Below are 452,823 nucleotides of genomic sequence, written 5' to 3'. Positions count from 1 at the left end.
TTGGCTCCCCTGGTGACGTGAACGTGCGTTTCCCAGCCGCTGGCGCAGCACCTGCTGAGCACCGGGCCCCGGGGAGGCATCACAGCGTGAGACAGAGCTCGGGGCCTCTGGAGCCCAGCAAGGGAGACAGACGGCGAAGGAAATGAAAAACCCATCAATCCCATAGCAAGCGGGAAAGTGCTGAGTGCACGACAAAATAAAAATAGAACGAGCGGAGCGGGTGGGCCGGCCGCAAGGAGAAGCAAGGGGCCGTGACTCTGTGTATTTATTCCAGCAGGTTTGAAATGTTTCCATCGTATTGGGCGTGCAGCTGGCTGGAGACCTCTCTTTGCCGTTTCGCTCCCCAGACACCTGCGACAGCCGGGGCTGGCTCAGGCCAAAGCCAGGAGTCTGGGATTCAATCTGGCAGGGACCCGGATCCTTGAGCCGTCACTGCGCGTTAGGGAGGGGTCGAGGGGCAGGGGAGGGCAGTGGGCAGGCCGGCCCCCAGCCCTCCTCGCCCTCTCCCACTCCCGGCTCCCTTCTGCCTTCGTGCCTGCGCCTTCTGTCTCGTTCTTTCTCGTGGCCGTTCCACCTGCCACCCTCACCTGCACACCCCTGGAGGCGCTCATGCTTGCAGTAGGCGTGCATTGTGCACCGAGGGCGTGCGGCCCCTCTGAAACACCCAGGCGGCGGCAGCAACAGGCGACCGCAAACGGTCGAGCACGGTGGGGGTTTTGAGGCCTGTCTGCAAATTCTGACACGCCTGCCTGCAAATCCCCCTGTCCCCAAGTGCGGTGGGCACTTCATAGCGCACTTCTGATGGGGGGGGGGGGCAACGATGCGTGGCACTCAGGGTCTGGACCCCAGCGGTCTCGCAGCGGCCTCTGACCTCATTTTCCCTCCCCTCCCCTCCCCTCCCCTCCCCTCTTCCCCTCTCCCTCCTCTTTCCCCCTCCTCCTCCCCCCTCCCTTCTCCTCCCCCCTCCCTTCTCCTCCCCCTCTTCCCCATCACTTGCTTGGGGGAAGAAAGGCTGTGACGTGCATGGCCTTGCTGGTGTCCTTGAAGGAAACCTGGGTCACTTGTTCCTAGAAGGAGGGGCCACACCCGGGGCGGTCTGCCGGGCACCAGGACGCGGAGGGCACAGCCAGGCAGCCTCCAGAGCCAGCCCCTTCGGCTGCAGCCCTGGGGTTGGGGGAGCCGGTGCCAAGGGGTGGCTGGGGAGGAGCCTCCACGCTGAGGTCCCCTCTCCCCCTGCATGTCCACCCGCCCACCAGGCAGAGCGCCTCTGCCCTCCTGGGCCACCCGCTCTCTGAGCCTCGGTTGTCTCTACCTTCTTAGAAGTCCCGGGTTCAGGGAAGCCGGACGTCACCCTGGGGCCCGGGGAGCTCCGCCAGGCTGTGGGGGAGCGAACAGCCCCTTTCTTTCCCCTGAAAGGCCTTGTGGCTGGCACCAGCTTCACCAGCTTTCTCCTCTCCGGTGGGCACGGCCGGCCCCTGCATCCACGGGCTCCGGCTCACGGGTCAGACAGCCCCCAAACACTCGGGAAGAGAATCACACCCTTTCCCCGCCATAGTCCCCTCTGCACCAGCGTCCACATGGGACCCGGCCCTGCGGGTGATCCAGAGGTGACAGAGCGCGCATGGCAGGCTGTGCATGGGGCACCGGGGCACCTGCGGGCTTCAGGGTCCCGGGACAGATCCCCTACAGGCGCAGAGGGACCACCTGGAAAAAAAGCAAAGCAAATCCCAGGGGTCAATAATAAAAACGCAACCCCCGGGCCACACAGGGCGCGGGCAGACAGGGCGTGATCTGAAGTTTTGGCTTTGCCCACCTGGAGCCAAGGATCGCTGGAGGGGAGCAGGAGCAGAGGTGTGGCCTGCAGGCAGGGCCCCCCGTCCTCGCCCTAAACCAGGGAGGCAGCCACAGCCCAGCTAGGGGGTGACAGTGGCGTGGGCGTGGGGCGGGGAGCCTGGGGTCTAGATCTGTTCCCCGCTGAGCGGCTGGGATCTCCAGAATGAAAGCTGGGGCCCTGCTGGTGCGGGCCCAGGGCAAGCTCCGCCTGGCCCAGGGGGTCCAGAAGAGCCCCCCACACCCCACCCCTCCCCGAGAAGTGGTCTCTACCAGGGCCGGTCCAATCCACCGTGGGCAGGCCCCGGGCCAAGCCCCTCCCCGTCCACACACCCACCTCCTTGTCCACAGACAGGCCTCCCGGGAGTGTGGGTTTGTGCTCGGGCACAGGTGGGTTTTCTGCCTTGGTTCATGAGCTGGGAAACCTGGCAGAGGCGGGGACAGAGGCACACAGGGCTGGTTCAGCCATCCAAATCCCCGGGGATGAGCCGCGCTCCAGGGGGGAACAGCCTCGGGCTGGGGGACCTCACGTGGCCTCAGGACAGCTGGCTGTGCAGACGGGACTGCCCAGGAGTGAGGTGAGGGGGTCTGCAGTAGGCCGAGGGCCACCCCCTGGGGTGAGGCAGGCCCAGGCGGTCAGCTTCCACCTTGCCAGCTGCGTGCACAGCTGGAGGAACACAGACGAGGCCTTCCCAGTCTGGCGAGGGAGGCGCAGCCCTGGGGCCCGGCGATGTTCACAAGGCCTCGGTTTTCCCCTCTGTGTAATGGGGGCAGTAAGAGCCCTTCCTCCTGGGCACTGAGAGGACTGAATGGGAAAACGCACTTGGCCGGGCAGTGGGCCCAGGGGACTGCCCGGCCTTGGTCACTGGCCTCATTACTAATGAATGAAGGGCTGGGCCAGCCGAGGAGTCACCCGGATGATCGATCTGGTGCGATGAATGAGAGAGGTGAATCAATGAATGAAGTGATCGGTGTCTGCCTCCCTTGCCTGGGGAGGGGGTGGGGACAGGAGCAGTCCCAGCGCAGAGTGAGGTCAGAGGTCAGGGGATGCACACGCCCGCTTAATCACTCCCAGATATCTGTCACTCCAGGTTCTCCTGAGTCACGGTTCCTCCCCCCAGCCCGGCAGACTTGAGTCAGGGCTTTCTGGGGACGGTGGTGGGAGCCGGAGGCCGCAGCGAGGGCCGGGGGCAGGGCTGCAGGCACGCAGGTCCTGGGAGCGCATGAGGGGCGCCCCCCACAGAGCGTAACAGGACGGGGGAAGCATGCGTTCAGCCGGGACCCAAGCCGAGGCTGCCGGTCCGTTTCTCAGTGACTTCTCGCTGCCTCCGACCGCCCCAGGGTCCGTGTTCCGCCCGATGGGGCAGAGGGAGGATGACGGTCTCTGGTGCCGCCCGACCCGCCGTCAGCCACTGTGTTCCCGAGTCGCAGCCCCGAGCGGAGGGGCCGGGGGTGGGCGCCGGGCCAGGCTGGGCTGCACCTGCCCTGGGCTGAGCACCAGGGCCACCGCGGTGATCCCCGGGCCGGGGAATTCAGTGCAGGGGACTTTGGGCAGCTGGAGGCCGCCTAGGGGCTTTCTTGCTCTCTCGAGGGGCCCCGTGTATGTGTGTGTGTGCAGGGGGCGTGGCTGGGCATCCGTCTGTCCATCCATCCAAAGAGTCTCTTTCTGTGCCCAGAAGACACCTGGTGTGGGTGGGGGTGGGGCAGTGCTGGCCCAGAAGGGAGGGTGTATGATGGAGGAGTTCCAGGCGGACAGGCATGGCTTCCTGCCTGGAGAGTGTGCTTCTAGAATGTTCCTCCCAGGACGGAGGCCCTCAGCTTCCCGAGTGGTCCACCTGCCCCCCAGGCTTCTGGGAGTCGGTGAGACACTGCCCGTGGAGGGGGCTTCTCCCTCTGCCTCACACCCTTGCATGAACCCCCTCCTCCCCAGGAGGAGGCCTGGGGCCATCTTGCCGGAGCTCTTCCCTTCCCAGACGTTAAACGGGGGTCCCAGCTCCAAGTGGCCCCAGCGGACTGCCCTGTAGCCGTGGCATCTCCCACATGTCCGCAGGGTCCCCAAAGGCAAGAGCGGTGGCCACTCTGTGCCCCATCTTTCAGGAAGCCAAGGGAAAACAGAGAGGTTGAGGACCTTATCCAGAGTCACACAGCTCCAGGAAGAGGAGCCAGGACCGGAACTCAGAACCCCCGTTCCTCAGGCCACACACTCAGCCTTGGCGGAATTCTTCGTGGCCCATCTGTGGCCCAGGCCCTCCCGTCCGCTGACCATCAGTGTGGTGATTCGGGGAAAATGCCTACAGTGCATCCTTAAAGAAAAGGCAGGTGGTGCGGAACGGAGACGCGCAGCCCCGTCGTTGCTTCTCTGTAAATTATATGCATAGAGAAATGTCCACAAGACGGTGTGGGACAGGCTGGCAGCGGCAGGCCTGCAGGAGCCACAGGGTCCCTGGGAAAGAACAGGGTGCAGGGGGCTGATGCTGTGGCGTAGCGGGTAGGGCTGCTGCCTGCGGTACGGGCGTCCCATATGGTGCCGGTTCGAGACCCGGCTGCTCCACCTCCAATCCAGCTCTCTGCTATGGCCTGGGAAAGCAGTAGTAGATGGCCCAAGTCCTTGGGCCCCTGCACCCACGTGGGAGACCCGGAAGAAGCTCCTGGCTCCTGGCTTCGGATCCGCCCAGCTCTGGCCGTTGCGGCCAATTGGGGAGTGAACCAATGGAAGGAAGACCTCTCTCTCTCTCTCTGTGCAACTCTGACTTTCAAATAGATAAATAAATCTTTTTTTTTTTTTTTAAAGAACAGGGTGCAGCCCGCCAGCCATGGGGCCACTCAGCTGCCCTGCGCCTCCTGTGACAGTGGCCCCTGGGTCCTGGGATGGGGGCATCCCCTGGGTGGGAGCTGAAGACAGCAAGGAAGAGAATGGCAGTGCCCAGGCTGTGTGCGGTAGGGGGCAGGGGGTGCCACAGCCAGGGCACGGCCGATCTTTCCCTCGAACACTGCAGCCCCGCCAAGAGGTCTGGCTGAGGTGCCTCCCCGTCACCCTGTCCTCCACCCCGCCCACACCTGGCCTTCTCCAGGCAGCCTTCCCGGATGTCTCCGGCACGCAGGTGCCTTCCTCAGACCTTCCCTGGATCCCTGGCCGATGACTTACTGCTTCCGCCGCCGCCTGTCCTGTGACTGCAGAGGGGCCTAGGTCACAGACGCCTGTTTCTGTAACGCCAGCCCTTCCCACGGGGCTGCGACAGAGCTGCAGCGGGCGACCTCCCTGGGGACCCGTGGCCGCCTCACCCTGCCCTCGGGAGTGGGTACCACTGTTTATTCCCACTTTACAGGCACAGAAGCTAGGAGCTCACCGCGGACGCACCCTGAGGCAGCCCTCGGGGCGGGGGGTGCTGACCCCCTACCTTGATGAGCATTGTGACAGACAGGACGTTCAAGTAAGTGCTGGGATGCCAGCCCCTGATGCCTGTGCATGCCTCCCCTCCTGAGAGGTAGGCACGGGTGTCGCCAGTGCACAATGCGGGGACTGAGGCCCAAGAGGGCCAGGGCTCCCAGGAGACCTCGCCCTGGCTCCTCCTGAGCGCCCAGCCTCAGATCCCGGCTCAGCACGAGAAGCCTTGAGTCCTGCCTGGGCCAAGGTGAGGGGTGTCCGAGAAGTAAGCTTCCCGCTCCGACCCCGGCTTTCCAGCAAGGCACACAAGGGACAGAGAGGGGCCAGGTAGCAGACTTCCTGCAGGAGGAAATATCGTGGCTTCTGGGAACTGGGGTGGCGACAGCGTGGTGCACTTTGAGCCCCTGGGAGCTCGCGGCTGTCACCGCCAGCCTCCTCCCTTCCCGGGCTGGAGCTGGCTGCCCGGAGTCTGCGCGTCTGCCCTCAGCCGGGTCTGCGGGCAGCGCGGCTGTCCAGGCCCCAGCTGGGATGCCCAGCTGGGACTTCTGCCTGCTGTCCAGGGACGGTCCAGGCTGGGACATCGGAACCAAGCCGCGAGCCGCCCAGGCCAGCCCAGCCTATGCTGATGAGGCAATGCAAATCCTGCTTCCTGTTACTGTGTCTATGCAAATACGGGAGGGGGGGATTAGGGCCTCTCCTGGGGCAGGGTTCCTGGAACCACGGCATTGATTGTCCCGGGAAACCCAGCCCCAGCGGGGCTGACGTGGGAGGAGGCTAGGGATGACTCCAGTCCCTTTCTTTCCTGGCACCCTGCGGGGCGAGTCCAGTCCTGGGTCCTTCGCACATGTCCAGCCCAGTGAAAGCCAGGCCAAGGCCTCCACCTCTCAGCACTGCATCCCACCCTGGTACATGGCAGGTGTGTGTGTGTCTGACAAGGGGAAGCCGGTGGCCTCGCCGCCTCTTGGTCCCTGTCCCAGAGATCACCACCTGGTGCCTCTGTTTACAAATGGAGAAACTGAGGACATCGGACAGGCCAGGGACTTGCCTGGGGCTCACTCCCTCCCAAAGCCAATCAGGGCTTCTAATTCCCTCTTCTGGTCCCCACTGCTATGCCAGCCCCGGGTCCCCCTCCCCCCGAAGCCTGGAGGGCCGGGACTCCTACCACATCCCTGCATCCGACGCGCCGTCCTCAAACTGACGTCTGCCCGCGTCCCTTGCCTGCCCTGGGACCCCAAAGCCAGGCCCCCTCCCCCTGCGTGGCCTCGTCTCTCGGCAGCCCTGCCACGTGTGTTGCCCCCACGATGCCGGAACTCCCTGGAATCTCCCCTCTGGCCTCAGGGGTTTGCTCGCGCTGCCCGTTCTCAAGTCCTCGTGACTCCTGTTTGTCCGTCAGCACTCAGCATCACCACCTCCGAGAAGCCTTCCAAGGTGCTCCCAGCTGGACCAGGGGCTCCCCGAGGCCCCTGCCCACCCTCACCTCACCCGCGGCCTCCACTGTGCCTCTCTCAGGAGGGGAGCTCTGGGAAGAACTGCGCTTTGCTGCACTTTGAGTCTCCGCTCCCCATCTGAACCCCCTTCCCGCGTGGAGAAAAACCTTTCCTTGAGGCTGGGGCGAAGAACCCACACTCACTTTCCCAGCCTCCTTTGCAGCTAGGGTATGGCTCAGCCAATCAGCGGCATTCACTCTTGAGTCTGAGCTGGGGGCCCTCTGCAAAGAAAGGGGGGCAAGGAGGTCTCTCTTTCTTTCTAAAGATTTACTTGTTTATTGGAAAGGCAGACTTGCAGAGAGAGGGCGCTTCCATCCGCTGGGCCACCCCGCAGCGGCCGGCAACAGCCTTGCCTGGTCCAGGCTGAAGCCAAGAAGCCCAGAACTCCATCCGGGTCTCGGTGCAGGTGCTCAAGCACCTGGGCCGTCTTCTGCTGTTTTCCCAGGCGCATTAGCAGGGAGCTGGATGGGCAGTGGAGCAGCGGGGACAGGAACCAGTGCCCATGTGGGATGCTGGCGCTGCAGGTGGCGGCCTTACCCTCTGCACCACAGCGCCGGCCCCGTGGAGAGGTCCTTCTGCAGGAAGCTCGGAGCTCCGGGGTGGCTGTGAGGCAGCCGGGGCCTCGCCGGGCTGTGACAGCTGTGGGTCTCACCTCCCCCACCCTCCTGCCTTTCACGTGGGCCTCCTGCCCCCCAGGATCCGTGTTTTTGTGCTGTGCTTAAAGGAGCGTCCACCGGACTCTGTCACTGAGCCTGGAGGCTCCCCTGCAGGAGACTGGAGTCAACCTTGGAGGCGGAGTCGTGTTGACGGCGGAACAGGAAGTGCATTTAGGAAGCAGGGCCAGCTGACCCGGGCCATGGCCAGGGTTCGCGCACAGCGGCGGGAATGTTGAGGGTGACGACTCCTCGGAGTTGGGATGTGAGGTTCCGGGTGGGGGTGCTGGTGCAGAGCAGACCCAAGGTGCCAGGTCCCGGATGCTGGGCCCAGAGCAAACGTGGGTGCTTTCCTGCAGGCAGTGGGGACCCTGGGACGTGTCCTCACTGGGCGTGAGTGTGCCTTGATCATGTTCAGGTTTCAGAAGTCTCACTCCGCTGTAGGGGAAGCCAGACCAGGCGAGCAGGAGACCAGGTAAGAGACTACTGCACCAGTCCCAGCAGATAGTCCTGAGGGGCAGGAAGAAGACTGGGGTGGTGGCCAGGGGCAAGGGCAGAGCGGGGACTCAGTGTGGTTGGCAGGTAGTCGGAGCCACCAAGGGCTTAGATGAGCTGGACTGAGAAGGTGGGCTTTGATTCCATGGCCGCCCAGTCCTGGGGCCCAGCAGCTCACTGATTGCTCGGGTAGTGCTCCCAGCCTCCCAGGGAGTCCTCCCAGTGTGGACTTCCTGATGGCGTTTCGGAGTAGACAACAGGTCTGTGCCCTGCACTGCCAGGTGTGGCCCTGGGCTGTGGGCTCCAGAGCAGAGGTGCAGCCAGAAAGAGGCCCTCGGTGGGGATGCCTGAGTCTGGGGACACGCACCGAGGTGTCTGGGGGTAGGGTGGGGGGGACACAGGGCACAAGGTGTCCCCTGCCCACCCAGGAGTCTGCTGCGAGGGACCCCAGGGCAGGGGGCTGGGCAGCGGCGGATCAGAGGACAGCGAGGGACGGCTGCCAAGTTCAAGGTTCCCCCTCGACCCACTTGACCCCTTCTCCAGACTCCTCTGAGTCTTGTCCCCGGGGCATCCTGGGACCATGTTCGGGATGGGAACTTGGAACAGAGTCAGACAAGGCACCTGATTTTTCTGTTGCTTTCCCCAGATCGCACGGTTGAACAGGACCCCGGTGCGGTGTCCCGTCAGCCTGCTGGTCTCCCATGCTCCCTCGCGGGGCCCTCAGCAGCCCCACCCAGTGCCTGCAGAGTGCTGTCCCCAATGCCTCCTCCACATCCTTCCTCTCCCGCACCCGGGACAGCTGGACCCTACCCACCGGGGGCCTCAGATGAGTGGCGGAGGAGGGAACTTCTCTTAGATCCCGGCTCCAAGCCCAGCAAGGCAAGGCTGAGGGAGACCGTGCAGCTGCCCACTATGGGTGGGGTCTGATGGCGGCTGGGGACGGGGTGTCCTGCTGGGGCAGGTGACTCGAGCCGCACCCTACAAAGGTGGAGGCTGCCTCCCTCTGCCCCACCTTGAAGGGGAGTGGAGGCTGCCCCTGGGCCTCAGGTGCTCTCTGGACCCCACCTCCTGCCGCGTCCCGGAGTGTGTGTGACGCCTGTGTGAGCTCAGCGATGTGGCCAGGAGCCTGAGCTCCTCCCCCCTTCCCCAGAGAGCTCCCAGAGCCACGAGGCGCTGCTTTGTGGGAGCCCCTGCAGCAGCAGGGGGCCCTCTGGGGCACGGTCCCCTTGCTGAGCCTGCAGCCTGCACAGCCCCAGCCCGTGTGCTCCCGCACGGCCTCCTGGCCGTGTCCCACGCCCGTCCATCCCCTCCATCCCTGTGGCCGCCACTCAGGTCCCACCCGCCTCATCTGTAACCTGCCTGTCTGTGGCGGTGACCTTCAACCTGGTCTCCGGGCACCTGCTCCTCTGGTGCCTGGGCCACGCTGCTCTGCCCTCCATCCTACCCTGCTCGCTGTCGCCAGCCCACGCCCCCTCCTGCCTCCCCCTCACTGTCCCTTTCCCCAGCTCCTGGCTGTTGTGCCCTCAACTCCTCCAGGGCACCACCACCCTCAAGCTGTGTCTTAATGTGAAGCTCACTTCCTGTCGGCTCCCACGGCCCTCCAGGGCCCTCCCTGGAGCTGGAGGCCGCCAAGTTTGCAATCCCTGAGGGTCCCTGGCTCAGACTTGGGTTCCGAACGCCCCTGTGCTGCTGTGAGCACCCCGCGGGGAGTCCAGCGAGGCGGCTCCGGGCAGCTGCGGGAGGAAGAGGAGCCAGCATTTTCCAGAAATAACCCCACGGTCAAGCTGAGAGCACTCGGCAGCTGTGCAGATGTTGTCAGGGTCTCGTGCCCTCGCTGCCTCCTCCCAGGGAGCGCCTCCTGCCGGCGGCCAGCACCTGCACACTCCGTCAAGGCACCGTCATCCACTCTGGAGCCAGCTGGGCCTGCCCGCGGCCCTGGGAATTCATGCTCCACCCCCTGTGTGTGTGTGTGTGTGTGTGTGTGTGTAGGGCGGTCCCTTAGCCAACCATGGAAGGTGGGAGGTGTCCAAAAACCCTGAAGCCCCCCCCCCCGTCACGGTCACTGAGACCTCGTCTAGGATGGTTTCAGGGAAGCACACACCAAGGTCGCTGACAGATCACATGTCGTGGGCGGGGGCCGAGAAGGGAGGCGACGACAGGGTCAGTGGGGCCCCCAGATGCAGGCTTGGGGGGCAAGTCACCCAGAGTGCACCGGGACAGTCAGTGGGCTGCACACAGGCTCAGTTCACCATCCAGAACATGGGTTCCCCCCACCTGCAGGCCATGGGGCAGGGCTGGCCAGCCTTTTCCTGGCCTAGGCCGGGCGCTGCTGCTGGGGCCGGAACATCTGCTCAGGGCACAGGGGCTGGAGTGGGGCCTTCCTGGCAAGCGCCTCCCCAGGGACGAGGCTGGCCCCAGAAAGTGTGAGTCATGGGGGAAACAGCCCCTTCCCCGGCCAGGCCAGGCCAGGAGGTGCCTCCCCAGAGCCTTGCCCCCGCTCCGAGCCCGGCCTCGGCCCCGGGCAGCGTGCAGACCCCTCCGGGTGCAGAGGATGTGGCTCGATCTGCGGACTGCCGGGGCTACGTGGTCCCACGAGCCCGGCTGCCTGACCCCTCTGTGCCGTCCAGGCTGCAGCCCTGGCTTCTCACATGGGAGTCCCCCCACCCCGCCCCGCCTGCTCCCTGTGGACTTACCCTGGCGTGCACGTGCCAGTCATTCAGACGCCCTTCCTGGCACTGCAGGGTAAGAAGCCAAGTGCCCAGGGCATCCCCAACCTAGGGGCCCCTGCCCACCCCCTCCATGCTCCTCCTCCTCCAGGGGACGCCGGGGGGGGGGGCAGGTGGACGGCCCCTGCCTCTCCCCCTCCTGGCTGTGACTCCCAGGGCCCAGGGGTGGCCTCTCCCTCCTGCAGCGGGAAGGCAGCAGGTGCACGTGTTCTGTGGCCAGGCTGCTCCAGCCAGCCCTGCACAGGGAAGGGGCTGGGTGCTGAAGGGAGAGGGCAGGGGTCTCTCTCATGTTCCCTTCCGGCCTGCATAGCCCTCTCGTCCAGCTCCCACCTTGAGACGTGGCTTGGCTGTCCCCGCCCCCTCCCCCCACAGCTGGCCTGGAAGGGTGGGGACCAGGGCTGGTGGCTTCTCCCTTGTCCCTGCCCAGGGACCCTTATTAGTAACAGCTGCCCACTATCCTGTTAGGTGTTGCCCCTGCACCTGGCCTGCCCGTGAACGGCTGACCCACGACGCTCTCAGATAGGGAAACGGCGTTCAGAGGGGATGAGTGCCGGGCCCCCAGCACACAGCTGGCACGTGGTGGGGCTCCCATGTGACTCCCGTCTTCCCCATGAGCACTGGTCTAGGATGTATCCCGCAAACGCCCAGACCACACCACGTGCTGTATGTGTCTGTGTTTGACAGTTCACTTGCCCTTTTAAAAAACATGGTTTTATTTCTTTATTTATTTGAATAGCACAGACTCAGGGAGATCTTCCGTCTGCTGCTTCACTCCCCAAACGCCCGCAACAGCCAGTTCTGAGCCAGGTGGAAGCCGCAACCCAGGAACTTCGTCTGGGTCTCCCACCACTCGGCCCCTCACCTGCTGCCTCCCAGGGCGCACCTAAGCAGGAAGCTGGAATCCGGGCAGACCCGGAACTCGCACCCAGGCACTCCAGCGTGGGATGCCAGTGTTCCAAGCAGCGGCTTGATCGCTAGGCGAAGGGACCCCAAAAGATGGCTCGAAATGCAGGTGGGACACAGAGCACTGTGGCTGTCCCTGTCCTGCCAGCCTCGCCTGTTTCCTTGAGAACCACTGTGCATGCCCTGCGGTTCCCCAGGACTGCAGAACCAGCTGCCCCAACACGAACAGCTTGCAATATCCGCCAGCCGGCCTTAGGTCACAGCGTCTGAGCCACCGGGCCAGGTGCGTGCGGCTCAGCCTCCCAAGCGCCCAAGTTCTCGGCCAAGGCCAGCAGCCAGGGTCCGCCCTCGAGCTGGCTAGTTCCCGCGGCTGCCGGCAGGGGGCCTCCGCGCCCCGCCACGTGGGCGCCTGCGCGGCCTCACCACATGGTGGCCGGCCTCCGCCAGGGCGTGAGGCCCACGAAGCCACAGGGGCATTCCTGATCAGCACCGGAGGACCCGTTCCCGCCGTCTCCTCCTGCTTGCACAGGTGGGCCTGGGGGCGCGGGCGCCAGGAGGCGGCGGTTGGCGCAGGTCACGGTCCGCGCGTGTTGGGCCGCGGTCCCTGTGCACCTGCCTGTGGACGGCCTCCTCCCGGGGCCCAGGGCGTCCGCGACTGTGCCCCCGGCCCACTGCTGCTTCCGTGGGGCTGCAGGGGCTGCTCGGCAGGGAGCTGGCCCCGGGGAGCCTCCGTCACGGGGTGGCGCTCCGAGAGTGGAGCCCTTGAGAGGCGCGGCTCCTCTGCCCTGGAATCTGAGTGGGCTTCGTGCAAAAATCTAGAAGCGACACTGGGGGGGGGGGGGGCACTTGGCCTGGTGGTTTAGACGGCCGCGTCCCCGTCACAGCCCAGCCTGGCTCCCGCCTCCCCCCGCTGATGCTCACCCTGGGGGGCGGTGGTGACAGCGCAGGTGCTTGGGAGACCCGGATGGAGACCCAGCCCCCAGCCTGGCCCTGCCCCAGCCGCTGTGAGCACTCGGGGAGTGAGCCAGTGCATGGGGGGCTCTGTCGGTCGGTCTGTCGACCGCTCCGGTCAGTAAAGTTAAGGGGGATGGAGGGAGGCCACGTGGCTCCGCCTGGCTGGCTGGAACCCGTGCTCATGGGGTCCCAACCCTCCAACGTGAGACTCAGCGGCCATGCTGGACGGAAGGCCAGGACCCCCAAGGAGGCCGCCGACCCGGGGGCCTGGACTCTGCGTCATGACGCCGGGGCCTCCACGTGCAGTCGGTGGCCTTGGACGCCACGAAGCAGAGAGAAAGCATGGAAAGCCAGCACGGACCCGGCATCGTTTGTAGGCACCAAGCCTAGAGTCTTAGCTCATTTCCCCTGGCAGCCCCTCGGGGCAGGTGTGCAGCAGGTGTGCGGTAGCCGGCGGCCAGAGTGCAGGGAGGTACCCCACGCCTCGAGGCCTCCCGGGGCTGACGTGGGCTTTCCCGCTTGACCCTCCGGCCTGGGCAGGGCGCTGCCTGCGGAGCGGGGGAAGCGACTTGCCATGCACACCGCACTGGGCAGCCCGAGGGGGTTGCAGGCCTGCGGAACACAGGGCGGGAGAGCAGAGGTTCCGTGCCTGGGGCCTGCGGGAGCTGTTTTTGGCAAAAGCGGCTTGGAAATTGTGCGTCTGCGCTCCCTGCCCAGGAGGCTCGGGCAAGGAGAGGAAGACGTAAGTTCTCTGCTCTTGCCAGGGACTCTTTTTTTTTTTTTTAAAGATGTATTTATTTAAAAATTTATTTGAAAGGCAGAGTTACAGAAAGGCGGGGGCAGAGAGAGAGCAAGAGAGCGAGAGAGCTTCCATCTCCCAGTTCACTCCCCAAGTGACGGGGCCAGGAGCTTCATCCTGGCTCTCGGGTGCAGGGGCCCAAGCACTTGAGCCACCCTCTGCTGCTTTCCCAGGCACATTAGCAGGGGGCTGGGTCAGAAGTGGAGCAGGGGCATCCCATATGGGCACCAGTTCAAATCCCGGCTGCTCCACTTCCAATCCAGCTCTCTGCTGTGGCCTGGGAAAGCAGTAGAAGATGGCCCAGGTCCTTGGGCCCCTGCACCTGCATGGGAGGCCCAGAAGAAGCTCCTGGCTCCTGGCTTTGGATTGGCATAGCTCTGGTTGTTGCAGCCAATTGGGGAGTGAACCAGCGGATGGAAGACCTCCCTCTCTTTGTCTGCCTCTTCTTCTCTGTGTAAATCTGGCTTTCAAATAAATAAATAAATCTTTTTTTAATTTATTATTTTTTTTTGACAGGCAGAGTGGACAGTGAGAGAGAGAGACAGAGAGAAAGGTCTTCCTTTGCCGTTGGTTCACCCTCCAATGGCCGCCGCGGCCAGCGCGCTGCGGCCAGTGCACCGCGCTGATCCGATGGCAGGAGCCAGGATCCAGGTGCTTTTCCTGGTCTCCCATGGGGTGCAGGGCCCAAGCACCTGGGCCATCCTCCTCTGCACTCCCTGGCCACAGCAGAGGGCTGGCCTGGAAGAGGAGCAACCGGGACAGAATCCGGCGCCCCGACCGGGACTAGAACCCGGTGTGCCAGCGCCGCAAGGTGGAGGATTAGCCTAGTGAGCCGCGGCGCCGGCCATAAATAAATAAATCTTAAAAAAAAAAAAAAAAAAAAAAAAAAAAAAAAAAAAAAAGAAGTGGAGCAGTCGGGACTCGAACCAGCAGCCATATGGGATGGGAGTGCCGGGGATTCTGTTTGCTGAGGACCTCAGGAAAGCTTTCCAAACATGGTGGCAAAGCACTTCCTGCTGCGTGATCGCGCCCCTCCTGGCGACGGTTGGTATTGCAACTCAGCTCTACCAGGAGGCAGGTGGGAGACGCCTGTGTGTGGGTGCAGCTGGAGACTCCCTTCAAAGGAAGGCTGCGCTGGAGGCAGTGTTGTGTAGGGGTCAACCAGCGGCCTTGGGAGCCAGATGATCCCAGTCCAGATCCCCACTAGGCCCCATGTCAGCCAGGGGCCACTCGGGAAAACAAACCCCCCAAGGCATTGGGTTGGGAAGAAATGTTTCCGTGAATGATGGGGTGGCGGCCCCAGGCCAGGAGCAGGAAGTCGCATGGAGAAGGGATTTACCTGTGGAGCCGGAGCCACAGAGCAGGCCCTGCTACTGCACGGGGCTCAGGAGCAGAGGGAGAGAAGCGCCACGCCCCCGCCCCAGTCTCCACCCTCATCGGCCGGCCCCAGGGCAGCCTGGGAAGGAGCAGTTCTCCTGATGCAGGGCTGGGCAAGGACAAGGACCTGAAAGCAAGCAGAAGGGTGCTGGACATGGCCTCTGTGCCCTGGGCCTCAGTGTGCCCCTCCGCAGGATGGGCCTAGCATCCCACCTCGCGGGCTCCTCGTGAGGGTCTAGAGAAACAAACCCAGGAAAGCCTGGCCTGGGGTGATGGGAGCCGCCAGCGGGGCTGCAGCAAAGCCTCCCGGGTCCCCGGGGTCCCCAGTGCAGCCTGCAGGGCCCTGAGCAGATCTTAGTCCAGGAGGGAGCAGGAACTGGGGCCTAGCTGACCGTAATGTCCCTGTGTGCCACGCAGAAGTGCCCCCGACCAGTCTGCTCTATGGCTGGGTGTGTGCGAGGGTGTCAGTGGTATGTGTATATGAGTGGAACACGTGTGTGCAGTGCAGGCCATGCATGTGGAGACGTGTGGTTGGTGTGTGGTGTGTGTGTGAGAAGGCGTGATGTGGCAGTGGGTGTTCAGCCTGGGGATGAAGCTGCCTGCACCCCACACTGCACAGCCTGGGCTTCCTCCCAGGCCCTGGTTCTGACTCCAGCTTCCTGCTGATGCAGACCTGGGGCTCAAGCAGTCAGGTTCCTGCTGCCCATGAAGGAAACCCGCGTGGAATCCCTGGTTCCTGGCTCCAGGCAGGTGGGGAGCGAGCCAGCAGCTGGGAGCCTGTGCACGCTCGGGTCAGTCAGTCGGGTCATTTCAGCCAGGTGCACGTGCGTGGTTTATGTGCGTGGTCTCGCGTCAGTCAGCTGGGTCGTTCCGGACAGGTGCATGTGCGTGGTCTCGGGCTCCCTCATGGCCACACACTGTTGGAAGGACGTCCCCGCGTTCCACCTCGGTGCACATGTCCCAGAAGCATTTCTGAAAGGTCACCCGTGTACTATAGGAGGAGTCAGAGCGAAATCCACACACCTGCCGCCAAATGGGGGTGTGGCTTGCACACCTTGTACTGAGTGAATACCAGGCACAAAGGGCTGCGTATCGTGTGAGTCCACGCACAGGAGATGTCCAGAACCAATCCACGGACACAGAGCAGACTGCTGGGGCCAGGAGCTGGGGACTGGGAGGACAGGGTGACAGTAGACAGGCTCCAGGTTTTGTCTAGGGTGAGGAGATGTTCTGGAACGAGACCGGGCAGGTGGGAGAATGGGGGCACAGCACCGTGCCATGTGCCACCGGCCTGTTCACATTAACAGAGCGACTTTTTTTTTTTTAAGGTTTATTTATTTATTTATTTGAAAGGCAGAGTTACATAGAGAGAGGAGAGGCAGAGAGAGAGAGAGAGAAAGTCTTCCATCTGCTGGTTCACTCCCCAGATGGCCGCCATGGCAGGAGCTGGGCTGATTAACAGGATGACTTTTATTAACAAGTAATTGATGGGGGCCCTCATTGTGGTGTAGCCGGTAAAGCTGCCGCCTGCAGCGCCAGCATCCCATATGGGCACTGGTTCCTGTCCCCGCTGCTCCACTTCCGATCCAGCTCCCTGCTACTGAGCCTGGGAAAGCAGTGGAGGACGGCCCCTGCACCCACATGAGAGACCTGGAAGAAGAACCTGGCTTTGGTCTGGCCCAGGGCAGGTGTCGCCAGCCATCTGGAGACTGAACCAGCAAATGCAAGATCTCTCTCTGACAGTCTGACCTTCAAATATATACATCTTTTTTTTTTTTTTTAAGTAATCGATGGTGAAACAGAAAAACAAAGCGTGACTCCCTTTTGAGTCGTCCCGGTTTGCAGGTGAGGAGGCTGAGGCCCAGGAGATGAGTGACACAGCCTGCAGCGGCCCAGCCGTAGAGCCAGGGAGAGCAGAGCAGGGCGGGGCCGGCCCTCTGGCCTCCCCAGGCCGGGGCTGTGCAGCACCTACCCGCAGGCGGCACAGGAAGCGTTCCTGGAAAGCAAGTTCCCGGTAGAGAGCAAAGGAGATGCCGCAGATCCCCAGGCCGGGGCCCGGTCCCCACCCTGGATGCCGCGACACTCCTCCCCCACCCCCACCGCCCTGCCCCGGCGGGCGCCGGGCAGGGCTCAGCCCCGAACAGCGTGTCCTCGCCTGAGACCAGGTTCTGGGTAGGCCAGGCACAGCCTGTGCCGTCGGGCTTCCTGTCACCTCCCCCTGCTGCCTGCAGCCACACAGCTGCCACCCCCGGGACGGGCTGCTCGCCAAGGCCCCCTGCACAGCAGCCGGGGGAGCCTGGGGGCCGTCGGGAGTGGAAAACCCACCCCAGCGCACCGGCCCTGCCCTGGCAATGCGTTACTTTTTCCAGTTAACCGAAGTGGGCGTGGCTTGGGGAGGAGAGAGAAGCAGAAGGGGGTGCCCGCCCGCGCGTGGCCTGGGGGACAGTCGGGGGTGCCTGCCCACGCGTGGTCTGGGGGACAGTCTTCTCTGGGTCCTCTCTCCACCCTCTGCGGTCCCCCCCACCCCTCTCCCACGATCGCTTACAGAGCACCTGCTCTGGGCCAGGCCCTCCTCAAGGCCCCAGAGACACAGCAGAGAATGAGCAAAAGTCCCCGCACGCCTGTGCATGCGCCAGCGCGCGTGTGTGGTCAGCTGTGTAGGTGAGTGGCAGGTAGGACAGGCTGAAATCGTGCGCCTTCTCAGCTGTTCCCAGAGCCGTCCCCAGGACAGTCCCGTGGCGTCCGCAGCGTCACTGGCTGGCTGTGACCCAGAGGAGGGAAGCACTGGCCCAGCAGCCAGAAGCAGCAGAGCTGGGCTCGCCATCCCCACGGGCAGGAGCTGTGCCCGGGGTGCCAGGACCCGGCCACCGCCCCCGGGGGCTCCCAGCCTCCAGGGCGCCGCCTGGCTTCTCTTTCCGGCAGCCTCTGCAGCCCCCGCTCCGCCACCGCAGCTATTCTGGGCCTGGGCCCCTTTCACTTTCTGCTCCGCCTCTTCCTGCCTCGGGGGTTCCCCGCCAGCCCCTGCTCCCCTAGACAGAGACCTCCCCCTTGCCCGCCCAGCCTGCACTCTGCACCCCCTCTCAGCATGCCTGACCCTGGCTCCACCCAGAAGCCATGAAGAAAGCCAGAAGTGGGTGCACCGAGGTCTGGGTTCGAATCCCTGCCTGTCTCTGCTGGTCCTGGGACCTGGCCCGCCTCTTCCCTGTGAGCCCCCTGTGCTCTTGGGGTGAGCTCGCGCTGCCCATGACCGCCTGGCAGGGCTGCGCAGAGGGGCTGGTCCCTGTCGCTCCCTGGGGATAGCTCAGGAATCCCCTCCTAGCCCCAGACTCGCCACACAGCAGGGGCTCAGGTCCTCGTCGCCCACTGCATTGCCACAGCGTGCCCGGGCTCCCGCGGGCTGGAGGCTGAGGGAAAGAATGCCCAGAAACCACAGGGCGCAGCCCGGACAGCCTGGGTCAGGTGACCTTGGGCCAGTCACCTTCTGCTCCCTCAGCCTCTGTTTCTATGCCTGTGAATGAGGCAGCTGGACCAAAGCATTGACCATTTCTGTGCAGAGCTAAAGGCCGGGGGCTGGGCTAGGGGAAGCCCAGGGGATGGTTCTGGACAGGCCGAGTCTCAGGAGAAGCCATGGAAGGCGAGCCAGAGCAGTCCAGCAGGTGCAGTCAGCACGTGCAAAGGCCCCGGGGCACAGCGTGTGGGCTTGGGGGAACGTAGAGGGCAGAATGAGGCTCCAGCCAGCCCTGGCTGCAAAGGCCCTGGGCCCACGGGGGGCTGCAAGCTTCAGTCCATGAGTCCCCTCACACTCAGACGGGGGGCCTCCGGAGGCAGTCTCTGAGTGCCCACAGGGAGCCCAGAGCCTGCTCGGAACGGCCGGGAGCATGCAGCGAGTGGCGGGAGATGCTTCTGGGAGGCCGTCCTCGAATGGGCAGCTGGGCGTACGAGGCCGTCGCGTCCACTGTCACTGGGGAGTGGAGCAAGCCCGGAACGGCAAGCGGCCATTTCCTGCTCCTGAGCACGTGGGTCCGTCAGCTGGGCCTCCTGGCCCGGGCGGGGCCGGACTGCTCCGCTCCGGCTGACTGTGCACCTGCGGTCAGCCGCGCGGCCTCACTGGCAGGTTCCTCCCGTCGCCCAGCCGGCTAGCTCCGGCTTGTTTCCACAGCCCCAGACGGCAAGCGGAAGCCAGAGGACACCTTGAGGCCCAGGCCAAGCCCCAGCACCACATGTCCGTCCCCTGCATCGCCTCCCGTGGCCACCGCTACCGGGTCCTAGGGATGGGGACATGGATGCGGCTTCCTGACAAGGGCGGTGGCCATGTCACGTGGCCAAGGGCACGGGTCCGGGGAGGGATGGAGCGTTGGGGCTGCTTCTCTGGGAGGTCTCCCCCCTGCACAGCGTGCATTCCTTGTCAGAGAAATCAGCACCCGTCCCTGGTCAGAGAGCCCCGTCCTGGCCAGAGCCGTGAGCAGAGTGCCGGGGCGACAGAGGGGTGGAGCTGGGGGCCTCCTTGCCCTCCCAGGCCCAGGCTCCGCTGGACCCAGCATAGACGTCAGCGTGCAGAGACGCACAGAACCTGGATGCGTGGAGCCAGTGGAGCCGCCGCCTCAACCAGCCGCCGCCACCCTGCCCGGCACTTCCTGTCGGGCAGCCCACAGTGTGAGAGGACTCCAGAGGCTTCAGGCAGACGGAATGCAAGGCTAACTTTAGGGGTGGGCATTTGGCCTGCAGGGTAACATGCAGGTGTCCCACACCCGAGTGCCTGGACCAGCTTCTGCGCCCGCAGAGCCCGCGAGGCAGCCGGCACGTGCAGCCTGTGCAGGAGACCCGACTGCGTGCCTGGCGCGTGGCTTCAGTGCTGGCCCAGCTGCAGCAGCTGAGGACATTTGGGAAGTAAATGAGTGGGTGAGAGCTCTCCCTCTCTTTCTCTTTGCCTCGCAAATACATTTTTAGTTTTTTTAAAAAGAATCTATTTGAAGCTACAGAGAGAGTGAGAGACAGACATCGTCTTACCTGCTCATTCACTCCCCGGATGGCTACAAAGTCCAGGGCTGGGCCATCCGGGTCTCCCACATGGGCACAGGGACCCAAGCACTTGGGGCACCCTCCGCTGCTTTCGCAGGCGCTTTCGCAGGGAGCTGGGTCGGAGGCAGGGTAGCTGGCACCCCAGCCGGAGCTCATATGGAAAGCCACTGGGCCGCAGCACCAGCCACTTAGGGTTTTAGAAAAGGATAAATGTATTTCGGTGCAAAGCAGTTGAAATCCACGCAGAGTTCTTTTCATAAGACGCATTATCCACGAACTTTCTGAAGGCCCCTGTGTGCGCTGAGAAGGCCCGGGTACAACCCTCACCCTTACGCCCTTTGTCACAGGGACCGCCCCGCCCGCCATGCCCAGGACTCTCCGGCCCAGGGGTCAGGCCTGCAGCCACCCTCCTGGATCCAGGAGACCTCCGCGCTGGAGAGCTGGGCTGTGCAGCACCAGGCAGGTGTCCTCACCTCTCTGAGCCGTACACAGCTCTCCATAAACTGAAGAGGGCAGGCTACCCTTTGCATGGCTAACGTTTCAAGGCGGCACCTTGGAAAGCCTGGAGCAGGCCTGTGCTGTGCGACCCGACGTGCTCCGGGCCTGCTCAGCATTCTTATCTTTGTAAAGATTGATTTATTTATGTTTGAAAGGCGGAGTTAGAGAGAGGGGGACAGGCAGAGAGATCCTCCCACGGGTTCACTTCTCAAATGACTGCAACAGCCAGGGCAGACCAGACTGAAGCCAGGAGCCTGAAGCTTCATCCGGGCCTCCCATGTGGGTGGCAGGGCCCCAGCAGTGGGGCCATCTGCCGCTGCTTTTTCCAGGTACATCAGCAGGGAGTTGGATCAGCAGTGGAGCAGCCAGGACCCAAGCCTGCACTCGGATGGGCAGCAGCCTAACCCGGCCCCATTGGCAGCCAGCGGTCACAGATGCCTGCCCTGAGCCGGGGGCACTGCCGAGTGCTCCCAGCAGCCCGCTGCTCAGAGCTGTCCTTGGAGCAGAAACCTACCTCCTTCAGGGTCGCACAGTCACCACATGGGCTCGTCCCCCACCCCTTCTCAGGCACCTGCTAGACCTGCCGCAGGGCCTTTGCATCTGCTCTGTCCCCTGCCTGCAGTGCTCCCCACCCCGCTGCTTCTCAGAGGGGCCTCCCCTGACCTCCCAAGTTAAATAACCGATTCCCAGCCCCTCTTAGCCCCCTGCCTGCTTTGTTTTACTCCCCAGCGCTGTGCGTATTGACGCCGTCTCTTGGTTAGTTTTGCTGCTGGGCTGTGAGCTCACTGAGGGCAGAGGACTTGGTCATGAAGACAGTAGGTGTCTAATTGATGTTTGGTGTGCGAATGGCCAAGTGTGTGCCCGTTGTTCAGCTGGGATGCACCAGTCAAGGCGGCAAACGTGCTCCCCGGGCACAGGAGAAGGAGCCATGGCAGAACCCTGTGAGCGGCAGACGCCGACCCCAGACCCCTCTGCCCTGGACGCAGCTCTGCAGCCTCAGGTGGGCTCTGACGGTGGCCTGGGCTGGGAGCGCCCTGACGAGGGGCACCCAGGTAGACGGAGGGCTTGCTGAGAAGGCAGCAAGTGGCAGGAGGCCCTGAGAGCAGGGTCAACCCCAGCGAGGGCAGTGTCCCTCCCAGCGCAGGGGCCACAGGTGGAATCGGGCCCGCAGACCCTCCCTGAGCCCCTGCCCGGGCCACGTCTTCCTGGGGTGAAGATCCCAGGGGGAACTCAGGCCTGGGTATCAGCACAGGAGGCAGATGGGAGCTGGGTCCCTCAGAGGCGCTAGCTTAACCTTATGTCAGCCTATTAGGATTCTTCTGGCAGATGGCATCTTCCCACTTCTCAGATGTGGAAACTGAGGCTACTTGGCTAAGAAGGAATATGTCAGGGTAGATGACAGTGATGATAGCAAAGGCTAAGTCATAAAAGATGGCACTATGGGATAGCGGGTGAAGCTGCCACTTTCGATGCTGGGATCCCATATGGGGACTGGTTCAAGTCCTGGCTGCTCCATTTCCGATCCAGCTTCTTGCTACTGTGCCTGGGAAAGCAGTGGAAAAGTATCCAAGTGCTTGGGCCCCTGCACCCACGTGGGAGACCTGGCTGAAGCTCCTGGCTGCTGCTCAGGCCTGGCCCGGCCCTGGCCTTTGAGGGCATCGGAGGAGTGAGCCAGGGCATGGCAATCTCTCTCTGTAACTCTGCCTTTCAAATAAATAAATCTTTAAAAAAAAAAAAAAAAGACCACGTGCTTCTGCCCTGCCCCAGGACACTTGCCCCAGGTTACGAGTGCCACGCTGTGAGGACGCTGGAGTCGCCCCCAGGCCAGGCCTCATGGGGAAAGCCAGCAGCCCTGGGAGCAAGCCTCTGGGGAGCCAGCCATCCAGCCCCAGTCAAACCGTCAGGTGACGGCAGCCGGGCTGACGTGTCCGCCCCAGCCTCGGGGCGGGAGCCACGTGAGATCATAAATGCGCACTGTTTGAGGCTGCCGTGTTACTGTCTGTTCCTGCATGGCACGCAGAGGCCACACGCGTGTGTTATCTCAGGCACGGCAGGCGGGAGCTTGGACCTGGCGGGGGTTAGCCTAGTGGTTACGATGCCTGTTAGGACGTCACGTGCCGCGTCAGGGTCGCTGGGTTCAGTTCCCGGCGCAGGCTCCTGACTCCAGCTTCCTGCTGATGCACACTAGGGAGGCAGCAGGTGACGGCTCAGGTACGGGGTCCCTGCCGCCCGTGTGGGAGGTCTGCACTAGGTCCCGGCTCCTGGCTCCATCCTGGTCCAGCCACGACCTTTGCCTCTCCAGCTTTGGTTTTAAAGAAGCTGAGTGCAGCATGACCGGCAGAGGTGGGGTTTGGGTTCCGATCCGGTGGTCAGCGGGGGTCACGGTTCCCACGTGGAGACTCTGGGCGCGGACATCCACTCCCGAATTTGTTCTTGGTTTTGACAAAACTCAGTTCCTGTGGCTGTAGGAGCCAGGTCCAGGTTTCCTTGCCAGATGGAGCCGAGGAAGTGTGGGTCCTAGAAGGCGCCCCCCCTTCTCGGCTGGTGGCTCCTGCGTCTTCTATCCGGCCACAACACGGCCAGTGTCGCCGGCGCCTGCCGTCTCTGCCGTCCCCTCTGCTCTCCGCAGCCCCGGTGGGTAAGCAGGGCGTCTGGATTAACTCCCGTGGGTGAGGGGAGCCGTGCTGGAGGATACGACGCAGCCTGGGTGCTACGGCCGCTCCGCCTGCCGCAGGTCCCGGGGTGAGACCCCTCGGCCCCGGAAGTCACTAAGGAACACAGAGTGCGTGCGCTTTGCGGAATGGGGGCGCGAGTCTTGCCCTGGCAGCAAGTGTTGGGTGGAGCGCCCCCCGCCCCACACACAGAGTGCCCCCCACTCTCCTCTCTGCTTCCCGAGGGTGGAAAGTTAGAGCGTCTAGGGTGATCCCTCCATTATCTTAGCTTTCCTCTCTGACTTAATGTCTCCGCAGACTTTGTTCAACCTTCTCTTCCAGTACTTACGCTGACAGTTTTGTCTTCTTGATTTACGTTAGAAATGGATTTATTTATGTGCTTGGAAGGCAGAGAGAGAGAGCTCCCATGCACTGGTTCGCTCCCCAAGGGCCCACAGCAGCCAGGGCCCGGCTAGGCTGGGAACTCAGTCTGGGTCTCCCGCGCGGGTGGCAGGGACCCAAGTACTTGAGCCATCGCCTGCTTCATGAACAGGAAGCTGGAGTCGGGAGCAGAGCCAGGGCTCGAACCCAGGCACCCGGATGTGGGATGTGGGCCTCCTGCCCGGCCTCCTGGCCAGCAGTGGCCCTGGGTCCCCCGTCCTCTCGTCTTCCTGGCCCCTTCCTGGGCTCTGCGTGCTGCTCCCCCCTCCCCCTACCCCCCCCCATCTTGTTCTTGTTTCACGGAGCCAGCATCGTGAGCACCTGCTGTGTGCCGGGCACTGCATCTAAGCCAGGGTTCTGCCCCCGACCCTGGAGCATTTGACCATGTCCAGAGACATCTTTGGTGTCACAAATCGGAGGTGGGAGTGGGCACTGCTGGCATCTGGTGGGAAGAGGCCAGGGCACTGCTGTCGCGCCCGACACGGGTCTCCCAGCCCCGGGGGCAGCAGTGCCAAGGTCAGGAAGCCTGCTCGGGGCTAAGGAAGGGCCGGACGCTGTCCCCGGCTTTGTGGCAGAGCAGCAGGGGCCCCTCTGTGGCAGCCCGTGGCCCAGGGCTCCTCGCCCCCTTTGCCGCACGGCGGGGATGGGCTGACTGCGCCAGCTCCCCAGAGGGCTGTGGGAGGCAGGGTGCAGACGGCCGGCGGGGGAGGCCAGGGAGTGCTCTGGGCCCAAGGCAGGTGTCTGGGGTGGGGTGGCCGCAGTGCCCGGCCCCTCCCCCCCACTTCAGTGTCAGCGTGCAGACCTGCCCAGGCCTGCTGCCCTGCCTGCCGTTGGTCCCCAGCGAGCCATGTGATGAGCCCAGGCCACAAGAAAGGGGTTTCAACAAGCGTTATCGCTTCCTGGAACTCCGACTCGGCGACTTCCCCGAAGACCGGCTGTGCCTGGCGGGCGGGCTGCGCGCAGCGGGGACCAGGCCGCCCCTTCTTCCTCCACGGCCTCCGCGCCTGCCGCGGCTGTCTCGGTCTGACTACCTGGAAACACTCCGCCCTCAGCTGGTTCCACGACTCCCCCCGCAGCGGCCAAGCACGCCTGGTCCACAGGGCTCTGCCCTGGGGACTTAGATCAGATTGGACCAGGCAGGACCCCACTCCCCAGGTCCCCCAAACCACCTGATCTGTTCTGCCCCTGAGCAGTGCACAGTCGGGCTTGGCACAGCTTTGCCTCAGTGTTACCCTCAGAGAAATGGACACAAATCCCCTACCAGGCAGGGGGCCGTAGGACAGGCAGGCACACGACTTCCATTTCTGTCCGGCCGCAGCCGGGGTCTCCACTTAGGCAGGGGAGGGGCGGTTCCGAAGCTCAGGGTTTTGGATGTCTCATCTCTGAGGGGCTGCAGTGACTGTGCAGTAAGTCACTGCCAACTTCCCCGGCTCACAACCGGCGTGTAAATATGGATCAGGCTACCACGGGCGCGCAGGTACCGGGCAGGGCGGGGAGCGCAGAAGAGGAAGAAGGTGGCAACCTGGGCCCTCGGGTTGTGGCTCCTCCAGGCCTCAGTTTCCTCATCTGTAAAGCGAGGATGAAATCAGCTCCGGCCGTAGGGAATTGCCTGTTACCGCGTGGTTTTGACCCAAAAGCCACTTTGTAGGATTTACCCTCGTTTACTGAGAAGGTTGCAGAGAGCGTGGGGCACTCAGCACGGGCCCCACGTCGGGAGGTGCTCGGTGAGCAGTAGCCCTTGTGCCACACAGAAGCATATTTTATCTCCCATCCAGGGACAGTACTGTGTGCCCAGGGCAGGTGGCAGCGTCCGTCACCCCGTCACTGCACTCCACGGCCCCGGCATTCCCGGGCGAGCCCCTCGGTGGGGGCACCAGTCGTGAACACAAGGCAGGCACCCGAGCAGGCCCTGCTTCCTTCTGGGTCACTTCTCGTCCTGCGCACCCTTGCCGGAACCGGCTGCGGTGAGCCACACGGTGTCTCTGTTCTTCACCTCTGTCCGGCTGCAGAGTTAAGCCCAGAAGTCCTGCTGGTCCTGCTGAACCCCAGGGTGGGGCCTGATGGGAACAGCTTGCACCTGCTGGAGCTGAGGCCTAATCCAGGGAGGTCCACGGCAGAGCCCGACTCCTGTAGCACCCGCCTAAGACCGCGCAGCCGCTGGCGGACGTGTGTGTGCAGTGAACAGTTCCCAGAGCCTGGAACTGCTGTCTGCCTGCTCCCCGCCTCAGTGGAGGCTGCTTTTCCCCCGCCACCTTAGCTCTGGGACCCTGAGCAAGGCCTTTCACCTCCCTGGGCCTCCGAGAAGCGGGGGTAGCCGCAAGGCCTTAGAAAGGCGCGCTGCGGCCAGGGAGCCCCTGCAGTAGCTGCTGGATAGCCAGGGGCTGCTGGGAAGCTGGGCAGCCGGAGTCCTCAGGGGTGGCGTTTTGGCCAAGGCGTGGGTGAGGCTCAGGGACTGGAGTGCTGGGTCCCCCAGGGGCTCCTCCGGGAGTCAGAGCCCCTGGGCCGTGTGTTGTCTCAAGGGTGCTGAGCAGGGAATGGCCCTCCCCCTCCCCACCCCAGAGAGATGGCCTCCCTCTGAGCCCCGGTTTTCCCGTCCAGTGATGTCACTGGATGAGATAACGGCCATCGCACCGGGCCCCCGCCTGGGCGTGCTGAGCCTCTGGGGGGGGAATTTCCTGCCTGGAAGGAATGTGAGGAGAGGAGAGTGGGCTGCAGCAGGGGCCTCAGGAAAAGTCTCTCTTTTCCGTAAAGAAAGGACACCTGCACCTGCAGCTGCCAACATCCAGGCTCTGTCATTCCAGCTTTACGCGTGGGTTCAACAGAGACCGCGGCGGGCGCGGGCTGCCGGTGGGGAGGGTGTGTGGCACCGTCCTTTCCCTCCCTTTTCATGTGACCCTAAAACCACTCTCCAAAGTCACGTCTGGCTTTTTGGCCAATGCAAAGGGCATTTTTTTTTTTTTGACAGGCAGAGTGGACAGTGAGAGAGAGAGACAGGGAGAAAGGTCTTCCTTTGCCGTTGGTTCACCCTCCAATGGCCGCCACAGCTGGCTCGCTGTGGCCGGGGCACCGCGCTGATCCAATGGCAGGAGCCAGGTGCTTCTCCTGGTCTCCCATGGAGTGCAGGGCCCAAGGACTTGGGCCATCCTCCACTGCACTCCCTGGCCACAGCAGAGAGCTGGCCTGGAAGAGGAGCAACCGGGACAGAATCCGGCGCCCCGACCGGGACTAGAACCCGGTGTGCCGGCGCCACAAGGCGGAGGATTAGCCTAGTGAGCCGTGGCGCCGGCCTGCAAAGGGCATTTTTAAGAAGCAATAATAATGTGAATTATTTTCCCAAAGTCAGTTGTGAGCAAGCAGGAATCAGGAGGCGGTGAGCCGGGCGTCCGTGTTCCAGTCGCTGCCTCTCACGCTGTCCTCTGTGACACACTCGGAGGGGCGCAACCACCCGGCCCCAGCTCCTGGCATAGGTGGCCTTGTTTCGTCATTCCCCAGACACGTGGCTCCATTTCATTTATTTATTGATTTGCAAGGCAGAATGACATAGAGAGACTGAGAGACACAGAAAGAGAGATCTTCCATTCACTCGTTCACTCCCCAAATGGCCATGATGGCTGGAGCTGGACCATGCTGAAGCCAGGACCCTTGAGCCCCATCTGGGTCTCCCACATGGGTGAAAGGGGCCCAGGGACTTGGGCCATCTCCTGCTGCTTTCCCGGACGCATTACCAGGGAGCTGGAGCAGAGTGGAAGAGAGATCTTGGTGCCACTGGCAGCAGCTTACCCCACTGTGCCCCAGTGCCGGCCCGTTTCATCACTCTTGCTTCATACCAGCCAAGCCCATTCCTGACCCTGCTGCTCTTCAAACTCTGGTTACCCAGGACTCTTTGGGTTGCCAGGGACAGAAACACAACTCGGACAGGCACCAGCAGAAAAGAGGACATGTGGGGCCGGTGTTCTGCACGGTGCTTAAGTTGCCGCCCGAGACACGCACGTGCTGTATTGTAGCTCCAGGCTGGCGTCCCAGCCACTCCACCCAGCTCCCTGCTAGTGTGTGTCCTTGGAGGTGGCAGGTGAGGACCCCAGCACTCAGGTCCCTGCCCCCCACGTGGGAAACCTGGATTGAGTTCCAGACTCCTGGCTTCAGCCTGGCCCAGCCCTTAGGCATTTGGAAGAGTGAATCAGCAGATGGAAGCGTGTGCGCGCTCTCGCTCGCTCTCTCTCTCTGAGTCTTTAAGAAATGAGGAAAAATGCTATTTAAGAAAATGCTTCAGTGGAGGGTGAACCAACGGCAAAGGAAGACCTTCCTCTCTGTCTCTCTCTCTCACTGTCCACTCTGCCTGTCAAAAAAAAAAAAAAAAAAGAAAAAAAAAAGAAAATGCTTCAGGGAGTTGTGGTGCGTATACTGGAGGGGTCAGAGGTGGCTTTCAGGCATGGCTGGATGCAGCCGCTCAGACAGGACATCAGGCCTCTTGTACCTTCCACTCTGTTCACACAGTGATCACAGCACCTGCCACCAGGTCCCCATTTACAGTAGAGTGTCCCTGTTAGTTTTGGTAGAAAAGGCCCCGGGAAGGTCTCTGGTCCAGCTGAGGTCACACACCTCCCCCCGACCGGGTTAACTCTGGCCAGGCCTGGGCCATGCCCACCTGTGGCCAGGTCATGGTCTCTGATGGCCTGGGGCAGCAGCGCTCAGCTCAGCTGTTTCTCAGGGCCATGAGCCTCACCCAGAGGAAGGGAGAGGCAATGACTGAGAATCCCAGCCCTGCCCCTGCCTGCCAGGCCACCTGTGTCTCCCCAAGGGTGGCCTGGCCAAGGATTTCAGTGGAGCAGCGCAAACAGAGAGGGAGCCGAGGGCCCAGCCATGAGCAGATCTGAGGAGCTGGTGAGACCGCGTAGGGGTGCCGGGCACACGGGCTGCATTGGCGGATGAATCCCTGCCGGCCCCTGGGGCTCAGTTCCAGCACCTGCAGGGACAGGTGCTGCATGATGAGAGAATAAAAGGCAGTTTCCAGACCTCACAGCTCCAGACCTTGGCCAGTGCGGCTCCCTCGCCCCGGCTCCCCGGGTGAACTTCCTGAAGACTCAGCACCTCCTCCAGGGAGCCTGCCCTGACTCCTCATCTCCCACTCCCCTGCCATCCCTGGGCCTCCTTAACCATGGCCCTGCTGAGCCTGGACCCAGCTATACGTCTAGGGGAAGCTGCTCCTCCTCTCTGCTCCTGCCGCAGGCAGGCAGCAGGCACTGAATAAATGTTTGCAGGGCGCCGGTGTGATGGCCACACTCTCTGGGGCCACCGGTTTCCCTGTCCCTGCTGTCAGTGTAGCACCGCCCAGAGGAGGGGGCCTGGGGTAGGGCGGGGGTGGGGAGAAAGTCCAGGCTGCAGCTGGCAGGGCAGGCAGCTGATTTCTAAGAAAGCAGCTAAGGGACAGGAAGGCTGGGGCAAGGTGCCCGGCTGGCTTTTACTTTCAGTTTTCTGGGCTGGCGTGGAGCAGGTGCCAGGTGCCGGGGTTCTTGGTCGGGAGGGGACGGCGTCGCAGGTATGGTTTCCTAGGGTCAATGACATACGAGCCCTTCAGGACACGGAGCGTGCCTGGCGCCCACCAAGGTCCCCGTGGCCAGGAGCGTGCGAGCAGCGAGCTGCTGGGCCCAGGCTCTTCCAGGCAGAAGCTACGTGAGGGCTGAGACGCGGGCCGGCCGTCACTGATCCCTCTCTCATTTGCCCTGTTTCATTTCTTGTCTGTAATAATGACTGTTACCTTTTAAAATCTATGCATTTTATTTATTTGAAAAGCACAGAGAGGGGGTAGGGAGAAACCGATCTTACATCCACTGATTCACTCCCCAAACGGCTGCAACAGCCAGGACTGGGCCGGGGGAAGCCAGGAGTCGGGAGCCCCGTCCAGGCCTCCCACATGGGCGATAGGGACCCACGTACTTGAGCGTGACCTGCTGCCTCTCGGAGTGCAGCTTAGCGAGGGAGCCGGAGTGAAGGGACGTGTGGAACATGTGTGCCTAACCACTCTACCAAATGCCAGCCCCGTGTCCTTCCTGTTATGTATGCCTTGGTGAGTTCATTCCTTCCCTGGCTCACTCATTCATTCACTCAGTCGCCGACTCATTCACGATCCACTCACCCACCCTCATTCACCAATCTGCATGCCCTGTGATGGTCTGTGTTTCTCTTTTGCTTTCCTTTTCCTCTCTGGCCTCCCCTCCACCTCCCCTCCCTTCCCCTCCCCTCCCCTCCCCTTCCCTCCCCTCCTCTCTCTCCCTCCTGTTTCTTTGCCCCCTGCTCCATCTCTCTCTCCTTTTGCTTTCTTCTCTTTGCCCCGCACCCACGATCTTCCTCACTCACCCCAGACAGTGTCCCTGCAGTATCTTGTAACCAAGTGCCGCCACCCAGTTTGAACAAAATCTGAATCCCCACTTTGGTGCTGTCTCAGGCCATGGTAGCTGCAGTGTGTCGGGGTGGGTGTGGGACACATGCTGCAGTAACCACACAGAATATTTGCCAGGTTTATGTCCTGCATGGGGGGGCACAGGGCACCTGATGTAGGCTTAAGCAGGAGCATAAACAGGGGCTCAGGGCAGCCTCCTGTGGCGAAGCAATGGCTGCGTTGGGGTTTGAAGTCTGCGTAGGAATTCTCCCAAGAGGAGAGAAAGCAAGGAAAACATCAAGGCTTTTCTGCAGGAGCCTAAAAAAACATAGGGAAACGGGAGGGCAGGTGACACAAACGACAAGGGGCAAGAAAGGAACGTGGAGGCTGGGGGCGAGCGGCTCAGCCGCCACAGGGAAGGGGCCACAGTTTAGCTTCAGGCAGTTGGGAGCTACTGGAAAGCGCTGGAGTCACCTTGCTTGATTCAAGCACGGCTTCTGTGACTTCTACGCGCTCTAAGGCCCTGGACAAGGAACCGTGGCTCATCAGGCCTCAGTGTCCAAGCCTGGAAAGTTACATGATTCGGGCCGGCACTGTGGTGTGGTGGGTGAAGCCGCCACCTGATGCCATCATCCCTTAAGGACTTTGGTTCAAGTCCCAGCTGCTCCACTTCTGATCCAGCTCCCTGCTGCTGTACCTGGGAAAGCAGGGGAGGATGGCCCCCAAGTGCTTGGGCCCCTGAACCCACGTGGGAGACCCAGAAGAAGCTCCTGGCTCCTGGCTTCGGATCAGCGCAGCCTCAGCCATTGTGTCCATTTGGGAAGTAAAGCCGCAGATGGAAGACCTCTCCCTCCCTCCCTTTTCTCTCTGTATCTCTGCCTTTCCAATTAATAAATAAATCCTTAAAAAAAATTGGCTGATCATGGAACCTTCCCAGAAGGTGCTAGAGAAGGCGGCCGCAGTGATGCCCAGGTGCACAGGGGTCAAAGCCGCGACTTGGGCAGTCACATCCTGCTCCCTCCAAAGGCTGCCGAGGGGCTGGAGCCCACAGCGCCGGCCTCCGTTTCCGGTCTCAGGTCCCCTGAAGGCCTCTAGGACCCAGGAGCTCATTCCCACCCCACCCCTCCCCCAGCAGGCCCATCCCGGCTGGACCAGAGGTGGTTTCACTTTTACCCACCTTCTGGGAACTGTGGCCCTTCCTGTCACCAGGCTAGCGTGGAGGGAACTTGGTAAAAGTGACATAAATGACACAGAGGTGCCCAGACCTGGGCGTTTCACAGTTTCATGTTCAGTGGCTCAAGCTGGGACGAGGGCCAGGGCCTCCTCCTCCTCCCACGCCACTCTGTTTCACAGGGGAGGCTCAGAATCAGTGCCGGGCCTGGCAGCTATGCCAGGCTGTGTTCCCCCACATAAGGGACAGTGGGTCATCTCTCAGTCTTGGGTTTAGATGGGACAGTTTAGCCAGCCTTGTACAGCAAGTTAAGCCCACCGCCTGTGACGCCAGCATCCCATACGAGAGCACCGGTTTGAGTCCCGGCGACTCCACTTCCAATCCAGCTCCCTGCTAATGTGCCTGGGGAGGCAGTGGAAGACAGCCCGAGTGCTTGGGCGCCTAAACCTGTCACCATAGAGAAGACATGGGGTTCTTGCCTTCACGCAATAAAGAATTCAGTCATGAAACAGAGAGAAAAGTGATAAGGTTTTATCGGGGACAGAGCATCCGTCAAAACAAATGGACAGAGAGTGCCCTGTCACACGGACTGGGGAGACCAAGGTTACGTGGTTGAATGGAGAGAATACACCTGAGCAGGCGGACAGCAGAGGGCTAAGCACGCAGTCTGTGTTTAGACTCCCGGTTTTGAGGGAGTCTCTTTACCACCTCCCCTTTTTCCTTTAGGGTGAAGGGTTGGGAACCCTGGCGCTGGGCAAAGGAGCTTCCCCTAGGGCGTCTGTGAAGGTTCTGTTGCCCCGTGTGATCCGGCCAGGCAACCCCTTTGGTCCTGAGGAGAGAGAATTCTGGGAGCTTCCCTTGGGGGTAGGGCTGGGACCACCTGGAGGGGTATCAGGGTCCGAGCAGGACTTTGAAGTGCAGGATGCTGGGCTTCTGGGACTTCCGCAGATGTGCCCTCCCCTCCCTACCTGGGCTAATCTTCCTCTTCTGCCCCACCTCCTCTCCCTCGCCCTCTCCTTCAGCCAAACACAGGGCAGCCTGGAGCAAGACGGCCCTGGGACAGCAGCGTTTCTGACATTGTTTGGCTGTATTGTTCACCCACTGCCTCACTGGAGCGGGCATTCTGGCTTTCCCAGTCTGGCAATATTTCCCTCGAAATAAATCATACTTAAAGAAACCAAGTAACAGAAAACAGAATAACCAGACGGCTATCCCATGGCTGGACCTGGCAGAGAATTGGCAAGGCGAAGCTCTGGCGATGTCTGACGACCTCAGCACGGCACTTCAGACTGGGGAAGGGTGGGCTCCCAGGCCGCCTGTGCTGGGATCCACTGGCCCAGCTCCAGCCACCTCCCCGCGGCATGGCCCTGGGCGCTGCTTCAGCGCTGTGCTGGCTTCCTGAAGCTGACAACACTCACTGCGGTTTTACGCGGTCCTCATGAGGATTCGGCGGGCTCCATCCCGCGAGTGACAGTGTCCACCGTGCCTGACCCAGCTGGTGGCCACTGCTGAGATTAGCAAGCAGCAAGCCCAGAACAGGGCCGGCCAGGTCTGTCTGTTCAAGGACACCTGGGCAGCCGGGAGCATGCGCAAGTAACAATCGTCACCACCTTTCCGAAGCAGAGCTCGCTGGGTATGCTAACATTTTATGAATGAGGCCACTCTGGTTACGTAGGTGACAGAGCCAAGACTTGAACACAAGCCCAGGGCCCCAGCCCTGCCCCTGCGTGCTGCCTCGGGCATGAAATGTTGGTGGGGAAGCCAGCCCCTGCCAGCTGCACCCAGGTGTGGGAGGGAGGGTGAGTTTCACAGCACAGGCCCCTGCAGGTCCCCAGATGGGGCCAGCCCCCAATGCCTCCCTCCCAGCCCTGCCTGCTACGGACCCCTCCCCCATCCCTGCCCCTCTGTTTGCTTCCAAGGCCCCCAGCGGGCAGCCAGGGCTGCTGGCCGCCCTGAGCCCCTTCCCAGGGCCCCTGTGACGGAGCAGCCCTGGCCGGCTCGGCGGCTGACTGGCCTGCAGGCTGCTCCCAGGGCTGGGAAGCACAGCACAGACGTCGCCCCTCTGGGCGGGTGGGAGGCCACGTGGCCCGCGGCGCCAGCGCTGCCCTTGGCACTCTGATCACCTTCCCAAGCCTCCCTTATCAGAAGGCCGGTCCTGGCCAGAGCGGCGGCACCCAGGAGAGGCTCAGGGAAGTGTTGTTTTAGGGCAGGGAGGGAGGGAGGGAAAGCCACTGTGTTCTTAGAATTCTATCTACAAAGCACATTGAATGTGTTAAAAACTCATCAAAAATTAAAAAAAAATTTTTTTAAATCAAAAGGCAGAGAGGGCCGATTTCGGTGATGTGGCCCATCTCAAGTTAAGCATTTCTGGTTCTGACTTCCGCAAACTGACCGACAGGCTCCAGACTGGGGGGCTCGGTGAGGGCTCCAGGAGGCGGGGAGAGGGCCCATTGGCCTTGACCCTCGTGCCCTTGGGACACGCCTCTCTGGGGCTTGGGGTCTTCCCGGGAGCCCCGGGAGCCCAGAGCTTGAGGGCCGGCGGCCAGACACAGCGGCTCAGAGGGGCCCAGGCAGCCGAGAGCTGTCGAACCCACCAAGCGGGCGCGGGCCTGGCCAGCACCCCCCTCCCCTGCACGCCGGCGCGTGCAGCGCGGTGACGTCATCAGTGCGCGGCCGTGGAGCGCGGGCGCCGCGGGGTTCCCCCGTGCGAGCGACGGTTAGCCGGGCCTCGCTGGCAAACGCCAGCGCCACACGGGGACAGCACGTGCAAAGGTCCGAAGGCAGGAGGAGTGTGGTGAGTGCCCAGGCCACGCACCTGGGCAGGCCCCCTGCGAGCCTCTGCGCCGTTGGAGGCCACAGTTGGCGTGGGGCCGTCGGGCAGGGCCGACGTTGTGCTGGGTCGCCGTAGAGCCTGAACTCAAGCTTCCAGCGAGGGCCATGTGTCGGGTCCCAGGGCCGAGAGGGGCCGTTTGAACGCCCGCCTTGGTCTTCTCTGGCTGACGTGAATTTGCTTTGGTGGAACCTGAGGGATGTTGAAACTCTTCCCGGAATCAGGGCGCGCCCGCCATGCTATCTCCTGGGGTCCCCGCACCGGGGGAGGCCATGGGGCCGGGCAGGGGGAGATGCAGGTGAGGGCGATGCCCAGCGGGCGTCCAGTGGCGCTGGCCACACCCACCCCCACCCCCACCCCCACCTGTAGAGGCCCCATCCGCCCCTTTCAGGTCTGTGCCTCCTACCCAAACTTGAGGCCAGCTCTGGCCCACACAGGTGACATTGCCTCCAGGGATGATGGCTGCCTCCCCCGGCTGGGCACTCCAGGCCCAGCACATACAGGGTCCCAGCATTCCACCCCGATGGGCCCTTGCTGGTTGCCTGATTGGAGCTGGGGGGGGGGGGCGGCTCGCCAAATAGCCACACAGGGCAGGAGGCAGGCGGCCTCCCGGCCTGTGTCCACTCCAACCCAGCACTCACGGGATGTGCTCACAGCCTAGGGTAGAGCAAGTCAGCCCAGGCCCCCCAGAAAGCCCCACCCCCGTCTTCTCCCTCTTGCTTTACCTGTGGGCTCCCGTCCCGCTCAGCCTTTCTGCCCCCTCTGTTGCCCCTCTTCGGTCACTCTCCGCCGTCCAAGCGTCCTGCCGCGTGGTCCTCCGAGCATGGTCACTGTTTGGAATGTTCTTGTTCTCTGCCTATCGAGCCCTGAATTCCTGCACCCTTTGGGCTTGGAATCTCACGGTGCCTGGAACACAGCAGGTGCGCAGGCGCTTGTGCCGCCCCAGGTGTCCTCGCACCTGCTGCGTGTCACTTTATGTCCGTGACCAGCTCCTGCTCTCCCGGGGCAACAGCAGCTGCTCCTGAGGTCGGGAGCACCGCGGAACCCCGGGATTCCCAGCTCCCCGCCCCCCGCTCACTTTATGGGAATTCCATTGTGTTTAGGGTCGGGTGGACCTAGTGCGCGCTGGCCTTGAGTAGGTCCCTGCTCTGTGAGCTTCCACTCTTTCGAGTCCCCAGCGAACAGCTGCACCTGTGCACAGTCCTCATCGCCCAGGGAGCTGCTCCTCTCTGCCTGCCCCCGGGCCGCCCCGACTCGCGCACTCCCAGCGGAGAGCACAGCGCCAACGCGCCCGGGCCCCCAGCTCAGGCCTTTGCACACACAAACCCTCCTCTCACTTTTCATTCTTGTAAATTGACGTCAGTGTTGCTGAATCACGAAGCTGAGGTTTGAGAATGAGATAGAGACTGCACCACCGGGGAAGCCACACACACACACACACACACACACACAGCCGCGCTCCCCGGCGTGGTGTCTGCACAGGTCTGCAGCTCAGCCGCCCCCCGCCCCGCCCCCGCCCCGTACGTGTGTTAGTATGGATTCTTGAAAAATGACTCATAAAGGAAGAAGGGGCCCGCTTGGGGAATGCGATCAGAGGGCCCTTTATGCTTAGCTGCTGTGGCTTCAGGTTTTATAAGCGGACTGTGTGTGTATTCAGCACCGTGTAATGAAAATTTGGGTTTTAAACTTTTCTCAAAGGAGGAAGAAAAAACCCTGAACCTATTGCAGAGTGCCTGCGCGGTCCTCCCTCTCGAGATGAGGTCCCGTTTCCCCATCTGTGAAGCGGGTGCCATGCCGGCGGGCCGAATGCGTCACCTGGGCGAGCAGGGCCTGGGCGCGTACCTGCGCCACAGGTCCTGGGGTGGCCTCTGGACAGCACAGGCCGGCCACCTCGGTGGGCCCTGCGCCCTGCTCTGCCATCTGCCGGGTGGGGGCTGGCGGGGAGGATGGCACAGGGCCGCGCCGCAGCCCCTGGGCGGGGGCTGGTGCTGAGGCCTTCCCGGAGGCCGCCTTCCATCCCTGTAGGCACCGCCCCAGGCCAGACGGGGCAGCCAGTGAGGGGTGAGGAGGTGGTTCTGGAAGAGCAACAGCAGGGACGTCCCCCTCCCCTGGCCCTCCTAGAGGGGGCTGGACAGCAGCTGTGGGCTCCAGCTCTCCGGGCCACCCTCCCCTCACACCTGGAGCCGAGCCTATCAAAGCCCAGACAAGCCCAGCCCTGCAGCCCTACACGATGAGGACACTGCACCCTCAGTGCGTCCAGGCTGCTGGACACCGTGGCACGTGTCCACGAGGCCGCCTAACCTGAGAATGAATCAGTTCTCCGCCCCTCTGCCAGGCCGGCCACGGGTGCAGGAGTAGCCGTGAAAGCCGCATCCTGGGCCAGCGACCAGAGCAGCCCTGGCCTCCCCGCCTGAGCGAGGGCCCAGGCGGAGGCCTGGGGAGCCACAGGGATTTACCCAGAGCCGCCAGCAGGCCCTCGCTCTGCCGCAGACCACAGAGCCTAGTTCTGACTCCAAAGTGTGTTCACCAAAAAGTACACAGGTCCCGACGGGGCGGGAAGAAGGAAGTCCGCCCCTGCCCCTGCATCCCCGCCGTCGGCGCCCCCTCCTCCCGGCTGCCCCCACCCTCTTCCTGGAAGTTGTTGTGGTCTCAGAACCAGCGAGTTTCCTCTGTGTCACCCATCTCCGAGATCCTGGGTGGACACACACAGAAACGGCCTCGGGGCAGCCGGCCCCTCGCCTGGTTTTCTCTTCTGTGAAATGGGGCCAGGCGCCTGTGCCTCCTCGGCAGGGTGGCTCTCCACAGGACCGAGCGAGCTGCAGCCAGCAGAGCCCCCACAGGACTGGCACACAGCAGGCTGGACCACCTGCCACCCCCCCAGACCCAGGCTGCCTCCCCGGAGTCCAACCCACCGGCCTCCCAGGGACGACTCTGGCCCAAAGTACACACCGTCCAGACCTTTTTTCTTTAAAAAAAAAAAACTTTCATAATAAAGTTTATTACCTAAACTGGCTGTAAAAAATATAAAATAGGATTCTGCACAGCAGAAAAATAAGGCCAGAGACCCTCCCCCGGCCCCTGGTTTGTGCAAAGATACTGGGTCTATGTAAACATGAAGAGGCAGGGGTGCGAGTTCAGGTCCTGGCCCCAGATCCGGTTAAATCAAGCTGCTACACCAACCAGGGGGCCCAGAGGGAGCCCCAGGAGGGGCGCGCCCACCCCCCACCGCTCCCTCCGGCCCGGCGGGAGGGCACCCATATGGTTCCAGGCAAATAATTATAATAATAATAGAAATAATACGGCGGGCACCCCCCACCCCGTTAATGCTGCCTGCACGGTAGGCGCGGCCGGTCAGATCTGGAAGGGGAAGGAGCTCAGGTAGTCGCGGAGGACGGGGTTGAGGGGGATGCGCGCCAGGTTCTCGCGGCCCACGGTGGCCACGATGCGCTGGCGGCACAGCTCCTGCAGCGGCCGCACGCGGCGCTGGCGCAGCGGGGCGCCCAGCATGCGGCGCGGCGCCGCCACGTAGTGCTCCAGCAGCTCGAAGAGGCAGTCGAAGGTCTCGCGGCTGCCGTCCAGGTGGAAGCGGCCGGCCTGGAAGTGCACGCGGATACTCGTGGGGCCCGAGGCCATCTTCACGCTGAGGGCGAAGAAGCAGTTCCGCTGGCGGCTGTCGCGCACCAGGAAGGTGCCCACGGGCTCGGCGCGCAGCCGCTCGTGCGCGCCGTGCACGCTCAGGGGCCCCCAGTAGAAGCCGCAGGCGTCGAGGAGCGCGCTGGTGCGCGTGATGCGCCGGTAGTCGGCGTGCGAGCGAAATGTACGGAAGTGCGTGTCGCCAGGGGCCGGGGCCGGGGCCGCCGGGCACGGCCGCGGGCGCGCAGGGGCCGCGGGCGAGGAGGAGGGAGAGGAGGAAGGCTCCGGCCGCCGTCGGGGCTCTGCTGCCGAGGAGACTGCATTGTCGGCTGCCACCTGGTTGTGTGCCACCATCCTACACGAGGGGCCAGCCGGAGGGGAGGGCCATAGCGTCCGGGGGTGCGCTGGTGAGGAGACAGAGGCAGTGAGCCGGCGCGGCGGCCGCGCGTGGGAAGGGGAGGCGCGCGGCTGCAGGGAGCCTCGGTGGGCTCGTCTAGAACACGGCCTTTTCAGGCACTCCGCCCGTCCAGGCACGGGGAGTGGGGGGCGGAGTCCAGCTCCGCGCGGGGCGTGGAGAGGGGTGCAGGAGAGAAGCCCGTCCCGGCTCCGGCTGTCCGGCCCGCCGCTCGCCGCCCCGCGGCCGCCGCCTGCTGGCCAGGCAGGGCACTGGCGCCCGAGCTGGGCGCGCTGGGCAAAGGCTGGAGAAAGGACTGCGCTTTGGGAACCCCGCGCGCGCGCGGGGGGCGGCCTGGGTGGGGCCGGCCGGCGGGGACCCGAGGCATGGCGGCCGTTACCCACCGAAGCCGGCCCGGCTCCCGGGCGCCCTTTTCCTCGCCTTTCCTCCCTTTTCCCTCCCGCCTCCTTGCCCAGTGCCGGGCTCACCTGGCGGCGGGGCGCGGAGCGCCGCGGGCGGGGCGGCAGGGGGCTCCGGGGCGGCTCTCGCGCATGCTCCGGGGCCGAGAGCCGTGCAGCTGCCACGGCCGCAGCTCGCTCTGCTCGGCGCCCGCCCCTGCACCAGTCTTTTAACTGGCCTGGTAGGCGGGGCTGGGCGCCGGCGGAGGCCCCGCCCCGCAGGCGCCGCCCCCCTTCAGGCGCCGCTTTCGGTTTCTCTTTCCGCGGTGGCGCCCAGCTTCTCTTCCACGCTCCCGGGACACCGGGGCGTCCTCGCGCCCGTCCTGCACCCCTCTGCCGGAGGCCTCTGGCCCCACCTCCCGAATCTTCTGGGCGCTTCTCGGAAGCCCGCTTCAGAGCCGGCGTCCCCACTCCTGCCCTGCTCCCGCCGGCCCCGGGTCTCCTCCGTGCCCTGTGCGCCGCCTGCGCTGGTCCCTACACGCCCCGTCCCCCGCGGGCTCTGGGCGCCAAGGCTCTGCCCTTGGCTCCCCTGCAGGCAGCCCCCGTAGCTCTCCCCGACCTTGTGGTCCGAGCTGTCCCTGCTTGCGCTGAGGCTCGGGGAGGGGGGACCTCGCGGCTCTGCGCCCCTGTCACCCGCCCCCGGGGTCCCGCAGTGCCCAGCCCCTGCTCGCGCTTCCCAGGAAGCGGCTGCTTGACCACAGGCTTCAGAAGAACCCAGCGACGCCGGCCGCTGAGTTCCTCGGAAACCGGGCGCGGCTGGGCAAGGTCCCCAGCTGTCTCCGTCCGCTTCCGAGCGCTCCTGCTGGCGACAGCCGAGGAAACTGAGCCGCCAGGGAGGGCAGGGCAGGCCCCGATCCGGCGCCCGCTCTCCCCATCTTCATTCCGGGGAGCGGGGCAGCTGGGTACCTTCAGACTGCACTGTGAAAGGCAGTTTTCCAGTGGGAAAACGGGGCCTTTTCAGGTGTGCGGGCTCCAAGCCTCTGGGTACCTGGGCCTCCCCTCCCCGCAGCCACTTCGCAGAGCGCTGCACTTCACAGTCCGCCCCCTCCCCAAACGCACAGCCGCATCCTGGGCTGGATATGGGGGGCGGGGGTAGGGCTGTGATTTGTGCAGGTGTGTGATTTAGTGACTCTGTCGGGCAAAGCCACGGACAGGAGGGGTCCCAAGGAAGGCCCCCAGGCTGGGGGCTTGGTGACCGCCTCCCGCTGGCACACACTGCCCTCTGCAGGCGGCTCTCGGGCTGCAGCCCAGATGGCTCCTCTCCTGGAAGCTGGGCCCTCCTTCCCGCCTCCCTGCTGGCGCAATCCCCCAAGCACAGGCCAATCCTGTGTTTCCTCCTGGACACGACCCACCGGGTCTGGCCCAGACACAAGCCGGTGAGGAGCCCCATCAGCTCCTGGAGGTTGTGTGTGTCTGAGGCTGGTGGTGGTCTGTGGTGTGCCCATCCGTGTGATCCCGGGTGTGTGTGTGTGTTTGTGCACACGCACGCGCGCAGGCACACGTGCAAGGGGACCAGAGAGAAGATGCAGAGCCGTGCATATGCCAGGGGTCCGGTGCTGTGGATGGAGCATCTGCTGGGGGGGGCGGGGGCGTAAGATACAAAGCTCGGTCAGAGTTCAAAGCTCGTCTCTGGGCCCAGACCCAGTTCCAGTGCTGCTGCTCTCCAGCCTTGCGGCCCCGTGCCTGTGACGAAGCTGTCTGCTGGAGACGGGTGAGAATGGAGGGGCTAGCCGATGGCGAGTGACTGTGCGTCGGGTGCTCACCCCAGGGGCCGCACGCACATGCTTCGTCCTTTGTGTTTTCCTAGTCCTGCCCCAGGGGCATGGCTGAGGGGGCAGATGGGTGCTTCTGGGGGTAAACCAGACCCCCTTCTCACCTGAGCTGGGGACAGGTGGTCCAGGGCCAGAAGAGGCAGCCAGGCAGGGCGGGCTCCTGAGCTTGCGGCGCTCACTGGTGCACAGAGCTCTGTACGTAGCTAATGGCCCATACGCCCATCCTGTCCCCTGTGGTGGCCTCAGTGGCTGCTTGAGAGCTACCCCCTATGCTGGGGACTGGGACCACCCCCTCTTGTCCCTCCCACTCCCTGGTGTCTCCCACCCATCCCATGCACCCTTGCCTTCATCTGCTGTGACCGCTTGGCCAAAGCTGACTGTGCTCACTGCTTTACATCCTGAGATCATCGAATTGACATCAGAATCCAGTTGACCCATTGCACAGAGAGGAAAACTGAGACTCAGAGGAGGGAGTCACTTGCTTAAGGACACACAGCTCAGAAGGGCTGAGCAGGGACTCAAGTCAGGCTATCTGACCCCACACTGCTCGCCCTTGCCCTTTGCGGTAGTCTCATTCTCCACTCCCCCGTTCCTGGTGGTCCCCATCCTGGCATGTCTGCTGGAAAAGCAGTGGACACCGAATACCCCAGACAGACCCCCCGGGCCCTGAGCTGACCGCGAGGGGCGCGCAGGGCTGCCGGCTTCCCTGCAGTTTATCACGCTGGGGAGGTTCCAGGTCGTGGCCTCAGCCGCGGCATTGACGTGGCTTTGGATCCTTGTGAGTCTCCGTTTCCTGGCCTGCTGAGCAGGCCTGGCCCCTGCTCCACCCGGCCAGGTTGCACAATTGCTGTGTGACAGGCACAAGCTGCTGCGTTCTCAGAGCCTCCGCTGACAGTCACGTGACTTTGCTTTCAGTTTCTGAAGTCCTGAGTTCAAAATGAAACTAAATCCAGATGCCGCAAGGGAAAAAGACATTGGCGGATTGCCAAGCATCTGTCCCCAGGCCATTGTTCCCGGAGGGGTGCCAGGCAGCGGGAACCCCTTGGGAGCTCAGACTCCAGAGCAGGACCCGGCCTGCTCTTTCCCAGCTAATCCCTCTGCCTCTCGGGGCCTGGTTTGCCCATCTGCAAAATGGGCTCTGGAAAGTTTGTGCCTCCTGGAGCAGCAGGGCATGCAAAGCCCAGAGCAAAGTGCCAGGCGCTGAGCACAGGCAGGGGCAGCCCAGGGTGTGGGACGCCCCTGCCCCCTTGCAGGCCCTGCTGGCCCAGCACTGAGGGGCCCAGCCAGCAGCTGGAGACCATCAGCATCTTGCCCTGAGGAATCCAGTTTTTCAGTTTCTCTTTCCAGCTTCGGCAAGGTCCTGCCGGGAAGAGCAGTCCCTGGGCAAGGCAGTTGTGCGCCTGCGCTCTGCCCCAGTGCTCCTCAGCCTGCCTTGTCCGTGACGCAGCGCCCAGCGAGGGTCCCCGGAAGTCCGTACCCTGGGAGCCCTGGGCTGTGGGGCTCCGAGCATCCGCTCCCTGAGCTGACATCTGTCCCTCCATAGAGCATGCGGCGAGGAGCAGCGTCTTGGCTTCTTTGTGCCTCAGTTTGCTCGTCTGCAAAGGGGGAGTGATAGACCTACTGCACTCTCAGTACTTACGCAGCAGGTAGGTACAAAGTACCAGCTGTGTGCCAAGTACTGGGGACTTGAAGGTCCTCGAGCAGCCCGAGGGAGCCGTCTCAGACGATGCTGAGGCTGTGCTGGAAAGAAACAAGGAGAGAGGGCGCAATGTGGGTGAGCCAAAAGACCGGGAAAGCCTCCTGGAGGAGGCCGTGTTGACAGGGAGGTCTTTGTGAGAGAAGGAAGGAGAGGTCCCGGGGCCGAGGGGATAGCCAGTGCCAAGGCCCTGTGGCAGGGCTGACTGGCGTGCCTGAGGACCACCAAGGAGCCAGGTAGAGTTGGTGTAGAACCAAGGCATGTCCGAGTCTGGTCAGTCCAGCAGGACCCTGTTGGGCAGTGGAGGGACACGGGACAGCCGTCACAGCCCGGGAATCACCATAGGATTGGGTGTGGGGAGGGCCCTCTGGAGTCCCAGCACTGTGGGACACACCCCTGCAGCGGGAACAGGGACAGTCCCAAGGGAGGGCTCCATAGGGAGCATGGCCTGGGGGTGGGGGGGGAGACTGGCCTGAATTCTGGGGCTAGCCTCCCTCCGTTCCCCAGGCCCTGTGCTGGGCCAGGTGGCAGTCTTCCGGTGCCTTCTCTTGTTCCACTTTTCCCATGGTTCTGGGAGGAAAGCCCAACTTGGGCTGCTGGCAGGACCTTGTGGGGCACTCTGGGCTCGGCAGTCCCGAGAGACTATCCCAGCCTGTGTGACCAGTGAAGGACGGGCAGTGAAGTCAGACAGACGGTGGGCTCTGCTTCCATGTTAACCGCTCCCCGAGAGGCGCGGTGGGATGTGGCTTCCTGACAGCACTGTTTGTGGAGCCCAGGCCCGCCTGCTCCCAGCCGTGTGCTTTCTGGCAAGTTGGCTTCATCCTGGTGGACCAGAGGACTGTCACAAAAGGCCTGCCTGCAAGGCGCAGCACCTGTCGGCAGCGGAGCACTCGGGACCTTCGGTTCCATTTTGATGCCACCCTCATGAGCCCTCTGGCTCACACGACTCACGCTGCCTTGTTTCCTAAGTGGCAGATGAAGTGTCAGCAGCTGACAGCAAGAAGCAGCATGCTGGCAGGCGCCGCAGCTCACTAGGCTAATCCTCTGCCTTGTGGCGCCGGCACACCGGGTTCTAGTCCCGGTCGGGGTGCCAGATTCTGTCCCGGTTGCCCCTCTTCCAGCCCAACTCTCTGCTGTGGCCCGGGAGTGCAGTGGAGGATGGCCCAGGTACTTGGGCCCTGCACCCCATGGGAGACCAGGAGAAGCACCTGGCTCCTGGCTTTGGCGTGCCAGCCGCGGTGGCCATTGGAGGGTGAACCAACGGCAAAAGGAAGACCTTTCTCTCTGTCTCTCTCTCTCTCACTGTCCACTCTGCCTGTCAAAAAAATAAAAAAATAAAAGAAGCAGCACGCTCACCTCTGGCTGTGGCAGAGAAGGAGAAAACACTTTGCAGCTGGGTGGGCGGGTGACGCTGGGGGTCGGGGCAGGACAAGGCCTGAGGCTGGCGAGGCTGGCAGGCTCCGTGACGAGAGGTTGAACTTGACCCCGTTCCCTCAGATGGACGAGGCATCCTTCCAGGGCGCACACTTGCCCACGCAGGAAGCCCGGTGTCTGCTGGCACCAGACGAGGCACCTGGCCCAGCTGGCAGGGTCCTGAGCAGGCTGGGCAGGAGGTGGCCCTTGACTAAGTTTCAGGAGCAGGTGGCATCGAGCCCGGGGCGGGACTGGAGCACCCCGTAGAGCACCCATAGGACACCCATGAGGCCCCAGCAGCAGCGGGGAGGCGGAAGGGAATGGCCTCAGGCCCGTGGGCAGTGGGTCCCTCTGGGGAGAGCCCTGGGCAGGGGCTGATGCAGCATCCGCCTTGGCAGTGCTGTCTTGCCTGTGAGCACCCATGGGATGCGTTCACCGGTGACGCTCGCTCCTGTCCGCGCGTTCCTTCTTTACGAAAGTGCCTTCCTGCCCCTAAGGCAGCAGTTTGGGCTGTATCCTCCCAGATCTTTCCCTGTGCGCTCACACACGTGTATTTCACTCGTAACAACACGGTGCCGCCCTGTGTGGGAATCGTGCCTGGGCCGTGGTGTATCTTGCTCCATTTTGCCCTTCTCACACACCAGCATGTGTAGATGCCCCATCCTTTTGAAGAACTCTGTGAGGGTCCTCAGCGTGGACCTGCATGTCCACTGGCCATCCCCTGTGGGTGGACACATAGGTTATTGGTTGCTGCCGCGTGTGCCGTGGCCCCCAGTCTCCCCTCCGGGCTCTTGGCGCACGTGCGTGAGCGGCAATCTGCGTGTATTTATTCAGCGCCCACAGGCACAGCCCGCAGCTCACCGACACGCGTCCCCAGCTCGGCGGCCGCGTTCAGCTCTGTGCCCCCAGTGTCTGTGCCCATGCTTGCTAGCGTCGCTTCTCCTGGCTTTGCCTCTTTGATGGGCACACGGGTGCCATCTCAGTGTCGCCTTAGTGCCTGCTCCTTCCTTTTATTCAGCAAATGTTTACTAGTCCCCCACCCGTGCTGGGCACCGTGCTGAGGACTGCAGTACAGAAACAAGAGCAGCAGGGCCCCTTGGTCCTCTCCACCAGGCTCAGATCGGCTCAGCGAAAGGCCCAGGTCACACAGCAGGGGCCAGGCCGTGCGATTTGAGTCTGGGTCTGTGTGGCTGAGAGTTTTGGTGTCTTTGCCCCTGCGTCTCCCTCACATGGACATCAAGGCAACGCTCTGCCTTCTTGCTGCCTGCCTCACCACCACCCCTGCCCGGGACCGCTGGGTCCCCCGAGTAGCCGCGCAGGCCTGCAGGAGGGATAGCGCCTGGGTGAGTGGGTGGACGGTTCCCCCAGAGGCCAGGCTGTGTTTCAGTGTTCCCAGGGCTCACTCTGTCCCGCTGTGTCCGCCCCGTTTGAGTCTGCGGACTGGAGAGTTGAGACCAGCCACCTGCAGAGCCCACGTTCACTGTGGGCCACTGAATTTACCTTCTGTTTCCGTTTTCTGAGTTTGGGTTTCCAGCAGGCCTGCCCCAAGCCCCGCCCACCCCACCCCTTGAGGGAGTCAGAGAATGAGCGTGTGGTTCGGTTTGCCTCTGCCTGCGTCTGACACTAAGTCCCTGGGGGGTTCACCTGGAGCTGGGGGTGGGGAGCAGGCCGGGGGGTGTGTGGCAGTCCCTCTGCGTGAGTTTGGACAGCTGCTGCCGTGTGTGTGTGTGTGTGTGTGTGTGTGAGTGTTGGTTTCAGGAAATGTGGACTTAAGGATGAGTCCATGAACCTCCGCCGGGCGCAGGCTGTGCCCATGGAACAGAGGAGGCCTTGCCCGCAGCCATCGTGAGAGGACACTGCCGTGCAGGGCGGACCTCTGACCTGCTGTGTCTGCCTCCTCTCTCCACGTGTGCTCCCCAGAGGACCCACAGACTTGCCCTGGCACCAGGGGCTGTGTGGCTGTGGGAGAGCCGCCCGCCAGGAGGCCCTGATCAAGTCGTTTCAGCGCGGAGCCTCCGCTTCTGTGAAGTGGGAGCAGCGGTGCCACCTGTGGAGGGCGCACACTAGGTGAACGCCGATGCCCCGGCCTCCAGGGGCCCTTCCCCACGCCCTCTGGTAAGGGAGGAGCCTCCCCTGCTTGAGCGGAGGACAAGGGCCCCTCGGAAGGGAGGCCGAGGTGGAGCGGTGTAGACGGAACCAACAGGCCCTGTGCCAGTTACCCTGTGGGCCTGGGCCTGGGCCTGGGCCTGGTGGCTGCTCGAGGGGAGGCGGCTTGCTGCAGGCCCCCTGCAGAGATCCGAAAGCGCCCAGACTGCCCCTGCCCTGGTGGCCCTGTGGCTGCTGCCCTCTCGGTGCGCGTCAGGCTGAGTCTCCTGAGGCCAGAGTTACTCCCCATAGTTAGACGAGGAGGGGGTCCTGGGAGCAGACGGCGCTCGCCAAGGGTCCCCAGGCTGCCGGGTTCGAAGGTCCGTGGCTAAGCCGCCGTGCTGGGGCTGTGTGCTCTCGTGGCAGAGGCTCGCTGGGTGCTGAGCCCTCGAGGTGCCCCGCGAGAGCAACCCAGCACATTTCCAAGTCGTGGGTGACCGTGTCTGCCTGCCCATCGTGTGCAAGAGCTGCCGCGCCTCCGCCTCGCCTCGCCTCCCCCCCGTGCTTGGTGGCTGCCACGAGGCTGTGTGGCAGGGTCTCCGTGCCGCTCCCGAATCTCCACACCGTGGGCCAGAGCGTCTTAACACCCAGGAGCCTGGCGGTTCCCAGCTGAGCCCTCCCTCACTCCCGTCTTCATCACGCTCCTGTCTGGCCTGTACACCCTCCACAACTGGCCCAGCAGGGGGCTTCTCCCACGTGGCCCACCCACCGCCTGCCACCTCGTGCTGGCTGCTCTGGGTGTTGGGGACACCACGTTCTCTCCTTTCTTGGGGCTTTTGTCCATGCTGCTCCCTTGGCCTGGAGCATTCTTCTCTGAGGTTGCCATAGGGCCTTCCCTGACCTGCCCTCCAAGTCACCCCATCCCTCTGATACAGCAAATGCTAACCAGCGAGGCTTGTGGGATCTTTGGACTGGAAACCCCGATCAGAGCAGGCCACACGTGTCCCGTTTCTGTGTCCCACAGCCTAGCACCGTCCCTGCACACACGGGAGCCCTTAGTGACAGTTGGAGCAGCTCTGAGCTTGGTAGGAGTTCCTAGGATGGATAAGGGAAGCTCAGAGAGCCTGACTACCAGTCTGAGGTCACACAGCAGGTAAACAGGAGCCAGGATCAAACTCAGGGTGCTCTGGCCTCCAAAGGCACGTTCCTGGCCCCTCTTGCCCCTGTCTGCCATGCGTACATGGGCTGTTGCGTGTGAATCCCGTGAACACCATGTGGGCCTTGTGTGTGTACACACGTGGGAGTACATGGGGCCAATGGCACTGCCTGTCGGCCTCCAGTGTTTTTTGACCTCTTGGCATCTCAGCCCAGGTGCTGGCACCGAGGGTCCCTCACAGGCAAGTCCTTGGCTTGGTGCCTCCGAAGCAGGCCCCGAAACACACGACGCCTTTATTCATGAAATGGAAACACTGACTCAGGACAGAAACCAGTGTACAAGCTTTAATCACTGTTGCATAGAAATCACTGTAGTAACATGTTCCTGCAAAACGGTTGACACTGTCCTAGATTCCATGCGTAGTGGCATTTCTCATTTGGCTGCAGCTGACACAGGAACAAGCCAGGGAGTGCCGTCTCATCAGTTGCACTTGCGGCCTAAGGAACAGAAGTGAGAAAGGGATCTTCAATGGGTGAACGCTTCGTAAAAGTCCCTGCACTCCTTTAGGCCTTAAGACTGCTCCTCTGCCGGGGGCATGGGTAGAGCTCAGCCGTCCTTCATGTCCTCTTGGCTCTTGAGTCTATCCACGCGTCCACCCACTCGTTAGGTCACTCATTCCATCCCTTTACCCAACATCATCTCATTCTTCTCCAGCTTACCCCAATAGCCTTAGCATTGTTCAGTGACTCCATTCGTCCGCCCCATAAACTATCAGTGTATCAGCCACCCATCCGCTGATCTGTCCAGTCTAGTGTTCAACTTAGCCAACTTGTATAACTAGTTAAACCATTTGCCCTTCAAAACCTCATGCAACCCAACTATCAAAATCTAACCACATCCTTCAGCCATCGCTAACTGATCCAGCTCCTCTTCCTCAGCCATTGCATCAGTCCAGTCCACATGTATGCACGTGTGTGCAAAGAAGCAAATCCGTTCATCTCCCCTGCTGCTTTCTGTTGCCCAATTGCCTAACCAGCCCACTCGCTTAGCCGCCCAGCCTCCCCTCCTCCCCTCCACCCCTCCACCCCTCCACACTGGGCTAGTTAATCTGCCTCGCGGGCTGGTTCTCTTGTCCAGGCAGCCAGTGACCTTTACCTGCAGAACCAGCCCAGCGTCCGCCTCTGCCCGTGGCCCCCTGTGACCCTGGTTGGAGAAGCAGCAGAGATGCAGCTGGCAGCCCCTCCCCCTGCTTGTACCTGAGCTTCGTTTCTTGGTTTTGTACACCTGATGGCTCCTCCTGGCCGTCTTTCTCTTGTTCACCTTTCCATCCAAGGTCTTCCTGTTCCTGGGGCAGCTGCTGCAGTGGGTGGTGGGCCGCATGTGCGAGTGCATGGCTGGCTTGTGGTGCCTTGGTGGCAGGCTGGAGCTTGGGCTCTGGCTCTGGTGGCTGGGTGGGCCCCGGCTGCGGCTGCGGCTACGGCTACGGCTGCGACTGCGGCTGCGGTTCTGGCACCGGCTACAGCTCGGGCTGCAGTTCTGGCAGTGACGGCTACATTTGCACTGGTTGCAGGTGTGGCTTTGGGGCCGAGAGCTGCTGTGGGTCTGAGTGTGGGTGATGGGAAGGCTCTGTGTCTTGGTGTCCATGGGAGGTCACGCTTGGAGGGGCAGAAGCCTCCTCCTCCTCTCCCAGCAGGCCCCGCTTTCCAGGGGCCCCAGCAGGCCCTGGTTATATAGTGGTGGTCGATTGTGATGACACAAGGGTGTGACAGACAGGGCCTGGCCAGGATCAGGTCACCTCCTCCCCCACCCGCATCAGGGTGGGGCAGCTTTGAGGGCCACTGTGGGTTGTCCCGTGTGTTGGCTAAGAGCCTGGCCCTTGGGTCTGGCTGAGCTGAGTCAGCCGTAGCGTTCAGCCCTGGACAGTCCCAGTGTCCTTGTCTTTGTAGAACGGGGACTGTAACCATACCCACCTCACAGGTGAAGAGAACTCAGAGAACCTGGGCCTGGCAGCCAGCACAAGCCCAGCCCACAGGCAGGGCCCAATAAACAGCCTCCACTCGTACTGTCGCCTCCCCTTTCTGGATACAGGGGAGCAGCCGCGCCCTGGTGGCAGTCGCTGGGCAGGTGGGCATGGCTGAGATGGAGAATGTGTGGACAGGGAGGGCACGGTGGCGGTGACCTGACAGGCAGCTCCTAGGGGTGGCTGAGAGACGAGCCTGAGTGAATGTGCACGCGGTGCCCTGGGGCCGGCCTGGCAGGGCTCAGCCAGGGTCCAAACCAGTGTGTGCTGAGGTCTGCTCTTACCCAGGTCACTGCGTCTTCCCGGGTGGTGGCCTTAGGTGACAGGGCCGTCCTTCCTTCCTTCCTCCCTGTGTCTTCATGAGCCTGACATGCTGAGCCCAGCCTGAGCCCAGCTGCAGCAGCCCCTGGGATCCCACTCCCCTCCCTGGCAGACACCCCCAGCGCTGCCTGCACCCCGAGAAGGACGCCCGACTGTCTTTGAGGCCTCGGGAGTCTGCGCCGCCCCAGTTGCAGCCCCACTACCCCCCCCCCCCCCAGGCTCGCGTCTCGCTGTTTCCTCGCACAGGATTTGCTCCGTCTGCTTTCTTGGCATCCATGTCCTAAGAACCCTGTCACATGGCTCAGGGTGAAAGCTGCCGTGTTTACTGAACATCTCCTGGGGGCTGGATTCAGAGCCCCACCCCTTCCAGGCAGCTCGCGCCCCAGCCTCTCAGGGAGCCTGTGCAGGAGGCTGAGCCATGGCCCCAAATCTGCATCCACGTCCCAGCCCCAGAACCCGCCCACGAGACCTTATTTGTGAGAAGGGGCTTTGCAGGGAGCGCTAAGCTGAGAATCTTGAGGGACGAGCATGGGACGTCCGAGTGGGCCCTAAATCCAGGAGTGCCAGGATTCGGACCTCAGCCCTTCACTGCTGTGTGCACACCAGCCCGGGACCTGGACACCTTTTATGGTCACCCCTGACCCCGGGGCAAGGGAAGGCCGTGCGAAGATGGAGGCAGAGACTGGCGTGATAAAGCCACAGCCCAGCCATGCCTGGACCCCAGTGCACACAGGTGGCAGGGCATCCTCGTGGAGGCCCCACAGACCGGAAGTGCCGCCACTGTAAGCCACCATGCCTGTGACAGTTTGATGAAGCAAATGCAGCTCGTGGGGCAGCTAAGGTGAGCACATGTCGTAAAGAGGGGACAGGCCGAGAGAGGCTGAGGAACCAGCTCATGGGCCCGCAGCAACTTGGGACAGAGCCCAGATTCAAATCCAGGCCTGGCTGCCTCGTGTTGTTTTTGTTTGTTTGTTTGTTTTTTTATAAAAACATTTATGTGAAAGGGACAGACACAGAGAGACGGACAGAGAGAGATCATCCATCAGCTGGTTCACTCCCCAGATGCCCATGACAGTCAGGGTTGGGTCAGGCTGAGGCCAGGATCCCAGAACTCAACCTGGGTCTCTGTGTGTGTGGCAGAGACTCAGCTCCTCGGGAGCCAACACTGCTGCTTCCCAGGTGCACGTGTGCTGGGAGCTGGAATCACAGGCAGCGCTGGGACTCAAACCCAGGTGCTCTGATACGGGGCGTGGGCTCCCCCAGGCCTGGGCGCCTCTGATGGTCACTCCTGGAACTGGATCCTCAGGCTGCTGAGGGCCCTGCCTTGTGGGGCTGGAGACCGGTTCTGGGGAGTGGCCACACCCTGAGAACTCTGTTCTCTGAACCCTTCCCCACTTCCCTCCCTTCAAGTGGAGTGTGCCAGTGGCAGCACAGGCTCCCCAGCCCTCGCTTGGAGAAGTGATGTCCCCGCCTCCCTGGGACACAGCGTACCCTGCCTCCCTGTCACTGCAAAGCCTCTCAGGTCGGACGCTGTGTTTTAGCAACACCAGGGCCCTGGGGACCAGCTCCGTGACTGGTCTTGGTCTACAGCAGGGGCTCAACAGATGTTTGCTGGGCCAGCGCATGGGCAGGTGGGCCTCGGGGACCCACTTGGAAGACGAGGCTGGGTAGGGTGGCAGTCCTGGGCCAACAGGGCCTCCTCCTTCCTCCCATCTGCCCTGGGCCACCTGCAGCTGCCTCACTTCCGGGAACCCAAGGCCCCTTCCTACCCCTCAAACCCACCCCAAGGGAACAGAGCCCTCTCTGGGGACACTGCCTCCTCCCCACCCCCTCAACCGCCCCTGCCAGGAACAGGGCAGAGAGCCCATCTGCCATTTCTTCTGCATAGAGGGGGAAGGGAGCCGGGGGCCTGCTGGGCAACCGAAGGTGCACCCAGCTGCGAGTGAGAGGGGCCTGGCCCCTGTCCCCCCAGCCAGATCCCTCGGTGAAGGCAGGAGTGAGCCTCCAGGCGGGGGTGACGGCAGAATCAGTGGCTGAGGAGCCAGACTCCTCCAGCGAGGCAGGTGGGACCCCGTGACCCCAGCCACGGTGCTGTCTCGGCTGAGTGCTCGCTCAGGCCTTCCCTCCCAGCAGGCTCCGGGCCCCAGGCCTGGCTCCCCGTTGACGTGAGGGGGCACACTGCTGCAGGCCGCACGGTCATCAGAACAGAGGCTGGAGCCCAGCATGCTGGGCCAGGGCAGTGGAACCGGCTCCCGCAGAGGCTGGCGGTGCCTTCCCACGGGCACTTTGCTGGGAGCACAGCCCCTGCCCAAGCCGGAACTGCTGGGATGACTTCCAGCCCCTGCTGCCCAGTGGCCTGCCCCCCCCAGCACAGGAGAACCTGCAGATGGGCGTCAGAAACAAGGCCCCGGCCCTGCCTTCAGCCTCTCCTGGCAGCTGGCCTCGCCCTCCCCCATAGGCACCCTCATGTGCCCATGCGTGCAGTCACGCGAGCACACACATGTGCACATGTGGAAAGGAACAGAGAGGAGGCCAATTCCTTGGAGACTTTTTATTGAATCTTCCGAAAGTTCTCGCTGGAACAACAGAGGGAGCCCCTCGGCTGGCGCGGCTGCCGTGGGCGACGTGGTCAGGAGCGCGTCTGCTTGGACGTGGGGCTCTGCTGGGCCCTGGGGCTGTCTGTAGCGCCCTGCTCCTGCTGCTCAGGCTCCATCAGCAACAGCTTGCCCTGCACCGGGATCGCCTCTTCCTCCTCCTCTTCCTCCTCCTCCTCCTCTTCCTCACCCTCAGAAGACAGGGAGAAGTTATCTTGACTCACGCAAGCCACGAGTTTCTTCATGGAGGATTCGTGGCCCCGGCTGTGGCCCGTGCCGTGGCCCGTGCTGTGGCTCGTGCCGAGCTTGGCACAGCGGGAACCCATTGCGTACTTTGTGCCTCTCTGAACTAGCAGGGGAGGCAGCTGGGGCAGTGCAGCGGCTCTGAGGGTGAAAGGCAGGGAGCTGACATCACAAAGGGGCCCCCCCGGAGCCCCCCCCAGGGGGTGCCCTGAGTCTGAGCCCACTCCTGCCACCACCCCAGGGCAGAGCAGGGAGGTCAGTGCCTGGGTGGCCCCTCTGCCCTGGGAGAGTCCCCTTGTAGATGGGATGAGGCTTAAGGGGGTTGTCTGTGGAAATGTGGTGGTGGTGGGGGGGGGGGCGTCCAGAACCTGGGCCAGGGAGAGCTGTGGCCAGTCTGTGAGGGTGGGAGCGGGGCGGGGAGCGGCGGCCCTGACCTGCACGTGCTAGATGGGGCTGTGGGCCTCCGTGTATCCTCCCGGATGCTGCTGCGGCTGGTTGTGAATAAAGAACTCGGGATTGTTCACCTCCTGGTTCCGGGGATGGGGGGAGGGGCAGCCGGAAGCTTGAGCTTCACGAGGAACTGCCCTTGGCCAGGCTGCCCAGGGTCAGCCTGAGAGGCGGGGGGAGACCCCTGTGTTACAGGGATCCGATTTGGATCGGGCCCCTCTTCTGCCTCCCCATGCGGTGGTGCCCTGACCCTGGAGCCTGGTTACCTATTCAGGTGGGCTCTGAGGGGCGGCCCCCGGGACGCTGGAAGGAGCAGTCTCCCCAGCACAGCCTGCGGGACTCGCTGGCCAGCACAGCCTCACCCCATCCGGCTCGTGCTCGCTCCCCCTCTACGCTGACCTTGTTCCCACCTCGGGGCCTCTGCGTCACTGTTCCTCTGATGGCACAATCCACACTTCCCCTCGAGACCAGACACTGTTACTTTTTTTATTTGAAAAGCATAGTTACCAAGAGAGGGAGAGACCCAGAGAAAAAGATCTCCATTCACAGGTTCACTCACTCAAATGACTGCAGCCCTGCAGCTGGGCGGGGCCGCATCCAGGTCTCCCACGTGGGTGCAGGAGCCCTAGTGCTTGGGCCACCTGCTTCTGCTGTCCCAGGCGCGTTAGCAGGCAGCTGGAGGGGAAGAGCCAGCTGTGCCACCACACCAGCCGACTGTGAGGGCCCTGCAAGGATGCACACAACACAGCTTTTACCACCGCCCCCTCGCAGGGAGCGGGCCAGAGTCTTAGGTTGAGAGCTCGGTTGTTTAGAGGCCCTTGGGCACCGTGGAAGCATGAGTGGGATCTTGACGGTGTCCTGAGGCTATGTGGTGGGCAGGATGCCTGCCACCTGGAAGCCCGAAGGCCCACCCTGCCCACCCCGCCCGCCCCAGACGGAAGCTGGCTCGGCGCCATTTGTCCACACAGAGTCGGGAGCCAGTGAGTGTCTTTGTGAAGCTTTATTTGGCAGGTGATTTCTCATTTCATGCAGGTCTCGTGGGCTCCTGGGTTGCTCAGGGCTTCAGCACCTGGCGAGGGAGGGTTGTTAGGGCCTCGCCTCTGGTTCTTGGCCGGTGACTTTTCCTTAAACTTCTGGCCAGGGTAGCAGAAGGGTTAGTGGCGCCTCCTGCATCTTCTCCTCCTCCTCGTTCGTTTGCCAGCTTTCAAAAAAGAAAGTTCTGGGTGAGGGGCCACCTAGGGAATCTGGGTGGGGCTGGGGGTTGGGAACTTTCCCTTTGGGAGGCTGACAGGTTGGGGAGATCCCAGCCTCCCTCCTGCCCTTCCCAGCAATGACACAAGTGCCAAAGACATGGGGTCGTCAGGGGAGACCAGGGTGGGGCAGGCAAACCTCTGCGGTGCCTCCTCCTGTGCCGGCAAACGCGTCTCCGGCGCCTCCTGCACACCCGGCGCCGCCGCCGCCTGTGGATCCGGTGCAGCCTCCTCCGAGAGCACTGTCGGCGGCGGTGGCGGCCTCTGTGTGTCCTTCCGCAGGCGTCGCCGGTCTCGGGGGTCAGCTCCTGGTCCGGCTCCTGGCCCTCGCCTTCGTGCTCCGGCCCATGTTCCCCGTGTGGATGTTCGCTCGGGCTCCTCGCTCGATACCGGACCATTGCGTTGGGCGGCAGGCGGCTTGGGCCGAGCTCGGCTGCGGCTGCCTAGGGGTGGGGGGGATGGGGGAGGGCTGAGGCCTGCACACCTGCTGTTGCTGTTAATGTTGCAGGGCTCCCCCCGGGGCTCGGGCTCTATTTAAAGGAGGCCCCCACTATGACCCCGTGGCCCCACCCCATGATTGTTCCCACTCTGCCCAGCCTCCTCCCTGAGGGCTCGGGATGGAGGCTGGAAGGGCAAGCGACCCCCTGCTGTCCAGTTCCAAGGACTTCCCCATCTCCTCCGAGCCCTGCCGCGGTCTGGGGCACCAAAGAGTAATGGCAAGCTGCTACCTGGGAGTTACCATTTCTCTCCCAACAGTATCATAATCACCATTCCACAAGGGGAAACCAAGGCTGAGGAGATGGGGCCAGCTGCCCAGGGTCGCTGTGCTGAGGGCGGGCGGCGACGCCACCCACAGACCCTTGACCCACTTCCCGGCTCCCTGAGATGGCCCCCGTCTAATCCCCACACCAGGGAATGTGCTCCTTTGCAGGTGCGATTAAGTTAAAGACCTGGAGGTTAGCAGGGTGAGTCCAGGGTCCTCCCAGGTCCTTCTGAGATGGAAGAGGAAGGCAGGAGGTGCCAGGAAGAGAGACCCACACTGTGCTGCTGGCTTTTAGATGGAGGCGGGGCCGCCAGCTGAGGGATGCAGGGGCCGCCAGCTGAGGGATGCAGGCAGCTTCTGAGGCTGGGAGAGGACCAGGAAATGGGTGTTCCTCCCCCGGGGCATCTGGAAGGGACACAGCCCAGTCCATCGCCTGGTGCCAGCGCCCTGAGGCCCACTGTGGAGCTCTTGCCTGCAGGTGATGGGATATTAAATTTGTCTTCTTTAACCTATGGAGCTTGTATACTTCTTCACAGTGGCAATGGGAAATGGATAGGGGGGCTTGATCCTGAAGCGCTGGGTGGAGGTGAGGGGCAGTGTCACTGCTCCTGGGTGTGCAGGTTGCCTCCTTTCCCGTAGGAAGGTCCCATTGGCCGGCTCTCAGGCTCCCCCGGGCGCCTGGTGAAACAGGAGTGGCACAGATTGAGGTGCCCACATCCCATGTCCGAGTGGTTCAAATCCCAGCTCCTTCAGGTCCCATGCAGTGACCTGGGAGGCAGCAGATGATGGCCCAGTGGTTCAAATCCCAGCTCCTTCAGGTCCCATGCAGTGACCTGGGAGGCAGCAGATGATGGCCCAGTACTTGGGTCCCTGCTACTCACATGGGAGACCCAGATGCAGTTCTAGACTCCTGGCTTCAGCCTGGCCTCGCCCTGGCTGTGGCAGGATTTGGAGACTGAATCAGCAGATGAAAAGATGAAGGATTCTCCTCTCTCCCTCTCTCCCTCTCCCTTTCCCTCTCTCTCCCCCCTCTCTCCCCCCTCTCTCCCCCCTCTCTCCCCCCTCTCTCCCTCCCTCTCCCCCCTCCCTCTCTCTCTCCCTCTCTCCTTCTCCCTCTCTCCCCCCTCTCTCCCTCCCTCTCCTTCTCCCTCTCTCCCTCTTCTCTCCCTCCCTCTCTCCCTCTTCTCTCCCTCCCTCTCCTTCCCCTCCCCCTCTCCCTCCTCTCTCCCCCCTCTCTCCCTCCCTCTCCTTCCCCTCCCCCTCTCCCTCCTCTCTTTCCCCTTCCACCCAGACCCTCCCTGTCTTTCCTTCTTGATGTCTCTCTTTCAAATATCTAAATCTCTAAAACATGAATCCTCTCTCTCCCTTCCCTCTCCCTCCCCATTTCTTCTCTATGTCACTCTGTGTTTCAAGTAAATGAGTTAGTCTTTAAAAAAGATGAATGGGACAAATGTTTGATCTAATGGTTAAGATGCCCGTATCCCTTATGGAGTACCTGGGTTCAAGTCTTGTCTCCACTCCCAATTCCATCTTCTGCTAACGCAGACCCTGAGAGGTGGCAGTGACGGCTCAAGTAGTCGGGTCTCTGCCACTCATGTTGGGAGATCTGGATTGAGTTTCTGGCTCTTGGCGTCAGCCTAGCCCAGTCTCGGCCATTTGGGAATTTGAGGAGTAAATTGGTGGATAGGAGTGACCTCTCTCTCTTTTCCTCTCCTTCCCTCACTTCCTCTCAAGTGAAATTTAAAGAAAAAAGAATCATCTAGGCCTTACCCCAGATCCTGCTAAGTCTGAATCTCCACAGCTAGAGTGTGATGATAAAACCAGGAATAAATTAAGTTACTAAAACAAAGACAGAGCTTGCATTGGGCCTGATGGTTAAGATGCCACTTGGGACGCCTATATCCCATAATGAACTTCTTGGGTTCAATACCTGGCTCTGGCTTCTGACTCCAGCCTCGCGTTAACGCATACCCTAGGAGGAAGCAAGTGATGTGGCTCCAAGTAGCTGAGGGAGACTTGGATTGAGCTCTGGGCTCCTGGCTTTGGTCCAGCCCAGCCCCTTCCATTGTGGAGAGTAAACCCAAGGGTGGGAGCTCTCCCCCGTCTCTGTTTCTCAGAGAACATTTTACCACCACCACTGGCCTGCCCGGGGGTCTGGCTGGCTGTGGGTAGCAGTGCTGAGGAGGGCAGGGCCTTGGAAGCTGCTGTGCTGGGCTGTGAATCTGGCTGGGAGAAAACTGGGGGGCACCCGCCACTTGTGGCTGGTGTGAGGATCCCAGCCATGAGACACCAGGTGCCCCCTTGTGCCTGGTCAACGAGGAAGTGCTCTGAGCTGGACTCTGGTCCTGTGAGATGATTGTGCCCCAAGACCCATGGCCGAGGTGGTGCTCCTGGGCTGTGCCTGAGCCGGTGGCCCAGTGTCCAGGAGGGCTCCCTGGTCTGGGTGCTGTCTTGTCCAGGCAGTGCAGTGCCTCATGTGGGCTGAGGGAGTGTGGGTCATACCAGGTGGGCCTTTGTCCTCTCCAGGGGCATCATAATGTCCCTCCTCCACAGAGTCCCAGGTTGCCTCACTTGCTGTCTGCCCAAGTTACCCAAGGGCACTGAAAACTTACTCCGCGGGGCTGCCAGATGAGGAATAAAAAAAATTTTAAAGATTTTATTTTAAACATGGAGTTAGGGAGAGATGTAGACACAGAGAGAAAGGTCTTCCATCTGCTGGTTCACTTCCCAAATGGCCGCAACGGCTGGAGCTGGGCCAATCTGAAGCCAGGGACTAGGAGCTTCTTCTAGGTCTCCCACTTGGGTGTAGGGACCCAAGGACGTAAGCCATCCTCTGCTGCTTTCCAGGTGCGTTAGCAGGGAACTGGTCAGAAGTGGAGCAGCCGGGACTCAAACTGGCGCCCATATGGGATGCTGACCTGGCAGGCCAGGGCTTTAACCCACCGCACCACAGCACTGGCCCTGAGGAATAAACATTTTGATCTTGATTTTCTGATAACTGGTTTAATCGTCTGCTTACAAATAAGGGGGCCCTTGAGCAGGGACTCCAGCGTTGGGCTGGAGTACAGCTGTGACACGGTATGGTGGGCAGTGGTGTGCAGGCAGGAATGGGGTCAGTGAATGGGTAACTGCTCAGGAAGCCGCGCCCCTCTGGGCTGGGAGAAACCCTCTGTGCATTTGCCGGGAGTTGCTGTGGTGTGAATGCCTCCACTGGTGCCCAGCTCAGGCCGCTGAGCCCTGAGCAGTGGGGTGAGATACACAGCCGGCCTTCGGGTGGTCACAGGCCCCCGCCTGAGAGAGATCGCCCGAGGCTGAGGGCAGGCTTTTCTTGGGAATGGGTTTTAAGTTGGGAACAAAACCCTGGGCGACACCATCCCTGTCCCACCTGGCCCTCCCGGAGGCTCCGCCGCACACCCCCAGCTCCCCGGCCCGAGTCCCTCAAAGACACAGAGGCGTGATTGGGATGATCTCAACATTTATTGACAGGCGGCATTGTTCCTTAGCAGGCTCCTGTGTGTCATGGGACGATGGCATTGTCAAGAGCGGGTCTTGAAGTCTTGAAGATGGCGTGTGACGAGAGGGTCTTGAAGTCTGGTAGAATTCTCAGGCAGGAGTCTGGTGGGTCTGCTGTTCTGTGCGTTTAGTATCGTCTACACCTGAGGGTGTATGTGCGGCGACAGCACTCTGCGGGGGGCAAGAAAAGCATTTAGGGGGAGGTCACTCCTCCCGCCCCACCAAGCACTCCCACCCAGTCCCGGGCTGGGGCCTCTTTTACTCCTGACTCTTCGCCTCTGGCAGCACCGCCTCCTGCGTCTGCGGCATCTCCGTCTCCGGCGGCGGCATCTGCTCCGGCTCTGGCTGCGGCAGCATCTGTATCTGACCATGGTGCCGGATGGACTTGGCCGAGACTTGGCTCAGAGCTCGGGGCACAACCCTGGTTGAGCCAGCCAACCTGTGAGCAGGTGGATCTTGGTGGGCTGTGAGCCAGGGGCCCAGGCCTGGGCCTCTTATAGACACGGGGGCCCCCCTGGGCACTGTGAGGTCAGAGAGGCCTGAGACCTCACAGACAAGGGCCTGAGTGCCTGCCTCACGTCCATATATGGGCATGTGTGGGGCGGGCGGGGCCTCGTGCCCAGGGCCGCCCGCCCGTGTCACAGTCAAGGGGCCCAGCGTGAGGTTGCTGTGGGGGCAGTCACTCGCTCACTCGTTCATCCATCCATTCGTGGAGTCCTTCAATTAAAACATCACTGAGCACCTACCGTGAGCCACATGCTGGGCTGGGCGCAGGGTACACTGGTACACGAGGTGTACCCCGTACCCCAATCCACATGCTGGGTTGGGCCCCAGGGTACACTGGTACACGAGGTGTACCCCGTACTCTGATCCACATGCTGGGCTGAGCCCAGGGTACACTGGTACACAAGGTGTACCCCGTACCCCGATCCACATGCTGGGCTGGGCCCAGGGTACACTGGTACACTAGGTGTACCCCGTACCCCGATCCACATGCTGGGCTGGGTGCAGGGTACACTGGTACACGAGGTGTACCCTGTACCCTGATCCACATGCTGGGCTGAGCCCCAGGGTACACTGGTACATGAGGTGTACCCTGTACCCCGATCCACATGCTGAGCTGGGCACAGGGTACACTGGTACACGAGGTGTACCCTGTACCCTGATCCACATGCTGGGCTGAGCCCCAGGGTACACTGGTACATGAGGTGTACCCCGTACCCCGATCCACATCCTGGGCTGAGCCCAGGGTACACTGGTACACAAGGTGTACCCCGTACTCTGATCTACATGGTGGGCTGGGCACAGGGTACACTGGTACACGAGGTATACCCCATACCCCGATCCACATGCTGGGCTGAGCCCAGGGTACACTGGTACACGAGGTGTAACCTGTACCCCAATCCACATGCTGGGCTGAGCCCAGGGTACACTGGTACACAAGGTGTACCCCGTACTCTGATCCACATGCTGGGCTGGGCACAGGGTACACTGGTACACGAGGTATACCCCGTACCCCGATCCACATGCTGGGCTGGGCCCAGGGTACACTGGTACACAAGGTGTACCCTGTACCCTGATCCACATGCTGGACTGGGCCCAGGGTACACTGGTACACGAGGTGTACCCCGTACCCCAATCCACATGCTGGGCTGGGTGCAGGGTACACTGGTACACGAGGTGTACCCCATACCCCAATCTAGCTAAAGAAAGCCTGACCACACTCGACCACTGTCCTTGTGCAAGGTGTTGAGGACAAATATGAGGGACCTGGACCCCTGGCGGGGCGCCAGCAAAAGCCCCCTGGGGCCGTGAGGCAAAGGGAGCCTGTAGGATGTGGCCTTGGAGCGGGGAAGAGCGTCTGAGGAGTGTTCTGGGCCGTGCCTTTCTGTCAGGCGCCTGGGGTGGGGTCCAGGGAGGCCGTCGAGGGGGCGTGCTCCTTCTCGGGCCTGGGCAGAGGCCATGACACGGCACTGTGAATGCACTGGCTGCCCCAGGTGGACAGGGCGAATTTTTTCACCTCAACTGCAACAAAGGAAAAGCTGTGAGGCCAGGAGGGGTGCCAGTGAGGGGCACTGAGGGCGGGCCTCGCAACTGGAACAGAGAGCAGTGGGTCGTGCGGCAGGATCGGGCTGGGCTCTGATCTTTCCCAGGGGTGGAGAGGGTAGCGGTTAGATCAGTTCTGGCCACTTCACAGAGAATCCCAGAGGGTGACTCCCATGGAGCAGAGGGGACCAGGCTCTGGTCAGTGTGTCTTCCTTTGGGGGTGCACACTGGAGTATGAGGGGCGTGGCCAGTTAGCCAGCTACTCTGTCGCCATTCTGAAAAATCGCCTGCAGAGGGGGAGAGGAGGGGAGGAGTTGGGCAGGCCCTTAACCCCTGCCAGGCTGAGGCAGGGGCTGCTTTGTGCAGTTCCTGTAGCTTTCCTGAGATTTTGTAGCTGCTTCCAAATAAATTATTAAACTTATTCAAAAGAAAAAGGAAAAGCGAGGAAGGCCGCGCTGGGCTGGTGTGAGGGCTCCTCCTCATCAGGGGCCAGGCGTCTTCAGCTCTGCCTTCAGCAACTACTTTCTAGCCTCAAAGTTGCCTCACGGTCCAAGTTCAGACCTGCCAAGAACAGTTGTACAGTCTGTGAACTGCTCAAGGCTCCCAGCCACAGGCTTGAGTCGGGGTGGAAACCCAGCCCCCGGTCAGCTTGCCCCAGCTGGGCAGCACCCAGAGGGAGCGGCCTGTTTGCTAATGCCACCACTCCAGCTTGAACAAAGGCACACCGAGGGCCACCCTTGCCCTGCTGGAAACAGCCACATCCACCCACCAGGCAGGCGGCAGGGGCCGGAGGGGCGTCTTGCAAGAGCTCTCCTGAACACCACACCCAGCCTCTGCCCTGGTCATCTGCCCGGGACAGCACGCTGCGCAGGGGGCAGGGGCGCAGCCAGTGCTCTGCAGCCCAGCCCCCAACCCAGGGCAGCAGGGAAGTGGATTGGAGGTAAAGGCCCGGAGTTGCCAGGAGGGCTGTGTTGGCAGGTCGCAGGCGAGCGGGCACTTCTCACTCAGTGGCTCACACTTGGGCCAACTTGAAATGCCATCCCCAACCCTGTGGTACTGAATGCTTTTAAACATCACCAGCGTGGTCTCTGAGAGGCCCCACGTGGCAGAGATTGATACTCTGGGTGACAGCCCAGGCATTTGAGCCAGAAGTCCGATCGTTAATTCATTCGGGGTCTTACTGAGTACCTGCTGTGTGCCAGGCACTGCTCTGGGCACTGGGGACACAGCACGAGCAGGAGATGAGAGTAGCTGCCCATAAGGAGCTCACCTCCTAGCTCACAAAGCCAAGTCAGCAAATAAATGAACAGGAGACTTGGACACTGAGGACAAGCACGCGTGGGGTCTGCTGGTGTGCAGGGTGCTTGGGGGTGACACTTGAGCTGCGAGCTGAGCGCTAAGAAGGAGCCAGCATCTGCCCACGGCAGGTGCTCTGCTGGGGAGGGAGCTGGGGCCCCGGCCCATTCGGCTCTGCCTGCTTGGCCATAAACGCCCACCTCCAGCCACGGCACAGAGGGGGGCAGTGGAGGCCCCTGCTCTTGCCTCTGCCCATACGTGGCACACTCCGCTCCTCACTGGTCCCCAGGCCCTGGCTCAACATTCCCCCTGATGTGTAGTGCAGGTTAGGGAGGAGGGGCTGTGAGGAGACCCCAGTGTGAGGGGACACAGGAGCTGACATGGGAGAGGAGGGCGGTCTGGAAAAAGCCTGGGGCCAAAGGCAGCCGCCTTGGCCTTTGAGGGAGCAGAGTCAGTGGCATCCGGGGGGCCCTGCTGGAGTTCAGGAAGGGGGGGCACTGCCCTGTGGGCGGCAGCCCTGGCCCCTGATGGTTTGTTGCTGGTGTAACGTGGAATGGGGGTTCCTTGGGATCGGGGCTGCCACATGCCCACTGCAACAATGCTGACACTGTCGGGAACACAGGTGCTTATTGAATGAGTGTGTGGTGAGTAGACGTTGTGTGTGATAAAGTTCTTCCACTGGCATTTCCCCCGCCCGGCCTGGTGCCGTGGGCTCTGACACTCATACACGCCAGTCTCCAGGGGGCACACCCGTCCTGTCCCCTGAAGTGCGTCCCATCCCACCCCCACCCCCACGTCCCTGATGTCACAATGGCCGTCCACATTCACCTGTTCAGGGAGAGATGTCCCCAGAGGTGAAGGCGGGAGAGGGACATGGTCCTGAATTCTCAGTTCTCAGAATGGTAGGGGGACAGATGACGTCACAGCTCTGTGGCCAGGAAGGGAGGATGGTTACTGGGGTATTATTTGAGTAGGGGGGATTGGAGACAGCATTTGTGGGTGCAAGCCAGCGAGTCAGGGGTCGCGGCCTCGCAGGAGGACCCTGTGGAGGGCTGGGGACTGATGTGGACGACCCTTCACAGCGTGCTGACCCTGAGCCAGTGACAGATGTAGGTCAGCATCCCCTGTGCGCCCGTCTGTGGCGGAACAATCCAGAATGCAGTGGCAGCCGGACGACGGAGGGCTCCCTCCGTGTCACTCATCTTGCAGTTGTCTGGAAATGATCAGTGCATGGCCCAGGCGTGTCCTGTCCTGAGTGTTGAATGGTGTGCAGATAATTGCCATGATTGGGAGATGGTGGAAAACAATGACCGTCGGGATGTGTGAGCACTCGCCGTGTGCCTGGTCTGTACTGCTGTGGGATACTTGTGTTTCCTTAGTAAGTCTTTCCTTTGGGGAAGAGTTACCCAGTCAGGGGTGCCCACACGCCCCTCACCTGGTCTGCCCACTGGCCCCACCAACATGCACTTTTGTCGCGGCCGAGACCTTCACCAAACTGCACACTTGATTCGGGGTCAGGGCCCCACACCCGGCACCGCCCACGGGGAGGGACTGCTGCCCCATTCAGCAGCCAGGGTGCTTCCCTGTGCCCAGCAGGTCCCCTCGGGGCTGTGGCTTCCCTTGTCTGAGGCACACGGGTCAGCTGTTTGGCGGCGTGTCACTCTCCTGGGATTTGCTGGGACTTTTTTCATAATCACAGTCGGGCGCAGGGTTTGGTTGGAAGCTGGGGGCACTGAGCTTCCTCCCCAGCTGTTTCCCCACTGTGTAGGGGCCCTTGTCCCACCCCAGTTTGGCACTGGGCTCCCTGCAATGTGACTGTGGCTTGAGTGTGTTACTTCTCACGTGCTGAGAATTAATCCCCAGGGGTGGGGTTGTGCCCGCATCCCTGTTGAAGGGCCTGAGATCAGGTCCTGCCTCCATGGCTGATCCAGCTCCCTGCTAAGGACCTGAGAACACCGTGGAAGGTGACCAAGTACTTGGGCCCCTGCACCCACGTGGGCGGTATGGATGGGTTCCGGGCTCCTGGCTTTGTCCTGGCCATTGAGGCCATTTGGGGAGTGAAGCAGCAGATGGAAGACCTCTCTCTCCATGTCTCCCCCTCCCCACCCCATTATTCTGCCTTTCAAATAAATACAGGTTGTTTTTTTTTGTTTTTTTTTGTTTTTTTTTTTTTTTTTAATGAGAAAGAGCAAGAATCCCCATTGTGAGGCATTAGGAGGGTGGAGAGGGGAGAGGCTTGGGAGCCAGTAGGCCTGAATAAGGTCCCCGCATCCTGGCAGCTCTACAGGAAGAGCGAGAGAGGGCAGAGGGTCCAGACACATACGTGCGCCCCCTCTCACTCCCCGATGCCCTGCGCCTCCCAGCACTCTGCTGTCAGCAGACGTGGGCCCTCAGCCTTGGAACTGCAGAGCCGCCAGCCACGGTTGACATCCTGTCATTACGCGGGATTGTGCTACTGAAGAGGGACCAAGCCAGAGCTCCTTGGTAGCCCCCTGTGCAGCCCACCCTTGGGGGAGGCAGAGGGGCCTCTGCTACCTGCACACACACACGCACTGGGGGTCCGTCCCCCCTCCCGCTGATTCATTCATCGTTCACGTCAGTGTGGGTCACCATCTGATGCTGCTTCCTCTTCCTGCTTGCCTCGTTCAGCTCTGGGCATCGGGGGCTCCTTCCGTGGTTCCTGGGGCCCTTGGCCCTGGCGCCATGAGTCACGAGCACGTCCATCCTCTCTGCCTCTACGAGATGCCCGGGACTCACTCAAGAGTCGCCGCCTCTCTGAGGAGCCCTGTTCCCTTTATTTGGAGCCTGGGCTAGGGACCAAGATGTGGGTACAGGGTGGGCTCGTGGCTGCGGGCTACTGTGGCTTCTCGGCCCTGTCAGCCGACACGCAGGGGCTTGTATGTGTCTATGTGACCCTCTGAACTGCTCTCTCACTAGGTGCCTCCCCTCAGCTCCAGCAGTGGGAAACCTGCCTCCTGCCGTCCACCGTCCGTGTGCTTGATCGAGCCATTTCTGTATGCAGGGACAGAAGTTCTGCAACCCGTTGTTCGTCCACTTCAGGCTGATGGAACGCGCTCTGGGCCGGGTGGTGTTGGGAGCCCAGTCAGCAAAGCAGAGCTCCCCAGTCCACCACGCAGTGCTTGTGTCCGGCGCAGGAGACGGATGAAACAGGCGAGACAGATAAATCAGAAGTCACACAGCGTGTCAAAAGGAAAACAAGCCGTAGGGCAGAGTGAGGACGGCTGGGCATTGCGGAGGTGGCTGGGCCGCGTGGGAGCTCATGGTAATCAGGGCAGGCCTGGCTGAGAAGGTGACCATTGAGCAAACCCAGAAGGCAGTGAAGGAATTGGTCATTAGGATTTCGGAGACGAGTGCTAGCGGGGGGATGGCCTGTGCAAAGGCCCTGGGGTAGCACATGCGCACACATACCTCCCTGCTCTGTCAACCAAGAGGGCTAAGAACCACCCTGCTGCGACCCAGGAGCAGCGAGGGGTATCCGTGACAAGGGCGTCCCAGCACTGCTGAAGCAGAGGTGGGGGTTAGGAGAGACGAGCTCACACATCAGGAACGGCGCTGTCAGCCGCCGTGGGGACGTGACTCACTCTGAGTGAGGCGAGGGCACAGATTGGCACTCTGTTTTAAGGGTCCCATACTGCAAGGGGCAGGGGTGGAGGCAGGGAGCTGAGTTAGCAAGCTGAGGCTGTCACAGAGGGGAAAGAGCGTGGGCTCGGAGTGGGGCATAGAAGCGGCACGGTGAGGGGTGGGCTCGTTCCGACTGGGAGTGCAGATCTTTCTTCTGCCCCTGCTCGGGAGAGTGTGAGAGAGGGTTCTGCCTGGGTCTGAGGCCTTGTGGTCACCACGGCAGCCAGGGAGGGCGGGAGTGGAGACAGCGTGGGGAGAGAGGTGCAGAACTGGGACATGAGCATGATGGGGCCGAGCGGGCAGCTGGATGTCAGAACTGACATGCGGCTGGAGGTGATAACGTTAGGTAGAGTGTTGGCCACGCTTGAACTTGCAAGACCAGGTAGGATCGCAGCTTTACCCTGGTACCACCATAACAGCACCACAGTGTTGTAGCTTGAAACACAGTTCTGCAGGTCACAGGCCCTGGGCTGGCGTCAAGGTGTAGATGGTGGTGCCCTGTGCTGTGGACGGGGAAGCGGGCGCAGGGCCTCAGGAGGTGCCCCAGGCCTCACGGAGGCAAGCCTAGACTCAGACTGGGTCCAGGTCCCTGACCTCAGTATCTCCTCCTGCCTGGAGCCCAAGTCGCGCCTCGGGCCATTAGCCGGGAGCACGTGGCCCTCCGCCTCGAGAGCCGTGCTGGCAGCTCCCTCAGGCTTTCCAGTGCAGATCCCTGTTTCTGAATAAATGCAGAGCCCTTACTAGGAATTCTAACCGTTCAGAAGGAGGGGAGTCAGGAGAGGGTGCCCCTTCACCCATCCTCCTCCTTGGGCGCCTCTTGCTCAGTGGGTCCTTCCCGACGCTTGCTGGTACGCACCCAGAGGGACTCGGTGTCTATGAAATAGAGCCTGTCTGCCCCCCCCCCTCGGCCACACGGCGCAGCAGCAGAGCCGCGGGCACTTCTGGCCGAGCGGTTCCTCCTGCGCACGTCTGCCCTGTCTGGGTCAGCTGAAGAAACGGGACGCAGACCGTGAGGGCGCTGCATCAGGGTGTGCTGGCAGCCGCTTGGAGACGTTCTGATGGTTTGAACCCAGCATATCCAGGATGTCATTACAGCTCGGCGTCAGCACAGGACTGATTGAGATGCTTGACATTGTTTCAAATGTTTTACTTACTGGAGAGATGGAGAGGGAGACAGAGTGACAGAATTCCCATCCGCTGGCCTGGCCTGGCCTGGGCTGGGCTGGGCTGGGCTGGGCTGGGCCTGAGCCCGGGGCAAATCCAGGTCACCCACGTGGGTGGCAGGAATCCAGTCCCTGCTGGGGTCTGCATTAGCAGGAAGCGGAGGCAGGAGCTGGAGCTGGGATGAGACGCAGGCACTCTGATGTGGGACTTGGGCTTCTTAACTGCCAAGCCGGACATCTGCCCCCATTCTTTTTTTTTTTTTTTTTTTAACCAAATAACATATATCTTCCCTCTTGAAGCCAGTGGGTTTCCTTGTTTTCCTGTTCACACTTGCCATTCCACCCATCCAGCTCTCGGAAGTCCGGTGTGCGTCTCACCACGCAGCACGTCTCCATCCAGACTAGCCACGTGTCTAGCTTTAGCAGCCATGGGTGTCTCCTGGCTCCCACCATGGACAGCACAGCCCAAGAGAACTCATGCTGGTGAGTGAAGACTGCCCACCTGACAAAGGTGCCCCAGCACGGCTGGAAGCACCTCAGGGTCCCTCCACGGGGGCTGGGCTGTGCACTGTGGCCGGCCCCCTGTGGTGCTACAGCCGCTTCGGGAGTCCTCCCACCTAGGGAGCTCCAGGTGTTACTGAGAACTGCTTTTCATTTTAAAACGTTTATTAAAGGAATGTTCATTTTAGGGTGATGTGTTTATTGTTGATGGATAGACTTTATTTTCTTAAGATTTATTTATTTACTTGAGAGGCAGAGTTACAGAGAGAAGGGGGGGAAAGACAAAAAGGTTTTCCATCTGCTGGTTCACTCCCCAAACAATCGGAGCTGAACCGATCTGAAGCCAGGAGCCAGGTACTTCTTCTGGGTATCCCACATGGGTGCAGGGGCCCAAGGACTTGGGCCATCTTCCACTGCTTTCCCAAGCCATAGCAGAGAACTGGATAGGAATAGGAGCAGCCGGGACTCGAACCGGTGCCCATATGAGATGCCAGCTCCAGAGGCAGATGCTTAACCTAGCAAGCCATAGCGCCAGCCACTCTTTTTATAGAGTAGTTGTAGCTTTACAAAGAACTGCACAGAAAGTACAGAGAATTCCCATGTAGTAACTGCCTCACCCTCTGCCTCAGTTTCCATTACTACCTCCTTGGGTTAAGGTATGTTTGTTACATTTGAGCCAATTTGGATACAATGTTAGTGAGAGTCATTCTTTGTGTTACCCATTCCTTGGGTTGGGCAGATGTGTGGGGCCTTACCCCCATCACCTCACCGGCAGAGGGAATGTCCACTGCCCCCTGTCCTCACCTCCGCCCCATCCCTGGCAGCCCTGGCCTCTTCACTGTCTCCTGCAGCCTTGTCCTGAGTGTCACAGTCACTGCTTTTAAGTTAAAGACCCGCCTTTGTGAGTGCGTCCACCAAGTACTCAGAGTAGGTGTGACGCTGGAGTGAGGGCTCTCGCTTTTAACTTTTTTAATCTTTATTTTTTTCTCTATCTAGGGTGGAATTTTAAGCAATTGTTAATATTTTAAAAGTTTTCTTTGTTTTCATTTTATTTGAAAGGCAGAGACAGAGAGACCTCCCATCTGCTGATCCACTCCCCAGCTGCCCGCAACAGCTGGGGTGTGGCCAGGCTGAAGCCACGTGAGCAGCAGTGGCCCAAGTACATGGGCCATCACCTGCTGCCTCCCAGGGTGCGTTGGCAGGAAGCAGAGCTGAGATTTGAACTCACAGACTCTGGTAGGGGATGTAGTCCCCAAATCCCCAACACAAGTATTTGTCTTTCTGAGTCTGACTTATTTTACTAAAATCCCTTTTCTATGGCTCTCTGCATAGTGTGTGTATGTGTGTGCGTGTGAAACATTTTCTTTAGCCATTTACCCATCACTGGTCACTGGATTCCGAATCATGGCTGCTGTGAACGGTGCTGCAGAGAACTTGCGAGTGCAGGGGTCTCCTGGGTATGCTGGCTTCATTTCCGGTTTAGGTCTAGCCCCCAAAGTGGGATAGCTGGGTCTCAGGGTCGCGCACGCCTGTTCTTCCTGGGGGCTGCACTAACTCGCATTCCTGCCAGCAGGGCGTCAGGGCGCCCTTTTCTCTGAATCCTTTGTCCTCTCTCTGATCCTTGCTGTTCTCTCTGGGGTGAGGTGGTGCTCTGATTTGCATTTCCCTGAAAGGTAATGATGTTGAGCATTTTTTTTTACCAGTTTCTTGGCCATTTGAATTTCCTCTTTTGAGAAGTGTTTGTTCACATCAGTTGCCTATTTTTAAATTTGTTGTTGTTAATGAGTTTTTGAATTGTTTATATATTTTGGATGTTAACCCCTTGTCAGAAGCATAGCTTGCCAACATTTTCCTTTTATTCTGTCAGTCATCTCTTCCCTTTGTTGATTGTTTTTTTTTTTTTTTTTTTTTTTTTTTTTTTTTTTTTGGACAGGCAGAGTTAGACAGTAAGAGAGAGAGACAGAGAGAAAGGTCTTCCTTCCATTGGTTCACCCCCCAAATGGCTGCTACAGCCGAGCTGCACCAATCCAAAGCCAGGAGCCAGGCGCTTCCTCCTGGTCTCCCATGCGGGCACAGGACCCAAGTACTTGGTCCATCCTTCACTGCCTTCTGGGGCCACAGCAGAGAGCTGGCCTGGAAGAGGGGCAACCGGGACAGAATCCAGTGCCCCAACCGGGACTAGAACCCGGTGTCCAGGCGCCGTAGGCGGAGGATTAGCCTAGTGAGCTGCGGTGCTGGCCTGTTGATTGTTTCTGTTGCTTAGTTTGATGTGATCCAGTTTGTCTAGTGCTGGCTTTTGTGAAGCCTGTGTTTTTGAAGTCTTGTCCAGAAAATGACTGCCTACACCACTGTTTTGAAGTGGTGCCCCCATGTTTTCTTCCAATAGTTTCATGGTGTCAACTCTTCCGCCTGGGTCTCAGCCATTCTGAGCTGAATTGTATATGGGCGGGGTGGGGGTGGGGGGGGGGTGGGGGTGGAGTCTTCTGAATGTGGACATCAAGTTTTCCCAGCATCTTTTTATTTTTTTAATTTTCTTTAAGGAATACCACTTTATGCATTTAATATATACAGATCTGGGCACATGATGCTTCCTCCCCCCACCACTTCCCTCCCACCCATACTCCTGCCTTTCTTCCTCTTCCTCTTCCTTTCCCATTCCTATATTTTACACAGATGAGTTTTCAGTGAATTTTTATATTCATAAGATTAACTCTACACCAAGTAGAGAGTTCACTGATTAGCATGAAGGAAAAAAGAAGGAAAGAACAAAAACAAGAAAAACATCATTGTTCCCCAACAGTCAAGGCAAGGGCTGTTCAAAGTTGGGGCATCTCAAAGTGTCAGTTTCACTCCTGTAGATTACATGTTAAGTACTCTGTTAGTTACCTCAGAACAGAGAGACCATGTGGTGTTTGTCTTTGTGACTGGCTTATGTCACTCAGTATGATGGTTTCCAGTTGCATCCCTTTTGTTGCAGATGGCAGGATTTCATTTTTAACTGCTGCATGGTAGTCCATGGTGTACATGCACCATCTTTTTTTTTTTTTTTTTTTTTTTTTTTTTTTTTTTTTGACAGGCAGAGTGGACAGTGAGAGAGAGAGACAGAGAGCAAGGTCTTCCTTTTGCCGTTGGTTCACCCTCCAATGGCCGCCGCGGCCGGCACGCTGCGGCCGGCGCACCGTGCTGATCCGATGGCAGGAGCCAGGAGCCAGGTGCTTTTCCTGGTCTCCCATGGGGTGCAGGGCCCAAGCACCTGGGCCATCCTCCACTGCACTCCCTGGCCACAGCAGAGAGCTGGCCTGGAAGAGAGGCAACCAGGACAGAATCCGGCACCCCGACCGGGACTAGAACCCGGTGTGCCGGCGCTGCTAGGCGGAGGATTAGCCTAGTGAGCCGCAGCGCTGGCCTACATGCACCATCTTTTAAAGAGCCATGCTTTCTCTGCTGTGTGTTTTTGTCAACTCAGTCAGCTCTTAGTGCCTGGATTCACCTCTAGGGTCTTCCTCTGTTCCCTGGGACTGTGGGGCTGTGTGTAAGCCAGGGTGGGGCACTTTGGCCCCACAGCCCTGCAGTGTGTGCTGTGACCTGTGGTAGGTATTGTGATGCCTCCAGCCTTGTCCTGTTGGTTCAGGATTGCTTTGGCTGCCCCTGGTCTTTTGTGACGTGGTGTAGGTCTCAGGACTGGTTTTTCTCACTCTGTGAAGAACGTTACTGGCATCTGATGGGAGTTGTGCCGAGTCTGGGAACCACTAGGGTAGTCGGGACATTTTAACAGTATTGATTCTCCAGTACAAGAATGTGGGAGGCTTTCCATTTGTGTTCTTCGATGTTTTGAAGTTTCCATTGTAGAGATCTTTACATTCTTGGTTAAATCTATTCCTAGGTAATTTTTTTGTAGTTAGTGTTAATGGGAATGCTTTTATGACTTCTCTGTGAGTTTGCTATTGATATATAAAAATCTACTAATTTTGGTAGATTGATTTTTGTACCCTATAACTTTACCAAATTTTATCAATTCTAATAATTGATAGTAATTAACTTGTAACCAGTTCTTTTAGTGGAATCTTTAGGTTTCTCTTTATGTAGAATCATGTAATTTCTAAACAGATAATTTCGCATCCTTCTGTCCTATTTGTACGTCTTCTGTTTTTTTTTTTTTTTCTCTTATCTAATTGCTCTGGTTAAAACCACCAGTGCTGGGGCCAGCACAGTGGCGCAGTGGGTTAAAGCCCTGATCTGCGGTGCCAGCTTCCTATATGGGTGCCAGTTCGAGTCCCAGTTGCTCTACTTCTGATCCAGCTCTCTGTTATGGCCTGGGAAAGCAGTAGAAGATGTTCCAGGTGCTTGGGCCCCTGCACCCACGTGGGAGACCTGGAAGAAGCTCCTGGATTCTGGCTTCGGATTGGCGCAGCTCTGGTGCAGCCGTCTGGGGAGTAAACCAGCGGATGGAAGACCTCCCTCTCTCACTCTGTGTGTGTGTGTGTGTGTGTGTGCGTGCGTGCGTGCGTGCATGCGTGCACCTCTGCCTCTGTAGCTCTACCTTTCAAATAAATAAATAAATCTTAAAAAAAAAATTCACCGGTGCTGTGCAGAACCAGAGTAGAGAGAGTATCGTGTTCCAGATCTTAGAAGAATGCTCCCCTGCTCTGTGTGATGCTGGCTGTGGATTTTCCTTTCGGGGAGGTGTGGTCCTTCTGTGCCTAGTGTGTTCAGGGTGCCGTCATGGCCATCATGGCTGATGCTGAATGCCATAGAATGCTTTCTCTGCATGTGTGGAGATGGTCATGTATTTCTTTGTGTTTTTTTAAGGTTTATTTATTTTATTTAAAAGGGCCACACACAGAGAGAAGGAGAGGCAGAGAGAAAGAGAGAGAGAGAGAGAGAGAGAGAGCGAGCATCCATCCGCTGGTTCACTCCCCAGATGGCTACAACGACCAGAGCTGTGCTGATCCGAAACCAGGACCAGGAGCTTCTTCTGGATCTTCCAGGCAGGTTCAGGGGCCCACAGTCTTGGGCCGTCTTTGGCTGCTTTCCCAGGCCATAGCAGAGAGCTGGACTGGAAGTGGAGCAGCTGGGACTCGAACCAGTGCCCATACGGGATGCCGGCGCTACAGGTGCCACTGCGCCACAGCGCCACCCCAGTCATCTCTTTCTTGTCCTTCATTCTGTGGGTGTGCAGTGTGTGCCTTTCGTGGTTTGTGTGTGATGAGCTCTGCTTGCATGCCTGGGCCACTCCCGCTCACTCCGGTGAGTGGCTTTTCTGATGTGCTGTTGGATCCAGTTTGCTAATATCCGCTTGGAAATCTTTGCTTCTGTGTTTGTCGGGGAGATTGAGCTGTGGTTGTCTGTCTTTGTTGTTCTGTGTCTGATTTTGGAATCAAGGTGAAGTTGGCCCTGTAGAATGAGTTGGATGGAGTTCCTGCCCTTCCCGTTGTGGGGGACGGTGTTAGTTCTTCCTTAAAAGCTTGGTAGAATTTTGTAGTGAAGCCACCGGTTCTGGGCTTTTTTTCTCTGCATGGAGACTTTTTACTGCATGAGATTTAATCTCATTACTCATGTGCTCTAAGTTTTCTCTGTGTTTATGGATCAATTTGGGTAGGCGATAAGTCTCCAAGGATGTTTCCATTTCTTCTAGGTTTCCCAGTTGTTTGTGTCTATCACTTTTAGCTTTCTATATGTCTCTATGAATCATTTTTCAAAAGACCGTATGTCTCTTAAAAATTATTTTAATGTGGCTTCCCAGGGATGCAAAGTATCTTATCCCCAACTCCTGGCTGAAAAAGAAAACATTTTGAAGGGTCTCTGAGCCCCCCCCCCCCCGCCCCTTCTCCCTGGTGTCAGTGCGTCCGTCTCTGAGCACACATCTATCCACATGCGTGTGTGTGTCCCTGCCCAGCCCGGACACTGCACCGTCCTGGTGTGGAAACATTCTGCTCCCAAACAGCACAGCCATGAGGCAGCGAAGCCTTGGCCTGGCCCACACTACAGCGCGGCCAGGGTGAGGCCATCCTGCGTGTGCGTGGACTGGGAGGGGCTGAGCTGGCCCCTGCGTGCCACCCCATGTGCCCGCCCTGCTCTGCCTTCGGGGGTGGCTCTGCAGTGGCCCTCTTCCTGCCCGTGGCCGGGATCTCCCTAGAACGGTCGGCTGTGCCTGGAGGGCAAGGAGCTCTCGCGTGCCGCCATGCGTCAGAACCATCTGCAAGACCCCACGCTCGCTGAGTCTGGTCTTTCAGAATTCGTCATCATAGCAAGCATGCCTGGAAAACGCTCACACGTGCAGTTGTGTGCCAGCGAGAAGGGGGAGGGCGTGCCAGGGAGTGGCCCCTGGCACCTGCAGCCAGGGCAGCTCTGTCCCCTGTCAGCTGCTGCAGCAGGTGCCTTATCCACAGTGCAGGCCCTGGGGGCTGTATAATCAGACAGCTGGGGTTTTCCATCTCCAGGGCCTAGGAGGGCGTGAGGAGAGGGTGGAGGAGACTCAGGCTCCCCTGTGTGCAGGAGGCTCGGGTGGGGATGAGGCTCTGGGCCCCAGGCGTTCCCCTCACTGGGGAGCCAGACACCTCCTGGGGGCTCCTAACTCCCAGGAGAGACCCACCCACCTGAAACCAGGACCTGTGGGATGCCCTGAAGGAAACTGTCGCGGTTATAGGAGGAAGGGGGATCCGGGGGCGGGCTGGGGGCAGTCTGTAGAGTGCTCCCGTGACCAGCAGCTGAGCTGGGACTCACTCTGGGTGGAGCCCAGGAGAGGGGTGCTGGGCAATGTGACAGTGGGGCAAAAGCCCCCGGCGTGTGCTGGGGTCTAGGGATGCAGAGGGAGCCTCAGGGCACCTGTGGGCTGGGGTGCAGTGAGGGAGCATGGCCCGTCCCACCCAGGAACTAGGACAGGTCCCTTGTCCCTTCTCTAATCTCCTGCCCACCCCACACCCCAGGTGCGGGCCACGCCTTTGCTGCTTGGCTTGGCTTGGCGGTGTGTGACCATCGCTGCCGGGAACAGAGAGGCTGGGGTTCCCCTCACCCACAAGTCCCAGGGGCCCTCAGGGCTGGCCTCAGATAAGGCCACTCTCCCTCCCTCTTCCTTGCCCATACTTGGAAGGACTCCAGCCCCGGGGTCTTTGCACTGCTGGACCTGCTGTCTGGGACTCGCTGGCCCCTGCTCTGCCGGGCTGGCTGCTGCCTTGCCAGGCAGGTCCTGGGCGCCTCAGGCCTCCCTGTCCCGACCTTCCTCTCCCCTCTCCCCTCATCTCCCTGTGTCCTCGCCATGACTGCTCTGGAGTCACTCGCCTAGGTGCTGGCTATGGCTGTCTTGTCCCATGCCCCGTCCCTGCCCCCTGCAGAGCTGAGGGTGCCTACCACATGCGGGTGGAAGGAACGGGGAAGCCCTGTGTCACCCCCCCACCGTGGTTAGAATCACTCACACTTCCTGGACAGTCACAGGTCCTCTCTCCACCCCGTGGACATCAGCTTCATGGAAAACTGGTAGAACACCATGGTCCCATGCCCTCACACTATTCGTGTACATGTTCAAGGTGGTGGTTCTCAGCTCTCTGGCCGTGCAGCTCTGAGGCACCTGACACACCAAGAATTCTGGAAAATCAGGTCAACAAACATGTGCCAAGCATCCAGTATGGGCTGGACATACAGGGAGGACTGAGGCATGGTCTCCTGACCGGCACTAACTGGGCAGCAATGCCCATTGCAGCAGTGACCTGTTACGAGAGGACTTCATGGAGGCATGGGGCCAGAGTGGGGTTTTGAGAGGTGAGTAGGAGTTCACAGAGCCCACAAGGAAGGGAAGGACATTTGTTAGGAACTGAGGATACTGTTTATAAAATGTCACTGCAGACGGACAGCAGTCCCAGGGCTCCCTGGTTGCCTTCTTGGGCTGCCTGAACCTGGCTGCTGGGAACCTGTGCAGAGGGCTCCCCACGGGCCAGCCGAGGCCTCCTCCCAGGGCCTCTGTGTGGCCCCGCTATGTGTTCGCGGGCTTGCTCCCCAGCGGCCGAGCCAGTCACTCTGTGAGGTCTCACAGCGGTGCTGGCAGCTGGGACAGAAGGCGCCAGCAGACGCCCACCCGGTGACCCAGCAGGCCCGCGGGCGTGGACCCCAGAGAAGCAAAAGTGCTCAGTGGTCCCAAACAGGACACAGCAGGAAGTGCGCTGGTTCAGCCAGCGAGGGCACACACGATGCCCCCACTCCGAGTTGGCGGGGGGCCAGGCGAGGGGGTGCATGCTGCCTTGACTGCCATTTAGAAACAGGTGGGGGCCGGTGCTGTGGCACAGTAGGCTAGCCAGTTTGTTTCTGGGCTGCTCCTCTTCTGATCCGGCTCTCTGCTGTGGCCTGGGAAACAGTGGAAGATGGCCCAAGTGCTTGAGCCCCTGCAGCCGTGTGGGAGACCAGAGGAAGCTCCTGGCTCCTGGCTTCGGATCGGCACAGCTGCAGCTGTTGCAGCCATTTGGGGAGTGAACCAGAAGATGGAAGACCTTTCTCTGTCTCTCCCTCTGTCTGTAACTCTACCTCTCAATAAATAAAATATTTAGAAAAGAAGGGAGGGAGGGAGGGAGGGAGGGAGGGAGGGAGGAAGGAAGGAAGGAAGGAAGGAAGGAAGGAAGGAAGGAAGGAAGGAAGGAAGGAAGGAAGGAAGGAAGGAAGGAAGGAAGGAAGGAAGGGATAGATAGATAGAGGCAGCTCCCACAGGGCTGTTACCTCTGCTGGCTGGGAGCTGGGAGCTGGGAGGCTGACCGGTGCCCTGCTCTTGATTTGAATGGTTTACAGGGATGCATAAATCATCAAGGGGCTCAACACTTCAGGGCCACAGAGCCCATCCCTCCTATCATGTAAATGTTATTCTTCAGGAGGGTAAAAACAGCCCTGAGGCTCCCCCTCACCCCAGCACCCCTGGTACCATCAGGTGCTCCTTTGCCGGGAAAGAGAAACTCAGCCGGCAGCTGGGGCTCATTTGCACTTTCCCCACCCCGCCAGTCTGCGGTCTGGCTGTGCAGCCAGCTGCTCCGGGGCAGGGGAGGGGCAGGGGAGGAGCACGTGAGGCTCTGGCAGCTGCAGGGCCGGCTCCTTGCACGTGCCCTTCCCGGGACTGCTGTGCAAGGCACACAGCCCCAGCAGCGAGCAGCCCATTGTGCGCATGTGCATGCGGAGGTTGCCTTCTCAGCCGCAGGCTGGGGCCTCGGATTCCCATCTGCCCACGGGGATTCACAGCTCCTTGCTTCTTCTAGTGCAGCCCTAAGGGCACTTGCAGCCTGTACCTCAGCTTGCGGCAGTGGGATGTCAAAAAAGAGCAGAAAGCACAAAGGGTTATGAGCCCCCATGCTGTATTTCATCTACTTGAAAGCCAGAGCAACAAGGGGTAGGGTTGGCCAGAGAGAGCGAGCTGCCCTCCGCTGTTCACTCCCCAAATGACTGGGACAGCCAGAGTGGGCCAGACCGAAGCCAGGAGCCGAGCACTCCATCCAGGAACCCAAGTGCTTTCCCAGGCACAGTGACAGCTCAGCTGGAAGTGGAGCCTCAGGGACCTGAACCAGTGCTCTGACATGGGATGCCGGCGTGGCAAACAGCAACTTAACCCACTGCACCACACGGCCAGCTCTGCCTAGTTTTTTTTAGTATACATGCTGCTAAAGCAAGCACCCTGCCTAGTTTTTAAGTTAGAAAACATAGGGGCCAGCGCTGTGGCTTGGTAGGCTAAGCCTCTGCCTGCAGTGCCAGCATCCAATCTGGGTGCCAGTTCTAGTCCCGGCTGCTCCACTTCTGATCCAACTCCCTGCTAATGGCATGGGAAAGCAGTAGAAGATGGCCCAAGTCCTTGGGCCCCTGCACCTGTGTGGGAGACCCAGAAGAAGCTCCTGGCTCCTGGCCTCTGATCAGCCCAGCGCTGGCCAATGCTTCCATTTGAGGAGTGAACCAGCAGATGGAAGACCTCTGTGTGTGTGTGTGTCTCTCCCTCTCTCTGTAACTCTGCCTCTCAAATAAGTAAATAAAATCTGTTTTAAAAAAATAAAATATAGGGGCTGGCACTGTGGTGCAGTGGGTTAACATCCTGGCCTGAAGCGCCGGCATTCCCATATGGGCACTGGTTCAAGACCCAGCTGCTCCTCTTCCGATCCAGCTCTCTGCTATGGCCTGGGAAAGCAGTACTAGATGGCCCAAGTCCTTGTGCCCCTGCACCCATTTGGGAGACCCGGAAGAAGCTCCTGGCTCCTGGCTTCGGATCGGCGCAGCTCCGGCCGTTGCGGCCATCTGGGGAGTGAACCATCGGATGGAAGACCTCTCTCTCTCTCTGTGTGTGTGTGTGTGTGTAACTCTGACTTTCAAATAAATAAATAAATCTTAAAATAAAATATAAAATTCGAAGAAGGAAACCCAAGCTGTGTCGAAAAGCGAAAAGAGCTGGTGGGCTGCACACCGACTTGCTCACATGGCCCCTGCAAAGTGGACTCCAGGAGGGAGGAGAAAGCACTGGCCACTCCCCACCCCCTACCCTGTGCCCCTGGCTCAGCATAGCTGTGTGCTACAGAAGTAATAAAACAAGAGCGAGAGGTGGTCTTCATAGTCGCTAGATGCTGAGGTGAGGTGCTCCTGAGACACCTGACAAAGCACAGACGCCCAGGCCCAGCCCCAGGAGCCTGCGTGTTTTAGAAGCATCCCAGCATGTCTTGTGATGGGGGCGGGACATGCCCTACATCTGCTGTCCAGGAGAAACCCTCAGGGTCAGCACCATTGTCCCCATGTTAGAGCTGTGGAAACTGAGGCAGCAGCCAGAAAGCTGGAGAGCCCCCAGTGATGGCTCTGCTGAGGCTGAGGGACAGGAATGTTTTATCCGAGGGGTGGGCCAGCTGACAGAACTCAGGTCAGAAGTCCTTTTCATTCCCCCGGGGCAGCTGGTGTGAAGGAAGCCAAGATGTCCCCCCTCGCTCCCTTGTCTTGGGCCCCAAGCAGGGGGCTGAGGTGAGGGTCACAGCCAGCCCCTGGGTCCTGCTGTGGTGAGCAGGGCTGCAGGCAGACGCCAGTGCCCTGAGCTGCCTGGGAGCCCGCGGCCCGCGCCCCCTTCTCTGGCTCCCAGGCCACCAGGTCTGGTTTGGGATCCCCAGCCTCTGTGTTTGTCTCTCTGGGTCTCCGTCCTCGTCTGCTGGTGGGGCTGGTAACATGGGCCTTGTGAGCTGCGGGAAAGGAGTCGAGCTGATAAGGGCGGGGTCCGGAGCAGGGCTGCCTGCTCCAGGTCTCAGCCCTGCCCCTGCCAGTCGTGTGATCCCGGGCACAGGACTTGAGCTCCCTCTGTACCTCCAGTTTGTGCTCAGCAGGTGTTTGTTGAGCACCTAGGGTGTGCCAGGCGCTGGGCAGGGGCTCCTCACCTCGGTTTTCCCATCTGTCAAATGGGAACACTCAGTCTTGCCTCTGAGGGCTTCTGGGAGGCCTCAGCGTTGCTTGGCCTTGCTGCTCCAGAGCAGTGGCCCTTTGGGGATGGGGCTGGATGACAAGTGCACCACGACGGCCGTGGGGTCCGCCACCCGCGCCCTTCAGGTCTCAACGTTGACACTCCCTGCCTGGGCGGCCAAAGGCCTCTCCGTCCTCAGCTCCTGTCTGCTCCTGGTGCTTTGTGCAGGGGCGTGCTGTGGCTCCCGTGGACACCTCCCCCATACACACGCACACACACACATGCACGCACGCACACACACAATAAGGTCGGATTTACAACCGCCTTGGTATGAGATAACTGCTGTCCGTGCTGGGCTCACTATTAGGCCTTTGTTATTACCACGTGTTTAAAAACATTGTTATTCTTTTTGAGAAGCAGAGAAACAGAAAGATAGAGTTCTGATCTGCTGGTTCACTCTCCACACACAGGCAATAGCTGGGGGCCAGGAATCCAGCCCGAGTCTCCCATGTGGCTGTCAGGAACCCAAGGACTTGAGCCATCCCTACTGCCTCCCAGGGTATGCACCAGCGGGAAGGAAGCCGGGGTCAGGAGCCAGAGCTGGGAACTGAACCCAGGCACTCTCTTCTGGGAAGTGCCTGCGGGGCCGGGGTGAGAGGTCAGAAGTGGTAGGGCTGGCTTTTTCAGGTCATAAATCACTCGCCTTCCCACTTATGTCCAGAGGCCTCCCTGCTTGTACTGGAAACGCCGGATTTCCCAGGGAGCAGGGTTCCCTCTGAGGACTCCGCCCAGAGCCTTTCCCCCAGTGCCCCGAAAGCTCCCCTCCCGCTTTCCTTTTGCAGTCTACGACTATGAGATGTAGTCAGCACAGGAAATCCGCTGCCACCCAGAGCCTGGTACATTCAGAATTTCATTTAAACACTGGCCTCCTTGGAAACAGAGACACCCAAGAACTCGTCTAAAGTTATGCATGAAGTGGCGCATTCAAAATCAGGCCGGCCACGTTTCTGATCTCCTTCCCCACGCCCAGATAAAGCCATCTGCGCAGTGGTGGCCCTGTGGCCCTGCAGGTCAGGTCGCTACCTGGGACGCCCGCAGGTCAGGTCGCTACCTGGGACGCCCGCATCCCACGTCGCAGAGCCTGGTTTCAGTTCCAGCTCTTCTGCTTTCCCATCCAGCTTCTGCTAATGCAAGCTCTGTGATACAGCAGGTGGTAGCTCCAGTGTCTGAGCCCCTGCCAGCCATGTGGGAGACCCGGAGGGAGCCCCGGGCTTTGACCAGTGCTGCCTGCCTGTCCTGGGGAGCTTGGGAGAGTCAACCAGCTGATGGAAGATCTGTCTCTGTCTCTCTCACTCTCTCTCTGCCTTCAAACTAAATACAAATGGATAAATGTTAGCCAAATGAGCAGCACTCGGAGCCTTCTGCACGTCCAGTGCGCCTGACCCCAGGAGCGCACTGCACAGCTGTTCTGGTCTCCCGAGGCTGTGGTAACAGAGCTTTGTCCTCATCCTGTGTCGGCAGGCAGGGCCGGCCCTTCCGGGTGATGTCGTCCCGAGATGCTTAGCTTAGTCTTGTCTGCAAAGGCCCTGCTCCCCAACAAGGCCCCCGGCACCGGGCTGGGAGTCGGGACGTGGCCTGTGATGGGGTCAGTGCGCATGGATGCAGGGAGATGGGAGAGGAGCGCCGGAAGAGCCTGTGAAGGAGGCCTCTCAGCCAGGCCCCACCTGGGCGTCTTAGAGGGTTTCCAGGATCAGAGCGGGTGTCCCGCCCGTGCCCGTCGGCCTGTGCCCCGTTCGGTGGTGTTGGCAGACACAGCAGGTGCGGCTGCAGCAGGCGGCACCACCTGGGCCTTTGCTGTGGCATCTTGCGCCTCCCTTTCTCGATGGCGCCCGTGGCTGCTTCAGGTCCGGACAGGCCCCACCTGGGACGCTGGGCCGGCAGCAGGGCCTTGTTGGCCCAGCCCTTGGCCTTCTGCTGCTTCCCTTGGCCCAGGGCACCTCCCCGCTCCCCATTGGACCTGCTGAGATGTGTTATAAAACACGCTCACTCCCCAGGCTCCCACGTCTGTCCTGCTCTGCCTCGGGGGTCAGCACACACACACAGACCCCTGCGAGCAGCTGAGACCCCTCCTGGTGCCTGTGCCCCCTCAGCTCCCGTCTGCATCCGGGGTGTTCCCGTCCCCAGCCCCCTGGAAGCGAAATCGTGTGGCTGCCTCAGGGCCCTCACCTCACTTGTTTGACCTGGAACATTGTTCCACACCGAGCAGCGGCTGGCAGCTTCCCGTTCTTAGATCTCGGTGCAGGACGTCACAGGCCTGCTGTGCCCTGCCAGGTGCGGCATTTGGGGCACCCGGTATACACTCGGGCCAGCACTGGTGGGGTGCCTGGTGCCTGGTCCTGCCTCTTCCTGTGTTTGCTGCCTGCCTTTCTCCAGCAGGTGACCATGTCCCCAAGAACAAGGACATCGTCTGCCCGCAACAGCACCCGCAGCACCGGGCCAGTCCTAGGCGCCCAGGAGAGCGTGAGTTCTGTACACGGGTCCCGAGGTTGCCTCTCCCCAGACGAGGCCTCTCACAGAGCTCCCCACGACGTGACAGCACTTCCTGGCAGATTCTCGGGGTGGGGGGAGTGCTGGCCCTCCAAGGCTGAGAGCATCTAGAGTGGTGGCTGTCGCTCCAAGTGCCACCGGCCACTGCAGTCGCTCTTCCTTTCCACTCTTGCTCCGTTCTACTGCTCACGAAACAGCCGCCAGGGCTCTCCCAGGGTCACGTGCACAGTCCTGAATGCTGCCAGGTGGGGAGGGGCCCAGCTCTCGGCACAGCTGTGGGCCCCTGGGCCCCGACTTCCTGGTTTGTGAACCGGTTCTCATAATTCATCCCTGCTGCGCCGTCTCAGAGGAGGGAGAACTGGGCGCTGCTCAGCTGGGCAGTGGAGAGACCCCAGGGGGCGACACAGACTTGCTGGCCTCCCCAGCTGTTTCTACAGTAGAATCTCGTAGACAGTAGAAAGTAAGGACGTTCTTCCTTTTTTTTTTTTTTTTTTTTTTTTAGTTCTTTCCTTTTTTTAAGATTTTATTTCTTGGAACTGCAGAATGACAGAAAGAGAGAGGTCTCCCATCTACTGATTCACTCCCCAGGTGGCCACAATGACTGAGGCTGGGCCAGGTCAAACCAGAAGCCTGGTGTTCCATCTGGGTCCCCTGCTGCCTTCCCAGGTGCATTAGCAGGGAGCTAGATTGGAAGTGGAGCAGCCAGGACTTGAACCAGTGTCTGTGTGGGCTGCTGGTGCTGCAACCCCAGGAATGAGGTTCTGACACACCCCACAACACGGGTGACCCACGAAATCCTTACGCCAAGCAAAAGAGGCCCAGCACCAGAGACCACACACTGGGAAATCCAGGGAGACAGAAGGCAGATCGGGGGCTGACTGTCGATGGGTGCTGGGCTGGCAAGAATGTCCGGCGATGCGTGCAGTTGGTCAGTGCAGAGCCGTGTGCCGGTGCTAAAACCTTGTTGTGGGGGAAGGGTGTGCATATCTCAATAAAGCTGTTACTCTTCAAACTCCTCCTGCTGAGAACCCCAGGGCTCGAGCGGTGAGTGTGGAGGAACAGGGCAGGCCCCTGTTCCCTGTGTCCCTGTGTCACCCCACCAGCCCCAAGCAGATAAGGACACGGAGGCTCAGAGGGGGAGCGTGCCCAGCCCGAAGCCACACTGCTGCTGGTGTCTGCCTGGTGCCTGGTCTCACCTGCACAGCACTTCTGTCTGCCCTCCTGGTGCTTTCTCGGTTTTGTGGGTGAAATCAGCAGACTGTTCTTGTCTTAGTGCACCCGTGTTTGTCACAGCCGCCGCGGGCCGGGAGCGAGAGCCCGGGTGAGCGTGCTGTGGGTGCACGCACACTGAGCTGTCCCTGCAGCACCCGTGTTGGAGTCCTGAGCCCCCAGGGTGGTGGCGCTTGGAGTGGCCTTGGGGAGGTGGTCAGGTCATGGGGGCAGAGCCTCCCGGGTGGGCTCAGTGCCTTGCCAAAGAGATCCTGGAGGGCTTGCTTGTGTGAGGCCACGGCAAGATCATGCCTGCAACCCCCAAAGTGGCTGTCCTCGGAGACACCGGGACCCGTGCCCTAGGCCCTGCAGCCTCCAGACTGTGCGCAGCGCGTTTCTGTTGTCCATAAGCTGCCTGGTTTGTGCTGGTTTGCTGCAGGCACCGGAAGAGGCGGAGGCAGGAGAAGGGAGTCCTCTGGGGAAGGAGTTGTCCTCTGGGGCACCTTGGGCAGTGCAGTTCACAGAAACAGAAAGTGTGGCGGCACCGGAGGCCAGGCTGGAGTGGCCGACGGGGCTGCCTCATGCCAGAAGAGCTCCAGTTTGCCCCGGCCCAGGGCAGTCTGGGGCTGGGCTGCCCAGCAGCACGTGTGTGCAGCCCCCCTGCGTTGTGGCCTGGAAACGGTAAGATGATGAATGAAGTTCACAGGGCGTTACTACAATTACAATTTTTATTGACGTGATTGTGCATAACATAGAACGTAAATTGCACAAAGTTCCTGTGGACTTTCTCATGTATACGCGGGTGGCAGCCAGCCGCGCCCCGCCCGGCCAGGCCCTGGGCACCAGCCTCTGTCCACACAGAGGGCGTTCCCTGGCTCCAGAACCCTGGGGCCTTTTGTTTTGTGCCATCTCGGTGCTCCTCCCTGCTGGCGCAGGCGGTACACTCATTCATTCTCATCGCCGTGTAGTCACCATGCAGTGGTGACTGTGTGGCAGACCAGGGCTTGTTTATCTGTCCTGTCTTTCTACAGGAGTTATTTATCGATTTCTCTGAACGGCAGAGTTACGGAGAGACCGAGCGAGTGAGCGAGCGAGCTTCCATCCAGTGGTTCACTCCCCCAGATGCTCCCAGTAGTGGAGCTGGGCCAGGCTGCAGCCAGGAGCAGGAACTCCATCTGGGTCATTGCCGTGGGTGGCAGGAACACCCTCCCAGGGTGTGCATTAGCAGGAAGCCGAGGTGGGGCTGGAGCTCAGCCCCTCTCATATAGGATGCGGGCGGACTGAGGGGGGCTTACCACACTGTGCCGCGCGCCTGCCCCCACCTCTCCTGCTGCGGGCGGGCTCCGCTCCACCTGCGGCTGTGGGCAGTAGCGCTGCTCAGTGTGCCTGTGGGTCTCTTAGCAAACACAGAACCGCGTTTCCCTTTGGCGCCTACTCCAGAGTGTGACTGGGAAACCACGGGCCATGTGTGTGCAGAGGCTGCCGGGCCTGGAAAGCACTGCTCCCGCTCCCGCTCCTGCTCCCGCCACAGTGCGTGGGACACTTGGCTGGCCCTCCACGCCGCACTTCATTTTGGCTTTCTCGTTTTGCGCCTTCTGGTAGGTGTGCTGTGGGCCATTACTCAGGTGCAGAGACTGAGGCCAGAGGTCACTAGTGGGGCCCAGGCCACAGGCTGTGGGGAGAGGGTGGGCACCCCCGGGGCCTTGCATGATGAGTCCCTGCTCTGAGGGCCTTGGTGACCAGCTCCTGTCCGGGAAAAGATCCTTGGGAATCAGAGAGCCGCCTTATAGGCTCACTTGAGAATGTTCTAGATGCCCTGTAGCAGCAGCACCCAAGGTGTGGTCCTGACCAACAGCATAGCATCGCCTGGAGCTTGCAGGAAAGGTGGGCTCCGGGGGCCTCTTCACACCTGTGTTGGGGTGGGGGCCCAGGCCATGATGTTTGCGGGGGTCTCCCAGGGATGCTGGTGGGCACCCACCTATGATAGCCACTGGCCAGAGCTTCGTGGTGAAGACAACAGCCCGCCCCCTTTCAGCTGTGCAGCCTTGGACTCGGTGCCTACCTGTCGGGCCTGTTTCCCCGTCTGTAAAACGGGCATCATGATAGTACTCCCCCCACAGGATGTTTTTAAGGATCGAGGCAGCTAATGTTTGTCCTGTGCTTGAAATAGTCCCTGGCACCGAGCTGGCTGTCAATAAACAACTGTAAAAAGGAAAGATAAGACTCTGCTTGGGGAAGCTGGCACCAGCAGAGTCCGACACGTGGGTGCCATGCCACTGCTGCTTCCTCTTGTGGCACCCAGGCCATGCCTTGCTGCCTGCCAGGTCCTGCTCCAATGCAAAGCTCAAGTCCAGGAGACTGAGGGTGCGTGGGGCGGCGGCAGGGCTGCCCCCCAGACCCTTCAGGGAAGGGGGCCTCTCGGCTCCTGTCACTGGAGATGGCCCCAGGCCAGAGCCCTGTTCTCAGGGAGCCTCCAGCTGCCAGTGCCTCTCTGGGGTTTCATTTTCAGTTTCCGGGAAAGGGGTGTCCTTCCCGACCTGGGCTTCTCCCTTCACCGCCTCCTGGGCTTGGGGCACTGGGGGTGTATCAGGCATCCTGTCTTGGGTACCTGCCAAGGCCAGCATCACCGGAACCCAGGGCTGGGGTGGCAGGGGCCCCCACAGCAGTGGGCAGAGATGGCAAGGAGTGACCCGCAGAGGTGAATCCCAGTACAGCTGTGGCATGGGGATCTGGTGATGGTATGTGCAGGGGGCTGAAGGCCAGGGCCAGCCTGGCTGTGCAACATGCCCAGCGGCCTACACAGGAAAGCAAGGCCTGCTACAGAGCACCAGGAGCGTCCAGAGGGCAACGGCCAAGGGGTGGGGTGGCAGGGAGGGCTTTGGGGCTCTGCGTTCTTGTCCAGACCATGTGGGTGCTTCAGTATCAGAAACTTCCCCCCAAGGAACAGAGAAAAGAAAGAAGATAATTTCTTTAACTGGTTTGCTCAAGGGATAGCCTACGTCGCTCCTGTTCTGAGAAATTCAGGTCAAAAATTAATTAGGACTAGAGCCGCGCTGGCATCTCTTAAGGGTGCCAGTTTGAGTCCCTGCTGCTCCACTTCCGATCCAGCTCTCTGCTGTGGGCTGGGCGGCAGTGGAAGATGGGCCAAGTGCTTAGGCCCCTGCACCTGCACCGGAGACCCTGGCTCCTGCCTGGCTTTGGATCAGCTCAGCTCTGGCTGTTGCGGCCATCTGGGGAGTGAACCAGGGGACGGAAGACCTCTCTCTCTCTGTCTCTACCTCTCTCTGTAATTCTTTCAAATAAATAAAATAAACCTTTAAAAAAATTAACTAAGACTTTGGAGTCTGGCTGTCTGGGTTCCAATCTGGCTGCCCCCACTTAGCAGCTGCCTCAGAAAAGCTGCTGAAGCTCTCTGAGTCTTGGTTTTCTCACCTGTGAAATGGCACAGTGTAACTGCTGTGTTCCTGAGGCAGGTGCTTGGTGCAGCAGCTAAGACACCACTCGGGAAGCCTAGGCCTGCATCCTGTATCCGAGTGCCTGGTTCAAGTCCCGGCTCCTCTTCCCATCCAGCATCCTGCTCAGGGTCCCAGCTACCCATGTGGGAGACTTGGGTTGAATTCCTGACTCCTGGCTCCTGACTTTGGCCTGGTGCAGCTCCAGCTCTTGCAGGCATTTATGGAATAAACCAGCAGCTGTAAGCCTCCCCCCCACCAGGAAGATTCTGACCCACAGAAAACCAGAGAGGCCTGTGGTCCTGTATTTCCAATACACTTCCTGGCGAGATTGGTGCTGCCCATCTAAGGACCATACTTTGAGTAGCTGAGGTCAGAATTTGATCTAGGTTGTAGCACATGTGTGTGCACACATGTGTAACATGTCCCTGAAGTGTGCACTTAAGATCGGTGCACCTGATGGGACAGGCATGCCCTGTATCGAAGCGCTAGGGTTTGAGTGCCGGCTCCTCTGCCTCTGGTCTGTCTTCCTGCCGATGCACACCCTGGGCTCTCTGCCACCACATGCCAGACTGGATCGAGGTCCTAGCTCCTGGCTTTGACTTTGGCTTTAGCCTGGCCCAGCTCATTTAGCAAGTGATCCAGGGGATAGAAGATCTCTCTCTGCCTCTCAGATAAAAGGAAAAATAAATAAGTTTTTAAAATTAAAAAAAAGTACTGCACATGGGTTGTGTCTCGACAGAAAGTACTACAGACAGAGCACACTGCACACCGGGTGCGAGATAAAAATAATAAAAAATAAATTAAAAAAAATAACAGCCCAAGAGTGCTCTCAGGGACTGAGCCATCCCAGGCCTGGCCACCCACAGTGCCTGTGCGTCCCATCCCCCACAGACTCTGGTGCAGGTGCTGGAGGCCCCTGCCCAGACAGCCCCGCCCGTCTCAGGAACGGGGGAGTTCCTCAGCCCCGAAGCTGCTATGCCGCCTGCTTTGTTGCTGGGCCTCCAGCAGGAGAAAGGGGAGTTTCCTTGGGATTGCTGCTCCAAAGACAGGCACAGCTGCCGCCCCAGGTAGTGTGGGCCCGCCCCCACCTCCCCTGCTCTTGGTGACCCCTGGTGCCCCTGCTGGGGGGCCTTAGCCCTCCTCACCCCACCCCGTCCTTGGCCGCCTCTGCTGTCCCCTCGATGAGGATGCCCAGGCAGTGTGGCTGACCTGCCGTGTGGCCGTGAGCAGCCGCAGCACTTCTCTGTGCTTGTGTTTCCACCACTGTGACGACTGACCTCGCCCAGTGCACAAGCACAGGCAGGGCCTGTAGTGGGCGCGTGCTCCGCTGCCCACCCAGGTGCCCTCCTGGCCTCTGGCCGTGCTCCTGCCCCTATGACATGCCTGGCTCAGTCCCCACTGCCCTCCGCCCTGTCCCCATTGGCTGCAGGTGGGACAAGGCCTTCCTGCTCCCAGGAGGGTCTGGCCCTCTGCCTGCCTCCGCCTGCCTCCCAGGGGACAGGAGGCTGCCGGGACACAGCAGGTGGACACCTGCTCTTGGGCCTTTCTGGAGTTCTGAGGCTCCCACATGGGGGATGGGAGCCCACTTTGCAGGTGAGGAAGATGAGGTGGGGGGGGGGTTGTGTCGCTCAGTCCTAGGTTTGGGGCCTGCCTGGGGATGGGGGCTGTCAGATCCTGACAATACCATGACCCTGCCATGGCCCTGCCCTGCGTTGGCCTCCCCATCAGAGACTAAGCCTCAGCAGGTGGAAGGGGGTTGGGGGTGGGGCGGGCACAGCAAGACCAGGAATCAGAACTGCCCCTGAAAGCTGTAGAGCGGCCAGCCGGTTTGATTCCACACCTACTGTGCGCACTGCAGTCTTTCCGCACCCGACATCAGCCCCTCGGCGAGGAAGGGGCTCTGTTTCCATTGAACAGGTTGGCAAGCTGAGGTGCAGGGCAACAAGCAGGTCCCTAGGCCGGAGACGCGCAGCAAGGGGCAGGCTGGGGCTGCAGACCCAGGCCCTCGTCCCCCGGCCTGCAGACTGGAGCGCGCGCACAGGATCGCTTCAGGCAGGCTCAGGTGTTAGGACACGAAAGGATGCAACTGATGTACCAGAGGTCACGCAAGGGGGCGGGACTGACCCCAGCTGGACGCCAGGGAGGGGCGCTCAGCACAGGCCACGTTTGAACCAAGGTGGGAGGGAGGGGAGGAGCCAGGGAAGAGTGTCCCAGGCACGGTGACAGGATGTGTAAAGGCCCTGAGGCGGGACTGGGGCTGGCATGCTGGAGAAAGCAAGGCCTGCCTGGCTGGAGTCCTGTGGGTGACAGGGACAGGGAAGACAGGGCTGCAGCTGTGGGCAGGGGTGTGGCAGGCAGCAGGCAGGGCGTGGCAGGCAGCAGGCAGGGGTGTGGGTTCATTTCAAGGGTTGGTGAAGCCACCAGAAAGCAGCAGCAGACAGACTGGAGGGTCTGGGAGCCAGGCCTGGGGGCCTGGGAGGGGGTTGTAGGTGCCACACACCTGGCCTTGCTCCTCGCTCTGCCACTCAGCAGCTTTGCAATCTGGGGCGCATTGCACAAGTTCTGTGAGTTTCCTTGGGTATAAAATGGGGGACTTGGGGTGGGCTTGTGGCCAGCTGGAGTCCCGACTGTTCTGCTTGTACTCCAGCTCCCTGCCTATGTGCCTGGGAAGGCAGCGGCTCTTGGCCCCTGCTGCCCATGCAGGAGACCTGGATGGAGTCCCAGGGTCCTGACTTCAGCCTGGCTCCGCTCTGGCCATTGGAGGCATCTGGGGGATGGAGTGAACCAACAGATGGAAATCTCTCTCTCTCTCTCTCTCTCTCTCTCTCTGGTGCTCTGCCTTTCAAGTAGATGAAAATATGACTACAATTCCATTTCAAACAGGGAATGGGGACCGCTCATCCCCTCTTGCAGTGAGGCAGTGACATAAAGCGCTGGGCACAGAGGAGGGACCTGAACGGCCCTCCATGTTGTTGCTGCAGGAGGTGGCCCAGCGGCAGGGCTTTGGGTCATGAGGGTGTGCTCCCGGGGCTGTCCTGAGAGCTGAGCTGAGCCGAGCCGAGCTTCCTCCCTGTCTGTGTCCTGGCTTGCCGTGTGGTCATGCCTCTGCTCTCGTCCACCACTGCCAGCCCCGGGCAGACACCAGGAGCCACCTGTGCTTGGTGTGCAGACCCCCAACTATGAGCCGACACGACCCATCCTGACTCCCAGGAGTATCTCTCGGGCATCTTAGCTGGTACCAAGGTGCTGACCAGCACATGGCCTGGCCCTGCCAGGTGCCCTGGGCAACATCCACGTGGTGAGGGGGACTTCCTGAGGGCAGCGCCCTGGGGGGTCCCAGGAAAGCTCCTGGGGGCCAGTCCAGGAGCCTCCACTTGCCCTTGTAGGGAAGACCACAGTGCCTTTTACCTCCCCACCCCCCAGCACTTGTTCTGTGATCAGAGGAGTTTAAAGATTGGCAGATGCAAAATAATGGGAGCAGCTCGTAGGACTACCAGCTGGAAGAACTGACCAGCTATGGAGTTGTGAAGAAGCCAAATAAAGCGACCGTAGTATCTGGGGCTGGCGCTGTGATCCTGCAGGTAAAACCACTGCTGGCATCCCATAGGGCCGCACATGCTCTCCCCCACCCCGCGAAGTGCATGACGTCAGATGGAGCTCAGACCCCGGCACTTAGCAGCCCAGTGACTAGCATTTGCTCAGTGCCCAGTGCTGTCCAGGACGCTGTTGGACTCATCAGGATAGGATGTGCCTGCTGTGAGCTCCCACATCTGCACTTTGGACCCTGGGGCGGGCCTGAGAGTGTGCACTGCCAGCCAGTCCCCACGCGCGGCGGGCGGCCGCTGAGCCCCGTGCAGAGTGGCCACTCTTGGCTGCACTGTTCCCCATGACTGGCCTTGGCTACGACAAGCCTGCGACTCGTCCTGGTTTCCCTTTCTGTCTGGACAAGGCGAGGGATCAGGCCTTGCTGGGGTCTGACAGGTGGGACAGTAGTGACATCCCCCCCCCCCGCCCCTGCCACCTTTCTCCAGGAAGCCCAGAGACTGGGGCTGGGTTGAGGGCAGCCCCGAGAAGTGATGGGGGATCGCTGGGTCAGGAGCAGCCCCCCGGATGACACGAGCACCCACGGAGTGAGTGGGCACGCGAATGTCGCCTGTGTGTTTGGTTGTCGGGCATTCGTGGAGCGCTGCCTGGACTCCATGTGACGGAGGGAGTGAGGGCTGACTTCCTCTCGCCTCTCACATGCAGAAACAGACCCAGAGAGGCTGAGCTCCTTGCCTGAGGTCCCGCGGCAAATGCAAGGGTAGGGCAGGCATCCACTCGTGCCAGGCAGGGAGACCCTAGGCTGGCTCTCGTCCCAACCCCGGTCCTCCCGATGGTACCCAGGTCAGGCCTGGGAGAGGGGAAAGCTCCCGCCACAGCTCCGGGGATTAACGGTGGCCTTGGAGAGGGACACGGGAGGGGAGACTGCGGTCGCTGGAGCTGCTGGGACGCTGCCACCCCCCAGGCCCTGCAAGGGGAGGTGGCTCTGCAGACCGCTGAGTTAAGACCCTCGCCTCCAGGACCACGTGTCCCTTGTTCTGAGCACTGTTTGTGGTTTCTGTTACAGGGGCCTCAGGAACCTGTACGCGGGGTGACCCAGGGCGATACACCCCGCAGGGGGCCTTCTGCTTCCTCCCCGCAGCTCCCACCATGCAGCCGCCAGCCCCTGACACCAGCAGACAGGGACCCCTGAGGGCCCTGTGGAGAGTGTGGTGGGCCTGGGGTCTCCCCAGGGACAGCGTGGAGCAGGCCCTGCAGGTGCATGTCTAGAACCACCTCCCTCTGCAGATGCGCGGTGTGGAGGGCAGGGTGCAGACAGTCAGGAGACGGCCCGCCCTAGACCTCAGTGCCTCGGTGAGTCACCGTTACCCTCTGTAACACAAGGGCCCTCTCGTCTCCCGACGTCTGCCGTGGACAGGGCCTCCTTCCTTTGGGGAGCTTCCTTCTGAGATACTGCTGTGGCCTGTCCAGCACACAGGCTGCTGTGTGTATGACTGACTTTATAACAAGGGAACTGGGGTCCAGCGAGGGAGCAACAGTGGTTGCTGGGAGGAGAGGTTCCTGGGGTTGGCACAGGCAGATGGGCATTCCAGGCCTGGTGCCCTGGAGTGAAGTCCAGGGTGTGGCCCTCGAGGCCAGGAAAGTCCCCAGGGCTGGAGTCAAAGCTGGCTGAGCAGCTGGCCTCCTGCACTTGCCCGGCTGGCCTCTGGTTCCTCCTGCGGTGCAGGTGGGGCGTGCGTGCCTGGGAGCATCAGGGTGGGAGCCTTGTGAGATGGCGCCTGGCGGCAGGCAGCGCCACTGTGTGTGCAGCACCGCCCAGAGGCCACTGGCGTGAAGTCTGTGGTGTGTTTGGGAGCATGTGTCCCTGAGCTGCTAGTGGGCGTCCCTGCACGGGGCCTGTGTGGCAGGAGCTGGGAGTGTGAGTGGGCACAAAGCCCAGGGCAAGCCACATGCCAGAAGAGCCTGTGTGCCGTGAGTGTGCACGCGGGTGCACGCACACACACACATGTGCGTGCATGTGAGTTTTGCTTCCACATGTGGGGCTGCTCAGTGGCTCCGATTCCCATAAACCTCAGTCTGATTCCCAGCAGAGACCTCACTGTGGCGGCCGTGGGCAGCGCGGCCCAGGCTTGGTCTGTGGCCTCCCAGTCTGGAGCCGCCAGCCCCGGGTGCAGCGGGGATGGAAATGAAAGCAGGACATCTGGCCTGGCCTCTGTGACAGGAAGCTGACCGCAGGCGCCAGAGGGAAGTCACGCACCAGCAGGGCATATACCTGCATTCTAAAAGCGGAAAGCAGATCACGGGGGAGCCAGCCCGGGCCTCGGCTCGCTTCCTGCGAAAACAGAGTGGGAGCCCTTGCGTGAGTGGGGCTGATGGCAGGCACGCAGCCCCTGCTTTGCCCAGCTGGCCACCACTCTGCGGCCTTGCAGACTGGGCCATGAATGGGATGCATCGAACGCTTCCTGCAGCTGCCTAAACAGAGCGGCAGTTGCCCCCGGGTGCCAGCGTTCCCTGGGAAGTGACCTTGGCTGATGTGGTCGTTTCTGTCGTCCCAGGAGCTAACTGAGCGAGTGCTCCTTTAACGATCAACTATTTCCATGCAGCTGGTTCCTGTATATATTTTAAAGATTTATTTGAAAAGCAGGGAGATAGGGAGAGAGAGATGGAGGGGGAGAGAGAGAGACAGAGAGAGAGAGATGGAGGGAGAGAGAGAGAGACAGAGAGATCTTCCATCTATTGATTCATTCCCTAAATGCCCACAACAGCCAAGGCTGAGCCAGGCTAAAGCCAGGGGCCAGGAACTGCATCAGTGTCTCCCCCATGGGTGGCAGGGACCCAGGCACCTGGGCCATCACCTGCTGCTTCCCAGATGCGTTAGCGGGGAGCTGGGTCAGAAGCAGAGGTGGGACTTGATCGTAGGCACCCAGTGTGGGATGTGGGTGCCCCGCGCAGTGGCTTGACCTCCTGCACAACACCCGCCCTGGTTCCTGGATTTCAGTCCCATTTGTCAGTGATGAAATCGAGCTGGGATTCAGATCCAGATGGCTTCCAGCTTCACCCTTCAGAGGGCTCGGCTCAGCCCAAGGGAAGAAGGGCCTGAGCCAAGGTGTGGGGGTGGCACCGAGCTAGCCCCACGGGAGACAGAGTGGGAGGAGCCCTGTGGCCGCGGGCAGGGTGCCAGGGCAGGATGGAGGCCAGAGGAGGGGGGAGCACTCTGGGCCTTCCTTAGAGGGTGCTGCAAGCTACAGGGAAAGGGATGGCGATGTGGTTCCTCCAACTGCCGTCTCGGTCAAGGGCACCTGCAGGCACCGGGTCACTCAGGCCCCAAACCCCGGCATCATCATAGTGGGCCATTTGTGGGGGTAGACTCAAGCCAGCCGTGTCTTTGCCACCACCCTGCCCCAAGCCCCTGCCACCTACAGCCTCCTGGCTGGCCTCCCTGTGTCTCTGCCTACCATGGATCCATTTGCTACACAGAGCCAAGGCATTACTCTCTCTCCCCCACACACACACACACACGCCCCCATTTAGAGCCAGATCTGGATTCCTGACTGTGGCCTGCAAGTGTCGCCTGGTCAGGCCCCGCCTTCCTCTTGACCCCAAGGGTCTGCTCCCACAGCTAACCCCCCAACGTGTGCCCTGCACCCACCCACACCAGCCTTCCTGTGCCATGGACACACGCGGTCACTCCCACCACAGGCCTTTGGTATCCCCACTCCCTCCGCCTGCACAGCCCTTCCTTGGGCCACCAGGGCTCGGCCGAGGGAGCCCCTCCACGTGAAGACCCCGTCCTCAGCCCGCCTGGTTTGTTTCCCGCACGTGTGTGCACTCAACACCCCGCGCCGTCTCCAGATCTCTCCTCGCTCTTCTCCCGACTTGAAACTTGAGCAATGCAGGGTGCTCGTTGGTCATGTTCACCACTGCACCCAGTGCCCGGAGCCTAACAGGTGTTCAGTGAAGAAACAAAGAGATCAGACTGTGTCTCCCTCTTTGTAAAATGGGGCCGCGGCAAACCTCCTGGCAGGGTGATGGCGTGGCTCAGAGCTACTGCCCTCAGGTTTCTTCCCCACTGGTCCCGGGTCCCAGCCCCTGCAAACTCCCCGATCCCAGGCCCTGGCAGCAGGCGCCCCGTCTTGCGAGCTCTGGGAGGCCAGCACCGCCTAAGCCCTCGGCAGCAGGGCCTCTGCCACGAGTCCCTGAGGCCAGCTGGGGCGTTGGCACCTAGCGGCCAGCGCACGGTTATGCAAATCCTGCCTCCCCAGTTCAGCGGCTGCGGCCCCTTCGAAGCGCCTTTGCAGACTTTCTGGAGCTGACTTGCACTTCCTTTGTCCCAGCTGGGCTCACTCAAGAGTGCGGCTGCTTTGCAAAGCTGAGGTCAGGATGTTCCGAAGGCAGTGCCTGTGCGGGGCTGCTGGCCGCCTCCGTGAGCTATAACGAGGTCACGGCCCCCAGAGAACCTGAGTCCTTGCACAGTTGGGAGACTACCTGTTTCCCCCAGTTTGGAGAAGCTGCTAGGGAGGGGGGGACTAGCAGGGGGTCATTTTGTCCATCCCCCTGCCTCCTGACTTGCATGCTGCCCTGGGTGGGAGTGCATTTTGAGTGTCCCGTCCCCTGCTTTTCCCCTCTTGCCGGAGGGGTAAGATGCCCTTTCTCAGTGCTGCCTTCTCATCCTGGGCCAGCAGACGGAGGCTCGGGCTCAGTTTTCCAGAGCAGGGCCACTTGCACAGAGCCATGGTCGTCCCGAGAAGACGGGCCGGCTGCAGCTAGGTGGCGTCGCCTGGGCTTCTTCTGGGCAGCCCCGGGAGAGTTGCACACACATTCGGTTGCTCCAGGGCATCCGAGTGCTGACCGAGACCCGTTTTAGGTCTGGAAGACGTGTGCTGGGAAGCCGTGCCTGCTCCGAGCAGAGGTTGGTGACGCTGAAGCCCCCCTCCCCGCTGCTCTCACACCTGCCGGGGGAAGGGCTGGAGCCACGGAGACTGACGGGGTCACCCTGTTCCTGGCTGTGTGGCCTCGGCTGAGGCCTGCATTCCTGGAGGCAGACTGAGGACACAGATACTTCCCTATTCCAGTCTGAATCTTGTCTGAGTTGGATTCACGCACATGAAATTAACGGATTCAGCGTGACCCTTTGGTGGCATCGGGTGCCTCCGTGGTACTGCGCGCCACCCTGTGTCACTCAGCAGTCACCGCCCAGGCCGCCCGCTCACAGCCCCGGGGGACTTTCCCAGAGCTCCCGGCTCAGCCGTGTGACAGGGACACAGCCTGGGGTCTCCTGGCCGCGGCTCTGGAAACGCATGTGAGGATGTTCTGTGGTTTTTCCTTGTGTTCTTCATTCAGCCCTTCACCGTTGCATGCGTTTGAGCACTGGAGACCCGCGTAACCCCCTCAGCCAGTCCACCGCCCGGCCCTGGCCCCCAGAACTGCCCCGCTCGCTGACCTCGGCCGCTGGCCCCACCCCAACGCCAGACGTGTTTCCTCTGTCGTTCCTGCCGCCATTCCCGGGGCCGCGGGCCTCCCGAGGAGGAGCTCCCAGGGCCCCTGTCCCAGAGGATGACTGTCCACGCTCGGGGGAAGGGCGTCTGGAGTTTGCGGGGATCACAGACTGCAGTAAACACGCGGGGCCAGGTATCTCTACCTCTCTAGGCCAGGGATGCTGGCTGCGTGCTAATCATGTGTGGTGCTCCTCTGACCCGGCGACAGTAAACCTCCCCACGTCCCAGCCCTCACTTCTTCTTTTTTTTTTTTTTAACTTTTATTAAATGAATATAAATTTCCAAAGTACAGCTTATGGATTACAATGGCTTCCCCCCCATAACGTCCCTCCCACCCGCAACCCTCCCCTCTCCCACTCCCTCTCCCCTTCCATTCATATCAAGATTCATTTTCGATTCTCTTTATATACAGAAGATCAGTTTAGCATACATTAAGTGAAGATTTCAACAGTTTGCTCCCACACAGAAACATAAAGTGAAAAATAATAGATGATTTTTTAAATGATGATGAAATCAGATCAGACCTATTGTCATGTTTAATCCCAGTGAGAGTCAAGTTGGGAATTGATAATTTCTTCTTCTTTTTTTTTTTTTTTTTTTTTTACAGAAGATCAGTTTAGTATACATTAAGTAAAGATTTCAACAGTTTGCACCCCCCTAGAAACACAAAGTGAAATATACTGTTTGAGTACTTGTTATAGCATTAAGTCTCAATGTACAGCACATTAAGGACAGAGATCCTACATGAGGAGTAAGTGCACAGTGACTCCTGTTGTTGACTTTACAAATTGACACTCCTGTTTATGGCCTCAGTAATCTCCCTATGCACCAGTCATGAGTTTCCAAGGCTATGGAAGCCCCTTGAGTTCTCCGACTCTTATCTTGTTTAGACACGGTCATAGTCAAAGTGGAGGTTCTCTCCTCCCTTCAGAGAAAGGTACCTCCTTCTTTGAAGACCTGTTCTTTCCACTGGGATCTCACTCACAGAGATCTTTCATTTAGTTGTTGTGTGTGTGTGTGTGTGTGTGTGTATGTGTTTTGCCAGAGTGTCTTGGCTTTCCATGCCTGAAATACTCTCATGGGCTTTTCAGCCAGATCGGAATGCCTTTAGGGCTGATTCTGAGGCCAGAGTCCATCCCTCACTTCTGTAAAGTGGGCACGATAGCCGTGCCAGCCGCCCCGGGTTACTGTGAGGAGGCAGTAACACCGGGTGAGGCACGGAGTAAGTGGTCCACACACGGATGGTGCCTTGTGCTTTGGGGGGTTGAGTGTGGCTCCATCCATGTCCTTGGCCTTGGTTTTACCTGCAGCGAGTGGCCCGTGAACCAGGGTTGTTGCAAGAGGTGTGCGCACTGCCTTGGTGCCCCTTTCTGGAGCCAGAGGTTGGGTCACGAAGTCTGGGTGCAGACTGAGATCGGACAGCCCAGCCCGGATTCCACAGAAGTGGAAACTGAGGCCCCGAGGGTGGCAGTGTCTTGCCCAAGACACTGCGGGTGGAACCAGTCAGGCAGGGGTGGAGAAAGACCTGGCTACAGGTCTCTCCTGACCTGCCCCATACGCTTCCACCTGATTTCAGTGTTTGTTGAATGAATAAGCAAGCAGAGTAGTAGCAGTTAGGAGCACAAGCTCTGGAGTCAGCCTGCCAGGGATCCACCTGGGGTCCTTCCTCTTAGGAGCTACGTGACTCTGGACACCTTCCTGGACCTCTCAGAAGCTCAGTTTCTTTCTCTGTAAAATGGGCACAATCGTGTGTCTAAGGGATCATCTAGATCCTTAACTGAGGTGATGCATGCAAAGGTGTGGAACGGTGCTGGGCACACAGTAAGTGCTCAATAAAAGCTAACTTTTAAAATAAAATTAGTGACAGGGACAGTTGGGGGAGCTACGAACAAACCCCAGAGGTCCACGGTGTTGCCAGAGGTGGTGCAGGTGTCCTTGTTGGTGGTTTATTAAAAAGTCGAGGAACACAGCAGGTGACAGGACCCTGCCTTTGCCCACTCGGGGCTGCCCTGTCCATGGCGGCCTCACGAGGCTCCTGGGCAGCTGAGCTGTGGCTGGCTTGAGCTGAGGTTTGGCCATCTGTGTCCACCGCACAGTGATTGCCAAGATTTGCCACAAGCAAAGGCCCTGAGGCAGGAGGGTCCCTGGCACGTGTGAGGGACAGCAGGGAGCTGTGTGGGGTTGGGAGGGGAGGGGCTGGCGATGGAGGCACAGAGGGGACTCGTGGGGTCTGTCTCCACTGGACTGTGTCTCCTGGGCAGGCGCAAGGTCTGTCCTGGAGGTGTCTAGGCCCAAGGGCCAGCGGGGTGCTGGCATTTAGTCTGCCTGTTACACGAATGTATGTCATTGCTGGGGCCTAACCTCAGTGGAGTAGAATGGAGTAGCCAGCAGAGAGAGGGGACCGATGCCTGCGGCAGCACACACCACAGTGTGGGCCTGGGCTCGAGGCCCTCGCTCTCCGGCTGCTGGGAAGTTGGTGGCCTAAGGTCCCCTCTGGGCAGGGCCCCAAGCCACTCTGGGGGCAGCCTACCTCCAGTGATTGGTCATGTGGATAGCAGTGCCTGGCTGCCTCTCCCCACGCAGGACAGCCCTGCAACGCTGCTGCAGCCTCAGAGCCGGCTGAGCTGGCTGACGTCCTGTGTCCGGTCCTGCAGCCCTCGATGCCCCTGCTGGGGCTGCACCCAGGGTGCTCCCCAGTGAGCCTCCCGCACACTTGTCTGTGAGCTCCCCCTTCCCAGGGAACCCACCTGTGACGCCTGCCGGGCCACAGCCTTGCTGTTCACTCCACAGAGCTGCATTGGTGCAGCCTGTCCCAGGCAGTGTTCTGGGGTGCCAGCAGCAGCCCCAGCCCCCCCACGCTGTGAGTGTAGGGACGCCGGGCATCTGCAACCCCAGCATGGTCCCACTACCCCCGGGAGGTCAGACTTGGCTTCAGCTCGCAGGGCTGGCCCTTAGCAGGTGCATACCCAGGAGCTCAGAGTTCTGAGACAGACCCAGGCCCAAATCCCAGCCTGGCGCCCCGTGCTGGTGGGCATCTTCTCCTTATTTGAAGAAACGTCTGTGCAGGTCCTTCACTCATTTTGAAACTGAGTTGTGTATCTTTTTGGTGTGGACTTAACATGCTCTTATATTCCTATTTCCTGGACGCTAGATCCTTAGCAGCTATGTGAGTTACAACTATTTCCTCTTGTCCTGCTGGTGCGCTTTTCCCTACACTGCCCCCAGACATACTTTGGCAAGCATTTTATTAACAGACATTCAACTTTTTTTTTTTTCATAAACACTGTGTTTTAAAAAAAAAAAATTTCAGGGCCGGCACTGTGTGCAATGGGTTAATGCCCTGGCCTGAAGCACCGGCATCCCATATGGGCACCAGTTCGAGTCCCAGCTGCTCCACTTCTGGTCCAGCTCTCTGCTATGGCCTGGGAAAGCAGTAGAAGATGGCCCAAGTCCTTGGACCCCTGCACCCGCGTGGAAGACCCGGAGGAAGCTCCTGGCTCCTGGCTTCAGATTGGCGTAGCTCCGACCATTGCGGCCAATTGGGGAGTGAACCAGCGGATGGAAGACCTCTCTCTCTCTCTGTCTCTCCTCTCTGTATAACTCTGACTTTCAAATAAATAAATCTTTTTAAAAAATTAAAAATTAAAAAATTCTCCCTGGGGGATTCTCTGCTGATCACCAGGGTGGAGGGAAGAGCTGGGGTCTGTGGTGGACTTGACGTTAATGCCCGCTGCCACCTGATTATTGAAAGATACCTGAGGGGGACCCTTTGTTCCTGTGGGAGTTGGCCCCGGCTCTGCCTCTGACAGCTGTGTGCTCTTGGGTACGTCCCTGTGCCTGCCCATGCCTTGATTTCCCTTTCTGTAAAATGGGCTGAAGGCAGGCACCTGATTCTGTGTGTTGTCTCGAGGAATAACGAAGCCTGGGCACAGGAAGTGCCCGCTTGGCACTGGTGTCTAGCCTAGGCCCAGCCCGTGACAGCTCAGAAAGATGCCAGACAAGCCCCTCTCCTTAGGGCCGTAGGGCCTGGTCTTTGTTGCTGGTAACCAGGGCATCTTAGGTCTGATCTGCCTGGGAACTGGGGTAGGGCAGTTGAAGCAGAGGGCAGGGCCCATAATTCCGTGCACTTCACCTTTGTCCACCCTGGAGCAGGTGGCAGGAAAGCCCCTTCCAAGGATCTTTGATCTCCCTACACAAAGGGTTGCTTCAGGCTGGAACAGGAGGGTGGCGGGCTGTGGGAGGGGAGCGAATCCCCCCTCAGGGGAGACTCCCCCAGCGTGTGCAGACAGACCCCAGCTGGCTGCTCGGGGCAGTAACTTAAGACACCGATGTTGCAACTCCTGGAGCTGCGGAGATGCTCCCCACCCCTCCCCGGGTATTCTGCAGGAGCTTCCAAGGAGGTTAGCACACAGCCGCCCCCGGCGCCAGCCCAGCTCACATTCCAGCCGGCTGCCCCCCTCCCCAAGGCAGCCCAGAGCGCCTCCAGGGGCACAAGGTCTGGTTCCTGTTGTTTGTTTCAGAATCGGGTTCATTGCCGACTCGTTTTAATGTCGAAGTGGCACACTGAAATGTCTTGGAAAATGGCGGGAGCCTGCATCCCCTGTGATCTGCTGGGACAGCCCAGCGACATCTGTCGCTGCCACAGCCTGCACTGAGTGGCTTAGGACAGTCCCTCTCTGCGGGGGGCCGTCCGGCCTCCCGGGGGGTCATCAGCACTGTCTGGAGTTCTTGGCGGTCACCACTTGAGCAGGGTACGCTGGCAACGAGGGGAGGCGGGCAGGGTATCTCACAGCATCCTACCGTGCACCCAGGACAGCAGGGCTGAGGCGGCGACACCTGGATTAGGGGTGCCAGCACGCTAGTCTGTCAGGGAGGGCTGACTCCGACTCAGAGGGCCCCGGAAGAGAGGAAGGACGTCTTGGTGGTGGCGCTTGTCCGACTGAGAGGCTGGAGGAGGCGTGCCGGGCAGCGAGCAGTGTGCGCACAGGCCCAGAGGCATCTTTGATGGGGGGAGGGGGGTGCCGGCAGGGAGATGGAGCCTGCGGTTCAAGGTGGGGTCAGGTGGACTTGGGCTTCAGCTCTGGCTCTATTACTCCCCAGCCGTGTGGCCTCAGGCCTGCCCTCGGCCTGCAGCCCAGTCCCCTCAGCACTGAGGCTGCATAGCCATGGCCTCATCTACACCACTCCCCCCGGAACCCACTCTGCCTCCCAGGCACCTGCTAAGTGCTTCCTGCTCGCTCCCTCTCCCCGCCACCCCCACCCCGCACCCTCCGTGCAGTTTCGTCTCCTTGGAAAGCTCACGCTGCAGGTGGGGGTTGTGCCCGGGGCCGACATGCTCCGGCTCGACTCTGGGAGACTGCTGTGCCAGAGACACTGTGTGTGGCATCGGGGAGGGGTGTCCGGAGGCCTTCTCCCTCCCTTCTCTGGCCCGTGAGCACCCTGGAGAACGCCAAGGGGCCCCCACCCCCAGAAGAAGGGGTTGGGTTTCCTCTTGCTTCCCATCTCAGCCCAAGAGCCTGCTTGCCCTGCGGCCCAGGGCTGAAGCAGCACAGAGTTCAAGCCCACGCAGTAGCTACTGCCAGAGGCTGTGGCCAAGCAGCCTGCTTCTGCCAGTGTGTTCCCACACCTGTGCACAACAGGCACACGGGATACTCCCCACAATATATATATATTTTTAAAGGCGCTTCATCTGGGTCTCCCACAGGGGTGCAGGGGCCCAAGCACTTGAGCCATCTTCCGCTGCCTTCCCAGGGCATTAGGAGGGAGCTGGACTGGAAGTAGGGCAGCTGGGACTTGAACCAGTGCCCATCTCGGATGCCGGCAGTGCAGGTCGCGGCTTAACCCACTGCACCACAGTGCCAGCTCCCCACGCAACCCTGACAAGAGTCTTAGGGCAGGGCCTGGCTCAGTGACCTTCACTGCTTTAAAGAAGACAAGCTCATGCTGAAAAATCTCCAATGCTTGGTAGTGGAGGAGGCCCAGGGAGCACAAAGCTTAGCAACTGCCCGATTTAGGATTGTCAATGTTGCTGATTGGGGACTTCAGTCTTTAGAGGAGCAATTTCTAGGATATGAAAGAACTGCACAAAGATTTCACTTTTTATTTGAAAGAGTTACACAGAGGAGAGGCGGGGGGAGGGGGAAGGGCGGTGTCTTCCATCCCCTGGTTCACTCCCCAGATGGCCGCAATGGATGGAGCTGAGCTGATCCAAAGCCAGGAGCCAGGAGCTTCCTCTGGGTCTCCCACGTGGGTGCAGGGGCCCAAGGACGTGGGCCATCTTCTATTGCTTTCCCAGGCCATAGCAGAGAGCTGGATCGTAAGTGGAGCAGCTGGGTCTCGAACCAGCGCCCATATGGGATGCCGGCGCCGCAGGCAGTGGCTTTACCCGCTACGCCACAGCGCCGGACCCATCTGTTTCGTGTTTGATTGATGCAGAATTGTACATATTTGTAGGGTACAATTGAGACATCTGCGTAATGAGCCCGTAATGGTATTTAGAATATCCCTCACCTCATCTATCATTTTCTGATTAGATACACGATCCCTCCCAATAAACTCGAGTTCAAAAAACTGCACTCCAAGGGCCAGAGCAGTGGCACAGCTGGTGAAGCCTCATCCCATATGGACGCCAGTTCGAGTCCTGGCGGCTCCACTTCCCATCCAGCCCCCTGCTAATGCACCTGGGAAAGCAATGGAAGATGGCCCAAGTGCCTGGGCCCCTGCACCCACGTGGGAGACCCCAGAAGCAGCTCCTGGCGCCTGGCGTTGGCCTGGCCCAGCCCCACCATTGTGGTCATCCGGGGAGTGAACCGGCGGATGGACGATTCTCCCTCCTTCTCGAACTCTGACTTTCAAATAAACACATAAATCTAAATCTTGACAAGAAAAGAAAAGCAGGCACTGTGCCCGCGGACAGGCTCCACAGGGCCCTCGGAATCGACCGCCGCCTCTTCTCCACCGGCCCCAGGCAGGCGGGCGCTCTGCGGCTCCGTCCCCAGCCTGCGCCGCACCCCCGTGTGCGCTGTGGGCCACACAGGCCCCCTCGCGTCCCCGCCGCGCGGCCCGAGCTGCGAGCCGGTGCGACCCGCGCTCCCCGCCTGCCGCGGCTTCCCGCTCGGCGCCGGCTCGCCCACGGAATCCTCGTGCGTTCCCCCCGCAGACCCTCGCGTCCCTTCCCCTCTCGGAGTCCCGCCAGGCAGGGCGAGGGGAAGGCAAAGAATCGCATTCTCCCGGCCGGTTAGGCGATGCGTAGAAAGGAAATTCTTAATTTCACTTAATTATACTCATTGAATTAATCGCGTTCGTTCCTCCCCAGCTTGGGGGCGTTTAGTTCCTCCATGTACGCATGCGCACTCCTGGCCGCCTGCGTAGGCTGCCCCGCCCTGGGGCCCCGCCTCCCGACGCCGGCATTGGCCGGTTCCGCCAGCGCGTTCCTGATTGGTGGCGTGGGCCGGGTCTCGTTGCCTATCAAAGTTGGCGGGAAAGCGGAGGCGTTGCGGAATGGCTGCGGCTGGGAGCTCGTTCTCCGGCGGCGGCTCGGCGGCAGTGCGGCTGCCACGGTCGCCGCCCGTCAAAGTGCTGGCCGAGCAGCTGCGGCGCGACGCGGCGGGCGGCCCGGGCGCGTGGCGGCTGTCGCGGGCGGCCGCGGGCCGCGGGCCGCTCGAGCTGGCAGCCGTGTGGATGCAGGGCACGGTGATGTCGGCGAGCGGCGGCGAGGCGCAGCTGCGGGACCCGACTGGCTCCTTCTGGGTGCGCGGCCTGGAGCGGGTGCCGCGCGGGCGGCCCTGCCTCGTCCCAGGTAACGCCGGGGCCCCGTCTGCGCCCCCGCCCTCCTCGCGGCCTGGCAGGTGGCGGGGGCAGCTTCAGACCCGGCTCTGGCACCACTTGCCGTCGCGAGGGCGGGGCGGTGGCCGTGCCGCGGCCTTGGTGGCCTTCCTTCCTGGCGGGGCCCTGCCTGGTGTCTCCCAGGCTTGTCTGAAGATAAGCACCGCCCGCAGCCGGGTTTGAAAAGGCAGGGTCCCGGGTCCTCCTCCCAGTCGGCCACCGCAGGGGGCGGGACCGGCTTCTCAATCGCCCTGTCCTGGGAGGGGTCTTCTTGCTGGGGAAGCCCACCCTGACCGCGGGAACGCGGGGAGCTCCCGGAGTTCCCCGGAGGCTGCGGGTCACTGACCCGGCGCCGCTGCCACCACCTGCCGCCGCAGCCACCCACCCCGAGCCTGGTGCAAAGCTCAGATGCCTGCGCCCGCCCCAGGGTTTCCGAGTCCCAGGATCCTTGTGGGGCCGACAATTTGCATTTCCGACCAGGTTGCAGCAGCTGCCTGTGGCCACACTGGAGGACCCCTGGTCCAGATGCTGAACTCGGCCGGGAGGGGGAGGGGGGGCTCGGTCTCTGGCCCAGAGCCTCTGGACACATGGGGGCTGCAGGAACCAGTTGTTTATTCTCAAGTGTGTTAGTGGTTGGAGAGCATTGATTTTGAAGTTTGTGAAAGTATATTACTGCTTCACTCCCCAGATGCCCACGATAGCTAGCTGAGGCCCGGCCAGGCCAAAGCCACAAGCCGGGGACGCATCTCGGTCTCGCACACGGGTGGCAGGGGCCCAAGCACTCAAGCAGTCATCTTTTCCCAGGGTGCTCGCAGCCGGCTTGGAAGCAGTCAGGACTGGATCCCACGCCCTCCGATAGGGCGCGCGGGCATCTCACGGGCAGCTTCGCCACAACACCCGCCCCCAGACCCTGTGGTCTTGAGTGGCAGGCCCCATGTGAGGCACACGGGACGGTAGCCGAGGCCAGGGTGGATAAGCTTGGCCGGAGGACAGACCCAGGACGGGGTGGGTGGTCCGAGGAGACTTCCGGGGGCCCCGGGGGGCTCTCTGGGCCCTGCCTGCTTGGCCTTGGAGTCTCGGGAGATGCTGTGGCCTGACGGACTTAGGATGAATTCCTGCTTCCACCCTTTCCCAGATGAGCCGTCTGGGGCCCTTTGCTCTTGTCTGGGGGGCCATGGTTCCTGCCTCCTGTCGCGAGGATTCCCGGGTAACCAGTGGCCACGCCCGGCTCCCAGCGGTGACCTGCTGCTCCCTGTGCTCCTGTGCCCTCCCGCCTCGGCCCGGGCCTGCAGCCCCCCGGTCCACCCGCCACTCCGGCTACCACAAAATGGCCGAATGCCTGTGGCGGGGGCCAGGCCACTGCCACACCAGGTGCCGTGGTGGGCGTGAGTGCCAGGGGCAGAGGCGCGCTCACCGCGTCTGGCTTGTAGCATGGAGAGAATGGCAGCGCGGATGCTTGCGGACAGCTTAGAAGGGCTCTCACCCCACAGGAATGCCCTCACTCAGCTGCCGTGTGGGCTGCAGGCTCCGCGACCCCCACCCTCTGGAGCTGCAGGGCACCGGGTGGTGGCCTTGGTTCTTGTTGAGCTGTCCGTCTGTGCAGGGTTTAGCGTGTGGAGAGAGGGCGGCCCCGAGGACAGACAGCCAGAGCCCCCCAGGCTCGAGGGGTCAGGGCTGGTTCCTGGAGGAGACCGCCCTGAAGATGGCGTTGGAGGTATCTCTGTAGGGACTGAGAGGTCCCGGCCGAGGGGCTTCTCACTGCAGCAGCGACACTGGGTCACCCTGTGTCTGTGGCAGCGGCAGGAGTCGTCCCGCTCTGTGCACAAAGGCTCGGAGGTGGCAGAGCCCATTACTTGGGGGACCCTGGGGCAGCAGGTGGGACAGGGGTGGAAGGTAGCAGGGTCCAGTCCTGGCTGTGGGAGGGACTGCCCGCTTGGCCGCGGCCTGGCGCTGTGCTCACGGCTTTGGTGCTGTCTTTCCGCTGCTTCCTTCCCTGGAAGATCCGGCAGTTTCTCTAAACAGCGGGTGCTGGAGACGCAGGGCCTGGCCTGCCTCCCAGTTGCTCCAGTCTGCAAGGGGAGCTGAGAAACTAAGGACCGGAAGCTGCCGAGGCAGGAGCTGTGCCCAAGAATGAGGCCTGCAGTCACCGCGTGGTGGGACGGGGCAGACGCTGCAAGGCCTGGGACTGGAGCCACGGCCACGGAAGGGGACGCGAGAGGATGGAGGAGTGGCAGGAGGGAGGGGGCGCGAGAGGGGAGCGAGCTCTGCGTGCGGGGCGGGCATGCAGGCAGAGTGCCTAGGACCCTCCTTTGTCTGCTCCCCTGGCCCGGAGCACCCCGGTCTCTTGTGTGTGCCTTCCCAGTGAGGCTTTCCTGGGCTTCTCTGTCCCAGAGGGGCCAGCAGAGGGAACGAGCTCTGACCGTGAGGCCCCCCAGTAGGACCTGGAGCTGCTGAAGTGCCGTCTGTGGGGTGTTGGACCAGAGTCCAGGAGCAGCTCGCCTGCGCCCCTGCTGTCGGAGCCCTGGGCTCACGTGTGCGGGCTCAGCCCCAGCGGTTGGAAGCAGGTCCCCTACGGGGCTGGCAGGGTGCCTGCCCTTCCTGCGTGATGTGGTTAGGCCTGGCCAAGTTTCGCTTTCAAGGAGAGTCCCTTCCCCAGGGAATGGGAGAGTCGCGGTTAGTGTGTTAGATCACCCGGGTGGCAGCCTGCCCTGTTGTCGATCTGCTTGTATGTGCCCAGTGGTGGCCAGGAGGTGGCAATTGGAACAGTGGAATGGGGCGGGGGTACTGCCACCTGCCCAGCTTTCTGGGCAGCATCCAGGGAAAACTGGATTTGCTTTGTGGCTGTGTTGGGGTGGGGGTGGCTTTGTAGAAAGAGAATCCGTCACGTGCGCTGCCCTGGAGCCACGTGTCTATAACTCGGGCTGCAGTGTGAGTCCCTCCCACTCCCTGGACCTGAGTGCACGGCGTGTGGCACTCTTGTTGAACGTATTCAGACCAGAAACTAAGGAAGATAGAGGTGTCCTCTCCCAGGTTAAATATTGAATTTATTGCTAACACACACGCAAGGGCACTTCAGGAAGTTTGTGGAAGGCAGAATTAAGAGGCAAGTTTATTTTGGTGCAGAAAATTTTAAAATCCATCCATACACAGGATCTTCCAAAAGTCTGTGGAAATGTATATTATTAAAAAACACCTAGGGGTTGGCACCATGTCACAGCCGGCCTCTCATATGGGTGCCGGTTCAAGTCCCTGCTGCTCCACTTCCAGTCCAGCTCCCTGCTAACGGCTGGGAAAGCAGCAGAGGATAACCTAAGTGCTTGGGCCTCTGCACCTACGGGAGACCCAGATGGAGTTCTGGGATCCTGGCTTCGGCCTGACCCAGCCCTGGCCATTGCAGCCTTTTGGGGAATGAACCAATGGATGGAAGCTCTCTCTTTGTCTTTTCCTCTCATTGCCTCTCGAATAAATAAATAAAGCCTTCCAAGAAAAATAAAACACTACGTGGCTTTCAAAACTTTTGCCCAAAAATAAACCCAGCTCTCCATTCCATTTCCCCTCAAACTCGCCGAGGTCCCCCAGGCTGCATCTGGTCACAGACCGCCCGGTGTTTTGGTTTCTCTTGCGTGCGTGCGTGCTGTCTCCAGTTCCCCTCTGTGGATGTGAATATGAACATCACGCTGGGCTTTTCTCCTTTCTCCAGGGAAGTATGTGATGGTGATGGGAGTGGTTCAGGCCTGCAGCCCTGAGCCGTGCCTCCAGGCTGTGAAGATGACAGATCTCTCGGATAACGCCCTCCATGAAAGCATGTGGGAACTAGAAGTGGAAGATTTGCATAGGAGCATTCCTTAGACGGCGCTGCAGCGGTCGCTGACATCCAGCTCGGGGGCCGGCGTTGGGGCGGCGCAGGGAAAGCCACCGCCTGCAGCGCCGGCCTTCCATACGGATGCTGGCTCTCTGCTCGGCTCCAGCTCCTGTTCATGACTTGGAAAAGGCAGCGGAAGATGGCCCACGTGTTTGGGCCCCTGCCACTCACATGGGAGACCTAGAAGGAGCTCCTGGCTTCAGCCTGGTCCAGCCTTAGCCATTACAGCCATCTGGGGGGTGTACCAGCACATGGATAGCCCTGAGTTTCAAATATATAAATCAGTCTTTTAGAAAAACACCTGTCTGAAGTGCTCTGGGTGCGGACTCCCTCCAGGAAGTGGCGCTCGGGTGTGTCTTGGAGACTGCACGCTGTGACCGAATCCCCACGCAGGATTCACCGTGACTGCAGTCCCGCCGCCGCCTCTCTCCTGGACTGTGCCCGCTGATGAAGAGCAGATGCTGGCTTTTTTGCTTTGGGGTTTCAGTTTGTGTTCATCTCTCTCTCTCTCTCTCTCTAAGACACAGAAACCTAATGTTGCATTTTCCAAGTTTCAGGAGCAGTGATACTTTCTCCATGCCTAAGGCCCTGCTGTTTTACAATGCCGGGCTGGGATCTCAGTTGTCACCCTTGATGATTGACGCGTGGTCACAGGAAGGAACAGACTCCGTGAAGGCACGAGAGACAGTGTGGCTCTTTGTCCACTCCCTCAGCAGCTTCTGCATCCATCCGGTTCCTGAGTCCAGTGGCGTTCCCAGCAGCAGGCCTGAGAGCCCCCGGAAGCTGCAGCTGTCTCTCTGCCCCGGACGTCACCAGACATTCAAGATCAGCGATGCCTTCTTCCGTCCCTCGGAGCTGTTGAGCCGTTTTTGAAATTTAGGGAAAAGATCAAGACTGAGAATGCCTTTTGGTCCAAGCCAGACTTGCACCTTGTAATTCTTGGAGAGACCCCGGAAGGGAGCAGCAGCGGACGTTGGGGTTCTGCCCTCTGCCCGTGACCCGTGCCTGGCTTTTCTTTAGATTGTAAATATCGAGGGACTCAGATTATGTTCCAATGCTGCTGTAGAGCTTGAACTGATTTTTAATATTCCGCCACTAATAAAATTTTTATATGCTGTATTGTTTTAAAAGTAGACTTTCTTTTTTTAGAGCAGTTTTAGGTCTACAGAGAACTCGAGCAGGAAGTGCAGAGTTCCTGTATGTCCCACACTCACGGCCCACCCTGCTGGTCTCCGTGGTCGCTGACAGCTTGGTAGTGCGGTACACTGGTCACAGCTGGTAGACATTCGATGACATTGAGTGCTACCTTGATGACACTGAGTGTTACACTGACACATTCCTAACTAAAGCTGATCGCTTACAGTGGAGTTCTGTGTGTTGTACATCCTGTGGGTTTTAACAAACACAGAAGGCCCTGTCCCCACCCTGACCGTGTCCTACAGAGTAGTTTGATAGTCCTAAAAATCTTCCAGACTCCTCATCTGCTCATCCTTCCTCCCACCCCCAACCCTTGGCAACCACTGATTATAAAAAGATTTGCTATTTGTTTATTCGAAAAGCAGAGTTAGAGAGGGAAACAGAGAAAGAGATCATCCATCCACTGATTCACACCCCCAAAACGGCCACAGCAGCTAGGGCTGGGCCAGGCCAAAGCTGGGAGCCTAGAACTCCATCCAGGTCTCCCCCGTAGCTGGCAGGGGCCCAAGCACTTGGGTCATCCTCTGCTGACTTTCCAGGCTCATTAGCAGGGACCTGAATTGGAAGCAGAGCAGCCAGGATTCAACCGACACTCAGCTATGGGGCTGCCAGCGTTGCAGGCAGCAGTGTAACCCACTGCACGGTAATGCCGGCCCTGGTTTTTTTTTTTTAACTGTCTTTACAATTTTGTGTTTCCCAGAATATCCTGAAGTTGGGTCATAGAGTTTGGAGTTTTTCAAATTTTGACCTAGTGTGCATTTATGTTTACTCTGTCTTTGCCATTCGTATATTTTTTTTATTTTTATTTATTTTTTTTGCTGAGGGATGCCCCTGATGTGTGGATTTGTTCAGCCAGCTCACCCACCAAAGGCCATCTTGTTTGATTGCAGTCTTGCATGACTATGAGCGGAGCCGCTGCAAACCTTTGCGTACAGATTCTGTACTCACCGGGGTAACGGCTGGGAGTGCAATCGCTGGGTCACAGCTAGACCTCTGCTTGGCCTGGGAGGAGCCGCCGGCTGTATTGGGAACGTTTCACATGCCCACCAGCGATGAAGGTTGCCCCACACCCCGACCAGCATTTGGTGGTGTTGGTGCCTTGCTTGTGTCGTGTTTTTACATTGTTTTTATTACTTGCCTGGGTTCACTGACATTTGAAGACTGTTTTGTTGGCAACATGAGATTTTTCAGGCAATATTGGTCGCGTTTTGGTTTTCTTTCTTTCTCTCTCTCTCTCTTTTTTTTTTTCTTCCAAAAACACAGACATAGAGACACAGACATAGACAGAGACGGATCTTCCACTCACGAGTTTACTCTTCAAGTGCCCACAACAGCCAGGGCTGGAGCAGGTCAAAGCTACAATCCTGAAGCTCAATTCAGGCCTCCCACATGGGTGGCAGGGTCCCAAGTACGTGGGCTATCAGCTGTTGTCTCCTAGGGTGCACATTAGCAGGAAGCTAGAATCAGAAGCGGAGCCAGAACTTGAAGCCAGGCGCTCCCTTGTGGGACGTAGGCATCTAAAATGGTGTCAAAGCACTGTGCCAAATGCCCACCCCAATATTGCTGAGCTTTTATTTTGTTTTTTATTTAATTGAAAGGGAGAGTTACAAAGAGAGGTAGAAACGGAGAGAGAGGAGTCTTCTATCCACTGGTTCACTCCCCACATGGCCGCCACAATGGCCAGAGCTGAGCCGATCCGAAGCTAGGAGCCAGCAGCTTCTCCCGGGTCTCCCACAGGGGTGCATGGGCCCAAGGAATTGGGCCATCCTCCGCTGCTTTCCCAGATGCATTATCAGGGAGCTGAATTGGAAGTGGAGCAGCCAGGACTCAAACCAGCACCCCTCTGGGATGCTGGCACTGCAGGCCAGGGCTTTAACCTGCTGTGCCACAGCACTGGCCCAATAGCTGAGCTTTAATGGGAGCTTTGCAGGCCTGTAGACCTGAGTTTGGACCCTTAATTTGTTGCTAAATTTCATTTATTAAAAAAAAAAAAAAGTTCTTTTATTTGAAAGGCAGAATGACAGAAAGATCTTCCACCTGCTGGTTCACTCCCCGGATGCCTGCAATAGAGCTGAGCCAGGCTGAAGCCAGCTCAGAACTGCCCACAGGCGTCCCATGGGGGTGGTAGGACCTCAAGCTCTTGAGCCATCACCTGCTGTTGCTCAGGACATTGATCATCAGGAACTTGGCTAGAAGGTAGCCCGGACTTGGACCAGGCTCCAGTATGGGATGCAGGGTTCCCGAGTGGCAGCTTCACCTGTCCACAACGCCCGCCCCTGTTGTTCGACTTCCTGTGTGACTATGAGCGTGGTCCCGACCTCTCCGTTCTTCAGTTTCCTTGTCTGAGATGCACAGCCTGCACAGCTCACGGTACAGGTGGATGTGAGGAGTCAGTGAAGGTGCTGTGTAAGTCGCTCGTTACAGTGCCAGGCAGACAGCAGGTGCTAAATTGTTGTTGCTGGGAGGAGCAGCAAGTTCTCCCTTGCATCCTTTGAAATACAAGGATACTTGGGCCGGCGCCGCAGCTCACTAGGCTAATCCTCCGCCTGCAGCGCCGGCACACCAGGTTCTAGTCCCTGTCGGGGCGCCGGATTCTGTCCCGGTTGCCCCTCTTCCAGGCCAGCTCTCTGCTGTGGCCCGGGAGTGCAGTGGAGGATGGCCCAAGTACTTGGGCCCTGCACCCCATGGGAGACCAGGAGAAGCACCTGGCTCCTGCCTTTGGATCAGCGCGGTGCGCCGGCCGCAGTGGCCATTGGAGGGTGAACCAATGGCAAAAGGAAGACCTTTCTCTCTGTCTCTCTCACTATCCACTCTGCCTGTCACAAAAAAAAAAAAAAAAAAAAAAAAAAAGCATTATAAGCATACTTCAGAAAGTTGATGGGAAGATGGAATTAGAAGATAAAGTTATGTTGGGGCCAAAAAATTTTGACATCTCTGCCTACAAGAGGTCTTCCACAAAGTTCATGGAAATGTGGATTAAGAAAAAAAGTGCATGGATTAAAAAAATTTTTTTTATACCAAAATAAACTCTTAATTCCATTTTCCATGAACTTTCTGAAGTACCCTTGTGGATGTGTGCATACACTTTATTCTGAAAGTTTTAGACCTATGGGAAAATTGCAACAACAGTATAAAGTGTTCCCATACACGAGTACCCAACTTCCCCGTCATTACCCTCTTACACAAGTAAGGGGCATTTATTACAATTCGTGGGCCTCTGCTGAGGTTAGTTGTTAATCCAAGCCTGCACTGCAGTCAGATTTTTTTAGTTTCTCCCTCATGTCCTCTCCTGTTCCAGGGTCCCATGGACAACACCACATTCCATGCAGTTAGGACGCCCGTGTCTGCCGTGGGAGTGCCAGGATTTGATGCCTGGCTGCTGCTCCTGACTCCAACTCCCTGGGAGGCAGTGCTGATGGCTCAAATAATGGTTCCTGCCACCCACGTGGGAGACATGGGTTGTGTTCTCAGATTTGGGACCCATCCAACCCCCACCCTTGCAAGATGGAAACTGGCTCGCTCTCTCTCTGATTCTCAAATAATGTGTTTTAAAGATTTATTTATTTATTTATTTATTTGAAAGGGAGAGACAGAGAGAGAGATGTTCCAACCATTGGTTCACTCCCCAAATGGCTGCAACGGCCAGAGCTGGGCTGGTCCGGAGCCAGAAGCTAGGAGCTTCTTCCAGGTCTCCCAAGTGGGTACAGGGACTCACGCACTTGGGCCATCCTCCACTGCTTTCCCAGGTACATTAGCAGGGAGCTGGATCAGAAGTGGAGCAGCCGGGACACAAACCGGCGCCCACATGGGATGCCAGCACTGCAGGCCGCAGTTTAACCCACGACACCACAGCGCTGGCCCCTCAAATAATGTTTTTTGGTTTAACTTTGTCATAAAAGTATCAGGGGGTTCCAGTAGTAGTCCTTGAACCGGGAGTGTGGTAGATCCCCTAAGATCTTGGTCTGCTCTGTCCTGCTGCTGTTCCACTCCTTACCCTAAACCTGTTTTTCTGCTAGAAAACTGCCGCCAGCTGCCGAGAACCGCGGCACCATGTCCTGCCCAGTGTGTGCTCGCCCAGCTTCTGGTACTTGATGCCCGGCTGGAAGGGCGTGCTGGGGCTGACCTTGATGCCTGGGCAGTAAGCGGTCTCGGGAGCATGGCCGTGGGGAAGGAGGGAGCCAGGTGTTTTTTTCCAGCAGTCCCCGAAGCGGCTGAATTTCCCTCCAGGCTGGAAGCGGGAGCCAGCTGTGTGGTTCCTCTGCATGTTAACAACTCTCACTGTTGCGGTTCGTGCTTCCTCCTTGACATCACCGAATGAAAAGGCATCAGAGGTTTTAGCTCGCTGGTGCCAACCCAGCGCCGAGCAGCCAGCACCGCCCACCAGACAACGGCAGGCCTGTGCACTCCGGCGTGCGGCTTCCCTTCTGAAATGAGCTCTTTTCTAAGAACTGAAGATCAGCAACCTAGCCTGTGATGTCACTTTTCTTGGAACTGCTTTACATTACCCAAAAAAGAAAAAACGAAACCCTCATTGAGCTGGCTGTAGATTGCTTCTTTCTGTTGCATGTTCTTGTAAAGCTTCAATATTACAGCAAAGTCCCTGTGCTTCAGGAATGACCACAAGAGAGAACTGACTGTCTGATCTGAGCTGCTTCTGGATGAGCTGGTTAAATAGAAATGGGAAGTGGAAGCCACTGTGTGTGGAGTCGCCTACACGTTACAAGGGCCACAACCGTGCCATCTGAGGATCACCAAATGGGTAGGACTCTCTTGGCCAAACCTCAGGCCACATCCAAACGGTGCCTGTTGGCAAGAATGAAAGGGAAGTGCCTGTTCATCCCTGGTGACCTACATTTAGCAAGTATCTTGTGCGAAAGAACACTGCCCCCTTGGCCCTGCCTGCTCAGGACAAGAGAGACAGCAAGGTTGCCACAGTGGGGTCCAGTCCTGGGGCTGTCGCTTCCCCTCCGACCCCGGGCTTGGAAGTCAGCCCGTGCAGTGGGTGGCGGCTGGTAGACCCCCGTCCCGAGCGCAGGTCTCTAGTTACAGGAGTTGTTCTGAGAGCGGCGGGGGCTCTGCCTGGCGGGGGGGCTTCCAGAGCTATGATCCTCATACTCATCTCTTTTCTATCTTATTCATGGATTTTTTTTAGTTCTGTGGGTTTTTTTAAAAAGATGTATTTATTCATTTATTTGAAAGAGTTACAGAGGGAGAAGAGAGAGAAAGAAAGCTTCCATCTGCTAGTTCACTCCCCAAATGGCTACAGTGGCTGGGACTGGGCCAGGCTGAAGCCAGGAGCCAGGAGCTTCTTCCAGGTCTCCCAAGTGAGTGGCAGGGGCCCAAGTACTTGAGCCATCCTCTGCTGCTTTCCCAGGCGCATTAGCAGGGAGCTGGATCAGAAGTGAAGCAGCCGAGACTCGAACTAGTGCCCATATGGGATTCTAGTGCCACAGAGGCTTAACCCACGGCACCACAATGCCGGCCCTCGGTTACTTCTCTCTGAGCCTGCCCAGCACCACACAGGTGGGCAGTTGGTAAGACAGAGGAAATGCACAGGCAAGGGTGTGGTGTTCTTGAGTCTGCACTTGACCCACTGCAGTTTTCTAATGAAAGGAGTCCCTCCACAGGCCAGGCCTAGACAACCTTTCGGATCAAGCATTGTGGGACTTTTTTTTAGAGATGATTTGAAAGGCAGAGTGACAGAGAACTCTTCCGTGTGCTGGGTCACTACCCAAATGGCCACAAACAGCCGGGGCTGGGCCAGGCCGATGCCTGGAACCCAGAACTCCATCTGATCTCCCACAGGGGTGGCAGGGGCTCAAGTGCTGAGCCATCTCGTGCTGTGTTCCCAGATGCATCAGCAGGCAGCTGGATCAGAGGCAGAACAGCTGGGACTGGAACCAGTGCTCTGATGGGGGATGTTGGCGTCCCACGCGGTGGCCTCCGTCCTGTGCTGTCTTAATGGACCTGATGAGCCCAATGGTGCCGGCTGGAGTCTTGGGTCCCCTACTCTGAAGCACAGAAGGAAGACTTGAATATAAAGGGGTCGGGGGAAACGATACAGCTGATTCCACAAAAGGACTTATGTGAGTTAGGCAGAACCTAAAATGCTAGGCCCATGAGAACCTCTCAGTGTCACATTCAGGGCCAGCATCGTGACACAGTGGGTTAAAGCACTGCTTGGGACACCCATGTCCTACACCAGAGTGCCTGGGATCGAGTCCCAACTCTGCTTGCAATCCAGCTTCCTGGTGGGTGCACCTGGGAGGCGGCAGCTGGTGGCCCACATGCTGGCATTGCAGCCACCCATGTGGGAGACCTGGGCAGAGTTCCTGGCTTTTGGATTAGGCCCGGCCTAGCCTTAGCTATAGCAGGCATCTGGGGAGTGAACCAATGGATACAAGATCTCTGTCTTTCCCTCCCTCCCTCTCTTTCTCTCCCTTTTAATTAAATCAATCTTTTTCTTAAAAAAAAAGTTGCAAATTCAACTAAAAGTTATATGCCAGGGACCGTGCGAGACGCCTTCCCCCATGGTACTTCCTTTGATTGTGACAGTGACCCTGGGAGATGTGGCTCCTCACCACCTTGCCCCCACCTCTGTACAGCTGTCAAAACTGCAACCATGGGGATGAAGTCCTTTGTCCAAGGGCATCCGGCCAGCAGGCCAGAGACAGGTCATGACCCAGTAGGTGCCCCGTGTTGTTAGGGACACTCTGCTTTGGTGACGGGACGTTCACTCCTCTGGAAGCTGATGGGCTTTTCGCGTGGGTGCTGGCACCCCCTGCTGGTCTCTCTGCTCCAGGCAGCTTGGCTGCCTGTGCAGCTGGTCAGAAACAGGAAGCCAGCCAGCGAGGGACCAGAATGAAAAGCCGCAGAATCAAGCCAAGGGGCCGTGTGAAGTTTCCTACTCTCTCCACCTGGGAGCTTTGCCTATTGTGGCCAGGCTGCTGCTGGAGGGAGCAGATAATGCTGGATTTGGCAACCAGATTTTTTTTTTCTAAGATCTATTTTATTTACTTGAAAGTCAGTTACAGAGAGAGAGGGAGAAGTCTTCCATCTCCTGGTTCACTCCCCAAATGGCCGCAGCAGCTGGTGCTGGGACGTGCCAAAGCCAGGAGCCAAGAGTCTCCTCTGGGTTTCCCATGTAGATACAGGAGCTCAAGCACTTGGCCATCTTCTGCTGCTTTCCCAAGCACATTAGCAGGGAGCTGGATTGGAAGTGGAGCAGCCGGGATTTGAACCTGTGCCCATCCAGGTTGCCAGTGTCCCTGCTCCACCACAGCACCAGCCCCTGGACCTGATCATGAACCTCGGTCTGTTTTGTTTTTAAACTGAATAACCTTGGGAAGTTCATCTCTCTGAGCCTTATTTCTGGTCTCTGAGGATAATCTGAGGTCAGAGAGGTTCAATAAGGTGTGCACAAAGCTGCTCACTGGAATCCAGGCAGTCTGCAGAGGGCCCTAAAATAAAATGTTTTCAAGCCCAGCACGCTCTGTGCTTTGTTAAAAAAAATTTAAAGACTTATTTCTTTATTTGAAGGGCAGAGTTACAGAGGGAGGAGATACACAGAGAGAAAGAGAAATCCTCCATCTGCTGGTTCACGCCTCAGATGGCTAGAAATGCCAGGGCTGGACCATACTGAAAGCAGGGGCTTCCCCTGGGTCTCTCACAAGGGTGCAGGGGCCCAAGGACATGGGCTGTCTTCTGCAGCTTCCCCAGGTGCATTAGCAGGATGGGAACAGGACTTGAACCGGCAGTCATATGGGATGCCAGCATCACAGGTGGCCGCTTTATCCCCTATACCACGGTGCCGGCCCCTCCCCCATCTGCTTTGAAGAACTCACGGTTAGATGGAGCTCACCTGGGTAAGCCCGGCTACTCTCCCCCTCTCTCAGCCCTTAACGTCATCACACCCACCAGGGTCCTCTCGCTAGGTAAGGAAACAGCTTCTAGGACTGGGGCACGGACATCTTGTTGGGGGAGGGGCTTTCTGCCTGCCTCGTCTGCCCTTGGGCCCCTTCGGACGAACATGCAAAACCCACTGCGACAGGTCATCTACATGTCACGGGGAGGCTCTGGTACAGTCCACTCGGAGCCAAACTCCTTCCACCTGTGGGGCTCGTGAAGCGAGGCATCGGCTCCCCACATCACGGGCAGCAACCCAGGGGCTGCACTCTGCTTCTGTCCCTGATCTGAGGGCCGGACATGTGATACGGGCAAGAAAGATGTAAGCAGCCCTGAGAAACAGACTCCTAAACTCCCCTTCCTCGCCGCCAACCAGGGGATGGGAGGAGCAGGTCCAAGGGTCTCAGCACCTAACCCAGGTCCGGTGAATTTGGGAAAGGTCGACCGGAGGCTGTCATCCAGCAGGCGCCGCCTGTTTTAGGGAGTGCATCAGAGTCAGGCCTGACCTGGGGCCTTCCTGCTGCAGCCGGCACACGGCTCACCAGCGATGACTGCCGGGGTATGGCTGAGCCTGGGCATCCCCCAAGTAGGACTCAAGGTGACCCAGCCTCACCAACAGCGTTTTGGCATCCACGTGGGTGAGCTCCGGAAAATCTAAGCTCTTAGGAAGTCCTCAGGAGGTTCCTGCAACCACCCAGCTAGGGCAGCCGCAGAGACCCAGCTCCCTGGGCTAGAGATGTCCGAGGGAGGGTTCGGGACTGCCGCGCGTGGATGGAGGCCTCCAGGTGGGGGCGCTGGAGGGCGGAGGGAAAACCCTCCCCGCCGGACTAGAAAGGCAGAGATAGAAAGAGTGACTTTGCAGCCGCAAAACCTGCACCCGGCCTTGGCCAGGGCATCAGGTAATGTCGTCCATGGCGCTGCTCACGGCCGTAGAATGTTACCCTTGGGAAGACCACGAAGGGCCTGGGAGGCCAGGACTTAGCCAGCAGCTGTCATTCCACGGCCGGCCCTCTCCTCACCTATCACCTGGCTCCTGTAGCGAGGAGTGCTGTGTCTGCCTCCCCTCGGGAGCCCAGTGTGGCCCTGGACAGCGTCCTTGTCGCCTGGAGAGCCCCTGGAGGACACAGCAGCATATTGGGTAAGTGTGACAGCCAGGGCTCTGTGCTGTGTAACAAACAACTTCAAATGTAGGGACTTAAAAGGGGTCAACAGGCCAGCCCGCCGAGCTCCCTGCTCAGACCTCACGCAGCTGAAATGCGGGTGGGAGCGGCTGAGGCCTTCGCAGGGCGCCCCGGGAGGAGTGGGCTTGCAGGCTGCGGGCAGAAATCAGCGGCTGGCCGCCCTGGGACTCGGCTCGCGCTTCCTGGCCAGCTGCAAACTGGGGGTGCCTCCGTCTTGTTGAGCGTGCAGTCTCTGCTGTCCCGGGTGTCCTCCAAGCTCAGGTGTAACAGGTAATGAGGTTGCCTCCTGCCCCCACGTTCAGGTCAGGTGATTTGGAATCTTTAATTACATCTGCAACTCCCTCCATGACAATGCCTAGCTCAGTGTTTGAATATCTGGTTCACTCCCCCAGTGCCCACAACAGCCAGGGTTGGGCCAGCCTGCAGCTGGGAGCCCAGAACTCCATCCGGGCCTCCCACATGAGTAGTAGTGGCCCAAGCACTTGGGCCATCCTCTGCAGCCACTCGCCGTGTGCTGATGGGTGTGCTTCCTGCTGTAATTAGTGTCCCCGGAGCTGCCCTGCCCACGGCGAGACCTGCTTTGCCGCCGTAGGCGTGACAACGGCGTTTCTCCCTCGTCCACGTTCTCCTCCGCACTGGCTGGTGGAGGGCCCTTTAAGGAGAGGGAACTTGTTGGCCCCAGAATCCCGGCCTCTGCAGTTTGGCAGACTGGCCCAGACTTGGCATGGGAAAGAAACGTCAGTGGGAAAAGTCTGTTAAACCGTGTGTGTGTAGCCTAATGTATATCCAATTCAAACACACACGTCATCACACACGGTGCCATGCATCTAACGAGCCCGGGTGGGCGGTGCTGGAAGAAGCAAGTCCACTGCCGTGCGCTCCCTCACGGCACAGCTCACAGAGGATACGGCACCTAGCCTCGGCCTTTCTGGGGAGGCATTTCGCCACGACCACCCTGTTTATCCCCCAGTCATGAGCCTTTAGCACTGAATTTGCTTGAAAACCTTGTGAAATTATTTATGGAGAAAGAATGAGGGATCTTGGGTAATGGGAAAGCAACCGGCCAGTTTTGCAAAAGTTCCAACATGGGTGGTTTATAAGTAATTGGAAAAACATGTCTCTTCTCAGTTGATTTAATCCCTCTCACAGCGCCGGCCCAGGGCCTTAAGTGTTCCCAGAAGGTTTCAGGGCGTAATGGGCTCCCAGGGTGGTCACTGAGTGACAGAGGGGACCCCCTAGCCCAGGGCCCGTGTCTGTGGGTTCTTTGGGTGTTGCCAGCTCAACCTGCCTGAGCAGGGGCTCCGTCTGTGCCCCGTCTTCCTAGCTAGGGCAAAGGGAGCGGTGCCGGGGCTAGCAGAGCTTGGGGATTTGTTCTGGCTTGAAACTTAGCCTTTGAAGCGAAAGGTTGTAGAGGCAGAGTTTGGGGCCCCAGCAGGAAAGGGAGACAGCCAAGGTTTAAGTGCCCGGAGCTGAGGACCTCAGCACTGGGGTCCTGCCACTCTCTTGCAGAGCGGTTTTCAGAGACGCCAAAATGGATGGCCCTTACTCTCTCTTCCTCCTTGGTGTTCTGGGTAAAAGAATGTTCCCAAGGACACATGATCTGGCCATACCTGCCGGCATTTGAAGTGGGGGAGCCTCAGGCCTGGCTCACCCCAGCCGCTCCCTGCCGTAGGCCCTGCAGAAGCAACAGGCCCCCAGGGCGGTGGGGTGCGGCTGGCCACGTCCTGCCTGGCTGGCTGGCTAGTCTTGGTCCCCGGGCTTCACCTCCTGAGCCACTGCAGCGTCCTTTACTGGACGGGATGAAGGACACAGGTCCCCAGGGGGGCTTCAGGGTGACGCGTGGCCTGCGGAGCCCCTGCTGCCCGCCCCTGCAACCTAGGGTGATCCGCTGTTCGTCTGGTGGCTCTGTGGTTTCCTCTCGCTGTCCCCACTTCCTTCATGGAACCCCAAGAGTGACTTCGCAGGAAAAGAAGGGGCTCTTGGATCCCTGAGCGCAGCTGGGAACGGCCGTCCCACCGCCCAGGCTGCTTGGCACCGAGGGGACTGGGTTGGGTTGTGGCTTTGAGTCCCTGGGGCCAACTGCTGAGTGCAAACACCACCCCTGCTCTTGCCTGGGAGACGCCCCAGCACTGTGGGGCCTGTGCTGCTCAGGACGGGCCTCCTTGCCGGGCTGCGCCAGGAGGGCAGTGGGCAGGGGTCTGGGCAGGACAGGGCATCCTGGCCCTTCGGCACTGGCCGCTCGTGTCGCCATTGATGACGCGGTTACGTGAAGTGGACCTGCTCCTGAGAGGCGGGCTGCTCCTCACTCAAATGGGGCTGGGAGTGGCTTCGAGATGGGTGCTCTGGTTTGGTGGCCCCTTGGCTGGCCGGTCCCTGCCTGCCTGGAAATCCTGACCTGCTCCAGCTGCCTGAGAGCCGGCGACAAGGGGCTGTGAAGCGGGAACCGCGGCTTCGCGGGTGGGACACAGCGCGAGGTGAAAATGCAGGGTCCCTCGTTCAAAACGAAGAAGATTCCAGGTGGCAGGGGCAGAACAGCTTTGCGAACACAGGGCCCCTTCTGAGCGTGGGACCCCGACTGGGGACAGTGTGACACAGGCACTGGGCTGCAGCGAGGCAACGAATTTGGTCCCATGCCCTTTCGGGGAGGAGGCAGGCCTGGCTCCATTCTGGGCTGAGGGGCGGACTGAGTGTGGCGGGCAGAAGGGAGGCCCCTGAGGCCAGGCACCTGACTTGGATGTGTTGAAACTGATCACGCAGGTCAACACCGTCTAAAACGTGTTACGTTTGTGGTTGGGGGATGGTGCATTTCCCCTCGCACCCATCAGAAAACTGACCAAACTGGCAAACTTTGAAAGTAGATGTGTCAGTGCCAGGTAACCTTACTGCCCGTGGATGTGCCCTGCCTCTGACCTTTGACCCACAATTTCCTGCACTCACATAGCCCCTGACCTCTATGAAGACTCTATTTGTCCGTTTCCAGCAAGATTTCCAAATGACCTTAGGTTGTCTGGGAAAGGACAGGCCTGTGACAGGAGAGTGATTTGTATTCCAAGAAAATGGGATGGAGGTTGCTAAGGAAACCATTGTTTGCAACGTCTGGTTTATATAAATTGTTGCTGAAAAAGGAAAACTGCTGTTTTATTCTTTCTCCCGGATGGGGAGCTGGCCGGGAGGCGCGTTCCCTGGTAAAGTGAGTCATGGGTCGTGGGAGACACTGGTGGAACGGGGCTCCAAGATTCCTTCCAATTTACCTGCCAGGCCCCAGCCTCAGGGCCAAGGCCTCCCTGATCTGATTGGGTAGGCGCCAGCTCGAGATTGAGTGGGCGGGGCATGGAAGGAGGAATCCTGCAGAAACACATTTGAAAGAGTTAGAGAACAAGGTCTTCCATACGCCGGTTCACTCCACAGTTGGCCACGACAGTTGGAGCTGCACCTGTCTGAATGCAGGAGCCAGGAGCCCCCTTGGGGTCTCCCATGCAGGTGCAGGGGCCCAGGGACTTGGGCCATCTTCCGCTGCTTTCCCAGCCCAAAGCAGAGAACTGGATTAGAAGGAACTGGATTGGAAGTGGAGCAGTTGGGACTTGAACCAGCACCTGTATGGGATGCTGGCACTGCAGGTGGCGGCTTTACCCATTACGCCACAGTGCCAGCCCTGTATTTTTACACATTTTTACATTATTTATCTGAGAGCTCTCCTGTCCACTGCTGTACCTGCAGGTTCCCCTAAAGGCCATGGCTGGGCTGGGCTAATGCCAGGAGCCCTGAGTTCAGTCCCGGTCTCATGTGCACAGCAAGGACCTAAGCAGAGCCTGTGTTAGGAAGTGGAGTCCGGGGCACTGCTGGGGCTTGGTCCAGGGCCCTCTGACATGGGACACAGGAGTCTTGGCATCTTAACCACTAGGCTTCATGCCTGCCCCAGGTTTCACATTTAAAAGACAGGTCTTTGACATAACATAAAGGTGGGTTGTGTTTTTCTCTGTGTTTGGGGTGGGGGCACCTCAGTCTCAGGTGGCGAGTTCAGTTCATTTGCGTTCAGTGTCGTTGGTAGCATGGCCGCTGCTTGTTTGCCGCTTGCTCTGTGTTCCTGTTCCTCCTTGCCTGCCTTTGTTTTCTTTGCTCTCTGGCTCTATATCTTAGCTGTGTATTTTTGGTTGTAGAAATGTATACAGTAGGGGCAGGTGTTGTGCTGCACAGGCTAAGCCACTACTCAAGACGCCAACCTCCCACATGAGCTCTGGTTCGAGTCCCCGCTCCTCCACTTCCCATCCTGCTCCTTGCTAATGTGCCTGGGAGGCAGCAGAAGGCGGCCCAAGTACTTGGGTGCCTGCCACCTTCATGGGAGACGTGGTGGGGCTGGGGATTCTTGGCTTCGGCCTGGCCCAGACCTGGCTATTATGGACATTTGGGGAGTGAACCAGCAGATGGAAGGCTGGTCTCTATGTGTTTCCCTCCCTCTCGCTCTGCCTCTGAAACAACTAATAAATCCTTTTTTAAAATGTGCAGCTAATGGGATATATATGAATAGTAGTTCTGGAGACTGTAACACTTCCTAACCGCCCACAGTATACTGGGATCCCCTGGCCCTACTTTGGGAACAAGGTGACACAAGGCATGAGGCACCAGCACCCGCTGCTACTCCGCTGAGCCTTGAGAGCATGTACGTAGCGCGTGGTTCCACTTCCACAAAGTGTCCAGAACAGGCAAATCACAGAGACAGAGTGGGCTGGTGCTTACCGGGGACGGGCAGGAGGGAAGGAAGGGGGCGTGGAGCGATGCCTCGGGGGAGAGCGCCTCCTTTGGGACGGTAATGAACGTGGTGTACAGTTGACTGTGGTGATGATGCTCAGCTCTGGGCGTATCCTAAGAGCCTAGATTCTTTGTACTTTAAATAGGGGACCTCTCAGTACAGCTCTAGACATACAGGAGCTGGTGTTGGGGCACAGAGACAGAAGTACAGAGAGGAAGTTGTTTTTGCTTTTTTTATTTGAGAGGCAGAGAGAGAAGGAAATACAGATGGACAGAGTTCCCACCTACTGATGAATTCCCCAGATGACTGCAATGGCCAGGGCTGGGGCTGAAGCCAGGAGCCAGGAATTCAGTCCAGGTCTCCCACACGGGTGGCAAGAACCCAACTACTGGAGCCGTCAGTGCTGCGTCCTGGGCCTGTAGTCGCAGGGCAGAGACAGGACTCAAAGTCAGACACTGATCGGAACGGTGGCTCAGCCACAGGCAACACCTGTCCCTGAAATGAAGTCTCTCTAGTTACTATGAGGCTCCTGGTGTGTAACGTGTGTGTGTGTGTGTGGACTGTATCTTCCGTGTCATTGCGTTGTTTTATGTACATATGCACACACAGCACTTGTCAGGCCAATGCTGATTTAATTTCTAGGGCATCATAATATGATTGAGTATCTAAGAGTTAGTTCTTCATTGGTTTTCTCAGAAATTTGCTGGTTATTGTGTATGTGTTTGTTGTTGTTGTTTTTAAAAATGTATTTATTTGAAAGAGTTACACAGAGAGAGGAGAGGCAGAGAGAGAGAGAGGTCTTCCATCCACTGGTTCACTCCCCCAGATGGCTGCAACAGCCAGAGCTGTGCCGATCCAAAGCCAGGAGCCAGGAGCTTCTTTGAGGTCTCCAACACGGGTGCAGGGGCCCAAGGACGTGGGCCGTCTTCTACTGCTTTTCCAGGCCATAGCAGAGAGTGGATCGGGAATGGAACAGCTGGGACTCGAACTGGTGCCCATATGGGATGCTGGCACCACAGGTGGACAGCACTGGCCCCTGAGTATGTGGTTTCTTTTTTAAGATTTTATTTATTTATTTGAAAGTCAGAGTTATAGACAGTGAAAGAGAGACACAGAGAGAAAGGTCTTCCTTCCACTGGTTCACTCTCCAAATGGCCACAACGGCCGGAGCCATGCCGATCCGAAGCCAGGAGCCAGGAGCTTCTTCCAGGTCTCCCATATGTGTGCAGGGGCCCAAGGACTTGGACCATCCTCTACTGATTTCCCAGGCCACAGCAAAGAACTGGACTGGAAGAGGAGCAGCCAGGACTAGAACCTGCGCCCATATGGGCTGCTGGCACTGCAGGTGGAGGATTAACCTCCTGTGCCACAGCGCCGACCCCAGTGTGTATGTGTTTTAATTCAGAGAACTTTAGAATCAGTTTGTCTATTTTAATTAAAAAACTATGTATTAATATATACCCACAGAATAAGAGAGGGAAGAGATGTATAATTTGGGGCATGCTCGGGCTGACTTGCCCCAATTGGTAGAGTTGGAAACATACCAGGGGATTCCAATTCAATCCCATCAAGGTGGCATGTGCCAATGCCATCTCACTACTCCAAGTGATCAATTTCAGTTCACAATTGATCATAATGAAAGGACTAAGAGTCAAAGGGAGCACATAAACAAGTCTAGTATCTGCTAACACCAACCGATAGAATAAATAAAGGGGAGAGTGATCCAACATGGGAAGTGAGATACTCAGCAGACTCATAGAATGGCAGATGTCCTAAATAGCACTCTGGCCTCAGAATCAGCCCTAAAGGCACTCGGATCTGGCTGAAAAGCCCATGAGAGTATTTCAGGCATGGAAAGCCAAGACACTCTGGCAAAAAGATCTCTGTGAGTGAGATCCCAGTGGAAAGAACAGGTCTTCAAAGAGGGAGGTGCCTTTCTCTGAAGGGAGGAGAGAACCTCCACTTTGACTATGACCGTGTCTAAACAAGATAAGAGTCGGAGAACTCAAGGGGCTTCCATAGCCTTGGAAACTCATAACTGGTGCATAGGGAGATTACTGATGCCATAAACAGGAGTGTCAATTGGTAAAGTCAACAACAGGAGTCACTGTGCACTTACTCCTCATGTAGGATCTCTGTCCTTAACGTGCTGTACACTGAGGCTTAATGCTATAACGAGTACTCAAACAGTATATTTCACTTTGTGTTTCTATGGGGGTGCAAACGACTGAAATCTTTACTTAATGTACACTAAACTGATCTTCTGTAAAAAAAAAAAAAAGAAAGAAATTATCAATTCCCAACTTGACTCTCACTGGGATTAAACATGACAATAGGTCTGATCTGATTTCATCATCATTTAAAAAAAATCATCTATTATTTTTCACTTTATGTTTCTGTGTGGGAGCAAACTGTTGAAATACTTACTTAAGGTATACTAAGCTGATCTTCTGTATATTAAGATAATCGAAAATGAATCTTGATGTGAATGGAAGGGGAGAGGGAGTGGGAAAGGGGAGGGTTGTGGGTGGGAGGGACGGTATGGGGGGGAAGCCATTGTAACACATGAGTCGTACTTTGGAAATTTATATTCATTAAATAAAAGATAAAAAAAAATAAAAAAAAAGGATAACAAATAGAAAAAATATATATATATATACCCACAAATGCACATATATCCCTCTGGAGTATTTTTATTATATTTTATAAGTTCACTTACTTATTTTCATTTACTTAAAAGATAGAGTGACAGAGGGAGCTTGCATCCACTGGCTGATTTCCCAAATGCCCAAGCGTGGACGTCCATCTGGGTCTCCCACTTGGGAGGTGGTGCTTCAAGCACTAGAGCTGTCACCTGCTACTTTTCGGGGTGCACATTGGCAGGAAGCAGGATCAGAAGCAGAGGCAGGACTCGATCCCTGCCACTCCGATGTAGGATGGGGGTGTCCCAAGAGGGGGCTTAACTCCCTCTACCACAGTGCCTGCCCTGCGGCGTTTTTACTGAGGTCATGTTATGCATAGACTGAATTACTGAATTTATGGACAGGTTTGGTCTGTAACACATCTATGTACTGTAAAAACCTCCCGTCTGAAGCGTTTCCATTTCTTGGCTGTATGGAGTTGCAAAGTTGTCGTCCCGACAACTTTCCCTGTGCCCACTCGCAGTCGCTGCCTGTCTCTCCCTCCAGCCCCACACACTCACCAGCCCACTCTGTGTCTGACACGTGCAGTACACAAACGGAACCACACACGGCCTTGTCTGTCGCATGTGGCTCCTTTCACTTAGCGCCATGCGTGTGGAATCTGTCGGCACTGCAGCACGCGTGGTGCACCCTTCCTTGTTGCTGCTGCGTCACGTCCCGTGGTGTGGGCAGACCACTGCTGGCATGGGCCTCATCACTCAGTGGGCATTTGCAGGCCTCTGTGTGAGCACACCTTCATTTCTTGGGGTGGACACCCAGGAGCAGAATGGCTGGGCCATCTGGCCGGTTTGTGTTCACCTTTTAACAAGCCGCCAAGTCACCCTCCAGAGGAGCCACGCCATTCTGGGTTCCCACCGGCTCGGGCCAGGGTTCCATTTCCATTTCCACCAGAAAGAGACTGAACCCTATCATGCAAGGGTGGGACACGGCCTCTGTCTGTCTCCCTTGGACCGAGGTGTCCTTGTCTGTCCTTTATCAAAAGGAATTCCCTGAATTGAGGGAGTGATCCAGCTGGTCCTACAAGGTTTTTGGTTTTTTTTTTTTTTTTGACAGGCAGAGTGGACAGTGAGAGAGAGAGACAGAGAGAAAGGTCTTCCTTTGCCATTGGTTCACCCTCCAATGGCCGCCGCGGCTGGTGCTCTGCGGCCAGCGCACCGCGCTGATCCGAAGGCAGGAGCCAGATGCTTCTCCTGGTCTCCCATGGGGTGCAGGGCCCAAGTACTTGGGCCATCCTCCACTGCACTCCCTGGCCACAGCAGAGAGCTGGCCTGGAAGAGGGGCAACCGGGACAGAATCCGGCGCCCCGACCGGGACAAGAACCCGGTGTGCCGACGCCGCAAGGCGGAGGATTAGCCTAGTGAGCCATGGTGCCGGCCCCCTACAAGATTCTAATCATGAACTCAGAAAGTTGCTCCTCCGACAGACACAACCCTGCTGGCCGGCATGCACTGAACCTGCGGCAAGGGAGCAGGGGTCTGAGCGGGCAGGGCAGCCTCTCCTCGGGGGAAACTGGCTGTGCTCCGACAGGACTCTTCCCGGGTGCAGAATTTGCCTTTGTGCCAGGCACCCCGGGCAGCCCTGCAGATTGTATGTATTTTGCTGCTTTTATTTCTGGGAGTTGGGTTTCTCTGGGGTACTATTGAAAAAGGATATTTTCTTCAGTTAATGTTCCTCTTTGCTGTTTATGTGTAGGAAGGCTGTTTGTTTTGCTCTATTACTTTGTGTTTATGGATTTATTTATTTGAAGAGCAGAGTTGGAAGGAGAGGGAGAGGTGGGAAAGAGAGGGAAGGAGGGAGGGAGGGAGGGAAGGAAGGAGAGAGGGAGAGAGAGAGAAATCTTCCATTGGCTAGCCCACTCCTCCAAATGGCTGCAAAAGCTGTGGCTGGCCAGGCTGAAGCCAGGAGCCTGGAACTCCATCCAGGTCTCGCACATGGGTGCAGGGGCCCGGATACTTGGGCCATCTTTTACGGTTTTCCTAGGCACATCTGAAGTAGAGCAGCTGGGACTCCAACCAGCGCTGATATGGGATGCCAGTTGCACCGCAATGCCGGGCCCTTGTTCTCTTTTTTTATTTTATTTATTTGAAAGAGTTACAGAGAGAGGGAGGGAAGGAGGGAGAGAGAGAAAGGGGTGGGGAGAGGGAGAGAGAGAGGTCTTCAATCCGCTGGTTCACTCCCCAGATGGCTGCAATGGCCGGAGCTGGGCCAATCCGAAGCCAGGAGCCAGGAGCTTCTTCCAGGTCTCCCACATAGGTGCAGGGGCCCAAGGACTTGGGCCATCTTCCACTGCTTTCCCAGGCCATAGCAGAGAGCTGGATCGCAAGAGGAGCAGCCGGGACTAGAACCGGTGTCTATATGGGATGCCGGCGCTTCAGGCCAGGGTGTTAACCCGCTGCACCACAGTGCCGGCTCCGCCTTGTTCCACTTCTTTTTCACCTGAGCCCTGTCTCAGTCTTCAGTTGCTTCTCTTGGATTTCCCAGAGTAAGCCTAAGTATTCCACCCTTTCTTTTCTCCTTAAATGTGTTGCCTTTCTCCTCGCCTGCTCTATCAGGTACAGCCTCCAAAACTGGAGCAGTGGCGGGGGCGTTTGCTTCCAGGGTTTCACGGATGTTTCTGCTGCTTTCGTTGGCACAGATGCTGGGTTCTGTCTTGATGGGGGTGTGCCTGGCTGCGTGATTGTACCCTGCAGGGAAGGCTCCCTCTTCATAACCGGATAAGAGTGTTGGTGCTAAGTAGTTAATTCTCCACATCCATGAGGATGGTAGTTTGTTGCTGTGGATTCGTTCTGAGAGGAGGAGCGTGGTGGGGGCAAGAGGTGCAGAGTCACCACACAGACCCCGCGTGTTGGGTGAAAGTAGGCCAGAGGCTAGCAGCCGGCAGACTCATTTATTTCAGTTGCTGCAGCAGCTTATATAGCTGAGGCAGCCAATCCGGTCAAGGGGCGGTCTATGCCCTAACCAATCACACCCTGTTGCCAGGCAGTTTCTGAAGCCATCCAATCACAGCCTGTTGCCAGGCGGCCATCTTGGCATGGCCTTCTTATTCCACCACAGTAGTTGTCTTCTCTCCTGTCGGAATGTTCATGAAGTTAGATGTCCTCGTCCCACTGTGCACGTGTCCCTTGGTTCTGGGGCCTTCTTTCCCACAATTGCTCCTATGGGATTTATCTTTTGGGTTGCTTTGGCATTGATTTCTGCGTAGATGAGCGTGCTCAGTGCCTTGCCTTTGCTGCGCGATAATTGTTGGTCTTTGACATCAACATCCTGCAGTGTCCCCGTGAAGACTCTGACGCCTTCCTCTCTGTCTGGGCAGTTGAAGGAGCCTTCACAAGGCCTGGTGGACTTCACCTGCCGATGTCCCAGCCCGGGGTCCCAGGCGCTCCCTCCCCCATGCCTCCTGACCACGTGGCTGGGGAAAGGTAGGATCCAACAGCTCGCCCACTGCCTCCAGGTGGGGCTGCTGTCCTGTCCCTGGGCACTTGCTGGTACTCCCCCCCCCCCACTCTAGGTTTCCAGGTTTGCTGGCACAGCCAGCGTGGTCACCTTAAGACTTTGCTCCTGAAGACGCGAGCCAGCCTGAGGCCGCCACTCTGCTGTTCCCGGATGTGGGCGTCCATGATCTCAGAGAAGTAGGCCCGGTGAGACACTGCTCTGCCCCACGCCGCCCAGAAGCCTGGAGGCCTGCCTGGCTGGGAGGCGTCCCAGCGGCCTCCCTGCTGCCCACTCCCTCTGGCTTCAGAGAATATTCCAAAGTCGAGGTCATCACTGGAGCTGACTCAGTTTTCCTCGGATGTGCGTTGGTTGCGTCGGTTGCCTTCCTCGCTCAGATGGTGGGGGAATGAGAGCAGCGCCCCCACCCCACCCCCAGCGTTTCTGCTGCAACGTCTGGCTGCCGTCCACCACCACGTGGTCACTGGGTCGGGACCTCAGCTCAGGGCGAGGAGGACAGCCGGGCAGCTTGCCTCCACCTCCGCTCTGCCCCGGTCGTCCTGCCCGGCGGTGTGCGCAGCTCACCCCCACTACCCCGTCTCAGAAAACATCTTCCAAGCCTCTTTCCTTTTTCCTTCTCCATTTTTTCTGCTTGTAGCAAACAACACAGGACACGCAGTCTGCCGTCCTCACCGTCTCTAGGTGCACAGTTCTGCCTGTGTCTCCCCAAACCCAAGCCCCGTCCCTGACGTCAGCCGCTGCAGCCTCTGAGCCGCCCAGGCTTTCTCGTGCGTGGAGTGACTGCTCTAGGCGCCTCTGAGCCAAGGGCTCCTACAGTGCCTGTGCGGTAGTGTCTGGTTTATTTCCTCCGGCACGACGTCCTGCAGGTTCACCCGTGCCGTCCCATGCACCCCCAAAGGCTGTGTGGACACACCTCGTGTTGTTGGCATCCATGCCCTCTGTCCACACGCTGACCCACTTCCTCCCTTCCTAACTCTGTTTTTTAAAATTCTCAAGACAAACAGCCTGAGGATAATTATAAAGGGAATTTTAAAAGAATAATCAGGCGCGTGTTTGGCTTAGCGGTTAGGACACCCTTGTCCCACATGGAGGTGCCCAAGTTCACTGCCCACCTCCAACTCCTGACTGCCCAGGGCAGACCCTGGCAGGCAGCAGTGATGGCACAGGTGACTCGGCCCCTGGGTTGAGTTCCTGCCTCCCAGTGCTGGCCTGTGCCAGGCCTCTCTGTTGCAGGCATTTGGGGTGTGAACCAACAAAGGGAGCCATCTTCGTATCAAGTAAATAATAGCAGAAGGGAATGGCTACAGAGTCGCTACACTTGGGGGATGAGCGGTTCCATCCCTCTGTTTCCCTCTCAACGTTAGCCTGCAGCCAGCCTTTTTTTTTTTTTTTCAAGATTTCATTTATTTATTTGAGAGTTAGAATTACAGACAGTGAGAAGGAGAGACAGAGAGAAAGATCTTCCTTAGGTTGGTTCACTCCCCAAATGGCCGCAACGGCCTGAGCTGTGCTGATCTGGAGCCAGGAGCTTCTTCCAGGTCTCCCACGTGGGTGCAGGAGCCCAAGGACTTGGGCCATCTTCTGCTGCTTTCCCAGGCCACAGCAGAGAGCTGGATAGGAAGTGGAGCAGCCAGGACTAGAACCGGCACCCACATGGATGCCGGCGCTGCAGGCGGACCTACTGCGATGGCCCCAGGCAGCCAATCCTCCTGCAGTCTTTATGCAGGCCTGTTCTCTGCTCCTCTTCAGTCTTCTTCCAGGTTAAGTTGTTGCCTACGTTGGACTTTTTGACAACTGAGTCCAACATTGTGCATCCAGTTACTATACCGCAACGTAATCATTTCCAGGTTGCTCTTTGTACTGTTTCATCATTTTGAATAATGCAATTATTTTGAGATTTTTTTGTACTGATTTCTATTTCCCTTCCCAGCCTCCTGGGTTTCTGGATAAGGTCCCAGGAATGGGCTTATTCGGTCAAAGGAGTGAAGGGTTTAAGGCCAAAAGCAAATCCGTGCTGGTGCTGACTGGAGTGCACATCCCAGGAGTGGAGGGCACCGGGCTTGCCGCCGGGCCACCTCTGGGTGTTAGGTAAACACCCACAATGCAGCACTACAGAGGAAGGTGGGATCGTCCTCTCCCTTCACACTGATCACCAGCGAAGCCGAACGTCCCCAGGGGCCGCCCCCACCATGCCGCTTCACTCTGCATCACCTGCTCGGTTCCCGTACCAGGTCAGCTCCTGGGGCCTCGATGATTTTTTTCGTTTGTAATTGCTCTTTCTATGCTGTGGGTGTCAGTATTTTCATCTTCTGGATGGAGGCATTCCCTCTTTACATTTTGTGCATGCACACGCACGCACACACACACACACATGCACGCAGCGTTGCTGTCAGATTTGCCTCGAGTTCAGAGAACTGGCCTCCCCTCCTGCCGGTGCTCAGCCCTTCATCAGCAGAGGGAGGGAGACAGGGCAGGGAAAGCTGCAGTTTCCTTTCTCGACTGGAAATCCTGGGTGCACATTTGCATCCCACTTGGAACTGCCCAGGAGGCCCCCTGCACCCCAGGGACTTGCCTTCCCTGGTGAACCGTCTCCTGCATTCAGACTCCCAGGCCGAGTTCCCTGTGGGTGCCCCGAGGAGTACTTCTCAGAGTTGTGGATGCGTATCTGATGGTGCATGACATGACTTAGGGGTGTTTTGGACAAGCACTACGTGCTGCAGCTTGCGACACGGCTAGTGTGATTGGCGGGCTATGGCCCAAGGCTATTATTGCAAAAGCAGAAAATGGGTGCTGGAGCTCGGGTGGCCCTGGCTGTTTGGTTGCATGACCTTGGGTAAATTCCTCAAAGTTTCTGTTGCTTTTGATAAATGGAGTAGTCTATTGCTCATGGGGTCATGGTGAGGACTGTGGCATAGCAGGTAAAGGCACCGCCTGCAGTGTCGGCATCCCACGTGGGTGCCGGTTCGAGTCCCAGCTGCTCCACTTCTGATCCAGCGCTCTGCTATGGCCTGGGAAAGCAGTGGAGGATAGCCTGAGTGCTTGGGCCCCTGCATCTGCATGGGAGACCTGGAAGAAACTCCTGGCTCTGGCCATTGTGGCCATCTGGGGAGTGAACCAGTGGATGGAAGATTCTCTCTCTCTGCCTCTCTGTAACTGTTTTTCAGATAAATAATTCTATTAAAAAAAAAAAAAAAAAACCTTTCAAGGCACCCAGAGCAGCAGGGGGTCCTTTGGCTGTGACTTAAGACAGCAAAGAGCCAGCGAATCCAAGCAGCCACCCCTTCCCTTCCCTCCAGCTGCTGGGCATCGGCAGGGCCGGCTTCCTCTCCCCACTCGCTCTGGAGTTCCTTCTTCCACACCACGCACCCGCTGTGCGGCAGGGACTGGTGTGTGGCAGTGGGAACCAGAGGCAATTGAGTCTGAACACTTCATCCTTTGTTCTGGAATCTGGATTTTTTTTTTTTAGATGTCTTTATTCATCTGAAAATCAGAAATCTTCCATCCGCTGTCTCACTCCCCCGAGGGCCTCAATGGCCAGGGCTGGGCCAAGCTGAAGAACCAGGAGCCTCTCCCAGGTCTTCCACATGGGTAACAGGGGCTCAAGCACTTGGGCCATCTTCTGCTGCTTTTCCCAGGCCATTAGCAGGGAGCTGGATCAGAAGTAGTGCAGCTGGGACTTGAACCAGCATCCAAGTGGGATGCCAGCCTTGCAGGCAGCAGTTTTTACCTGCAACACCATAATGCCGGCCCCTTCTGGAATCAGGAGTCTTAACAGCACCAGTGAAAGGCTCAGTGGAGAGAGGGTACTGATGGGTAGGTTTCCCAGGCACCCAGCCCCCAAATGGTCAGTCCCACCAAGCCGGTGGACACGTTCTCGGATCCTGACAGCTTTATTTTTTGGTTGAAAACTCAAGGGAAAAGCTTGCCTCTTGGAAGAAACTGTAAAACTGAGTGCTGTATCCCAGGCCTGAGCTGCTAGGTACCCACACCATGTGTCCCCAGAAACCTTCAGCCCCCATGCGTCCACCCCAGGGGGCCACTCCCCATTCAGGCTCCTGATGAAGGGGCTTGGGGCCATCAGTTCCCCTTAAGGAACCTCAGGCCTCATGAGACCCCTGGAGCCAGCAGGGCAAGCCAGCCCCGAGCCGCTGGGGGAGCCCCACTTCGCGTGTCTCTCCCTCCACGTAGCTGCTGGGCCGGCGGGAGCAGTTGCTGGCGGGCAGAGGCAGGGCGCGCCCAGACCAGGTGGAGACTTCGTTCCCCACCCCCTTCCCTCCCCCCCTAGAGCGTCTTCAAGTTGGCCAACATCTGCTCTCGCATCTGAGCAAGTGCGATTTTTCTGGCGCCTCGTGCTGGTGGTGCCCTCCGAGGCAAGAACACTGAGCTGGCTTGAAATCCGTGGCGGGCCGGCTTTGTCAGACTCTCACCCTGCAGAGGAGAGAGGGGAGGGTGCTGTTGGCTGGAATCACCCTGGGACAGCCCCCCTCCACCACCTGGCCCCCATCTGGTAGGAGCAGCAGGCGTGGCCCGAGGTTCCCAGCACCTGCGGGTCTCATGCAGCCTGCTGAGGCCCTCGCCCCAGGTCAGGCCCTGCCGCGGGCGCCCAGAAGACAGGACTGAGAGAGGGTTCCCAATGGAGGGCAGGGACCAGGCTGAGCCTCAGCACACGGGGCTCCAGCAAACACAGGGCAGGGGCGACGCCTGTTCCTCCCGAAGTGAGAGCAGCAGCCCAGGTCAGGAAGGTCGCGTGGGCCTGCGGGTGGCCCGGGAAGGGTTTCTCAGAAAAAGCCCTGCCCGCTGGCTGTGACGCTCTCCCTGAAGCCTGGCCCCAGGGAGGGTCTGGAGACCGCTTCTGTCAGCAAGTGAGTTTTGAGTCTTCCTTCCCAGTGCCTTGGACTTGATCCTTACTGAGTGTGTGCGGTCAAGTCGCCGTGCGTCTGGGGCAGCCGCGCCTTCTCCCTCATGTTACAGTGGCTGCTTCCTGGCCCATGTGACGGCCGGGGGTATGCACCACACACGTCAACTCACCAGTGCAGGAAGCCCCTGCGCAGCCCTCACTTGCCAAGAACACTATTCAAAATATGGCCACTGGAGAATTTTACCCAATGTCCTTTTTTTTTCCATCTGTTTCAATTATATTTGTTGCATTTCTTGCAGATACACTGCACTGTGAATATAGTTCCAGTTCCCTCCCAAAACCCACAGCCTGTGTGTGGTGAGCCCAGCACCTGTGCCCACGTGAGTCTCCCATCTACAGCTGTGTGAGCTGGTCCGTGCACTCTGACCTTTGTCTCTTTAAGAGTCGTGGTTGGGTTTTGTATATACAACTACAGCATGTCTTGTATCGCCATGCCTAGCACAGATTAGGTACTCACTAAATAATTTTTTAATTAAAAATGTTTAATTGTGGTAAAATACACGTCACATAAAATTTACCAGGTTAGCCCTTTCCAAGTACTGAGTTCACTCGTGTCATTGCATAACCAATCTCTAGAACTTGCCAGCTCTTGCAAAACTGAAACTCCGTACTCGGAAAACAACCCCTCGCTGCCTTCCACCAGCCCCCTGGCAACCACCGTGCGTCTACACGTCTACCTCCAGTACGTGGAATCCTGTGGCATCTGTCTTCCCAGAACTGCATCACATCACAAGGCAGCGTGCCCTGGACTTTGAGCGTCCGTGGCATGGCCACAGCACATGTCGTGCAGCCCATCCGTCCGCCAGTGGACACTCAGGGTGTGAGTGGACAGTGCAGCTACTGTGCCGCTGTGAACAAGGGCCCATCGACCTGGGCAGGAGGCTGCTTTGCGTTTTTCTGGGAGAACACGCCCAGCAGTGGTGCGGCTGGGTCACAGGGTGATTGCGTTGCCGTTTGACAAATGGCTGCAGTTTTCCGCGGCAGCACACAGGTGTCGCACAGCGGGTGTGAGCTGCGTGCTCACTGTGGGTTGGACTTGGATCCCAGGATTAGTGATGCTGACCATCTCGTTAGCTTATGGGCCGCTCACGTATCATCTTTGGAGGAATGTCTAGTCCAGCAGTCCTTGGTGTGTTTTTGAACTGGGTTTCCGGTTCGTTGCACCGCCGGAGTTCTTCCTGTACCACGGATATTAGTCTCTCATCAGATACGATGTGCAGAGAGCGGCTCACCTTCCACACGTCCCCCCTTCCGGCTCAGCGCCTCCCCACGCAGTCCCGTTTGTCTGCTGGCTGCCTTGATCTGTCACGAAGCCCCCCTCTACCTTGGCTTCTAAGACTTTGACGGCTTTAGGTCCTGATCTACTTTGAGTTACTTGTACATGATACAAAGGCACTTCCTTCCTTCCCAAACAGCACTTGTAAAAGACGTGGCCGCCTGACCACCTGCGTGAGAGGTTATTCCAGCCCTGCCTCCTAGCCCATCCGTGAGTCGGTACCGCCCTGCTTTGATCACATAGCTTTGAAACTGGGACAAGTTACACTCGCGACTTTGCTCTTCAGGAATGTTTCAGGTATTTAGGGTCCTCCGGGCTCCCGTAGGAATTTTAGGATGGATTTTTCTATTGCAAGAAAAAATACCATTGGGATTTTGCTAGAGGTTGCACAACTCACTTATTAAATTCTCGTGGTTCCATTGCTGACCCAGTTACTTGAATCTCTTATCAGCCCATCTAGGTTGGTCAGTGCTGATCTTTTAAAAGCAGCAAATCTGGGCTTTGCCGATTTTCTGTTTCTCTACGTCCTATTTCCTTCGAGTCTGCACTACTGACTCCTGCCAGGTGTGGGCTTCATTGTCTTTCTCTCACTTAAGGGGTAAAGGTAGGTGGCCAGTGTGAGACGCTTCGTTGTTCTTTATTTTCATTTTAGTTGAAAGGCAGAGAGCCAGAGCTTCCATCCATTGGTTCACTCTCCAAATGCCTACAACAGCCAGGGTTGGGTCAGGCCAAAGCCAGTTGCTGGAACTTGATCTTGGCCTCCTGTATTGGGGGGAAGGACCCGACTCTTTGGAGCCACCACCTGCTGTCTCGCAGGGTACACTTAGCACAAAGTTGGAGCGGAAGCAGAGGAGCCGGGACTTAAACCCAGCACTCTGAGGCGGGATGTGAACCAGAGGGTGAAGCGTGTACTGCTGTCCCCCCGCCTGCCCCTCTTGTTGTCTCATGTGGGCATCTGCTGCTGTGAATTTCCCTCGTGGCTCGGCTTTGGCTGCACCCCATGCACTGGAGTGTGTTCTTATGTCTCAAGATGCTTTTTAAAAAAAATTATTTCAAAGAGTTACACAGAGAAAGAGAAGTAGAGAGAGAGGTCTTCCACCTACTGGTTCACTCCCCAGTTGGCCGGAGCTAAGCCAATCCGAAGCCAGAAGCTTCCTCCGGGTCTCCCACGTGGGTGCAGAGGCCCAAGCACTTGGGCCATCCTCCACTGCTTTCCCAGGCCATAGCAGAGAGCTGGATCGGAAGTGGAGCAGCCGAGACTTGAACCGGCGCCCCTAGAGGATGCCGGCACTGCAGGCAGCAGCTTTACCCACTACAACACTTTCTCATTTCCATTGTGGTCTTGTCTTTTATCCATTGGCTGTCTGGAAGTGTGTTGTCTGATTTCCATATATGATGAGGTCTTAAGCACATTGCCTGTGATGTTTGTATCTTCTCATTCCATTTTCCAGGAGGTTTTTGAAGCACCCTCACATGGGTGGATTTCCCAGTCTTCCTTCTGCTACTAAGAGTTCTGTCATGGGGGCTGCCACCTGCAGTGCCAGCATCCCATACGGGTGCCGGTTTGAGGCTCGGCTGCTCCACTTTTTTTTTTTTTTTTTTTTTTGACAGACAGAGTTAAACAATGAGAGAGAAAGGTCTTCCTTCCGTTGGTTCACCCCCCAAATGGCTGCTACGGCTGACGCTGTGCCGATCCAAAGCCAGGAGCCAGGTGCTTCCTCCTGGTCTCCCATGCAGGTGCAAGGCCCAAGCACCTGGGCCATCCTCCACTGCACTCCTGGGCCACAGCAGAGAGCTGGCTTGGAAGAGGGGCAAATGGGACTATCGGCGCCCATATGGGATGCCAGCGCAACAGGCATACAAGGTTTCAGCTGAGTGTTTTTGTGGGGCGGGGTGGAGGGGACTCCCTCGTCGGCCACCTGCTGCTGTCACTCTGTCTTGCCCTGGATTTTGCCCAAGGAGGTATCAGCCCCTCGTCTAGCACCGAGCTGTCCCGCCAGCAGGGGGTTCTCCAAGTCCTGGAACCATTTGGCCACTCCGGTGTGGGGGGTTGCATGCCACCCTGAGTTCCAGGGACTCGTCCCCACCGGCTACTGTGTCCTGTTTGCTGGCACACATCTTTATGTGTACTCTCCCGGCACATTAGCACATCTGTGTTTACATCAACATAGTGCACGTCCAAGTTCAAGGGCGCAGCTGGCTTCTCATTTTCTTCTTGCGCAGGGACCTTGTAGGGTGCCGGTGTGCACACGAGATGGGGTGGTGGCTTCCTGTGCCACTGCAGCTCTGGCGAGTGCCAGCAGCTTGCCTGGAAAACTCTCCGGGCCGGGCTTTTTTCTTTGTAATTTTCAAAGACTCTCTTTGGGAGTAAATAAGGTTTGCAGGAAGTTGCACCGATCACACAGAGGAGCCCTGTGTGTAAGCTTCCCTGGTGTTCTATTCTCACAATGATATTATGAGAAGCCAGACAGCATGCGTGGGGGGGGGGGGGCGGTTCCTATGACACGTTGTCATGTTTCAACGGGTACCACTATAGGACGACGTCACCTCCCCTCACTGCCCGTCCTGGTCACAGCCACCCCACTCCCAACGAGTGCACCCTCCAGTGTGTCTTTTCAAGAATGTCCTTGGAATCACAGAACGTGACATTGAGCTATGGGCTTGCGTCGGCAGAGTGCTCTGCGGAGCCGCGCCTCAGGCACTGGCTCCTTTCTCTAACTCTGGGAGCCCACAGTCTAGGTTTACCACACTTGGTTTAAACCTGCACCAGCAGCATCCCATGTGGACAGCAGTTTGAGTCCTGGCTGCTCCACTTCCACTCCAGCTCCCTGCTAATGCTCCTTGGGTCCCTGCACCCATGATGACCCAGATGAAGCCCCTGGCTTTGGCCTGGCCCCGGCTCAGCTGTTGCAGCCACTTGGGGAGTGAATCAGCAGATGGGAGATCTCTCTCTCAGGCTTTCAAATTGTGAATTTGCCCTAAGAGGGGTCTTCAGAAAGTTCATGGAAACTGCCTATTATGAAAAAAAAAAACTAAGCATGGATTTCAAATCCTTTGCCTCCAGGCAAACATCTTTTAATTCCATTTTTCTCTGAGTGTTTTAATGTATCCTCATCTGTCTTCTTGGGTGAAGTGTTTCCATGCACTTTTTCTTAAAGATCCATCTATCTGAGTTACACAGAGAGGAGGAAGAGAGAGAGGTCTTCCATCCACTAGTTCACTCCCCATTTGACCGCAACTGTGCCAATCTGAAGCCAGGAGCTTCCTCCAGGTCTCCCATGGGGGTGCAGGGGCCCAGGCACTTGGGCCATCCTCTACTGCTTTCCCAGGCCACAGAAGAGAGCTAGACTGGAAGTGGAGAAGCCAGGACTCGAACCGGCACCCCTATGGGTTGCCAGCACTGCAGGCAGTGGCTTTACCAGCGACACCATAGCACCGGCCCCTCCATGTACTTTTAAGGTTTGTTTATTTGAACAGCACAGTAACGCACAGGGATAGAGAGAACTCTTCTGTCCACTAATTTACTCCCTAGGTGGCCACAGTAGCCAAGTTCAGGCCAGATGGAAGCCAGGAAATCCAATTGAGTCTCCCCTGGGGGTGGCAGGGGCCCAAGCACTTGGGCCATCTTCTGCTACTTTCCTAGGCACGTTATGAGGGGGCTGGACCGGAGAATCCTGTGTTCCGATAGGACAGGCAGCAGCGTCCCCGGCTGTGCCCCAAGGCCAGCACATCTCCAGGCGTGGTGCCCCTTCTTTTACTCAGGTATATTGTTTTGTTTTTTTATTTTGTTTTTTGACAGGCAGAGTGGACAATGAGAGACAGAGAAAGGTCCTCCTTTGCCGTTGGTTCACCCTCCAATGGCCACCGCAACCGGTGCACTGCGCTGATCCGAAGCCCGGAGCCAGGTGCTTGTCCTGGTCTCCCATGGGGTGCAGGGCCCAAGCACTTGGGCCATCCTCCACTGCACTCCCGGGCCACAGCAGAGAGCTGGCCTGGAAGAGGGGCAACCGGGACAGAAACCGGCGCCCCGACCGGGACTAGAACCCGGTGTGCCGGCGCCGCTAGGCGGAGGATTAGCCTAGTGAGCCACGGTGCCGGCCTACTCAGGTATATTGTGTACTGGGTGGTGGGTTCTCAGAGCTCTCTAGATATTCTAGGAGGAAACCCAGGTCAGATAGGTGGCTTGCGAACATTTTCTGTGTCCATCATCTTACCGTGGTCCTTCACAGAGCCACCCTCTCTCCTGCAGACGAAGCCCAGTTTCCGGATCTGTCTTCTCCTCTCGGGGCCCTGCTTTCGGCCTCACATCAGTGACCCTTCCCCGGGCCGGGCCTCGCGCTGTCCACAGGTGCTCAGGCAATGATGGAAGCAACCCCTAGGTCACCGGGAGGCTCATCGGCCTGGTCCCACCCAGGACCTGCACTTCCTCCCCAGCTACTTGGTGGCTTTTCCAAATCCCCCGTGGAGCAGGGGTCGTGGCTCTTGTGTGCACCTCGCATCGTCGATTTGGGCCGTGTCCCCTTTTTCTCCTGTTACCCTCCTGCTCCGTGTATTTCCAGCTTTGCAGGCCACATGGAGCTGAGTTTTCCTCTTGAATCTTGAGCCGTTGCACCGGGCCTAGAACCCAGGTGGGCATAGCCCTGGTGGCTGCTGGGGGAGGCTGGGGGACTCCTCACTCTTCCTGGAACAGGGTTCTCCTTCTCATCCTCCTTGAAACATCTGGGCGCATTGCTTGGCCTGTGGTTTCCCTAATGCCTGGTGGCGGGGGTCTTGGGAGCAGGCGCTCTCTCCCCCTCGGCTTCACTGCACCTCCATTGTCCTGTGGCTAAGGCTGTAACTCTTCCCATTGCTGGACATGATTTTGGTGCGATGCTGCCTGTGTTTCAGTTTTATGTTTTCAGAAGTGTTGGCCACCAAGGCCAGTCTCTGAAGGGGATAGGGTTGGAGGCTCCCGCCAGGGGAGGCTCGGGCCTCATGGTTGGCGCCCATTCTGGTCCCCACAACGCAGCCTGTGGTTATCAATGCTCCAGGCCATGCGGAAATGTATGACACCACTCACAGATCACCCAGAATTATCAACGTAAAAATGAGCCTGCTTGCGGGGGCCAGCACGGTGGCCTGGCCAGTTAAGCCACCATCTGCATCACTGGCATCCCTTATGGGTGCCAGTTCAAGTCCCGGCTGCTCTACTTCTGATCCAGCTCTCTGCTGTGGCCTGGGAAAGCAGTAGAAGCTGGCCCCAGTCCTTGGACCCCTGCACCCACATGGAAGACCCAGCTGAGGCTCCCGGCTTTGGCCTGGCCCAGCCCTGGCTATGGTGGCTGTTTAGAGAGTGAACCAGCGGAAGGATGATGTCTTTTATCTGAAAGTCAGAGATACAGATAATGAGAGAGGGAGAGTTAGAGAGGAGAGACAGAAATCTTACATCATCTGGTTCATTTTCCAGATGGTCACAAGGGCCAGGCCAAAGCCAAAAGCCTGGAGCTTCTTCCAGGTCTTGCACGTGGGTGCAGGGGCCCAAGGACTCGTGCCTGGGAAAGCAGTGGAAGATGGCCAATCAGCAGGGAGCCGGATGGGAAGTGGAGCAGCCAAGACATACACCTGTGCCTACAGGGGATGCCAGCGCTGCCGATGGCAGCTGAACCTGCGGTGCCACAGCACTGGCCCCAATAAAATACATCTTAAAAAGAAAAGTGAGCCTGCTCTACACTTCCTGGAGGCCGAGTGCCGCGTGCGGTTGCCTGGGCAGGGCCAGGCGTTCCCCACCCCTGCTTTCGACACTCGCCCCAGGTGAGCAGGGACAAAGAGAAAGGGCCTGAGGCCCCAGCTTACCGCACTGGGGAAGCGGGTCGAGGGGCACAGAGCCCCGGGCGCACAGATGGACGTAGGCGGCCGCCAGGGTGCAGGCAGCGTGGCGTTCCTGGGGGCCACAGGATTCCTGGAGGCACAGGCTCAGGAAGGGGGTGGGGTCCACCTGGAATCAGCACCCCACAGTCAGCGTTCTCGCCCCGCACACCCATGGGAGCTGCCCGGCGAGCAGCAGGCCAGGCCAGGGCCGTCGTGTGTCCCATCACCCAGCAGCCTCCTGCCGGGGCACGAGTCCAGCCTCTCACTCACCACCTGAAAGCAGTTCCCCAGACTGGACCTGGAGTCCTGGAAGAAGGCCTGGCAGGTGGGGCTCTGGCCCGAGCACGCCGGCTGTGTCTTCTCTGGGGTCTCGCAGTCCCCACCCATCTGTGGAGGCGGAGTCAAATCAGGCCTCGGTCACAGACCCCACAGTGCATCAGGTGCCGGAGGTGCAGGCCCCTTGTTCCACCCTGCTCTCTGGGACCAGCAACCCCTGAGGAGCCGGCCCGGCTGCTGCCCTCCCATGAGCCCAGCCGAGACCTGCCAGGCACGTGTGAGCTCCTCCAGGCTGCTGGCCGCGGTGCCGTCGGGCAGCGTCAGCTCATCACCGGCCTCGTTGTTGTTGGTGCCCAGAAGGCCTGTGGAGGCACCTGCAGGGCCGAGGGAAGCAGGAGAATGCGCTGTCAGGGCCTGCTGCGTCCCCAGAGTCCCCCACCCCGGCCTGGCTCTGAGCTCTCCTCAGACAGGCAGCCCCTGTGCGCCTCCTGTCCCCAGCTCACAGGGCTTCCCCCACCGGGCCTGGGGCCGCCCACTGGCTGACTCATAGCAGCGCGGCATGGCGTGTCCCAGGGAAGGGGGCCAAACACGGGGTCAGGAGCCTGGCCCGGCCCCTGCTCTGCAGCTGGGAGCCAGCTGAGCAAGGGCGAGTGACTTAACCCCTGCTGGCTCATCTGCAAACAGGACCAGAGCTGAGGAGGGGGACGCCGGTGTCACAAGCCAGCAGTCACTGCACTCACATTGGCACGGTGGCAGAGGAGAGGTGACCAAGGCGGGCACACAGCCTGGCTGTGAATCTGGCCCCAGGCTGCTTCCCTCCCAGCTGTTTGGTCATAAGCACCCACGGACGGAGCCACTGGGCCTCCTGCCCACAGCCCCGGGGTCTGGCAGGGGCAGTGGGAATGCCGCCCACCAGGGACGCGCTAACCCTCGGCTCTGGTCCAGCAGCCCCAAGAGGCTGCGGGGGCTGGACCCACCGTGGTGCCAGAGGCCCAGTGTCAGGCTGCAGAGGCTGGCTTGCAGGTCACAGGAGACGGAGACGCCATCCTCGCTCAGCTCGATCCAGGGGCCATTGCGCCCCCTCGTGGCAGGAGGCAGAGCCGGGTCGGGACAGCTCCCCCCAGGCAGCGAGGGGTGGTAGAGGCTGTAGGTCTGTGTGCCATACAGGGGCTGAGCCGGAAGTCCCCACCAGCCAGTGACAAGCTCGACGGGGCTTCCCCTGGGCACCACCCGCCCGCTCACCTTCAGAGTCGGGTAGACAGTGAGGGTCGTGTTCTGCAGCTCCACGGACAGGGCCGGGAGCCCGGAGCCGTCCCAGCTCAGCGTCAGCAGGAACGTGTGGTGAGCCGAGTCCTGGGCCAGCACGAGGCTGCCGCAGCGGGCACGGAGACCCCATACCCGGCCGTCGAAGGTCACCACGTGTTGGGCCCCGGCCACCACGGCATGGTCTGGGGAGAACGGACCCCCGGGCCAGGTGAGTGAGCCGGCTGTGCCTGCTGCAGTGCGGGCTCCGCCCCCCCAGGCACAGGCCCCAAGGACCCCCTCCTGGCATCTGGAGACCTCAGCTCTCCGGGTGCCCCAAGTCCGCCGCCGATTGAGGAAAAGGCAGAAGTTGGCGCTAACAGCCGCTGTGACCCAGGCAAAGCCTGGAACCTTGGTGCTGACGGATAGTCTGTGGCCAGAGGCCTCAGTTCTGACCGCAGGTGTGCGTGCCTTGCGGAGTAGGCAAGGCCGTGGCCACCGAGAGTCTGGGGGTTGCCGGGGGGTTGGCAGAAAGGAAGGGGGCGGGGCCAAGGCTGTAAGGGTGATTTTTGAGGTGATAAAAGCATTCCAAACTTGCTGGTGATGGACAGCTGCCTCTAGGAGTGGAAACCCAGCCAACGCGCGTGCACTGAGCACGGGGGGGGGGGGGGGCAGCTCGGGGAAGTCGCTGGGAAAGACGGGCTCCTTTGTCTGAGCGTGTGGACAGGGGCGCCATCGGCCATGACGTAGGTGCCCTGGGAACCCGGCTCTCATCTCTTCAGGGTCCACAATCGATAGCCCAAGAAGGGTATCTCTGACCACCCCGTGGGGCGCTGTGGAAGCACCGCCTTTGGCACACGCACGTGGCCTGTGGCAGCCTCATGGTGGCTCACGGGGGAGGTGCTGGGAGCCCCCTGCTCAGCTGCGGGAGCCTAGGGGCACAGGTCAGGCTACAGGCGGGCATCTACAGCGCCCACCTCCCACTGAGACCCAGCCCCACCCACGAGGCTCAGTGTGAACCCCGCAGCTAAGCCACTGCTGACCGAGCAGGGGCGGGGGCGGGGGGCTGCCCCAGGAACGCCAGCTCCTTTCCTGCACCAGTGGCTTGGGCTCAAGCGTGGCACCTGCTCCTTACCTGCAGGAGGCAGACTCAGCGCCACCTGGACGTCACGGGGTAGGGGGGAGGGAGCAGCCCCGCCCATCCTGCAGCAGGCACCAGCCAGGCGCAAGCTCCCCAGGGGCCCGGCCCCCCCCCCCCACCGCCCCATGTCCGGTCCCAGCACAGCCCTTGGCTGCAGGCCCGCCCCCACCCCCCCACAGTCTGGACTCAATTAGCAGCTTTCCGGCTGCAAGAGGAACTCTGCCCGCTGCTGCTCCAGCAGGGTCCTGGGGGACAGAGCTGGCCTGGAGCCCTAGCACCCCTCCCCCACCCCTGTGTCCCAGACACAGAGCAGAGCCAGGGCCCCAGACAACCTGAGCAAGTCCACTAAGCCGCAGGCTGGACCCCGAGACGCAGGAAGCCTACGAGGGCTTCCCTGGGGCGCACTCGGCCACGCCCCTCGGCGGGCAGGGGCAGGCGGACTCACACTCGGAGGGGCTCCCCAGCAGGCGGCGGCGCAGCCCGTAGAAGGCGGCCGGCACGTTGGCCCCGTACAGCGCTCGGAGCGGCCGCAGCAGCTTCTCCTCCACCAGGTAGCTGGCCACCCGGGCCGCGTCCCAGGGCTCGTCCCCCACAGGCAGCAGTGGCACGGTCAGCAGCACTGAGAAGTTCCTGCAGGGAAGACCAAGGAGTGCCCGCCTGTGCCTCACCTCCTGCCAAAGCCCCCACATAGCAAAACCCCAGTTCGCAGCAGCGAGCCCCGAGCTCCCCCTCGGCGGGCGGCCTCGATGCAGACAGGCCCGGGGCAAGGCTCAGCGCTGGGACCTGGCGCAGGTGCCCACACCCGTGCCGCAGGGGCCCAGGTAGGCCAGGGCGCAGAGGGAGCCAAGGTTCACGTCTGGGCTGGGGGGGCCATGAGGCAGCAAGAGCAGTGCCACAGCAGGGGGTGAGCACAAACCAGAGCCAGAAGGTTCTGGAAGTTTCTACCACGTACGGGAGGAACCTCAAGATGCAGAACGGGGGCCAAGTCAACCTCGCGGGGCTTCAGGGAACAGGGAAACCCCGGCTTACACCCGCCCCCGACAGCAGACAGGTGCAAGAGGGACAAGGGGACAAGCAGCCTCCAGGCACCTGGGCCCGCTGGTGGCGCCCCCACCTGGTGGTGAGGAGACCCTGCCCCCACCAGGCAGCCCTCTCTCTCCCATAGCCCCAGCCGGGGAGGCCATCCTCACTGGCCTCTGCTGCCACTGCCCTATTCTGCGTGCACCTGCTAAGGGGCGGGAACCTTCCGTGGCGCCGAGGGCTGAGGAGGCAGGGCAGGCGCTAATGCAGAGTCCTGGTGAGAGGGGAACTGCACTCAAACCAAGATTCACGGCCCAAGTCCTCCACCGCCCCCGGTGGCCTCACAGCCACCGCCCCACGCCTCCTGCCGGTGAGGGGAACGACGTGGCCCCCGGCGCCGAGGCTTCTGCAGCCCACAGCACGGAAGCCAGCAGCTTCTCACACGGGACAGCCCCCAGGACTCCTGCCCGGCCCTCCCGCAGGAAGTCAGCCAGTGCCCCGAATAGGCCCACCAGGGCGGAGTCGCCATCACCATCCACCAGCACAGGCGCTGGAGACTGGGCCACATCCCAGGGAGAAGAAGAGGTAGACCACAGAGCTGGGGGGGGGGGGGGAGCCAGCCCCGCCCACACCTTCAGCCCCTGAACCTGACCTCGGCCTTCTGACCCCAGGGCCGGGTGATAATCCATGCGTGCTGCTCTCAGCCACTACAGGTGGGGGCGTTGGTGAGGACAGCAGCAGGAGACAGACCCCTCCACCCCACCCCCACCCCAGGCCAGAAGCCGCCCCCAGCTCCTGTCTGCCACCACGTCTGTGCAGCTGGACTCTGCCCCCTGCCCCCTCCCCCACTGCCACCACGGTGCCCTGTGCTCCCCTCCTCTCCCCCTCCCCCAGGCTTCGTTCTCAACACAGGTGCAAGGCACAGCACACCCCACCTCGGCTCCACCTCTGGGTTCCCACCTCAGAGAAGGGGCCCAGGGGCCCGGGCCACCGCGAGCCCCGCCCCCTGCCGGACGCACCCTCTCCCTCTCTCTGCAGCCCCCAGGCCTGCCCTGGTATTCCTCCAGCAGGCCAGGCACATTGCTGCTACCACCCCCCTCCCCGGCCGCTGTGTCAGCCACGCCCTCTGCCTGGAACTCTTTCCACGAGGGGCACGAGGCGCAGCCCTGCCCCCCACCCGTGCCCCGCTGCCCCGTGTCTGCGCCGCAGAGCTGGTACCTGGGGCCGGCCGCCCCCATCCAGCCCGGGGCCTGTTTCTGGAAGCTCAGAATCGCCTCCCGTGGTTACAGCCTTAGTAAGCCAGACCATGCAGTGTGGCCTAGGAGGCCAGCGCCCCGCACCACCAGGCCCCACCTGGGCGGTCGGCGAGCCGGGAGGGGATCCCTTCTGTGTTGTGTTTCATGTGCCTCCCCACCCCAGCAAAGCACGAGGCTCATGTGGGTACAGATCCATCTCGTGCCCTTTGTCTGCAGCCCCTGGCACAGCGCCTGCCCAGAGAAAGCTCTCCTAAAATACCCAGGAGCGAAGCAGCGGCCTCAGTGTCCACATCTGTAAAATGGGCACTGGGAGCGCCTCCGTGGCAGGCGGGGGGAGGGGAAGTGGGGGGGGTAGAGGGACGGGTGAGGCCATCAGCAGGGCGCAGGGCGCCTTACCTGGCCGAGAAGCTGTAGAGGCGCAGCAGGGGGCTGCACAGCCGCCTCAGTGCCCGGGAGACGGTGGCCTCGGCCCACGTCAGGCTCTGCTGGCCGGCCTGGGGGAGGGGCACGGGCGCCGTCAGGGCCATCCTCAGCCGACTGGGTGCCCTCCCTCCCCCGTCCTGGTCTCACCAGCTCCAGGGCGCCCTTCACGGCCCCCAAGGCCGCCTCGATGGGCCCTGGCACCCAGGCCCGCAGGTGCCGCACGGCCTCCTCGGCCCGCTCCCGCCACACCTCGTCCAGGGGCCGCAGCGTCACCTCCAGGTAGGCATCTCTCAGTGTGGCCAGGGGGCCTGCAGCGGGAGCCACCGCCCGCCAGGAGGCCGCCACACCAGGCAGGGAAAGAGCAAACAGAAATAAGGCTGCGGTGCAGCAGACCCAAGGCGTGGTCTCCCGGCAGGTGCCTGCGACCCCGGATTTGGAGAGGGTCCCGCCCACCCTGGAACTGAAGGCGCTCGCGGCTCCTACGCCGCCGTTCACACCAACAGCATGGCTGAGGCCGGGGCAGCACTGGGGGCCAAGCCACAGCCCGTCACACCGCCATCCGCATAGGCGTAGGAGCAGCTGCGCCACTTGCCATCCAGCTCCCCGCCCGTGCACCTGGGAAGACAGCGGAAGTCGGCCCAAGTGTCTGCCCACGTGGGAGACCCGGATGGAGCTGCAGGCTCACTGCTTCAATCCAAGAATACGCCCTGGAGTCCCACAGCAGAGCCCATGGGAACGAAGCTGTACACTCCAAGGAAATCGGGCACAGAGACCCGAGTAGACAGCGGGCAGCGGGGCGTGCAGGTCCAAGGCAGGCGGGGGTCTAAGGGGCTGAGGCTGGGGGCTCCCAGGATAGGAGGCGCCCGTTCTGACACAAACAACCCCAGGGCCCCGGAGGGAGGGCCACTCCCACACTCACGGTCCAGCTCCTGCCGCAGCTGGTCCAGCGCCGCCTGCAGCCGCTCCAGGTAGAGGGGCAGGGCCTGCATCAGGGCCCGCCTGGCCTGGCTCCGACCCCACAAGTCCGCTGCCACCTGACCGCTCACCTGCACCGCCTCCAGCCCCGCCCGCGACAGCTGCAGCAGGAGGCCTGGCACGCCGCCCAGGGCCCTCGCCGGCCGCGCCTGGGCAGGGAAACCGAGGCAGGGTCAGCGAGAGGGGCCGGGCACAGGTGCTTACGCAGGTGCTTATGCCTGGAGCCCTGCACAGACACCCTGGCCCCCCCCCCCCGCCCCGTGTCCAGAGCCTACCCACCGGGGGCTGGAACCTTCTCAAGTAAGCAGCCAAGCCTCGGACCCTCTCCTCCAGCTGGGCCCGCACCCGGGATCCAACTGCGGCAATCCTGGACTGTGGGGACAGGGGGACAGGCCGGGGCTCCTGGGCGTCACAGGAATGAAGTAGGGTTTGTGTGTCCCATGGACGGCACTGCGTGCTCAGGACTCCTGGGCCCGCGGGGCTGGGGGCTCGGGGCTCCCGGCACCACGGCGGCCTCAGCAGCACCCACCCCCAGCCGGGGCCCCCTCACCTCCACATGGCCCAGCAGGGCCCCGGGGCAGCCGCGCGCCGCCAAGAGGAGACTTTGGTTGGCAGCCTGCAGGGTCAGGCGGCCCAGGGGCTGCAGCCGCCCGCCATCCTGGAGCCGTGCCTCCGCCTCCACCGCCCGCCGGTGGGCGCACGCCCGCAGCACCACGCTCTCATCTCTGCTCCCTGGGGCCAGAGGGGACCTGGTGTCACGCTGGGACTTCCCCAGCCGCCTCCAGCGCCCACTCCCACCACACTCCACAGCCTTCCGTGGCTCCCAGCACCCCAGGAAGAGCCCCAAGGCCCGAGCATTGGAGGGCCTTGAGTGTTTCCCACCTATGTCAACCTCCTGCCTACCCAAGGTCGCCACCCCCTTGCCCACCTCCTGTGGGCCCTGGGCCTTCCTGACAGCACGCTGAGCTCGGGGCAGCCTCCACCGCCCCAGTTGGGGTCCCATCAAGTCCCACCAGGTGTCTGGGAGCTCTCAGCACCCCGATCCCATCCCCCGGGGGCCTCCACTCACCCTCCTCGTGGGCCACGGAGACCTGCAGACAGCGCGGGGCATGGGACGTGGCCGCAGACAGCCTCACATGCTCTGTTCTGCCACCCGTGGTTCCCTCCAGCATGACCAGGCTCCCGGCAGCCGAGGCGGAGATGCGGCCGTGCAGGCCCGCCCACTGAGCCCGGGGGCCTCGCAGCTGGGGGAGAGCGGGGGGAGGGGCTTGAGTGAGGCAAGGTCCCGCCCCTGGCAGCCCCAAACCCCCAAAGGGGCTGGCTCTGCCTAGGCCCACCCACACCCCCCACCAGGTGCAGAAGGTACCTAGGAAAGCACCCATCTGGGTGTCCAGCAGCTCCAGGCACCCACTGAAGCCAGGCCCCACCCCCAAGACCCTGAGTTCATGGGCCTGGGGGACCCTGGGCAGGGGCACCTTGGACATTCCTGGTGCCCCAGCTGTACGTTGGCGTGCAAACCAGGGCCAAGGTCTCAGCAAGTTCACGGAGACGCCACCGTGGGTCACCTGTGGCACGAAGCCCTGGCAGCTGCCGAGCAGACGCCCGGCCACTCGCTGGCCCCCTGTGCACAGGGCCCACTGGTTCCAGGCAGGCGGAGGGGACCTGGCCACCAGGCATGCAGATGCTGGCACAGCAAGAACCGACAGCCGCGTCCCTGAGAGTGAGAACGTGGGAAAGAAAAGCCCAGAGACACCATCCTCATCTGACCTCGACCTCTGAAGGGAGGGGTGTGCCAGGAAGGCAGCACCACCTCATGGGCACCTACTATGCGCAGACACTTGGGCAAATGCCTCTTTCACCTAACAGCTCTGAAACAGAAGTAGAATTTGTTCCCATTCAACAGAGGGGAAGACTGAGGCTCAGCGAAGGCAAAAACCGCAAGATAAAGGTCAGCCAACCAACCAGGAAGGGTGAGACAACATGGAAGGGGCACCCACTACGTGCCTGTGCTAGGCAGGCAGAAGGAAGGGTGCCCAGTCTCCCAGGAAGCACCTGTCAAACACCTGTTCTCACACAGGCAAACGAACAGGCTCAGAGAGGGTCCTTCCCCAAGCTCGGGGCCCGGGGGGGAGAAAGCAGACTTTACACGCAGCCCCGCACCTGCACTTTCTCACCTCCCCAGCCACCAGGAGACAAGGGTGGAGGCCAGGGCCAGGGCTGGGGCCAGCAACAGTCATGGCTGACCACAGCTGCTTTCCCAGTCAGGTCCAGCTCTGGGCCTCAGGCACAGCCTGGCCACACGCTCCCGACAGCAGGGATCCTGCCCGGAGGAGGGAAGGTCAAGGGCACCCTGGGAGCTGACTCAAGCCCTCGGCTGCGCAGACACCATGCTGGGAGTACTGCTGGTTACCCTGTCCCCAGTCCCAGGCTCAGGGAAGCGGTGGTGAGCCAGCGCTGCCTGCAGTTCCGAGCACAGCCACTAGATGGCGGGGCCGCCCCGGCGGCGCGGCGCGGCCTCCGGCCCGGGCATTTTTAGGAGACCGACCCGGGCACCCACCTCCAGGTCCCCGGAAAAGTCGGGCGAGTGGGGCCCGCTGCGGTTGCGGAGGGTCAGGATGAGCTGCAGGCCGCGGTCAGGGTCTGGGGTGAGGCCTCGCTGGCAGGGGGAACCCAGGGGCAGCCCAGCGTGGTCCAGGGTGAGCTGCAGGGAGACGGTTGGGGGTCGGGGGTCAGGAGGGGGGGGCGGGGCTCGCACTGCCCTTGTCCCTCCCGCCAGGAGTGCAGCTCCCCGCTGCCCACGTGGCAGCCGACCCGCAGCTAAGACAGCACAGGCTCCGCTCCCCAGGCAGTCCGGGAGCTGCCAAGGTCGCCTCGGCTCTCCCTCCCCGGGGCCTGCGCAGGCCCCCTCCCACCCTGCCCTACTCCCGGCCGTGCACTCCGCGGCTGGCTCTCAGTGCCCTGCTCTCCTCTGCCCACAGGCAGGGGGCGCTCGTTCCCGATCCCGCACCCAGGCCAGCGTCCAGGTGAGGAACAGGCAGGTGCATCTGTGGGCCGAACCCCCAACGCCGCCACCCCACCTGGCCCCTCAGCCCGCACCCAGCAGAGCCACCACGCGCGGCCCCGCGACAACCCCTTCCCCAGCGCACACGCACCGCAGGCGGGTCCGGGAGCGGCGGAGGCGGGGAGCCGATCCCCGCACCTCCCCAGAAGCTCGGCTCGGCGCAGGGGGCGGTGAGCGCGCGCTGCAGCCCGGCCTCGATGCGGATCGTGCCCGCCCCAGATGGCCGGGGCACCTGGAAGGAGGGTGCAGCGTGGAGGCGGGGACTGACCCCAGTGTAGCCCAGAGCGCCCGTGCCAGCTGCAGGAGACCCCGACCCACACAGCGGAGGGGCCAGAACTCAGACACCAGTGCCGCAAGACCTCTGCTGGCCCGAGGGTCCCAGGAGCCTACGGTGGGCAGCTCAGGGAGGGAAGGGCCCGTTCTCCCAGACTCGTGCCCATCGGGAGCCCCAGGAGGGCAATGATGCTGGGAGCGCTACCCCACCCCCGGCCAAGAAGTCCACTGAGGTCACCAGTGCCACCCCTGCCCCCAGCACCGGCCTGAGCCTCCACCCCGTGCCAGGAAAGCAGCGTGGCACCCATTTCACAGTTGGGAAAACCAAGGATCCCAGGGGGCAACGGGTCACCTCAGGCCTACAGCAGAGCTGCCGGGATCTCGGGACCACATGGCCCCTGCGCCCGGCACTGTCCGCTGCGGGAGGGAGCACTGTGGGTACCTGCCTGGGACCCAGCTCACCTCACAGGTCACGTTCTGCTGCACCCGAGTCTGGCCCCAGGCCAGCTGGAGCCACTCGCTAACCACAGCTGGGGTCTGCGTTAGGGCCCCGCAGGCCCGGAGGGTGCTCAGGCCCCAGGCTTGCTGGAGCTGCCAAGGAAGAGAATGGGGTGCGTGACCGTGCAGGCCAGCACACAGGAGGGAGAGCCCCATCGGCTCGGCTGTCCAGCCCATGCCTACCTGTCCCGGGGAGGCGGCCAGACAGCCAGCCCAGGCCGTGCTGTGTGTGGAGGACCTGTTGGCCCAGGTGAGCTGCAGGGTCACGGGCGGCCCTCCGTTCCAGGTTAGCTGCACCTGCGTTGAGAGGGGGCAGTGGCTGTGGGTGGGGAGGGGTAGGAGAAGCTAACGCTCCCTCGTCACCCCCTGACCTCATCCCCCCCGTCACCGGGCCACCCTGGCCACTGTCTCAGCTGCAGCCTTACCCACCTCTGGCTCCTCCAAAGCTCCCATCTTGTTGCTGCCACAGGGCCTTAGCACCTGTCCCACTGCCTCCTGCAGCTCCTGGCTCTTCCTCCTCCCTGAGCCCTCCATGCACGAGCCCCTCCCCCAGCAGGTCCTCACCGCCCCCTGTCCCCAGACAGCCAATCTCAATCTCAACACCCTCTTTGCTCTCCTCACCACATCTTTTTTTTTGTTTTTTTATTCATTCGTTGGCTTAAATTTGGGGGTCTTTTGGCTTTTTCCAGGCACACAGCTGGGCTACTGTCCTCCACGTCAAGGGAAAACTAAGCCTTGGAAACTTGAGGGCTGCCTGAGGCCACTGAGCCAGACGGGGCCCAGCTGCCTGCGCACCCCACAGCCGCCCGCTAAACAAGCGATCGTATGAACAGTGCGTCCGCTTACAAACCATCTCCTCATTAAAACGTGAGTGCTGCAGGTGCAGGCAGCTGTCCCTGGCACACAGCAGGCGCTTAATAAGGCACTGATGACCCCGTGGTCTCCAGGCCACACCAGGGCTCAGCAGGCAGCTCCCCACCCCCACCAGGGCTGCCCAGGACGCCCGCTCACCTGCCGGCTCTGCCTGCCGCCCCTGCTCTCGGCCAGGCCCCCGAGCCCCACTTGCTGCCAGGTGAGGTTGAAGGGGTGAGCCAGGTCCAGGCGGGCGGCCAGCTGGTCGCGCCCCAGCCACAGAGAGGAGGAGACCAGCACCTGCGGAGGCACAGACTCGGGCACCCCAGCCCCAGCCCCACACACAACCGTCCCCATCCGTCAAGGCGGGGAGTGGCTCTGAGCGCCAACTCCCAGCCCCTGGGAGACCCAGGGAGAGCGCCAGCCCATCTCAGAGGGGCAACTGAGGCTCGGAGACATGACGCCCAATGCACCATGGGACAGAGACGGGACAGGAAGTGGTGGACACAGGGGGTCATGTCAGAGGCGTCCAGGGCTTCGAATCCCAGCCCCGCCTCCCACCAGCTCCCAACAGCAACATGGCAGCTGGGGTGCTCACAGCAGCACTAGGCATGGAGGAGCCCCCCAACTTGTCAGTCATCCACAGCTGTCACTGCCACAGTAGGGCTGGCACCCAGAATCTCCAGCCAGTGCCTTGGCCCTTCATAGGGCTCCTCACACAGGGCAGAGCCCCAAGGCCCCCCCTTAGGCTGCAGGGCAAGGCCCAGCTCCGCCCACCCCCAGGGCCTCTGTCCAGCCCCGACGCCTACCTGGTCCCTGCCATCCCAGCCGACAACCAGGCGGTCCCAGCGGCCGGCGCCTGGGCGCTCCGAGGACAGGCGGAGGCTGCAGTGCCGGGGCAGGGGGAGCGGCAGCGGGTGGACAAGCTCCACTGGGCAGGGGGCACACAGGGCGGGGGTGGGGGTGGCGTGTGAGCTGCGGCTCAGGGGACTCGCAGCCGACCCCGCTACCGACCTGGCAGGCCACTGCTCCCACGAGCCCCCAGACCACTGGGGCACCCCAGGGCAAGCCGGAGACAGCATCGCGCTGCACACTGCGCCGTCCCTCCCTCAAGTGCTCACGGCTCAGCCAGGAGGGGACAGCATTTGACACAGCAGCTCCCTGCTAATGCACCTGGGAAAGCAGCCGCAGATGGCCCCAGTGTGTGGGTCCCCGCACCCATGTTGGAGATCCACCCTCTGACCTGCCGGCTCCTGGCTCGATAATTGCACGGGCTGTAGGTGGCTCTGCATACACATGCGTGCACACACACCCACGCACCTGCCCTGCTGAGGACACACCCACTTCCTCCGCCCCCAGGCACAGGCACAGCACAAGTGGCTCCGGGGAGGAAGCCGTGAGACCGGCTGCACGCCCGGGCTGGGATCTGCGCTCCTTCCCTCCACTCGGAGGGACAGCAGGTCGGGCTCGACTCCCTGCCCAGGGGCTCCGCACATAGTGACAGCCGAGGGCGCTGTACAGGCCCCCGTTACAGCCCTGCAAGGGTGCCTTTGACACTCGGGATGTCCTGGCACAGGCCTGCGACCCCCACGCCCCCCTCCTCCTCTCTCCCCTGCTGCTGCCGCCTCCACAGGATGCCAGCCATCCCCAGGCCCCTGCACCTGCTCTTCCACCTGCCCACAGGACAGCCCCTCGCGGCACCCGATCCTGCTCCGGTTCCTTTGCCCCCTATTTCCCGATGGACCCCACTGCCTGGAACAGCACTCGGGCTAAGCAGGTGCTTGGTGACGGTGTGCTGTGTTAATGAGTGATGGTCTTCCCTCCTGCAGCCCCCCTGTGCTCACCCTGCAAGCTGAGGTTCCTGGTGGGCTCCAGGAAGGGCCCGGAGAGGCTCCCGCTGAGCGCCACCTGCTGGCCATCCCACAGCAGCGTCTGGCGCAGGGTGCGGGTGCCCTGGGCTCGCTGGTAGGTGGTCTGCAGCACCAGCTCCCCTGGGAGGACCTGGAGCTGGAATAGGACAGAGCAGGCGTCTCTGGGCAACTCAGTCCACACCTCTATGTGGGAAAGAAGGTTCCAGAAGAGGACAAAGGGGGCGTCGGAGGGTCACCGACGGTCTGCTGGGAGGTAACGCATCAGTGCATCCGCAGATAACCCAGGTGGACAGACGCCATGTACAGCTCTGTGTAGCCCGGGGAAGTGATGGGCTCCAGGGCTGACTGTGGAAGGGCATCGTGGGAGCGTCTGATGTCAGGGACCCCAACCCCATACTGAGAGCGGGGCACAAAGATGACCAAGTCCTACTGCTCCGTCTCAGGGGCTCCCAGGCCGGGGAGAGACAGGAGGGGCGAGGGGCACAGCACACAGGGAAGGAGCCCCTGTCCCTGGCAGTCATGGTCCAAGGGTGGCCCCTGGGGGTGTGGCAGGGGCCTGCTGTGTCTGTCCTTAGGTGTCTCTCCTCCCTCTCTCTCTGCCTTTCAAATAAATAAGTATTTTTAAAACGGCGTTGGTGCTGTGGCGTAACAGGTTAAGCCACTGCCTGCAGCACCGGCAACCCATATGAGCATTGGTTCAAGTCCCGGCTGCTCCACTTCTGATCCAGCTCCCTGCTAAGGCACCTGGGAAATCAGCAGAAGACGGCCCGAGTCCTCGGGCCCCTGCCACCCAGGTGGGAGACCCGGAAGAAGCTCCTGGCTCTGGAGCAGCTTTGCCCCGGCCATGTGGGGAGTGAACCAGCAGACAGAAGCACTCATACGCGCTCGCTCTCCTCTCGCTTTAACTCTGCTTTTCAAATAATTAAAATCTTAAAAAAAAAAACTCTCAAACCCCTCACCACTGCCCCCTGCTGGCGGAAGACAGCACGGTTTCTTGCCCTGCCCACTGGAGTGCCTTGCTCACAGGTGTCTCCGCTGCCACACAGGGCCCCAGGCCCAGACAGATCAAACCGCTCCCTGCGGTCAGCGCGCTGCTGGCCACTGTCCCCTCACCCAGTGGCCTGGTCACTCCCGACACGCGGAGTTCATTCCTGTGCCCCGCCCACACCCCCAGGACCTTTGCACACGCTGTCCCCACTGCCCAGAGTGCTCAGCACCAGACTGAAGCGGCTGACACTTGCTTGTCACCCAGGACTGGCTCAGCGTGTCACCGCCTCCTCGGGGCGCCTTCCCTGCTCCCCTCAGCCACTTCCCCCAGCTGCTTTTCTCCACTTTGAGTCACACCAGGGTGTTTTCTTATTTGTGAGTGCACATGTGTGTGTGCGCGTGTGTGTTTGTATGTCTATGCATGTACATGTGTGTGCATGCATACATGTGTGCCTGTGTGTGCATAAACCGTACATGTGATGAGACCGAGGATTTACCAGCATCAATTCAGGCAGTGCCTCGGCGTCTGGAACAGTCCCCGGCACCTAGTATTGGCTCAGTAAAGAACCCACAACCAAGGAAGGGCGCCCAGAGCAGGCGGGAGGCCAGCGTGGTGCATGCCGCGCCCTCACAGCCCCGCCTGCCCCAGGAGCTCACAGGCTGTCCCTGAGGGTCCCCCGGCTGCCCCGCACACACCTGGGGGAAGGTCTGCTCCAGGCTGACGGTACTGGCGACGGTGGCCCTCGTGGCCTCCAGCCTGCCGCTGACGTGGAAGCGGCGCTCCTCCACGCCGATGCCGAGGGTGGCCTTGGCTGCGCCCTCGGCGCCCCGCAGCTGGGACAGGAGACAGAGCGCGGCGGGGGTCGGCCAGTGCGGTCAGAGCCCCACGCTGGGGTGGCACCCGCCGCACACAGGCAGCCCGGACCTCAGGCTGAGCGAGCAGCGGACAAACCGATCGGGGGTGTTCTGGATGAGGGGCAAATGCGGGGAGTGGAGTGACGGGGAGATGTCTCAGGGGAGGCATGGCGATTCCCGCAGCTTGTTTTGAAATGGATCAAAAACAAGAGGGGAAGACAGCGAGGAGGTGACAAAGCCAACAGTGAGCGGGGACGCAGGCAGCACGTACAGGTGCTGGCGCAGACACACTTCTCGCCTTTGGGGTCTCTGATGTTTCCCGAGGCCCGGGGTTGTGGACCCTCAGTGCAAAGGGCCAGAGGGTGAACTGTACCCACTCCCCTTTGTCTCTGAATGCGAGAGCAGCCTTGGGGGCCAGCGCTGTGGCACAGCAGGTAAAGCCATCGCCTGCAGCACCTGCATCCCATGTGGGCGCCGGTTCGAGTCCCAGCTGCTCCACTTCCGACCCAGCTCCCTGCTAACGCACCAGGGAGAGCAGCAGAAGATGCCTAGATCCATGGGCTCCTGCACCGGGCCAGAGGTGGCGGCACAAAGGGAGAGAGGAACAGGACCTGCGTGGAGCGGGCCCCCGTCTGCACCCGGCACCCCCAGGCTCACACACAGGGGTGGAGGGGGCTGGCTCAGTTCCAAGGGCTCTGTCATCTGGTCCAGCGGTGGGGACCGTGCCAGGCCAGGGGAGGCCCGCGCCTGGCGCCCGGCTCTGCCTCCCCCAGCTCCTGGGGGTCTCATGGGCACACCCAGGAATGTAAACCTGGCTGTTTGCGCAAGCTGGAGCCAGGGGTGTCTGAGGCTGGCGGCGGCCAGATGTGGCTGCGTTTGCACAGCCGGCCGGGCCCAGGCAGCCGCTCCCCTCGGGCAGGGCATCTGGAAGCGGTTAGCAGTGGGCGGCCGGGACACGGTTACCTTGGCTGTGGCGGAGGCCGCGCTGGGGCAGAGGCCCAGGAGGGCAGGGAGGCGGTGCCAACCGGACAGCGCCAGCTCTTTGCTGCAGGACAGAGAGGGAGAGAGAGCCTGTAGCTGGCAGGAGGGCACCCGCCCAGCACCCAGCACCCATGGGCGGCTCCACTGCCCCACCAAACTCCCTCTCCATCTTCCGAAGGCCTCTGACTCCCGATGGCTCAACTTTCCTAACTGACGGCTGGCGAAAGCAACAGGGGCTCTGGGAAGCAGCACCTTGGCTTCTGCTCCTGGGCCGGCCCTGGCCTGCGCCCAGCTGTAGGCCTACCTATGTTCCGAGCCCAATGAAGGCAGGTGGGGCTAAGCCAGGAGGTTCAAGGGCAAACATAGCAAATGCATTTCTGACTTAGGGTGCCCGGGACTCAACGTGGGTTTATCAGGACCGAAGCCTACGGAAAGGCAAGGAGCAGCCACACTCCGACAGACCCTCAGTGGCTCCCCGGCCCCTCCCACCAACACCAGCTGTCAATCAGAAACGTGGCCACCTGCTGGTGTGTGTCCCGGGACGACCCTCGCAGCCAGGTGAGAACCACTGGTCTTTAGTGAGTGACTCGCTCATGGCTCATCGGCCTCCCTCAGCCAGGAGGTCTGGGCACTGCAGCCTGGCTGGGGCCCACCCGCCGTGCACACGAGAGCTCCCAGCTCTGTGCCCGGCCCCCAGATGGCCCCCAGATGACAAGGGCTGTGAGGCCGCCTATGGCAAGACCTGGAGGCCTGGCTTGGCGAGACCAAGAACTCACCCACGCTCCAAACCAGAGGCTGGGGTTGGTTCTCGCTCAGCTGTGTGGCCTTGGACGCACTGCTCTGCCTCTCTGAGTCTCCCCTCCACAGTGCTTGTGTCTGACGTGGCCACACGAAGGTGCCCAGATGACGGCTACCGCCCCAGCTCCTCTCCTCCCACCAGCCCCCCAGACGCCCCCCTCACCTCACCGCACGGTTCTGGCCCCGGGCCTCGAGGCCCACACAGGCGTGAGCATCGCAGGTCAGCCGCAGGGAGGCGCTCAGCTCCTCGGCGGCCCAGAGGCCCCGGAACAGCAGCTGAGGACGAAGCAGGGGAGCGAGGGGCTGCAGACCCGCAGGGGCGCGGTGGGACCACAGCCAAGGTGAGGCCTGGACAGTGAGGAGCACGGGCAGGGCCTGGGGCAGCAGCGAATGCAGCACTCCCTCCAGCGAAGCGCTTAGGCGAAGTCGGGGGACAGAGGGTCCCCACCCACCCAGCTGTGGGGTGCAGGGGCTGCCACCCTGACCCCCGGGCTCCCAGGGAGAGTCCCCTCCCCCACAGCAGGTGCATGGCTGGGTCACCCCAAACCGGAGGTGCATTTCTGCAGCCATTTCTCTGTACTCTCTAACTCCGCCTTTCAAATAAATAAAACAAATCTTAAAAAAAAAAAAAAGGCTGGGGAGGGGCAGAAAGGCAAGGCCCAGGGGTTGCTGGGGTGCTGGCTACAGCTGGCAACAGCTGGCCACAGTACCGCGTACACGGCAGAGCAAGGACAAACCCAGGCGCAGCCATAGCCAGCATGACGCCCACCCGGGTCCTTTGCATAGCTGGCACTGGGAGGGAGGTGACACACACACACAGCGGAGCGAGCCCCGCCCCGTCACACCCACTCACCTGGCTGGCGCGGGGCAGGCCCAGCCTCTGCAGGACGGGCACCGTGTGGCTGGCATTCACTGCCAGCTCCAGCGCGCCCCCCTGTGGCCGAGCCGCCAGGGCTGCCGCGTCTACAATGACCTCGCCGTCGCTGCCACCACGGAGGGCCACAGTGGCCAACGTCTGGGTCTCTAGAGGCAACGGAAGGTACGGGCGGCTGGGGACTGACTCACGTTCACCCCAGCTCAGAGATGGCAAGCGGACCAGGCCATGCGTCTGCAGACACCGGCGGCACACTGCCACCCGAGCCTCTACCACACCACCTGCTTAACACAGCTCCGGGCTCCTGGCCAGCTCGGCTCCTCCTCTCACTGGGGCGACCACTGAGATGGCACCCCCTCCCGGAAGCCTCTCCTGACTGCTCATCTGAAGTCCCTCCCAACCCTTCATTGCCACGTCCCCACTCCCCATCCAAGTCAGACCCCCCACCCCGACCCGAGCAGGCCGCTAGCCAGCGTTAGCGTCCCCCCTGCCGCTTCTCCGGCAGGCTGCCCAGGTCATTCCGGGCTCTCACGCACCACGGTCTCTGCCTCACCTGGCCTGCCCCGCCCCTCCCACCAGCACCTTATGGCTCCACCCCCCACCGAGGCTGGGACCAGTCCGCAGGAGAGGAGACCCCACAGGACGGAGGTCTCACGGTCAGTTCCTGGGAGCAGGAGACCCAGGGGAGACAGAGGACGCCTACTTGCGTCAGAGACTGGTTCCTGTGGACACGGCTCCACGCACAGGCCCCGGCCACACTGGGCCTGCCCCATCGCTGCCAAGCCTGGCGGCTCTGAGCATCGATTTCCACATCTGTGCAATGGGCACAGCCCACCGCCAGGAAGACCAAGTCCCGAAGGGCCCCGCCTGTGTGGCACACGGCCGCCCTCGGGAAACGCTCCTCTCCTCCCTTAGGGCTCAGCCGTGAGCACCTGCCGTGTGCCAGGCAGAAAGAGGCAGCGCGGTCCCCAGGCCTGCATGCTCCCCGTGCTCAGGGACATCCCAGCGGGGGGAGAGGGCGCCCTAGGGGTAGGACAGCCAAACGGGGACCTGATGGAGAAGGGGAGAGTTGGGGCTGCCGGCAGCCACGCCAGACCCCCTGGGGCAGGAGGTCGTCATCCCGGGGTGGTCCCTGCACCCCACCAAACCCCAGGACCAGTTCAGACTGACCCTGCGGTCCCCACGTGATCCAGGCCCCCAGCCACCCCACAGGAGGGTGGGGCCGAAGATGGCAGAACCTGAAGCCGGAAGACAATGACACACAGGTGTGGGGGAGCCACTCGGGGTCCTGATGAGGCCAGAGCCAGCTCCCCACAACCTACAAGGGGCCCAGAGGGTGGCTCAGGCGCTGGGCTGCCAGGGTTCAAGTCCCGGACGCGTCAGTTGCCAGCTGTGTGGCCTGAGTCAAGAGACTCGGACTCTGAGCTTCCCCGGGTGGAGAAGGAAGACGGTGCTCCCATGGCCTCCCGGGCTCGCCCACCCCTTCATCAGCAGCTGTCTACTGCACACCTACTGCGCGCCTCTCAGGAGCACAGAGAAGTCACCCCCGCCCACAGAGAACCCACTCCAGCATGGGGTGCCCAGGAGGCTGACGATGACAAATAAAGATTCAATCAGGAATCTGCACCCTCAGCCACAGTGACAAAGCCGGGGGGAAATGGAGGGAACTGGGGTGCAGGCAGCCAGCCCAGCGGGTATGTGGGAGAGAGCGTTCCCGGCAGAACGACCAGCGCAAGCAAAGGCCCTGAGGCCACAGCAAGTCTGCCCTGGCACACACCGGCAATGGGGGAGGGGCCAGACAGCTCCCACGTGCGAACGGGCAGGTTTTGTCAATTTTTCTTCCAGAGCACCTGTGTGCAATTTGCCAGCAGGTGCGCTGTCAGCACCCAGTACCACTCCCTTCCCCCGTCCTCCACTGCGGGCTGAACCGAGTCCCCCAAACCAGGAGCTGCGATGCCGACCTCCGGTGCCTGTGAGTTCCATAGGCAGGGGGTCCGCGCAGGTGCCAGCGACAGCAGCCAGGTCACACAGGGCCAGGTGGGCCCCGAACCCAGTGCAATGCAAGTGACAAGAGGAGGAGCCGGCCGCAGACAGAGGGGAGACCGAGGCAGGGGCTGGCGTGACATCTCCCTAGCCAAGGGCCATGAAGCCAGGGAACCATGGCCCCTGGAGCTGTGGGGTGTGCGGGTGCTGCCCGCAAAGTGGTCTGGACTCGGCCCCCAGCGGGTAAGGCAGTGACTTCCCATCAGGCGCAGGATCCGGTGGGCTGGGGCAGCCCCCGAGGGCAGGCCTATCCTGGTTGGTCCAGGAGCCCAGAGCTGAGCCTCATTAGGGGCCCAGGGCCTGCGGGGGTCAAGGCGGGCGGGCGGGCACAGGCTTCTTACCATGCACCTGCAGCTCGGCGGCCAGGCGGGCCTCGCCCGGGAAGCCGGCCCGCAGCAGGGTCTCGCTGTTGTGCCGGCTCCGGCCGGAGAGCTGCAGGCGCCCGTCGTGGGAACTGCCACTCACAGAGAGGTTGAGAGACGCGGGCCCCATGGCGAGGCACCCGGAATGCTCGAAGCCAGAGCCGCCGTCGCGAAGGTCCACGGAGATCTGCAGCAAACCCAAGGAGTCTGAGGCCATCGCGGGCCGAGAAGCGGGCCCCGCCGCCCTAGCGCTGCTCCCAGGCTGAGGTGGGGGCTCCGAGCCCCTCGGAAGGAGGTGTGAGGAGACAGGTGACTGTGGCTAAACACACACACACCCAGGGGCCCGTGGATTCCACCAGGAGAAACCCTTAAGGAGGTGGGGTCGGCACAGGGCGGGGGCAGGGGCACAGTAGGGTGAGCGTGGCTGGGGAGGAGGTGCCCTGGAGGTTGGCAAACCACAGCCGTGGGCCAGCAGGGCCTGGCAGCTCTTTCTCTAAATAAAGCTTTATTGAGACACAAGCCCACTCACAGGGCCTGGGCGGGACCCCCACTTTGAGCTTGCGGGGCTCCCTGCTGGGGGCTCCCTGCCAGGCTCCCTGCTGGGGGCTCCCACAGACCTTGCGCTCAGGCCAGGATGGGCATCACAGAACCAGAAACCCCTCCGTCCTCCTCCCCCAGGCAGCCCTCAGGGCTACGCTCACCAGGCACCTGCCACACCCAGGCTGGGCTAGCACCCAGCTACCCGTCAGGTGGCACCACCCAGGCCCTGGCCCCCGCACAGTTCACCCCAGCACGGGGTGCGGGAGGCACCAGACCAGGCTGGAGTGCGGGGGGCTGGGGCCGTGCTGCGGATCTGGCTGTGTGTTCGTTTCCCCAGCAATGCCAGGGCCTTGGTCGGGGAGCACCCGGAGCCACCCAAGCCTCCTGGTCCACCCGCGCCAGCTGCTCCATGCAGAGCAGGTCCAGGACAGGCGTCTACCTGAGCTGCAGGGGGCGCCCAGCTCACCATCAGGCTGGGCGGGGCCCACTGGGAGCCAGGAGCCCAAGCCATGCACCAGGGCCAGCGGGGGAGAGGGAGGCTCTGGGGAGGGGACTGCGGGCATCTGCCTGGCCTAGAGCTTAGCCCAGGCCATGCTGCAGGCTGCCCCTGCTGGTCAGGCTGTGCAGCCCCACAGACGACCACACCCTCGCCGCCCCGCCCTCAAGAGACCCCCATACCTCGAGGGGCTGCCCGGCAACAGCCCCGTGGCACAGCCCCCACAGCCTGGTGGGCACGGCCTCTCCGCTGCAGCTGACCTGCGGAGACCAGCGGGGTGGGGAGGGGCTGCCTCTTCCCCCCTCCCCCCTCCCTCACGGAGCTGCCCGTCACTGCCCTGGCTCCGCCCCTCCCTCTAGGGAGGCTTTTCCTGAGGTATCCCACGGGAGGCTGGGAAAGAGGACGTGACCGTCCCAAGGCAAACACGATCCAGGCTGACACAGTGGCCTAGCTTCAGCCCCAGCCCTGGTCACCACGTCCCACACATTCTAGAAGGTTCAGCCTTCTAGGAAGGCAGGAGGGGAGAGACTGAGTGCCTGGCCTCTGGTGGTCCCCATCTGGCGGCAGCCCCTTCCATACAGGTACTCCTGGCTGACTCTGCACACCCCCACTCCCCCCGCCCATCCACGCAGGTACTCCCGGCTGACCCACCTGCACCCCTCCCCCTCCACGCAGGTACTCCCGGCTGACCCACCTGCACCCTCTCCATGTAGGTACTCCCGGCCAACTCACCTGCAGCCGGGCAGGCAGGGCGCCCAGCAGCCCGCAGAGGCCCCGGTGCAGCCTGAGGGCCAGTCCCTGACTGCCATTCTCCATCGTCCTCTCCAGGGCCGCGTGAAGTTGCTTGCCATCCAGGTCCACAGCCAGCCCGGCTCCTAGACGGTGTCCCACGCTCTGGGCAGAAGCAGCCAAGCTGTAGGTCTGCTTTGCACCTGCCGCCCTCTGGGGGGAGCCAGGCCCAGCCCCTTCCTCACCCACCTGGAAGTGACCGTGGCCATCCACAGAGAAGGAGAGGCCCCAGCGCCGGGGACCTGGGGAGCCAGAGGCGGGCTCCTCGGGATCCAAACCGGCATCTGGCCGACCCCGCGGGCTCCGGAGTGCCAGGTGCACAGAGCCGTTGCAAGCCACGTGAGTGAGCGACAGAAGCAGCCCAGCCTCCGAGGGGTGTCCTGGGGGCAGGACGGCCGGCAAGGGTCAGGCAGAAGCCAGCACGGTCCAGACCAAGCCACCCACTGTGCCTAGAAGGAGCCAGAGACCCCAAGGCAGGCCCCCGGGCCCCACTACCCCCAGACACACAGGCCGTGTCTTCCTTGATCTTTATTGAGCCGGGTGCGGGAGTTCAGAGCACCGGCTGTTTGCACCTCGACCTGCTCCCCCACCACGCGGGGAGCAGCCCTGTGTCCTGTGGACCCCTGACCTGCCGTTGCCTCTCGGGGACAAGAGGATGGAGGCGCTGGGGGCAGCCGCAGAGCAGGGCAGGGACCTGGGGCTGAGGGGCCCCCTCACCCCCAAGCCCCAACCCCAGCATCTCGAGTCTGGGGGACGGAGGCGGGCACCTGTGTCTCTCAGCGTGCTCACGTTGTATCTCAGGCCACGCCCAGGGCCCCAGGTACAGGCCCCACCCACGGCCAGGCGGACCCTGTCGGCTCGGACGCTGGCCTGGCCCCGGAGGCCCTCGGTCTGGGCCCGCAGCCGCCCTCTCAGCCGGACCTCTCCTGGCCAGGCCTGGCTGCTGTTCTGGCTGAAGACGCAGGCGACGCTGTGCACACTGGCGCTGTTCCCTGCCGTGCCACGCTTGTCCCGCAGCAGGAAGCTCAACGCAGCCGAGTCGGCAGTGACCGCGATGCTACCTGCGCACGGGAGGGAAGCGACAATCAGACAACGACCCAAGGGGCTGGGGAGGAAGGGAAAGAACCCTAGGTGGGAAGCGGCTAGATCCTCGATGTCCGGACCCCAGCCCGTGCAGGAAACGGCGTATTTGTGCGATGGATCCGATTATGCCACTCCCTCCCAGGATGCTCTGAGGACCAGGGAGCTCACAGAACACGGAGTCAGGGGAGGCAGTGGCCCGAACAGGCCTGTGCGGACACCAGCACTCCAGTCCTGCAGGCTGGAGCCATGGGCCGGCCGTGATGGGACGGCCCCATTGTACAGACAGCAAAACTGAGACCTGGGAGGCCCTGAGGACTCCAATCCGGAATTTAGGGATGGAAGCGTTGCCCTGGGGTCTGTTTGCCTCCTCAAAAGCAGCCTGCAGGCCAGTGTGCCTTCCATGTGGCCAGGTTCCGCTCAGAATCAGAGCCCACGTTCCTGCTCTTGTCAGACTGTTGCGGTCACGCAAGCCCCTGGGTTCTCTCTGGGCTCTGAAGGGGTCCAGGTGGGCTCACCTACACCTCCCCCTCTGCCATTCAAGATTTGACTCAGAGTCGCCACCTCCAGGAAGCCCTCCTCAGCCCACGCACCCTCCAGGCTGAGCTGCACACCCTTGCTCTGTGCTTCTCGCCACGTAACTCGTGTTCAACTCTATCACAGGGTGAGAGCGCCTGGGGCCGGCGCTGTGGTGAGCTGGCAAAGCTGCCTGTGCGTGCCAGCATCCCACAGGGGCACCAGTTCGAGTCCCGGCTGCTCCTCTTATGATCCAGCTCTCTGCTGTGGCCTGGGAAAGCAGCGGAAGATGGCCCAAGTCCTTGGGCCCCTGCACCGGCATGGGAGACCCAGAAGGCTCCTGGCTCCAGATCAGCTCAGCTCTGGCCTTTGTGGCCATTTGAGGATTGAACCAGCAGGTGGAAGATCTCTCTCCCTCTCTCTCTGTAACTCTGACTTTGAAATAAATAAACAAATCTTAAAAAAAAACAAACAAACAGTATTTTATTACAAAATTTGGTGTGGCTAGGACCTAACCAATAATGAGCTAGGATGATCAGTCATTGTCAATGTCACTCCAAGAGTCACACAGCCCAGAGGGTGAAGGAGACAGCAGCCTGTAGCCCCCAGGTCTGAGACGCAGCCCCCGGCAGGGGCCCAGCTCAAGGGTGGACGTCGCGGCTCAGCTGCCACTTGCGGCGCCACCGTCCCCTGTGTGAGTGCCATGGAGGTCCCAGCTGCTCCGCTTCTGGTCCAGTCCCCGCTAACGTACCCGGGAAAGCAGTGGAGGACGGACCCAGTGCTTGGGCCCCTGCCCCCGACGCGGGAGACCCGGATGGAGTTTCTGGCTCCTGGCTTTGGCGTGGCTGTTGTCTGCAGCCACTTGGGGAGTGAATTAGGGGATGGAAGATGCTTCTCCCTCCATCTCTCTCTGTTGCTCTGCCTTTCCAATAAATAAATAAACCTTTTTTAAAACAATCATTTTTTAAAAATTAACTCAACAGTTAAACACTAAACATACAAGCAAGATATAAAACCTCCAGAACAAAAAATAGGAGGATCTCTGTGACCTGGGGAAATGCAAAGATTCTTAGACAGGATACAGAAAACAACAACCATAACAACAACAACAAAAAAAACCAAAGTCAGTCTTCATCAGAATTAAAACTAATGTTCAGCCGTAACTTCGGGGGTGAACCAACGGAAGGAAGACCTTTCTCTCTCTCTCTCTCTCACTGTCTAACTCTGCCTGTCAAAAAAAAAAAACAAAAAACAAAAAACAAACAAAAAAAAAAACAACAAAAAACTAATTTATGAAAGGATAAATAAAAGCAAGCCATCAAGTGTGGGGAAATATTTACAAAACACGGATCTATCAGAAGACGCACATCTAGGAGCCGGTGCTGTGGTACAGTGGGTAGGGCCACCGTCTGCAGTGCCAGCATCCCACATGGGGGGCAGTTCGAGTCCCGGCTGCTGCACTTCCGATGCAGCTCTCAGCTATGGCCTGGGAGAGCAGGAGAAGATGGCCCAAGTCCTTGGGCCCCTGCACCCGCCTGGGAGACCCAGAAGAAGCTCCTGGCTCCAGATCGGCACAGGTTTGGCCATTGCAGCCAACTGGGGAGTGAACCAACGGAAGGAAGACCTCTTTCTCCCTCTAACTCTGCCTTTCAAACAAATAAATAAATCTTAAAAAAAAAAATCAGTTACTCTGAAAAAAAAAAGGGGGGGTATGTATCCAGAATAGTCTACAATTCAGTAATGACAAACACCCCAATAAGTGGGCCAAAAAGGCCGACCTGACAGCTCTCAAAGGAAGTGCACATGAAGTGGCTGTTATCACCGGAGCCCAAGCTGAGGCTGCCAGAGAGACGTCACTGGGTCCTCCCAAGACCACCAGTATTTATCTGAGAGGCACAGAGAACCAGAGGCAGGGAGACAGAAGACAGAGACATCTCCCTGTCACTGGTCACTCCTCAAAGGCTCGCAACAGCCAGGGCTGGGCTGCCCAAAGCCAGGAACAGGGACCCCCAGCCAGGTCTCCCACCCGTGAGCCATCTGTCTGCCGCCTCCCCGGGTGTGCGGAAGCTGGAGCGAGCAGCACGCGCTGGGCACCAAACGCAGATCCTCCGGCGTGGGGTGTGGCTGTCCTGGCCAGCACTGGACTGCCGGCTAAACACCTGCCCCCAGGACTACAGATCCTAAAAACAAAAACTCACCCCTGCACACGCCAACGAGGAGGTAGGACAGGCAGGTTCCACAGAGGAACAACAAGAGAAGATACGTCCTCTCTGGGATAAGCTGTGATGTTTTCTGAGAAAAGCCAATGTGCAGTTACCCCAGGATCCTGTTCCCCCAAGAGAAAGGAACGCCCACGTCCAAAAAGGTGTGTGCCAGAATACGTGAAGCCGTTCATCCTCACGCGCCCCGAACTGGAAATGACCCAGGCACCCCGCGACACCTGCAGGCTGTCCCCACAGGAAAACACCACTCGGAAACACACCGAGGCCAGCGCCGCGGCTCACTAGGCTAATCCTCCGCCTAGCGGCGCCGGCACACCGAGTTCTAGTCCCGGTCGGGGCGCCGGATTCTGTCCCGGTTGCCCCTCTTCCAGGCCAGCCCTCTGCTGTGGCCCTGGAGTGCAGTGGAGGATGGCCCAAGTACTTGGGCCCTGCACCCCATGGGAGACCAGGAAAAGCACCTGGCTCCTGCCTTCGGATCAGTGCGGTGCGCTGGCCGCGGTGGCCATTGGAGGGTGAACCAACGGCAAAGGAAGACCTTTCTCTCTGTCTCTCTCTCTCACTGTCCACTCTGCCTGTCCAAAAAAAAAAAAAACTACAAAGGAAACACACCGAACACCGCTCCCCGGAGCAGCGAGCGGTGTGTGTGGGGCACAAGCACCACGCCAGGGAAAGAAGGCACGCCCCGCCCTTCCCCGGCCACCTGTTCTACGACGGAAACACTCCGAGGGGCAGCAGGTGCATGTGCGCCGGGGCAGGGACCACACAGGGAAGCGTGTCACGTCGATGCTCCAGCCTCGTCCGGGGTTTGGGCTGCGTGGGTACATACAGCTGTCCCCGCCAGCGCACACCTGAGACTGCACGTCCCGAGTGTCTGCTTTTAGCAAATCAACGCTGAAATGTTTAGGCATGAAGAACTATCGTGTGTACAACTCAGGAAGGTGCAGTCCCAGAGTAAGACTGTACGTGCTTATACTTCCGTCTAACACAGTTGTGTCTATCATTGATTGTCTGTTACAGAAAGATCCAGTAGAGCGGATGTGAGAGTGAGGATACAGCTCATGCCCAGTGTTAGTCACCGGTCAAGGTAGGCCCAGGGCCTTTGGGGGTCTTGCTACTATTCCTGCACCTTTTCTCTAAGCCTGCAATGAGGTCAAATAGAAAGTGCTAGCAAGCGTTTGCTTGGAAAACACTGCCGCCCACGCCCCCTCCCTAAGAGGGACAGCGTCCATTAGCAGGTTAAAGGCCCTCCTGAGTACTGCATAGGAAATCATCCCAGGGTAGCTAGTGGGAGGGGATTCCCCTCATCAGGGCGCAAAGAGGAGCATCGCCCATGACACAGCAGGGAGGTGGCAGTGGCAGAGAGAAGCTGGGGTTCGACAGCCCCGGCCAGCCTGGGCAGCACCCCTGACCCACGCGGCTCAAACCACCCCCTCCTCACCCTCAGTTCTCTTCCTGTGCACTGCCCAACCACAAGTTCTGCAACTTGGAACCAGTGCTGGCTAGAAATATCCAGCATGGCTGCAGGCTGCACCCTTCAGCTCATTATAATAAAGTTACCATGGCTGACACTCCAACTCCCATGGTGCATCTGGTGCCGTGACACTTCTAAGTGTCATAAGGCGGGGGGGCACAGAAATGGGCCGTACTGAAGCCCACCCACTTTGAACGTTTAATGAAGCCCCGCCCCAAAGTCACCTGCTTTGACTATTCAATGAGGCCCCACCCCAGCCATCACCAGCCCCAGGGAGCAGAAAGGGCAGCCCAAGCCCTGCTGATGCATCTCATTCACTCTGCTTGCCGACGTGTACTCCTTGTCTGCTCTCTCTTTAAATACACCTAGCGTTCCCACTCACCTTTGTCTATGTCACTTCCTTAAATTCTGTCGAGCCAGCAGCAGCCCACCACAGCCCAGACCCCCTCTGTCCACAGCCACATGTGCTCCAGCATGCGACCCTGGACCACAGCTCCAGTGGACGTGGGCAGAATGTAACCTGCCCCGTGGCTCCCCCGTCAGTGCGTGGCCACGGCCACGCCAGCACCCGGGCCTCACCCTCGCGGACTGTCTCCTTCCACTTCAGTGAGCCCTGGAGCCCCAGCAGGTGGGGCCGTGCCGCCCAGCCAGCCCCGGTGCGCTGGGCTTGGCCCCGCAGCGTCAGGACGCGGCCTCCCCGCGGGTCCTCCGATGCCCGGAGCAGCAGCTGCGCCATGTCCTCGTCCAGCAGAGCCCTGGAAAGCAGCCAGATCCTGGGGAGACAAGGGGGCGGGGGTGACAGGCGGCACCATCCCCGAGGGAGTGGGCCAGGCCCGGGGCGGTTCCGGAGCCCACTGTGGAGACCAGGGCCAGGCCCTCTCCACCGGGCCCTCCGCCCTCAGGGAGGCAGTGCAGGGAGGGGGTGAAGGTCACAGCCAGTAACCTAGCTTGAACCCCAGGGGGCCCACTCACTACCTGTGTGGCCCTGGACAAGCACATACCCTCTGTGGGCTTACGATTCTTCTTCAGTATAGTGGGCGACAAAATGGAGACCCCGGCGCTGAGCTGACCCTGGTGTACTAACACGCGTGACAGCTGTCTGTCCGGCCAGGCACTCCCCTCCACACCCTGTTTGTAGTGGGACTTTGCCATTCTCCATTCAACGGTGAGGACCCAGGGCTGGCGCTGTCGTTTAACGGGTGAAGCTGCCATCTGCAGTGCCGGCATCCCATATGGGTACCGCTTCGAGTCCCGGCTGCTCCCCTTCCAATCTGGCTCTCTGCTATGGCCTGGGAAAGCAGCAGGGGATGGAACAAGTACCTGGGCCTCTGCACCCATGTGGGAGACCTGGAAGAAGCTTCTGGCTTCTGGATTTGGCCTGGCCTAGCCCCAGATGTTATGGCCATTTGGGGAGTGAACCCGTGGATGGAAGACCTTTCTGTCTGCCTTTTAAATAAAAAAATAAATATTAAAAAAAAAATAAATAAAAGCAGCAGCTCATTTCCCTGCTGGGGAATCTGTCCTGAGACCACGCAGGGCGAAGCGGCCTGAGCACCCACGGGGGCCCGTGGAGGAGTGCTGGGGCCAGGCAAGGGAGGGGCCAGCACCGGCTTCCCAGCCCACGCCCACCCCCATGCCCGCCTGGGACCAGAGAATGGTCCCAGATGGAGCCGCTCACAGCAGAAACACCGCACAGAGCCCCGGCTGAGGTCCTCACCCCCAGAATCCGGAGCAAACCCAACAGCGGACACATTCATGAGTGTGCTCCAAGTGCACTGCCCAGCCCCTCACCCAAGCCCTGTATCGCCAGCCCAGAGGCAGAGGGAGAGGCCTGTGCCCAAAACTCAGGCAAGCCCGAGGACGGCCTCACCGCCAGGGCGGCCTCGGAATTAAGTGGGCGGTGCCAAAGGAAGGGCTGGCTCCCGGCCAGAGGCTGATCAGTGTTTCTGCAAAGGATGCACAGAGACACCAGCCGAGAAGCCTGCTGTGCCGGGTAAGGGTTTCCCGCCCGCCACGGTGTCTGCCTCTGACCCTGGGGGAGATGCTTCCCCGGGCCAGCACCAGCACCAGACGGCACGAGCAGCCGGGCATGCCAGGGTGTGCGCTCCTTAAGGCGATTCTGCCAGACAGCTGCAGCCGCACGGCCCTGGTGCAGGAGCACAGCCAAATCCCCGCCCCGGCCGCTTCTCCGGGCGGTCAAGCTCCCGGCGGCCTCCAGCAGAAGTAGCTCGTGGCCCGACGCGTGCACAGCCAGGGACACGTTGAGGCTGCGCTCCCTGGGGCGCCCCTGCAAGTAATCCCACTGGTTGGCCTCTGCATTGCTACTAGGAAGCTCAGAGCCAAAAAATCTGCTCAGCTCCAATAAACAACATGGCTTCCACTTTGTTTACTGAAGTCTGATTTATTGTCTTCAACCTTCTCTCTGGTTTCCTCACTTTTTTTTTGAAAGGCAGAGTGGACAGTGAGAGAGAGAGAGACAGAGAGAAAGGTCTTCCTTTGCTGTTGGTTCACCCTCCAATGGCCGCCGCGGCCGGCGCACTGTGGCCGGCACACTGCGCCAATCCGATGGCAGGAGCCAGGTACTTCTCCTGGTCTCCCATGGGGTGCAGGGCCCAAGCACTTGGGCCATCCTCCACTGCACTCCCTGGCCACAGCAGAGAGCTGGCCTGGAAGAGGGGCAACCAGGACAGAATCCGGCGCCCCAACCGGGACTAGAACCTGGTGTGCCGGTGCCGCAAGGCGGAGGATTAGCCTAGTGAGCCGCGGCGCCGGCCACTCACTTTTTTTTTTAATCCAGAACAAGCTATGCACACTACAACCAGTAGGGCGAACACTGGCCCACCACTTGTGCTTGTAAATAAAGTTTTATAGAAACACAGCCATGCTCACTCACATTTATGAATTATCTCTCCGGCGGCTGTGCTACCCTGACAGAGACGCGCAGTCGGCACAGAGACCGCCCGGCCCACAGAGGGGAAAGTGTTTGCCAGCTGGTCCTCTCTGGAATTTTGCCAGCTCCTGACGTAGAGCAAGCTGCCTCACTGCTTCTTCAGCTGGGGATGAGGAAGGGCCAGTGGCCCGGCAGAGGGACAGACAGAGGGACAAGATCGCCTACAGCCGGGGGCCTCGAGTCCATACCAAGAACGGGCTAAAGGCCGGGATGGCAGAAGCCACTTATAACGGGGGGCGTAGGGCTGGGGGGAGTGCAGGGACCCTGGGACACAGCACACACTTGGTCTCTGCCCCCCGCGGCTCACACAGAGCCCCTCCCCTGGCAATTTCCGGTTGACAGGAGCGCCTTTGGTTCCAAGGGGGCGTCCCTTCCAAAGAGACCAGGCCGTGGTCAGACACTCGCAACCTTCAGCCCAGCCCCACCCTCTGAGTGGGTGCTGAAGCCACGGTACAAACCCGCGACTGTCGGGGCCCCGGGAGCTCCGGCAGGGTGCCGATCCCACAAGGGCGGCGCGCCCAGGAAGGCCTGGGAGCTGCCCGTCTCCTCCCCCGGCCACCTCTGCCATCGGCCCTCCCCAAGCTGCACCCCGTGAGAGTGAACGGGTGGGAGGTTCACGCACAGGTGGCAGCCGGGGGCCTGCGTCAGAGCAGGGGTTTGGAGGAGCTACAGCACTGCAGGCCCACGCTGGTGTCCGCCACAGAACACAGAGCTCCTGGGTGCAAAGTGTCCCGCCCCCCTCCGCCGGCCAGCGCGTGTGCAGGACCGACCATCCTATCACACGTGAGGACTACTGTACAGAGCGCTAACGTGTGCAGCGCTGCCCGGGAGGGTACCACCGTATCCAGCGGGTCAGCCCCTACGCCAGGTGTCACTGCGGTCTTTCATCAAGAACGAACACTCTCCCAACAACGAAAATGCAAATAAATAAAAGGTAAAAACGGCAAACACGACACCGCCCCCGAACCTGTCCCTCAACGCCTTACAGGGAGGAAGGCACTGCTGGGTGACCGGGGCTGGGTCCCGGGACGGCCACGCCGCGTGGGCACCGTTACCTTGTGGGGGCGATTCTGCCAGACAGCTGCAGCCGCACGGCCCTGGGCGCTCTGAGCGCCGCCTGGCGCAGGAGCACGGACACGTCCCCGCCCCGGCCGCTTCTCCGGGCGGCCAAGCTCCCGGCGGCCTCCAGCAGAAGTAGCTCGTGGCCGGATGCGTGCACGACCAGGGACACGTTGAGGCTGCGCTCCCTGGGGCGCCCGGCAGCCGCCTGCACCTGCAAGGAGGCACGGCACGGCTCAGGAGCGGGGTGCAGTGGGAAGGGACTCTGGGGGGCCCCCTCTTCCAGGACACACTCCTGGGCCTGCCCTGAACCCCCACCAAGTCTAGCAGAGAGCAAGCAGGAAGAGAAACCAGACAGAGGACAGGCCAGCGACAGCCTCCTGGGCCCCAGGTCTCCGCCCACAGGTGAAGTGGGAGCCTCCATGCCACAAATGGGGAGACCGAGGCGGCCAGGCACACAGCACCTGAGCCACCACACAGGCCTGCCCGGCTCTCAAACTGGCACTGGTGCCAGAAGCCAAGGACCCTCTAGGACAGGAGGCCCCAGCAAAGGCCCCGGTCCCTGCCTCCCTGCTCTGGGCCTCGGTTTCCCCTCCTGCAAGGAAGGTGCTTGTTCAGCCCCCGAGCTCTCACACCAGCCTGCACGTCAGGATTACCCAGAAAGCTTTGAGAGGCACTTCTGCCCCCTTAGGAGACTGCGGGACAGGCACACGTGGGGATTATTCAGCAATGACCTGCGGGGCTGGCGCTGTGGCTTAAGCAGGTTAAACTTCCACCTGCAGTGCGCCGGTTTGAGTCCCAGCTACTCCACTTTTTTTTTTTTTTTTTTAAGATTTTTTTTATTTATTTGAGAGAGTTATAGACAGTGAGAGGGAGAGACAGAGAGAAAGGCTTCCATCTGCTGGTTCACTCCCCAGATGGCCACAAACCGCCAGAGCTGTGCCGATCCGAAGCCAGGAGCTTCCTCCAGGTCTCCCACACAGGTGCAGGGACCCGAGCATTTGGGCCATCTTCTACTGCTTTCCCAGGCCATAGCAGAGAGCTGGATCAGAAGAAGAGCAGCCAGGACTGAAACTGGCACTCATATGGGCTGCTGGCGCCGCAGGTGGAGGATTAACCTACTGCGCCACAGCGCTGGCCCACGTTCCACTTCTGACCCAGCTCCTCACTAATCACCCGGGAAAGCAGTGGAAGATGGCCCAAGCGCTTGGGCCCCCACAGCTGCACAGGAGACCCCGAAGGAGCTCCTGGCTTTGAATTGGTCCAGCTCCAGCCGTTGCAGCCATTTGGGGAGTGAACCAGAGGATGGAAGCCTTCTCTGTCTCTCTCTGTTTGTAACTCTGCCTCTCAAATAAACAAAAAATCTTTAAAAAAAAAAAAAAAAAGAGAGAACTGCCGTCATGACAACAGTTGGCCACGCCCCTCTTCTGCCCACACCACCCCTGGCCCAGTCCCACGCGTGCACCTCCCGCCGCCTGCTCGAGGAAGCAGCAAACATGCAGCCCCATCTCCTGGCCAGCAGAAGGGAGGCTCGGTGAGTGGGGCTAACACAGCCGGGAGCAGGGGCGCTGGGGACTGCACTTGAACTTCTGCGTTTGCAAACATTTCCAGGAATCAGGGCGGCAGAACCCGGGGCCTCCCACCTGCGTCTTTCTCGGCCCTTTATTTCCTCCCGGGGGAAACCCTCGAGGGTCCCCAGCCCACACTCCACACTCTGAAAAACCACAGGCTTTCTCCAACCCCCCAAAACGTGGCTCTCCATCTGCAAGGGGAAGGGGATCCATGCCCCCAGGACTTCCACACCCTTCCCCCCGGGCCAAGAGTTCCTGACCCACAGGGGCTGCCTGGCTCAGCACCCGCCAGTGCGGCCCCGTCCACTGCCTCCCCCCACCCTCCCCGCCCAGCGAGCCGACTGCTAGAGACAGCCCCTTGGCGGCCAGTCACGCCCACCCCCAAGGGAGCACCATGCCGTCCGCACCTCTAAGTCTGCAGGAGCCGCGGGGACCTGGGCACGGCTGAGCTGGAAGACAGCTGTGCAGTGGGAGTCAGACCCGGTCAGCCGGATGGACACCTGCTGCAGTGGGGGTGGGGGAGGAAGGGGCTTCAGCGGGGGTCGGGAGCGAGCTCCTGCTGCTGGGAGGCAGCCGGCTGGGCACTGAGCAGTGACAAGTACCTGGCGTGTGCCCCTATCTCGGTGCCAGAAGCCTCCACCCTCCCGACAGCCTCAGCCCTAAAGCCCAGGCCGCTGCATGGAGGAGGCCCAGACATGGGACTGGGGCAACGCTCGGGGAGCACCCCCAACCACTTCCCCTGACGTCATGGCGCTGGCTCAGGCAGCCACCTGCTTCCGACCTTGACTATGACCCAGACCCCGTGCCACGGCCCTGACAGTGGTTACCGCCTTCGGTGCCACTCGGTCTACCACTCCATGAGCAAACCTGAGGCTCAGGGGTCATGTGACTCACCCAAGGTCCTGCAGCAGCTGAGCCAGGCCCTGAACTTGAACGTACAGGAAGCAAAACATCCAGATAGATGGAAAGCTGCTTAGACAGGAAGGGAGACAGAGTCCCCTCTGCTCCCCCAGTGGCTCGCACAGAGCACGGCACACAGTGAGACGTGTCCCATGCATGGCAGTGGCTCACACAGAGCACAGTGCCAGAGAGATGTGTCCCATGCACAGTGAGTGACAATGGACAAATGAACCTAGGGCGCTGCCACGTAGTCAGCAAACCACACTTCCAGCTGAAACTACATTTCCCAGCTCCCTTTGCAGCTCCGCAGGGCTGTGATGAGCTCTGGCCAGAATGGGGGGCCAGGGTGACAGGTGTCCCTCAAGGGCCAGGTTCCTAAAAACCTCCACTTTCTCTTCTTGCATCTGCCAGTGGGGGCAGGGCCCCAATAGGGGAAGCCCGGATCCCTGCGTGACTGCGTGGAGCAGTGCCACACTGAACCACAGCAGACTTCCACGGAAAAGCCGGCCTTGGCTGGCGACGCCCTGGGCGCATCCTGACTGCCCCCATAAAGGCTGCACTGCCGGCTCTCCAGCGCCCCCCTCGGCCGTCCTGAGCTCAAACCCCTCATCCCTCAGTGAGGGAGCGAGTGCAGCCTCCCGACCTGGGATGCGGCGCTGTGGTTGACAGTAGCTTGTGCTCCGAAGCTGAAGTTGAACGCTCCTGGGGGCCTCCGTCGGTAAACCACGTCCCCATTCAAGCTGAGGGCCCGGGGGAGCTTCGGCTGCAAAGAGACGGATGGCATCACTAACACCCACCCCAGCCAGGCTCTGCTTGGAGGGCACCAGCCGCCACCAGCACGGCCTGGGGACAGGTACCTGGTAGGACTGGGCCACGTCCAAGGCCAGGCTGCGCCGGATTTCCTCATGCTCAGATCCGTCGCGGAGCAAACCCTTCATGTGCAACACGACCTTCCGGTGCACCTGGACGGTGGCCTCGACCTCCTTGTTCTTAGCCTGAGAGAACGAGAGCCAGGGGCACAGAGAGGTCACCTCCCACCCCCACGCGCATGCACAGGCCACCTGAGGATCGCAGCAGTCAGAACGAGGTGAGCCCAGGTGAATGGGGAAAGCCTGGTGTACACACTCTTCCACCCGCAGGGCAGGAAACGGGGCCCTGGGGACCGGGATGGTCCCCTCCAGTGCTCACGGGTGGGGCAAGCCTGGGTGCCTGTGTCTCCTCCCAGGGCACATGTCCATTTTGTTCGCTGCTGTCTTCCTAACACTGTGCTAGGTCCCTGTGCACAGTAGGTGCTCAGTAAATATTTGGATAAAGGCAGAATCCCTGTTGTAGCCTGAGACACCCCCCCCCAGGTCAAAGCCAGGCTGCAGCGCACCAAATGTTTAACTCGAGGTGCAGACCCCCTAAGGGCATCCACGCCCTAACCCCGGATCCTCGGGCCAGTGACCTCCCACAGCACAAGGGACTCTGCAGACCAGATGGGGCTAAGGCCCCTGGGCCCATGAAGGCAGCCTGGGTTATCCAGAGGGCCCCGTGAGCCCACAGGGGTCCTCAGAGGAAGCTGAAGGTCAGGGTCAAGGTCAGAGATCAGAAGATGCTGCTCTGTGGGCCCTGAGGGTGGTGGAGGGGCCAAGGGGTGCCAGCGGCTTCTAGAAGCTGGGAAAGGCGAGGGCAAGGATGGCATCTGCTGGCTTGGGGACTTCAGCCCAGTGAGGCTCGCTGGAGACTTGCAGCCTACAGAGCTGTAAGGTGAATCCGCAGGTCTCAGCTGCCCCCGGTCCCCACTTCCTCACCCAGCACCACGTGCCCAGCACACAGATGCAGGCTGCCCACTTCACCTTAACTGAGAAGCCAGGGCCACACGACCTGACCAGGGCTGGGCATCCCGAGAGGAACACATGGCTTTCTTTGAGCACCAAGATGGAAGAGGAAAAACAGGGCCCAGGAGAAGAGAAAAACCTGCTGCCACTAAACAAAGATGCCCTTGGACAAAGGGCAGAGCGCTGGGTCACATTGCTAGGAAGGATCCCCGCCTGCTCCGACTCGCATCAACAGCAGAAATCCGCATTTTACCCAAAACCTTCTGATGTGCGATGTCGGCAGTTAATTCAAGATTTCAAGTGCTAGGCAAGCCAAACAAAACACGCTCAGGCTGGGCTGGCCCAAGACGCCACTCTGCAGCCTCCAGCTTTAGGAGCAGCAGGCTCCGCGAGTGGCCCTGCAGGTGTCCCAGTGTTACCTGGTCCTCTGTTTATGCTCCGCAGTTCTGAGTTCACTTCCAACCCCCCGGGAGCCACTGACAGCCGACTGCCGGGAAGGGGGGCCCTTCCTTCCAATAGGCTATTGGGAATCTCTCAAGGGAGCTGCAGCCACAATTCCTGGGGACCTGGCACACAGCAGGGGCCCAATAAGTGTTTGCAGTGAGCCCCCAGAGCTTCTGCCCCTTCTAGAATAGGTTCAGGAAGGGGACTTGTGTGAGGGCCTTGGAGCCACGTCCGATTCTCCGAGCCACTGCCTAAGACGTGAGTATTGCTGACCCACTTTGTAGGTGAGGAGACTGAGGCCCAAGACATGCACTCATCTGCCAAGGACACGCAGGCAGGTGTGCCACCTTTAGGAAACCAAACATCAGGACCCTCTGAGCCAGGGGCTCAGCAACCCACAGACCCGCTGGCCTGCTCTGTCGAGTTTATTGGAACACAGTTGCACCTATCCACCTCCTACCTGGAGGTCATGCCTTCCCAATCCACCGGCAGAGCCAGTCATGGGCAGAGAGAGCGTGTGGCCCACACAGCCTCCCAGGGTTACCACTCCGGCCCCTTACACGATGAGCCTGCTGACCCCAGCTCTGGGTCACAGTATACCATGGGTGTCAAACAGCACTCAGGCAGCAGGTACTCATTAGGCTCCTGCTGTATACCAGGCCCTGTGGCTATAGCGGGAAAGCAGACCAAGTCCACTGGGAAGAGAGCAGCAGAGGAGACAGCGTCCAACCCAACTCACACAAACACACAAGGGGACTTGCGGAACGTGCCGGAAGCCCAAGGCCCAGGATATCAAGCATCCAGAAAAGGGCATGTGTGTGTGTGTGTGTGTGTGTGTGGGTGTGGGTGTGGTGTGTGGGTGTGTGTGTGGGTAGGGGTTTGGGTGTGGGTGTATGTGTTTATGTATAGATGTGGGTGTGTGTGTGTGTGTATATGTGTGTGTGTATGTGTGTGTGGGGTCTAGGCTCTGGGAAAGCATTCAGGAGACATGAGGCTCGAGTTTGACCCTACATGATGAGTAGAAGGGATGGTGGCAGAAAGTGGAAGGAGAAGGTACAGACACAGAACATGCAAAGGTCCTGAGGCAGCAAAGATCCAGGCCAGCAGAGGGAAAAGGGCTGGATGAAGTGGACATGGGCAGCAGGGGTAGGGTGACAGGGTCCCCAAGACCAGAAGGATCGGGGTCGTTCTCCCGAGAGAGTTGTTTGGCACGGGCGAGGTGTGAGCACGCTGGCCTATAACACAGCCGCCGGCTGTCCACAGCTCGGAGGTGGGAGGACGCATGGCCCGCCCAGATGAGAGGCAGCAGCTGAGCCCCTCACTCACCGTGTGCCGACTCCATGTAACCACGCAGCCCTCCAGGTCCCTGGGGATGGCCGCACCGTCGTACGGGTGGGTCAGGCCCGCACAGACCTGGGGGACGGACGATCGCACATGTTCACGGACGGCTCGGGAGCAGAGGGGGACCCCCGCCCGGCGGCCCCCGGGAGCCACTCACATAGGGGTGTCCCGCCTGGCGGCCCAGGACCACGGTCTGCAGCGTCTCCTCCCGGCCGTGCAGCACGAGCCTGGTCTCCAGGGAGCAGCGCTGCTGGCGCTCGTCCACCGTGAACACCTCCTGCACGAGGAGGCTCCGCGGGACAGGCAGGTGCCAGGAGTGCCTGACAGGCAGACGGGCAGATGGCTGGGGCCGCCGCAGCCACCGGCAGGGCCAGGACAGCCCCACACCGCGCGCTCAGACCGGGCACGGCACGGCCAGCACGGCCAAGGCATGGTCGCCGGGAGCGAGGCACAGCAGCAGCCCTGCACCCTGCGGTTGCGCCACTCGCCTCTTACTCTGCCGGCCAAGACGTGTGCGGCCGGAACCCGAGAGACCGGCAAACGGGGCCGGACTCCAGCCTGGCCTTTCAGGGGCCGCACGACCTCGGGCAGAGGACTCCATCAGCTTCTCTGTGTCTCAGTTTTCCCCATCTGTAAAATGGGCAGTGGTCTCGTCCCTCTTGCTCCCTACTGTTTTCCACAAGCCCGAGAGACAGCCTGGCACAGAGCAGCTGCTCGTTAGACAGAAAAAGCCATGCGCACGCAGGGGAGAACCCCGCCAGCAACGGCTGCTGGGACATTTCTGTTACTGGGGACATCGCCAAGGCCACACGGCAGGGGTCCACACCCTGGAGGCCAGGATGGGCCCGCGTGATTCCACCCTCGTGCTGTTCCCCGCGTGCCAATCAGCCGTGCCCCTAGGGAGTGAGAAGACCCCTGGAGCTGCCTTCAGGCTGGGGCGATGAGGCCCCACTCCTGCCCCCACGCAGCCACCAGACGGTGGGTTTGGGGACGTGCGGCCTGCACGGGCGGTGGCTTTGCCTGGGGCTCTGGGTTCCCTCTGGGCCCCAGCAGAGCAGCAGGGCCCCTCCGGGCAGCTCTGCATGCCCTGCGCCCTGCACGCAGGCTCCGCGGAGCCCTGGGCAGCCACCACATCTGAGCAGGATTGGCCCGGGGCGGGCGGGGGGCGCACGCACCTGAGGCCCAGCGACCCCCGCTTCTGGTAGACCTCCCTGCTGTGCTGTGCTTCCTCCAGCTCGCCCTCCACCTGCAGGCCCCGAGCGCCAGGCCCCAGGGCTGCCAGCGACACCTGCGTCTTTGGGGGCTGCAAAAGGGCCAGGCTGAAGCAGGGACCAGGCTGCCGCGGCCCCTTCCTGCCTTCAAGGGGTGGGGACAGGGAGGCAGAGGGACCAGGGGACAAGGGGCAGCTCCCACCCCCCACCCCGAGAACAACAGCTCAACCAGGCTCCAGCCACCATCAGATCGGACCTCCAGACCCCAGGGCGTGTGTCCGGCCTGAGCCACACCTGGGCTGGGAACACAGGGCTTGGGCTTTCTGGCTTGAGAAAACCAGTTCACTCCGGGGTCTGAGCTAATGTGACAAACCCGGAAACTGGGGCATGAAACCCCTTCCCGTTCCAGGCGGGGGTACCGAGGACCCAGGTAAGGGGTAGGGGGCTGGAGGCCAGCCGGCTGCACGGCCCGCCAGACGCCTACCCCCCGCGTGTGTCTGTAGGCCGCCGTGATGTTGAGCTCACGCTGGGGGCCCTTCACCCAGCAGTGAAGGAGCTTCCGGTCCCGGCTGTCCTCGGCGTGGATCTCGCTCCGCACTGCCCCAACCCAGGCCGACTCGAGTTCATTCCAGCTACGGAAAAGGCTAGGTGCCAAGCTTGTCACCGTGGAAACCTGCAAAGAGGAAGAGGAGGATGACCAAGGCCTCGCACGGCCCCTTTCCTCCCCCCAGACTGCCCATTCATCTCTTTTTTTTTTTTTTTGACAGGCAGAGTGGATAGTGAGAGAGAAAGAGACAGAGATAAAGGTCTTCCTTTTGCCATTGGTTCACCCTCCAATGGCCACCACGGCTGGCACGCTGCAGCTGGCGCACCGCGCTGATCTGATGGCAGGAGCCAGGTGCTTCTCCTGGTCTCCCATGGGGTGCAGGGCCCAAGTACTTGGGCCATCCTCCACTGCACTCCCTGGCCACAGCAGAGAGCTGGCCTGGAAGAGGGGCAACCAGGACAGAATCCGGTGCCCCGACCGGGACTAGAACCCGGTGTGCCAGCGCCGCTAGGTGGAGGATTAGCCCAGTGAGCCGCGGCGCCGGCCTTCCATCCTGATTTTCAGCAAAAGCCTAACCTCCACCTTTCTCCAAGCGAGCATCCCACCTGTCTACGGATTTGACATCATCAGTGCCAAGCAAGTATACGGCCAACATAGGCTCGACTTCTTCTCCTGAATTCACAATGAACCCCGTGGCTGGAAACGCAGGATGGGCCACACATCGCCCTTCTGTGGCCTGGCGTGGCCTATGGCCTCTGGTTCCCCTAGGCACAGGAGGATCCCAAGGGCAGCCAATGGCGAGGGAGCAGGGGCGTGGCCAACACTGCCTACCCGGAGGTGGACGGTGGTCCCAGTGGAGACTTTGATCTTGGCCTCCTGGTCTCGACCCTGGCTCCTGCAGGCCACACTGACAACCAGGTCCTTGAGGGTCCAGGCCTTGCCCAGCGTCAGCTCCAGGGCCGACTGGAACACGGCTCGCTGCGGCCAGTACAGTCTGTGAGCCGCAGAGACAGCCAGCCACGGACTCTGCAGGTTCCAGGCTCCTGCGAGGGGCAGAGAAGGGGAAGCTGGCTGAGGACCAGGAAGGGAGCTTCCGGCAGGCAGCAGGAGGCCCCTGCCATCTCACCACAACCCCGAGGGACAATCGCCAACACAGAACGACCAAGTGGGCATCAGGGAACTTTCTAGAACTTTCTAGAACCCTGTCAGAACCTACACAAGGGCCCTGTATGGACTGCTACATTTCACTCTAGGAAATCTGCCTGTGCATCCGTCATCTGCGAAATGGGTGTGATGGGCACTGACACTGCGGGTAAAGCCGCCTCCTGCTGCGCCGGTTCAAGTCCCGGCGGCTCCACTTCTGACCCAGCTCCCTGCTAATGCGCCTGGGAAGGCAGTGGAGGATGGCCCCAGTGCTTGGGCTCCAGCCACCCTCGTGGGAGCCCAGGATGGAGTTTCTGGCTCCTGCCCTTGGCCTGGCCCTGGTCCAGCCCCAGCTGCTGTCGGTATCTGGGGAGTGGACCAGCAGGTGCAAAGTCTGTCTCTGTCACTCTGCCTCTCAAATGTACGCAAGAATGAACGAACAAACAGAAAATAAATCTTTGAAGTGGACGTTCGGCACAGCTTCAGCCCCTCCACAGCCGGCTGAGCAGCTGCCGCGTACAGCAGTGAGTCAGTGAGCACTGCCTCTGTCACAGGACCTGCAGCCGGGGGCTCCCAGGGGCAGGGAGGGACCCGCCGTGCACACACACACGCGCACACACACATAAACATACTCACATACACACACATACAACACACATACACACATATACACACATACATGTGCACACATACACACATGCACACACACATATACACGCACACACATACACACACACAGTGAGACCGAGCACAAACTGCTGAGGCCTAGGAAGCCAAATAACAAGAACATTCCGTGAAGACTGGGCAGGGTGCGGAGGCCCCCAAGAGGGCAGAGAACTGAACCAAAGATTCATTCACGCACGCATTCATCTGAAAGCAGAGAGAGAGGGAGAGAGAAAGAGGGAGAGAAGGAGAGGGGAAAAAAGAGAGAGAGAGACAGAGATCTCTCATCCTTCGGATCACTCCCCAAATGCCCACAACAGCTGGGGCTAAGCCAGGCCCAAGCCAGGAAGCAGAGCCCCGAATGGGTCCCCACGTGGGTGGCAGGGGCCCAAGTACTTGAGCCACCTTCTGCAGTGTCCCAGGATCGTAAGAGGGAGCTGGATTGGAAACGGAAGAGTCAGGACTTGAACCAGGGACTCCCCACATGGAATGCAGTCATTCCCACCAACGGTTTAACCCACAGAGCCACAATGCCCGCCCCAGGCTAAGAACCAAACTGGGGCTGGCACTGTGGTGCAGCAGGTAAAGCCGCCGCCTGTGGTGCCAGCATCCCATATGGGTGCTGGCTCAGGTCCCAGCTGCTCCACTTCTGACCCAGCTCTCTGCTATGGCCTGGGAAAGCCGTGGAAGATGGCCCAAGTCCTTGGGCCCCTGCACCGTGTGGGAGACATGGAAGAAGCTCCTGGCTCCGGAATGGCACAGCTCTGGCCATTGCGGCCAGCTGGGGAGTGAACCAGCAGATGGAAGACCTCTCTCTCTCTCTCTGCCTCTCCTTCTCCCTGTATAACTCTGACTTTCAAATAAATAAAATAAATCTTTTTAAAAAAAATAGAACCAAACTGAAGACAAGTGGGAGTCATTCCAAGGGCAGAAGAGCCCAGCCCTGCTGGAGACAAGGGATTTACTGTCTGGGGAAACTGAGGCAGAGACACCAGGCACAGAAAGGGTGCTGCCGAGTGCGAAACAGGGACAGTTCCCTGCCCGGGTGCTGCCCCCGCCCCCAGCAAACAGGAAGAGAACTCCACTGAGGAGGAGGGGGCAGAGGAGGGCAAAGCAATCCACAGAGCCGGACCCTGGGGTCCCAGGGAGAGCCAGCCCCCTCCCCACCTCCGGCAGGGAAGCCCCCGTCAGCACCCAGAAATAGCTCGGAGCAGCCGACTGTTTTACTCCCACTTCATTCACATTTATTACACGGTGATAAGGGTCTTATCTCACTTTTTGGATCCCAGCCGGGAGGGGGTGACCTCTGACCCTACAAAACACCTGGTTGCTTATGCTAAGCTTCATGAAAAAGGTTTTAGGGAGAAAAACTTAGGCGAAGCAAACTTGAAATTCGGTTCCAGAATATTAGATCCCAACTTTGCTACGGGGCTGATTTCAATTCCGCCCTCGAGCCGACCGTGAGCATGCTCAGAACAGAGCCCCCTGCGTCGGAACGGGGCATCCCACTCCGAGCAGCAGACCCCAGGGAAGCCCATATCCAGGGCTCATGTAGCACGCCAGCAAAGACGCCAACAGGAAATACAGACGCCGAAAGGAGAAACGCAAAGGGAACAGATAAAACCTCCAAAAGTCTCCAACTTGCATTCCCAGGAAAGCAAGAGGAGATGCCGTACCCACGGGGCAGAACAGGCCAGGAGCAGAATGCGCAGGAGCCAGGGCGCCTGAACATGCTGCAGTCGAAACCAAGATGCCGGCAGCAGGGCGGGCGGACAGCGAGGAATTTGTCCCAAAGCAGCGAGCAGGACCATTCGAGAGCAAAGCAAGCACCCGAGACTCGGCTTCTGCAGACCAGCGTCGGACCCACAGGCGTTCCAGGACGCAGACAGACGGAACTGCCATAGAAACGCTCCCAAAATCACCCTGAGGCCGAGACAGGCATCCCAGGGCCCAAGGCCCATCCCAGGGACACGTGAGGACATCAAGGACAGAGAGGCTCTGAGAACCCTGAAGACAGAGAAGCGTGGCTGACAAACAGCCCAGAGCCTTCAAACCCCCGGAAACCACCCAGAATGCTCCACTCCAAGCACCCAGGTGGGATGCATTCATTTTCAACATTCGGGGTCTCACAATGCTGACATCGTCTTATGGGTCAGGCTGTGTCCTCCAAAAAGATCCGTCCCGGAGTTATCCCCCCGCCCCGACCCCCATGACTGGGACCGGGCTCTGGTGACCCTGGAGGGGGTGGCCCTTTCAATCAGTGGAACCAGAGGGAACTTGAAACCCAAAGACACACAACGGAAGGAAGTCTCAGGAAACAGAGGCGGAGACTACAGGGGCTCCCGGCACCAAGAGCCACCATTGGAAGCTAGGAAAGGTTCTAAAAAAAAAAAAAAAAAAAGATTTGAGATGCAGAGGGACAGGCAGACAGCAAGGTCTTCCATCCGCTGGTTCACTCCAAATGCCCACAATGGCAGGAGTTGGGTCAATCCAAAGCCAGGAGCCAGGAGCTTCTTCCAGGTCTCCCATGTGGGTGCAGGGGCCCAAGCACCCAGGCCTACTCCACTGCCTTTCCAGGCCATCAGCAGGGAGCTGGATCAGAAGTGGAGCAGCTGGGACTCTAACTGGCACCCACATGGGATGCCAGTGCCACAGGCAGAGGTCCAACCCACTATGCCACAGTGCCGGCCCGGTGGGAAGGGTTCTAACCAGGGCTTCCCGGGGGACGTGGCTGTGCCAACTCCCTGATTCCAGACTCCCACCTTCAGCCGATGTCAGCAGCCACCTGGCATGTGGTCATCCTCACAGCAGACCTAGAGAACAGATCCTGCCCCCCCCCCCCCCACAGCGTCCTCTCTGGAAGCTACTGGAGGACTTGCTCCATCACAACCATGAACCAAACCACAAAAGAGGACACAGGTATGAGAAACAGGGGCTGTGACCTGGAGGAAACGTCAAAAGCGGCCCCAGGACGACGGCCATGAACTGAGCTAGGCTCCAAGAACAGTGTCTCTAAACACCAGAACCGATTCAAGCTGATAAATCATCTGAAATGCCTATCCATCCAGAGAACAGTGTTTCTCTGAAAATGCTGGGAGCCATTCACAAAAAGCAAATGGAAAACTAACCATGGAGAAAAGCAAAGGCAACGCTAACTCCAGGAAACACAAGGAGTCTTCAGCCCCGCTCACAGGTGCCTCAGCTATGAATGTGAGTCACCGTCTCTGTGAACGGAGGACTGGCAGAACCTCATCTTCCGAGGGGATGGGAGGAAAAGGGTTCATGTCACAGCAAGCCCTCGTCATCTGTAGCACGAGTTCTGCAGAAGGTGCCGAGACGGAAAACCCGAGATACAAGCATGACTGTGTACTAACGACGGGACACCTTCACACCACTGACAAGGAGGGCAGTGCGGAAGAGGATTTATAGAAGCCACCGACTGAAGCCAGATGGCAGGAAGATGCGAGGCAGAGACTTCGACTTTTTAAAGACGAGTTTCAGAGCTCACCCTGGAGCAGAGATTAATACGTGAGCCCCCATGGGACCTCGTCCAGCTTCAACAACGCCCAGATCACGCCGCAGCCTTTTTTTTAAAAGATTCATTTACTTATTCGAAAGGCACAGTTGCAGAGAGGCAGAGAAAGAGGTCTTCCATCCGCTGGTTCACTCCCCAGTTGGCCACAGTGGCCAGAGCTGCGCTGATCAAAACCAGGAGCTTCCTCCAGGTCTCCCATGTGGATTCAGGGGCCCAAGCACTTGGGCCATCTTCCACTGCTTTCCCAGGCCATAGCAGAGAGCTGGATCGGAAGTGGAGCAGCGGGGACTAGAACCGGCACCCACATGGGATACTGGCGCCGCAGGGAGTGGCTTTATCAGCCATGCCACAGTGCCGGCCCCACTGCAGCTCACTTTTTAAATCATGCGCTGCCTAGGTAAGAATAAAAACTAACTGGTGCCACTGACTGGACACCCGCATCTTGAGTTGGAGCACCTGGGATCAACCCCACCTCTGCTCCCATCCAGCCTCCTGGGAAGCAGCAGAGGACGGCCCAGGTGCCTGAGTCCCTGCCACCAACATGGGAGACCCGGATGGGGTTCCAGGCTCCTGGTTTTGGCATCCAGCCATGGCTGTTGCAACCATTTGGGGAGTGGAACAGCAGATGGAAGATTTCTCTGTCTCTGTCTCTGTCTCTCTCTCTCTCTCTACCTGTCACTCAAGTTAATATTTTAAAAAAATTTAAAAAATGAATTCAAGGCTAAGCTGTGGCAAATGTATTTTTCTAAAGAGAACATCTTCCAGGGAGCCCGAGCAGGTAGCATCCAGGCCCTGGGCTATGTTTGGGGAATGGAACGCAGGCCTGTGGGGGCAGGGGGTACTGGGCAATGGGGAGTCTGGGGGGAGACAGGTCCAGAGAGGGGGCAGGGTCTCTGTGACGTGCATGTGAGTGGCAAGGCTAGGAAGTCAGGGCGTAACGGTCAGGGTCACAGACACACCAAGGTTCGAGCCTTGAGTCAGCCCAGCGAGCACAAGGAGAAGGTACCCAGGTAGGGGGCGTGGCTTAAGGAAAGGGGCAGAGGCCAGGGTCTCAGTCACTCCCCCGGGGAGGCTCCCCAACAGCCACTCACCTTCCCACCTCCACAGGGCGGCCCGGGACGTGTCTGTCCACTGCCAGCCGGCCACAAAGGGCAGCCGGCCGTTGAGCTGTACCTTCAGGTGGGTGCTGCTGTCCACGTGGGGCTGGCGCAGGCTGGAGTGGGAGAGCTGCACACGGCCATCCAGCTGCCTGGCGGGCACCTGCAGCACAAACTGGAGAAGTCCCGCCCCCGGGATGCCCATCGGACCACGCCCCTCCCAGGAGAGACCCGCCCCCCCCCCCCCCGCTGGCTCCCGGCTCCAGCCCAGGGCACCCCTGCCCTTCCTTCCACCCCAGCCCCCCATGCCCATCTGCTCAGGCGAGGGAGGAAAGATCCGGCAGCCCAGGAACCAGTGGACAAATGTAGTGGTCAACTGGGCCACACAAAAATCTAACACCTGTGCACCTGTGGGTTAGCAGTGTGAAATGGAGACTGGGAAATGGCAGAGAATAAAGGGCTGACAGCCACAACATCACAAGAGCTCCTGTGGTTCAAACAAAAATACACCAACCCGATTCTCTATCAGGCAATGCTCTCCAACAAACATTTCCCCGAAGAGGATAAAAGAGTATCAGCAAGAGGCCAGCACCGCGGTGTAGCGGGCAAAGCTGCTGCCGGCAGCGGCGGCCTCCCGTAAGGACACGGGTTAAAGCCCCACTGTTCCTTTTCTGATCCAGCTCTCTGCTAAGGCATGGGAAAGCAGTAGAAGATGGCCCAAGTGCTTGGGCCTCTGCACCTGCATGGGAGACCAGGAAGAAGCACTTGGCTCCTGGCTTCCAATCAGCTCAGCTCTGGCCATTGCGGCCATTTGGGGAGTGAACCAGCAGATGGAAGACCTCTGGCTCGCTCGCTCTCACTTGCATGCTGTGTGTGTGTGTGTGTGTGTGTGTAACTCTGCCTTTCAAATAAATAATTAAATCTTTAAAAAAAATCAGCAAGCACATGAAAAGATGGTCAATATACAAACCACGGGAGAAATGCCAATCAAAACCCCCGCAAGGTCCACTTCACATCGGTCAGCATGGCTGTCGGGAGAAGCCAAGGAACCCGAGGAAGTGCAAACAACAAGCGTGGGTGAGGACGTGGCACAACCGCCATGCCGACGGCACTGGGGCCCTGCAGACACCCAGAGCCAACAGGACATCACACGACCGGCACTTCTGCTGCTGGGTGTTTGCCCACCAGAATCAACAGCAGGCGCCCCCACTCACACGTGGCTACTCAGCCACAACAGCCAACAGACAGCAGCAACCCATGTGCCCCTGGGCAGACCAACGGATAAACGAAACCATGGTGCCTGCAAACAGCGGAGTAACTTTCATCCTTAAAATGGAAACGGGGGCCGGTGCCGCGGCTCACTAGGCTAATCCTCCACCTAGCAGTGCCGGCACACCGGGTTCTAGTCCCGGTCGGGGCGCCGGATTCTGTCCCGGTTGCCCCTCTTCCAGGCCAGCTCTCTGCTGTGACCCGGGAGTGCAGTGGAGGATGGCCCAAGTCCTTGGGCCCTGCACCCCATGGGAGACCAGGATAAGTACCTGGCTCCTGCCTTCGGATCAGCGCGGTGCGCCGGCCATAGCACGCTGGCCGCAGCGGCCATTGGAGGGTGAACCAACGGCAAAGGAAGACCTTTCTCTCTGTCTCTCTCTCTCACTGTCCACTCTGTCAAAAAAAAAAAAAAATGGAAACGGGGCCAGCGCCGTGGGGTAGCAGGGTAAGCCCCTGCCTGCAGTGCCAGCATCCCAAGCGGGCGCCGGTTCCAGTGCCAGCTGCTCCACTTCCGACCCAGCTCCCTGCTAAGGTGCCTGGGAAAGCAGCAGAGGATGACCCAAATACTTGGGCCCTGCCACCCTTGTGGGAGACGTGGATGGAGTGCCAGGCTCCTGGTTTCTACCACAATGAAAACCGAAAATTTACAAAAAAATCAAACTTAAGTAGTAAATAAATAAACACACACAAGTGTGTGTGCCCTTAAAGGAAACATCACCTGTTCAGCCACTGAACACTTGCTCATTCCTTTCAAAAAGAACCTTCCAGAAAAACCTAGACGTGAACCCATTTCCATAGCACATTTTCCCGGTGGGATTCTGTGTCCCAAGGCCTCTTGGCAACCCTGGCATCCCAGGAAAGGGTGGACACCCCGGGGGACCAGGGGCTGGAGACGGGAACTGTGACCTGGCCAAGCCCAATCTGAGCTCTGTCACCAAGGCCTGCAGGGACGTGCGGGGCCCCCGCCGCCAGGGCCCAGCGCTTACCTCCAGGAAGTAGTTGCTCAGGGCCGGGCCCGAGTCATTCCTGAAGGTCTGGCTGAGCCGCAGCCACCTCTTGCTGCTGTCACTCCACTGCTTCCCATAGCTCACCTCCACCTGTGAGTGCAGGTGGCCCGGGCCCTCCTGGTGCCGCAGCTGGACCTGGGGACACAGTGGGGAGAGCCCCGAGGCAGCCCTGTCCACAGAGTCCCTGGGCCACCCAGCCGGGGGTGTCAGCTTGCTGTACAGGGGAGCCCCTGCCGTAGGAAGTGGGGGAGGGATTTTCACACAGATTTGGTTTTGTAAAATACGGCCTTAAATTAAGACTCACCCTGATGGCTGAATTTTTGTTACCCCCTTAAATGTGGGGTTCAAACTGCCTCACCCTGGCCGATGCCCTGAGCAGGGGTCAAAGTGCCAGCAGCAGCAAAGCCATCTCTCCAATCACCCCTCCCTCAGCCCCGGGGCTGTCCCCTGACGCCCACCCAGTCTGAGCACCCACCTTGTGGCTGAAGGCTGGGATCTGCGTGCAGTGGAACTCGTGGTCCAGCTCCAGCACGGCCACAGCCACGGCCATGGCCACAGAGCTGCTCCGCACCTGCAGCTTCTGGCTACTGCTGCACTCGTGCGCTGGCCGCTCGGCCTGACCTGTAACCAACAGCCCCCTGCCCCCCTCAGCTGGGCAGCCCTCCGCCAGGCAGCCAAGCAGAGGGAGGTCCGGTCCGGCACGGACTCATCAACACCCCCTCCCCTGCTCTGCGCCAGCCATCGGCACCGCCGGTGGGTTGGTTTTAATAGACAGGTGACTGTTCCCACTCACCCACACACGCACACACGCACACACACATGCTGCTGCTTCAACCCACAGGTGCTCAGTCCCATCAAGGGCACCGCCCCGGGGATGGTGCAGGCCCTGGTCCCCGCGCCCCAGCCGTGTCGTACCCAGGAGGCCGTATCTGATCCTTAGGGTGCTGCTCCGGAGGTGGCCCCGCTGCTGCAGCCGGCCCAGGACGTGCAACCCCAGGAGTCCCGGCGCCAGGAGCTCACCTCTCACGGCTGCCACCTGTAGCCCGGCTTCCACCTTCTTCTCCAGCAGCACTGGGGGGACAGCGGACAGCCCAGGGACAGGCGTGGGTGTCCTGCACCCCGGGGACTGACTCCTCCAGACCCAGGCAAGGAGGGGACCCTCAGGGGGCCTGGACCGGGAGGGGCTCCCCCAAGAGTCCACACTTGGGTCTTGGCCCAGGGATATGGACAACAGGTTACAGATGACATCAACGGCCCAGTGTTGCTCACTCCTGTGGGTCCCAGTCAAAAGATTTAAAGGAAGCAAAATGTAACAAAAGCCAACAGGAATAAAGAGAAGGCCAGAACCCCACGAGGTGGGGGCGGGGAGGCTGCACCTCTGACTTGTGCCCCTGCGACACTGCTGTCAGCCAGGAGGTCGGGAAAGCCCCCAGAACACCTGGGCCAGGTGGCCAGCAGCCATGCCCTGAGTGCCCCCAGCCCAGGGGCCTACCTTCCCTCGGAATCTTCCAGAACACCACGGGCCTGGAACTTTCCTTAGACGGGATGCTAACATTAAGGGTGGGGGTGGGCTGGGGGTAGCCGTGGGTATCTGGGGGCCCTGCCTCCCACCTGTCACATGTGCTGGGTCACCCAGCAGGTGGCTCAGCGACGCCGAGAAGGCCAACTTGCTGCCCGCCTGCCACGTGAGGTTCCCCGTGACGACCACGGGGCTGCCGGCCGTCACCAGCTTCGCCTCCAGCTGGGCCTCCAGTTGCCGGGCCCCGCCATCAGCTGCTGGCCGCAGGTCACTCCAGCCCTGCAAAGGCCCCCGTGTCACTGGCAGGGCCAGGCTTGGCTGACCGCACACGCTGAGACGGGACAGAGGGCAGGAGATGAGCTCTGTTAACGCCTCCAGCCTGAGCCTCATCCGGGTTCTTCAACAGGGAACACAGGGAGAACGCCGCTGACGGCTGAGGGCCCCAAGGCTTCCAGAAGCTCAGAGGGGGCCTCTGGCCTCCCTGCCCTCACGAGGAACCCACAGGCTGCATGGCCATGAGACAACCAGGTAAAGCCACCCACCGTGGCGTCCCCCGCCACAGCAGCCCTGGGAGGCTAAGCCAGGTGTCTGTGTGTGCGGACCGGGACACCCCGTGGGGAGCTCAGGGAGGGGCACACTGTCGCTGGCCACCTTGTGCCTTGCTCTGCTTGTGGTCAGTTTCTTCCTGGGGCCGGCACTGTGGCGTAGTAGGTTAAGCCTCTGCCTGCATTGCCGGCATCCCACATGGGTGCCGGTTTGAGTCCCGGCTGCTCCTCTTCCATCCAGCTCTCTGCTATGGGCTGGGAAAGCAGTAGGAGATGGCCCAAGTGCTTGGGCCCCTACACCCATGTGGGAGACCCGGAAGAAGCTCCTGGCTCCAGATTGGCTCAGCTCAGGCCATGGCAGCCATTTGGGGAGTAAAACAGAGGATGGAAGACCACTCTGTCTCTCCTTCTCTCTGCCTCCCAAATAAATAAATTTTATAAAAGGTTTCTCCCTGTGTCCTTCACATCAGAATTTTTCCCATCAGCGGGGGTGGGACGTGAGCCTGTTTTGTTCTTGGTCCTTTTGTGCGTGACCAGAATTGAGAAAGACCAGCGGGCAGAACTGGAGGAACTGATCTGATCTGATGCTGGGTGGGGGCGCCAGGGCCAGGCAGCGAACGCCCGGGCAGCGGCAGAGGACGCGGGGCCCACCTTGACGTAGTAGACGTCCCTGTCATCCAGCACGAGCTCCAGGTGACCCACGCGGGTGCTCCCCACGGCCTCCATCTTGCCTGGGGAGCAAACCAAGGCTTTGAGACCAGAGCCCCGCCCCCACCCTGGCTCTGGCCCACCCACCCACACCCCCCCACCGCCGGGGCAGGGGAGGAGGGGCTGTGCTGCTCTCCTCTCTGACCCTCGCGTTCCTCACGCACAGAGTGGGGCTGCATTAGCACTGGAATCCACAGGTAAGCTCAGGGTCTAGCACGCGGCCAGGGCCCGGGGGACAGAGAGGGCGTGGCCATTACCATCCAGCTCCATCTTCTTCCTGGGGTGCAGGAGTTTGAACCGGAGCCGCCTCCCGGGCAAGCTGTAGCTGACGTCCACCCCAACGTCCCTCGGCACTTCCGAGCCAGGCGTGCCCAGGTAGAGGTGGGCGGCGGCCACCTGCGGGAGCCAGCTGTCCTGCGGGAGCCAGCGCACTGTCCTCAGGGAGGCGGACATCCCCTCCTCGGCCCCCGACCTGCCCTTCAAAACCTCAAGGTCGCAGCCTTGTCTCCTTGACCTTGGAAGAGAAGGGCCCCAGTACAGAGCTCTCAGGCTCCAAGGCGGATTCCTGGGGAAGGGCGGGGCTTGCAGGGTTCATTTACTGGGAAATGAATGCAGAGCTGCCACCATGCTGGGCATGCCTCCTCTGGGACGGGGCGAGTGACACAGGTGAGCAAAGCAGGCCCCAGACCCCCTGAGGAACTGAGTGACTGGAGGGGAAGACAAACGTCGGCCAACTAATTGTTCTAACAAATATAAAAGTGACCAAGGAGCCAGCACTGCGGTGTAGCAGGTAGAGCTGCCCCCTGCAGTGCCAGCATCCCATATGGGCACCAGTTCGAGTCCCGGCTGCTCTACTTCTGATGCAGCTCCCTGCTATGGCCTGGGAAAGCAGAAGACAGCCCAAGTCCTTGGGCCCCTGCACCTGCATGGAAGACCCAGAAGAAGCTCCTGGCTTTGGACTGGCGCAGCTCCGGCCATTGCAGCCCTCTGGGGAGTGAACCAGCGGATGAAAGACCTCTCTCTCTCTCTGTCTCTCTGTCTCTCCGCCTCTAACTCTGCCTTTCAAATAAATAAATAAATAAATCTTTTAAAAACCAAAGTGGCTAAGGAGCCAGCATTGTGGCATAGCGGGTAAAGCTGCCCCTGCAATGCCAGCATCCCGTGTGGGTGCCGCTCCACGTCCCGGCTGATCCAGCTCCCTGCCAACGCACTGGGCAAAGCAGCAGCAGGTGCCAAGTCCCTGGGCCACTGGCACACCTGCAAGAAGCTCCCGGTTCCTGGCTTCGGCCTGGCCCAGCCCTGGCTGTTGTGGCCACTGGGGAGTAAAGCAGTGGGTGGAAAGCCGACCTCTCTGTCTCTCCCTCTGTCTATAACTCTGCATTTCAAATAAATAAAATAGACCTTTAAAAAAATGATCAAATGATCAAATCAGAAACGTGGTCCTATGAGAACAAGGAACAAAAGAATAGGCTTTGAGGTAATCAGAGCAGGCTTCCCTGAGGAGGTGACCCCTGAACTGAGATCTGAAAGTCTCCAGGATGAGCGAGATACAGAGCCTCAGTGAGAACCAGCATACGCAAAGGTCCTGGGGCAGGAAGGAGCCCACAGCACCAGTTCAATCCAGAAGCTGCAGCGAAGAGCCCACGGCCTTGCCAGAGGGCCCCAGTACTGACCAAGACGATCCACAAGCGGCTGGGAGAGACAGGGCATACCTGGGGGTGGAGGGTAGAGGCAGCTTCCAGAACATACTGTCGGAGGCCCCGGTCCTGCTTCCTCAGCGTCACAGCCACAAACACCGGCACCGAGAGCAGGTAGGGCAGGCCAGGCGCCGGCCAAGTCACTGCCGTGCACAGCTGCCAGCCCCAGGTCCGGGCTGCTGCGGAGAGAAGTGAGCGCGGGGTCGGCAGGGGGCAGCAGAGAGCCACAGGGTGGGGGTGGGGTGGGGGCGGGGATGGGGGCAGGGTTCAGCACAGCTCCCAGGCCAAGGAGAAGCCCCTCTGACTTCTAAGGCACAGCACCGGGTGGACCACGGTTTGCCAAGCTCAACAGCACAGACGTGGGGGCCAGGGGGCCCTGTGCGGGGGTCCACTGTGTGTGTGGTGGGACGGTGAGCAGTGCCCCGGTCTCCATCCCCCCACCTCAAAACCAGCTACAACACCCCAGCCTGATCTCCTGTCTGCAGCCCAGAGCCCCTGGTGTAGACTTATCAGAGTCAGGAGGATGCCATGTTGAGAACATAGGCTCTGAGTTCAAGTTCTGGCTGTGCTGTCTCCCGGCTGTGTGACCTTGGGCAACTGACTAAGTGTCTCTGTGCCTCACCCGGACCAAGCACAGAGCTGGCCCGGGGGTGCGGCTGTGAGGACGGACAGCTGGGCGAGCGTGTAGGGCGGGGCCGGGCCTGCTTGCCATGGGAGAGGTGGCCATGTTCTCTTCCCGCTTTTGGGAAAGTCTTCTCAAAGCTCTGACAGCTGTTACACCTTCAGAGGTGAATTTTTGATTCTGAAGGCGACTTCCATGCAAGTGGGGGGGGGGGCAAGGTCGCCCCCTCCACCTGCACCAAAGGGCGCTGACCCCACACCCAGCTGTGGAGCCTGCGCTGGGTAACCCCAGCAAAGACTTTTTTACATGGCTCAAAATGCTCGCTCGTGACAAGGTTTCAAAGTCAGGACCCGGCAGGGGAACGAATTCAACTGGGAGGCAGCAGCCGCCACCAGGAGCTGATTCCGGCTGGGGCAGGGGGGCGGAGTCTCCTCCCGCTGTCCCCTCTCTGTCATGCACAGCCCCAGGGGCCATCACCCAGGACGAGGCCGCGCCCTGTGAGTTCTAGGCAGTGTCCCTGTCACCCAGCTGCGCTTCCTCCACCTGAGGGGCCAGCGCCGTGGTGCAGCGGGTAGAGCCACCGCCTGAGTGCCCGCACCCCATGTGGGCACGGGTTCCGATCCAGCTCTCTGCTGTGGCCTGGAAAAGCAGTGGAAGATGGCCCAAGACCTTGGGCCCCTGCACCTGCGTGGGAGACTCAGAAGAGCTCCTGGCTCCTGGCTTCAGATCAGCGCAGCTCTGGCCATTGCAGCCATTTGGGGAGTGAACCAGTAGATGGAAGACCTCTCTCTCTGTCTCTCACTCTGTAACTCTTTCAAATAAATAAATAGAGAGAGACAGAGAGAGAGAGACAAACAAACACCACAATAGAAAGCTGGCATAGCCCCGTGCCCGGGGAATAAGCCATCTGGTCTACCAGCAGCAATCTGAGTGACTTCCTAGGTTTTGCTCTTACAAATGGCAAAACCATGATGAACTCCCCCCACCACAGGACATTTAAGAGGCTTTGGTGGGGCTGGTGCCACACAGCAGTGGGTTTAAGCCGCATGTGGGATCCCACGTCCCACACTAGAGCGCGGGTTCGAGTCCTGACCACACCGAGCTTCCGGTTGGCTTCCTGCCGACGCAAAGGCCAGAGTCCACGGCCCAAGCACTCCCGTGGGAGACCCGGATAGAGCTCCTGGCTCCCGGCTCCAGCCCACGCCGGCCGTGGCCGCTGGGGCCACCTCAGGAGTAAACCAGGGCATGGAAGACCCCGGTGTGTCTCTTCCTCTGTCACTCTGCATTTCAAATAAGTAAATAAAATAAATGTAAGTGACTGTGGTTTGAATTCACAGGATAGAAGTCCAGGGCCAGAGTCACTGAGCGAAGGTACACGTTTCTTAAAAGACTGACTGAGTGGTTTACAAACGCAGAGCGACAGAGGGAGGGAGACGCGGGCGTGGCGCGGCAGTGGGGCAAGGCTCTCCCATCCACTGGTTCATTCCTCAGCCGCAACAGCCGAGGTGGGGCCAGGCCAAAGGCAGGAACCAGAAACTCCATCCGGGTCTCCCGCACGGGTGCCAGGGGCCCAAGGCCTGCACCATCCCCCGGGGCTTCCCCAGGCTCGGGAGCAGGGTGCTGGGTGGACGGCATGCGGGAACTGGAGAACCGGCACTCCAACAGGGTTCTTAACCCGCTGTGCCCGGCACCTGCCCCCGGCGCGTAAATCAGGCAGCGCGGAAGGGCAACACTGGCACTCGGAGTTTCCACCCCCGGCTCCCTCCCGGGACGACTCTCGTGCGACGATGGCAAGAGCCCCCACCTACCTTCCTCGCTGGTACAGGACGGGGCCTCTGGCGGGCTGGGATGGCGGCTGAGGCTCCGCACGCCGTCCCCAGCGACGAGATACAGCTCAGAGCTGGATGGCGACAAGAGAGCGCTTAGCAAGGCCACAGGCCAGCCCTTCTCACTCGCTCATCGCATGGACGGCGCCTTGAGCCCTCCCGGCCAATCCTAGCCTGAACAGGGCAGGCCTTTACAGGCTCATACTCCCCTGGGAGACACGACAAAAACACACCAGCAAAACCAAAGCACCACAGACAGTGACAGGGGCATGGAAACCCCAAACGGGGCCAGCACACCTGACAGCAGGGTCAGCAAGTGCAAAGGCCCTGGGGTAGGAACGAGGTCACCTCTTCAGAAAGGAGGTGGGCAGCAGGGGAAGAGATCACCTCCCTCGCAGGTGGGGACAACAGGCCCCAACGGGACCCAAGGCAGAGGGAGTTCCCCTCCCCCACCCATCCCTCATCCCAGGCACAGCCTCATGCACACACACTTGCACACACGTGGTCACACGCATGTCCCAGCTCCCACACTCTCAGTGCCCCCCTCATACACACACCTGAAGCCGAACAGCTCCGTGGTCTCCTCCGGCGCGTTCAGATGCACCTTGAAGTCCTGGCCCTTTCTCGCCTGGATCCCACCGTCCAGGCCGGCAGTGCCCCGGATGCTGGTCACCCACCTCAGCCCAGCCTGCCCCAGGGCGCCCGCAGTGCCCATCTGGGCTGAGATCCGGAGCAGGACGCTGAGGGAAAGGCGAGCCATTGCGTCTCGGCACCCACCCCCCTGCGGGCCGTCCTCAGCAACCCTGAGCCACGGCAGCTCTGCACAGCCAGCCCCTGCGGCAACAGGTGGACGCACCTGCTCGGGCCCTCTGCTGGGGCCCTCCAGTTGTCTGTGCCCGGACCGTGCTCTCCCTTGGGAGCACAGCTGGAGTAGGACATCCAGGCCCCCACAACACAGCCAGAACTGGAGGGCAACTCCACTGCTGGGGGCACAGGTGCCCGGCAGGGGCTGGGACCGGCTCCGGAATGACCGTGTCCCCACCCACAGCAGGAATCACGGCGACCTCGCTGGGCACCTGTGCACGCACGGTCACTGGGGGAGCCGGCTCCTCCCCTCCCGAGAGGCAGAGCAGGCTGTGGCCGGAAATCCCAGCCGCCTGGCTCTGCCGTGTGACCTCAGGCACCAGAGGCCCATCTCTGAGTCTCAGTCTTCCCACCTGCAAAGTGGGCTCAAGGCCCAGGCTTTCCTCACAGCCTCCTGGCCCCAAAACACAACAGGAGGATGGGATGTGCAGGGCAGGGGTCCCCTCCGGCCCCCAGCCCCGAGGCCAGCTACCTGGGCTTGACGTAGCCGCTCAGAGAGAGATGCGCGCGCTGCCGGAACACGGCGCTTCCTCGGACGCGGATGCTGACGGCGGCTGAGACGTTCAGGGTGAGCTGGGCCGGGAGGCCAGACAGGGTAGGGAAGACCAGCTCTGCCGGGGCCAGGCTCAACCTCCGGGTCACGTGCACCTCCTGCCCCTGTGGCCAAAGGACCCAATCGGGCACTGAGAGACCCACGTGGCCTCAGAGGCCTCTACGCCCACTGTCCAGACAAGCAGACTGAGCCCCAGAGGTGGTAACGGGGAGCAGTGGGGAGCCCAGGATGGCCAGGTCGGGAGCATGGCCCTGGCCAGGCCTCTAGGGAGCTCCGTGCCGCATCTTCACGACACCGGCACCTTTAACCCCACAGCCCCAGCAGGGCAGGGCTCTGTTCTCTCCATTTCAGACGGAGAAACCAGGGACCCAGGGCGAACAACAGGACTGAGGAGGTAAGTGGTGGGGCTGGGGTTCGAACTTGGGCGATCCGGCTGCAAACTGTGCTGAGCGTGAACGGGGAAGCAGCGGGGTGGGGGAGGGAGGACAGGCGGGGTGGGGGAGGGAGAACAGGCTGGGGGGGAGGGAGGACAGGTGGGGGGGGTACCTGCAGGAGCTTGGTCCCCAGCTCGGCCAGGCTCAGGTGCTGCTCCGCCGGCCGCCCCAGGGCCCCGCAGTTCACCAAGGTCAGCTCGTGCCCAAGCACCTTCAGGCTCAGCTCGCACCGCAGCCCCTGCCGGGCCCCACGCCTCTGGGCCACCTGTGGGAGACCCCAGACGGGTGACGAGGCGCTGGGCTGCGCTACCATGGGGCAAAGCGGCCCCGGGAGAGAAAGACCAAGGACTGTGGGACCCGGATCGTGGCTGGCAGAAGTCCAGGGCCATGGACCAAGCCCCACACCCACGCCGCCTTCCTGGGCCTGCCTGGAGCTGCTGACACCCAGTGCCACGGTCTGTGTTTCAGGTTTTGGAACTCGTAACTCGCACATAATAACTGGACAAATTTAGAGGGTACACGGCGACATCTCAACACCCGTGAATGATACCTTCAGGTAACTGGCAGATCCGTCAACTCCAACAGTTTCTGTTTGTGTTGCAAACACTTGCAATCCTCTCTACTAGGTATTTTCAAATATATGAGACTTCAAAGAAATGCATGGAAAATGAATTCAGAGACAAGTTTATTTGGGTGCAAAAAAATGAATTCCATGTACATAAGGAGTCTTCAAAAATTCACGGAAATTCAAAACTGTAAAAGAAATTCACCTTTTCATTCCATCTGCCGACTTGTTAAAGCACCGTCGCACAGCTTGTGGCTGTGGCCCACAGTTACTGTACAAACTTTGCCTCCTGGGGCGGGCGTGTGGTACAGCCCTCAAGAAGCAGCTGGGGCAGGAGTGGGGGGTGGCAACACGGTGCAGCGGGTAAAGCCACCACCTGTGATGTGCCACCCCTATGGGCTCTGATTCGAGTCCCGGCTGCTCCACTTCAGATCCAACTCCCTGCTAACGCCCCTGGGAAGGCAGGGTGAGGACTGTCCAAGTGCTTGGGCCCCTGCACCCACGTCGGAGACTTGAATGAAGCTCTTGGCTTCTGGCTTGGACCTGGCCCAGCCCAGGTGGTTGCAGCCATTTGGGAAGTGAACCAGCAGATGGAGGATTTGTGTCTCTCCTTCTAACTCTCTCAAATAAATTTAAAAAAAAAAAAAAATGGAGGAGGAGGAGGAGAAAGGAGGAAGAAGGAAGAAGCCACCACTGGGGATACGCGTGTCCCCCATCAGAGTCCCTGGGTTCAGGTTCAGGCTCTGCTACCAATCTGGCCTCCTGCTGATGCGCACCCTGGGAGGCAGCAGGTGACGGCTCAAGTACCTGAGTCCCCGCCACCCACGTGAGAAAATGCCGGTATCAATTCCAGGCCCCCGGCTCAGGATGCAGCCACTGCAGGCATTTGGGGAAAGAACCAGCAGACGCTGTGTGTACGTCTGTCTCTGCCTTCCAAATGAATGAAGAAGTTATTCCTCCTACTGTGTTACCCATCCTCTCTCCTTTCCTCGATGTGTTTCATAAGTGTCTTATTTTTCAAAAGTTTTAGACTCACACAGGAGTGGCCAACACAGTGCAGAGTTCTCCTCCCACTACCCCTCCCAGCTTCTCCCAGGGTCCACGGTGAGCGGCGGGCACTGGTTTGCTGCCATCACCCAAGCCCCGTGCCTCCCCGGGACCTCAGCGTGCCTCCCATCACCGTCCCAGCTCGGCTCCCAGGCCCAGCCCCGCAAACCCCACCCCATCTCCCCAGTCCCAGCGCTGGCTTCCGTCTCCCTTTCACTACCTCTCACACCAAACACACTTTCGACAAACTGAATTTTATTCTAAGGTTTCTAAACTGGGAGCCTTGGTATGAAATTCCAATCTCTGGCTTCTCTACATAGAGCAAACAGTGGCCTGCTCCCCCGGCACGAGGAGCAACCAGTGGCCGGAGCTGAGTGGCGCTTCTCTGGCTGTGAACAGCTGCTCCAGCCACCCGCCTTGTCCATGGTACTGACAGCTTGTGAGAGCCAAGAGTTACCAACTATGCGTGCCCACCACTGGGAGACGACGGAGAAGGCCGGTCCCCATGCCTGGGACGGCTATCAATCAATCAATCAATCTCTCTCTCTCTCTCTTCCCTTCTCTGCCTCTCAAATATATTTTGAAAGAATTAAGGCCCAGGGGCTGGCACTGTGGCATAGTAGGTAAAGCTGCCGCCTGAGGTGCTGGCACCTGATATAGGCACCGGTTTGGAGTCCTGGCTGCTCCACTTCCAATCTGGCTCTCTGCTATGGCTTGGGAAAGCAGTAGAAGATGGCCCAAGTCCTCGGGCCCCTGCCCCTGCGTGGGAGACCTGGATGAAGCTCCTGGCTCCTGATGAACCCAGCTCTGGCCGTTGCGGCCATCTGGGGAGTGAACCAGCAGATGGAAGACCTCTCTCTCTCTCTCTCTGCTGCCTCTGCCTCTCAAATAAATTTTGAGAGAGAGAGAGAGAGAGAATGAATGAATGAATGAATGAAGGCCCAGAGGTCCCACTTCCCATGAGGGGAACAGCTGAAACAGATGATGGCAAGGAGATGGGGGGGGGGTGCGCCCTCACTCACGGCTCACGGGAGCGCAGCATGGTACAAGCGCCTGGGCGGCAATTTAGCCGTGTCTGAGAAAATTAAACACGCACTGACCACACGATCCAGCCACTCCTACAGTCATCCCAGCGAAGGAACACATACATCCACACCAAGGCCTGGACACAAGGGTTCATAGCCGGGGCCGGCACTGTGGCACAGATTAGCCCCATGTGAGCACTGGTTCGAGTCCCGGCTGCTCCACGTCCGATCCTGCTCCCTGCTAATGTGCCTGGGAGAGCAGCGGAAGATGGCCCAGATGCTTGGGCCCCTGCACGCACACGGGAGACTCAGATGGAGCTCCAGGCTCTCAGCCATTTGGGGAGTGACCAGCAGGTCAAAGATCTCGCTCTCTGTCTCCCCCTCTTTGTAACTTTGCCTTTCAAATAACTATATCTTTTTAAAAAAGCTAAATGATTACCAATGCCAAGAAATCCTCTGGTGCTCTCTCCTAGTTCCCCACCCAGTAAAAGCAGAGATAAGTAACATCTAAGTAACAGCTTGACTTTAAGCCCATAGATTGCACCAAAAAGTTCACAGTTGCTTCGTGTGTGACAGCCGAGTGTGTCAAGCAACTACCTCCAGCTACAGACGGAGGATCAGCAGGCGCATCCGTGGGACAGAACCCTGCTCAGCCAGCCACAGGACCCCTCGGCAGCGTCCACAGCACAGTCACACGACGACCACGCTCGACGAGAGGCCAAACGCCAACAAACCTTTTCCTCGAAACGACCTGCCGCGTGACCCAGTTAAGCGCCACTCTAGAAAATTCCAGTGGATTTCTGTTGGCAGAAAGCCACGAGCACCCCAGGGACAGGAGCAGGGTGCTACGGATGAGGACGCCCTCAGTGGGAGGGGGCGCTCACGGGCTCTGTGGCGGTGAGGCCTCGTGGTGCACACGTGGGCAAACGCTCACGACGCAGGCTACAGGCCCAGCGTGTGCCACCGGGGCCCACACTGGAGGATCTGAGCCCAACTCCCAGCTCTGGCTCCCGACTCCCGCTTCCTGCTAGCGCAGCCCCTGGGAGGCAGCAGGGGGTGGCTCAAGTGGACGGAGGCCCAGGCTCTCGGCTGCGGCCATCGCGGGCACTTGGGGAGTGAACGAGAAGATAGGGGATCTCTCTCTCTCTCTCTCTCTCTCTCTGTCAAACACTTTTTTAAAAAAGATTTCTTAAGTCATTTGAAAGGCACAGTTACAGAGAAAGCAAAGAAAATACAGAGAGAGAGAGGAGTGGGAGAGAGAGAGATCTTCCATCTGCTGGTTCACTCCCCAAATGACCGCAATGATCCGGCTGGGCCAGGCCAAAGCCAGGAGCTTCCTCTGGGTCTCCCACACGGGTGCAGGGACCAAGCACTTGGCCCATCCTCCAGGGCTTTCCCAGGCCATCAGTAGGGAGCAGGGTCAGAACTGGAGCAGCAGGGACGCGAACCAGCGCCCATAGGAGATGGCGGTGCTGCAGGCTACAGCTTAACCCACTGTGCCACAGCACAGGCCCGAGAAAACCATTGAATAAAACCCTTTAAGCACGAGCTGTTCATCTCGCGTCAGTCCCACCTCCGCAAAGCCGACCTGTGCAAGGCAGAGCTGCAGCTGGTGGAAGTCGGCCTCGGGGAGGCAGGGGACACACGGCCGGCTACGTGCTTCGGGCTGAAGTCGGCAGGCGCAGGCCACTCACCAGCCTCTCGGGTCCGGAGTGGCAAGCAGGGGCAGAGGCCAGGGACCCCTCCGCACCCGACCATGCCGCAGCGTGGGCTTGGGTGGCCGTAGCCGTGGCCGTGGCCCTCACCTTCTGCTGTGCGTCTCTCATCCTTCCGGGTCTCTCTCCCGGACACTCAGGCCTGGTGGTCGGCCCCGGCTCTGGTCCTGGCGGACTCTCCGGCTGGGCCTCTCTCTGCTCTTCCTGCTCCCAGGATAGCTTCTGGCCAAACAGCCTGCGGACGACGTCCTCGGCATCTTCCAGCCGGAGCCCCAGCTGGGAAGGAAAGCCGGGGCTCAGGGAGCTGACCAAGAGCTGCAGGGCTGGGGGGCTGGGTGTGCCGAGGGCTCAGGCACTCTGGGTCCCCAGGGCCCACCTGGGGCACAGCCCTGGGGACTACGTCTCATACTCCATCTGCTTGGCAGAGGCCAGCACAGTAAGCACTCCTGCCATTCTGGTAGTCGGTGCTCCGAACGCCACCGCCTCCAGGAAGCCTTCCTGGAATGCCCTTACCCACCACCCGCAGGCCAATGCTCATTCCTCCCCACAACTCCAAGGTCACAGCTAGACACCGCCGTTTGTGTTGAAGTGACACCCTGACAGTAGGGACTCCATTTTCAAGGCAGACAAGACTCCATCTTGTGAGACTGTGGTCTAAAACTAAGACAATAACCCTACACCCCATCCCACTCGGCAGAACACAGAAAATCCCCAGAGGGTCGCGCAAGCCAACACCAGACAGGCTGTGGCAGGACTGACGTCAAGACTGCCATCTTGGCTGGCGCCGTGGCTCAATAGGCTAATCCTCCACCTAGCAGCGCCGGCACACCGGGTTCTAGTCCTGGTCGGGGCGCCGGATTCTGTCCCGGTTGCCCCTCTTCCAGGCCAGCTCTCTGCTGTGGCCAGGGAGTGCAGTGGAGGATGGCCCAAGTGCTTGGGCCCTGCACCCCATGGGAGACCAGGAGAAGCACCTGGCTCCTGGCTCCGGGCTTCGGATCAGCATGGTGCGCTGGCCTCAGCATGCCGGCCGCGGCGGCCATTGGAGGGTGAACCAACGACAAAGGAAGACCTTTCTCTCTGTCTCTCTCTCTCACTGTCCACTCTGCCTGTCAAAAAAAAAAAAAAAAAAAAAAGACTGCCATCTGTCTGTCCCACACAGTACCCAGACTGATGTCAGGATCGTAACCGATCCGAGTTTCCCTTGGGCTTCAGGTCAGCGTGACCCTGGCAACCATGTAGCCCCCTCCCCTCCTCTCCCCTCTCCTCCCTTGGTTCCTGCCTTCACAGACCCTGTCGCTCTGAGCTTCGGGGTCGGGAGTTCTTTAGGGTGCGAGGAGCCCGCCCTCGGCCGCCAACAAGGAAGGGGTCCAAGCTCATCAGCGTGGGCGCCTCTGCGTGAACCAGTCCAGGCACGGCCGTGTCCCCCTTACAGGACGCTGGGGGAGGGCAGACTCTCAGCTCTCCCACGCTGGGTGCCCAAGGCCTGGCTGCCTGGGTCTCAGAGCCCAAGCACTGACGGAGCCCTCCCTCCCCCCCGCGCCCCTCCTCCTTCCCTGGTTCCAGCCCCCACCGTCGGACACCGTGGACCCTGCTCCTGCCCTCCACCCACTCCTCCCTCCCTCCCTCCCTCTTCCCAGTTGCTCTCACAGCTCGGGGAGAAAAACCAGCCCAGGTCCAGGCCTCAGCAGATCCGAGCCCGGGCATGGAAGACCGGCCCAGCGCTCCGCAAACCAGGAGGAGCCGGGCCAGGGCACGGAACAGCCCCCTCCAGGCCCATGGCGGGGGACTGGGGGCAGGAGCAGGAAGGGTCCCAGCACGTGGGCCCTCAGAGGTGGTCCCTCTCCCACCATGGCCCTGCAGGCTGCTTCCCACGCCCCAGCCCAACGCTCACGTCACATCACATCACTCCCCAGCCTAAAACCCTGCCGTGACCTGGCCCTGCCGCCTCTGCCCCCTCCCACTCCATTGCCTGCTCTCCCTGGTGCTTCAAACACACCAGCCCCTCCCCAGCCCGGACCTCGGCACTCGCCGATCGCCCCCTGCACCCAGCACCCAGCACCACGAGCCCACCCCTCGTTCCCTGAACACGCTGCTCACAGCTGCCACCGACCCGTTTGTCTACTCGTTCCTCATCTGTCTGCCTCTCCAGGCTCTGAGCAGCAGGGCAGGGCCTGGGTCTCCCCTGGCCATCGTCTGATTTCTAGAGACCAGCACAGCACCTGGTACAGCGACAGCGAGCCGTCGAGTGCTGGTGCAGCGCATGGCAGGTGGGTGACCGCGGACAGGAATGAGCGGAGAGGTAGATGGACAGACCGATGAGCAGGAGAATCAGTGAAGAAATGGGGTGGGGGAGGATGGACGGTCGGACGGATAAGGAAGGGGGGGGTGCAGGTGCACAGATGGAAGCGGGTGATTGGACGTGTAGATATATCTGTATGGACAGGGGAAGAGATGGGTGGATGGGCTGAAAACTCAACAGAGGTGGGGCCGGCCCTGTGGCATAGCAGGTGAAGCCTCTGCCTGCGACGTTGGCATCCTGCAAAGCCTCTGGTTCAAGTCCCGGCTGCACCACTTCCGATCCACCTCCCGGCTAATGGCCTGGGAAAGCATCGGAAGATGGCCCAAGTGTTTGGGCCCCTGCCAAGTTCCTGGCTCCGCCCTGGCTGTTGCGGCTGTCCGGGAAGTGAACCAGAGGATGGAAGATCTCTCCCTCGAACTCTTTCAAATAAATAAATATTGAAGAAGGAAACAGAACCCGGAGCAGAGTGATGGATGCCGAGGGAGGACGGCGGCAGCAAGGGTGGGAGGTGGGCGGGGGGACCACCGCTGACCGTGCAGCCAGGAGAGGCCCCGAGGACCTGCACAGGGCGCTCCCTACCTCCAGCACGTTGAAGGCACGGCCTAGGGCGTGGATGGTCAGGTTGGCCGTGGCGGCCCGCGGCAGGAAGGACGAAGGCGAGAAGAGGAGGCTCCTCTCCAGGTTGGCTCCCAGGCTGCCGGACGCTGGGACAAAGGGACGAGGGTCAGGCCCCCCATGAAGCCCTCACAGGGCAGGGCTGGCCACTCAGGGGTGCACCCCCCAGCCAGGACAGGCAGCAGCCTGAGCCTCACTGAGGCCAGGGGAGGCCCGGCCAGGAGGACCACAGCTCACGAGCCCCAAAGGGGGGCTCCTGAGCTCACGCCACGCACACCTCGCTTCCCAGCATGGCTGAGGTGGGGTCCCCAGCCCCAGTGGGGTCTCAGTGTAGTGACAGCCAGGAGGCCGCTGGGCCATGCTCTCCTCTCTTCAACACAAGGAAAGCCTGATCTCCAAATTCAGCAATCAACAGAATTTAACAACAGGGCCTGGGGCAGTGCTGTGGCACAGCAGGTTAAGCCGCCAACTGCAAAGCCGGCATCCCATGTGGGTGCTGGTTCAAGCCCCGGCTGCTCCACCTCCAATCCAGCTCTCTGTGGCCTAGGAAAACAGTAGAAGATGGCCCAAGTGCTGGGGTCCCTGCACCCACTTGGGAGACCGGAAGAAGCTCCTGGCTCCAGATTGGCTCAGCTGCAGCCATTGCAGCCATTCGGGGAGTAAACCAGCAGATGGGAGACCTCTCTCTCTACCTCTCTGTAACTCCGACTTTCAAATTAATAAACAAATTTTTTTAAAAAAGAGAGGGGCAACTTAAAGAGGAAAATGAAAGGCAGGCAGGAGGTGCCTCCCAAAGTTCATGGAAAAAAGAAATCACAAGGCATGCTGATTTAGGGACAACCAAACTTAGAGATTCCTGCTGTTTTCTCCTCATCTTCCTCTTCTTTTCCTCTTTCCCTAAAGCCAGGAGCTTCTTCCGGGTCTCCCCCAGGGGTGCAGGGCCCCAAGCACTTGGGCCGTCTTCTACTGCTTCCCCAGGCCCATAAACAAGGAGCCAGATCAGAAGTGGAGCAACCAGGACCCGAACCGGCACCCATCAGGGATGCCAGCATGGCAGGCCAAGGCTTTACCCACTAAGCCACAGCGCCAGCCCCGCACCTTGGCTGACGCCGGGCGATCCTTCTTCTCCTCTGACAGAAGCGGCAGGGGTGCGGGGGAGAGGGTGGAAACGCCGAGCGGAGGGCCCATGTGCACCTGACACCTGGAGGACAGCGCCACCGTCTATCCACTGTTCCCTCGAAGCAGTGCTGGCCCGCCCAGGGCGGCCCTACCTGAGCGGAAGGTGACGTCCGAGTAGGACGAGTGCTTCCAGCCATCGGGGCGGAGCTCCTGGCTGACGATGTCCTCAGGGAGGGCGTCACGCAGCGCCTGCTTCAGGGGGTCGTCCGTCTCCAGCAGCTGTAGGAGGTGGCTCCACACGAAGGAGCCCACTGTGGGGGGGCCGCGGCCGGGGCAGGGGGATGGTGAGCAACGGCCCGCAGCCCGCACGGCCCACGCAAAGACCCTCTGAGCCTGTCCTGGGTCCCACTGGCCCCACATACAGGGGCTTCTCAGGAGCCTGGCGCCTGACACCCAGTGTCCCAGGCCACGCGTGGGATCCTCCCGTGCTTAGAGGGAATGGGGAGGACGTGGGGACAGCCTGGCAGAGTCATGCCTGGGGAGGGCTGGGGGCCGCATCCCATTTCAGACAACCTGGACACAGTCCAGCTTCTGCTTCCAACCCCGCTTCCTGCTCGTGCACCTGGGAGGCAGCAGGTGCTGGCCCGAGTGCCTGGGCCCCTGCCCCCCACGTGGGAGACCCAGACCTCGCGCTCTCGGCTCCTGACTTTGGCCTGACCCAACTGTGGCTGTTGCGGGCATTGGGAGCGCGAACCAGATGGACAATCTCACCCTCTCCTGCTCTCTTAGCAGAGCAGAGAATCAGACCGGAGTCTGGATCCCAGCTGCAGGGCTTACAGGCTGGGTGACCTCGGGACGGCCGCGCTGCTTCTCTGAGCCTGAGTTTCCCCGGGTGCAGAGGGAACTCAGAACCCACCCACGGGGCTCTCTGTGGAGCTCACTCAAGAGTGGAGCATGGACTTCAGGCCTGAGGGTCTGAGCCAAGCTAGGGGTGATGCACAGTCCGGGCCGGGGACCCTCCCGGGGAGAGAGCTCAGACGAGGGCACCAGTGGGAAGGGGGCACCCCCTGCCCTCCGGGTCATCCCCAGAAGGTCCACAAGGGAGCTTCTGGAACAGTCCACCATGGGACAGAGTTGGCTTTGGAGGGACGAGGGACCTACACATTTCCACCGGGCAGCACACAGTCTGGTGCCCGGGGCCTCTGCTGAGGGCAGTCCCCTCACTGGGGACACTGGCTGGGTTGAGCGGCCAACGCAGCTCAGTTCGCAACAAAAGCAGCCCCCTCTCCAGGCCACACCCCTGGCCTGAGACAGCCGGAGCAGGCGGCTGTGTCTCACGCGCCATCGCTTCAGATGGCGCCAGCGCAGGCCACATCCAATCTCCAGACACACACACAGCCCTTGCCCAGGCACTCTCCCTCCCGGGAAACCATCGCAAGGCCGGAGCAGCACGAGGGCCGCTCCCAACAGCCAAAGACCACAAACAACCCAGGTGCTCATCGTCAGTGCTGGTGAAACCGGTGAAGGCACCAGCCCCACGAGGACCCCACACAGCCACAGACAGGAGGCCACCTGCCCCGGCTCCCATAGTGCTCCCAGCCACGGCCACGGCCACGGCCAGGGGCATAAGAGCACGTGGGACGTGACCCTGCGTCGCTGCTTTACGACAGACACAGGTGCACGGGTTATGGGAACGTCATCAAGGGCACTCACAACGCCACAGCTGAAAGCTCCCATGGGAACACGGTCCCTCAGCGACCTGGTGTCATTGTGCCAGGCGTGCACTGGCCTGTGCATTGCAAGCCCGGACCCACACACAGACAGCTGCTCACAGCGAGCGGCTCCAGGCCACGGGGGTGAGCAGCAGAGCTCAGTTTTCCACTCGTCCCTCGCCGTGTGCTCGGAAATTCAGAGCACAAACCCGGAGCATGTGGTTCTGCCCTAACGGGAGTGGCGGTAACCTGGGCGTTAAAAGCAGCGGTCCCAGCACCCTTGTCCAGGGCTGTGCGCGTCCCCGTGTCCCAGCGCCCTCATCCAGGGCTGTGCGCGTCCCCGTGTCCCAGCGCCCTCATCCAGGGCTGTGCGCGTCCCCGTGTTCCCAGCACCCTCGTCCAGGGTTGTCCGCGTCCCCGTGTCCCAGCGCCCTCATCCAGGGCTGTGCGTGTCCCCGTGTCCCAGCGTGCTCGTCCAGGGCTGTCCGCGTCCCCGTGTCCCAGCGCCCTCATCCAGGGCTGTGCGTGTCCCCGTGTCCCAGCGCCCTCGTCCAGGGCTGTCCGCGTCCCCGTGTCCCAGTGCCCTCGTCCAGGGCTGTCCACGTCCCCGTGTCCCAGTGCCCTCATCCAGGGCTGTGTGCATCCCCGTGTCCCAGCGCCCTCGTCCAGGGCTGTCCGCGTCCCCGTGTCCCATCGTCCTCGTCCAGGGCTGTGCACGTCCCCGTGTCCCAGCGCCCTCGTCCAGGGCTGTGCGTGTCCCCGTGTCCCAGCGCCTTCGTCCAGGGCTGTCTGCGTCCCATGTCCCAGAGCCCTCATCCAGGGCTGTGCGCGTCCCTGTGTCCCAGCGCCCTGGTCCAGGGCTGTCCACGTCCCCGTGTCCCAGAGCCCTCATCCAGGGCTGTGCGCGTCCCTGTGTCCCAGCGCCCTCGTCCAGGTCTGTCCGTGTCCCCATGTCCCAGCATGCTCGTCCAGGGCTGTGCGCGTCCCCGTGTCCCAGCGCCCTGGTCCAGGGCTGTCTGCGTCCCCGTGTCCCAGCGCGCTCGTCCAGGGCTGTGCACGTCCCCGTGTCCCAGCGCCCTCGTCCAGGGCTGTCCGCGTCTCCGTGTCCCAGCGCCTTCGTCCAGGGCTGTCTGCGTCCCTGTGTCCCCAGCGCCCTGGTCCAGGGCTGTCCGCGTCCCCGTGTCCCAGCGCCCTGGTCCAGGGCTGTCCGCGTCCCCGTGTCCCAGCGCCCTCGTCCAGGGCTGTCCGCGTCCCCGTGTCCCAGCGCCCTGGTCCAGGGCTGTCCGCGTCCCCGTGTCCCAGTGCCCTGGTCCAGGGCTGTCCGTGTCCCCGTGTCCCAGCGCCCTCGTCCAGGGCTGTCCGCGTGCCCGTGTTCGGGCTGTTTTCATGCTCACGGCACTCTTGGGGAGGGCACCGTGTGCACAGGTTTTGAAGGGCCACCGAGGGCCCCAGGTGTCACCCCCACCGTGAGATCTCAGAGGAGAGAATTTAATCTGACTGTGCTGCCTCCAGGGGGCCTTGGGAGGTGAGCAGAGATCAGGTCATCAGAGCAGGGCCCCGCGGTTGAATCCTGGGGCTCTGTAATGTGAACAAGAGGCCAGACAGACACTGGCACAGGCACACCCCTCCCCAGCCCCCGCGCCACACGGCGCCTGTGAGACCTCAGAGCCCTGCCAGACAGGAGGCCACGGGAGACGCAGCCCCTTCACCCTGGGCCTCAGAACCAGGGGTCCCCCCAATTCTCAGATGGGACAACTGAGGCCAGAGAGGAGTAGCAACTTCTCCAGGGTCACCCAAAGGCACAAAGAATGGGATCTGGGATTACGCGTGGGGACACAGGGCCACTTGGGCGGTGTGGCAGAAGAGGGGAGACAGGGGAATACTCGGGGACGGAGGGAGAGGACACCTCTGGACTCTTGCCCCCAGCTGGAGGCGCCCGGGCCAGATTCACCCCCACCCATCCCCCACCCACCCCGCGCCTGCACTCACCCTGGGTGGACCGCTCGGCAGCCTGGGTGCGCCGCACCTGCGCAAACACCTCCGGCCCAGGACACCGCATCAGGGCCAGGTAGGCAGTGATTCGGATCTCTGCATCCTCCTCGGGGGCCCGGTACAGGCGGGAGAGCGCCGAGCGCTGGCTTGGACAGAGGGAAGGCCGTCACGGGAGCCCGCCTGCCTCACCCAGAGCGAGACCCACGGGTCACCTCACTGCCTGGCCCCCGCCTCCACCCCGAGAGGCCTCCCCGAGACCCTCTCACAGGGGCCAGGTTGTGGGGGTGCCAAGGACCCGTCTCCCCCAGTCACCACCCATCAGTAATGACATGTAAGCAAGTGGGCGTGGCTGCACGTCAACCAAACCTTCCCAGGGGCCTTCCAAAAGTTCACAAAAAATGAATACTGTGAAAAATTCTGCGTGGTTCCCAAAATTCCTTTGGCCCAAAATGAACTTCTCTAATCTCGTTTCTGCACGGTCGTCCTGATACCTCAGGGCTGCCCAAGGGGAGGCGTCCTCTCAACAGCCTAGACACCCCCCCACCAAGACAGCCTGCGCTCCCCACCCCCAACACCTACCGGCTTCCTGCATGGCACAGCCCCCCCCACACACACCCAGTGCTCGTGCATCAAATAACGCTTACTTGAGCACCTACTATGTGCCTGGCACCGAGTCAGGCGCCAGCCGTGAGCAAGCCCACCCAGACCCCGCCCACCCGGTGCCGGCATTCTGCAGAGACACAGCAAACAAAGTGGACATGGGACACACGACCAGCTGTGGGGGAGGGGGGACGAGCACGAAGCAGCGGGGAATGACGCAGGGACGCAGGACCCGGGAGGCTCAATTCCTGACCAGTCGGGGAGAGATCGAGACGTGCAGGCGCCTTTCAGGCAAGCACTGAAGGCAAAGGACTGCGGCTTGGGGACACCCGGGGCAAAGGTCTTCCCGGGAGGGGAGAGAGCTCATGCAAAGGGCCTGAGGCAGGAGCGGGCCAGGGGTGCTGGAAAGACCACAGACAGAGCAACGGCTGGAGACGGGGAGTGACAGCAGGAGACAAGGCCGGGTCACTGCGAGCACTTTGAGTGACAGAGGGGCCACGACCCAGAGGACAGCAGCCGCTGTTTCAGCCCTGACGGACCACACGCTCCCTCCAGCACTAACTCGGCCCCACAGCGAGCTGAGGATAGCAGCTACGTAGGTGAGCGGGCACAGCTATGTGTCAATAAAACTTTATTGAGGCCGGCGCCGCGGCTCACTAGGCTAATCCTCCTCCTTGCGGCGCCGGCACACCGGGTTCTAGTCCCGGTCGGGGCGCCGGATTCTGTCCCGGTTGCCCCTCTTCCAGGCCAGCTCTCTGCTGTGGCCAGGGAGTGCAGTGGAGGATGGCCCAGGTGCTTGGGCCCTGCACCCCATGGGAGACCAGGAAAAGCACCTGGCTCCTGGCTCCTGCCATCGGATCAGCGCGGTGCGCCGGCCGCAGCGCGCCGGCCGCGGCGGCCATTGGAGGGTGAACCAACGGCAAAAGGAAGACCTTTCTCTCTGTCTCTCTCTCACTGTCCACTCTGCCTGTCAAAACAAACAAACAAACAAACAAACAAACCTTTATTGACAGAAGCAGGTGGAAGGAGGAGGTGACGCATGGCCTGAAGTTTGCCAAGCCCTGCGCTAGAGGGTTCGGGGGGCACAGTGGCTCTGGCAGCCATAGGCCCGTGGGTGTGCTGAGCTGACAAAGAATCCACTTTGTACACAGACACAGCTTCCGCACCAGCGCGGACACTTAGTAGGTGCTCAGTCAACACCGCGCACAAGCCAACCACGCAGAGAATTAGCAGTGGCTCCAGATCCCCGTCATCGCCACCGCCACCTCCACCCCACAGCGCAGCGCGCGGGAGCTCACGTCTGCCGAGCAGGGGACCCTCCGGAAGGCCTGGATGGCCGCCAGCCGGAGCTCGGGGCGGACGCTCCACAGGGAGGCGCAGGCGCTCAGCACAGGCGTGAGGGCTGCGGCTGCCAGGCCAGCGTTGCCAATGGCCTTCAGCACGACCTGCAGCTGGAACAAGAGGGCAGCAGGGCCCTGAGGCCTGGGGGTGGAGGGCTCCCGGCCCCACCCGCTCAGCCTGGGCCCCGCGGCAGGCCCCCGAGGTCAGAGCCCGGGACACCAACGGTCCTCACCTGGCTGGTGTCCAAAGGTTCCGTAAAGGTACAGTTGGCACCCAAGGCCTCTCCCAGGATCCGCACAAAAGAGCTGACGCCAGGCAGCTGCCCGCAGGGCCCGTCCAGGGTAGCACAGAGGTTGTGCACCAGAGCTGAGATACCAAGGAAGGCGCTGGGGCCAGCCCCCGGGGTCTGCAGCAGCGGCTGAGGACAGAGCCAGCCCCGCCCGGGGGGGCAGGGGAGACAGTAAGACAGCCTGGCCCTGGCTGCACACAGGGCCACCTGGGACACCCACAGCCGAGGCTAAAGAACTCAGTTCCACGTGACCCCTCTCCCAGAGCCCAGAGTGTCCAAGTGGAGACCACCATGGGGTTCAAGTGCGACAGGGACACTGCCGACGTCACAGCAGGGGTAGGGAGGGGTGCTGCTAGCACCGACTGCATCGAGACCCGGGCCAGTGTCATCCCCCCCTAACGAGAACCACCCCACCCATGCCAAGAGTTACCCAGCCCCCACACCACAGTGCCAGGGTCCCGGAACCCTGGGCCGAGCCTCCAGCTCAGGGGGTCACGGTGAAGTTCTCCAAACAGAACGTGGTAGAGATTCCTGGACAAAGGGCCAGACCCCCACCCAAATGGCAGATCAGCTTCCTCTGCCCCCGCAATGCAGGAAATGAGAAATAACACCCAGTGCTCTCAGCTGTGATGCCGCTGGCTTCTGGAGCCCACCCACCGGCTTCCTTCCTGCACCAGACCCCCATGGAGGCCATCATCCCTCTGCCCGCAGCAGGGAGACCGACGCCCCAGGGGGCAGGGCCCACCCAAGCAGCCCCACCTCCCACTGCAGTGGTGAGGGGGTTGGAGGGGGCTCCCAGGCCACGTTGCCCCACCCCCCCATCAGCAAAGGCGACCTAGAGAGCTCGGGAGAACGCAGTGAGATGACTCAGAAGCAGCGAGTTCTGCATTGCTTGTGTCTGTTTTTAATAAAATTCCTTCGATTGCAAGCTTGCATCAATTGTTTTAGACTTAGTTACTTATTTGAAAGGCAGAGTGACAGAAAAGGGGAAAGAGACAAGTATTAAAAAGGGAGATTTTTGAACCACTGGTTCACTCCCTGAAAACCTGCAGCAGCCAGAGGCTGGGCCGGGCTGAGGCCAGGAGCCTGGGACGCCATCTGGGTCTCCCCACGTGGGTGGCAGGAGCCCAAGCATCTGGGCCATCGCCACCGCCGCTGCCCTGGCACATTAGCAGGAAGCCAGATCAGAAGCACGCTGCTTCTCAAATCGGGCACTCTGAGCCAATGCCACGTCCCAGGCAGAGGCTTAATCCACAGTGCCACCACGCCCGCCCCCAAACACTTGATCTCTGAGTTGGAGTGGCCCACCCACGCGTCAGCCACTGCACAGGACCCTGCCCTGGGCGCCAGGGCCCCGCTGCCCGGCTCCTGGCTCTGAGGCACAGGCGAGACCCCCACCCTCCGCTGGGAACCCACTCCTCTCCCCACCCACCACAAGCCAGGCCGGTCTCTCGGGGGGCTCACAGAGACAGTGACCGGCCCGGGCAGGGCATGACCACTTGGGAGGGACCCCCAGTGCAGTCCCTAACCCCCTCACCACTGAGTGTCCTATTTAATAAGCACTCCGAGGGTGCTTACCCCACACCAACATCACGACCTCGCCTTCCCCTCATTTCATTCCACAGCAGACACAGAGAGGTGCAGGAACTCCCCTCAGGTCACACAGCCACTACGCAGTGGGGCCAGCACTTGCCCAGGGACCCGGCTCCCGGGCCTGCACTAGCCCCACACTCACTGCTCCTCCAACAGCACATTCCGGGCTTGGTCCCTAAGGCCTGGCCCCAGGGCCCCGGGTCTGAGTAGCCGCCTGCACTCAGACCCCACCCACACGAGCCGGGGGTGGGGGGGCCGCTGTCCAGCTCCGCTTCTGCCCTGCAGTCGTGATTCTCAGCAGATCTGAGAGTACAGGAGGGCGTGCAGGCAGGTGCGCGCACATGCGTGTCTGTGTGCACATGCGTGTCTGTGTGCACATGCGTGTCTGTGTGCACACACGTGTCTCAGGCTCTCCCTGGGGGTGCATTCCTGTGGGGATGCACCTGTGCACCCCGGCACACACGTGCACCCTATGAAGGACCTCACGTGCACAGGTCTGTGTGTGTGTGTGCACATGGACCCAGCCTGCGCCAGTGCCTGGGTCTTGGTGTGGTGCATTTCATGTGTGTGTGTGTGCATAATGGATTTGTGTGTATCTCGGTGCGTGCGTCTCCACGTGTCTTCTCTTTGTGAAAGCACAGGGGTGTGTGGCCTAAAAATAGCGCATTCCCTGTTTTTCTATATTTGGCCAAAGAAAATAAATCTTCCTGTTAACACACAACAGGGAAAGCAAGGCTCGACGGGAAGGGCAAACGCCACGCTCAGAGGAGAGCCAGGGTCAGATGCGGGAGGAGGGTCCCGCCTCGGCCCACTGCTCCCCAGCAAGGCTGCCGGGCTCAGCAGAGCCGCCTGCAGCCCATCCGGGGCCAGAGCTGGAGCAGACGCCAGGACGGGGACAGCGGGACCTGCAGGGCCAGCTGGCGTCACGCAGCCTCCTGGGAGCCCAGGTCTCAACCCCAATCTGTGGTCCCGTCAGGGCCGCTGGGCGGCTGCAGGCCTGGACCCGAGAGCGGTCAGGATGGCGGGGACCTGACCTGTCTAGGTGGCTGCCCAGGGACACGCCCCAGCGGCCAGCCCCGGGCACCTGTCCACAAGGATCAGTCAAAAGACCTTTCGGCGTCAGTGTCTATGTAAAGGAGGTCACTTTATTAAAAACATGAAAAATAAAATAATGCTCCAGTCTGTGGCCCCTTTGCAGCCGATTTCGCTTTTCCAAGGTGGCTTCCAGCCTGTCACCTTGCATCCCGCCTGAACCACGAGCTGACGGGAGACAAGGTCTGTCCCGATCCCGGGGAGGGAACGTGCTAGCAAAGCGTTGCAAGCTGGGCCTCACCGAGGAAGCGCTTCTGCCCACCGGGCGGGCTCAGCCGCCGCTTAAGACATCACCGTCCCACGTAGGGAGGCCGGTTCAAGTCCCGGCTGCTGCACTTAGGATCCGGCTCCCTGCTAAAGCAGCTGGGCAAGCAGCAGAATGTGGCTCACGTACCTGGGCCCCTGCCACCCACATGGGAGTCCCAGATGAGTTCCTGGCTCGCAGCTTCGGCCTAGCACAGCCTTGGCTGTTGCAGTCATTTGGGGAATCAAGCAGCCGACAGAAGATCTGTGCGTGTGTCCCTCAGCCTTTCAAACAAGTAAGTCGATCTTTGTAAGACTGTGGGCAAGGGGCCGGCGCTGTGGCATGGTTAAACCATGGCCTGCAGTGCCGGCATCCCATATGGGCTCCAGTTGAATGCCATCTGCTCCACTTCTGATCCAGCTCCCCGCTAATGCACCTGGCAAAGCAGCGGAAAATGGCCCAAGTGCTTGGGCCCCTGCGCCCGTGTGAGAGATGAGGCAGAAACTCTGGGCCCTTGGCTTTGGCCTGGCCCAGCCCTGGTCCTTGTGGCCATCTGGGGTGTGAACCAGTGGATGGAAGATCTGTCTCTCCTTCTAGATATCTCTGCCTTTCAAATAAGCAAACCTCTAAAGATTTTTTTTTTTATTTGAAATGCAGAGTTACAGAGAGAGGCAGAGACAGAGAGGTCTTCCATCCACTGGTTCACCCCCCAAGATGGCCGCAATGGCCGGAGCTGCGCCGATCCGAAGCCAGGAGCCAGCAGCTTCCTCTAGGTCTCCCATGCAGGTTCAGGGGCCAAGCACTTGGGCCATCTTCTACTGCTTTCCCAGGCCACAGCAGAGAGCTGGATTGGAAGAGGAGCAGCCGGGACTAGAACCGGCGCCCATATGGGATGCTGGCACTGCAGGCCAGGGCGTTTACCCGCTGCACCACAGCACCAGCCCCACAAATAAGCCCATCTTTACATAAAAACCAGACTGTGGTGAAAGCAGCTCCAGATTCCAGGGCGCCCCTGAGCACTTGTGTGTAATCAACAGCGGTGACTGCGAGAGCAGAAAGGTCAGGTACAGTGACCTTCAGAGGCCGCCAACGTGGAGGGGCCCAGGGGGCTCGGAGCCACAGCCACCCCAGGGCAGTGGCACAGGTGCAGGAGCACAGGCGTAAAGAGGCACCCCACTGGAGATTACGGAGAGCCCGGATTCCCGCCTGCCAAGCCTGAAAGGAGTGAGGACCACACCCCGCACACCCCACACACCCTGCCAGCTGCACGTGGTGCCCAGGGGACCCCGCGAGCAGACAGGGCCACACTGGAGCTGGGGCAAGCTCCAGCCTGATGCCACTAAGCAAAAACATGGTGAATGCAAGCAAGGAAGAGGCGGGGGGGGGCAGGGGGCAGGTGCTGCAGGGCAGGGGGAGCTGTGGACGGGCCGCCTGTGTCCCCTGTCTGAGCGCCTGGGGTCCCACTTTTACCTCTGATCCCGCTTCCTGCTCACGTGCACCCCGGGATGCAGCAGGTGACAACAGCTCAGGTACCTGGGCCCCTGCCACCCACGTGGGGAACCTGGACGGGGTTTTGGGCTCCTGGCTTTGGCCTGGCCCCACCCTGGCTGTTGCAGGCATTTGTGGAATGAACCAGCAGAGAAAAGATCTCCCTCTCTGTGTGTGTCATTCTGCCTTGCAAATAAATCAAGTTTTTCTTAAAATGATGTTTCCAGGGAGACCAACGCTGCCAGCACTGGCTGAGGCTGGGCTGGGTCTTGGAGGGAGCCGGTGTGCCCAGCGGCCAGCGTGTCATCCGCTGGGTCATGAACCGTGGGTGATGCTCCCAGGGCCCAGCTTCAAGTCCGTGCCCGACTCATGCTAAGCAGAGCCAACCCCAAAGCCTGCCGGGGCAGCCCTTCTCCCACCCCCGGCTCAGGGGTCAGGGGTCAGGGGTCAGGGGCCGAGGGATCCCTATACTCCACCTGGAGGTAGCGTGCCGCAGCCTGGCCAGCTCCAGAGGTGAACAGACCCCACCGGACACCACCGGCCAGTGCAGGAAGCTGCTGTTCCCGGGGGAGCCTAGCAGGCCCCGCCCCCGCCATGAGCTCCTCCTCTCCTGCTCTCTGCCGGTGCTGTCTGCAGCCTTGCCCGCCACCAGCCCGAGACAGCAGGAGGGACAGTGACACCTCCACCCCCAGGCCAAAGGAACACACACAAGGCTGCAGGGAAGGGCAGAGCAGCGGCACCCCCGTGGGCAAGCTGCCCGGGCTCTCCAAGCCTCAGTTTGTTCATCTATAAAATGGGGATAACACAAGGGCCTATTTCACAGTGGCATCGCGAGACCTCCACGCACGGGAGTAAAACGTTAGGCTCCGTTCAAACACCCCCATCGCAAGACCACTTAAATGGGCTTGTTGCTGACGGCAGCAGCAGCGCCAATACGCTTGGATCTTGTGCCAGACTCCAGGGGAGTGGCCTTCAAAGGAAACCCCGCTCTGCTCCTCAACCCCAGCCGCGAGGTGCCTGTTCCCTGTCCTCCGCACACAGCAGCAAACAGGTGCGGTGACAACGCGCCACATGCCCAGGCGGGAGGCACGAGGCCACGCCTCCACCATCAAAGCCTGCCTCCAACCCCATGCGGCACCCTTAGGTCCACGTGCCCCGCCAAGGCAAGAGCAGGTCGCCCCGCCCCCACCCCGTCCCATCAGCAGCCGGGTGGGGTGGGCACTCACCAGCAGCACGTGGACCATGGCGTCCGTGGGCTGCGAGATGAAGGCCAGCGACCGGAGCCACGCCTCTGCCTCCTCCGCCTCCACCTCCCCGGCCGCGATGAGCTCCGTCATGAGGCGCACGCAGGGCTCGGTGCCACAGGAGGGCAGGGCGTCCACCAGCGGCTGCCTGAGACCGTTGCAGGTGACCCACGCGCTCCGCGAGCCTGCGGGTCTCCCCTCGCCGCATCTCCCGCCGTCCCGGGAGCAAACAAGGCCCAGACAAGAGCGGCAGGGATGTGCCCACGCTCACACAGCCGAGGGGACCCTCTGGGGCCTCAGATCTCGGCAGCGGGCTGGGGCCGGGGGGCGGCAGCAGCCCAGTCCAAACCCAGGCAGCTCAAATCTAACGTGCGAGGTTTCACACCAGCGCCCGGGTCACTGTGAGCCTAAGATCACCCACTAGCTCCATCCCTGTTCTGCACCCGAGACCAGGGAAGCCCACAGCAAAGACTCGTACTCAGATCTGACACCAGAGCCTGGAGTGCATCTCCCAGGAACCTGGAACCCCACGCACAGCCCGGGGCTCCCGGGGGTCACCCTCAGGCTCTGCCCTCTGGGCTGCAGGGGGTCTCTGCTCTCTGGCTCCGCAGGTCTGGGGGGCAGGACCCCATCCCACCCAGCACGCCCCTCCCCAGACTCCCGCGCTCACAGAAGGGGCGACGGGAATACCAACTCCAGCCGGCGGAGGTGCTCATCCCGGTCAGCGAACAAAGCCTGCCTTCATCCACCCGCCTCCCGCCCCACCCCGGAGCCCGGCCCCGTGGGAACCTCACTTAATCTCCCCGCTTCAGCGCCTTGTTGGCACACAAGCCTCAAGGCCAAGGCCGAGTCACAGGGACAGGGGGAGACAGCGGCATCCACCCCTCGGCGGGGGAACCTGGCGTGGCGCCAAGACCACCCAGACGCTCCCACGCCCCTCCTGCCACGTGGAGAGAGCCCTTACCAGTGGCCTGGACATCTCGAGGATGAGCTGCGCCAGAGATCCACCAGCTCGGGGGCAGCCAGGCCCTGCAGCTCAGACACCAGTGTCAGGAACAGCTCCGAGGCCTGGGATCAGAGAGGGCAGTGTGAGAACCCCCAAGGTCATCCACCTATCCCCAGGCTCCAGGCAACCCAGGAACAAGCGGGAATAATGGATGCCAAGTACACCTGCCCAGCGCTCCCAAAACCCACAGAGAAACAAGAGACACCATTGAGAGCAGGTGCCCCTCGGGTCTCGGGAGATGCTGGACCAGCCACCGGGCCACCCCTCTGCTAGTGTCCCCTTAGCCCAGGGTTCATTGCCACTGCCTCCACCCAAAGCCACAAAAAGAGCACTTGAGATCAAAGCCGAGCCAGCAGCCGCCTCTAGCCGGGGGCCTGTGGGTGTGGCCTGGCAGCCTGGACCCTGGACCTCCTCAGCTCCACCCAGCCTTGACCGAGTGCGCCCCCGTGCAGCTCGGTCTCAGGACCCGTCAGCCAGCACGGCCCATCCACGGGTGTCCCTGCCTCCCGCAGTCCAGGCAACCTTCCAAGGAGTGCCTTCCACGGGCAGGGTCAGCTGTGTCATTTCCAGGACACGTGGCCACCCCCCCATGCAGGCTGCAGGCCCCCGTCCCCACTGGCCCTCACCACTCCTGGCATCCAACGCCTGATCACCCCCACCTGGGGCGGCAGCTGTGCAGCCTCAGCTCCAGGCCCGCTGCTCCCTCCCTCCTCTCGGCCTTAGCCAGGGGTCTCAGGGCTCAACGCCGCCAGCCACGACCATACGCCCTCTCTGAGGGGTTTCTAGCCACAAGCGGTAGCCTCAGCAGCAAGCATGGCAGAGGGGAACGTGGGCGGCCCCTCCTGGTTTCCCCTCCAGCAAGGAGAGAAGAATCTCAACAAGGGATGAGAGAGGCAGAGCCAGGAGGACTGCTTGGTGGAGGCAACAGGTGCAAGCCTTCTCCCAGACACCTGGGACAGGCACCTGCCACCCCCACCTCCACGAGCAGGGACACAGTGGTCACTGCAAGCCCACGAGCTACTCGGCCGGGAGCTTTGCTGTGCACCGGGCACTGTTCTAAGCCCCTGACGTCACCACAGCATCTCAGCCTCACACGCCCAAGGAGGGACTGCCGTCTTCCTCAATGACATGGAGGGAAAGTGACCGCAGACCATTTAAGGCAGGGGCCAGGGCCACGCTGAACAGCCCAGGCCAGATCTGAAGCTGGGCTCCCCAGCTCATACATTCACGCTTGTTAAAACTTGTCTTGGCGGAGCTATGGCACAGCAGGTTAAAGCCCCAGCGTGCAACACTGGCATCTCATACAGGCGCCGGTTCGAGTCCTGACTGCTCCACTTCCAATCCAGCTCCCTGCTGATGTGCGTGAGAAAGCAGTGGAGGATAGCCCATGTACCTGGGCCCCTGCAGCCCCATGGGAGACCTGGAAGAAGCTCCTGGCTCAAAGCTCCAGCCGGATTGGCTCAGCTCTGGCTGTTCCAGCCACTTGGGGAGTGAACCAGTAGATGGAAGACCTCTCTGTCTCTATCTCACTCTGTAACTCACTCTTTCGAATAAATAAAATAAATCTATAAAAAAAAAACTTGTCTTGCCTTTTTTGTATTTATTTGAAAAGTAGAAAAAGACAGAGCCCATCTGCAGATTCATTCCCCAAGTGCCCGCAACAGCTGAGGTTGGGTCAGGCCAAAGCCAGGAGGTAGGAACGCAACCCAGGTCTCCCATGTGGGTGGGAGGGAACCAAGTGCTCAAGCCACCACGTGCTGCCTCCCAGGGTGCACACTGGCCGGAAGCCGGAATCAGAATCAGAGCCAGCACGCAGGCCCAGGCACAGCGACAGAGGACGCAGGTGTCGCAAGTGTGTATTAACCACTGCACCAGACGCCTGCCCTAAACCACCAGCTAACCAGTGTCCATCACCCATGGCCAAAAAACAAAACAAAACAAAACAAAAACGCCCTGGCCAGAGGTGCTTGCCGGTCTCCATGGCAACCACTCCAAGGTCACCAAGAGGGATCCCTGCAGACTTGGAAAGAAACACGCCATAGCCACCTCCACCACACACAGCCAAGAACACCACCCACCGTAACAAGTAGGCAGGGGCGGTCCTGAGGACCTACTGCCTTTCACTGGAGTGAACCTCACTCGTAACAATGGCCTCGTTAATTAATTAATTAATGACCGGCTTGAAGGATTTCTGGAAATGAAACCATTTCACTACGCATCCATTTCGGCACACCCCCGTCCGTGCTATCCCTAAAACATGTGGCTGTACACAGTCGCAGCTTAGTAAGTGCCTGCCTGTGATTCGGGCTCCCCATTCTGGGAACACTCGGTCACGGTTGTAACCGTACTGCCCCTCCCCCAGACACCCCGGCTGGCAGCCAGGAGGAGCCCAGAGCCAGCTCGCCCTGCGTCTCCCACCCACACTGCCGGACAGACGCCTGCCTCCCCTGCTCTGACTGATGGCCCCGGCCACCCGCCAGGGCCCCCCACACTGTAGCTCTAGGGGTCTCGGCCTGGGATGTGCCCTCCACGGAGCATTCATTCAGCCCTGGCTTTGTTACTGGACTGAAACACAAATTTTGTTTCCTGCCCACAGTCAATGGCAAGGGCAAAGGCATCTCAAGCTCAAGTCCACAAGGCCCGTCCCCCAGGCAACCCCAGAGGAGCTGCTCGATGCCAGGAATCGAAGCCTCAGTAATGCACCTCGCGGCCTGGGACGTCTCCCACCCCCAGCCCACCGCCACCTGGGAATAACTCGCTTCCTTTCCAGGGTGGCTGCAAGGTGTGCTCTGGGGCTGCACAGCCGGTCTCCAGGAGGGAGACCCAGGCCCACAGAGCACCTGCCAGGGGAGAAGCAGCAGGGGCCGGCGGGCCCGACGTGTGGCTTCTGTTCATCGAAGAAACTCAGCACAGCCACAGCTAGGGACAGAGCAGGGACTCGGCGGGGACACCCGACTGCCTTGACTGATGCTGGCATCAAGCAGAGGCCAAGGGCGCTGCCACACGCCCCGCAACACACCCGACAGCCCCCTGCCCCAACACGCACGCACGCACATGCGCGCACACTCACACAGACAAGACAGCGATCCGGCCCCAGGCGCCGCCCACCTACGCCATGAACCCCAGGCTGCCACAGCCCAGCTCCCCCCCTTACCAGAAGCAAGGCTTTCACTGTCTTTCCTAAGCCCTACAGGGATCAGGCAGCAAGAGGAGGGGGTCCCAGGCAGACCCTGCCGAGGCTGGAGAAACCACTCACCTCGAAGTTCACGGTCTGAGCCAGACACAGCTTCCTCACCAACTCGGCCACCGAGGCCGCCGTGGCCTGGGCTGGGGTCTCCTCCCACTCATACAGCAGGCTGCGTGGGGTCCCGTGCCCACCATCTGCGTCATCTGGATCTGGGAGGGGGACAGGGGAGGGGGTGACCGCAGGGGAGAAGGCTTCAGTGACGCAGAAGGCCGCCTAGCTGCACCCAGACCCCACCAACAGCACATCTGAGACAGCAGGAGAGGGGGAGCGGTGCGGGTAGAAAAACATCGACAGCATCGCAGCTGGCGACAGAAGACGGGAAACAGCCGGAGGACCCATGAGCGGGCACAGTCAGGTCAACGGCGGCCTGCTCGCGCCAGGAGGCCGAGCCTCCAACAGCTCCGGGCCAGCTGGACGCACCCAGCAACAGAAAGACCCCAAGCCTAAAGCAAGCGAGATGCGGACAAGCGTACAACATAAAAACACATCCGCATCGCAATAAAAAACAGACTGCCTGGGCCAGTGCCGTGGCTCACTAGGCTAACCCTCTGCCTGCGGCGCCGGCACACTGGGTTCTAGTCCCGGTTGCCCCTCTTCCAGGCCAGCTCTCTGCTGTGGCCCGGGAAGGCAGTGGAGGATGGCCCAAGTGCTTGGGCCCTGCACCCCATGGGAGACCAGGAGAAGCACCTGGCTCCTGCCTTCCGATCAGTGCGGTGTGCCGGCCATGGCGGCCATTGGAGGGTGAACCAACGGCAAAAGGAAGACCTTTCTCTCTGTCTCTCTCTCACTGTCCACTCTGCCTGTCAAAAAAAAAAAAAAAAAAAAAAAAAAAAAAAAACACAGACCACCTGAACACACACACACACACACACACACACACACAGCAGCCTCTGCACAGACTCCAAGAAGTGCATGGAAAACGGAATTCAAAGTAAGTTACGGGGCTGGCGTCGTGGCGCGACAGGAAAGCCCACAGCCTGCAACGCGGGCATCCCTACGGGCACCAGATTGAATCCCCGCTGCTTCGCCTCCGATCCAGCGCCCATCTCAGGGGCAGGGAAAGCAGCGGCAGATGGCTCAAGTCCTTAGGCCCCTGCCACTGCTGGGAGACCCGGATGGAGCTCTGGGATCCTGGCCTCAGCCTGGCCCAGCCCTGGCCATTGCAGCCATTTGGGGAGTGAATCAGCAGATGGAAGATCTGTTTGAATTTCTATGTCACTCCCCCCCACCTTCAAATCAATGAATAATCTTTTTAAAAAAATTTCTGAAAATCAGAGTTACAGAGAAAGAGAGAGAATCTTCCATCCACTGGTTCTCTCCCCCTGATGGCTGCAATGGCCAGGGCTGGGCCAGGCCAAAGCCAAGAGCTTCATCCAGGTCTCCCACATGGGTGACAGGCACCCCAGCACTTGAGCCATCCTCTGCTGCTTTTCTCAGGCCAGCAGCAGAGAGCTGGATCAGAAGTGGAGCAGCCAGGACTTGATACGGTACCCAGAAGGGATGCCAGCACTGCAGGTGGTGGCTTAACCCTCTACACCACAGCACAGGCCCCAAGAGTAATTCTTAAAACACACACACACACGCAGAGGACTAGTGGTGGCCAGCGCCTGGGGGTGCAGGGAAGGAGTACAGGCCGATGCTAATGGGGACAAGGTTTCTTCTAGGAGCAATGAAAATGTTCTGCAGGTGACCACGTCTGAGTGTTCCAGAAACTACACTGAATCACATAATTTTTAAGAAAGATTTTTTATTTGCTAAGCAGAGTAACAGAGAGAGGAAGAGCCAGAGGGCTCTTCCATCTGCTGGTTCACTTCCCCAATGTCCCCAACAGCCAGGGCTGGGCCAGGCCAAAGCCAGGAGCCCGGAGCTCCACCCAGGTCCCCGACATGAGTGGCAGGCACCCAAGTACTTGAGCCAGGACCTGCTCAGGAGCAATTAGCGGGCAGCGTGACCAGAAGCGGCGGGGTGGGGGGCATTGCTGCACAGTGGGTTGAGCCAACCCCTGCAACTGGCATGCCACGTCGGAGCTGCAGTTCGAGACCTGGCTGCTCCACTTCCCACCCAGCTCCCCGCTAGTGCACCTGGGAAGCAGCAGAGGAGGCACCAAGTGCTTGGACCCCTGTCACCCACGTGGGAGACCTGGATGGAGTTCCAAGGTCTTGGCTTCAATGTGCCCCAGCCCTGGCTGTTGTGGCCATTTGGAGAGAGGACCAGCGAATGGAAGATCTCTCTGTTTATTTGAAAGGCAGAACATCAAACAAAATGAATCTTTCAAAAGAAAACAACTGTCAAACACCCAAGACTGAAACCAGGCACCCTGCTGTGAAACACAGGCATCCGAAGCGGCGGTTTAACCTGCGGGGCCGCGCCACCCACGCCTGCGCCCTATACCGTGCACGGATCAACCACAGGGTGCCCGATTTGGGTCTCAACAATGCAGCTGACAGGAAAATGAAAAGCTCACCCCACCTCCCCCCGGGAAGGCGCAAGGTCCCAACAAGCACGGATGCCTGCCCACAGCCAGGGGAGGGCGGTGAGGGGGCAGGGCCGTGGACCCCGAGGGGATGCTGGGCTCAGCTTCTCCCTTGGGTGGCTCAATCGCTTGGCCCCTGCCACCCTAGCTCCTGGCTTTAGCCTGGCCCAGCCCTGGCTGTTCTAAGCATTTTGGGAGTGAATCAGTAGATGGAAGATTCTGTATGTGTTTGCATGTGTGTGCCTTTCTGTGTTTCTCTGCATTTCAAAATAGCTAATTGGTTTTTTTTTTTTTTTTTGACAGGCAGAGTGGACAGTGATAGAGAGTGAGAGAGTGTGAGAGTGAGAGAGAGAGAGAGAGAGAGAGAGAGAGAGAGAGAAAGAGAGAGAGAAAGGTCTTCCTTTGCCGTTGGTTCACCCTCCAATGGCCACCGCGGCCGGTGCACCGCGCTGATCTGATGGCAGGAGCCAGGTGCTTCTCCTGGTCTCCCATGGGGTGCAGGGCCCAAGCACTTGGGCCATCCTCCACTGCACTCCCTGGCCACAGCAGAAAGCTGGCCAGGAAGAGGGGCAACCGGGACAGAATCCGGCGCCCCGACCAGGACTAGAACCCCGTGTGCCGGCGCCGCAAGGCGGAGGATTAGCCTAGTGAGCCACGGCGCCGGCCGCTGATTGTTTTTTAATTCAAAGGAAAAACCTTTCTTTCTCACAGTCGGGACTCCCTCGCTTCTTTCCATGGAAACCAGGAAGAAAGAGCCAAGTCCCAGGTGCATTAGCAGAAACTTGCCAGAAAACCAAGAGATCTCAGTCTGCTCCCAAAATGGGCAGCCCGAGGGGTCGCGGAAATCCTCCCACCAACGCTGGAAGCCGAGTTCACCCTCACTGAGGGCAGCCCAGGGGGAGGAGACAAGACCAAGCCTCAGCAGCAGACAGGGCCCCGAGAAAGTTCTAGAAGAGGCAGACTCTGGCCCACATTCACAAACAGCGCGAGGGCGTCCAGGCTGGGACCGGGCAGCGACGCCGGGTGGCTGGGAGGCTCCTCTGAGGACCCCACGCCCCTCTCACGCTACAGCCAAGGCAGCAGCCACGGACGGACGAGGTCACAATCACCTGGGGCGGCCGGATCGCGGGGCGCCTGGCTCAGCAGGACCAGTGAGGACAGGGTGCGGGTGTGCACCCCGGCCGCCCTCTCGGAGAGCGGCGCCACGGAGTGCAGCTCCTCGCAGGACGCCTCCTGCAGGACGCCCGCCTGGAAGCTCTGGAGGCAGCTGAGGCTGGAGGCCAGGCCGGGCTGCTGGGGCAAAGCAGAGGGGAGCCTCAGGACAGGGCCCGGCTGGGGTGGGACCCCCCACCCGGGTGGGACCCCCCACCCCCAACCTGCAGCCGCCAGAACCAAGGTGGTGCCTGAGGGCCACAGGACGACTCCCAGACCCCTCCCTCTGATCTCAACAGCAGCCCAGCACAGGGGATGGGAGGCAAGAGGCCAGGAACCCCAGGAGAGTGACAAGCACGGGACACTGGCTGCAGCCGAGCAGGCGCTGGCCTGCCGCCGCCTCCAAGCTGACCCCTGCTGATGGAGTTAGTTACCTTAGTAACGACCGACCGTCTCATCCTTATACTCACTGTACACACATCACTTCCATCTTCAGGGAGTAGGGACCCACGAGGAGGGGAGGGGGGAAGGGAGGGGAGGGGAGGGGAGGGGAGGGGGGCTGGCTCAGCACTCACCCCTCCCGGCACAGCCTGGGAAGCCAGGGAGGCGCGCACCCTGCGCAGGGAACACCGAGCCAGGTCCTTGGTCTTGAGGAGCAGGTGCCCATGGCGCTGGTACGTGGTGGGACACCGGCCCAGGACATCCACCTGGGTGGGCAGGCAGGAGAGGACCCCTCAGCCTCTGCCGCCCAGCCCACCCCCACCTCCCCCCCCCCATGCTCGGCCTCACCTCCTCCAGGGTCTCGGGGCCGTGGGCACCTGGGTGGCTCTGCAGGACACTCAGCAGTGCCCGCTTCACATTCAGTGCCCAGCGTGGCTCGTCTCGATGGGGACACAGGTGGGCCACGCGCCCAGCACGCAGGACAAAGCGCAGCGGGTGGTGGCCCAGGGTAGCACTGCAGGAGGCGGTGGAGGACAGGGGTTGGGTGGGGGCCTCGGCACTCCCGTCCTCCTGCACGTCAGCCCCCAAGGGGAAGCCCCCGGCCCCCTCATGAGGTTGCTCTGGCCGAGCACAGCCTCATCACCAGCAGGGGCGACGGTTCCAAGTATACGAGTCAAGTGCAAGGAACAGCAGGCCAGGCCCCTAGAGGCAGCCCGCCCTGCCTTGCTACTCCCTCACCCCAGACAGGAGCTGAAGGCGCTGGGGTCATGCACCCCATACACGCTGTTTGGGGGTACTGGGTGCTTTGAAACCGTTCTGCTTATTAATATTTCTGAATTTAATAAGCTGTGTGGGCTCTTGCCATGTGTTCTGAGAATTCTGAATACCGGCTCAGATAGACCAGGCAAACGTGCTAAGTTTTAAGGCTTTTATTCAGTGAGGGAGACGCATGGGAGAGTGAAGCCTCCATCCGAGGGAGAAACACAAGTCTAGAAATTAAGCTGGGGTCCGTACCAAGCCGAGAACAGGCCGGGAGCCACGTGCACCAAGTGTTTGGTTATGAGCAGCCGCAAGCGGCTTAGCACAGGACAGACAGAGCACAGAGAGGAGAGAGGGGGTGGCCCAGAGGCCACGCGCCTTGAAGGCACAGGCAGCAAGTGCCTCACAGGACAATAAGGGTGAGGGGGAAAAGGGCAAAAAGGGAAGGATCCACCGTGTTCCAGCCATTTATCCACTTGCTAAGGGGAGTGGCTACATAGCCTGATTGGCAGGTGGGCATACAGGCGGGGCCAGGTAGGGGCAGATCACATGCGCGGTGGAGGGCATGGTCTCCCAGCTCACAGATCTAATCCAATTCATCCACCTGCCTGCCTACATCACCTTGAGCTGAAAACACCAAAAAGCCCACAGCCACAGGGAGGGGGTTCTCCTGACCCCATCACCTGCCCGAGACAGAGTCTAGAAATGGAGCTGGGGGCAGCCAGCCGCCCCCCAGGACCCTGATCACAGACGGGACAGGAGACGTCCTTGTCACACCCTGTCCTCACCACAAACGACAGCTTTGGCTACGAACTATCCCCTCCCCCACCCTTTCCCCAGGCCCATTTGTCTGTTCTAAAAATAGCCTGCCAGTGCTGTGGCACACCAAGTTAATGACCTGGCCTGAAGCACCGGCATCCCATATGGGCGCCAGTTCTAGTCCCGGCTGCTCCACTTCCAATCCAGCTCTCTGCTGTGGCCTGGAGAAGCAGTAGAAGATGGCCCAAGTCCTTGGGCCCTGCACGTGCATGGGAGACTTGGAAGAAGCTCCTGGCTCCTGGCTCCAGCCATTGCGGCCAACTGGGGAACGAACCATTGGATGGAAGACCTCTCCCTACTTCTCCTCTCTTTGTGTAACTTTGACTTTCAAATAAATAAACCTTTAAAAAAAAAAAATAGCCTGCTGGCCCCTGCCTTGCCCACACGGCTCCTTTCCTTCCCTCCTTCCTTCCCTCCTTCCTTCCTTCCTCCCCTCCCTCCCTTCCTCTGTGAAGGGGACACTGCTACGGGGAGCTCACCCCATCTCCGATGTCAGCCCAGGGCAAATGGTGAAGGGAGATCTTCCCTCCCGCCCAGGCCAGCCACGGGACCCAGAGGAGGACACGTGTCAACTCAGGGAAGGTGCTGGCACCAGAACTCGGCCAGTGCCTCCCTGCCGGCCTCACCAGAGGGAAAGCCTGGGTCTCCATCAGCGCAGGATGCAGGGCATGGGAGCTGGGGGAGGGGTAGTCCCCCACCCCCCACGGAGGGAGAAGACAGGTGCTCCCAGCCAGCAGTAAGCCAGGCAGAAGCTCGCCTCCCCGGGGGGTCCCTGTGCCCGCCTCCCCACCCCCCAGCTTCATCTGGGGTCTGGGGGCCTCCAGGATGGCAGCTCCCATCCGGGCAAGAGAAATGCTAATAGTGCCATTCCAGGAATAGCAAATGTCAGTCGGCCTCAAGGGCCTGCCAGCCCCCAGCCCCCAGCCCCCGACTTAGCATTTCTGATGAGGAGCAGGCACAATGGCCCCTTGGAGGGACCCTCCCTGGCCTTTCAGCAGGGAGCCATCTGCCCCTGGACAGCGGCCCCCACCCCAGCACCCCTGCACAAAGCCTGTATTTTTTTTTTCAACAAATGGATTTGCAATAAAAAGGAAGAGGAATCGGAGGTAGGGTTGTCTCCAGGCTGCCCCGGGCTGGGGGCCACCGAGGCACAGACAGGCAGTCCTGGGAAAGGCAGTGCAGAGAGAATTCCAGGCTAGGTCACCAACGGGGGCGGTGGGAGAGGACCGGGGTTCCTCTCTCTGGGAAGAGTGGGGGAGGGGAGGAAGGGACAGGCTTCCGTGGGCTCGACAGCCCCACACCCGCCGTCTTCCCGAGGGTCCTCAAGAATGGTGGCCCCGGTGGCGAGGGCCCCTGCTGCTGCTGGGCGTCACTCAAGGCCCCCGCGCTCTGGCAGCCCCGAGCATCTGGTCTGGGCACTTGGCAAGGCCAAGGCCAAGGCCAGGAGACGAAGCCCCCCCTTTGAGCTTTGGTGCAGGCGGCGTCTGTGTACTGGGAGGGGTCACCGCTGGGTTTTCCCGTCTCACTTGGCATAGCCAGAGCCTGGCAGCCACAGGGAGGGGATGGGGCTCCCGCCCCCACCCAGGGCCAGCGTCTTACCCCAAACTCTGCGAGTCCTGCAGAAGCTGCGCTTCGGACCCCAGGATGGACGTCACCCGGAAGTCCCGGAGCTGAAGCAGAAAGCAGAGTGAGCCAGGGACGGCCCAGCACCCCTCCCCAGCACCCCCACCCACAAGGAGTTCTGGGGAGTGGCCCAGTGTGGGGGACTGAGCAGAGACCCCTTCCCTTGCACAGAAGGTTCTAGTTCCTGGTGGCAGACGCTGAACTTCTCCAGGGGACAAGGACTCAAACAGCCAAGCTCCCATGGTGCCTTGCTGTCGGTCTGCAAAGCTCTCATTCTTCCAACCAAGACCCTGGAAGCCTGCTTCCGGGGTTCCTGGGACTACGCAGTACACACAGAGCACGCCCAAAACCCCATCCAGGTCTCCCACGTGCATGGCAGGGCCCCAAGCCCCGTAGCCATCACCTGCTGCCTTCCAGGACGCACGTTAGCAAGAAGCCCAATCAGAAGCGGAACAGCCAGAACTCAGACCAGGCACTCCTACAGGGGATGCGGGCACCCCAAAATGTGACATAAGCCCTGCACTGAGCGCCCGCCCCACGTTATGTGTATCTCACCACAGCAGGAAAAGAAAATAAGAAGTTCAGCACAAGGGCCAGCGCTGTGGCACAGCAGGTTAAGCCACAGCCTGCAGTGCCGGCCTCCCATATGGGCGCCAGTTTGAGTCCTGGCTGCTCCACCTCTGATCCAGCTCCCTGCTAATGCACGTGGGAAAGCAGAAGATGGCCAAGTATTTGGGGCCCTGCTCCTGTGTGGGAGACCCGGATGGAGCTCCAGGGTCTGCCTTTGACCTGACCCATCCCTGGCTATGGCAGCCACTTGAGGAGTGAACCAGCACACGGGGGACCTCTCTCTATCTCTGTCTCTCTGTGTCTCTGTCTCTAACTTTACCTTTCAAACAAATAAACCTAAAAAAAAAAGTTCAGCATGAAGAACATCTTGGTTAATTCTATTTAAAAGAAAGTCAGGGGCCGGCGCTGTGGCACAGCAGGTTAAAGCCCTGGCCTGAAGCACCAGCATCCCATATGGGCGCCGGTTCTAGTCCTGGCTGCTCCTCTTCCGATCCAGCTCTCTGCTGTGGCCTGGGAAAGCAGAATAAGATGGCCCAAGTCCTTGGGCCCCTGCACTCGAGTGGGAGACCCGGAAGAAGCTCCTGGCTCCTGGCTTCAGAAGGGTGCGGCTCTGGCCGTTGCGGACAACTGGGGAGTGAACCAGCAGATGGAAGACCTCGCTCTCTGTTTCTACCTCTCTAACTCTGTCTTTCAAATAAATAAAATAAAACTTTAAAAAAAAAAAGTCAGGCAAAACTCATCTATGGTGTCAGAGGCAGGCAGTGGTTCCCCCAGGGGAAGGGGTCAGGAGAGATCGGGCTGAGTCATCTCGTTTCTTACTCTGGCAGTAGCCATACAGTGGGTCCAGTTAAAATTCACTGTTCCGAGTCCTTAGGATTTTATTCTTTGCACGTTAAAAATCTGTGATTAGATGACCTCAAGTGGCTGTGAAAACTCCATTTTCACCAAAAATCATTGAAATAAGCTACCACTTGGCATTATCAACTCTTCTTAAATGCTAAAACCAAAGAGAACCAATGAGTTCAACTGTAGCAGTACACAATTTGCTTTGTGAAAACTGGCCCTGCAGGGGGAGAAAACCTGTTAGTGTTTTGATGGATGTGAAAAGATGGCCAAGACTCCAATACAGTGGCAGCTCTGATTGGAGCACAGGAATTTGGGACAGTTTCAGAATTCAGAGGCAGCTCAGTTACCCCGTGAAAGACCCCATCCTGTGGTCTACATGAAAACACAACAAAACAGTTTTGAAAAACTGTTGTCAGGAGGTGCTCCAATCAGTTCAAAAATGCTTCACAAGTATAAGACTAGACCTTGGCGGACACTAACAGGCCATTTGCCAGCAGTGGGAGGGACTGCCCAGGAAACACACGGCAGTCACTGGAAATGGGACAGGAGAATGGGCGGGCATTTCCACGAGCAGGCACGTGGGGAGCTTTGGGAAAACCTTGATGAAAAGAAACCCGTGACCACCAGCTGAATCTAGCTCAAGATTTGCCAGACCAACACCACAGCACCTGAGCGGGCACCTTTAACTGGAGCCTGTGGACCAGGCACTTCCAGTGGCCAGGAGGCCAGGGCAGGCCTGTAGGCCCATCCAGGCCTCGTTCTCCATCCCATGCTTTTCCTTGGCCTGAAGCACGGACTTAGTTTGCCTTTGCACCTGCAGGCTCACCCTCCATCCTCCCCATGACACACCTTGTCCCCACCTTATGTCTCTTCTCACTCTAATGAAACCCCTCTCAGGGCCAGCACTGCGGTGTAGCAGGTAAAGCCACCACCTTCAGTGCCAGCATCCCATATGGTCGCCAGTTTGAGTCCTGGCTGCTCCACTTCCAATCCCACTCTCTGCTATGGCCTGGGAAAGCAACAGAAGATGGCTCAAGTCCTTGGGCACCTGCACCTGCATGGGAGACCTGGAAGAAGTTCCTGGCTCCTGGCTTCAGATCGGTGCAGCTCCGGCCGTTGTGGCCAATTGGGGAGTGAACCAGCAGATGCAGGACTGACTCTCTCTCTCTGTCTCTCCTTCTGTGTAACTCTTTTAAATAAAATCTTAAAAAAAAAAAAAAAAAACTCCCCCACATATTCACACATTCACACACACACACACACACACACACACACAGCTTCCTCAGCCCCAGCCCCACACCACTGGGTCACTGTAGGAGATGGCACCATATTCTACCACCACTGTGACGCCATTTTTCCTATTCCTACCCCTAGCCATCGCTTGTTGAGTATGAGATTCCTCAGAACACCCTGCGTAGCAGACAGATTGGCACCATGGGGACTGTGGCTTCCCTTCGGCCCTCCCCGCAGCCAAGATCAGTGCCAACGTCACCTCCCCATTGCCCGGAGACGCTCACCCGTAGAAGCATCTGGCATGGGCCAAGCACATCAATCTCCGCCAGGCCTTGGAGACCAAGTCCACTGCCCTCCACGGGGGCCCCCTGCAGGCCAGTGCTGGTGTTGGTGGCAAAGCCATAGACGTATCTGGTGCCCACGGGGAGGTGGGGTCCAGCAGACCCTGGAGAGCACACAGAAGCAGCAGCTCACGGTGGCAACCTGGCTCCCTCTGGGACCCCAATCCCACATTGACTTCTGGGTGCCCTTGCGCCCCCTTCCACCTCCCCACCCAGGCCCCTGGGGGAAGGCTGGGCAGTGCACAGCCCGAGGGTGAAGGAGTAAACACACAACAGTAAGTACTCAACATGACCACGCGACGGGCCATCACGGAGCGCTTTGTACTGGCCACACCTTCTCAGCACCACGGACTCCATGGGCTGGCACCCTGCTGTGGGTGTCCACGGTGTGCCATGGAGAGGTTCGGCAGCACCCCTGGCCTCTGCTGTAATGCAGCCCAGTGTGAGCACCAGAGAAGTCTGCCGACAGTGCCAAGTGGGGGGTGGGGCGGGGCAAAATCGCCCCCCAGCAGCCAACCACTGATGTACGTTTACGTTCATTCACTGAATCGCACGACCAGTTCTGAAGCAAGTATCTTTATTTTCTCCATTTTGCCAAAGCAGCAGCTAAGGCTCAGAGAGGGTAGGGGACGTATCTGTGGACACACAGCAGTCTGACTCCTCCCCGAGAGTCGGACAGACATCGGGTGGGGGTGGGGGAGCTGTTACCGCGAACTCTGTAGGAACCACGGCTGTGAATCTGGCTGGGGCAGGCCCGGGGGTGCATGGGGGGGGGGGCGGACAGCAGGTGCTCTGGAGAAGAGCTGACCTCAGAGCACAGAGCTCTAACTCTGGAACCTTCTATCCGGGCCACAGGACCAGTGGAGAAGCCTGGGGTCTGGGCTCCTCCCCCACCCGCCCCCTCACACTGTGCTCTTTAGACTGAGTCTATTTTGAGTCCAATTTCCCGAGACACAGCCACACCCCCAGCCCCCAGGGTGCTTCCTTCTCTCCAGAGTCCAGCCCCTCCAGGATCCTTCCTCTGTTCCACCCAAGAGGCCAAGGGCAGCACCTGGCCAGAGCCTGGTAACCGCAGGGGGCCCGCGCCTCGGGGACTGGCATGGCGGGGCTCACTCTCTCTCTTCCTCCCCTCCTGCACATGGCCCAGGCCCTCAGGGGCCACCCCAATCACCCCTGGCAGTGAGCCCACTCCACCCCAGTGCACCCACCCACCCCCAGCACAGCTGGGTCGTGGAGACTCACCAGCACACCCTGTCATGCAGGAGGCCGCCTGTCCCCGCGACGAATCTTCAGTTTCTGAAATCACAAACCCGATTGAACCAGGGTGACAGGGACAGGCCCACCCTGGGGACCACTAGCCTGCTGGTACAAGAGGACAAGGAAGGGCCCAGGAGACCAGGGGAGAAGAGACAGTGGCAGCTGTCCCAGGGCCGGAACGCATCTCCCTGCCTCTCCCACGTCCACCCTTTGTCCCATCACCACTCCCAAGTCCAGCGCATCAGTGAGATCTGCCAAGACTTCCTTCCCTCCCTCCTCTGAGCCAGGGTGGCCGGGCACCTGCGGCAGTTCCTGTTACCTCATGGCCCTTCTGCTTCTGGAGATACGCAGCGCCCCTGCCTGGACCCAGCTCACGGCACCTGGGGACACGGAGGCTGACCCAGCACCTCCCAGTATTCCTACCTGACACACCTGCCAGTCGCCAAGGCAGGAAACGTGAGAGGGGCGGGGCCAAGGTCCAGGAAAGCTCCACCCACCTCCCAGAAAAGCCCTGAGTACCCCCGCCTTTACTGGAAGGCACCTTTCCTTTCACTGAGCAGCCCGCGAGAGGTCACCCTCAGCTGGGACACGGGGCCGCTCCCCTCCGAGCGTGTGCCTTTGCCATCTCAAAATGCTTGCGCCCACCACTCGCTCTTCTCTGATCCGCCCGAGACCTCTCTAGTGGCAAAGTCAAGAACCCAGTACTGGCCAGCTCCACTGTCTCTGTCTCCATGACAACTGACCGCTCTGGGCAAAGCCACACCCTCTCCTGCCTGAACGTGTCTCTCGGACTCATCTCCCACCCAGCAGCCAGAGCCGTGGTTACACACATCTACGTGGGGGCCGGCGGTAGCTGGTTAAGCCCCCGCCTGGGACAATGGCATCTTACGTAAGGGTCAGCTCGAGTCCCGGCTGCTCTGCTTCCCACCCGGCTCCCCACAATGCACCTGGGGAGTCAACCAGTGGACCGAAGACCTCTCCCTTCCATCTCTCCCTGCCTCTGTGCCTTTCAAGTAAACAAATCTTTATAGCAAACAAACCAAAAACAAAAACAAAAAAAATCCGAGAACTCCAGATGCTGACGACAGGGAAACGCTTAGCGACCCCTACTATAAACCCTGCAGCTCCGCAGCTGAGCCCGTCAGGCTCCCTAACTCCCCCCCAGCCCCGCCCAGCCTTTAAAAACCACACCTGCTAATCAGCAACACAAAGGAAGACACCTGATTCTGCCCCGCCCCACCCCCACTAGCCTCTAGAACCACGTGAGAGGACCCTGCTGTAGGTTGAATTTGGAGTCCTGCCTGTGGTTGCCTTGGATTTCGCAAGCCCGCGGCCGCCTGCGGAGCTGCCGTCCCTCACCCCGGCTTGCAGTGACAACGGGACCCTCGCCCGATTATCCCAAGGCCGACCAGGGTGTTACAGGCACCCTGTACAGTCTAAAGAGGAAAATTGATTATCCAAATCTAAATGTGCTGAGTAGAAAAAATACAAACCGGATTTCACAGAAGGCAGAACTATCTGACATTAATACTTATTGTACTGATTACATTTTCTAATCATTTTTTTTCCACACGGGGTTAAGTAAAACGTGCTGTGGAAATTATTTTCACCTTGAACATTTTTCAGTCCGTCTACCAGGAGCGTGAACCCTGTGGCGTGTTTGTGCTTCACTCGACCCACAGCAAGACCAGGTTCATTTCCAAGTTCCTGTCCCCGTGTGCCCCAGCGTCACAGGCTCTCAGCGTTTTCCCACACCACCTCTGGACCTGGGACACCAGCTAACTCCATGCTCTGGCTCAGCCAGCCCAGAAACCAACTCTCCACCCCCAGAGTCTGAAATCCGGTCTCCACTGTGCCCCTCCGCCGCCCACCCCCAAACCCCACCCTGCCTCAGGTCCCAGGAGACTTGAATAAGACATGAGGGCTCCAGCGAAGAGCCTTTTCCCCCAGGACAAGAAAAACTGAGGATGGCAGGGTTTGGGGACAGCAGGTTTGGGTACCGCCTCCCTCCCTGCTGGAGGGATCTGGGCTTCCCCCGCCCCCCACGCCACACAGAACCAGGACAAAACCCAAGAGACGGCACAGGTTCTACTTACTCCCCGAAGTCCGTCCTGCCATCGTCCCAAGCAGGACCAGAGCCAGAAGCCCCACGGGCGCCGGCATCACCCCGGCCCGGCCGGCCCGAGGCACCCCCGCACCAGCCTCACACCCCAGGGGAGCTCTGTCCAGCCCGGAACGGAGCTCTGAGACCCCACGAGGAGCGCTCAGCCTCCATCCCCTCGCCCAGCCCGGGACGTCGGGAGGGGAGGAGGGGGCTCCAGGCCAAGTCCCAGCCAATCAGAAGCCGCTGTTGAGCTATTAGCGCCCCACCCAGGAGGCAGGGGTGAGGGAGGGGGCGGCTGGCTCACAAGGGGGCAAATCCCTGTTCAGCTTCGGGAAGGGGCGAGACGGCCGGCCTGCCCAGGCCTCAGAAACAGGCCATCTCAGGGCAGAGGACAGCAAGGCTTGGACTCAGAACAAAAACCGGGCCACTCTAGAGGCCGCAAGCGGCTCAGAGGCACGGGGACACTCACGTCCCTGAGCCGCCACCAGCATGCTCTAGGTCTGTGGCTTGACGTTGGCTCTGTGGGTCCCAGTGCTGGGAAGACTGTAGCGGCTTCGGGAAACCACTCAGGTCGGCTGGGTGCCTGGGTTCCAGTCCCAGCTCTGCTTCCCATCCGGCTGGGAGGCAGCAGCTGGTGGCTCACCTACTTGGGTCCCTGTCACCCAGGTGTGAGACGTGGTTTGCGTTCCTGCCTCTTGGCTCTGGCCTGGTGCCTATCTCTCCGCCTACCCTCCCAACCGAACCCCGCCTCGTGTCTCTCCGTCTCTCTCTCCCCCTCTCCCTCTCTCCCTCCCTCCCTCCCAAGCCATAGCAGAGAGCTGGCTCGGCAGTGGAGCAGCCGGGACTCGAACCAGCGCCCATACGGGGTGCCAGCACTGCAAGCGGTGGCTCCACCTGCTATGCCACAGCGCCAGCTCTGTCTCTAACTCTGCCTTTCAAGTTCATTAAAGGCAAAAAACAAAACAAAACAAAACAAAACAAAACAAAAAAACTCTTCAGCTCCCAGCTCCTGGAGGCTAGGAATGCACAGTTACAGCTCTAAGACCAGCCAGGGGGAGCCCAGCTCCCAAGTGGGAGAGGAGACACGGAGACACACACGCACATGAGAAAGGAGAACCAGTGCTGACCAACGAGTGCTCCTTGTCCACCTAGGAGGCAGAGAGACCCTGGGAAAAGAACCCGTCCCAGGCCCTGCTCAAGGCACACCCGTGGATTAACTCATTCAGTCCCACACAGCCCTGCGAGGGGGCAGGCATCAGCCCACCACTCAGAAGACGGAGCAGTCACTCACACAGTCTCATAGCTCGCGAGCATCTCAGCCCAGCCTGCCTCCGGGCCCCTGCTGTCCTCAGCCTGCTCACGGCTGGCACTTCCTTTCCCCACTGTCCCTCAAGGAGGCTCCATCTGCCACAGGCGTGCATTCCCCACCCATGCAGTCAAATTGAGCAAAACCTTACTTTTTAAAAATACTTATTGGAAAAGCAGAGTGGTAGAGAGGGAGAGACAGATCTTCCATCTGCTAGTTCACTCTCCAGACAGCCTCAACAGCCGGGGCTGGGCCAGGCCAAAGCCAGGAGCCAGGAACTCCATCCAGGTCTCCCACATGGGCAGCAGGGGCCCAAGCTCTTGGGTTATCTTCTGCTTCTTCCCAGGGCACATTAGCAGGGAGCTGGATTGGAAGAGGAGGAGCCGGGACTTAAACCAGCACTCATATGGCGGCTTAACTTACCGTGCCACACCTGGCCCTGTGGTTCTAGGGCAATTCTGGAAGCACAGGGAAAAAAAAAATCCCAGGAAGTTGGAGCTCCCCAATACCCCTGCCGCATACACGCACGGCCCCCCACCCAGTGCACCTGTGCTCCCAGTGATGCACCTACGCTGGCATGTAGGTCTACACAAGGCTCGCTCTCGTGGTGGGCCCAGCGTGGAATGACATGGGTCCATCACGACTGAGCCACGTGGAATGACACGGGCTCTGCCGATTCATCCCTGCCCCCGCCCCCGCCCCTGCCGACTGTCCCTCTAGCTTTTTGCCTTCTTCAGAAGGTCATGCCGTCAAAATGATGGTGCCCGGGCCTCTCAGAGTGGAGCCGCTTTCTTCTTCAACGGAAACACGGTATCCCCAGGATGGTCACTTGGCCCCACGATGTCCCACGTATCAGAGGACCTGGGTTCAAGTTCTGGCTCCACTCCCGGTGCCAGCTTCCTGCCAATGCAGACCCTAGAAGGCAGCGGACAGCTCACACATCAGACGCCTGGATTGAGTTCCCGGCTCCTGGTTCTGGTCTTGGTTTAATCCCAGCTGTTGTGAGCACTTGGATAGTGAACCGGCACAGGGAAGTTTCCTGTCTCCCTCTTAAAGTTAAAAAAAAAAAAAAAAAATGGGGCAGGTACTATTTTTGCAGAGCCCTGGAGGATTGAGGGCCACCGCTACTCCATGGTAGAGAAGAGCTGACCAGGAGGGGGCGCCGTGAGCTTTTCCTGCCTGGCTGGAGGCTTCATGGACTGGGGCCTGGTGATGCACTGTTGCGTATTTCATCTTTGAAACACGAATTTAACTTGGAGAACCCTGCTCCCCGTTGCTCATTTCCAAGGTTGGCCAAGGCTGGGGTGGGGGAGGGGGGCGCAAGGATGGTCACTTTGTTGCTGCCTTGTTCAGCTACCTGTGTGACCTTAGGAATGCACCTGACCTCTCTGGACTCTGCCACACATGGACACAATGCAGAGGCCGGCAGTTACTCCCCGGTGTCACAGTCGGCTGGAGCACAGAGAGGCCGGAAGGGAACCAAGCACACACAGGATTGGTCGCACCATAAGAATCCTATCTGCTGGGGGCCGACGCTGTGGTGTAGTAAGCTAGGCTGGGACTCTGCCTGTGGCACCAGCATCCCCTGTGACTGCAAGTTCAAGTCCCGGCTGTGCCTCTTCTGATCCAGCTCCCTGCTGTGGCCTAGGAAAGCTGTAGAAGATGGCCCAAGTCTTTAGGCCCCTGCACCTTGGAGACCCAGATAGAATTCCAGGCTCCTGGCTTGGGCCCGGCCCAGCACCGGCTGTTGGGGACATTTGGGGAGTGAACCAGCAGATGAAGACTGATGTCTCTTTGCCTTTCATCACATCAATCTTTTAAAGAGTGGGGGCCAGAGTCTGGGGGGCGGGGCCGTGGTCGCATTCTAGCCAGGGAGCCCCAGGAAGGACCTGGAAGTGGAACCCCAGCGGAGCCTCTCAGAACGCCAGGACCCTTTCCCGACAGCCTCCTTGTGAATCAGAGACAGACGCATCCTGCCCGCCTCCCACTCAGCGAGGCCCGGCTGCTGCCCTGGCACGGGGCGTGGGCACCCCGGAACGCCTGACGTTGCCCTCCCGGCCCACAGACTCACTCATTCCCTGTGGCTGCTGCCTGCCCGGCCTCACTCCGCCATCAGAGCAGCTCCTGCACCCGCTGTGGTCAGGAACAGCCGAGCGGGGCCAGGGCCAGCTGAGTGGCAGGTGTCAGCGTGGGCCCAAAGCAAGGCTCCAGCCTGTGACCCCCCCCACCACTGCCCCTGGTCAGCAGTAAGGGGTTCTCCCTCTCCCCTCACCCCCAACCTAAGGAGGGCTTCCTGGGAGGCATTAAATAAGAACCCTGCCCCAGCCTCAGTAGACAGGAGGCACCGGGCTAGGGACGCAGGTGGGAAGAGAGCAAGCAGAGCCCCCACCGCCCCCAGGGAGCACCCAGTTCCTGGCAGGACGCAGCTCACCCGAAGACCGGCCCTGCCAAAGCTTCGCAATCCCCCAAGGTCAGCGTGAACTCGCGTGGGCGTTTAAGCAGCTGTGTGCCTGATCCCGGGCCTGAAGGCAGGAGCCGGTCCACTTCGCTTACCTGGCGCGCGAGCGCCCTGCGTTCTGCTGTCTGACAAATTCAGTAAGGGCAGCTTCCCAGCTTCCACAGTTCCTAGTGGATCTGCCAGGGAACTAATTGTAGAGAAAAGCAGCTGTCAAATCTTTGCCTGGCAAAGGGGACATAGCTGTGCTGTTTTCTGGAACGGCCAATCACAGAATCAGGAACTTTTCCAGAGAAACAAAGAAGAAGGGCAGGTGTGGGCCTGAGGCCCCCATCAGAGCATCTGGGCTCCGTACACGCCTGGGGCTCCAGCTTCCTGCTAAGGTGCACCCTGGGAGGCGCGGCGGGGTCCCTGCCGCCCTACTGGGAGACCCGAATTGAGTTCCTGGCTCCGGGTCAACCAGCAGATGGGAACTGTCTCCCAAATAAATTTAAAACAACAACAACAACAACAAATAACCAAACAGGAGACTATCAACAGATGAGTGAGCAAACACAAGGAATAACTAAGATACGCTTTCCAAAATTTTTTTCTGCACCAGGAAATTTTTTCTTGCCCTAAAAAGGAACAAAGCATCTGCCACAACACAGACTAAACTTGGGGACAGCAGGCTGAGCGGGGGAAGCCAGGCACGAGAGCTGGGTGACTCTTGACACAAAACGTCCGGAATGGGCGAGTCCACGGGGACAGGGAGTAGGTGCGGGGCCATGGGGAATGGGCAGGGGGCGGGGAGGAGCGGACACGCAGATCCAACGGAAAGCGGTGTCTGGGAGGTGATGGAAATGAAAGGCACGCTTTAGTCAGGTGAATTGCAAGGTGTGTGAATTCCGTCTCCATAAAGTTATTACCCAAACCGCGGCAAAGTCCTCACCATAAATCCTCTGGCGGCGTCTGTGGACAGGAAGCCTCGGAGATGGGGGGCGGAGGGCGTCGCCTGTGCTTGGTGCCTGGGAGCCCAGTACAGCTGCCGCCTCCCTCCCTGGGCCTCTGCTGCCAGCCCCCACCTCCTCCGGAACACCCGTCCCGTATCCATACCCCAAGGTCATACAGGACCCCCTGTGAGGGCTGAAGACCCTCCCAAGCATTCATTCAGGACCCAGGAGGGGCCGTGTGGTCCCAAGTCAGTGGACACAAGACGGTGATGGTGGCCTTCTCGGCTCAGGCCGGGAGGGAGGCAGCCCCATGGCCCACTGGGGAAAGGAATGGGGTGGGAGCTTTCAACCTACCTGCAGAGGCGGCCACAGGCATCACCCTCACCCCGAGCCAGGTGTGCTAATGGGGACACCCACACGTGGCAGCCGGCGGTGGGAAGGGGACCTGGGTGGCTGGTTCTTGCAAAACTGAGCCTCACCTGCTCATCTGGTTCTGGTCCTGTCAGAGCTGAAAACTCCCTGGCCCTAAGTGACACCTGTCAGCGCTGAATATTCCCGGTCCTAGGTGACCCTGCCCATAGATGCCAAACATGTGTCTAAGGGGTTTCATTTACACCTGAGATGGCCCCTGACAAGCTGAGCCAGGCCCTGCCATGTTCCAGCATGTTCTAGCACCTTCTGGAATGTTCCAGCATGTTCTATGGTCTCTCTTTGGACTTGTCTCTTTTCCAATCCAAATGTTGAGCTGGAGGACTCAGCCTGCCTCTCTCGGCACAGCAGAGGAGCCCAGCCTGGGAGGTGGCTGACTCACCCCCACCAGGGGACAGGCGAGAGTGACTCAGTTCCTGTTCCTTTCCAGCATCAACACCGTGTACCCCTCACGGACTTCACCCTGAAGTAGACAGGCTAAAACAGATTAGCTTTGTGAGCTGGAAGACCACGCCTTCGCCACGCCCCTGTGTGACCTCACGCCTTACCTGATCCCTTCGCCATGCCCCTGTGTGACCTCATGCCCCTACCTGGCCACACCTGAGTGCCCACCAGCCAATCAGGTTAATTAACCACTCCCCTTTGGAAGTGGGTTAAAAGTCTGGGGCACGGTGTCTCTCCCGCTTATTTTCCCTGGCTTCTTGCCAGGAGGGGGCTTGCGGGCCCTCCACGTGCTGGTTTCTGGTGTTCAGTGTGACCCAGATTAACCCCTCTCTCTCTTAGATAAAGCTCTCACTCTCCTATGCATCTTTCTCACTAAATAAAAGCCTAAAATGTACCACGCTGCCTCGTTTATGCCGGTATTTAGAATTCTCTAAATATGAGGCAAGAACCCTCACGGGCGTATTAATATTGGGGATTTATTAATAAGCATATGGTGATATCGTATGGCACCCCAAATTTCAAGAACATATGTGGTACCCCAGGTGGGACCTCTGGGGAACTCTAAGGGGCCACATTTTCGTATATATTTTAGGGGGTCATTTCCGATATCATCCCCAGCCTCGTGCTCACTCCCAAGACAGGGACCCTGAGGTCTTGCTCTCTGATTCTACCCTTTGCTTTTAGACCAGTACTTAAACCTCGGTTGTAGTCGTATTACCCCTGCCAAATGCTTACTACCTCATTTAAACATCCATGCTGATCTATACCGCATTGCTGCGCATCCATTTCATTTTGCCGATGGTGTACATGATACAAGCTCGAATTTTTTTCCTGCAGTGAAATTCACATCACAAAATTAAACAATCTACTTTTCAAGATGATTTATTTATTTGAAAGGCAGAGAACAGATAGAGAGGAAGAGAGCGAGCGAGATCTTCCATCCACTGGTTCACTCCCCCAAATGCCTGCTTCATCAGGACCATTTCCCAACATTCATGTTCCTGGGCCACCTCCCAGGCCTCCTGCATGCCAACCTGCAGGCGAGGGGCCTGGGAATCTGGACGCAAAGGCGCCTGGGTGAGTCTTCCCCCAGTAATCCCCGCTCCGCGACGTCCCTCCTCCAGGCTTTCCCTTGTGTCTGGAAGAGTTCCTGCCAGGCAGGACGGGCGGAGACCGCATTCCGGGAAGCCGGCGTGCACAAGATCGCCTGATCATTGCACGTGCATTAGCGCCTACTGAATGCAGAGTGTGCCGCAGCTTCTCTCCCATCAGCAACAGAGCGGCCAGCACCCCGGGGCCGCAGGGCAGGTCTTGGCTGCCTTAGCACCTCCAGAAAGATACATTTTAAGGGGATCTGAGAACAGTGCTGGCATAAAGAGGATAACCCAGGCTGGATTCATTGTTGCTAGATTCCGCTCTTTCCCACTTCATTTACAAAACAGTGAAAGTAAAGCACTTCCGAGGGCCCCTGGAGGGGCTGGGAGCTCAGGCCGTGGGAGCTGTGCCCGGGGGACGCTGGCTGCACGCCTGGGGCTCCGGAGAGACTCAGCCCCTTGGGCTGGGCGTGGCCTGAGCCAGGAGGCTTTTACGTGCTCCCAAAGGGGGCTCCACCATGCGGAGAGCCCAAGGACCACCCCGGCCCCATCGGAGGACTGGAGAAGTCTCTGACTGCAGTACCTGCCTGACTCACAAGGCCAGTGCCACACGTGGTCTGTGTGTGCTGTAGTCCAGGGACAGAAAGGATCCATCCATAGCCCCTGACATCATCGGGTGACTCATTTATTTTCCCATGAGGCGGAGTTGGCCTCCAAGTCCAAGGAAGCCGCCAGGAGAGTGCAGCTTAAGCCAGCTCTGTCATCTCCTTCTCCCTAGCAGCCCCAGCACACACACACTCAGCCTCACACACAAACTCCGACGCTCTCACACTCACACACATACTCTCATACCTGCGGGACAGCCAGGGAGACTCCCAGAGCCCCGGGCACACCCACACCCCATGGACACCCAGACTCCCAACATCCACAGACACACAGGTGACCCGCGCCCCTGACAAGGCCTGAAGCCGGGAGACTCCCAGCGAGCAGGCAGGCTGCATGGAAGACATCCAGCGAAACCAGAGCTGGCCAGCCTGCACCCGCACCACCACAGCTGGGCTCGGGGTGCAGAGCCCACAGTGAGCTCCGTGGTGCAGATCAGACATCGGCCACCTGCAGGGAACAGAAGGCCTGCCTGCCAGGCTCCGGTCCACCGTGGGAGGGGCTCAGAGGGGCTCAGGTTCACGGGCAAGTGCAGAACCCGCCAGCCTGCCCACTAGTAGGGGGTTGAGTGTTTTCCTTTCCTGCCACTTTAAGACGCAAATATGAGATGCAAACGACAGCTCAGAATCCACTCCTTAGCCTCTGCATTCTCACCGCAGCCCGCAACCCTCTTCCCAGAGCAAAGCAGCAGACAGGGCTCTGGGGCCCCAAGAGATCGCTGGATGCCCCTACAGGGCTGGCAAAGCAGAGGCCACACAGGGAGGCAGGGGTCCTCCCGCCCCCGGGGGAGCTGTGAGCCCGCAGGTCAATGGCGGGCAGCTGTGGACTTCCCAGGGGCCGTCACTCTTCAGTGGCTCCACCCAGGAGAAACAAAAGGGCAGCTGTGCCGCCTAGCTGGGGGTCACCGCCCAGCTCTGCCTCCTGCCAGTGCAGACCCTGGTGCCTCAAAGGGTCCCCACCCACGTGGGAGATCCTAGCTCCTGGCTCCACCTCCAACCAGGGGCCATGGGGGCACCTGCGGAGTGAACCAGCAGGTAGGAGCTTCTGTCTCTCAAATCAAGGGAGAGAAAAAAGGCTCAATGACATGACACAGAACAGCAACAAGCATTGTGGCACAGCCCCTCTCGGAGGGTCCCCGCCCCCCCGCAGGCCCAGAAACATCGGATGGTGCTGGGATCAGCCCCCTCCCCCGCAGGCCCACGGCTCCAGGTCCGGCTCCAGGTCCGGCTCCGTCGCCGACGGGCTGCTTTGGAGCAGGCAAAGTCCTCTGGGCCAGGGTGTTTGCCATCAGGAAGCCCTCGCGGGAGGGTCCCCAAGAGCCTTCTCCTAGGCACACAGGCAAGGGACCGGAGAGCGTAGGGCCGCCCGCTGCAGGAGACATCAATGGGAGCCTCATTCGGTCAGCCTCAAGGCAGAGACAACCCAGGAGGAGGGGGTGAAGGAGCTGCGGTCTGTGCACATGGTGGAGTATTAGTCAGCCCAGAAAAAGGAACAGCACCAGCACCCACCGCAGTGCTGAGTGACGCAGACCAAAGATCACGCGTTGCAGGACCCCAGGCCTGAGAAATGCCCGGTGCGGGCGAACGCAGAGATGGAGGGAACAGCGCTGCCCGCCCAGGGGCCTGGGGTTTTATTTTAGGGCTGAGGACGAGGTGCTGGAATCAGAAGCGATGGGCACATAACACTGAATGTCTAAAACCCAGGGGATTTGACGCTGTTAAGTTGGTGAACTTCAGATTAGAAAAGGAGAGGAGGAGGGGGAGGGAGGCAGGGAGGGGGGAGAAAGGCCGGGGCGATGCTGAGCCACCTACTGCCTCCCCACCCCACCCGTATGCCTCACACAGCACCAATCAACGACAGCACAGAATCCACACTGACCTTGCTTTCTTTAAAAAGATTTATTTAGTTTGAAAGGCACAATGAGAGAGGAGAGAGAGAGAGAGAGAGAGAGAGAGAAATCTTCCAGCCCACTCCTGGGTCACTCCCCAAGTGGCTACAAAGGCCTGGGCTGGGCCAGGCTGGAGTCAGGAGCCTGGAGCTCCATCCGGGTCTCCCGCGTGGGTGCAGGGCCCAGGCACGTGGGCCACCCTCTGCCGTGTCCTCAGGCGCGTTAGCAGGGAGCCGGGTGGGAAATGGAGCTGGTGCCTCGGCCGACGGTGTCACCCACTGTGCCACACGGCTGTGCCCAGTGGCTCGTGCAGGGAACTCACGTTGCTCCGGGACCCTCCCCCCAGCACACACCATCGTGTAACCGACAGCTCCACCACCTGCGCCCACCCAGGACCCCTGGAGTTTTACAGGTGGTAAGCACAGACTTGACCCCAGGCAGCGTGCAGGCCACAGACCGGGGACTCCAACGAGGGAGCAAGTAAGAGACCCCCAGGTGAAGACTGCGCCCCCGACTGGGTCCACGCGGGTTCCTCCGCACGGTACCCGATGCACCGCTGTGGGGTGGGGGCAGCAGCTTCCCAGGGAGGCAGGCGGGAAGCAGCAGTTGGACAGGAAGGCCGGCGGCACACACGGCAGCCACGCCTGCCTGTGATCTGCACTGTCTTCTTATGAGACCCAGATCCTCGTTTCTTGAAAATTTACAGGCTAGAAAACAAACAAAACACCTCTACCACTCCTTGTCTGCTTTGGACGGTTCCGGCTGAATCCGCCTCCAGCTGGCTCCCGGGCTCCAGGTAGACAGCGCAGTCCTCAAGCCAGGAGATCACTTCCCAAAGGGCCCACAATGCACATCGGCCTCCAGGCTCCCTCCTAACCACAGCCCACAGTCAGGGCAGGATGTCACCAAACAGGGCAGGGCCCAGGCGGACGTCCGTCCATCAACAGGATACAACGGGAGGTGCCTGAAATATCCCAAGGAGAAACGGAATTCAAGGTAGGTTTATTCTGGTGCGGAAAGAAATGGAAATCCGTGCACAGTTTTTTCACAACGCGAGGCTCCCAAGAACTCTGTGAAGACCCCGTGCGTAGGATGCACGGCCACTTCCGGTTTGAAACTTGAAAATCCTTCCCGGCGGCCACAGCAGGTTGGGATAAAGCCTTTCCATTCGCTGAATGCGATCCAGTGTCTGCAACAAACTCACTCCAGTCCCCAGCGAACAGCGGCGGAACAGAAGAGACTTTATATAATGGACAGGAAAACGTGCACCAGCCCGTCCATCCTGTGACCGATGACACGGACGCGTCGGGAAGACCACGCGACACGGACGCGTTCACCCTGTAGACTGCACGTGCGACTCAGTAACCACAGCTGGGGATCACTCGGGCACGAAGCGAGCAGCGGCGACCCTGGGAGCCACACCAAGGCGAGGCGAGGCGCCAGCGACAGTCAGGTAGGCAGGGGAGAGGGTGGCGGCAACGGATTCCTGGCCTGGGACAAGGCCCTCTCCCCACCAGCATCCGGATCAATTAACAAAGCACGTTTTGTTCCCAGGGAATGCAGGCGGGGCTCTCTCCTGCGCATTTGATTAAAACTTGAGAGCCAACTTGAGAGCCGTGGCTCTGAGGCCGCCTGGGGTTGGGCTCCACCTCGCCAGCGAGCACTCCACTCTCATCTTGGCGTCGCAGGACCCGCCCCACGGCGGACACGCCCCTCGGCGGGCCAGGGGGGCTTTATCATGATGATCTCCTACCCTAACCCAGCGAACAGAGGGTCTTCATAGCCGTGGCTGGCCACGCCGTCGGAATGGATAAACAGAGAACCCAACGCTTTATTTGTTAAAAGCAGGTAACACCGAAGTGAAGTACTGCGTGGTATCTGTAGTTCGCTGCAAAAATAATTACTGGCACTTTTCAAAACATCAAACTTTTCAAAGCGTAAACTGGGTCAAGGGTTACCACGATCGTTTTCAACCAATACACAGATTTCTGCTCAAGGTCAGGCCTATTATTTCCATGAGTTCCTGTGCTCATTCAGTATTACAGTGGGGGTCTCCGGAAAGGCACGCCTGGGGTGGGTTCCGAGGCTCACCACCAACTGTCTGAGGGGGTTCCGGCTCAGCCTCGCGGCACCCAGACAAGCGACGGGCTCCCTCGCCTCTCCACCCATGACCCGCGCTCCCCCCAAGTGAAGGCAGCAGGTGAAATCTCTCCAGCTGTTACGTTAAAAAAAAAAAAAAAAAAAAGAGTGCGCATGGGCAAACGAAACGCACCATTCATCGAAGGAAAAGAGACTGCAGCTATGAGGACCCGCCTACTTGGCAGCAAGGGGGGGTTGGGTGGGGTGTGGGGGAGGGGGCGACCGCCCCTCCTTGCACTTCGGAAAAGGACAAGGAAATTAAAGTGAGTTTTTGTGCTAATGAAGTCTGCAGTTACAGAACCTGAGAGCCGAGCCCCCAGCACGTCTATAAGGCAAGATCTTTGTCGTGGGGTGGGGGTGCATGGGAGGCACAAAGGCTGGTTCAGTGAGTTCAGGACAGAACAGTCTCAAAAAATAAGGCAACCTGTGGCTTCTCTGCTTGAGACCACCCCCCAGAAGGGCCCCCCAAGGCAGGAAGAGGCGGCGGCCAGAAGACACAGTCACAGGGGAAGCCGGTGTCTCTGCAGGTCCCGTGCGCGACTCCAAGCAGCAATTTCTGGGAGTTGGAGGTGTGTGACTTTTGCGATATTTCCCCCCCACCCCAAAAAGCAGACACGCAGGTGGCCCCCCCGGCGGGGGGGGGGGACAGACCACCAGAGGAGCGCCTGTGCTGGGGCGGGTTGGGCGAGTCGGGCCTGGGGGCAGCCACGGGGGGCGGAGTCCTACAAGCGCTTGTAGGTGCCCAGCAGTGCCTTGCAGTTGGGGCAGTAGTGGTCCACGTCCTGCAGGGCATCCACGCAGAAGGGGATGAAGCAGCAGCCCGCGATGCACCTGGGGGACAGAAACAGCCCTGGGGAGCACTCGCTCGCTGCGGGGGGCCAGGTGGTGCCGTGTGCCCCCGTGGGCCACGCTTTCCCAAAGGGTGCTTGCCAGGCAGGTTCCCTGCACCCAGCGAAGGGTGTGTGCGTAAGGAGAGGGCGGCCCAGGGCGCAGAGGGCAGGAGCGGGCCTGGAGCCTCCAGAGCGGGGAGGGCCAGGATGGGTCTTGCCCCAGTGGGGGTGCGACCCGGCTCGCCCCTCCAGTCCGCACCTGTGGCGCAGGAGTGAGAAGACACCCTCATGTGGTCTGCGGTCATTTGCTACAGCAGCTGGAGTAGGTGAAGGCGCCCCCTGCACACTGTCTCAGGTTCACATTCAGGTCTGGGTCACTGGGTGACAAACTGCGGCTGCTGAATTTTTTTTAAAGATTTATGTGGCGTTGTGGCGAAGCGGGTAAAGCCAACGCCTGCAAGGCTGGCATCCCATGTGGACGCTGGTTCGAGTCCCGGCTGCTCCATTTCTGATCCTGCTCCCTGCTAATGCACTTGGGAAAGCAGCAGAAGATGGCCCAAGTGTTGGGCTCCTGCCACCTACGTGGGAGACAGAAGTGCCGCTCCTGGCTCCTGGCTCTGGCCTGGCCCAGCCCTGGCTGTTGCGGCCATAAGGGGAGTGAGCCAGCAGATGGAAGATTTCTCTCTCCCCATCTCTCTGTAACTCTGCCTTTCAAATAAATAAAGAGAAAAAAAAAATGTTTCTCCTCTAAGGAATAAGGAAGGTACACCTTTACCTGCTTGGGAGTTAAAATGGAAAAAAAAAAAAAATCCAATTGCACTTCCGCAAATCTCTCTCCCAGAAAGGGAACTGTTATCTCTTTAAATCTAACGCAGCCCGCAGACATTTCTATGTAATCTTTCTGCAGGGCAAGGCAACGGGAGAGATGCCCGAGGCCCCAGAGGCAGGAGACCACCATGAAGTATCCCAATGTGCGGAGCCTGGGCGGCAGGCAAGCACTCTGACGGAGGTCACGAAATTCTAGAAGGAAAAGTCCCCCGGGGTAGGAGCCTGCACAGCCACAGGCAGGGAGGTGCCACTTCCAGACACTCCTACGCCCACCCGCCCGGGAGCTGGGGCTGTCAGCCAGGGACACAGGGAGGGGCACACACCCCCCTGCCCACCCCGTGAGGCACCCGCAGCGGCACGCCCAGAGCTCAGGGCCAGGACACTCACCCCAGCAGGCACAGGCTCCCGCATGAGAGCCAGGTGAGCGCCCCGGCGTTGTAGGACAGCTGCGTCACGATCATCTTATTGCAGGATGGACAGCACATCTGCACCGGGCGGTCGAAAAAGGAGACGGGCTGCTGCACGTACACGGTCTGCACGGCGACTGCGGGGGTGGGGGGAGACGGTGGCCAGAGCGGTCAGGGAGGGGCAGGGAGGGCCGAGCGCTCAAGTCCACGGTCACGTGGATTCCCGGCTCTGCCCCCAGAATCAAACCTCCTTTTTAATGAAAAATGTTCTTAATTGGGGCCCAGCGGGCTAAGTCACCAGCTGTGACGCTGGCGTCCCACGTGGGCGCTCCACTTCCCGTCAGCTCCCTGCTAATGCGCCTGGGGAAGCATCGGAGGACGTGGGAGACCCGGATGGAATCCCAGGCTCCTGGCTTTGGCCTGGCCCAGCTCCAGCGGTTGTGGCCATTTGGGGAGTGAACCCGGGAATGGAAGACCTCCCTTTCTCTGTAACTCCGCCTTTCAAATAAATGAAATAAAAGTTAAGAAGAAAGACCCGCCCTGCCGACGAGCAGCACTGCCGTGTGGATCATGCATGTCTCCCAGTTCAAGGCCGAGTTCCCCACTGATCACGTGACCGAAAGACCGAAGCTACCCGCTCACCCCCTCCACCTCAAACGGTCAAAGAAACACCAACTGCTCATTTTCGTTTTTTAATTTTTTGACAGGCAGAGTGGACAGTGAGAGAGAGAGACAGAGAGAAAGGTCTTCCTTTGCTGTTGGTTCACCCTCCAATGGCCGCTGCGGCCGGCGCACCGCGCTGATCCGATGGCAGGAGCCAGGTGCTTCTCCTGGTCTTCCATGGGGTGCAGGGCCCAAGCACTTGGGCCATCCTCCACTGCACTCCCTGGCCACAGCAGAGAGCTGGCCTGGAAGAGGGGCAACCGGGACAGAATCCGGCGCCCCGACCGGGACTAGAACCCGGTGTGCCGGCGCCGCAAGGCGGAGGATGAGCCTAGTGAGCTACGGCTGCGGCGCCGGCCTTAATGGCTCATTTTCATCAGTGAGCACTCTCCTCACCCGTAACTGCATGTCCTTTTTTTAAAGAACTTAATTTATCACTTCCCTATTTTCATTGTATTTGAAAGGCAGAGTGGGGGGAGATCTTCCATTTGCTGGTTCAGTCCCCAGATACAAGCTGGGCCAAATGAAACCAAGAGCCTGGAACTCAGCCGGGCCTCCCACGTGGGAGGCAGGGACTCAGCTACTTCAGCTACCACCTGCTGCCTCCCAGCGGGCGCCTGAGCAGGAAGCCGCATCAGAGGTGGAGGAGCCAGGACTCGAACCCAGGCGCTCCGAGGTCGGAGGCTGGTGTCCCCGGTGGCACCTTAACCACTGATCCAGTCCCTGTTTGGTTGTGTCATCTTCACAGCCGACACAGGTACAGGAGGGAGGGAGCAGCCAGGCGCGGGAGGCTGTGTGACCCCAGGCCGGTCTGGTGGGCTCTGGTGGGCTCTCCCTCTGACATTTCCTCCCGAGCTGCAGGGACCAGGAAGAGGTGGGGCAGGGGCAGGGGCAGGGGGCGGCCTGCACTGAGGCTCCGCCCCCCAGCTCCACTTCACACTCTCGGCTGAGCCTCCATAGCAGCGTCTGGGGGTGTGGGGGAGACCCCAGCCTCCCCAGTGTGGGACCTGAGCCCCTGCACGCAGCCTGGGCGCCTGGTGCAGCCGTGAAGACGCCGCCTGGGGCACCTGCATCCCAGATGGGGCAGCTTCACAATCCCGGCTCCCTGCTCAAGTGCACCCTGGGAGGCAGCAGGTGAGGGAGGGCTCAAGGAGTCTCCCCGCCACGCACGTGGGAGACCCAGACTTCCCAGCTGCTGTGGGCACTGCAGAGGGAACCAGCAGATGCAAGGCTCTGTCTCTGCACTTTCAGAGCAGGCACCAGATACCCGTATGTGACATTTCAGGGCAAGGCGGTCAAGGCTGGCAGGCTCACACACAGCAGGGTCGCTCGGGTCACCCTCCTGATCCCACAGCCGGCGTGCAGGGCTGTGGAGCAGGAAGGGGGATGGGTGGGGGGAGCGGACGTACTTGCATTGGCGTTGGGGACGGGCACCGGCTGGGTGTAGTACGTAGGGGGGTTCATGCCCTTCCCATCCGGGCCTGTCATGAGCCCCGTGGCGGGCCCCGGCACGGGCGCGGGGGGCGTGGGGTAGTAACTGTTGACGGCCACCGTCTCTTCATAGGAGGGCGGTGCGGTGGGCGCCGGCGAAGGCCCCACAGCTCCCTGGTAAGGTCCTGGAACCGACATTCTGCCTAAAACAGAAACAGAAGACACCGGGTAAGAAATGCAGCCGATCTCACCTTCGATCGTCCCCAGCAGTCTCCCACGTGCACACGCGGCAGGAAAACACGAGGAAGCCACGCGGGTCTGGAGAGGAAGGCACCGCCCTCCGAGGCCCAAGAACCTCCGGCTTCCCGAGGGAAGTCCTAAAGGCAGAGGAAAAAGGGACGATGCCCGGAAGTCCCCAGAGCCCAGGACACCTCGTGAGGACACGGGGTGGGGACACACAGGGACACACGGGAGCACACAGGGGCAGTCACAGTCCTCCTCTTTGCATCTCGAGCCACGAACCACAGCCGGCACGACACACACCTTCTAGCACCAGCGGTTTTTTTTTTTTTAACCACTGTCATTTTTGCTAATCATTTTAGGTGTCACAAAAGACAAAAGCAATCAAACACCCCCTTCCTGTACAAAGCATCACCAATAGAGCCCTGAGCAAAAGGAGTCAGACGGGAAAGCACGCACGGACGATGCCGGCTTCGAGTGCGGCCGCCCGACCTGCTACGCCACACCGCCGGCCTTATTAATTTTTTTTTTTTTTTTTTTTTTTTTTTTGACAGGCAGAGTGGATAGTGAGAGAGAGAGACAGAGAGAAAGGTCTTCCTTTGCCGTTGGTTCACCCTCCAGTGGCCGCCGCGGCCGGCGCGCTGCGGCCGGCGCACCGCGCTGATCCGATGGCAGGAGCCAGGAGCCAGGTGCTTTTCCTGGTCTCCCATGGGGTGCAGGGCCCAAGCACCTGGGCCATCCTCCACTGCACTCCCTGGCCACAGCAGAGAGCTGGCCTGGAAGAGGGGCAACCGGGACAGAATCCGGCGCCCCGACCGGGACTAGAACCCGGTGTGCCGGCGCCGCTAGGCGGAGGATTAGCCTAGTGAGCCGCGGCGCCGGCCAATTTTTTTTTTTTTTGCACCAAACTAAACTTCTTTAATGTACTGAGAGGCAAACCAGGCAGAGAGCACACATCTGCTGGTTCACTCCACAAGTGCCTGCAACTCAGGAACTCAGCCACTATGTCACCCCCTGCTGCTTCCTGGGGCAGGAACCCGGGCACACTGAGACGGACGCGGGCCTCCAAGGGGGGCATCTTATCCGCTACCCCAAACACCGGCCCTTAAGCCTAGCTTTTAATTGGATTCTCCATGAACTTTCTGAAGTACCCATTGCAAGGTGTCTGGCACGTAACAAATCTTCCCAGGCAGACGAATCAATTAATTCACAAGCTTTTATTGGGGTTCCGATCCTGGGTATTTGTTGAAATCCCGACAAATTCTACTCCTGGAGCCACCGATGAGACAACTTTTCCCTTACATACTAATCTCCCTCACCCAAAAAACCCTACACCAGTGCTTCAATCTAACCTCGTCATCATCTTCAACTCCACTCTCTGTAACTGTCCTCCCAGAGGTCTCCGTGGTGCCCCAAAACCACTCTCTCCCGATACCGGTGCTGCAAAACGCCCGTGCTAAAAGGGACATTATCCTTCCCTTTCTAGCGGCCCTCGGTGTTCTAACGGGAGCGGGGACAGGAGTAGCCAGGCTGGCGTATGGTACTACCCAGATACAGCAACTGGCCAACACCTTGGATATGGAGCTACAAAATGTTGCAGCCTCCGTTATAAAACTGCGAGACCGGATTGACTCCCGGGCTGATGCGGCCCTTCAAAACAGAAGGGCACTAGACCTCTTACTAGCAGAGAAAGGGGGGAACACGCGTATTTCTGGGGGAAGAGTGATGCTTTTTTACTAACCAATCTGGAGTGGTCAGAGACGTGGCACAACAACGTAAGGAACACATTGCCAAATAACAACAGGAGTAACGGGGACAACCAGGACGGGATCCATTTTCCTCTGTTCTCCCTTGGGCACTCCCAACCCTGGACCCATAATCACTGCAGGGATAACTGTAATGATCGCTCCTGGTGCTCTCAGGCTCGTGAAGGATGGAACCCAGGAAGCTTCCAGGGCAGTGGTCTACCAGATGCTTCTCCATCCACGCATGCCTCCTGAGGAGCCAAGACACCCCCAGCGGGCCCCTGTGGACGACGTCCCCAGACAGCAGGAAGTAGCCAGAGAGACTCATCGTCGCCCCCTTTCCTATCATCAAAAGGTCGGGATGGTGGCTTTGGGATCTGCAAGGAAGGAAGGCCTATACTTCCGGGAATGGAGAGTCCCTACCCGTACTTCCGGGAACGAAAAGTCCTTGTCAAGGTCCCTGCGGGTTCCTAAAGGTCAACCAGTGAGGATCAGACCCGCCTCAACCTTTAACCCCCACGCCCTGTATCTATAAAAAGAGCCCTCCCAACCTCTGACGCATGACTCCCCCAATCCGCACGACTCCCCCAATCCCCGCTCTGTTGGGACCGGTGAACCTCGCCCGGGAGTGGAATCCCAATACAAGCTTGTGAATTAATTGATTCATCTGCCTGGGAAGATTGTTACGCGCGGGACACCTTCCATCCACACACAGCACGGCCAGGGATGGGCAAACATGAGCCCACGGCGGTGAAGCCCAGGCAGGCGTGACCCTGGGAGCAGGAGGACGGCTGGCTGGCGGGGCGGCCCCGAGCCCCGGGGCTGGCTGCACAGGTGCGTGTGCGCATGTTCGCCACGTGTGTTAGACACACCAGTCCCTCTTCGCGGAGGGAGTCCCAGCGCGGCCGGGCGCGGATTTTGTGACAGCAGAAAAGCTTCCCTCCCCCCGGCAGGGCGAGCGAGCTGCTGCCGCGGCCCTGGGCTGCGGGGGCGGACACAGTGCCTCCTTTGTGCGCGGTTTCTCCGAGCGGGCAGGGCCCCGGCTGCGCCAGACCAGCCTTTCAAACCTGTCTCTGGAGAGCTGGCAGCGGGCCCCAGGGCGGGGGCTCGGTGGCCCCAGATCCAGAACTGGGCGGAAACAAAGGAACCTGCTGGGGGCGGGGAGACCCCTCGAGGAAGCCCTGGGCAGCACTGTGGAGTCCAGCCCCCCCAGCCCCAGGGAGCTGTGGAGGAAAATACAGGGCTGCCCGGGGCCCGGGGCCTGCCATGCCACCCCTCCTGGCGTGCAACCTGGTCACTGGGGCCAGGACACGGGCCCAGGGCCCGCTCAGGAACACGGCCCTGCTGGTCCAAAGCCACAGGAGCAGGGCAGGGCCTGGGGCTTCTGCTTCGCCCCTTTCAGAGGGGTTTCCAAACGCAGGCAGAGGCCCTCCAAAGGCGGGCTTTTACCCACGGCTGGACAGGGGCCTTCTCAGTGCCTTGGACACAGGGCGCCTCTGGGTGGGGCCCTGGCGGGTATACTGGTTAATAAAGGAGGACGCATTTCTGCGCACGACCAGGTGTGCCACCTGCGCCCGCTCTCTTGTCTGTGTCACTTGGAATGTGGGGTGCTTTCCAGCGAAAATGCCCCTCCATCCGCACTTCAGGCACCTGCTCAGGGCGTGGGGCCGCCACACTGCTGGCTGCAGCAGGCCCTGGGGATGGTGAGGCAGGCGCCCCAGTGAAGCCTACTGGACAGCACCCATCGGCCACTCTGTTCCCATGACGGCGGCCTTGGCCCGGGGAGAAAAAGCACTTCAACACAACCGGTTTATGTCTCACATAATCTCTGCCCAACAAGGGGAATGAATAGGACTCCGCTGGGTCGGGGACACAGGGCCGCCCACCCTACTCCGCCCCAATTTCCACTCCTGGACGGCCAGGTGAGAACAAAGGCGTGTGGAGGGGTGGCCTTTTCCAGATGGCCAACACCCGCACTCGCTCTCCCTGCTCCCGCTCGCGTGGGCGTTCGGCACGGCATTCAAGCCCCGGCTCCACTTTGGAGTCCAGCTTCCTCCCACGTGCACCCTGGGAGGCAGCGGCCCTGGCTCAAGGGCTTGGTTCCTGGGCGGGGGGCGGCTTCAGCCTGGCCCAGCCCCTGCTGTTGGGGGCATCTGGGAGTGAACCAGTAGGTGAGCAACTCCTGTCTGTCTCTTTGCCTTTCAAATGAAATAAACAGGTGGGCCCGGTTCTCTCTCCCTGCCTCTCTCCCTCGCCCCGCCCCCAGCTGCACCCTGGCTTCACGCGGCACTCAGAGGCGCCTCCATGGGTTCTTACTTTGCCGTAACGGGCTCTGGGGTCCCCCCTTTTGCAGGAGGCATCAGTGCAGGAATTACCATCACCCAACACACAAATGAGAAAATGGAGCCCAGAGAGGCTGAGCCACTCGTCCACAGTCACCCAGATGCCAGCGGCTTCGATCCCACACCCACTGGGCTCTACAGCTCTTCAGGGCTCGCCCACAGGAGTCCCTGACACAACCCCCACGGCTCACCCCGAAGTCTAACGAGGACGGAACACCGACCGCAGCAGCCACATCTGCGCTCGTGCCCGCCGCGCCTCCTCGCCTCCAGCACACATGAGTGCTGCACACCTCCACCCAAGACGCCAGGACAACAATGCCCACCACGGGTTCCAGCCCACTGCGTCTCCAGGCACGTTGCAAAATTCAAAACCGCCTGCTGCCCGGGAAGCTGGGGCCTGGATCTGAACCAACCAACCGAGAGGAAGGGGCATTCACGAAGCCCCTCCTCCCACAGCAGGGACCCAGCTCTGCATCTAAGGTGTAAGGTGACTTTCTCCAGCCACCGGCCAGCTGCTTCCACACTGGGAGAAGGCCTGGGAGGGCCCGGCCAGCAGCCCTCCCTCAGCGTCTCAGTAGCCTGCACTCAGGCTGTGCCTGCACACGGGGCTGTGCCTACACACGGGCTGCGCCTGCACACGGGGCTGTGCCTACACACGGGCTGTGCCTGCACACGGGGCTGTGCCTGTGCAGGGCTCTGCCCATGTCTGCAGAGCCAATCCTGGCCATCAGGCACCCAGAACCCCAAATCCAAAGCAGAGGCTCTGGCTGCAGGAAGCCACCGGCTTCACCCCTGGCCTCCAGGCTCCACTTTGCCGCAAGGAACCTCGGCAGCACCAAGCTCCAGGAGAGACGCTCGCACGAAGACTCTGGAGCCCAGGGTTCCGCTTCCCAGAAACGGGCAGGACAGCGGAATCCACAGAGGCGCAGGGCAGACCAAGGAGGGTGAGGGCGTTGGGAGGAAGCAGGGAGCGACCGCCAGACAAGGAGGGTGGGGGGCGTTGGGAGGAAGCAGGGAGCGACTGCTAATGGCTATGGGGCTCCTTGGGGGATGCTGAGAATGTTCTAGAATCAGTGATGGCTGCCTAACACCGGCGAGATGTCGCTGCCTTCTTCATTCTACAATGGCTCACTTTCTATCTTATGCGAATTTTGCCTCAAAAACAAAAACAGGGCAGGGGAATCAAACGAGATGCCGAATTCTCTCTCCTGCTCCCAGCGTCAGCTCGGCCCAGCCAGGGGGGCCTCCTTGGCCCATCCACCATGTCCTGGACGACAGTCTGGTTGCCACACACATTGGTCCCCCGAGCGCACGCAGCCTCATCGCAACTCCTGCCACCGCCAATCTATGCATCAGCAGCCCAGGCTGACCGCCCAGTCAGCAGGCTCATCCCACACTGTCTTCCACTTACCCCCTTCCAGATAAATCTGGCAAATTCCTCCTCCCCTATCCTATCCAGCTAGGGCATCGCCCCCTCCAGGAAGCCCTCTCTGGCCTGCCCCAGGGGAGACGCACCCTTTCTGGACCCTCTGCAGGTGCAGAGGTCCGGGGCAGAGCCTGGGGTCAGATGAGCTGGGTTCACACCCAGGCTCCCCTTCCCTATGGCAGGACGTTAGTGACTCAGTTTCCCCATCTGCAAAATGGACGCACTGGTAGCTACATCCTGATGGGACTGTCGGGAAGATGACACAAACCCACTTGTGAGACACAAGTCCTCAGCTTTGCCCAGCAGCAATTCACTCACGTTTCTTTCCCGGATTGTCTTAGGTCACTTTGCTTTTTTTAAATGTTTCTTTGTTATTTTAATCTGCCTGAAAGGCAGAATGATGGAGGCAGAGATGAGAGAGGAGTTTCCATCTGCTGATCCGGCCCCCTCCCTGTCCAGCCAGGCCAAAGCCCGGAACCCAGAACCGCACGCTGGGCCTCCAAGTGGGGGGCGGGGCCCGAGCATCTGAGCATCAGCAGGAAGCTGACGGGAAGCAGAGCACCCAGGGCTCAACTCACACGGGAACCCTGGGATGTGGGCACCCGGGGAGCGCCGTCTCCATCCCAGCTTCCTGCTAAAGCACCTGGGGGACAGCAGAGGCGGCCCCAGTGCTTGGGCCCCTGCACCCACGTGGGAGACCCGGATGGAGTTCCTGGCTCCCGACTTCATCCTGGAACAGATCTGGCTGTTTGTGGCCATTTGCAGAGTCAACAAGCAGATGGAAGCGCGCTCTCTCTCTCTCTCGCTCTCTCTCTCTCTCTCCTTCCCTGTGTGTGTATACAGATCTCTGCCTTTCAAACAAATAAATATGAAGAAAAAGAACAAGAAATTACATGGGCATGAAAAGCCATCTGGACTGGCACCAAGAGGCGGAGCAGACGAGGGGCTGCCCTACCCCAGCAGGCTTGACTGTACCTGAGGAGGCCGGGGTGGGGGTGGGGGTGCTACACAGCCACAGGTCTCGGTGGGGGGGGGGGCTCAGCATCACAGGCCCCATGCCAAAGCCTCACCCCAGGCTCTGGGGCTGGGGTCCCCTGAGAGTCTGGAGGTCTTCCTGTCCCACCTGAGTCTCTTGGAGACAGCCCCCCGCCTGGACGTCCAGCAGGTCAAGATGGGGGGACAGAATTCGAGAAGGGGGGGAGGGGACGCAGGAGGTGTGCAGGCGGGTGGCCGTGGGAGCAGGCCTGGGACAGCCAGCTGGCCCGGATGGGGCACTGGTGAGGGCCTGGCAGAAGAGCAGAGCTGCGTGGGTGGGCCCAGGTATTTGGGCCATCGCCCGCTGCCTTCGCAGGCCCAAGAGCAGGAAGCTGGATCAGAAGCAGAGCAGCCAGGACTCGAACCCACACCCATCTGGATGCTGGCATTGTGGGCGGGGCTTAACCTGCTGCACCACAGCACTGACCGCTGTGAGAAATTTCCAAGTCGAGTATGGGAGCACTGCCTGCACACAGCAAAACGAGAGGAAGGAGAAACGATGTGAAAAATGAAACAGAGGGAGGCAGAGAGAAAGGCGGAACCCGGGCAGCCCGGCCACACACAGAATGAAAGGGAGGTTCAGGGGCAAACCCAGGCGCTGCCGGGAGACCAGCGTGGACAGAAGGGCAGGTGCTGGCCAGCAGGACACCGGGGGAGACCCCAAGGCATTCCCGAGAGTCTGGGGTATGTGAGGGCCCCGAGGGGCACCTGTGGGACCCCACATTTGCTGCCCGACACACACACCCTCACTCTGGCACAGCGCCCCGTGGCATACACATCACGGCCAGGCAGGCCCAGGTGTGGCTCCACCTGGCGCCCTACAGGGCTAATCCCACAGGTGCACGGAGCACAGGACCTGCGGGGCATGGCTTCCTGCACCCAGATTCCAAAGGCCGTTGTGCGCAGCCAGGGGGCCCAGGCAGAGACCCACCGGGCCAGCAGCACCTGTGGGAGCTGCAGGCACCAGGCTCCAAGCTGTGTGTACCCTGCAAAGCTGGGGGGCAGGGCAGCCGTTGGGCCTGGTGGCTAAGACGCCCCTGGAGTCAAGGCCTGGCTCCTGCCACCATTCTCCGTGGAAATGTGAGGAGTGAGCCAGCAAGTGTGAGTGCTCTCTCAAGTAGTTTTTTTAAAACAAGCCACAGTGGGGGCAGGGCTGCCCGAGGGTTGGGGTGCCCACCCAGCCCCGGCACACCCAGGAGGTACCCGGAGGGAGAGAGGAGTCTTCAGCTTTTTCTTGGTTTTGCGCTTGGGGCCTGTGACCCCTTTCTGCTGCCGTTTCTCCCTTGGGGGATGGGAACGTGAATTCGATGCTGCCCCACCTCCGCACTGCACAGCTGGAAGGCAATCTGACTCAGGATTACTCATGCACCGAGTCTGATAGGAGACGGAACTTTGGGATTCTGTACAACTAATTAATTAATTAATTAGGGTCACAGTTACTGTGATCTGCTGGTTCGCTCCTCCAGTGCCCCTGGGCCTGGGCCAAAGCCAGCAGCCGGGAGCCCATTCCCAAGCACCTGAACCATCACTGCTGGGGTGCGTACTGGCGGGAAGCCGAATCGGAAGCAGAGCCAGGACTTGAGCCCGGGCTCTCTGATGCGGGCGCAGGCATCTTAACCGGCGTGCCAACCACGAGGCCCAACACCGGCCCTGGGCTTGGAAGTCCTCAGTGGATGTGGGAAGCACTCAACCCTGCCGGGCTCATGGGACAGAGGGATCGTAGGACCGATGGGGCTTTGGGGGCCGGGTGGGGCCTCAAGACATGTGACCTACCATCGCAAACAGATCAACACTGGTGTCACAAGGCCTAGTTCTGGGGGCCAGTGCTGTGGAGCAGTGGGTTAAAGCCCCAGCCTGCAGCACCGGCATCCCACATGGGCGCGGTTCTAGTCCCAGCTGCTCCTCTTCCGACCCAGCTCCTGCTGTGGCCTGGGAAAGCAGCGGAAGATGGCCCAAGTCCTTGGGCCCCTGCACCCGCGTGGGAGACCCAGAAGTTGTTCCTGGCTCCTGGCTTCGGTCTGGTCGTTAGAGGAGTGCAACAATGGAAGATGTCTCTACCTCTCTAACTCTAGCCCCCAGGGGGAAGGGCAGGCCCAGCCCCTTGGTGTCCCCCTTAGCCCAGGGTGTCCTCAAGGGTCCCTTACCTAAAGGGACTGGAAGAAGAGGGCCAGGGGCCTGCGGGCCCTGATCACCACACTCCAGGAGTCCTCTGCATCTCCACAAGACGCCACCCACCCTGCGGGCTGGCAGTGTCCTGAGGGGGCCGCTCAGGCCAATCCCAGGGCCAGGGCCCAAGGTGACCGCCACCTCCCCGTGACCCCAGATCAACTGGAGCCGACCTGGCCTGATAGCATGACGTCGCCAACGAATCCAAGGACGGCCACGGGCACCCTGACCAACCAGGACCCGAGCTCATCACGCCCCTCTCGGCCCGATTTTGATCCAGGAGAACCTTCACTGCCCCCTCCTTGGGCGGCCCCGCCCCTTGCTCTGCACTCTGCAATAAATACCTGCTGCCTCCCCCCCCCCAGTGCCCTGCTTTCTGCACACCCCTCAGGGGAATGGAGCCAGTGGGGGTTCTACAGCCCTGCAGGCAGGCAAACAGGACTCTGACCAAGTGGGGGCAGAAGGGAAACTGAGGCTCACAGGGCGCGGGCATGCACCACGGTGGAACATGCCGGTGCTCGGCGGCTCGGGCCTCCCTCCTCTCGGGGTCTGCAGGGGAGAGAAGCCCACACGTGGGTGACGGGGCGGTCACTGCAGGCAGCGTGGCGAGGGGAGGGGCTGATAAACACGGCCACCAGAATGCACAGGAAGTTTTACCTGCAGAGAGGCAGGGAGTGCCGCCCGCGCCGCCACGGGCAAAAGGCCAGAGCGGGGTTCACGTGGTGTCCCACTGGGGTACAGGGAGATGGACAGTGGTAGGGGTTTGGGGCGATGGGTAAGGGGCCACCACGGGGCCTGCACCCCAGAGAAGCATCCGGCTTCGAGTCCCTGCTCCACTTCTAACCAGCTTCCTGGGGAGGCGGCAGGTGATGGCTGGGGTACGTGGGTCCCTGCCACCCACAGGGGAGACCCAGGCAGAGTTTCTGGCTCCCTGTGAAGTGACACCCTGACATGACAGCAGGGACTCCCTTTAGAGCACCTGAGACTCTGGTCTGAAACTAACCACGGTCTAAAACTAAGACAATCCCAGGACACCGCACCCCGTGCGGCAGAACACAGAAAAGCTCTAGCAGGACCGCTCAGGCCTACAAGGGACAGGATGCACCCAGACTGATGTCAGGATCGTAACCGATTCGAGTTTCCGTGTGCTTCAGGTCAGCGTGACCCTGGCAACCAGGCAGTCCCCCCCTCCACTCCCCTCCCCATGGTTTCTGCCTTCACAAACCCTGTGGCTCTGAGATGTGGGGTCGGGAGTTCTCTAGGGCGCGAGGAGCCCGCCCTTGGCCCCAGCAAGGAAGGAGTCCAAGTTCATCAGCGTGGGCGGCCGGCCGAGGGTAGCGCCTCGCTCAGGCACCACGCCTGCTTCAGCTCCACCCAGTCCTGGCTGCTGCAGGCATCTGGAGGTGTGGATTGGCGGATGGAGAATCCATCTCTGTCTCCTTCTGCCATTCAAATCAAAAATTTTAACAAATAGCACACGGAAGAGATGGCTGGAACAGTGCTCCGGGCGAGCCCTGGCCTGCGTGTGTGGGAGAAGGCAGCCGCATTTCCCCAGGTGATGCGTGGGAAATACGCCCGCAAGCAACCGCGGGGGGAAATGCGGACCACCGTGGGATGGAGCATCCGTGCCGAACTCCTGTGCACGAGGCCACAGCAAGGCCACCAACTCCAAAAATAAACGAAGCCTGTTTTACAATGAGAAGGAAAACATAAAGCGCTCTCGGGCAGACCTGTGTCTGCCATCGGCACCGTCCTCCTGGGTCCTCCTCTGTCCTCCGGGTGCCGGCAACATCACCAAGCCCTTTGCCCCAGCCCCTGGCCCTGGGCCCTCCCTGTGTGCACAGTGACTAAGGCAGGTGTCTAGTCTAAGGAGGACACTGAGGGCACCACCCCACGCACCACCCTGGGGCCACACACCCCGAGTAACACCTGCACAGGCTGCTTCCTGTCGCCCTTCCCCACCAGGGTGGGGGCCTCACTCGCCCGGGCAGGCTGCAGATTTACAAAGTGATCAGCTTACAAATCCGCCTGCTACCAATCGAACTTCGAGTCCTGCCCGCGACTGCCTTGGCAGGACCAGGCCAAATGGTTCCCCGGGCGCGGGCTGGGTGTTCCCCACCCCTGCCCCGAAACACCACAGCTGAACTCCCACTGCGCCAGGTATCCTAAGGGATGCCGAGACGGTGTTCCAAGGACACGTGCGCTTCCACACGGCACGTAAGGCACTCAAGCACCCGTGGATTCAGGCATCCAGAGGGGGAAGACACGGAGGGACGAGTGACGTCCACTGGGGGGGATCGATCCTGCGACCCCTGTACACTCCATCCCCACAAGGGGTCCTAACAACACAGCCTGGCCGGGAGGGAGGGCTGGGGCTCAGAAAACAGCACCCGGGGCGGGCGCGGTAGCCCTGCTGGCTAACCCAGCACTGGCCGGGCTGGCACCCCTATCGCAAGCTCTTTGCCCTGCTCATGGCCTGGGAAGGCTCCTGCCACCCACACAGGATACCTGGATGAAGCTCCAGGTGGCTGTGGTGACCATCTGGGGGAGTGAGCCAGCCAGTGGAAGACCTCTTTCTGCCTCCCTCTCTCCCCCTGTCACTTTGCCTTCCAACTAAATAATACAGAAATATTTTAGCACACACACACACACACACACACACCCCAAAGCACAGCGCTAAGGGACAGCCAAGCTCTCAGGCCCTGCTCCTCCCGCAGCCGGCAGCCCAGGGAGGGGCCTTTTCTGCATTTCCGGGATCTGCCTGGAGACCGGATCCTCCGGGAAGAACTGCCGGTGCCGGATCTCCTCCCCCGGTGCCGTCCTCCCTCGTCATCCTCCTCCTCCTCATCGACGTCACGGGCAGTGACTCATCTCACAGGAGAGACCCAAGGCCTCGGCACAGTCACCTGTCTGCAGGTCCACTCACTCTCCACACGAGTCGCCACTGCCCCCGAGCTCCTCATCCGTCCCCCCTCCCCGCCCCCCGCCCCAGTGCCCTCTGTGTCAGCCTCCCAACCTCCGCTCGGCTGCTGGCTGAGTGTCAGCGCCGTGTGCGGAGCTGCAGGGGTGGCTGGTTTCCGGGGCATCTGCCCGGAGGCACCTCCTGGAACACCGGGGAGAACGCTGGTCCCACCACCAGCCCCACCAAGGGCCACGGAAGGCACCGCACGCACCTCAGGGCCTGCCCCACCCCATGGGAATCGGCCTCCCCCCTACTATTCCCCCCACTGCGCCAGGCTGTGCCCCAGGGGAGGGGCCATGCTCTGGATTTCTCTGGATTCCCACGGGGGCCTAGGGAAAGTTCTGCACGACACACACAGCCCAGGCACAAGCATATTCATAGCATGCACGCCTTACAAGTGTCTACCTTTTGTAAAAAAGTTTACTTATTATGTTTAATAGGCAGAGATCTGCCAGCCGCTCGTTCACTCCCCAAATGCCCGCAACAGCCAGGGCTGGGCCAGGCCAAACCCCAGAGCCAGGAGCTACATCCGGGTCTCCCACAAGGGTGGCAGGGGCCAAAGTCCTTGGGCCATCACTGCCGCCTCCCAGGGTGTGGGGTGCGCACCAGCAGGAAGCTGGTCACAAGCGGAGGAGCTGGGACTTTTGACCCAGGCCCTCCAGATGGCGTTTTAACCGCTAGGCCAGAGGTAAGTGAGGAGAGACTGTCCTCAGACCGCGGGGCGCCCCGTGGAGACCCCCCCCCACCCCGCCCTGACCCAGGCTACACTTGGGGGCCGGCCACTCTCGGCGCTGCGTCATGGTGACACGGCAGTCTTCCACCCGTGGCGAACGGTGTGGCATTTCACGCATGGGCACAGCCTGTGCCCACCACATCCCTGCACCGCTGGGCACCCTCCTGCCCTCTCGTCTTCACTCAGCTGCTGCCGTCAACCACAGCTGGCTCTCCGGGCTACCGACAGATATTAGACACCACTTCCTCCCCCCTACCTGCTGACCGCCCCCTTCGCGTGCCCTTGGGGCCTCTCAGAGAGCAGCATGCAGGACACAGAGCAGCTAAGGGCGGGCAGACACCACCCAGATCCTGTGTGCAAGGGTCCCATCGTGGGAGTGCCGTGTGGCCAGCGTGTCCCTTCTGTCCCCTCTGATGGGGCAGGGTGAGGAGGGCCCTTCCCCAGGGCAATGCAGAGCAAAACAGAACCCCCCACCTGCCGGGTTCTCAGGAGAGCTAATTTTTTTTTTTATAATTTATTTATTTGGAAGGTAAGGGTACAGAAAGAGACAGAAAGAGAGAGGTCTTCCATCCACTGGTTCACTCCCTAAATGGCTGCAACAGCCGGGGCTGGGCCAGGCCTAAGCCAGGAGCCCCGGAGCTCCATCTGGGTCTGCTATGTCCGTGGCAGGGGCCCAAGCTCTTGGGCATCCTCCACTGCTTTCCCAGACGCAGTAGCAGGGAGCTGGACAGGAAGTGGAGCAGCCGGCACCACGCAGCCTCCCCCAGGGAAGCTATGAGCCACGGTTAGCACTAGGCCGGCCTGATGGATTCAAGCCCCTCCGCTCAGAACCAGCGCCCGCAGTGCTAAGGCCTCGCTCCTCCCCGAGACCCGCAGCTCAGCGCTATCGGGAGGCAAAGTGCGGGCGACCCTCCGCCCAGGAGGCCCAGGAGGCTGCGGAGGAGACTGGGGGCGGCACACGTTGGTCCCTGGGCCGGGCCCCAGCACAGGGGTACAGGGAGATGGACAGGGAGAAAGCGACAACCGGCGCTTCCTGGATGGAGCGTGGGTTCAGGTCCCGGATTTGTTTCCAGCGTGACGACGGAGGGAGACTGAGGTGGGGCACAGGTGTGTGGCCGAGGAGCCGTGACCGCCGTGACCGGGACCGCCACGGGCGGGCCGCACCCAGGGCTCCAATTTTAAAAATCCACACTTCTGTCTAGCTTGTTTTCCAAAAGCACATTCTGGTTAAGTGTCGCAGATTAAGCGGCCTGGGGGTCGGAAGAGGAAGTTGCTGATTTCCTTGGTTGAAGAAGTGAGCAAGAAGCAGGCGAGCGAGAAATACTCCAGAATTTGGGGGGAAAAAAAAAAAAAAAGACGATTTTCCGGGACGGGCCCAAAGCCGCCCAGCTGTAGGCCCCTCCTCTAAGATGCAGATTTCCAAACCCTTTTAACCACAGGTGGGTGGTAAATCTAAAAATACACTCTCGCCCCTGGCTACAGCACTGGGTTCCCCCAGTAGGTCTGGGCTCAGCCCAGCGGCTTTGGAACCAGCAACTTAATCCCCTAAAATCACTTCTTTCACAAAGAAAAAGAATAATTCAATTCCAGGCAGCCCTGAGCAAGGTTCCCCAAGGGACCCGCACCGCACTGACCCCAGGAAAAAAGTGGATTCCTTAGGCAAAGCAAGGGCACTCACATGCAAATCGTCCGTCTCCGAGACAATAGCCCGGTCTGTAAACACAACCAGCCTCGGGGGCCAGAGGAAACCTTCTAGGAGGCTCACTGCTGTCAGCCCTAAGGCACTGTCCTGAGTGTTTATTAACTATTAAGGCGAAGAAGACTGCTTAAAAATCTTTGACTAAGGGCTACCCGCAGGCCTTCCTCAAAATACAAAGATTTCACAACGCCTTTTTGTTGTATTGAAATTTAACCTGCACAAAGTGCTAGAAAATGGCCCCGGTGAATGTTTTTTACAAAAAGACAGAAAGGGAGCGTTCACTCACTCCCCAAACGCCCACGACAGCCAGGAACTCCTCCGGGAGCCCAGGGACCTGGGCCATCTTCGGCTGCCTTGCCAGGGGCGTTAGCAAGGAGCTGGCCAGGAAGCAGCGCTGGGAGTCCGACCCCGGGACCCGGATGGGGAAGCGGGCAGCTGGACTGCATGCCAAAGACCCGCCCCTCAATGGTGCTTCTGAAATCTTAAGAAAGGATTTGGACACAGTGAGAGGGCACTGAGGCCTCCAGTTCTCTCTGAGAAAGGATGGCAGAAACTAAAAAATTCCACGTTAGCATTCCTCGGCGGCAGGGGCGGGGTGGGGGCACACAGAGTGAAATCCACCAGGGAGCGAGCCCGGGGCCGACCAGTTTCATCCTGTGATGTCAGCCTGCGTCTTCAGGGGCCCTCTGTCCCCCACGGCGAAGCTCCCACATGCCAGCACCAGGTTCAGACCCAGCTCCAAGTTACGGATCTGCGGCAGGAAAAGCATTTCCATTGGACTCCCCGCATGGCCGCATTCCGGGGTGCCGCTTGAATGAAGGGTTTTGGCAAAACACCACAAGGGCCGGAGAAAACAGGCACAAGCACAGACGACAGCCCCCAAGTTGGAGGGCCGGCCGGGGCGGTGTCTGGGCTTTATGCTGGGCCCGATGCTCTTAGCTTCCACACTTTCTGCCACACCACTACTTTTCAATACAAAATCTTAGGAATCAGCACACTTGTCTATGAGCAACCTCACTGGACGCAAGATTAAGGCAACGGGGCCCGGCACTGTGGCGTGGTGGGCTAAGCATCCGTCCCATCCCCTATGGGTGCCGGTTCGAGTCCTGGCTGCTCTTCTCTGCCATGGCCTGGGAATGCAGTACAAGATGGGTCAAAGTGCTTGGGCCCCTGCACCCGCATGCGAGACCCGGAAGAAGCTCATGGCTCCTGGCTTCAGATCGGCGCAGCTCCGGCCGCTGTGGCCATCTGGGGAGTGAACCAGCAGACAGAAGACCTTTCTCTCTGCCTTTCCCTCTGTCTGTCTGTAACTCTGCCTCTCAAACATTAAGGCAAGGCAATGCTCAGCTCGAACACACCTGGGGAACACGGTCAAGTCCAAACCCCAGGGCTGCGTGGCGGAACTTCCCATGGTCCCTTTCTCAGACGCCCCAGCCTGTGGATCCTACGCCCCACCGCAGTGAGAGAACAGGCAGCACCCAGGTACCTTCTCCACCCGGCCTTCCACCTGCCGGGGCTCAGACCTCCCAGAGCAAGGCACGCCAGCGCAAGGACTTTGAACAGGACCCGGAAGGCCCCAGCAGCAAAGCCTTGGACCACCCCCCGGGGGGGGGGCTGCTCGCAGAAACTCCAGTTCCCTTTTCATCACCGCAGTCAGCCAGCCCAGGACCCCGCTCCCCAAACCAGCCACTGAGGCTCAAAGCAGTGATCTCACTGTCCCGGCCTTGGGGACACACGGCACCACTCTGAGACTGCACCCCAAGTTCCTCATTCCCAGCGCTTCTGCCCTTTGCAAGAGGAAGGGGTGCGGCGCGAGGAGGCCACAGGAAGGGGAACAGCCGAGGGGCGCTGCGGTCCTCCGAGTCCACCACCATTAGCTCACACCCCCTGGACTCACCACAGCTCTGCACAGCTGTCTGTTCACACCCATCAAGCCTAAACGTGGAAGTGCACTCTCTTCCCTGGGTCCCCCGTGTCACCCAGAGTGGCAGAGAGACCTCCCAGCCGCTGGTCCACTTCCCGAAGGCCAGGAACGGATGGGGTTGGTGCAGGGCAGGAGCCAGGAACACAACCCAGGTCTCCCAGGCGTATGGCAGGAACCCTGTCCCCTGCAACCTCCCACGGTCTGCCCCGGTGGGAGGCGGGAGTCAGGAGCCAGAGCTGGGAGTGGAACCCAGGTCCTCTGGGTGCCACCAACACTAGCCTGAACCGCAGACGAAATGAAGTGTCAGGCTTCTCTCTGGTTAGCCTTTCGTAATGTGGACCTTATGAGAATGAGGAAACAGAGCCGTCCACCCCTGCGAACCCTGTAAAATCAAACACATTTCTAGAAACAACTCCACCCACTACAAACAGTAACACGAAACCGCGAGGACCCAGGAAACACGCATCAGGTCCAGAACAGGCCCCGGCTGGCCAAAGGGGCTGTGTGTGTCCGTGCACACAGTGTTCAGGAGCTCTGTTTACCTGGCTCCCTGGGCTATATGTTCAGGACAGCAAAAGGAAAAACAAACAGAGGCCCAGGCGCAGTGCCAAGTCTCTAGGACTTCCTCTTAGGGACCGGCTGCTTCCACTCTCACTGCGGCTCTGCGGACATTCCTCTCTGAGCCCGAGACGGACGCCTGCCCGCTCTCCCAGTGGGACGGACAGTGTCTCGGATCAACGGGGCGAAGCCTAGGCTGTTCCCTTCTTGAGAACTGAACCTGCGCAGAAAGCGTCTCCCTGCGGGTGCCCCTCACTCAGTCCTCAACCTGGGCCTGTCTGCACCTCCTCCGCACTCCGCCTCCCCCCCACCCCACCCAGGGCCCTCTGCTTGCTTGAACCCCTCCACGTGCCCCTCCCGCCACAGGGCCAAGCCTCACCTTCCCCACGAAGCTTCCCCGACTCACCTGGCTCCCGGCTTTCCACTCCTCCCAAGCACCTTCCACAGTTACCAGGGCAGTGCCCAGCCCTGGCCTCCCCTGCCCACCCCTGGCGTGAGCCCCTCGGGGCCGGGAGCCATTGCTCCTGCACAGGCACCAGCCCAACCAAGCGGGGAAGAAGGAACAAAGACAAATGGATGCGCCCAACACAGCTGATGATCTCAACCTAGTGTTTGAGAGACAGAGAAACCGACGCCGAACCTGAGAGCAGTCCCTGAGTCACTAAACCCGCGGTAACAATGCAGCCGGGGGGAACTCTTCAAACGTGAATGCAAGCAGCCCTTAGGGACGCCTTAGAGTGGCAGGGAAGGCGGGCATCTCCCAGGCTTCTCGTTTGGTGCACATTTAGATCCGAGGGCCGGAGCAGGCTGGCTGCGAAAGCCAAAGGCACAAGGGGCGTTCCATGCCGGGCAGAGCAAGTCCCACACCCTCTGTTCCTGATGCAGCTGATAAAACCGAACACTGGAGGAGGGCCAGACAGCAGCCCGCACCTCTCTCTACAGCATCTGGGCTGCTCCGGGAAGGCAGGAGTCGGTGGGCAGGCGGCCGGTCCAACACCGGCTGCTACAAATCAGACCTCTCCTGGAAGGAGCCCCCCCCCCCTCCCCGGACCCAGCAGCAACAGCGCAGAGGGGCCCCAGGGGAGGACCCGCAGGCACCCAGGAGGCTCTGCGCATTCCAGAAACTGGACTTCCCATCCACCCACACAGCTCAGTCCGGCAGCCAGCGCCACCAGCACCATTCTCCGGAAGCACAAAAACAACCAGGAAATCATTCAAAAAGATCCAGCCGGCCGGATCCCGGGAGCGCGGCCCGTGCCGCACACGCCCACTCCCCACCCCCACCCCGACTCTGCCCAGGCGGCTGGCGAAACAGGACCACTGCGCTGACAGCAAAGCCCTGACCTAGGAAGCCGCGGGGAGGGCCGTCGGTCCCGCGCCCGTCCCGCATCTACCACGCATCGGGCGGCATCTGCGGCGGGACCTGCTGCGTCCGGCCATCGGTGGGCCCCTGCGCTGCCCCGCGCCCACCCCGCGACGCAGTGACCCCGACTCTCGCCTCTCCGGGCACCTGAGCCCGCGAGGGTCCACAGAGGCAGCTGCTGGGGGTGGTCCCGGATCCCGCGTGGGACCCCCGGGAACTACGGAAACGCAGTGGGTTTCGTCTTTGTTTCCGAACCCCCAGGTGTCGGTTCTGGGAGATTCAACTTCGGGCTCCGCGGCCACGGCGGCGAAGCGCGCCTTTTCCTGCAAAACCCCGGGGCGCCCTCTCCCAGCGTGGGGATGCGGGCCACTCGCCGCTGCCAGGCCAGCAGCCGAGCCCAAGCTGCCCCGCGGCCCAACGCCCACGCCCGCCCGACGGACCCCGGGGGCCCCCGAGCCAGGGCGCCGGGTCCAGGGCCTTGCGGCAGGTGCGGGTGCCGCAGGGCCCTGCCTCCCCGGCCCCGCCGCCCCAACAACCCTCACCCCAGGCCCGGCAGCCACCCGCGCCGCACTTACCGCCGCCCGCGCGCCTGCCGAGCCGGGAGGTCTGAGCCGCAGGAGCCGGCGGGCGGCGGAGTGGGCGGTGGGAGGCGGGCCGGGGGCGGGGCCCGGGCCGGGGGCGGGGCCGCCACCCGGGCTTCCGGCACCTCCCACCGTCGCGCGCGCGCACCCGCCGCGGCCCCTCTACCCCAGGGTCCATCGGGGGCCCCGGAGCCCACCGCCGGCGTCTCTCCTGCCCGATACGGCCCTGGCACGCGCGACCGCCCGGAGTCCCGACCGCCCGCCCCCCGGGTTTCCGACCCCCCGGGCGCCCCACCTGCCGGCCTGGCGGACCACCTACCTCGAGCCCGCAGACCCCCGCCCCTGGCGCTCGCCGCCGCCTGGGGGGCGGTCCCTGGCCCCCCCCGCTCTCGGGTTTGTGCGTGCGGGCACAGCCCGGCCGCCCACCCTCTGTGGGCTCGGCCTCCGAGCTCATGGGGCCGAAGGGCGGGCCACGGATCTGCGCGAAGCCTCCCTGCGCCGCCCCGGGTTGGCCTCTCCCATCACAGGGAGCCCTGGAGTGGGTCACTCCTGCTCCCACATCTGCCCCTGAGTGGGTGCCGGCTCCGGCAGGGCTCTCCGGGACGGCTCTCCAGGGCATGACCGAGTCCTGGCCGTGGGCAGGGGGCCTGCCCGATGCCCGGCGGACTCACAGAGCTGGTCCAGACCCAGGGGACGGCTGCCCGCCCTGCTTCCCTAACCTGGGCCTCCAAGTGGTGGCAAGTGTGGGAAGTTGCCTGGTAGATTCTTCTTCTTGTTTTATGATGTATTGATTGATTTTCAAAGATTACAGAGAGGGAGCCCACTCTCCAGATGGCCGCAGTGGCCAGGCTGGAGCCAGGAGCTTCTTCTGGGTCCCCACGACGCGGGCGGTGGGGTGCAGGGCCCCAAGCACTTGGGCCATCTCCTGCTGCTTTTCCCGGGACCATGAGCAGGAAACAGGATCGGAAGTGGAGCAGCGGGGGCTGGAAACAGCCCTGCCGTCGGTGGCTTTACCACGGTGCCCGAGGTAGATGGAATTAGTGGGTGCCACCTTCCACTGTTCCGGAAATAAACAGGAGTGGCTTAGGCCCAGCTGCCCACCTGCGTTCTCCAACCTCAGGCTGCAAGGAGAGGTACGGGAGACCCTGGCTGAGTCCAGGAGACCCGCAGAAGATCCCAAGAAACAACCCTGCCAATGCTTGCTTCTTCTCCCCTCCTTGCAACAGAACAACCGTCGCAGACCTCAGTGTCCCGACTTACACACTGCTGCCTCAGCTTCCTGTCTCCCCCAGGGGCCGGCTCCCTTTTTCTCCCCCTGAACACCCGCCACACCGCAGCCTGCGCTCACAGATGGGGAGAGCTGCAGAACTCTCCCTTAATCTCCCCAAAATTGCAGACCCTGAATCTCCAACCCGAAGCTGCTACGCAAGGAATAGAAGGCGTTTGCCAGGAGCACCCTGCGGCGGACATGGCTGACATCACCCTGGGTGGTGAAAGTCTGGATGCGGAAGTGCTGTGTGTGTGGCTCTCAGGAAGGAAGACAGACCAGGGAATGGGAGGAGATCCGTGCGAGTCGTGTATCTAATGAGCGCCTGGTATCCAGACTGTGGAAAGACCTTTTCCAACCCAAAAACAAGAAAACAGACTACACCGTTAAGAAATGGACACTTGGGGCCGGCGCTGTGGCATAGCAGGTAAAGCCGCCGCCTGCAGTGCCGGCATCCCATATGGGTGCTGGTTCGAGTCTCGGCTTCTCCACCTCCGATCCAGCTCGCTGCTGTGGCCTGGGAAAGCAGTAGAAGATGGCCCAAGTCCTTGGGCCCCCGCACCTGCGTGGGAGACCCGGAAGAAGCTCCTGGCTCCGAGACAGAGGGGCTGTCACTGTGGTACAGCGGCTTAAGGCACTGCCTGTGATGCCGGCATCCCTTATGAGCGCTGGTTTGAGTCCCAGCTGCTCCACTTCTGTCTTGAGTGTAGTAACAGCACCAAGGCTGTGTTGGTTCCAGTAAGGATTTTATTACGCAGTGGGGAAGTCACACATTCTAATTCACACAACGCACTGGGCAAACTGACCACCCAAGGTTCCCGAAGTACCCCCGGCGCTCCTGTCTTAGCCACAGAGGGTGGATTCTCACAGCGTCGGCACGCGTGGTGCCTCTGAGCGGGGGAATGCAGGTCTCCAAGGGCGAGTAGACCCTCAGCTGGGAAGAGCTCAGAGCCTCGGCGTCGGGCAGGTGCAGGGCTGGCTGGGAGAGCACTCTTGCAGGAAGGTCTGAGAGCAATGGTCAAGCTGGGCCTTTTGCCCTGCCGCTCTCGCGAGAGTCTGTTTGGCGTCTCCCTGGGCCTCTCTGGCCTGCAGTTTATATACACACTTAGGGGTCAGTGTAAGGCCAAGGAGGTCCCGAGGAGGGTGTGTGCAGGCCACGGGAGGTTCATATCCAGTCCCTGCGGATCACCTGTGTCAGCCTAGTTCTTGTTGGTATTCTGGTGCAGCTGTTGAATTTCTGCTCCTTACAACTGCCCATCCAGGTCCTTGCTGATGCGCCTGGGAAAGCAGCAGAAGATGGCCCACGTGCCTGGACCCTGCTGCCCACGGGGGAGACCCAGATGGAGCACCAGGCTCCCGGCTCCAGCCTGGCCCAGCCCTGGGTGTTGCAGCCATCTGGGGAATGAACCAGCACATGGAAGATATCTCTCTCTCTCTCTCTCTCTTTCAAATAAATCTTTAAAAAGAAGAAAGACCAGACAGACGTGGCTGCTGGGAACGGACAGTTGTGCCAGTTCCATCACATCATGAATGAACTTGACACCACCGTGGTCCAGAGAACCGCTGACCTGCTGTATGTCACTTAGGCCCACTCCACCACAATGAAAGATTCGGTTAGACCAGCCTTAAAATGGGCAAAGGACTGATTCAGGTTCCCAAGATTGAAAAAATGTATCCAAAGATCGAAAACAAACATTTAAACAAGTGTGTACAGGTATGTAGCCTTATTCACAGCAGTCACAGGTAGAACTCCCTTGAATGCCCATCAAGAAACAAGTGAGGGGGCCAGCGCTGTGGCGTAGTGGGGAAAGCCACCGCCTGCAGTGCCAGCCTCTCATAAGGGCGCCGGTTCAAGTCCCAGCTGCTCCACTTCCAATCCAGCTCTCTGCTATGGCCTGGGAAAGCAGTAGAGGATGGTCCAAGTGCTTGGGCCCCTGCACCCACATGGGAGACCCAGAGGAAGCTCCTGGCTTCCAATCAGCACAGCTCTAGCCGTTGCAGCCAATTGGGGCGTGAACCAGCAGACGGAAGATTCTCTCTCTCTCTCTCTCTGTGTGTGTAACTCTGGATTTCAAATAAAATAAAACTTTAAAAAGAAAAAGAAACAAGTGATTGGGGCCCACGTTGTGTGGGGGCAGGTAAAGCGTCCCATATGAGCACCGGTTCAAATCCCGGCTGCTCCACCTCTGACCCAGCTCCCTGCTAACGGCCTGGCAAAAGCAGCAGAAGATGGACGGCCCAAGTGCTTGGGCCCCTGCCGCTTTCGATGGAGTTCTGGGTTCCTGGCTTCAGTGTGGCTGAGGCCCAGCGACTGTGGCCATTTGGAGAATGAACCAGCAAACAGAAGCCACCCCTCTCTCTCTGACATTGAAACCAATAAATAAATCTTAAATAAAAGGACCCAGTTGGTACAAACAGCCTCCATGGAAGGTGCTACGTTAACACCCAATGCTGGTGACCAATGTTTCCACAATAGCTTTCTATTTCCAAAACATGTGCCCGCCCCACTCCCTTCATTCCGGAAAGTGCTCCTGCTACAGAGATTCTGACCACTGCCTTTGCACAGGGCGAGACTGAGGCCAGGAGGGCAAGAGGCCTGCCGGGGCTGCCCCTGGCCTTGGCCCTGGCCCAGTCCTTTTTCCTGGGGCCGCCAAGATGGAGCTAAAAGGGAGTGTGCTCGGGTAAACTGGCAGACAGGATGCCCGGTTCAGCCCGAGCGACAGATACACAGCCAAGAATGGTTGCGGGTGGGTGTGTCCCAAGGCCACAGACTGTCACCGAGCCAGAATACGGCACGGCGAACTTCACGACCCCCTGGGCCTGCTGCTTCTGGTGAGGCACCATCCATGGCCACCGGCACCCAGTGCGCCAGCTGGAGGCCAGGTGAGCTCCTGAGAGCTGCGGGAGACTGGCCCAGGACGCCTCTGTCCTCACCAGGCCCAAGCACACGGCCCTCTGCCCGGTGGGGAATTCCCCTCTCTGGGGACATTGTGTCCTCTGGACAGAGGCCTGACCCCCTTACCCGTGACAGCCACGGATCCTCCAGTGGGCCCGGGGGTCCTCTGTGCACCTGTGTTTCTGTTTAACATAAAGTGCCTGGGTCCCAGTGGAGGGGGAGGCGGGAGGCCAAGGTCAGGGGCAGGAAGCAGAAGCGAGCGTTGGGGGGGGGGGGTGGGGCTCCTCACCTGGCTTCCTTCTGGCCACAACGCACCTGCTCCACCGACCAGGACACTGAGTGCCCAGAGAGGTTAAGCAGCAGACCCAGGGGACGCGGCGAGAACAGGACTAGAAATGAGATTTCAACCGTGTCCGGCCGCTTCAGGCTTTTCCACCCCCTCACTGGTGCATCCTGAACAATTAATCAACTACCTGTGACTTAGGAACCCTCCTGGGGCAGGGGGCGGGGTGCTCTGGCTGTACTTGGCCCAGACCCCACCCCCTCACCCGGCCCCACATTCCATGAGCTGGGCAGGGGGGGTGGGGCCGAGCAGGAGCAGAGTCACCCGGTCAGCACCGTCAGGGCGACTGGGAAGTCTGCAGATGTGGCCGCAGGGGCCCAGAGGTCCGAACCCAGGCTGGGAGGCTCCAGGTGCGAAGCTCAGAGCGCTCCAGGCCTTTGGGCCCTTCAGAGCCTTGGCCCGCAGCCCGCACACGCATCTGGAGCCCCAACCCACAGGCCAGGAAGCGGCAGTTGCCCCGGGGGCCAAGTGAGCGGTCAGCTGACTTCCCCCAGGCTGACCCCTGTTAGACAGCTGAGGCCGCCCCGTCCCTGCCTCTCGGCCCCTCTGGCCAGCCTTGCTTAGGGCACCCGCAAGCCAAGGAGCCACCTTCCCACGTGCCCTCCTCTGGGCTTGGCTCCCCTGCTGGGCTGTCTGTGTTTCCTGGAATTTGAACCCAAACACCAGTGTTTGTCCATCAGCTCCGGGGCGCCCGGCAGCAGCTGCTGGCCCCTGAAGTTCAAGGTCAGTTTCTCTTCCCGGGGCCAGGAGGAGAAGCTCAGATGGGGCTGGGGGTGCGGGGAAGGCCCTGGATTGCCCAACCTGCTGAGGGTCTGGGGGGCGGGGAGCCCCCTCTGCCTCCCGGAAGCCGTCTAAGTGATGGCATGGGAGTCGCGAGCCCCGCTGGTTCCATTCCCAGCCGCAGGCCGCCGGTCGGCCCCTCCCTCGCAGACACCTCCCTTTCCCTCCGCGTCCTACCTTCCCGGCATTCTACCTTCCCGGCGTGGCCTTGGCAATTGTGTGAACCTGAGAAGGGAGGGCTCCGGCACACAGCTATCACTGGGTTGCTGTTTGCTGGTAGCTTCCCTTCCACCAGAACAAACCACCACCACCCCACCCCCTCCCGCCCCCGGCAGGAGCAGCTCTTGGCAGGACCCGTCTGCTTCCTGCTGGAGCTGTTAGCCGTAGCCACACAGCTCCCTGATAGGAAAATGGTCCCAGACAGCAAACATACTAACGACACCAACCACCAGCACCCCTTCCTGAGCTCCTGACTCAGTTTCCCCGGTCTAGAAAGGCATCAGAAGCCTCTGGGCCCCGACATGATGTGAGCCCTGGTTCTTCTCTGCCCCCATCTCCAATCACCCTCCAGGCCTCGCTGCTGCTCCTGCACCTGCCCCAGGACCCTTGCACTGACTGCTCCTCCTGGCAGCCCAGGTGTCGCCATGGCTCGCGCCTTCTAGCAAGCCTCCGCGTGAACATCACCTTTTGAAGCAACCCCCCGGGCACCCTAGCAGTATCTGAAGCTGCACCCCGTGTCCCTCACCCCCTTGTCTTATCACCTCTGAGACAACTACATCCCGGCTGTTACCCCACATCTGTCCCCCCCACTACCACCTAGACTGGCAGCTGCGGGAAGGCAGGGCTCCTGTGTGCAGGTCACTGAGGTGTCCCAGACACGTAGCCCACACCTGGCCCAGGAGTAAGTGAACAAGGACGGCACGCACACCTGCCTCCAAGCCCACAGTGCCATCCAGAAAGCCTTGGTCCCCACGGGGTGTCCCACGAGGAGGGCGAATGTGCCGGCTCCCCTTCCCACTGACCTGCCCTGCTGAGAGCGAGGCTGCCCCCCCAATTAAACACCTGGGGGCCACCACAATGAGACACCAAAGTGCAAAGGAACCTTGGGAACTCCTCCCCTCTGGGACTTCCCTCTCTCTCTTTCTCTCTTTTTTCAATTTATTTATTTGAAAGGCAATTACACAGAGAGAGAGAGACAGAGAGAGATCTTCTGTCTGTTGATTGATTCCCCCAAATCCTGCAACAGCCAGGTCTGGGCCAGGCTGAAGCCAGGAGCCAGGAACTCCATCCGAGTCTCCCATGTGGGTGCAGGGGCCCAAGTACTTGGGCACCTCTCGCTGCTTTCCCAGGTGCATTAGCAGGGAGTGGTTGGGAGGTAGAGCCTGCACTCCGACACGGGATGCCCCGGTCACAAGTGGAGACTTAACCTACGGTGCCGCAACTCTGGCCTCCGGGCAGTATCTTAACTGCTGCACCAACCAGGCTCTTTCTCAAGTCTTCTCCCCTAGAAGCTGGTACGGTTCTCATCTCATGAACGGAGACGCATCCCCCAGCCAGACCCGCGGCAGGTCCGTGTCAGAGAACTCACTGGCCAAGCAGGACAACCAGCAAGTCCCCAGGGCCGGGCAGCAAGGGAAGAGCCCGGACATCAGAGGCCCCAAGCCCTCCATTGACACAGGCAGAAGCCGAGGAGCAGAAAGGAGAAGTGACCGGGGCCCAGTTTGTTTCTAAATCGCAGGCAGGCTTTTCCCGGCATCATAAGCAGGTTGTGAAACCAAACAGAAACAGCGCCGCGGGTCTTGGAAGCAGCAGGTGCCCTGGCGTCCCTGTCACCCATCCAGGAACCCAGGCCTGGGCAGTCCCAGGTGCATCCAGGACGTGTGGGGGGAATTCCGCGCGGGGGAGGCACTGCACATGTCCTTGAACCTCGGCACTGACGGGCTGTTCACGTGACCAGGCTCCTGACAGCCGGCAGTGGAGACAGCACCAAAGGCCATTATGAAACAGTGGGGGGATGGGTCTGTGGCCCAGCGGCTCAGCCGCCCCCTGCGACACTGACACTGACGTTGCGTTCCGTACGAGCGAGTGCTGCTTCCAGTCCGCCGGCTGCTCCACTTCCCAGCCAGCTTCCTGCTGATGAGCTGGGGAAGGCAGCGGAGGGTGGCCCAGGAGCTTGGCCCCCGCACCCATGTGGGAGACCTGGATGGAGCTCCCGGCTCCCGGCTTCAGCCTGGCCCAGCCCTGGCTGCTGTGGCCACGTGGGGAGTGGGCAGTGGATAGATCTTCTCTCCCCATCTTCCCCTCTCCGTCACCCTGCCTTGCAGATAAATAAAACTAATCCTTGTTAGAACAGAAGGAGGCCGGCGCCGCGGCTCACTAGGCTAATCCTCCGCCTTGCGGCGCCGGCACACCGGGTTCTAGTCCCGGTTGGGGCGCCGGATTCTGTCCCGGTTGCCCCTCTTCCAGGCCAGCCCTCTGCTGTGGCCAGGGAGTGCAGTGGAGGATGGCCCAGGTGCTTGGGCCCTGCACCCCATGGGAGACCAGGAAAAGCACCTGGCTCCTGGCTCCTGCCATCGGATCAGCGCGGTGCGCCGGCCGCAGCGCGCCGGCCTCGGCGGCCATTAGAGGGTGAACCAACGGCAAAAGGAAGACCTTTCTCTCTGTCTCTCTCTCTCACTGTCCACTCTGCCTGTCAAAAAATTTAAAAAAAAAAATAAAATAAATTAAAAAAAAAAAAAAAGAACAGAAGGAGCTGGGAGCAGGGGTTTGAGCCAGCAGTGAAGACACCCATGCCCCCTCCTCACCCATGCCCGGGGTTGATTCCTGGCTTGGGTTCGAGACTCCAGCTTCCTGCCAGTGCACCCTGGGCGCCGTGGCAATGGTTCAAGTAATGGGAGAAGCGGATCGCATTCCTGCCTCCCCGCCTGGGCCCTCAGCCTGGCCTGGGACCCCTGTGGGCACTGGTGGGGGGGTGTGGAGCAGCAGATGGGAGCAATCTCCTTCGCTCAGTCACTCACACACTCTGTCTCTCTCAACCTCCACCTCTCGAATAAATTACCACACACATCCACACACACACACAAATCCACAAAGACAAGCACATCCACACACACAAACATACATACACACACATGCACAAACACACATACACACACATCCACACACACACGCACAAATATACATTCACACATACACACACACGCACAAACTCATACACACATCCATACACACATACACACACAAACACATACACACATACAAACATACATACATACACACCCAGGCACAAACTCATACACACACCCATACACACATTCAAACACACAAGCACAAACATACATTCACATACACACACACACGCACAAACTCATACACACATCCACACACCCACAAACTCATCCACACGCATATCCACACACACGCATACACACGAACAAACTCATACACACACATATCCATACACACAAACCCACACACACACACACAAACATACATACACACAAACCCACATACAAACACATCCACACACATTCACACAATCCACACACATGCACACACACAAACACTTCTACATACACACATCCACACACACAAACTTATACACACACATGCACACACACACACGCACACACACACAGGAGCTGGACCAGCAGCTCCTGGAAACCCCCTCCGGGGCTGCCATGCTGGGAGGAAGGGGCGGGCCCGGAATGTTCCAGGAAGCTTAGCAAGACCCCCTCAGTGCAACACGCAGCCGTGCGACCACGGGAAGTGACAGACGAGGGATCTGTGCCAGGGTCGTGTCCGGACGCCCTTCTCCGTGAATGCAAAGGGACTGCCTGGAGGAGGCGGCCCAGGGGAGTGCGGAGCCGCCCGAGGGTCATCCTACGGAGCTCATCCACACGTGTCCGGGCGCCAGGCCGCGGGGAACAACCTGTTTTTCACTGGAGCTGCGGCTAAAGTAAACTTTGGAAACACTTGATGGGAAAAAATCTAAAAGAAAAGCCAGGCACGGCCAAGAGTGGCCCAACCAGGGGCGGGGGGTGCAGACATGGCTTTGTTTGATGCAATTCGGGGCTTTTTTTCTTTGAAAACAATAAGCATGTATTTGTTGCATTTAAACAAAGGCCTTTTTAAAGTCTCTTAGAAAAATAAACATCCCTGCCTCCGTGTCCAGGAAGGGGTTCTGGCTGGCCGAGCTGCCATCAGGCACCTGATGGGGAGAGACCGAGTCCCCAGGGGCCTCACGGGGACCCTCGGGTTTCCCTCCCCATGTCCGTTTCCGGCAGGAGCCCACAGGCCCAGGCCGACAAGGATGGGCGCCTGCAGACGTCAGTTTCCAGTGTCAGGAGTGACGCACGTGCGTGGGTCTCAGCCGTGAAGCACTGGCAGAGGCGTGGGGGCACGGCGTGTCACATGTCACATGTCCCAGCACGCGGCAGTGTCAGCGGGTGGCTGGAAGACCACAGAGCCCGCCCCAGCTCAGCGGGGGGGGGGGGGGGCAGTTACACCCACAGCTCAGCGCTGCAGCTGGCCAGGCTCCTGTCTGTGCCTGCCCGCGCTGGGAGCCACACGCACATCACGCCCGAGTTGTTCCTATTTTAATCGGTGGCCTCCCTTGTGGCCTTTCTTTGCCTTTTTTAGGATTGCTTCCCTTGGGCAAATTCCCGAAAGGGCTGGGGCCCAGCCTTTCCAAGGCACTGTCTGCCCCGGTGACAGGGTCTCGGACATGGGCCGTGGTCATGGGACCGGAAGCAGGGCCACCACGGCACCCGCGGGCACTCGGGTGGAGCCTTCAGCTGGAACCAGCCCCCAAGGCTCCCGGCCGCGGGAAAACCTGGACCCAGCATCGCCCAGGCAGATCTGGGAGGACGCCCATTTCCGCCCCATTTCCCCCATGCGTGGACAGGTGCGCCGTGAACCTGCCCGGTGGGCTGTGACAGGTGGCAGACTTCCAGTAAGATGATGGCCCCAGACAGGATGCTGAGCGCGTGCGCATGGGTGGGTGGGGACAGCTCAGTGTCAGCCCTGCTTCTAGGGACTCCCAGGGATCCCCACGTGGCCTGGGGTTCCTCGCGGCTGAAAAGCTGTCCCTTCCGGTCCCAGGCAGGACCCTGCATGCATCGGGAGGGCTGGCCAGAGAGAAAGGAGCCTGGCCAGGGCTCTCCCTGGGCCCCACCTGCTCCCAGCCCCACGTCCCTACTGCCTGGGGCAGGCAGGAGGGGGCGAAGAAGAGGAGAGCGCGTAGCAGCCTGGCGCTGGCCACTTGGGACGCCTGTGTCCCACTTCAGAGCACCCAGCACCCCGGCTCCACTTCTGACTCCAACTTCCTGCTACTGCACATTCTGGTAGGCAGCAGTCCAGGCCCGCGCCACCCACGTGGAGACCTGGATGGAGCTCCGGGCTTCTGGCTTCAGCCTGGCCCAACCTGCCCCAGCCACTGCGGGCATCTGGGACAAGAACCCGTGGACCGGAGATTTCTGTCTGTCTCTGTATCTCTGTCTTCGAAAAAAAAAAAAAAAAAGGATGAAAGAAGGAGGGAAAAGAGGGAAGAAGACAAAGAATAAGGAAAAGAGAAGACCCCGGCTGGGGCAGGGCGGAGAAGGGGAGGAGGAGAGAGGAGAGAGAATCGCCCAGCTTTGGGCCGACGGAGAACCCTCACAGTCGCGCCCAGGGCCAGACGACACTGTCCCCACGGAGAACGCCCCAGCAGCCCGGAACTCCATCCAGGTCTCCCACCTGGGTGCAGGGCCCCAGCACTTGGGCCACCCTCTGCCGCTTTTCCAGCCCATTAGCTGGGAGCTGGATGGGAAGTGGAACAACCGGGACTCGAACCGGTGTCCATATGGGATGCCGGCGCTGCAGGAGGCAGCCTCACCTGACCCCTCCCCAGCGCTTCTTTGCAGAAAACCTTTTCGGGGACTAGATTTTCCTGTCTCAGTGACGCTGAAGCAAGCCCCTGACAGCACAGCAACACTTCATCTGGAAAATTCTACTTGGAGCTTTGAGAGATAAGGAATCTTTCTTGACGAGTGTAACCACAGAAGTGCAACACGCCAAGAAAAGGGAACAGGAATTCCCGAATTCCACCCGCATCACCAGCCTGAGCTTATGTTTCCCTGACAGCCTCATAAACATGGTTTTTAAAAATCTGGTTTATTGAAAACAAGCAGCTATCAGCCGGCGTCGCCGACCCTGGGGCTGAGTGCCAGCGTGGCACACAGCAGGTGCTCTGTAAAGACCTTCTCTTTCTATTTTTTTTTTAAAGATTAATTTATTTGAAAGGCAGAGTTACAGAGACAGGGACCTTCCACCTGCTGGTTCGCTCCCCAGATGGCCGCGATGGCTGGGGCTGGAGCAGGCAGAAGCCAGGAGCCTGGAGCTCCATCCGGGTCTCCCACGTGGGTGGGAGTGACTTGGTCAAGGCCACACCCAGCAAGGAGCTGACCCCTGAACTGAGCAGGTGAGAGCCAGGTGCCACACTCCACGTGACGACGTGTGGAGTAGACACACACCTCCAGGTAGGGCTGGGCTGGCCTCCCCCACACCCACCTGGACACGAGCAGCGTGAAGACAGATGGCGCCTGGCACAGCTCCCGGGACTGGGGTCCGGGGACCTCACCAAGCATCCCTGGCCCCATCGAAGCCTGCGAAAGACCCCTCAGCTGCTCCCCCTCCCCGAGGAGTGGCCTGGCTCACGTGCCCGGACTGCACCTGCTCTGTCCGTGCTCAGTGACACAGCAATATTTAAGGATCATGACCCGGTGCCAGCACCCACAGCAGGCCTTGGAAAACAAGCAGTAGCCAAGACTAACTTTGAGGTCAGTGGAGAGGCAGGCCTTAGACAAGGCCTCCAAATGCCATTGTCGGTAACCGTCAACAGGAAAAGGGCAGAAGGCAGTGCAGAGCCCTAGGTGCAGTGAGAGGGGCAGTGAGGGAGGGCTTCTTGGAGGAGGTGAGGCCAAGTTAATGAATATAAACTTCTGGACGTCTTTTTTTTTTTTTTTTTTTTTTTTTTTTTTTTTTTTTTTTTGACAGGCAGAGTGGACAGTGAGAGAGAGAGAGACAGAGAGAAAGGTCTTCCTTTGCCGTTGGTTCACCCTCCAATGGCCGCCACGGCCGGTGCGCTGCAGCCGGCGCACCGCGCTGATCCGATGGCAGGAGCCAGGTGCTTCTCCTGGTCTCCCATGGGGTGCAGGGCCCAAGCACTTGGGCCATCCTCCACTGCACTCCCTGGCCACAGCAGAGGGCTGGCCTGGAAGAGGGGCAACCGGGACAGAATCCGGCGCCCTGACTGGGACTAGAACCCGGTGTGCCGGCGCTGCTAGGCGGAGGATTAGCCTAGTGAGCCGCGGCGCCGGCTGGACGTCTTCTTATGGTAAACAATAATAGTTAATGTAGAACTACTAGTAGAAATAACCGAGTATGAGGGACAACAGCCAATGAATGACTGTTTGCTTGTTTCATGTGTGGTATCTCTGTTAGTGTTTATAATAACCCAATGGGCAGACATTATTTTTTAACGGATTGATTGTTTGATTGATTGATTGATTTCCAAGGCAGAGTGACAGAGAGATCAGGAAAGAGAGATCTTCCATCCACTGGTTCACTCCCCAAATGGCTGCACCAGCCAGGGCTGGGCCAGGCTGAAGCCAGGAGCCAGGAGCTCCCTCCAGGTCTCCTCTATTGCTTTTGCTGATACATTAGCAAGGAACCGCATGGGAACTGGAGCAGCCGGGACTCGAACCGGCATTCACACGGGAAGCCCTAGCTATTACTGCAAACCCTGTGTTATAGAAGCGAGAACCTCAGGAAGGTGGGCTGATGTGGCCCAGGTAGGGACCTAGCGACGGACGCCGAAGCTGGGCTGGAGCCCAGGCCACTGACCACAGGCTGCAGCATCCGGCCACAGCCTTCCTGCTGTGTTACCGGAACTTGTGATCCTGGCGGGCTGCACGCTGGACCCCGGCCAGGGGCATCTCCCCGCTCCAGCAGCACCCCTGACTCCCAGCCTGGCCACACGACCTCGCTGAGCCCCTGCCACCAGCAGCCGCCCGTCAGCCGCGAGGGGTCTTCCAACATTCACAGCAGGGCCGTTATGAAAATAATGCGGGTGGATTTAATTTGAAAGGCAGTTTGATAGAGAGACAGAGAGAGAGAGAGGGATCTTCCATCCACTGGTTCACTCCCCAGATGGCCACAGCAGCTGGAGCTGCGCCAATCTGAAGCCAGGAGCCAGGAGCTTCTTCTGGGTCTCCCATGCGTGTGCAGGGGCCCAAGGACTTGGGCCATCTTCCACTGCTTTCCCAGGCCATGGCAGAGAGCTGGATTGGAAGAGGAGCAGCCGGGACTCGAACTGGTGCCCACACAGGATGCCGGCATCACAGGGGGCGGCTTTACCGGGCAGTCTGGCTCCAGAGCCTCATTCTGCACCCTATTCTGGAAGCTGCCGCATCCCTGCCTTCAAGCTGGGCCCCTGCCACCCACGTGGGACACCCAGAGGGCGTCCCAGGCATTTGGGGGGTGAACCAGCAGATGGGAGATGGCTCTGTTTCTCTGTCTCCCTCCTGCTCTAACAAATGCGATTTTAGCAAAGACAACGATGGCCAGGGGGTGACAGCGGCCAGCCGTGGAGGCTGCGGGTGACATGGCTCCACCCACAGGAAGTGTCTAGGACAGGCTGAGTCACAGAGACAGGAAGTGGGGGGCCGGGAACTGCAAGCGGACAGAACGTCCACCCGCAGCCCCGTGGACAGCCACACCGCTCCGCAGTGGCCTTGAACTGCATGTCGGTGGCACTGGTTTTGGAGAGAGACTGGCACTGAGGGGACCCAAGGGTGTAGGCTGCAGCTGCATGGCCACCCAGAGCCTCAGTTTTCAAATCCAGAAAACGGGTCCATCCCTGGTTCCCCCATCCAGCCACACTCGCCCTCCGAGTGCGTCCCAAGCGGGAGTCAGTGCGTTCCAGAAGTCTCCGGGCTGCCTGTTCCGGGAACCGGGCAATTCTTTGGAATCTGAAAAGCCTGGGCTCTCCTGGCCCAGCCTGGGAAGAAGAAGAAAAAAAAGGTGTGGCTGCTCCCCCACACCCCCACGCCGCCCTCCTTGGGCTCCTGGAACCCCGCCCCGCCCCCTACAGCCACCTTGCAGCTCTGAGACCTCGGCTGACCCCTGGGACCCTTGAGCCCATGCTACCTCCCCACCCCCCGCCTTCACCGCCCCTGGGGGCTTAAGGGGACCTCGGGAGAGGCGCAGAGAAGTTGGCACCGGACTTGCAAAATAATCCAGCCAGGCAGGCCGGGGCGGCGGGGTCCCCACAATGAGGCGAGTGTGCTGCAGCTCGTCCACACACAATGGCCCCTCAGAAGCCGGCCCCGCGGAGCACAGAGGCGCTCTGTCCACGGGCCGGGAAAGACCCGGCTGGCCCCCCAGGCGCTGGGCCAAGAGCCCAGCCGCGCAGCCTCTGTGAAGTTTCTAAAATTATGCCAGCCTGGGGCTGGGGGTGAGAGCCGGGGAGGCACACACACACACACACACACACACACACACACACACACGGCGGGCAGGAAGTCCCGACCTGGCTCCCGGCACCCGCGGCCGAGCCCCTGCGGCAGATGGCGGGGCGGCCCGTGGCTCTCCTGGAACCCGTGGGAGGAGAGGGAAGGTGTCACCGGGAGTCAGGAGAACTCCCGGGGGGAGCAGGGCGGCCCTGTGGGATCGAGCAGGTTGTGCACTCCACAGACCAGCGAGTCTGCCTCTCCCAGATGGACTCAACTGTGGACAGCGCACACAGCTTCCCGACGCGACCCATGACCTCAGCCACAAATGGCCGTCCTGAGACAGCCCAGAGCTCCCCAGCCCCATGAACTAAATCTAATAAGGCAGGGCCGGCGCCGCGGCTCACTAGGCTAATCCTCCGCCTTGCGGCGCCGGCACACCGGGTTCTAGTCCCGGTCGGGGAGCCGGATTCTGTCCCGGTTGCCCCTCTTCCAGGCCAGCTCTCTGCTGTGGCCAGGGAGTGCAGTGGAGGATGGCCCGAGTACTTGGGCCCTGCACCCCATGGGAGACCAGGAGAAGCACCTGGCTCCTGCCATCGGATCAGCACGGTGCACCGGCCGCAGCGCGCCGGCCGTGGCGGCCATTGGAGGGTGAACCAACGGCAAAGGAAGACCTTTCTCTCTGTCTCTCTCTCTCACTGTCCACTCTGCCTGTCAAAAAAAAAAATCCTAAATTTAAGGCAGGAGGAGGAGGAGGGAAAACCTGAGGGGGAGGGGCCTCATCTGTGGGCTGCCCCGCCCCCGAGGTAAACCTTGAGCCATCAGTCTGTCCCTAACTACCCTGGACTGAAAAACCCTCTCTCGTGGATCCGACATCCGAAGTGGACTGGGGTCCTGTGGGTCCTGTGCTGATCTTGCTGGATGGACGCTCTCTCCTCCTGGCCACGCTGTTGGCCCCGCCTGGGCGCCAGGGGACGGCAGTGTCTCCTGGGCTGTGGGCAGACGGCAGGCCGGCTTCTCCCTGCACCTGCGCCCAGTGGTCCACGACCCCGGCTTCCCAGCGGCTGGGGCATTTCCGCAAGCAGAGAACCCAGGCCCACGCCAGGCTCCCCGTGCAGCATTTGGGGACAAAACCCAGGGCCCCAATCACATGAAGGGCCAGGCGCTTCCCCGCGTGGTGAGAGGCTGCCCACGCGGTCCCGGCCGAGTGTGGTTAGAAGCAAGCGGCCCTGGAGGCACAGACCTCCCTCCCCACCCTTGAGGGAATGGGGAAATCAGCCACACACACGCCCTCGAACTCCGCGGGGAAGGCAGACACCAGGGAACGGTGGGGTCTGCAGCGAACGGGAGAGCAGGTGCGGGGCAGCACCAGAGCCCACGGGGGATGCGGCCCTGGACACGTGTTCTATACTCAGCCCCGCGTGCCCGCAGGGACCTGCTCCCCGAAACCCCGCACCGTGTGCCGGCTCCTGCCCTCCCCGCCTCTCCTCCCCGGGGCGGGGGGACTTCCGGGATCCCCTGGGATCCTGGTCCCGGCTCCTGCAGGGTGCAGGTGGGAAACCAAGATCCAGAGATGCCAGGGACATCCCCCAGGCTGCCGCTGCCAGCTCAGATTAAACAAGAGAAAACAGACACATCTGCGGCTGGCCCGCCAGGAGGGGCACGCAGAGTGAGAAGCAGAGGGGATGAGGTCAGAGGGACACACAGGAGCCTGGGGGCGCGGGCGGGGGACAGCCTGGAGGAGGCGGCCCAGGCAGTGAGCCTGCTCAGGGGGACACAGCTGAAATCTGGGAGGGCTGTCAGGGGATGAAGGGTAAACAGGCACGCTCGCAGACCCCAAGCCGCCGCTCCGGCCTTGGGAAAAGAAACGTGGGGGGTAGGGTCCGGAGGAGCTGGACCCCACCTGTACTGATTCTGCGCAGACGGCAGAGGCGACCTCAGACTTCTGCCTCTCCTGCGCGCCCGGAAAGCTCTGTGCAAACTCGGCCGTTTCTGTATCATTAGTTCACTTAATCCACATCATGAGCCAAGCAGTCACATGGTCCCGGGTCACTAAGCTGACTCTGAGCTGCGAGGACATAAATCCGCATCAAAGGGATTTTACTGATTCCCATTATGAGGAAGTCCCTGGTGAGGGCTTCAGGCATGGCTGGATCCAGCAGCACAAATGCTATCATTTGGAATTTCTCTCTCTCCATCTCTCGATTCTGATCTCCTGTCTGATGGCAGCATTCGCAGACAAGCACCTCTGTCCCGGCATGGCTCTGTCCCGGTCACCGGCATGGCCACCAGGAGCGCCGGGCTGGGCTTATCCCCACCACGAACATGGTCCCCGGGGAGGCATGGCCACCGGGAGCGCTGGGCTGGGCTTATCCCCACCACATATGTGGTCCCGGGGAAAGAGAACACCCATTCCCCAAAGGCATCAGCAGAAGGCGCATGACTGAACCAGTTCACTGGGCCCTGTGCCCACCTGGGATCAACGGCTGTGCTCACAGGGACACAACCCCTAGCCACAGGGACAGGGAGAGTGACTGTCCCTGTGGCCCCCGCAGGAGCCTCAGGGCGGCTGCACAGGATGCGCACTGCACATCTCTGCGGGGCTGCCTTCCCATTCATGACGCCCGGGGAGGGGGCGGGGGGAGACAGGAATCAGCACGTGTATGCGAGACGGGGCCCAAGCAAAGCAAAGCCTCTGCAGAAGGCACGCCACAGCTGGGAAGCAGCCCAGGACTGCACACCCCTCCCCCATCTTGCTGTACCCCAGCGACTTCAGGGGTGGGCCCAGCCGCGCCCCGAGGAAAGCAGCCCAGGGACTCCTCTCTGCCCAGGACCAAGAGGGCTATGGGTAATAAAACCTCGGGAGGGGGCCAGCGCTGTGGTGCAGTAGGCTAATCCTCTGCCTGCGGTGCCGGCATCCCATATGGACACTGGTAAACATTGGTTCTAGTCCCGGCTGCTCCACTTCCGATCTGGCTCTCTGCTGTGGCCTGGGAAAGCAGTAGAAGATGGCCCAAGTGCTTGGGTCCCTGCACCAGCATGGGAGACCCAAAGAAGGCTCCTGGCTCCGGATCGGCGTAGCTCCAGCTGCTGTGGCCATTTGGGGAGTGAACCAGCGGATGGAAGACCTCTCTCTCTGTCTCTCCCTCTCACTGTCTGTAACTCTACCTAAGAGGGTGGGCGGGGAGACCTGGGCCCCACCCCTGCAGAAGCCCCAGTCTGACAGCAGCCTGTGCACCCAGCCCCCTCCGCCCGGCCACGTGTTGTTCCCGCCGTCCCGTGGGACCCGCTTGGCCAAGTGTGTTCTGGCCCTCAGACTGTGTGACCACGCCTCCCCCTGGGGGACCGGCCGAGCCCCCTGCGATCCCGCTGACGAGGACGCCCCGCCCCTGGCACGAGCGCTGCCCGGGCTCACCCCCCAGTTCTCCGCTCGGGGAAGCCGAGCCCCGTGTTCAGCCAGCTCCACTCGCAGAAGGCAGGGTTGCGAGCCCCGGCCAGCATCTCCCAGCTGTCCCCGACACGAGCCCCGCTTCCTCAGCCTGCGGGCACTCGCTCCCACCCACACAGCCGACAGACGCCATGTGCAAATTCAGAGGCTAAGCCTCCTTGCCACTTCCACCCCCTCCCTCGTCACAAGAGTTGTTTGTTTGAAAGGCAGAGCTGAAAGCCGTGGAAGATGGCCCAAGTCCTTGGGCCCCTGCACACGCGTGGGAGACCCGGAAGAAGCTCCTGGCTCCTGGCTTCGGATCGGCGCAGCTCTGACCGTTGTGGCCATCTGGAGAGTGAACCAGTAGATAGAGGACCTTGCTCTCTGTCTCTACCTCTCTCTGTAACTCTTTCTAATAATAATAATAATAAGGCCGGCGCCGCGGCTCACTAGGCTAATCCTCCGCCTTGCGGCGCCGGCACACCAGGTTCTAGTCCCGGTCGGGGCGCCGGATTCTGTCCCGGTTGCCCCTCTTCCAGGCCAGCTCTCTGCTGTGGCCAGGGAGTGCAGTGGAGGATGGCCCAGGTGCTTGGGCCCTGCACCCCATGGGAGACCAGGAAAAGCACCTGGCTCCTGGCTCCTGCCATCGGATCAGCGCGGTGCGCCGGCCGCAGCGCGCTGGCCGCGGCGGCCATTGGAGGGTGAACCAACGGCAAAGGAAGACCTTTCTCTCTGTCTCTCTCTCTCTCTCTCTCACTGTCCACTCTGCCTGTCAAAAAATAAAAAAAAAGAAAAAAATAATAATAATAAAAGAAAGGCAGAGTTAGAGAAAGAAGGAGAGATACAGAGAGATCTTCCACCTGCTGGTTCACTCCCCAAGGGGTCACAACAGCCAGGGCTGGGCCAGGCTGAAGCCAGGAGCCTGGATCTGGGCCTCACCCATGGGTGCAGGGGCCCAAGCACTTGGGCCACCGTCTATTGCTTTCCCAGGTGCACCAGCAGGGAGCTGGATCGGAAGCAGCGCAGCCAGGGCTCGAACCTGCACTCGGAGGTGGGATGCTGGTGCTGCAAGTGATGGCTTCACCCGCCCTGCCACAGCGCCGGGCCCTCCAGCCCGACCCCCTGAGCAGGCTGAGACCCGCACACAGGGAAGCCAGCAGCCCCCTCCAGGGTCACACAAGGGAGAACCCAGGCCCCGCCCTGTAGAAGGGAGGAGGACCCAGAAGACGGAACCAATGCAGGGAGGCACTCGCTGGGCTGTGACAGCCATTTCTGCAGATCACCTTCCCGGCAAGGCTCGCTCCCTGTAGGACGTGGCCAGGAGGAAGGCCCTGGTGATGTGGGGTGGGAGAGAGGAAGAGGAAGGTCCTGGAGACGTGGGGGTGGGAGGGAGGAAGAGGAAGGCCCTGGAGACGTGGGGGTGGGAGGGAGGCCACACCCTGGACTCTGAGATGTGACCACCATGTCTGCTGGGACCACCACCCAGGACACCACTCGCAGCCACTTCCCCGTCTCGGGGTCGGCTCCTGGGGAAACCAAGTCTGAGCCCAGTTCGACAGCGCTGTGGGCTAAAGAAACGCGCTGACGGAGCTCAGAGCGAAAGACGGACACTCGCCTTTTTAATCATCCAATCACTCAGCAGCAGTCAACAGCTCCTGCAACGTGCCCAGAGCGCAGGGGCCGGCTGTGCACAGTGGCCAACACGAGCCATCGGATCCTGACCCTGTGAGGCAGGAAACGCCGTGACACCCATCGTACAGATGAGACAATGGAGGCCCAGAGAGGGTGCACGAGCTGCCCAGGGCCACACAGCGAGGCAGTCGCCAGGCAGGATTCAAACCCAGGACTCCAGGTCCCATACTCTTCACCACTTCCCCAGAGACAAGGCTGAGGGACCATAGCCCCAGAACAGAGGGCTGGTTCCCACAAATGCAATGAAGTAGCGTCCCAATACCGGTGAGAGGGGTCCACGACTGTCCTTTTTTTAAAGGCTGATTTCTTTATTGGGCCAGCGCTGTGGCATAGTAGGCTAAGCCACTGCCTGCAATGCCTGCATCCCACTTGGGCGCCAGTTTGAGTCCCGGCTACTCTGCTTCCAATCCAGCTCTCTGCTGTGACCTGGGAAAGCAGTAGAAGATGGCCCAAGTCTTTGGGCCTCTGCACCCACGTGGGAGACCTGGAAGAAGCTCCTGACTTCGAATCAGCCCAGCTCCGGCTATTGCGGCCATTTGGGGAGTGAACCAGTGGGTAGAAGACCTCTCTCTCTCTCTCTCCCTCTCTAATTCTGCCCCTCAAATAAATAAATAAAATCTTTTTAAATATTTATTTATTTGAAAGGCACATTTACAGAGAAAGAGGTCTTCCACCCGCTGGTTCACTCTTTAGATGGCCACAATGGCCAGGGCTGGGCCAAGCCAAAGTCAGAAGCCAGGAGCTTCTTCCAGGCCTCCAACAATGGGTGCAGGGGCCCAAGCTCTTGGGCCATCCTCTGCTGCTTTCCCAGGCACATTAGCAGGGAGTTGGATCATAAGTGGAACAGAGGAGACCTGAACCAGCGCGCATATGGGATCCTGGCATCGCAGGCAGAAACTTTACCCACTATGCCACAGCGCTGGCCCTGACCCCAAGAAGAAGAGGGAGAATTCTCTACCAGGCTGGTGAGCGGGAGCCTGGGGCTGCAGGCACCATCTTCACCAGCAGGTGGATGGAGCCCACCCGGGAGGAAAAGCCAACGCAGCGGCAAGCAGAGCTAAGAGATGGAGAGAACTCCCCTGCACCTGTGCCGGCCCCTGGATCCAGCAATGCCTGAGGCTGTCGCACTGCCAACTCTCCAGTGACACCAAGCAACACATTCTGCTTTGGCTTGAGCCCAGCTCGGTTGGGTCCCGTTAGGTTCAGTCTTCTGTTATCAGTCCTGGCTAATGCAGCAGACTTGGGATAAAAAAAGAAAAACCCAAGGCCAGTGAATTCCGCTGGCCCAAGGCAAACACAGCCCCGAGGGGCACAGACACAATCGCTCTTTGAGGGAGGCGGAGGGAGGGGGAAATACTTCCCATTCCTCAGTGATGACTCAGTGGGCAAAACAGGGCCAGCATCATTTCTCAGACCGCTTATCCTGCCTGGCAACCGTGACTCATCCCAGCCCCGGCCAGTCTGAGCCTGCCAGGTCCCCTGATGCTCCACACTCGGAGCCTCCCCAGGGCTGTGTCTCTCCCCCTCCCCCCCGCCCCCCCATCCCACATGCGGTCCCTGCAGCGGGGTTTTTCTAGAAGTCCTGGGGCATCCAGCCCAAGTCGGCACGCAACAGGAGGCGCGTGCACCACGCCAGCAGGCGTCCTGCTCCCGCCCCTCCTCGCCCAGGCCGGGCTGGCCCGCAGGCTCAGGGGCCAGGGGAGGCAGCAGAGGGCTGAGAGGACGGCCCGAGGCTGAGCCGAGGAAGTGAGATTTTTCTGCAGGACATGGAGGACAGCCGGGAAGACACGAAGCTGGAGGCGTCAGACATGACCTCATCCCAGCTCCCGTGCCGCGGAGGCACAGTCTGAGCTGGCGATGTGGGTGCCGTGGCTTTCTGGAAGGGAAGGCGTGGTCTCGGGGGAGCCACCGGGAAGTAAGACGGGGCGATAGGAAGGAGCTGAGCAAGCAGGGGTCCCCGCGGGACAGCGGCTTTGCTGCATCCCAGGGCAGCTCTGCGTGGGACGTGGGCTCGGGCACCTCCCCATCTGCCCCTCTGGGAGGCTCAGCAGCCAACAGGCGCAGCAGCCGGCCCCTCCCTGCTCCCTCTGGGCGTGCACCTGCGCACAGGGAAGGAACTCAGCCAGGAGGTGCAGCTAGGGGGCACTGGGAAGCACAGTGGGTGGGCGCCCAGGGCTCCGGGGAGGAGGGCACTAGCTAGCTGGGCGGGACCCCAGGCTCCCAACCGGATCCACAGTGCACAGCTCCGGGGGGGGGGGGGGGGGAGGAGAAGAATCCAGGGGAATCCTGTGCCCAGAGGAGCCCAGCAAATCCTGGTGTCTTCCTAGACCTGCTCTGCATCCACGGATTCGGGCTGGCTCCTTCCCACGGAGGCTGGGCGGGCACACGGGGAAGTCAGCTGAGACCAGGTACGCACCAGCTCCGTGTCTGAGAGTCCTGGCTTCTCCTGCCCCTCCCCCCAGCTCCTCTGGAAACAAGAGCACCCCGCTGGTCTGAACAGCAAAGTGGGGGTCCCTCCTGAGGAGCAGGAGGTGGAGTCCGGCCTTGGCCTTGAGCAGAGGTACTGCGCTCTCTGAACTTGCTGCAGACACTCATGGCTGCTGAAAGTGAGCGGGCAGGCCACGGAGGAGAGGCTGGCTACGGGTGCCACGTGGGCTTGGGGGGCTGCCATCACGGCGCCCCCCAAGGCCTCGCCGGAAGCTTCCTGCCTCTTCCCACTTCACTGACTCCAGGCCCCTCTGCCCCTCTCTGCCTCCCTGCGCACAGCCCCTCCTGGCTGCTCGCTGCCTTCTCCCGCAGGCCACCTGTCACTGGATGGAGGCCCCGCCCCGGTCCAGGACGTCATGTGCAGATGCTCAACTCCGGGACATCTGCCAAGGTGCCATCCTCGAATGTGGCCCCTGTTTACGGTGGCCGGCGGCTGGGACTGCAGGTGTGGGGGCGGGGTGGGGGCAGCTGTCTGCTGTCCGCTGGCCACTGGGCGAGAGGGACGCAGAGGCCTGGCTTAATCAAGCAGAGGCATGGAGGTGACAGAGCCAGGAGACAGGGACAGGGTGCCTGCGTCACCAGCCCAGGGCAGACCCCGCGGCCCTGCCTGGAGGGAGCCATGCTGAGGCAGGTGAGGGCTGCTGGCCACACTCCAGGCCCCGGGCAGAGCTGCTCTGCTTCCGGTTCCGCAAACGCCACGGGCTCGGCCGCCTCCGCGCAAGGAGCTGCAGGGCCCTGGCACCCTGGAATCTTCCGTGTGCCTCCTCTGCCCTTGAAAGGCCAAATGCCTAGAATTCCACAGGAATTCCCAAGGAGGTGCCCTGCCCACCCGCCTGCCCGCCCGTGGGGGAAAGAAGCAAAGCCAGGCTCTGACCTGCGAGAAGGTGGCTGCAGGAGCTGTCACTCCAGAACCGGGCGTGGGGTCCTACACGCACAGGACCCTCAAGGAGCCCCCCCCCCCCGCCATGAGTGCATCCCCATACATGGCTCTGCGCTGGAACCAGACAGGCTTGGGCACACACACAGGTGTGGAGGCGCCCCCTCCCCTTCCTGTGCACACCTCGTGCAGGTGCGTGAGCTCCCCATGGTGCCTCCCGCCCACAGGAACCCAGCGCCGCCCCACGGAAGCGCAAGCCCGCAGGGTTCACACTGTGGCTCTGCAGCCCCAGGCAACCGACTCAGCCTCTCTGGGCCTCCGGTTCTTCATCTGCGAAAGGGGCTGACAACGCCGCTCACCGGGGGCCACGCACCAGACGAGGCAGGCTGCCAGAGTGGCTTTCTCTTAAACTGTGTTTGAGAGGCAGACACGTGGGAGGAACTCTAATGAAAACTCACACGCAAACAGACGCATGGGAACACGCGTGCAGAGACACAGACACGCAGGCACCTATGCACACGCTCACATGGATGCGCACACACACGCAGAAGATGACAACACGCACGCGATCACGCGTGGGCGCATGCACGCAGTGAGGCGCGCAAACACCGCCCGCCGAGCGCCGTGCAGACCCTCGGGCCCCCAACTCAGAGCACTGTTCGCGGCTCCCCCCTCCCCGCCTTAGCACTCAGTGGGTCCAGAACATGTATGGGCACAGCCGTGGGGAACAGAGCCGCGTCTCGTTCACACACAGGCGGTTTCTGTCTGTCTCACCACAGACCACCCATAGCACCCACTTCAAGGAGGAAGTGAGGCTCAGCTCCCCCCAGCCACTGGCCGAGGGGGAAAAGCTCAAACCCAGACTGCAAAAGCCCCTCCGCTCAGGGCCCCCAGGGACCCTGCTGCCCATCCCCCATCCGTCCACAACAAAGAGCGCTCCCTCTGCCTTTTTTTTTTTTTTAATCAGAAGGCTCTCCCCTCTTCTTTCCATTTATTTGAGAGGTGGGGGTGGGGGAGAAAGAGAGAGAGAGAGAGAGAGAGAGAGAGAGATGCTCCCATCTGCTGGTTCACTCCCCAGACGCCCGCGACAGCCATGGCTGGCCTGGCCTGGCCTGAACCTGGGAGCCTGGCGCTCCACCTGGGTCTCCCACGCGGCTGGCAGGGGTGCATGAGCCCCCACCCGCGGCCTCCCAGGGGTGCTCAAGTGGAAGCTGGAGTCGGGGCCAGAGCCAGGCATCGAGCCCAGGCAGCGAGACGCGGGTGTCAACCACAAGGCCAAACGCCAGCCCCAGGAAAGGACACCTCGGACCCAGGACCGGGGCCCAGTTGGAGTCTCCAAGCCGCTGCCACGGGCAACCAAGCCCCACCTGCAGCTGGGATTCAGAGCAGACAAGTGGGCGAGGTGGGAGGAGGCTGGCGAGGGCAAGGCCGGGTCCCTGTCCCTCCCTGGGAAGCGGCATCCTCGCGAGCCTCAATGGAGAAAGGCCCGCTGCCCACTGCCCACTGCCCACTGCCCACTGCCCACTCCCTGCTGCCCACCGTGGAAGCCTCCCTGGAGCCTGCCCCACCCGAAACAGACCAAGAGGCAGGAAGGGCCTCAGTGCAGGGGGAAGAAGGGGCTGCAAGGGTGGCCTAGCGGGGAAAGCCACCCCATGTGGGTGCCGGTTCGAGTCCCGGCTGCTCCACTTCCAATCCAACTCCCTGCTAATGGCCTGGGAAAGCGGCAGAAGATGGCTCAAGTGCTTGGGCCCCTGTCACCCATCTGGGAGACCCGGATGGAGCACCTGGCTCCTGGCTTCCCCCTGGCCCAGCCCTGATTATTGCAGCCATCTGGGGAGTGAACCAGCAGATGGAAGATCTCTCTCTCTCCCTCTCTCTCTCCTCTCTCTCTTTCTCTCTCCCTCTGTCTCTCTCTCTGTAACTCTGCCTTTAAAAAAAAATGAAAGAAGGATAGAAGGTTAGAGGGATGACTGAACATAACGCACAGGTGGATAGGGAGAGGGACACAGGGTTGGGGGTGGCGGGATGAGGGGCTGGACGGGTAAATGATTAAGCAAAGACGACACTTGCTATCCGGAGGTGGGCACCGGGGTGCACACTGCACAGTGCTTACAACGTGCCTGCATGTTTGGATATTTCCACAATAAAAAAAAAATCATTTCCCCCATGTGTTATGAAAAAAAGAAGAAAACTGCAAAAGGATATTCAGAGTGTAGGCAAAGACAGACTCATCGGACAGAATCCTTACTGTTGGGTCCTAATCACACCCAGATTATCCAAAGAAGGAAGCAAAAGAGCTCACAAAGCGGACGCAACCCAGGCGCGAACGCTGCACCGCGACATTACACTGGGTGCGCATTTGGCATGGCTCTTAGGGTGCACCTCCATTCCAAAGCCGAGGGCTGGTTTCCAGTCCAGACTCTGCGTCCAGTCCCAGCTTCCCGTAATGCACGCCCTGGGAGGCAGCAGGAACGTGGGAGACCCACACTGAACCCCTGGCCCCCTTCGGCCTGGCCCAGCCTCGGCCGTGGCACGCGCTGGGGGAGCGCACCAGCCAAGGAGACATCTCTGAGTGTCTGTCTCCTCTCTCTGCTGAATGAGCAGGTAAACAAGGTTCCTCCAGGAGGAAGTCCAGCACCCACAGCTGTACGGCTCCCCTGGGAGGAGAGGTGAGGTTCTGGGCCGGCCGCAGCACTGGCTTTCTGCACCCCGCCCCCAGGGCGCCAGGGTCACCGCTGCTGCTGGGGGGCCGGCCAGCACCGCTGCCTGCGCACTCTCGTCCCAGGGACCCTAGACCCTATACCTTTGCAAATAAAGTCGAATCTTCGTACCCTACGTATTTTTAGAAGGACTTCTCCATTGCAAATCTACAGAAGTGACATCCAGCTATGTCTTTACAGATACTGCTGAAGGGGTCCAGAGGGGGTCCGGGAGCTGGCCCCGCCCTCCTGCCTGTTAAGGGTCTTTGGCTCCTGAGCAGGGCTTCCTGCTTGCAGACGGGCCCCAGACACGAGGCACCGCGTGATGCGCCCTATGAGCCGAGGCCCTGGTGGGGATGGACCTGGGGCGCCGTCTCTGCTCTCTCTGCTCCCGACGGATGAGAGGGGAGACCCTGCCTGGCAGGCCTGAGCCCTGTCTGTCTTGTGTGCATATCTCAAACATGTCCCAGGCGCTGCCTCTGAACAAACAGGGTCTCATCTCATCCCATACCACCCCAGCAGGCCAATAAGGAAACCAGAACAGAGAGGTAAAGTGACTGACCCAAACTCACACAGCTTCGGACCCTGGACCCTGCGCCACCCCAGGAACACACTCAGCAAGGGAGGGCGCTGGGCTGCCGGCCAGCACACTCCGACTTCTACCCAGGGGCCTGGCCCCACGTGTCCCCCACTGGGAGGGGCCACAGCCCCCACCAGTCACCCTGGAAGCCCTTCAGCGCCCCCGCACCTCGCAGCGCCCCCGCCTCTGTTCAGACCCCAGCCTCAGCCTCTCAGTCTGTAGCCGGGCCCTTGCTAACAACTGGGCCACCTGGGCCACCTGGGCCAGGTCACGTGACTGCTCTGTGCCTCAGTTTCCTCATCTGCACAGTGGAGATAAGGACTGGCCTATGCATGCGAGGCGTCAGGAGGTCGGCTGGCTACTCTCTGTTACGACAGCAGGGCACTTAAACAGGCCACGGGCAGCATGCACTTCCTCTCATTCTGTTGTCCATGTACTATTCTCTCTCCTCTCTCACACGCATGCACACACATACACACATGCACACTCATGTACACACGCGTGGGTGCACACATATACACACATGCACGCTCATGTACACACGTGTGGGTGCACATATGCACACATGCACACGCATGCTCATGCATACACACGTGGGTGCACAATACATATACATACGCATGCACACACATGCACACATATGCACATGCATACTCGTGCATGTACACACATGGTGCACATGCATGCACACCTATACACATGTGGACACACATGCATGTATACATGCAGGCACACATACACATGTATACACAAGTAAGCACAATATATACACATATACACATGCATATACACACATAGGCACATATACACACGCATACTCACACATACACACACGTGGGTGCACACACATACACATGCATGCACACATGTACACATGTACACGCACACGTGATACACATACATATGTGCACACATACACACATGTATATACATGTGTGTGCATAGACACACACATACACGTATGCTCATGCATACACACATGGGTGCACAATACCTATACATACGCATGCACACATGCACACATATGCACATGCATACTCATGCATGTACACACGGTGCACATGTATGCACACCTATACACATGTGGACACACATGCATGTATACATGCAGGCACACATACACATGTATACACATGCATATGCACAAGTAAGCACAATATATACACATATATGCCATACATATACTCATGCACATACACACGTAGGCACACACGCATATTCACACATACACATGGGTGCACACACATGCACACATGCATGCTTGTACATGCACACGTGATACACATACTTACATACACGCAGGCACACATGCAGACACACATGTATATACATGCATGTACATACATAGACACGCATGCACATGCACACACGTGTGTATACACTCATAGACACACATACATGCACACGTGCAGAACACATATAAACATGCATGTACACACGTAGGCTCACACATGCACATGCACACAATGCACATGTACACATGTGTGTATACACCCAGACACACACATATGTGCATGCACACACATGTGGACACAATGCATATATGCACGCAGGCACATACATGTATACACATGCATATACACAGTAGGCACACATACATGTGCACACGTGTGTGCACACATAGACACACATGCAGAACACATCTACACATGTATATACACACGTGGACACATACATATGCACACATGCACACACACAGTGACAGAGCAGGCATCCAGAGTCCCTGGCACGGACTGAGCCACGTCCAACAGTTGCCGTCGTCACTGTCCCGTGTCCCGAGCTGAGCACCGTGCACAGGACACGCCAGGCCCGCAGCAAATGTCGGGGGCCCGGAGAATGGCTTCAGGGGCAGATCCGACCCAAACCTTCCCTGGCCGTAGGCCCGAGACGGCTCTGAGGAGGAAGCACAGACTTCTGAGGCTGCCACAGGAGCCCAAACCTCCGCCAGCCCCTGAGCCCCGCTACCTTCCTAGAGCTCAGTCCCATAATCCACACCATGCCCAGGGCCTTTGCACATTCTGTCCCTTGCCCGGAATGTTCTTCCTTCAAAACCCTGCGCAGCCGGTTCCTCTGCACACTCTAGGCCTCAGCCCCTTGCAACCTTCTCATGAGTCCCCCTGCCCCCCCACCCCCTAGAGCAGGCCACTGCACGTAGTCCTCACCCATCGTGCCCTGCACAACCATCTGCCGACTCCCTTGCTGGCTGACTCCCTCCCTCTGGAATGTGCACCACGCGAGGGCCAGGGCCTCCGTGGACGCTTGTGGCCGGCACAGCGTCCGCACCTCTAGGTGCTCACCCCATGTTTGTGGAGAGACTGCATGTGTGCCTCAGTGAATGAACAAACGGGTGAGCGAGCTCTCGTCCTGACACTCACTCCACGGCCTGGGAGATGAGGTGACGTCACTGACCTCAGGGTGGGCAGCAGGGCCGGAGCCGCCCCCGCGACGGGTGTTACTGCTGGGAAAGATGGCACAGAAACTCCAGCGCCTGCCGGACGCTCCCTCTCTAATTTGCCACAGCAGCCCAAGGAGCCACCAACCCCAGCCATCACAGCCATCACAGCCGTCACAGCCGTGGCCGCCCTCGCGCAAGGCCCCAGAGGATGCCGGGATGCAGGCGTGCGGCACGGATCCCAGCAGCCAAGTCACAGCCACAGCTGGGCAGGTCCCGTGCAAGCCAGGGAGGGCCTCGTCCCTCGTGGGGAGGGGAGAAGGCAGTGACCCCCATGGCAGGGGACGATCTGGGCCTGCCCGGGGAGGCCGAGGTCGGGTGGAGAGGAAGCCGGGGCGAAGGCGGCACAGCGGGGTTCAGTGGCACAGGCAGGGTACAGCGTGGGGTGCAGGTGCAACCTAAGGGGGGGGTGACTCTGAGCCACTGAGATCTGAGAGGGGGAGGGAGTGAGGTGTGCGGACGCCTGGGGCCAGCAAGAGAGGTGGGGAGCGCGTGAGCCCAGCCGCAGACAGAGGGGACGCGGGGGGTGAACGCGGAGCCCAGAGCCTCTGACTCAGGACGCACAGCCAGGCGCGTGGCGGCTGCCCCCTAACCCACTCCTAACCCTGTGGCGCCCCTCCCACCCACTGTGCCTCCTCTGGGACCTGGCGGGAGCTTTGTCACCAGGAAAGCAGTGGCATGGGACTCCTCAGCAAAGCCACACAAAAGCCAGGTTCCTGCGCGCTGTGAGGAAGCCCCGGCCACACGAGGGGATCCTGGCCCTTGCTGCGGTCCCTGTCCCTGCATCACCCCCCTCCCCCCCAGTAAGTGAACGGCTTCAAAAGGCCACCGCTCCTCCGCAACAGACCCAAGGGAGGAGGGCCCAGCGGAGTGCAGCCGACACCCAGAGTCCTGGAGTGACCGACGTGGCCGCCACGTTGGGGGGCCCAGGAAGCAGCAGGACACAGTGGCACCGGCAGGACCCCAGCGCGTCTTGAGCAGAGGGGTGAAAGTTGAGGCTTCCGGGCCTGCCCCACTGGCTTTTCTCCTCCCTGGTTCTCGTCCCCTGGGACCCTGGCGGGGGGCAGCGTGGGGGCCAGGGCAGAAGGGGCGAATGGCAGAGCCAGGTTCCCAGCAGGCTGGGCCACGCCATCACCGGCCCGGGCGTCCTGTGGATGCCCGCAGGGGCCTGCAGCAGTGCGAGCTGGGGGTGCGCATGCACACACACACACACACACACACCACACGCGTGTGCGACACAGACGTGCTGGGGGAGGATGCCTGGAGTGCGAGAGACACAAATGCACCCTGAGCCAATGCACATGTGAAAGGGAAGGGACTGGGGCACTGTAAGGTCTCCCACCAGGCCCTGGAGGTCACGTTTCTCCCTGGTGTCAGCTCCACAGCCAAACCATCCGGCCCCACTGGCAGCTGCACCTGCGCTCATCTTATCCCACCCCCCCTTTTTGGGTCCTAACTGGCAAAAATCCCAGGGAAGCCTTCTGATTGGCCTGTCTTGGTCACAGGTGTGCACCCCTGAACCAATCACTGCATGCCTCACGGGCAGTTACCGGGAGCTGAGCAGGCTTAGAAATGTGTTGCCTGACTGGCAACTTTGTAACTCAATTTCCTCATCCACAGAGGAGGGTAACAACAGAACTACACATGCGTGTGCTGTTAGCCGGCGTCCCATGCTGGAGCACTGGTTCAAGTCCCCCTGCTCCTCTCCCATCCAGCTCCCTGCTACTGTGCCTGGGAAGGCAGCTGAAGATGGCCCTGGTGCCTGAGCCCCTGCCACCCACATGGGAGACCCACATGGAGCTCTAGCTCCTGGCTTCCACCCCTGTCTGGGGAGTGAACCGGCAGACGGGAGATCTCTCTGTCTCAGTCTCTCTGCCGTTCAAATCAATACATCTTTTTTAAAAAGAACATGTTCACAGCCCGAGAGAAACTCCACGCCCATCAGCTGCTGCCCCCACCCAGCCTCCCTCTCTCCCCCATTCCCAGCTCCTCGGAGCCACGGTGCTCCCTCCTGTCTCTGTGGGTCTGCCTGGCTGCAGCCGTCACACATGAGGGCAGTCCTAGGTGACCTTGTGTGCTGGCGGCTTCCGCCCAGCCTGGCCGCTGTCAGGGTGGTCCCTGTGGGCGCTGTTACCACTCCGCAGCAGCACCCCACCGTGCGGGCTGCTGAGGTACCACCTGGACAGCAGGGACTCCAGGTGGGGAAAGCACACATACACGCCCCACCCCCACCACTACTGTGAGACTCTGGGCTGAAACCATGACCTAAAGCACTCGGACAACAGCAGCCCCCCGCACTGCCCGCGGCAAAGCAGAGAAGCCCCCTAGCGTGACCGCTCAAGCTGAACACCGACTGGCTGCACCTGGGTTAATGCTAACATTGTAATTTGTCTCTGTCCTACATATGATTTAGGCCAATACCTGGATTCATGTCAAGATTATAACTGAAATTGTTAAGATTGTAACTGGTATTGTTAAGGTGATAATTGGTATTGTTAAGGTGATAATTGGTATTAGTTTCGCATGGCCTTAAGGTTAGCTTGACCCCAGTAACCACGTATTCCCCTCCCGATTTTGTGATTTTTGCCTTTATCAACCCTGTTGCTTTGAGCTTTGGGGTCAAGAGTTATTTAGGGCAGGAGTCTGCTCTCCGCCGCGGCAATAAAGGAGCGTCAAATACTGTCAGAGCGTTTGCACTCCCTCAGGTACAACACTGCCACATCCTTTATCCAGCCCCCGCAGGCAGCAGGGGGCCCACGGCCCCTCCCCCAGTCTCACCTGAGTGTGGTGCACCTGTCACCATTGGGACAAACGCTGGGAACATCAGACTTCAGATGAAGCCCACGTATGGCACGCGGACAAGCAGAGGACTCGGAACGGGGGACATCGGAAGGTGGCGGAACAAAGTCTCTCTCTGGGCACCTGCACCCCTCCATGTCCCCTGCTCCCCCAGGGCAGGGCAGATAAACCAAGAGCCCTCTCCCCAGTGCCAGCCACAAAGCCTTCCTGCCTCCTCCCACACAAGAAGAAATTCTCCAATGTTCCTTGCTTGATAGAAAGTCCCAGCCCATGCCGGGCGCAACGGCTGCCCCTTGGAGGGGCTAAGAATCCAGACAGGCAGGCCGGCTGGGCCTCCTCCCTCGGTCTCTCACCACCAGCCATGCCCTTCTGTCAATCACAGTGCTACAGCACTGTCCATCATCATCAAACCCACTCAGGAGAAGGAACACGCCCCGGGTCTTCACACCTGGCTTTCTGGAGGCTCCCAGGCCACGCTCTGTCGCGCTTCTCCCTTGGAGACCCATCTTCCATCACCTGAGTGTCAGCCACGGACCTGGCGCCCTCTGTCCCACGTGAGGCTATTCCTAACAGAAGCCCAGGGTTTCTCCAGATGGCCTCGGCTTGTGTCCAGGGCTGGGTTCAAATTAGAGGCAGAAAGCTGGCCGCTGGTCAGGAGGGGGGCCATTGGGTGCCCCTTGCGTTCCCACAGCCCTCACCCGGGCACCTCATGGCACCCGCTCCAGGGAGAAGCCTCATGAGATTGGCAGGTGCACCCTAAGACCCACTCCATCACCCCCACCCCCGCCCCCGCCCCCACCCCCGCCTTCAGTCAGGGCCGGGCTGGGAATGGTGAAAGCAGGCGCCTGTTCCTGAGGGGCACTCCGAGGAGCCCAGGCCCACGCTCCCGGCCTCTGCAGTCTCCCTGCACCCGCACAGACCCCGGAAGCTCAGGTTCCCGGGGAAGGCATGCACTGGGGGGTGCGGACACGCAAATGGCCCCTGGGGCAGTACCTTCTTGCTCTCCGGGCTTCCGAGTGCCTGACTGTAGTTAGGTTAGAACAGAGCCCAGCCCAACGTCCCGGCTTCTGTCCAAGGCCGCTTCCACCCCCGCCCCGCCCACCCCTACACCGCTCCGTGCCCACTGCACGGCAGCAGCGCCCCCTTCCGGACACTTAACTCTTGCGCCCGGAGCCGCACATCTCCTGCTCTCTGTCTCCCCCTGCAGGCAATTGTGGGAAGGGCGGTTTGATTGAAACTGGTGGCCCCAACAGGGACATCCATTTCTAGACCTGGGTCCTGTCTTTGTCCTAATCGAAGCATCGAAGCATTCACCGCTCCTTCCTGCGCACAGTAAGTCCTGCACGCATGGATTCGGACAACCACAGGGCAAGAACAAGAAAGCATTTTAATTGCATCTGTACTGAATATGCACTTTTTTCCTTGTCAATATTCCCTAACCCACACAGCACACTGAACTAAAATTTACTCTATATTAGCAGTTATAAGTGATTCAGAGATGATTTGCAGTACATGGAAGGAAATGCACAGGTTATTTGCAGATACAATTTTTTTTTTTTGAAGGCTTATTTGGAACGCAGCGTGCCAGCAACACTGGGAGAGACAGAGACAAGAGATCTCCCATCTGCTGGTTTACTCCCCAAATGGCCACAACACGCAGGGCTGGGCCAGGCTGACCCCAGGAACCTGGAACTCCGTCTGGGTCTCCCAGGTGGGCGGCAGGGGCCCACTTGGGTCATCCTCCGCTGCTTTCCCAGGTGCATCAGCAGGGAGCTGGATCGGCACTGGAGCGGCCAGGACTCAGCTGGTGCCCTGATATGGGGTGCTGGCATCTCAAGGAGCAGCTCAACTTACCACACCATGGCGCTGGTGCCTGTGATGCCAGGTTTTTTTTTTTAATATTTATTTATTTGAGAGGCAGAGTTACAGACAGAGAGAGGGGGAGACAGAAAGAAAGGTCTTCCATCTGCTGGTTCACTCCCCAAATGACTGTAATGGTTGGAGCTGGGCCAATCCAAAGCCAGGTACCAGGAGCTTCTTCCAAGTCTCCCACGCAGGTGCAGGGGCCAAACATTTGGGCCATCTTCCCCTGCTTTCCCAGGCCATGGCAGAGAGCTGGATGGAAGAGGAGCAGCTGGGACTTGAACCGGTGCCCATATGGGATGCCGGTGCTTCAGGCGGAAGCCTAGCCTGCTATGCCACAGCATCCTTACAGTTTGGTATCCACAGGAGGGGAAGGGTCTCCTGAACAAAGCTCCCAGGGAAACTGAGGCACCACGGGACTAACTTCACGGTAACCCTCTGCACTGCCCGCTTTGCGCTGATTCTGGCTGGGCGTTCATCTGCTATTCCTGCTGCCTGGCCTCTGTCCAGTGCTTGCCCGAGATGCAGCCAAAACACCCCACCCCTGGGGAACCTTCTCTCCTTCGCACCCCTGTCCAGCCCGGAGAATGGTCCCTCCTCCTCCTCCAGGAAGCCACCCCGGCCACGCCCACATTCCCAGGGTGCTTCCTGGTGTCCCCACACTTCCTGTGCTGGGATGAGCTGCCTCCTTCTGTCTGCCCTTTTGGACTGTGAGCTCTGGATGTTAGGGATCCCTAGCCCATGGCCAGCTCCTGGCCCAGTGCCAGGAGCCAGGGCCTGGTGGGTGCAGCAATGAGTGAATGAACAAACGAATGAATGACGGGATTCAGACAAGCAAATGAGAGCTGGGGGCACAGGGAGGATCCCGGGGCCTCTCGGCTTCTTGCGGAGTAGAAACGGCTTGGACCTCATCTGAGCCTTAGTTTCTCCGTACGCGAACTGGGCTGACAGCTGCTGGCTGTGCAGACCGAGGGACTGCGATCGCATTGCTACCATTCGCGTCATCACGTAACCTCGTTCCACCAGAGCCGGGCGGATCTTCCACCTGTCAGTTTACCCACAATGCCCGGGGCTCGGCCAGGCTGAAGCCAGGAGCCAGGACCTCAATCCTTGTCTCCCAGGTGGGCGGAGGGGCCCAGGCTCTTGAGCCACCACCTGTGGCTCCCAGGGTGGGTGTGAGCAGGAAGCTGGGTCAGAAGTGGAGCCTGGGCTCTGACCAAGCGTTCTCATCGGGGGGGTGGGCAAAGACTCGCTCGCAGAACTGCATTCTTTGCTGTCTCCACCCGGGACAGGAAGCACACCCGCTGCAGCCCGGCTCTGCACGCATCCTGCCCTCCCGTTCAGAGACAGCCGTCCCGTCCCTGTGCCTCTCCCTAACTCAGAACGCGCCCCAGGCAGCCTGGGCCCTGCCGCCTGCACGCCCTGCCAGGGCGGCCTCCCCAAGACCCGCAGTGTCCGGCGGCAGAGGCTTGCTCCAGGCCCTCGAGGCTCTGGGTGTCAGAGACGCCTTCCCGGTGGACAGCAGCGGGCCCGTCCCTGGCTGGGGTCGCGTCCCCCCCGAACTCTGCGTCTGTCGTCACCTGCCCCGTGTCTGTCGTCACCACTGCCTTCCCTCTGCATGCCTGTATCTTGTTTTCCCTTAGGGATCCCAGTCACACTCAGTCTCTCTCTCACACACACACTCACACACAGACACACATGCACACTCATGCACACACACACGTACTCACACAAACTCACTTACACTCATACACACACACATGCACACTCGCGTGCACTCACCCTCACGCACACACACACACTGAAGTGAAGCCCACATCTTCACGTGATTACATGCACAAAGAACCTTCTTGGTCCATCCCTGGCTGGTGCAGCTGTTTGAGGCATGAACCAGTGGTTGGATGATCTCTGTCTCTCCCTCCCTCTCTGCAACAAAAGAGAGAAAGAGAGAGAGAGAGAGAGAGAGAGAGAAGAAGAAGAAGAAGAAGAAGAAGAAGAAGAAGAAGAGGAGGAGGAGGAGGAGGAGGAGGAGGAGGAGGAGGAAGAGGAAGAGGAAGAAGAAGAAGAAGGGAGGGAGGGAGGGAAGGAGGGAGGGAGGGAGGGAGGAAACTCTTTCCTAACAAGGTCTCGTCCTGAGCTTCCAGCTGGACTTGAATTCGGGGCTGGGCAAGGGGGCACAGCTCAGCCCACTTCCGCCCTTCCAGACCAGCGTGGCCCTCCCAGGGGAAGCCACCCTTCTGGCATCCAGTCCTACAGTGACGGAGGTGGCCAGGCCTGGGGGGCCCTGGTCTGACTGCAGTGGTTACCAGTGAAAGAAACAAGGCCGATGGGGGATGGGGAGCCCTGGGGGCAGAGATGGAGTCGGAAGCTGGAGTTCTTGACTCCCAGGCCCAGGGTCCTCATGCCCAGGATACTGGAGATAGCGGCCCCTCCCCTACACCTGCCCCCCCCACGCTCATACTCGTGCACATATATGTTCACCCAGTCACGCACTCACATGTGCATACATGAGCACACATACACATGTGTCATCTCGCACGCACACACTTGTGCATGCATGTTCACACTGTATGATCGTATGCACATTTATGATCACACATGCACACACTCACACGCATGCTCATATGAGGGTACTGCCAACGATCACTGAAAATGGAAGTCCATTTTGGTGCAAAACAAGTTGAAATCCGTTATGAGCGGTCTGGAAAAAGTTCCTGGGGGTGGACAAGTGGCCTAACGGTTAAGATGCCCACCTCCTGTCTCGGAGCGCCCGGGTTCAGTTCCCGGTTCTGGCTCCGGCCAGTGCAGACCCTGGCAGGCAGCAGGTGAGGGCTCAAGATCTCAGCTGAGTTCCTGGCCCCTGCCGTGGGTCCGCCCGGGGCTGGCCATTGTGGGCATCTGCAGGGGACCAGCAGATGGGACCTCTCTGTCTGTCCGCCTCTCAAATGGAAGAAAAACGTGAACTTTCTAAAACCCCATTTCTATGTCCATAAATCCCAGTGGCTCCGTTTCTCGGCAGAACACGGCATGGGTGTTCACACACCGCGCACTCGCGGTAGCTGTATTACTGAGCAAATGGCCGTGTCTTCGGCAGGGCAGTGTGGGCCAGTGGTGAGGGCGCAGGCTCGGGGTCAGATGTGCCCGGGTTCACACAGTGGCTCTGCCTCTGCCTCTATCTCTGCCACGTGGCCTGGGGCAAGTCCCCTTCCCTCCCAGACTGCTGTGCGGGAAGGGCCGGGCCTAGCAGGAGGAGCGAGGGGCAGCCGATGGGTGGCACCTGGGTAAACAGCAGCCCTGACCGTGTCCCTGCGGCTGTCCTGGGAACCTGCACAGAGCCTGGGCTGATATCCCCAGAGACAGAGAAAGGCAGAGGCTGAGGAGGACACAAAGTGAGACGCACATGCGTGATCCTGGCGTGTGAGATCTGCTGCACCTGCTAGTGGGCGTGGCTCCACTATGAGAAACAGTGACTTGATCAGCCCTTGTCCTGACTGTTGATGTACAATTTAATACTTTATCCCTTTTAGTATTTTTTTTGTTCTACTTAATACTATTGGTTGAACTCTGTAATTAACACACAATTATTCTTGGGTGTTCAAATTTAACTGAAAAGTGATCCCTGTTAAATATAAGAGTGGGAATAAGAGAGGGAGGAGATGTACAATTTGGGACATGCTCAATCGGACTTGCCCCAAATGGTGGAGTTAGAAATGTGCCAGGGGATTCCAATACAATCCCATCAAGGTGGCATGTACCAATGCCATCTCACTAGTTCAAATGATCAGTTTCAGTTCACAATTGATCATACTGATAGGTCTAAGAGTCAAAGGGATCACACAAACAAGACTAGTGTCTGCTAATACTAACTGATAGAATAAAAAAGGGAGAGAACGATCCAACATGGGAAGCAGGATACACAGCAGACTCATAGAATGGCAGATGTCCTAAATAGCACTCTGGCCTCAGAATCGGCCCATAAGGCATTCAGATCTGGCTAAGAGCCCATGAGAGTATTTCAGGCATGGAAAGCCAGGACACTCTGGCCAAAAACAAACAAACAAACAAACAAACAAAAAAAAAACTAAATGAAAGATCTCTGTGAGTGAGATCCCAGTAGAAAGAACAGGCCATCAAAGAAGGAGGTACCTTTCTCTGAAGGGAGGAGAGAACTTCCACTTTGACTATGACCTTCTCTAAATAAGACTGAAGTCAGCGAACTCAAGAGGCTTCCATGGCCTTGGAAACTCATGACTAGAGCCTAGGGAGATTACTGATGCCATAAACAAGAGTGTCAAATTTTTAAGTCAACAACAGGAGTCACTGTGTACTTATTTCTCATGTAGGATCTCTGTCCTTAATGTGTTGTTCAATGTGAATTAATGCTATAACTAGTACTGAAACAGTATTTTACACTTTATGTTCTGTGTGGGTGCAAATTGATGAAATCTTTACTTAATGTATACTAAATCGATCTTCTGTATATAAAGATGATTGAAAATGAATCTTGGTGTGAATGGAATGGGAGAGGGAGTGGGAGATGGGAGGGGTGCGAGTGGGAAGGAAGTTATGGGGGGGAAAAGCCATTGTAATCCATAAACTGTACTTTGGAAAATTATATTTACTAAATAAAAGTGAGAGAGAGAGAGAGACAGAGAGAAAGTTCTTCCCTCCGTTGGGTCACTCCCCTAATGGCCACCATGGCCGGCGCTGCGCCGAACTGAAGCCAGGAGCCAGGTGCTTCTTCCTGGTCTCCCATGAGGGTGCAGGCGTCCAAGCACTTGGGCCATCCTCCACTGCACTCCCGGGCCACAGCAGAGAGCTGGACTGAAAGGGGGGCAACCGGGACTAGTACCCGGTGCTCCAACAGGGACTAGAACCCGGGGTGCCGGCGCCACAGGCAGAGGATTAGCCTAGTGAGCCATGGCGCCTACCCGAAGGTTTTTGCAAACATTTTTACAAATGCATTTGAGAGGAGAGAAAGAGAGAGAATCAGAGAGACAGAGAGAGAGAGAGAGAGAGAGAAAGCAAGAGAGTTGCCACCCAATGATTCACTCCCAAATGCCCATTTCGGCTGGGGCTGGGTCAGGGCAAAGCCACAGGCCCGTGGTGGCAGGAACACCGTTGCTTGAGCCACCGCTCAGGGTCCACGTTGGCAGGAAGCTGCAGTCAACAGGCAGAGGCTGGTGTCAGACCCAGGCGCCTGGAAGGTCTAACCCCCAGGCCAAATGCCAGCCCAGCACCTCCGGGGCCTGAGGTCTTCCTCACATTGGTTGTACCATCGGCGCCGTGCCCTCATTCACGGAAGAATCACAGCCTTTGTTCATCTGAGAGCCACGATCTCTCCTTTTAGAAAAGGGATCCCGGAACGGTGCCTGCCCTCCCTCGGAAGAGCTGCAGAGCCCTGCCCCTGCCCTGGTGACCACACCGGCCCCTGCCCTGGTGGCCCCGCCTCACTGGCCTGCCCAGCTGACCACAGAGGGCAGCCTGCTCGGGCAGGAAGGCGCAGACCAGTCACCGCTGCACCTGTCACCTCTCAACGCTTGCTCCACGTCCAGCACCACACTGAGCTCGCTGCATCCCCCCAACACCCTGTGAAGAAGGTGGGCTCCTACCCATTTAGCAGCTGGGGAAACTGAGTTCAGAGAGCTGAAGGGGTTAGAGAGGAAGAGGCAAAGGCAGGACGTGAGCCTCGGCAGGGCTCCCGCACTGCGTGCCTGCAGGCGGGGTTATGAGAACCCCCAGCCCCGGCTCAGACAGACGTCTGTCTGCCTGGGAAGTGTCTCGTCTGCAGGGAGGGATTCTCCCATCTACAGCTGGGGAGGGGGGCACTGCGGATGCTCCCGGCGGGCGCGAGGGGCTCGCTCTGGTGCCTGAGCCAGGCCACCTCCTTGCCAGCCCAGCAGCTCTGGCTCAGGGAAGGCAGGATCCAACAGCTGAGCCCCACGCTGTACCCAACTCTTGCTGAGGGCCACCTACGTGCGCGCCAGGCTCTGGCCAGGCACTTCACCTGCACTCCACCATGGTATCCACACCACCATGAGGCAGGGCCACAGAGAGAGGTGGAGGCTGCGGCTCAGAGAGGGTAAGCAACGTGCCCAAGGTCACAGAGTAGAGAGGGGATGTGAACCCAGGTCCACGTCTCTCAGGCCTGGGCCAGGTTCAGGCCGCCCTCCCCAGGCCAGAAGGGGGAGTCATCTTGTCCCAGCCAGGGCTCGGAGGAGACGGCAGCCAGGCAGCCGAGGTGGCCACGGGCTCCTCACTGCCTCCTGGGCGTGCAGGCAGTCCCTCCACGCGGAGTCCTCTTCTCTAGGAAGTTTGGGATCCCCCTTTCTTTCAAGTACTGCTGCCTTAGGTGTGCCCCCTGCACCTCCTCTCATCTCAGTTTCCCCGGGATCCTGAACCCTGCTTCCTCCCCCCTGCACAGGTGCCTTGGTTAAACCTTGGCGCTAGGCGAGATAGCCAGCCCCTCTGTGTCCCCTGCCTTGGCAAGCGGCACACCCACACCCCTCCGGCACAAGCCAGGGACCCAGGAGGCCGCCTTGCCACTGTTCTCTGCCTCCCCGAGTCTTGTCCAAGCTCTCAGCAGCAAACACTGTCGGCTGCTCCCCAGGGCCCGCTCTCCCCTTCCAGTCACACACCTCGATATTCAACCAGGCACGGGCATGGCCACCCGAATTCAGACTCCATTTCCCAGCCTCCCATGCAACTAGGTGTGGCCTGGTGATTGAAGTCCACCAAGGGGCGGGGAGCAAAGGTGAGGTGGCAGCTTCCGGGAAGTGCCTGGAAGGAGAGGGTGGGTCCTTCTTTACGGCCTTCCTTTCTCTCTCCCTCTGCCCCAGGAGCTGGAGTGCGAGGACGCGGTGATGACAGGACCCGGCCAGTGAGGACAAGGCCAAGAAGGTAACGGGATCCGGCCAGTGAGGACAAGGCCAAGGCAGTGACGGGATCCGGCCAGTGAGGACAAGGCCAAGGCAGTGACGGGATCCAGCCAGTGAGGACAAGGCCAAGGAGGTGACGGGATCCAGCCAGTGAGGACAAGGCCAAGGCGGTGACGGGATCCGGCCAGTGAGGACAAGGCCAAGGAGGTGACGGGATCCGGCCAGTGAGGACAAGGCCAAGGCGGTGACGGGATCCGGCCAGTGAGGACAAGGCCAAGGAGGTGACGGGATCCGGCCAGTGAGGACAAGGCCAAGGCGGTGACGGGATCCGGCCAGTGAGGACAAGGCCAGGGAGGTGACGGGATCCGGCCAGTGAGGACAAGGCCAGGGAGGTGACGGGATCCGGCCAGTGAGGACAAGGCCAGGGAGGTGACGGGATCCGGCCAGTGAGGACAAGGCCAGGGAGGTGACGGGATCCGGCCAGTGAGGACAAGGCCAGGGAGGTGACGGGATCCGGCCAGTGAGGACAAGGCCAGGGAGGTGACGGGATCCGGCCAGTGAGGACAAGGCCAGGGAGGTGACAGGATCCGGCCAGTGAGGACAGGCCATAGGCTAGAGGAGCAGGAGCAACAAGGTGGCAGGGGCCCGGGTCTCTGCTGCCTCACAGCAGACATCAGGACTGCACACGGCAGCCTTTTGTTTGTTTGTTTAAATCAATGATTTTGGGCCTCTGAGGAGGCGGCTGAACCAATGTCCCAGCTGGTGACGTCACTACCCTCTGGGCGTTTTGTCTCCTATTTATTACCCAGATACTCCTTGATGGCTGTCTACACTGATCTAACCCCACTTGCTAAGCAACCTCCTAAAAAATAAAGAAATCGGCTGGGGCCGCGGCTCACTAGGCTGATCCTCCGCCTTGCGGTGCCGGCACACCGGGTTCTAGTCCCGGTTGGGGCGCCAGATTCTGTCCCGGTTGCCCCTCTTCCAGGCCAGCTCTCTGCTGTGGCCAGGGAGTGCAGTGGAGGATGGTCCTAGTGCTTGGGTCCTGCACCCCATGGGAGACCAGGAGAAGCACATGGCTCCTGGCTTCAGATCAGCGCAGCGCCGTGGCGGCCATTGGAGGGTGAACCAATGGAAAAGGAAGACCTTTATCTCTGTTTTTCTCTCTCACTGTCCACTCTGTCTGTCATTAAAAAAATAAATAAAATAAAAAATAAAGAAATCAACTGCACGATACTTCAACTTGGCATAATGATGCAAAAGGATTATTGCAAGTGACTTTATTGTTTTTTTTTTTCTAAATTTATTTATTTATTTAAAAGGCAGACTTATAGAGAGGCAGAGGCACAGAGATAGACAAAGGTCTTCCATCTGTTGGTCCACTCCCCAAATGGCCGCAATGGCCAGAGCTGAGCCGATCCAAAGCCAGGAGCCAGAAGCTTCTTCCAGGTCTCCCATGCAGGTGAAGGGGCCCCAGCACTTGGGCATCTTCCATTGCTTTCCCAGGCCATAGCAGAGAGCTGGATCAGAAGTAGCCAGGACTTGAACCTGCGTCCATCTGGGATGCTGGCACTGCAGGAGGCGGCTTTACCCACTATATCACAGCAATGGCCTTGGAAGTGACTTTAAAGTAGCATTTTGCTGGGTCCGGCGCTGTGGCATAGTGGGTTCAAGTCCCAGCTGCTCCACTTCCGATCCAGCTCCCTGCAAATACACCTGGGAAAGCAGCAGAGGATGACCCAGAAGAAGCTTCTGGCTCCCGGATTCGACCTGGCCCAGGCCCAGTCATTGCAGCCACTGGGGGAGTAAACCAGCAGACAGAAGCACACACACTCGCTCGCTCGCTCTCTTTCAAATAAATAAATATAGCACTTGTTTATACATCCTTAACGGGCTCTACCCTAAGGGCACGGAGCCACGGAGACACAGTCCCACGGTGAAGACGGAAAGCCGCACTGTCGTCTCACAGCAGTGATCCTGCAGGTCTCTCCATGTTGAGAATATCGGATTTGTAACCCAGAATGTAAGAAACGATCTTAGTAGCAACCACGATTCTTGGTGCAAGAAAAAAAAAAAAAAAAAGACACACAACCAAACCAAAGCAGCAGCTCAGTAAAGTCTGGTGATCATAAATTCGAAGGAGAATTAGCAGTTCTTCCAGGAAGCCCTGGTAGCAATGAGCACCCCCGGCGTCGGGACTGCGGCCCCTCGCGGAAACACGGGAAGCCGGGGCACGCCCTTCAGCTTGCTGGGCCGCGGCTCTGAGCTCGGCTTCGGGAAACACCTTAGCCTCACTGAATCTTCACAAGCCCATTAGGAGGGTGTGTGCGGGAGCTCGCCTTCCGGATGGGGAGAAGCGCCCCAGACCGTGCAGCCGGTGGGTGCCGGAGCCGGGATGTGAACAGGCAGCCTGACGGTCAACTCCAGCCCCGGAGCTGCCTCTTCATGAACGTGGGGAGAAGGAGAGACTGCCCCAGGCTTGGCTGAGGTCAGTGCGGGGGCGAGTTCAGACCACAGACAGCACCCCAACCACTGACTCCTCCCACCCCCATTTCAGCCGTCTGTAACCACGGCCTTCAGAGGCTGACGATGGCAGGAATCCCACATCTCGTCATCAAGCTCCCGCGATGCCCCACCACGCGCCCTCCCACCTGCCTGAGGGCCACACTGACACCCACAGCAGGAATCACCATCCAGTTCCCACGACACTCAGCCAGGAATGGGCATCCCCACTTCCCAGACGGCACAACTGAGGCTCACGCCCCCTTCCTCCCTCCTGCTGGCAGGCGTGGGGTGCACGTGGCCCGTGCTGAGGGGTGAGTCACCCTCACTTTGTGAACTGCAGCTGGCAGGGGGCGTCTGGAAGAGCCAGAGGCAGGAAGGCGCCAGCTCTCCAACGCACCCCACATCTGCTGCCTTCCTGGGCACTTGACTGGGTCTACTTCCAGAAGACTCCTCGAACCCGTGCCCAGAGCCGTCACCAGCTCTTGCTTGGACTGGGTTGGGGGGGCTGCATGGTGCCTGCTTCGTCCCTTACCTCAGTGGCAGGCAGACCCCACCTGTGCCCTGCAGGCGGCCAGGACCAACCCTGGCTGCAGCAGGAAAGCAAGGTGGTCCTGCTAAGATGGCCACCCACAAGACCACGCTCCAGACTCCCACGCAATCTGCAGCCACGAAAGGACTTGGTGTGGCCAGACACAGGGCCTTGCCTCGTCCCTCGGCGTGAACCAACCAGCTGGGAACAGACGCTCCAGAGACAAGGGAGCAAGGCAGGATTTTCAGAGGAGCTCACAAAACCATGGTGGGGGACAGGACGTCAGGGATCTGTGCTAGAACAATCCAGCAGGGGGCGGGCAGGAGCCAGGAGAGGGCAGGGCTGAGCAAGGTCGGCCCGAGGAGGCGACGTGGCCGCACCCTGGGGCAGGACGGCATCTGGGCTTCAGAGCTTCCGGTGCCCACACAGAACATGGGTGACCCCGGGTGACCGGCACGCAGTCTCTCTCCACTTTGTCAGTGCTGGGGAGGGGGCACGGAGGGTTTCAGAGTGAACCACCCAGTTCAAACCCCACCTCTGACCTGTGACCTTTATCTGTTCACGTTCCCATGCTGTGCCTCAGTTTCCCTCTGTTTCTCCCTCTCTGTAACTCTACCTCTCAGATAAACACATAAGTCTATTTAAAAACAAGTAAGCGGCACCTCTGATGACTCTTCAGGGCTTTCATGACTTTTTTACTTCTCCTTTATGTGACTTTTTTTTTTTTTTTTTTTTTTTTTTTTTTGACAGGCAGAGTGGACAGTGTGAGAGAGTCAGAGAGAAAGGTCTTCTTTTGCCGTTGGTTCACCCTCCAATGGCCACTGCAGCCGGCGCATCACGCTGATCCGATGGCAGGAGCCAGGTGCTTCTCCTGGTCTCCCATCCTCCACTGCACTCCCGGGCCACAGCAGAGAGCTGGCCTGGAAGAGGGGCAACCGGGACAGAATCCGGCACCCCGACCGGGACTAGAACCCGGTGTGCCGGTGCCGCAAGGTGGAGGATTAGCCTAGTGAGCCGTGGCGCCGGCCTTATGTGAGCATTTCTGAACCCCACCTTTTTTGCGGAGTAAGCCAAGGACACCCAGGATGTGTGCTGCGTGGCTGATTACCAGACAAACAGAGAAGAGAAGTTTTATTTTATTAAAGATTTATTTATTTTAAAGGCAGAGTTACAGAGAGAGAGAGAGAGAGAGAGAGAGAGAGAGAGCGCTTCCATCTGCTGCTTCACTACCCAAGCAGACACACAGCTAGCACCAGGCCAGGCCAAAGTCGGGAGCCGGGAGGTTCATCTAGATCTCACACGTGGTGCAGGAGCCCAAGTACTGGGACCGTCTTCCGCTGCTTTCCCAGATGCATTGGCAGGGAGCTGGGTCAGAGTGGAGCAGCTGGGACTCGAACCAGCGTCACAGGCAGCAGCTTAGCCACGATGCCTCGATGCCAGCCCCCAGAGAAGAGACAGACATCTCCCATCTGCAGGTTCACTCCCCAAACACCTGCCGCAGCCAGAGATGGTCCAGGCTGAAGCCAGGACCCCGGAATTCAACGAAGGTCTGCTACGTGGGCGGCAAGGCCTCAGTTTCCTGAGCCGACACACTGTCCCAGGGCACCCATCGGCAGGAAGCCGAGTTCAGGGGAGGATGAGCCCAGGTACTCGGAGGCGGGACAAGGGCTTCTTAACTGTGGGGCTAAAAGCCCGCTCTGACCTGTTTCTAACAGACTTATTTAGACAGGATTCACACACCGAGTGATTCCCCCATCCGAAGTGTACAACTTAGTGATCCATTTAAAAAAAATATTTCTTTGAAAGGCAGAGATACAGGCGGGGGGGGGGAGGGAGAGGGAAGAGGGGGAAGAGAGGGAGAGAGAGAGAGAGAGAGAATGAATTATCTTCCATCCACTGGCTCACTCCCCCAATGGCCGGGACTGAGCCAGGCTGAAGCAGGAGCTTCCTCCTGGTCTCCCACGTGGGTGCAGGGCTCAAGCACTTGGGCCACCCTCCACTGCTTTCCCAGGCCACAGCAGAGAGCTGGGTGGAAGTGGAGCAGCCAGGACTTGAACCGGTGCCCATATGGGATGCCGGCCCTACAGGCGGAGGCTTAATCCGCCACGCCACACGCCGGCCCCACACCTGTGGAGCTGTGCACTTCCATGGCCATCAGTTCTGGGCACTGCTGCAGGAGCAATGATGACAAGCCTGAGCCCTCTCCCGACATCTCTCGAGGCAGGCGTGGGTCACGGGGGCCACGCCTCCCAGGAACCCTGGCCCATACGGGGTGTGGTTAGCACCGGGAGCCGCAGGCCTGGCTTCCACACACACAGCGCGACCACAAGCGCACCCAGCGCACCGCAGGCCCCAGCGCGGCTCTCCCTAGATCAGTGATCACCTGCCACCACTTCATTTCCTCCTCCTCTCTCGAGAGGCAGGAACACTCACGACTCACACACGGGGCTCAGCTGTGTGGAAATGTGCACGACGCGGATTTCCAGAAAGGTTTGCACCAACTTCTCTTTCCATTCCATTTTCCATGAACTTTTTTTTTTTCAAGATGTATTCACTGATGTATCTGAACGGCAGCATTTCAGAGAGAGAGGGAGAGACAGAAAGAGGGAGGATGGGGCTCCAGCTACTGCTTCACTCCCCAGATGGCTGCACCAGCCAGTACGGGGCCAGGGCGACGCCAGGAACCCACCCCTGGGTCAGGAGAGGAGTGCTCCTAGGGGGTGCCGGCTTAACCTCAGACTGGGATGGTCCAGCCCTGACTCCCACCTTCCCAGCTGCGCTGAGCCCAGGGTCTCCGGTCTGAGCGGCAGGAGTACTTCCCGTGGGTCGGCCGTGTGTGTCTGAGGGCCCAGGCTCGCTGTGGACTTGACCGTGGACTTTCAGCACCCCAGCCCCGCCCCCGGCAGCTCCACATGCGTGGGGGAATTCCAGCTCCGAGAAGCCCTGCCTCGGGGCCGCAAGAGGCAGCCACCCTGGAAAGACCTCAGCAGGGGCCACACAGGGAGCTGTGGCCGGGGGGCTTCCCAGGCTGCAGGCAGAAGGGAGATTCTGGTGAGCCTCCCCCACCCCAGCCCCTGCGGCCCCTTCCCTACTCTTCTCCCAGCCCTGCACAGGCCGGCCTCTCCCCCAGCACTGTTTCCTGCTCCGGCCTCAGCTCTGCCTCCTAGGAGGGCCGCCCAGCCCCTCTCTCCTGTAGCCCTCCACCCCTCGGCCAGTGCGTCCCCATGGTGCCTTGCGACACTTACCCGCAGGAATGAGGGCGCTGAGTTTAGCAAGAACTTAGCCCCCCATGCCCCAGCCCCTTCCAGAACATCAGCCCCCGGAGGGCTGCGGGAGCCCAGGCTTCCCTAAGAGCTCCCAGGAGACGGCCAGGCTGAGCTGGGGCCCTGGGGGTACTTCCTGCCTCTTCCCAGGGAGAGAGAGGCCTCGGCTCCCAGAATGTGCCTGCCTTAGTGTCTGCGCTGGTGCTCCCAGGTCAAGAGCCCAGCCCGTGGCTTGGCGGCTGTGGGTGGCCAGGGACCCAGAGCCTCGTCCTGGGATGGTTGCTCCCGCTGGCCTGGCCCTGCCCTGACCCCCCTCTCTCATGGCACTCTCTGTTGGCTCTTTGCTAAAAGGTCCCTGCACCTGTATTCCGAACCCCCACCATCTGTGTCCTGGACAGCAGCTACACAGCCAGCTCGCCCCAACTCCCCAGGGAAGCCACACCCCTTTAAGGTCCTCTTCCTGCTCTGAGGATGGAGCTCAAACCCCTGCTGCCTGCCCCAACCCACTCTGACCCCTGCGGCCTAGGGTCACAGGTTCCCCTCTGGCGTTCCTGGACCATGGGGCCTTTGCACATGCAACTCCCTCTGCCTGGAGAGATCCCCGTGTTGTTCCCTGTCCGGGGAGTTTTTTTTTTTTTTTTTTTTTTTTTTTAAGAAAGATTTACTTAATAAATATAAACTTCACAGATACAACTTTTGGAATTTATCAGGTTCTTCTCTCCCATACTCACCCTCCCACACCTACTCCTGTCCTACCTCCCACTCCCTGTCCCATTCCATCTTCACCAAGATTCATTTTGAACTATCTTTATATACAGAAGATCAACTCTATACTAAGTAAAGATTTCAACAGTTTGTACCCACGCAGACACACAAAGTATAAAGTACTGTCTGAGTAGTAATTTTAACCATTAATTCGCATAGTATAACACAGTAAGGACAGAGATCCTGCATGGGGAGCAAGTGTACAGTGACTCCTGTTGTTAACAATTGACACTCTTATTTATGGTGTCAGTAATCACCCGAGGCTCTTGTCATGAGCCACCAAGGCTATGGAAGCCTCTTTGAGTTCACAAACTCCATCAGTATTTAGACAGAGCCATAATCAAACTGGAAGTTCTCTCCTCTCTTCAGAGAAAGGTACCTCCTCCTTTGATGGCCCGTTCTTTCCACAGGGATCTCACTCACAGAGATTCCACATGGGCCATTTTTTGGCCACAGTGTCTTGGCTTTCCATGCCTGAAATGCTCTCATGGGCTTTTTAGCCAGATCCAAATGCCTTAAGGGCTGATTCTGAGGCCAGAGTGCTGCTTAGGGCGTTTGTCATTCTATGTGTCTGCTGTGTGGCCTGCTGCCCAGGGAGTTCTTTCTCAGCTCTCAGATCAGGCTCAGGCATAATTTCCTCCCGCAAACCTCAGAGCCCTGGCTGGGCCACAGCCCCTGCTACACACTCCCGCGAGCCTCCCGCGGTGCCGTATCCACCTTCAGCGACCACACAGGGCTCACTATGTAATTATCTGTTTTCTGTCTGCCTCTCTGACTACAAATGCCCTGGGCATGGAAACTCTCCCAGCCCCAACCTCCTACACCTGCCTGGCCCTCTCAACAGCTGCTGATGGAGGAGTGAGAGGCAGGAGGCTCAGTGCACGGATCTGGGTGTGAATCCTGTCCCGTGTGGCCCTGAGTAGATCAAGTCAAGGAATCTCTGAGCTTCAGTGTTCCCGTCTGCAAAGTGGGGCTGACATGGGTGCGGCAGTTAAAGCCCGTGCTTGGGACGCTGGCATCACACACCGGAGTGCCCGGCTCAGCGCATGCTCACAACAGACGCCCACACACGTTAGGTCTCCCCTGCTTCTTAGGCAAGGGGCACCTCCCCAGTGGTGGAGGGGGGCACTTGAGGGGCTGGGCCACAAAGCCAGGGCTGACAGCTCCTGGGGGCCCCCCGCCCGCCCCACTCCCGCCGCCCAGGGCCTGCCCCCGCATCTCCCTGGTGAGCCCCAGCAAGAAGAACCCCCCCAGTGCAGCCACAGGAGCCGGGAGGGCCCATAACTCCCCACGCCTGGCCCTGGCAGGAGCAACCAGCTAAACACAACCCACGCTCACTGGGCTCAGGCTGTGGGCATCACTGAGACGGGGCCTTGTGTCCAGAGATGGTGCCGTCATATGGGACTGGGCGGGGCGGGGGCCCTCCCTGCCTTCAGTCAGCACTCACTGCAGAGCCGACTCCCAGCCCTCGGGGCCTCTCAGCCTCCGGGGGAGGAGTCTGACCCCGGGGAAGAGCTGGCAGGGAGGCCCAGGTCGCAGGTCAGCTTCTGCCAAGGTCATGGCAGGGAACCAGGATGCCAGGGTGAGTGGACCGCCGAGGGCAACCTCCGGCATCCTGGCAGGAACGGGGGACCCGAGTCGGGCCTCGGCCACTCCCTGCTCCCCAGCCTCCAGGCAGGGCAGGTGAGGGCCTGCTGCAGACAGCAGGACGGGGCCCGGCAGGGTGCAGGGCTCGGGCAGGAGCGAGCGTGCCCCAAAGGCACTGGCTCTGCTCCAGGTTCTCACTGTCCTGCGTGCTCGCTCCTTGTGCCCACAGCGCTAAGCAAGGGGGCCACGCCTGCGCCCCAGCGGCCGAAGTGAGGCTCAGAGGTCTCCGAGCTGGGAGGAGCAGGGCTTGAACCTGCGGGTGGTGGGGCTCAGGCGCTGAGCAGTGCTTCCCGGAGTGCTTCTCCCAGCTGGGCAGGCCTCTCCCTGGGCATCACGGGGCCTGTCCCCGCTCCTCGGGAGTCCAGGGGGATCCCAGGGGCCATCAGCCTCCCTCCCGTGGGGCTTTCCCACCCCTGCGCCAGCACCACACTCCCTGACCCCACGTGACCTGCCACAGCCTAGCAGGCAGGTGCAGCTGCCGTCCCATCAGTCTGCTCCCCACCATCAGGGCAGCCCGCCTGGCACCCCACCCAGCACGGCAGGCACCCAGTGCTACCAGTCACAGAAGGTTCTGGAGCCTGGAGCCTGGGTGGGTGGGCCGGAAGCTGCCCTCTGCCCATCACCAGCCTGATACACATGGAGGCTCTCAGTGCCTGGCACCACTTTCCCTTCTAGAGGTTTCCCCTCACCCGGGTGAGATCTGCGGGGTGCACTGTCCCAGAGCCTGCTGCCCCACCTCAACCCTGAGGGACCCCTCCCCGTCTGTTCCCCAGGGTGCTTCCTCAATTTCTTTCTTTTTATGTTCTTATGTTTATATATTATGAACATATATTATACTTAAACGTGTATATTATAAATTAACACATGACTACATCACATTGCTATATACTTACACTACATACTGAGTACTGTGTATTAATGTAATATTGTAGGACTGTATATGAATATTTATTTAACTTATTTAATTTGAAACGTGGGGACACACAGATCTTCCATCTGCTGGTTCACTTTCCACACGCCCACAAGAGCTGGGTCTGAGCCAGGCTGAAGCCGGGAGCTGTGACCGTCACCCTGGTCTCCCGCGTGGGCGGCCAGGGTCTGCATCAGCAGCAGCTAGACTGGGAGCAGACGCTCCGACGTCCGGAGCAGCACCCTAACCGCTGCGCCACACGCCCGCCCCTGTATGTCAGCATTTTACGGTTCTGTCGTCCTCAGCAAGGAGTCTCACAGACGCCGCCGTGCCAGTACCAAGCCCAGGGCCTGACGCTTCTCGGGACAAGCGTCCCACGTGTTTGCCACACTGTCCATGGGCTGGACTGGCCTTTTGGAAACAGCCCCCACCTCACAGGGTTGCGGTGAGGGTCAGAGGTCAGAAACACCAGCTCCTCTTATCCTAACTCAGCAGGACTGAGTCGTTTTATGTTTCAAAATCACTCATTAAAACTAAAATCTAAGGGCCAGCATTGCGGTGCAGCATTAAGCCCTGCCTGCGATGCCGGCATCCCAAATCAGTGCTGGTTTGAATCCTGGCTGCTCCACTTTGGATCCAGCTTCCTGCTAAAGCACCTAGGACAGCAGTGGAAGACGGCCCCAGCACCTGGGCCCCTGCCACCCACATCAGGGAGCCAGACGGAGTTTCAGGCTCCTGGCCTTTGGCCTGGCCCAGAACTGGCCACTATGGTTATCTGGAAAGTGAACCAGCAAATGGAAGCGTTCTCTCTCTCTCTCTCTCATTCTGCTGTCAAATAAAAATATTTTTTAAAGAAGGCAGGGGCCAATGTTGTGGCACAGTGGGTTAAGCCCCCTACTGCATTCCTGTATGGGAACACTGGTTCTAGTCCCGGATGCTCCTCTTCCGATCCAGCTCTCTGCTATGGCCTGGGAGAGCAGCAGAAGATGGCCCAAGTCCTTGAGCCCCTGCACCCACGTGGGAGACCCAGATGGAGTTTCATGCTCTTGATTTCGGCTTGGTCCAGCTCCGCCAAATTAACTTCACATGAGACTTTTTATTTTAATGTAGTCACTGTTAAACGCAGGCTTTCCTACACAGCTCTCAGGGTATTTCTGGTGGACATCAGGGCCTGGCGTGGGCAGGCAGCAGGTGCTCGAATCTGCTGCACAAACGGACTCAGTGGCCGAACGTCCAGAGGGAGGGTAGGAGACTGGCTTTGCACTCTATCCCCTTCGACGCTATCACACACAAGTATCTTGGGAAAAGATTAAGACACATCTACTGTGATGAGTTACTACGTACATGCGCGTACGTGAAGGCCACACAGGCAGCCACCAGGTATCCACAGATGTGTGAACGCAGCAGCCCAGGAGCCAGGAGCCCCCTGCAGGCTGGGAGTCCCTGGGGAACCGGTCCCAGGCCCAGGGAGGAGGGGGAGCAGACCCCAGGGTCCCCTGCGAAAACTGCTGCCCCAGTACAAACACAGCAGAGCACCAGGCCCAGGGCCAGCTGCTGAACATCCAGGATTCAGGACTCCCCTCCCCCTCCTACCACCCTGCTTGCTGCCGGGGTTTGCTTTGCCCATCTGCAGAATGGGCATGTTAGGTTCACTCCACACTCCCTCGGGAAATGCCAAACAGGAGCACCGAGCACAGCGGAGGGAGCCTCCGCACGCCGCCACCGTCACCAGGGGGGCACCGATGCCTGGCCACACGCTTTGTTTCACATATGCCCCTCCCCCACCAGGATCGCCCCGAAGGGAAGGCCCCGCGTGGAGCGTTTCGCTGTGAACATTTCGACATGGTCCTCTCGAAGACAGGGCCGTTTCCAAAGCAGAGCCGCGCTATCGGTTCCACCCCCAGAGGAAAGGCACGGGGCACCTGGACCGCACGCGGCAGGCACCTGGTGTCCACACTGCCCAGATACCCGCTTCACTAACACAGCTCCTGTCCTCAAATCCGGATCCAGGCCAGGCCAAGCCAACACACCGGGACCAGCTGATCTGTTTCTTCTCTCTGCTTAGACACAGACTCAAGTTCACTCTAGCAGGCCCCGCCCCCATTGTCTGAGTTTCTGTGGGTCAGGAGCCCAGCATGGCTTCCTCCCGCTCAGGGTCTCATGGGCTCCAAGCCCCCTGTCGGCCGGGGCCGCGGCCCAGAATCATCCGAGGCTCAACTGGGGCAGGCGTGGTTTGCAGGCTCTCCCGGAGACACTGCCAGCACACGGTTCCGAGTGGGCTGCCGGACGGAGGGCTTCGCTTCCTGGTCACGTGGGCCTGTCCAACACGCAAGGGAAGCTTGCGCCATCAAAGGGAGCCGAGGAGAGGGCGAGGGTGAGCAGGTGTCTCACGCCTGAGCCTGCTCAGACTCACCTGGGAGCGGTTAGCACAACCTGCTGGCTCCAGCCGGAGCTTCTGACTCACCCGGCTGGGGTGGGGCTGAGAACAGAGTCCCAGGTGACCCCAGGCCAGGCTTTGAGAACGGCTGAGCTGCAAGGACCGCCCCCCACCCTCACCCCCCTCCACTGCATTTCACCTCCTGGTGAACAAGAATTCCAGGCGGAGGACTGTGCGTGCGTGCGTGTCACCCAGGCTGCAGGTAAGAATCACTGACGGCTTTAGACAGCCCACGGCAGGGGCGGTGCTGTGGCCACCACCTGCAATGTCGGCATCCCATGCGTGTGTCAGGGCAAACCCTGACTGCTCCTCTTCCAATCCAGCTGCAGTCCCTGCTAACATGCCCGGGAAGGTAGCGGAAGATGGCCCAAGAGCTTGGGCTCCGCTCGCCCATGTGGGAGACCCGGATGGAGTCAGGCTCCTGGCTCAGCCCTGGCCGTTGTGGCCACTTGGGGAGTGAACCAGCAGATGGGAGACCTCTTTTCTTTTCTCTCCCCGTCTCTGTCACTCCGCCTTTCAAGTAAGTGAGTAAATATTTCAATAAATAAACATAACATTGTTGGAGGCCTGGGGTTTTCTGGGCTTTTTTTTCCCCCCACGTTTGCTGGTTGATTCTAACGTGTGCCAGGGTCGAGAACCACTAGGCTAGAACGGGCTGGCCTGTGTAATCTCTTCTGAGAACCCCTGATAACACCCCTGGTGTTAGCAGGATTAACTCACCTGGCAGGCCCTGCGCCAGCCATCACAGCTCATCACCCCATCTCACAGATTAGCAAACTGAGGCACAGAAAGAAGGGACTTGCCCAAGGTCGCCTAGGGTGGGGATTGTACTTTTATTCTAAATTTTAATTTGCTTTATTTGAAAAGCAGAGGGACAGACAGACAACTAGAGAGAGCTGTCATCTGTCGTTTCACTCCTCAAATGTCCCCAACAGCTGGGGCTGGGCCAGGCCAAAGCCAGGAGGCAGAAACCCAGTCCAGGCCTCCCACACGGGTGGTCGGGGCCTGACCACCTGAACCATCACTGCTGCCCCCCAGGGCAGCGTTGGCAGGCAGCCGGAGGCAGGGGCCCGAGCTGGGGCTGGGACCCAGGCGCTGTGCTCTGGGAGGCGGCACCCTCACAGCTTGGCTGAATTCCTGACCCTGATGGGCCTCCTGGCTGCCGCCGCACAGGAGACCCAAGCCAGACCCACACCCGGCGGAGCCGCTGGGGAATTCCTGGTCCGAGGAAGAGAAACGCGTTGTTCTCCTTAGCTGCTGAGCCCTGGGGTCACCGGCTCATCAGCCACACTGGGTTCTCCTCTCACTTCTCTCCGTCAGGCCCCTCCCACAGGCAGGGCTTGGAAGAAGGTTCCGGGCACGGTGTGCACGAGACTCTGTGCCACACCAGCCCTGTGAGTCTCCCGACACATCTTCATCCCGGCAGGTCTCCTTCGCTAGCCCCAGCTGTTCCTGGGCTCCGACACAGGGACGGGACTGTAATAGGTGCCCCGTGGCCTGCTGGGCACCTGCGGGCTGTGTGGTAAATGGCTGCTGAAGGGGCGGGCTTTGGTGAGCAGCCAAGACGCTGCCGCGCACCCACGACCCCATCAGAGGGCCTGGCTTGGGGCCCCGGCTCCGCTTCCACCTCTGCTTCCTGCTCACGCGCACCCTGGGAGGTGGCAGGTGATGGCTCGAGTCCTCGGGTCCCTGCCACCCATGTGGGAGGCCCAGATTAAGGTCTGTGCTCCTGGCTTTGGCCTGGCCCAGGTGTGTGTTAAAGGCATTTGATGGGGGGGGGCAGCATTGTGGCATAGTGGGTAAAGCCGTCGCTGGCACCCCATATGGGCGCCAGCTGGAGTCCCGGCTGCTCCCCTGCCCAACACAGTCCCCTGCCCATGCACCTGGGCAAGCAGCAGAGGAAGCTCAAGTCCTTGGGCCCTGCACCCGCATGGAGACCCGGATGAAGCTTCTTGGCTCCTGGATTCGGCTTGGCCCAGCCCCGGCCATTGGAGCCATTCAGCAAGTGAACCAGCGGGAGGAAGATCTGTCTCTCCCTAACTCCGCCTTTCAAATAAATAAAAATGAATCTCTTTTTTAAAAAGGCATTTGGGGAGTGAATCAGCTGATGGAAGACCTCTCTCTGCCTTTAAAATAAATAAATAAATAAAAAGCTGTTGAATGAATACTCACTTTGGTGGGGGGCACTGGCTTATGGGGAGCCCTTTGTGCCGTTAATTCACTGAGGGGGCGTCTGTCCCCCCAGGGAGGGTTCCAATTCCTGTAAGGGTCACCCCGTCTCCTCAGCCCCAGCAGTGCTGTGGGGGCCCAGGACAGGCGGGGAGTTAGCGAACGAAGAGCTGGCAAGTCTCCCCCAGTTTCCGTCTCTAGCCCTGCACCCCAACTCCCCCCCTTTTCATGCCAATCCAGCACACCCACCACCCCATGATGCACCCGGGTCTCTCCCAGCAGGAAGTGGAAGGCAGGTCCAGGCTGAGCACCTGGGGCTGGCTGGGCTCCAAGAGGAGCCCCTGGAAACTTTCCCAGAAGGCCTCACCGCACTAAACCCTGCCCAAACTCCGCCCCTTTTTATATTTAATTAGACACCACCCCCTACCACCTAAAGGGGCCCCTGGACAGGGAGCGCCTTCTGTTGGAGCCTCCTGGTGGGCAGATCTCCCCCCGGGGGGGGGGGGGGAGGTGCTCGCTCTCACTGTATCGGGGTTCTCACTTTGGCAGTTTCTAGCGAAAGCGGGGTACAGAGTACTTTATTCCCGCATCCTCTCAACCCTTTCTTCCTGACCTCTGCCCTCTCCTGGCTTTTGGTTCAGGGATCTTGTCTCGGTCCTCGCCCAGTCTCAGCCCAGCGGCAGCCACCTTGCCGGGGAGAATGCCCGTCGTGCACCTGCTCACGGCAGGTGGCGCATTTCTCGTGAGCCTGGCCCAGTGTCCTCGCACGACTGGGACAGGATGGCGGGAAGAATGATGACAAATGATGACAGCAGCTCCCACCCACGCCGGTCACGTGAGTGACCGAAATCTGCTGCGAAGGGGAGGCCAGTGACTCCCACTTTCCAGGAAGGGAAACTGAGGCCCAGAGACGGCCACTGGCCTTCCCAAGGCGGCAGAGCTGAGCCCAGAGCCCTCAGCTGAGGGGGCTTCCGTGTCCCCTGCTGGATGCGAAGCCCCCAGCCCCGGCCCTAGGCTGTGCTGAGGCCCAGCTGTGGATAACAGCCGCTGATGGACCGACCTGCCAAAGCGACCGTGACTAACTCGCTTCATCTCCACTGCGGGGCCAGCTGCCCGTGCGGGAGGCCTTGAGGGACTTGACCAGATCCCTGGCCACGCCCCCCCCCCCCAGCCTCGTCCCCTGCTGCTGTGTGAAAGGGAGTTGGGGTCAATCCCCGCCCCTTCATGGCTGTCCCAAGGCGGGAGGGCGTGGCTTTGCTGGGCCGAGCCTGGTCTCTTCACCACCTTCACGGGGTTAATAACCGGCATGGCGTGCTCAGTAAACACCAGCGTGCCACGCCGAGCACCAGGCAAACTGGACGGCACCCGTGTATCTCATGAAATCCTCCTGGCACCCGGGGGCAGCAGCTATTCGAATCCCCATTACAGACGAGAAGACTGAGCCCACGGGCGAGCCCGGGGGAGGCACAGTCAGAACTCAAAACCCAGTGTGCAGTGTGCAGTATACGCCAGAAGCCTCCTCGGAATAGCCGGCCCTACAGCCTCCAAGACACGGCCGTCAGCCTAGGAGCGCTTCTACGATTATGTGACCTATCCCTACCTCACACTGTAGACAAAAACCAGCTCCAAATGACACCACTTCCATCTTCAGCAGATTGCACACGGAAATATCCTTTAGATTTCCATGTTGGGAAAGATGACAAATTATGCACACACAGAGCTTCAGGACACTGAGTGGAAAATGGGGGGGGGGCATGCTGTGGTGTAGCAGGTTAATCCACCACCTGCGACGCTGGGACCTCCAGGTGGGCCGTTCTTAGCCGTGGACAAGCACGAATGCATGGAGAAGCCAAGACCCACCAGAGTCACACAGCGTGAGTATGGTTCTCTTTGCCGTGGTTTGAGCTGTAGCCACAAAATGACACATCGAAATCCTAACCCCTACCTGAAGACGCGCTCTTATTTAGAAACAAGGTTCAGTCTCTATGAGGTCACCCTGGAAGAGGGCCCCTACATCCTTGTGTCCTTGAATAAGAGGGGAGGGCACACGGGGGGCGATGCCCATGAAGACGGAGGCAGAGACCCGGGTGACGTACCCGCGAGCCGAGGACGCCCAGAGGCTGGGGAGGGGCGTGGACCAGGTCCCAGCCGGTGCACTTGGGGGCGCAGGCACCTGTCCACACTTGGGTTTCAGGCTTCCGGCCTCGGGGACCAGGAGAGAACATCCGGCTTGTGGTCATTTGTTACAGTGGTCCTAGTGATACGGGGGAAGCAGGCGGCACTCGGGTAGGAATACATGAGCTGGAAGATTTTCCCCTAACTTCCATGCAGCCCTGCACTGTCACTCCACCCACCTACCTGCCAATCCAGCACACCCAGCATCCCATGATGCACCCGGGGCCTTGTCTGGGACCAGGAAGGAGGAGCCGATGCCACAGAACTCCCACAAAGCCTCATGCCCAGACTCCACCCTATTTGCATACTCAATTAAGGGACCACCCCCTACCCCACAAAGGCTGTGGGCGTGGCCCTTCTGGCTTCCCAGGCTGTTGGTCCCTCCCCGCCCCCTCCCAGGCTCTGTCTTGGTGGGCAGCTCTCTGGCCCACTCAGGACGGTGCCTGTCCGTGTGGGGTGGCTGCACTCATGCGTGCGTGTGTATTCACTCTCTCACTTCAAATAAACGCTGCCCCCGCCTCTGCACCTCACGGGTGCTCTGCTTTCTTAACTGTACGGGGAAAAGAACTTGGAATAAACCCTGAGACACTCGTTGCCATTCCCAACACTGGGAAGCTCATAACCCTTTTCATGCAGTTAGTAGGCAGAAACTAAAGGAAAACACCCTTTCTAGGACGGAGGCGTGGTGAGGAGGTACAAAAAGTGAGCCGGGGCTCAGGGCCACAGGGACCCCAGGCGGGGACGGAACAGTGGGATGGGGACCTCGAGGTTGGATGAGGGTCTTTCTTAGGTACCTGGTGCCTACTGCGTGACCTACGGAACTGCAGCAGGGGCCAGCGTGGTGCATAGCAGGTTAGGTGCTGCCTGCCACACCAGCATCCCATAGGCGTGCCGGTTCGAGTCCCGGCTGCCCTGCTTCCAATCCAGCTCCCTGCTAATGGCCTGGGAAAGCAGCAGAAGATGCCCCAAGTGCTTGGGCCCCTGCACCCACGTGGGAGACCCAGATGAAGCTCCTGGCTCCTGGCTTTGGCCTGGCCCAGCCCCGGCCGTTGTGGCCATTTGCAGAGTGAAACACCACATGGAAGCGCTCTCTGTCTCTCCCTCTCTTTCAAATAAATCTTAACATACAATTAAATAAATAAAAAGGCTCCCTGCCCAGCGCCAGCTCATCACCTGCCCCTTGCGCGCCCGTGAACTTCCCTGGCTCCAGGCTGAGGCTACATTCCTGGCAGCCGGCACCCATCTCGGAGGCCCTCCCCACCCCACGCCGGCCGGCTGCACCCAGCACTCACACCTCGCACACACCATTCGCCAGTCCCTCCTCTCACTGACACCACGAGCCCCAGGAACGAAGCCCAGAGCCGACCCAGCCCCCACTCAACCGCAGCAATGCAGACGGACTTCCACAGGGGCTCCTGGGAGGGCTCTGTCGCAGACCCCCCGTGGGATGGGCCTGGGTCTCCTGCATCTGCCACTGTTCCCATCCCAGCTCTGTGATGACAAGTTGTATACTGTAACGCACTTGCCTCTTAAGAAGCAGATTTTAAAAGGAAGAGGCACCTTGTCACTGTCCCGAATGGAAAGGCAACACCTGGGGCGGTGCTGTGGCAGAGCAGGTTAAAGCCCTGGCCTGAAATGCCGGCATCCCATATGGGCGCCGGTTTGAGTCCCAGCTGCTCCACTTCCCATCCAGCTCTCTGCTGTGGCCTGGGAAAGCAGTGGAAAATGGCCCAAGGCCTTGGGCCCCTGAACCTGCGTGGGAGACCCGGAAGAAGCTCCTGGCTCCTGGCTTTGGATCGGTACAGCTCTGGCTGTTGCGGCCATCTGGGGAGTGAACCAGTGGATGGAAGACCTCTCTCTCTCTCTCTCTCTCTCTCTCTCTGTAACTCTTTCAAATAAATATTAAATCTTTAAAAAAAAAAAAAAAGGCAACACTTGCCATGAACAGGAGAAAACCGACGCACAAGCGCGCCAAACACAACGCCGGGACACTCCGGCTCCACAGCGCAGTCCTGGAGCCAGGAGGGCTGAGCCAGCCTGGGGAGCTGTGACAGCCACGTTAGCTGCCAGCGAGGTGGGAGGCGCTGCCCCCTGGAAAGAGCAGGGCGGGGCCTCCCAGCGGCCCCTGCTCAGCGCGTGCTCCTCGCCCTTCAGGGGGTTCCTCTCTGGCCCCAGGGTTCCTTTTGCTTTTAGGCCTGGAAATCCCTGGAGCAGACGCCTGGGGGCTGCGGCTGGGCTGCAGGGGGCTCCCCTAAGGCTGCCTGCGTCTGCTTCACCCCCCTCCCCCCACAAGCCCCTCCAGCACTGGGAGGGGGGGGAGTGGGCACAGGGCCAGGCTGGCACAGGGCAGGGCCGACTGGGGCCCCGGCAGGCCCGAGGGAGCAGGGGTGAGCTCATCCCCCGCCCTTAATTATCGTCTTGGCTAATGAGCAGCTGGGAACCTGCAGCCCAGCCCACAGGGAGGACCCTGGGGACCCTGGGCCAGATGTCACCCGGAGGCACCGGGAGGAAACTGCTCTGGGGGAAGGGACTTACACTTCCTGCCTCCTCCCAGCCAAGGATGACAGCGGGGCCGGGGCCGGGGCAGGCAGGACACTGGAGGGGCTCCAACCCCGGGCTGGGCACTGCTGTTCTGTGGCCTTCAGCAAACGACTCGGGCCCTCGCTGTGTTAGGTGTGGGGAACACTGCCCTGCCCTGGCCCTGCCTGGGGTGCTTGTGAGACTTGCAGACCCACAGCCAGGGTCTGCTCTACGGCACCCTCCCCGGGTGCACACGCACCCTGGGGTGCCTCGGCTCCTCTTCCGTAGAATGGGTGTGAAATGTCTGTCCAGTTCCCAGCAAATGCCACCGGTACAATTCACAGTAACTTAGCATTACTGGAACATTCTAGACAAGAGGGGCTCAGAGGGCTGCTGCAGGTCCCCCATTCTCAGCCCACCCCCGAGGTGGGTTTCGTGAGACCCACCCTGAAGACGAGGCACCCAAGGCTCTGGGGGTGCAGCAACGTGCCGGGGAAGTTCAAGTTCACCGCCCGACCCGTTCAACCCTAGCACTGACGGCACCAGCGAGTGGCCAGGAGGCCGTCCTCTGTGCCAAGCACTCGATGTGCTCACACCAGAGAAAACAGCACAGAGAGGTCAGGCTGCTTTTCCAAAGCCACACAGCATAAACGGCTGGACTCGAACCCTGCCAGTCCGCCAACTCCCATCACCACTTTCCCCCGAGAATCTGTTCCCCCAAGTGTCCCTGCCCGCCTGGCATCGCGACGCCAGCTCTGGCTCTGGGGTTCCAAGCCTGCCCTGCCCAGCTCTTACCACTAATGATGCTCTGCTGGCTGGAGGCTGGGACCGCAAAGGCCGCTGGAACTGGCTTTGTGGGAAGAACCTGTTTCCTGCCACTCTGGACTCCCAGGTGTGACGGACAGCCAGAGCGCGGGGCAGCCAGCCTGTGTGCCTGGCGCTCCTCTGCAGAAAAGACAGAGAATGGAGCAGACCCAACCCAGGGAAAAGCTCATCACCACCCCCAACTCCCAAGGCCCTCCCTTGCTCTGCCCCCCAAATGTTTAATTTCACAAGGGGCAGGAGAGATGGGGAGGTGGGGCGGGGGGGGGTTAGGAAAGCCCCTGCCAAGGAAGGGCCATTCAAGCTGAGATCAATGAAGTGGAGAAGTGGCACGGGCAGGAGCAAGTGGCATGGCAAAGGCACTGGGGCAGGAACAGCCTGGTGCTCTGACGGCGCGGGAGGAGAGCCCAGGCCGTGCAGGAGGGAGCCAGGGATGCCCGACGCCCTGGCCTGCAAGCTTCTGCCAGAGACAGGCAAAGAAGCTACCGGCGGACAAGCCGTCCAGCTCCCAGGAGCCCCAGGTCCACCAGCCCCTCTGGGCTCACCGGCCTTGCAGCACCCACCCCTCGAACGTTCGGCCTCACTGGCCACGGCGAGCGTCCACTTGCAGCGACCAGCTGCTATGCCCACACTAACTGGGGCCTCTCCCAGCCGGGGGCGCAGGCCTGGAACCAAACCCTGGGATCCCTCCGCACCTCGCAGCGGTAAGGTGGGCTAGCTCCGTGGGGGTCTGTCTTGAGCTAAGCGTACTCACTGGTAGGACAGGGCTGGGCATCTGGTGGGCAGGGCGCCTGACCACCGGGCTATTACGGTCAAAATAAGCAGGATGACACACTGTCAAGGGGGTGGAACTCTCTGGCTCCCGCTGCGCTGAGGCCTCCGGGGCAGCAGGCATGTGGCCGAGGTTTGATAAACCTTACGAATGAGTAAACGACCAGCTGGCTCCAGTCCCAAGCTCTTACCTGCCGGGCGCCTCAGTTTCCCCGTCGGTAAGCGCGCGGGAAGAGGACAGCCCGTGGGGCTGGGGTGAGGCTGGCGGAGGCACGGCGCTGACGGCGCGGCCCCAACCCACCAGCGCCCCCCGCCCCGCCCGCAGTCCCGCCAGCTGCGCGGAGCCCCCGCCCACGCCGGCCGCCCCGGCCCCGGCCCCGAGCGCACGTGACTCCGCCCCGGCCCGGCCCGCCCCGCCGTCCCAGCGCAGGCGCCTATTGGCCACGCCGGAGGTCCCCGCCCCCGTCCGGGGCGGAGCCTGAGGCGCCCCGCCCGCCGCAGAGCGGGGTTCCTGCGTCCCGACGGTGCGCGGCGGCCGGACCGGGCTGGCGGGCTGGCGGGCGGAGCCGGGCCCGCGGGGCTGCTGCGGGGCGACCGGGCCGGGGCTGCGGGCTGCGCCATGGTGAGCGGGGCCGGGCGGGCTGGGCGGTGCGCCAGGCGGGGGCTTGAGGGAGGGGAAGGGGCGGCCCCGGACGGGGTGGGGGCGCGCGCGCGCGCGGGCGCGCGGGGCGGCGGTGCCCCGGGCCTGGGTGGGAGGTGGTCTTCGCGGCGAGGGAGGGGCGGCCCGGGCCGGGGCGCGGCTGGCGGGAGGGAGGGTCTGTCTGTTCCGGGGGCCGCGCCCGCGGCGGGGGCTCTTTGTCCGCTGCGCTGCGGAGAGGTCGGGACAAAGGAGGCGGCGGGGGGCGGAGGCCGCCTCGCGGGGAGCGGTGCTCCAGCCCCCTGTGCACGCCCCCCGCCCAGGCCCGGGCCGGCCTCCGGGGCTCCCTGGGACACTTCGAGGATTTTCAAAATTGCTTCCAAGGCTTGGGTCCTGGCAGCCCCCAGCGCGGTCAGGCGGATTGCGGCGACGGAATCAGGCGGGAGTCAGGGGTCCGGGCGACGTCCGGCGCCTGGCGCGCGGGTGGGGAAACTGAGGCGGGCGCGGCTCCGTCGGCGGTGACGGCGTGGCGTGGGCAGGACTGGGTCTCGTGGCCGCCGACCCCCGCCCCAAGGCGGGCCGGCTCCAGCCGCCTCCAGCTGTCGCCCCCTCCCCAGCTGTCGCCCCCCCCGGCCGAGCCCCTGCGTCCCTGGCACCGGGCTTGCTGCTCCGTGCGGCGCGGGGACGCCGGCGGCCCCGCCAGGGTTAATGAGAGGGTGCGTGGAGCGCCTGGCACCCAGCCTGCTCGCCGCCCGCGCTCGCTGGCGTATAGGTGCTTGTCATCCTGAGTCCCGAGGGCGACCGCCCTGGGGTCAGCTGGTCCCAGGCCCCTCGGGCACCGGGGAGAGGAGCTGGGGGTGGGTGGGTGAAGACTGTGACAGTTTAGGGTCACGATTGGGAGCTGGAGTTCCGGCTGCAGGCCACCTGGGTGATTGGGTCTGTGCGCACCTACTTTTGAGCTGTGTGACCTTGGGTAGCTGACTTGACTTCTCTGAGCCTTAGCGCCTCCGTCTGCCACCCGCGGGGTGGTTTGGACGTGGGAAGGAGACATCTGCCCAAGGCATTAGTGCTGGCACACGGCGACTGCGCCAACTTTTCTCCAGCTTCCCCTGTTATTCCCAGAGTTGTTCAGCCTCTCAGGCGGCAGGTGATTCACAGGGCGGGGGCACGGGACTGGGGCCCGGGCCACAGGAGCCCCTGGCTGACCTTGGGACAGCCCCTGAGGTCTGCGGGCTCCAGCTTCCTCTTCTGCTGCGGGAAACCTGGGGCTTCCTCCGGGAGGGGCAGGGGTGAACCAGCACTGGCCCGAGAGCCACGGGGCTGCCCTGGGCTCCCCCTGCTTCTGATCCTGGCTCGTGGACAGCCGCGGCTGCGCGTGATGTGTCCTTGTGCCCAGTGCCACAGAGCCGGTGCGGCACAGGGCAGATCTTCCACCTGCGTCCTGGCGGTGACCCGCGGAGCCCTGGGCTCCCCGCAGCCCTGTTTTCCCAAGGGACCTGGGCAGGAGCCGCTCTGGTTTGTGAACGGGGACCCCTGGGGAGGCAGAGCCTGGTGGTTTGGCGGCCTTGGCAGGTGGCTTGTTAGGGCATGAGGGGCATGGCTCCTGGGGACAGTTCTGGAGGTGCGTGGTCCCCAGAGAGCCAGCAAGCCTCCTGGCTGCCTTGGTGAGCCCCGGGAGCTGCAGGCTGGTGCCCCGCTGAGCCCAGCAACCTGGTGATGTGCCCCAGTCAGCGACGACGAGGAGGAGGAGAGGAGGAGGCAGCGAGTCCCTGGGGAAGGGGCTGTTTGTGGCACCGGGCCTGGGCCCGCGCTCTGTGTCTTTCTGGTCCTGAGCACCCACTGCCCTCCTGTGGCACCCCACGGAGGCGTGGCTGGGGACATGCGACCTTAGAGGCCCCGGGCCCTTCCGCTCACTCACCCACCTCATAAGGTGGCCGGTGAGGCCAGGGGCTCCACACTGAGAAACTGAGGCCAGCCCGGAGCAGCTTGGTGGGGTCCCGACGTCACCCCGAGCGCGGGCAGGGCTCAGGGGGGAGAGGACTCGGGCCACCCAGCTGCTGGCTGTGCCCACTCGGCCTCCGACATGTGCGGTGGGTGAAGACTTAGTTGCAAGATCCCAAGTCAAGGCAGAGGGAGCGGGCCCCCGGCCCAGGTGGGGCAGGCCTGCAGGAAGGCAGGGGCCCGCTGGTGGGCAGTGCTGGGCTCGGGGTCACACGCAGCTCCCCTGGCTGCTCTGGGCTCTCATTGGCCTCCCCGGGCGTGGGAGACACGGGCAGGGAGCAGAGGGCTGCGGCCTGGGTGGCGGTCCAGCGGCTTAGGGCCGGGCCGGCCGGTGCTCACTGGGGCTGCTCTGCCTTGCTGCTGTCACCCCAGGGGACACGGCCTGCCCTGTGCTCCAGCCAGTCTCTGGTGGTGTCCGGGGTGCTGCTGGGACCCAGGGGTCGGGCGTGTGGAGTCGGAGGGGACAGGTGGTGTGGAGGTTATCCAGGTTTCCGGGGAACTGGTGGCCTTGGCTTTGAACGCCAGGCTTTGTCCTACAGAGGGAGCCTGTGAGCGGGTGCCGCAGAGCAGGTGCCCCTGGCTGGGGTCCGCCTGGCCCCCGGCCTTCGAAGGCCGCTCCGCTGGGTGGGGCCCTGCTTCTGGGTTCCCGTCTCCTGCTCTTTGTGCCTCAGTTTCCCCTTCCGCGAAGTGGAGCGGCTGGGGCAGCAGGGCTCCCCTAGGGCTGCTGGGCGGCCGCGTGCTTGTGGGTGAAGTGGCCGTGACAGCTCGGAGGCGGCCCACGTGGCCCATGGGCCGTCCTGGGGGCTTCGAGGGGGTCCCAGGAAAGGTCCAGCCGGACAAAGGGGCTGCCCTCAGCCACCTTCGGGCTCTGCTGCTCTGCCCTGCCCCCGGCGTCCGTGCACACAGCCGAGGCCTCCCACAGTCCACTGGCACCCGAACTTGGCCCGCTGCCCGGACTCCTGCTGGCCCCTGGCTTTCTGGAGTCTGCAAAGTGGGCGTGGGGACCCCCGATTGGGATTCCTGTGTGAGGAGGGTGTTCTGTGCTTCAACGCTGTACCCCGACTTGCAAACCTACTGTGTGCCGGCCAGGGCGGGGGGATGGTGCCCACCTCCTGTGGACTCGGCGTCCACTGCAGGAGGGAGATGGCAGCTGGGGAAAGGCACCGTGTGTGTGTGTGTGCTGGGAGGGAACTGCAGGGAGTAAAGTCGGGAGGGCAGCCTGTAAGAGGCGCCTTCTGACACAGGTGTGAAGAATGGGAAAGAGCCCGGGAGGAGCCCTGCAGGCAGGGGCGCAGCGCAGGGGCCCAAGGCGGAGCCGGCGTGGCAGGACCGGGCGTGCAGTAGCCAGAGAGGCGCTTGGTCTTGTCCCGAGGCCGGGGAGGGACAGGAGCAGAAGTTTGTAAAGATCAGTTCTCAGGGGGTAGTTGCAGGGTGAAGGAAGGAACAAACGTGCCCACACATGGGCGGGCGGAGGGGGCGCCCCGGGCCGGGGCCTGGTGCCCCTGCCTGCCTGGGAGCTGCAGACAAGGTTGTGTGGCCATCACGGCTCCCACAGTCTCCGCGTGGCCCCGGGACCACAGGTTTCCCTCTGGATCTGTGGGTCCCGCCTGGGCTCCGCAGCTGGCTTTGGCCCCCGGCTGCCCCTCCCTCCAGTGCCATTGTTCGAATTTCCCACTTCCTGTCCCCGAAACGCCCCCAGCCCCCAACACACACACTTCCCCTTCCGAATTGATACTGCCTTGTCTTCCTGTCCAGAGCCCCATGGGAGGGCAGGTGGGAGGGCAGGCGCCCCAGCAGGCCGCAGTGAGCTGAGGTCAAGGGGCAGGAACAGTGAGACAGTTCCCTGGAGGGGGAAGCCCTGTCCCGTGAGGCCGTGCCCTGAGGTGGGGGCGGGGGGTGAGCAGGAGCACCCCCGCGCGCTGACCTGGGCAGGTGGCCGTGCGTGTTCCAGGAGCTGGAGCTGCAACCCAGGCTGAGCCCTGCACACTGTGCTGCCCATCCCCCTCCCCACCGCACATGGCTCTGGGCGTGGGCTCAGAGGCCCCCAGGGTTGTGAACTGCCTGGTCAGTGGAGGGGGACACGCGTGGGGCGTGTCCCTGAAGACAGGGAGCCTGTTGAGTGGGACGTGCGGCTTGGTCCCTGCAGGGGGCAACGAAGTGGCAGACCGAGGGTCCGGGCCCCTCCTGCCAGGGCCTCCCTGCCGAGGTGGGCAGCACCGCCTGGCCCCCGGACAGGCGAGCCCGGCCTCAGAACCCCGGTCGAGTGAGGGTTGTTTCTAAGGCAGGCTGGCCTTGATCAAGGACGCAGCAGGTTCGGTCCCGTCACCGAGGGAGAGCCTTGGTCCAGGGCCTGCCTGCGCCGACATCAGTATTAAACGGAGGGAGAAAGCAGTGACCTCATCGCGCGCCTCCTGAGTGTGGCCTGCCGGGCCTGACCCTTTTATTTATTTATTTTAAGATTTATTTATTATTTGAAAGAGTTAGGGAGAGGGAGAGACACGGAGTGAGAAAGAGATCTTGCATCTCTCGTTCACTCCCCAAATGGTCACGACTAGGTCTGGGCCAGAGTGAAGCCGAGGGCCAGGAACTTCATCCGGGTCTCCCACATGGGTGCAGGGGCCCAAGCACTTGGGCCATCTGCTTCTGTTTTTTCCAGGCCATTAGCAGGGAGGTGGAGCAGCCGGGACTCGAACCGGTGCCCATATGGGATGCTGGCACTGCAGGCAGCAGCTTTACCCGCTACGCCACAGCGCGCCCCCGCCTTCTTGATAAGTAACTGGGTGTGCGAGGGGAGGAGGTGCAGGGACACCCAGGGGGCTGCCAGCTCCAGCAGCCGTGGGTGGCACCAGCGGCAAAGCCTTAGCCTCAGTGGGTGTCGCTGGCCACTGACGTGGGGTGTCGCCCACAGTGAGCCCTGGAGGATTGCTGGGGAGGCTGGTGTCGGGGCTCCTTGCTCCTCACGGGTGGCCCACAGCCTTGCTCCTGTCCCCATCAGCCCTGGGCACCGAAGCGGGTCTGGAGGTGGCAAGGTGGAGGGTGCTGTCTGGGGTGTGTGGCTGCAGGAGGCGGCCCCGTCCTGACTTCCTGGCAGGGGCTTGGCCCTGGGGGGCTCCCTTCCCGTCCGCACCTGAATCGGCCGATGCCGCAGCTCCTCGTGCTTGCTGCGCCCACCAGCAACGCTCCTCCCCCTGGCCCTCTCCTGCCCCACCCAGTTGGCAGCGCCCTGATGTCCCGCCCTGCCTTTGTGGTGGCCGCTGTGTTGCTGGACTGATGTTTACGTTGTGGCTCCCGCCCTAGACACAGCTCTGAGCTGGCAGGGGCAGGAGTGGTGGATCTCCCTTTCCGCCTTCGCATTGCTGTGGCGGCCGTGGCCGTGGCCGTGGCCGCAGCCGCAGTCTGACTCGAGGCCACTTCGCATCCCCGCCTGGGCTCCCCCGCTGGGCTGCCCAGCTCTCGGGCATCGCTGTCCTGTCCATAGCCTGCTTCCCGCAGGGGCTGATGTCACGTCCTTGCTTTCAAGTCCCTCCTCTCTGACCACCAGGAAGCCACTGGCTCTTCTCAGTCCCTGAGTGGCCCCTGAACACCTCTCAGGTCAGGGCCAGGCTTCTAGAACCTACACCTGCAGCCCGCGGGCCACGGGCCCTGCCAAGGCAACTGCAGGTGAGACTCAGAATTCGGTAAACCTGTAGCAGGCTCATTTTTAAGTCGACGGTTTCGCGTGGCCCGGTGACTGATGCGGTAAATATCCAAATGGCCCTTGGCAGAAAAGCAGCTCCCCACCCGTGCCTTAGACCAGAGCCGGAACAGCGCCCCAGGCTCCTGCAGCGCCTGGGCCCGTGGCTGCGAGGGTGACTAGCACGCCTGGCAGCAGAAGTGCTTAGGTAGTAAATGCAAACAAGACCGTGGCGCTTACCAGCGGACAGAGAAACAGCAGAGCCTGTTTGCGTCGCGCCCGCGAGGGTGGCACTGTGGGCTTTGAGAGCTGTCACAGACGGACCCCTGTGGCGTGCCAGCCCAAGTCTGTGACACACACACACACACACACACACACCCCAGCCCTCCACGGAATCCCTGGGGTAGCCTCATGTTGCTTTATCTTCCAGGACTCTCGTGTCCAGCCTGAGACCCAGCCTCGCTGAGCCGGCCGTCCCCAAGAGCTTCCTGCCAGGGAAGCCCCCAAGCACTGACCATGTCTATAATGGACCACAGCCCCACCACGGGCGTGGTCACTGTCATCGTCATCCTCATCGCCATCGCCGCCCTGGGGGCCCTGATCCTGGGCTGCTGGTGCTACCTGCGTCTGCAGCGCATCAGCCAGTCCGAGGATGAGGAGAGCATCGTGGGGGATGGCGAGACCAAGGAGCCCTTCCTGCTGGTGCAGTACTCTGCGAAGGGACAGTGCGTGGAGAGAAAGGCCAAGCTGATGACCCCCAACGGCCCGGAAGTGCACGGCTGACCGACGATGAGAGGCTCCTGGTCCAGTTTGCAGCCCGGCAAGAGGCGCCGGAAGGGGCGGAACCACATGGACGTGCTGCCGGCTGAGCGCAAGGGTTGACACCTGCTGGCATGGCCTCCGCGGGCTTGGTCATCGCATGCACTGACTCCCGGGGCCCAGCCGTCCTGGGCTCCCTGTCAGCCTCCAGGCGGGGCTGCCCATTGCAGGCAGTGGGCAGGCCTGACCTTGCTGGGGCTCACGGCCCCGTAGCGCTTTTGTTACTTGAATGTTGAGCTGAGCCTGTTTCTGACGGAGCTACTACTGTAACGCGTGAACTAACCAACCTGTGAACTGTACATAGTCCCTCCCCCCCCCCACAAGCTTAAGCCTCGCTGCTGCTTTTCAAAATTCCACATGGAGCACGCGGGACGGGTTTGACGAGGACTGCGGCAGTGACGAGTCAGGCCCGCCCAGGCCTGGGTGCGCTTGGTGGGGAGGGGGCCCTGAGGTGTACCCCGCGTGTGTGTACGGGACGTGACCAGCTGGGCAGCTCTGGCGACCCCTGCTTGATTAGGAAGGGATGATGGGACCGCACACGCCCCCTCCCCTGTTATGGTGGAGTTACTGCAAGGAAGCTACGCAGCCGCCTGGGAGCCGGTGACGGACAGGGAGTCCCGAGGGCTCCAGGCACCCTAGTAGCAGAGCGGTCTCTGCCCCCGCGGTCTTGAGCGTGCTGTGTGCTGCTTAGTGCCGGCTTCGCTGCAGTCACCCCGGCCCTCGTACAGCCCCAGGGCCCCGGGCCACTGCTCCAAGTCTGAAACCCAAGCGGCCCGCAGAGAGGGAAATTTTGTTTTCTGCTTTTGTATTGAGTACTTTCTGCACTGGAGGGGCGGGGAGGGTCTGTGAACTTCTCTCCTCTTCCCTTCGCAAGTCTGCTCCCTGCCCAGGGGTTCACTGTAGACTTCACTTCCCCAGGGGTTCTCTGTAGAAGGCTGACGCTCTCCCACCCCCCAGTCTGGCGCTGAAGGCACCGAGTGTCCACGGCAGCTCATCTCTCGTGTGCACATTCTTAGGAGCCACCAGACTGTTCCGGCCAGCCTGTGCCGTGCGCGTGGACGGTCCCCGCACGGGTTGGTGACCCCTCGCGTGCACTTCGCTGAGCTCACCCTTTGACTCTGAGTCCCACCGCTGTAAGCATGTTCTCAGCTGTCGCCATGACCACGCGATCGGCGTCCCCATCGAATAATAAGCCGGAGACCAGCCTGGCATGGCGGGCCCGGCCCCCCGTGGCACGCTGGCCCTTGGCACTTGAGCCACCTGCAAGCAGTGTGGGCAGGGAGCCCAGCACTCTGGCCTCCGGGCCAGGTGGCCCCTTCTCAGGCCCTCACCCAGGCCTCTGCTAGGAACCACGTCAGCCTGAATCTACTTTCTAGAACCCCGGGGGGGAGCTGCAGGAACTGCTCAGCGGCAGTGAACTTGAAGCAAGAGCCGGTGGCTGGTGAGGCTGTCAGAGCTGGGGGTAGTGAGGAGACGCCACAGGTGGGCTTCCTGGGAACCCTGGGGGGGAGGCCCTGCAGGCTGGGTGGGCAGATCACGTGGTGGTGGGGGGCCTAGGAGGGAGAACAGTTCCCAGGTTGCCAACTGGAAGATGGCTTTGCGATCAGAAAAGTGTTGGTTCGATCCGTCCCCCTTGGGTTTCACGACTTCGGGCTCGCTACCTCTGCTCACCGCAGCCGAGGCTGCTGCCGCGTGGGCTCGGGGACTGCACGTTCGGGGCCCCGAGCCTGACCCTGGAACTGACCACCGCCCAGTAAATCTGATTCTGGAATGATTAAAGGCCGCTTTGTCATCAGTCTCACTGTGGAGGTTTCTTAGCGCCCTCCCTGGTTGCCGGGAACATCCTGGCACTTGCATGGGGCTCCCGGGAGCGTGGTGGCGGCGCTGGGTGTGGATCAGGCGAGCCAGGGCCCTGGTGGGAGGGCTGTGGGCCAGCTGCAGTGTGCATTGTTTGTGTTATCAACAGCTACTTTAACAGACACCAGAGCCACACTCGCGTCACGACCTCTGAATTCTCGCACAGCCCAGCTGTTGCGTTCGAGTTTTGACTTGTCAAGAAGTTAACCTGTCATGCTTCCTCTCCTCCCTCACAGAGGCAGGGGTGGGGGTGGGGCGGGAGCCGACAGCCGCTGCACGGACTGGTCTTCAGACAGACCTCGCAGGGCACCGCGCCACTGCTGTCTCAGCGCGACCGCGTCTGTGGTCTGGGAGGGACGTCGCCCCTGTGGAACAAACTAAACGGCATTCAGTCTGATTTTGCAGACCACTGAGAAAATCTTTATTTACAATAAATTTCAGTGAAATTTGCATAAATATATTCCCAATGTTCAGTTTTCACCTCTGATTTCTTCATGTCATTTAAAAAAGTTACTCTGTCCTGTTCTCGTTACTCCTCTCGGACGCCAGCGTGGAGCTGACGTTGGGAGGTGGCGGGGGGGCGCCTGCGGGCTGGGGAGGGTCAGGGCCTTCCTGTGGCAGGGCAGCCGCGTCCTCCGCCCCGTCCTGGCCCTCCAGCTTCCTCTCCATGGTGGCCACCAGGATCTTGAGCCACGCGTTCTCAGCCAGCAGCGTCTCCGAGGCGTCGGCCAGCTCCTGGAGCTGCCGGGCCAGCGCGGCCAGCTCGCGGCTCTTCTGCTCGTGCAGGGCCTGCAGCTGCTGGCTGTGCCGCCGGAGCAGGCGGTGCTGCTGCTCCAGGGCCTGCTGCTCCCGCTGCAGTCTGTGCTCGTCCCGGCGGGCGCGCGACAGCTGCACCTCCACCTGCACCTGCGCCCGCTGCAGGCTGCCGATTTCCGCCCTCAGTTTCTGGATCTCTCTCTGCAGCTGGGAGATGTGCCCCTGTTGCAGTGCTGCCTCGCTCTGGACACAGTCCTTGGTAGGAGGGCTGGCCACGTCCTGGCTGGAGGAAGCGGGGGCCGAGTGGTGCAAGATGAACCTCAGCAGATTTGGAAGGGTGATGGGGAGGTCTTCGGGGTATTTCACGCTGAGGTCCTTCCTGGGGAGACAGGGGGAGGAGTCAGAGGTCAGAGTCTGCCGACACACCCTGCCCCGACCTCAGCTCTCCCAGGAGTCGGGCCATCCGCTGATGACCACGAAAAGGAAGATGCTGCCTTGGCAGAGAACTGCCCCACCGAGCTGCGGACAAGGCCCTGCGCGTGTCCTGCGACCACGGTGGCTCCTACTTCCCTAAGGACGGAGCTGCTTCTGGACACAGCATTTCGGGAGAGAGGGGCTCCCAGGCCTACGGACACCAGCATTGTGTGAGCAGGACCCTCTATGCCCTGGGAGGCCCCATGGCCATGTCAGGAAGGGTGTCCTGGGGCAAGACTTGTCCACGACACTCATGACCATAGACAGTGCAGGGCGAAAAGAAAAAAAACCCGACACACTGCCCGTCGTTAGTAAGCATTTACTCACACTGTGGGGCCCTGGGCAGCGTGATCTGGCCGCAGCCCAACCAAGGCGCTCTGCGGAGTTAAGGCTGCTGCCCTGGGGACGCAGCAAGGTGGCGTCCGAGGGTCCCCCACCCCAGACTTGTTCCAAGTCCTTTTAGAACTGGTCGTTCAGTCGTCTGTCAGCCAGTGCGTCTCACAGATGTACGTATGGGTGCGGGCAGCATCTGGCCACTGGTGTGTGTTTCTGTGTGAGCTGGGCCAGTGTGCACGTGTGAGCCAGCCAGGACCACCGAGGCACAGGTCAGGAAGAACACCTCTGTGCCTCCTGCCACCTGCCACTGCCACCAGTGCTTCTCCGCAGGCCAGGAGTCCCGGCCCGTAAATGGGGACCTCCTGCTGAAGGGAGTGCTTTTCCAGAACTCCACTGTTCGTGGGAAGCCACTAGTTACCAGCTCAACTCCCTCTGCACACACAAAGCCAGAGGCCAGACACCCAAAACCCACCGAAGAGGTTCCAGTCCTGAGTAGCCCTTTTCCGACCAAATCACAAAGAAGTAAAAGTCAGGTTTTGGGGGCTGGCGTTGTGCGCAGCGGGTTAAGCCGCCACCCGCGACGCCAGCATCCCACATAAGAGCACCAGTTTGAATCCAGCACCCTACTCCTGCCTGGGGAGGCAGTGGATGATGGCCCAAGCGTGGGAGACCTGAATGGAGACGTGGACAGGACGAGAACAGTGCGGAGTGAGTCTCCAGTGGGCACGCTAGAAGGCACTCCACCGTTTCTAAGTTGCAAGAACACAGTCGCAACCAACTTTCCAGAAGAGGAGTCATTTTGAAAGTGTGGCGTTAAAAAGTCCCACTGCTGGGGGCTGGCACTTAGCCTAGCAATTAAGACACCGGTGAGGGTGCCTACATCCCACATCAAAGTGCGTGGGTTCAATTCCCAGTTCCGGCTCCTGACTCTGGCTTCCTGTTAATGTGCACCCTGGGAGGCAGCAGGGTAACTGGGTCCCTGCCACCCACGTGAGAGCCTGGGTCCCAGCTCAGCCTCAGAACAAAGGCCCCTCTGTCTCTGGAGCCTCCTGTGGCCGAGGGAGGGGCTGTCGCAGAGCCCGCTGGGCGACTGTGCTGCAGTGTCCCCCAGAGCCTGACGCTGGCCTCTGGCTGGGAGCAGTGACTCCAGCGCCCCCGCCCCCCGCCGCGGTGGAGGACAGGCTCCTGCGGGCTCTTCGGGTGGAACCTGTGCCGTAAACAACCTGCAGGACGTCAAGAACCTCCAGGCCCCTGCGAGGCGCCCGCAGTCCCACGCCAGGGCCCTGACCTCCTCCCTTGCGCACATGCGTTCACCCGGTGCACGCACAAGTCTGTGCTTTATCTCAGTGCCTGTCTAACTTTATGGTCTCCGCACTAAAAATAGCGCACGCAGGCGAGCTGTGAGAAAGGTCTCGTCACATGTGATCAAGCGGCCGTTCTCGCTTCCTCTTTCGCGAGCTGTCAGCTCCCGCCATTTGCCCGTTTAGATTTCCGAGTAAACCCAACGCTGACTGCGGGCCAGCTAAGGCCGTGCTCGCCTCACTTCTGATTATGACTGACTGTCAGGGATGAGAGAACCCCCATCCCCAGGCGGCGAGGCTCTGGTTCACTGAGTGCTGTCCGTTCACACGCACTGGACGTCTTCCATGCTCCGTGTTCCCCTTCCTGACCTTGCCCACTCATGGGCGCTGAGAGGCTGCAGGGCCGCCGGCAGCGCGTCTCCAGCGTCTGCGGGCTGGCTCCCCCTGCAGCGTCAGCGGGAGTCGCTCCACGTGCCACGCCGCACCCTGCTCTGCCTGGGTTCTCTCCATCTCAGTGCGCATGCATTGCCCACTTGCCAAGAGCCTCTATGCAGAGGCACGTGCTGGGTGCTGGAACGCGAACACTTCTTTGAGCAATGTTTGCAATTCAGAAACTACATGTCATTAAACTGCCTGCCCGGCTGCTGTCCCACACAGAGGAAGCTACTGCGTCACCGTCCATGCGTGCCTGTACGCAGCAGTTTAGACACTTCTGAGCAGGACAAAGGCTCACGGCGAGGCAGCCAGCGGCACGGGTGAGTCACGCTGCTTCCAGTGTGCGCTCGGACAAGACCCCACCCCCACAGCCAGAACTCCAGCAAAGCTGCTCTGAGACAATGGGCAAAACCCGAGGAACTGGCCCAGCAGATCCAGGAAGCTCTCTGGGAGGATCAGGACACGTGGAGCAGCGGCGGGGAGGGCCAGTAAAAGGCAGCAGTGGCTTCAGGTCACCCCCGCCACATGTGCCAGTCGCAGGGGGGCCTCCCGAGGGATCCTGCAGAGAGGGCCAGAGCCCAGGGGTCTCCAGGACTCATCCTAACTACCACAGGGGGTCTGTGCAAAGACAGCAGGCCTTAAAGGGCCAGGAGTTCCTTTCCTTTCCTGCCTCAACACTGGCATCCATCTCCACCAACTAGGAAGTCCACTGCCCCATTGCCAGCATCCAATCCATGTTTGTTGGGGCCACCGGGGAAGCTGGTGGAGTAAGGGGCCCTGGCATATCAATGTGAAAAGGTCAAGGTGACAGTGGACGTACCGAGGCCTCATTTTGCCCCTAGGATAGAGACGCGGGCTGCTGGGAGGGCCAGACGGTGAATGCTGTGTGGACGTAGGGCAGCTGGGCTCAGCAATTAGCTCTCGCCTTGCCCGACACGAACATGGGCTCTCCCCTGTCAAACTCGGGTGCTCCCACAGGCTGTGAGAGCTAAGGGATTTTGATGGCCACACTCACAATTGTGTACAAAACAAAGAAGAGAAGAGCCAACTTGTTAAAAAGGGAGCAGGTGCGTGGCGTTCTGACACTGCCCTCCTTCTGCCCGTGGTCTCCAACGGCACGTGCTCTGAACAAACCCTTCAGTCCCAGTGAACGGCCTACACCTTAAGCTCACTTTACTGTCAGCCTTCAACAACAGACTCCCACCTGCCCAATATTGAAAAAAAGTCAGCAGTACCTGTTGCAGGGGAAAAACAAGACAGTAGGAAGACGATCAACCATGAATTCCCAAGGAAGGTCATTCTGCGACACGTCGATCCTGGGGGAGACAGGCAGAGAGCAGAAAATGTCAGAGCGCGGCCCCGCAGGCTGCAACTTGACACAGCCACTCAAATGCTGCAGGCACTGGTGCACTCCCGCTCCCCGCAGCGGCCCAGCCCTCCTCCACGACGGCACTGCCTGCTGGCAGTCGGGTACTCGGCTTCCAGGAACCGCAGCTGTCCCGGAGCTAAGATCATACCCTGAACGTGAAAACAGCTTTCCCGAAAGGCCTCACTGACACCAAAGGAGCAGCTCACACACGGCACTGGCCAGATCCGTTAACCCCTGAATGAGCTCCGGCGAAGGGGGACTATCGAGCACCTCTGCAAAGGGGACGCTGCACCTCTTCTCTGCACCCGGGTCTCAGCAGGCCTCGGATCAGCCTTCCAATGCAGGAAATGCATGAGCTGCACTCGTGTGCGAGCTGCCTGCAGTGTGCAGCCGGCGCGGAGCCGACAGCATCCATGAGGCAGGCGCTGCACATGGAGCAGAAGGTAGGGATGACCTGACAGGAGTTTTCACAAAGTTGAGGGCTGAGGGCTGAGGGGAGGAGGAGATCAGGGCCCTGCATTCACCCAAAAGGATGACATTTACTTTGTAAAGAAATGGCGTAATCAGGAGCCGGTGTTCAGCCCACTGGGTGACACCCATGCTCCACACAGTGCCTGGGTGCCATTCCCAACCCCGGCTCCTGACTTCAGTTTCCTCTTAATGCAGACTCTGGGAGGCAGCATGAGGGCCCAAGTGATTGGGTTTCTGCCACCCACCCATGTGGGAGACCTTGATTGAGTTTCTAGCTCCCAGCCTCAGATCTGGCTCAGTACTGAATGTTATGGGCTTTTGGGGAGTGAACCAGCAGATGGGGGAGCTCTTTGTCTCTGCCTCTCAAACAATGACAACGATTTTACAACAACTTCACTAAGAACGGGACTCCTGCCGCTGCCATGTCAGGCACCTGAAACATGAGAGTCTCATGCTTTAAACAGGTGCTGTCAGACACTACAAAAACATTCTGTAATCAAACTTTTTCTTGATTTTCATTTCTGAGGAAGAGAAACTATAAAATTAAAAGAAAAACTTTGAGGGCTGGCGCTGTGGCATAGCTGGTAAAGCCACTGCCTGCAGTCCCATATGGGTGCTGGTTCAAGTCCCAGCTGCTCCACTTTCGATCCAGTTCTTTGCTATGGCCTGGGAAAGCAGTGGGAGACGGCCCCAATGGTTGAGCCCCTGCACCCGTGTGGGAGACCTGGGCCCCTCCCACCCCCATGGAAGACCTGGCTGGAGTTCCAGGCCTTGCCCTGGCATTGTGGCCATTTGAAGAGTGAACTAGTGGATGGAAGATCTCTTTCTCTGTCTTTCCCTCTTTGTCACTCTGCCTTCCAAACAAGTAAAAATAAATTAAGACGAAAAAAAACCTTTTGGCCGAGAAAGGGGCTGGCTTTCCTGGCCCAAGGTGTTAAGCTCGCAGCATCCCTGTGAGTGCATTTGAGTCTGGCTGCTCCACTTCCAACCCAGTTCCCTGTTAATGTACCTGGTAACACAACCAAAGATGGCCTGAGTGCGTGGGCCCCTGCACCCACATGGGTGGAGTTACTGGCTCCTGGCTTTGGCCTGGCCTAGCCCTGAGCCTTTCGGCCATTTGGTGAGTTAGCCAGCAAATGAAAGATCCTTCTCTAACTCTGTCTTTTTTTTTTTTTTTTTTTTTTTGACAGGCAGAGTGGACAGTGAGAGAGACAGAGAGAAAGGTCTTCCTATCTGGTTCACCCTCCGATGGCTGCTGCGGCCAGCGCTGATCCGAAGCCAGGAGCCAGGTGCTTCTCCTGGTCTCCCATGGGGTGCAGGGCCCAAGCACTTGGGCCATCCTCCACTGCACTCCCTGGCCACAGCAGAGAGCTGGCCTGGAAGAGGGGCAACCGGGACAGAATCCAGTGTCCCGACCGGGACTAGAACCCGGTGTGCTGGCGCCGCAAGGCGGAGGATTAGCCTAGTGAGCTGCGGCGCCGGCCCTGCTATTTCCTTAACTTCCCAAAGTGAAATGAACTGGGTAAGAAACAATTTCTTGCAAAGGTTGCCAAAATGCTTTCCAAAAGGGTTACACCAATTTATTCATTCCATTAGCTACATCCGACTGTGCCAACTGCATTTTATCAGCACAAGACTGTCACTTAAGAGCATTTATTAACTTAATAAGTGTAACTGACACTTTGTTAGCATTTTAATTTATACTTATTCAGTTATAATTTCCCCACTTGCTCATCTACTCTGCCCTCTTACACAGCCGTGTTCGCACTGGCAGCCCTCAAACTGTTCTCAGTCGTGAACACCTGACTCGGAATCCCGGGCCCTCGTCTGTAGGCTGTGTGACTCCCAGCAAGTCACCTAACCGTTCTGTGCCTGTTTCCTCCTCAACCCCTCGTGGTAACCATGCGAGCTTCACTCAGTCCTGAGTTTTGGAGGATGAGGTCAGGTAATCCGTACTGAAAACCCCTCCCCTCAGCAGGGCATCTCCCACGTGGCTCTGTCATTACTCAGACCACATGTAACAAGTGCACAACATACCGATGGCCCCCCTGGAGCCTCTGTCTTACTTGTTTTCACTGCGCATGCTTCTAATGGAACCTGCTCATCTTTCTTTCATTATTTTTCCAACTGCTTCTACTTTGGAAAGTTTCCATCTCTCAAAGGAACCAGCAAATCTAACATTCTCGCGCGCGTTTCCCTGTGATTCGACCTTTTATGTTTAACTCGAGTGTATCTGCAGTGTTTGGGAGGAAGGGAAGACGACATAGCTCAAACCATTCCCCTCACAAAACGGCTTACTACCTCATCTAAACACTATGCCTGAGCCCTCTGCCCCTCCCTCTCCATTTTTAATTAAAGTGTGTTATTTACTCAAGAGCCCACATACGGTAGCTGTGGGATAACAAACTGGAGCACATGGTTACAACCAGCTCTTCCTCTTAATTCCACAAAGAGGAGGGAGATCTGCACTCAGTCCCTGTTAAGACTGACAGATTTAGGGCACCCTTTCCGTGGGATTCCAAGGAGCCGGCCCCTTGAGGGCACGCTGGGGACCAGGTCAGCACTGTTCCCACCAGTCTCGTGGAAGAACACGAAGCATTCACCAGAACAGGTCGCTTTCAATGAGTGTACAGGGTACACTCGTGCGGGGGAACCGAAGACAAGCACAGCGCCCGGAGCCACGACAGCAGGCTTCCTTACCTGGCCACAGTGAACGTGTCCACTGGCAGGAGCCGAGCGAGCTGGATGAAGACGTGATTGAGGGATGGACAGAAGCCGCACCACGGCGCGTAGTAAAGCAGCAAGACGTCCTGCGGGAAGGGGGAGAGGCTCGCGACTTACACCCGGAAACGGCCGCCTCCTCATCTGACTGCGCCGAGGATCCAGCAGGCATTCCGCACAGGCTGCTGCCCGTGCAGAAGTCAGGGACCAAAATTCCACCTTCACATCTCTCCGACTACGTGCTTTCGAAGGGCCTCCTGAGTCAGCAGCCAACTACGTAATGCCTGCGTGTTCTCCAGTCGGGCTGCCACACGGTGAACCTTCCGGACACCGGTGACCAACCACTCACCCCAACAGTGGCAGCCGCGGAGGGGGACAGGCAGAGGTGGCTGGATTTCTGCCGCTCTTCTGAGACAGCCTACCTGTTTGCGAAGGACCACTTCCCAAAAGGTATCAGTTGTCACTTCAGTGATTAAATGCTGAGAAGGGAACTGGGCAGAGTCACTTCCGATGAGATGCCTTTTCAAGGGACTGTAGAGAACGCTGAAGTTTTGTATAAAAGACTCTAAAAATAAAGAGAAAATGAGATCAGCTCTTCTCCAGGTACAAGGAGTAGCTGGCCTACTTGAGACTCCACGCTGCAACACCTGGGAGGACTTGCGGGGCCCGCATTTCTAACACTTCACCTCGAAGCAAAGCCTTGGACAGAGCTGTGCAGGGGCCAGGGGAAGCTCGGCCAGTGCTCACTCGGGGATGGAGGACCAGAACACCTTGCAGCTCGGGCCACACTAGGGCTGTATCCCACTCCCTTCTTAAAGGGATGGTCCACGAGCACACCCCGACCGAGACCCCTTACCATCATCACAGGCGACGGCCTCTTCCGGAGGACTGGCCTGCAATACGGGGCCGCCCCGCCTGTCTGCAAGTGGGGGTGGGTGGGGGACGGGGGCGGGGGCGGGGGCGGGGGGGGGGCGCGGACGTGTTTCATGCTCACTGATTCCAGGACAAGGGCCTATGTTTCGTTTCCTTTATTAATGTTCTTCAAGTTTCTTTTGTAAAAGGTTAAGAAAAGTTAAACTCAACTCCGTGTAGTGGAAAAGTCCACAGACAGAGTCACATGTCACCGAAAAGCTACCGGAGCCCAGCCGTGCTCCCAGAGGCCGCTGTCTGAATTCGGGGCTCTTTGCTCTTCTGAGGCGGCACTAATGCAAATGTTTCTTTTTCTCTCTGCTCACTCCCTCCCTTTGTGGCCCTAATGGACAGGAAGCGTTCTGCAGAGGGAGGAGGAAGTGAAGGTGTCACGTGAATACTACAGAGACTTCATTATCCGAGTCTGAGTAGCACGCGCTTGGCTACGTTTTTGAAACAGAAAGCCAAGAATTAGTTCCTAACCTGAATAAAACCTCAATTCTGAAACCGACCTAGAGACATGACTTATTGATACCAACAATGACAGATCTTTTTATTTTTATTTTTTATCAGAGTCCCTAAAAGTTCTGTCCCCAACTGCAGGACAAAGAACGGCTGAGCTGTACGTGTCAGAATGGGCACCAAGAGGAAAGAAATCTGAAAAGGGTCCCCTTCAGATCAGCACACCGTGAACGTATCCAATGCTGGAGTGTTACTGAACAGAATCTAGGAAAATCCAGTAACTGCTGAGGTAAAAAGGACATGCTTGCCCCATTCCAAGAAAACCCAGTACACAAACGTGCCTTCAGAAAACATGAACTGGGAGTAATAAAGTGCTGGCCACAGGGGTCTCTTAAACACTGAGGGGTCCCCAAATTTGTACTGCCTGCTCTGACACAGAGAAGCCCACAGACGGGTCTAAGCGAGAAGCCGGCTGCACCTGCGCCCAAAGAGGAACCAGGACGGCCAGAGGAACGGTGCTGGGCTCTGCCTCGGCCACTGCTCTACACCCTGGGCAACTTGGAAACAGTTTCCTTTCCAGCCAAACTCCTCCGCCTCCATCTGGCACACGCTGACTCTCCTGCGTCTCCACCGAGGCTGAACTAACAAGGCTTTTGAGTTCTGCTTCCTTGAGTGCACGTCCAGGACGTCAGCACAGTCCTGGGAACCGGACGGTGTGGGTCAGTTCACGGCCACTGCTAAGCCTCAGGGGCAAGCTGCCGGGCGCTTTCCCAGAATGGAGCCTTCACCCCCACCTCCGGAGTGGCTGCTGCTGGTTTGTAACCTGACACTTGGGTCTCAGCAGCATTCTGCAACAGGGGGAGACGGCAGCAGGACAGATGCGGTCTGGGGTCTTCATGCTCACAATATTCAACCAGGAGACAGAGAGGAAGCAAGGCTGCTGTCCCAGCGCATTTAGAACGCAGCTCCGTGTCAGCGCCCCTGTTCACCAGCCCCCAGATACTGCACCAGACGTGCCTGGCTCTCCACCTCCCTGCCCATTAAAATAGCCAAGTCCCCGCCCACAGCTGCTGCCTCTACCTCAGAAAGGGTAGAAACCGCCAGTCTAGAAAGCTGAGCCCTTATCCCCATAGGCTACAAAATTTATATGAAATTTGGGATTTGAAGTTGCTGCTCCATTTGATTAACAAAATTAGCCTCCTGTAAAACTGTGAAAATTTAAATGAGCTACAGGGGGCCACTGTTGTGGCTCCAGCTGAGGATGCCTCGCTGCCCTGCACTTCCAATCCGGCTTCCTTCTGTGCCTGGGAGGCCGTGGCCGATGGTCCAAGAAGTTGGGCCCTTGCCACACACACGGGAGACTCTGATGGAGCTCCTCGCTTCAGTCTGGCCCAGTCCCAGCTGTTGTGGGCATGTAGGGAGTGAACCAGCAGATGGAAGATCTCTCTCTCTCTGTCTCTTTTTCTATCTCTGTCTCTCTGCCTTTCAAATTCTAAACAAACAAATATAAAAGTAAAGTGATCTGTAGGGAATGGGCATTTTACCCAGTGGTTAAGACGCTTGCATCCACAAGGAGTGCCTGGGTTCCGTTCCTGGTTCCAGCTCCTAATTCCAGCTTCCTGCCAATGCAGGCCCTGGGAGGCAGTGGTAATGGCTCAAGTGACTGGGTTCTTAGCGGGAGACTCAGATTGCATTCCTGGCTCCGGCTCCGGCGCCAGCCCCAGCCACTGTGGGCCTCTGGGTGGCGAGCCAGTACACGGGAGCTTTCTCTCCCTCCCTCTCCTTTCTCTGAGTGTGTCTCTGCTTCTCAAACTGAGGAAAGCAAGCAAACAAAAGCCTGCTTCCGTGGTGACATCACTCGGCAACCCATTCATCAGTTACCTCTCTGCAGTTAAGCACAAGGCACTATGCCTGGGAAAGAGACCGCCTACAGTACCTAGCGTGAACTTCACAAGAGCTTGCTTTGGATCCAAGACATAGTGAGACTCTTCTTTCACATCCACAATCGTGGCGAATTCCTTCACCCGAGAGGAGCTCGGGGCACCCAGTCTCTCTGCGTACAACCAAAACAAGTTTGAATCCAGCAAGTAGATGTTGAGGGTCTTGTTGGTTCTGCAGCTCAGGCCTGTGAAGTCTGTGCCCGGCGAGTCCACGTCAGGCAAGCGATACCTGCTCTCCTCAATGTGAGGAACGGCGCTCGGGACGTCGCCCTCACACTTCTCCTCCACGGAAGAAAATGCAAGGGCCGGGGTGTCAAGGACACCATCTTGTTCCGAATCAATGAAGCCTGCCACGCCCCTGTGGATGGTCCTGCAACATGCAGTGTAGTAGCTGAAAGGGCTGTAGGAAGTTAAAAAGTTGCTGCACTCGATGCTGTCCGACGCCACGTGGTAAAAGGCCTGCTCCTTGAGGTAGAACGAATCCAGAGCCGCCGCCATCTCGAAGAAGCTGCACTGCGGCACGCTGACCGAGCTGGGCCTCACGCCCCCGGCGCTCTGGTTGACGCACAGCTCGCAGATGTTGTGGGTCCTGGACAAGGCGTGTCCCGGGGGCAGCACCACAGTGTTGCAGCAGGGGGCCGCCGCCATCAGCGGGGGGTCTGCGAGGGGGGCCTGCGGCGCAGAAGACAGGGACTCCAACACGGGGGCATCCACCCGCCGCAGGTGCTGAAGGAGGCGCTGCACCACGTGGTCCCCACGGCAGTTGTTGTACTCCAAGGCCACTTCGGTGATCTGCAACACAGGGGAGAGCCAGTGAGCGGCACCGGGAAGCATCCTGGTCTGTCGGCACAGAGATCAGGCAGCAGGATGCCTCACCCTACAGCCCACCGCGATTCACAACCCATCGCTCCACGAACAAGCGAGGGAGGAAAGGGTCAAGAACGGACTGGGAGGATGTGGGTGCAGGTGGCCCACGAGCTAGCAACAGAGCCTGAACCCTCACCTCTGGTCAGTGCCTTCCTTCTCACGCTGCCTGCTCTGTTCACATTCAGTAGGAAGTCTAAACACTTCCCAGGCACCTCCAGAGGGGATCACAGCATCTGACAGCACGTATGGTTCCCAGTACATTCATGCCTCACACGAGGCCACCAACCCAACCTGTCCAAAGCAACACTCTCCCCTTACCTCCCCGACAGCCTCTTCCCGCCCCAGAGAGAAACACCTCCGATGCAGCCAGCTCTGACGTCAGGATAGCCTGGTGGCCCCTCCTGTCCTCACAGCCACAGCCTCCACGCAGCCCCTCCGTCACCACAGACCACCACCACTTCCTCGCCCTACCTCAACTGCATCTCCACATCACCACCTGCTTTTTTATTTTTTTAAGAAAAGATTTATTTATTTATTTTGAAGTCAGTTACAGAGAGAGATAGTCTCCCTAAATAACTAGTGCTGAGCCAGGAGTTCATCCAGGTCTCCCATGTGGGTGCAGGAGCCCAAACTCGGGCCACCCTCTCCTGCTTTCCTCGGCACGTTGGCAGGGAGCTGGGTCAGAGTGGATCTGGGTGGCTGGCAGGAGGCCCAGCTCAGTCCGCGTGCTGCAGTGCAGATGGTGCCCTACCTCACTGCGCCACAGGGCCCACCCCGTCACCTCCTGTTTTCCAAACTTAGAACCCTGAGCATGACGGGTGCTCCTCAGCTGCAGGATACAGGCAGGCTCTGCCCCGTGATGAAACCCTGCACACAACCTGGGGCGGGCTGGCCGCTCAGACCAGGTCCTCACGCAACGCCGCACGCTTCCAGAGGCCTGGCCGGACACCACCTGCCCCATCAGTCCTGCCAGCCGGCGCCAGGGCAGCTGCTTCAACAGAGCCTGGGAGGACCGGCTTCTGCCCCGACGCGCTTCCCGATCTCACAAGCCTTTCCTCCCACTGCAGTCCTCCCAGCAGGGACTACACTTCATCCCGTCCCCGGAGCCCAGCGCGGCACCAGGCACACAGCTAGTGCCGTAAAACCTGGGAAGCCGTGCCACCCGCCATGCCTGGAGAGCTGCTTTCCCTATTTTAGCGGCTGCCACCAACATCTTATTCCAGACACTTCCATCTCCAAATTAAGCATCTTTCCCTAACCACCCCACCCTAGTTTCATGAGAAAGAACAATAAACTAACATTCCAAAGTTATTTATTCGTTAAACATGCAAACTCAAATCAACTCCTTCTGCAACTACTTAAAAGGTGTTAAATCACTCAGGGGTTTGTTAAAGTGTGTGTGCATGTGCACACAACACAATGCTTATAGCTCTAACTTAAAAACAAGTTTTGTGATATTTATATAGAGTTAATTCAAAGCATAAGTAACTACAGAAAAATAAATTGTTTGAATAGTTCTTGGCATAAAAATTCATTTTAGGTGATTACGCAGTGTTTTAAACTGCCCCCCCCACCCACCCACTAAAAAGCTCAGTGGTTTTTGGATGCAGCTTTGACAGGAGCAAATTGTGTTAAGGAGGGCAAGCCAATGTTACCCCCAGGGCCTGGCTGCTGCCACCACAGCCTGACACTGCTTTATATCCAAAGATACAGCAGCAGATAACACTCCCACCCCAACTCCCAACACCATCAAACCTCCAGACCTTTGCCATCCTTTACAGTCTAAACAGGAGAGCATTAATCACATCACAGAAAAAAATTCCTAGAAAGGAATTTCTAGGAGTAAAATTTTGTCAAATGGGGGCCGGCTCAAGGTCCAGCTGCTCCACTTCCGGTCCAGCTCTCTGCTGTGGACACGGAAAGCAGTGGAAGACGGCCCAAGTCCTTGGGCCCCTGCACCCGTGTGGGAGACCTGGAAGAAGCTTCTGGCTCCTGGCTTCAGATCAGCACAATTCTGGCTATAGCGGCCATCTGGGGAATGAACCAGCGGATGGAAGACTTCTCCCTCTCCCTCTCTCTCTGCCTCAGCCTCTCTGTAACTCTGCCTTTCAAATAAAATAAATCTTATATAAAAAAAAGAAAGTTTGTCAAATGGAGCCAGCACTGTGCCACAGCAGGTTAAGCCACCGCCTACAACACCAGCATCCCACATGGGTACTGGTTCACGTTCCGGCTGCTCCACCCCCAATCCAGCTCCCTGCTAATGTGCCTGGGAGAGCAGCAGAGGATGGACCAAGTGCTGGCCCTGCACCCATGCGGGAGACCCGGATGGAACTCCAGGCTCCTGGCTTTGACCTGGCCAAGCCCCAGCCGTTGTGGCCATTTGGGGAGTGAACATTTCTCTTGCTCTGTTTCTCCTTCTTTCTCTGTAACTCTGCCTTTCAAATAAATAAAAATAATCCTTTTTTAAAAGTTTATTTTATTTATTTGAAAGAGTTAGAGAGAGGGAGAAAGAGAGGGGAAGGGGGAGGGGAGGGGGAGGGGGAGGGGGAGAGAGAGAGAGAGAGAGAGAGAGAGAGAGAGAGAGAGAGAGAATGAATGAATGAATCTTTCCATCTGCTGAAGCTGAGCCTATACGAAGCCAGGAGCCAGGAGCTTCTTCTGGGTCTCCCACATGGGTGCAGGGGCGCAAAGACTTGGGCCATCTTCCACTGCTTTCCCAGTCAAATTAGCAGAGAGCTGGATCGGCAGTGGAGCAGTTGCGACTTGGACCGGCAGCAGTAAGGGATGCCAGTGCTGTAGGCTGGGACTTTAACCCACTGTGCCACAACAGTAGCCCCAAAAAATCAATCTTAAAAAAAAATAGCTAAAAGTCTTCTTAAAACAAACAAACAAAAAACATTTTCAAACTGACCTCAGACAAAGCAGGTCATGTGCTGGGCATGCGCTGCTTGCCCAGGGAGATGTGATGAGCAGCTGTGAGCTTGCAGCCACCTCAACCTTACCTGAGGCTGTGGGACTCCACCCACCTCACAGGGCCACTGTGTGCCCTGCAGAAAGGAGCCACAGGCAAAACTGTGACTAAGGGGGCTGTTGGAGCCGGCTCTGTGGTAGGAGGGCAGAGGCGCCATCTGCAGTGCCAGTGCTCCGTAGGGCACCGGTTCATGTCCTGGCCTTTCCACTTGCAATCCAGCTCCCTGGGGAGTGAACAGTAGCTGGAAGATCTCTCTCTCTCTCTCACTGTAACTCTTTCAAATAAATACATCTTAAAAAGGGAGGGGGAACCGTTGGGAGGTGGAGGAGTAGGGGAGATGGCAGATGTCCGTCCTGGAACAGGCTAGAACACAAGGGTCCTCCCACCAGGTGCCCCATCCAATAATCCAACCCCAATTTGGTGGGCTCCTGTCTCACCCCCCACCCAGGACCTTGGCATGCCCAAAGCAGACAAGACAGATGCTCCAGAAGGAAACTAGCAGGTAACGTGAACCCACAGCCGCAGCTGCCACCCTTCCTACGAAGAGCTCTCAGGCCTTGCAGGTCTAGACACTGGAAAGTGTCTCAGTTCACAGAACATCCACGTGCAAGGGCCCGCACTGCGGCGTCGTGGGCTAAGCCTCCACCTGAGGTGCTGGTTCAAGTCCCAGCTTCTCCACTTCCAATCCAGCTCTCTACTAGGGCCTGGGAAAGGGCAAAACATGGGCCAAGTGCTTGGGCCCCTGCACCCCCATGGGAGATCTGAAAGACGCTCCTGGCTCCTGGCTTTGGAACGGCACAGCTCTAGCTGTTGTGGCCATTTGGGAAGTGAACCAGCAGATGGAAGACCTCTCTCTGTCTCTCCCTCCCTCTGTCTGTAACTTTCTCAAATAAATAAATCCTTAAAAAAAGAATCAGCATGGTAAAGACTTCCTAAGAAATGGAGTTCATTGCTTCTAGCCCTCCCCAGTCACAGGGGAGAACCAAACTATCCCATTCCTTCCTTCTGGTTGCTTCCTCTAAGCCAAGCACCAGTGTCTGTTCAGAACGCCTCCAGCAGGGAGAACTTTAACAAAAAGGCCTCTGGGCAGGCCTGAGTGGGGAGCAGGCATCTGGCTGCACAAGTCCTGCCTCACGGCCCCTCCAGGCAGCCGCATAGGTGAGCACCGCCGGGCTGACAGCAGCAGCTCACTGGCTGTATGAAACTGGTGTGGGCCAATTAAGGGATCCTTGAGAGAAAGAAAAAACAAAACCCTCAGTAAATCCAATTTGGCAATCCCAGGCTCTCTCCTCTGATTGTTATTGCTCTCCCTAAGTGTCTCCAAATGGTCTGTGTATAAAATAAACGCACACCCAGAGAGCTTGTGTGCCAGATGAAGCAGAAAGAGAGGGAGGGGCAGTCCTGCGTGGGCTCTCGCGGGGAACCCTCTGGCTCTCTGCATGACACCACCTCCTGGGCCACAATGACCCTGTCTCAGCAGGACAAACATCTGGCCCTTGTCTAGAGAGGCCACAGCAGCCCCCGGCCTGGCACCGAGCTCAGCTGCCAGAGCGGGGGACCCTGGCAGGGGCCGAGAGCCACCTGAGTCCGTGAGGAAGGTTCACCCCAGGGCTCTTACCTCATCTAGCAGAGGATGAGTTTCGGCTAAGGGATTAAAAGGTATGAAGAGGAAAAGGGCCGGTCCTTTCTTCAACTCGTTATTCAGCAGGAGACTCTTGCCCCCATGCGGCCGCAGCCATCGGAAGAGCGTCTCCCGGTTTTCCGAGGCCCATTTATAGATGTTCTCAGCGGTGTAGTTCATGACCTCCCGGGGAAAGACCTGTGAGGGACAAGGGCACACGACTGAGCGAGAGCTTCGCGAGGCAGAGCAGGGACAGAGCAATGGCAGCAACCTCCAGGGCCTGGGAGTGAGGCCCGCGCCCTGTCCCCACTGCACAGCCAGAACCCAGGCTGCTTCTCCAGGGAGTGACACCCTCTGTCCCCACTCACAGCCAGCACCCAGGCCTGATACTCCAGGGAGTGACACACCCTGTCCCCACTCACAGCTGACACCCAGCCTCCTTCTCCAGGGAGTGACACGCCCTGTCCCCACTGCACAGCTGACACCCAGCCAGCTTCTCCAGGGAGTGACACGCCCTGTCCCCACTCACAGCTGATACCCAGCCTGCTTCTCCAGGGAGTGACACGCCCTGTCCCCACTCACAGCCAGCACCCAGCCTGCTTCTCCAGGGAGTGACACGCCCTGTCCCCACTGCACAGCCAGCACCCAGCCTGCTTCTCCAGGGAGTGACACACCCTGTCCCCACTGCACAGCTGACACCCAGCCAGCTTCTCCAGGGAGTGACACGCCCTGTCCCCACTGCACAGCCAGCACCCAGGCTGCTTCTCCAGGGAGTGACACGCCCTGTCCCCACTCACAGCTGACACACAGCCTCCTTCTCCAGGGAGTGACACGCCCTGTCCCCACTGCACAGCCAGCACTCAGGCCTGCTTCTCCAGGGAGTGACACGCCCTGTCCCCACTCACAGCCAGCACCCAGACTTGATACTCCAGGGAGTGACACGCCCTGTCCCCACTGCACAGCTGACACCCAGGCCTGCTTATCCAGGGAGTGACACGCCCTGTCCCCACTCACAGCTGACACCCAGGCCTGCTTCTCCAGGCTGTGACACGCCCTGTCCCCACTGCACAGCTAACACCCAGGCCTGCTTCTCCAGGGAGTGATACGCCCTGTCCCCACTGCACAGCCAGCACCCAGCCTGCTTCTCCAGGGAGCGACCCCGCACAAGGGGCGCAGGAAGGACCGTCACACCAGGGCACCTTTCCCTGCAGGTGGACCCACCCTTCCCTGCCCTCTCTGCCACGCTGTCCTCGGGAGCTACCCAGCGTCACCAGGTCTTTGTAGAAGCCTTGGGGTCAAAGGTCACTGAGATCTTTCCCTTGGTCCCACAGGCAGAAATAGGGCCTCTTGAGGTGGTGGCTAGATTTGTTTTCCTCAGTACCCAGGGGCGAGGTGAACATCTGAGTGGGGACCCCATGAACACCTGAAGGAACCGATGAATGACCTCAATTTGCACAAGGTCATGGCTCTTGTTTGGATTTTATGTGTATGGTGAAGTGAACTGAAGCACCATTTAGCTGTTTTGTTCTATTTTTTCTGCAACAGTCAATGTATATGAACATAAAACTGCCTCTGAAATCCCAATGATAGAAATTAGTGGCTTCAGACAGAACTTCCAAAGAAGTGTTTCGGAGGGTTCCACAAAATGAAACAGTGAATACCCCCACACAGTGGCGATTTAAATTGCCTCACAATGAAGATGTTCCCAGCTTTTGTCTTTTTAAAGACTGGTATCCCATGGGGCAGGCGCTGTGGCATAGCAGGTTAAGCCCCCGCCTGCAGTGCCAGCATCCTATATGGGCGCCAGTTTGAGTCCCGAGTGCTCCACTTGTGATCCAGCTCTCTGGCAAGGCCCCTGGGAAAGCAGAAGACGGCCCAAGTCCTTGGGCCTCTGCACCAGCATGGGAAATCCGGAAGCAGCTCCTGGCTCCTGGCTTTGGCTAGTAAATGTAAGATTCCCGCCCTCCCCTCTTTTCTCTCTGCCTTTCAAATTAAATAAATAGATAATCCTTAAAAAAAAAAAAAAAAAGACTGGTACCCCGTTAATATCTCCTTTGATAAAAGGAATTCCACCACTGAATAAACCACCAACCTTACACAGTAGCCGAGAGAAGCAGCGAACCTCACACACTTTCCAGTGTCATCGCCCAGCCCTACCTTTTTCCTATTTTGAAGCTCCTCAGTACCCTCTGCTATAAATACATACGACATACGTAGGCTGCACAGCGGGCTGAAAATGAAGGGTGTTGGACAACGATAGCCAGCAGAGCAGATGAAGTCCAAAGAAGCCCGAGAGGCATGAGGAGAGTGGGCGGCGGTGGGGAAGCAAGCCCAGCAGGGACTCTCGAAGTGGGATGGAGGAGTCTGAGAAACATGCTCTAATAGCATGATCAACACTTCTATTGGGAAAATACAAATGCCTCTGCCTTTGGGAGTATAAAGTACAGCATCTGGGCTGCTAGTGACACACAGGGGTCAGGGCACTGGCAGGCGAGCCCCCCCCCCCCCCCCGCCGGGTTAAAGTACGCTGGGGGCACAAGACTGACACGTGAGCCCAGGGGACCCAGGCTTCAAGGGCTGGGGGTGCTGGGCCCAGGGACCTGCAAGGCACTGACAGTCAACGGTACTGGAGGCAGAAAACACTTGCGGGAAACACACGCTCAGGGATGTGACTGCGGAAGCAGCAGTCATCTAGCAGAAGCACAGTACTGAGCAGGACCAAGGTCAAAGGCTTAGAGACTGCTGAGTGGAGGCTGCTCCACCAAACAGCAAAGCAAGTCAGGGAACAAGGGTGGCACGGACCACGGGGGCTCTGTGAGGCGGGAGGCCATCAGCTTCTCTCTATGACTTGACAAGAACTTCAAAAACTCACTCCATCAGCTAAGGAGAAGAGCACGTCACCTTACTACTGTTCATAAAAGGCACAAATGAACAAAGACATCGCCAGTGGAAGCTTAACCTCTGGGACACGGGCCCAGAGTAACAATTCTCCATCAGAGGAACTGCAAACTCACCTAAGAGGAAAACGAGCAAGGCTGAGCCAACCTCTAAGAACAAGCAGCAAGAACGTCTACATGTCAAATCAAGAGCCCTCCAGAGCGTGGGCTGGCAGGTGGGGTGCAGGAGCTCTCAGGGTGCACACCACACCACGGGCACATTCCCAGGGAGAGTGCCCATGGACTCCCCCCAACTCTCACAGGACTCTGTGACCTGGACAAGGTTAAGACTGCACTAATATAAACGTGATTGCAAAATACTTACAAGTGATGTGTTGAAATGTCTATGTAAATACACACTTCCAGAGTGTACTAAGGATACCAGTTTCGCAAGATGTTTATTTGTGATAACCCCAAATCGTACTGTTCCTAGGTAATCTGAAACAGAAAATTTTCCTTCATTAAAGAAAAGGCCTATGCCTTAAAGCCACCACAAACCCAACGATCAAGTCTTGCTGCGCGAATCCCCTAGAGCAAAGCTCTCTCTGGTAATGTGGCCTGGACAGGGAGGAAGAGGAACGGAGACACTCTCCTCCGAAACACAGGCCTCGGCCATCAAACCAAGCCCACTCCTGACGGTAACGTCTCTGACAACCACCTGGGCTGAGGAGTCCCCTGGGTCCCCGAGATGATCTGACCTGTCCCCCGGCTCCCAGGCACTCCGAGAGCCACAGTCAGGCTACCCTCTGGGCACACACTTTCCACGCTGGCTCCTCCTCGCTGGTCTCAGCTCTGCTTTCTCTGAGACACCTTCCCTAACCACTGCCCAACAGCAAATACTCAGGGCACAGAGTCTGTGAGGGCTCCTTCCCACTCAGGCTCTCTCTTTACCAATGCCCTATTTTTATGGCACTTATTAATATCTATGCAATCTTATTCATTATTGAGATTTTCTTTGGTTCTCACTTCCTCTTTGGAACTCAAGTTCCATGAAATTAGAGAACGTAATTCTTGATGGTCCCTTTGCACCTAGAGCAGTGCCTCGTTTCTTACTATGTAGCACAGATCAACAAATATTCGCTAAGTGAAGTGATCTAGCATATACAAAGAACTCATACAAATAAATAAGAAAATGGTTTAAAACAGGCAAATCACAGAAAAGGAAATGTACATGGCTAGTAAGTACAAGGAAACACAATCAACCTCACTATTCCAGAGGAACCACCTCTGACTCTCAACCACCCAAAACTCAAGACAAGAAAGATCAAGGATGCACAACCAACAGAGCGAGTGCCCCGACTCAAGGCTGGGAGACATGGAAGAGGGCATCACTCCCGAGCCAGAAGCTAGTTATCTGATGGCGATGACAGGAGGACACAGCCAGCAACCCCACTCCTGAGTGTCCACTTCAGTGTCAGGAGTCACACGCAAAGACAGTCACCAAGAAATGTTCACCAGAGGTCAGACACTACCTACACAGCACAAGTGGATATCTACAAGGCTATCTACACAGCATAAGCAGATCTTCAACACATATGTGAGTAAAAAAGCACGCTGGAGGAAGATAAAGTACACTTTTTATGTCAAAAAAATTCACAGTAAAAGCAATACATTTTGTCCTACATGAATATAAGTATAGAAATGTATAGACAGGCCGGCACTGTGGCATGGTAGGCTAAGCCTCCGCCTGTGGTGCCAGTATCCCAGCCAGCTTACGTATTGGCTGCTCCTCTTCTGATCCAGCTTTCTGCTTATGGCCTGGGAAAGCAGTGGAAGATGGCCCAAGTGCGTGGGCCCCTGCACCCACGTGGGAGAGTCAGAAGAAGTTCCTGGTTCCTGACTTTGAAATGGCCCAGCTCCAGCCACTGCAGCCATTTGGGGAGTGAACCAGAGGATGGAAGATCTTTGACTCTGTAGCTCCCTCTCTCAAATAAGTAAATAAAAAGCAAGAAAGCAAGCAAGAGAGAGAGAGAGAGAGAGAGAGGAGGGGAGGGGAGGGGAGCGGAGGGGAGCGGAGGGGAGGGGAGGGGAGGGGAGGGGAGGGGAGGAAGGAAGGAAGGAAGGAAGGAAAGAGGGAGGGAGGGAGGAAGGAAGGAAGGAGGTTGGGAGGGAGGGAGGGAGGAAAGGAGGGAGGGAAGGAGTGAAGGAGGGAGGGAAGGAGTGAAGGAGGGAGGGAAGGAGAGAGGGAGGGAGTGAAGGAGGGAGGAAAGGAGGGAGGGAGGGAGTGAAGGAGGGAGGAAAGGAGGGAGGGAGGGAGTGAAGGAGGGAGGTGTCGCTCCCCCTCTTCGTGGAGGAACGACACAGGACCCTGCGCTGTTCTTTTGTCTGCTTGGCCCTTCCCAGGTTGGCTGCTGATCCTTCCACCTCCGTGGAAGGGCGGCTCCCCCTGCCACTTTCCCCACTTCCGCGGGGGAGTGGCACACCGCCGGCCGGCTCTCTCGGGGGCTGCTCAGATGTTATCCGGATGTTCCCTTTAGATGTTCCTGGTGCATGTTGTCTCTCTCCTCCATTATAGTCCTCTTCCACCAATCCCAACTCTACTACCCACATGCCGAGTACGCTGCTCTCCTCCAATCAGGAGCAGGATCAGCTCCTGCAGGTTATTGGTCAAACTGGAGGCAGCTGCGCAGAAGCTGTTTACTCCTCTCCCAGCGCCATATTGTGGGAGAGCAGATGCATAGAATAAGTCTTAATTCCAGTAACTTAGTCTAGTCCGAGTTGCTCCCCACAGGGAGGGAAGGAGAGAGGGAGGGAGGAAAGGAGAGAGGAAGGGAGGAAAGGAGGGAGGGAGGGAGTGAAGGGGGGAGGGAGAGAGGGAAGGAAGGAGGGAGGGAGGGAGGGAAGGAGGGAGGGAGGGAAGGAGGGAGGGAGGGAGGGAAGGAGGGAGGGAGGGAGGGAATGAATTAAGAATCTGAAAGGATAATAAAATTGGTTTGGTGCTGGAGACAGATCAAAGGAGACTTTATCCTTATGTGTGCAGATTTCATCTTTTTTCCATGGAGTACCTAATAATGTGATACTTGTATGAGTGTAACAATATTTTTAGTGTTAACTGAGGGTGGATAAGAGAGTGCAGGAAAAGGCTCCGCTTTGTCAGCAGATGCATCTCTAAGTAGCCGAGACATAAAGCTATGAAGATGCTAACCACACAAAGCTTTCTGGCTTAACCCAGAGACCCACCTTTCGGTGGTAGCATCCTCCCTCCTGCCCATGGTACGGCAGAAATGAACGCGTCCCTCCTGCCACGGTGGACGACCTCCACTACAAACCCAGGGAGTTTAAGATGGCCTGAAACTGCAGAAGTGCAGGCAGAGTAAGTCAGGAACGAAAGAGACTGCTTCCTTCCAGGGGGTGGGATGGCCTTGGGGAGCCAGGCTGAGGTCTAGGGTCACGGTAACGCTGTGCACACTCTCACACACCTACTCCAGAACCAAACAAAACCTACTGCCAAGCAAGCCACCCAAGGCGGAAGAAGAGCACTACCAATCGACCTAAATGTACTGCAAGTGACAGGTAACCACCCGTGCAGTGACTGACAGGGGGAGAACTGCAAAGCCACGGGACTGCTCACTGCACACCTGAAGGCCCAGGGAAGTGTGCGTAAAGGCTGCGAATCAAGTAAGTGTGCTCTGCATGAGGGGTACAGGGGGCTCCCCAGAAAAATCACGGGCAGGATGTACCATAAAAAAGCTCCATGGATTTCAAACATGTTTTACACCAATAACAAACCTGTATTTCATTTCCATTTTCCACAAACTTTTTGAAGTATTCTCATATGTAGGCAAATCTGAAATGACTAACTCATTTACTTCTTTGAGAGAGAGAGAGACAGATCCTCCATCTGCTGGCTGGTTCACTTCCCAAATGGCTGCAACTGCCAAGCGCTGGGCCAGGCTGAAGCCAGGAGCCAAGAATTCCACCCAGCTCTCCTAATGGGTGGCTGGGATCCAAACACTTGGGCACATCAGATGGCAGCTGGATAGGAAGGGGAGCAGCTGGGACTTGAGCTGATACTCCGATACGGGATATGGGATGCCTGTGCCACAAGCAGCAGCTTAACCCCTGCACTACAATGCTGATCCCAGATTGAATGGCTTTTAACACCCACAGGGATGACAAATACAGAGACACAGGGGGACATACATGCCAGGCCATAAACCTGAGTATTTCCTAGTCTGTCTGCAAGTCCACCCAGTAGTAATGATGACCTGAACAAAGCACACATCTCACAACCAGAACTCAGATCTAAATGCCTTCTCCAATAAAGACGCCAGGCTCTCGGAGAAGAGGCTGGCTGCAGGGCTAGAACAAGGAAAGCAAGAGATGAGCCTGAAATGTCTTACAGGATCACAAGAAGTGCTCCTAAAAGGGGGCTTGTCCAAGAGCCACAGAATCCAACCCAAGGTGCTCCTGATGGTCAAAGCTGGAACAATCTGACCAAAAACAACCAACAACACTACACTGAGTTAAAAAAAAAACCCCACAGCTCCACCACCACAGTAACTGGAGGAGTCTGCTCCTCCTTGCAGGGAGTCCATTAATGACGAAGAAAGGCTGAGGGAAGCAAAGCCACCATCTGAGGGCCACAGCAGTAACTGTCCCAGGCGAGAGGTGAGGGCGAGGGGCGGAGCGAGGTCTGCAGGCTCAAAGTATCTTCCCGCAACACTGTCTGTCTGTCTGTATGTCTGTAGGTAGGTATTCAGGATTGATTTATTTGTTTAGGAAGAGTTCCAGAGAGAGGGGGAAAGACACAAAGACCTTCCACCTGCTGGCTCGCTCCTCAGATGGTCGCCAACAGCCAGTGCTGGACCATCCTCTGCTGCTTTCCCCAGGCCATTAGCAGGGAGCTGGATTGGAAGTGGAGCAGCCGGGACACGATCAGTGTCATATGGGACGCCAGTGCCCCAGGGAGTCGCTTTACCAGCTACTGCAACACTGGACCTTTTTATTTTCTTGAAGATTTAATTTATTCAGAAAGTCAGAGTTAGGGACAGAGAGAGCACCCCATGTATTTACTTAATCAGAAAGGAAAACAACCACTTTCCAGGCCCCACCTTCACCAAGCTGTCAAGGTTAAGGTTGTCTGTGGAAGACTCCAACACCACAAATCCTTGATGCACAAAGCACTGAGAAGGACACATTTCTGCGTTGTTGTTGTTGTTTACAGGCAGAGTTAGACAGTGAGAGAGAGAGAGACAGACAGACAGAGAGAGAAAGGTCTTCCTTTTCCGTTGGTTCACCCCCCAAATGGTCACTACGGCCGGCGCTATGCCGATCCGAAGCCAGGATCCAGGTGCTTCCTCCTGGTCTCCACGCGGGTGTAGGGCCCAAGCACTTGGGCCATCCTTCACTGCACTCCCGGGCCAAGCAGAGAGCTGAACAGGAAGAGGAGCAACCAGGACTAGAACCCGAGTGCCGGCGCCGCAGGCGGAGGATTAGCCTAGTGAGCCACAGAGCCCACCCAGCAAGTAAGTCTTAACAACAGACAGGCCTTGAAGGATACATAAGATGGTATTTTTTTTTTTTCATGAAGATCCCTTCAACAGCAGAGAATAAGAGGTGTCCTCTCTTTCAAAAAGGAAAAGGTGTGCTCCAGACTTTGTGACTTTACCAAGACTGAGCTTCTAAAACTTGATTCTCAGGGCAGGAGTTTGGCACAGTGGTTAGGCTACTGCTAGGATGTCTGTACTCCATATCTGAGTGCCCGCGCTCCAGTTCCAGACCTGCTTCTGGTCTGGTTTCTTGCTCATGTGCACCATGGAAGGCAGTGGTGATGACTCAGTGCCTGGGTCCCTGCTACCCTCATGGGAAACTTGAACGGAGTCCCAGGATTCTGGCTTCGGCCTGGCCCAGCTCTGGCTGTTGCAGCCATGTGGAGAGTGAACCAATGGATGAGATATATGTTTCTGTGTGTGTGTGTGTGTGAACCTTTCTGGGCCAGCGTCATGCTGCAGTTGGCAAAGCCGCAGCCTGTGATGCCAGGATCTCACATGGGTAACGGCTGGAGTCTCAGCTGCTCCACTTCCCATCCAGCTCCTGGCCCTCACTGTTGCAGCCCTGTGAGAGTGAATTAGCAGATATTTCTCTCTCCCTCTCTCTCTGTGTAATGCTGTCTTTCAAATAAATGAATACATCTCTTTACAAAATTAATTCTCTCAGAGGCAGACAGCACCTGGTATACTACAGAGGAAGGCACCCCAGGATATACTAAAGGAACAGAAACCCCAGAGCTGCAGAACCGGAGGTCATGAGCTGAGAGCAGCCTCTGCTCCCAGGAGCCTTCTGTGGGAGCTCATCTCAGGCATCACGAAGCACAATGGAGTATCAACTCAGGAAAACACTCACGAAGGTACCACTAACAAATACACCGTGACCTATTTCAAAACTCCCACAGGACTGAGTCACATGGCACTTAATCAGCTCGGCTAAGAAGTGGTTCATGCTACTGGAAAATATCTCCCATTCTTCACCCTAGGAAAGGGGATATTCCAAAAGCAAACCTGCATCCCAGTCCCCTCTACCCGCTCAGAAACAAGACTGGTCTCATTCTATATTCTGCTCTTTTTATTAACTTCTTTTTTCCCAACCTTCTTTCAAAGCTTTTGGACAAGTCAGAAAAATGAGAACAGGCTTATACCAAGAGGGACTTAAACAATTCCTCCAACATTAGTTAATAAATATCTACATAGTAATTCACATTTCAACTGCTTCATAACCATTTACTGGATGATAACTTCATAAATTTCCAACAATAAACACATCCATGAAAATGAAAAAACCTTAAAAGAAATTCAGCACTACAGAAATGCTTATTTTCAACATAGAAACTTCACTATTATTTGCATTTTCCCCTTAAGAAATGTGATTCTGAGATTTAATTAATGTTGAAAATTTCCATATATACACAAACCAATTGTCTTGGGAAAAAAAATCTGCCATTTGGGCACTGCAGATCCTGGTACTTGCCAAGATACTGCTAACTAAACACTCTCTTCTGAGTTAGCTAAGAGGAAACAGCAATTTAGTTCCAAATACATCATGTAGGATAAAATATAGAACTAGACATGCATTTGTCACATATACTTAACCTGAAATACTTAAAATAAATACCCTCATACCAGTTGTTCTCTTTTAATAAACACTGCACAATAACCCATCAGTCAATTCCAACACTTCTCTTGTATGCATTTTAATTAAATTCCTTGTTTTCAACCCTTGGGGAATGGAGGACTGCACCGTCAAACACTGTCCCCTTCAGGCTGCTCTTCCGGCCTAGCACCAGAGCAGCCACGAGGTCCCCGTCACATGCTGTGGTTTTTCTGCTCAACAACCCCTAAAAATGTAAAAATAATTCTTAGCTCCCAGGCCTACAAAAGCAGGCTTATGGTCACTGCATTTTCAAGATAAGGGGTCCCTTAGTGGCTACTAAGACAGGCTCCCTTACTTGACAGACAGGAAACCCGAAGATCAGCAGTAAGGGCTGAGCCAGTCATGGTTACACCAGGATACTTGCCACTAAAATGATTTCTCAGGAGACACGGGCCTGCCTATGGGAACTTCCTGTTAGAAAGATGTGACTAAAGCTCAAGGGAAAACAAGAAAACCAACATAAGCTGCTAAGGGGGAACCTCAGCCTATCAGTGTAGCAGGTGTTCCAGGAGGTGAGCCGATGGTCTGAGTACCTCCAGCTGCAGCCACAGAGTGCCAGACATCATGCTAGCTGGGCAGTCTGTGTCAAGCAGGGACTTTGGCAAGCCTTGAAAAACCAGGATGGTGGACATCAACCAGGGTAAGGCTGCATTTAAAGCAGTGTCACATGTTGGCCAGCGCCGCGGCTCACTAGGCTAATCCTCCACATTGCGGCGCCGGCACACCGGGTTCCAGTCCCGGTTGGGGCACCAGATTCTGTCCCGGTTGCCCCTCTTCCAGGCCAGCTCTCTGCTGTGGCCCAGGAAGGCAGTGGAGGATGGCCCAGGTGCTTGGGCCCTGCACCCCATGGGAGACCAGGAGAAGCACCTGGCTCCTGCCATTGGATTGGTGCGGTGCGCCGGCGGCCGCAGCGGCCATTGGAGGGTGAACCAACGGCAAAGGAAGACCTTTCTCTCTGTCTCTGTCTCTCTCTCTTTCACTGTCCACTCTGCCTGTCAAAAAAAGCAGCAGTGTCACATGCAAAACCAGGCGAGGGGACCGCCCCATCATTCCACCTGCCTCAGTCCAGCAGAGCGTGGCGCCCAGAGGGATGGGATGTGTGGGAAGAGCAAGCTCGGTGCAATGGGCCTGGCTCCTGTCTCAGCTCCTGGACTGACTCCTGCAAGACTACTCATTTCCCACTCTGCGGTAACAAATCACCTCAGGCTTCAGGGCTTAGGACAACTCAAGTTAATCCTATAATTCTGGAAGTCAGAAGCCCACAAGTAATCTTAGTAGGCTAACCCAACCTTGTCCCGTGTTTCTTCTGGAAGCTCTTAAGGAGGAATCCATTACCCAGCCTTTTCCAACTCTGAGATGAGGCCGACATTCCTTGGCCTATGGCCCCCTTCCTCCATTTTCAAAGCCAACAATGGACAGATCCTCCCATACATCACCCTAACATCAACCCGTCTCTTTGCTTCCCAATTACATCTTTTTTTCTTTTAAGATTTACTTATTTATTTGAGAGACAGAGTTACAGAGAGAGAAAGAGAGACAGGGGTAGGTCATCTTCCCTTTGCTAGTTCACTCCCCAAATGGCCACAAAGGCCACAGTTGGGCTGATCCAAAGCCAGGAGCTTCCTCCAGGTCTTTCTCGTGGGTGCCGGGTCCCAAACACCTGGGCCATCCTCCACTGCCTTCCCAAGCCACCAGCAGGGGGCTGGATCAGAAGTGGAGCAGCCAGGACTCGAACCAGCACCCATATGGGATGCTGGCGCCACTGCAGGAAGCATAATGTACTATGTCACAGCACCAGTCCCTTCCCAACTATATCTCTAAGAATCCTTCTGACTAAGCTGGGCCCACCCAGTCAACTCAGGATAATTTCCCTATCTCAAGGTCAGTCTCAAGATCAGCAACCCAAGTCCCTTTGTAACTTTTTAATTCCTCCTGGTCATGTGATCTAACATAGTCACAGGTTCTGGGAGCAGGAAGAGGACCTTTTTGGGGGGCCGTTATTCTGCCTACCACATTGATCCTGAGTACCAATCTCTTCAGAGCCTCAATTTTGTCCTCTGTTAAACTGGAATGCGAACAGCTCCTACTTCAAAGTGTGACGAAGACTGGATCATCAGGGAAAAGTGCTTGGCTTGTGGAAATAGTCAAATATCTACTTAGCACATTCAACTGTATATTAAGGTACACTTGAAGGGCTGGTACTGTAGCTTAGCAGGTAAAGCCGCCGCCTACAGTGCCAACGTCCCATATGGGTTCGAATCCTAGCTGCTCCACTTCCAATCCAGCTCTCTGCTATGGCCTGGGAAAGCAGTAGAAGATGGCCCAAGTCCTTTGGCCCTTGCACTCATGTAGGAGACCCGGAAGAAGCTCCTGGCTCCTGGCTTCAGATTGGCACAGCTCCGGCCGTTGCGGACAACTGGGAAGTGAACCATCGGATGGAAGACCTCTCTCTTTCTCTCTGCTTCTCTGTAACTCTGACTTTCAAATAAATAAATAAATCTTAAAAAAAAAACAAAACAGACATAGTTGAGAACAGATCAGAAGTGGGCTTGTGGCCGGCGCCAGGGCTCACTTGGCTAATCCTCTGCCTGTGGCGCTGGCACTCCAGGTTCTAGTCCCAGTTGGGGCGCAGGATCTGTCCCGGTTGCTCCTCTTCCAGTCCAGCTCTCTGCTGTGGCCCGGGAAAGCAGTGGAGGATGGCCCAAGTGCTTGGGCCCTGCACCCGCATGGCAGACCAGGAGGAGGCACCTGGTTCCTGGCTTGAGATTGGCACAGCACGCCGGCCGCAGGGTACCGGCCATGGCGGCCATTTGGGGGATGAACCAACAGAAAAAGGAAGACCTTTCTCTCTGTCTCTCTCTTTCTCACTGTCTAACTCTGCCTATCAAAAAAAAAAAAAAAAAAAAGAAGAAGTAGGCTTGTTTGTATGTTTGACTATAAGCTATAGCTTTATTATGTTATCCCTAAGACTTTTTTCTAAGATTGTAATGTTTTTGGCTGTTAAGAGTCTTATCTCAATTTCCACACATGGAAAGAAGGGAGAATAAACACCTTGAAGAAGAAGGATCAATACACACACAAACACACCCAGAAAATGGGACAGCTTTCAAAAGGTAGAAAATATCACAAAATAATGAGAAAGTGCAGATGACACAATTTTTCAAATACATGGGTTGAAGAGATCAAAATATCTATAAATAAACACTCAGTCTGGTTCCGAGATTCCTGCAGCCAAGGTATAAATGACACCTCTGCTTCCCCCAGCCCATCCACTCCCACTCCGCAGCTTCCTGCACGCTCACCTGCAGGCCCAGGCCTTGTTCTCCTAGAAAACCCTCCCCACCTTCAACACTCTCTGCCCTGAGCAGTCTTCCTGCCTGTGTCTTCCAAGGAAGCCTGTCCCAGACCTATTCACACTCTCACGGTGCCCAGCCCGCCTGTCTGGCCACTGGGGCACCTGCTCATGACAGGGAACGGGGTTTATGCACCTCAAAAGCCATGCCACACAGAGCTCTGAACATCTGCTACACTGAGAAATCATGGTTCTGAATCCAGTGTTGAGAGGTCCTCTGTGGCTCCTCACCTAGCAGCATTCACAAGGCTTAAGAAATAAGTGCAATGGGAATAAACGCATCTCCCATAAATCATGAAAATCCCCTTGCCAAATCACGCCCACATGGGATGGGCATTTGGCACAGTAATGGGGGCACCACATCCCTTAACAGAGTATGTCGGTTGGATTCCTGGCTCTGGCTCCTGGCTCCAGCGTCCTCCTGTAACAGATCCTGGGAAGCAGCACTGACAGCTCAAGTAGTTGGATTCCTGACACCCACGTGGAGACCTGGATTGGGTTTCCAGCTCCCAATTCAGCCCAGCCCAGTTCTGGCCATTGCGGGCATCTGGGGAGTGAGCCATCAGATGGGAGTACCTCCCCACCCTTCCCCACCTCTCAAAATAAAATCACAGCAAGATAATGAAAAAGTCAGTTTTAGATGCAGAGATGAAAGGTATGGACTGCTATTTTGCTTGTCCTAGTGCACATTAGTCAGCATGCAGATGCTTTCTCCTGTGTGAGTACAGTGACAATCTACGATATTATACCAGCAAGGCTACAATCATTCCACCCACGGAAAACTGCTCAACCCCACGCTCGGTCAGAACACCAAGGGTTAGACCAAGGAGCCCAAGACATTAAACAAGGCCATCTCCACATCACCCTGGTTTGGCAGTCCCTACAGAACCCCTTCAGAGAGGCCAGCCTACCCTCTGGGTGCTAACGTCACCATGTAACACAGAAGCACCCCCCAGAAAGCTTTATTCACAAACAAGGAGATGCGGGAGGGTGCTTCTACCAGAACTGTCACCTGACGGAGCAGAGGGACCCACACAAATCAGCTCTCCTCTATACATTCCACTTAAACTTATCCCAGCAGCACAGCCGTCCTTTTAGATCCACGGGGGACGAGCTCCGGGACTCCCCCTGTCACTGACACTCTAGGATGCTTACATAAAATGACACAGTATTTGCATATACCTAAGCACTCTCTCCTGTCTACTTAAAATCACCTCTACTGACCTACAGCAGCTAACAGTGAGGGAGCCTGGTCCTAGAAGCAGGCCAGACTGGCTCCATCCTGCAGCTCCTTGCCGGCTTGTGCACATCAATCAAATCAGGATGGAAGTCCGTTGTACCAACCTTTCCCAATGGACAAGAAGATTTAGGATTCGACACGGACAAGTTAGAAAGGGCCTTCACAGCCACTAACTTACAACCACTTGCTCCTTGGAGACAACCTGCTAAAGACATACACATATCCCTGGACTGTGTCTCCAGTGGCTTGGTCTCCCTTTCTAGGGAGTCTCTCTTTTTCTCACTTAAATAAAACTTCACTTCTTCTACTCGTGCCGTTGTGTCTGGTTTCGTAAATTGTCATGGACACTAGGACACAAACCTGGATTCATCTTACCAGTTTTCCCATAACCACAGAACACAAACCCTATGCAAATAACCGCTACACTGTTCTGCTTAGGGAATAAAAACAAGAAAAAGTCTGCACGTGTTCAGTACAGACACAATACTTTTCCAAATATTTTTATTATTTTATTATTTATTTAAAAGGCAGAGGAACAGACTGAGCTCTTCCATCTACTAATTAATTCCCAAATGCCTACTACGGCTGGGGCTGAGCCAAGCTGAAGCCAGGAGCCAGGAACTCCATCCTGGTTTTCACATGGGTGTCAGGGACACAAACACTTGAGCCACATACACTCGCTGCCTCCTACGGTGCACATTAGCAGGAAGCTGGAGTCCCACGTGAAGTGAGAGTGAACTCAGGTATTTGGATATGGGAAGCAGGCAACCCAAGCAGCATCTTACCTGCTGATTGCACCAAACACCCACCTCACTTTCAAATATTTCCAGTCTACAACTGGTTGAATCTGCAGATACAGAGAGCTGACCGTATGAATATTTCCCAAAGAGTACTCCTTAGACAATGAGTGCTACAGCGTAACCTTGTCAACTGAACTTAGGAATTCCAGGGGTGCTAAGACGGAGCAGAAACATTACCTTTAGTTAACAGGTGAGTGTATTTTCAAGGTGATGTTTAAGGACCCTAAGAATTCCAATTTCGCTCATGAGTACTCCGGTGTCAGGAGACAAGAGGGGAGAACAGGTAAGGAGAAGCCAGGCAGAGCTCCATGCAGTCCTGTTCTGAGTGGCTCCTAGCAGCAGCCTATGGAACCTGAAGGGCCAGGCAAGCAAAGTGGGGATGGACTGGGGGCAGGGGATCCAAAAGGACTTTAAATTCTAGTCATTCATACACCCTTTTAGCTACAATCATGATCAAGCGGAGTATTAGAATTATAGAAGGGGCCGGCACTGTGGCGTAGCAAGTAAAGCCGACGCCTGCAGTGCCAGCATCCCGTATGGGCACTGGTTTGAATCCCAGCTGCTCCTCTTCCAATCCAGCTCTCTGCTATGGCCTGAGAAAGCAGTGGAAGATGGCCCAAGTCCTTGGGCCCCGGCACCCACATGGGAGACCCAGAGGAAGCTCCTGGTTTCAGATTGGCGTAGCTCCAGCCATTGTGGCTATCTGGGGAGTGAACCAGGGGATGGAAGACCTCTACCTCTCTCTGCCTCTCTGTAACACTGACTTTCAAATAAATAAATCTTAAAAAAAAAAAAAAAAAGAATTATAGAAGGAAAAATAAAACACCGTGAGCTAAAGACAGTAAACACGACCTGATCGAGTCAGCTCCTCTCCTGTGGAGAGAGACAGGCAGCTCTACAGTGAGACCAACAGAGGAGCAGCTACAAGGTTTCACATGAGAGGGAAAGAGGAGGCCCGGACCTGCTGGCAGCCCAGTGACGTCACCTGTGGAGACGCTCTCACTGACACAGACAGAATTCTCACACGAGACGCTCAGTTTCTCAAGAAGGCCCTACGGACTTCAAGGCTAGAAGTTCTCTCCTACGTGAAGTATTTCACAGAAGCATTTACGCTTACCTCCACTTTCCCCCAATTTACAGAAAGAGAAACTCAAACACAGAAAAACTGAACGTTCTAGTTCAAGTTTAAAGGCAAGTGTAGACAGCAGGTAAGAGCTGGGTGCTGCTGGCTTCCAGGCCACTGCTTTTCAGACACCGACACTGCTGGGCAAGCCTTTTGTAAGCTGGATGGAAAACAAGAGCAAAACGCGCCGCAACTGTACTTCTTTTAGAAAGCCACTGAATCACACGAGGGGAGAGCATTTTACCAGAACACATCCACGGCAGAAAATTGTAAAATGACGACAAAACCAAGTAAGCTGGAAACAAGGCCCTCCGACACAGTAACTCCAAGCAAAACAATAAAGCAGCCCATCTGCCGCCACCAAGTGGTCCTGAGAGGACTGGCTCTGGGAAGAGAGGGGGCGTGCAAGGGAGCTGGGCTCCTTCAGGCTCTGGGAACACACAACTCCTGCCAGCCACAGTTCATCACTCAGCCCTCGGAAATCATCACACATTAACGAGAGACCTGCAAGACCCACTGTACGAAATGAAAAGGAAGGCTTGAGTCAATGAATAATCACACCATGGTCCTAGAAGAGAAGTTAACTGTTACAGACATGCAACTATCTTCAAGTCCAGGTATACATTTAAAACAGTCACAACCAAAATCCAGCCAAAAGCACAGATGACTATAAGAGAATGAGCCACAAAACATAAGAACTAGAGAAAGCAGAGTCTAGACTGGCCAAAAATTAAATTACATTTAGTCATACTAAAACAGAGACCTGGATCCAGAGCATACAATCGCATGACAGAATGTATTTTGTGGTGAGGCAGGAAGGAAGCATCACTGTGCCAAGTGATTGGCCAAAGAGAAGAAAGGAAACCAACTGTGATCAACAGTGGAAGGCAAGTAAGGCCTGGTGGCATGAAGTGCTACGCAATTTTTAAATTTAAAAATGAAATAAACTAATTGGCCACCAGATTTTCAGAAAAATAACCAGGTATTTTAACTGCATGAAAATGTGAAACTGGCATATATAACAATTAAAATGAGCAGGAAAATAATGGACAGAAATAAAACAGGGTTCCTGCCCAGACCACTAATGGGTGGATGTCTATCAGCAGAAGTGCAGTAAAGCTGAGACCAAGAGCTGAAGAATCTGAGAACTGAAGTGAAAGAAAATAGTTAAAACCGAGAGAAAGCCATCAACACTACAGTGCTGAGGGGGGACAAGCTTCCTTTATTATAATGTCTAAGGACAGAAACCCTTAGACAAGCAGGCCTAAGGGGGCGGGAAAGCGTCACAGAACCAGACTTTCCAACTCAACCCTCGCACCCCTCTGCAGGTGGGAGGCACGAGCTCCCGGCTCAGCACGCAGCACCACACCAGTCACGATGCACCCTCCAGTTATTTGTAGACTCAGAGCCAGCCTCAAGAAACAGACAGTGACCAGGAGACGTCCTGCCTTTTCCCAGACAACTGGAAACAACGAAGGCCTGTGGCTTGCGGAGCCCAGGCACCTGCTTGCTACCCCAACCATCTCAACACCTCAGTTCAACTCCATAACCAGTGTTAGGTGTGTCAAATGCTTCTGAGGCCTCAACCTGTGAACACAACCTGAACACTATAGTGACCGAGAATTCACATTTGAAACTACACCCCTAAAAGCCAGAGTGACCACACGGTTCCCTGGTACAGGCCGGCTATTAATAAGGACACAGCCTCTGACTTCAGGAACCAAGAAAGCTGGGGGAGGGGGCCAGCACCGTGGCACAGTGGCATAGTAAAGCCGCCGCTGCTGTGCCAGAGTCGCATACACGGACACTGGTTCAAGTCCCAGCTGCTCCACTTCCAATCCAGCTCTCTGCTATGGCCTGGGAAAGCAGTGGAAGATGGCCCAAGTCCTTGTGGGTCTGCACCCATGTGGAGGACCTGGAAGAAGCTCCTGGCTTCAGATCAGCATGGCTCTGGCCATTGCAGCCATCTGGGGACTGAACCAGCAGATGGAAGACCTCTATCTGCCTCTGCCTTTGCTTCTATGAAACTCTGCCTTTCAAGTAAGTAAATAAATCCTAAAAAAAAAAAAAAAAAGAAAAAGAAAGCCAGCCAAGGGGGAAGAAATTCAGACACCCAAGGTGAGCTATATGTTAGGTAATTTTCATAATGCACACATTGTGAGAAAATCATTCCAAATTTGTCTTCTTCAAAAAAATGGCTCATTAAGCTTATATGGGAAGTTAGCAAAAAAATTTATATATATTATATATATAATTATATATATATATATATATATATATATAATTTAGGATGAATCTCAGCCCCTACAAACCTGCATATGCAACAGGATTTTACAAAGCTCAAGTAGAAACACAGGATAAGGAAGAAATATAGAAAAGGCAGATCAGACTACATTATGGTAACTTTCATAAACTCAGCTGTTAAAATCTGTGACAGGAATAAGGAGGTTCACTTTGTACTTCTAATTTTTTTTTTTTTTTTTTGACAGGCAGAGTTAGACAGTGAGAGAGAGAGAGACAGAGAGAAAGGTCTTCCTTCTGTTGGTTCACCCCCCAAATGGCTGCTAAGCCCGGCGCACTGCGCCGATCCAAAGCCAGGAGCCGGGTGCTTCCTCCTGGTTTCCCATGTGGGTACAGGGGCCCAAACACTTGGGCCATCCTCCACTGCCTTCCCAGGCCACAGCAGAGAGCTAGACTGGAAGAGGGGCAACCAGGACAGAATCAGCGCCCCGACCGGGACTAGAACCCGGGGTGCCGGCGCCGCAGGCGGAGGATTAGCCTAGTGAGCCGCGGCGCCAGCCTTGTACTTCTAATTTTTAACCACTTATCCCCTTTGTGTATTATCCTTATTTCACCCTCCTTTTGCATAAAGAAGAGAATGGGGAGCACCACTGCAGAAACACTGAAAAGATAATGGAAGATAAGTGACGTATTTCACTACAAGGCACAGAAGCACATGCAGAAAGCTACCCAAATCAAACACCTCGCTGTGATCTGGAAAGATCCTCTCCAGCTCAGGAGCTCCACCACATCATCATCTAGTGAACGACTCCGGGCGATCCTACCACACGGGATCTCCGGTTGGTCTTCCTTGAGGGGCCTGTCTTTAACCTCTCGTGAGTGGCTTCAAATGCCTGCTTCTTAGGCTTGCACTGGCAGTCGTCTGTTTGCATCTCAGTTACTTGGCGCTGTGCAGCTCAGTCTTTCAAGTGAAGAGGAGACACACCTACGTGACAGCTTGACTGCCTCCCCCAGCGTCTCGAGATAAAAATGCCAACACAGCAGATTCGCTCGGCATGAAACTCCGAGACAACATGTACATTGAAATGGCCAGTCACACGCATAAGAGCACTTCAGGGAGTCTGTATGAAATGGAATCACAGGACAGGTGTGGCTCAGTCACTAAGCTGCCTCTTGGGATGCCCACATCCCATCTCAGAGTGTCTGGGATCAAGTTCCGCCTCTGCCTCTCCTTCCAAAATGCCTCCTTGCCAATGTGCCCAGGAGGCAACAGATGCTGGCTCAAGTACTTGAGCCCCTGCCACCCAAGTGGGACACCTGGATGGAGTTCCTAGCTCCTGGCTGTGGCCTGTACCAGCACTGGTTGTTGCCAGCATTTGGAGAAAGAGCTAGCAGATGCACAATCTCTCTCTTTCAAATAAATAAAAATGAATAAACAAACATTTCTATTAAAGATAGGTTTATCACAGTGCAAGAAATTTCGAAATCCATGCAAATGACGGCTTCAGAACCTATGCACTGACTTCAATTCTTTGTATGAAAATAAACATCTTTTTTTTTTTTTTTAGATTTATTTTATTTATTTGAAAGAATTAGAGAGGTAGAGAAACAGAGAGAGGTCTTCCATCCGCTGGCCCACTCCCTAGATGGCCGCAACGGCCTGAGCTGAGCTGATCCGAAGCTAGGAGCCAGGAGTTTCCTTCGGGTCTCTCATGTGAGTGCAGGGCCCAAGGACTTGGGCCATCTTCTACTGCTTTCCCAGGCCACAGCAGAGAGCTGGATCGGAAGTTAAGCAGCCGGGACTAGAACCGGAGCCCATATGGGATGCCAGCGCTTCAGGCGAGGGATTTAACCCACTGCGCCACAGCACCGGCCCCATAAACATCTTTTAATTCCATTTTCCACTAACTTCTTGAAGTATCTTTGTAACTGCTTTAGGTATTAATGGTAAACTGTTACAAAGAAAAAAAAAAAAAGGAAAAAACCTACAAAAAACAGAGCAATCTGACACCCAGTAATAAGCAGATGGTTATGTATTTGGGGTTGAGCTATGGGGGTGGGAGAAGATGACATTGCTATTAATCTGGTCACTCACTTGGCAAACAACGATTGAGCCCCTATCATGTTCCAGACTCTAGGGAAAACCACTGAACAGAAGATGCATAGTCCCTACCCTGAGGAATCTCAGAGTCTGGGAAGAAGACAGACATTTAAAAAATAATTGTATCATTACATTCATAAAACCCAACTGCGGGGTCAGAACTGTGGCATAGCAGATAAAACCACTGCCCACAGTGCTGGCATCCCATATGGGCACCGGTTCGAGTCCTGGCTGTTCCTCTTCCAAACCAGCTCTCTGCTGTGGCCTGGGAAAGCAGTAGAAGATGGCCCAAGCCCTTGGGCCCCTGCACCCATGTGGGAGACCCAGAAGAAGCTCCTGGCTTCGGATTGGCCCAGCTCCAGCCATTATGGCCAATTGGGGAGTGAACCAAGAAATAGAAGACCCTCTCTCTCTCTCTACCTCTCCTCTCTCTGTGTAACTCTTTCAAAAAAAATAAATAAATCTTAAAAAAAAAAAAAAGCCAGCCGTGTTAAGTGCTATGAAGGAAACCCAGTTAGACTGGAGGAGGTCAGTTATTTAACACAGAAGTGAGCTACATCCTGGAGGAGGAATAAAGGTGTGACAGGTTGAGCTGCGCCAAACACCGGAAGAAGGCAAGGGTGGGAACCAACTGAGCCTCTGCAGGGCTGGCCCACGTGTGTGAGAAGGGGCCTGGGCCAGAGTAGAGACAAGGGAGATGCAGGTAAGTGAGCAGAAGACAATGCATCTGACGGAGAGCTGGCAGCCTTGGAAGTCACGACAGAGAGCACGGAGCAACAGGGAAAAATAGGTAGGAAACATTCAGTTTAAAAAGCAGGACTCCAAATAATACACGACACAGTGAAGGGAGACAATGTGTGGATGTGGGAAGAGTGAAGCTGGCTGTCACACGGGTTTGTGCTGTCACCTGACATGACTGACACTTGTGGGGACACTCCTCAGAAGAAATGCCCCGCTGGAAAACGGTGTGTAGATAACCACGACAAACTCTGACGAAAACCCCAACGACAAACACCACCAGGACAGCAGTTTTAAAGTGCAAAGTATGTAACTGCACACCCTACATCATCAAGCTTAAAAGCTAAACATTTAGAACTATACTTGCACTAATACACTGAGAAAAGGAATCAAGCAAAGTAGAAAATATGATCATCACAACATATGCAAAAGATACCAATAAAAACTTCTGTTAACATCCTACTGTTGTTATTGCAATCATTTTTACCTTTCTTTAATGAATGCAACGCCGAGGTGAAGAAGGTCAGATAACCAGGAGGCTGAGGCGAACCACTGAACTCGAAGTACCCAAGGACCCCCGGCTGCAGGGAGAGAGCACAAGGCAAGGATGAGACACTGTCAGTGCCAGTGTCCTGAAGGCAACTTTAAACACTACGATTAGACAATTCAAGCATTTTTGAAGTCTAACCAGATGAGAAAGTTTGCAGGCTGGGGCTCTGCTTCTTGTCCATTCAGACAACAACAGGGGAAGAGACAGTGCAGCAGTAGCTCTCACGGGGCAGCATGGTGCAGCACGGTACTTATGCAGGGGCACTCGAAGCCGCCACTTTCTCCTCGCTCCCTAAGTAGGTCTTTCCACCTCTGCTGGCAGCACAGTTCCTCCAGGTCCCTGGCTCAAGATCTCACCATCAAGTTCAGGGATGCACTGGCTCTTGTCTAACAATTCCAGGGAAGCCATGTTGGTAATCTCTGTGTAACCTTTGTGGTTTCTTCAGTCACTTCCTCTCACCTACTCCAAACACACCTTCCCAGTGGGCTGGAGATCAAACTGAATCTGATGGGCTTCACCTGTGATCAGGCTCCTTCCGGTTCTTGCTTCTGAGAGCCCAGCACCCAGCCCAGCCCTGTGCCGGGCCTCTTCTCAGCTTGGCTCAGTCTGCGGTGGGAGGCCCCACCTCTTGCCCTCTTACTCCTCTACTTCGGCAAACTTCTCTCCACCTGCTCACTCCACTTCTCTAAGTTCAGCACAGAGTGCCCCTTCAATCCACCAAACTAATGAGCCAGCCCCTTCCAGTCACTTTCCTTCTTCCTTTCCTGAGAGCCCTGTGGCACTCATTGTCCAGCTCTGTTCTGGAAAACCCCACCCGTCTTAAAAGCCCAGCTGAGAACCCCGAGAGTGCTGGGCCTTGAATCAGAGGAGCCGAGTCCAGGGCCCAGCCCAAGTGGCTGAATGAGCACCCCCGGGTGAGGCCTCGGCACCCCACCCCAGCAAGCAGGGGCACTGTGACGAGCAAGCCTCAGGGACAGAAAGCACCAGGCAGATCCCTCCTAGTCCCAAGGCACTTAGCACTCCGCTCCCAACAAGGAACTGCGGAGGCTGACTTGATGACAGGATGAAACCTGACCCAGGAGTTAAGGCAGCAATCCAACTGCCGGTCAGGTTTAAAACCACTGTGTTTATAAAAGAGGAAACCTGTGCTCTGTGGTGGAACACTATTCTCTTTGTAGTCCAAACCACTTGCTTACTGGGATAGGACTGACCAACAGATAAATCACTTTCATTCTGAAAGAAACCGAGATGGAATGTTTAATTCTAACATGTAGAAAATCAAGCAAATAACCAATTTTCCAAACTGAGGAGCTAAGAGAGCAAAATTATTGGGGCCGGTGCTATAGTGCAGCAAGTAAAGTCACTACCTGTCAATGTCAGCATCCCATGTAGGTGCCTGTTTGAGTCCTGGCTGCTCCACTTCCCATCCAGCTCCCTGCTAATGGGCCTGGAAAGGCAGTGGAAGATGGCCCAAGAGCTTGGGCCCCTGCCACCCACAAGGGAGGCCCAAATGGAGTTCCTGACTTCAGCCTGGCCCAGCCCCAGCAGATGCAGCCATTTTGGGGAGTGAACCAGCAGAAGAAGAAGATCTCTGTCTCTGCAACTATGCTTTTCTTTTAAGTTTTTTTTTTTTTTTTGTTTTGTTTTTTTTTGACAGGCAGAGTGGACAGTGAGAGAGAGACAGAGAGAAAGGTCTTCCTTTTTCTGTTGGTTCACCCCCAATGGCTGCTGTGGCCAGCGCACCAGGCTGATCCGAAGCCAGGAGCCAGGTGCTTCCTCCTGGTCTCCCAAGCAGGTGCAGGGCCCAAGAACCTGGGCCATCCTCCACTGCACTCCCGGGCCACAGCACAGAGCTGGACTGGAAGAGGGGCAACCGGGACAGAATCCAGCACCCCGACCGCGACTGGAATCTGGGGTGCTGGCGCCGCAGGTGGAGGATTAGCCTATTGAGCCTTGGCGCCGGCCACACTATGCTTTTCAAAAAAATAAACCTTTTTTTAAAAAAAGAACAAGAAAAGTTACTGTAAACAGGATTTTCTTTTGCCTTGCTCCTTCAAAACATTCTTCACAACCAACCTACAATTGACTTAGAACGGAATCACACGGTATTCATGTTAAGGCTTCAGCCATACCATGACTGAGTAATAAGCTTCTCCGTCAAGAACAACAGAAGACAAAATCTTAGGAAAGTCTAGTCACTTGGCTGACACTGGACGAAAGATAACAAAAACAGAAACTCACTGAAAGAAAACAGACTCACTTAAGTTAAATCTAGGTTCTGACCACTCTCCCAAACCCCAACCAATGGAACCAAGTCGTTCTAAATATTAATAAAAGTACCCTGCTCTTAGGTGGTCTCTCAGAAGCGGCCATGTGGCCCAAATCTAGCATCCATTACATGCGCATACGTAATTACACAGACACAAAAAACTTCTGAATCTCTACAGGAAGTCCCCAGTAACCCCTGAAAGAGAATGAAAGGTCGTCCTTAGGTCGCCAGCGCCACTGCTGCAGTCTGAGGCCTGCAGGAAGAAGCCTCTATCAGAAGCGCTGGCACTGAGAACTTCTAGTTGCTCGACCAAAGAATTCGCCAAACAATTCAAAGCCATCCACAGAATTACTTTTGCTTTTCATTGCCCAAGAAATGAGGATTATGATTCAACAACTGTATGGGATAATTAAAAGTTGTCTAAGTTACAAAATAAAAGCGCTTTAAAAAGCAATAAAACACCAAGTATATTTTAAATGCTACTATGACAGTACTGAACTTGGGAATCTGGCATGTTTGAGAACATAAACTAAAATTCATCCTTCAAAATAACACAAAGAGGGATAAGGAAAGTGACAGTTAACTTTATTTCTACAGCAAATTCTCATCTGAAGGATACTAAACTGGCTCAGGCATTGCTCTAAGGTAGAAAAGTCTTACAGCCATTTTCCATGAATTTCATGTCTCCCCAGAAGGCGGCGCATAATTATCCAGGAAATTATCACAAATGAACTGTGCTATATGGGGCTTTCCCTGCAATGCGTGCTTCACCTGGAGAAGAGGGACTGTGCGGAGCAAACACGGGCACACACAGGCCCTCTGTGTGCTCAGCTGCAAATAAACCCACGAGCTGCCCTGAACACCTGCAGCCCCGGACGTGCGCCAGCCTGGCACCGGGCACCTCAAATCAGCTCTCCAGCACTGCTGGCACGTGGCTGTCCCTCACTGCGCCCCAGACACACGTGACAGCACAGCACCTCCGCAACCTCCTCTCCAGTCCCGCAGTCTGTTCCTTCCCCAGGGCCTTTGCATGACTGTTCCCTCCTCCTGGGCGCTTCCTCCAATTTCCTCAGGATTGGGTCAGATCATGCAGACATTTTGTTAAGGTTTTTGCCCAAACCTCATTTCTTCAGACATCCTCTTTTTTTCTAAGACAGCTATGTCTATGATGGGTGCTGTGATACAGCTGGTTAAGCCACCACTCGGGATGCCCACAACCTATATCTGAGTGCCGGTTGGAGTTCTGGCTACTTGGCTTCCAATTCAGCTTCCTGGCAATGCATCCTGGGAGAAAACAGAGGCAGAAGATAGCTCAGGTGTTTCCGTCCCTGCCACGCACGCTGGAGACCCAGACAACAGTTCTAGGCTCCTGGCTTTGGCCTGGCACAGCCTGACTGTTATGGACATTTGGAGGGTGAACCAGCAGAAAGAACTTCCTCCTTCCCTGCCTCTCTCTGCCTTTTTAAGTAGAAGAAACTTAGTAAGAATTTAAAAAATAAAACAGGTATGTCCTTACCCCATTGCCAATTCTATCCTATCACTCTTTTTTCTCTTGGCATTTATTATTAGATGTTGCTTGTGTGACAGTTTCCTGGAGTGCTATAATAAATTACCAGAAACTGGCAGCACAAAACAATAGAAACGCCCCTCTCACAGCTTTGGCAGTGGGGGTCTGACCCTCTCACAGCTTTGGCAGTGGGGGTCTGACCCTCTCACAGCTTTGGCAGTGGAGGTCTGACCTCCTGGGGCCAGCAGGGCCACACTTGTTGTAGGCTCTCGGGGAGGAAGCTGCCTGCGTCTCTAGGCTCTGGGGGAACTCAAACTCCTTGACCTGAGGCTGCATCACTCCAGGCTCTGCCTCCAGACCCACATGGCCTCTTCTCTGATCTAGACACTGTGGGGAGCAACCCAGACTAGACTAAGTTACTGGAATTAAGACTTATTCTATGCATCTGCTCTCCCACAATATGGCGCTGAGAAGGGAGAAACAGCTTCTACACAGCTGCCTCCAGTTCAACCAATAAGCTGTAGGACCTGCTCCTGATTGGAGGAGAGCAGCGTACTCGGCGTGTGGGTAGCAGAGTTGGGATTGGTGGAAGAGGACTATAAAGGAGGAGAGAGACAACATGCACCAGGAACATCTATCTGAAGGAACACCTGTGCAGCCCCCGAGAGAGCCGGCCGGCGGTGTGCCACTCCCCCGCGGAAGTGGGGAAAGTGGCAGGGGGAACCGCCCTTCCACAGAGGTGGAAGGGTCGGTAGCCAACCCGGGAAGAACCAGCAGCAAACCCGGGAAGGGCCGAGCAGACAAAAGAACAGCGCAGGGTCCTGTGTCGTTCCTCCACGAAGAGGGGGAGCGACATAATGGTGCCGTGACTCGGATATGAAGCCTAGGCAGGGTCTAGTGTCGTTCCTCCACGAAGAGGGGGAGCGACATAATGGTGCCGTGACTCGGATATGAAGCCTAGGCAGGGTTTAGTGTCGTTCCTCCATGAAGAGGGGGAGCGACAGACATGAGTCCCTGGACTGCCCTCAGATGACTTTATCTCGAGACCCTTAATGACATTTGCAAAGACCCTGTCTGCACAGAAGGCCACATTCTGAAGTGCATTTCAGGAGGGCACGTTCTACCCAGCACATCTCGCTTTTCGTTTTCCTGTTCGTTGTCTACCTCCATGTTGTAACTCGGAGAATCAGAGACTCCCTCTTTCATTACTTCACTTCCCACTCACGAAGTGCCTGGCACACAGCAGGCACACAATGAACATGTGCTAATGAAAGAATGAAGAGAAAAAGGTAAATAAGACAGAGCTCCTCCACCAAGCTTACAATTTTGCAAACATCAAGGCACAATGATTGCCACTGTATAACTTGCCCCAGGTACAGAGAGTATAATTAGTGCTAGTTTCATGAGGGGCTGAAAACAGCCTATTTACAGGGTGCCAGTAAGCCCTCATCACCATAAAACGTTTCTTCTCTAAGTGGCCCATTCGTAGGCCAGCATACTCTTAGCAGGTGCTCACACGCCCTCTAGTGGCCATGACAATAGTTACCTTGGTGTGTTTTTACCAGAAGGGACTGGAAATACTTCTGCACTAATGCTAACTTAGAAACTGTGAAACTTCCATTCACAGTGCTACACACTATCAGTTGACACCAATGGAGCCTATCTGCTCAACATTCAGAGAGCATTTCACTAACATTCCAGCACCAAGTGCCAGGCAATCTAGGTTTTTCAGCAAAATGCTCCGGCAGTTTACCTAATCACTCCACTTCCCTCAAAGACTCCCAAGCCTTTCCCCAGGCCACATAAAACAGACTGATTTACCAAACTGCTAAGAATAAGCAGGTGTAAAGCAACTGTTCTTAAGTGCATAACTTACAGACACTCCCAAGAGCTTAAAATCATTTTGGCTACAAAGAGTTCTACACAATATTGTGGGCATCTGATGGGCAGATGACGAAGTACAAACCACATGATCCTGTCTAGTGCTTTGAAAAGCAAAAAAAGAAGCATTACTGATACAAAAGCCACCTGAGTAAAACAATGCCTAAAACACAACAGAATCACAAGAGGCATAAAAACTCGTGACTAAGATCGCATTCACTGTTACTCAGTCCCACTCTCGTCCTAATAAATTTAACGTCCCCCACAATAAAAATGCCACTGGACCGGCTTCTGTGGTCCACAGAAATAAGCTACATTTTCCGGCCTTTATCTTAAGCAAGCAGGAAGAATCCAAGTCCTTTGGGCTGTGCTGCCACACAGCAGACCCAAATGGAATTCTAAACTCCTGGCCTTGGCCTGGCCCAGAGCTCGCTACTGTGGGCATTTCAGGAGTGAACAGCAGATGGGAGATCCCTCTATCTTCCTCTCACACTGCCTTTCAAATAAACTTAAAAAAAAAAAAAAAAAAAAAGTAAGGCGCCATGGCCCCATTTTTTGTCATATTCTTAGAACCAGTCGCAAAAATAAAGAAAAACAGTCACTGGCAAACTAAGAAGCCAACACTTCAGAATTCTTCTTTCTTGAAAGAAAAACTTCCAAAAATGTTATAAAATAGCTAAATAATCGACATATTAACCTCCAGAAAGACACTAACGGTTAAACTCGGGGTTTGGTCTCCAGGGACAATCTGTTGGAGGATGGACAAGTCCCATCGGCTTCACACTACTGGGAAGGCCTGAAGTGGGTACACTGGAAAACTGAGGGGCACTGGCCAGACTTACTACTCAATACCCTTTTGCTAATAATCACTTACATATTTCAGAAGTTACAGAGGTAAGTACTTAAAATTTTTACCTTTTAATGTTTTTTCTGTGATGTTTCACTAAGTTAAAAACAAAGCTAGGGGCCGGCGCTGTGGTGCAATGGGTTGAAGCCCTGGCCCTGCTACTCTTCTGATCCAGCTCTCTGCTATGGCCCGGGAAAACAGTAGAAGACGGCCCAAGACCTTGGGCCCCTGCACCGACACAGGAGACCTGGAAGAAATTCCTGGTTCCCGGCTTTGGCTCGGTGCAGCTCCAGCCATTGTGGCCATCTGGAGAGTGAACCAGCGGATGGAAGAGCTCTCTCTCTGTCTCTACCTCTCTCTGTAACTCTGTCTTTCAAATAAATAAAATAAATCTTAAAAAAAAAAATGCTTTTTCAGGGCCAGAGCTCTGGCACAGTGGGTTAAGGCCCTGACCTGCAGCGTCAGCATCCCATATGGGCGCCACTTCAAGCCCCGGCTGCTCCACTTCCCATCTAGCTCCCTAATGTGCCTGCGAAAGCACATTAGTAAAGGATGGCCCAAGTCCTTGAGCCCCTGTACCCACATGGGAAACAGGGAAGAAGTTCCTGGCTCCTGACTTCAGACTGACTCAGCTCTGGCCAATGCAGCCATCTGGGGAATGAACCAGCAGATGGAAGACCTCTCTCTCTCTATTTCTCCCTGTACTCTTTCAAATAAATAAATCCTAAAACAATGCTTTTTCTAGAAACTGTTGTCTTAAGCCACATTTCATATGAAACTAGACAGTTAATGATTAGTGTCGCTCTCCCATTCGCGGAGGAACGACACAGAACCCTGCGTTGTTCTTTTGTCTGCTCGGCCCTTCCCGGGTTTGCTGCTGGTTCTTCCCGGGTTGGCTGCCGATCCCTCCACCTCCGTGGAGGGGCGGCTCCCCCTGCCACTTTCCCCACTTTCGCGGGGGAGCGGCACACTGCCGGCCGGCTCTCTCGGGGGCTGCTCAGATGTTATCCGGATGTTCCTGGTGCATGTTGTCTCTCTCCTCCTTTATAGTCCTCTCCACCAAGCCCAACTCTGCTACCCATATGCCGAGCACACTGCTCTCCTCCAATCAAGAGCAAGATCAGCTCCTGCAGCTCATCAGTCAAATTGGCGAGAGGCAGCTGTGTAGAAGTTGTTTACTCCTCTCCCAGCGCCATATTGTGGGAGAGCAGATGCATAGAATAAGTCTTAATTCCAGTAACTTAGTCTAGTCCGAGTTGCTCCCCACAGATTAGCAATCTGGTTTGAGTAGATTTGATGTATCTTTTTTTTTTTTTTTTTTTTTTTTTTTGACAGGCAGAGTCAGACAGTGAGAAAGAGAGAGACAGAGAAAGGTTTTCCTTCTGCTGGTTCACCCCCTAAATGGCCGTTACAGCTGGCACGCTGCACCGATCCAAAGCCAGGAGCCAGGCACTTCCTCCTGGTCTCCCATGTGGGTGCAGGGCCCAAGCACTTGGGCCATCCTCCACTGCCTTCCCGGGCCAGAGAGCTGGACTGGAAGAGGAGCAACCGGGACAGAACCAGCGCCCCAACCGGGACTAGAACCCTGAGTGTCAGCACCGCAGGCGGAGGATTAGCCTATTGAGCCACAGAGCTGACCGATGTATCTACTTTTCTAGGTAACTCAACACCAAACCATCTAAATATGCAATAAGAGCATTCTTCTTGCTAACGACAGAATAAGCACATCTGCATGTACCTGAATACACATATAACAGAAGTTTATGTCAACAGACAAGAAGGCTTATCCCACCATTTACATCATCACTTCCCAAATAATGAATGCTAGTTGCACAATTTCATGACGGTCCAAACTGCTCACAAAAATTTGGATTAGAGACAAATTCATAATTAATTAATAGGGCTTTTTTTAAACTGAGGGGACAACATCAAATTCACTCCTACCAGACATCACAATCTTATGTACAGATATAAATCCAACAAAAAAGAATCTGCCATTACGACAATCCTCAGAATTGCTACATTAAGTTTTTTGTTTTTTGTTTTTTTTTTTTTTTTTTGATAGGCAGAGTGGACAGTGAGAGAGACAGAGAGAAAGGTCTTCCTTTTGCCATTGGTTCACCCTCCAATGGCCGCCGTGGCCGGCGCACTGCGGCCAGTGCACCGCGCTGATCCAATGGCAGGAGCCAGGTACTTATCCTGGTCTCCCATGGGGTGCAGGACCCAAGCACTTGGGCCATCGTCCACTGTACTCCCTGGCCACAGCAGAGAGCTGGCCTGGAAGAGGGGCAACCAGGACAGAATCTGGCGCCCCGACCGGGACTAGAACCCGGTGTGCCGGCACCGCAAGGTGGAGGATTAGCCTAGTGAGCCATGGCGCCGGCCGCTAAGTAAGTTTTTGAACCAGTTTTGGGATGCTGAAATTTAAACACAGTTGATGGTAGCATCCTTATTTATAAAAATATGAATGAGGCTGTTCACTGGAACAAGTATCTTTTTTCATGTGTGATTTCTGTAACACGGCAAGCTCCTTAACATATTTAAAATGGATGTACGTGAGGCTTTCTTGGAGAAACAGTTGAGTAAAAGTTGAGCGCCAGGAACAGCTCTACTGACGACACCTGACTCGTGTGCAGCTCCAGCCCTCCAGGGTTTCATTTTCGTCCTCTCCCTGCTACCACCACTATAAGCACATAAACTGCCCAGCGTTAGATGGTAGCCTTCTATGTAGCACATGATAAGGTGGATTTGGGGGCCGGCCCTGAGGCGTAGCAGGTAAAGCCGCCGCCTTCAGTACCGGCATCCCATATGGGCACTGGTTTGAGTTCCAGCTGTTCCATTTCTGATCCAGCTCTCTGCTATGGCCTGGGAAAGCAGTGGAAGATGCCCCCAAAAAAAATCACTAGGTCCCTGAACCCAATGGGAGACCCAGAAGAAGCTCCTGACTCCTGGCTTTGGATTGGTGCAGCTCCAGCCATTGCAGCCATCTGGGGAGTGAACCAGAGGATGGAAAACCTCTCTCTCTGCCTCTGCCTTTCTGTAACTCTGCCTTTCAAATAAATAAGTAAATTAAAAAAAAAAAAAAAAGTGAGTTTGTACTAACATCTGCAACACATGATATCCAGGCCTTGGAACAATTCTGCTCCAAGAGATACTTGGCAATGTCTGGAGATATCCTGGTTGATAAAACTGAGGGAAAAGGAGGTGCACATAGTGGGTGGAGCCAGGGATGCTGCAAACCCAGGTCAGCTGCCCCACAACACAGAATTATCTGACCCCAATGTCAACAGTGCCTAGGCTTCGACCTTCATGTAGTGGCATGTCCATGAGATCAGGGCTGTGGAATAGCATCTCCAAAACTGCCCTTAACTTGTGTCTGCAGCTGACGTTCCAATCCACAGCAGGGACGTCACGCCCAGGTCTGCAGTGCTGCACGTCAGCTTACAGAGTGCAGGGCAAACTGACAGCTTCTTTCCAGGCACTTCTGGTTGGCATCTTTTACAACGTCAGGGGTTTGACACGCGTCACACTGGGCCTGACTACCCACTTGCACAATTAATCAAGTATTACCTCTCGCCAACCAGACCAGCTCATCTCAGTGAGGAGTCCAGAAGACACTGCACGACACACGCTACCCCGGCTCTGGAGAGGAAATAAGCACTCTACAGGCGGAGAGAAGCGACCTGATCTAGAGGTCCCATCTTGGTGGTCCTCCTTTCATTCTTATTTGTTTGTTCCTTAGCTTTTCATTTGAGAGGGGCAAAGAGAGAAAGAAAGATCTCCCATCTGCTGGCTTACTCCCCAAATGCCCACACACCCAGGACTTGGCTGGGTAAAAGCCAGGACGTCAATCTAGGTCTCTCACATGGGTAGCAGGAATCCAGTTACTTTAGCTACCACCACTGCCTCCCAGAGCCTGCATCGGTAGGAAGCTGGAACCAGGTCCCAGGGCCAGCTATCAAACCCAGGTCCTCTGATCTGGAACAGGGCTGTCTTAACTGCCAGAATGCTCACCCATGCCTGGTTGGTTTCAAAGGCAATCTGACCATCTAATTAAGTGGCTGCCGAAACCCATCTCAGACCAGTGAGTCGGATCCAAATGCCACATCAACGCCCGGAACATGATCTGACAGTGCTGCTAAGAAGCGGATGTAGAGAACGCAGAGGCGAAAGTGGTGCTCAGCCTATACACGTGAGCTCGTCTTTCCCACAGACCAACTGTGGGAAAGCACCAAACACCGGGGCAACAGAGGCTCAGAAAGATTTCTGACGGGAACATTCAAGAACCCTCTTCTGTCTGCCTCTTTCTAACCTGAGTACTGAAGCTGAAAAGGCCAAAAGCATTACCTAAGTCCACCCTTACATCAGAGGCTGAGAATCCTGAGTAAAACCCAGGTGTCCAGAAACCTGGCTGTCACTCTGTCACATGACTTCTGCAAAGAACTCAGGTGGCCAAACGTGCTCAGGGCTCGCCGTGGTGGTACAGTGGACTACGCCACTGTTGAGATGCCCAAGTTCCATAGTTCCACGTAGGTGCAGGGCTCCAAGCTCTGGGGCTATCCTCCACTGCTTTCCCAGGCACACTAGCGGGGAGCTGGATCGCAAGTGGAGCAGCCGGGACTTGACCCAGCGCCCAGATGGATGCTCACATCGCAGGCGGCGGCTCACCCCTTTCTGCTACAATGCCAGCTCCTCTCAGTCCTCTTATTGGTGGGCTCCACGCTCTCCACTTTCTCCACATTTTGAAGCCAGGGTAAACATACCTGCTCATGCTGCCAAGCTCCTCACCCATTTCTCTTTCCTTTTTTAGAAGAGACTGAGTGAAACGTTAGAGGAAAAAGAGGTCATCAACTAAAACTGGTGCAGCATTCTACGGAATTCCCAACAGAGAATGACTGAAGGATGACCTCTTGGCCTGTGCGTGTCATTTTCTATCATCTTCATTACAAAACACACACAAGGGTTTTCTGTCTCTTTGTTTGACCTAAGTGGGGAATTTCAGCAGCTATTATGCACAATTAAAATTCCCTCAACAGCAGAGCCAGCTTTCCCTGCTGGTGGGCCTGGGAAGGCAGCGGAGGATGGCCCAAGTCCTTGGGCCCCTGCACCTACGTGGGAAACCCGGACGGAGCTCCTGGCTCCTGGCCTCGGCCTGGCCCAGTCCCAGCTGTTGTGGCCATTTGGGGAGTGAACCAGCAGATAGAAGATTTCTGTCTCTCCGCCCACCTCTGTACCTCTAACTTTCAAATAAATAAACCATAAAACAAAAGTCAGGAAAATTTCTGTAGATAAATTATGTAACTAGGAAAATAGAAAGGAATATACTTCAACTAAAAAAATTAACTAAATTACAACTGACAAGAAAATCCAATATTCCATGGTACGGTACAACGCTAGAGAACGTTAAGTAACCATCTTAGAAGTTTGCAGCTCCATGTAAGTTACCAGTTAATTCTCCTGTGCTCAAAGTTAACTGTCAAACAGGGAGAAAGTTTGTTGAAATTTCCCAAACAAAAGACAGATAAGAATTTGCAAGTATTCTATTTTCTTAAAACTCACCTGGCCAAACCATTCTTATGATCAATATCTCAAAATGCATTTAGTTGGGACTGTCTATGTGATCTTCTAATTGCTGCAATTCGGGAGGTGTTTTTAAAAACACCCTTTCAATACAAACAATGCAATACAACCCGCTGACAGTCCCAGGAGGGGAGGAGACATGAGATCAAAGTTAGGTACCTCGTGGTTTGAGAGAAAATCTAGTAATTCTGATTGAGATGGGATGTACAGAAGAGGTCTCATCACCCGGCGGACAAACTTCTCAATGTACACAGCACTCATGGGGCCTTTGTATTCGATTGGTCCAAAACTAGTACCGAAAAAATAAAAATAAATGAAAATAATACAACATGCATTACAACTACAATACATAACTAAAATCATCAACATCACCAAATGAAACTGTCTTGTTTTAGGATCTGACGGGTTCACGGGTTAAGCACCTGCTTCATTCGGGAAGTGACTGGAAGGCTAATCAGGAACAAGCATCTTAGCTGAGGGCATGTCCCAGCAGCCATTACCCATCTACGAGCTTAGTTCAACTACAAACTGAATCTCCAAACAAAGAACATTCCTCCTTGTCTCTGAAAAATAAATTGTCTCGGAATATTCCTTTAAAGAAAAACATAAACAGGAAGGTGGACTAGGAAACTGACCACAAGCTAAAGGACTGCAGAATCTTAACTGCACAATTCGACGTAGGTGGGCCAACCTCCCTTTTACACGTCACTCTGAAACAAGGAGCAGGCTGACCACTTGGCCCTGGGCCTACTAAAAAGCAGTTATTCCATATTCCCATAGGCATCTACAGAAAGGATCACTATATGCATCTCAAATCTACTTGAGGGAAAAAACAAAACAATGTGAACGTAGGAAATCTGGAGCTGGATAAATGGTCCTCCTTCCTTGCCCCTGCAGTAACTCTTGGGGACACGGAATTCGACCCAGTACTGCTAAGTAACACTGCCACCCCTAAGCTGTCAGGGTCCTCACACGGTTCTTTTCCATCTGCCACAGTAGACGCTGCTCAAGTATTATGGGATGGTAGGTCGTAAGGGTGGTGGTAGGCTACTCAGCAACTCCATAAGCATCATTCTCCCTAGACAGAAACTAACTTTTTAAGCTGACTGCTAAGAACGAAGAGCACAGTGGAGAATTCTCTAAATGCCTTCAGAACGTTGTAATGATCACAGAAATTCACACACACATACTATGACGAAGTGAACACAATTCCTCAGTGTGCACTGAATTTTTTTGATACCAAAGGGATATCAGCACGGAAAACAGTAAACTCCACATGCACAATTGGGACACAGTTAAGAATTCTAACAAGTTAGGGGCCGGTGCTGTGGCAAAGCTGGTAAAGCTGCCACCCGCAGTGCCGGCATCCCATATGGGCACCGTTAAGAGTCCTGGCTGCTCCACTTCTGATCCAGCTCTCTGCTGTGGCCTGGGAAAGCAGTGGAAGATGGCCCACGTGCTGGGGCCCCTGCACCCACACAGGAGACCCGGAAGAAGCCCCTGGCTCCTGGCTTCAGATCGCGGCCACTTGGGGAGTGAACCAGCAGATGGAAACCTCTTTCTCTCTCTCTGTCTCTGCCTGTGTAACTCCGACTTTCAAATAAATAAAGAAATCTTAAAAAAAAAAAAAAGGGAAAAAATGAAAAGGTATCTGATAACTTACTTTGTTCAGCAAAAACGAGGCAACCAATATGGAAACCTCATCAACTCAAGCAAACAAGCTTTGCTGAGTTTGTGTGCACTGATGCTGTGAGGGGCCTGGTAACCTGTAACTGCTAACAAGATCCCGGAATGCAGGATATGGAATCTGGCTCACCAATCAGAGCCACTGTCGCAGGGCAAGCTGATCTAGAGCTCCTATGTAGCAGAGGGGCTGTCTGCAGAACCCATTCACTGCTCAGCACCCTTTACAAACTTTGTGACTAGAATCAGTACAGCCCGGAACACGGAATCCACTCTCACGAGGCGGAAGAGCCTGTGGATTCATTTACGCAGCTTCTACAAGAGAAGCCCTTACACCCGGCAGCAGTAACACAGCAGCAATGGGCACTCACGGTGAGACGCAACGGGCACACCTGTGAGCTCTGCAACACAGACCCTCCCAGCCACAGAGAGTGTCACAAGAGTTTAGGTGACAGAGACAGGCCTACATCCCGAGAAGTCCAGAGGACTCTAAGACAGAAGATGAAAACACTACCTTTGGGCAATCTCTGTGCCTTAGCACTTGCTTCTGCCTCAGGTACACTGGCAAAGGGCAAGGTCGGAATGAGAAGTACAAAGCCTCAACAGGGAAAGGTGCGGCAGGCATTTCAAAATGAACTCACACCTCAAACCCCTCATCTGCAAATGAGGGCGTTGGACTAGTTCCTTTCATGTCCTTTCAGGTTCTCCTCAAAGACTAAGAAAGCAAACACTGTAAGACAACACTGCATACCTACATTTCTCAAAATGATATTTGCGCTCAATTCAAGGGACCTCTGATATTAATGCAACACTAAGTCCCAGCTCTGGGCAGCCTGTAGGTACTACACCCCCGATAAGCACTTGTGCACTTTCCCAAAGGTAAAAAGAAAGGAAGGGCCTCAGTGCAGCCAGCTCATCACCCAACGGACAGAGTTTCTCAACTCTCAGTGCAACACCTTCCTTTCACTAGTGAAGACAAAGAGGTAACCCTGAGAAAGTTCCTCTGCACTTCAATATTCAAAACCGAGAAAGGACCTCCCAATTATTGGCAAAAAAGTAGGAAGAGTGAAATCCAAAGTCAGTCTAAACAATCCCCAAACAAAATCTGGCTTGTTATTGTCAAGATGAAAGCCATCACCGTTTCATATCCAGAGGAAGAAGATCTGAGGTGGAGACGAGGTCAGAGTGTGTTCTGCACAAGCACTACCTGACGGTTCTCAGGGGGGACAGGAGTGGGAGCCTCACGGCTGCTCACCTTAGGCACGTGCAGTGTCATGGAATGCGACAGAACCCACGCGAGCTGACCCATGTCTGTTACAAATCGCCAGGAAGTGTAGGGAAAGGAAAACACAATCTAAAGGTAAACGCCCCTACTCATCGGACCTCCTTCACCAGTGCAGCGTCGACAAGTTTCAAGCCAGTAACACCGAACACAGCCCCAGATCCCACCTCCTGTCTGCGAACCTCTGCAAGTCAGATTTTCACTGTCCTTAATAGTCACACAAGGGTCCACGTGGTACTCCAAAACCAAGCATCAGTATTTCTCAGGAAAATGGATACAGGGGCATCTGAAGTAGCATCAAGGTCACAGATAAGCTCGTCACTTCAGTTCAGATGAATGCAGCTGGGTGAAAATTATCAAACTCTTCAGTTTTCTAGGACCTTTTGTGATTTCACGGAGTTGTAAACCTGTTCTATCCTGATTTTTCTTCCCAACCAAAAGATGAAAAGATATATATACTCCTGACCACGCAACGCCACAAGTAACAGGTTAAGGAATTTCGTGTACTTTTACACTCCACTTGATATCTGAACTATACAGCCACACAATGGAATAAATGACACGTTTAATAACATGGGGAAGTATCTGGCACAGTAATTACAACACCGCTCGGGCTACCATAACAAAGTGCCTGGATCTGCGTCCCAGCTCTCTCCCAGTTCCAGCTTACAGTCCAAGTGCACCTTGGGAGGCAGCAGGTAACGGCTCAAGTAACCGGGTTCCCATCACCGGTGTGGGAGGCCTGCTTTGACTCTTGGTTTCAGCCTGAACCAGCCCCAGCTGCTACAGGCATTTGAGGAGTAAACAGGGTTGGGAACTCTCCCTGTCTCTCTTTTTTAAATTTATTTACTTATTTATTTGAAAGGCAGAGTGACAGAAAGGGAATGACAGCTAGTTCACTTCTCAAATGGCCAAAATATCCAGTGCTGGCACAGGCCAGGAACCCCATCCGGGTCTCCCACAGGGGTGGCACAGTCCCAGGAACTGAGGCCAACATCAGCTGCCTTCCCAGGTGCATCTGCAGGAGGCTGGATCAGAAGTGGAGCAGCCAGGACTCAAACCTTACTCCAATATGGGAGGAATACAGGCGCTGCAAGTGGTGGCTTAACCCACTGTAACTCAACACCAGCCCTCCCGGTCTGCCTTTTCGTCTGTCTGCCTCTCAAATAAATGTTCAAGATTTTATATAAATAAATAATGAAAATAATATTGTCGAATATATAATGACATGAGAAGATGTTCATAAAAGTGAGAAAAAGCAATGCAGCAAATAGTATTACTAACTGATTCCACTTGTAGCTTACAAAAAAAAAAGAAAGGTTGAGGGGTAGGTGTTTGGTAGAGGAATTAAGGCACCACTTAGAAGTGCATCCCACACGGAACGCCTGGTCTGAAAAGTCCCGGTTCCTCCACTCTGACCTAAGTTCCTACGAACACACCCAGGAGGCAGACTAGACTGCGTTTCAGGCCCTCCACTCTGGCCTGGAAGATCTCTCTCTCTCTCCTCTGCCTCTTAAATAACGTGAGGAAAAACAGGGGGGTGGTGGGGTGAATGTGCAGTCTGGCATGCAGAGGCGAAGGAAGGTATCAGTCGATATGGTGATTATATCACTGATAAAATACACTCCCTGTATTAATTCGGCTTATCTGAATTTTCTCAATTTTCTACTGCGAATATCTACTACTTTTACACAAAAAAAAAAAAGCCCCAAAATTCATTTTTGAATCGACAAAAATTAAGTGGAATGAGAAACACTACTTAGAAGTTCTTACCTCCGATGGTACAGATAGATCACAGGAAAATAAAAGAAGTGTTTCTGTTTTCTGCATTTCCCCTGGTTCCACCAACAGTTAATTGCCACAAACAACACCTGCAGAGCCGAAAAAGTTCTCAGTGACTATGAATAACAACTGAAAAGCCAGTAAGATTTCAAAGACAAAATTATTAAATACTACATTCCTCTCTTGCTGAAACTGAAAGTACAAAAAATTATTTCAAAGGAGGACATTACTTACCGCTAAAATAAAAGGCACTTCATCTCTATAGTATCCAGTTATCTGGAAGCTGGCCCAAGGGGAAAATGATTTGCTTAGAATTCTGAAGTAATGAGTGCCAACGAGCTTTTCTAAGTGTGACTACACTAAAACGTAGCGGGCTTTGTCCTTAGATTGTCAAACTGAGCGTCTGAAAATGAAAATGTTACTGCAAAATATAACACATGTCAAAGGGGGTTTTTTAAAGATGTATTTTCTTTATTTGAAAGAGTTACAGAGAGGCAGATCCAGAGGGAGAGAGAGAGGTCTTCCACTCTGCTGGTTCTCTCCCCAGACAACTGCAACAGTCAGAGCTGAGCTGACCTGAGGAGCTTCCTCCAGGTCTCCCACGTGGGTGCAGGGGCCCAAGGACTTGAGCCACCTTCTACTGCTTTCCCAGGCCATAGCAGAGAGCTGGATCAGAAAAGGAGCAGCCGAGACTCGAACCGGGGTCCGTATGGGATGCCGGCACTGCAGGCTGGGGCTTTGACCCGCTATGCCACAGCGCCGGCCCTGAAGGAATACTTTCAATACCTATTTTTAAAATGGATGCACATAACTGATGATAAAAAATCATACTCGAGCTCTCTCTTCCTCTCTGTCTCTCTAATCCTCTCCTGTCTCTTTGCCTTCTTCACCCCTTTCCCCCAGTCTGCCGTGTTTCCCCCAATAAACTCTTTCCCCTAAAAAAATAAAAATCATACTCGAAAAGGTAGCAAAGGAGAGTAGAAACAGGGGCTGACTATCCACTAGTGTGCAGATGCTGAAGGATTTAGGAAGAAGCCGCCTGTGCCTGCAGTTTACTTTGAAAAGTAACAACCACCACACGGACAGGCTGCAGCTGCCTCCCTGCTTCGGCACCGTGAATGTTCTGTGCTGAATGATCCTTTCTGATGTTGTCATGAGGGGCTGTCCTACAAATTGGATGTAGGGTGATACAGGGGTTGAACAGCTTCCCTGGGCTTTCCTCACTAGATACTGGCTGCACTCCCTCTCTAGAAGCGACGACTAATGTCCCCAGACATGACCAAGTGTCCAAGGGGTGGGGGAAGCACAAAACTGCCTCTGGTTGAGTACTCCTGGATAAGAGGGCTCGTTAGATAAGAACAGGACAAAATAAGCCCATTAAAGTGTTAACACAGGGCCGTTCTGTGGAGTGGCGGGTAAAGCCGCCGCCTGCAGTGCTGGCATCCCATATGGGCACTGGTTTGAGCCCCAGCTGCTCCATTTCTGATCTAGCTCCCTGCTGGTGTACCTGGGAAAGCAGCAGGGGATGACCCAAGTCCTTGGGCCCCTGCCACCCACGTAGGAGACCCGGAAGAAGCTCTTGGCTCCTGGCTTCAGCTTGGCCCAGACTTGGCTTTGCAGCCCTCTAGGAGTGAACTAACGGATCAAAGATCTCTCTTTCTCTCCCCCTCTAACTCTGCTTTTCAAATATCAAATAAACAATAAATAAATATTTTTAAAAATGTTAAAAGAATTTAGGTGGGAGAGAGATGTCAAATTCTTTTACCTTAGTTTTATGTCTGAAAATTTTCATAATAAATTATTGGAAAAAAATGAACATGGACTATGAATGAGAAGCCACCTTCACATGCCTTGTAGCTACTAGAACAACACAGCTTAGCGGCCAGTCCTGCAGAGCAATTCTTTTATTAGAGTCTACGTAAAAGAAAAAAGCAACATCTTTAAGGTTGAAATCTTTATTTTCACTCAAAAAATAGGGCCCAATCTGCCATAAGTGCCAATTTTATTAAGCAATATGGTTCAAAACATTGTGTCTGTTTCCAGAAGTAAACCCACTTCTTTGTCCTACTGAGTGCACGGAACAGCAAGCCCATCCGTGGTCAGGCACTGCAGACAGCATTGCAGCGCCCATCTCTTATCACTGTGCAACTGTTTTTTCTTTTAACGAAATGCTCCACCCACTCCAATCCTGAGATCCTGCTTCAGAAAAACAAGGCCAGTTACATCAGCTTGCAGAGCCGTCTGAGGGTTAGCTCAGGGTCCGATACACCAGAATATCAGACCAGAGTCAGGGCTCGGAAGGACATACTGCTTGTGTCGACAGCAAAACAGCAACTAATTTACCATTAACCTAAAAGGCAGCAGCTTCCCTGCTTGGTTCCATGTGACCGGGGCTCCTCTACAGTCCCTGTCACCCCGCTCCGAGTGTCTGCCAGCTTAGTTACTGTTAGCAACTTGGACAGGAAACAGACGTAAATGCCGAGGGTCCACAGCTGGAACACAGAGGCAAGACCCACAGGCCAAGCAAGGTTCTAAGGAATGAGGAGTTACACTGGTATTTACAGGTTATCCGGTATCCTTCTCAGACATTATGGTTAAAAGGCTACACCGGGCAGGGCAGGAATCTACCACCAGTTGTAACACCGTTTCTAAGAAAAGCCAAGAGAGTTCCAAAGAACTGCTGCCTACACAAGTTACTGCAGCTCAGGTTCTCAGCAGGGGCCTCTTCCACATCTCATCTGCCGGTGCTTTCTGCGTCTTTGCAAAGACCCACAGCAGCTACCCAGCACGTGCAGGGCAGGCACCCTTGCAGCTGTCCTGCTCAGCTCAAAGCAGCTTTGCACACAGTCACCAGACTAAAGCCTGCCTGCCGAACCATGCTTCGGGGAAACCCGTCTGCTACTACTCAAGCCCAGAGCGCAGCTCCATCTTCCAAAGCACAAGGCTTCTGCCCTCACAGAAGTGCTCAGGAAGGCAACCACTGTGCACACTGGCGAAGCAAATCCCTGGTCTGGCTCGGGGCTTTACCAAGAGCTGTTCACTATTTAGAAAATCCTATCACTGAAAACAACGTCCCTGTGGGATACGAGTCACCAACACGTCCGTCACACCTTACGGCTCTGCATTTGTAACTACCCCATTCGCACTAGTTCTACACTAATCTTCAAGGAGCCACTTTGCCCAAGCAGTCACTGTAACAACTGTGTTACAAATTACGTTCCTTGTTTTCCCCTCACCTTTACGTTACAATTAGTACATCAGACGATTTCGAAATTACCAGCTCTGAATTTCTGCCAGCTCTGAATTCCTGTTCGGGACAGACAGGGGCATCACAAGATACTTACTTTCTAAAGGGCAAGCGGGATGTACCGGGATGTACCGGAGCTGAAAACCACTGCTTTCACAGCCCAGTCATTTGTCTCTTGATCCCTCTTTCCTAGCCAAACACCTGCTAATGACAGTCCCAGCCCACGAATTACAAAGATCAACCTTGTCACCTCACACTAACATGTGTACATTTCTCCTATATGACACACCTACCTAGCAAGTCCCAACCTCCTGCGCGCTGAAAGCCAAGAGCACAGGCCCACCTCGGGACACAGAATCTGTTCCTGCTGCTGCCTCAAAGGGAATACGCCCATCCCCTCTGCAGATCCTTCCTGTTTCTTTTGAGAAACAATAATTTATGAAGTACTCCCAGAGTCCACTTTGGCAAACTCTGCCCCTCCCAGGAAGGATAAGAGCTCCAGGGAACGCCAGCATTACCTGGTCTGAAAGCCGGATGGCCGCCTGCTCGATTTCGGCCCTGGCAGCGATGGACTGGCCACACCACGGGGCGTAGAAGAACAGCAGCACCACCTCCGAGTCCCGGCGAATGTGCTCTGCGTAGTCCAGCTGCCCCTGGAAGAGGTCAAGGACCGGAGACCTCGAGGAGAAAAAGCTGACAGGCGGCTTTGCAGGTATTATCACATCTTTTGCTCGACTACAAAAGAGCAAACACACATAAGACTGTTTAAGTTTATCTTCTTCTAACACCAGCTTTGTGTGCAAAGAAGACCAAGCCTACAAGAAAAGTCCTCTTTGGAATAAGAAACGGAGCTTCCAAGTCACTGACCTAGAGGGAAAAGCCAAACTCCCTGCTAAGGCAATACCAGGCTGAGCCAAGGCAAGACACGCACGTCAACAATTCTCCCAGCTGCGGGCTGGGAGGCCGGTAGAGAAGAGAAGGGTGTCTCTGAGGAACCCCTCTGCCTGCCTCCCACACCCCTGATCCCAGCTTCTCTGCAAAGAGGCCGCCAATCCTCAGTGCCAAGCTCAGGACTATGGGGTGGAAGCACCTGTGCCACCAGCAGGCAGCGCTCTCTGACAGATGCTTGCAATCAACTCAGCTTTGAGAAATGTTACCTGTATTAGCTACAGTTGGCCTGCACTTACCCAGGGCATTCCTGCAGGAATAACAAATCATAAGACACATTTCTCCAGATACACAAGCTACTTCCAAAAGTCCATGGAAAACCAGAATTAAAAGCTGAGTTTATCTGGTGCAAAACATTTTTTAAATCCGTGCATGGATTTTTTTCATTATGCATTTTCCATGATCTTTTTGAAAACCCCTTGGGTGCATGAATTTCAAAATTTTTTTGCACTATAATCAACCTATCTTTTAACTCCATTTTTGCAGAAACTTTTTGAAATACCCTCCTCATCTATCCTAATCCAAAGGATAATAAAGATGAATAACAAAAACAGTAGCCCCACTTAACTGGAAAGCCGGCTTTCTGAACACTGGAGGTTCCCGCTAGGGAGTGGGGAGTAGACGGGGAAGAACACTGAACAAGTGGTCAGGAGTCACAGAGCTGCCCATCAAGACCAAAAAAAAAAAAAGAGTCCTGGCTGAGATGGCAGCTCACCAAGTTAAAAGGACCCTAGTTAACACTCTGAACAGTGTATGTACCTGCAATGGCACAGCATAAAACCATTACAGCAGTTTACCTAAGAAACAAATAGAAAATATAAAAATGAAACTCTTAAAAAAAAAGACTAGACTGACCCGGAAGAAAGGGGCCAAATGAGGAACAAAAACCAGAAGACACAAAAATAGCAAGTAGCAAGAAGGTAAACACAATCTCAAGTAAATCAATAATTATATTAACTGTCACAGAACTAAAGAGTCCAATTAAGATAAAGAAACTGACAACCAGGACAAAACAAGAGCCAATTATTAAGCTATGCACAGTTTTAGAAATAAAGACATAGAATAAAAGCATAAGAATGGGAAGAGATAAACCATGTAAACAGTAAGCACAAGAAAGCTGGCAGGATTCAGCAGAGGAAAGGATAAACTTGAGCCCACTCTTAAAATTAAATGCTTCTCCAAAACTTAAACAAAAAAAACACTCAAACTTACTGTAACTTGGATGAGACTCAAAATACTTACAGTGAATGAAAAAAGCTACTAGAGAATACTTGCTAGGACAGTAAGTATACGACACTGCAGAACAGGTAAAAATGTTAAAAGGAGCAAATCTCCTATTTATTCATCCAAAAAAAGTACTGTTACCCTGCATCCAGAGCTTTGAGTCTGTGTGGAACACATTCACAGCCTGAGAAACTCACACACATATACTCAGAAATGCTTACTGAGCAACTATTTTTTTCAAAAGATTTATTTATTTAAAAGGCAGTGTGGCAGAGAGAGGGAGAGAGAAGCGGAGATCTTCCACCCACTGACTCCGCACATAACCACAGCAGCAGAGGCTGGGCCGTGCCAACGCAAGGAGCCTGGAGCTCTGTGCATGTCCCCCACGTGCATGACAGGGACCTTAGTACTTGGGCCTCGACCTCTGCAGATCAGCAGGAACACTGGATCCGAAGTACAGGGGCAGGGATTCAAACCAGCCCAGCCCTCTGACAGAGGATGTGGGCGTCCAAGTGGCCACCAGCCTGCCCCTTATGGGTCAGCTATCACTGTCTTCCCACAGGACACTTCCAGCACAGGTACTGAGGCAAAGCAACAAGCGTGCTATGTTGTCAAGGAGCCTGCTACAGGTGAGCGACAAGACGGTCAAAATACACACAACGGTCACTGCGATGCCAGGAAGCTGACGGGGGACGGGGTGGCGGTCAGGGCAGCGTCCTTTAAGCTGAAACCTGAATGACAAGAGGACAGCCACGCAAAGAGGTGGGGGAAGCCCCTGTGGCGAAAAAGGGCACATCTCCCAGAGGCCCAACACTCCCTCTGAGCAGTCCGTCTCCGCTCATGCAAACCACGTGTTAAGCATCAAGTATCGCAATCAATCAGAAGAGGTCGGTGGTCGGTATCTGACAGCCAAAGAATGGATAATCATCCACTCAGTGTTCTTATTCTACGTATTCAGAGGAGTTCCTAAAATCCACCAGCCAGATCAGAAAACAAACATCAGCCAGGGAAGAGCCGCACTAGCCTCAGCCTCACCAGGAACACGGAAGAGCTTCCACTTAACTTTCCTTTCTTTCAGGTTTCTGAGAAACTGTCCCTAGATCAAACATCCCCTACAGCTCTTAAGTCCCAGGTACAAAAAACTCAAAAGTTGGCTGAAAAAGAAAAAAAAAAAAAAAAAGGCCTGTTGCAACCCCAATTTGGGTATGAAATTCATACCCTATTCCTCCTTTCAGTTCTGAAATCACAAAATGCAATAAAACAAAATGAATATACGTACACATGCATCTTCTACCTTCAACTCAGGAGGAAAAAAGAAGCGGGATCAAGTCCTGGGGGTCTCCCTCCCACCCCCACCCCCGGAGAGGCAGAGGGAGACAGAGCAAGAGAGAACAAGAGGGAGAGTAACCCCTCCCAACTGCTAGTTTACTCTTCAAATGCCCACCATGGCCAGGACTGGGTCAGACCTGGAATTCAATCAACATGGTGGCAGCAGCTCACCACTGCCTCCCGGTTCCACTGCAGTTGGAAACCAGCAGACAGAGCTAGAGGTCAAGTGCAAGTGCTCCAGGGCGGGACTCGGGCATCCTTGCCACTGCCTGAACCTCTAGGCTAACTGCCCGCCCTGAAGGCACAGAAATGCAGGAACGTAGAGATTCAGTGCTCAGAAACACACGGTTATTAATTTTGGCTTAACTGGAAATCAATCATTTTTATATGATCTGGTTTGAACTCAGCTAAGAAACAGAGACTGAAATGGGCAGACACTTCCTTCAGACTTGGAGCTATTAGAAAAAAAATAAATTAAAACACAAGAACTTATTCTCTCTTCAGCTCCTGTCCTCATTAAAGATCTTAAAATAGGAAAAGCGGGACAAAAACGTTTGAGTCAGTTAAACAATGATAAATTAGTATCATGACACCATTCACTCAAGCAGGCAAGACCCCATGACATGCATCTGCATCTATTAAAAGACTGTCCAAGATGATGGATAAACAAGCCAGTTCGCTCTGCTTGCCACGAGCAGCCAAGGATCTCGCCCGCCCTGGACACTGGCTTCAGGCCCTTCCTTCTTCCTGAACTCTCAGCAGGCTTTGCGTCTGTTAAGCCATGTTGGCTCAGGACAAACACGAAACACTACTACAGACTGACAAAACCGATGTAATACCCCACACCACGCCCTCCGAGGGAGGAAACTTCTAGTTTGAACGCAAATGCCACCTTGCAATATTCCACCTTGTAAAACACTGGGTGTATTTTACTTGAGGGGTACAAGGACCAAGAGCAAGGTCAAGAATCTAGTTCCTAAAAAAGAGAGAATTCAATTCAGGCTCAGCCAGCTAACAGGTGGCACGATGGGCCAGGTGACTTTCCCAGCGACTGCGAGATTCCAAGGAGATCTCAGACTGGGCTCTCAAGAATGTGCTAAGTAAAGAACGCTCTCCACGAAGCAGTACTTTCCCAGCAGGCACCCCTGTCCCGGTGGGGGACATCTGGCTAAGTCCGGAGACATTTCCGTCGCAAGCTGCTGGCTTCTCGTGGATAGGCCACTAATCTGCACGGGACAGACCCCCACAACAAAGAATCACACAGCCCGAAATAGCAACAGTTCCCAGACTGTGAAAGCCCACGGACAGTACTGTACCAGGCACAACGGCACATGCGCCGTGACAATGACTACAGTCTGTTCCCTTGTCACTATCCCGATCCTGACAGTTCCCTACCAACAGGAGCCGCGCACTGGGCTCAATGCACTGTTTCAGAGAGGAGATCGTCCGCTGGCCAGCGAGTAAGTCAGTGGCAACCCACGTTTCATAAACTGGAGACCCCGGAGCTAACACTGCAGGTGTGGGAGGCCAGGCATAAGCTCGGACCATCAGTTTTCTGTACACCTGCCCAAAAAGACACACTGCAGTTCATTTCCCCTGCTCACTGGGCTGCAGCCTACTCTGAACTTCCTCCCAGTTCCCGAAAACGGCGGGCTTGCGCAGTCTGCTACCTCGACCTGCGACCTGCGACTCTCCCGGAACCTCTCCGGGCCGGCCCCTTCCCTCTCCCGGAGCGAGCCTCAGATGTCACTTCCTTAGGGAAGCTGTTCGGTCCTCGGGCCCTCGGCTCACGGTCGGTCCCACTCACGGGACGCTCGCCCCATAGGGAGCAAGGACTTTGGTCTTCCTCGGTCACCTGGCCTAGCGCGCAGCGGGCACGGATAAAATTCCCAAGGGTTCCGGGGCTGTCCCCAGAGGCTGTGAAACACTGCACCGGAAGCAGAGGGGAGAGGAGTGGGTGAGGAATGAGGGTCCCACAGCCCGGGCGGAAGTGACAGGTGCGCCCCCAGAGAGCCCAACAGGTGAGGAGCAGCGCAGAAACCCGGCCCACCGCTCTCGGGGCGAAGGGGCGCCGGGCAGCACCCGGAAACCTCCCCGGAGCGTCAAGCCGGTCGCCCAGCGCGAAGTCACCCCCAAGAGAAGGCCGCTATGACCCCCGACCCCGAAGGCCCCGAGTCGGCCGCGCGCCGCCGGCCGGGCGGAGGGGACGCCGGGCCCGGGCCCCGGGGACCAGGGCAGCCTCACCTGCAGGTGAACTTGAGGGCCAGGAGCACCGCGCAGCCGAGGGCTACGGCCCCGCAGAGCAGCTCGGGCCGCCGGCGCGCCATGAGGGAGGCGCCGCGCAACCCGCGGCGGAGCCGGCCCGCCGAGGACGCCCCAGCCGGGGCCGGGCTGAGGGAGCCAGAGCCCGCGGGGCCGCCGCCGCCGCCACCCTCGTCCTCGGCGTCGTCGCTGCTGCTGCTGCCGCCGCCGCGGCCTCCGCATTCCGACATTACATGCTCCCCGTCGCCGGCTTTATACCGCCGCCGCCGCCGCCTCGGGCCCGAGGGCCCGGCCCGGCCCGTCGCTCCCCAATCCCGCAGCTGGCAGCGCCCGCTAACCCGGACCCTCCACGTCAGCCGTGCCGCCGCCCGGGCGCCGCCCCCTCGCACGCGGCTCCGCCCCCTGCTCCAAGGACTCCGCGCGGCTTCGGGCTCGTACGGCGGCCACGCCCCTGCACGCATAGCCCGCGCAGACGCCTACAGCGCCAGTGGCCGGGCCTCCGTCCCAGAGGTCCCGCCCCCCATCCTCCGAGTCTGCGCAGAAACCTTCATCGCCGGGGCTCCGCCCCCTACTTTTGGAGTCTGCGCATGCGCAGTGGCAGAGCGCCGCGGTACTGCTACGGAGGCTCACGCTTGGGGCACACGGAAGGTTATGGGTCCTCCTGGAGAACCCGCCAGCCCTCTGGGTTTTATGGCCGTGACGATAACAGCCAAGCGTCCTCACGCTCACTACAGGCCCCAGAGGACGTAGGTGCTATTGATTACTCCCGCTCTGCGGGAGGGAATAAAACACCTGCCATTCCCTGTGTGTCCGTGTGTAGATGGGGTGCCAGCAGGGTCGGTCGGGGATTGCAGCGCCTGGTCTCGGTCCCTGTGGCCTCGCAGCGGCAGCGACTGCAGGTCGGCGCTGTGCACCCCGACACGCAGCCCTGTGAGGAGGCGTGGAAGAGCCGCGCAGCCCAGCCCACAGGGTCGCTTCCCGCTCTTTAGCAAATACAGGAGCTTAGCCAAGCGCTGGAGGCCCGGAACCAATGACGAGCAGGTAGATTTTTTAAGATTTTATTTATTTGAGAGGTGGGGTTACAGACAGCGGGAGAGACGAGAGAGGTCTTCCATCAGCTGGTTCACTCCCCAGATGGCCGCTAGAGCCAGAGCTGGGCCCCTCCGAAGCCAGGAGCTAACCCCCGAGACTCCCACGCGGGTGCAGGGGCCCGGGCAATTGTCGGCCATCTGCCCCTGCCCTCCCAGGCCATAAGCAGAGAGCTGGATCGGAAGAGGAACAGCCGGGACCCGAACTGCCGGCCGTACGGGATGCGAGCGCCGCAGGCGGAGGCCCAGCCCGTCACCCCAGAGCGCGGATGCCAGCAGGCAGAGTCCTCTCCGGGTGCGGTGATTGAAAAGGCGGCGCGGTCGGCGGTGGACAGGGAGGAGGGGGGGGGGGCCTCGGATCCACAGGTGGCCTCTGATGCGATCAGGAGTGTCTGCTGGGGTTCCCCACCCAGTCCTTTAGCGGTCACGCCCAGGCAATAGAACCGGAAAGGGCAGGTCGAGCGTCCAGAGAGCTGCACACGTGGAGGTTCCCGACTGGGAGGGGTCCAGAGGCTCGGCCTGTGCATGGTTTCCTCTGCTCTCTGCAGCATGCCCTATAACAAGCCAATAAAACAACGCCTCGTGGCAAATCAAACGCAAGGAAGAGGCTGTGAGGATCCTGATTCCTAGCTGGTCAGCCAAAAGCGCCAAGCACTTCCACCTTCAGAAGTGGAGAGGGCTGGCCCCGGCTCTAACCCTGACTGCAGGTGGACAGTGTTGAGGGCTGGCCCCGGCTCTAACCCTGACTGCAGGTGGACAGTGTTGAGGGCTGGCCCCGGCTCTAACCCTGACTGCAGGTGCACAGTGTTGAGGGCTGGCCTGGGCTCTAACCCTGACTGCAGGTGGACAGTGTTGAGGGCTGGCCCGGGCTCTAACCCTGACTGCAGGTGCACAGTGTTGAGGGCTAGCCCGGGCTCTAACCCTGACTGCAGGTGCACAGTGTTGGTGTTGAGCTGAATTAGACAACACCCCTCTGGTGTGCACTGCTGTGGAACTGCTTGTCTGGTGGGCTCAGAAGTGATCCAAGTTGTAGGAGAAACTAACAGGTGTCAGGCAAGTAAGACTTTGAGGGAACTAAGGTTAAGCCACCACCAGGGATGTCAGTTCAAGCCCTGGCTGCTCCACTCCCATCCAGCTCCCTGCTGATCTGCTTGGAAAGCAGCGGGAGACGGCCTCTGCACCCATGTGGAATATCCAGTGAAGTTCCAGGCTCCTGGTTTCAGCCTGGACCAGCCCTGGGCATTGCAGTCGTTTGGGCTGTGGACCAGCAGATGGAAGCTTGGTGTCTCTCTTTCATCTCCCTCTCTGTCACCCTTTCAAAATAAATCATTTTTTAATGGGGCAGGCATTGTGCACATCATTCATGATAAGCCACCACTTGGGATATCCACAGCCCACATCAGAGTGGATTCCAGTCCCACCCCACCTTCCAATCTAGCTCTCTACTAATGTGTGCTATAGGATGCAGGAGACATGGCTCGTGGGAAACTCAGTCATAATTCCTAGCTCCAGCCTCTTCCTGGCCCAGGCCCAACTGTTATAGACATTTGGCATTTGGGGGGGGGGGGGGTTACCAGCAGATGGAAAATATCTGTCACTGTGCTTTTCCAATCAATAAACAACTTTAAAAGCATGGCCCAGAGAAGTTAGACTCCCTCCTCTGCCATGGGTCAAGTATGTGACCCTAAAGCAAATCCCTTCACTCCTTGTCCAGCTCTTGGTTTGCATGGAGGTAAAATGGTGCTATCAGTGGCCATCTTTCTAGGTGTGCCAGATGTCCGGTATGTCAACCCCACGGGCCCAACGTGTTGGTAGCTCCCTCTTAGCTGTCAGTTTGCTGTTTTTCTGGCTCCCATCTTCTGGGTTCCTTCTTCATTCTTTGTGTTAGTAGATAGTTTTTTAGTATAGTATTAATTCCTTTTTTTTTTTTTTTAAGATTTATTTATTTGAAAGACAAAGGGCCGGCGAGCGGCTCACTAGGCTAATCCTCCACCTACGGCGCCGGCACCCCAGGTTCTAGTCCCGGTCGGGGCGCCGGATTCTGTCCTGGTTGCCCCTCTTCCAGGCCAGCTCTCTGCTGTGGCCAGGGAGTGCAGTGGAGGATGGCCCAAGTACTTGGGCCCTGCACCCCATGGGAGATCAGGAGAAGCACCTGGCTCCTGCCATCGGATCAGCACGGTGCGCCGGCTGCAGTGCACCAGCCACAGCGGCCATTGGAGGGTGAACCAAAGGCAAAGGAAGACCTTTCTCTCTGTCTCTCTCTCTGTCCACTCTGCCTGTCAAAAAAAAAAAAAAAAAAAAAAAAAAAAAGAAAGAAAGACAAAGTTACAGAGAGAGAAGGAGAGGCAGGCAGAGACAGAGAGAGGTCTTCCATCTGCTGGTTCACTCCCTAATTGGCTGCAATGGCTGGCGCTTCCTCCTCATCTCCCATGCAGGTGCAGAGGCCCAAGGACTTGGGCCACCTTCTACTGCTTTCCTGGGCCATAGCAGGGAGCTGGATCAAAAGTACAGCAGCCAGGGCTCGAACCAGCACCCATACGGATGCCAGCGCTGCAGGCGGCGGCTTTCCCCACTATGCCACAGCGCCAGCCCCTATTAATTCCTTATTATTTGGGTCATCACCACAGCCTTCTAGGGTGTGTTCGACATCAATTTTCCCTGGAAAAAGAGGGGGAAAGGAGTTGGTGGGAAAGTATAGAGAAGAGAAAATCTAAGGAAGGTGCTCAGAATAGGAGTCTGAGCACAGTCAGAATTCTATGCTGTTCTGTAGCAAACGCCCAGCCAATACAGGTCAGGTATCTGGCACGCTAAGATGCTCCTGATGCCCGTCTCCAGCCTCTGGGTCTGCGGACCTGCGTGGGCTCCTCTGGCGTCTCACTTCCTGCAGCCATGCTCCCCTCCCTCCCCCGCTCACAGCACAGAACCGAGACCCTCTCCTGTGCTGTCCCACAGTCACACTCCTTCCAGGACATCACGAGGAAGGGCCTGCCCCTGCGAGACTGACGGGCTGCAGCCTCTCAGCCCCCTGGTTCTTGTCCTTAGTCCCTCCCTCAGATGGCCCGCCCCACCCCAACAAGGAGCAGGCACTAGCAGTGGGCTGATGAGGTAGCGCCGGCACCACCTGCCACTCTTCCTGGCTTGCTGGTGCCACCCTCGGAAGGCTGAGGGGCACAGAGACAGCTGTGCCACTTCTTAGGCTCTGCCGGCCCATCCTTGAGCACTTGGTTGGAGGTTCTAGCCAGGGAGTGCGGCTACTGTTGACTGAACACCAGAACTCCTCTAACGGGGAAGGCCATCCTCTTTCACCAAAGGGACACACATGGAGCAGGGAGGGAGGGAGGGGACACCCGCCCAGCCAGCCAGATCAGCCGAATCAGCCCTGGCGATCCGTGGGGTGACGGATGTCGCAGCCAGATCGTCCTCACGTCCGTGCCAGCCCATCCTGACCACACCTGCAGAGAGCCGTCTCTCTGGGACCCACGGCCTCCGTTCTCCCCTGTCAGCCGTCTCTCAGTGACACCGGAAGTACGACCCTGCCAAGCACAGGAGAGGCTCTGAAGCTGCTTTCCCGTCCTGCCGATTTGCATTCCATCACGCATCACGTACCTGTTCCTAGAACCCGACTTGCGATTTTAGAACCCACAGTTTGAACAATTCTGTGGGAAAATGATATCAAAAAGTCAGAGATTTATATATAAAATCTTTATTACAGGCAGTATTGGTCCATACACTACACAATACCAACAGTACAAGTTTAATCATTGAAATCATTTAAACAGCAAAAGACCAAGAAATAAAATTTGAGTCAACTGATTTTTTTCAAAATATTCTCAATGCACATTATCCTCAGTTCCCTTATTATAGTGAAACATACAAATACAGAAAAATACCCCATTTAACAGGTACTGGTGTTAAATGGTTATTTGGCTTAAAATCTGAGTTAAGAAAATCCTTTTTTAAGCAACCTACGTACAGATAAGTAGCAAACATTATTAAATACGTTCGTTCTGCTAAGTGAAGAAATTTCATCCCGCATGTACTCTGATCCCGGTCCAAGTGTGTATTCTCTTAGCATCACGGTTCTGCACTGAAGGACCAACGCAGAGAGTCGCCCCAGACATACCCTCACCTCCTCTCCAACTCCTCCTCCCACACTCCATTCAACAGACGGCAGCCGGGGAGCAGTCACCTCGCCATTTGATGCCAATGGTTCCGTGAGAGCTGGGCCAGACCCGTTAAACAGCCCGTTTTCCTACCTACTGTGGGTTGCTGCTCAGGATATGTGCCAATTCAAGCAGAAAGTCTGAGCCCCTCTGCTACGTGCCTTACAACACTTGCAATTTCTCTGGTCAATGCTCTGATTAGGTTACATACATAGAAGCCAGCATATTAGTTTAAATCTTTAAACAAAAAACTATATTTTCCAAAGTCATTATCATTTGGGGCAATTAAGTGATCTTTTCGTGCTTTGCTGAGCTTCATCTTTAGGACATTTCTTCTTTCTTCCCATTCATGAAGTTCAGCGTTTCCATGTGCAAATTTACAGCTGTTTCCTTCTGTGCAGCTACCATTCATATACCTGTCAGGACAGGGCAGCTGGTGAGCGTCCATCAGTTGTTTCTAAAACTCCGGACATGGTTCTTTTATTTATCTAAGATTTATGTATTTACTTATTTGTCTGTATCTATTTGAAAGGCAGAACAACAGAGAGAAAGAACTCTCCCACATGCTGATTCATTCCCCCAACTCCTACAACAGCCAGGTCTGGGCAGGCCAAAGTCAGGAGCCAGGAACTCCGTCCTGGTCTCCCACAGGGATAGCAGGGGCCCAAGTTCTTGGGCAGCATCTTCCGCCTTCTGAGGTGCAGGAGCAGGAAGGTTCACGGAAGCAGAGCAGCTGGGACTCGAACCAGGAAATGGGAAGCCAGCTGGCAAGAGGCAGCTGGAGCTGCTGTCCTACAAAGCGGACTCTCCTGGCACGATCCCGGGAAGGTCCTACTTCACTAGCTCTAGGACTTGCGTATCCCACATGCAAAGCCTTGGAAAATATTTTACACCCATGACATCCGCAACAGAAAAAATCGTACTTTTAAACTATTTAAATGTATTAATGAAAGGTGCTGACTGAGAGCAGGTGTGTGGCCTGGCAGTTAACCTGCCACATCAGGAGTGCCTGGGTTCAAGTCCCAGCTCTGCTCCTGAGTCCATCTTCCTGCCAACACACACACCCTGTGAGGCAGCAGGTGATGGCCCAAGCAGCTGGGCTCCTACCACCCAAGGGAGACGTGGCTTTGGCCTGGCCCAGCCACAGCAGGTACTTGGGGAGGGCAGCCTCACTTGTACTTCTCCATCTCCTGACATAATGTCTGCAGAAGCCCTAAAAGAGCAGCAATTTTCATGTGGATAAAGTGGCAAAACCTACGTACCTCTCACAAATACTAAAATATCCCGTTGGAAAACGGTGCTGCCAGCAGTACTGGTCGTCCTCGGTGTGGAACACCTTCTCCTTGTGCTTCTCCGAGGAGATGTGGCCTTGCCACTGCTTCTCACTGTTGCAGTTCTTCCCACACATCCAGCAGTGGAAGTCCACCTGGGAGCAGAGACACGGAGCCTGTCCCCATCAGGGCATCCACTGTGAAGCCCAAACCCCCTTCCCATGGAGCCCAGTCCCGTGGGGGAGGTGAGCAAGGAGCGGAGCCCGGCCAGCAGTCAGGAAGCAGAGGGACAAGCCCTGTCGGGCGTCCAGGATGTCTGCAGCAGGGAGGCCCCAGGAGCTGGTGTGCAAACACGGATGTGTGCTGGGAGGACAAGGGGCGAACTCAAACAGGGATTGTGGGCAGAATTCACACCCTAAGGAAAGGCAGAGAGAGCTGGAACGGCCAGCCAGGCATGCCAACCCCAGGGGGCCTAGGGGCCAGTCCACTCGATGCCTGTGAACGAGCCCCTGAGTGTGGGCCAGGCTGTGCTGGGGACCAGGAAGCAAAGATGCCGCCCCGTGAAGGACAGGCCCACACAAAGGAGCTGTGCCGTGGTGGGATTCAATGCTACAGCAGAGGCTAGCTCCTAAGTGTGGGAGCAGTACTTTCCCAACGTCCTGGGTGAGAAGTGCATCTTCCATGCAACACGGAATAAAACCAGACTCCCACTAAGTCAGGGGTCTTAGTGAAGAATCTATCTTGTCTAGCACCCCAGGTAACCTCCCGATCCAGCAAGTCCTGCTCTGGGAACACGCAGGAGCACTTAAGTACAGGCCACAGAGGAGCTGGCTGGCGCCAAGCCCTGGCAGAGGTGGGTACTCACACATGTGCCCGGCCGAGGGCACCGGACCCAGTCCTGACAGAACCAAAATGGAGACAGGCCAAAAACACTACAGAGAAACAAGCAGCTTAGGGAAACGTTTACAAAACACACCGGCAGACAAGAGACTGTTTAGGAAGAAATGTGACGTCAATATGCGAACACAGCCGAATACACACCAGGTCTGGGGCCTCTGGGCAGGGGAAGAAACAGAGCCACACTCTGCCTGAAACGTCCTATCCACCTTACAGAAGCAAACACGACAAACGATTAACATCAGTTCAGTGGCGATGGGGGGCTCAAGACAGTCACTGTATCATCCTCTTTGACTTCCTGAAATGTTTAAAAACAAAAGCAGAGGAGTGACAGACACCAGTGACTCCACGTCTGCACACATGCTTGGAGGAGCGTGCGGGGGCGTGAACGGCCCCGTCTCCTGAGCGCCTGCAGCGACAGCACAGCAGTGACAAACCCTCCGGACTTTGCCATCATGATCTGCCCAGGGTCCCAGGCTCGGAGGACAGGAACCAGGACTTGGCACCCACACATCTCTGGCTCCAAAGTTAGAGAAAGGAAGTGTTTTGGCGTGAAGACACTTTAGCTAACAGCAGAAAACCACAGAGGAGAGGGATACAGATCCCCAACACAGCTCGCCACGCTGGGCAGGAGGGAGGAAGGGGCTCAGAGACAAGCTGCCGTGCAGGCCCCGGGGTACTCACGGTGACTTCCGCATAGTCTGTGGGCATGTGAATTTGTTTTCCATTTTCCTTGTTGGACTGACTGGCTACATCATCACTTTTTTCATTTTTCTGACTCTTCAGCCACAGTTCATAAAACTGCTCCATATCTTGTACTAAAGAAAAATGAATTGCTTTTAGCAGCAACAGTAAGTGCGATTTAAATACACACGTCATGCACATATTTTGTATTAGCAAATGTTTCTAAAAGAAGAGGGGCCAGCGCTGTGGCACAGCAGGGTAAAGCCGCAGCCTGCAGCACCACCATCCCATATGGTTTGAGTCCTAGCTGCTACACTTGAAATCCAGCTCCCTGCTAATGTGCCTGGGAAAGCAGCAGAAGATGGCCTAAGTATTTGGGTGCCTGCACAAACGTGGCAGACCTGGGAGAAGCTCCCAGATTCAACCTGGCCCAGCCCCAGCTGTTGCAATCATTTGGGGAGTGAACCAGTAGATGGAAAACTTCTCTCTCTGTCTCTGTCTCTACTTCTCTGTGTAACTCTGCCTTTCAAATAAATAAATTTTTTAAAATGAACAAAGAAAATCCAGAGTGCTGAAGAAGCACCATTATAGTGGACAGGGAGAGGTAGTCTATTGCAGTAGGTCAATTTCAGATTGTCAAAACCACAGATATCAGTTTCCTAGATTAATTAATTCCTCCCTCAATTTGCAAGGGCTATTTCAAATTCAGAAATCATCCTAAGGGATGTGCCCTGTGTCACACACTCCAACTGTGCCAGAACCACGTAAGGCTACAGACATGACATCCAGGGCCTAAAGCCCTGACACCCTGTCACAGTTCATTAAGAAAGATAACATGGGCCAATGCTGTGGCGTAGTAGGTTAAGCATCCACCTGTAGCACCAAAATGGGTGCCGGTTCAAGTCCTGGCCCTACTTCTGATCCAGCTCTCTGCTGATAGCCTGGGAAGGCTGCAGAAGATGGGCCAACAGCACCATGGCACAATAGGTTAATCCTCTGCCTGTGGCGCCAGCATCCCATATAGGTGTTAGTTCAAGTCCCAGCTGCTCTACTTCCAATCCAGCTCTCTGCTATGGCCTGGGAAAGGAGTAGAAGATGGCCCAAGTGCTTGGGCCTCTGTACCTGCATGGGAGACCCAGAAGTGCCTGGCTCATGGCTTCGGATAGGCACAGCTCCAGCCACTGTGGCCATTTGGGAGTGAACCAGCGGAAGGAAGACCTTTCTGTCTCTCCCTCTGTAATTTTTTTTTTTTTTTTTTTTTTGACAGGCAGAGTGGACAGTGAGAGAGAGAGACAGAGAGAAAGGTCTTCCTTTTGCCGTTGGTTCACCCTCCAATGGCCGCCGCGGCTGGCGCGCTGTGGCCGGCGCACCACGCTGATCTGAAGGCAGGAGCCAGGTGCTTCTCCTGGTCTCCCATGGGGTGCAGGGCCCAAGCACTTGGGCCATCCTCCACTGCACTCCCTGGCCACAGCAGAGAGCTGGCCTGGAAGAGGGGCAACCAGGACAGAATCCAGCGCCCCGACCGGGACTAGAACCCGGTGTGCTGGCGCCGCAAGGCGGAGGATTAGCCTATTGAGCCACGGCGCCGGCCTGTCTGTAACTTAACCTCTCAAATAAAAAAATAAAATCTTTAAAAAAAAAAAGAAGAAGAAGAAGAAGATGGGCCAAGTGCTTGGGCCCCTGCAGTGATGTAGGAGACCCAGAAGCTCCTGCTCCTGGCTTTGGCCTGGCCCAACCCCGGTCGTTGTGGCCATCAGGGGAGTGAATCAGCAAATGGAAGCTTTCTCTGGCTCCCTCTCTGTCTCTAACTATGCCTCTCAAGTAAATAAATAAATCTTTAAAAAAAGAAAGCTGAAAAGCATGCTAGTACTGGACCAAGCCTGGCCCCAGTGGCAGTTATCAATCAAGCCACAGTCTCAGAGGACCAACACAATACAGCCGTGACCAGGTGCTGGGAAAACAGGTCTGTCCGCGACTCCGCCACGTGTTACAGCTGGTGCCTCAAGCTCAGCCTCGCCACGCTGACCACCGGGGTCCGTGCCGAGCACTGCAGGGCACCCCGCAGCACCTCTGTGCTCCGCCCACCGGATGCCAGACACAGCACCCACGTCATGACCAGGAACGTCTCCAGGTACTGCCGAAGTCCCAGGGAGAAGGCAGAGCATGTCTGGTGAGAACCACTGTGCCGAAACCTCTGCAAAGGGGGCCCGATTCCTTCAGCTCTGCCGTCTGCACAGGCATTTCTCAGCCATCAGGCTAAGGTGAAAGACAAACGTTCCTCCTCAGACCCTCCAGAGCCCGGACACGCACGCGCAGCTGCAGGAAGCTTCAGGGCCGCAGGTCCCGCCAGGGGACACAGCCAGTGGGAGTCCCTTGTGCACAAGTCACTGCCGGCGCGTGGCTGCAGCCTGCAATCCCGTCGGTCCTCAGAATCTGGGGCCTGCAGCTGGTCTACTCCTGCCACTTCACTGCAGGAGAATACTGCCCCATGGAGTGACACGTTTTAGGGTCGTAAGTGAAAGGTTATCTGAAGCTCCTCTCAAAGGCATCTCATGAAGACTGAAATCTGACCAGAATAAACATTCTGTCCTGGGGCCTTTGCATTGGGCCTGTTTTCCCAGTGAAGGACTCACTCAACGGGCACCCCGCCCCAAGCCGCTGAGCTCGGGGGTACTGCTCACTGAAGACGATCTGACTTCAACAGTCCCAGAACGGAACGCATCTACTCCACTCCATCCAAAAGACGCAGACTTCCATTTTCCTGTGCAGACGGGACCTAGCTACACACACATGCATGTCAGATGCACTCCCCTGAGGCTGTGGCCGCACGTTCCGGTCACTGTCAGCAACAGAGCTACTGACGAAAACAGGGTGTGCCTGCTGAAAGTGCACTGTTTTCGGGGCTCACGGGCAGCTGCCATGTCTACAGAGGCAACTTCTAGACAAGCAGGTGCTCACAATGTCAGGAACACAGCAAAAGCCACAACTTACTGCCATTCTCCTTCATGTAGGTCCACACTTCTCGCTCCTCGGGGCTGTGCGCAAAGGAACAGTTCCCAACGTACTGACATTTTCTCCCAGAAGCAATATGGTTGCATAGCTAGATTAAAAAAAAAAAAGAAAAAAGCCGACATATTTTAAGATAGAGCGTGCTTAGGAAAACTGCCTAATTTTTATACTTAACCAAAGTAAGCATTATCTTCCATACTAATGCTTGGTAGTAAGATGTTCAAATAAGACTAATTTGATTCTATTCAAACTACCTATAAGCCCAAAAGACAGGAAATCACACTGATGGTCAACTGTCTAACTCAAAATTTTTCCAAAGAAATTCAAGTACGGAACTTTTTAACAAGAAAATACTGACAAATGTGCTCATTCAGAACATTTACTATCCACAGTGACAAATCTCTGGCCCTCTTGGTTAGGCAGCCCCACTCCCCTTGCCTAAACACTCCTGATGCCGAGGCCGCCCATCAGCACCCAGGAAACAGCCAGGACACTGCTGTGTCCCCCCAAGGTTACCAGAGATTTTCAGAAACTTAGCATACCTCTACCCCGTACGAGTTGCTCGCCTCACCCCTAACCCCTAACTCACTAGGCAGGCACTGTCTGAAGACAGCTATTAAACTAGCCAGCCCAGGGAGTTAGCTAGCTTCCAAATACTATTGCTTCTGATGATCTGTGTTTTCATTTAAAAATACAAAGTAAATACAGTGACTGGTGGAGGACAAAGCAGCAGTGATCAGAACATGACCGTCCCTAAGGATCATGGGGGTCTAGACCAAGAAAAGCCTGTCACCCACAGAGTTCATTTTTAAAGATCAATCGACTTGGCCTTTTAGAGCGTAAATCCTAGGACAACAAATTATTAGCGCATCTTAACTTTATGTTTCAGCCAGGGCTGGCCCTCGACACTACTTGTCTTATGTAACATTACAGGCTTAACATCTAACACTCTAAGAGCAGGAAGCCCTAACGGGGCTTGGACAAAGGCCAGTGGCCCCACCCTGAAAATCTGTGTGAAGTCTGGGTCAACGAGCCAGTCTTGTGACTGCCTTGGTCACAGTCCTTTCTCAGTTGAGCCCCAGTGAGCCCTCAGTTGTTAGAGCTAGGGAAATATTTACCATGGTCTTTCCAAGCTCAGTGACTAGGAGCAGGGAGAAGGGAAGTTTAAGGAGAAGGCTGGGACCTGGGCTGGGTTTTTAGGCACCTGCGCACACAGCTGTCCTGGGGGGGATTATTCCCATCCACAGTAACCTGACGCCGAACAACCTGACCAGGGCCCTCCTGGCAGACTCGGAAGCCTGCTCCCTTTCCACCTCACCACACTGGATGCATGTGTGTACACACACACACTCCCCCTCACCACACTCTGTGTGTACACACACATACACTCCAGCACACTCTGCGTGTACACACACACACTCCCCCTCACCACACTGTGTACACACACACACTCCAGCACACTCTGCGTGTACACACACACACTCCACCTCACCACACTGTGTGTACATACTCTACCTCAACACACTGTGTGTACACACTCCCCCTCACCACACTCTGCATGTACATACACTCTACCTCACCACACTGTGTACACACACTCGCCCTCACCACACTGTGTGTACACACACACTCCCCCTCACCACACTGTGTGTACACACACACTCCACCTCACCACACTCTGCGTGTACATACTCTACCTCACCACACTCTGTGTAAACACACACACTCCACCTCACCACACTGTGTAAACACACACACACACTCCCCCTCACCACTCTGTGTGCACACAGTCCCCCTCACCACACGCTGCATGTACACACACACACACACTCCAGCACACTCTGCGTGCACACAGTCCCCCTCACCACACTCTGCGTGTACACACACACACACACTCCCCGTCACCACTCTGCGTGCACACAGTCCCCTCGCCACACTCTGCGTGTACGCGCACACACTGTTACCTCTTCTTCTAGGAGAAGAGCCCCTAGCAGCACCTAGCACCGCAGCAGGGAAGGAGGAAGGGGACTACTGTAGTGCGGCAGGGCGGTGCGCCCCGTTCGCGATCGCAGGATAAGCAGCAGCCCTGGCCAGGCAGCTGCTTCAGGAGCCCTCGCACTCCGCCTGTCCCTGCTTCACAAGTCCTCTTCACACACATCATCTCCATTAGCACACCTCCAGCAAGCCTCTCCCCGCCCTTCAGCACCCACGGATCCACCTGCATCTCCAACCACCTGGGATAAACCACAGACACACCACCTCCTCCAAGACTGACCTCACTGTGTGAACACGGCAAAGCGCAGGGCAAGCTAGTGAGGAGAAATCCATCTGCCTCTCAATTCTTCCTAACGTCACGGAGGGAGGCTTCACTGTGCGGGGACTCTAGGGTCCCTCAGCCCTGACTTCTGGGGAAAAGTCTGTCTCCACATTTGCTCCATAAGGGCAGAAAGCTGACAGCCTATGGCTGCTCCTGGTGTGCCTGTCCCTGATGCCACACAAGCACCTCCAGACTGGAAGAGGAGGGTCCAGAGGCAATGGGAGCACCAACACAAAATGGGCCACAAGAACACCAGCACAGCCTCAAGGCGGCTAGGTATCTTCATTCTAAATGATGTTAAGAAACACGCTTCTCGGGGCCGGCACCGTGGCACAGCAGGTTCAAGCCCCAGCCTGCAATGCCGCCATCCCATATGGACACGTTTGAGTTCTGGCTGCTCCTCTCCCAACCCAGCTCCCTGCCAATGTGCCTGGGAAAGCAGCGGAAGATGGCCCAATTCCTGGGGCCCTGCACCCACATGGAAGACCCAGAAGAGTATCTTGGCTCCTGGCTCCAGATTGGCTTAGCTCTGGCTGCTGCAGCCATTGCAGAGTGAACCAGTAGATGGAAGACCTCTCCCTCTGTCTCTACCTCTCTAACTCTGTCTTTCAAATAAATAAAATAAATCGTTAAAAAAGAAACATGTTTCTCTAACACTGAACATTTTCTTTTGGATTACTTCTAGAAAGCTCCATAAAGTTGAGTATCTTCGCGCTAGTATCACTTGCTTCAACAAGACATGGTGAAAACGAACTCCTTCAGAGCCTTCATACTAACATATCAAACCTGAGGCATCAAAATCATACGTGATTCTCCCTCATGGCCTCCCCAAAGTAATTCATGTGAAAAATGTTAAGCTATGCCCACATTCCAGTCCCTGTTGACTTTTTCCAAATAACTGATAAAATTCCAATCAACATGAAAACTGCTATCGAATCTCTCTCTCTCTCTCTCTCTCACACACACACACACACACACACACGGAAGGAAAACAAAAGAGGAATACTTAAATGTCACTACACTGAGGAGCATTATGTCAAGGACTTGAGTTCCAAACTGAATTATTACTACTTGCTAATGATTTGAAAGCCTAATTTGAAAAAAGTGGCTTAAAAATTACGTATGTACATCAAACTGTACAGGCATTTGTTTCTTTGTGGGGAGAGGACGGATGTTCCTCCACTTCTTATGTTCAATAGACATCACTCTCATCGCACGGCGATCTTTGGTCCACCTAAGAAAAATGGAGTTCAGAAAAAACAGACACACTGGAAAAAGGCATAATATCAAGGGGTACAAGGTTTGTGCTTGAAGGACCAGAGATTTTGTTTTCCACAACCATTCTTAAAGAAATGCCTTATGGTTCTACAATTCCACTTCCTCTGGGTGGCTGTAAACATTCCCTACAGACTGTAAGTAAAGAATTGACAAAATACAGGGAAAACATGACTTCTGAATAATCAGATACTAACTCCTAAAAAAATCTCTTCCCTTTTGGAATTATGCCTGAATTAGCTACTTTCCTCAGCTGTCTTCAAAGCCTTAATCTTTCTTCTTTTACGTATGACTGTACACCTATGAAACAGGCAACCACCACTAGCACTGTTTCCATACACACAATACTTACGAATGCCTTGCTTTTGCACTACAATATTTTCTGTTTTTGTCTGGTTCAATGACTTGACCATTTCTTAGACATTGAGCACACACAAATTTTATCTTCATATTGAGAGACCCAGGCATTGCTTGACTGCCAAGTACCTTAAACAATTAAAAAATCAGTCTTAATGGTAATAGAAAACCAGTCTTCTAACAGCAAAATCACCATGCATTTTTTTCATAGCATACAATTTTCTGTTTGTCTGGTTCAATGATCTGATCATTTATTTATGTCTTAAGAGTTATCAATCTCCAGTTCTTCCCTTAGAGGGAAGAATGATGAAGGACAGAATGATGAAAGCTGATTATAGGAGCCAGTGCTGTGGCGTAGTAGGCTAAGCCTCCACCTGGGACTCCAGCTTCCCATATGGGTGCCAGTTTGTGTCCAGGCTGCTCCTCTTCCAACTCTCTGCTATGGCTTGGGAAAGTAGCGGAAGATGGCCCAAGTCCTTGGGCCCCTGCACCCACGTGGGAGACCCGGAAGAAGCTCCTGGCTTCAGATTGGCCCAGCTCCCAGACGTTGTGGCCATTTGGAGAGTGAACCAGTGTATGGAAGACCTCCTTCTCTGTCTGTAACTCTGCCTCTCAAATAAATACATAAATATTAAAAAAAAAAAAAAAAGAATTACTTATTGGGGAGGAGGGCATTATGGCACAGCAGGTTCACCCACTTCCCGTAAAGGAGTGGCTGCCTGCAATACAGCTTCCTGTATGAACCCAGGAGGCAGGAATGATATAGCTGAAGTGCTTGGATTCCTATCACCCACGTGGGAGAACCAGATAGGGTCATGGCTCTTCACTTTGGCCTGACCCAAGCTGGCTGTTGCAGACATTTGGGAAGCAGGCCAGCAGATGAAAGATCTGTCTCTGTGCCTTTCAAGTAGATGAAAATAACCATTTTTTAGAAATTACTTAATAGAATAAACATTAAGAAAATAACTGGGGCTGGTGCTGTGGCACAGGTGCCAGTATCGCATATGGGTGCGATAGTTCTGGCTACTCCTCTTCTGATCCAGCTCTTTGTTATGGCCTGAGAAAGCGGTGGAAGATGGCCCAGGCGGTTGGGCCCTGAACCTGAGTGGGAAACCTGGAAGAAGTCCTGGCTCCTGGCTTTGGAATGGTGCAGCTCCGGCCATCACAGCCATTTGGGGAGTGAACCAGCAGATGGAAGACCTTTCTCTCTGTCTCTCCCTCTCACTGTGTATAACTCTACCTCTCAAATAAATAAATAAAATCTTTAAAAAAAAAAAAAAAAAAGCTACTGTGGGTGTTTATCCTGTCAAAAAAAAAAAATTAACTGAACCTTAAGTATAAATTGCATTCACCAACAACCAACATCCATTAGACAACTCCAGAAAGAAAGTTAAATGCAGACAGTACACACAGAAAATACCTGCGCTCCGGGAACATTTGCTTCCAAATTTCGCCAATACCGCGTAGACTCTTGAGCGATGGCATCATGTGAGATACCTGGCAAAGGTACAAGCCAGCCTCTCTTTAACTGTGTGCCGTCACCACGTGTGCCCATCCTTGAGCCTGGGAAAACTCCCACCCAGGCAATGACTCTCACGCAGTCTAGCCCATCACCAAGGATGAACTAACATCCCATTCCTCTTTGCCAAAATGGAGTGTTCACAAACACAGAAATCTTTCTGCCTCACAAATACATACCACGTGGATGAACTGGAATCAGCAATTAATTGCATGAAGCCACATCAAAAAAAGGCCACTCTAGAAATCAGCAGGTTTAAGCTCAGGACAAAATACACAGCACAGCACTTCAGGGCGATGGGGAAGCCTAAGCCTCCACATGTCCGTTTCATCAAACTCCAACTCTGACTGGGGAAACACATCTTGGTCATGCACACACCTACCTGTCTCACTCTGCATTATCCACACTTTCAATTCCACAAGACTATGGGCATAAAAACATTCATCTTCCCTTAAACAGCCGTAGCGAACCTCATGTCGACATAAATCAAGCTGACACTGACTATGAAAAGAACGTATTTTCGAGTATTTTACTGTTGTTTCTCGCAAAATGTGGACAAGGCACCTAAAATGAAAACAAAGTGACATCTCAATATTGTTCTGCCATAGCTTTATCTTTCTTTAAAGAAATAGTATTTTCTTTTTAAAGATGTATCTATTTATTTAAAAGGCAGAATTAATGAGACAGAGAAAGGAAGAAAGAGGAAGAGAGAGCTTCCACCCACTGCCTCACCCCCAAAATGACCGCGACGGCCAGGACTGGGCCAGCGCAAAGGCAAGGGCCAGGAGCTTCTTCCAGGTCTCCCATGTGGATCCAGAGGCCCAAGGACTTGGGCCACCCTCCACTGCCATCCCAGGCATGCTAGCAGGGAGCTGGATCAGAGGCAGAACAGCAGGACTTAATTAGCGCCCACATGGGACGCAGGCCCTGCAGATGGTGGCTTAACCCACTGCACCACAGCGCCTGCCCCTCTGCCATAGCTTTAAAAAAAATTCTCTCTCTCACACACATACATACACACATAGGCATTTCAAAAAGTTGATGGAGGGGCTGGTGCTGTGGCGCAGCGGGTTAAAGCCCTGGCCTGCAGCACAGCATGCCATGTAGGCACCAGTTCTAGTTCTGGCTGCTCCTCTTCCAACCCAGCTCTCTGCTATGGCCTGGGCAAACAGCAGAAGAAGGCCCAAGTCCTTGGGCTCTTGCACCCAAATGGGAGACCCAGAAGAAGCTCCTGGCTCCTGGCTTCAGATCAGTACAGCTTTATCTGTTATGGCCATCTGGGGAGTGAACCAGCAGATGGAAGACCTCTCTCTCTGTCTCTACCTCTCTCTATAACTCTTTCAAATAAACAAAATAGATCTTTAAAAAAAAAAAAAAAGTTGATGGAAAGATAGAATTCAAAGATGGTCTGGAGGCAAGCATTTCTAGAGGTTGAGACGCCCATGCCCACATCGGAGCGCCAGGATTCAGCTCCCAGCTGCAGTTCACTACCAGCTGCCTGTAATGCAGACCCTGGGAGGCAGAGGTGATTGCTCAAGTAACTGGGTTTCTGCCACCCACAAGGGAGACCTCACTGAGCTCCTGGCTCTTGGCTTCAGCCCTGGTCAAGTCCTGGCTATTGTGGGCATTTGAACGAGTGATAGGAGCTCTCTTTCTCTATTTATATAATAAAAAAACTTTTTAAATTGTTTATCAAGGGCCGACATTGTGGCACATCAGGTTAAGCCAGCATTTACAACATGGACATCCATGTCAGAGCTAGGTCAAGTCCCAGCTACTGCGCTTCAATCCAGCTCCCTGTTAACCTTCCTGGGAAAGCAGCAAGTGATAACCAAGTACTTAGGTCCCCGTCACCCAGGCTGGAGACCCTAGAGAGTTCCTGGCTTCTGGCTTCAGCCTGGCCCAGATGTGGCTGTTGCAGGAACTTGAGGGATGAACCAGCAGACAGGAGATCTCTCTCTCTCCCCTTCTCTGTCACTGTGCCTTTCAAATAAGTAAATAAATACTTACAACAACTTTTTTTAAAAAGGTTTATTTTATTTATTTGAAAGACAGAATTACAGAGAGAGGTAGAGAGAGACAGAGACAGAGGTCTTCCATCCTCTGGTTCACTCCCCAGATGGCCGCAACAGCTAGAGCTGCACCAATCCTAAGACAGGAGCAAGGAGCTTCTTCCAGGTCTCCCACGAAGGAGCAGGAACCTAAGGACTTGGGCCATCTTCTACTGCTATCCCTGCCATAGCAGAGAGCTGGATCAGAAGTGGAGCAGTCGGGTCTTGAACCTGCGTCCACATGGGATGCTGGCGCTTCAGGCCAGGGGTTTAACTGGCTGCGCCACAGTGCCGGCCCCAGCTTTTTTTTTTTAAACAACTTTTTTTTTTTTAAAGGGTAAGTTTATTTGAGGGCAAAAATTGTTCGAACTCCATGGTTTTTTATAATACACATTTTCCATGAACTCTTTGAAGACCCCTCGTATGCATGGATTTCATTTTGTACCAAGCAAACATATCTTTTACTTCCATTTTCCACAGGCTTCTTGAGATGCTCTCAAACAGGGCCAGCGCGGTGGAGCAGCAGGCACTGCTGCCCTCTGCGGCGCTGGCATCCCATATGGGCATCGGTGTGAATCCCAGCTGCTCCACTTCCAATCCAGCTCCCTGCCAATGTGCCTGGGAAGGCATCAGAAGACGGCCCAAGTGCTTGGGCCCCTGCACCCACGTGGAGGTCCAGGAAGACGCTCTGGACTGCTTGCTTCACCCTGGCACAGCCCCAGCTGCAGCCATCTGGGGAGTGAACCAGCAGATGGAAGCTCTCTCTCTGTCTCTTTCTGTAATTATGCCTTTCAAGTAAATACTAAATAAATCTTCACAAAAAAAAATAAGAAATCAGCTTAATGGTTCATTATTTAATGCCCCCCAAATCTATTGAAACACATTTTAAAGTAACAACCAACCAAACAACAAAAAGGGGAGGGAAACTGCCCAGGCAGGTGCCACAACATGTTTCATTTGAACCTGAAGAAAAGAGTTTACTGTGTCATTAAAAAAAAATCCAGAAACTGGCAACTTACTTATTGTCTTCAAACTCATGCTTTGTAACTGGGTGAGAACAGGCAGTAGAATTATCTTTATTTCTTTTACTTATCATTCTAGGTTTATGATCAAAACATTTCTGGAACAGAGAGAAGGATTATTACAAGAAACTTAACACCAAATTTAAATTCTGTACCCAGGATACTACCCTAGTTCTAGTATCCTCACAAAGTCATAAGCATGACATCCTTCTATCACTGAATATTCAACATGCAGCCTTAATAGTGGTTTTTGGGGGCCAGTGCTGTGGCGCAGCAGGTCAAGCCACCACCTGCAGTGCTGGCATCCCATATGGGCGCCAGTTCAAGTCCCAGATGTTCTACTTCTGATCCAACTCTCTGCTGTGGCCTGGGAAAGCAGTAGAAGATGCCCAAGTCCTTGGACCCCTGCACCCATGTGGGAGACCTGGAAGAAGCTCCTGGCTCCTGGCTTTGGATCAGCGTGGCTCCGGCTGTTGTGGCCAACTGGGGAGTGAACCAGCGGATAGAAGACCTCTCTTTCTTTCTGTTTCCCCTTCTCTTTCTGTGACTCTGACTTTCAAATGAAATAAATAAAGCTTTAAAAAACTAAACATAGTGGTCTTTGGAGAACCACAGGGGCTGGCATTCACTAAGACGCTGGTCCTGTATGAGCACTTGGCAGGACCCCTGCTGCGTGTGCGGCACTACTGGGCAAGCAAGTCAAGAACTATCATGAGTTTTATAGCAAAAAAAAAAAAAGGGGGGGGGGAGCAGGGGGTGTCTCAGAGCACCTCACAAAGGAACATAAACTCTCCGAGATGCTCCTGGAGAAGCTTGAACACGGTCAGGCTGATCTTTCCATTGCCACCGAAGAAAGCCTCGCGACTGAAGGCCCCCTTGCGCTCCAGCGTCCACACATCTATCTCTTCCTGGCAGTAGGCGAAAGTGCAGTGGCCAGAGTACCGACACTCCTCCTCAGCAGCAACGTCTGCACACAGCGGAGAGAAAGCCAGTGAGCACTCAGCACGCAGACGGCGTCCTGCGACAGCGTCAGGCAACACACACTCCTGCCCCTGCTCAGCATGGATTACTTTTTCAAGACCAAATCCCTTTTATTTTGCCACAGTGGTAAAGAGACCACTTGGAATAGCCGCATCCCAGTATCGAAGTGCCTGGGTTCAAACCCCAGCTCTGCTGCTGATTCTAACTGCGCCCTGCAAAGCGGCAGGTGACGGCTCAAGTGCTTGGGTCCTTGCCACCAAGGTGGGAGACCTGGACTGAGTTCCAGGTTCCTGGCTCAGGCTGGCCCCACCTTGGCTGTTACAGGCATTTGGAGCATAACCAACAGTCTGTCTCTTTCTTCCTTTCAAACAAATAAAAACAGACAACTTTTTAAAAAGCTCTGATACTCTCATGTACTCCATTTAAGTTTTTTAAAATTCATTCAGAGACACTCAAAGTTCATTCAGATGAAGGTGTCTGCCAAAAATGAAAATACCAAGTTCTCCCAAAAGCGTATTAAATACAGCAACATTCTCGAAGCTTAGCTCCGTGTACAGATTCAGTTTAGACTAAGTCAGACACATCAAAGCCTGAGCCAGTTTTCAGATTAAAATCTTGTTAGCTCAGGGGCCAGCATTGTGGCATAATAGGTTAAGCTTCCATCTGCAATACTGGCATCCTATCTGGGCCCCAGGTCAAGACCCAGATGCTCCCCTTTCAATCCAGCTCCCTGCTAATGTGCCTGGGAAAGCATTGGAAGATGGCCCAAGTCCAGGCTCTGGCCTGGCCAGCCCCAGCCACTGCAGCTGGTTGGGAGTGAACCAGTGGATTCAAGATCTTGCTCTGTCTCTTCTCTCTCTGTAACTCTGCCTTCCAGGGGAAAAAAAAAAACCTAGTTAGTGGCTTGGGACACCAGCATACCATTTCAGTGCCAGTTCAAGTTCCAGATATCTGATTCCAATCCAGCTCGCTGCTAATGCACCTAGAAAAGCAGCAGACGGTCCAAGTGCTTGAGCACCTGCCACCCACGTGTGTGACCAGCTTGGAGTTTCAGTTTCCTGGCTTTGGACTGGCTAAGCTCCAGCTGTTGTGGGCATTTGGGGAGTAAACCAGCACATCTCTCTTACTCTCTGTTCATCATTTTGCCTTTCAAATAAGTAAATAAATACATAAATCTTAAAAAATAGCCTTTATTTCCATAAACTACAAAATATACACACCATGGTAAAAACACAAGTAACAAATAATATTTTTATTTATTTATTCTATTTTATTTTTTTGACAGGCAGAGTTAGATAGTGAGAGAGAGAGAGACAGAGAGAAAGGTCTTCCTTCCATTGGTTCATCCCCCAAATGGCCGCCACGGCCAGAAGCCAGGAGCCAGGTGCTTCCTCCTGGTCTTCCACATGGGTGCAGGGCCCAAGCACTTGGGCCATCCTCCACTGCACTCCCGGGCCACAGCAGAGAGCTGAACTGGAAGAGGAGCAACCAGGACAAAATCCGGCGCCTCTACCGGGACTAGAACCCAGGGTGCCGGCGCCGCAGGCGGAGGATTAGCCTAGTGAGCTGCGGTGCCGGCCAAGTAACAAATAATATTAAAACAACTGAGGTGTCAGACGAAAGAGCCTGCTACTGACTCTGTGTAAACATGTCCAGTAACAGTCAGTACTGCACCAGCTGCTGCATCATTATGCAATGTACACCAACACAAGCAATCACGGCACAGACCTTTACATATGTAATATGGTCCTTCATAATTTGTTTTAGTTGGTCTTGGGCGTATTTTTTTCCATGATTTATCTTCCACATTCTTTATCCTACCAATTAAAACGTCTTTCTTACACTTATGATCGATATTAGCATGGTAAGTGAAATCCATTAACTTAGGGCCTGAAACAGACACAAAGAGGACCGTTCACGTGCATCAGACAAGCATTTCATCGTGCAGACACATTTCTAAGACGTGCGCAGATAAACATCTATTACTAAAAACACAGTAACCACAAGAATCTCATTTTCACAACCCCAACGCATCAGCAGGCCATGAAGGTTTTGTCTTTTATGCTGTTTGTCAGATGATAACGCCAGTCTATCAACACCAGTCCTGCCAAGACACATCCTTACTTAACCATTAGGGAAATAATTTGGATAGGAGTCCCAAGGGCTTCCACCAGCAAAGAACACTGTTAAACACAAATCTAAAAAAGAAAATGAAGTTGAGTTCACAGCACAAAAATATGTGTGGATCTCATTTTTTAGGGGTAAAGCTACAAAATAAACCAACAGAAAGTACTTTAGTTTTCAGAAACACTCTCTGAGAATTCTCACATTCTTTAACGTATACTTGCAACATAAAGAATTTCATAAAATTTTCAACTTTCAAGCTTCTAAGTCAGGTAAGTGTCCAACTGCACACAGGTCTATGAATGAAATTGTATCACACAAGGGGAGAGACAAAGATCCCAAGTGAGAAACCGCTGCTTCCTTCGGAAGAATCAGAGCAGGGACTGCGGAGCCACTGCAGCTGCTAGTTTTCAGAGGCGCCTGAAACACCCCGGCGATGGACTGGCTTACTGCCCCTACTCGCTTGTCTGGTCCTCACCTGATTTTACAAAACAGATCTGGCAAGCTTGTCTCAAGTCATGGGTTCCTTCCAGGGGATGTCTCGGAGTCACTGATGACGATGGCTTAGTGACTGCACTTGCGAAAATGTTTCCAAAGTCATTTCTAGGCTGACTTGAGATTCCCAGGAAACTCTCAGAAGCAAATAAACTACCTGGTCCATTCATCTGCAAGAAGAATGAGAAATAAAAACAAAAAACAGGCAACGAACATTGTATCGTCACGGAAGACAGGAATGGGATTCACGTGAAGAACAAGACATGCTTCCCTGAGGTCAGCAGCACGCCCTCTTGGGCACCCTGCCACACTGACACTGTCCTGTCTACACTGTCCTCTCCGTGGTTGCCAGGCCCCCCCGGGTTGTTCAACACAACAGGTAACCGTGACCATGCTCCCAGGACACTCACACCTTCCACGCCCTCTTTTCTTCCAGGTATCTGTGCCCTGCGCTCCAGCCTCTTAAGCTGTCTGCAGGGGGACTCGTGTGCTAAGACAGATCCAGTCTTAAACACAGAGCACTTTCTACTGGATGTTCCAGGCTGGTCTTTTAACACTAGTTCCCACGGCACACACAGAATTCAAGGGAGACCATCATGCTCAATCAAGCAACTGTTACTAAAGTCAAAGACCTAGCTTCCATTTAAGCGATGTATTCACAAAAGAGGAAGTGGCACTTACAAGTAAAAGGGAAGAATTACTGTTGTTAAGCGTTGTTCCCTCTCTAGAAGTTGAGGTGGACAGATCTAAAATAATAAAAAAACTTCAACAGACCTTTTCACTCTAATCACGCAATAAGAACATCAGGGCTCGGAGCTCACTGGCTATGGCTCCCCACGTCCTCTCCCTCCCAGGTCCTGGATGCTTGCTTGCTCACTACTGACACTCAGCAGGGCTCTGCAGGATTTCTTTCCTCTACAAATAACCCTTAGTCAAGCAAATTGAAATCAAAAGCTATTTTCAGAGAAGTAAGCTAAGGCAAGGCTTGCCAAGTAGGACTGTTCAAAAGACTACGTAAATTATTCACGTTCAGACTGAGAAGAGAGCAGCTCCTTTAAAAAATATAAAACAGGAACTCATCATAACACCAAAAAAGTCATCAACTTCACATCCTTTCTCCTTCTTAGGCTACCAACGACTTCCTCCTTCCCTTTCTGTCTCCCACATACTTTACTCTCTTCAACTGAAAATCTCTAACTCAACTGTTCAGATTTTTGTTCTTTTAACCATTTCACAGTGACTCAGAAAAAATATGAAGATATTTCTAATTGTTTAAAATATATATACATATATATGTGTGTGTGTGTGTGTGTATATATATATATATATATATGTATAATCCAGGAGTATAGAAACAGGAATCAGACCCAAAACTCAGCAATCCCCTGCAAAATTACCGCACCGGCCACCATCTGCTGAGCTCCATGGATGAAGCACCCAACAGAGCCAACTCTTAGCACTTTGAACACAGACCTTAAGTCAGTAACTGCCTAGTTCATGATCTCAAAGGACAACCGTCTCCAAGACTGATGAAGATGGGACAGACCTTCACTGAACAATGCATTAAAAGTCCCTTTGCACCCCAAAGTACCCCCCATAAACCCACAAACATTGTTATCTCACATCTCTGCCCCCTGATAGCCAGAACGGCAGTCAAGTCAAGGGGAATTCAAAATGAAGGCCCCGTCTTATATTTTAGCTACAGTGATAATAATTCAAGTACCTATGATCTATACTTCACTAAATCACTGCCCGACACAATTTCCATGTTTAGAAAATGAGCTACAATCATTTATAATTTAGGTTGGATTCTTACCTCTTTTGGATTCACTCACTGAAAATGAATTTAAAGAAGAACAGAAATCTTCCAGGGATGAGGTCAAAGGCGGATACAGTTCTGAAAAGGAGAGTGGAGGAGCGTACCTCGCCCCGATGGGTAAGGTTCCTAACAGAGACGGCGAAAAGGGCAAGCTAGGGGTGACGCTGGCTGTCGGAAGGGGTCCTCTCACTAAAGCTGGAGGCTGGAGAAGAGAAGAGATCTGGTCACAATTCATGAAACTCTGTCACAAATTTGGCTCAACTACACTTCAAACACTCCCATTTAAAAATAAATCATTACAACGGATGATCACATTACATAACAAAGTTTAACATCAAGATGCATTACAAGAATTTTAGCTACAAAATCTGTTTTCTTTCCAGCCCAGTTTTTTAAAGGTTTGAAATGCAATCTCTAACACTCTTTTAATCCAAATGTTACCCTTGTATCTCATCAGCCAAAACGCCTTTGTGATTCCTAACCCTTCCCCAACTAGAATGCTCATAAAAACTGATTTTCCTTTTTTTCCTTTTTTTTCCCTATTAAGCTTTGTGATAATGGGTCTCAAAATTCTGTGACAGATTTGCGGTCAAGTTGTTTCCATTAAAAACTAGTAACTTAAAACTGCATGCAAACACAAGAAACAAATGGTCCACAAAGATTCTCCTTTCCTTCTGATGATGCACTATTATCATTAGCCAGGCTTCTACTATCAAACGTAAATGGCCAACTGAGAAAACGAGTGATGAGACCGTTCTTCCACCAGTGACTTAGACTGGGGTGGCAGCTAACAGGGTAACATTCATTTAGCCGTCTGAGCTAAGAATCTGCAGGACTGAGGGGAGGGGGACAGGGCTGGAGAAGCTCATGAGCTCTCTGCAGGCGTGACTCACAAGCTCCAGCTCTGCCTTGGCGAGTGCTTCCACGCTGTCACTGCTGACATGCGTCCCACGAGCTCCATCCATCCTTACACCTCTCAGACACACCCTACTGTGAGGCCACTGCACGGGCGGGGAAGCAGAGGGACTGAGAGCCCACACAGACCCCCACTGTCAGCCAGTGCTAGCTCTCGGCCAGCGAGGGAGGCACTGATCTCGCCGACTTCACCTGCCCTGGAAATGGCTCTGCATTTCTCCCCCCATCGCCAACCTGAGACTGCTGCTGCTCCTATCTTGATACGACATATGGCAGGAGTCAGAAAACTCCGGAAAAACAACTCACCGCCGCCCTCAGAAGAAAGGAGGGACGCTGACACTCACCATCACGCTCTCACTGGCTTCAGGGGCAGAATCGAGGAGGTCATCGATTTCGTCTCCAAGGATCATGTCTGCATCATCTAAAAACATGTCCTGCGCAGCGAAGGGCGCCTGCCCCCCGTTGGCCAGCACTGCGGAGGGCAGGGCACTCTCTTCCACTTGCAGCGGCAAAAGAGAAGCTAGGGGCGTCACAGCAACCGAGGCCAGCTCACTTCCAACGTCATGAGGAAAGCTGGACGCCGGTAAAGAGACGGCAGCGACGGCCTCGTGCCTCGGAGGTACCAAATCTGTAACACGGATGCAAAGGCACTCACTCTCCGCCCTGTGCTTACAGGACACCAGCGGCTGACAGTCAGTAACAGAGACAACCACGGGCCGGAAAGCAACCATGGACGCAATCACACTCTTGGCATCAGTGACCACAGTGACCTCACTTGGCAACTGCATTTTGTGTCTAAAGTATCAAACTGGGGACAGTGTTCTGGGAAAACATACCTGCTTCAATATCTTCCACAGAATAATTCAAAGCCTAGAAATTAAACCAAACAATAGATCATACTATTTTCAGGATTCTAAATATATAAAGCATATACATGTATCAAACCACTCCATCGTACCCAATCAATATAAGCTATTTCCATGTATCTGTTAAGTGTATTTTAAATAAAAATTAACTATAAAGCAATCCATAAAACTTACCCTGAGAACAATGCAGGTTTGCACAAAAGTAAGACTCTCTTCCAACTAAGATCCAAGAAACAAAAGGACTATGCAGACTTGCATGACACGAGGTACTAGTCCAGCAGGCCCACTGCTGAGTCCCTGGGGGACACCTCTCCCCAGAGGGCAGCCAGCAAAACACCTGGGAGGGCACCCTGTCAGTCACCCTGCAACTCACAGTGGCCGCTAGCATCCAAAACATCCAAAACGCCCCAAGAAAGCTAACCTTAAAAAAAATATTGTTAATTGTTTAGCCCAATGTCTCCCAAGGCTAGTATTTAGTCCTGAACCACTTTTTTTTTTTTTTTAACATTTCTTTCTTATTCTATTTATTTGAAAGGCAGAGTGACAAAAAGAGTCAGAGAGAGAAGAGGCGGAGGGAGGGGGAAGAGGAAGACAGAGAGAGAGATATCAATCTTCTAAGCTTGATTCACTCCCCTAGATAGCCACAACAGCCAGGGCTGGGCCAAGATCAAAGAACTAGCCAGGAACTCCATCTGGGTCTCCCACGTGGGTGTCAGGAACTCAAGCATTTGAGTCATCACCCTCTTTTTTCCCAGATAAACTGGCAGAGAGCTGGATCAGAAGCAGAGTAGCTGGGACTCAAATTAGCGCGCCAATATGCGATATACACGTGCCAAGCTGTAACTTAACCCGTCGCACCACAGTGCCCATCCCCAAACCACACCTTTCCTAATAAAGCCTCACATCTCTCGCCATCACGTAAAATGTTCCAGGGGACTTCAGGAAGTAAGAATAAAACATATTACTGTACTTGTGTTGTTTTATTCAAGAGGCAGAGAGACAGACAGACACAGAGAAAAGAGACAGATGGAGAGCTCCCATCTGCTAACTCCCCAAACGCCCAAAAAGGCCAAGGGGCTGAAGCCAGGAGCCAGGAACTCAATCCAGGTTTCCCAAATGACTGACCCACACCCTGCGACCTGAGCCATCACCACTGCCTCCCATGGTGCACATCAGCGGGAAACTGGAATGAGCACAGAGCCAAGACTGAAAACCAAGCACTGCAATATAGGACGCAGGTGTTCAAAGCAGCGTCCCAGCTGCTAGGCCAAAAGCCCACCTCAAATAAAATGAACTTATTTTTCATTTTATTTGAAAGGCAGAGAGACAGACAGGCAGAGATCTTCTAGTGGCTGGCTCACTTCCCAAGGGCTCTCAACAGCCAAGGCTGGGCCAGGCTGCAGCCAGGAGTCTGGAACTCCAATCAGGCCTCAGATGTGGGTGGCAGGGACTCAAATATTTGAGCCACCATCTGTTGCCTCCCAAAATGTCCACTGGCAGGAAGGAGCAGCAGAAGCAAAGTAGCCAGGACTCAAACCAGACACTCCTGAGGGAGGAGGGTGTTCCCAGCAGGGACTGATGGCAGTGCACCACACACCCACCCACTTTCTTTTATGAAGTGTTAGGAAGTTATCACTAATTATGTGTCTGAGGAATAAAAGTGTCTCAAAAAATATAAGGCTCTTCAGGAATTTTATACATATCTATCTTATATTTTTATAAAATTATAAATATATAAAAATATTTTATTTTTTATATTTTCTATAGAAAATGTATATTATGAAAAAATTTCAAAATTTCTGCATCAATATAAACTTATCTTTTAATTCCACTTTTCCATGAATTTTTTTTAAGATTTATTTTATTTATTTGAATTACAGTGAGAGGTAGAGCCAGAGAGAGAGAGGTCTTCCATCCACTGGTTCACTCCCCTAAATGGCTACAATGGGCAGAGCTGAGCTGATCTGAAGCCAGGAGCTTCTTCTGGGTCTCCCAGGCAGGTACAGGGGCCCAAGAAGTTGGGCCATCTTCTACTGCTTTCCCAAGCCATAGCAGAGAGCTAGATTGGAAGTAGAGCAGCCGGGACATGAACCAGCACCCATATGGGATGTCAGCACTACAGGCCAGAGCTTTAACCAGCTGTGCTGCAGCCCTGGCCCCCCAGGAAGTTTTAGAGTCCCCTCATAGATACCCACCACAATCATTAAAGGCAGAAATGCTGGGGCTGGCATTGTGGCACAGTGGATTAAGTCAGTGCTTACAATGCTGGCATTCCATATCTAAGTGCCAGCTGAAGTCCCAGCTACTTGGCTTCTAATCCAGTTCCCTGCTAATGTCCGTGGGAAGGAAGAAAAATATGGCCCAAGACCCTGGCTCCTCGCTTTGGCCTGGTTCAGCCCTGGCTGTTGGTCATTTGGGGAGTAAACCAGTGGATTGAGGATTCCTCACTGTCTCTTCCTCTCTGTCATTCTTCCTTTCAAATAAATAAATAAATCTTAAAAAAAGAAAAAAAAAACTGCTGATGCATTCATCCTTTCTTTTAATTAAGATTTTTAAAGAAATAACAACTTTACCTTGGTAGTCCCATCCCCAGGACCCGATTTTAATGAGACCTGGAAAAAAGCAGACACAGATGTAGAAACAGAACTGACTCCAAGTTACAAAATGAAGCAAAACCATCTACGGCAAGAAACCCCGCTTACCTCAGCTCTAACATATGCTTTTCTTATTTTAAATCCCAATTTCTGAGCCAGCTCCTGAGTTAGTTTTATTACATGTTCATCCTGAAGAGAGGTGTACAGTTGATTACCAGTGAGTTCTATGTACAGCAACCAAATGTGACACCGCTGTAAACACACCTGCTACATCAGCAGCTACACGGGCCACTGAGGGCTGCGTGGAAAGCGTCACTCTCTAAGTGTGGTTTTTCCACACAGGGCAATAAACGGCTATGCTGTAAAGAAAACTACAACATAAATCCCATACCTGTGGCACCGCAAGGGAGCACTTTGCTACAGCATCGTAGGCTTCTTTGTATCGTCCCAAATCACTCAAAGCCTTCGATTTCCGATACAGAGCTTTGCAGTTACTGGCATTTAAACTGAGGACTGCATCACAGTCTTCTAACACTTGATCATGGAAACCCTGGTGTAGAAGACCAGAGAGTAAGTCACAAACAGCTCATTTCCTACACTGATGCCCTCCTAAAAACGAAACCACATTCAGACCCCATTCTATGACCCTCTTAAAACTCAACGTCCTAGTATCTTCTTCGCTTTCATTACGAAGTTTCAATACACAAAAATGCAAAGAATATCATCAATACCCACACACTCGTGACTCAGACCAGACACATGTTAGTATCCAGCCAAAAGGCCTCCGATCAAGACAGAAAGCTTTCTCCCCCGAGTTCACCCCAGGGGTCCGTGCCCCATCCTAGTCCCCTCCCCACTTCATTTACCCTTTACTGGAGTACATTAAAATGTCAAATGGAAATGGAACTGCCAAACACTACCAGAAATTAGAAGTCATCAGTGAATGTATATTAAGAAAGATCTAGGTGACAACATGGACACTTTTCTTAAAATCATGAGTAAGTTTTGTCATATGTCCACAGTGAAAATTATAAGCACATAAAAATACTGTTTTCAAGCTCAGAAATGTGAATAGCTTGTGTCAATTCCTTTGAAGGCTAATTATGGTTTTGTGCTGAGCGCTCTCGAGAGGCTAAGTAAATCTCGACCGGAAGCACACCGTCCACACGGACACCTGAAGAGGCGCTGGTCACACACTGCCCCTGCCAGGCTGGCTCCCATCAACAGGCACAACCCCAAATACTCAACAAGACTCCTTAAAGACGATAACAGACTCTTTTTTAAATCCCTAAACATTTGTCATAGCCGATTTTTGAAAGTCTTAGGCCACGTGCAAAGAAGCTAATGTGCCTTTCTTAAAGAATGAAATTAGAAAACTGACTTTTTATCAATGTGCTGTCACCGAAAAAAAACTTTCTGTCTAGGAATACTGTTTAAAAAAATGACAACTCACCATATTAGAATAGCAGGCAATACGGTTTATATGCAGTTTTTCAATGATTTCCTTAGGGATTAAAATTTCTTCAGACTTTGCATAATTAGCTATATTCAAAGCTTCTGTGTACTGGCTTATTGAGCTTTTCCAATCACGCTCCCGATACACATCATTTCCTTCATTAAAAAGATTTCTCACCAGAGCATGCAGATATACCTAAAAATGAAAGTTACCACTTGAAACCCTTCACAAAGATAAAAGGCAAGCAAAAACAGTGACAGCCACACAGACAGAAAGCTAGAGTTCCTACCCACTGGTCACTCCCCAAATGCGTGCAATAGCTAGGCCTGGGCCAGGCCAAATTCAAGAGCCAGGAACTCAATTCAGGTCTCCCTGTGAGTGGCAAGAAGCCACTGAGCCATCACCTGCTGCCCCCCAGGGTGTGCATTAGCAGGAAGCTGGCATCAGGAGCGGAGCCAGAACTGGAACCCAGGCTCTCCAATAGGAGACGTGAGACACAGAGCTGTGGCCTAACCGCTAGGCCAAACGCCTGCCCAGTAGATTTTCATTTCTACATCTAAAATTGCAGAAGAAACAACTGGACAGAACACGGCACTGCTGTCTCACTTAGGGACTCTATCTGGCTTAATCTTTTTTTTTTTTTTCCAAATAGATTTCATGTGTTTACTTGAAAGTCAGAGTTATAGAGAGGCAGAGGCAGAGAGAGGTCTTCCATTCGCTGGATCATTTCCCAGATGGCCACAATGGCCGGAACTGTGCCGATCTGTGCCGGTTCTGTCCCAGTTGCTCCTCTTCCAGTCCAGCTCTGTGCTGTGGCCCGGGAAGGCAGTGGAGGATGGCCCAAGTGCTTGGGCCCTGCACCCGCATGGGAGACCAGGAGGAAGCACCTGGCTCCTGGCTTTGGATCAGCGCGATGTGAACCAATGGCAAAGACCTTTCTGTCTGTCTCTCTCTCTCTCTCACTGTCCACTCTGTCAAAAAAAAAAAAAAAAAGTCCTCTCCCCAACATAAGATCAGAGTCAACTCTTTTTTGTCTCATTTTATGAATTCACCTTCATAAATATTTCTGTTTACAAAATTATTGAAGAAAACCAAATAGACCAATAATAACTATTGATCTAACTTATGCAACTTAACCTAAGCCCCACGTGGAAAAGGGAAAAAAGAAATGTTCCAGGTGGTTCCTAGCAGCCACACATGGAAAAGGGAAAAAACGTTCCAGGTGGTGTCTAGACTAACAATCACACAATACTTCATGATTCTAAATCTGGAGAAAAGGATGAGAGAGACCGCAAGGGGAAGGAAGGAGAGAGGCAGAGAGAGCGGCGCTCAGAAGCAGCAAATCCCTCAGAAGCAAAAAGCTTGGCAAGGCAGGGCCCATGCCCGGGCTGTGTCCCTGTGTCTGGCGAACGTGTTTTTCACCAGCTCTTCCCTCTGCTTTCCCGGGCCCCCGTGACTGCTGCCACCACCGCTGCCCACCCCATACAAATGCAGGGTATGCCCCGCAGCCCTTCACCATCAATTCTGTGCCACTTATCACCCACAAAACGAGGGGTAGCTCCCACACACAAGGGCCTGGCAAACTCTTCCTGGGAATGGCCAGTCAGCACTGGGGCTTCTCCGGGCCACGTGGCCTCGGTCGCAGAAGCAGCCGTGGATGACGAGTGTGGTTCTGCTCCAGTAACACTCCATCTGCAGAACAGCCACAGCCAGGTCTGGCCCCGGCCCGGCCCGGCCCGGCCACAGCTGGCAAAGCCACCTGCACGCTTTCAGTCAGACCTTCCCACCCAGAGTGCTCACCGCATACTGTTCCTGCGTTCCCGGGTACGACAGCGGCGACCTAGAGAACAAACACCCTGTGGTTAGCGCTCTGCTACCGGGACTGGCCGGACCAGAAGTCATCTTCAACCGGCAGTTCTTCTGCTGGTTCAAAGCACACCTTAAAGACTTTATTTCTTTACAACATTTCTACATGACTGCAGGCGGGAAGAAGAATCTACACTATCCCTTTGTATTTTCTTAAGTATAACACTTTCCTTCCAAATCCAGTTCTATTAAAAGAAGGCCTAATTCTTCAAATGCCAAAAAGGTTTAAAAATAGTCCTGAACCGCAGACTACCTGACCCAGTTTACTGCCGCCTGCACGGAGAGGTCTCCCCCACAGGAAGCAGCGGAGGCCCGAGCACAGACAGGCCCAGCCGACCCAGCATGGTCCCGGATACACCTCGACAAGTCCAGCTACAGCCCACACCCCAGTGGGACCACATGACCCCAGAGATCCTCTGTGCCAACGGACGTCCACATCCGTCACTTTTAATCCGGCAGGCCTGTTCTTACGAGTGAACAAATCCAAAAGCCTCAGACTGACATTCTGGGGCAGCCTACAGGTCTTGAGTCCTAAAAGCCAGCAACAGGAAGACCCACCTTAACACAGAGTGCTCAAATTGACAAGGGAGAGACTACTGCTGGCACAGACATATGTAATTTCTAACTCCAGAGGTTTTTTTTTTTTTTTTAACATTTATTTTATTTATTTGAAAGAGTTAAAGAAAGAGGTAGAGACACAGAGATTGGGGTCTTCCACTCACTGGCTGACTCCTCAAATGGCCCCAACAGTGGTGCCAGGGCCCAAGAACTTGGGCCATCCTCCCCTGCTTTCCCAGACACATCAGCAGGGAGCTGGATTGGAAGTGGGGCAGCCAGGACTTGAACCAGGACCCATATGGGATACTGGTGCTGCCGGCGGGGGCTTTAACACACTGAGCCACACCCCCGGTCCCCCCACGAGTTTTTCATCTGTACACAATGTACAGCCACATTTAAAACGAATTCCTCTGGGACGAGAAGAGAAGGGGTGAATTCCGAAGCTCTTACTGTATGAACTGCAGGCCTTCCTTAATGTTTTGCTGCCTTTTTCGTCTCTCCTCGGACACACTGGACATGTTATCCCACACATCCGCTTTCTACAAGAGCAATCTGGAAAGAAACAAGACACAACATTACTTAAAGTAGCAGGCTCCTGGACACTGAAAAACACCGGTGATCTGAGGCCACACCACACCGCTATAGACACACGTCCATCTCTAAGCAGGGTCCAGGGGTCCGGCCACCAGGCATCTTCTCATAAAGTCTGGAGTCTCCTGTGCTGTACATTTATGGCCTTCACAGCCTGTAGCTTCAACAGCTTTGCAGATTTTCTGTCGTTCCTGAACAGGGCCTTCTCTCCCCGTCCTTCTTCTGCCCTCAGCCACGGGTTCTGTTCCCAGGCTGGCCACGCAGAAGCTGCCCCCAGAACAGGCCCAGCCTTGTTTTGCTTCCGGAAGCTCCCAGGAATGAAAACACTTGCACCTCTGCTCGCCTGCGAGGAAGTCCAACTTCCCCGTAAGCAGAGTCTACATCTTACGCATGTTTTGTCGCACAAACTTCCAAAATAATCCTCTCCAGTCCAACTGATAGAATACTGATGCCAACACAAAGACGGCAAGTGCAATTTTCCAGCTGGTAAGGGTTTACCTCCAACTCAACACTGGTAAATGTCCACACACATCGAGGCTGTTGGCGTCCACTCCCTCCGACCAGTGTTCCCTGAGCAGTTCCCAGCAAGCACGGTAAAGAGGAAAGAGCTGTGACAAATCACCTCCCAGTGTCCTAAGCCAGGGTCTCTACCAGAGCCCTGGGCCAGGTCACGTCCTGCGGGGCTGTCCTGTGCACTGCAGGATGTTAACAGTATCATTGGGAAAACCAAAAACGCCCTTCAGGTGTGGTGGTGGGAGGGTGGGGGGCGGGGGTGCACAATGCCCCTGAGCGCAGGGTGACTGAGACATGAAACTCATAGCCCTCTTCTCGCCTGAGTCACACATTTGGGCCTGGTGACACAAAGGGGAGTCCTACACGCCACAAACGCACAGCTCAAGTTTTTTACTTTCATTATTGCTTACCATTTGCAGCTGTATGTATTTATTTACTTGTTTATTTAGAGAAGCAGAATAACGACAGAGAGGGGAAGAGAGAGAGAGAACTTCCATGTGCTGGTTTGCTCCCCAAACACCCTCAAAATGGCACCAAGTGGGGGTCAAGGCCAGGAACTAGGAAACTCAATCCGGGTCTCTCCACGTGGTGGCAGGGACCAATCACCTCACAGAATCTGCACTTGCAGGAAGCAGGCATCAGGAGACAGGACCAGGCACTGGACCAGGTACTCTGATAGAGCACAGGGCATTACTTAACAGGGCATCTCTAAGCCACTCACTCCTGCAGTTTTATACTTGAATCTACCAGTTTTTATTTTTATATTTAAATCTTTTTCAAAGTACAGGGGTGGGGTAGAGATTGAATTGCCCCACAGGTCGCTAACCAGTCCTAAAGTTTTCTTCTTTTAAATATTACGATTTTTTTTTTCAAAATATTTATTTATTTATTTATTTGAAAGGCAGAGGTACAGAGAGAAAGGGGGGTGGGGGTGGGGGTGGATCTTTCATCCACTGGTTCACTCCCCAAATGGCCGTAACAGCTGGAGCTGGGCCGAAAGTAAGCCAGGAGCTTCTTCCAGGTCTCCCCCGCGGGTGTGACAGAGAAAGATGACTGAAGTTACCTAACTTGCTGTCTAGCAAAGAGGAAGCAACTGAATAAACTGTGCCAGAATGAAAAACAGCAGATATAACAGCGGCCAAAACAGGAGCCTGGTTTTTTTTTGTTTTGTTTGTTTTCTGGTAAGTGGGGAGCAGGTGCATGTATCTGCATATTCGTGGGAATATACACGAATCAACTCCAGATGGTAGCAGGGAAACTATAGCAGTAAAAACCTGGGGGCCAGGACAGGCAAGCCAGCGGCTTTTCATAGTGGAGTTTAAAAACTGTTTCTGTGAGCCATGCAAATGAATACCCTGGGAAAATCACAGCATTCTGAAGTCTCATAGCCTCTGAGCTCTTTCTTGGAAAGCTGACTCCAGAATCATCTGGGTTTGCCTCCATTTAATGTAATGAGGGCTGATCTATTTAGAGTGAGAGCTTTCAAGAGCAAGAGCGGCAGCTGGGGTGCCTCTGCAGTTACCCCAAAGGGACTAAAGGAAGGCCCAGGCCACCACCAAGCCCAGGCTCTCCAACCAACACCACACCCTTGTCCCAGTTGTGTCGGGAAATCAGCTTGCAGTTCACTCATAAAGTAAGTCCATGGCTAAGCAGGGACTCTAGGGCAGCGATAATCCACCAGGTTAATAGCCTTAGAGCCGATTCAACAAAGTGTTAGAAAGCCTTGAACCGCATTCAACCTCTGACAGACAAAGGACGTGTGGAAACGCTGGCAGCTCAAAGAGTGATCCGAAGCAAGTAAGACACCGATGTCTTTAGGGGCAGTAGATATACTCCTCTTTAAAATCTGCCAACATGGGGCTGGCGCTGTTAAAGTGCCGTTAAAGCAGGTTAAAGCCCTGGCCTAAAGCGCTGGCATCCCATATGAGTGCCAGTCCCAAATGCTAGCTCCACTTCCGATCCAGCTCTCTGCTATGGCCTGGGAAAGCAGCAGAAGACGGCCCAAGTCCTTGGGCCCCCGCACCTGCGTAGGAGACCCAGAGGAAGCTCCTGTCTTTGGATCAGCGCAGCTCCAGCCATTGCGGCCAACTGGGGAATAAACCAGCGGATGAAAGAACTTTCTCTCTGCCTCTGCTTCTCGCTCTGTGTAACTCTTTCAAACAAAAGAAATAAATCTTAAAAAAAAAAAAAAAAATGCCTCACTCCAGAAAGTTCCTTCAGTCAGTCCCAGGTAACCACTGTGGTATCTGCACACCACAGATTAGTGAAACAGCCTCTGCTCCAACTTTTTTTTTTTTTTTTTTTTTTTTTTTTTTTTTGACAGGCAGAGTGGATAGTGAGAGAGAGAGAGAGACAGAGAGAAAGGTCTTCCTTTTTGCTGTTGGTTCACACTCCAATGTCCACCGCGGCCGGCGCACTGCGCTGATCCAAAGCCAGGAGCCAGGTGCTTCTCCTGGCCTCCCGTGCGGGTGCAGGGCCCAAGGACCTGGGCCATCCTCCACTGCACTCCCGGGCCACAGCAGAGAGCTGGCCTGGAAGAGGGACAACCGGGACAGAATCCGGCACCCCAACCAGGACTAGAACCCGGTGTGCCAGTGCCGCAAGGCGGAGGATTAGCCTAGTGAGCCGCGGCGCCAGCCCTCTGTTCCAATTTTTTTTTTTTTTTTTTTTTTTTTTGACAGGCAGAGTAGACAGTGAGAGAGAGAGACAGATAGAGAAAGGTCTTCCTTTGCCGTTGGTTCACCCTCCAATGGCCGCCGCTGCAGCCGGCGCACCGCGCTGATCTGATGGCAGGAGCCAGGATCCAGGTGCTTTTCCTGGTCTCCCATGGGGTGCAGGGCCCAAGCACCTGGGCCATCCTCCACTGCACTCCCTGGCCATAGCAGAGAGCTGGCCTGGAAGAGGGGCAACCGGGACAGAATCCGGCGCCCCGACCGGGACTAGAACCCGGTGTGCCGGCGCCGCAAGGTGGAGGATTAGCCTATTGAGCCACGGCGCCGGCCTTCCAATTTTTGAAATGTTTTCTATTTCTTTAAGAGGGGAGAGAAAGAGACGAATACTCTCCCATACGCTGCTTCACTCCCCAAACGCCCACAAGACCAAAGCCAGGAGCCAGAAACTCAACCCAAGTCTCCCATGGGTGGCAGGGACCCAGCTACAAAGCCATCACCTGCCGCTCCCAGGAAGTGCATTAGCAGGAAGCTGGACTGGAAATGGAGTCAGGATTAACTCCCGCGCCAGTGTCCACCCCAGCCCTCTCTTCATCAGAGAAAAAGATATTGTATAGATCATCTTACTTACAAGTTCTGTTAAAGCTTGGCCTCAATTTTTTATTTTTTTTTTTTAAGATTTATTTAGGCCAGCGCCGCGGCTCACTAGGCTAATCCTCTGCCTGCGGCACCGGCACTCCGGGTTCTAGTCCCGGTTGGGGTGCCGGATTCTGTCCCAGTTGCTCCTCTTCCAGGCCAGCTCTCTGCTGTGGCCCGGGAGTGCAGTGGAGGATGGCCCAAGTGCTTGGGCCCTGCACCCCATGGGAGACCAGGAGAAGCACCTGGCTCCTGGCTTCGGATCGGTGCTGTGCACCAGCCGCAGCAGCCATTGTGGGGTGAACCAACGGAAAAAGGAAGACCTTTCTCTCTGTCTCTCTTACTGTCCACTCTGCCTGTCAAAAAAAAAAAAATTATTTATTTTTATTTGAAAGTCAGAATTACACAGAGAGAGAAGGTAAGGCAGAGAGAGAAAGGTCTTCCATCCACTGGTTCACTCCCCACTGGCTCAAGGGCCAAAGCTGCACCAATCTGAAGCCAGGAGCGAAGAGCGTGTTCTGGGTCTCCTACGCGGGTGCAGGGGCCCAAGGACTTGGGCCACCTCTACTGCTCTCCCAGGCCATGCTTGGCCTCAATTCTAATGGAGGAACAATTCTTCAAAATTAACTGAGCAGCCACCTCTGTTGAAAAGGTGCCTCGGGGCAAGTGCCGTGGCGCAGCACGTACAGCCACCGCCAGCACCCCATATGGGGCCAATTTGAGTCCCAACTGCTCCACTTCTGATCCACCTTCCTGCTAATGCGCCTGGGAAATCAGCGGAACATGCCCGAGTGATTGGGCTTTAGCTGCCCACATGGAGACCTGGAGGACGCTCCTGGCTCCTGGCTTTGGCTAGGCCCAGCTCCCCCCTTTGCGGCCCTCTGCGGAGTGAACCAACATATGGAAGAGTTTTCTCACAATTCTCTGTCTCTGTCTCTGTCTCTCTCTCTGTAACTTCGCCCTTCAATAAATAAATAAGTCTTAAAAAAAAAAAAGGTGACTTAGCACTGAAGTGAGAAGGAACTTCTTCTCCATTTCCCTCATGGCAGCCACTCGTTGTTTTCAGTCCCCTGTGTGTTCTGCCAAGACACTCTGAGCAACAACTCTGCAGCCTGACTTTGGTGGTAGTTACAGGAATCCATGCATGGAATAACACTGCACAGAGCTACACCAGTGCACACGCGCACACACACACCCAGGAGCTGGGGAACACCAGCGGCTGTCGCTTGATCAACATCTTACACTAACCTCCATTTCCCAGTTGTGATGTGACAGACTACAGTTATCCGTCACCACTGGGGCAAGCAGGGTGAAGGGTTCACGGTACTCCATGTACTACTTTTGCAACTTCCTGTGAGTCTATAATTATCTCAAAATAAAAAGTTAAGTGTTCTGTGCCTACATACTTTTCTCGATACACCATGGCAGCCAGCACATTCTGCACCCCGTTTCTCGCACGCCACATCTCATCTGGGAGGTCATTCCACATCCAGACGTGCTAGCTGCTCTACAAGGCACCTGCATCTAAACTGAAATAGACGCCTATGTGAAGGACATTGTTATCTGCAATGTTTACAAGTTCACCATCTACACACGGTATTTTGTCTATATTCAAGTATCTCTTTAAAGAACTTTTTTATTACATTAACTGATTTTTGAAATTTTTTTAAGATTTATTTATTTGAAAGTCAGAGTTACACACAAAAGGAGAGGCGGAGCCTTCCACCTGCTGGTTCACTCCTCAACTGCCCACAATAGCTACAGCTGCGCTGATCCAAAGCCAGGAGCCAGGAGCTTCTTCCAGGTCTCCCACATGGGTGCAGGGGCCCAAGGACTTGGGCCATCTTCTACTGCTATCCCAGGCCATAGCAGAGAGCTGGATTGGAAGAGGAGCAGCCGGGACTAGAACCAGTGCCCATATGGGATGCCGGCGCTTCAGGCCAGGGCTTTAACCTGCTGCACCACAGCACTGGCCCCACTTTCAAATAAATAAATAAATCTTTAAAAATGAATAACGTCTGTCAGACAAAGGCTTCACACATTTGTTTACTTTGCCAGTTAGTGGCAACATACAGCAAATGACACCACTGAGCTAAAATGCAGCAGACCTAGCATTTCACCACTTCACTGAAGAATGACGAGCCGTGCTCACCACTCTCAACCAGGAGACGTGAGTCTGTTTCAGCAGTTAGCACAGCTGAGCATCTTCAGCCTGTACCTTCTTCTTCCCCAACGAGCTGGTCATGCCTTTTGCTCATTTTTCTTACAGGTTGGGCTACTTCTTTGAAAGGCAAGAGACAGAGAGCCCCCATCTGCTGTTGTACTTCCCACTTGTAGGCCAGACAGAAGCCAAGCACTAGGAACTCAATGTGACCCCCTGCTAGGTGGGGACACCTGACTCCCTGCTGCCGCCCAGCTGTGCACTGGCAGCGACCTGGAACTGGGGAGTGGAGCTGGGCCTTGCAGCCAGGCCCTCTGATGCAGGATGCAGGAGTCTGCTTTGCCAAATGCTCACCCACAGCTTTTCTCCTCCTCTCCCGTCCCTCTCTCTGTCACTCTGTCTTTCAATTAAAAATGAATAAATCTTTAAAAGAGAAAACACTGAGAGCCATCGCTGTGGTACAGCGGGTTAAGCCACCACCTGCAGTACCAGCATCCCAGATGGGCACCGGTTCACGTCCCAGATGCTCCACTTCCAACCCATCTCCTTGCTACAGCACCTGGGAAAGTAGTGGAGGAGGACCCAAGTCCTTGGGCCCCTGCACCCACATGGGAGACCTGGAAGAAGCTCCTGGCTCTGGATCAGCCCAGCGCCAGCTGTGGCAGCCATCTGGGTGTGAGCGGGCAGATGGCAGATCTGTCCATCTCTCTCTCCAATAAAGAAATTTTGAAAAAAATGTTAAAAATAAAAATTTTCCCATGTTTCCTTCTAGTGCTTACTGTTTATTTAAAATATTTTTAAGTATAATCCATCGTTTCACTGCTAGGAGTAATGTATGGCGATAAATCTTCCTCTCTCCTCCCTCCCAAATAGCTACTCCATTACCAAGTACCTACTAGAAGCCCCATCTGCCACACACTGATCTGTATAAGGACGCCTTTATCAGGCACTCATGCTGGGTTTTGGCGACTCTTACTCAGCATTTCTGGCTTGCCACAGCTTAATCCTACGCCCTCTTCCAAACCTAACCAGCAGTCCCATCCTTACTTTGCTAATGAAACCACAGCCCAGCAGCTGCTCATGAGAAAGCTGGAGCTGCCCACTCTTTTTTTAAAAACAGTGATAATGATTACTGTTGTTTTTTTTTTGTTTTTGTTTTTGTTTTTTTTAAGGTTCATTTATTTGAAAAGCAGAGTTACACAGAGAGGGAGAAACAGAGATCTTCCATCCACTGGTTCATTCCCCAAATGGTCACAACAGCCTGTGCTAGGACAGACTGAAGTCAGGGGCCCAGAGCTTCTTCTGGGTCTCTCACATGGGTGCAGGGTCCCAAGTACTTGGGCCATCTCCCACTGCTTTCCCAGGAGCATTAGCAGGGAGCTAGACTGAAAGAGGTAGGAGCAGGCCCAGCCTTCTACACCACTGTGCCAGCCCCACCACTTCTCTGTCTTACACTCCACACCCAGCCAAGCACAGACAAAGCCCACTGATGGTGACACTGTCACAGCACACAGAGGACATCCCAACTCTGCCCACCTCTTACGATCCCTCCGCTCTCCCCCAGTCCAGGCCACACCATCGCTCACCTGGATCAGTCTACAGCCTCCTCTCTAGGAATCTGTTCTCACATCCCTGCTCTCTCCACTGTGTCCTGCCCTCTCCACTTCCAAAGTAAACTAAGAGGGAGGCCCTTACGAAAACACAAGTCAGGGGGCGGCGGTTGTGGAGTAGCAGACGAAGCCACCACTTAGGACGCCAGCATGCCATATGGGAATGCCTTTTTGAGTGTGGGCTGCTCCACTTCCAATCCAACTCCCTGCTAACGTGCCTGGGAAGGTAGTGGAAGATGTTCCAAGTGCTAGGGCCCCTGCACTGCCGCCCATGTCAAAGACCAGTATAGAGTTCCCGGCTCCCGCTTTGACCTGGCCAAGACCTAGCTGTTGTGGCCATCTGGGGAGTGAATCAGCGCACAGAACATCTTTCTGACTCTCCCTCCATCTCTGTTGACTTTCCTTTCTAATAAAATCTTTAAAAATACATACACACAGTCACACATACACTATTGCTTAAAGCCCTGCAGTGGCTTCCCAGGACACCTGGAATAAAATCTCACGTCCTTACCACGCCTTGTCAGACTCTAGCTCCCAAGCCTGTCCATCACACCCCTCAGGTTCACTCCTGCCACACAAGGCCTTGGTGGAGTCCCAGAATGAGTCAAGTACGCTCTGCTTCTGAGCCACTGGGCTTGCCGTCTCCTCTGCCCAAAATGCACTTCCCACTCCTTCAGAGAGCTGGCTCCTCCTCAGCCCAGAGCCTTGGCTTCAATGTCATCTCTAGGGGCCTTCCTTCTCCTCATCCACTCTCACTGCTCCTATAGTCCTGACTGCAGGAACAGCATCCGGTCCAGGTCAACACACACTGGAGAGGAGGGGCGAACGAAGTGACCAGGTGTAAAGAGAACGCTGCCCACCAGGCTCTCAAGACCAGGAGTCAGAATCAGGTAAGACAGTTCACAAAAGGCAGGCGTGACAGAGGAGGGTAGCCAGCAGCAATGAGGGGGTGCAAAGAGCTGGCCATGGGTGGACCAGTCCTCAACCCTTTGGGGAAGCAATCAAAACAGAGGGAAACAACTGGGGACAGCAACCGAGAGGAAACCAAAATGGTAGGAGGCTCCCAAGGAGTACAAACATCAGCTGCACTCGCTGCCTCTTCTCAACTAACAAGGGACCGAGGAAGGAGAAGAGCTTGGGACAGTACATTTTCTTTTCTTTTCTTTTTTTGGACAGGCAGAGTGGATAGTGAGAGAGAGAGAGAGAGAGAGAGAGACAGAGAGAAAGGTCTTCCTTTACCGTTGGTTCACCCTCAAATGGCTGCCGTGGCTGGTGCATTGTGGCTGGTGCACCGTGCAGATCCAAAGCCAGGAGCCAGGTGCTTCTCCTGGTCTCCCATGCAGGTGCAGGGTCCAAGGACTTGGGCCATCCTCCACTGCACTCCCTGGCCACAGCAGAGAGCTGGACTGGAAGAGGAGCAACCGGGACAGAATCCAGCGCCACGACGGGAACTAGAACCCGGTGTGCCAGCGCCGCAGGCGGAGGATTAGCCTAGTGAGCCGCAGCACCGGCCATGACAGTACATTTTCAAGCCAGAAACTCATTTAAATAGGAATTTCATTAAATTAACCAAACTCTTGCAAGCAGGAACATCATCTTTCTGCATCTGCTGATTTTAAACTCCTTCCTCAGACAGAAGTTACCTAAGGACGCAGGGAACCTTGGATGTGAATCGTCATTCTCTAGGGACTTACTCAGAGTCTGCTAGGTGAAGCTCACCGTGCTGAAGTCTGGTACGATGCCTGTAAGGACACACACACCCTCACACAACAGCGCTGAAACCAGCTCCACAAACCACCAACTGCAGCACCGGGACAGACAGGGCAGGCACGCCCACTCTTCTGCCAGGCCCTGCTAAGCGCTCCGAAAGCACAAGTCCCTTAATCCTCCGTGTAACCTGGAGTGAGAGGACCCAGGAGAAAGCAAACACGAAGGGATGCACCTGGCCGGGATCACTGGGCTGGGAAGGTAAGTGGCTGATCTCGCTATCCTGCAGGCTGCGTGCCTGGGACGCCCAGAGGCGGCCAGCACCCATCTCAGGTGGCGCCCATTTGGGCTCTGGCAGACAAGTGAGCACTTGAAGGCCACTGAGAAGGGTTGAAATATGCACACACATATACACACACAGAGGCACACTCGGGACGTCACCTAGAGCAGCTCCGACAAAGTAGAGGATTTGCTGGACTGCAGAGAACACATCACCACTCCAGGGAACCTTCTGGTGGGATCTAATGCAAATCTTTAATAAACACTACACAGAGTTACTCACCAAACACACGGAGGACCAGAAAACTGTCCCAGTAATGTCAGTGCAGCGGTCACCTGGCAAAGCGGATCTTTTTTTTATTTTTTATTTTTAAAGATTTACTTTAGAGGCCAGCACTGTGACGCAGCTGGTTAAAGTCCCAGCCTGCAGCACCAGCATCCCAAATGGGCACCAGCTGGAGTCCCAGTTACTCCACTTCGGATCCGTCTCCCTGCTAATGTGCCTGGGAAAGCAGAGGAGGACGGCCAAGAGGTCAGCACCCACATGAGAAACACACAAGAAGGTCCTGGCTCCTGGCTTTGTATCGGCCCAGTTCCAGCCATTTCGACCATTTGGGGAGTGAACCAGCAGGTGGAACACCTCTCTCTCTCTAACTCTGCCTTTCAAATTGTCGCTCCCCGTCTTCGTGGAGGAACGACACAGGACCCTGCGCTGTTCTTTCGTCTGCTCGGCCCTCCCCGGGTTTGCTGCTGGTTCTTCCCGGGTTGGCTACCGACCCTTCCACCTCCGTGGAAGGGCGGTTCCCCCTGGCCACTTTCCCCACTTCCGCAGGGGAGTGGCACACCGCCGGCCGGCTTTCTCGGGGGCTGCACGGGTGTTCCTTCAGCTAGATGTTCCCCTTAGATGTTCCTGGTGCATGCCGTCTCTCTCCTCTTTTATAGTCCTCCTCCGCCAATCCCAACTCGGCTGCCCACACGCCGAGTACGCTGCTCTCCTCCAATCAGGAGTAGGTCCTACAGTTTATTGGCTGAACTGGAGGCAGCTGTGTAGAAGCTGTTTTTCTCCTCTCCCAGCGCCATATTGTGGGAGAGCAGATGCATAGAATAAGTCTTAATTCCAGCAACTCAGTCCAGTCCGGGTTGCTCCCCACACAAATAAATAAAATAAATCTTTAAGAGAAAGATTTGAAAGGCAGAGTTACACAGACAGACAAGTATCTTCCATCCACTGATTCACTCCCCAAATGGCCGCACTGCCAGTGCTAGGCCAGGCCAAAGCCTAGAGCATAGGACTCCACCCTGGTCTTCCACGAGGGTGGCAGGGGCCCAAGCACTTGGGCCATCACCTGTTGCCTTCCCAGGTCCATTAGCAGGGAACTGCATCGCAGAGCAGCTGGAACAGGCACTTGTACTTCTATGAGATACTACAGCCTATAGAAACACAACACCGGCCCACACAGTCTGTCTGTGTAAAAAGGCATCACAAGGTTTCAAACAGAAGTTATCATCTCCATTCCAAAGCAGGTTCTACTCTCAGGCTAAGCCTGGTGTGAGGGCTTTAGAACCACTGCTGTCAACTCGGCTTGCAACAATGTTCCAACCGCACAGGCTGGCAGACCACCCTGGCAGAGCCAGCCAGGCAGTGAAAGATTATTACCGAAGCCTGACCACTCTGCTGCACCACACTTGAGGCATCAGTTCCTGCCTTCTACTAAAAAGCAAAATGTCCTGAGAGAGGCTAGGCTAACCCTCAGGAAGGTAATTTTAGGTTCTGGCAGAGTCCCTTCCTCCTCAAAGCAACTGACACGGATGGCAGATTTCAGATTCTGAGAAATGCAACATCTGCAGAGAACCTGCCAAGGGCCACACACAAACCCTGCTCAGCAAGACTCGAGTCTTCACATGGAACCTTTACAGCAGCCTGCCTGAGGCCACTCGACTGTCGCGATGTGCCTCGGGAACACGGAACACGTCTCAGCCCTGGTACCTGAGCCCAGGACACCTCAACCTTCCCCAAATTCAGGCTGTTTGATGAAACACACAGTTTCCATTTTTCTATTTGTGAAACAGAAAATTTCCCCCGTCCTGTTACATTTTTGTTGCTGCGGGTTCTTAAGTGAAATCAGTTAACATGGATTAACTAAAAAACACACTGCTCAACTCCCCAACAAATGCAAAATAAATTCTTATTGGGATGAAACCTCATCAGGCTATGCAAGCTCACCTCTTTACATCAATAAAATTCCCCTCCATGACCGAGCCTGTCTGCGCATACATTAAAACAAATGTATTCTCACCAGCACTGATTTTAAAACATGGGATGAACAGTTAATATTTCTCCCCTCCCCAAAAATATTATCTAAAGTTTCTTCTGGATTTGTAATCACTTCACACTTTAAAAAAAATTATTTATTTAATTGAAAGGCACAGTCAGAGACAGATCAACCTTCCAACTGGTAGTTCACTCCCCAAGTGGCCATAACGGCCAGGCCAGGCCAGGCTGAAACCAGGAGCCAGGAACTCCATGCAGTCGCCCACCTGCGTGGCAAGGGCCCAAGCACCGGGGCCATTCTCAGCCACCTTCCCACGAGCCTCAGCAGGGAGCTGGGTCCGAAGTAGAGCAGCCGGGACTCAAATCGGCACCCATAAGGGATGTCAGCACTGTTCAAGCTGTACCACAGTGTGGATCCCACACATCACACTTTAAAAATACACATTTCTAGGCCAGCGCCGCGGCTCACTAGGCTAATCCTCCGCCTGGCAGCGCCGGCACACCGGGTTCTAGTCCCGGTAGGGGCGCCGGATTCTGTCCCGGTTACCCCTCTTCCAGGCCAGCTCTCTGCTGTGGCCAGGGAGTGCAGTGGAGGATGGGCCAAGTGCTTGGGCCCTGCAACCGCATGGGAGACCACGATAAGCACCTGGCTCCTGCCTTCGGATCAGCACGGTGCGCTGGCCGCAGCGGCCATTTGAGGGTGAACCAACGGTAAAGGAAGACCTTTCTCTCTCTCTCACTGTCCACTCTGCCTGTCAAAAAAAAAAAAAAAAAAAAAAACACATTTCTAGGGGCCAGCTTTGTGGCCTACTGGGTAAAGCTGCCATCTGTAATGCCAGCATCCCATATGGGTGGTGCTCCTGTCCCAGGTGCCCCACTGCCAATCAAGCTCCCTAAACAAGGGCCTGGGAAAGGCAGCAGAAGATGGCCCAAGTGGTTGGGTGCCTGCTACCCACATGAGAAAACCCGAAGCTCCTGGCTTCAGCCTGGCTCAGCCCTAGCCAGTGCCACCACCTGCAGAGTGAACCCATGGATACAAGATCATTCTGTTTCCCCCTTTTTCTGCAGCTCTTTCAAGGACATAAATCTTTTTTTTTTTTTTTTTTGACAGGCAGAGTGGACAGTGAGAGAGAGAGAGAGACAGAAGACAGAGAGAAAGGTCTTCCTTTGCCGTTGGTTCACCCTCCAATGGCTGCCGCAGCCGGCGCACCGCGCTGATCCGATGGCAGGAGCCAGGTGCTTCTCCTGGTCTCCCATGGGGTGCAGGGCCCAAGCACTTGGGCCATCCTCCACTGCACTCCCTGGCCACAGCAGAGAGCTGGCCTGGAAGAGGGGCAACCGGGACAGAATCTGGTGCCCCGACCGGGACTAGAACCCGGTGTGCCGGCGCCGCAAGGCGGAGGATTAGCCTAGTGAGCCGCGGTGCCGGCCAAGTACATAAATCTTTAAAATAATAATAGTAATATTTCTGATTCAAAGATTCTGGAGGAAAGTATCTTAAGAAAAACATGGGCTGGGGGCCGGTGCTGTGGCGCAGTGGGTTAATGCCCTGGCCTGAAGCTCCAGCATCCCATATGGGCGCCAGTTCAATCCCCAGTTGCTCCTCTTCCAATCCGGCTCTCTGCTATGGCCTGGGAAAGCAGTAGAAGATGCACCCATTGGGAGACCTGGAAGAAGCTCCTGGCTCCTGGTTCAGATTGGCCCAGCTCCAACTGCTGTGGCCATCTGAGTAATGAACCAGCAGGTGGAAGATCTCTCTCTCTCTGCCTCTCCCTATAACTCTCTCAAGTAAGGAAATAAATCTAAAAAAAAAAAAAAAAAAAAAGAAAAAAAAGAAAAAGTATTTCAAAAGAAAAACAAAAAGGCACTTGGAGATACTACGGAGAAGGCTGAAGCTACCTCTCACCACAGTCTCCAGAAAGCCCCTAGCAAGAAGGTGTGGACATCTCTTTTGGTTTCTATTTCTCCCTTTAAGAAATGCTCCAGGGACTGGCGCTCTGGCATAGCGGTAAAGCACCACCCCAAGTGCTGGCATCCATGTGGGCACCAGTTCCCATGCAGCAGCTCCACTTCCGATCCAGCTCTCCGCTGTGGCCTGGGAAAGCAGCAGAAGATGCCCAAGTCCTTGGGGCCCTGCACCTGTGTGGGAGACCCTGAAGAAGCTCCTGGCTCCTGGCTCCGGATCAGCACAGCTCCGACCACTGTGGCCATCTGGGGAGTGAACCAGCAGATGGAAGACCTTTCTCTCTCTTTCTGCCTTTCAAATAAATAAATAAATCTTAAAAAAAGAAAATGAAAGAAAAAGGAAAGCTCCAAACCTTCCAGTAGTCACTCTCACCCTTCCTGCGACGCAGAGTCTACCATAACTGAATCTTACCACGTCAATTTAATCCGCTCAAAAGGGAAGGTATTTAAACCAGTCAAAATTAAGAATTTCGGAGTGATGTGGCTGACAAATCCACTTCCTTACGGGCAAAACCTGACAGTAGGTGGCAACGGGGGAACACGGGGGAGTCAGGGTAGGTCGGGGTGCAGGCCCCACCCACAAGGCTCAGGAACGGGGGCGTGGCAGGAGCTCCCCTGCCCGTCTGGACCCCACAAAATCAACGAGCCGCCTGCAGCACACACACACAAACGAGCGTAACACTCGCATCATCTCACTCAACACCTTCCAGCACACAGGGGCTGGGGCAAGTTTTTTTCAAAAGCCATTAGGACCAGGCCCCCTCCCCCGCACGGTGCACCTCCCAACAAGGGCTGGGCCGGCTGCGGGGCAGCAGGAAGAGGCAGGGGGTTCCCTGAGAGCCCCCCCCGGGGGGGGGCAGCAGCAGAGGAGCAGATGGCCAGGCGGCCAGCCCTCCCCCTCGGGGCTCCCGGGCAGAGCTGCCCAATGCAAACAAGACGCCAGCCGGCCACGCCAGGAAAGTAAACGCACGCCGGTGAGATGCATTCCAGCCCTCAGGTGCGTGAGCTCAGCCCGGGGTGTCCAAAGCCTTCCCAGCCGCCGAGCGGCCTGAAGCCAGCGAGGGCGAGGAACGCCGCGCGCGCCTCCTCCGCGCCTCTGCCGTCAAGGGCGCAGTCGGCCCGGCGCCCCCCGCCCCGGCGCCCCCAGCGACCCTCTCCCCGGCGCCCCCCGCCCCAGCGCCCCTGGCGCCCCCCGCCCCGGCACCCCCAGCCGCGCCCCGGCGACCCCCGCCCCCGGCGCCCCCGGCGCCCCCAGCCGCGCCCCGCCGACCCCCGCCCCGGCGCGCCCCGCCGCGCCCCGGCGACCCCCGCCCCGACGCCCCCAGCCGCGCCCCCGACGCCCCCCGCCCCCAGCCGCGCCCCGGCGACCCCCGCCCCCGGCGCCCCCAGCCGCGCCCCGCCGACCCCCGCCCCGGCGCCCCCAGCCGCGCCCCCGGCGACCCCCGCCCCGGCGCCCCCAGCCGCGCCCCGCCACGCCCCGGCGCCCCCAGCCGCGCCCCGCCGACCCCCGCCCCGGCGCCCCCAGCCGCGCCCCGCCGCGCCCCGGCGCCCCCCGCCCCGGCCGGAAGCGGCGCCCAGCGCGCACTGACAGCTCGGCGTCCGCGAAGGCGACCCCCGGTCCCGCAGCCCCGGGGGCGCCGGAAGTGGGTCGCCGCCCGCCCAGGAGGGGCGCCCCGCTCAAAAACACCCAAGGAACAAATTAAAAATCCGTAAGCGAGCGGGGTTGGCCTCCCATTCCTGCGCCGCGCATCGTGCCCGCCCCCCTCCCCGGGAAACCCAAAAAAAGCCCTGCCTCGGGGTCCCCGCGGTCGCCACAGCAGGCAGAAATACGAGGGGCTGACAACTGCTTTTAAGCGAAATAACCAAAACAGGAGACGACATCTCTTCAGAATCGCGGGCAGAACCGGGTCCCGCCAGGCCCTCGCCGCCCGCGACCCCCGCCAGGCCCCGCTTCCGGGGTCCCGGGCGCCCCTCCCCCGCCAGGCCCGTTAACGGCCGCGCGCGGGCACGAGAGGGAGGCGGCGGCCCCGGCGCGCGCGGGCACGAGGCGGCGGCGGCGCGAGGGCGCGCGCGAGCCCCTCCTCGGCGGCGCCCCCCCAGCCCACCCAGCCACCCCTACCTGGGAGGGACGGCGCGGGCCGGCGGCAGCGGGTGCGGGAGCGGGTGCGGGAGCGGCGGCGGCGGCGGCGAGGCCTGGCGCTCGCTCGCAGCTTCCCTCCGCGACCGGCGACGGCGGCGGCTCGGCTGCGCCTGCCCGCAGCGCCCCCTAGCGTCGGGAGGCCGCGCCCGGCGCCCGGGCCGCGCCGCCATTGGCTGCGCCGCGAGCGTCCGGCCGGGGGCGGTGGCGCCACGTCGGGCCGGGGGCGGTGACCGCGGGGCGGGCTGGAGGAAAGGCCGGGCAGCGCGGCGGCGCTCGGACCCGCGCCTGGGTGCCCCCCGCGCCTGGGTGCCCCCCGCGCCTGCGGTCTCGCGTGCGCCGCCGGGGTCTCAGCCGCCCGCGGAGTCCGTGCGGTTGCGTCATCCCCGGAGCCGGGCGCCCGGCTCTGCGCTCAGCGACGTTTCGCGTCCTCGGCAGCCGTGTGCAGGAGGAGGCCGCCGAGGCGCGGGGCTCAGGGGCAGCGCGGGGTCCAGAGACTCCGCTGTGTGCCGCGGTCGGCCCGTAGGGAGCCTGGCGCCCCGTCCCCACTCCCAGCCCAGATGGCCCTTGGTCGGTCTGTATAGTGGGGTGGGGGCGGTGTGAACCGGCGAGAACCGAGGGCTGACGGAGGGGCTGTGGCAGCCGGGGGCAGGGGCGCCTGGGGAGGTGGCAGCCCTGCAGGGACCAGGACTGTGCCCCCGGGGCCCTGAGGCTGCAGCCCGGGGTCTGCTGGAAAAGGCCTGCATATGGCGGAGGAAGAGGGGCGGGGTTTGTTCCGCGCGGGGCTGGAGTCCCGCGTGGAGGATTCCGAGGTCCGGTGGACACTGGAGTTCCCGAAGGGGACTGCTCAGAAAGTGAGCCGGAGGAGGGACAAGAGGCCAGCTCCGTCCGGGTGACGCAGTTAGAACCGGGAGCGTGCGTCTGCGCCAGTGGCCACCACACAGTTCCACGGGCGGGCGGCCACGCTGATTTGTTTTCTTGCAGCTCTGGGGGCTGGAAGCCCACGACCAGGGCCGCTTAGGGCTGGATTGTGGCCTGGTGACAGCTCGCTGCCTCCGCACTGTGTCCTCACATGACGTTTCGCGTGTGCGTGTGCGTGAGCGTGTGTGTGTGTGTGCGTGTGTGTGTGTGGGAGAGAGAGAGTGAATCTATGCTGTCTTGTCTTAGCTCAGCCGCCCCCCCCCCCCATGACCTCACTCAACCCTAATTGCCTCCTTCAAGGCCCCGGCTCCACATAAAGTCACCATGGCAGTTAGGGCTTCAACATAAGGATATGGGGGACACATTTCAGCCACAGCAACTTCAAGGCCAGCTG

General features: G+C 57.9%; 10 protein-coding genes and 4 long non-coding RNA genes across 38 annotated transcripts; 6 read left to right on the top strand and 8 right to left on the bottom strand.

Annotated features, from left to right (window-relative positions):
* Positions 1–36,577: 36,577 nt before the first annotated feature.
* Positions 36,578–38,226, bottom strand: SOCS1 (suppressor of cytokine signaling 1). The gene is made up of 2 exons (XM_008257720.5): positions 38,111–38,226; positions 36,578–37,632 (listed from the first exon to the last, which is right to left on the bottom strand). The coding sequence occupies exon 2, from the start codon at positions 37,580–37,582 to the stop codon at positions 36,947–36,949; it is 636 nt and encodes a 211-aa protein (XP_008255942.3). The 5' UTR covers positions 37,583–37,632; positions 38,111–38,226; the 3' UTR covers positions 36,578–36,946.
* Positions 38,227–46,538: 8,312 nt separating this feature from the next.
* Positions 46,539–48,634, bottom strand: TNP2 (transition protein 2). The gene is made up of 2 exons (XM_002711793.6): positions 47,459–48,634; positions 46,539–46,699 (listed from the first exon to the last, which is right to left on the bottom strand). The coding sequence occupies exons 1-2, from the start codon at positions 47,844–47,846 to the stop codon at positions 46,683–46,685; spliced, it is 405 nt and encodes a 134-aa protein (XP_002711839.1). The 5' UTR covers positions 47,847–48,634; the 3' UTR covers positions 46,539–46,682.
* A 2,452-nt stretch (positions 48,635–51,086) lies between these two features.
* On the bottom strand, positions 51,087–52,392 carry PRM3 (protamine 3). Its single transcript, XM_002711794.6, has 2 exons — positions 51,815–52,392; positions 51,087–51,521 (listed from the first exon to the last, which is right to left on the bottom strand). Exon 2 carries the CDS (start codon positions 51,461–51,463, stop codon positions 51,173–51,175), a length of 291 nt encoding a protein of 96 aa, XP_002711840.1. The 5' UTR covers positions 51,464–51,521; positions 51,815–52,392; the 3' UTR covers positions 51,087–51,172.
* A 388-nt stretch (positions 52,393–52,780) lies between these two features.
* PRM2 (protamine 2) lies at positions 52,781–53,531 on the bottom strand. Its single transcript, XM_089321662.1, has 2 exons — positions 53,217–53,531; positions 52,781–53,028 (listed from the first exon to the last, which is right to left on the bottom strand). The coding sequence occupies exons 1-2, from the start codon at positions 53,473–53,475 to the stop codon at positions 52,982–52,984; spliced, it is 306 nt and encodes a 101-aa protein (XP_089177788.1). The 5' UTR covers positions 53,476–53,531; the 3' UTR covers positions 52,781–52,981.
* Positions 53,532–81,646: 28,115 nt separating this feature from the next.
* Positions 81,647–97,283, top strand: LOC149120623 (uncharacterized). Its single transcript, XR_016226230.1, has 2 exons — positions 81,647–81,821; positions 96,944–97,283. It is a non-coding gene; the product is annotated as an uncharacterized LOC149120623 (long non-coding RNA).
* Positions 97,284–101,101: 3,818 nt separating this feature from the next.
* RMI2 (RecQ mediated genome instability 2) lies at positions 101,102–106,436 on the top strand. Of its 2 annotated transcripts, none has more exons than XM_089321692.1 (2): positions 101,102–101,431; positions 105,877–106,436. In XM_089321692.1, the coding sequence occupies exons 1-2, from the start codon at positions 101,134–101,136 to the stop codon at positions 105,951–105,953; spliced, it is 375 nt and encodes a 124-aa protein (XP_089177818.1). In that variant the 5' UTR covers positions 101,102–101,133; the 3' UTR covers positions 105,954–106,436. The 2 variants fall into 2 exon arrangements, with proteins under 2 accessions (XP_089177818.1, XP_002711796.3); XM_002711750.6 differs by having other exon boundaries at positions 105,158–106,436.
* An 8,982-nt stretch (positions 106,437–115,418) lies between these two features.
* Positions 115,419–138,129, top strand: LOC149120622 (uncharacterized). Of its 3 annotated transcripts, XR_016226227.1 has the most exons (5): positions 115,422–115,559; positions 126,322–126,470; positions 126,560–128,732; positions 131,659–131,739; positions 131,996–138,129. It is a non-coding gene; the product is annotated as an uncharacterized LOC149120622 (long non-coding RNA). The 3 variants fall into 3 exon arrangements; XR_016226228.1 differs by lacking the exons at positions 126,322–126,470; positions 126,560–128,732 and having other exon boundaries at positions 115,419–115,559; positions 132,835–138,129; XR_016226226.1 differs by lacking the exons at positions 126,322–126,470; positions 126,560–128,732 and having other exon boundaries at positions 115,419–115,559.
* On the bottom strand, positions 130,376–231,662 carry APOLTP (apolipoprotein lipid transfer particle homolog). The gene is made up of 67 exons (XM_089321691.1): positions 230,836–231,662; positions 230,502–230,555; positions 229,203–229,363; positions 226,246–226,316; positions 223,417–223,582; positions 223,203–223,334; positions 222,585–222,765; positions 219,012–219,151; positions 215,714–215,817; positions 214,732–214,897; positions 209,032–209,217; positions 208,757–208,909; positions 206,856–207,000; positions 203,307–203,465; positions 202,000–202,124; positions 199,212–199,397; positions 194,882–195,034; positions 194,255–194,439; positions 193,476–193,658; positions 192,901–192,992; positions 190,486–190,649; positions 189,031–189,187; positions 188,717–188,796; positions 187,613–187,799; positions 186,917–187,072; positions 186,477–186,622; positions 185,981–186,136; positions 183,720–183,900; positions 178,119–178,330; positions 177,225–177,413; positions 176,705–176,832; positions 175,687–175,849; positions 175,515–175,601; positions 172,782–172,919; positions 172,568–172,687; positions 171,432–171,527; positions 169,450–169,667; positions 166,024–166,217; positions 160,923–161,216; positions 160,345–160,535; positions 160,099–160,260; positions 159,549–159,626; positions 158,310–158,517; positions 155,905–156,074; positions 155,215–155,327; positions 154,236–154,317; positions 153,114–153,251; positions 151,404–151,566; positions 150,369–150,490; positions 149,719–149,859; positions 148,891–149,004; positions 148,672–148,800; positions 148,028–148,168; positions 147,433–147,576; positions 145,945–146,119; positions 145,426–145,607; positions 145,155–145,247; positions 144,820–145,024; positions 144,048–144,208; positions 143,874–143,971; positions 141,647–141,831; positions 140,061–140,266; positions 139,796–139,970; positions 139,083–139,192; positions 138,813–138,929; positions 138,528–138,669; positions 130,376–130,929 (listed from the first exon to the last, which is right to left on the bottom strand). Exons 2-67 carry the CDS (start codon positions 230,515–230,517, stop codon positions 130,925–130,927), a joined length of 9,720 nt encoding a protein of 3,239 aa, XP_089177817.1. The 5' UTR covers positions 230,518–230,555; positions 230,836–231,662; the 3' UTR covers positions 130,376–130,924.
* LOC149120621 (uncharacterized) lies at positions 148,140–149,646 on the top strand. The gene is made up of 3 exons (XR_016226229.1): positions 148,140–148,327; positions 148,756–148,957; positions 149,397–149,646. It is a non-coding gene; the product is annotated as an uncharacterized LOC149120621 (long non-coding RNA).
* A 10,164-nt stretch (positions 231,663–241,826) lies between the features above and the next one.
* Positions 241,827–328,280, bottom strand: LITAF (lipopolysaccharide induced TNF factor). Of its 4 annotated transcripts, XM_051847447.3 has the most exons (5): positions 328,139–328,280; positions 327,150–327,299; positions 248,108–248,332; positions 246,016–246,172; positions 241,827–244,801 (listed from the first exon to the last, which is right to left on the bottom strand). In XM_051847447.3, exons 3-5 carry the CDS (start codon positions 248,325–248,327, stop codon positions 244,693–244,695), a joined length of 486 nt encoding a protein of 161 aa, XP_051703407.1. In that variant the 5' UTR covers positions 248,328–248,332; positions 327,150–327,299; positions 328,139–328,280; the 3' UTR covers positions 241,827–244,692. The 4 variants fall into 4 exon arrangements, with proteins under 4 accessions (XP_051703407.1, XP_008255945.1, XP_051703404.1 ...); XM_008257723.5 differs by lacking the exons at positions 327,150–327,299; positions 328,139–328,280 and adding an exon at positions 272,367–272,477; XM_051847444.3 differs by lacking the exons at positions 327,150–327,299; positions 328,139–328,280 and adding an exon at positions 266,898–267,046.
* Positions 328,281–328,429: 149 nt separating this feature from the next.
* On the top strand, positions 328,430–336,875 carry SNN (stannin). Its single transcript, XM_051847449.3, has 2 exons — positions 328,430–328,569; positions 334,689–336,875. The coding sequence occupies exon 2, from the start codon at positions 334,775–334,777 to the stop codon at positions 335,039–335,041; it is 267 nt and encodes an 88-aa protein (XP_051703409.1). The 5' UTR covers positions 328,430–328,569; positions 334,689–334,774; the 3' UTR covers positions 335,042–336,875.
* Positions 336,876–337,331: 456 nt separating this feature from the next.
* TXNDC11 (thioredoxin domain containing 11) lies at positions 337,332–402,027 on the bottom strand. Of its 8 annotated transcripts, none has more exons than XR_016226223.1 (12): positions 401,624–402,027; positions 396,397–396,613; positions 392,623–392,720; positions 388,044–388,173; positions 375,738–375,831; positions 356,832–356,944; positions 353,568–353,768; positions 347,713–348,900; positions 345,220–345,362; positions 344,777–344,886; positions 341,472–341,552; positions 337,332–338,069 (listed from the first exon to the last, which is right to left on the bottom strand). XR_016226223.1 is itself a non-coding variant. In XM_002711753.6 (12 exons), the coding sequence occupies exons 1-12, from the start codon at positions 401,869–401,871 to the stop codon at positions 337,445–337,447; spliced, it is 2,856 nt and encodes a 951-aa protein (XP_002711799.4). In that variant the 5' UTR covers positions 401,872–402,015; the 3' UTR covers positions 337,332–337,444. The 8 variants fall into 8 exon arrangements, 7 of the variants coding, with proteins under 7 accessions (XP_002711799.4, XP_089177805.1, XP_089177807.1 ...); XM_002711753.6 differs by having other exon boundaries at positions 348,105–348,900; positions 401,624–402,015; XM_089321679.1 differs by lacking the exon at positions 388,044–388,173 and having other exon boundaries at positions 348,105–348,900; positions 401,624–401,917.
* Positions 402,028–402,544: 517 nt separating this feature from the next.
* Positions 402,545–402,992, top strand: LOC149120620 (uncharacterized). Its single transcript, XR_016226225.1, has 2 exons — positions 402,545–402,682; positions 402,889–402,992. It is a non-coding gene; the product is annotated as an uncharacterized LOC149120620 (long non-coding RNA).
* A 3,424-nt stretch (positions 402,993–406,416) lies between these two features.
* On the bottom strand, positions 406,417–451,629 carry ZC3H7A (zinc finger CCCH-type containing 7A). Of its 12 annotated transcripts, none has more exons than XM_070064995.2 (23): positions 451,491–451,629; positions 435,419–435,520; positions 434,345–434,384; positions 432,542–432,739; positions 431,480–431,638; positions 431,197–431,277; positions 431,068–431,106; positions 428,465–428,498; positions 427,973–428,256; positions 426,711–426,915; positions 425,576–425,640; positions 424,878–425,064; positions 424,004–424,165; positions 422,065–422,261; positions 421,292–421,392; positions 418,604–418,785; positions 418,123–418,199; positions 416,698–416,831; positions 416,199–416,304; positions 412,736–412,844; positions 409,745–409,878; positions 408,155–408,318; positions 406,417–407,308 (listed from the first exon to the last, which is right to left on the bottom strand). In XM_070064995.2, the coding sequence occupies exons 2-23, from the start codon at positions 435,484–435,486 to the stop codon at positions 407,119–407,121; spliced, it is 2,916 nt and encodes a 971-aa protein (XP_069921096.2). In that variant the 5' UTR covers positions 435,487–435,520; positions 451,491–451,629; the 3' UTR covers positions 406,417–407,118. The 12 variants fall into 12 exon arrangements, 11 of the variants coding, with proteins under 11 accessions (XP_069921096.2, XP_069921100.2, XP_069921098.2 ...); XM_070064999.2 differs by having other exon boundaries at positions 416,211–416,304; XM_070064997.2 differs by lacking the exon at positions 451,491–451,629 and adding an exon at positions 451,164–451,349.
* Positions 451,630–452,823: the final 1,194 nt, after the last annotated feature.

This window comes from Oryctolagus cuniculus, chromosome 19, assembly GCF_051225735.1.
Source record: "Oryctolagus cuniculus isolate XC-2025 breed Fujian yellow rabbit chromosome 19, ASM5122573v1, whole genome shotgun sequence".
NCBI classification, from domain to species: Eukaryota; Metazoa; Chordata; class Mammalia; order Lagomorpha; family Leporidae; genus Oryctolagus; species Oryctolagus cuniculus.
The sequence above is the reverse complement of the archived record's forward strand: the minus strand, read 5'-3'. Positions and strand labels throughout refer to the sequence as shown.

Bases quoted from the DNA above. Each gene is read 5' to 3' on its own strand.
- SOCS1 (XM_008257720.5), bottom strand. From the start codon at position 37,582: ATGGTGGCACACAACCAGGTGGCAGCCGACAATGCAGTCTCCTCGGCA.
- TNP2 (XM_002711793.6), bottom strand. From the start codon at position 47,846: ATGGACACCAAGACACAGAGCCTTCCCATCACCCACACTCAGACCCAC.
- PRM3 (XM_002711794.6), bottom strand. From the start codon at position 51,463: ATGGGTTCCCGCTGTGCCAAGCTCGGCACGAGCCACAGCACGGGCCAC.
- PRM2 (XM_089321662.1), bottom strand. From the start codon at position 53,475: ATGGTCCGGTATCGAGCGAGGAGCCCGAGCGAACATCCACACGGGGAA. The intron at 53,029-53,216 runs GTTTGCCTGCCC...CTTTTTTGAAAG, and splicing joins CAGGAGGAGGCACCGCAGAG to CTGGCAAACGAACGAGGAGG.
- RMI2 (XM_002711750.6), top strand. From the start codon at position 101,134: ATGGCTGCGGCTGGGAGCTCGTTCTCCGGCGGCGGCTCGGCGGCAGTG. The intron at 101,432-105,157 runs GTAACGCCGGGG...TCCTTTCTCCAG, and splicing joins GCGGCCCTGCCTCGTCCCAG to GGAAGTATGTGATGGTGATG.
- APOLTP (XM_089321691.1), bottom strand. The intron at 186,137-186,476 runs GTGGGTGCTCAG...CTGTGTCCCCAG, and splicing joins TCCCAGCCTTCAGCCACAAG to GTCCAGCTGCGGCACCAGGA. The intron at 166,218-169,449 runs GTAACGGTGCCC...TTGTCTCCCCAG, and splicing joins GGCAGAATCGCCCCCACAAG to GATCTGGCTGCTTTCCAGGG.
- LITAF (XM_051847447.3), bottom strand. From the start codon at position 248,327: ATGTCGGTTCCAGGACCTTACCAGGGAGCTGTGGGGCCTTCGCCGGCG. The intron at 246,173-248,107 runs GTACGTCCGCTC...CCACCCCCGCAG, and splicing joins CGTCCCCAACGCCAATGCAA to TCGCCGTGCAGACCGTGTAC. The intron at 244,802-246,015 runs GTGAGTGTCCTG...TCTGTCCCCCAG, and splicing joins GGGAGCCTGTGCCTGCTGGG to GTGCATCGCGGGCTGCTGCT.
- SNN (XM_051847449.3), top strand. From the start codon at position 334,775: ATGTCTATAATGGACCACAGCCCCACCACGGGCGTGGTCACTGTCATC.
- TXNDC11 (XM_002711753.6), bottom strand. From the start codon at position 401,871: ATGTCGGAATGCGGAGGCCGCGGCGGCGGCAGCAGCAGCAGCGACGAC. The intron at 392,721-396,396 runs GTAATGCTGGCG...TCGGCTCTGCAG, and splicing joins CCATCCGGCTTTCAGACCAG to GTGTTGTTTGTGGCAATTAA. The intron at 356,945-375,737 runs GTAAAAATGATT...TTTCTGTTTCAG, and splicing joins GTTGCATTCATTAAAGAAAG to ATTACCTAGGAACAGTACGA.
- ZC3H7A (XM_070064995.2), bottom strand. From the start codon at position 435,486: ATGTCCAGTGTGTCCGAGGAGAGACGAAAAAGGCAGCAAAACATTAAG. The intron at 416,832-418,122 runs GTATTTTCTGTG...TAATTGTTTAAG, and splicing joins CAAATGTTCCCGGAGCGCAG to GTACTTGGCAGTCAAGCAAT. The intron at 412,845-416,198 runs GTACATACGTAA...TTTTTAATCTAG, and splicing joins AAATGCCTGTACAGTTTGAT to CTATGCAACCATATTGCTTC.